Raw genomic sequence first — 576,716 nt, 5'->3', positions numbered from 1 at the left:
ATTCTCAGTTCAGGAAATATCCATTATTCATTTCCAAAGTACCTTCTGGCTGATCTACTGAATCTACCTTCTGTTTGAGAGTTTATGAGTAGATTGAATTAATCCTGAATACCTACATGTTTGATTTTAGTTTTATCCTTTGCTGTGTTCCATGGATGTGTAACTGCAGCTGACGTCAAGGTAAGGCTTGGGAATTTCCCACAGGAAATGCTTGGCCCCGCATGAGTAGGCACCCTCTTGTTGTCTGCTGTTGGTGTTTAATTTTGAACACCAAGCATTCCTCCCTTCATATATCTAAAAGTATTTCTGTTCTGTGATTAAGGCGGGTATTAGATGACCTTTACTCTTCTTTCCCTTACTTTCCTCTTAAGAGTTAAATGAAAGCCTTCCGTTCCTCTACAGGGTACTTAGAACTAAGGCACTATGGCGCTGGCAGCAGGTTGGTTTCATTATACTGATAGGATACATGTGCTGTTTTTTATCTCTAGCATTTTCTCAGTAATTCAGCACTTTAAAGTCTCAGCTGTCTACCGATCTGCAGACAATTGTTTGGTGTAATACTATCCGGAAAAAGCTGATAAAATGCAGATGTGACTAGGTCTCTGAAATTTGTGGTTTGCTAAGTGGGGTTTTTTTCTTCTTCTTCTTCTTCTTCTTCTTTTTGCCATTCTTGCCCATGGCAAGTCAGCTTCCCTGCCAGGCATGAAGGCAGAACTTTTATTGCAATGTTGCAAAGAGGAGGTAATTGATAAAATTTTCTATAATTAAGGAAGTTAGTTGAAATGCAAAGCAGCAGAGTTACAATTTTCTCCCCCCGTTTTTGGGGTTTTTTTTATCATATCCATTGGCAACCTCTCTCTGTGTTTTGGCCAATCCATGTCTAATAGTTTTCCTTTTCCAAGAATGTATGTGTAAGTGTAGCTCTCTGACAACTTTGTCCAAATACTGTTTTAGGAGGCTATTTTCAACTCTTTTGCTAATGAAAAACCAATGGCCTGATTTTCAAAGGTGCTGATCTCTTATAGCTCCTGTGGGGCTCATCTACATTACAAGAGTTGATTGTTTGAAAAAGATTGGGAACAGTACAGTTAGATGGCAGGATTCTACCATGACTTGCATCTGAAGAAGCGTTTTTTTTACCCAGGAAAGCTTATGCCCAAATAAATCTGTTAGTCTTTAAGGTGCCACCGGACTCCTCATTGTTTTTGTGGATACAGACTAACAGGGCTACCCCTCTGATACTTAGTGGTTAATATAGACCAAATTATATTTAGCATTATAGTATCAACTCACCATGATTAAATCCTGAATATCACTTTTCCTGGGCTACACTGACTTCTGAGTCATGGTCAGCTTCCTGTGTCATCCAACTCAATTGTTCACAATTTGAAAATCACAAAATCTCAAATATTGCTGCAGATTGTATAACTTGGACTATGTATGGTGTAAATTTGCTTGTTAGCACTATTTACTTTGATTTAGTAGAGTTGCCGTGTAACATTTTCCAAAGGCCTGATCGATACACAATATTTGGACCAGTAGGTCAATAAGGGGTGTGATTTTTTAACTGATAATTATACTGTGAAACTTCTAGTGTGCATGCAGTTATAACAGTATAAAGGTACCATTTATACGTGGGGGGAGGGGTTGTACCACTTTAAATATTAAATATATAGTTGTATATTTAAGTACAGTAGTATATTGAAAGTGGTACACCTTTTGTGTGTAGACAAGACCTTAGAGATAAAGTCCCATTTTGAAAAGTGATTTAGGTACTGCAGAGTCCAAGGCCTGTTTCATGTTTTCTGTGTATGTAAATCTCCCCACTGTATTTTCCAATGAATGCATCCGATGAAGTGAGCTGTAGCTTACGAAAGCTTATGCTCAAATAAATTTGTTAGTCTCTAAGGTGCCACAAGTCCTCCTGTTCTTTTTACATAAAACTTACATCAGCCTAGTTACATGACTCAGGGTTGTGGAAAATTTTGTGCCCTGAGCTCCACCCTGGTGTAGACACAGCTAGGTTATTGGAAGAATTCTTCCATCCATCTAGGTACCCCCTCTCAGAGAAGTAAATTACCTACACAGATGGAAAAACCCCTTTTGTCTATGTAGGAAATATCTACACTACAGCACTACAGCTGCAGCACCTAGCCATGCCATTGTAGCAGATGAAGTGTACACATACCCCTGGTCCCACAGACTTTCAATTAGACTTTTGGCTCCTGAGCACCTTAGTCACTTTCAAAAATGGGACTTACGCTTCTAAGTCACTTAAGAACTTTAGAGAGTTTTAGCCCCTGTCAATGAAAGTTCCAAACAGATGAACATTTCCATAAGAAAAGTATCAAGTAATATTCTCTTCTGGGGTGGAGGGAGGAGGAGTAAGAATTTGCAGAAAGGTGCTGATTGGCATCTGTGATTCACACACAGCTTTAGTGATTTATGCACTAGACAGGGTATCCCTTCCAATTCAAATGAAAAGCCATTTTGCAATTAAAGGCTCAGTTTGCAGTTCCTGATTTCTGAAGGAAGAGGGCGTTTCTATTTATTTCAGAAACATTTAGTGGTTACATGCATGGCTGGCAGCAATTTCCCACAATGTGTAAATTAGTCAATCCCAAAGTCAGTAAACTTTTGCTTTGAAGTGGACATTAATGAAGTGCACCATTAGAGCCTAATGATTGTTCACGTTTGTATTTTAGGGGCCTCACTTGCTTTTGATGTCTTAGTGCCTTGGTTTCTTGACTTTAGTTATCTAAATGCCAGGGCTGCACAACTCCTAAGAGAACTCAAAAAAAAAAATTTAATGAAAAAAGTTAGTACTGGCCTGACTGATGTTGGCACTTCAAAGCTGGAACAGACTAAATTGCTGTAGACTGCTTAATTCAAAAGTGCTCCCTTGTGGATGACAGTGCATGGTGACAAAGTTCAATTGGCAACAGGAGACAGGCAAGATCAAAGGCTCTCTATTGTAATAGTTTTGTTCCATGAAGAATTGCTTATTGTCAGTAGTTTTTCAAGCTTTTACAGGCTCCAGCTTCATATCAGAATTCTCTGGTTCAGAACCAGCTTAAATAAATAATTGTAATTACATCCTTCTGATAATACATTTCAGTTCTAACTGTTGCATGTTGTGTCTATCTACAGGTCCACAAAACCATTGTGTGTAATGATTAGGGGAACGGTTCTCTTTTTGGGTTGTTCAGAGGAGTTAAAAATACAAAGGCTATATAAAGTTAACGCCATGCTACCACTTAGGGTTGATTCCAGACAAAGCCACACGGCCTTTAATATTAGGATGAAAATGGTGCCTTTTCTAGTTTGCATCCTTTCCCCGTCTACCTAACCAAATTGAATCTCATCCTGTAAATAGGGCTTGCTCTCTTTCTGTGGCAGTCTCTGATTTAAGTGAATTCAACAGAAAGGCAGAACTTAATACTAACGAACAATTTTATGATTCTATAAATCTAAAAAAAAAGTTCATCATCATTCACACTGTAGCAGTGTGTGTGCACTCGTGTGTTCTCCTCCTCAAACATACCCTTTAGGAAAATAAGACACACTTTAGTTTAGAAGAAGCCCCTTTTTTAAAGCTATCTAATTACCAAAGAACACACAATTTTTAGTATTATTATTTGTAGTCCAATAACATTCACAATGTGCAAGCCACTGTCCAAACACAGAAAGGACTGTTGTCTTTCAACATTAGTTTTTAAGGACATTGTCTCATAAAATGTACACCACGTTGTCTAAATCGCTTGTCTTGAACTAATTATGGAAACATGTTTGGTGACAATTAAGAAATTGCCCGTGTATGATCATTGTGATGCATCATGTTGACAGAAGTTATTTTTATATTTGTGTAACCACAGATGCCTTAGTATTTTCCAAATAAAATAACACCACTTTGATTTTAGCATCAAATTAGTAAATACATCTAAATAGAGAGGAGGAGACAACAAAAGGAAATGCATTACAATGGAATCATACACTCTACAGACATAGATGAGTTTATCTAGTGTCTTTTTTATTTAAACAAACTAAAAGAGATTCCAGGTTGTTCCAATCATTCTTTAATCTTCATTTATGTAGAGCAAGTGTGGTTTGTTTTTTGTTTATTTGTTGTTTTTTTTTAACTAGGTCTGAAATACCATTCTAAAACAAGATTAGAAGTGTACTATGCCTATACAATTTAACTCTATCAACTTCACGGTTGTAAATTATGATGGAACACATCATTAGCTGCAGACTTGTATGTTCCCCTTTAATCACACTAAAGTACTCATAAGCCCCAACTGAGCAATTATGAATAATTAAATCAATTAGAGACAGTCAAACACCAGGTCTTGTGGCTAAACTGGTGTCAGCATCCATAATATTTTAACAGTGAATGCAAATGTCTGCATTTGGATGTGGGGAAGGAGGAGGACAAAAGCTTATACAAATGCCAAAGCATGTTGCTTAGTGATGGCTTTACAATAATATCATGAAGATTATAGGCTGCCTTCCCAAGGAAAACAATAGTAATGAAATTCCAATAAAATATTTTTGTACAAGTTTGAAAGCTTTGAAATGAGTTAATTAAAAAAGGATAAAATGTGGATCCTACAGAAATATGCTGAATAAATTAGTACATTCATCTGAGTTAAATACTTTCTTGCATGAATTGGACCTAACCCCTCTTCTTTTCTTTTGGTACAACAGTTTTCTTCAGTATGGCGCTTAAAACAAAACAACACTCCCTTAGAATTCTGTCCTATACAATTAAATTTTGGAAGCACTTTTGGAGTACAGAAAAGGGATTGATACCTTTAAGGTTTCAAAAAAATATGCAGATTTTGCACCTCATCCAGATGAGTATTTGATTATTTGATATCATGTTGTGCAAATTGCTACAGCCATGGTGTTTACCAACAAAATCATGGCCCATCCTGCACACTAGCTCCAGTGAGCAGAGGGGGTGAAAGGAGCCCCCTTGCACTGGTGCACTGCACCACTGTTTCCTGCATGGTGGGGTTGAGGGAGTAATCTCTGCAGAACTGCTGTGTCTCACCCTTGTGCAGCTGGGCAGAAAGGGGTGGGGAGGGACAGCCTTAGATCCACCCCTAAACTGCTCAGTGGTGTAGTTACACCAGCGCATCAAGGACTGTATAAAGTAATGTGATAGGTGTATATTTGTCACCACTTACCTCCTCACTGGAGCCAGGAGGAGACTGGGAGGGAAATTCCCAAGTCAAAGTCTCCCTGGGGACCTGCTCCAGAGCCAGCCCAGCAATGAGCTAGATTGCAGACTAGTGATCCAACCCAGAATTAGTATATTAATATTAGCATATTAGAGGCCTGTTCCCTAAAAAAAAAACCTCACTGGGCCAGATATTTAATTAATTTTCCTTAGGTCCCCAATTCAGCAAAGCACTTAAGTGTGTACATAACTGTAAATACATATTTCAACTATATTGAGTTCAACAAGGGACATAAGCACGTGCCTAAAGATGAGAATATGCTTAAGTACCCTCTGAACTAGGGTGTAGGTTTGTACAAAGTAACAAGGGGACTTGTTCAAGGCGCTAGGCACCTCAGCCATGTTACAAAAGCCAGTGACACACGAAAAGAATAGTAACTAGTAATTTTTTTCTACTAGTCTATTTAATTTACAAATGAGATAGTTCATAATGATTATTTGCTTTAATAGATTGCACAAATACTGAATCTTCTTGTTGTTATTATTCATCAGTTATCTTATGGTACTGTCCAGAAGCCTCATCATAATTGGGGTGCCATCCCACCAACCAGTGTACAAACTTGGATGAAGAGACCGTTCCTGTTTTGGGGAGTTTCAGAATAGTTTCCTGTACATATCAAATGTTATTATAGGAAATACATCCATAGCAAGGTAGTGCCTAAATGATTATAAGCTCATTTAGTAATAATCAGAATTAAGATTTAACTTGCGCAATATTTCTTATGCCTTTCTGACCATATAGATCATATATATGCAGTTGTTCTTGCTTTTTCCAAACAATAAGATCTAGCTCTTACATAGCACTTTTTATCCACAGATCTGAAAGTGCTTTACAAAGGAGGTCAGTATCATTATCCCCATTTTATAGCTAGAGAAACTGGGGTACAGCAACTACCCACAATCAGCCAGTAGAAGAGCTGGGAACAGAACCCAAATCTCCTGTCCTAGTCCAGTGACTATCCACTACACCACACTTCCTCCACACCAGGGCCCTTTCTACACTCTCATTCACGTGGGTCAAGTCCCAATTAAACAAATGGAGCAGCAAACAGGTGCAGAAATCCAGCCTCCCACAACAAATTGCAGGCTCCGAACCAAAGAGAATGGCTTTTCTTCTCCTTAGTGATAGGTAACAATCAGCACGCAAGGCCCCATTGACATTAGTGAGAGTTTTGCCATTGATTTCAGTGAGGCCAGGATTTCACTCCAAGTATTTGGTAGATGAACATACACACTTAGGACCTGATCTTGTAATAAGATTGGCCATTGCAAAACTTATTGCAGGATCCAGACCATAAACTCTATAATAAGAAAACATATCAACTCTGTGGAGATGTAGCAGCAGGCCCAGTTTTTGCAATTTACCATCTTACATTATACACTAAAAGTAACAGTTTCCACTCATCTGGTACATATTTTCAGTCAAGTCTCATTGTTATGATAGACTTGATAAAGAGTAAAAACAAATATTAACATGATAAAAAATAATTTCTGGCAAACAGAAAACTTGTTTAAAATACACTATTTATTCCATCTGTAAATAATTCGTTAGATGTGTTCATTAAATTCAGAATTGCTTTATCATACTCTACTGATAAAATACAGCTAGTAAATTCCATGGGTGAAATCTTGGCCCTATTGCAGATAATGGCAAAACTTCCATTGTCTTCAATAGGGCTGAGATATCACCCCATAATTTTACTAGGTATAATTGCATACTTTGTTGATGTAGACTTAAAACAAATTTTAAAAATGATCACTTGATTCAGAGACTAGAATATGGTCAATTTTGACTGCAAATTTGCATTACAGTAAAGACAAAAAAATCTTAAAACAATATATATAGAGAGAGAGAGAGAGACTCCCCAGCTACAGGAAAATGAGAACTGTCTTCTTTCGCTTTTCAAGATTGCCTTTCGGGAAAAAATAATCCTGGAAAGAGAACTCTTATATTAGCCTGCCATTGCTATTACTTTGCTTATTCTTGTTGGTGATTTAATAGTCAAGTTGTATTGATATATATATATATATATATATATATATATATATATATATATATATATATATATATATATATATATATATATTTGGATATCGCTATGTTTGGATTTTTTGTTTTTAGTGTGGGGTTTTTGTTCCAGAACATTTTTGTTGGCATGTTTGTTTCATACTCTATCAGCCTACATCAGGGTATATGTTTGCAATGTTATACCAGCTATTGGTCCAGTCCTGTACCCGTACTCCTGCAATCCCTTAACCATTCAGAGTCGGCTCCTGCAAGATGCTGATTGCCCTCACTGCTCACAGAATCTGGCTCTAAATTCATAGAAACCAGTAAAACTAGACTGAGCCTGTCTGCCCATCCTTTAGTGAGGGGTAGCATGTAGCTGCACCCCTAGCCATAGACCCAGGAATAAACTGTGTCTTGAAGAGTCAAAATTCATCCTTTTCTCCCTGACTGCTCTTAAGAGGAAGTTGACTTCACACCTCTTTACTGGATTCATTTCAAGAAAGATGTGGACAAATTGGAAAAAATCCAGAGAAGAGCAACAAAAATGATTAAAGATCTAGAAAACATGACCTATGAGGGAAGATTGAAAAAACTGAGTTTGTTTAGTCTGGAAAAGAGAAGACTGGGAGGGGACATGATAACAGTTTTGAAGTACATCAAAGCTTGTTACAAGGAGGAGGGAGAAAAATTGTTCTTCTTAATTTCTGAGGATAGGGGCAAGAAGGAATGGACTTAAATTGCAGCAAAGGAGGTTTACGTTGGACATTAGAAAAAACTTTCTGTCAAGGTGGTTAAGCACAGGAATAAATTGCCTAGGGAGGTTGTGGAATCCCTGACATTGGAGGTTTTTAAGAGCAGGTTAAACAAATACCTGTCAGGGATGGTCTAGATAATACTTTGTCCTGCCATGAGTGCAGGGGACTGGACCAGATGACCTGTCGAGGTCCCCTCCAGTCCTACCATTCTATGATTCAGTATACTTTCCATCCACCCTACTATCCAGCTCCACAGGCTAGTGCACTAGACTGGAAGCAGTTCTGGCCACTCCCCCTTCCTGTCTTCTCCTCGACTACATGTTTCTGGAATTGGGTGGGATTATCCAGAGGGCAGGGGCTGAGATTTGCCCCACAGCTGGACTCAGACTTAAGATGCAGGTACTTCAGTCTTACCAAGATGGCGCACGTTTTGGTGGGTTTAGCTTTACTTCTCTGCAAAGCTGAGTATGGGGGTATGTTTACACTGCAAAAAAAAAGTTTTTAACTCAGATTAGCTAACCTGAATTAGTTAACTTGGGTTAAGATGGCAGCGAAGACACAGCAACTCTGCTTCTAACTTGGGTTATCAGCTTGAGTTCATCCACCATCTTGCCTATAGGTTTTCATTCCAGCTGTTAACATGAGTTAAAAGCCAAGTTGTTGTGTCTTCATTGCTATTTTACCCACAGCTAGCTAACCGAAATTAAGAAAACACCTCTTTTGTTGTGTTGGTGTTGTGTAGACAAATCCTAAAACAAGGACATAATCTGGGCTGCTGAAGTTAATGGGACTATTCCCATGTGTAAAGCTTACAGACGTGGGCCCTATCTTGGGCAGATTTGTTCCATTAATTTCAATGGAACTATTCACCTAAAATTAAGCTTTATAGAATCAACTCTCACCTGGATTGCCTTGCCTAATATAATGATCATTAATATAAGCATTGCTGGGAATGCCCATGGGCATTCAGTGGAGAGCAAAGTATTAAGAACAAAAGATATTTATATTTATGAATTTCTCATTAGTAACATTTTAAGTTTCTAAAGCCTCTTTCATCCTAGTGCACTTTGCAAACTATATACAGTACATACTAATGTGCAGCCTACTCTCGGGTGGAGGATGATAGCCAAGTCCCACACACGTAACAGTGCAAGGCAATAGGAATAAAGAGTAACTTCTTGGCCGAGGACACAGGACAAACCCCTACTCTTAAGAAAAGTGCCTAGGACCTTTAATAACCATGCAGATCAGACCGGACCTTGATTTAAAAATATATATATATATTTTTAGGGTCTCATTTCAACCTAAAATTGTCCCTTTTAAACACATACCAGCCAACTGCATTCACAGGATACTTGTAAGATATAGAAATATAACAAATGTTGCACCGTCATCTGTCACTCAGTGTGATCTGAATTAATCTTATTGGGTATGGTTTTTTTTTCTTGTAAGTTACAGAAGTCAGGGTCATATCTCTCTTGAAGTGTAAGAGATTTATTTGAACAACAACTATTAACTCTTATGGAGCTAAAAGAACAAATCACTCACATTGGGCCTGATTTTGCAGCTAATTCTATATGAAACTGAATAACTCTAATAGGCATTTAGCATGTGGAATTGCTGCAGAGTTGGGCTCATTGTGGGTGGGGTATGCTGCACAATCACATTTAAACAGACCATGAATATCACATGAATAAACCAAACTTCATCCTCATTATTGCTGGCAGGCTGCATCTAAGTCACCAGACTTTCTGACTGAACATCATAATAGCCTGGCAGTTTTGTTGGTGCACGTCATGTGTGTGTAGCTGAAAATGGAAACCTTGTGTGGGAGGATATGGGCTTGGGAAGCAGAGAAGAATGTTTGTTTAGTCACTTTCTACATTCAAATTTAGGATCTCAGCCAGCAGCAGCCCTTCTGCATTCAAAACTGTACAAGGAGTGTAGAAATCTGTTTTTTAAGAAAAACCCTGCTCCACTATGCAGGAATCAGGACAGTGAGAAGGGGCAGGGGGATACATCCTGAGTGTCTCTGTGGACCATAGCTCTGCAGGGGCTCCTGCACTGAGGATCAAGGCAAGGTGGGGTTGTACAGTACCCAGCCTGGTTGAGGGCTCTAGGCCCCTGTTCGAACATGAATAGTGAATGAGCTGACGATGGGTCAGGCCTATCCTCATCTGCCAGCCTCTCCTCCACCACTGTTGGAAAGGGAGAAAAGAGCAACCTACTGCAGTCATGAGGCTTCAATAGGCAGCCTCTGCCTCTCTGCTGCCATTCCAAGGCCTGGCAGGAGGATTACTCCTCCCCCCACTCCAACCCCTTGCAGAGTTTCCCTGTGCCAAGCCTCTGAAATCTGCTTTGGTGCAGGGACAGGGTTTGCTTCTTAATGCTCTTAAGATGCGTAACCAGGAATCACAGTGTTTTAAAGGTACTGCCAGCCTTAAAAAAGAGGACATATTCCATAGTTTCAGTATACTTGCAACCTAAATCTGTGTCCCTGTTCCTTGAATTTATATCACTCAGTGAGAGAAACTATTAAGCTGACCTAACTTAGGAACTAAATAAAGTGAGAAAAGAGAAAAACAGTATTTCATGGGAGAAGGCACTTCAAAAAACAAAAGAGATACAAACATATGAATTAAACATTTCTAGGATGCTTTGCTATACATGTAAATTCATTTGCTTAACATTTTAATTGTATGTAGGGTAACGAGAATGATCAGATGGTATCTTTATTTTAAAATGACATTTCAGTTTTTTACGGACGTTATTAATGTAGCATGATTAGCTGGCTTGGTGGGGAAAAAAACTGAGGATAAATTATATGGTTATCAACTGCAGGTTTATTGGTCTGAGACTTCCACCGCAGGGAGTGGCTGCTGTATGGAATTGATAAACGTAGAGATTTATAAGGTCAGGTTTTATGAGTCTACAGATTCCTTGTGGTGTATTACCACATCCTTATTACAAGCCCCCGCTGCTGTCCAGCTAAGCCAACAGAGGTAATATATTACGCTTGCTTGTCTATGCTTCAGGGTTTTTTTCCTAAAGAAAAGAGGAACCGATCAAAATAGAATACAGCTTTCCAGAATTATACTTGCACAAGGAGAGGTTTTTTGGGTAAGGGAAGGATCATTTTCAGAAAGGTTTAAAGACGTGATGGTTGCATTGAGAGAAAGATATAGAGCAAACCAGAAAACAATATTGATTTTGTTTTAAGAAAGATTAAATTATTCAGTGACAGCTCTGGAGTATGAGTGAATCTGGAATCTGTGTAAAATAATAAATGTAAGATGCCAATTTTAATGTTGATGTCTTGGTAAATGGCTGTTACTAGTAACTGTAAAGTAAATTTATTTAAAAAAAAAACAGTCAAAATACTTTATCATTACAAAGTATTACAGCATTTGGTAAAGTTTTATGTGGTTTCAATATGCAACTGTAGGGCTGTTATTTGTGGGATTAAGTTAAACGGCTGTGATACAGCACCACACATCAAAAGGAAATGTTACTCTGTGGTTTTGTTTGCATCTGTTTTCCAAAATTGTTTCTTTTACATATTATCATATTATGCCTCATGCTGTAAATGAGACTGATTCTCAGGGACTAATCTATCAGTAAGTACATGGTATGCCAATTAATGGCAATGTGATTGCTCACTTATTACAGTACATTTTCTAGGCTGTGTGACAAAAGGACATCTGCAAGATGACTCTTTGGAAGGGATCTGGTGTGTATTTTGGTAATTACTCATCCTGGGCTAAAACTTATACACTTTACACAGGCAAAATGCCAGTTGAAGTCAACATGATTTTTCCCCCTAAGTAATGCAGGATTTGGTCCTTTTTTATTGAAAAATAGAGTTACAAGCCCTGCAGAACCCATGTAACATGTTTGTATCTTTAGAGTGATGCTGAATATATTGTGCATAGACAACAGATACAGTGGTGACTGTTATAAATAAAGGGATTGATAGATATAATAGCATTGCAGGTCTCACAAATGACACTGAAAACCCTTGTTGATTCATACAGTATGTAGGTGATCACATAATCCTTTCGAAGAAGGCCCAATCTGGTGTGCTTTGAGGCTATTAATCAGGTCTAGCTTCGCTCATCCTGAGTTATTAATGTCCACGCCCCAAAGTGTGTTGATCTGTCACTAGAATCTGAGACAGATGTTGAGTACTACACTGAGATCCTGGTGGAAGAGAAGCACATTTCTGTTCTTTTTTGCACTATAGTTTATTGTGTAATTGTGACTATCCCCCATTGCTTTCTAGTATGCTCACAATTAACAGCCTTAGAGATGGAATAAACATCTCATCTTTGCTTTAGCCATCAATCAAAGTAATTTATTGTTTGAGTACTACAAAGCAACAGAGATTATCCCTTAACTATAATAGGCCAAATTCTGATCACCACAATAAAACTGAGGCATAGACCACAGAAGTCCCTGGTAGACAAAGGAAGTAGAAGAAAATTCTTCCCCCCAAGACATTAGAGCGGTAGCATAGCCTTATCACAGCTGCAATTTCAGCAATAGAGCTGTGTGCTTTGGCAGGCAGATTCTGGGTGGAAATAGTCCCAATTTTTAGGGGGCACGTAGCTATCTTATTTAGTTATTAAAATGGAAAGTGTATTGTTCATACACAGTAGAGTTTATAGGGGTGTGATCATGATGGACAAGAGTTAGTTTGGGAAAGAGGCTTGGAAGGCTGAGATAGGAGTCAGTTTTTGGGGACGAAGAGGTTATGGTGGCAACTTGTTTCACAGGCCTACCAAAAAAGTGGAATCCTGCCCTGTTTTCAATACACACTTCTGCAGCACAGTGAAAATTTAAAAATCGAGAGGCTATATAAAACAAGTAGAACATCAGATTAAAACCAGATCTCTTTTGATTGTATTATAATAGTTCATATTTATTTCACTAACAAATTCAGTTTTAGAACTGGTTAAAAACTGGAATGAAGATTATTGTGAATAATTTGTCCTGTGTTTTTCAGTCAACATTTGAAATTTCAGCAAAAGATGTCACCGGACTTTTAACGGCCTGGTCAGAAGTGCTGACCAGAGCCTCCAGGGTTCCTTTTTGACTGGGCATTCTGGTCAAAAACTGGACTCCTAGCAACCCTAGTGAGAGAGAGAGAGAGAGAGCTGACTTCCTTCAGAAGCAGCAATCACTTAACAGCACACAGCAAAACTTCATAATTGCTCAGGGTAGAAAACTGAGAATACTTTATGAAGAGTATCTAACCTACTGGACACATTAGGTAGACTGGAACTTGACCAGGACACCAGAGCTAACTTTTTTAGGTGCTGAGGAATTTAGATAAGGAGGGATAGGAAAGCAAAGCTGGGGAGATGAGATTTCTTAGTAAAAGAATGATGAAACATAAGACTTTGAAGAATATAAAATTAATTAGTTAAAAACTTGATGGAGAAGATGGAAGTAACAGAAGAGAAGGCGGATGGAAATTGAATACAAAGTCTTGAACACAAAGATAATAAAATGATTGGGAATAAGGGACAAGCAGAGAAAAGTGGGGAGGCTTCAGAATATTTAACATGTAGCTGTTCTAGGTGGTGAACATTGTGGTGAACCCCACGGGGTCTCTATTTGTTTGCAGTGAAGTATTTCTCATTGTGAGGGGTATTCACTCTATCTGTGGGTGAGACAACTTGGATTTCTATCAGCCTGTCTTTTGTGATGGCCAGATCATGACAGGAAAAATATGGAGTTTTCTTTGTTTAAGTTTTGGATGGTGTCATACTGAGGTTTTGGAAATGTTTTGGGACCTTTGGATTATGACCTGTGAATTGGACCTATGTTCTTCTAGGCTGATGAAGTCCACTGGTGAGACTTGTTTCCTTTCAGGAAGCCATGACTTCCTGTAGTGATGGCTTTGGAACTAAGGAACAAATATTTAGAGCTTTGAATATGCTCATTTTAATACATCTACATAAAAATAATGGAAGGCTGAAGAAAAATTGTTGAAAATATGGGAAAAAGAAAAGAAAAGGGGATAGTAAAAGAAGGTGAAAAGGGGGGTGAAGGAAAAAGAAGAGGAATTAATACGGAAAGCAGGAAATAGAGGAAAAGAAGGTTTGTCCTTCTTGTCTCTCCGTTCCTTTTATTTCTCTTCCCCCTTTCACTTATCTCCTCCATATTCCGTCTCCTTTTTTTTTTTTTTTTTTTTTTTGGGTAGGGAACTGGGCATGATTTATATTTAAGATGAAAAGTCCCTACACCCTAACACTCAAAAATGAGATTGAAAGAGATCCCTGTATGGCATGCAAGAGAATGGAAGCTCTCCTTTTACGTCATACGATATCAGTTCAACACTGAAGGGGAAAAACTGCTGTAAGGCTGTTTAATGTGTGTTTCCTGACCCATGGGACTTGTCAAATCCTCGAACAGTTACTACTTTATTAAGAAGTTGTTAGATGAACTAGAAAGCACTTTGACCTGTTGGCATATCTTGAACAGCCTCAGAGATTCTTTTATACTTAAACTAAGCACTGAAGCAACATTAAACTGTTGAAATTTCAAGCTCCTTTCCTTTGCTCTTCCCCTCCTCCCAAACTCAGGGGAAAAAAAACAAAACCGTGTATTTGCTCCTAAAAGTGTTGCCAGCTGTACAAATTACTGCATATTTTAGCCTGTTCACTGGGATCAAACTAGATCAGCAATGGTTTAAAATTGGCAACATTTAATCTGATTAGAGTTAACCATACGGCAAGCTTTATAATAAAGATATAAAGAGGGTAGTGATGATTTGGAGTGGGGGTGGGGAAATCTATCCTAAATATGAAAGCAAATGCCAGGGTTCTCACTCATAAAATAATGTATTTCTTTTTAGTTTTTAAAGTGGCTATCAATAGTTCCAGAGATGCACAGATACCCAGATCTTCTAACCATAAGGAAGGTATAAATCATCACTATCCTATTTGGTAAGGTAGCATGATTATTATTATTAATTATTGTTATCAACGTTTGTGTACATGGTGTAATAGACGTACATGATGCTTTGCACAGATAAAATGCAAAAGCATGCTCACTCCAGCTTTGTTGCACAGTGGAGTAAGTTATTTACATGGTAAACAGAGAGAGAACACACACAAGTACTTGGTTTTGTTTTGTACAACTATGTTAATGGAAGTATGGCCCCAAGGCTCTCCTACATTCAGTGAAGCAGAACATGGCTGACTACTGTAGAAATGCTGGCAACTCTACTGCTGTAGTAATTCAAGGAACGGGTAGCTTGGTCCAAAGTTCAGTAAAGACAATGAAGAAACTCCCATTGATGTCGGTGAGCTTTGGATTAGACCCCATTCCTGATTCTGCCCTGACTTAAACCAGTTTTAAACCTATGGCTCTCCATTGTCTTCAGTGGAATTTCTCCCAATTTCCACTAGTGAAACTGAGAGGAGAATAAGGCACCATATCTCTTAAGTTCTTAACCTTCCTCCACCTCTGTTTTGGATCACAGAGTTTGGGTTTCAAACCAAGAGGCATAGCTATGTTGACATCAACAGAGCCATGTCCATTTATACCCACTGAGGATCTGTCCCTCAGTTCTCTGAGTCACAGACATATTCCTGTTTATCTGTGGCTGCGGGTGAAAGATTATTCCAAACACTGTCACCTCATCCACTTTAAGATCAGTTGTCATCTGTGTTCAGTAAGCATTTCTCATGTGTTCATTGGAACACTGCCCTGCGAGTGACATGCCTGATGGGAGGGGACTCCTTATTTGTGCTGTTTTGACTGAGAATCTCAAATGAAGTGGACTTTCTAGGATGGGTCTGCATGAAATTCCCAATCCACAGAAGAGGTCCAGAGGTCTAATGAAAGGCTAGAGAGAGAAGATCAGAGTAAAACAAAGGAGAGCATGCTGAACATAGTGAGTCTTAAAGTTTGCAAAACTTATCCAGACAAGTCTTCCATAGGTTTATTTCATGAGGTTTTTTTTAAATAGCTTGCATGTAGAAGGTAACATTTTTCCTTCTCCTAGCCTGACCTTTTCAGCCTCCCAGCCATTCATAGCTACATCCCTCTCTTCACGTTGGATATACCATCTGACTTGAAATGTCTCAAAATACCTCTTCCCAGTCGTCCCGTCTGCACCCCTGTTCTTTATGGTCTCAGGGTCTGAGACCATTTTTGAACATGAAACCCATTAAAAATGTGAATCCATTCTCAGATGAGGCATGCTGATTGATGTTACATCAGCACTTAACGTAAGAACGGCCTGTCACCTTGCCTCAGTGGGTCACAGCTGAAGATGCCAGATTCAGGACAGACTGCTGAGAAACAGGACAGACTCACCCCAAACTCGTGGGTATTCTATCCTTAGATTATACCAAGTTAGTAACAAAGGTGAAGTTACTGACTCACCGCACTGGTTAACGAGAAGTCAAAAATGCAGTCTCCGTAGGTATCACAGCCCTTGGCTCACCAGACACTGGAGTTTATGATGTGTGGTTACTGAAAACCAATTTCATCAAATATAGGGTCCTTCTAATCCCAAGGGATCAGCCACTTAGCCAGGTCAATATATAACTAAAATCTTACCCACTAATTATGTGATGCCAATCTTTTAATAACTAAAAACTAAAGCATTAATAATAAAGGTAAAGAAGAAGAGAGAGAAAAAATTAGTGGGTACTTAGCACCCACCAGCAGCCTGCTGCCCCCCTCTTTCTGCAGAGCCTCCCATCCACTAGTCGCCCTGCTGATCAACTCCTCCCACACCCTTCTAGCACCTCCCTCCCGCTGTGATCAGCTGTTCCCCGGCATGCAGGAGGCACTGCGAGGAGGTGGAGGACAGGGCACACTTGGGTGAGGGGGCAGAACTGGGTGGGAAAAGGCGGGGCAGTAGTGGGGGTTTGGGAGAAGGGGTGGGGTGGGCCCTGGGGCTGAGCAGGGGGTTGAGCAACCCCAGGGCCTGGAGGAAGCTGACGCCTTTGAGCTGTTCAAAACCCCTAATAATTTTTGTTGCCTTCTCTGTAAAAAGATCTTTTTTGAGATGGGGTGACCACAACTGCAGACAGTATTCAATGTGTCGGCATACCACTGCTTTATCCAGTTGCATTATAATATTTTCTGTCTGATTATCTATCCCTTTCCTAATGGTTCCTAACATTCTGCTTGCTTTTTTGACTGCTGCTGCACGTTGAACAGATGTTTTCAGAGAACTATCCACAATGACTACATGATCTCTTTCTTGAATGGTAACAGCTAATTTAGACCCCTTAATTTTGTATGTATAGCTGGGATTATCCAATGTGCATTATTTTGCATTTATCAACATTGAATTTCATCATTTTGTTGGCCAGTAACCCAGTTTTGTGAGATCCCTTTGAAACTCTTCTCAGTCAGTTTTGAATGTAACTATTTTAAGTAATTTTATATTGTCTGCAAGCTTGGTCATCTCGCTATTTGCTCCTTTTTCCAGATTATTACAAATTTGTTGAACAACACTGGTCCCAATACAGATCCTTTAGGGACCCGGGTATCTAGCTCTCTCCACTGTGATAAATAAACCACTTATTCCCTACACTTTGTTTCCTGTCTTTTGTTATAGATCCATGAAAGGACCTTCCCTCTTATCCCATGACTGCCTACTTTGCTTAAGAGACTTTGGTGAGGGATGTTGTCAAAGGCTTTCTGAAAGTCCAAGTACACTATATCCACTGGATCCCCCATGACCATTTGTTTGCTGAGCCCCTCAAATAATTCTAATATGGTTATGAGGCATGATTTCCTGTTACAAACACCGTGTTGTCTCTTCCCCAACAAATCATGTTCATTTATGTGTCTGATAATTCTAGAGACATTGGTAGGTGAGGTAATATCTTTTATTGGACCAACTTCTGTTGGCGAAAGAGACAGGCTTATGAGTTTACACAGCGCTCTTCTGCTGCTGCCACTGCTCTGTGTAAGATTGAAAGTTTGTCTCTGAAATTAGGCTCACTGGCCTGTAATTGCAAGGATCACCTATGGAGTCTTTTTTTTTTTTTTAACTCAGCATTATATTAGCTATCCGCCAGTCACCTGGCACAGAGCCTGATTTAAATGTTATATACCACAGTTAGTAGTTCTGCAATTTCATATTTGAGTTCCTTCAGAACTCTTGGGTGAATACCATCCAGTTCTGGTGACTTATTACTATTTAATTTATCAATTTGTTCCAAAACTTCCTCTATTGTCACCCTAATCTGTGACAATTCCTCAGATTTGTCACCTGCAAAAAATGGCTCAAGCGAATCTCCCTAACATCTTCTGCAGTGAAGACTGATGCAAAGAATTCATTTAGCTTCTCCACAACAGCCTTGTCTTCCTTAAGTGCTCCTTTAGAACCTTGATTGTCCGGTGGCCCTAGCAATTATTTGGCAGGCTTCCTGATTTTGATGCACTTACAAAAAAATGTGCTGATAGTTTTTGTATCTTTTGCTGGTTGCTCTTCAAATTCTTTTTTGGCCTGCCTAATTATATTTTTACACTTGATTTGCCAGAGTTTATGTTCCTTTCTATTTTCCACCATAGTAGGGTTTGACTTCCAATTTTTAAAATATGTATTTTTGTCTCTCACGGCCTCTTTTACTCTGTTTATCCATGGTGGCAATTTTTTGGTCCTTTTTTATAAATTGGGGTATATATTTAATTTGAGCTTCTGTTATGGTGACTGTTCCTTTCAATTTCCATTTAATTAGTGTCATTTTTTTGTAGTTCCCCTTTTGAAGTTAAATACTACTGTGTTGGGTTTCTCTAATGTAGTACACACACACACACACACACACACACACACACAAAAGGATGTTAAATGTAATTACATTTTATGGTCACTATTACTGAATGGTTCAGCTATATTTACCTCTTGGACGAGATCCTGTTCTCCACTTAGAACTAAATCAGGAATTGCCTCTCCCTTTGTGGGTTCCAGAACTTGCTGCTACAAGAAGCAGTCATTAATCTCTGTATCCCATCCAGAGGTGATATGTACCCAGTCCATATGGGGATAGTTGAAATCCCCCATTACTATTGGGTTTTCTGTTTTTGTAACCTTTCTAATTACCCTGAGCATTTCACAGTCACCCTCACCATCTTGGTCATGTGGTCAGTAGTGTATTCCTATTGCTATACTTTTATTATTCAAGCATGGAATTTCTATCCATAGGAATTTTATGATACTGTGTGATTCATTTAAGATTTCTATTATATTTGACTCTATCCTTTCTTTCACATATAGTGCCACTCCCACCAGCATGACTACTCAGTCTTTCCTATATATTTTGTCACCTGGTATTATTGTGTCTCATTGATTGTCATTGTTCCACCAAGTTTCTGTGATGCCTATTATATCAATATCCTCATTTAATACCAGGCATTCCGATTCACCCATTTTTGTATTTAAACTTCTTGCATTTGTATTCAAGCACTTACAAAATTTGTCAATATTTAGTTGTCTGCCTTCATGTGATGGAACATGTGGGGGAACTTTTAAAGGTGCAATGGCATTATGCATCCAACTTCTATTGACTTTAAATGGAAGACTGCTAGGTATTAATGAACAATGATTTGTGCATTTGAAACTCTCTGCAATAACATTTGACCTGATATGCCGTCTTTGGGGAGGTACAATAGTCTCTGCTTCCTGTGCACCTCCTTCACCTTCTAGCATCAGCCCCTCTTTGTCTCGGGCTACGTCTTCACTAGCACTTTTGTTGGTAAATGTTTTGTCACTTAGGAGTGTGAAAACACACTCCTGACCAACAAAAGTTTCACTGACAAAAGCACCAGTGTGGACAGTGCTATGTCAGCAGGAGATGCTCTCCCACCAATATAGCTACCACCACTCACTGGGGGTGGTTTAATTATGTCACAAGGAGAGTTCTCTCCTGCCGGCATAGAGTGGCTACACAGGAGACCTTACAGTGGCACAAGCTGCAGCTGTTCATCTGTACCGCTGTAAGGTCCATGGTGTAGACATAGCCTAGGTCTGGAAGCATTTTCCAATTTCTTTTTAGAAAGCCTAGCATTTCACATGCCCCTTTTGATCTTGCCCACCCCTGAGGACCAAAGTGACTGGCTTCTGGTTTCCATGTCAGTGGTTCCTGCCTGGAGGTGTAAGTCTGAGTCAAGCTCAGTTTGTCTTTAAATCGTCAGGATTTACAGTGCATTTTCTGGATCATTTCATCTTATCAGTCTTTCTATTTTATATTAAATATGAATGATTGAAAGATTCAAAACCTTCCATCACACAAACCAATTGCCTTTGCAATTGTATTAGGACAAAGAAAGGAGAACAAACGGAGCTGCCTTAGCGAGGAGTTGGGATGAAGATGAGGCAGGGACTTTAACAATTTTGCTTGAAAAATTAAGGGTGTGATTTTGCTTCCAATGAAGTCAATAGTTTTGTCACTGAATTCCTTTGGAGCAAGACCAGTTTTTGATGTGGATATTTCTCAGTTTTTGGAGCGCCTAGGCAGCTCCAGAACTCTGACCTAGAAGGCTCAGAAAGGATTTCTCAGAAGGTTACTTACATTACAGCCCTACAACTGAGCCAGCTAGTTATTACCAAGTTTGATGCGAATGGGTGATTTTCAGGTGGAAGATTGTCTAAACGATCTTGTTGCTCTTTAGTGGCTGGTCCATATAGAAAGTTAATTATCCCTGGTCTACACTATGAGTTTAGGTTGGATTTAGGAGCATTAGATCAGTTTAGCCCTGCCCCCATCCACACTACAAAGCCATTTTTTCCGACTTTAAGGGCTCTTAAAACCAGTTTCTGTACTCCTCCCCGACAAGTGGATTAGCACTGAAATCGACCTTGCTGGGTCCAATTTGGGGTAGTGTGGACACAATTCGACGGTATTGGCCTCCGGGAGCTATCCCAGAGTGCTCCATTGTGACCGCTCTGGAAAGCACTCTCAACTCAGATGCACTGGCCAGGTAGACAGGAAAAGCCCCGCAAACTTTTGAATTTCATTTCCTGTTTGGCCAGCGTGGCAAGCTGATCAGCACAGATGACCATGCAGAGCTCTTCTGCACAGGTGAGCATGCAGTCCCAGAATCGCAAAAGAGCTCCAGCATGGACCGAACGGGAGGTACTGGATCTGATTGCAGTACGTCCCTTGGCCCGTGCCACTTCCAGCAGCTCCCATTGGCCTGGAGCAGCGAACCGCGGCCACTGGGAGCTGCGATCGGCCGAATCTGCAGATGTGGCAGGTAAACAAACCGGCCCGGCCTGCCAGGGGTTTTCACTGCACAAGCAGCAGAACAAGTTTGGGAACGTCTGTTATAAAGGAATGTATTTTACTAAAAGTGAGCTAATATGTTTCAGAATAATGATTGTTGCAGACTTTAGCTGGAAAGTTCTGCAGTATGCAGTGGGAGCATTTTTAAAATAATGTCTAAAATTTAAATGAATGCATTTGATTTTCCTACTTTTCTGGCTTATTTCTGGATCTGTTTTAATTTTATACATGAAGTTGGTTGCTAAGTCTATATATAAATATCAAAAGGAGGTTAAAAGAACATTAAAGTTTCAAAGGAGGTTGTGAAGGCTAGGACTATAACAGGGTTTAAAAGAGAACTGGATAAACTCATGGAGGTTAAGTCCATTAATGGCTATTAGCCAGGATGGGTAAGGAATGGTGTTCCTAGCCTCTGTTTGTCAGAGGGTGGAGATGGATGGCAGGAGAGAGATCACTTGGTCATTACCTGTTAGGTTCACTCCCTCTGGGGAACCTGGCATTGGCCACTGTCGGTAGACAGAATACTGGGCTGGATGGACCTTTGGTCTGACCCAGTATGGCCATTCTTATGTTCTTAGCCCCAATCTCTTTACCCAGTAAGTGCACATCTCCCTCCTTCCCCCCACCCCTCTGGCTTTCATGTCCCCATCACTTTTCCCAGCTTTCCCAGTATCCTCCCCTGAATAGCCCAGCTCTCAGCTTCTACCCTAGAGGCTTTGTCCCAATCTACTCCCTCTGCCCCATTCCCAATTTCACCTCTTACCCCTCTTCATATCATTCAGGTGGCTTCCTCTTCTATGCTGCAGGAGGGACCTTGAGAGCACAGGAGAGTCAGTCTCCCAACTCTCAGTTACTGTGCCAGGCACCACAATGGCCCCCAGCTGCAGCAAGTTCAGGGAAAGTCCTGTTCAGCTTCTAAACCCCTGTGATCAACCGTACTCAGTGTAAACAGGATCTTTGGAAACTTTAGCTGCCAAACTTTACCAGTCTCTACTGAGCATGTGCACAGTATGATTTTTCTAAAGCTTATAACATGGCCAAATCAGACTTTTTTTTTCATTCCTGACAGCGGGGTGACACCTGACTGCCAGCCAAATTTCAAGTCCCTGCCACAGACCACGGAGATGCTCAACAAATCAACTCAACTAAAAGGTTCCAAAAATTCAGCTTGAGGCAGGCCCCCAGCATGGAGAATTTCAGCCTGAATGGTTAAAATTTGGCAAAGTTATAGGCAAATTCAAACAGAGTCCTATAATGGGACATGTAAGGCAACCTTACCTGTAGGTGGTGCTGCCAGTTCCACCAACATTATCAATTATTATTCTTATTTATTTGTATTGCAGTAGCACCAAGAAGTCTAAATCATGGACCAGGACCCCATTGCGCTAGGCACTGTACAAACACAGAACAAAAACTAACTCCTGCTCCCAAAAAGCTGTATAATAAAACCTTTTTTAAAAAAAGATTCTGAAAATATGGCAGAAATAAAGCACTATTTCCATTTTGTAAACACCTGTAATTACAGCCTTGCCTACACTGGGGGTTTCAGCTATTAGGGACTAGCCACCAGTATAGCCATGCTAATCAAACCCTTACGCCTGGTCTACAGCTAACATTTATGTCAACTTAGCTCCATCACTCAGGGCTGTGACAAATGTTATGCCCTGTGTGACACTGTAAGATCCACCTAAATTCCTCTCTAGATACAGCTAGGGCAACAGAAGAATTCTTCCGACAACCTAGCTACCGCCTCTCAAGGGGGTGGATTGACTACAGTGATGGGAAACCCCCTTCCCTCTCTGTAGTAAGTATCTACACTAGGCAGCATAGCTGCAGTGCCTGTAGCACTTGTAATGTAGACTTACCCTTAATCTATGTGGGAGCAGCTGTGATTGATGTGCCAGGGTGCAGGTGTTGTTGCAGAGAGCAAAGGTATCCTCCATTTTGGAAAGTGAGGCATTGGACTGTAGGGAGCTGCAGTCAAAACCAGCCTCTGGTGGCTGTTTTTGAAGTTACATAAAACACCAAAGTGGAGATAGGCAAAACTGCTATAAACAAGATTTGCATCAGTGTCCCTGCTTGAAACTGCTGCCTGGTACAAACTGTGATTTATACAGCTTTGCCTGTCTACATTCAGGGTTTGCACTAGTACAGCTATACTGGTGGCCAGCCCTCAATGGATGTAACTGGGGCAAGTCCCCAGTGCAGACAAGCCCCATGTTTCTTTCTTTGCATGTTCTCCTGGTGATGATAATGCTGCTGACAAAACAGTTTGGTAAAAGATTTGCTGCTCTCTCCCTCAGTACATATAACTTTAAGTCATAACGCAGTTTGCCGAGAATAAAGGTGAGGAGGAGCAAATGTTATGTCATTTCTCAGCTGAATGTCACCTGCCCCTGGTTGGTTGTTTCATTTCATCATTGGACAGCATTTCTAGTCAGTGTCATTTTGCCCAGCAATTACAATTTTAACAAACTCTGAATTAGCCAGCAATTGTGTTCTATGAGACTTGAGCTTTTCTGAATAACAACACATGCACTACAGTTGCCGTGAAATCTGTTTCATATTTAGTGTAACAAATTATGCAAAGAACACAAAATAAGAACCATTTAAAATTCCAGTGGGCCTTTCTGGAGTAATGTTTGTTTGGCTGTTTCCCTTCTGCTCTTATTAAAAAGGTGATTCACTAAAAGTAATTGTGTAACAAACCAGAAAGACAATCAGTTCAGGAAAGCGGCCTAAGAGCCTATAGAAAACCAAAATGAAAGTCTTTGTTTCTTTTATGCCAGGGAGAGTTTTACTACATAATCTTGAATGGACACTTGGCTTAGACACCACACATCTCTCGCCAACAAGGAAAATTCCAAATATTTCTCACTATCAGATCTTTCAAACGCTCCTTCTACCACAGTCCTTCTGTACAGAAAATGTCCTTTCCTAAATGAAGAATAATACTAAGGAGATGGAATGGCACTGAGGACTGGTAACAAAAAACAAAGAATTTTAACTTTAACTTAATTTTAACTTTTAATTTTATATACCAAGATGCTTTAGAAATAGCTGAAGGAGGGAGAGAGAAAGGACAGACAGTTTATATAGATATCCTTGGTTCAAGTCAGGCCTGGGCAGGTGATTACCAAAAGTTATTGCCATTTAATGGCTGCTTTTATCCAGCTCTTTGGGGAAATGGGGACATAAAAAAATGGCACTGTGATGGGGTGGACTAGTCCCAAAAGCCCCCTTGCTGGAGGCCTCAGGGTTCTGCCACACCCATCCCAGGAAAGGAGCAGGCTGGACTGGCTGCAGGGGAAGCAGCCAATCAGGGCCCAGGAGGGCCATATAAAAGGAGCTGTAGAGCACAGCAGTAGTCAGTTGCTACTTGGAGCAGAAGAAGAAGGACTGTAGGAGCAGCAGGGCCAAGGATGGTTTGCTAGCAGAGACTAGGGGAGCATTGAGGAAGCTCCTGGCTGGTTGCAAAGACTGAGTGGGGACTGAGCCTGGGGAGGGCTGCAGGAAGATAGTGTCTCCAGGGAGGAAGGCCTGGGGATACAGCCCCATATCAGGGGTGGACTACTACCACCAAAGGGATGCTGAGATAGGCCCTGGTGGACTGTATACCCTGGAAGGGGTTTGTGCTGGTTAACAGGAAGACAGTGTAACTTGGCCGGAGCACTGTGTCACTGACAAACCCAACTGAGAACCCCCGAAAGGGGTCACCAGAACTAAAGAATGCAGACATGCCCAACCAGAAGGGGGCACTCATGAGAGGTGGGTGCCAACCCCATTACAGGCACTAATTCAGTATTAACAACCTCAAGTGTTGAAAAATCAAGCTTCAGAACATCCATAGCTAGCTGTTCTGTTGTCACAGTACAAGCCCCTATGAGGTCATTGGCTCAACATCCTTGGCTATCTGTTCCTGCATCCAGGTTCAGGCCTCTGTGAAATCCACTAGCTCACCACTGCTAACTTGATGGACTGATGTCATAGCACAGGTCTCTGAGAGTATTTGCTCGACAACTCTAACTGGCTGGACCTACATCAAGGTTTCTGCTCCACTTGCTGGTGAGAAAGTCTTAGAGATCAGTACACTCTTGAGTCAGGCACAGTTTCTCTTGCTGCTCCTACATCAGATTCTCTGCCTGATTTCACCAGGCAATGCAGAAACAGCAATAGGAGTAGCTCTGGAGAAAATGAGCTCCCACAAGCTCAAGAGAGGGAGATGAAAGGGAATTCCCTCTCCAATTTCAACAGCAGAGGAACTATGTTCATCCTTAATTTAAACGCCGCTATTTCGTCCTTGCTTTTTTAACAGAGAATCCAGAATGGTAGCTTTCAGAAACCCTTCCTTCATTACTGCTTCTTCACTGGAAACAGGTGAGTGCTTTTACATAAAATGACTATCTCAAGTTAGCTCTCTGTGTCTTTAAAAAAACCACAACAAACTTTTTTTTTTCAGTGAAGACCAAGCCCCTGAGGCTAAGCATTATTTCATCCCTTCAGGATGACCTGAAAGAGATTTCCCAAGGACAGTGGGTTGTAGTAAAACAAGATTAAATACCAGGACAGAAAATCAGCTTGAAAGAAAAGAAATAGTGTGTCTAACACATTTAGTCTTATACTTTGCAAAAGCTAGTCTGGATAACTATTTGGGTTATCATCCTTGTCTCTCTTCTCTGTGCTTTGCTCAATTTATATATCTTTCTGGCAATGTGGTAGGGTATCCAGTGTGGTACTAAGGTGGGCAGGTGGGCCAATTAACTCCACAGGCTGCACCTGGAGGAGAAGCCAGGCAGATGGGAATTGACTGGAAGCAGGCTCAACTGGACAGTAACAGGAGGAACATCATACCCCTACTCCTGAATGCATGTTTGGTTGTATTTGTTACTGAGCAGCTGTATGGGTGTATACAGGATTCCAAGAAGAGGGAAGCCAACGCCAAACTAACAACAACAAATGCCCCCTTTAGGAAGGCCGCCAAGCCAAGCCCTGCTAGCAGAGTTCTTAGTTCCCCTATCGTTCTAGGAGGTAAACTGGCTTTCTCCCTTTCCTTTAGCCATCGGGGTTAGGGGAGAAGCCATTTAACCCAGTTCATAAGGCCTTTACCTCAAAGCCTTCAATCAGAGCAACCCAACTTATACACAGAAAAATAAAGCATCTTGTGCTCAGGTCAGGCTAGTGGTCTGGGGCCTGTAACAGCCAGCGTTGTTCCTAGCCCCAGCATTGTTCTCTCTTGCTCAGCTTCCTTTTCTTGTTCATATAGCCCAGTCCCAAGGACAGGGCAAGGTGTTCTTTGACTTTTTCCCCTTTTTTGTCTTGGTTGTAAGTATCAGACTATCCCTTAAAGAGGTAATACGCCCCAACACAGGATATTTAAAAATCCCTTGGGTTTGGTGTCATGTGGTTTAGAGTGCTTTAGCACCCAGACACAATGGTCACTGGTACACTAGAAATACATCTAGAGATGTGTAGCGAGATTAGCAGGCTGACTTTCCAAAACGCTGAGCTTCTGCAGCTATTATTGACTTTAATGGAGGGGAGAATATCAGACGTTCAGCAGCTCTGAGAACTGGGCTTTAAATGTTAGTCCAGATATGTTTGTTAGCACCACCACCCACTGCACTGTCAAACTGTAATTGCTAACACTGTAAATATTTTTGACACTGAGTGCACCTCTTCTTCCCTTTGGATCTTTTCCATATAGCTGTGCTGACGCTCCATTTGAGAATTAACCCACCAAGGCTCAGTAATGCTCACTAAGTAAGCCATAATTCCCATCATCTAATATATCTAGGTTGTCTTGCTTGTTTTGCATCCGTACAGACCATGCTAGAGGTTAAACTCATCTACTCTTCTTATTCTCCTTCATCTTTTATTTCAGAACAACCCTATTTTCCACCTTATTTTGTATGTTGCAAGTACTTATACGATCATTTGAGTTAACAAAACTTTCCCCTCTCTTCTGCTCCTACTGATTTAAAGTATAATTAAAGAGGTCTGAAAGGTTTGCACCTAGGAGGTTGATGCCCCTTCTGCTAAAGTGAAGATTATTTAACCCAAATAGGCTCTCATCATGGCAAATCCCAATGGGACGTAACCTCCTGGCAGATTGAGCAACACCCACATCGATCTCTAGCTAGGTCCTTAAAGCTATCATCACAGAAACCATTCTAATGATCCATGAATCCAAAACCCTCCTCTCTTACCCTAATCAAGATTTCAAATGTGGGGCATGATTCTTCCTTGCAGCCCACATCTCCTCTTCTACCTTCTCCCAACATCTGTCCATGCAATATTCCAAACTTCTTTATGAAGCCAGAAAGTTAGCCAAAATTGTTTTTATCTAAAATGTGGGAGTATGAGTGGCATATCATGGCATTTCTGAGGAGCAAAATTTGATGCTAGTTGAACTATACAATATCTGGATTAAAATATGCCAGGTTCATGAAGACTAAATTGTATTATATAGAAAACTTATTGAAATAAATGAAATGCTTAAATAAATGAAAGATAAGGCCAAACACACTAGCTTATCAGCCTTACTTATGAAATGCCCATGAACTTAACTGAGGGTAGGCATATTACCAACAATGTTGTTCAGGAAAGTGGTTTTTGAATAGTGGGCCATCTGGTGATTTGATAAAAGTATTTAGTTTCTCAAGGCAATCTGAGTGTATACTCCCTAGGCGCCACCGTTTATAGACTAAATTTGACTTGCATGTGGATTCAGCATTACAAATAAGAAACAGCAGCCGTTGGACATGTACACTAATGTAGTCCTTTCATCACCCAGTTACCCTTAAGCATCTCCTTTCCTATTGTAATTTAGGTTAAATGCAAAGCATTAGTCCCATCAATAAAAACTAATGGTTATACTTAAAAAAAGAGGCTTATTTAAAATAAATAAATAGCTTGCTTTTCCCCTCCCTATCTGACTGTGTCATGTTGTATTTGGAAGCCGCAGGAAGTTTGCTGGAGGGTGGATTGCAATCTTCGACTGCTAAATACAAGTCGATCAAAGCAGTGCCTGTTGGCACCGCTGTTAAGGGTCAGTCTGCATTTCTGGTCTTAATCCTATTTTCTGGGCAGTTCTAACTCACCAGCTAATGCTAATGTTGATATTAAACTAGGGTGACCAGATGTCCCAGTAAAACAGGCATTGTCCTGATATTAGGGGCTTTGTCCCCATCCCAATCAAAGTCCTGTCAGGACGTCATTTTGCCCAGATTTTTCACAGTGCTGAAGGAATCCGAGCCATGCCACGTGGAGGAGCTCAGGCTTAGGCTCCTTCAAGGAGGCCTACTTTGTACTGTAGGGCTCCTTCGAGGAGCCCTGTGTGCACATTCTACTTTCAACTTTTTAAATCTTATATACACAACTCCCCCCCGCACCCTCCTGGAAATGTTTTTTCCCCTTTTTCCACACTTGCTATCTGGTCACCCTATCTTAGACAGGCAAAGACAGAACCAGGGGATGCATTTTTTCTTTACCAATTTAACATAATCATATGTTATGGCACTGGTGTGTATGAAGAACCTATTGAGAGAAAGCAGAGTTGACAATATGAGTAAAACATGTGCACTGCAATATCTTGTCACAGTGGGAACAGTGTAACATTAACTCCTATGTATTCTTGCCTCAGAGCAGTTAAGTTAGTAACTGAATGTTCTTTAACTCTGATATTTCAGTTGACATGGCTCAGGTTAGAACCAGGGAATTTTTATAAGGAATCAAACATAAATGATATGCCATATTTTAGCAAATCAAGAGAGAAACAGACATTGTGGGCAAGATCTTCAGCTAGTATAAATCAGAGTAGGTCCACTGACGCTAACAGAGCTACCCTGATGTACAGTCAGTGAAGATTTTTATGGTACCACCGAGTCTGAAATCACACAGAACTGTATCAAATAACTTTCTGTTTCACAGTAGCTGAGATCTGCCTAAAAAAGGAATTCATACAATATTCTATTTTTAGTGTACGTGCACACTTCAGCTATAAATATTAAATATGCCACTTATGCCTATTGTTGGGGTTGACCTACTGTACACTAATACTGACTCCTGACTCACTACTCATGAGCAGGGTAGAGTTTCCTCATGAAGCCAATAATGAGATCAAGTGCTGAAGGCAGGAGGCCCACGCAACATTTTTTTGCAGTTAGTCGTAGTCACAGAGTTTAAGGCCAGAAGGGACCACAAGAAAACCATTCCCAGAGAGTAGTTATCCGTGGTTCACAATCATGCTAGAAGGACATAACGAGTGGGGTCCACCAGGGATCAGTTCTGGTTCTCTTCAATATCTTTATCAATAATTTAGATACTGGCGTAGAGAGTACACTTATAAAGTCTGCAGATGATTCCAAGCTGGGAGGAGTTGCAAGTGCTTTTGGGGACAGGGTTAAAATTCAAAATGACCTGGACAAACTGGAGAAATGGTCTGAAACAAATAGGATGAAATTCAATAAGGACAAATGCAAAGTACTCCACTTAGGAAGGAATAATCAGTCGCACACATACAGAATGGGAAATGACTGCCTAGGAAGCAGTACTGCAGAAAGAGGTCTGGAGGTCATAGTGGATCGTAAGCTAAATATGAGTCAAGAGTGTAACACTGTTGCAGGGGTGGGGGCGGGGGAAGCAAACATCATTCTGGGATATATTAGCAGGAGCATTGTAAGCAAGACACAAGAAGAAAAGGAGTACTTGTGGCACCTTAGAGACTAACCAACTTATTTGAGCATAAGCTTTCGTGAGCTACAGCTCACTTCATCGGATGCATACTGTGGAAAGTGTAGAAGATCTTTTTATACACACAAAGCATGAAAAAATACCTCCCCCCACCCCACTCTCCTGCTGGTAATAGCTTATCTAAAGTGACCACTCTCCTTACAATGTGTATGATAATCAAGGTGGGCCATTTCCAGCACAAATCCAGGGTTTAACAAGAACGTCTGGGGGGGGGGGAGGAAAAAACAAGGGGAAATAGGTTACCTTGCATAATGACTTAGCCACTCCCAGTCTCTATTCAAGCCTAAGTTAATTGTATCCAATTTGCAAATGAATTCCAATTCAGCAGTCTCTCGCTGGAGTCTGGATTTGAAGTTTTTTTGTTATAATATCGCAACTTTCATGTCTGTAATCATGTGACCAGAGAGAGTGAAGTGTTCTCCGACTGGTTTATGAATGTTATAATTCTTGACATCTGATTTGCTCAAGAAACTCCCTGAAAAAGCACAAGATCAAATCCGCACAGACACACCCCTGGAACCCCGACCTGGGATATTCTATCTACTACCCAAGATCCATAAACCTGGAAATCCTGGGCGCCCTATCATCTCAGGCATTGGCACCCTGACAGCAGGATTGTCTGGCTATGTAGACTCCCTCCTCAGGCCCTACGCTACCAGCACTCCCAGCTACCTTCGAAACACCACTGACTTCCTGAGGAAACTACAATCCATCGGTGATCTTCCTGATAACACCATCCTGGCCACTATGGATGTAGAAGCCCTCAACACCAACATTCCACACAAAGATGGACTACAAGCCGTCAAGAACACTATCCCCGATAATGTCACGGCAAACCTGGTGGCTGAACTTTGTGACTTTGTCCTTACCCATAACTACTTCACATTTGGGGACAATGCATACCTTCAAATCAGCGGCACTGCTATGGATACCCGCATGGCCCCACAGTATGCGAACATTTTTATGGCTGACTTAGAACAACGCTTCCTCAGCTCTCGTCCCCTAACGCCCCTACTCTACTTGCTATATTGATGACATCTTCATCATCTGGACCCATGGAAAAGAAGCCCTTGAGAAATTCCACCATGATTTCAACAATTTCCATCCCACCATCAACCTCAGCCTGGTCCAGTCCACACAAGAGATCCACTTCCTGGACACTACAGTGCTAATAAACGATGGTCACATAAACACCACCCTATACCAGAAACCTACTGACCGCTATTCCTACCTACATGCTTCCAGCTTTCACCCTGACCACACCACACGATCCATCGTCTACAGCCAAGCTCTGCGATACAACCGCATTTGCTCCAACCCCTCAGACAGAGACAAACACCTACAAGATCTCTCTCAAGCATTCTTACAACTACAATACCCACCTGCGGAAGTGAAGAAACAGATTGATAGAGCCAGAAGAATTCCCAGAAGTCACCTACTACAGGACAAAGAAAATAACAGAACGCCACTAGCCGTCACCTTCAGCCCCCAACTAAAACCCCTCCAACACATTATTAAGGATCTACAACCTATCCTTAAGGATGACCCAACACTCTCACAAATCTTGGGAGACAGGCCAGGCCTTGCCTACAGATAGCTCCCCAACCTGAAGCAAATACTCACCAGCAACCACATACCACACAACAGAACCACTAACCCAGGAACCTATCCTTGCAACAAAGCCCGTTGACTACTGTGCCCACATATCTATTCAGGGGACACCATCACAGGGCCTAATAACATCAGCCACACTATCAGAGGCTCATTCACCTGCACATCCACCAATGTGATATATGCCATCATGTGCCAGCAATGCCCCTCTGCCATGTACATTGGTCAAACTGGACAGTCTCTACGTAAAAGAATAAATGGACACAAATCAGATGTCAAGAATTATAACATTCATAAACCAGTCGGAGAACACTTCAATCTCTCTGGTCACGCAATTACAGACATGAAAGTTGTGATATTACAACAAAAAAACTTCAAATCCAGACTCCAGCGAGAGACTGCTGAATTGGAATTCATTTGCAAATTGGATACAATTAACTTAGGCTTGAATAGGGACTGGGAGTGGCTAAGTCATTATGCAAGGTAACCTATTTCCCCTTGTTTTTTCCTCCCCCCACCCCCAGACGTTCTTGTTAAACCCTGGATTTGTGCTGGAAATGGCCCAACTTGATTATCATACACATTGTAAGGAGAGTGATCACTTTAGATAAGTTATTACCAGCAGGAGAGTGGGGTGGGGGGAGGTATTTTTTCATGCTTTGTGTGTATAAAAAGATCTTCTACACTTTCCACAGTATGCATCCGATGAAGTGAGCTGTAGCTCACAAAAGCTTATGCTCAAATTGGTTAGTCTCTAAGGTGCCACAAGTACTCCTTTTCTTTTTGCGAATACAAACTAACACGGCTGTTACTCTAAAGACACAAGAAGTAATTCTTCCACTCTACTCTGTGCTGATTAGGCCTCAGCTGGAGCGCTGTGTCCAGTTCTGGGTGCCTCATTTGAGGAAAGATGTGGACAGATTGGAAAAAGTCCAGAGAAGAGCAACAAAAATGATTAAAGGTCTAGAAAACATGGCTTATAAGGGAAGATTGAAAAAATTGGGTTTGTTTTGTCTGGAAAAGAGAAGACTGAGAGGGGACATAACAGTTTCCAAGTACATAAAAGGTTGTTACGAGGAGTGGGGAGAAAAATTGTTCTCCTTAACCTCTGAAGATAGGACAAGAAGCAATGGGCTTAAAATGCAGCAAAGGCAGTTTAGGTTGGACATTAGGAAAAACTAACTAAATGGGTAGTTAGGCACTGGAATAAATTGCCTGAGGAGGTTGTGGAATCTCCATTACTGGAGATTTTTAAGAGCAGGTTAGACAAACACCTCTCATGGTGGTCAATTATTTTTTGTCAAGGTCCAAATTTCTTGGCCAAGGTATACTGAAGATCCAGACTCCAGAAAAAATAAAAAAAAAATAACAATGATAAGTAAATAAAAAGATTATGGGGTCCATTCAAAAGCATCTGGTGATCCAGCTTTGACATGCAGTCTGCCTATTGACTGCCCTAGTCTAGATAATACTTAGACCTGCCATGAATGCAGCAGACTGGACTAGATGAGCTCTCGAGGTCCCTTCCAGTCCTATAATTCTAAGATCATCTAGTTCCTGACCTCTTGTATATCACAGGCCACTAAATACCCCTCACACCAAGCATAACCACCAGAACTAGACCAAATCAGTACAGCACTCAATAGATTAAACTATACAAACTTTCAAAAAAAGGCTTTTGTAATATAAGGGCTTCCTCCTTCCAGATATGAGTCTGACATAAAATTTCCAAGAGTCACCAAAACCGAAAAGGACAAATACCCATGATTATTGGTTATACAATCTTCTGCCCAATGTCACAGTGCAAGTCAATACAGCAGAATCCCTGTCCCCACTTATAGGGCAAGATGGAACTGTAAGTCAGACATAATAAATGGGTTGACTCTAGTCATGTACATTAATTTCAGCATACTTGCCTCTGTTCTATTAGGCAAAATAGATTGAAGGCAAAAACACATATCAGATCTGATCAGTGTGGAGGAGGTATAGACTGTTTGCATGTTTCCGCTTACTGTTCCTTTTCACGCTGAGAGACATTCAGCGTAAACCACCTCTGACTTGAGAGATTGACAATGTTCCTGGTGTTGGATATCTTCAGTTGTAAAAGCTGTGGAGGATAAATTGAAAAGACTGGAAAATAAAACTACCAGTCTTGGTGTCTTTATACACCTTTGGGGTAAGGACCGTGTCTTCTATGTAACGAACATCTCCAGGCACATCAAGAGAGCTCAACAAATAGCTTCTCATCCTCACCTCCAAGACTCTGCACAGCTCTCCCAAGTTGCACCATCTCTCTTCCAGCTGCCCTATGATCTGTTGATCCACCTCTCCTGATGCTCCCTGGGCCTCTTTGCCCCTCAAGAGCTACCATCTTTTCTTATGCCATCTCCATGCTTGGAAGATTCCCTCCACCCCCATCTCTAGACCATGCAACCTCACTCTCCTCCTTCAAATCTCACCTCAAAACCCACAACTGCCAGTTAACCATCCAGTGCTGAATGAACTCTCCCCAGCTTTCATCCCACTCTCCTCCAATTTCAGCCAGCTGTAAAAGGGGGAACTGACACACTACATCTGTAGCAATAAGTATATCTGACCTTTCACTGTTGCAATAATCTTTGTCTCCCCACCCCTCTTCTAAACACTCTCATCCCTTTTGTTGTTGCTGTGTTCGACCTAATTTAGATTGCCAGGGACAGGGCCCTGTCACTTTTTTTAACTGGAAGAAGAGCTCTGTCTGACGCAAAAGCTTCTCTCTCACTGACAGAAGCTGATCGAATAAAAAATATTACCTCATCTACCGTGTCCCACTTTTTTAAGCATCATACATACCTATGTTGCTGGATACATTAAAGAAAAAATTAATAATAAACAATGAAGTTAAAGTTCCTGTTAAATGGTTTCACTGTAGCATTCACAGTACACTAATATCAGGCAACAAGAAAATCAGGTACGGAGTATTAAAGCAGGTTTTGACATAATTGATAAAAGAAACTATAGTTAAGAAACTCAGAAATACTGGAAAATATTGGGAATCTGGGATAATCGAGTATGTGGAATGTGTCTGAAGCTGGGAAGCAGCTTGTTGGAACACTTTGCATTATTGGAAAATATAGGCCCACAGCTGACAGGTGCTCAGCTCCTTGCAGCAATTGGCTGGAATCTTGGTATTTTTTGAAACAATGGGTCTAGTTCAAATCCTTACAGGACAGAGCATAATATTAGCAAGAAAATCTGACCCATTGTTACTTTGCGGGGAGGAGGGTAAAGAAATGTTCTGGTTTCCTGAACATTCAGGGGTGGGGATAGAACTGGGTGGGAAGAGGCAAGGAGAGGGTGGGGACCTGGGGCAGAGTGGATGCGGGACAGGGCCAGAGGCTTGGAGGAGGGAGGCGGGACCTGGGGCAGAGCAAGTGGTTGAGCACCGCCTGAATGTTCTGGCGTCCTGCCATGGGGGTGGAACAAGGCACAGCCTGTTCACTTGTGTGGTGGTGTCAGGGTTATAGCCAGTGGTGAGCTGGAGCCGGTTCGTACCGGTTCGCTGGAACCGGTTGTTAAATTTAGAAGCCCTTTTAAAAGGGCTTCTAAATTTAACAACCAGCCAAAAGTGGCTCCTTAGGCACCGACTCCATGGGTGCTCCAGGGCTGGAGCACCCACCGGCAGCTCCCCGCCAGGCGCCCACCCCCAGCTCACCTCCGTTCTGCCTGCACCTCCTCCCCTGAATGTGCCACCCCGCTCTGCTTCTCCGCCCCCCGGTTTCCCGCGAATCAGTTGTTCACGCGGGAAGCCAGGGGGGCTGAGAAGCAAGCGGCGACTTCACACTCAGGCCCAGGGAGGCAGAGGGGAGGTGAGCTGGGGCGGGGGGGCACGAGGAGGGCCCTCCGCGCAGCAGCAGGTAACCCGGGGGGGCGCAGGGGAACCCCTTCCCGTCCCAGCTTGCCTCCGCCTCCCTGGACCTGAGCGCGAAGCTGCCGCCTGCTTATCAGCCCTCTCCGGCTTCCTGTGTGAACAGCTGATTCGCGGGAAGCCGGGAGGGGGCACAGAAGCAGAGCAGGGCGGTGCGTTCAGGGGAGGAGGCGCAGGCCACGCAGAGGTGAGCTGGGTCTGGGCGTGGGGTGGGGAGCTGCCGGTGGGTGCTCTGCACCCACCAAATTTTCCCCCTGGGTGCTCCAGCCCTGGAGTCAGTGCCTAAGGCGCCACTTTTGATGTGATCAGTGGGGGGAGAGGCCGCTCCCCCCCCCAGCTATGCTACCCCGCCCCTAGGAGCCAGAGGGACCTGCTGGATGCTTCCTGGGAGCCGCCCCAGGTAAGCACCACCGGGACTCCCCACCTCACCCCCCGGCAGGTCCCTCTGGCTCTTAGGGGCAGGGTGGGCACCCACTACAGTAGCCCACGAGACCCTCCTGCCCGGTTCTAGGGGCAGTCAGGGGACAGGGGAGGGGGATGGATGGGGCAGGGGTCCCGGGGGAGGGCGTCAAGGAACGTGGGGCGTTGGATGGGGCAGGAGTCCCGGGGGGCGGGGGTGGGCCTCAACCTCCTCATGGGGTGAGGAGGGAACCGGTTGTTAAGATTTTGGCAGCTCATCACTTGTTATGGCCCCACTTCTCCTCCCTATCTCCGTTGAGGCAATATTCATGTTGGAGAGCACACAAAGGCAGTAGCACAGCTCTGCCCTGAGTACAGGGACTGTGATTGTGCTTGGCCCTTGGGTGGGGCAACTGAGGAGGAAAAGAACATTGTTTGCCATGCCTCTCACCATACACCAGCATCACATCTGGCCCTTCATATTTCCTTGACTGAGTCATATGGCTGCAAAGAGTTATTGTTCCTGTGAAGCCAAGAAGTTCTTATAATCAAAAATACCTAGCTTGGAGCAAGAAGTAAAACTAGCTCAATGATCAACTTATGAAAGGAGGACGCTATAAACAATTATCTTCCCATATGTTATGGTCATTGGTGGCTTTTACTGGGCAGTATCTGGTTCTAGACCTGACTGTATCTCTCTTTCCTTACATCTATCTAAGATATTGACGTGGCGCCCATTACTATAATACCTGAATGCCTTTCAGTCTTTAATTGTTGTATGCAGTATTGTAGCCATGTCGGTCCTAGGATTTTAGAGAGATAAGGTGGGTGAGGCAATGTCTTTTATTGGACCAACTTCTGGTGCTGAGAGACGAGCTTTCAAGCTTATACAGAGCTGCAGAATAGCTCTCTGAAAGCTTGTCTCTCTCACCAATAGAAATTGGTCTAATAACAGATATTGCCTCACCCACTATGGCTCTCTCAATCTTCAATGTATTTATTATCCTCCCTAGCACTACTGAGAGGGCAGAGAGACAAAATCTCTTTCCCTAAGTCAGATTGCAAGTCAGTGGCAGCACAGGAAAATGAACCCGAGGCCTTGTCTACACTCCAGAGTTTTGTTGACAAAAGTCATGCCGCTTTAATTAAAGCACTGGTGCATGTCCACATTATACTCCTTGTGTCAGCAGAGCGCATCCACACTAACAGCTTTTGCATTGACACAGAGAGCAGTGCACTGTGGGTAGCTATCCCACTGTGCAACTGGCCACAGAGTGCTTTGGAAAGGGTTTGCAATGCCTCATGGGGCAGATACAGAGTCACATGATGCACGCAGGTTTCTCAATCCCTTTGTTCCATGGGCATCCTACTAGATTGCCAGATGCTTTTCGACTGAAGTGGAGGAGGGGGAGCAGAATGTGTGACGGGGAGCATGTGGGAGCAGGAGAAGAAACAGACAGAGTATATGTTGGGGGCATAGCACTGACTTCCTCCGGGCCGGGGGGGGGGCGGTGCTCAACCACTTGCTCCGCCCCAGGTCCCGCCTCCTTTCCCCAAGCCTCCAGCCCTGTCCCGCATCTGCTCTGCCCCACCCTCTCCCTGCCTCTTCCCACCCAGTTCTACCCCCACCCCTGAGTGCGCCCCATCCCCACTCCTCCCCCTTCCTCCCAGAGCCTCCTGCATACCAGGAAACAGCTGATTGTGGCAGGCGGGAGGCACTGGGGGTGAGGGCAGCTGGCTGCCGGTGGGTGCCAAGCACCCGCTAATTTTTTTCTCGGCGCCTATGGTCAGGGGAGTGTGTGTTGGGGGAGAGTGAGTGTGTCGGCATGTTGTCTCTAAATTCAGACAGCTGCTGGAAGCAACCAATCCTGAGGGAGGGGGACACCCCAGACATCAGCCCCTGCCTCTCCCTGGCTTTGTACAGCAGTCTCTCTCTCTCACACACACACACACACACCCCTGCCCCCGGCCTGCCTGCCTCTGTGTTCCTTGTGGAGGACAGAGCAACTTTCCACATTAATGATTTGCTCTTTGTTGCCTGCAGCACAGCAGCAGGCTCAGCTGTCAGAACTTCCTAAAGCTTTGAAAGGGGAGGGACACATGCCTGCAGGGCAGCTGAGTTCAAAACAGTGAGCAGAGCGGTCACGGTGGGCATTGTGGAATACTGGAGGAGACCAGTTAAGTCGACATAATGAATGGCAGCGTCTGCACTGACACTTGGTCGTTTTAACTTTGCCGCAAAGAGCTTTATGCCTCTTGTCACGCTGGTTTTATTTTGTTGGGAAAACAGCAAGTTTTGCCACCAACAGTAGATTTGTAAAAAGAAAAGGAGGACTTGTGGCACCTTAGAGACTAACCACTTTATTGGAGCATAAGCTTTCGTGAGCTACAGCTCACTTCATCGGATGCTGTAGCTCACGAAAGCTTATGCTCAAATAAATTTGTTAGTCTCTAAGGTGCCACAAGTCCTCCTTTTCTTTTTGCGAATACAGACTAACACGGCTGCTACTCTGAAGCCTGGCAGTAGATTTGTAGTGTGTACTTCTCCACTGTTGCCTTTTGCCGACAAACCTGTGTAGTGTAAACAAGTGCTCCATCTCTCAAATCCCAGGGAAGTATTCCAACCCCTAAACCACCCTTCCTCTCCTTATGTGTTGAAATTATTTACAGTGGATACACTTAGGCCGGAATGTACTTTGGCCTGTAAATATTATAAAAATAATTTTTATAGTGCACTCCATTTAAGTTAATATTATCAATGCATGATCCTTTCATGAAGAGTCACACAGTCCCAATCAAGCCCCATTATCCCATGTGATCCTCTGATTAATTGCAAATGGTACATCCTACAGGATCATTTGCTTTATCTGCATGCCAAATTCAGATCCAGCTATTGCTCTGATTATTAGATTAATCCTGAGATTTTTTTCCCATTAATCTGTCTATCTGTAGGAAAAAATCTCACTGATATATACAAACATTTTTGTGACATGAAAACCATCCCCATAATGGTGAGAAGACTGTGCAAAACTTTAGGTTGAACCAAGTGAGGGTTCAATTGTCTAATGCTATAAGGGAGTGTTCATTAGAGACTCTCATAGACACCAGTGGCAGTTTGGTGGGGCCCTTAGGTGGCTAAGTTTTGGAAACTACTATATGCTCCATTTTCAGGGTATAGTCCTGTGATTATGTCACTACATAGTGTGAGTGTATATATATGCATATAAACTGTGAGTGTTTTATATACACAAAACACATAGACCATTCCAAGTACAAGGCTGTACAATAGTCACACACAGATAATTTTATATACATAAAATTTATGTGGAGTAAACTGTGGCTATAAAGATAACATGTAAACATCTTTCTTTCATTTAGTACAGTATATAACAAATACTGTTAGGGGTTTTTTAAAAGACATTTGCATGCATAAAACTTCTTAATTTTATTAAGACTTCAGAAAAAGATGAGACCCAGCAGCCTGTAGACAGGGGTAAGTCCTACAAAAATGTGGTTACCAACATTCTAAAAGCCAGCTAACAGCTGTCTGACCATTGGATATGGCTATTTGCATGGTTAACAATTGGATGTCTATCTACTATTTGAATGGCCTGCAACAAGCTGTTTGTTTGGAGACTATTCATAATGGCACAGTCAAAAGTCCCCTGAAAGGCATACTCGTTTCCATTTCTGTTCTTTACCCCTCCAAAATTGGCAATTTATTACATCAAAAAATAGCAGTCACCCCAGAAAAGAACAAAATTGACACAGTTCCCTTTTGATCTTTTAGTTTTGAATAGGCACTCACCAATGAACTTCCCAATGAATATTCAGTGGATGCAAAAGAAGTCGTCCAGCATTTTTATAAATAGAGAATTTACTCTAAATATTTAATAAAAGGATGCCAGTTGGTTCTTTAAATGCTATGGAACCCAATTACAAATATCTTTATAAGAGTAGAGAGAGAATCTCTCTTTGCGCATTTATTACATTTTCTCTATTTCCATTTTTTTTTTACATTTCTATTCTTGTGAGCAGGTTATTCCATAACTGCTTTCTGCAGAATTTCTTGCACTTTCCTCTGAAGCTCCTGGTACTGGCCACTGTCAGAAATGGGACTGGACTCTAGATGGACCACAGGTTTGATCCCCTATGGCAATTCCTAAATTCCACTGAGTATCTATATTATGATTCAGAAGCTTACAGTACAAGGGAGATATTTGAAGTTTCCTATTCCTGCAAAAAGACAATGGTCCCTACAGAAATATGTTCACTTCAAACTACATGCAGTACCATCGAAATAGTTGTAATATGGCATAGTAGTCTTTGTTTCCATATCAAAGTCATTTGAAAGAAGTGTTCAAAAATGTTTGAATGCTGTGGAATACTTAGCATGATATGACACAAAGCTTTCGCTTGAAACAGACCAATAGAAGAACTATCTGAGTTTTCAAATGTGCACAATTCAGTTTCACTAGATTGTAAGTCTCCTATGATGTGGTTCCCACTGAAATCAAAGTGAGAAGTAAGCACTCAGATACTCTGGTGATTAGCACAGTATAAAATCCTAGGTAGGACAGAATAGTTGTGTCACTGGCATAGCAACATGTGGTGTGAAAGATGCCACATTAATTGTAAATTGGAGCAAGTGCTTTTGTCCATGGTTCTGTCAACTCTTTTTTGTGCAGTAGAATAAGTCGTATATACTGTTACGCTTTGCCATTGTTATGTTATCTTTTTTGGCAATGGCAAAATACAAGGAATTTTGAACCCTCATTTGCCCCTGTATTTTCCAGGTAACAACAGTGGTTTGTGAAGTCTTTTTTTTAACTGATCTTGGGATGATGTGTTCATCCTTTTCTCCCACATGTTGACCACAGTTGTTCTGTATTTTTGCTCCACTGACTGGATTACTGTGCTGCCTTCTGAACACATTATGCTCTTGAAAGTCTTGGAAGCTCCAGCTAGTGAAGAATGCAGTGGTCTAGTTGCTTAGTAGGATTGGAAAAAGGGAGAACGTAATATCGGTGCTCCAAAGATAACTATTAATTTGCACTCAGAAGTGACGTAGAAACTAAAATATTGACTTTTTTCTTCTCTAGAGACTTACATGATTTAGGGCCTAACCACCTTAGAAACCAGCTCTCTCTCTGTGCACTGCTGCAACAGTAGAGATCAAATGAGATGCTGGCTAACAGTCTTTAGAGTCATGTCTGGGGCTGAGGGCAGAATATTCTCAGAGTCCTCAGCTATGGAATTTCCAACCCCATTTAGTCCAGTGGAGCCCAAGGGTTTGTGTACTGCACAAAAGTTGTACTTCTGTATCTATACCTGTATAGTTAAAGTGCCACAACAGTGCTAGTGTGGATTCAGTTGTATTGATATTGCTTTTTTGCCCCACACACTGGGAATTGAACCAGGAACTTCCAGAGTCAAAAGCATGAGAAGGCTAGAGCTAAAAAGCCAAGCTTTTGTACCGGGAGTTGTAACAACACACTGACTATGGACTGGCACAGAAGTGGACTTGTAACACCCACTCACCAGTGGGTAACACACATACTGGAATAGCTTATTCCCATCTGGCAAGGGGAATACATTATTTAATGTACCAATATAACAGTGTCCACACTAGGGATTGTACCAGTATAACAATAGTGGCACAAAATCATACCTCTATATATGAAAAATGTCTTGTGTAGACCAGACCCCAGTCTGCACACCTTCAGGGCACAGCCCATTTCTTCATGCTTTCATCATGCTTTGTTTTAGGACTGCTCAAGGTAATGGATTAAGAACTTTATGCTTGTCTTTATTTTTATTCTGTCAGAAGTAGCTGTAAATTCAAGGAGTTCATCTTGTTGCTGCCACTTGGTGGAATATCAAATTTTATTTCATGGTGTTTCAAAGTCTAGCTACATTTAAAGGCTTAGGTGATTCATAAATTGAATCAAAATTGAAATAAGCATGTAGGTTTTTTCTGCCCATAGTCTATTAATTTAGAACCTTAAACAGTTTAACCAAACTTTGTAATTCACCTATAAATGTTCAGACTGGCTTTTGCTGTTTGGGTGCTCAGTGGTGGTCCTACAAGACCCTAAAGGAAGAAAACATGGTACTGTTATGTTCACAGTTACAGTAAGTCATGGATCAGTCTAGTAGCAATTTCAGAATCCCCCTTTAATTCCGCTGCTGAATTACATTTCATTTGGTCAAGTTAAATAAGATATATTAAGAAATATTAATGCTCCAAATATTATCCACAAAAACGGTCCACTCTTGTAGACTTTCCTCAAGGAAAACTCCCAGATGATAACAAGGTCTTTTGCTTGTGTAAGAACTACAGAATGAGGTCCAGAACAAAGGTGTTTTTGATATAAAGAGGTGTGTAATAACAACAATGCTTGACTCCTTCCCCACCCCCACCCCCCCACCAAAAAAAAAAACAAACTCAGCTCTCATTCTGGCACCCAAATTAAGTGGCCAAGTTTTCAGAAGTGTTCACAATGAGGTTAATACTTTTGAAAATTGGGCCACTTCATGTAGGTGCTTGAATCACAGCTGAGCTCTATTAAAAAAATCAAGTCCCTCCTATAAGTTCTAAGCACTTTTGAAAATCTGTCCTGTTATACTTAACATTTTTCAATAGCACTTTTCTCCTTTAGTGCAATGTTCCACCATTAAATAATGTATCAGCCAAAGACAGGTTAATTTCAGCTCATTCAAAACACAGTATTTTCCATGTTCGTATGAAGTAACAGGACAAAATTAAGAGAGGCTCAATAGACTTTCAAGCTTCTTTAAAAGAAATTACAAACAATTCAATATACAATTGTAAAGAGATTAGCTGAAAATTAAAAGGACATTTTAATATACAGTTTTTCAGTTGTTTCTAGACTGAATCTAGCTCACAGTTTTTCAAGGATTTTTCTTACAATCCACAAAAAATATGTTTCATACTAAATTAGGACGAACGAGGAATAAAACATGTCTAAAGCCTGTTTGCACATTAGTCAAATATTTCTAAATCAGTTCATCTTTAAAAAGAGATCTCTAACCTGCTTATCTATTTGCCATATAAATGAAAATTATGTACTTTAAATCTGAGAGGCTACTTAATTTGCACTCTAATTCCCACAAACTGAGTTCTAGGTTTTCTGTTTATAAATTAATAGGCCTGTTTCAGGATTCATTCTCGGGGTTTTGTTTGTTTGTTTGTTTTGGTGGTTTCCCTGCAAATTACCTCCTCCTTGCTCATGGCACTCAAGCGCTGAACCTGCTCCCATTGAAACAGATAGTAAAACTCCCAATGACTTAACAGGGAGTGGGGTCAGAACCCAATGGCTGAGAACCTGTAGCTCCCATTGACATCAGTTAGAGTTTTGGTTAGAGAACAAGATACAAGATTGCTCATGGTTATCATGATTATGATGCCAATGCTTGGAGCAGAAAGGACAAGGGCCCAAAAGATTTGGAAAGACTGGGCATGTCTTAGGGTAAGTGAAATAGATTGCTGCTTGAGTGTTGTGCAGATTGAACCTTTAGGTGTTTATCAGAAATTGAGCAGGAATTTGGATCAGGAAATAACACACCTTTGCTGCCAGCGCAATGGGAGGATTTGTAGCTATCAGGAAGCAGTAGATTTTGTGAGAAGGCTATCTGGGGAAAAGTAACTAGTACCACTGGGGAACAGATGCAGTCTCTCAAACCCAAACCATTCCGAGCTTTATAAATCAAAACCATCTTTAAATTTCATCCAAAAGTCAATCTAGAGTTGTTGCCTTAAGTGGGTTATGCCAGACTGGGGTTTTGACATAGCTTGTTGTAGAGAAAATAAGTGACCCACATTGCTCTTTTAGATGTCTTGTACCTTGAAAAGCTTTGATCTCAAGAAGTAAAGACACTGTTGCATTTTGGAGTAGAATGACTATAAAAAGGGTTTGTTCCAAATGGAAACAGACGTTCTGGCACATAGACCAGCTTTTCTTTATAAATCTGCAGTAAGCCCTAGTCTCTTCCCTGCTATGCAAAAAAGCCTGTGATGGATTTGTCACAGAATTAATGCATACAGAAAGGCATTTCTTTGAGAAACTATGTGTAAAATACCTGTAATTTACTACAAAAAAACACATCCACTTTTGGTGCACAGCTGGGTAATTTTACCCACTATTTCCAAATGTCAAAATTCAATCCATGGCCAGTCTTTCACCTAGATCAAACAGTGCAAGTAGACCTCTTTTTTACTGATGTGGATAACAATTTAGCCACAGTATTAAAAGACTATTCCATGGAGAGTGTAATATGATATATTAAGATCACAAGAAAACAGTATACAACTTGTGTTAAACTGTCTAGACTTACTAATACTATGATGGATAGTCATGAAACCATTGAAGAAGTCCCAAAAGAATAAAATCCTACATCACCTATTTTTTCCCAAGAATCAAAATTATACAGAGGTGGAAAATAATAATGCTTTAAAAGATACAAAATAACCCAACCCATTGTGTGAGTAAAACCTTGTCTTGAAGTTTCCAGATTTGTATGGTACATCCTTTATCTATTATAGTGCTTTATGCAATATATAAAAAAGATTAACTTGGACAGATTTTCTAATCCTACTGCAACACCCTCCCACCCTCAAAGTGCTTTGTGCCAGCTAAAAATTACTGGAGCAGACACACTTCAATCATCCCCTCTTCAGTACTCAACATGCACCCTACACCAGAGGCTAGGAAGAGGGTGATGAAGAGCCAGCTATGGCATCTTTGTTGCCAGGATCCACAAAGGGACTTAGGCATTGCAAACCTCACTGTTGCAAATGCCTATGTTTTAGGGTATATCTACACGTGAGCTGGGAGCATGCTCCCCAGCCCAGGTAGACAGACACACAGTAGCTCTGCTCTAGCTAGCGCAGTAAAAATAGCAATGTGTATATTCTGGCACAGGTCGTTGCCTCAGGCTACCCACCTGAGTACAAGCCCACCTAATCCCTTTGGTCCAAGCTCGGGTGGCTAGTCCATACCACCACATTTGCCATAATGTCCATACTGCTATTTTTAGTGGGCTAGCTACAGTAGAGCCAGCAAGCATATGTATATCCAGGCTGGGAGGCTTACTCCCCACTGCAGCAGAGAGAGACCTTTATATGCCTAGGTAATCACTGCAACAAGAATGGGATCCACAAAGCCTGAGTCAGGCACATAGAGTCCCTATACAATGCCTGCAAAGATATAGGTGCCTAAGAATGGGATCCACAAAAGCCAACAAACTAAGCAGGGAGCTGCCTAAACTAGCCAATGGGAGATGGTGAGAAAAGGGGCATATTATCCTAAGTCCCTCCTCCCCCAGGAATTTCAATGCCTAAATCCATGCTACAGGGAGACAGCCATCTCTGCTGGTGACCCACTGTCAGAAACCCATTTCCTTGAGCCTGATGGCTTAGGTGCCTAAGTCATTTCTTGCAAGAATTAAACAGGTGCCTAACTACAAAAAACAGGGGCCAAGTTGATATGCCACTAAGGCTTCCCTTATACCTTTTATCCCAGAGGTTAGAACACTCTCCCAGAACACTAACCCAGGAACTTATCCTTGCAACAAAGCCCGTTGCCAACTGTGCCCACATATCTATTCAGGGGACACCATCACAGGGCCTAATAACATCAGCCACACTATCAGAGGCTCGTTCACCTGCACATCCACCAATGTGATATATGCCATCATGTGCCAGCAATGCCCCTCTGCCATGTACATTGGTCAAACTGGACAGTCTCTACGTAAAAGAATAAATGGACACAAATCAGATGTCAAGAATTATAACATTCATAAACCAGTCGGAGAACACTTCAATCTCTCTGGTCACGCGATCACAGACATGAAGGTCGCTATCTTAAAACAAAAAAACTTCAAATCCAGACTCCAGCGAGAAACTGCTGAATTGGAATTCATTTGCAAATTGGATACTATTAATTTAGGCTTAAATAGAGACTTGGAGTGGCTAAGTCATTATGCAAGGTAGCCTGTTTCCTCTTGTTTTTTCCTACCCCCCCCCCCCAGATGTTCTGGTTTAACTTGGATTTTAACTTGAAGAGTGGTCAGTTTGGATGAGCTATTACCAGCAGGAGAGTGAGTTTGTGTGTGTATGGGGGTGGGGGGGATGTGAGAACCTGGATTTATGCAGGAAATAGCCCAGCTTAATTGTCATGCACATTGTGTAAAGAGTTATCACTTTGGATGGGCTATCACCAGCAGGAGAGTGAATTTGTGTGGGGGGGTGGAGGGTGAGAAAACCTGGATTTGTGCTGGAAATCACTTTAGATAAGCTATTACCAGCAGGACAGTGGGGTGGGAATAGGTATTGTTTCATATTCTCTGTGTATATATAAAGCCTGCTGCAGTTTCCACGATATGCATCTGAAGAAGTGAGCTGTAGCTCACGAAAGCTTATGCTCTAATAAATTGGTTAGTCTCTAAGGTGCCACAAGTCCTCCTTTTCTTTCTCCCAGAATGTGAGACACCTTGGGTTCAATCCCCCCACTCTGCCTGAATGGGAGAAAGGATTTCAAGAGGGGCTTTGCCACCTCCCAGGGGAGTTCCCTCACCACAGGACTATGGGACAGTCTAATGTTGCTGTCCTTCAGTTTCTCCTGTTGAAGCCACTTCACGGTATATAAATAGTCATTGGAGAAGGGGTTCTGGATTCCATATCTCTTACCTCCCAAGTGGGTGGTCCAACCATCAGGCTATAGAGTCAGTCATTCTCATGTTCCCTCTTTGGCTCAAGGACTATTTGAGTATTTATCCAAAGTGGAATGGCTTCAACAGGAAAAAGTGAGGAAAATCCACATTAGCATATCCTATTGCTCCTGAGATTGTAGGAGACCCCTGGCCAAATCCTCACTCCCCCTTGTCGAGAGAGGAGAACTGAACCCAGGTCTCCCACATCCCAGGTAAGTGTTCAAGTTACTTGGCTAAAATATATAAGGAAGGCAGCAGCCTTTGCTGGCCAGGTTTTGAACAGGGCCCAATGTGATAAGGGCATATTCAGAGCATGCCTACCACATTGGGTCCTGCAGGCAAGATAGGTGGAGGAGTGTCTCTCTTCCCCCTAGTTCATGGATTGCACTGGGGCTTAGTTGTGAGATAGGCATCCAGGCTCATAGAGCAAGGTAGCAAAGCGCATACTCAGAGGCAGGAATTTAGGCACCCTAGGGAACTTTTACACCAAAAAATGTAGGCACTGAGTGAGTTTAGGAACCTACCAGGTTAGGCAGCAGCTGACTGGGAGATTTGTGGGTTGCAGTGGCACCTATTGGGACTTAAGCACCTAAATTGGGGATTTAGGAGCCTATATATCTGTGTGTATCTGGTTTATGCTACCAGAAGATTCCCCATACACAGAAGGAATCTTCAGTTGATGCTTAAGCTGGCAGTATGGACTTTTGACTTTGGAAGCTATGTGGAACTCTTGGAGTATCTGCTATTAGGTATTGAACCCTATGGCCTAGTCCAATATAATAAAAAGATGTCCCAGTGAAGCTCAGGATTTAGCCTGAAATATCTGAGAGACTTCACTTACATTAATGAAAATCTTGTTGTTGTACTGCAAAGAATCAGGGCACATACCCAGACATCCATTCAAAAGTATTTTTTGTCAAACCCAGTTCATATGTCACATACAAATTACACTTTATAATGGAGTGACTATAATAACACTGTAGTTACATTGCAATTCCTATGTAATTACTTTATGGTTGTGCTTTTGGATGCATGTAATTTAATTACCAATAATTCCTATAACCAAAAGTCTAATCGCAGTGTATGTACCAGGGGTTCTCAAACTGGGAGTCGTGAGGTTATTACACGGGGTTCATGAGCTGTCAGCCTCCAACCCAAACCACGCTTTGCCTCCAGCATTTATAATGGTGTTAAATATATAAAAAAGTGATTTTAATTTATAAGGGGGGGTCACACTGAGAGGCTTGCTATGTGAAAGGGGTCACCAGTATAAAAGTTAGAGAACCGCGGGTATGTACACTACATGTACTTGGTTTTAAAAACATGAAAAAGGGGTAATTAGTAATATTTACTTTGTAGGTGGATTAAAGTTATATGAATTAGTTCCCAGCAGTCAAAGCATAACTGCACTGTAAATGCAAGGCAACTACAAGGCCATTAGTCACTCTGTTAAAAAGTATAACCAGTGTTTCATTATTCATTTATATTAATTATGTTATGAAAAATATCCTCATTTCTAATTACTCTGTTCTTCTTGCCCTGTTCAGCAATATTGCTATCCAATGTTTAACTGTGACTTTCCAATTCACTACCGTGAAAGGAGAGCTGTGATGTAACACATATGGAATAGTGGGATCACCAAATGAACCAAACTGGACTTATTCACATAATTCATGCTACATAAGGAGGGTTCAAAATGAATATACATACATATATGCGACTCCCATTGGCCTCTACTGGTTGTGTGTGCATAAAGACATAAATAGTTATTGGGTCAGAAAGAGAGTGAGTGATTCTCTAAGCCTAGTGATTAGAGCAATCTCCTAGGAAACTCAGGTTCCAGTCCTGGCTCTAATGAATATTAGATTATTAAATAAATGTCATACAAAGTAGAGTAGGAGAGAATGAGCAAAGATACCCTATAGCCTAGTGGTTAGGACACTTACATGGGAGAACTGGCTTCAAGTCAAATCAGGTAGAGTGGTATTTGAAGCTGGGTTGCCAACAGCCTTGGTGAGAGCTCTAACCACTGGGTGAAAGGGAACCGGGACAACATCACCATCACTTTTTAAAGAAAGGGCTGATGTGGCTTAGGCATCACAGTTGTGAATCCAAACAGAGAGGCACTTAACCCTCTTTAAGGGGTGTGACCTAAGCCCTGCCCCTCTCCTTGGCATTTCTTATTGGCTAGTTTAGGTGGCCCCCATTCTGCTTTCTGACTTCTACAAATCCGATTTTAATTCTCCCTGTGCATTGTATAGGAAGCCTGGATGCCTAACTTAGGGCTGTGATTCTGCTATACAGCAGGGCACATAAAAGTTAGGTATTGGAACGCTGAGCCTTAGTCCCCTTTGTGCATGTATCCCTAAGTGAATTAATCAAAGTCACACAGGAAGTCTGTGGCAGAGCAAAGAATTGTATCTTGGTCTCCCAAGTTCCAGGCTAGTACCCTAACCACTGGATAATCCTGCCTCTCAATTTCTTGTTCCAACCACAGATGGAATAATGGGGGTGACATTTCTAAAGAAATGCTGCACAGTGAGATTGGATATCTCAAGACCTGAGTATAAACAAATGTCCTTGCTGAAAGAGGGAAATAAAACCACATGATTGTATCCTTTTGGCTTTATAACATTACAACCAAAATTAAAAACAACTTACATTTGCTTTCTCCCAGCATGTAAAGCATCCTTACTCTCTGCCTTCAAATCCCTCCTGAAAACCCACAGCTCTTGGCACTGACACACTATCTCTCTTTTTCCATTTCTTTTGTCTTTCATTTTGCATGCCTGGTGATGGTGAATTCTGACTGGATGCTGCTGCAGTGTCATTCATTCTAGATGTAATTCCAGGAAAATATAATGACATGGCAGTTTGGCAGATCCAGCTGTGTAAATATTCTGTATTCCTCTGGGGAGAAGTGGGTTGTTCCCATATTCATTAAAAAAAATAGTCTTTGTTCCTGTCTGGTCTCCAACCATCCTTGCCTGCGGCATGGCTGTTCTCCTTAGTGTGATGTCACAATTCCACCACTCTAATTATTTTACTGAACAGGTGACTTCTATGATGTCACAATTCCTCTGCTCAGCATGACCTGTTCCTAAAACAAAGCAGAGGGAAAGGAGCGCCAACTCCAGTGGCACAGGTCCACCATCCAAGGATTCCCCCCAGGTACCAGTGAGCTTTAAATATCACAGAAATGCTCACATTTTGATTGTCGTGTCAGAATCACACACTTTTCATCAGGTTTCAGAGTAACAGCCATGTTAGTCTGTATTCGCAAAAAGAAAAGGAGTACTTGTGGCACCTTAGAGACTAACCAATTTATTTGAGCATAAGCTTTCGTGAGCTACAGCTCACTTCATCGGATGCATACTGTGGAAACTGCAGAAGACATTATATACACAGAGACCATGAAACAATACCTCCTCCCACCCCACTCTCCTCCTGGTAATAGCTTATCTAAAGTGATCACTCTCCTTACAATCTTAATTTGTGCTGGAAATGGCCCACCTTGATTTTCATACACATTGTAAGGAGAGTGGTCACTTTGGATAAGTTATTACCAGCAGGAGAGTGAGTTTGTGAGTTTGTGTGTGTGGTTTTTGGAAGGGGGGGGGGTGAGAAAACCTAGATTTGTGCTGGAAATGGCCCACCTTGATTATCATACATATTGTGAAGAGAGTGGTCACTTTGGATGGGCTATTACCAGCAGGAGAGTGAGTTTGTGGTGGGGGGGGGTTGAGAAAACCTGGATTTGTGCTAGAAATGGCCCAACTTGATTATCATACACATTGTAAGGAGAGTGATCACTTTAGATAAGCTATTACCAGCAGGAGAGTGGGGTGGGAGGAGGTATTGTTTCATGGTCTCTGTGTATATAATGTCTTCTGCAGTTTCCACAGTATGCATCCGATGAAGTGAGCTGTAGCTCACGAAAGCTTATGCTCAAATAAATTGGTTAGTCTCTAAGGTGCCACTAGTACTCCTTTTCTTTTTGCACTTTTCATCATCATTTGAAGAAGATTGGCAAGATGTAATGTTCAAAGAGATTGGTTTTGCACACTGTATAAAATAATACTCTCTGTATCTTATTTGAGTAGACAAGGCTTGGCAATTCATGGCCATCAGATTGATGAAGGGAATTTTATTGAATTACTGAAGCTTCACAGCAATGACAATGAGACCCTGGGAAGCTAGCTGAAGAGAAAACAAGATTACACAAGTCCAACAATTCCGAATGAAATCATCAGTCTAATGAGCCATGAAGTTATCCACACTATTGTAAAGGAAATTAATTGTGGTTCACAATGCCATTCTGTCATAGCTGATGGAGCTCAGGATTACATAGATATGGCATGCAGTAAGAAAGTGTTAGTCCCCACCATGTAGACCCTGGCACACAGCATTGTGGCAGGCAGTTCTGGGGATTTCACTGCAAAAACGACTACATCTGTATTGAATAAGCCAAGTCAATACTTTAAAGGTGTCCTTTAGGTGCACATGGTTTCATAGATGGGACCATTAGATCACTAGATGGGACCATTAGATCATCTAGTCTGGCCCCTTTCATAAAGGGACAGCATCGTTAAAAGCTGTTATCCAGCCATGTGACACTACAAAAGAAATTAAATTGGGAGATGTAAAAACAAAGGCCAGCTGTCTCTGAATAGGATAATTCAATTGTAAATGTGTTTGCTTTAATGTCCCTCACTTGTAGAATCCTAGACACCTCTGGAATAAAAGTTCACAGGAGAGCCAATGCACTATACCAAGCTGGGTATGTCAGGTAAACTTTGTCAAAGAAAAATTAATGAGGCAAAAGAAGTGATTCAACTGTGTCTATTATTAAATAAGCAGAAGAAATTGTCTAAACACTGGACTTGGATCCAATAGCACCTCCACAGCCCAAAGCTCCCTACGGCGATGTGCTGCTAGCAGAGGAGCAACTTGATAGAATAATGTCTGAAGAATTTTTCAGCATGTAGTACTTCAAAGAAATTGTGCCCTTTGTACAGCTGGAGAACTGGTTCCCGGATCCTGAACTGAATGAGTATCTGAAATTGGAAGGAATGCTTCATGCTGTCGTGAATGAGGAATTTGTTGGCTGTGAACTTGAGGGGAAAAGATTCATGACTGAAGAAATATCCCCCACTCAGAGTCTGAATGCTTGAAATGCAGCTAGAACTACTGTTATGAACACACAGCCCGGGAACTGTCATAGTAGATCCTCTGTTGCATCAGTGTGAGTGACAACTGCACGGGCTTCTGCCATAGAAAGGCTGTCTGCAGAGTTCCACAACTGATCCATCTCCAGATTAGTCTGCGGCAGAGAGACTGCATCTCTTCTTTGTTGTTTTACTCACCAGCAGAAAGATTCATAGCACATGTTGTTCCCCCTAAGGTCTGCGCTGTTATGAACTGATTGGCTTTTGAGGCTGTATTAATATCAGATCACCAGTACAGGCCACTTTAGGGTAAAAGATCCTTTAGCAATACCCTTGTCCATCATATGACGTTGTACACCTATCCAGAAAAACAATACATTTTTAGATAGCATGCTTAATACACAGGGCTAGATTCACAGGGTGGACTTAAGCATTGCAACACACAGGGCTGCAACACCTAACTTTTAGATACCTGCTGCATAGTGGAATTCCTAATCTTGAGTTCGGCACTCAGGCTCTCTATACAATGCATTGAGAGAATTAGGTGCCTAAGCAAGGGATTCACAGAAGCCAGCAAGCTGAGGGGGAGCTGCTTAAGCTACCTAGTAGGAAATGCCCAGGAGGTGGTGGGGCCTGAGTCCCACATCTCTCAGGGAGTTATTAGCCTTTTAAATCCTAGCTGAAAGGAGGCACCTCCCTTCACTCAGGATTCGCAGCCATAAACCTCTCCTCAGCCATGAGCCCTCTCCTGGGGATAGGGCTTATCTGGCTTTGGTGCCTTTCTCCCAAAAAGCAGAGGGGGAACCTATACATCCCTAATATTGACAGCATTCACCTGGGATGTGGAGATCCAGGTTCAAATCCCCACTCTGGCTGAGGTGGAGTAGAGATGTGAACCCAGCTCTCCTACTTCTCAGGAAAGCATCCTAACCACTGGTTTAGGGGGTACTCTGGGGTTAGGGAGCTCTCCCAATCTCTCTTGTTGGAGCTGTTCCACTCTGTATGAAAAAAATGCATAAATATTCATTAGCCTAGGGACTTGAACCTGGATGTCCCACATCGCAAGTGAATGCCCTAACCACTGAGCTATTGGGTATAAAGGGTGATGAGGACACAATACCTCATCCTCAGCCATCTTTTGTGTGGGGTAGATATGCTCTGAGAATGCCTACTGAATAGGGCCCCACAGGCAAGATAGGTAGGGAAATGCCTAGCTAATGAATCTCACCAGGGCTTAGGCATGAGTTAGGGGCTGAGGTACTAGGCAGTGTCAGGACTTAGGTGGGTTCCCACATGCCCACAGGAACAAACTCAGACACCTAGGGCACTTTACCAATGGAATTTAGGAGCTTAGGGACTTTAGGCACCTCCAGAGGTACCAAAGGCAGCTGAACAGTGGCTTTGTGAATGCCAGTGGCACCTGAAGGGGAAGTTAGGCAGTTAGGTCCCCTTTGTGAAACTAGCCCAATTCTCTATTAGTGGGTCATTAATAGGAGCTCCAAATTCCCTATTGCCACTTATGTGCTTAAGTGCCATATGAATATTCAAAAGCAAGGTCTGAGCAGACAAAAGATGGCCTAAGGTTGCCATATCTGAAAAATGGGTCCCCTGTATCACACACGTTTTTAGAGACAATTGTAAAGCAAGATATAAAGACGGAGTTCCAGGCAGATAGAACTAGTGACCCTCTGACAACTGCCTCCCCCGCATGGTGATGTGTTAGAGGAGGCTCTGAGGAGACCCTTGGTAAAATATCAGCACCATGCTGAAGGGAGCGTTGAGATAATTTCCCTGCTTCTGACACCACTCACTCCCACTCTGGATGTGGGTATATCATCCTTGCCAGATATGATATTCCTTTAAATAATGCCAGACTTCCATTCCAACTGACCTCTCCTCTTTTTCACTCCCTCTTCCCATTGTTCCCACCCCCATCCCTCGATCCCCTCCTTCCCTTTCTCACCTATTTGTTCATGTTGTCTTCTTTTTTATATTATTCCCCCATTCTATGGCTGTGTAATATTGTCTGATTTTGCATTCTCTGATCTTACAGCATTGACAATGTAAGCGGGGAAATGGTCCCGCTATTGTGGGGAACTTTCCTGGCTCTGCACTACCCCAGTGAAATGGGCTAGCAGAAGAATCTGAGTCCTCGCTCCCACTTTCTTTACCCAGAAGCCTCCCTGCCCTCAAGCACTCCCCTTCCACTCTCCTGTCTGGCAGAGTCCTTGTAACCCCAACAAGGCTGGGCCCAGGATTCCTGGGGGGCTCAACCCCCCAACCTTACTGTAGTCACCTAAGACAGGGGAGAGGGTATCCCCACTCCGGGGTACTCTCTCTGCACTGGACACTTCCCTAACCATTACATATGACTTAAAGCAAATACAATTTATTTAATCAACAATTAGTTTAAAAAGGAATAAGAAAAAATGGCAAAGGTTAAAGGAAAACATATCACCCCGCTCTGTGGCAGGGAACATCACAAACAGTGTCTCTGGAATGTCAGGGCAGTTCAGAGTCTGTTCCTTGTAAGTCCCAGGCCTTCTTCTCAGGCCCTGGCTGTGCTGCAGGAATGCTGTGGGTTGAACACTTGCTCTGGTGGTGGCCACACGCTCTCAGGCTCTGAGTGGCAGGACCCTTCTTCCCAGTGTTGCCCCCGCTCTGTCGGGGTTACATGATCCCTCTCCAAGCCTGGCCTGCAGAGCCTCTTGGCTGAGGCATCTCCCTGTGCTGGGCCCGTTGCCCAGGGTCCCCCTCGCTCTCCTCAGCTGCTCATGACACCCGGCTCTGGGCTGCTCCAGCCCCAGCCCCACCACTCTGTCTCAGCGCTGCTGCTGCTCTGCCTCCAGCTCCCTGGGCTGCTTTTCTAGCCCCTCTGCTCTGGTTGCTGTAGCTCTTCTCCCAGAGCAAGTCTGCTCTCTCCGGGCTGTGCCTCTGGCTTTGGGGCTGCAGCTCTGCTCCCAGGACAGGGTCTGCTCTCTCTGGGCTGCTTTTCTGGTCCCTCTGCATCTGGAATGGCTCTGCTCCCCAGCTCAGTTTGGACCCCTGCTTTCTCCTTAACTTGGCCCCACTCAGTCTGACGCAGGCAATTCCAGCTTACACGGAGGACGGGACCCCCCTGGCCTCCTGACTCACTGATTAGCCTGCCCACCCTGTCATTCAGGCTGACCTGGAGCATTGGCTTCTCCCTATTGTTCCTGGGGACTGCCAGTCTCAGGGTCCTGATTTCCCAGTGACCCTTCCCCTTTTAGTACTGGGAGCTAGCCAACCAAAACACCCCCACTCAATGTTAGTAAGGGGGCAACAGTCCCCTTACATTCCCCCTTGCTAAAATTCTGCTACAGCCACAATATTCACACCAGCACATCTGGGCCCCATAGTAACAACATATATCCACATCATGTTATATCAAAAGAACATTTAACATATTTAACATTCCACATCTACTTCTTCATACTATACATGACAATATTCATTAAAATACTACATAGAACCAATAACATAATCATCTCTAAATTTAACAGGCAGTACACCCTTATTAGCCGTTTGGGACCTTCTTAAGACTGGTGGTTCGTTACCGGTCCCTATGTACTACTCTCTCAGGACCTCCTTGTTCAGGCTGGATAGTGTACACTGGCAGTTCGGGACTGTTGTGAGTGACCACAGTGTGGGGATTTGGCTCCCATTTGTCCTGTATTTTATTACGTCTCTGGCATCTGTGGCTACGAACTGGTACACAGTCACCAGGTCTGATGAGAGCCCCACTGGACTTGCAATCATAAGTCCTTTTTCTACTTTGGGCTGTGTCTTTAGTTGTACTGGGAGCAACTTCGCTTGCTGTCTTTGGCCTGTCAAGGACACCTTTGACCCAGTCATCGAAATTGGTCATCCCATCCTTTGAAAAGGCTTCTTGATGCTTCTCTGGCAACACCCTTAAGTTAGCCACCTATGCAGGAATCAGCCCTTGGCATGCTGCTTGAACTGGAACTGGCAGTCTCCCACCACATCTTTCCTGAAGAAAGGTAACTTGTTCTCCCTTCTCCCCAAATGTTACCTTCACCTGAGGGATCACCTCCTCAGGCTGCAACTCCATAGCCTTCACGCTTGAGTTTAGAAGACTCACTGGTACTCTTCCTTTGATGGCACTAGTCAGTACATTGGCTGACTGAAGTCCATTAGGTAGGTTTACCCCAGATGTAGGATCTACAAGAGCTCGATATCTATTGGTATTTTCTGATACACAGCAGTGTTCGTCAAGGACCTTCCCTTTCCAAGGACGAATAACAGTTTTCTGCTTTCTGCCCACTTTAACATTTCCAATCTGCCCCGCAGGGCCCAATGAATGGTTTTGTCTCTGTGCTCAAGCCAGTACTCTACTCAGCACAGCATTCTTCTTAGAGTGCCCATGACGATTCATCCTCCTACTTCCTTCTAATGGCAGTGGTAGCTCCTTCAGCTCAGGATGTTCATCCCTAGAATCCCTGGGACTCCTTCTCCCATATGGCTCCCTTCATAGTCTTTGTCTTTCAGGATGAAGATGCATTTCCCTAGCAGTGTCTGGCCCATGTAGTCTATGTCTGCTTCAAGATATCCCACCACTGGGATTGCCAGTCCATTAACTGCTGTTAGATATACAAACTGTGTGCTATGCATGGTCAGCTCCTTGTCTTTCAAATATTTTTGAAAATGCGACTCAGTAATGGTGGTGACTTCTGAGCCAATATCTAACAAACATCTGGTCTTCACCCCTGCTATACATACTTCACCAGTTAGTCTCCAAATGTTCACTTACAGAAGTCACTAGATATGCTGGCATTGCCCACATTCCTTTCAACACTGTATGCAGAGTGATTTTCTACCAAGGAAAGGCCTAGGAATCCTTCTGCCACTGCTTGGCCTTCTACTGTAGATGGACCACTTGCTCCTGGTGCCCCACTGGTTTCCAGTGCCTGGGACTCTGTTCTCCTTCTCAGTGGACATTCTCGGCTAGTATGCCCTGGCCTTTCACAAGTGTAACAGAGGTACCTTCCCAGCTCATCCTTCAGTGGGGCTCTTCGGGATCCCAGTGCCCTTGGATACTTTGACATACTAATGGGATTTTTTTCTTTCATCAACTCAGTTATCACTTTCATCATCTCCTCCTGTTGGACTGCCAGTTTTTGGAAAGCCTCACTTAAACTTTCCAGTGTTAACTGTGTTTGAGGCAGGGTCTTTTCCTCAGTAGTTGCATTCACTAGGCCCCCACTTGGTGTATGGGGGTTAGAGTTGGCCCTCTCTTCCACAGGGACTTCCTCTTCTTTGGACCACATAATGGCAGCCTGTATGAGTTCATGGAACTTCTTACTGGGCTCTTCTTTAAACCTCCTTTTCATTTCATGTCAGAGGGAGTCATCCCAGAGCCCCAGCACCAACTGCTCTTTTAGAACCATATCTGGGTCTGGAACTCATTGAGGGTCCCGCCGCTCCACTTTGCTCATTCTCTCCTGGAGGTCATATGCGTATGCCCGGACAGTTTCACCAGGCTCCTGCTTCCTCTCAAAAGACTCCTTTAGTCGGGTTCCAATAGGTACCTTGTCTCCATACACTTCTAGGAGGAGTTCAAATACCTTTTCCACATCTTTCTTGTTCGCCATTGCCATGAACTTTATTGTGGCCTTGGCCTGGCCCTTGAGGTGTTCCTCTGTGAAGTCTACACAATCTTCTTCAGGTACTCTTAGCACATGCAGAGCTGCCTTCACAGACTTGACCCACTCCTCTACCGTAATGTCTCCTGGTCTTGTCGGGAAGCCACCAAACTCCATGCCCTTCCGCTCCCATGAGACATAAATAGTAGGGGGTTTCTTAGCTTCTGCTGCCTGTTGGTCTATTACTGCCTTAGCCGGTGATAAGGCTTCTCTCTGTTCTGTTCTAGCTTGTTGTAATGCCTCAGCTACAACAGTCCCCTTACAACAAGTTGTAAAGTTGCATAACTGCATCATTTTATTGGCTATCCTGTGATATGTGTGGTATTTGGTAACACATACAAGCTGCAAGTTATTTTACCTTTTTGTATTTTTTATGGTTTCTTTTTTTATGAAAATTAACAAAAAAAATGAGGGAGAAAAAACAAGTGATACTCTTGAGGCTCATAAAAATAGATCTAAAGAGCAAATTTTGTGGATTTGGAAGGGTCCAAATTGTCCCAAAGTATTCAAAGTACGTGGGAGACTGGTATAGTCATTTTTTTGTTTGTTTTTTGTGTGCTCAGAGTCCAACGAGGATAGAGGAGAAAGTGGTGTCATCATAGTTTACTGTGAGATCAAGAAGGATGAGGTAAGAAAGAGATCAATTATTAGAGGTAAGAAATAGGTTGTTAATTACAAACAAGTAATAGGCAAGATTCAGAAACGATACAAAGTGGGTGTAACTCTACTCATGGGACTTCAGTGAAGTACCGCAGGTCTTAATTTGACACATAATGTGTGTGTATATATATATATATATAGGGCTTTGAAAAAAAGACTTGAATGTTTAAGAGGTATCTAAAATAATTTTTTAACCTGAAAATTAACAGAGCTTGGCCTGACACATGACTTCAACTTTTACATGTAAAAAATATCTTTATTTTCCTTTGGATCTGTGAGACTGTTCTGAAATTCATGGGCCAATGATAGTATTTGGGGAGGAGGTTGGAGAGACAGATTCTTACTTCAGATGTTTTAGTCCATGTTGAAAATATACAAATATAAAGGGTTTCAGAGCATTTTCTAGATGATTACTTTTTCATGCTTTCTGTGGAAAGAAACTTTTTAAACGTAATTCTCCTTATCTACAGTAGAAGTTCTAGCAAGTTTTAAACTCCACTAAATTTTGTACTGAGATGTCCAATGTACTTCATTAGAGTTAACTCAAGATAGGAGAAGAAATACTATTTTGAACTTTAACGTTACTTTAAGTACATAAAAATTGCCATTGCTAAATTAAACCAATGGTTCATTGAATTCAGCATCTTGTCTCTGATCGTGACAGGTGCCAAATGTTTCAAAGGAATAAACTTTCCATGATACTGTACCATTGGGCACAGCAATTTCTTCCTGGCCCTATCTGTCAAGAATCTTATACCGTGTAGCATGAGAGACATACACAAGTGTCATAGCTGCATAGACACTTGGTGCATACAATAGTTAATTTTGAGATAAGGTTATTAAACTCATCTCCTACCAACTCAAACCATAAAATGTATTGAAATGAGCAGTTAAGTCATTCAGTGGTCCATTTATATTCCAAACATCAGTTCCCCTTCTCATCCTCAGTTACCTTTCCTTCCACCACCCACATCAAGAACAAGCAGTCTCTCTGAAGAACCGTAGGTGCTTTGTCAGAGTGGGGATCTATACTCTCCAATTCTTCCTGTAAGCCCTGTAGCCTTAGAGAGTAGAGAGCTGACTAGTGACACCTGTTGGTAAACAAGGAGAAGAGTGATCCAGAGCTGCTTGAGAACTCCACATGGAGAGAAGTTCCATATGGGAGGGAGCTCTCTGCTGGCATCTGCTGGTGAGCAAGGCAAAATGACTGAACGACACAGGTCTTACTTGCATCTTTGTTATGTAACATTTTGGGGCCTTTTGGTCAAAATTCATTTATGTTTAAAATATGAGAGTAATAAAACAGAATTATCCCTGTTAGGTAATGATAGTACAGGAGAACTGCACCAAATGATTCTGGGGTAAACACTCACCCTAACCAAAACAGCATGGTTGGGTAGTGGAGCCTGGACAAAGCTAAATAGAGAAAGATGGGGAAAGGGGTATCTGTCTTCTGGTGGAGTGCATCCCAGGACTCTGCTCAGGGTCCTATAAGCCATTGATCCCTCTCTGAAGACCAACTGAAGAGGCAATTTTGAGGTGGGTGGTGGTACTGAGGTGGCATTTATGGAAGCCATAAAGAGCAACAATATAGCTGTGCATCTCCAGTGAGGACCCCCCTATGCAGTAATCACTAAAGCTGTAATCATTACAGCTGGGTTAGGTGGTAGAGGCCCCTGGAGCAGAACTTAGGGGCTGGAGGTGGGCCTATCTGAACTCTGGACTCTGCTAACCCTGAACAACAAACAGTGAGTGGGGGATGAAGGGAAGGAGGGAAGTGACTATTTTAGGATCACATTACTTTACTGGATGCTCACAATGCAGGTGGATGAATTTATTTAAGACCATTGCCAAGACACCTAGGGTTGGGGAGTCTCACTTACATACACGCAGATATTGTTGATATAGTATTACTGGCTTTCCCTGATTTATTTGGTGCCCTTTTTTCCTCCAGTAAAGTTTTATTGGTTTTGTACAATGGACTGTGTGCTTGTGTAGGGGCAACTATTGCTTATCAAGGTCATCCAGAGGAGGCAATATAGTTTCCCCAGGTTTCTGAGCAAGGTCTCGAGCAATGTTATTTAAGTTTTCAGAAGGAAACATTAGATAATTGAACCTGGCCCTTGTTGCCGCAGACGACACCTAGGAGAAGGGTTACGCCCCCTCCTAGCTCAAGTCCTATATTCCCGTCCCACCCCAGGTCTTCCCTCTATGCCCCTCACCCACCATTATACACCTGTCTTGCATCTCCTCCCCACCAGCAAAACCCTCAAACCCCAATATTACTCTTTCCCCGACTCCACCCCACATGCTCATTCCCCACCATGCCCTGTACTTCCCTACCACATTCAGTTCTCAAACATCAATATATGTCCCTGGGACTATTTACAAATATCGATACCCATCAACATTTTAAAAAACGATTGTGATGAGGAATGGGGATAAGAGGGGAGCATGTTGTGGAGCAGGGCATGATCGGGGGGGAATGAAGGAAGCAGGTGGCTTCAGGGAGAGAGCAGGGAAACTATGAAGGCATGGGGGTAATGGAATACAGCTCTATATTGGGGAAGAGGAACAATGGGGTTCTGCATGGAGGCATACAGGTGATAATACGTAACCGGTGATAGCTATTTATAACTGTTAACACTGATACAAAATTTTTAAGTATCTGGTAAATTCCCCCAAAAAACTTTGTTACCTTTTAGAGATAGTGGATGGACCCCATATTCCACCAATGCAAACTGTAAGAAGCAAGAAAACAAGCAGTTAGGACATTCAACACCTCATCTATACTCCAACAATCAGTTCCCTTCTCAGACTCTGCCTCTACCACCCCCCTCTTGGCCCATATACCATGCTGACATCCTGAACAATCACTGTGCAACCTTCACTCCATCCATAAACATAATACACCAAAGCACATGCAGATTTCAATACTGTAATTTCCTCATAAAAATTAATACCAAATGTAGAACAATCGCCAACATAGATCATCAGACATTCAGACATTTCCCTGAACATTCAAGAAATATAGTTTATAGCTACTATTTGCAGTCTGACACTGTGTGTCTTACTTACACACCCCAATAGAAAACCACATACAGAATCACTTAGAGTGTAATTCATGAAAGCCACACTAGCCATAGAGTAATCATTAAAACATAGGAACTTATAACCAGTAAACCTGGCCAAAGTTCAAGAGTGCATGTTGGTTGTTTTGGTTGGAGGTGGCAATATGTGGGCTGCAAGTGGTGGAAGGGAAGTAGTTGGGGTTGAGAAGAGTAATGGATGAGTAGACTGTAAATGGGGTGGGAAATGATTTAACTGCCTTGTGTTTTCTTTTGTGGGCTATGCCCAACATTCACAAAGACTTTTGTGTGGTGTCTAATATATAAATAGATACACACTTCAACACATTGAATTTTCCCAGACAGAAAATAAATTAACCTCGCAGAGTCTGGTTCTTACTCTCACTGGTACAAAAGTGAGGTAATTTCATTTTGAAGTTATGGCGTTGGTGTGAGAGGAGAACCAGAGCCAGTCTATACATGCTTTGTGGGCCTACTGTTTGCTAAAAGGTTGTATAGCAGCAAGCTAAAGGAAAGATACAATAGGATCTAGAAGCCCCCTCTTGTGTTTGTCCTGAAAACTGCAAGTCTGCGATATTTTGATATTGTTATGGCTCTTTTCAGAGTAACAGCCGTGTTAGTCTGTATTCACAAAAAGAAAAGGAGTACTTGTGGCACCTTAGAGACTAACCAATTTATGCTCAAATAAATTGGTTAGTCTCTAAGGTGCCACAAGTACTCCTTTTCTTTTTGTTATGGCTCTAATTCATTTCAAAACACTTGAACGCTATTTGCTATTGTTAACTCTGTTTCTTTTAAAACAATGTGCTTTCGTGGTAACTTTTCTTAAGCAACAATTTAAAAAAAATTAAATATAGTCTAACTTTATTTGCAAACCCAAACAGTGTATAAAGATTACTGTAAAAATGAATTTCAATGCATTGGTTTCTTTAAATGTTACATGCATTGCAAACAGATACCTAAAATCTCTTGGTCTCATATTAAATCACCACAGGGGGAAAAGCCCTCAAGTCTTTACCCAGTTCTTACTCGGGCAAAACTCTCAACACTGCTTTGAAGAGACAAAGTGCCATGCAAGTGTTAAGTATCATTATTAAAGTGCAACCATGCTCAAATGGCAAAAAAAAAAATTATAAGGTAAAGGGATATTTTGTTGAAAGAAGCCAAAATTGTTATACTGCAAAGCCTTGAGGTTCATGACAAAAGCAAAGTCAAAAGTGTCTGAGAACTTCATTTCAAAAAAAGATCAGCAAGGTATTTTCCCTTGCTCAAAACAAACTCAAATCACACAAGGTCGAGACTCCACTTCAGATTTTGCCTGGATATTTGACAGCTCTGAAATTGCAGTATATTTTGTTAAAAGTTTACTGCTTGTGGCTTGAAAGTGCTAATATTAAGTATAAGAACTTTTAACTCAAAGAAATAGCTGCTTGGTCACATTTTTACAGCACGCATGCTTGGTGGTCATTTAAACAATGATCCACAGATTACTTTGATACAGACTTGCTCGCTTGTGTGCCAGTGATGCTATTGCTTGTACATCAATCTAGTCAGTCAAATCAAGTAAACATGCTCGAAGGACCAAGCATTTCTACCATTAAATATGGCTCTAATGACATTTTCAGGCACAAAACCTAAAACAAATTCCGTACAATGAAGGCAAAGTGAAGTGGTTGGGAGGGAGGGAGGGAAATGGCTCTGGGACATGAAAACAGTGTGGGAGATTCATCACAAGGTAGGGAATCCCAGAGTTATCTGTATACCCAGAAAAATGAAACACAGCAGACCAGATTAAATTATTAAATTAAATATATGACCAGATTAAATTTAGTGCCAGTTCCTGCAGTCTTTACTAGGTCCTTATGCAATTTCAATTAATTTTAGCATGTGTTTTGATTGAAGACTTAGATATCCTGCTGTCCTCTGTCTAGGTTTTATAAAGGCCACAGCCCTGCAAATTCTTATTCATGTAAATACCTTTACAAACATAAGTTGTGCCATTGAGCTCAGCAATACTACTTGCATAGACAAAGGTACCTGTGCATATATTTTTGCAGGATTGGGACCATGGTGCCCATCACCATGGTATCTAAGTACGCATTGGATAGTAACTTGGTACATGAAAGGGTAAAAGGATAGTTATAAATGTACTTTGAATGGAGAGCCATTATATGTTGTCAGCTATTTTTGGAAACACTACACAGCTCTTCAGATTTGTTTTTATACAGAGAACAAATTTAAAAGGACTAGCTAGAAATACTGCTGTTAAATCAACCCTCTACTCTCTGTCATTCACCACCACATATGGAACAGTTAAGACCCAAATAGGCAAATGCTAGACTGACTCATTTATTTCCTTTCTCAAAAATGTGTCTTTAAGAAGTGTTAAAGGTTAACCAAAATAAAGGCAATCATTTTTCTGTGAGTTTATTTCAAACCTAAAGATTAGGTCATTCCCAATGTGTTCGTAGACTCTGATGCTGGGTAACCAGTTTAGAAACATCATGCTTAATTATTTTGATTGAGATTTACAAACTCTGTCAGATTTTGGTGGCATCCAGTTTTCATCTATCACACAGTTCTCTCTGTTTTCCAGTGCCAAAGAAACCGGGCACCTTCTAAATCTCACCTTCTACATTATTTCAAGAGTCTAGCATAGATACCAATAGCACACGCTACTTTTTCTTGCAGCCTCCATTCAGACGCAATTGTGCTTATCTTTTCAGAGATTCCATACTGTTGTTTTCATGTTGCTGACCACCAAGATACATGACTCAAATATTTGTATATTGTTTCCAGATTAATATGAAAATTTGCAATACAAACAATAGTTTTATTACATTCTACTAATATTTACATTTTTTTAAAAATCAAATCCTCCAGTATTTGATTCCATGGCAGAGGAGGAATATAATATGCTATAAAATTAGCTTTAAATCATGTAAATATCCCCTAATTCCTTTAGCTGCAGGCAAAAGATTGTATCTCTAAGAGAGAAGATTTTTAAAGCTTAAGGACATTTTGCATCCAAGCAGTAAAAGCCACTAAAGTATTGCTGTTACCTTTGTATTACTATTTGTGAAGAACAAAGGCCTTTCTAAGCACTGAAAAGCATATTGGTGCAATTAAGGTCTGCTAATAACAATTGAAAGTATTTTCATAAGCCAGTGTAAACTGGGGTTTTGGTCTTTGATGAAAAGATTTAATCAGGAATTTCTCACACACTGTAATTGCTGTAAAAACTGTTAATTTGGTAAAGAGTTAGAAAGAGAACTTACATTCTGTTGATGTGTCTATACTTTTCCCATCTAACTACTCCATGAGCTCATTCTTTATCCCCAACTTTAATTACATTCTAATCCTAGTTTTATTGTCCCATAGAGTCAATATGGCCACAACTTGTTTCAAATCTTAAAATTAATTGCATCCTAGTGAAATCCTATTTGGAAGCATATTGTGTTGTAGATGCATATCAATTAAATGCAAAATATAAACATGCACCAGGAGAGCTACAAAGCAAGATGCATACATAATACAAAGGGAACGTGGGAAAGGTGGACAGCTTTTTAAGAGAGTTATGTAGAAAGGATTCTCTGAATATTGCTAATGGACCACTCTACAATTTAAAGTTTGGTAAGTGTATAGCAATATTTGTTGCGTCAAAGTAACTCCTAAAAATAAATATTACCAGTATAAACAAGCTGTTCTTACTTCAAGGTCTATTTACCAGTATCAAACCAGGCACATTCTAACTTGCTGAAAAGGTTTGTTTAAATTTCTCATTACCTGGAAAAGCCAGTGGCTTTCCAGAAGCTAGGTCTTCCACTGTGGAAGGAGCTTATCAAGTCACTTCACCAAAGCCTGACCTTGCTGACCTCTACTTCATGCTGCAAAGTCTGTTTGTTCTCCCAAACTTTTCCAAGCAGTAGGGATGAGCAGAGGGGATGGGAGAGCTTTGGTTTTGGAGGCTATGCCCCATGTAAAACAACAATAATAGTCTTGCCTTTACCTTGACCTTTGTCTCTTTTGCCTATTTAGATTATAAGATCTTGGGGGCAAAGACTGACTCTCAGTATGGGAGACTCTCTCACTTACTTCAATAGGCTTTGGATCAGGCTCTGTGTGTGTGTACACCCATCTCACTTGGGGCCTCTGGGCATTATTGTAATTATGGAGGTGCCAGTCATGAAATCATAGTTGAGGCTGAGTTCTGTTTTTCACTTAAAGCAAGGATTCGAGCTCTGTGTTTTGTATGACATATACAGAATATCCTCCCCAAATCTGTAATATGTACACTTAAGGCACCCAAACCACCTTAGCTCTGTCCTGTTGTGATGCCATGAAGGGAGAAAAATATGAACAAAAATTAATGTTTTTAAAAATTAGTTTAATCTAATCTGGGACCCCAAATATTAAATACCGTAATCATAACTACATGGTTATTGCATGGCATCACTACAGGACATATTTAAGGCTGTTTGGGTACCTTAACTGTGCATTCCTTTCCTTAACATGCATGGATTTCTTTTTAGATTAATCTTAACTCTGAATTTCCTGGATTCATAATGGTTGGTTCTGACTTCATTAAAACATTCCTGGAAAGTATTTTACCCTTAAGTTACTGATGTGTATTCTCAACCTTAACTCCATTTTAACATAGGTTACTGGGTTCTCTTGTCTCAACATATAAATAATATTTTATTTCTAAAATAAGTGAACATAAGTCTAGATCAATGGAAATATGAATTTTGAAAGAGAGAAATATATAAATATATAGAAAGATATTTAGCTAGGATTGGAATTAAAAGCCATAGTAGTAGAGTGTACAGAGAAGTGAAATTGGTTTATAGCAATAAATGTAGCTTTATATGTAAGCTAAATATAATCTTTTAAATAAAAATCGATTCAACATACGAAGATTTTTTTTCATTCCATTATTACTCACAGTGTGAAACACTTGCCCCACTGAAGTCAATAGCAAAACTCCCATTGAGTACAATGGGGCCAGTGTACAGTTCATTAAATAGTTATAATTTTGTGACCAGAACTTGAAAAGCTAGTGCTCAAGTATGCATGATTGTGGCTTATGTATTTTTATCTTAGAAGTATATGACCTACTCTCTAAATAGGTTTGTTTATGTGTATTCCATCCAGTGCTACAAATTGCTCTGTCAATAAATGTCCATGATTGAAATCGAGGGAGGAACACCATTCTTGGATTACTAAACCTGGGTTTTAAAACCATCCAAGGGAAGGAGTTGATAAGACCAGAGAGACAAGGTTGCCACCAGTCTGAGATCTGGAATGTAAATGATACCCAGAAGCCATTTGGGTGCTTTATTTTTAAAAAAAAAAAAAAAAGCACTGAAGTCAGAAACACTACTTGTGTGTGGGTTTTTGCATGCATGGTCACTAGGATTATCCTTATGTAATATCTGTGATGACTAAAGATGAAAACGGTACTGTTTTGTAAAAAGGTAGTAAATTTAAAGGAGGAATTTTTAGGACAATGGTTTGAAAGATTCACCCATAAAACTGCTCTAATTATACTGCTTTTTTCTGAGTCATAAGGAGGTCTAGACCTGGCATACAGGAATAATACCTATAGTTGTAAACCCACAGTCGAAAACAAAAGTGAGTATGAGAAATCTTAAGGCCTGGCCCTGCAAGATGCTGAGAACTGCCGAGTCCCACTGAAGTCAAGAGGTGGTGCTCAGACCCATGCAGATCAGCCTGTTGGAGGGAAGAAAGATAAAGCCATTGCTAAAAAATAGTCTCTAGTATATTATATTAGTAACTTTGCAGTAACTCTCTTTGGTGAATGAGACCATGCTTGACGGTGAATGGGTGCCCCTTAGCAAAAGCCTGATGAACTAGTAGAATATTATTTTTAAGGCAACTTGCTTATTGGGTAGATTTTTTTATCTTTAATGAAGATGATCATTTTCACACCAGAAACAATCTCCAGGGCCAGATTCTGCCATGATGAGCTAATTATTTCTTTGTCCTATAAGTAGTCCCACTACTTGAGCAGAAAGCACAGAGGCCTAGATCCAGCAAGGGGCTGAAGTCAATCGTACTGCTCACATGCTTAAAGTTAATCTTGTGTCGAAATGCTTTGCTGATTCAGGCCTAAAGTCACAAACAGGAGAAAGAGACTTAAATGAAGCATTAAGGAGTGAGCAGAGTATAGGAAAACCCCAAACCAAACCCTATTCCATAATGCTGCCAGGAGCCGAGCTCTAAACACAAACCAACATTTGGCACAATCACTGTATAAAGTAATTGGTGGGAGGGTGGAGAGGTAGTTATGGTTTTAATGACAGTCTGCTCTGCTCAGTTTTTTCATAGCCCAGCTTCACTTTCTGCTGGTTGGTTCAACTTCAGATTTTTTTTTTTGAGTCCCTCCTTGTTCTGTGGTGAAAGGAACCACCACATTTAGCTTAGGTCTCTGGTCACTGCTCATCCTCCTGTTAGGCACTACAGGATACAAGAGGTTTTCCTTGGTGCTCTTTAATGGGACATACCCCCATCCCACTGATAGAAAGGACAGAGAGCATTCCTGCACTCAGGCAGTGCCAGTTAGGTGCACCTGCAAAACACGAGCCTCGAAGAGAAGTGGAGCTTAAAAAGTTGAAGCTTGCCACTGTGGGGAGTTGAGTTTGCCTAGGAGGAGAGGCTGCAGGGGATTGCTAGTGAGCTCTGGTAGGAAGTGCAGCCCAGCATTTCTGCCTGCCCCTTGCTTGGGGTAGACAGACACTGCAAGCCTGATATGGGAAAGGAGCCCTGGAAGGCTGCTTCCAGCAACTGGTGGTGAGACCTGGGTGGGGAACACCACCAGAGACTCAGAAGTGAACTGAACTCCTGCTGGGAATAGTGAGATTGCCCAGATCTGGTGGGAGGGCTTCTACAGGGATCTAGGAGCAAGAGACTGAATTTGACTATGCCCCAGTCCAGAAGGCTGAGGCTGGCTCATCATGCTTTTGTTAACTGAATGCTTGGAGTCCCTTTTCTGTACTGCCTGCCTTGGCTGCGCAGAAGACACACAGGAAAGTTGAGTGAAAAGTTGAAAGTGAAAGAACCTACCTAATGTTAGGCTGAGTTCAGCTCCTTGCCAAAGCCATAAACAAAGGCCTCTACCAACATAAAAGGAGAGGTTGTTCCTGCCTCCAGTTTCTGGTTCATATGAAACAATTATTCAGGGACTCATGAAATGGCACTGGAACTTAGAGCTTGTCTACGCCTGGAGTTGTTCCTGATTAAATTCAGTGGTGGACATTCATACTGAATGCAAGTGCCTTGTTACTGTTGAACTTAACCAGTTTGAAAGTGGAAACAATGCACTCTTATTCTAGAGTAAGTGTCCACATGTGGAGTTAACTCCCAGTGAAGCCAAGCCCCTGACTTCATTTACAAATGAATGCTTTTCATACAGTTTGTTAAAAAGCTCACACTTACTACTGGTCATTTGAAAACAGCAAACCACTTATCAAAGATTTCAAAGTGAAAGTAACTTAGAAAATCTATTCTGACTGGTCAAGAACATGAAAATAAGAGGTAACCTAAGAAAGAAAAAACAGTAATTTTACAACTATCCTAAAAGCTGAGCTTCAGTATAGTTATTATGCACTGAAAACTACAGTAATACCTGGATCTCATATGTGAATAGTTGTTTGGTTTATTCAATTAAAGTTGTACACAGTCAGTAGCTTGTTATCTCCAAAGTGAGTGACTTGAATGGGTAAGTATCAGGGTCAAATCAATGACAAACCTCCTATTGACTTCACTGGGCCTAGGATGTCACCTTAGTTTTATAACACCTGAACTATAGAGCCACTGGTCTGAATCTTGATGGGTTGGGCTCAGCCCTTCTTACTCAGCAAGATAATTCAAGCTCCTTGGGGGAGACTGTCATCCCAAGTTCTGCATGCAAAGTCTCTCCTCCCTGTATGAATTCCCCTTTCCCCTGGGAGAAGGTCAATGGCCTCTATGGCACTATTTCTCTTCCCAGACCTGTGGGACCTCTGTTAGGACCAGGGTCACTGTTAAGAGGATGGAGTCTGGGAGACAGGTACACTCAAGTGTTGTCTCAGCCAATGATGAATCTTCAGAAAAGAGTTGCTAAGCTTTAAGGTGCATGAACTTTTCTGTAAGCTACCACCATGACTTGGAATTGCCCTCTAATGGAATTCTAGAGACAGCAGTGAGCAGAGCAGTGCTGCTAGAGAGCCAGCGTAGGGAGCAGGGGATAGGAAATCCCTCACCTTCATTCTGACACTGCTATAATCATTTTCAGATCAAAGGTTTCTTTCAGATCAAGATTTAGGGAAGCGTGAGCCCAATTCAAAGCTCACTCAAGTCCAGTGAAAATTTTTGCTTGCTCTATCCACTTTTCATGAGAATATTCATAACAAATTAAAAGATCAATCACTCAACGTTGCTGTAGTTAATGTTGCCTATTTGTGCCAGGGGTATGAACTGTCCCTTCTGACTAACAGTACCTAAGTGGAATGCTTCAAGCTTTCACACTATAACCTTGCCAGTCACTTTCTACACTACCATATTTGTGAGTGGAGCTCCTTTAAGCCTTTTTTCTGTGCTACTACTCCATACTTTTTTTGTATTTTAAAGCAGATATGAGCACAGTCAACTGGCTGATATCTTGTTCTAGAGCCATTTCCACCACCTGACACATTCTAATGGCCTTTTCTAATGCTGAATCTATCCACCCTAGCAAATGCTCTTCCATTTTCTTCACACTGACCCCCACTTCCTCTCATCTTGCATGAGATCTCGCATCTCACTTCCCCCGCTTCCTCTCATCTCGCATGAAAGTTGCACAGTCCATCAAAATTACCAGGTTGATTCTTTACCTTTTATTTATCACAAGTCAATTAATAGTGGTGCATTCTTTTACCTTCTTCAATAAAGGCAAACAATGTTTCCAATGTTGCAGCATTCTGGGTGAAAGTACTATACCTGTAATAGTGTAATTTTAAGGGACTGTGTAAACTGCTAATTCATTCAGGCTCATCTACATGGTAAACTCCCTGGGGTTAGGAACTGTCTTCTTACTACTTGTCTATACAGCATCTAGTACAGTGGGGCCCTGATCCTTGATTGGGGCCCCTGGCTGTTATTGCAATATAAATAATAACCTAGGGGTAACCAATGTTACCAACTCTCTTGCTTTTGTAGCAAGTCTCATGATATTTGATTTTTTTCTTAAAACTCCAGTTCCCAGTGACTACTTGAGAATCTTAGATTTCATTTAAAAAAAAAAATGTTCTTAGCCCTAATGGTTGTGGAGACAAGCCTGAAAACATGAACCGAGTGCAACATAAAATAAACCCACAAGCAAATTTAAAGAACCCAACATTCATTATATATATCATGATTTTTAAACCAGTCTTGTGATTTTTTTGGAGCCTGACTCATGATTTTTGTTTACTTAGGGTTGGCAATACTGAATACTAATTTTCTTCTGGCCTAGCTAGCACAGACCGAACAACCATGTATTGTTTGATATATTGATAATGAGGGCAATTGAATATTAACATATAACCAAAAACTGCCCCCTGTTGTAAGTAATTTTCAACGAAAATATCATCACTTAATCTGAGATTAAAGCAAAAGAGATGCCATAGGGAGGATATACACTGTAACCTTGAAGAGCCAGACTACTGCAATACACAGAGCTAGGAAAGCATAGTAGAGTCATCGTAGATTTATTTGTATATGCTCAGGTGTTTTGACATGACCAATAGGAATTGATCTAACCTAGCTGTCCATCTTACTTTCCAGGAAATGGGTGTACAGGGAAAAATCTTAAATGTCAAATGGCTATTTACTGAGAGTCAGAGGGGAAAAGAAGAATGATGACTCTGTGCACAGTAAGTATCAGGGCCGAGGTCTAAAATAGAGAGAGAAATGGTAAGATTTAATTTTTGTTTGTAATTTTCTTATACTTTGTTTCATGAATCTATCTTGTTTTTATACCTTTTTGGATTCTTAGACTGACAGATCTAAATGCAATAGAAATTCTGTTATCTTATTTTCAACAAGTATTTTCTCTGCACTAGTTCTTTATGAATATCTATAAATAATAAATACCATTCTAAAGAGATCTAATGGTTATCTGTTGTTTCAAATAAAAGTCTGCATGTAATTAGCCTCTGAAGGGAGATATTGTACATGAAAAGCCATATAGTGCCAGATCTTAGACTTAGAGCCTAGAGAGATTCTATTTTCTCTAGAAGAAGAGGCAATGCATAAATCCAGAGCATAAACCAATAGTCAGGGAAGATAACTACACACACAAAGTGTGGATTGGAAACAGGGAACTTCATGATGCATCTCTTTCAGGGTATATTGTGTCTCTAATTCTTACATTAATGGATTCCTATATTTTCTTCCTCTGTATGGTAAATATGAGAGAGCTATAAACGTGACTCAAATGTATCTGACCCAACTAGCATGAGTGACAAAGAGCAAGACAAGGCAATCTTCATTTCTCCTCTTCACCAGTTACTCTCAACCTCCTGCCCCCCAGTTTTCTTCAATATTTCCTATAACAATAACCTCCATGGGGCACAGCAAGGCTCCATTCTCTGCACTGCTGCACGCAGTTCGCTCCTGGCACTTTGCCGTTTATAGCTGCGCCAGGTATTTCCCGTTCAATGTTTTGCCATGTCTGAAAATTAAGTCCATCCACTGAATAAAAACATCATCTCCCAACATTATAATGGGGTGAGCATTGTGTGTGGTCTTTTAGTGCCTCCTGTCTTTGTTACCTCTGAATATGCATACTGCTTATGGAAAACAGACGTTCCCCAGTCTTGAAGGAACCAAATACAAATGGTGTTTTTTGCCAGGGCCATGTAAAATAAATAAAGTAGCTTTCCAATTTCAAAGTCATTCAGAAGGCAGTGTCTGAAATAAGTGTTAGTTATGGGTAAATAACTAAAGGGTCAGTTTAGATATGCTTCCAAAATATCGAGGGTGAATTCTTGGCCCTCTTGAAGTCAATGGAAAAATTCCCATTAACTTCAGTGGGGCCAGGATTTCATCCCCAATGTTTATCCTAATTATCCAACCTTTACACTGACTTATCACCAGGCCCAAGCCTGGCTCTATTATTTGTTGTGTTCCCTCTTTATGGAGACCAGCGGCCTACAACATTCATGGGCCCTCATATTGAGCAGCTTTAGGGCTGGACTTTCAAAAGAACTCAGCGTCCAGTTAGGCAACTGGAAGTGGCCAGAGTTTCAAATGTGTTCAGCACCTAGCCGCTCCCTCTGTTCTCGATGGCAGCTTCTGGGTTCCAAGCACTTTTGAAAATCTGACCCTTAAAGTTTAGCATGACTGAAAAGTCTCTGCAGTTTATGCCCCAGCATGCACAGTAGGATACTGAAAGCACAGAGCATTTAAGCTCCCTCCCTCCTTTCATATAGGAAGCACTAATACCACAAGTAATGTTTTCACTCACTCTAAGCTTTTTCTGCACTCTGGGAAGACATTCTAAGAAAACCCAACATTTTAAAGTAGCCACTTCAGCATAGGGTTGCCAGTTTTGGTTGGACGTATTCCTGGGGGTTTCAATCTTTAATTAAAGATTAATCTTTAATTCCTGGAGTCAACCCTAGTTCAGCAGGCCCATTGGCATGGGTCTTCATGGAGCAGAGCAGATAGTGACCTACAAGATCAGTAGTGACCTACTTGATCAATGTCTAAAAAGTGCCCCACAGGAGACGGGAAGGGAGTATACTATCTAGCTATTGTAGCCTTCAAGAAGACATGCCACAACAGGTCAGTAGTGTGATGCATAGGTCCTTAGGGATGGGATCCAGAAGACAGGAGAGCATGTCAGGTCAAGGAAGCTTTCTCTATGCTGGTTAGAGACTAACCAATTTATTTGAGCATAAGCTTTCGTGAGCTACAGCTCACTTCATCGGATGCTCACGAAAGCTTATGCTCAAATAAAATTGGTTAATCTCTAAGGTGCCACAAGTACTCCTTTTCTTTTTGCGAATACAGACTAACATGGCTGTTACTCTGAAATCTATGCTGGTTGGTTGACAGTGGGGAAGTGGTCACTGGTAATGGAGGGATTAGGAGCAGAGGACAAGTATACCTATCTCTATATCCTCAGTGTTGTATGCTGTTCAAAGGGTTAACACATTGCTTTCTGACTATTTAAATGGTCAGATAAGCAGACCTTGGGTCCATCATATCACAGCTAAACTGACAGAGTATTTCCCAATGAAGAGATGGCTAATGTGGAAGTCATCCTGTCTTACCGCTGTGAGAACTTAACAAGAGACTCGTAAAAGAGAAAAAAATAACTTGTGATGGTGGTACTGTGAGCTGCCTAAAGGAGGATGGACACTATGGTTTTTAAGATGTAGCAGTTACAATGACATTTGTGCCTCGAAATAGTGACACTTCAAAGTTATTGCATGTCATTTAGTTTTTTGCAGTTTTATTGGCTCTATTTTTGAGGGGTTAGGAGGGGGGTGTTAAATGAAATTCCATGGGATTTTGCTCAAAAATAGGATCAATGTGGAGTGAAAATGGGCTCTGGTTTTGATCAAAACAATTTTAAAAATAAATTGCAGAATCAAAATAATATTTTTGCCAAAAAAAAATTCTACTTTTTTTTTAAATCGCACTTATGAAAATTTTGCATGAGTTGATGCACAGCTGCCATTTTTAGAGATATTTTGTGACAAGAAACATTAGGTAGGAAGCCTGCAAAAAAGAGTGACACATTTTTGACTCCATTTTCATTTACTCCCAGTTCCAAATGATAACACCAGCAGAACTGAGCCAATGAGGGGAGAAATCCTATCCATGGGGAATACTGGTATCTTACCTTGACTGAGAAAAAGCAGTTGTCTTAGAGAGGCAGAAAATGAACATACGGTCAAGTGTTTTTGAAAGACTATCACCTCATGCATCACTAGGAATGAAGAAATTCCAAGCTAATTCAACATCAAGAAAAAAAAGTACAACAACAAAAACAGTAAATCAGCCAAGCTTGAATAGTACTAAGGAGAGTTCATAGCAGTTACTAGGTAACGTGTTTTACATGATTATATAAGTGTTAAAACTGATTTAACTTGCTCTTGTAAATAAAGAATACCCATCCAAGTATGCATGTTTATCTCCCTGGAAAAGATAAAAGTGTTCCATCTGCCAGTAGCCTCTGGTTGGGTTTTATCTGTATTTCATGGGTTCCAGATCTGGTATTCAGCAGTGAGCTCTCCCATGTGGAACAGTTTTGGCACTCTGACTTTATTTTAATCTTGTTTTTAGTTATTTAGAATTGTACTTCGGCGTATTACTGATTCATACATGTAAAATTAGGCTGCCAGGGAGCTGGGTCCCGATGGTCAGTTTTGTGGCACTTTGTTTTCCTGTACTAGCGGTTAGAATAAATCACTGATGCCACAATGGATGTAGTGCTAATTATCACCTGCATACCTCCCTTACCTTTATCCTCTTGAACACAAGACAGGAGTATCAAAGCTATCCTCTCCAGTGAAAACTAGGTGAGAAAAACCTGAACGTATTGAAAACCCCAGAAAATTTTATGTGTTACGTTGTTTAAGCTAGAAACACTGATGTCTGATACTCATTTATGATAGCATTTCTATGAAGAAATATGATCAGACACTTCCTTATGCAAGTTGTGTTTTCACTTAACCTCTTTATTCCATTATACATATTTGGGGGGTTTTTTTACTACAAGCTTAATAAATTCTAACATCCCTGGACTTCCTGACCACCACTGTCCTACACTAACATGTAGATCTTTGGAAACTTCAGTAACTAGATATAACTTACTGTTCTTGCTACCTTTGCTACTTATGCTTTAATCCAGTATAAAACAAATAAACTTTCATCTTCTAGGCACTTAAGCTAATTACATTTAGTCAAAATTTTAAAGTACTGGAATCAGTTCTATATACAGCCATTACAAAGCCAAACATCATAAAATCCAGATGCAAAACTCACAGCAACTTAGTCTAACAACTTTTCTTTCTCATGAAGTACAAAGCCCTACAAACCATTGCACTACTTCAAATGTCCAACTGTTAATCAGGCCTTTAAAACCCCTTTTTATTTTATCGTTATTAACATACATTAACTTTCTATAGAAATATTAACAAGTCTGAGTTAAAAGACCCATTTGGATTTGGTCAGTCTCTTATCTGTGTATTTATTTTGTCCCTATTCCAAAGATGTTAATCATATGTTATAAAATCTACTTGATCCTGATGTAAGATTGTCTGTCATTTTTGCCATTGAAAGGATTTCCCATACCTTTTTTTTCCAGGCCACTAACGTAAGGGGATCTGTCCTTTTCCAAAAGTGAATGAGCTATCATATTTGGCAGCAAGTAGTAAATGTGTTATCAACTGGTCCCTCCCTGGTCAATCAGTCTTTTAAGGTCCAAACATAACATTTGAAATCATCCGCTGGAGGGAAGGGATAGGATACAGAGGGACCTAGACAAATTGGAGGATTGGGCCAAAAGAAATCTGATGAGGTTCAATAAGGTAAGTGCAGGGTCCAGCACTTAGGACGGAAGAACCCAATGCACAGCTACAGACTAGGGACCGAATGGCTAGGCAGCAGTTCTGCGGAAAAGGACCTACGGGTGACAGTGGACGAGAAGCTGGATATGAGTCAGCAGTGTGCCCTTGTTGCCAAGAAGGCCAATGGCATTTTGGGATGTATAAGTAGGGGCATAGCGAGCAGATCGAGGGACGTGATCGTCCCCCTCTATTCGACATTGGTGAGGCCTCATCTGGAGTACTGTGTCCAGTTTTGGGCCCCACACTACAAGAAGGATGTGGATAAATTGGAAAGAGTCCAGCGAAGGGCAACAAAAATTATTAGGGGTCTGGAACACATGACTTATGAGGAGAGGCTGAGGGAACTGGGATTGTTTAGCCTGCAGAAGAGAAGAATGAGGGGGGATTTGATAGCTGCTTTCAACTACCTGAGAGGTGGTTCCAGAGAGGATGGTTCTAGACTATTCTCAGTGGTAGAAGAGGACAGGACAAGGAGTAATGGTCTCAAGTTGCAGCGGGGGAGGTTTAGGTTGGATATTAGGAAAAACTTTTTCGCTAGGAGGGTGGTGAAACACTGGAATCTGTTGCCTAGGGAGGTGGTGGAATCTCCTTCCTTAGAAGTTTTTAAGGTCAGGCTTGACAAAGCCCTGGCTGGGATGATTTAATTGGGGATTGGTCCTGCTTTTGAGCAGGGGGTTGGACTAGATGACCTCCTGAGGTCCCTTCCAACCCTGATATTCTATGATTCTATGATCCCATAACTTGTTTCCCAAGCCATACTAAATAGTTTTAAAAAGTAGAACCAAAAAAATCATAATCTTAACTCAAATCAGATCATCATAACTGATCAAGAGGAGTATGAGGATAATTCCCCACTGCCTTGTCCTTCATGGAATCATTTTATTCTGTGCAAAGTGGGTCAGATATACCTCCCACCCACTGTGCACAGGTGGAAGTGCATTTTGATTTGGTGCATTTTACACCTACTCTGCACAGGTGCGTATGACTTCAAAAGGTTCAAAAAGGTGTTATATAATCTCCAAGTTACAAAAAGATCAGTTCAGCCATATAAAGGTATACGGAGCCTGATTCTTCATTTGCACCAGTGTAGAACTGCTGTAACTTCAATGGAGTTACTCCCAATATATCTACCTCTAGAGGATGGTGTCCCTAGCCTCTGTTTGCCAGAGGCAGGGAGTGGACAGCAGGGTTTGGATCAATTGGTGGTTGCCTGTTCTGTTCATTCCCTCTGGGGCACCTGGCATTGGCCACTGTTGAAAGACAGGATACTGGGCTAGATGGACCTTTGTTCTGACTCAATATGGCTGTTCTTATGCACCCATCTGTCCTAGGGTTTTATACAGCTGTGGTATCTGAGCACCTTTGACATAAAATCAATTAACAGCAACGTTTCTACTGGATTTTGTGGCGTCTCTGGCACATCTCCCTTTTTGGGGTAGAAACTTTACTTGAGGAAGTTTTTGTTTTCCTTAATTTATTTTTTAAGGTTGATTTTTTTCCGGGTTATTTTTTGTTTTGTTTGAGGGGTTGAGGGTTGTTGGGGGTTTTTTCAGAGGAATGGGGTGTCAATGTTGTGGTAATCATATGATAGAAAGGCCTTTTCAAAGAGGAAGGTTTTGCAGTGATAGCAAGATAGCAAGACTGTTTCTGTCTGGTTTCAAAGTAGGGACCACATGAGACAAATGTGATAACCAATAAACTACAAGAAATTGGAAACCTGTATGTTAAGTGAGAGGCAAAACCAGCCTAATGTATCTTTTAAAAGGAGCTATGCTAGAAAGGGTTAGCCATCTAAGGATCCATTCCTGCTGCCCTTACTCAGGCAAAATGTCCACTGGTATTAATGGAAGTTTTCTGTAAGAACAAACTGAGCAAAAATTTGCTATCTGGTTTCTCATCTAGACCCCATCAGAGCAGTAACTGATCACCATATTAAATAAACTGGATTAACTTGACTACCCTACTAGGGTTAATAAGCTTATATACAGGATCACCAAGTTAGCCCTAATTGTCTTATTTCACTTGACCCTTTAAATAGCTCAGGGGTAAATTAAGGGCAGAGAAAAATCTTTACCTCTGAATGTCCTGGATTTTGTTCCTTTAAGCCAGACTCTTAACTTCTTTAATATATTTTTTGTATGTAATAAAATGATATTTTGTCTAGCTTAAGATATTTCCTCCTTTATATGTTTTTAAACGCAACTTATCAGCAAGAGTTTCATATGGTTTTCCTTTTTGTGAGTGAATATTATTGCTGGCATGGTCTGACACACAATTAATTCCTGAAAGGCAAATATCCCATGAAGACACAAAAATACACCAGAAAGAGTAATAATATTGGCATTTTTGAAAAGAGCAAATACCACACAGGTTATACTTCAACGTATTTGCAAGTTTCAGAGTAGCAGCCATGTTAGTCTGTATCCGCAAAAAGAAAAGGAGGATTTGTGACACCTTAGAGACTAATCAATTTATTTGAGCATAAGCTTTCGTGAACTACAGCTCACTTCATCAGATGCATTGAGCCTATGCTCAAATAAATTTGTTAGTCTCTAAGGTGCCACAAGTCCTCCTTTTCTTTTATTTACAAGGGATCATCAAGTCTTGCTGGAGTTTAAAGGGTATCTTTCCTTCATCTAAGCAAGCAAGAAACCAGTGATGCCAATTTTATAATGTAATAATAGAATCATAGGACTGGAAGGGACCTCGACAGGTCATCTAGTCCAGTCCCCTGCATTCAAAGAAGGACTAAGTATTATCTCAGTGGTTCTGTACTTCTGTACTGGTGACCCCTTTCACATAGCACTTCTGAGTGTGACACCCCCCTTATAATTTAAAAACATTTTTTAATATATTTAACACCATTATAAATGCTGGAGGAAAAGCGGGGTTTGGGGTGGAGGCTGACAGCTTGCAATCCCCTATGTAATAACCTCACGGCCCCCTGAGGGGTCCCAACCCCTAGTTTGAGAACCCCTGTATTATCTAGACCATCACTGACAGGTGTTTGTCTAACCTGCCATCATGGAGTCACTGGGTCAATGCTCTCTGGAACTACTCTATACAAAGCCAGTCAGGAGACTGGGGTGCCTCCTCTCTGGGAGCATACTGCCTCCAGGGCAAGAAGCTTACACAGCTTCGACCTTCCTGGGTCTGACCTCGGAGCATTCAGCATCCCCTTCCACACCATGCGCTTCCCGCAGCGAGTCCGCCCAGGCTGGGCTCCTGGGGAAGCCAAAAGGCCCTGCACCCCAACTCTGCAGTCAGATGTGACTCTCAGCCAGCCATTAAAACAGAAGGTTTATTAGTCAACAGGAACACAGCGAGGACAAAACTTGTTAGCACAGAAATCAGTGATTTTCAGCCAGTCCATCTGGGGGGTGAGGGGGAGGGAGCCCAGAGCCAGGGCTCTGGCCCTCCCCCTGAGCCCCAAGCCAGCCGAGACTGACTTTCTTCCAGCTGCCTGACCCCTGCCCTGCCTATTGCTCCTCCTCTGGCCTTTCTCTCGCTTCCCAGGCCAAGAGTCACCTGGTCACATCCCCCTCCTGGATCTCAGGTTACAAAGCAGCAGCCATAGCCTTGGTGCAGGCAGCTGGAGCAGCCTCCACAGAAGTCACACCCCCTTATTCCCACCACCTAGACATTGGTGCAATACACAGGGAAACTGAGGCACACACAGCATTTATGCAAAACAGTAAGACTCACATAGGCTAACATACAACATAACAAGGGAAAATCCCCACTTCATCACACCTGCTCTTAAAAATCTTCAATGACAGAGATTCCACAACCTCCCTAGGCAATTTATTTCAGTGCTAAAGTACCCTGACAGCTAGGAAGCTTTTCCTAATGTCCAACCTAAACTGTCCTGTTCCATTTGTGTGACATGCTTACATGGTCATTGGGCTAGAGAGAGAGAATGACTCTCTAGACCACCAGTTAAGGCGCCTATGTGGGAGAAATGGATTCAAGTCCCTGCTCTGAATCAGGCAGACCAAGGATTGAACCTGGATTTCCTGCCTTGTGGCTGAGTGCCCTAACCGCTGGGTTATTAGGTATAAGCCTCCTTCAGTTTTCCTGAGAAAGAATTGATGTGAGAAGGTTCACAGTGTAAATCCCAAGTGGAGGTAGTCCCTGCCTCCCTCCAGCCAGATATTAGGCACTTAATGTCTTTTGAGAGGCTGGGTTTAAGCCACATCCCTTTCCTTAGCTTTTCTTACTGGCTAGTTTAGGCACTTGCCCACTCATCATATTGGCTTATGTGAATCCCTTTTTAGGCACCCAATTTTCCACATGGATTGTATCGGGAGCCTGAGCACCTAACTCAGTGCTGTGAATTCGATGAGATAGTAAGGCATCTAAGGTGTTGCAATGCTGAACTTTGCAATGCTTAAATTCCTTTGTGAAGCGGCTAGCCCCTAGACTCACACCTGCTTACCACTGTATAATTTATAATCCACCACTTGCACATCACCTATCAATTTGGCCCAATAAATTGAATGTAAGAGAGTCTAAGACCATGTCTATACTAGAAATGTGCACAGATTTACCTAAACGTAGTTAAAACTTGATCTAGTTAAATTGGTATAAATCCCTCGTGTAGATGCATTTAACCAAGTTTCACCCTTGCTTTAATGGGATTAGCTTGCATCTCTAAATTGTGAGGCAGAGACTGTCATTTATTATGTCTCTACAGCATCTAGCACAATGGGGCTCTGATCTGGTTGAGGCCTTTAGGCGCTGTTTCATTATGTTTATATGAAAAAGATATTCAAATGTACCAGTGGCAGTTAATCATCTAAATCCAATTAAAAGTCAATGGCAGCCTCGTGCCTAATTGCCATTAATGCCTTTGACAATGCTGTTTAATGGCATTTATTTTTCATAGCCAGTAAGTTCCTAAACTACAAATAGACTTTAAGGCAAAGTATAAGGAATGCACTTTCACACACCTGCCAGGTAACAGCTCAGAGCTGTTTTCCCAATGTAACCTTTGCTGCTTGCTATCAGAGACCAGGACCTGTGCCTAGTGTGTAATTACTATAGCACTTATTTATGTCATGCTCTTAAACTAAGCTCTTGATTGATGAAGCAACCCCTTAAATGGCTCATTTTCCAATGGGATACAAGAGAACCTACAATACTCGTTATTACACCTGGTCAGGAATGATCCATTGAAATGTTTATTCAATGGGAAATGCAATTTTCCTCTAGAAAACTTCACTTTTGCTGATTTTTTTTTTAATTTTCTACTGAAATAATTTAAACAAAATATTTTGTTTCAGATCAGGTAAACCTGAATCTAAACATTTCAATTTGTCAAACTGAATTCAAATGTCTAATTTTGGATCAGGTTGACATTAATTTTTGTCTGCCTGAGTTGCTGTACTGCTTCATGAGCATTGTAGTCTAGCCAGAGTGAGAGCCTGGCCTGTAGAGGAGGGACTTGGGGCACCTGAAATACTTCTTCCATGATGCACTATGGTGTCCCATCTGGCTGAACTGATTGTGGTACATCATAGGAGATATGTGAGCTTGGTGCCTCATGGGAGAGTTAGTCCGATTGGGGAGCCCAGCCCATACGAGTGAATTAGGATCTGAGGCTTTCGAACTACAGCTCCCATGAGGCACCATGGTAGCTCAGGGGGCACAGATTAATGTCAAACTGAGCCAAAACTAAATGTTTTGACATTTCCAAAACAAATTGTTTTTGGAATTACCTTAGAACAGAAATTTCCATTTTTCAACCCAGCTCTACTTGTTATGCAGCAAGTACAATAGCTGTTTCATCATTCCATCCCATGAAACTCAATAACCAGACAAACAAATAGCTAAATGCAACCATCTGCTGAATCCGGACGATGCTTTAATTGGAATCACAAAGAAGATTTTTAAAGCAAGATTTTAAAAAAAGGGGGGGGGGGGCAGGGAGGCAGGAGAGCAAGGATTACAACAGAATGTGAATAACTTATGTAAAGGACCATGTTGTATCATATTCCTTGTCTTCCCCAAAATGGGCTTCAGCATGTGTTCTCTTTCCAAACCGTTTATGAAAATGGCTTCTTATTTTGGGTGCCCTTGATTTCTGATTGCCTAAGGATTTCTGATTGCCTAAGTTCTGATTCTTTGAGTCAGAGGTGCTTTGCAGCCTCAGCTGCCATTGATTTCAGCTGGAGTTTTGGGTGCTCAACACTTCTGAAAATCGAGCCCAAGTTATTCAAAATTAGAGGCTATTTTTGAAGCATTTGGCCTTGGTAATCTTGTGATATTTAGGCCTAGACCCTTTTTATCTACTGCATTGTTAGAGGGCACACAGGTTCATGTGGTTACATACTATGATGATTGGTGCTATGTAAATACAGACACATATGCTAGATTACACAGTTAACAGTAAATTGTCCACTTATAACTCACGAATTATCTGTGTTCCTCTACAGGTACAGTAATAGTTAAACTTCAGGGAATTGTGCAACTGTGACTAAACAGTCCCATGGAATAAAAAGGGTTAATGAGTTCAAATATGGTAGATGCCTCCAAAGTGATGCCAATGGCAAACTAACCACCATCCTTTCTGAGCAAGAATACATGAGGCAGCATTCAAACCTTTACTGTGTTCTTTTGTAAAATTTATTGGAGAAACCTTCCATCACCTTGACATTTTCCCTAACAAATGAGTTAATTAAACAAATTCCAAGTGCAATGGGGGAATCTCCAGGTGGCTATTTAAGGAAGCTATGCGGCCAATTTGTACTGCCAGAGCAGTGGGAAAAATTGATTTAAGTAGAGCTGTTAAGCTTTACACCAGCTGAGCATCTTTGTTGGTCCCTTACACTTCTAATTCTTCATATTAATTAGTAATATTAACAACATTTCTAAGGTACTCTTCATCACAGTATCTCTGCTCCATTAAAAGCACTGATGCCTTCTAAAAAACTAACCAAACTTTCCTCCAGATTTTACTTTTCTTCTTTTCTGTAAACATGCATATCTAGGGTGGGGATGTTTCACTAAGGATTGTCATTATTTCAGCTTGCCTCGGGACTGAGCCTTTTGTGAGGGATGTTATGTGACTTCACTTTAGAAGAAAAGTGGGGTTTCTGAGTAGTTAAAGAAAGAAATTGAATTTGTTAATGGTGCGTTCCTTACATGTCTTTGTAACTGGCATATAACATAGCACCAGATCAACCCACATAACTAAATTGCAACATACCATTGCTTTTAGTTACTAATAAAACACAGGCATGTGTCAAATGTTTTTAATTATGTGTTTATTATTAAAGTATGTTTTCTCTGCTGTGTTCCTATAAAGTTTTCATGTAAGTAAAAATTTATGCTCTGAAATTGAAGCTTAATTGTATAACTCAGAACACTTCTGGATTGGGCATACAGCAGCTAATGGCCATTATCAATGTGTAGATAATGTGGTGTCACCACCTCTTGAGGTGGTCTCTCAAGGGGCCTCAGCTTCTCCTGACTGGCCCTCCTTAGTTTTTTCTCAGTCCAGTCAGTTCCTGGATCCTTGCCGTCAATTAAGCCTGTCAGCTCTTCACTTTTTGGGCTTGTCATCTCTTTCCTTCTCTGTACTCTTCCCTTTATAGCAGGCCTTGTTTCCTCTGGTTGCAGTCTGGGTGCCTGCCTCCATCATTGGCATATATGCTGCCAATCTAGTATACTATGTATACTGGCTTACTTCTCTCATCAGCCAGGATGTGAAATTTGTCCCTGATCTGTCAGGACCTCTCTAGGAAACCCATGCAAAGACTTTCGGCAACGCATTAGGAATAATCTTAGCAGTTGTAGACCAGAGTGGTATGGCTTCCAGGTAGCTGGTGGCATAGTCCACAATGAGAAGTATATGGTGATGTCCAAAAGCCTTCCACCCGCGGGCATCACCCCTGCAGCTCCCATTGGCTGCGATTCCCCAGCACCTGCCCCAAGCACCCATGGCACCCCCCCACCAGCACTTGCGGCACCTCCCCTCCCCCCAGCACCCACGGCTCTCTGTTCTACAAACAGACACATCTGAGGTAGGACTGGGGGGGGGGTCTTTCCCAAGAGGCAGATGGAGAAGACCATCCGATAGTATATGTCAGCCAGAAACTCTTTCCCTGCGAGAAAGTATACTGTGTAGAAGAGATGGCAAAAGACCACCCTGGCTTAATCAGGAGATCTTTAATGATCTTAAACGTCAAAAAAGAGTCCTACAAAAAGTGAAAACTAGGTCAAATTACAAAGGATGAATATAAACAAATAACACAAATATGTAGGGACAAAATTAGAAAGGCCAAGGCAGAAAACGAGATCAGACTAGCTAGAAACATAAAGGGTAACAAGAAAACATTCTACAAATACATTAGAAGCTAGAGGAAAACCGAGGACAGGTTAGGCTCATTACTCAATGGGAGGTGGGGGGGAATAACAACACAAAATGTGGAAATGGCAGAGGTGCTTAATGACTTCTTTGTTTTGGTTTTCACCAAGAAGGTTGGTGGTGATTGGATGTCTAACATAGTGAATGCCAGTGAAAATGAGATAGGATCAGAAGAGTCTAAAATAGGGAAAGAACAAGTTAAAAATTAATTGGACAAATTAGATGTCTTCAAGTCACCAGGGCCTGATGAAATGCATCCTAGAATACTCAAGGAGCTGACTGAGGAGATATCTGAGCCATTAGCGATTATCTTTGAAAAGTCGTGGAAGACGGGAGAGATTCCAGAAAACTGGAAAAGGACAAATATAGTGCCAACCTATAAAAAGGGAAATAAGGACAACCCGGGAAATTACAGACCAGGCAGCTTAACTTCTGTACCCGGAAAGATAATGGAGCAAATAATTAAGCAATCAATTTGCAAACATATTCTAGAAGATAGTAAGGTGATAAGTAACAGTCAGCATGGATTTGTCAAAAACAAATCATGTCAAGCCAACCTCATAGCTTTGACAGGGTAAAAAGCCTTGTGGATATGGTGGAAGCGGTAGACGTGGTATATCTTGACTTTAGTAAAGCTTTTGATACTATCTCTCATGACCTTCTCATAAACAAACTAGGGAAATGCAACCTAGAAAGAGCTACTGTAAGGTGGGTGCAAAACTGTTTGGGAAACCATTCCCAGAGAGTAGTTATCAGTGGTTCACTGTCATGCTGGAAGGGCATAATGAGTGGGGTCCCACAGGGATCAGCTCTGGGTACGGTTCTGTTCAATATCTTCATCAATGATTTAGATACTGGCGTAGAGAGTACACTTATAAAGTTTGCAGGTGATTCCAAGCTGGGAGAGGTTGCAAGTGCTTTTGAGGATAGGACTAAAATTCAAAATGACCTGGACAAACTGGAGAAATGGTCTGAAACAAATAGGATGAAATTCAATAAGGACAAATGCAAAGTACTCCATTTAGGAAGGAACAATCAGTTGCACACATACAAAATGGGAAATGACTGCCTAGGAAGGAGTACTGCGGAAAGGGATCTGGGAGTCATAGTGGATCATAAGCTAAATATGAGGCAACACTGTAACGCTGTTGCAAAAAAACCAAACATCCTTCTGGGATGTATTAGCAGGAGTGTTGTAAGCAAGACACAAGAAGTAATTTTTCCACTCTACTCCTCGCTGATTAGGCCTCAACTGGAGTATTGTGTCCAGTTCTGGGCACCACATTTCAGGAAGGATGTGGACAAATTAGAGAGAGTCCAGAGAAGAGTGACAAAAATTATTAAAGGTCTAGAAAACATGACCTATGAGGGAAGATTGAAAAAACTGGGTTTGTTTAGTCTGGAGAAGAGAAGACTGAGAGGGGACATGATAACAGTTTTCAAATACATAAAAAGTTGTTACAAGGAGGAGAAAGAAAAATTATGCATACAGAGGGGTTTGCCTCTCTCACCAACCTTTGCTTTTTCCTTTCTCTCCTTTTTTCTTTCTGGGATTGTCTGTTGTTAGGCTCAGAGGTAAAAAGGTCAGGGTCCTCAAAAGGGAATAAGAACCCTAACATCTCTTCTAGGATGTTTTTCTCAGGCTCCTGTGTTAATGGAAGTCTCTGCAAGAGCTCAGGGAAATACGGCCAGTCTTGGCCTAATGTCCACTGGGTCCTTGTTCCTATGTAGGGGTGGGGCAAGGAGCTGGCAGGGCACTTAAAGGCACAGGCCTACTGTCGCAAGGAAATATTACTCATGAAATTTGAAGCATTTGCCTGCCCCCATCCTGTCCATCAACCAGTCAGCTGTCAGAGTTTTCTTGAAGTTTACATGAGGGGGCCACCACACTTGGATCCCTGGCCCATTTCCTTCCTCAGTGTAGCTGCAGCAGTTATTTCTTCTGGAGAAAATCCCCAAATGGCTTGTGTAGTCCATGAGGCAGGTGGCCTCAGCTAGAATTACCAGTAGGTGTCTACAAACCCAGTCTCAGCCAGCGGGTAGAAGAATCTGTATGAACTGTTCCATTACTGAGATCAGCTATCTGGGGTCCCATCCGGGACTCTGGCTTTAATCTTAATGCTTTGGGCAATTGCCTGTGGTCATTCCTTGAGAGGTAGCACTCATGGCAGAAACACTGGTGGTAGATCTCTTCATCTAGTCCAAGCATGTCCAATATGGTTGCCTTCACTTGCTCATAGTCCTGGGCCACTGCATCACCGAGCCCCAGGTATGTGGCTCAAGATCACCCACTGGGCTGGAGGCCAGTGGAAAGCCATGGCTATCCTCTCAAAAGTTGTCAGGAATGATTCCGGGTCATCATCTATTGTCACCTTGGGGAGCATCATAGAATATCAGGGTTGGAAGGGACCTCAGGAGGTCATCTAGTCCAACCCCCTGCTCAAAGCAGGACCAATCCCCAACTAAATCATCCCAGCCAGGGCTTTGTCAAGCCTGACCTTAAAAACGTCTAAGGAAGGAGATTCCACCACTTCCCTAGGTAACGCATTCCAGTGTTTCGCCACCCTCCTAGTGAAAAAGTTTTTCCTAATATCCAACCTAAACCTCCCCCACTGCAACTTGAGACTATTACTCCTTGTTCTGTCATCTACTACCACTGAGAACAGTCTAGATTCATCCTCTTTGGAACCCCCTTTTAGGTAGTTGAAAGCAGCTGTCAAATCCCCCCTCATTCTTCTCTTCTGCAGACTAAACAATCCCAGTTCCCTCAGCCTCTCCCCATAAGTCATGTGTTCCAGTCCCTAATCATTTTTGTTGCCCTCTGCTGGACGTTTTCCAATTTTTCCACATCCTTCTTGTAGTGTGGGGCCCACAACTGGACACAGTACTCCAGATGAGGCCTCACCTATGTCGAATAGAGGGGAAGGAACATGTCCCTCGATCTGCTGGCAATGTCTCTACTAATACATCCCAAAATGCCATTGGCCTTCTTGGCAACAAGGGCACACTGGACTCATATCCAGCTTCTCGTCCACTGTAATCCCTAGGTCCTTTTCTGCAGAACTGCTGCCTAGCCATTCGGTCCCTAGTGTGTAGCGGTGCATGGGATTCTTCCGTCCTAAGTGCAGGACTCTGCACTTGTCCTTGTTGAACCTCATCAGATTTCTTTTGGCCCACTCCTCTAATTTGTCTAGGTCCCTCTGTATCCTATCCCTACCCTCCAGCATATCTACCTCTCCTCTCAGTTTAGTGTCATCTGCAAACTTGCTGAGGGTTCAATCCACGCCATCCTCCAGATCATTTATGAAGATATTGAACAAAACCAGCCCGAGGACCGACCCTTGGGGCACTCCACTTGATACCAGCTGCCAACTAGACATGGAGCCATTGATCACTACCCGTTGAGCCCGACAATCTAGCCAACTTTCTATCCACCTTATTGTCAAGGTTCCTCCCCCACTCTGAACTCTAGGGTACAGATGTGGGGACCTGCATGAAAAACCTCCTAAGCTTATCTTTACCAGCTTAGGTCAAAACTTCCCCAAGGTACAAAATATTCCCCCCCGTTGTCCTTGGACTGGCCGCTACCACCACCAAACTAATACTGGTTACTGGGGAAGAGCTGTTTGGACGCGTCTTTCCCCCCAAAAATACTTCCCAAAACCCTGCACCCCACTTCCTGGACAAGGTTTGGTAAAAAGCCTCACCAATTTGCCTAGGTGACTACAGACCCAGACCCTTGGATCTTAAGAACAATGAACAATCCTCCCAACACTTGCACCCCCCCTTTCCTGGGAAATGTTGGATAAAAAGCCTCACCAATTTGCATAGGTGACCACAGACCCAAACCCTTGGATCTGAGAATAATGAAAAAGCATTCAGTTTTTTACAAGAAGACTTTTAATAAAAAAATAGAAGTAAATAGAAATAAAGAAATCCCCCCTGTAAAATCAGGATGGTAGATATCTTACAGGGTAATTAGATTCAAAAACATAGAGAACCCCTCTAGGCAAAACCTTAAGTTACAAAAAAGATACACAGACAGAAATAGTTATTCTATTCAGCACAATTCTTTTCTCAGCCATTTAAAGAAATCATAATCTAACACATACCTAGCTAGATTACTTACTAAAAGTTCTAAGACTCCATTCCTGTTCTGTCCCTGGCAAAGACGACTACAGACAGACACAGACCCTTTGTTTCTCTCCCTCCTCCCAGCTTTTGAAAGTATCTTGTCTCCTCATTGGTCATTTTGGTCAGGTGCCAGCGAGGTTACCTTTAGCTTCTTAACCCTTTACAGGTGAGAGGAGCTTTCCCCTGGCCAGGAGGGATTTCAAAGGGGTTTACCCTTCCCTTTATATTTATGACACTCTGCACTTGTCCTTGTTGAACCTCATCAGATTTCTTTTGGCCCACTCCTCTAATTTGTCTAGGTCCCTCTGTATCCTATCCCTACCCTCCAGCATATCTACCTCTCCTCTCAGTTTAGTGTCATCTGCAAACTTGCTGAGGGTTCAATCCACGCCATCCTCCAGATCATTTATGAAGATATTGAACAAAACCGGCCCGAGAACCGACCCTTGGGGCACTCCACTTGATACCAGCTGCCAACTAGACATGGAGCCATTGATCACTACCCGTTGAGCCCGACAATCTAGCCAACTTTCTATCCACCTTATAGTCTATTCATCCAGCCCATACTTCTTTAACTTGCTGGCAAGAATACTGTGGGAGACCGTGTCAAAAGCTTTGCTAAAGTCAAGGAACAACATGTCCACCGCTTTCCCCTCATCCACAGAGCCAGTAATCTCATCATAGAAGGCGATTAGATTAGTCAGGCATGACTTGCCCTTGGTGAATCCATGCTGACTGTTCCTGATCACTTTCCTCTCCTCTAAGTGCTTCACAATTGATTCCTTGAGGACCTGCTGCATGATTTTTCCAGGGACTGAGATGAGGCTGACTGGCCTGTAGTTCCCAGGATCCTCCTCCTTCCCTTTTTTAAAGATGGGCTTTTTCAGGATTGCAGTGATCCCCTGAATTATGGGGGAGGCATTCCCCGCAGGGGCAGGACTCTGGGGATTAGCGGCCAGTACTAGTGCTGCCAACAATTGCAAAAACAGTTGCTGATGGGCTGCCATCTGTTCAAATACCTGTTGTTCTCCCTATTGTTGTTGTGCTTGTGAGTCAGTCAGCCATTGCAGGCGCTGATTCACCTCCATACTTCCCTTGTGTATAAAGAAAAAAAGGAGGGAAGGGCTTTTTGGTTTTATTTTTCAATCCCTTTTTACAGGGATGGTTAACTGCAATTGCACCTTTAGTAACACACTGTCACTGCCTCTTGGGGTGGTCTCTGAGGGGCCTTAGCTTCTCTTGATTGACCCTCCTTAGTTTGCTCTCAGTCAGGTCAATTCTTGGACCATCATCTTCAATTAAGCCTGTCAGCCCTTCACCTTCTGGGCTTTTGGTCTCTTTCCATCTCTTGGCTGTTTTCTTGGAGGCAGCCTGTTGCAGGACTGTCACCACCTTGCTGTCCCAGTTCTTTCTACCTCCCTTTCCTTCTCTGCACTCTCCCTCTTTTGTACCAGGCCTTGTTTCCTCTATTGGTTGCCGCTGTGGGTGCCTGCCTCCATGATTGGCAGCTCTGGCAGCTGCGTGTGATTGTGATCAAGCTGCTTGCTTGTAAACAGAAGAGACTCACCTCCCCCCACTGTCTATGCTCAGGATGGGGTTTGTAGACCCCATTTCATGTAGATATACTTGTAGATAAAAGAAAAGCCACTTTTGAGAGTGTGATCGGTATATAAACCTCACACTGGGACAGAAGGGGATAAAAGACTATACTGGGCTCAGATAGCTCTGCCCCTCCAACCCTGCAAAGCATGCTCCAACTGGAAACAGGGTTGAAAAGGGAGCAACCCAGCTCAGAAGGGGAGAACTTGGGGAAGAGTGCAGACCTATCCTGCAGGCTCCTGTGAAAGGAGTCAGAGATGCCTCCCTGAGACACTAAGACTGGATACTGAGCCCAGTTGGGACTGACAGTTTGGTTTCCCTTTTATATTTTCTTTCTCCTTAGCTGGGACTGGAAGCAGAGAGAGCAGTGATAGGAAGCGACTCATGAAGGATAGCATAGGGGGTCCACAATCCTCTCCAGGCACCAACATTGATGACCCTCATATGGCCCAGAGTCAGAGCCTGTTGGAGTAGGTGGGCCCAGGCTCCCCTACCACTAACCCCAACCTCCATCTGGGGAGGGTGCTAACCGCTAGGCCACCTACCCTACCGCGGACCCCACTACACAGAGATGGAATGTTTTGTTCAACCCAAAATTAAATTTTTCCAACTTTTTTAATTTTCTGAAAATTTAAAACAAAAAAAAAACAGTTGCCTTTCAACCCAAAGCTATTTTTTGAACTGCCAATGAACCAAAAAAATCAGTTATTTACCCATCTGTAATTTCTATGCCTTTCCTTGTGAAACAGTGTAAAATGACCACTAGTGATGCCTCCCGCTGAGATTAAAAACCCAATTATCCATACTTTTGCAGATGTGGGTTTCTGTTAAAGTTTCACCCTACTCTTAATTTCCTGGATTTCGAATAGTTGTTTTGACAATAATAGCATCCTCTATGTGCCAGAGTGACTTCACCTGAAAGGGTCAGCTAGTGCCCAATTGCTGCACAGGTACAGGAGGGTGCAAGACACCATTGCTCACACCAAGTTGGCATGGACAAGACTGTGATCCCACTATCACCAGTCAATCCCTACACACTGGCCAACAGAGCTAGCTGGACTCAGAGAGGGGAGTACATGGGACCAGTCTAAAGGATCGTGCAGTGTGCCTGTTTCCTTCTGTATGCCGGGGAACTGTAGGAAGGACTGTGGAACCCTGAAACACAATCCCACCTAGAACACCCTCTGGGGAGATGTGGCTACTCACCCTCCTAATGCACATCTGGTAGGTACAAGTGAGCCCTAAAAGGAGGTGGAGGGAATATGAATCCCCTACTTCAGAGGGGTGTTTGAAGTCTACATCCGTTGATGTTGGTAACAGAGGTTTAAAATCCTTGGATGAAAGGCAATATAAAAATGCAAAATATTGTTAATTTCCTGATCCTGCAGCCTTTGCTCACAGGAATAGCTCTCACAATCTTTAATCCTTGAAATCCTTATCCTTAGTCACATGTGTATGGGTGATAAAACTGACCCCTAAAAGAAGAACAGAATCTCAACTATATTTAAGTATATGAGACTGTCAAGAGGTCATATTCCTGTTTTATTATTTGTTAATTACCTTTAAAACCTTTTTTCAGTAACTTATTCTTCTTTGTAATTAAAGGTGGTGAGAAGCATATCATTTATATTAAACTGAGATTTCCTTTAAGAACAATGTGATGATGTACTGTACATTCTGTGATATGGTTTGGAAGAGCCTATAGTAGAATGACTCCTTTTGTATCAAAACTTTGTAAGCCTCCAGAGAAAGGGGAATGGTTTATTTGAAAATATAATGGATTTGTCATGGACCATTAAAATGCAGAGTTTTGAACTGATAAGAATACACAGAATACAGACCGGTTATTTAGAACCTAACTGTCCCTGTGTCCCTTCTTCATATTGTTGTTTTTGGTGTAAAAAGCAAAAGACATAACACATACCTTATTGTAAACTAATATAGTACAAACCCTGTTAAACCATATATAAAAGTGATGATAGTTTTGTCTACACACTCTGCAGCTAGCATTTTGCTATCAGTTCTTGCTACACATTACAATTACTAGCTATTTTATAAGTTTAATATACGCCTTTTACCTTAAAAAAAGCATTCCTGTCAACAGAAAATATGTTACACGTGGCTTAATTTTTTTTTTTTACAGGTCCAGTTATAAATGTTTGTGTGTTCTGTTAAGCAGATTGTATGTAGTAATCAAAAGAAACAGATATGCCTTTGAGAAAAAGCTAGTTTGGGAGATATTGTGATCTGGGACCTCTTTCTGGAGCCTTAACTCAGGTTGGTAAGCACTTGGCCATCCAAGTAATCCCCTTGGAGGTATTTACAATGAGGCTTTTTTTGCTCCAAAAGGTCCACCATTGTTTCCAGTGGTTTAATTTCTCCAGTACTAGCAATGTTGTGAGCTTTTGAGTAGAAGGGGCTTGAGGCAGCAGTTGGTATCTTAAGCATTGTGTTGCCTAATTCTGCCAACAGCACATCTACATGACATGGCATTTACAACACTGGCACCCTGTCTTCATTAGTGCTTCCAACGTCTAACCCTAGGTAGAGACATCTTAGAGAACTAAGTTTAGTGCAGACAAAGCTAGTGAACTACTTGTGTAAACGCTCACCAGGGTGATTAAAGGTTGCACAAATGAGCCTTAAGTGATAAATGCAAGTTAGTACATTCTCATCAAAATGAAACAGTTCAGTGTCATGAATACAGCACCAAAGTAGATTAGTTTATAGATTACAAATTCCAGCCTTTCAACAGTGATATCAATGCATATGATTTAACTAAGGCAATTATTTGAGAAAAGTAATTGTAATGATCTTAAATTAGTTTTTGTTTCATTTCCTTATGCTGTGTTGCCTTGATTTGCAAAATACTTACACAGCTCTTTATGTTCCTCTTTGAGATCTAATGTGAAATGGAAGTTATATTCACTCTAGCATGATAGGGTGCTTTCTGCCTTTCACATCGTCCAACCCCTACGCACACAGACCCCTCTATTTTTTCTGACTGAGTGGTTTTGCAGAGCAGAGATCAAAAGGAAATTTATCAGTATCTGTCTCCCTTCAGACCATTGAAGCCAGACTTCTGACAACGTGTAGCAGCCTGAAAGCTGAAAAAGGCACCAATACCAGCAAAAAAAGAGAGAGAAAGAAAAGCCCCATGACTACATTGTAATTGTCAGATTACGAAGGAGGAAATTGCTGTGTGAGCACCCACAGATGCTTTGAAGGTAGGGTGGCAGAGCCTGGGTACTGTGGCCTTTGTTGATTGTTGGTTTGTCCTGCTCAAAAGGCTCCAAGGTCACAGGCCCCTGAAGACCCTTGAGCTTATAGCTCTGAAGTTGAAACAGCATCCTCTTGTGTTATAGAAACTTGTGGTTAAAGGTGAACTGAAATGCTTTAAATATACACACGCACAGCTCTTGGAGATCTCATTTCCCTAACAGAACACATATGTAGAGTTAGAAGTTAAAAATATTACACTGTAAATGTAACTTAAAAGCAGTTGTTAAAAATTAGTTCTTTCTTCATGTAGCTTCAAAAACATGAGTTAAGGACAACGGAGTTCTGAGTTTCTTATGCCTGCTGTGCTCTCACACTCAAATGCTCTGGTGATGGGTGAAGTAAGAGAACCTAGATAGAGAAATCACTGACACCTAAAGCGCTTACAGATTGCTTTGAGCTGCAAAATTTGGATCTTGATTTGAACTTTTCCAGACTTCAAGGGAGTTTGTCTTGGGATTGTCTGCAGTCCCTTCCCTGACTGCTTAGCCAAGGCCTGGCATCATGATATTAGCCAGCAGACTCTTTTTAGCTAGATTGGAGCTAGAGTGTCAGAGAGCACTACAAGGCCCTGTCTATCAAATGTGCATGGTATTCACTCAGTCGTATCCTGTCTCCACCACACTGCAGGGGCCTCCTCTAAAAGCACTATGAAAAACGCAGCTCCTGCATTACTTTAGATGATCACGTTAGTGACATGATTGTTACAAGAGGAACAGACAAATCCCTGAGCTCAGGACTTGAAATGTAAAAACAAGTGGTAGGTGAACCTTCCATTTTGGCAACTCAGTTGGGGTCAGGTAATGAATTAAATGGGTAGATGCTTGTCCAAACCTCATCCCAACTGAACAATCCAAAACAATGACATCTGCTACCCCTGGACCCAATCCAATTCTCTTTGAAATCAGTAAATGGCCTCTCACTGACTACAGCAGGAAGAGGATCAGGCCCTTGGGCTGGAATTCTTAAGCAAGTATGGTTTCTTGAGGGATTTATGGCTCTTTCCAAATTCGGCACAAAATGGACAGAAGGCTAGTATTTTGACTCTTGTGCTTCTAGCCTCAGGTACAGCCAGGAAGGATAGAGGCAAGTGTAAATGCAAAATAATGTCATAACCCTCCCCCCGAAAAAATTAATGGAACTTTTTATTAACTGAAGAAAAAATTGGTTCTGTTTGACTCTTTCAGTTTGAGTCAGTTTCAATTTTATCTCAACCGGTTCACCCAGCACGAGTAAAAAGAATTCATTATGAATAAGTAATTGTTTATTTTCTGTCTAAATATTTATTTTTATTAATGAGTTAAGATCTCAATGGACATTTTAAAAAAAAGTTTTATCTCTAAAGTAAAATAACACCACAACAACAGAGCAAATTCTCCATTGATCGTAAATGAACATTTTAGAGGTTCCATATGGCAACTGGCACCAGACAAAAGGAAGTTGACCAAAGAGGTTAATTATTTGGGACACATCTCCGCAAAGTTTCACACCATGTTATTACTATCCAGATATTCAGCAGGATGTGGTTATACTTCTCATTCAAGGCATTTCAGAAATGGTTAAGACAGCATTGCTGAGCTTTTTCCAGATTTAAAAACTGTCATTCCCAATATTTGTGTTTGACAGTGTAAATGACAAAACGGATATTTGCTTATAGGGTTCTCTACATACATGTATTTAAAGAAAAATCTTTACTTCTATTGCTAGTGACTGTAGTTGGTCAAAAACATTTTTACCATGAGAAATTTTGAGCAAAATTTTTTTTATTTTTCATGAGAAATTTCTAAAAGCAAATTTTCATTTCTATTTGAATAGACTTTTTTTTAAATGAAACAAAATACAATTTGAAATTAAACAAATTGTCCTTTCACTTTGACATTTCCAGGGGAGGGGGGAATAAAATCAAAGGCTGATTGAAAATTATTTTCCCACCAAAATGTTTGTATTTCATGAAAAAAAATTACCACATTTTTTTCTGAAACACAATTTCAATCAGCTGTACTAGCAAACAGCTTTGATTTTCAAAGACATCTGGGCACATTCTAGAGCTCTTTGGGTTTCCCTTTCAAAAAGGCATCATTGTTGGTGCTCAGGGAAGGCAAGAGCAAAGAAGTTTTGCAATTGTAGTCTCTCTTAATGTGCCTTGGGATGCTAGCCACCCCAAAGGGGGTGGGGAAGAGCAGTGAGGAGGTGAGATCATGGCCTTCCAGAGATCCCCTGTAGTAGTGTAGTTCTTCACCACCCCCAACAGCAGTCTGTGCTCATCAGATACAACTGAGCCCTTTAGAGCACCGACTGTGGTATTAGTTTTGTGCCTCCTATGGCCCTATGCACATTATCTCTGTTTAGATGATTTTTTCCAGGTGCATGTGTCATCTGCAGGACTATGGCCAGGCAAGAGCATATACGAGTTTAAATGAACATTCCTGGTCCCTGGACCTCACAATGAATGTTGCTCCATGATTCTTTTCTGAACCTCTTGCAGAGGCCTGTGATATGGTCTTTCTGTAGGTTTTGGGGGAACCAGATTTGGGGTGCTTCCTTATGCAGCTAGGTACAAATGCCAACCAGAACTTGGCTCAAAGGATTTCTCAAAATCTACTTTTCTTTTTATTATTGATACCATTTATTTACTTTCTCTCAGCTGCATGAAATGCAAATTGAAAACAGTCATCAGTGTCACTTTTTTTTTTATACTCATTTTCTGGTAATGTTCATATTCTGGTTTTCAGGCACTCACATTCCAGAGTGAGCTGGACTCACAACGTGGCAAGTGATGTTCAAATGCAAAATGCTTTTCATTATAATGAGAACAAGCCATAACGACTTTTCCATTCATATTATTCTTAAAAAAAAAAAAAAAAAAACCTTATAAAAAACTAGCTTGGGGCCTTATGCCAAACAGCAGTGTCCTTGTAAAGGTAACATTTTCATCTATTTATGTTGAAAGTTAGAGATTTCCTGAAAAGTGCAGAGAACTCTCAATTCCCACTGAATTCACTGGGCATCTAAGACCAAATCCTGACATCTGTGCTCATCCCTCCTTCATGAGAAACTCTCACTGACATCAGTAAGGACTTTGGGTTGACCCTTAATTTCTTAGGACAAGATTGAGACTTTACATCTCAGCTAGATAAGGGATGGTGCATAGCTGCACCAACTTTGGAGCAGTCCAGGGAAGAAATTGTGACTTGAAAAAGTACATTTCCTTCCCTGGTTACTCCCCAGTTGGACGTAATCTACTCATGGCCCTTACCAGTAGCAGATTACTTCTTCACAAGCTGCCTCAGTTGCCTGTGTACAATGTAGATAGCTTGTGAGGAGATAAAGCGTGTCATGCCGTGCTGGAATCACAGGTGTGTGTTATGCCCTTTGCGATATTCACTGTAGTTCTATGAATGAATCAGGTGGAAATCCCAACCAGTTTGAGTGAGCTGAGCCTAACACAGTCACTGTGAGGTCAGGTTTAGCAGACACCGTGTTGCTCGCATTGTGGCACAGATTCCAACACGTGCCAGATCCTTATATTCTGGGTGACCCTCCCCAGGCTGAGGGCATGAAACTAGGGTTAGATACTTCCTCAGAAAGCTGAAAAGTGAGAACATCACCACCGCAGCACAAGGGTTAGGGTAGGGCCAATAATTTCTGAATGTGACTGATTAAGAGCCCTGCACTCTGGAAACCTATCCTTGGAGCATAGGGTGCAGAAGAAGTTCAGTTTCAGAAACGTTTATGATGAATAGGAGAAGCCAAACCCAGACTTTCCTCAGCTTGCCCATTCCCCCCTGTTCAGTGCCAAAATGTGCTACAACTTTTTTTCAGACTGTGTATAAACAGTTTCAATGGTTTGTCCTTCCGCGGAGATGAATTCTGATTCATTTACACCAGTATAAACCCTGAAAACCTTCACTGAATTCAAAAGTCTTACTGTGGGTTTGCACTCATGTAACAGAAATCAGCCCTGGCCCAGGGGGTTTGTTCACACAGTTATGAAGTCAGTGCTGACCATGCGAGTTTCAACCCTGGTGCTACAATTTATCAGGCATCTGTTCTTTTTTGTTTTAAACAAAATATGAAGTGAAGCTGATGCGATTGTGCTGACAGAAGATATTTCTTTTAAACTGTCCACACACATTTCAGAACCAGTCAAAAGTCTGACAGGGAAAAATGTGCTTGCAACTTTAATTAATTAATCTACAGTCTGAAACAAGATCATGCTTCTGAAGGCTGCAGCTACAGACCACTGGGAAGATGTTCTCTTAATTAAGTGTCTCAGGCAATATCATGCTCTTATCTTTGGGTCAAAGTGCGTTATGTGAATAAGAATCTGTGCTGCTCCCTGGGAAAACATCCTACTGTGAAAAAAAGGACTAAGAAACAATAACAATCACAGTGAAACGCTACTGACATGTCTCGTGAAGGGAATAATTCTGTAATGGTAACAATGACCTTTGAGGTCTTTTCCAGCTCCAATCTCAATGGCCCAAATCCTGAAGTTCTTATTCAGTTTTTACTCATTCTCTCTTCAGGCGCAATCAGATGCCAATCTGGCTTTTGTCAGTGTAAGAACTGAGTAAGGACTTTGGAATTTGGCCCAATGTCTTTTATGATAACTTACTATGTGCCTAAAATTTTCAAGCTTGGATGCCTAGACACAGACACCTAAATCCATGTGTAGGTTCCTAAATGAGCGGCCTGCCTTTCAGAGGTGCTGAGCGCTCACAGCACCCGTTGCTTCCCATTGAAGAACAGCATCCCTTTTTTCATTGTTCTCTATTAACTCTCCTTCCCTTCCCTGCATCCTTTTGTGATTGTTTACCACTTTTTAATAGTAATCAAGATCGCAAGGTCTTCTGGGAACAGAAGATGTTGTCTTGCATGTCTACAAAGCACCATGAACATCTATGGAACTCGATACATTACGCATAATAGTAAAAATCTATTTTAAAAGCCTTCTTTTAAATTGTAGCTTGGAAATAGTATTAAACACCCTTCACATTAAATCACTTAAGTCTGGAGTTGGGCTTTTGTGTTCTGTTACTGTTACACCTATTTCCAAGAAGTCCAAATGTACTTGTTTGAAAAATGTTTAAGGCTGATCATTGAAAATTTTAGAAAGCTTGTATCATAATGAGCTACTAACCTTCTGTGCCCTATATTCTACCCACGGTGCCAACCACAGCTCTCAGTGCGGTGAGTACATGTGTTAAGTATATACATGAGCATGCATGTTTGCAATGTGTTCAATACATGTTTACCTTGTGTTTTTCAGGTGACATGTCAGGAGGAGGAGTTAGGGGTGAGAGTTAAAGTAAAATTAGTTTCTTCATTAAAATTGAAAAAACTAGTTTTGAGATGGGAAGAATTGTTACTGTTTGTAAATGGGATTTTGACTTTGGTTTTTAATTTTAAGGAACCTGTTTGCATCCTGCATGACTACTCCCTTGGAGAAGCAGGGGGGTGATTGGCAGGAGGACGACCAGCTGAGCACTCCCTTGGCTGCTCCTGAACCTGCGTGCAACAGAGGACTGGGGGTAATAGGCAGAGCCAAGAGCTTCCTCATGCGTGCAGCCAGTGGTTGGGTTTGACAGGTGATAGAGCCAGTGCTCTGAGGTTTGTCACTGAAAACTGATCAAGAACATTGTGTCGCTGTGCTTGAAGAACCGTTGACCAAGTGCAGCTTCGTTGCCTGCACGTCCGTCTGTGCTAGACTGAAATGGCAGCTTTGCTTGGTTCTGATGCAGTTGCAGTGGTACCTGGAATGCTTGGGAAGCATTTGAAGCACTTGTATGTGTTGACATGAAGTCTTTCACGAGTGCTTCAGCTGGTGCTGTTTGCACTAAAATTCACTAGTGTTGACAGACCTAGAGGGTCTAGTGTAGACAGACCCTCTAGTAAGGGTTGAATATGTTACAACCCTAATAAAGGAAAGGAGTTAAGCCTCCTGTAACTGCAGTCAATTGCACTGTTAAAATTTCTATTACTTACTACACTATCTACTTTCCCATGTTATTAGGGTTACTGGTTAACACCTCCTCCCATATTCTCTTCAAGCAAAAGGCTTAACTGCCCAATTTAACAGCCCAAAAAGCCCCACGGAACAATATAACATTCACATAGTTCACATAAATCACTGGAGTTTGCAAGGAAAGCTGGCATGCGCAAGTCGAAGGCACTGAAAGCAGTGACGAGTGTCAAAGGTCTGTATGTGAAAAGTCTGCTTATGCCCTTTACTTATTTTTCAATTCTCCATGGAGAAAACATGTCATTTAGAGCTCAGTCCCCTAACTACCCCTGCAAGGTATTAACTTAACTCCCATGGAAGCCAAAACATTTGAAGGTGGAGGCGCTTAGCACCTCAAAGAATTGGATCCTGTACATGTATTTCCTTAGAATCACCCTCATCATTATCCACTTCTGTCCTGTTTGGGATTTTTTTAAGTTGCTTTGTTTGTTTCACAGGTCCAGATCCTGACTGGGGCCTTTGGGCGCTCCCATAATACTACCAATTAATAAATAACTAGTAGTTTGGGTGTATTGGAAGGCTGACCCCACATAATTCATGCAATGTGACATTGTATACTTTACAGTGCCAGCAGCAAGGGTGCCATTCTCCAACAACCAGAACTAATTGTAAGCAGTGTGTTAGTTCTCACACTGGCTTATTTCATTGTTGTTTGTTTCATAACAACCAATTTAAAAGTCATTTATAATATTGTCATTAACAAAGGGCTACCTGGAATGAAGTGCTCCCCCTATGGCATGGGTAGTAAGTAACTGGAGAACATACCAGCTTTCCATGTGCACTTTGATTAATCCAAACTGGGCAGGACACAAGGCAAATAGAAAATATCTAACAGGCAAGAGAGAGAATTACAGAGCTGGTATGACTCTGGCATAAGAAGTAAAGGGATGGATTACAGAGTACTGTAATAGTCCACAGCACTTTGCAAATACATGGATAACAAAGCCCCTTCCTGAAGATTTTATGGTCAAACACCAAACCTATTATAAAAGATTCACGAGCAAACACTAAATTCACACCAGAGTCAGGGGCATCAGACTGGTGTAAAACTCGGGTAACAGAGCAAAGAATAAGCCCTGAGTTCTTTAAACCAGAAAGAAGCGCATGTTAACCCACCCTACATTATGAAATCTCAGCATCCTGACTACGCGGTGTAGTTACGAACTCAGATAGCATTATTATAGAGAAGGAAGAAATGTTGAGAAGAAATTATAAAGTGAAAAAGTTAGTTCCTTAGGGACTGCTCCTGCGATGTACTGAGCACTCCATTCCCGACAACTTCAAAGCTAAATATTTGGTTCACATAAAAGCCTCTTTAATTCCCCATTACTGTAAGGTATACTTGTATACAACAGTGGGAGCAATTGTCATTATAAATCAGACAATTTATCAGGAGAGCTATTCTCTAGGGCAAGGCAGATTCTAACGCACCACGACAGACTTTATTTGTAAGCCTCAATTCCACAGGAATTTTATTCAGGCAGACACCTCAAGGCATGCATCTTTTCAAAGTGTTTAGGCAGGAAACGAAATTCAAATTAGATACAGTCACGATGCAAATGCATTATTATTTAGTTCAAAACGACTGCGGCTCAAGGGTCGTAAATCCTCCCATAAAGAGATCCTTCAATTACCTTCTGTTCAGTGAATCAGAGAAGAGGAACCCTTTCCCTAGCTTTTTTCAGGCAGAACAAATTTGACTCCCCAGCAAATATCAATCAGCATAAAACTCCTGTTCTGAACATTTTGTTCTCTATATAAACCTAACTCCATATAAGATTTTTCTAGAGATAATATCACACCAACTCCTTGGATCATTGAAATCTTGAACCAATATCTGAATTTGGATAATAGACCCTATCTTTCTGAGCTGAACCACAACTCTGGAGTGGAGGATGCTTGAAATCTGATTGATCCATCTCTGGATCTGAATGTGACCAGGCCATTCTCTAATATTTTTCTTTCTTTTTAAATTGCATCTTCATCTGCAACTTTTTGGTCTCCCTGACCCAATACATACAGGCCATGGTCAAAATTTTGCCACTCTTCCTCCACAATATTCTAAGATCTGAACTTTTCTTGCTGCTCACGTCACTAGAACTCTCATTCAAGCCATCATCACCTCCTTGTGTGATACTGAAAACTCCTCTTCTCTGGCCTCCCCAATACCCACATCCTATGCCCCTGCCCCAGTCTATTCAAAACCTTGTTACTATGGTTGTCATCCACCATACTGACCATGTTATCCCCCCACTCCCCACACACACACAGTTTGAATCCTTTAATTGGCTCCCCCTTTTTCACTGCATCAAATTCAAGTTTCTTGTCTACAGTTTCAAGACCCTTCACAACTTTGCCCATCCATACTTATCTGCTGTTGTCTGAACACCCCCTCATCCCTGCAGCCCTTCCAACTTTACCAGTGATATTAGTCTTATCTCCCAGCATTGAATGACTGGATGAGGAAACATGGGCAAATTGCTAAGAATGAGAACAAAAGAATAGCACAAACATGTATGGACAAAATTAGAAATGCCAAGGCACAAAATGAGTTATACCTAGCAAGGAAAATAAAAGGCAATAAGAAGAAGATCTATAAATACATTAGGAGCAAGAGAAAGATGAAGGAAACTGTAGGTCCTCTACTTAGTGAGGAAGGTGAGCTAATAACAGATAACATCAAGAAAGTTAAGGTGTTTCAATGCCTATTTTACTTCCGTCTTCACTAAGGTTAATGGTGACCAGATACTAGCACAATTAATATTAACAGAAAGATGGAGACAAATCAGAGAGTTCAGAGAAGAGCAACAAAAATGATAAAAGGCTTGGAAAATCTGACCTATGAGGAAAGGTTTAAAAAACTGGGCATGTTTAGTCTTGAGAAAAGAAGGAGGGAGAACCTGCTATCAGTCGTCAGTATGTTAAGGGCTGTTATAAAAAAGATGATGATCAATTGTATTCCACTGAAGGTAGGACAAAAAGTTATTTCCTTAATTTACAGCAAGGGAGATTTAGGTTAGATATTAGGAAAAGCTTTCCAAATATATGGATAGTTACACTCTGGAATAGTTTCCAAGAGAGATTGTTGAATCCCTATCACTGGAGACTTAAAAGAACTGGTTAGAAAAAAAACTGCCAGGAATGGCCTCACCGCAGGGAGCTGAACTAGATGAACTGTCAAGATGATGGTCCCTTCCAGCCCTACATTTCCATTATTCTTTTTTCCACTTCTCCCATAACCATCTTTGAGCTTTATTGCATGAAACCTGGGGAAATGGAATGTGCTCCTAGATGTGATCTGTAAGACCACTATCCTTTCCTTCAAATTCCTCCTACAGGTCTACTTCTGCTTGGGGCTGAAGCTGAAGCCTGAGCAACTTAGCTTCATGGGGCCCCCTGTGCCGTGGGTCCCCGGGCAATTGCTTTGCCTGCATCCCCTATCGCCAGACCTGGCTTTTAATCTACTGAGAAACAGTTGTTGTGTCACAGATGGGCCATGGAATTTTTATAGCATGTTGGGAGGCCTCAGGAAGAAAAAGGTTGAGAACCCCTGCTTAGGTTATCCATGGTAGACTGCAGTCTTCTCATAGTCCCCTGATAACGGTACTGAATGGTGTTGAAAGCTTTTGTGTGATGTAGACCAAGGACAAGTTACATTCCCTGTTACACATGTACAAACCCACTAAACTTCACAATGGGCCCATGTCTCTAAAATGGGCTAAACTAGGAGTTCTCAAACTAGGGGTTGGGACCCCTCAGGGGGTCCCAAGGTTATTACATGGGGGGTCGTGAGCTGTCAGCCTCCACCCCAAACCTATTTTGCCTCCAACATTTATAATGGTGTTAAATATATAAAAAGTGTTTTTAATGTATGCAGGGTGGGGGGCGCACTCAGAGGCTTACTATGTGAAAGGGGTCACCAGTACAAACATTTGAGAACCACTGGACTAAACCAAAGCCTCAGATCTAAAAACTCCTGGCCTTTGAAAAAAATTCAGGTATCTTTCCAAATCTGAATCTGAAATTTGAAGTTTGGGTCCATCTCTAATTTAAAATAATTCACTCATTCCACCAACATTTCCTGCACATCGTGTGTGTGTGTGTGTGTGTGTACATACACTTTCATATTACACATGTAAAACATGATGGAACGTGAATCAGACTTTCTAACACAGACTAGTGTTAATTGGAGTTTTAATTAATAGGATTTGTTTACAAAATGCTTCACTCAGTGGAACAATATTTATGCATGACTTCTTAGAAAAGCTTGTTGTCAATGTCCAGATATATTCAATGCAAACATTTGGTTGTGTTCCGATTGTACATACGTGTTTTCTGAAATATAGAACTCATGACCCGGAACTGATATCTTTGAACTACGCTCCTTTTTTCCCAGTACATTTAAAATTATCGTGCTCTTTTTAAAAATGTAATTATGTGACATTAGTGCTGGTCAGAGGTGACAGTTAAATATCTGTAAAGTTTGAAGTTCTTTGTGGGCCTGATCCAAAACCCCTTAACATCAATGGATTTTGGGGGAGGTCCTATTAGAGGAATTATGGTCTTTTGGTTAAGACACATGATTATGAGTCAGGAGATGTGGGTTCAATTACCCACTCTGCCAGACTTCCTGTTTAACCTTAGGCAAGTCACTTGATCACTCTGACTCAGTTTCCCCATATGTGACAGAGATAATATAGTCCCTACCTACTTCATAGGAAAGTGATGAGACTGATTTCATTCATGTTTGTAATGTGTTTTGAATGGAAGATATTACAGAAGTGAAAAGTATTATTCATTTATCCACAGAAAAGATACAGCATTCACAATGACAGTGCAAGATCTCCCACACTGCTCCACCAATGAAACTCAGGCTTTGTCTACATTGGCACTTCATCAGCAAAATTTTTCCCAGTCAGGGGTGTTAAAAAAACACACACACCAAACGACAAAAGTGTTACCGACGAAAAGTGCCGGTGTGAACAGCGCTTTGTCGACCGGCGCGCACTCCTGCGGACAAAGGTGTGTGGAAGTTTTTTGTCAGCAGAACAGCAGTTACACTGTGCGCCTTTTAGCAGCACAGCTGTAGCAGCACAGCTGTGTCACTAAAAGGTGGGTAGTGTAGACCGGGGGTTCCCAAACTTGGTTCATGGCCACTGGGAGCTGCGAGCGGCCGTACCTGTGGACGCTCAGGTAAACAAAAAGAAAAGGAGTACTACTGGCACCTTAGAGACTAATTGGTTAGTCTCTGAGGTGCCACAAGTCCTCCTTTTCCTTTTGCGAATACAGACTAACACGGCTGCTACTCTGAAACCAGGTAAACAAAGCGTCTCGCAGCCCACCAGGGGCCTACCCTGAACAAGCTGCGAACCAAGTTTGGGAATCCCTGGTGTAGACAAAGCCGCAGTTCAACCTAGAAGGATTGTTGTCATTTTGTAACTTCACCAAAGCATTTATTCCTTTTTTCCATGTGCTCCTCTCCTTCTTCCAATTCAAGTGAGTCTGCTTTTCTTGAGACAAAACATAGAGATTAAAAGGCAAATAATCTATATTTCAGACATCTTCTCTTAGCTTCAGCCAAAAAAATTACCCTCACTCTAAAAATATGCCTTATTTCTATTCTGTACCTATTTAAAATGAACTGACAAATCAGTCTTCATGTAAATTAGGCTTCATGAGTAGTACTAGCAGATAAATACAATGTATGGGATCACAATGCTGCACTTTAAAAGATAATATCATTCAGTGTTGAGCCTGTGCAGGCTATTTCTAGTTAGGCCATTATCTGTGATTCTACTATCTAAACAAAAGCTAATCTTTGTTTGCTTTTCTTATCTTGTTCGTCAATTGATCGTATGTTAAGTGTCTCAATGAACAAGGCTCAAATAAAAACAACCATTTACATATAATTTGTTTGGATCAGATTACATTGGAATCAAGGTAAAAGTGGGAGACAGAGAAAGTAGTGTGGACCCTACAAACAGCTAGCGGAGGTCAAAATGAATTAGCAAAATCATTGTTTGCAGTTTTCTTCTCTTCCCCCCCCCACACCTCCAATCTGGTTACTCTAAGTACTTTATGGGGGTGTACTAGTTACAGTTACATATCCAGGAGGAACTATGTGGATTTGAAAACCTTCCCATAACTTTGTAATGTAAGTGAGTCTGGAATTATTAAATTTACCAAGGATTTTCCCCCTTGGATAGAATTAAAAAAAAACCAACACATAATTACAGCGAATGTAGTTTCCTTGGACTCTGCTGCCTGCTGACAATTCTTCCAGCTGCTACTTTTAGTTTCTGCTGTATTGTGAAGTTCTCACATTGCTTCGTTTTACTGAAGTACGAGTATAGGTCTTGATCCTACACTTCCTGCCCCCCAGAAACTCCAGGGATGCTTTTTGTGGAGGAGGAACTAGCAATGACAGAGAAGTGCTTTGATGTTGTTTTTGTAACACAGTAGCATCTGGAGGCCCCACCTGAGAGTGGGTTGCTAGGTGTAGTACAAGCACATGGTGAGAGACAGTTCCTGCCTTGACGTTTACATTCCAAACAGATAAGACAATCAAAGCGTGCAAACGGGACAACAGACACAGAGGTGTGTAGTGACATGCCCAAGGTCACACAGCCAGTCAGTGGCAGAGCCAGGAGTTTTGAGTCCTAGTCCAAAGCTCTATCCATCCTGCCAGTACAGCTGCCCTCCCAACTCCTAATGTCCCCCAAGCTGCGTCTTAACTCTCCCTACTCAGAGTCATAGATTTTAAGGCCAGAAGGGACAATTATGATCATCCTAGTCTGACCTCCTGCAAAATGCAGGCCAGAGAATATCAACAAGTGGTTCCTGCATCAAGCTCATAGATTCTAGCTGAGCTAGAGCATATTTTTAGATATACATCCAATCTTGATGTGCTGATTTAAAAACTTTGCAATGGAGGAGAATCCCCCGAAGTAAATTGTTGCAGTGGCTAATTACCCTAACTAAAAAATGTGTCCCTTATTTCAAGTCTGAATTTATCTAGCTTTATCTTCAAGCCCCTGGATCTTGTTATGCCTTTGTCTAACAGATTAAAGAGCTCTATACTATCAGAAATCTTCTCCTTGTGTAGATATTTATAGATTGTGAGCAAGTCACCTCTTAACCTTCTCTTATATAAACTGCACAGATTGAACTTCTTTAATCTATGACTGTAAAACAGGTTTCCAGACCCCAAATAATTCTTGTAGCTCTTTTCTTCAGTTCTTTCCAATTTGTCAACATTCTTTTTGAAGTGTGGACACAAGAACTGGACACAGTATCTCAATAACTGTCTAACTAACTGTATACAGTGGTAATAGCACCTCCCTACTTCTGTTTTTATATTTCCTTGATTGCACATTCAAGCACCACATTTGCTTTCTTAGCCACAGCATCTATGTTCATATTCATTTGTTATCCTCCATGACCCATAAGTCCCTTTCAAAGGGAGCTGCTCCTTTCTGAAATAGTCCCCCATCCTATAGAATTCAGAGTAACAGCCATGTTAGTCTGTATTCGCAAAAAGAAAAGGAGTACTTGTGGCACCTTAGAGACTAACCAATTTATTTGAGCATAAGTGAGCTGTAGCTCACGAAAACTTATGCTCAAATAAATTGGTTAGTCTCTAAGGTGCCACAAGTACTCCTTTTCTTCATCCTATAGGAGTGACTTTCATTCTTTGCTCCTAGGTGTGCGACTGTATGCTTAGCTGTATTGCAACACATGTTATTCAAGTGAGTCTCATACCTTCACCCACACACCATTGTCCTCCCACTGCCAAAAGTACTATCCCTCCCTGGTAACCGCACTTCCTAATTTACTGAGGCCCTTCCCCTGAAACATAGGAGGGAGATACCAACCAACCAGTTCAACCTCCCTCTCAACCACCCCGGACAGGGGTGAAAAGACTTCCGCCCCGCCCCCCAAAAGAAAGAAAAACACCCTCACAATCCCTCTCTATCAACTTTCCAGAACATCCTAGTCCCTTCTAGTTATGGTGGCCTCCAACCAAACCCCTCAAACTAGTTACTCCTCAGGTAGTTTTCCTCCCAATTATAACTTTTTCACCCATGGACAGGAGGTCACATCCAGCTCAAATCAACCTCTTGCTGCACAGGTGGGACAGTAGGGACTAACCCAAGTAAGAAGGACCTGGCCTTTATTTTCCCCTTTTCCCAGTTTCCATAGAGAAAAAGGCAATGGAAACAGAGAGGATGGGCACAGAGGGAAGGGGAGCATAAAACTCCTTTCCCACACACTCATAACAGCCCCATGAAACCCCACCCTCTGCAGCAGCCTACACAAGCAGATGTGCCTTGTGCATGCCCTGAGAGGCTATTTTGGCCTGAAGTGTGGGGAGGTAAAGGTTGTTACAGAACTCTCTGCTTCCAGTCCCTGCTCTTTTATAGCGAGGTGAATTGGTCTTGACCACCTGCTCCAACTACAGCTGTGTCAGGACAGCATGAGGCTAATATATCTCCATTTCCTAACAGTTATTATTAAAATGAAAATCAGGTCAGCTTTGTCTTTCTCATTGACTGGGACCTCTGCACAGTGGAATTCAAAAGTGCTATCAGACAGCCCATTCCTGAAGGGAAGGTTGCACTGTGGGATTGCAGCTGGAGGACTGCTTATATTGGTACAGGTGTATGTGCATCCACGCTGCCACTGTGCCAAGTAAAACTATACCAGCTTATGTTACTCCATAAAGGAGAAAAACTATGCTGGAGAAAGTGGAGAGTTTTATTGGTGGGAGACAAAAGGAAGGGCAGGCGCAAGCCAGGCTGTGCTAAGGTTTGTTGGTACAATTTTCTACTGTAGACCAGGCAAGTCTGACCTTCCAAACATTGGTCTGGTTGGAATCTAGGCCTGGTCTATATGAGAAAATTAGTTCAGTTTAACTAGGTCAGGGGTGAAAAATCCACATCCCTGAGCGGTGCAGTTAAGCCAACATAAATCCCCATGTAGACAGAGCTAGGTTGACGGAATAATTCTTCTGTTGTCCTGGCTACCGCCTCTCAGGGAAGTGGATTATCTACACCAACGGGAGAACCACTCCCTTTGATGTAGGTAGTATCTACACAGAAGCGCTACACATTTGTGCCACTGTAGCATAAATGTAGTCAAGCCCTAATTCATAAGTCTAAAATGGAAGCTGTTTAGAATATAGGCCTATAATACAGCTCGACTTATTTCTCACATACAAACTGATACAAGTTATATCTCTAGCGCTCCATCTCTAAAGTTGTATTGTTTCCTCTGTCCATGAAACCAATCATCATTCATTTGAAAGTCAAACTTATACAAATATTTTGTGCAGCTGTTATGATTATTGTCCGTAACTGTCTCTGTTGTTCACACACAGGAATTCCTTTGGTCTCATAAATGCTAAACAGAGTTCTTCCCCTCCCCAGCCCCCTCCCCCCTTTAACTGTCAGATAATTACACAGTTGGCTTTAGAGTTTAACTTGTCAAAGGAGTTGCATTACTTTGTTCCTTTTGGGCAGCTTCTCCTATTGTGCTCTCTGAACACTAAACAGAACCTATATTAACTGTCAGTTAATTACACACCGTTTTCTTCAGTATTTACCAGTCAAAGGGGCAGGTAGGCTGCAATCCTATCATCTCAATCACTGTCTCTGCTCACAAAAGAATCAATAAAGATGAGTCACTTAGTGTCACCCAGTGTCTGATACTCAAAGCCACCCATTCCTAATTGCCTTTAGAGATGGATGATAATACAAACTTTGAAGTGATAATCAGCCTAATGAGTGGCCTTGCTGAGAGGGTAGATCATGTGTCAGAACAGTTTGCAGATGCTTACAGGCAAACAAAGCCAGCTTTCCTTTTAGAGCGGGGAGGACCATGGCAAGTCTGGTACCCAGAGCCCAGTACAATGGTAGAGACTGGCGCACAGCAGGAAACTGAGCCAGCTGATCACAACTGACTCCATCCATCTTGCTCTTTGCCTTTAATCACCACCGTCAGAACAAGTCCTCCAGATTTTCTGCATGTTTACACTGGATATTTAGGCAATAATTGTATAACAGATAAATTATCCAATTCTGAATCATTGGATTTAAATAATAGTTATTGGACTTGATGGGTAATGATCAGTGAGCCTTGATAAAACTATTGAGTAAGTGTAATTAAATGCAGTTGGGTGCAGCCATCCAGGCAAAGGCAGACACCACAAAAGGGTCATTCAGACAGCAATGAAAACAAATAGCAGCAAAAACAAAGTCAGTGTTTGCTTTACTAATAAGAGCATGCTCTGAGGCCTGGTCTACATTCAGTTTTTCACTGATTTGACTAAATAATAGAAAAAACTATTAAATTGGTGCAACCCCTAAGTGTGGCTGGAGTTATAATGACAGAAAGGTGTTTATTTTGGTTTAGCTAAGTTACATCAGATAGTCAGTTGTGATCATCTAGCTATATGTGTGTGTATATATATGTAACTGCATCCACATTAAAGAGTTGTACTGATTTAAAATCATGTTCTATGCCAATTTAGTTTAAATTGGCACAGGAATTGAATGTAAACAAGCCCTCAAAAAAATTTCCACAAATTGGATATGATTTAGTTTTAAATTAAAATTTGATATGCCCATGTGTGACTGGGTTGGCTAATATAGGGCCTTGCACATCAATTTGAAAAAATCTGTGGGCCATAATCTGAAATCTTTACTTACTTCTTTAGGACTAATTCTAATGCTAGTATTATCCATGAGTAGGGTGACCGGATGTCCCAATTTTATAGGGACAGTCCCGATTTTTGGGGTCTTTTTCTTATATAAGTTCCTATTACCCCCCACCCCCATCCCAATTTTTCACACTTGTTATCTGGTCACCCTATCCACGATGTACTAAAGTGTTCACATTTAGGTAGTGATAACACATGTCTAGTACATCTTTTTGTTTGTGAAATGTACACATATCATAATCAAATCAGGTGCTAGTAATGTATTAATAATTGACCCAATCCCATATTGGTTACTGAGACAAAACTCCCAATGAGAAGTGTCATAAATATAAAGGGAAGGGTAAACCCCTTTAAAATTGCTCCTGGCCAGAGGAAAAATCCTCTCACCTGTAAAGGGTTAAAAAGCTAAAGGTAACCTCGCTGGCACCTGACCAAAATGACCAATGAGGAGACAAGATACTTTCAAAAGCTGGGAGGAGGGAGAAAAACAAAGGGTCTGTGTCTGTCTGTGTGATGCTTTGGCCGGGGACAGAACAGGAATGGAGTCTTAGAATTTAGTAAGTAATCTAGCTAGATATGCGTTAGATTATGATTTCTTTAAATGGCTGAGAAAATAGCTGTGCTGAATAGAATGAATATTCCTATCTGTGTGTCTTTTTTGTAACTTAAGGTTTTGCCTAGAGGGATTCTCTATGTTTTGAACCTAATTACCCTGTAAGGTATTTACCATCCTGGTTTTACAGAGGTGATTCTTTTTTTACTTCTATTAAAAGTCTTCTAGTAAGGAAACTGAATGGTTTTTCATTGTTCTAAGATCCAAGGGTTTGGGTCTGTGGTCACCTATGCAAATTGGTGAGGATTTTTACCAAACCTTCCCCAGGAAGTGGGGTGCAAGGGTTGGGAGGATTTCGGGGGGAAAGACGTTTCCAAACAATGTTTTCTCAGGAACCCAGATAAAGTTTGGTGGTGGCAGTGGAAGTCCAAGGGCAAAGGGTAAAATAGTTTGTACCTTGGGGAAGTTTTAACCTAAGCTGGTAAAAGTAAGCTTAGGAGGTTTTCATGCAGGTCCCCACATCTGTAGCCTAGAGTTCACAGTGGGGAAGGAACCTTGACAAGGAGCTAGATTGATCCTTCTCAAGAACATTGTAGGAGAGGGTCAGACAGGCAGAAAAATACTGTGAGGTTTGACTTCATGGCATTTTCTATAAACTATCCCTTCAGTAGGAAGGGGCTTCTAGGGCCACAAAGATAAGTCCTGTCAGTACCGTGGATCTCCAGGGTCCACAGGGAAAGGACATCCCAAATCTTGGGTGCATAGAGCCATTTATATAGGGGAATGCCCCTCAGTACTACTTCATTCCATAGTGTTCTCTCCTGGACTCTCTTTTGGCTTCTCAGTAACAGCTCTGAATGGGACCCCCCCTTTGTTCTTTGCAGTATTTTGGGGGGGGGGAGGGATAGCTGAGTGGTTTGAGCATAGCCTGCTAAACCCAGGGTTGTGAGTTCAATCCTTGAGGGGGCCATTTAGGGATCTGGGGCAAAAATTGGGGATTGGCCCTGCTTTGAGCAGGGGGTTGGATTAAATGACCTACTGAGGTCCCTTCCAACCCTAATATTCTATGAGCAACTATGATCTATGACCCACAGGCAGTTAATAAAGCCCCAGCTGGTTTTCTACAAGTCTGTATAGATTGGTATCTCAGAGAGCATGTGTTACAGTTCTCCATCCCTTCCTGCCCCCAAAGCACCATGGAACATTAGATTCCAATGGAAACACATCTGCAGGACCTGGCGCAAGAGGTTTGGTGTTATACAGTCAGTATTCCACATTCCACCCAAACAGTGAAGGTCCACCCATGAAAGGTCACCTTGACAGTGTTGAGGTAACACTTAACCCAAAGAATTTCTAATTAACATAATTTTCTCGTAGCCAAAAATTATATTCTTATTTAATCCCACACAAGCCCCCACTTTAAATGGATAGTTAACATTGCTCAAGTGTGTTTTCTAGCAACACAATCACTAAACTTCAAGGAAATCACCAATTAAATGAGCATCCATAAGCACACCAATCTCAACTCACATGCCACACTACCCTAACATGTTAACACATAAAGACATTTACAGCTCTCTCCACTCCAAAACAAATTTCCCTGTCAATTCCAACTACATACCCAGCTATTATGCTCACATTTAGTTCTTCATAATCACACTCAAACTTAGCTAAATTAAGGTAAAAATTACCTATTGACATATCTGTATCATTGAAGTCTACAATGTGTTGTTTGAAAAACAAAAAGTATGGAGGTCCGAGTTAAAATTGTGCATTTGAGCGTGTGTGGTTGTAGTTTAGACCTGAAAGAAAGTTGTGAAGCTGGGAAAGTTGTATGTATTTTGGGGTATTAATATTGACAAGTCTGAGATCGGTGTAAGTAAGCAAGCTGAAAGAGAACTTAAATGAACCTGATTTTTAGAGGATGTGTGAATTTAGCCCTTTCTGACAATTTAAAGTGTCTCAAATTGGATACCCAAAAATTGAGGCTGCCAAAATCACTCATGACATTTGAAATTCTTGGCCTATATGTGTATTTGCAGCTTGTACTGTGCCAAACACTAAGCTGCTTGATAAATATTTCTCTTAAATAAAACAAATGTTCTGACTTTGCTGTTGGGGTGGAAGAAAGAAATAGGAGGGAGGAGTCTGGGGAGACAATAAAGGAGTTTGAGTTAAATATTTATTTCTTCTAAATATTTTTTAAATGTATAATTGCAGTTTAGATTTATAATAATAATGTATTTAAAATAGAATCTAATTTGCATTTCCATCTCAAGGTATTTTACAAACACTAATTGAGTCCCACAAAACCCCTGTGTGGTAGAGAAGGTGTATATATACCTACCCCTGAAATGCCAGCTCATCTGGGAGGAAGCATAGCCCATGTGAAAATGAATAGCACTAGTACACAAATATTGGACAAAGTAAAGAAAAATACTATAAATAACTGAAACTGCAGGAGGAATTTAAAGTAGGTAAATATGAGTACTGGAGTTGAGTCTTGGTCAGGACAGTAGGGCTAACATTCTTATTCATATAAAAAATGCTATGGAATTGTTAATGACCAATAGTAATTACAAGCTCCTTTTTATGCACCTGTGAACACCACGTAAACGCATAAATTCCGTACTGATTTAGGCCCATCCTTGCTCCCATTGAAGTCAATGTTAATTTTATCATTTGACTTCAATGGGAGCAGGATCAGACCCTCAGAGAGAAGAGTGTCACTGAGTAAATCACCAAGCCACTTCCTGCAGGACCTACATGGTCTCCAACTGAAGCCCTGGCCCAGTCCAGCCCTGCTTCATTTGAGCTTCCCCCTTTCTGGTCTTACAGCTCTGACAGCCAACAAATGTAACTGAAATGTATTTTGAACAGTTTTTTTTTTTTAAATGTGTGCAATGTGCTAATATAATTTTTTTGAGCAGATAATCACAAAAAAAACAAAGGTGCCTGCTTTTGCTATGGTTTTCTTTCCTTTGCTGCTTTTTTTTATTTAAAGAAAATATGTTAGCATTGGAATGTCAAAACAGGGCTTTATTTAGGAAGTCGCTGTATACTCTTTATTTCCATTGACTTCAAAGTAAATAGGATCAGCCATGGAGTTTTTGAATTATCGCTACTCAGGCATCGCTACATATTTCGGCTTGGCAGAACTCAATTTTTTTTTTCTAATTTTGACAGATAATATTGATGTTTATTTTTGAAACTTTTTTTAGTTTTAGCAAGTTAAATTTTTGCAGTTGTGAGAAATTATGGAGGGGGTAGACAATAATTATTTAATGACAGTAGACGCTGAGATTCAAAAACTTAAAGCTTTATTACTGTCTAAACACAAATTGTCAACATCACATGTCAAAATATACAGAGTAAATATCCTTACATCAAACTCTAATAAGTTCTCATCTCTAATCATGATTAAAAAAATTAATCATGATTAATCACACTATTAAACAACATTAGAATATCATTTATTGTAAATATTTTGGATGTTTACCACATTTTCTAATATATTCATTTCAGTTACAACACAGAATACAAAGTGAACAGTGCTCATTTTATATTTATTTGTTATTACAAATATTTGCACTGTAAAAAACAAAAAAAAATTATTTTTCCATTCACTTCATACAACTACTGTAGTGAAATCTCTTTATCATGAAAGTTGAACTTACAAATGTAGAATTATGTACCAGAAAAACTTCATTCAAAAATAAAACAATGTACCTTCAAGCCTTCAAATCCACTCAGCCCTACTTCCTGGTCAGCCAATCACTCAGACAAACAAGGCTGATTACAATTTACAGGAGATAATGCTGCCTGCTTCTTGTCACCTGAAAGTGAGAACAAGCATTCACATGGCAATGTTATAGCTAGCATTGCAAGATATTTATGTGCCAGATGTGCTAAAGATTCATATGTCCCTTCATGCTTCAACTACCATTCCAGAGGACATGCTTCCATGCTGATGATGAGTTCTGCTTGATAACGATTCAAAGCAGTGCGGTCTGACACATGTTCATTTTCATCATCTGAGTCAGATGCCACCAGCAGAAGGTTGATTTTCTTTTGTGGTGGTTTTGGTTCTGTAAGAGTGTTGCTCTTTTAAGACTTCTAAAAACATGCTCCACACCTCGTTCCTCTCAGAGTTTGGACAGCACTTCAGATTCTTAAAACTTCAGTTGAGTGCTGTAGCTATTTTTATAAATCTCACATTGGTACCTTCTTTGCCTTTTGTCAAATCTGCTGTGAAAGTGTTCTTAAAACGAACATGTGCTGGGTCATCATCTGAGACTGCTATAACATGAAATATATGCAGAATGCGGGTAAAACAGAGCAGGAGACAAACAATTCTCTCCCCAAGGAGTACAGTCACAAATTTAACTGATGCATTGTTTTTTTAACGAGCATCATCAGCATGGAAGCATCTCCTCTGGAATGGTGGCCAAAGCATGAAAGGGGCAAACGAATGTTTAGCATATCTGGCATGTAAATATCTTGCAACACCATCTATAAAAGTGCCATGCGAACGCCTGTTCTCACTTTCAGGTGACATTGTAAATAAGAAGCAAGCAGCATTATCTCTCATAAATGTAAACAAACTTGTTTGTCTTAGCGATTGGCAGAATAAGAAGTAGGACTGAGTAGACTTGTAGGCTCTAAAGTTTTACACTGTTTTGTTCTTGAGTGCAGTTATCTAACCAAAAAATCTGCATTTGTAAGTTACACTTTCACAATAAAGAGATTGCACTTCAGTACTTGTATGAGGTGAATTGAAAAATACTATTTCTTTTGTTTATCATTTTTACAGTGCAAATATTTGTAATCAAAAATAATAATATAAAGTGAGCACTGTGCACTTGGTATTCTGCATTGTAATTGAAATCAACATTGACAATGTAGAAAAACATCCAAAAATATTTAATAAATTTCAATTGGTATTCTATTGTTATAAGTGCAATTAATTGCAATTAATTTTTTTAATCGTGATTAATTTTTTTAGTTAATTGCATGAGTTAACTGCGATTAATTGACAGCCCTAATTTAAATATTTTTTCATTCCTTTGTGTGTATATGGTTAAATTGACGTTTACCAACATTTACCAATAAAAAACTAATCCTTCCAAGTTTATATATAATTTGACAAATCAGAATAAGCATTTTTCACACACCTCAACTCAGTCTATATTCTAAAATTAAAAGAAAGCCTTCTTTAAAAGGACTTTACTTTCTATTTTGTTGTATTGGTGGTTTAGAAAAGGTGTTTATTTTCTTCTTTGAATAAATATCAAAAAGTCTAACGGCTGACTAATTGATAAGATAAATGCAGTTGTGTATCTTCCAGTTTCGGTTGTAAAGCCAGTGATTTCATAATCATGAGTTTATCGGGAAAAGAGCACAAGAGCCAGGATATCAACATTAGTTAGACTGATGGGATTAATCAACTCATGTTAACATACTGATTATCATACAGTAAAGAGGAATGTTTCAAAAGAATACTCCAGTCTGAGACATAAAGTGAAATAATTTGGACTTCTAGAGAGGTCATGGTTGAATTATCACAAAACTCTCTTTACTCAAAGCAGATGCTTATTAAGATTAATTTAGTGTGAAAAGTGAACCAGAATGCATACAAAAGACATTGTCTCTTCAATTATGTAATAAGACACCTCCTCATTGTATTGTGTTCACTGAAAATGATTGTATTTTCCTAGGGGATGTATAACTACAGTTTGCCAAAGTATTCTTACAATCCTTCTTCCCCGTTTTAGATGAAATATCAGACTGCAGAGGACGAAGCCAAGAGAGTAGAAACACGAGAACACAAATAAACATCAATTTAAATGAAAAAGAAAAGACATTTCTTATGTTTCTATTATGTTTGTATTCTCAATATACATATTCCAACTAGCAAATCCTAATGATGCCATAATATGAATGCAGAAAGAAATGGAAACAAACTAATACTTAACCTAAGAGTAGGTCTTCATGGGGGATTTAGTGCAAAACTTTTTGATGGGCATCTGATAACTTGCAGTATGCATGACACACCAATAGCATGCACACGGGATTCCTCTTCCATTTTCAGTTTTCATCATCTGAACACATGGGGCGGTTTGCTGCTAACTGAGGGAGTAGCGTTCTTGCAGGGTATCCATGGTCCTTTGCTTTGTGGCGGAGCAGCATGCATCATGGGATTGTTAGAGCTGTGAATTGTGGCATGTGGAAGCCAGGCGGGTTCAAATATTTTTTTAAAAAGTTCTTTCCATTGTCTCCACCCATGCTTCCTTTCTGGGCAAGTGTGATGGAATACACCTCTGTGTCCACACCCTATACACTATTGTAGTAATTTTTGTACAAGGTATGCGTTGTAGGGTATCATTTGAAAACACATAAATTGCTGGTTAGTACTGCCCTGATAAAATACGTGTGGTAACACTGAATGTGAAGTTCTAAGATTCCCCTATATGATGTTATTAACACATGTTCCAAACCCCACAGCCTGCCCAGGCAGAAGTCAGCAAACAGGTCTTACCTAAACACAGAAGTGTGTACTTCTCTTAATTTGCATTTAACCAGCAAACAGAGTCATCAAGCAGAAAGGTAAAACAAAGAAATCCCAAACAGGTGAAAATAACCAGCAGGGAACATCCTTCCACATAGACAATTTGTCTCCTCATTCTCAGCTGGAAAGGTTTTTCAAGGGGGATACTAGAACTATAAAAAGGAGGGACAAACACCCCAAGGGATCCCTCGCTCTCTCTTTATAGCCACTGCACCTGAGAAGACAAAAGGAAACAGCTGCTGGACTCAGGGTAGTGGGGAGATGTCATGAAGAGTTTGATCAGTAATCTGGCTGGAAGCACTTGATGAGAACTGTTGCTTGACTCTAATATAGTTTGTTAAGTTAGATACTAGTAAGCTTTATATCTTTATTTTTCTTGAAACCATTTCTGACTTTTATGCCTCATTACTTGTAATCACTTAAATCTATTTCTTTGTAGTTAATAATCTTGTTTTACTGTTTTATCTAATCCAGTGTATTTAAGTTGAAGTGTCTGGGTAACTTTATTTAAGATAATAAGCTGGTATATTATTCCCTTAAAGTAAAATAAAACTTAAAATATTTGTACTGTCCAGTAGAGGGCAGTATAGGACATACATTTCTGGGGAAAAATCCAGGACTGTGGGTGTGCTGGGGTCACCCTACAGTATAACCAAAGCTGGTGAAAGCCAGGGTTTAGCTGACTGGCTGCAGATCCACACAGACACTCAGGGTGTGGCTTGTGTGCAGGAAAGCTGTTTGTGAGCAGCCCAAGTGGGAACTAATTCAGCAAGGCATTGTAAGGCACTCAAGGTTGCATGACAGGGGTGACATAGCCCCCTCAATGGTCTGGATTGACTCCGGTAGGTCACAGCAAGCTAGCACTATTTTGAATGGCTGTCTGCCAGCACTGGTCTAAAAATGCACCGTGCTGCTATGGTGGCATGCATGAATATGGAGAGACTGCCTGGGCTGTGTCACAACATTCAAACCTGGACACATTCAGCATTGGACTTTGCCCACCATCAAGCAGATGGGGCGGGGGTGCAGGAGAATATTCAATGACAGCATCAGAGGCTCCTCTGGCAGCAGGAGAACACTGTGAACCTCTTGCGGCAGGTTCAGGATCCTGAGCTGTTAGAACTAGAGGATTCGTTCCAGGATCAACTACACACCATGCAGCACCGTTTCTGTCCCAGTCATGAGAGCAAACCAGCATGGAATGGTAGGAGAGGATGGGTCTGCAGACCTGGGACAATCAGCAGTGATGAGAGATTTTCAGGATGGGGACTGCATCCTTTTTTGAGCGGAACTGAGCCCAGAGCTACAGCAGCAGCTATACCAACATATAGTGCCCCATGCCCGTGGAGAAGGGGGACACCATTGCCCTTTGGAAGCTGGTCACCTCAGAATGTAAATGGTCTATAGTCAACCTGTTTAGCTTAGGAAGATCAATTGTTGGGGCCTTTGTCATGCAGGCCTGCTGTGCTATTTTAAGATACTGTCTAGCTGGGTAATGCTCAGACATTGCTGGCTTTATATGCAGGGGGTTCTCAGACTGTATTGGGCCAATTGATAGAACCTATGTGTCTATCATGCCCTTCCCCACCTCTCAAAGCACAGAATTTATAAATAGAAGGAGCTATTTCTCCATGGTGCACCAAGGAGTGGTTAGCCACTGCAGCAGGTTTACAAACATAAATGCTGGGTGGTCTGGAAGGGTTTACGATGCTGGGATCTTTCAGAACTCCGTTCTATTTAAATTAATGGAGAAAGGAAGGTTTGCCCCAGGACCACGCTGGACATTGCTGGTTTTGAAGCTGGTCCAGTTATTCTGGGATGCTCTGGTTAATGAAGTCATACACAGGCCACTTGGACAGAGGGAAGGAACATTTTAACTATCCCTTGAGTAGTTGAAAAATGGTAGTTGTGTGGGTATTTGGCTGTCTGAACGGGGAGATGGCACTGCTTATGGAATTATTTGCAAGAAGCAGAAAACAAGCCCCAACCATTATAGCTATGTGTTGTGTTCTGTGCAGTAATTGTGAGACCAAGGGGAATGTCTTAATGACGGGTGGGAGGCTGAGGTGCAGAGACTTGCTCAGTGATTTGAGCAACCAGTAAGGCACCCCACAGAGACCACTAGCACCTGAGGGAATATTGTCAGGGTTGTCTATTGTTCATATTTTGAGTCTCATAATAGAACATGTGTAGCTATACATCCAGTTGCTAATCCATGGAGGTGGGGTTGGGATAGACTGTGAGCCAGTGCAGTATAGTTTGTTTGTAAAACTCTATGAATTATTTTAGCTGTATTTAAAGGATTGTATGTGTTACATGCAGTGATGAGTTGGGCCAAAATGGATTTGAAATGGTTTTTATTATGAAACAACAGTAATAAAGCCAAAAATAAAGTTTTCGTTGAACCCATGTTTTATTTGAAAATTCATTTAGCAAAGCAATCTACTTACTGACCAACAAACAGCAAACCTTTAAATAAAAACACAGTGTAAACCATATTGAAAGTTCAACAATGCAGACAGTGCAAAAATAACAGAGGAGTGGGAAGGCTTAAATTAGAGTCCCATATAGGTCTTTCCTGTGCCTCTTTTTATACACAGGGGTCCTGGAGTTGAGTGCCCCAGCATAACATTTTCTGGTGCATTGAAGAGCTCAAAAGTTCTGGGCTTCCAGGAGCCAGTGTTTTCAGTGGGCAGATGTTGGACCTCAGAGGGGAATGGCCTCTGGGACAAGTCCTGTTCGGGTTTGGTGAGGGGAAGTTGGTGTTGGTGCCAGTGCCAGTAGCCAGTTTTGTCCAGGGGCTGAAGGTTATAGTTGGGTCCTGGCCTAACAGGAGCATGTTTTATAGAAGAGTCTTCTGGCTCAGCACAATGCCATGAGTGGCCTTTGCATCTCCCTGTCTTTTCCCATGCTCTCCTTGGCCATAGAAATGCTTTGTATTTATGTATTTGAGGCACTTCTATGATGTCAGAGGGGATATGGGGGAACATCAGGGGCTAAGCCCCCCTGCATCTCCTTTAGGCTGAACCTAGACTGTGGCGGGTGACTAGGAGGCAGAGAATGATCTTATTCAAAAAGGCAAAGAGCAGACCAGTGACAAACCCTGTGAAGTTGTTCACCAGGATGGCCCCTCCAGAAATGTTGCAGGAGTGGGAGGGGCTTGCGAGCTATGCCATGGGGCATGGGTGTGTGTGGCTATTCCTTACAGTGTGTGAACCCAAAATTGAGCAATTCCTTGGGCTTAAGTTCTGCTTTATTTCTGCAGACAAGAAGAAAAAGTGCAGAGAAAAATAATCAGAGTCCTCCAATGCTTGTCAGCTGGAATGCACGGCATTTAAACTTCAGCAGGGAATAGTCCTGTTTGTACCTTTGTACCCCAGGCATGCAATGTCCATGTATACCGCAGGTAAACTACAAACACACTAACCAAGCTTCTTTCCCTGTAACCATTGTCTCAATAAACTGTCATGTTTTGCACAAATGATTTTTTTCATTATTCAAATATGCCGTGAGAGAGGCGTGGGTTGGGGCAGCAACTGTGCTGTCAGACTCCATATTGGGCTGGCAAATAGGATTTAAGGGGGAAAGGTGTTTGCTAGGCAGAAAGAGTTGAGGGAAAGGGAAAGAGGGGAATGGACAAGTGCCCTCCATCCCTCGGTCCTGAAAATTGTCAATAGTTGTGGCTTTAGCAGAAGACCGAAGCCGATCGCCCGAGCGGAGCAGCCAGCATTTTGGAAACATGTATGGGAAGGAGGGAGGCAGGGGTTGGATTCTCAAAGGTCACCCAGAGAGAAGGTAGAATGGCAGAATAGCACAATAATAATAAATAATACATTGCAAGCATAGCTACTTCCAGGCCCAAGTTCCCTACAGAGGATCTGCCTCTTCAGTCCCAGCTAGTATTTCTGGCTGGGATTCGGGCTTGCCCGATGCAAATGGGGATGAAGGTATATTGCCCTTGGCTTTCCAAAAAGATCCTGGCTCTGAGGGGACAGCTCATCCCCAGTTGGCCTTGCCAATTGTCCTCATTGAGGGGTAGAGTGCAGCCTGCAGGCTCAGCTTGGTGTCTTGGACGGGTTGTGCTATAATTGCATAAGATCCTGCCCAGTTCATCATAAAAATGGACAGGTCACATGTCCCTTGCTGGATTATCCCCTTTTGTCCCTCATTTCAATGTACTTACTCCTGAGTTGCTTGGTCTTTATCCAGCACTGTTGGTACCCTGGTCATGGCCCCTCTCGGACATCTGCTTGGCAAAGTCTACAAAAAGGTCTCTATTCTGGTGGCTGGCCATGAGAGCTTCCTATGTTGATGAGGCGATGAGATCCAGCGTCTCAGCATGACCTCAAACAGCTTGAGGCATGTTGTAGGGCTTCTGGAGTGCTGTCCTAGTCATATCACAAGAATGCTAATACCCTTGATTCCAGGAGCAAATGGGCAAGTTCTGTCCCTGTGTCAGCTTTTAAAGGGGGGAGGGGATATCCTGAGAACTTGACACCACACCAGAGGAGGGCACACAGGTGAACAGACAGATCAGTGTTCACCTGCAAAGCACTGTGGGATAGCCATTGGAAGTGAGGAAAAAAGTGGTGCAGAGAAATTGCATCCACCCTAATAATAGACCACATTAATTCAATTTGCATCAAACCTAGTCCACTTTATTCTTTACTGCCATAAAATCAAAGGAGTTTCTAATAGCTCCACTCTCTTGTCACAGTCTCCCTTCCTCCTGACTCTTTAGCTCCCTCTAGTGTTCACAGTGGGTCAACTGGCAGAGCCAGGATTCAGCCCTGGATGTTGTAGAAAGCCAAACTTTATAAAGCTCCATAATTTTGTTTATACTATATACAAAAAAATCTTTAGCACTTTGATCATGTAATTTAGATGGTATCTACCATATCAGCGGACACACTTACAATACAGTTGTCCTCCAATACAATTTAAAAATGGTTTAATGTTATAGGGTACCCATGTCCCTGAATAATGATAAAGACAGGTTGTTGTTTTTCCCTAAACCCTTACTCAGACTTTAATGTTTCCCTGGACATCCCATATCACAGAAGATTTTAGGAAATGATACATTGGGTTTTAAGGATTTTTTTGGTGCAGATTGGATAGTAGTGGTCTAGAGTCAAAAGAAATAATATAACTTTGATGTTATTGCAAATTGTATTAGTATCTAGCAGCCACAGAAAAAGCAATTTGTTGCCATAGACAATGCAACTTACTTTGTCCAACTTGGAAAGTAGTGTGCTCTTCAGATCCATCTTTCTATACATGAACAGAAGCATCTGTTCATTGGCTGAGCCTTAGTCAGGGCTACCAAGAAGGCCAGGGCTTTATAAAGCAGTGAGCAAGCGACCAGAGAGCTTTGCGACCAGGGGCCACTAACAGGGAGTTTCGAGAGGGAGTTTGGAAAGGGGGTGAGGTACACTTGCCATTCTTTAAAACCTTTAAACTAAACAAAAATCAAAACTTCTTGATTTAAACAAAAACCCTATCATTAACCTAGGTAGCTGTAGGAGAAAATGCAGGCAGAAGCCCAGCAGCAGAGTGGTGGCTATCCTGTTTATTGCATTCAATGTAGCATGTATGATTACCTGCTCTGTGGGCAGGTGGCGTATGTGTGCATTCGGTGCAAGGAGCTCCTGGCCCTCAGAGACCATGTACGGGCTTTGGAGGCCAGGGTGGAGGAACTGGAGGAGCTGTAGGGGGGCAGAGAGGTATGTTGATGAGGCTTTCTGGGACACTGTAGATATGTCCCACCTCCGGTCAGACAGCTCCTGTGCTGTTAAGGAGTCTGAAAGGTCCAGAGAAGGAGAGCAGTCAACGGGAACAGAGGGAAACCTTCCCATAGTTGGGACCCTCCTTCCAGATGATGTGGGGTATCCTCTCACACTGAGATTACCTCTCTGCGGGAGGGAACTCCAGTCATTAGGAAAAGGCAGGTGTTAGTAATGGAAGAGTCGATCATCAGAAACATAGATAGCTGGGCTTGTGATGACTAGGAGAACCATATGGTGACTTGCCTGCCTGGTGCGAAGGTTGCGGATCTCTCAAGGCATCTAGATAGACTTATGTGTAGTGCTGGGGAGGAGCCAGTGGTCGTGGTACATGTAAGTACCAATGACGTAGGGAAGGGTAGGAGAGACATCCTGGAGGCCAAATTTAGGCTGCTAGGAAAGACACTGAAATCCAGGACCTCTATGATGGCATTCTCAGAAATACTTCCAGTTTCACGTGGAGGGCCAGATAGGGAGGCAGAGCTTCAGAGTCTCAATGCGTGGATGAGACGATGGTATAGAGAGGAGGGGTTTATATTTATTAGGATCTGGGGAAACTTTTGGGATGGGGGAGCCCATACAGGAAGTGGATCCAGACTGCTGGCACTTAACATTAAAAAGGTTGCAGAGCAGTTTTTAAACTAAGAGATGGGGGAAAGCCGATGGCTGCAGAGGCGCACGTGGATCGGACAGAGACTTCTCTTAGAGGAGAGTCTATTGATAGAGATTCTCTAGGTTTTAGTCAGGAGGAGAGGATGGAAGAGGATAAAGTATGGGCCAGATCAGAAGAGCAATATTCACATAAAGAATCTGACACATCAGAAAAGGGCAGACAAATAAACAGTGACAAGTTTTTAAAGTGCTTGTACACAAATGCTAGAAGTCTAAATAATAAGATGGATGAACTAGACTGCCTCGTGTTAAAGGAGGATATTGATATAATAGGCATCACAGAAACCTGGTGGAGTGAGGACAATCAATGGGACACAATCATTCTGGGGTACAAAATATATCGGAAGGACAGAATGGGTCGTGCGGGGTGGAGAGTGGCACTATATGTGAAAGAAAATGTAGAATCAAATGAAATAAAAATCTTAAATGAATCCACATGTTCTATAGAATCTCTATGGATAGTAATTCCATGCTCTAATAAGAATATAACAGTAGGGATCTATTATCGACCACCTGACCAGGACAGTGATAGTGACAATGAAATGCTAAGGGAGATTAGAGAGGCTATCAAAATAAAGAACTCAATAATAGTGGGGGATTTCAATTATCTCCATATTGACTAGGTACATGTCACCTCAGGACGAAATGCAGAGACAAAATTTCTCGATACTTTAAATGACTGTTTCTTGGAGCAGCTGGTACAAGAATCCACAAGGGGAGAGGCAACTCTCGATTTAGTCCTGAGTGGAGCGCAGGATCTGGTCCAAGAAATAACTATAACAGGACCACTTGGAAATAATGACCATAATATAATTACATTTAACATTCCTGTGGTGGGAAGAACACCTCAACAGCCCAACACTGTGACATTTAATTTCAGAAAGGGGAACTATGCAAAAAGGAAGAGGTTAGTTAAACAGAAATTAAAAGGTACAGTGACGAGAGTGAAATCCCTGCAAGCTGCATGGACACTTTTCAAAGACACCATAAGAGAGGCTCTTCAATATATACCCCAAACTAAAAAACACAGTAAAAGAACGAAAAAAGAGCCACTGTGGTTTAACAACCATGTAAAAAAAGCAGTGAGAGATAAAGACATCTTTTAAAAAGTGGAAGTCAAATCCTGAGGTAAATAGAAAGGAGCATAAACACTGCCAAATTAAATGTAAAAATGTAATAAGAAAAGCCAAAAAGGAGTTTGAAGAACAGCTAGCCAAAAATTCAAAAGGTAATAACAAAATGTTTTTTAAGTACATCAGAAGCAGGAAGCCTGCTAAACAACCAGTGGGGCCCCTGGACGCTCGAGATACAAAAGGAGCACTTAAAGACGATAAAGTCATCGCAGAGAAACTAAATGAATTCTTTGCTTCAGTCTTCACAGCTGAGGATGTTAGGGAGATTCCTAAAACTGAGCCGTCTTTTGTAGGGTACAAATCTGAGGAATTGTCACAGATTGAAGTGTCCCTAGAGGAGGTTTTGGAATTATTTGAGAAACTTAACAGTAACAAGCCACTGGGACCAGATGGCATTCACCCAAGAGTTCTGAAAAAACTCAAATGTGAAATTGTGGAACTATTAACTATGGTTTGTAACCTGTCCTTTAAATCAGCTTCCGTACCCAATGACTGGAAGATAGCTAATGTAATTCCAATATTTAAAAAGGGCTCTAGAGATGATCCTGGCAATTACAGACTGGTAAGTCTAACGTCAGTACCAGGCAAATTAGTTGAAACAATAGTAAAGAATAAAATTGTCAGACACATAGAAGAACATAAATTGTTGGTCAAAAGTCAACATGGTTTCTGTAAAGGGAGATCATGTCTTACTAATCTATTTGAGTTCTTTGAGGGGGTCAACAAACATGTGGACAAGGGGGATCCAGTGGACATAGTGTACTTAGATTTCCAGAAAGCCTTTGACAAAGTCCCTCACCAAAGGCTCTTATGTAAATTAAGTTGTCATGGGATAAGAGGGAAGATCCTTTCATGGATTGAGAACTGGTTAAAAGACAGGGAACAAAGGGTAGGAATAAATGGTAAATTTTCAGAATGGAGAGGGGTAACTAGTAGTGTTCCCCAAGGGTCAGTCCTAGAACCAATCCTATTGAACTTATTCATAAATGATCTGGAGAAAGGGGTAAATAGTGAGGTGGCAAAGTTTGCAGACGCTACTAAACTGCTCAGGATAATTAAGACCAAAGCAGACTGTGAAGAACTTCAAAAACTAAGTGATTTGGCAACAAAATGGCAAATGAAATTTAATGTGGATAAATGTAAAGTAATGCACATTGGAAAAAATAACCCCAACTATACATACAGTATGATGGGGCTAATTAGGTACAACTAATCAGGAGAAAGATCTTGGAGTCATTGTGGATAGTTCTCTGAAGACGTCCACGCAGTGTGCAGCAGCAATCAAAAAAAGCAAACGGGATGTTAGGAATCATTAAAAAAGGGATAGAGAATAAGATGGAGAATATCTTATTGCCCTTATATAAATCCTTGTTACCCCCACATCTTGAATATTGCGTACAGATGTGGTCCCCTCATCTCAAAAAAGATATACTGGCATTAGAAAAGGTTCAGAAAAGGGCAACTAAAATGATTAGTGGTTTGGAACGGGTCCCATATGAGGAGAGATTAAAGAGGCTAGAACTTTTCAGCTTGGAAAAGAGGATACTAAGGGAGGATATGATAGAGGTATATAAAATCATGAGTGGTGTGAAGAAAGTGAATAAGGAAAAGTTATTTACTTGTTCCCGTAATATAAGAACTAGAGTCCACCAGATTAAATTAATGGGCAGAAGGTTTAAAACAAATAAAAGGAAGTTCTTTTTCACTCAGCGCACAGTCAACCTGTGGAACTCCTTGCCTGAGGAGGTTGTGAAGGCTAGGACTATAACAGAGTTTAAAAGAGAACTAGATAAATTCATGGAGGTTAAGTCCATTAATGGCTATTAGCCAGGATGGGTAAGGAATGGTGTCCATAGCCTATGTTTCTCAGAGGATGGAGATGGATGGCAGGAGAGAGATCACTAGATCATTACCTGTGAGGTTCACTCCCTCTGGGGCACCTGGCATTGGCCACTGTTGATAGACAGGATACTGGGCTGGATGGACCTTTAGTCTGACCCAGTATGGCCTTTCTTATGTTCTTAACATTAAGTATATACTGAACATTCTTTCGGTGAGGCTCTTCATACAGACACTGTACTTTTTTCTAAGTTTAGTTTTAAACTCTGAAAAAGAGTTCTTTACACATCCATGAAGTTGCTGAGTTTACTTTGAATTTGGGCCAGTGAGAATGCATGCAATTTGCTCAGTGATTTAAACAATCTTCAAATACAGCTTTTCTCCCCTTTTGATTTGCCATGATTACAAATGTGATTTGTAAGCAAATTGCCTTACCTTTTGATATGTTGATTAAGTTTTCAACATTAACATCACATAGAAGGAGTTGCTGTTTCTATGCCAAAAAAATATGGAACACATAAAATACATTTGAGGTAGTTTTATATAGTTATGGCCAAATTATTGCTGCTCCAGCATGAGTGTACTGGAGAGGAGAAAGTTCAGGAGCTTCTTTCCCTCTACTGAGCTACTCATGTACAGGAGACTGCATGTGACAGGGAATCTTGTGTTGCAGAGGATTAACCTGTCCCAGATCCCATTTATCCCAGAAGGGCTGCACTGGGGACAGCACTGGATACACCTGTTGCTGTTGCACAGATATATCAAGTTCTGATGCCCACCAAGTTCTCCTCACAATGGCTGGAAAATTATACTTTGCAAAGGCCTAATGCCTCCAGGCATTGCTTGGGTCTCTTTCTGCAGAGGTATAACTGAGGCCTCAGTGTATACATTTTTACATATTTACCTGCTGTGCTTATGGAAAGAATGTAGTTCTTTGTGTGTGTTTAGGAAATTTACTCCAACCTGAAAATCTTAAATTTCAAGGTTAGTCTTTTTAGCAATTACAGGAAGCTACAGCATGTACTACTGAAACCTATCTGGCCCCAAACTAAGCTTTAAACTTTCAAAACAAGGTGCGTGCCTGTGGAACTGCAAATAACCACTGAGTAGATGCAGTTACTGTATACAGGAAGCTAGGATCAAGTTCAAATAAAAGGTCTGGCAACCAGTTCTTAGCAACTGATTTTAAAGTAGTTGAATCTACAAAGCTATCTGTTTATCTCTGCGGAAGAGGACAAGGGTATTATATACCTAATGAGAAAGACCATTTAAGCAGCCTTCTCTCCAGGTAAAAAAAATATTTTAACTTTTTCCTCTTTCAGATTAGCTACTCAGTCTATTGCTGACAGATGAGATCAGCTATGCAAAATTTTAACACCATGTTGCCACTGAAAAATATATCGTCTTCTGTCCTCATACTCTGAGTAGAAGTTTTAAGGACTGTAAAAGTTCAAGAATGGTTCTGTAATTTTATTATGAATTAACCAATATTATAATTTTGCTATTTTCAGTAAATAGATGAAAAATATCTCATTCTCCACCCACACATTATGTCTTAGCACCTAAAAGCATGCAGGGATCTAACAATACAAGTAAAGACACAATCCTGGTTTGAAGAGTTTATAATCTTAAATCCTGATCCTGCAAAGAGTTATGTATGTTTTTAATTTATGCATTGTGAGTAATCCAATTGACCTCAGTAAGAGAATTCACAGTGCACAAAGTATGTGCGTAAGTCTTTTCAGAATCAGGACCTAAATTATACTTTGTGGTTTAAAATCTATTTTGCTTTAATATGCTGAAGCTCCCACTTCCCTCTTTTTCTGTTATCCCAGTCACTGCTCAGATTTTTATTTACTTTAGCAAATAGGATTAATATGACCCTTTCAGCCAATAGTGAATCACCCACGGTAATAGTTCAAATTTTCATTCCAAAATCATGTTTAATATACCGTTTAATTATAAGTACCTACATGCATATAATAAAGCAAAAATGGAATAGGCCATGATATGAAATAAGCACCAATGAAATGCTGTTTCTGAACACAGGAAGATAAGATGAATGTCAAGGTTTCAAACACGTCTTTTATATTCCTAAGAGCTACAGTACAGTCAAATAGCATAAGAGCTATATTAGCTACAGTCCAATAATATAAAAACTCTAAATCTTATCCAAAGCCAATTGGAGTCAATGAAAAACTTTCCACTGACTTTTTATTTTTTGGATCAGGTTCCATAAGCATAAGAATACATAGGAACTAGATCCTGATTCTGCCACCTTCTCCCACTTTTAGTAATACCTGACTATGAGCCAAGCTGTGAACCTATTATTTCTAGGGGGGAGGAGTTCTGCTCTTTGGGGACTCCCATGGGAGTTTATGGGCCAATAGCAGGCTGGGGAACTGTGGGAGCAGAGTTGGAGGTTACATTCTATGCAGATCCACCAGCTATATCCACACCCTCCTATCCCTTCGCCATGTACAGAAATTACTGGGGGGGGGGGGGGAGCATCATAGCCTGCTGAGTGAGACTGCATTCCCCTCTATGCCTGCAGTCTCTTCTTGCACAAAGGCTGGCTACTTCTGCTTCCCTGGGGAGAATGAATTTGCCCCAATAATATTAATTAATCATAACAAATGTTATTTCTTAAAGTCTTCTCCAGCCCTTCCATGGAGTTGCTAGTGTCACTGCATGACAATTCAAAGTGCAATATACTATTGCCCCTTCTTTCATCACCAGTGTTATGTTGCGAGACTACCTTTGCCCATCTGCTGAGTGGTAGCAGATGTCCAGGGCCCTGCAGCTCAGCTTCCCAGTGGAGAAATCATTGACACATTAACTTGTTTTATTTACACTTATACATCAGTCATGGAACAGAGGTGGTCAACAGATTGCATGCAACCCTTTTTTCGGGAATCTCAGCCTAACAAAAATGCCCAGTTCCAGAGAACAAATCTGATTCAATCAACTAACCAATTCTAATCAACATGTCTTCCCATGGTTGAAGAAACTAGGGTGGATCTATACTGGGAATTTACATCAGCATAGCTACTTCTCTCAGGGTATGGATTTTTCACACCCCCAAGAGAAGTGGCTATGCTGACCTAACCCCCAGTATAGACAGTGCTAGATCGATGAAAGAATTCTTCTGTCCACTCTAGTTACTACCTCTTGGGGAGGTGGATTATCTTGCCAACAGTGTAGGTAGTAAAAAGAAAAGGAGTACTTGTGGCACCTTAGAGACTAACAAATTTATTTGAGCATAAGCTTTTGTGAGCTACAGCTCACTTCATAGGATGCATAAAGTGGAAAATACAGTGGGGAGATTTATATACATAGAGAACATGAAACAATGGGTGTTACCATACACACTGTAACCAGAGTGATCACTTAAGGTGAGTTTTTACTAGCAGGAGAGCGGGGAGGGTGGGGAACCTTTTGTAGTGATACTCAAGGTGGACCATTTCCAGCAGTTGACAAGAATGTCTGAGGAACAGTGTGTGGGGGAGGGGGAGATAAACATGGGGAAATAGTTTTACTTTGTGTAATGACCCATCCACTCCCAATCTCTATTCAAGCCTAAGTTAATTGTATCCAGTTTGCAAATTAATTCCAATTCAGCAGTCTCTCATTGGAGTCTGTTTTTGAAGTTTTTTTGTTGAAGTATTGCCACTTTTAGGTCTGTAATCAAGTGACCAGAGAGATTGAAGTGTTCTCCAACTGGTTTTTGAATGTTATAATTCTTGACATCTGATTTGTGTCCATTTATTCTTTTACGTACAGACTGTCCAGTTTGACCAATGTACATGGCAGAGGGGCATTGCTGGCACATGAAGGCATATATCACATTGGTAGATGTGCAGGTGAATGAGCCTCTGATATTGTGGCTGATGTGATTAGGTCCTATGATGGTGTCCCCTGAATAGATATGTGGACACAGTTGGTAACGGGCTTTGTTGCAAGGATAGGTTTCTGGGTTATGGTTCCGTTGTGTGGTTGCTGGTGAGTATTTGCTTCAGGTTGGGGGGCTGTCTGTAAGCAAGGACTGGCCTGTCTCCCAAGATCTGTGAGAGTGATGAGATGTCCTTCAGGATAGGTTGTAGATCCTTGATGATGTGTTGGAGAGGTTTTAGTTGGGGGCTGAAGGTGATGGCTAGGGGCGTTCTGTTATTTTCTTTGTTGGGCCTGTCCTGTAGTAGGTGACTTCTGGGTACTCTTCTGGTTCTGTCATTCTGTTTCTTCACTTCCGCAGGTGGGTATTGTAGTTGTAAGAATGCTTGATAGAGATCTTGTAGGTGTTTGTCTCTCTCTGAGGGGTTGGAGCAAATGCGGTTGTATCGTAGAGCTTGGCTGTAGACAATAGATCGTGTGGTATGGTCTGGATGAAAGCTGGAAGCATGTAGGTAGGAATAGCAGTCAGTAGGTTTCCGGTATAGGGTGGTGTTTATGTGACCATAGCTTATTAGCACCGTAGTGTCCAGGAAGTGGATCTCTTGTGTGGACTTGTCCAGGCTGAGGTTGATGGTGGAATGGAATGGTAGTAGGTAGTGTCTACAGTGGCACACATTTTCAGTGCAGACATATCCCGAGAAAAAGAACTGGACAACTATAACACACTGTAATAGCACCACCTGGTGACACCTGCCATAACAATATTGTATATAAGAAAACATTGCATGAAAGGTCTACACTTACAAGTTTTGCAGACATACCTATGTAGTTAGAGTTATGATTTTTTTTACGACACTTATACTGGCAAAAGCCCTAGTGTAGATGCAGTTATACCAACAAAAAAGCGCTTTTGCCAAATACAGCTTGTTTCATTCACTGAACCAGAAAAAGAGATACTGGCAAAAGCACTTTTGTGACCATATAACTGCATCTGTATTAGGAGGGTTTGGCCAGTATTGCTATACTGGAAAATTCGTGTGTGTGACCAAGGCTTTAAATTAGTGTTGGCTTGTAATGGCTAAGTGTTTCCTTTACTGTATACAAAATGTTTATTCTAAGAAACAAAAAGTGAATGCTAAACATAAGACCAAACTATGCTCTTGGATACATACAGAGCTGTCATGGAAGTAAATGGGATTAGAGTGCAAAGATCCAAAGACAGATATTGATCTTTTTAGTAAATGCACGAACACTTCCAATTTTTATTTTACATGATTCAATTGAAGAAAAATTATTCCCCAAACCCCAGTCTTGATGGACCTCTACCACTCCTGGAGGGAGTCCTGTTGATATTAGATGGGCTCACCCCTTCCCATCTGACAAACTGGGGCTGTGCAGGGCCTCACTGGAGACTGAAGAGGGGGCTCACCCCCGCCCCCAATGGGACAGTACACGGTTCTCTGAGTGGAGGGGGATAACCCCACACACACACAGAGTAAGGCAGTGGAGAGGTTCACCCCACACACATACACACTGGGGCAGTCCAGAATCTCACTGGGGGTGGAAAGGAAACTCATGCCCCCCCACACACTGAGGCAGTGCAGGGTCTCCCTGGGGGTTCACCCCCCCACATACACACACACTGGGGCAGTGAAAGGTCTCATTGGGGGGTTCATAGAATCATATAATATTAGGGTTGGAAGAGACCTCGGGAGGTCATCTAGTCCAATCCCCTGCTCAAAGCAGGACCAGCACCAACGAAATCATCCCAGCCAAGGCTTTGTCAAGCCAGCCCTTAAAAACCTCTAAGGATGGAGATTCCACCACCTCCCTAGGTAACCCATTCCAGTGCTTTACCACCCTCTTAGTGAAATAGTGTTTCCTAATATCCAACCTAAACCTCCCCCACTGCAACTTGAGAGCATTGCTTCTTGTTCTTTCATCTGCCACCCCTAAGAGCAGTCTAGAGCCATCCTCTTTGGAACTCCCCTTCAGGTAGTTGAAGGCTGCTATCAAATCCCCCCTCACTCTTCTTTTCTGCAAACTAAATAACCCCAGTTCCCTCAGCCTCTCCTCATAAGTGCCCCAGCCCCATATGCCCCAGCCCTCTGATCATTTTTGTTGACCTCTGCTGGACTGTCTCCTATTTGTCCATATCCCTTCTGTAGTGGGGGCCCCAAAACTGGATGCAATACTCCAGGTGCGGCCTCACAAATGTCAAATACAGGGGAATAATCACTTCCCTCGATCTGCTGGCAATGCTCCTACTAATACAGCCCAATATTGGCCTTCTTGGCAACGAGGGCACACTGCTGACTCGTATCCAGTTTCTTGTCCACTGTAATCCCCAGCTCCTTTTCTGCAGAACTGCTGCTTAGCCTGTCGGTCCCCAGCCTGTAGCGGTGCCTGGGATTCTTCCGTCCTAGGTGCAGGACTCTGTATGTGTCTTTGTTGAATCTCATCAGATTTCTTTTGGCCCAATCCTCTCATTTGTCTAGGTCACTCTGGACCCTATGCCTACCCTCCAGCATATCTACCTCTCCTCCCAGTTTAGTGTCATCTGCAAACCTGCTGAGGGTGCAATTAATCCCATCATCCAGATCATTGATAAAGATGTTGAACAAAACCAGCCCCAGGACTGACCCCTAGGGCACTCCGCTTGATACTGGCTGCCAATGAGACATCAAGCCATTGATCACTACCCGTTGAGCCCGACGATCTAGCCAGCTTTCTATCCACCTTATAGTCAATTCATCCAATCCATACTTCTTTAACTTGCTGGCAAGAATACTGTGGGAGACCATATCAAAAGCTTTGCTAAAGTAAAGATATATCACTATGTTGCCTCCCTTATTCAATAAGGGTCCCACACTTATCCCTGACCTTCTTCTTGTTGCTAACATACCTGTAGAAACCCTTCTTGATACCCTTCAAATCCCTTGATAGCTGCAACTCCAATTGTGCCTTGACCTTCCTGATTACACCCCTGCATGCTCTAGCAATATTTTTATACTCCTCCATAACTGTGGCAGTGCAGGGTCTCCTTGGGAGTCGTCCCCCCCACACACACACACTGGGGCAGTGCAGGGTCTCCTTGGGGGCTCACCCACACACACACACACACTGGGGCAGTGCAGGGTCTCCCTGGGGGCTCACCCCCCCACACACACACACATTGGGGCAGTGCAGGGTCTCCCTGGGGACTCACCCCCCCCACACACACACTGGGGCAGTGCAGGGTCTCCCTGGGGACTCACCCCCCATACACACATACTGGGGCAGTGCAGGGTCTCCCTGGGGGCTCACCCCCCCCACACACACACACTGGGGCAGTGCAGGGTCTCCCTGGGGGCTCACCCCCCACACACACACACACTGGGGCAGTGCAGGGTCTCCCTGGGGGCTCACCCCCCCCACACACACACACATTGGGGCAGTGCAGGGTCTCCCTGGGGACTCACCCCCCCCCACACACACACATTGGGGCAGTGCAGGGTCTCCCTGGGGGCTCACCCCCCCCCACACACACATACTGGGGCAGTGCAGGGTCTCCCTGGGGGCTCACCCCCACACACACACACTGGGGCAGTGCAGGGTCTCCCTGGGGGCCGGGGGGGGTCTCATGCTGGGACTAGGGCTGCCTCTGGCGTCTCCCCCCTGGCGCGGCGCCGGGGCCGGCCGGATAAGGCGGCGGAACCCCGCGCGGCGGGCCGAGTTGCGCGGGGAGGACTGTGCGCAGGGACCGGGGCCGGTCTGGCTGGTTGGCAGCCGGTGGCCGCGGGCCGGGCCGGCGGGAGCGGAGCGCCATGGCCGTGGACATCACGCTGCTGTTCAAAGCCAGCGTGAAGACGGTGAAGACCCGGAACAAGGCGCTGGGGGTCCCGGCCGGCGAGAGCCCCAGGGACGAGCTGCTCAAGCGGGGCAGCCAGCGGCCCAAGAGCGACTTCTCCTGCCGGGCCCGCGAGGTGGTGAGTGCGGGGGCCGGCGTCGGGACTGCCCCGGGGAGGGGACCCAGGCGTCCGGGGGGGGGGGTGTAATAGTAGTCACAGCCAACCGCCCCGTCTGCACAGGCGCCTCTCCGCGAGCCCCCAGCCCCCCTCCGCAGCTCCAGGTGACCCGCAGATGAGTGCCGTGCAGCGATGGGCTGGGGGGGGGGGGGGCTCCCTTCTCCTTCTCCTTCTCCTCCTTTTACTTCGTGCACTTGGCAACCCCCGCGCCCGCCCGGGCGCTGTCTCTCTTTCCCCGCTGTAACCCCCTCGTCCTGCCAGCTGCGGTGCCCGCCGAGTCCCTGGCTGGCGGCAGGGCTCTGCCCTCGCGGGTCAGAGGGCAGGCTGCGGCCTTTAGGAGGAGGCTTTTAAAAGGCTCCGTTCCCACGAAGACCCAGCTGCTGGCCGGGCGCTTCTGAAGAAGTCTGCCCGGTGGCCGTTGACTTTCTGTGGTTTGTGTGGGACTTTCACGCAAGAAGACGAGAGAAAGAAAACCTTAGAATAAATAAAATAATAGCAAACAGTATCCTTGTAAAACGCTCAGCAATTGGTGTGGGGACTCAGGAGAACCTAAAACTGCTCTCAACGCTTAAAAAAAAAAAAAAAAAGACTAGTTTCCAGGTTGACATTATCGCTTTAAAACTAACCCCTCCCCCAAGTGAGTTGGCAGATCCTTAGTAAGGCATGCATATTGCTTATAATAATGACACGTAGTACAGTCTCTGGTGATGTTATATAGCCTCTAGTCTGTACTCATTTGCGCTGATTCTGTTGCCTGCAAGGACCAAAATTTCCAAAAACACCAAGTCATCTCCCTTTCTATAGCCCCTGCTCCTGCAAACATTTATGCATGAGTGTAAATGTACTCATATGAATAGTGGCATAGGAGTTACTAGAACTACTCACATGAATAAACTTAAGTATGTGCATAATTAATTTTCCAGAATTGGGGCCATAGACACTGTCAGTGGTTTTCTTGACCGCTACTCATGCAGAGCTGAGTTGCAGATTTATGTATATGTTCTGTGTGCAGGTAAATGTTACACACCATACAGGTATAGCGTCATAACCATGTGATAAATTGTATTCACCATGAACCTCTTGACAACCTTACCTGCCTTCTGTTCATTAATCTCCCTCTTTGGGTTTTAGTCTATAATTCCAACCATCTTTAAAAGCTTGAACAGCTTTAATGAATTGCCACTTTTTAAAATCAACAACCAGAGAAATGTTTGTTTCTGGAGTTGCAGTTTTTAAAAAAGATATTTAATAGGCTCAATTCAATCCTGGTTTAAATATTGAAGTCAGTGGAGTTGTACCTGCATACACTAGAGGTGAAGTGACCTGATATATATAAATGAAATATATAACCTGCAGTTACTGGAAACAAAAATATATATATTAGAGAGAAAATGTATTATTAAGAAATAAAAATGTTGTGGCACTTTTGCTGGAAGGTATCTGCAGAGTTTTTGCACTTTTTGGCATAATGTCACAGGAATATTTTACTTTTGACAGTATCAGTGATTTGCAGAAGAATGGATTTAGAGGTGGGAGTGAGAAAGTCTCTGAAATAAATATTTTTGTTAAAAATAGTAATGATCTTTCTATCTAGTTTTTTTTTATAAACTGAGCTTTTACAGTCTAGCATAGGTAGAAATATTCTTAAATTAAAATCCCATTTAAAGACTATTTTGTTAGTTTAAGATAATTGATAAAATTGTGGTGGTAATTTGACTTTATCAAAACTGGAAGCTTGTCTCCAGGAAATCTCTCATCTTAAATCACTTAAAACTGTGAAAATTCCTTCCTGACCCCAAATATGGCGATCAGCTAAATCCTGAGCATGTGGGCAAGACTCACCAGCCAGACATCCAGGCAAGAATTCTCTGTAGTAACTTAGATCCCACCCCATCTAACATCCTTTTCTCTCTCGCAATTACCTCTGTTCAGCCTCTTTGACTCTGTGGTGCAGTGCAGTCCTCTAGTGTGGCTTGTTGCTACTGCATCTTCCCAGCTTGGGGTGTCAATGATGAAAGTTTTCAAGTCCCTCTTGCAAATGTCTTTGAACCTGAGGCTAGGTCTGTGCAGTGACCTTGGGGCATCTGCAAGTTCTCCATACAGGAGATCCTTTTGCAGTATGTCAGTCATCAATCCGGCACAGATGAACAAGCTCATGGAGTTGTCATGTGTTTGCAAATTAGACTTGGTAATTTTTGCTTTCGCAAGTTCTTTGGAGTCATGAGTTTTGATATTTAAAGTATGTGAAAGGTGTTTAGCCTTCTTTTGTGCCTGCTGTAGGTGGTCCAGATCTTGCCATCATACAGAAACATGCTCAGAATGCATGTCTGGTAGACCCATATCTTGATGATCAATGTTGGTTTCCTTTTATTCCACATATACTTGATCAGTTGGTCGAATGTAGTAGCTGCCTTTCTGATATGAGCAGTAAGCTCATTGTCAAAAGAGAAGTTATCCGATGCAGTTGGTCCTAGATAACAGAACTTGTGCAGAACTTCTAGAGTGGTGCTAGTTAGTAAAACTTCTGGTGCAGTCAACACATCTTGTACCACAATCATTGTCTTCTTTAGACTGATAGTTAGTTCAGATTAATCTCAGACTTCAGCAGAGCTATTGCAAAGTTGCTGGAGCTTGTTGGGGAATGATGATTAAGGCTCTAAAATTAAGACATCTCTCAAAATACAACACAGAGAAAATTACCAATTGTGTGTGTGTGTTGTAATGATTTGTAAACATAAGGGTAGACTTTGAGTGAAAAAGGCCTTTGAAAACCCATATTTAAAGAAGATTTTAAATAGCTTTGACATTTTGGGGTCCGAGTGCTCTTTAATTGCTCCCCACTCCACCCCACCAGGCATGATAATACACACGTACTGAACTATGATATTGAAAAATAAATATGAAGAATGGCTAAATGGCAAGATTGAGAGCATTGTTAGTTATATTTTTAATCATTTATAATTATGGATAGTAAATGAGTTTAGATGAGGTAACATTTCAGTCAAGGCCTTGATGGCATGAGTGTGGTTTTGCTGGTTCTCTTTTTGTATAGAATTGCTAATTTGCTTAAAACGATGTTATTGCTGACAGGACAAAGGTAACATTGTGTGGAAGGGTTCAGTTTACACAGCAAAGGCTGTGTAAATTGAAGCTTGAGCATGTGTATTGTACAGGTTACTTAAAACAAATGCTTAATGTTGGTTGGGGAAAGGTTTATAAAAATGTAATGAGAAAATGTACAAAAAGATCCAGGTGAACAAGGCCTAAATTGGAGAAACACTGGATCAGAAACTGAAGGAAAGGGGCTGAAATACCAGACCAGAGATCGGAGGTGGCGATGACCGTCATGAAATAGAGGAGAACTTTCTGCAGTGTGGAAACTGGGACTCCCTACCAGTTCTGTTTTATCTGTTTATCATCTGGCATAAATATATGTTCAGTCACCATGAATGATGATAATTCTGTCTGAAATTCTATAAGTAAAGGTGAAAATTGAGTAAGCCTAAATTGGGTGGACTTGTGACTCTGTTTACCACCTTACACTTCCTGGATGGGGATGAGTCCAGGATTTCTTATTGCCACTTCTGGGTCTTTGGGATTGTGACCTAAAGACTTTTGGAGTATTAACAAGGCCTACGAGGTTGTAGGGAGCCCCTAGCTGTGGGATTGGGAAAAAAAAAACAAAACAGGTAAGAAAATAAGTTCTCATTATCATAATGAAGGAATATGTCAAACAGTTTATAATCTCTCACAGAGGGAGATTTGATACAAAAGTCTTAGCCAAGGAAGAACGGTAGGACATAGTTGAAAAGACTTTTAAGAGTAATATTCTGAAAAACAGAAATACAAGAACTTCCATAAAAAGGGATTATGTATTGAAGAATTATATTTAACGGTCTTGTGTGTGGGACAAGTTAAAAGGTGTTAGTCCCGCAAACAGTTAAAAGTACAGATTAAAAAAGGCTGTGGCCAGTGCTCTTCGTGAAAATCAATCACAGTGTTGGGACAGCGAGAAACCAAAAACAACACAGAATATGTGTCGTGAGAAGACAAAATGCGTAGTGATGTGCCCAAATGGAGAGAGTGCTATCAAACTATAGAGAATTTAAGGAAATGTAAGGGCACTGTCACTGTTGCTGCATTTTCCGCATCTGCCTCTTTGGGAAGAGGATAATGATGAGCTTGATTTGTGTTCTTCCCCCTCCTTCACTCTGGTGAACTCTTCTGTTAAAATGTCGGCCACTGGTAATTTTAATTATTATAGATCTCTCAAATAGTTTGTTAAAAAGTTTGTGTTAAGTCATGGAAGAGCAAATATGATGTTGGATTCCTCATACCACCCAGATCCATGAAAACATGTATGTTAAGTTTTTGCTAGAAACAGAGAAAATGGTCAAGTAAAATTGCAGTTTGGACATGTGAGCAGCTTAAACGTGTCAACAGTTTACAATCTGCAATATACAAAGGAAAAACTTCAGGAACGTCACACCCCATTTAAAGAGGAAGGCATGTGTAAAATTAATAGGCTTTTAAAAGAATTCCACTAAATCTATTTGCCTTAACAGTCAAAGAATTAAATTTATTCATGATTTTAAATATGTAAAGTAAGTTAATCTTATCATCTTTGGTTCTAAGTTAAAAAGCTGACAGGCAATGGTGAAAGTCCTATGGCAAGCAGACAACATATGGTTGCACACATATGAGAAAGTAGGGGGGAAAGGCAAACATAAAACTTATAAAGTCCTTTGGGTAAAGTAAAGAATTAAGTATATTAAAAAAATTAATCATTTGTTTAATAGTGTTTCTTTTGTTACAGTCATTCAAGACAAACAGAGTCCTGGATGAACTTCATCTGAAGTGCAGTTACTAACTCAAACATTTTTTTTCTTTTCTTTTAAGAATCAACAGTTGGTCTCAGTCAGCGTATGTCTTTTTTCCCACTGACTAACCCCAATAGCATTTTCTATATTCCTCACTCAGCTTACTATGTTAAATTGTTCATTGTATTTGCTTTGGAAAACTCTGGTTCCACCTGCCTAGCCTTATAGTTTTATATGTTGTATGTTCTGTGTCACGTGACGTTCTTTTTACATTTCTTCTTTTTCCACTTTTTTCCTTTATGCCACTTTTCCCAGTGAGGGTCGTGGCAGTATCATGGAGAGTAGGGAAGACCAGACCTCCCTTTCCTCCACAACAGTTTCCATCTCCTGAGGGATTCTAAAAGTGTTCCCAAGTGTTCCCAGGCCAGATGAGAGAGATAATCTGTCCAGTGTGTCCTGGGTTGGCCTTGGGGCCTCCTCGCAGTGGGACCTGCTCGGTAGAGTTCCAAAGGAAGCCTCTTCGGGGGCATCCTTATCAGGTGCCCGAACTGCCTCGGCTGGCTCCTCTCGATCCGGAGGAGTAGTGGCTCTACTCTGAGGCTCTCCCATATAACCGAGCCCATCACCTTGTCTAGGAGAGTAAGCTCAGCCACCCTGCAGAGAAACTTCATTTCCGCCACTTATACCTGTTATCTTGTCCTTTTCGGTCATTACCCGAAGTTCATGACCATAGGTGAGGATGGGAATGTAGATTGACCTGTAACCTGAGAACTTCATCCAAGAACTCAGCTCCCACTTCACCACCACAGACCAGTACAGTGCCTGCATTAGTGTCGCTGCTGCTCCAATCTACCAGTCAGGCTCCCGCTCGTAATTACCACCACTTGTGAACAAGACCCCTAGATACTCTTCCACTAAGGCAGCTGCTTAAAGCAGCTGCTTCCCCTTCACCTGGCGAGAAGAGTCCACTTTCTTCCGGGAGAGGACCATGATCTCCGATTTGGAGGTGCTGATTCTCATCCCAGCCGCTTCACACTTGACAGCAAAATGTTTGAGTGTGCATCTAAGATCACAGTCTGAAGAAGCAGGGACAACATTATCTGTAAAGAGCAGAGATGCCATCTCCGAGTCCCTGTACCAGATGTACTCCACAGCTTGGCTGCGTCTTGATATCCTGTCCATGAAAATCACGAATGGGAGTTGAGGACGAGTTGCACCCTTGGCGGAGTCCAATGCTCATCTTGAATGAACTTGACTTAATGCCAAGAATACAGACACAACTCGCACTCCAAGAATAGAGGGACCAGATAGTATGCAAACGTGGCATTGGCATCTCAAACTCCTGCAATGCTTCCCACAAGACCTCTCAGGGAATGTGGTCATATGCCTTCTGCAGGCCTACAAAACAAAGGTAGACCGGATTAGCAAACTCCATGACCCCTCAAATATCTTCACGAGAGCAAAGAGCTGGTCTGTTGTTCAACGGCCAGGACGGACTCTGTATTGTTCCTCGTGAAACCGAGGTTCAACTAATGGGCATAGCTTCCTCACCAACATCATGGCATAGGCTTTGCAGGGGAGGCTGAGGAGTGTGATTTCCCCCTATAGTTGGAACACATACTCTGGTCTCCTTTCTTAAAGATTGGGACCCCCTAGTTTGCCAGTCCAGAGGTACTACACCCGCCTTTACTCCGAAGGGAATTGTGTGCCAAAAAATTTAAAAGTATATGCACAATATTTTAAAAATCTGCAAAATTCTGCACATTTTATTTGTCAATAAATAAATGTGGCTCCAGCATGGCAGTGGGGAGCACAGGACACTGGCTGCATTGGGGTGGGAGATCACCCTGAAGCCCCCACCTCGCCCAGTACAGGGACTTGGCAGTGAGGCTGCACCTAACCCTGACACAGTGCAAGGGCTGGGCCTTCCCCAGAAACACCCCAGGGCCCCGTCCCTCTGTGTCATGTGCACCAGGTGTGGGTGGGCAGGCTCAGCTTAGCAGGATCCAAGTGTGGAGGGGATCTAGGTTTGGGGTGGGAGGTTTCTGTGTGGGGCAGTCTGGGTGTGGGCATCTCAGTGGGAGATCTGGATGCACAGGGGCTCATGGGGGGTTCTGGGTGCAGGAGCTATGGGACTCTGCAGGGGATCCAGGTGATGGTGGTTTGGCTCAGCGGCGGGGTCTGGGTGTGGGGAGATGGGGCTTGGCAGGGCGGGCTGGGGGTTCATGGGGGGGTCTGGATGCTGGAGGAGTGGGGCTCAGTGGGGTTCTGGGCTGGGGGGCTTGTCGGAGGGGTCCATGTGTAGGGGTTAGGGTTTGTCAGGGTGAGGGTTCAATGGGCCTGCTTAATGGGAGAGCCCCAGCTGCTGCCGAGGGGACTCTGCATGCCAGGATTCCCCTTCCCCCCCGTGATTCCCCTATCCCCTTTTCTTCTCCATCCCCCTTCCCTCACAATACTCCAGCTGAGGCCTAATTAGTGCAGAGTAGAGTAGAAGAATTACTTCTCATGTCTTGCTTACAACATTCGTGCAAATACATCCCAGAATGAGGTTCGCCTTTTTTGCAACATTGTTATACTGTTGACTCATATTTAGCTTGTGGTCCACTATGACCCCCAGTTCCCTTTCAGTAGTACTCCTTCCTAGGCAGTCATTTCCCATTTTGTATGTGTGCCACTGATTGTTCCTTCGTAAATGGAGTACTTTACATTTGTCCTTATTGAATTTCATCCTATTTACTTCAGACCATGTCTGCAGTTTGTCCAGATCATTTTGAATTTTAATCCTAGCACTTGCAACCCCTCCCAGCTTGGTATCGTCCACAGACTTTATAAGTGTACTCTCTATGCCATTGTCTAAATCATTGATGAAGATATTGAACAGAGCCAGACCCAGAACTGATCCCTGAGGGACCCCACTCATTATGCCCTTCCAGCACGACTGTGAACCACTGATTATCAATACCCCGCATACCCTAGTACAATTCTTATTTCCCAAGTATTAAGGGAAACCCAAAAAAAGGATTAATCGGTTAATTAATCACAATAATGATTAAAACTGGAAATTATAGTAGAGCTAAGGATATAATGTGCAGTGCAATGGGTACATAAACATTCAAGAAGCTTTAAGAGATATCCAAATGGGGAAGATGCCTAGCCTCATCACCAGTGAATATTTGCTGGATTGGTATAGGAATGAAACACAACTAGTCACAGAGATTGTTACCACAGCTAGGTTTCCCAGGATATCAGTGTTACCACTTTACAGAAGATTTTCAAGTTTGTTTTTCATTTTCCCTTCCAATAATTGAAAAGAAGGATGTTTATGAGACAATAGTATATATTCACTTTGTAGGGGTCCTTGAAGACTCCATTTTTAAGGGATGTGTCAGGGTCTCCCAGTTACTAGTAAGACACGTGGACGAAGGAAAACACCAGTATTCCCTCTAATTTTTTACGTCCCTGTGTGGAATGAATTTTGCTAATGGCACCAATATGGAATGATGTGTGACACATCACCTTCATATTGGTGCACATAAAATTCATGTGGTTGGGGGTGTTTTCAGTTTACATGATGATATAATCATTTTTTTAAAAAAGAATTGCCATAATGGGCCAGTGTACGCATCAAGAATATGCTAGACTTCTTTATACAGGTACTGAGTAAGGAGGAAAAGAAAAATTCCCCATCTCAGCGGTTTAGTGTCTGAAATTACACTTTACTACAAATCCATAACAAATGACAGTGTATATGCGTGTCTAACATAGCTTTTAACCACCAACCCACCTGCCGTTCCTGATATATTGCCATTGGTAAAAGACAGTTCTCATTGTCCTGTAGCATTGCAGTGGTGACAGTTTTTCCACTTATTTAAAAAACAAAAATAAAATCATGCATACACTTACAGCAAAGCAGTCTCTTGGACTTGTTATATGGTAAAACCAAATGGCCAAAATGTAGATGCTTTAATCCCATCAGGCTATTCTTTACTGACTTGAAGGGGGTCTGAGAACAACATTTGTGGACATAGTCCCAATATGTAATCAGCAGCAACAACAGGCAGAAATAGAACGCTGCTAGTCTAGCTAATTGGATCTAGATTTCAAACAAGATAGCTGTTACCCATAATATTGCAATAGTTTCATAATGTTTGCAGTGTTGTTGTATCCATGTTAGTCCCAGGATATAGGAGAGAGAAGGTGGGTGAGATAATCTCCTTTATTGGACCAGCTTCTGTGGTGGATGAGACAGAGGACTGGTCTATGCTAGAAAATTAGATCGGTGATTAAGGGAAGCTACTGATATCATAGTGGCATGAGTTCCTTATCACTTTATGTATGTTAATATAGTACTGTATTTGCTAAAAATTCAGGCTTGCTGTAGGATATAATAATTGATGAGGCCTAATCCTGAAAACCTCTGCTCATGAGACTAATTTCATTTAAATCTATGAGAAAATTGAGACAACATCAGAACGGAATCTGTTTCATCATAGTTAATTAGTTTTTCTGTGATGAGATACACCATAAGAACTAGTGCTACAAAATCTCACTCAGAGAGATACTATGGGACAACAAATACTGCCAAAAATGTCAGAATTGAAGTTGTTAGAATCCTTATATATATAATCCTAAACAGATTTACTGTTTAGTTTATAGACTCTAATGGTTACCTAATAATTCCCAAAAGAGAACATATGCCTGAAAATGTAATATATCATATTCTTGGTATTGCAAATTATACTCTTTAGTAGAAATTAATTAATATGACCAATTTTGGACTACAAGTTATTTTCAGTTCACTTTTTTTTTACTGTGGCAATGAGTTAGAGTCTAATAAATTGAGCTCATAGCTGAGGTCATTAGGAAAAAAAGAGATTTATTTCTCCCTCTTCTAACTGTTAAAAAGTTCATTATTTCATAACATATTCCTTGATAATGCTGTGTTTTGTACAGTACTTGTACACAAACTTTTATCTTTTGACTGATTCCAAATTGTAAATTTTTTTCAGCACAATTTAAATGCATCTCTTTCCAGTATGAATGTCAGATTCTGCTTCATAACTGAGGTTGAAAGTGGTGTCCGATTTATTCTCGCCCTGATTTTTTATTTCCATCCCCCCTTGCCCCTTCCCTCCCCCGTTGCATTCCCTCCATTCTTCTTAGAGAAGAATTTTGTCCTAAAATGTTGAGGGAAGCTATGAAGGTCATATTAAAAGTGCTGGAGAAGAAAGAGTGAAAAGCAATAAGAGAAAATGATATAGGAAAGATATTAATGATTTCAGAGTAGAATAAAAAGCTTTAATTCAATCAACTAATGGTCCCCATGTGACTGTTTCTGCCAAATTAATTTAAGAAATAGTGGCAAGTATACATGGTTAGCCTTTGGAGGATGTAGTTATGAGTGTCCTTATTTTTGGGATCTCTTAAATTTCAGTTCAAATTCAGCTACCTTTTTTAAAAAAAAAGAAAGAAAAGTAAACTCCTAACCCCATTGTATAAGTTGTTTTCTCAATATAAAATGACAGGGCTGAAAATTACGGTGATTTCTGGCCCCCCCCCCCCCCCCCCCCGAGTTGCTAGTCATTTTTGCCACTGTGGCTAATCCACCATCCAGTGGCAGTGAAGCATCCAAAAGTATTCCAAGTCTGCCACTCAATATTCTGAGGGCATATGCCCTCTGTGATGGAGGATATTCATTCCTCCCCATCCTCCCATTTCAGTCTTCCAGGGCTAACTTTGATGTCCCTGGGTCACTGATTTTTTTGGATGAGAGGGGGAAGGGGATTTTTTTACTGGGTTTTAACTATGGGAGGAACTCCCTAGGCTCCTGTTGATGGAGTTAGAGCCACTGTAAACTCTTTTCAGCTGCTGGCTAGCAGTTGAATTGGCTTCTCCTCTGAGTTGCAGACTTGACATCTTGCCACAAGTACAGGATAGGTTCAACAGAGGCTCAGTTACAAGCTTCTAGCACATGGTGGATTGGTGAAGAAGGGAGGATTTTGCCTCCTGCTTTCCTCAGCAGCAGGCCACACTTGGGGCAAGGGATGAACCCCAGGAAAAGGGGAAACAGAAAGGAGAGTGGGGGGAGAGCCTCAGAGAGAGTAGAAGGGGAGTGAACTTAAGTGGAGGAACAAAGTGATAGGGAAAGACAGGCACAGAGAGAGAGAGAGAGATGGGGGGAGGACTGGAGATAAAGTGGAATACTGAGTGAGATCCAGAGAGCTAGAGAGAACAGAAGAGGAGGAGAGATAGTTGAACACACAGAGTAGGGAGAGGGACAGAACAAATAGGACAAATGAGAGAGAGAGAAAACGAGGGAGAAAACAGAAAATGGCATGGAGAATGATAGAATGGGTCTGAAATGGGAGGAGAAAAAAGGGAATGAAGAAGGGAAAGCAAGGAAAAACCTAGAGAACTTTTAGGTTAGTGAATTTTGTTTGTTATGCTTTATTTATTTATTATTCTGGCAGATGTTCTGTATCTCTAAATTTTGGGAGTAGGATGGGCCGATCATTTTGACCACTTCTGTTATGTTAATATTGTTGGCAATTTTGGATTCTGCAATTAAAGAACTCATGAAAAAGACAAAAATGAAATTTGAAATTTAGCTGAGCAAATAGAAAACCAGCTTCATTCTTTGGAGAGTTGTCCACTGGGGAGTTTTTTTTCCCCAGATGTTGCTTGCTTTGAGAATACCTCAGCTCTCTTTCTTCTTCAGGAGAGACCTGAATATTCTCATTTCTCCCTTTTCTTATTTTAGAGGGGAGGGGAGGTAGGCCTGAACTTTTATGTGTGTGTATGGCATATGTCCCACATTTTAATTTTATACTATGGTGATGTAAAAAAAGAAAATCATGATGAGGCAGGGAGGGATACCCTATTTGTCTTGGGCATTTCTAGAATGCTGTTCACCATAGTATCTGCTGAATACAGAAGCAGGCCGAAGTGGTTTCCTTTCTCTGACTAACAGAATTTCAGAGAGATCATAGATCTTAGCAACTTTGTGCCGTGAAACTTTTACCATATTATCAGAAATACAATTGTGGTACTGTAGTTTAGGACTCTAGCGTGATTATACATTAAATTTTGTCAGCAACAAAATGGGAGGTTTTTGGTTGCCGTATTTTCTCTCTCAGCACAGGTACAAAGGTAGGTGAGTAGGAAGTACTTAAGATGTGGGCATTCAGAGCTGAAAAACCAAAGAAACTGTATTATGTAAACAAATAGTAATATATATTTGCTGTCAATATGTGCTCAGATTTATGCTGCAGTATCTTTGGAATTGTTTTTATCACCATAATTAGATGCTAGGGTAAAATCTCAATGTCAAGCTGTTTCCTTGTATTTTTTGGCACCTAATGGATTAAAATTCTTTTTGTTTCAGCATTGTTGAAGAGATATTGTATGTCAGTAAAATATTGTGTAATGTTCTTGGTCTTGGGATCTCCATGACTATACCTGTAAAATGTTTTTCAACGTGGAGAATAAGTAGGTTAAGGATTGGAATTACATCTTTAGCAGTTAGAGCAATTAAAGGGTAAAGTTGTGGGGTCGCGGGGGAGTTGTTGCCAACAATTTTTGAAAAATGTTTCTAATAACTAAAATATTACAGTTTAAAATAATTGCTTAGAATGATAAATAGCGGCTACTTTACTGAAGACATAAGTTTCCTGATTTCAGGGCAGTGGTGGCAAACCTTTGTCTGCCAAAAATAACACTTCATAGTTGTCAGGTGCCAACCTTTCCGGTGTTTGTTTGCCCCTTCTCACCCTTTCATTCTGCCTCAGCTTCCATCTTTCCCTTTGTTTGGGGGTAGAACAGCAGTATAGTACAAACACATGTACATCATATACTCAAGTTTAAGTTTCTGCCTTTTGTTCTGTTTACACAAATATTTTGTCTCACATCTTTGAAAAAACAAATACATTTAAAGGTAATCCATCCTCCTCCTAAGTATTATTTTCCTGGTAAATAAAGTCCTCATGATGAAGCCCACAATGGATGAAATTTTTTAAAATGTTTTCACCCAGTTATCTATTTTTAATTTATACTAAGGTGTCATGGAGGCCATATAAGTGCTTAGATGTAGATGAATATGAAAAAATTAACTTGTGCAGAATCAGCACTTGAATCACCATCTGTCAGGTATTTCCTTTTTTGGTTGACTGTTTTTCTCCTGGGGTATTGTGGATTTAATCTGTTTCTGGTATGCAGCTTGACCTATGTCCACACTGCAAAATGGATGGAAGGGAGGCTTGGGCTCAAACTTGGGACAGGGCCTGGGCTTAGTGTGCAGTGTAGCCGTATCCCCCAGAAGCTCTGAGAAAAAGCATATCCGTTAATTAGACAGATTCACTAAAATTAAGAGCAAGGTCTTAATGTTTTGTGGTCACTAAAGAGTTGAAACTCTGATGTAGAAGGCTTTGAGCTGGCTGCCAACTGAATTTCACTACTGTAAAAAAATTTCAAGGTTTTGGAAATTTTGTTATCCTGAATCAGGATGAAAAGCCAAACACTGGACATTTTTTGCAGAAGTGAAATTCTGCAATATTTCATTTTGGAAACACTGAAATATTCCCACTGTGGGAATGTTTTGGTGTTTTCAAAGCAGAATATCCTCCCCAGGGGACTGGAATGCCTGGCTCCATGGCAGCCTGTGAGCTCTGCCTCTGCAGTAGCCCATCAGGTGAACTGACGGAGAGCTCCAACCTCATAGCATCCCACCAGGTGGGCTGCTGAGGAGACAGGGAGGTGGGTGAGTGAGCAAGAAACCAGACAAGTTTCTGTTGGAATTTTTGTAGAAACTGACATGTACCCTGGAAAATCTCAAATTTGAAGAATCAGCATTTTCTGATGGAAAAACGTTCTCTTGGAGAATTTCCAACCACCTCTCATGACACAGTCTCAGAATTTCTGGTTGTTCTCAGACTGGCACTATGTATGCAGAGCTAAGGTTGCTTGAGTAATTGGATTGTGTGTGTATTTGCATACCTTCAAATAGTTTGGAAGATATTGTAAAGTGGAAACTTAACGTGGAATTTCCAAGCTTTCTAGTGTTTCTGTCACTTGAGGAAACTTCAGCATTCTTTTAAGAGGTTTTTTTGGCTGAGCTAAGTGATACATTCCTTCAAACTTAACTCCAGGTTTACAAAGTTTTTGCCTGGGAATTTCTTTCTTTTGTTTTTATTTGATTAGGGGAAGAGTATGAGCAATGGAGGTGAGAGTTGAATAGGTATCTAACAAAACTCTTTGAACTGGAGGTAATATATTATGCAAAGATAGATAAACCTAGCTTACTTTAATTGTAAAAACAAATAACTGAGATAGCAAACTGACATGTGAAATAAAAACGTGATTGTGATGATAACCATTTAAAGATTTGTGGAGAAACAAATATTTATTGAAAATAAAAACCAGGTCTAAAGGCCCTAATGCTGACTTTTGGAAATATAACCATGTTGTGGTATTTGGAATACCCTATGTCCTGTACAGTAGATACTGTTTAAAATTGCTTGGGAACTGGAGCTTGCAATTGTGAGTTTGGAATGTCCTGCGGATAATTAAGTTGTGGTCAGGCTTTAGAAAAATAAAAAGTTCTCGAACTATGATTTTATAAACATGCTACAATAACATTTCTTTATATTTAACAGTTTCTTGTAGAAAGCTGATACTCTCACGAGGCATTGATTAAAGGTAAAACATCAAGAAAGAAAAAATATTAAATTAAAACTTCACTTAGGATGTTGACAGTTGGCTTGTAATATTAAACAGATGTGCGTGTTCTTGGGATATTCTTTCAGAACTTGGTTACAGAGGTTTTATTTTTAAATGATAGCTACAAATTTTTGATTATTTTTAATTTCTTTTTTCTTCAGCTTTTATTCTATATTGTACTCTAGATAGATCCACCTGGATAATATATGTAGTATAATTTTTGTTGTATTATTCAGGGCGGGCAAAGAGTTTCACCGTGTAGATTTAAATTGGAGTACAGCAGATTTCATTATCTAAAGGATTTATTGAAAGTTTTCAAAGATTCATAGGCCAAATTGTACTGGGAGATGTGCAAATACTGCTTTTATTGACTTCATCGGGAAATAATGTGAGAGCATAACCTGGCCAATTGAAGATGTACACAGAAATAATGATATTACGTTTTTAAACACTAAGATTTAATTTTAAAATCTAGTTTAATAAAATAAGCAGGGAAATATTGAGTAGAAGTAGGGAGAGGGTGTTGTCACTGAATATGGCATTAATGAAGCAGTGGAATACTGTGTCCAGTTCTTGTGTCCACACTTTTAAAAGGATGTTGAAGAATTGGAAGGCGTTCAGAAAAGAGCTACAAGAATCATCTGAGATCTGGAAAATCTGCCTTGCAGTGAGATACTAAATAAATCAACCTATTAGCTTATCCAATAAGAGGTTCGGAGATGACTTGATCATGATGTAGAAGCACTTATGTGGATGATTTCTGATACTGTAGTAGAAGGCTCTTTCATCTCTCAAAGGCATAACAAGATCCAGTGGCTGGACACTGACATCGTACAAATTCCAACTAGAAATAAAGTGCATATGTTTAACAATGAAGGTAATTAACCTTAGGATCCTAGAGATGTGGTAGACGCTCCATCTCTTGAAGTTTTTAAATCAAGATTAGTTATCTTTCTAAAAGGTCTGCTCTAGTTCAACCAGAAGGTGTGAGCCTGATGCAGGAGTTACTGTGTGAGATTCTGTGGCCTGTGTTATTTAGCAGGTCAAACTACATCTATATGCGTACAGTACTATCATCCCCATTATTATTCAGAATGCCCCACAATCTTTAATGTAGTTATCTTCATAACACCCATGTAAGAAGGGAAGTACTATTATCCCCACTTTACTGATGTGGAACTGAGGCACAGAAAGATTAAATTACTTGCTCCAGGTCTCACAGGAAGTCTATGGCAGAGCAAAGAATTGAACCCAGGTCTCTCGAGACCCAGGCAAATGCAGTAATCCATGGACCATCCTTCCTCTGATCACAAGCATAATGTTCTATTCTGGCCTTAGAAGTTATGAATCTATGAATGTTCTGTCTTCATTTTAATAATAAGAGAACTAGGCAATGATGCATTAATTTAAAGCATTTCTAATGTAGCTGAACCAGTCTTGAATTTAGTCTTGTGCCTAGTTTAACAACTGGTTGTAGAAATTACCTTTGTGAATTAAGAAAGCTCTATTTTCTGTAATAGTTTGGTATTGTGGTTTCTTCCTACATAAATACCAGTGGAGATACTCAAATCCAAAGAATATTTAATCATTCTATTTGAATTGAGAAGTGAGGGGAGGGATGGGAGGATTAAATAATTATATCCTTTGAACTGCTTTGCTCTTTATACCATCTCAGTTTCATACATATATCAGGTATCCCTTTCTCATGTATTCTACTTCTCATTTCTCTAAAAAAAATCATGATACTCAATTTCTGCAATAAAATACGTGCAACTGGCTCATTAAAATATGAATTTTGTTTTTTTCAATGATATTCTTTGTTTCCTAACCTTAAATTCTTGCCTTGCTTATAAACCCATTATATAATATTACAGATGGGAAACACTTATGAAAACACAGATGCTGCATCTGTATTTTGATTACAGAATCAAAGATGTAAAGAATCAAGAGAACACTGTAAAAACTTACCTAAGAATTAAACAGTTTGAATAAAATCTGACCTTGCATTATCATTTTATTTCATATTTACCGTCCTTATGCTTTGTGGCATATAAAGTGCATTATACTGTGGTCTATGATGGTAGCATTGTTTGAAAATTTATTGTCCCTGTCCTGGAAAATTAAAGTAGTTTTAGATGTAGTTTGTGAGTTCACACAGTCCATTTGGAATATCACATAGCATAATTTTCTTTTGTAGGAAAAATAAAACATTGTACATTTTTAAAAAAGAAAGTCCAGTCCCCACCCACCCCCAAGAATGATGGGCTGAAAAGAAGCCTTTTCCTTTGTTTCCTAAAATGGGGTGTGTGTGTATTTTTATATGTTTATTTTTAACAATGTTACCCCATATAGATAGCCATATGAACATTATTCTTGTTGTAATGAAATGTAGTCAAAAGCACGCAGGAGAGATCTAGGAAATAATATGGTTACAAATATTCATTGTCTAAATCTGCTCTGGAGTGCATGTGAATAGTTGCCATTACACCAATAGGAGTCATTCATGCACATCTGAGGGCAGAATTTGGCTTTGAGTAGGGGTGGCTGTGTTGTCAGCGTTATTAAATAACTATGACTACATAAAAGAAAGCAAAAGAAATATTTTAAGATTCTTCATATTATTTGAAATTTTTTTGCTTTGTGTTTAATTTTGTTACTTGTATGAGGGCATTTCCATGAACAGAACACTTTTTAACTCCTAAAATATAAGAACAACTATTTTATCATATTGTGCAGCAATTATATTAACCATGGAAATATACTTGTAGACTCTTACTGATTTCAGTGGGACTTTGTCACTATATATTACACAATCCATGTATTAGGACATTGGTACGTTTTTGTCATAGAGGTTGTATGATGAACATTATTCTTATATATTCTGAAGCATCTTTCCACTTAAGCTTTTGCAGTAGCTACCTCTTAGTTCAATAAAACCAGGGTTTGGCCCTTAGTGAGAAGAGAAGAATCATTTGAAAGTAATGTGATTAAAATATTAAACATTTGAAGTTCCCTGGAGTAAATGCCATACTTTCCAGCCTCTCTCAGCATCCCGTATGGAGACAAGAGGGTTTACATTAACATATTTGATATTATCCTTATTACGAGTGCTTAGATCCTAAATCTTTGATGAAATACTCTCTTAGGGCTTGTCGACAAAAACTAATGTGAAATGAGGCAAAATGTACACTTTCAGTGGATTAACTATGCCCAATTAAGTCTACTTTATTCCAGAATAAAGAGTGCTTTATTTCAAAGGATTAAGGCACTCTTATTCCAGACTAAGAGCATCTACATATGGAAATTAGGAATAACAATTCCAGAATAACTCCCTATGTAGACAATCTTGTCTGATCCTGCAAAAGCAACTGCTTGAGTGTAAGGGTCTGCACAGCCAGATCTCTTCACAGGATAAGGACCTACGTGTATTTTTGCTCATATACAACTCATTCATATTCTAGTTGGAAGATTATTATGCAGAACAAAAAGGCTGAAGTGCAACTTCTGAGATATTAATAGTAAAATATAAAAATCTGTCTTATTTTATTTAAATAATCTTTCCCTTTATGTGTTGAGGCTACAGTCTTCGCTGCTACATAGCATTCTGATTGGTTATTGTTAAATTATTATTTATTGTTTGTACTATGGTAATGGCCAGGGTTCCCAACCAAAATCAGGGCTCCACTGTGCTGGGCACTAGCAGACATAGAATAACAGGAAGCTAGATAGTCCCTTTCATGAACTGCTTACAATCTAGATAGAAAAGGGTTACGGGGGAAGGATATACAAAATCCTGGCCCTATTGAAGTCAGTGGCAAAAGTATCATTAACTTCAGTGAGGACAGGATTTCACTCGTGAAATACAAGCAAAGTAAACAGTGATGGTCAGCAGATGGCATGTCATGTTCCACAATTTTGCTTGTTGCTTTGGGGGATGGGGTGGTTCACTGGAAGGGAAACCTCACTGTTAAAATGTATTTAAGTCCCATTTCTGTAATATGCTTAAGCACATGTCTAACTTTAAGCATGAGAATATGTTTAAAATTAGGAACGTGTTTACATACCTTACTGAATTGGAGCCTAGAAGAGAAGTTTTATCAGTTACTGAAAAGGCTATCTTTTATCAATTACTGTAGGGAGTTGATCTGACTGCTGTTATGAGTAAGAGCATTCATGGTTTAATTGGATAATTTATTGATTCCTGTGTAGATATTTTTCACCCTAAAATATAGTATTTCTAAGAGTTTCTATATACCCCTTGCTGAGTAAAATTTTCAGTTATCCAAAAAAGTGCAATTTTGAAAATATGTAAGAGATGTAGCTATTAACCTACATGCACGTTTATAATACTAGAAAATGGGCAGCTTATTACATTCAAAGACAGGATCTGATAGGCCCAAATTGCTTAAAACATCAGTTATTGAAGATATACCCCTGAGAATTTGAGAAACCATTTAACAGATGAAAGTACATTTTGAAAAGTTCAACCTTACAGGCAATCATAAAATGAATCAAAACAGTGCTTTCCCCCCCTGAAATGTACAGAGCCCATCTGTGTCTAATCCAGTAATTACAGACAGAGTTCAATTACCTTTTCAAACTTGGAGCAGACTGGAGACTAGGCAGTGAACAAATGTAGGGTTTTGTCTAGACCTCAATTGACCGCAGTCTAAAACTTGAATTTATATCTAATTTTATTTTTTTTGTTTGGTTTGATAGCTCTTAAAGGATTCATTTTGCTACGTAGTTGCCAGATCATGAAAGCTCTTGTTGCTGGGCACAGTGCTAGCTACTGGTCTTAGTCCTTTTGAAGTTAATAAATCTGCACCTAGTAGTAAGAATTTTGCAGGATGGGGACCTAGTATTTACTTTCTCAACATTGAGTTAACACATTTGAAGTGCAACAAAAGCTTTTGTTAATCAGCTGTTACAATTCTGTGTCTTTTTTAACAGTGCTGCTTTTAATTGAGACTTTGTTGTACTAGATTAAGTTTTGAAGAGTTCTAACAATGCTAACTCCACCTTTTGATGATCTCTGTATGTATGTGTATATATATATATTACTGTATGTTCCATTCTATGCATCTGATGAAGTGGGCTTTAGCCCACGAAAGCTTATGCTCAAATAAATTTATTAGTCTCTAAGGTGCCATAAGTACTCCTGTTCTTTTTGCGGATAGAGACTAACACGGCTGCTACTCTGAAACCAATGTTTTTAAATTCTGTTGTGCAGTCACATAAATAGACATTACATCCTGAGAAAATAATTTTTGGTTTATTCTGAAAAATGTAATCAAGATAGGCTTTTCAGTTGCCTAACTTGCCTGTTGGCAGTGATCAGAAACCAGGGTAAAAGTTTGTCATTTCACCTATTTGTTTGTTTGTTTCGGTGGGATTGTTTCAGGTGGGATTCTGGATAAAAGCGGATTATAGCCAGAGTTAATGGGCTATATGTTCAGTCACATAAGCATACTCAAAGAACAGGCTCCACTGCTCCAAATTGCAGTAGCTGGTACAGAGTCCTTGGCTGCCAAGTCCTAAGTCAGACAACTTCTGTGTTATCAGCTCACAAAGTATATAAACCACCAGTTCATTATCTTATCTTTGGGAAATACATGGTGTGTGCTGCATCGGATAGTAATAATATTTCCATTTTACCAGTCTGAGTGATTAATAAGGTGGCTTATATATGCAACCATTAATTAGAAAGTGGTCTGTACAATAAGGATGATATATAGTATGCAAACAGAGCCTGTCTTACTATACAGAACATAACCCTAACAAGTAATGACTCTTGGTGGTAAGGTAATTTCATTCATTTCATACGTTGATGGCAACAGTGTGAAGAATAAATATTGTGTTTTTAACACATGTTCATACATAAGACTTTTGCTGAAACATGAAGAAATAACCTTTGTAAACATACATTATTATGAATCATAGGGGTTTTTTGGTGTGCAAATAGTGAGAGAAAGGGATATGACTATAGTAATAGACATATCTAGTTTAACTTTCTGATTTGTAATAGTGTAGAAATCAGTATTGTGTAGTAGTTGGTGTAATTACTTAAGAATGAATGAACCTGGTGATGACTTCTCACGTTCTCAGCTACCATTTTATAACAAAGAAGACCGACTCTTCCAGTGAATAATCAGCTTTTCTAATTTATTGCAACGCTAGGGCTTTTTTTTTTTTTCATGTTTAAATAGCTTTCCTTGTTGGTCATAAACACCTATTAGCCAGGAAAAACTGATAAGATTGAGATGTTAAATGACTATGAAAGTGAGGTGTCTAATAAAAGTTGAAGCTTATTTTTTGGGGTCTGTGTTGTTCAAAATGTATTCTCTCTCTATGCTTGATAAGCTTGGAAAAAGTCACTTGATGCCAGTTTTCTCAATTAATTAATTGTAGTTCACATTCATTAGCTGGGTGTTCATGTTGCTAATTTTTTAAGCAAAACATAATACCTAAGACATTCAAGATATTATTCCAGAAATGCCATTGTAATATACCCATATTACACACCAAAAATTATGTTAAAAGAACATTAAGGTTGCAAAGTTGAGTTCTGAAAAGTTAGGAAATGCCAGAATTATATATGCTACTCATTTCTAAAGGTTTTTCTCTGAACGTGCTGAGAACCTGTCTCCCCTCCTTTGGCTTCAGTAGGAGTTGCGGGTACTTAACAAGGTTGAAAATCTGACAAAACATTATTTCAGGAGCCTAGCGTTAGGCATCCATTTCAAAATTGTGATTCTAGTTATTAAAGTTGAGCGTATAGGTTCACAGCAGTTAGAAATACAAAAGACCTCCTTCCTCTGTGGTGCTGACCCTGTGGCGTGCACCAAAATTTCTTTTTCCTCTCATAGTTCTGCAGAACTTCAGCTTTAATTAACAAATAATTTTTTTAGCCTTTCATGGTTGCAAAGAGATTATTCTGAAAGTAAACTAAAGCAGTGTCTTCCTGAGTCTGTAGACAACCTATATCAATATTTGTGATGTCTCGCAGCCTCCATGCAACTTAAGGTGGTTTAGTTCTGAAGCTGAGTAAAATGTTAAGACTGTTAACAAAAAATGGTTGTACATTGTGAAGGATATTATGGTAGTTAGAAACAAATAAAAAAGACATCTTGGGGCTATAGAATACAACTTATTGTATGTATACATAGTATACAACTTACTAGGTTACTTATGGCCCCATCTATACTACCAGTCTATTGGTACCAGTGCATAATTGTTTGCTGTGATTCAGGTTGTCTGTGGATTAACACAATTTTTGTTTGTAGTGTAGATGATACAACATGGTTATGGAATCCATATTAGGAAACCAGGTTACGTTTCATTCTGATACTGCCTGGTGTATGTTTCGTCATTTCCTTGATTACATACTCTTGATATTTGTAAAGCAGGTGTTCAAAAATGAACAACTGTATTTTTAAAAAGAGAAATTCTAGTGTTGATGGTTTTTTAGTTTGTTTTTAAAAGTGATGGTAAATGTCCTCTGCGTCCCAATGGAAATCTTTCCCTTGTAATATTTTGGACCAGAGTTTCATAAATCTGTCCCTGCAGTTGCATCCACATTTTCCAGACCTAATTTGTGATGGAAATATCATACATGGATTCAGAATCACTCAGAGTGCTCACATTTTTGGTTTAGCTGCATCCTTTCAACTAAATGTTGAAAATATGACCCTGCTTTCTTGGTGCTGTCATTTCTAATCTAAAAGTAAAATGTTGTAACAAACTACAATGGCTGGATTCCTCCTTACTGCTTATTATGCTGTTAAAAAGTCATTCCATTCTCCTCTATTTCATGCTTTCTTAGGGGATCTCTTTTTTTTCCCCCTGTCTCATATTTTTCTTGGTTTATTTCTAATTCTTGATTTTTGTTTTTTCTCTATTTGTATGTGCGTTTATTTCTGGCTCTATTTGCTCTATCACAGTGTATCACTCTTTTCATGTCTGGTTCTGTTGCAGTCTGTATTTCATGTAGGCTTTGTTTCAGTATATTCCTGTCTTGAGTCTCCTTTTGTCTATGGTCCAGGCAGTCCCTTTCTGATACTGTTTTTTTTTTCTCTGTACTTCCTTTTCTATTAGCATGCACCATGAAATTAAAAACCACTCATTTAATTGAGCAATAAGATAATTAAAAATTGGCATGGGGATGACTTAGTGGCCTGCAGATCTCTAGCCATTGTTCTTATCCTCCCTATGCACCAAACGGCAGTCTTTCATTTTTCCAGTTTGTGTGAATGACGATCTAGGATGATGATATGAAAAAGAGGATGGTGTGTGTGAATGAAAACCCTGATAAACAGTAGAAATTCCTTTCCCTTCCTTGTTGATTGCTCTCCTCTCTTCTTCTGTTTCTCAGCCCTTGCTTTTCTGTTTTATTTTCCCAAGAATCAGAGTTGCACACATTTGATTAAAGGTGTGATGTTTAAATTGATGTAGTTATACTTGTGCAAAACCATGTGTGGATACTCTTAGTTCTATTTTAATCTGATTTATGTTGATTTAGTTTAACATGATAAGGACTCTTCTGCCCCTTCCCTTGCCAGCTTCACAGCCTACTAGCGCTCACTGTCACACATTTGTTCCTGATATCCAGCCTATATTTTGCTTTTTATGAATATCTGTCTGTATAAGTCAAATAATTCTTCCCGCACCTTTGGTGTATACATTCAAATAACTGCAGACTTTTCATATCTCCTTCTCCTGCAACACTGACTTAATACATATCTTGGCTAAGTGATGATTTAGATTTATTTCTTTTTGGTGGTTTTTGCCAACGCTCAGCCCTCGCTCACAGTCCCTCTGCTGCAACTTCTCTCTTACTGCTTTCCTCCCTCCCTCCCTCTTTAGTATTGCGCTTTTTTCCCACTCCCATGTTCCCTAGCTCATCCACTCCCTCTTCTCACTCTTCAGATCATCACCCACTCTGCAGAATTTTAAAAAAGGGACACAAACCCCAACAAAAGATGGAAGTAAAGTGACATTTACTCTCCATCATCCTTTCCTTCTTGGAGGCCCCTTTTTGTAGAATGTTGAATGAGAGTCTCTTTCCTCACCCCCGCCATATGCACTTGTACTATGCCCCAGATCAGCTGCTGCTTGTTTACTTGTTTCTGTCCACTCCCACTCCTTTCTTCTCTTGTGCCTCCCCTCCACCCTTCTTTTCCTTTTTGTTGTTTTGCTTTCTGTTCTTCTTTGTTTGCATCTCATCCCCAATTATTTTGTTCATTTGCTTCCTCCCCTACCAAAAGGCTACATGCTGCTATGAGTTGGGGGGATGCTCACTGGAGGCTTGGGGCTGGGCATGTGCTCTCACAACCAAATTGTGGGAGGCAGCATGATCTAGTGGATAAGACACTTGGCTAGGAATCAGAGAAGGGGGGTGTATTCCCAGCACTGCCATCAGAGTCATAACTAAGCATTTTAGTGCCTTGGGCGAGCAAGCATATTTATGCCCCCAGAGGTGACGTGTGGGGGGAAGGGGGGCGGTCATGCAGGATCCCCTCCCCCCGCCCCGGTTTCTGCCTTCCATTTAGCACAGACATTTTCAAACTGTGGGGTGCACCTCCCTAGGGTGATGCGCCCCACAGTTTGAAAACTGTCACCTGCCAGGAGCCAGCAGATCAGAAGCTGGTGGGAGTCACCCGGCCCACTCGAGTCCCTGGCCCTCCGTGTTGAGGGAGCCGGGGCACTGTATGGCTGCCTGGCAGCCCTCCCTGCCACCTCTGCGTGGCCAGGTGCTCCCCAGGCAGGACGGGTGGCACAGCTCCAAGGTGTACCCCTGATATGCTCTTGCCTTTGCCCCGAAGGAACCCGGCAATGGCCAGTGACGCCTCTGGTGCCACCCCCTGCCCACAGAGCCTGGCTGCCATGAGATGCTATGCAAGGTGCTCCCTGGAGTACTCATCTCACTTGGGCACCTGCCTCTCAGCAGCCTGGTCACACCTTCCTCAGAACCCAGGGACCTGCCCTTGCAGTGACGTCACTGTCCCCACACTCCCTGTGTGCAGAGCGGAACTGCCCCTTGCCCCCCTGGGCTGCCCTGCCCAAGCCCTGTGGCTGCTGGGCTTGTGGTCGCACAGCCTGAGCCCAGTACCCAGCTCAGGCTCTGGGGGAAGGTGGCTGCTGCTGGCAGGGCAGACTTGCTCCCTCCAGCTCCAGCAACTGAGGCTGTGAGAACGGAGCGACCCCTAGCCTTACTATATTTCAAGTTCCACACTAGAGGACACTGCTGGGGGGGGGGGGGGGGGGAGTACAGATAAGGGTCACTGGAAGAAGTAGTTGGGAGGTGTTGGAGAGGTGTCTGTGTACTGGGAGGGATATTGGGGGGTGCTGGAGTGGGTACCTGTGGTGGGAGTACCCACTGGAGGTGGGGAGCAGTATTGCTCTCTCACAGTGGCAGGGTGGCTGGTGCAGGCCATGGATGCTGCGCCAGCTGTCAATCAGTGCCTCCTGGGGGCCTCTCCCCCTCCCCAGGGCTGGGCAGGAGCGCCATTTCAGATTTGGGGGGGAACTTTAACTATGATTCCAGGGACTACGTAGGCACCTGAAAACAGTCTTTTGGTAGATAATTACTTAGAAATTAGTTGACCAGAGCACTGTATAAAGAGCAGAGCACTGTATAATAAAGAAAAAATATATACAAACTAGGGCTGTCAATTAATCACAGTTAACTCACGCGATTAACTCAAAAATTAATCGCTATTAATTGCAGTTTTAATAACATTGTTAAACAATAGAATACCAATTGAAATTTATTAAATATTTTTAGTTTTTTTCTACGTTTTCAAATATTGATTTCAATTACAACACAGAATACAAAGTGTATGCTGCTCACTTTACTATTTTTTATTACATATATTTTCACTGTAAAAACGATAAACAAAAGAAACAGTATTTTTCAATTCACCTGTACAAGTACTGCAGTGCAGTCTTTTTATCGTGAAAGTACAACTTACATATGTAGATTTTTGTTGTTGTTGCATAACTGCACTCAAAAACAAAACAATGCAGAACTTTAGATCCTACAAGTCCACTCAGTCCTACTTCTTGTTCAGTCAATCGCTAAGACAAACAAGTTGTTTTCATTTACAGGAGATAATGCTGCCCACTTCATATTTACAATGTCACTAGAAAGTGAGAACAGGAGAGTGAATTTGTGGGGGGTGGTGGAGGGGGAGAAAACCTGGATTTGTGCTGGAAATGGCCCACCTGATGATCACTTTAGATAAGCTGTTACCAGCAGGACAGTGGGGTGGGAGGAGGTATTGGTTCATATTCTCTGTGTATATATAAAGTCTGCTACAGTTTCCACGATATGCATCTGATGAAGTGAGCTGTAGCTCACGAAAGCTTATGCTCTAATAAATTGGTTAGTCTCTAAGGTGCCACAAGTACTCTTTTTCTTTTTGCGAATACAGACTAACACGGCTGTTACTCTGAAAGGTGTTCTTGTGACACTCTTGTAGCCGGTGTTGCAAGATATTTGTGTGTCAGATATGCTAAACATTTGTATGCCCCTTCATGCTTCAGCCACCATTCCAGAGGACATGCTTGCATGCTGATGACGCTCATTTAAAAAAATAATGCGCTCATTAAATTTGTGACTAAACTCCCTAGGGGAGAATTGTATGTCTCCAGCTCTATTTTACTTGCATTCTGCCATATGTTTCATGTTATAGTAGCCTCAGATGATGACTCAGCACATGTTCATTTTAAGAACACTTTCGCTGCAGATTTGTCAAAAAGCAAAGAGGGTACCAATGTGAGATTTCTAAAGATAGCTATCGCATTTGACCCAAGGTTTAAGAATTGGAAGTGCCTTCCAAAATCTGAGAGGGATGAGGTGTGGCGCATGCTTTCAGAAGTCTTAAAAGAACAGCACTCCGATGCGGAAACTCCAGACCCCCGAACCACTAAAAAGAAAATCAACCTTCTGCTGGTGACATCTGACTCAGATGATGAAAGGAACATGCGTTGGTCCGCACTGCTTTGGATTGTTATCGAGCAGAACCCGTCATCAGCATGGACTCATGTCTTCTGGAATGGTGGTTGAAGCATGAAGGGACATATGAATCTTTAGCGCATCTGTCATGTAAATATCTTGCAACGCCAGCTACAATAGTGCCACGAGAACACCTGTTTTCACTTTCAGGTGACTTTGTGAACAAGAAGCTGGAAGCATTATCTCCTGCAAATGTAAACAAACTTGTTTGAGCGATTGGCTGAACAAGAAATAGGACTGAGTGGACTTTGTTTTATTTTTGAAAGCAGGTTTTTTTGGTACATAATTCTACATTTGTACAATTTTCATGATAAAGAAATTGCACTACAGTACTTGTATTAGGTGAACTGAAAAATACTATTTATTTTGTTTTTTACAGTGCAAATATTTGTTATAAATATAAAGTGAGCACTGTACACTTCGTATTCTGTTATAATTGAAATCAGTATATTTGAAAATGTAGAAAACATCCAAAATATTTACATAAATGGTATTCTGTTATTGTTTAACAGTGCAATTAATCCCGATTAATTTTTTTAATCGCTTGACAGTCCTATTACAAACACCAATTAAAGCCATATTTTAAGCTTATATGTAAGTTTAGAACAATCCAGAGATAATACAGCAAAATATTCCTAATACCAAACCTTGAGGTGGAGTCAGAACTGTTTGGCTGTGTCCTGCCATTAACCGTTGAGACCCTCGTTCAGCTCAGTTGGTTGTGGGGAGGGGCCTGTGCTTTGGGAATGGGAGGAGTCCATTTCAATCCCCATGGCCAGGATAAAGTCCCATATGAGGAGGAGGTGATGTAGTCACCGAAGGGCCTGTTGCTCTCAGGGGAGAATTCTGGATTTGGGAATGAAAGGTCCCAAGATCCCATCTCAGACAAGCCTGAGCAAAGACTGGAAGTTACGGGGTAGAAGCACTTGGTACACAGAGATTTCTTATGTTGATGTCAGAAGTAAGATCTGAACAGCTAGTTCTGAGGGCAAATGTGTAATGAATGGGCTGGTGTGCATGTGCACCATGTGCCTTTCGTGGTTGTCCTAGCTGCCACGGTATCTACACTGCTAAGAGAGCAGAGATCCTCCGCTAGCTCAGACGTCAGGGCTCTGTGCTTTGGTGCAGGCAATGGCGGTTCTGCCTCAGCTGTGAAGGTCTCCAAGGCTGTTGTGTGCAGCACAGTGGCCCATGGCAGTTCCAGCTGGCTTTGTCTACACTGTTTTACGTAAATCTCTCAGGGTGTGGATTTTTCACAAGCCTGAGCAATGTTGCTGTACTGATGTAACTTTTCAGTGGAGACCAACCCTAGGATATGTCTACACGAGAAGCACTGCAGCGGCACAGCTGCACTGCTACAGCAGCATTTCTGTAGCACTGTGGTGTAGATGTTTAGTACAGCAGTGGAAGGGTTCTTCCATCGCTGTAGTAAACCTGCCTCTTGGAGAAGAATTCTTCTACTGACACTGAGTTTTGGTGAGCTTAATTACATCGCACAGGGTATGAAATTTTTTACAGCCCTGAGCAATGCAGTTAAGCCAACCTAACTTTATAGTGTAGACCAGCCCTAAGGGTATGTCTATACTGTGATTAAAAAAAACCCATTGCACCATGTCTCTGAGCCCAGATCAGCTGACTTGGGCTTTGGGGCTAGGTTGTGGAGCTAAAAACCACAGTGTAGGCGCTTGGGCTGAAGCCCAGGCTCTGCGACATTGCCTCCTCCCAGGGTCTCAGATCCCAGGCTCTAGCCCAAGCCCAATTGTCTACACTGCAGTTTTATAGCCCTGCAGCCCAAGCTTGGGCTGCCGCAGCCATGCGGTGGGTTTTTCTTCACTGTATAGATCAAGGGTGGGCAAACTGTGAGCCGCATCCGGCCCGTCAGACCTTTTAATCCGGCCCTTGAGCTTCCGCTGGGGAGCGGGGTTGGGAGCTTTCCCCGCTCTGGTGCTCCAGCCGGAGAGCGGGGTCAGACGCTTGCCTTGCTCCGCTCCACTCCGCTCCGCGTGTGCAGCAGCTCCTTGTGGCACCTGGGAGTGGGAACAGCTAGGGGGCTCTGCATGCTGCCCCCTCCCCAAGCGCCGGCTCTGCAACTCCCACTGGCCAGGAACCGCGGGAGCTGTGGGGGCGGTGCCTGCGGATGGGGCAGCGTGCAGAGCAGCATGGACCCGCCTCTAAACGGGGGATGGGCCGCTGTTTCCAGGAGCTGCTTCAGGTAAGCGCTGCCCAGATCCTGCACCCCTGCCTCCTCCCCTTCCCCAGCCCTGATCGCCCTCCAAACCCTTTGATCCCAGCCTGGAACACCCTCCTGCACCCCAAACCCCTCATCCCCAGCCCCCCCCACCAGAGCCGACCCCCCCCTCCTGCCCTCCCAACCCCTTCATCCCTGTCCAGAGTGCCCTTCTAAACCCCAAACCCCTCAGCCCCACCCCAGATTCTGCACACCCAGCTGGAGCCCTCATCCACCCCTGTGCACCACAGTCCTCTGCCCCAGCTGACTCTTCATACAATTTCCATACCGAGATGTGGCCCTCAGGCCAAAAAGTTTGCCCACCCCTGATGTAGATGTACCTGAAGAGTGAGGTTCCAGTCTCTGCTCCAATGAGGTGCTATAAAGAGATCTGTCGGTAAACAGATTACTTTAGCCTGATTAGTCTGAAAACAGGCTCTCGCCATCAAATCTCTCACGCGTTTGGCATGAGGGTGGGATTTTTTTCTCTCTATTCACATTGCTAATTAAAGACTATTTTTTAAAACAAAAACAACTTTTTAAAAACTATTAATATAATGAAATACCGTTCTGGGGACCCTTTCCTTTATCCATCTTTGTAGTTGCTACTTCCTCACAGGGTTTTCTTTGGTTAGTGTCTGAAGCTGAACTAAAAATTAATCTATGGAGAAAGTTTGTACTTTTGAGGAGGAAACATCTTAAACAGAAGCTTACAAATTTTCAAACTGAGGAAATGCATCAAGCCTGGTAGAAAATTTATCAGTGTAGAAAGCGGTCCAGATAATGACAGAAAAGGTAGTTTGGCCATGTCTCTAGAATGGTTCCTATATATTTCTAAACTTCTGTAGTTTTCTCTGAAGATTTTCACCATCTTTTCTTCAGTTATACACCAGACCTGCTTACTCCATTCATCATGTAGTAGGAGGTAGGGTAATTATGGGTTCTAATTATGGTAGGCCTCCCAGCCAAGAGAAAGACCTGGAATTATTTGCCTAATGTGTTCTGATATTTTCTCATAATACAGCTGAAGATAGTCCACGGACAGACTCAATGCATTGCAAATGTCATTCCATGTCTTTCTGCAACACATGTCCTTAAGTATGTGGTATGATTATTGGCAAGCTAATAATACATTGTGTCTGATAAAAACTCGACCTATTGAAGGGCTAAAAGGATTTTCGTATCTACTTGGGTAGGCTCACGTGGAAGGAGTGTGTGCAGGTAGCAAACAGTGTCTCATAATTGGGCTTGGCAGAATTTTATTCTTACATTTTTTTTAATTTTGACAGATATCTATGTTTGTTTATTTTTAAGCTTTTAACATTTTTATTAGTTTAATTTTCACAGTTGCACAAAATTGTGTCAAGCATTTTTTTCTATTGATTTAAATTTTCAAAGTTTAAATTGGAAGTTGTGGGAGATTACAGGGGAAGGGTCAGATAAATATTAAATCTAAACAGATGTTGATATTAAAAAAATTAAAGCTTTATAACTTAAAACACAAATTGTCAACATCACATCTAAATTGTAAGAAAATCAAACTCTAAGGTCATTATTATTAATGGAAATATTATTTCATTTGTGGATGTTGTGAAATTGACATTGACCAGCAAAAATCTAATCCTTGTAAATCTACATATAATGGACTCGATCATAAAATCCATATAAATCAGAAATGGAAAAGACTACTGGGGACAGCTGCCTGTGAGTTTAAAATTATTCCCAGCTGTATGTTTTTCAGGGCCTTTCCAGTCAAATTTAAGTGGCTTTCACCACTTCCCTTGGGAAACTATTCCAATCTAATATACCTCAGTGTGAATATTTTTCTGGTATTTGGGCTACATTTTCCTTTCAATGGTTTTATAACATCAAACCTATCTATGCTCCCTTGTGTGAACCTAAACAATTACTTTTTCTCCCTTGCCGAAAAAATAATAGATAGTTATGTCCCCCTTAGTTCTCTTTTAACCAAGCTATAAAAAAGTAATTCCTTTAATCTTATAGTTCCTTGTATGACATTGTGCTACTTGTTGTTGTGGCTTTGTAGTTTACTAAGATGTAAAGCATGTAGAGCTAAGATTGCCAACTTTCTCATTATAGACAGCTGGACCCCCAAGGCCCTGCCCCCAAGGCCCCATCCCTGCTCCGCCTCTTCCTCAGGCCCCACTGTGCACTTGTTTCTCTGCTTCCCTACCCCATCGCTCACTGCTATTTCTGCCCCCCCATAGCTAGATCCACTCCACCTCCTTCCAGCTATGCTGCCTCTGCTCTGGAGCTGCAGCCTGACACGGAGCCTGCCTGCCTGCCTGCCTGCCCACAAGAAGCAGGTAGGAGGCGACCCCAGCTGAGCAGGGGCTGGCATGAATTAATGACCCAGCGCCTCTCCCACCTGCGGTAACCAGACTTTTGGTGTCCGGTCAGTACATCTGACTGTACACTGCTGGGTTCCCGTGGCAACCCAATACAGAACTGCTGCATGAAACTTTGTAAATACTTTTATTCCATGATGAAAACTGTTTTTCATAATGTCCTGTCATTTTATAGTCATGCTGACATAAATATATTGCTCAGTCTGTGGTTGTATCTTGTCTATCATACTTAAGTTTTTTTGTGCTGTTTTCTTACTAACCTCACAATGTAATTGTGATTTTTCTTGGCTGCTTGACATCATTAAAAGAACTCTCCTATTGAACACGGCTTTTTTTAATGACTTTTTTCTTCCTGATTGATGCCCTTTTGGAGTAAAATTAAAATGCATGGAAATCTAAATGCTTTGTTGAAATTGGTTAATTGGGTACAATTAAGCTGTAAGAAGCAGCCCATCAAGTAAAGTCCTATGACTACATACAGAACTTTCTGTTCAATTAAAGAAAAAATACCAACCCTAATTTGCAATAGCAGTGTTCTGATTTTCATTAAATAGATGGTATTTTATGCTATTTTGTCTAAGCTCAAGATTAATTCCTATGGTTACAGGGAGAAATAAATCTCTAGATTGCTTTAAAGAAAGATTGTGTTTGTTCAGAACAGGGTTGACAGCCTCTCCTTAAGAGAAACTATTACTTACATTCTTTCCTAGGTTTAAATGCATAAAAAAAATTTGTAATGGTACCCCAGTGGCATCATAAAAATGTAAAATAATTGTACACTAAAGTAACCAAAATTACAGGAAATAGGCTTTTTAAAAAATTTTACTAGAATTGTTAGCTTGGAGAGGGTGGGAGGAATGGAATGTCATGCTACACAAACAAACTCTATTGTCAGGTATTCAGTGATTGACTGACAATTACAAGTCTTTTCTTACAAATGTTAAAATAATCTGCTGGATGTTAAGAAAAATGTCTATTTCCCATTTTCAGTATCCCTAAAACTGTCCTTATTGATGCATAATGTACAGAATTCTCAAATCCTTCCTTGGGATGAATTTCAGTCTGCACATCTAAGCTATAATTTTTAGTCCTTAAGAGAAAATTATTTACCTGTAGCTTTGCTTCCCTGAAGATCTTCTCATGATAGGCCATAATAGCAGTTTAAGGGTGTATAAGCCTCCCAGCCCAGGTGAACAGGCTTACGCTAGCTTGGCTTGAGCTAGCACTCTAAAAATAGTAGTGTGGACGTTGGCTCCAGTGGCTATCCCAACTCCAAAATGCTTGGACTCATTATTGTAGACCAGTAGGTCTTAAGCACGGTGGAATTCAGATACTCTTCAGTTTGTTCCTATCCCTCCTTCTCACCCCCCTTCCTTCCTCCCTGATCCCTTTTCAGGAACCACTCTCAAGAGGAGATCCTCCTTTGGAAGTTCCAGTCTCTCCTGTTGGAGCCATAGAGGACATTCCTCCATTGCACAGGGGGAGAGGGCTTTTATTCACACAATTTGTCACCCACTGGACATGTGGGTTTGAGTGCCCACAGGAATCTTAGCCCAGTGGTGGGCTAAGGAATCTTAGCCCGTCAGGGTAATCCGCTGGTAGGCCACGAGACAGTTTGTTTACATTGGCCCTCCACAGGCATGGCTGCCCGCAGCCCTCAATGGCTGCAGTTCACCATTCCTGGCCAATGGGAGCTGCGGGAAGCAGTGGCCAGCACATCCCTGCAGCCCGCGCTGCTTCCCGCAGCTTCCATTGGCCAGAAACGGTGAACCGCAGCCACTGGGAGCTGCGGGCTTGTCAAGGTTTCTTCCCACTCTGAACTCTAGGGTACAGATGTGGGGACCTGCATGAAAGACCCCCTAAGCTTATTCTTACCAGCTTAGGTTAAAAACTTCCGCAAGGTACAAACTTTGCCTTGTCCTTGAATCGTATGCTGCCACCACTAAGCGTTTTAATCAAAGAACCCACTTGGAGACATCTTCCCCCAAAATATCCCCCCAAGCCCTACACCCCCTTTCCTGGGGAAGGCTTGATAAGAATCCTCACCAATTTGTACAGGTGAACACAGACCCAAACTCTTTGATTTTTTCATTGTTCTTAAGATCCATCAGGTTTTTAAAAGAAGGATTTTAATTAAAGAAAAGGTAAAAGAATCACCTCTGTAAAATCAGGATGGTAAATACCTTACAGGGTAATCAGATTCAAAACACAGAGAATCCCTCTAGGCAAAACCTTAAGTTACAAAAAGACACAAAAACAGGAATATACATTCCATCCAGCACAGCTTATTTTACCAGCCATTAAACAAAAGGAAATCTAACGCATTTCTAGCTAGATTACTTACTAATTTAACAGGAGTTGTAAGGCTGCATTCCTGATCTGTTCCCAGCAAAAGCATCACACAGACAGACAGATCCTTTGTTCCCCCTCCTCCATATTTGAAAGTATCTTGTCCCCTCATTGGTCATTTTGGGTCAGGTGCCAGCGAGGTTATCTTAGTTTCTTAACCCTTTGCAGGTGAAAGGGTTTTGCCTCTGGCCAGGAGGGATTCTATAGCACTCTATACAGAAAAGTGGTTACCCTTCCCTTTATATTTATGACAGGGTGGCTGTGCCTGCGGACAGTCAATGTAAACAAACTGTCTTGCAGCCAGCCAGCATATTACCCTGACAGGCCACAGGTTGCCCACCACTGTCTTAGACTCTTTGGACAGGTAGATGCACCCAACTGATGTATATATGGAAGTTCCTTTTATTCCCTCCCAACCTACTTTGACTCTGGTTACAGATGCTTCTGCCCTAGGTTGGGGAACTTACCTGGGGACTCTACAGACTCAAGATCTCTGTCTTGCCAGATGAGAGAGTTGAGACCATTTGTCTAATTTGTCATGCTTTCCTTCCTCATATCGAGGGAAGGAATTTATTAGTTCTCACAAACAACATGGCAGCAGTGTTCGATGTGAACAGACAGGGAGGAACCAGATCTATTTTTCTATGCCAAGAAGCGGTACTGATTTCGGAGTTTTGCATCACCAATTCAATTCACGTCAAAGCCTCCCTCCTTCCGAGTGCCCAGAACATTCTGGCAGATCGATTTAGCAGATATTTCCCCAGTCACCAATAGCAGTGTTTCCAGCCAGATATAGTCAGACTTATTATTCAGACTTGGGGGCAGTCCCCACATAATCCTATTCCCCCTTGGGACTTAAGCTTGGTTGTGACATTCTGTATCCCTATGTTCACCCTTTTAACAAAACTACAATGGATTTTGTACAAAGTATGCCTTGTGAGGTACCATTTGAAAACTCAGAAGTTGCTGATCAGTATTTTCCTGGTAAAATATGTGTGGCAATGTTGTATGTAAAGTTATAAGATGCTACCATATAACATGACTAAGACATATTCCAAGTTTAGGAAATCAGGCACAAACCAGTTCCTCAAAGGGAAAGGGCAAACTAATGCCTCAGCCAGGTGTCAACAAAATCAAATAGACAATCACCTGGTTAAGAGGCCATTCTTCAGCAGGAAAAAGGGTGTGAGCAAGAAGTCAACATTTTGGAAAAGAAACAGCTGGAGGTTCTTATTCCCCAGACCATCCGTCTCTTGACCCTCGGCTGGAGGTAATTTTTCAAAGAAAAAGAATCATAGAATATCAGGGTTGGAAGGGACCTCGAGAACAATAAGAAAGGAGAACAGATGCCCCCAAATACTCCTACCTTTTTCTCTACTCATTGCATCAACAACACCTGAAGGACAAGAAAGTAACAGTGAACTGTGGGGGGGGGAAGTCCCTGGCTGAAAGGAGTCCATCCAGTCAGACTGCTAAAGCATCTGGTGAGAGATTCCTTTGCTTTGAGTTCATTTAGCATGTTAAGTTAGATATTAATTGTTTTACCTTTTATTTTCCTGTAACCAGTTCTGACTTTTATGCCTCATTACTTGTAACCACTTAAAATCTTGTTTTATTGATTTATCTAAACCAGTGTGCTTGGACCGAAGTGTTTGGGAAACTTCATTTGAGATAACAGGATCTGTGCATATCATTTTCTGTTAATGAAATGATGAACTTTATATGCACTTGTATTGTCCAGGAGGGTGCTGGGCGGTACAAAACACACATTTCTGGGGGAAACTCTGGGTCTGGGAGTTTGCGGATATTGCCCTACGGTGTAATTCATGAGTGGCTGGCTATAGCACTCATACAAAATAGCTGGGAGTGATTTACATGCCGGAGGCTGTGTGTGAGCAGACCAGGAGTGGTGGCTCTCATAGCGAAGCAGTGTAGAGGCACACTAGGTTAGAGAATTGAGGGGACACAGCTCTCCATCATAGAATCAAAGAATATCAGGGTTGGAAGGGACCTCAGGAGGTCATCTAGTCCAACCCCCTGCTCAAAGCAGGACCAATCCCTAACTAAATAATCCCAGCCAGGGCTTTGTCAAGCCTGACCTTAAAAACGTCTAAGGAAGGAGATTCTACCACCTCCCTAGGTAACACATTCCAGTGCTTCACTGCCCTCCTAGTGAAAGTTTTTTTCCTAATATCCAACCTAAACCTCCCCCACTGCAACTTGAGACCATTACTCCTCATTCTGTCATCTGCTACCACTGAGAACAGTCTAGATCCATCCTCTTTGGAACCCCCTTTCAGGTAGTTGAAAGCAGCTATCAAATCCCCACTCATTCTTCTCTTCTGCAGACTAAACAATCCCAGTTCCCTCAGCCTCTCCTCATAAGTCATGTGTTCCAGTCCCCTAATCATTTTTGTTGCTCTCCGCTGGACGTTTTCAAATTTTTTCACATCCTTCTTGTAGTGTGGAGCCTAAAACTGGACAGAGTACTCCAGATGAGGCCTCACCAATGTCGAATAGAGAGGAATGATCATGTCCCTCAATCTGCTGGCAATGCCCCTACTTATACATCCCAAAATGCTATTGGCCTTCTTGGCAACAGTGGCACACTGTTGACTCATATCCAGCTTCTCGTCCACTGTAACCCCTAGGTTCTTTTCTGCAGAACTGCTGCCTAGCCATTCGGTCCCTAATCTGTAGCGGTGCATTGGATTCTTCCGTCCTAAGTGCAGGACTCTGCACTTGTCCTTGTTGAACCTCATCAGATTTTTTTTGGCCCAATCCTCTAATTTGTCTAGGTCCCTCTGTATCCTATCCCTACCCTCCAGCGTAGCTACCTGTCCTTGCAGTTTACTGTCATCTGCAAACTTGCTGAGAGTGCAATCCACACCATCCTCCAGATCATTAATGAAGATATTGAACAAAACCAACCCCAGGACCGACCCTTGGGGCACTCAGCTTGATACTGACTGCCAACTAGACATGGAGCCATTGATCACTACCCGTTGAGCCCGACAGTCCAGCTAGCTTTCTATCCACCTTATAGTGCATTCATCCAGCCCATACTTCTTTAACTTGCTGGCAAGAATACTGTGGGAGACTGTGTCAAAAGCTTTACTAAAGTCAAGAAATAACATGTCCACTGCTTTCCCCTCATCCACAGAGCCAGTTATCTCGTCATAGAAGGCAATTAGATTAGTCAGGCATGACTTGCCCTTGGTGAATCCATGCTGACTGTTCCTGATCACTTTCCTCTCATGTAATTGCTTCAGAATTGATTCCTTGAGGACCTGCTCCATGATTTTTCCAGGGACTGAGATGAGGCTGACTGGCCTGTAGTTCCCTGGATCATCCTCCTTCCCTTTTTTAAAGATGGGCATGACATTAGTCTTTTTCCAGTCGTCCGGGACCTCCCCTGATCGCCATGAGTTTTCAAAGATAATGGCCAATGGCTCTGCAATCACATCCGCCAACTCCTTTAGCACTCTCAGATGCAGCATATCCGGCCCCATGGACTTGTGCTTGTCCAGGTTTTCTAAATAGTCCCGAACCACTTCTTTCTCCACAGAGGGCTGGTCACCTTCTCCCCAGGCTGTGCTGCCCAATGCAGTAGTCTGGGAGCTGACCTTGTTCGTGAAGACAGAGGCAAAAAAAGCATTGAGTACATTAACTTTCTCCACATCCTCTGTCACTAGGTTGCCTCCCACATTCAATAAGGGGCCCACACTTTCCTTGACTTTCTTCTTGTTGCTAACATACGTGAAGAAATCCTTCTTGTTACTCTTAAGATCTCTTGCTAGCTGCAACACCAACTGTGATTTGGCCTTCCTGATTTCACTCCTGCATGCCTGAGCAATATTTGTATACTCCTCCCTGGTCATTTGTCCAATCTTCCACTTCTTGTAAGCTTCTTTTTTGTATTTAAGATCAGCAAGGATTTCACTGTTAAGCCAAGCTGGTCGCCTGCCATATTTACTATTCTTTCTACGCATCGGGATGGTTTGTTCCTGCATCCTCAATAAGGATTCTTTAAAATACAGCCAGCTCTCCTGGACTCCTTTCCCCCTCATGTTATTCTCCCAGGGGATCCTACCCATCAGTTCCCTGAGGGAGTCAAAGTCTGCTTTTCTGAAGTCCAGGGTCCGTATTCTGCTGCTCTCATTTCTTCCTTGTGTCAGGATCCTGAACTCGACCATCTCATGGTCACTGCCTTCCAGGTTCCCATCCACTTTTGCTTCCCCTACTAATTCTTTCCTGTTTGTGAGCATCAGGTCGAGAGCAGTTCTTCCCCTAGTTGGTTCCTCCAGCACTTGCACCAGGAAATTGTCCCCTACGCTTTCCAAAAACTTCCTGGATTGTCTATGCACTGCTGTATTGCTCTCCCAGCAGATATCAGGGTGATTGAAGTCTCCCATGAGAACCAGGGCCTGCAATCTAGTAACTTCCGTTAGTTGCCAGAAGAAAGCCTCGTCCACCTCATCTCCCTGGTCCGGTGGTCTATCGCAGTCTCCCAGCACGACATCACCCTTGTTGCTCACACTTCTAAACTTAATCCAGAGACTCTCAGGTTTTTCTGCAGTTTCATACCTGAGCTCTGAGCAGTCATACTGCTCTCTTACATACGGTGCAACTCCCCCACCTTTTCTGCCCTGCCTGTGGTTCCTGAACAGTTTATATCCATCCATGACAGTACTCCGGTCATGTGAGTTATCCCACCAAGTCTCTGTTATTCCAATCACATCATAATTCCTTGACTATGCCAAGACTTCCAGTTCTCCCTGCTTGTTTCCCAGGCTTCTTGCATTTGTGTATAGGCACTTGAGATAACTCGCTGATCATCCCTCTTTCTCAGTATGAGGCAGGAGCCCTCCCCTCTTGCGCTCTCCTGCTTGTCTCCCTCCCAATATCCCACGTCCCCACTTACCTCAGGGCTTTGGTCTCCTTCCCCTGGTAAACCTAGTTTTAAACTCCAGGTTTTACCCTGGATAATGTCACATTGGTGTTACCAAAGCTAATAGCCAGCTATTCAAAGAGTGGACACATCTGTTTGTTGCTTCATCTTTCCGTGAAGGTTGCCTTTTTGGTGGCAGGAGAATAGGAGAATCGAGAGCCAGGTATCTGACCCACTGTATACAGTTGTTTACAAGGACTTAAGCCCTCATTCCATATTTCTCACCAAAGTCATTTCTCACATGTCTATCAGGCAATATTTCTTTCCTAAGCTTCATGCTTGGGAGGATGAGGAGAAATTACATACATTGGATGTTTGGAGAGCATCAGTGTTTTACTTGGATGGCACTAAACCATTTGGGACATCCTCACAACTGTTCATGGCAGTCATAGACAGGATGAAGGGCCTTCCAGTCTCATCTCAAAGAATCTCATCATGGATTTCCTCCTGTATATGTTTGTGGCATGACATGGCCAGTGTACCTGCCAAACAGGGTGCTAGTGTATTCAATTAGATCGCATACGGCCTCTGCAGGTTTTCTGGCTCAAGTGCCTCTACTGCACATTTGTAGAGCTGCAACTTGGTCATTGGAACAGACTTTTGCTTCTCACTATGCCATTTGTCAACAGTCAGATGTCCGATTTGGATGCATAGTTCTTCATTCTTTATTCAGGTAGACTCTGATCCCACCTCCAGATTGAACGGCTTGTGAGTTATCTGAAGTGGGATCGAGATGTGTAATCACTCAAAAAAGAAGAAATAGTTACTAACCCGTTCTGTAACTGTTGTTCTTCAAGATTTGTTGCTCATGTGCATTCCACAACCCACCCTTCTTTTCCTCTATATCAGAGTCTGTCTGATAAGAAGGAACTGAAGGGGGTTTGGGTGTAGCAGCAGAGGGTACGTGCACCACCCTAATGGGGAAAAATCTCTGCTAGTGCACTGGGCATGCACACACCGGAAGTGGTATGGACATATGCAACACATCTTGAAGAACAGTTACAGAACAGGTTAGTAACCATTTTTTCCTTATACCTAGGAAGCCATCTACTAAAATGCAGACCCAAGCCATCTTCTCAAAGGCACAGTGCCTAATGGAATTTTACCGTCAGCTCGAGGACTCCTGAGTTAGTTCTGAGTGATGATTTGTGCCCATACTCTCTCTTGATAGGATCAACTTTGGCCATTTGCTAAAGCATTGTGAACCATAGTTCTCAAGTAGTTGCACTTAAAATGCTTCTTTTACGTCAAAAGATTCTGCTAGTTTTAAAAAAATGTTTCTTGTACTTAAAAAAAATAATTATCAATTCTATTAGTATTCCTGAATCTCTTTTAAACTAATGTGCACACAGTATGTCTGTCAATAAAAGGCTTTTTAATAGGATAACTGAGTATTTGTCTTACCCCAAAGTGCTTAAGGCAAAGGCTTCAAAAATGTAGAACTCTGAACTGGACCTGAATGGAAGGAAAGATTGGCCCAAAGAAATATACCAGATGAGCATCACTGGTAGCTGAAGGATATCTGGAGCAGTAGCTGATGTCACAGAGATCCTGTGTACAGCTTCTTTATTAAGCAAACTGGCCAAAGAACTGATGGGAATGTTCAGAAGATATCACTTTTTACTTAGAAGTTGGTGGTGAATGGTATCCAGTAAGAAGCCTGGCTGACACTTTGCATCTTTGTTTTTGCTCTTAAGGGTCAAAACCTTAACTTCCATCAGTTTGGAGAAAGGGAGATAAGGGCGAGGATCCTGCAAGATTGCAAGAGGATCCTGCAATCCTTAGAGATTGATTATATTAAATGTACCCTTTGAAATATTTGTGACAAAGCTTTACAGTGTAGTTTTTCAAAGAAGGCCCTGAGCACAGTAGCATAAATAATGACAGTTTTGCTTGTCTAAATTATACTAATAGCTATCTATAAAATTCTAAATTCAAAAGCCAGTGTACAATTACTTATATCTGTTTTGATGCAGAATTTAATGAACTAAAAGATGCTTGGTTATGATATCTTAAAAGTAAAATCAGTTTCTCTTCTGCTGATTTTCTGTCATATTACACCATTTTTATTTGTGAGCCCTATATCATGCACCACCCTGTTACCAGGTTGTGTTACAGTTTTAGGTCACAGTCTCTTCCACTGAAGTCAGTCTAGTCCTGGGGCTAGATTCATAAAGGGGGGACTAAGGCATACCTACACTCCCCTGTTTCCCCCCCCACACACACACACCCCGATGTGAATATCAGTGTGCACTAAAATGCTGCAGTGTAATTCCCTGTGTGGACGCTGTGGGTGCAGACTTAAAAGTCCATAGTTCACACTAATGTAGTCCTCTTCAAAAGGGGTTATATGTGAACTAGGGAAATTTAAATTCATGCCCACACAGGGACAGGGCAGTACTTAGTCCGCACTGCTATTTACACCCATGTAATCTAAATTGTGGGGCAGTGTAGACGTACCCTTAGGCTCTGCACCACTTAGCCTAACTTTCAGACGCCCTGCCACCAAATGGAATTTACAACCCCAAGCTAGGCTCCCAGGCTTCCTCTGCAATGCATAGGGAGAGTTAGATGCCTGAAAAAGAGATTCACAGAAGTCAACAAGCTGAGTGAGAAGCTGCCTAAGCTAGCCAGTAGTAAATGTAGAGGGCGGAGGGTGACCTAAACCCCACCCTCCTCAGGGAATCAGATGCCTATGTCCAGGCCACATCGTGGGTCAGTACTCCAGCTACTGGGGTATTAAGTAAAAGGGAGGCACCAACACCACCAGGTGGAGCCCTGTAAGTGCAATAGGCATGGGGAGACCCTCCTTTGTGAATCCCATCGGGGTTAGGCGTAAGTTAGGCACTGAGCTGCTTGACAGTGTCAGAACTGAGGCAGCATGCCGACTAGTGCACATGCCTACTAGCAAAAATTTACGTACCTAGGGGACTTTACAATGGAAACTGAGATGCCTACAGAGTTAGGTGGCAGCAGAGCAGGGGATTTTGTGAATGCAAGTGACCCCTAACTGTTGGACTTAGGTGCGTAAGGGGGCAGTTAGGTTCCTGAGTCCCCCTTGTGATTCCTGCCCCTGCTGATTTCAGTGGGAACAAATAGTCACCTCATTGTTTTCACATGCTAAGTTCTGATTTAACTAAGATTTAAGCACATGCTTAACTTTATACACTGTGGGTAGTCCTATTGACTTTACCTGCTTTTTCCCATGCATTATGACTAGTTCCACTGAAGTCAAGTTAAGCATATGTATGTGCAAGTCTTTTCAGATTGGGGCTGGAGTGTGTAAACTTGGATTCAAAAGTTCATAATGAACTTCAGAAAAAAATCAAAACATTTCATTACTGAATGTGTTATGTGACTGGAAATGTTATCATTTTTAAAAATCTATTTGAGTCAAGAATATTTTATATTAAATGAGTTTCAATTGTGAGAACAGAGGGAAAAGAAAAAATATGTCTTACAAAAAGACACAAATGAAGTTTAATGCAGTTACTGAAAAGTTGCAAAAATGGAGTCTTTTCAACAACAACAGTAAAGGCCAATTATTGCAAATACATATTTTGACCAGTTTGCTTTTATCTCTCAAGCAAAACATCCCCCACAATTGCTGTGGGGTTTGTATTTTAGTCAGTGAGGTTTGGATGGTTGTGTGAAAATATAAATGTTAAGGAAAGTTATGATTGGAGTTGGACAACAAACATGAAAAAACAAATTGGGAAGGTCTATTAAAATCAGATGTTGCCTCTATTTTTTTCTTATTGAATGTGCTTGTTGCCAGAAACAGAGAGAGAGAGAGAGTGAGTGAATATAAGCAGACGAGTAGAGCTGAAAATTTAGACTGTTTTGACTATGTGAGATCTTCCATTTATTTGGTCTAGAGTTCAGGATGTGTTCTTTGAGCCCTTTAATTGTCATTGCTTACAGTGCATTCTCATAAAATGTCTGTATAGTTTGTGTACACATAGGTAGCAAACTAATCTATTCTGTTAAGACATTTAAAAATCCCACAAAAGCTAATTGTATGCATTATTACCATTAATTCAAAATGTACTCTACTTTTTTTAAAGTTCCTAAGTTTCTGTTTCAAGTAATCTATTAAATAAAGCAGTTTCTGTCTTCAAATTTTATATTTTTAGCAATTCATAGAATGATTCTACCTATACACTTAAGTAATCATTACACAGATTTTTGTCTGATAAAGATTGTATCTTTTGGCTTTAGAAAACATAAAATATATTCTGAAGCTGTGAAAGTGTTGGGGTTTTTTTGTTTGTTTTTTGCACAGTTCTAGAGTTTGGTTTAAGTACAATGCTAAGTTTCTAATGTATAGCAAAACAACCAGTGACCCACATCCTATAAGATACTGAGTGTTCTCAGTGCTCACTGAAGTCAGTGGAAGCACTGATAGTGTTTAAGTAATTTACCAGGATTAGGACCTAATTTTACCATCCTCTGTCTAGTAAAACTAAATTTAAAATCAAAACGCTAGTAACAATTGCACTCTTCTTAAAAATGGCCTATCCAGCATGTGTTTTTCCAAAATCTTCTAGATCCTATTTTGAACTGCTCATTTTTAAGAACAGTATTGCAAAATGTTCTTCACTGACGTAAGTTGAAACTGACTTAAATTCCCCCAAACCTCAGCCCACCTTTATATTGTAAAATAGAAAAAAATGAAAATGATCAGATGCAGCTGCAGAATATATTTTAAAAGTTGTAGTATTTAAAATATGAACTGAGAGTAATAAAAATCGACATCAGTGAGATAATTTTTGAACCTTGTACAATGTATAAAAATAGATGCTTAATAAAGTAAAATTATAAAATGAATAATGTTTCATTCCAAAATAAACTTTCTTTCTTATTATATTAGAGAGTGTTTTTAAAATGTCTTTTGGTTTTTTTGGTCATTTTGATACTGTGTAAAATGAAATGTTTTTTTCTATAAAACTGGTAATAGTTTATTAGCTATTGCATCTTAATACAAATGATAAATAATCAGATGATTTCTTTTATCACTACTGGATACTGTCTTTGCAATGGTTAATATAAATTTTGCAGGCATGTGTTTAGATTTTATTTTTTTGGCTTTCCCCAAACAGAAAATATTTGAATGTTCACTAGGTGTATGGAGAAATACATAATAAACACTTTACGAGTACTTTTTTTTTTTTTTTTACTGTTTAAAGTTTCATGCCTTATTTACTTTGAAGGAGACCACAATGGAAGAAAGGAATGTGATTTAAGATAATAGAATTCTGAAGTATGGTTTTGGATTTAACTTGGAATTTGAATAATTTTGTTGGCAGAGGTCCTTGTGCTCCATATTGTGTCCTCGTATGTATGTAGAACCAAGAACTGACTTCTGGAACATCCACATATCTCTTTTTTACAGGGATTACTTTTTTCACAGTCAAACTGCATTGGGCTTGGTTTTTGTGTTTTGTTTTTTAAAATAAAACTTGTTTTGTAACATTTCTGTCATAGGAGAAATATTGTTATAGAACAAACATCTGTGATACAATATGTAAATTACATTATTAATAAGGTAGTTCTGAATTATGCTCTACCTTTTAGACTTTCCCTATGGATTGTTGTTGTTGTTGAAGGTGTAATCCTTTTGCTGATGTAAAGCAAAAACCAAACAAGGTAACAATTTTCATGAGATTAGAGGTAGCCAGGCTGACTGTCTCCTGGCTTTCTGTTACCCCATTTAAGCGCAGGGCCACCCATGTCCTATTGTTTAGATATTACTTGCTCTTTTGGGTTTCAGATTACAAGACCAATTGATCTGTATGACCTATTTTAGGAACTTCAACATTGCAGTGGAAACCTAAACCAAATGTATATCTTCAAGAAACAAATCATCTGAAAACTGGGCAGTTGTCATTTTGATGTAATGTACCTTTTTCAGGAAATTCATATAGGACAGTACCACGTGATGGACTAGAAATAATCAGCCACCAAAAACTATTAGAATGGTGTGAAGCCAGTATTATTTGAACCAGGAAATTCAGAATTGAAGTTGAACATTTGGGTTTAATCTTCATCATATGTCCTGTACTTAGGAATTGCAGCATATATAGTATGGCATATTGTATACTGACCTCAGGCTCCTGAAATGTATAGCTAGAAGTCCTGGAAACGAGTTTGAGAGTCAGCCCTGAATCTCAGCTTCTAAATTGTAAATTTGTGTATTATATGTGCATTTCCTGAAGTGCCTCATAGTAGAGCTTTTGCCTGCTCATCTTAAACTCCCTTCTTAACTTTCATTCCTTGCAAGATGCCAGTATCTGAACCAAGGGATTCTGTAGAACCCATGTGCACCTTTTTGTATTCTTTTCACCACACAGCCAAAAAGACATTGTGCTCAGATACACTTCAGCATTTCTGAGCCACTCACTTCATCAGCTTAAAAAAAAATCCCCATGCAAAATGTGCAGTTTGTGTTTAGTCCTCAATCCTGCAGAGTGTTACACGTGCGGACCGGGGTGTGCTCAGGGATTTAAATGTGACTACTGTGGGGGGGAGGGCACTTTAAACACCACCCCCACAGTGTCTCCGGGCCCTGCTGCCTCTCTCACCCCACTGGTTCTCGCTGCCTCCCCCTACCCCCATTGTCCCGGGCTCCAAACACTTACTGGAGACTGCGGGCGAGGAATGGCGCTTAGTAGGGTTGCCAATTTTGTTTGGACATATTCCTGGAGATTTCATTTCATGATATAATCTTTAATTAAAAAATCATCTTTAATTCCTGGAGACTCCATGACAATCCTGGAGGCTTGGCAACCCTAGGGTTCAGCTGGCTTCCCGGGCCCCCTCTCACTGAACTTTGCTGTCAGCCCAGCTTCCCTGCTCTGGGCGCCATCTAGTGGGGTTCAGGGGCAGCACTAGCTGCCGTGCCTTTCCCAGGCATGTCTCCTGCTGTGCTCAGCCCGACTTCCACCCTGGCAGAAAGGGGGGAGGAGGAGCTCAGGGAAGGGAACCCTGGGGCGGGGCCCAGGGCAGAAGCTGCGGATGATGGTGGAGATGATTACTGGGAGGGCCTGTGCCCCTGCTTGCCCCCCTTTGTGCACCCCTCTGTGTGCAGACTCAGTGGGGCTACCATGCTTAATCACATGTGTAACTTTTTGGCAGGATCTGGGCTTTACTATGAACCTTTGAAAGTGGCACTCTATGAAATCAGTATCAGTTCTCACTGACAGACTTTTCAGTGAGAGCTATTTAGCTATATCCTTGCCAAATGTCCTCTAGTTCTAACTTTTCCTGCTATTTAGTAAAAAGAAAAGTAAAAAAAATAGTAAAATAGTAAATAAAAAAATAGAAAAAAATTTAGTAAAAATTCAATTGGTTAGTCTCTAAGGTGCCACAAGTACTCCTTTTATTTTTGCGAATACAGACGAACACGGCTGCTACTCTGAAACCTGCTATTTAGTAGTTTTTAAAACGAAATAAAACAAAACAAGAATTTTTTTTTAATTATGGAAAAAGTTCATTGGTTTTAACTCCCCTTGTACTCTTAAATTTTGAATACGTTTCGCTCCAAATTCCCAGAAAAGTTCACCTTTGAGTAGAGGCCAGATTTGGAAAATTTCAGCCAACAAGGTGAAAGTTTTGGAAGTTTAGGTTACAGGGTTTTATAATGGAAACATGTATGCAAGCTTAATTATAGCTGTTGGTACATCTCCCACTTCTACGGAGGCTGTAGCTTTTCATGTTTGAGCCAGGCAGTGTCTGTATATCTTTTGGCTGCTGTTTGAAAGTCACAAATCCTTCTAAAATGTGTTCTGTTGACAGTCAACGGATGTGTTTGAACTAACAAAAATTCCACTGTAGAAAACAAAATAATAATAACAAAGTTTTATAAATATAGCAGTTTTTTTAAAACCTTACATCGTTTGCTTACTCAGCAAGAGGGGTTAGTGGTAAATGCAAAGAAGCTTCTGTGAATCTTTACGTGGGATCTATTGGGTGCTCAAAACTATTGAAAATCAGGACTGTTGTTTAGGTGTCTAAATATGGAGTTAGAGCTTAACTTTTAGGATTCCTTTAAAAAAAAAAGACAGCACCTTGGCTTTAGATTTTAACTTCTGTTAAAACTTAAGTTAAAAAGCATACATGTTACATATATGTTACAGAAAACTTATGTAAAAGCTGTTCTATAGTGCATCACTGTAAGGTATTTTAAAGTTTTTTGGGTTTTGTTTTGTTTTTTTTACAAACTGCATCTCAAAAAGTTTTAAAGTTAACGTATAGTTAGCAACTTCATACAGCAGGAAATAGTGTTTTATTGTTCAGATGGAAGTGTAAACTTGACAAAATGCCACATTTGTTCAGTGAAAATAATTATTCAGTACTGCAGAATTTCCCTACAATATGTCATAGAAATACTCCAATCACTTTAATCATAAACCATGCTGCTGCTTCTTGCAGTGGTAAATTTATGCAAATTGGAGCATACAGTTTCATGAGTGCTTGTTGCAAGTAGAACAGAAATTTTATATCTATTGCTGAGATACGAAAATGATACAAGTCAAGTTGTTCAGCCTGATTTGTATGTGTCTTTTGAAGGTGTTTCTTAGCAAATGTTCTCCTGTTTATCTCTTTTCATTTATTAAAAGTATCCCACTTTGAAAAATACAAAAATAAAAATGTATGTACCACTGCTATTCAAATATAAATAAAGTTGTGCATGCCACCTGTGATAGCAGATGGCAACCGTTCACAGCTTCCTTTCTGTTGGACTTGCACTAAAAGCAACATTTGTTCTCATGTTTTTAATAATAACTAGATTCATTATTTTTTAAAAACTAAATACGTGTGCATTCAAGATGCTGTCTAAATGAAGATACAACTTTTAAAGTATATAAAGCTTGGGACCTAAAGTTAAAAAAATGCCATATTAAAACTACAAATGTGAATGTACTCTACAGAGAATCTTTGATACTGGCATGACACTGAAACTTTCTGTTGCCATCTAGTGGATGCTTTATGTATCACAATTCTGAATTTTCATTTAACTCTTGTCTAGAGGATCAAGAGTCAAGCATTTTCTCTCTAATAGGATTACATGAGAGAATTTTTAAATATTACTGTGATTTGGGTGCTTAGTTTTGTGGTGTTTTAAGATTAGACTGGGTTGCAATTTGTGATATAAGTTATTATTGGAAGTTTATTTTTCTTTATAGATATTAGAAATGCTTAATCCTACTCTATTTCTATATTCGATTAAAAAAAAATCTTACCCCAACCATAGCAGGATAAAAAAACTAAATTTAAATTTAAAAATGTAATTTGCAAGGTGCGAGCCTGCAGCAGAATTTTATTACTCTAGTACCCTACTTTAAATTGTTGATTTGATAATGTTGTATATGTTTGGTAATGACTGATTTAGAGACTTCGTCTCTCAAGTAATAGTGCAGCAGATACACAGCTGAAAGAGGAGGTAGCATCATGGCATCTTCAGTGAGGGGCCCTCAACTCTGTAACTCTGTTGCCACCTTTTTGGTCCAACAGGGCCTACATTTGTTGAATGCCATGATGGTCTATAAGGCCTGACTAACTTCCCAGATATCTCCTGGAGGGCAGGACAAGATTAAGTCATTGGCACTACAGTTTCATGTCTAGGGCTGCAGTTTCTGGAGTCTTGTGATGTTGGAATCTGAGCTTTCATTTAAAAAAAGTAGTTTCTTAGCCCTCAGAATGGCAGAGAAAAGCTTGAAAATGTGACATTAGTGTAACTGGTGTAGTAATATCTATCTGGCCGCGTCTACACTATAGGGACTAGAGCAGTATAGCTATGGCATCATGGTAATGCCGGCATAACCCTGTAGCATAGGTACAGCCTACACCTACGTAAAGGGTTTTTACATTGCTGTAGGAACACTTCCCGAGGGATGGCAGCTGAGTGGATGGAAGCATGCTTTCGTAAACCTCGCTGTGTCTACCCCAGCGGTGGAATTCATCATAGTTATTCTCATAAGTATGGATTTTTCAACCCCTGGAGCTCCATAGCTATGTTGTCCTAATCTTTAAGTGTAGACCAGGTCTGAATCTGCTGTCAGCGAGAAACAATAACTCTCAGAGGTGTAAATTCTTTTGTGCAACTCAGTGAGGTGTTAGCTACACCTGTAATTTGTGGGGGTCCCACCACTAATGCTACAATAGGGGACTCTTTTTGTGTAGCAGGAGGAAAAGAGTGCAATGGGCCCAGCTCACCTACCTAAGCTGATGCATCCCAGCTGCTGGGATATGTACAATGGGAACCCCCCCTCCCCCCCCCGGCTGCCACTCCCTACCTCTCCAATGTGTGAAGAAGGCTACTACTGCTATTCCTGGGGGAATAGCACTGTGTTTTGTGGGGAGGGAATCTTATTTATGGTGGATGAACAAATTATAGCGGATATTCAGTAGGCTGAAGGGGAATGGACTTATGGAGTTTCATGGGTATTTTTCTATGATAGTTTCTTTGTGATATAAAATAAACATAGTACATAAAGCATTGGCTAGGTGTTTGAAAAAGTAAGTAAAATGTCTAGTCCCTTCTAGTGAAACTTTTTCTTTTCACAGTGACCTGTCTGGGTCAATGTATGCCTATGGCAATGACCAGCTGAGCACATGTCAATAGAACACTGCGGAGGCAAGTGAGAAAAGGCAAAAAGAAACAGCATCAGTACATGGCCACAGAGGGGATGCCGTTAGGATTTAAGGAAAGGGGGAAAAACTCTTTTCTGGTGCAAGTCCTGGGAAATAAAAGCCTGATGTGAGTGGAGGCATAACGATGTCAGTCTGAGTCCAAATTCATGGAAATAATGTTACAAATGGAGGAGAGGCAAAGTAGTGTCAATGCAATTTAAAATGTGAGAAGAGAATTTCAGCACAGATAGAATACTTTGCATGCAAACGGCTGAAATACTTCTCTTACCACAGCTTTCTTGCTTGTAATCTAGACTTCTGTTTATGTGAACCATTCCTAACTAAAGTTTGGAAGGACACTTTCATCATGCAGTAATGTTGGCCACTGAGAGAGATTTATATATTTGTGCTAATCTGCCCCTTTTTGACTTTACTGTTTATTTTTACATGTTAATTTAAATGTGAAATATGTCACTATTTTACATTTCTACTCTTTGTTTTCTGAAACAATTTCTTGCTGCCTGTTCAATAATGGTTTTTCTGTGCAGACACTGTATAGAAATACTAATTTGGGAATATATTTTGTTTTTATATTTTGTTCTAATGAATATACTGTATATATAAAATACATGTCACACCATATGGAGTGGGAGGCAAGGAAAAGAGGGCATACAGAAAACAAATTCAAATAAAGATGAGAAGAAAACCACCTGGAAATCCCACACATTTGTAGAAGAGTTTGCCTGGTTCCCCTTCGGGCCCTATTATCCAAGTTACTACTCCAGGTTACTTCTCCTTTGACAACTCATTTTAATAATAAACAGGGTGAAACCCAGCCCCATTGAAGCCAGTAGCAAAAATTCCCTTTGACTTCAGTGTGGCCAGTATTTTGCCCTCTATTTACTACATGGAAAGCCTTAGAAATTAAACCAGGGGAAAATCTTATCTAAAATTATGAATTGTAAGAAGGGGCAATTGGAGAAGGAAGGGGGTAGAGAGCGTAAGGTTTTTTAAAAAAAATACATGCATGTTTTTATGTGTAGTGAGGTACAACTAAATTACTTACATAGTTACACAAATAAGCAAGCTTTCTTCCTAAACTCATGGCAGCCTGGTCTCTCTAAAGTATGCTCATATCTGATCCATGTCTTTGGCCTCTCCCTTTATCATCTTCCATCCACAATCATTGCAAAGGCCATCCTACCAATGTAACTCTTAGGTCTCTACTGCACATGTCCATAGCAGCGTAGCCTAGCCTCTCTCAACTTGTTTTCAATTGCAGCAACCCTCATTAAACCCTTCACAACCATTTCATTTCCTACGGTTTGACCATTTCAACATCTTCATTTCCTGGTGGAACATACTGGTTTGATTTCTTGTGACTGGCCAGATCTCTGTTCTGTATGTTAGATTGTGGTCAATAGCAGTTTTATACACTCAACCTTTATACTGGCATCTTTTTATCACAGTAAATTGGGGTCCATTGCCACCATTTGATCCAAAAGATTTAGTACAATACCAGGCATCAGTCAAGAGGGCCACATTATCAGCAACCATTGATCCTAGGTATTTACATTATTTCACTCTTCTAAGCTCTCTGCCTGTAATATTATTTTGATGGTCTGCCTCTGTCAGTTACCATAGCCTCAGTCTTACCAATGTTCAGTCTAAGTCAGGCCTGCTCAAAACTGTGTTGCCACTGTTCAGAGTTGGTTTACACAGTCTCACGATCTTCCTTACATATCAGTAGGTCATCATCAAACAACAAATTTCAAGGTAGCTCTTCATATAGTTTCACTTATCACCTCCAAGACACCCACAAATAAAAAAGGGCTCAATACTAACCCCATGTGCAGTACAACATTTACTAGAAATTCTCTGCTGTACCCTATTTGGTTTTGATTACAGTAGTCACACCATCACACACATCCTGGATAAGATGGACATATCCTTCTGGCACACACCTCTGTTGCAAACTCCACCAAAGTAATTCTTTTGGTACATGATTATATGCCTTCTCCAAGTCTACCAAGACCATGTCCAAGTGCTGTCTGTTTTCTCTGAACTTCTCTAAGAGGATTCAAATAGCAAACATGGCATCAATTATATTCCTTCCCAGCATAAGTCCTTACTAACACTTCCAAATTTCAACTGTTTCACTCAGGCACTTTTCAATAATCTCCCATATTTTTGTAGCATGGGATGTCAGCTTAATTATCACTCAGTTAACACACAGAATATTATTGCTTGTATTTTTAAAAATGGGCACCATAAAGCTTTTACCCCATTCATCCAGCATTTTCTCTCTTTTAAAAATATAATTGAATGGATTTGTAAAATACTTGATGCCTTCTGTTCCCAGTGACTTCAGCGCATCCACCGGTACTTCATCTGATGCAGATGCCTTTCCCCTTTTTCATTTTTCTTAGTGCCTCTGCAACCTTTTCTTCCTCTATGTAATCTATCACACCCCAGTTCTCAGTTCCTTCCTTAGGTTTACCTTATTGATCGCTCCAAATAATCGCCCCAAACTTTGATTCACCATTGTTTGCAATATACCATGTTCATTTCTAATATAAGTAAACTCATTCACATCCTTTTTCGTTTTCTCTCTTGCCTTAGAAAGTTTGTAGATGGCTTTTTCTCCCTCATATCCACCTAGTCAGTTATTTAGCTCTTCACAGGCCAAATTTTTAACTTTCACAACTTTTTTTTTTTTTTTTGCCTCCATACATTCCATCTTATCACTCACTGCTTACGCCCACTGGCCTGACATTTTTTAAAAGTTACCTTTTTCTTCTCAACAGATTATTTAACTTAGAGTCCACCTCCATGTCTCCCTTTGTTTTCTTTGAACATTGGTTTCATCACTCCTAGGACTTCATGTGCCATTTCCAGCAATATTGTTTTTAGTTTGTACCAGTTATCATTTTCAGATCCCTGTGTGTAATCAGGAAATCTACACATTACTTCCTGTTTTAAAGATTTTTTTCATTCCCATCTTTGTTTCCCCCACTTAGACCTTTCCGATGCCCAGAGATTCAGATGTTTCAGAATGCAGAATCCTCAGAAGTCCATAAGAAGAAGTCTGTGCTGATTCACAGTACTCTCATCGCGTATTACAGTTCTTCTGGTTAAAAAGAGATCAATGTGAGACACTGGCATAAGTCAGAGGAGAGAAAACCAGAGTGTGTTTGTAATCACCATGTTCAGTGCCAGACAAGTCTGTAGGACCCCTTGGGGTTTCTGGTTCTTGTGCTATGCCCTCACGGCCTGTTTCATATCCAGCCTGTTCTAGTGCATACATTTACCTCTGCTCTCAGGATTATCTTCTTGTTGAGTGATATGTTTCCAATAAGACACACCTCCTCATCAAAAAACTCCTCTTTTACCTTTTGATCCTCTTCTAACTGTGGTGCGCACCCACTGACTATATGGAGAGTTACCTCTTCCCAACTCCGTTTAATGCTTATCAGTTGGTCTGACTGTCTGATAACTTCTATCACATGTTTCTGGATGGTTCCATCCAGAAAAACTCCAGCACCATTTCAGGAAGTTGAACTCCCTGAATAGTAGATTTTGTCTGAAGTTTGACCTTCCCATTAAGTCTCTTGTACACATGCCACATTTACTCTCTTCCTCTTTAAGACCACACAAAGCTCCAAGCTTCTTCCAGTCAGCATTTCTACATTCCAGCTTGCATATTTCAGCTTACTCACTCCCTTTAACTTTAGCATCCCTTAACCAATTACAACAGCCAGGCAAGGCTGTTGCACTTTGCTTGCAGGGAATGCCCTAACTCTGAGGTACACTTGTCATGGACATCAGTGCTCATGAGCGTATCTAATGCACAAGCTTTACAGGTTGGCTGTCCAATGCTGACAACTTTGGAACTTTGAAATCAGAGTTTTCCTTGTAAATGAGCTGCCTACTGAGACTACTGGAGCCCACCTGCTCCAACAAGATTTATTTTAAGGTGGTCTTTATTCACCTTGACATCCTCGTCATAGGGCATTTTTCAGAGGTAGCCATGCCACCAGCTACCCCATCATGGCCTGATATTTATTTTCAACCAAATGTCATAATTCTGCATTTGTAACAACATAATTTGCTGTACTCTGTAAAATTCCTAGCAAATTTTTGTACACTGAATAATTAATACCATTTTTTTTAACATACCTCAGAGAGATTTTTGGTTTCTCCTTTGAAAACTTTCTTTGTTCTACATAGTCATTGTATACATGTAAAAAATGTTTTTAAAGATACTGAGCCATATTTTAGGCTCAGTAAGGGAATCACATTGGGGATTTCACTCCTTGGGCTAACAAAGGCTGTATTTCTGAGACTTCTTCCTTTCTCTGTGCCAAATTGCATCTTGTGTGGTACCAGCCTCTTTAAACCCAGACTTAAAAGTTGTTAAAAGGCATTGAAGTCTCATAAAAGGTTGTTCATCGTTCCCTTTAAGTGATCTTTGGGCGAGTGTAAAGATAATATAGAGGAAAATGTATGGACTAATGACAGGAGGAGTGTAAAATGGAGAGGTGGGTGGAAAAACAGTTTCCCCTCTGCATGCACATGCACTCAGATATGTTCAAATTCTGCAATTGATCATGAAATGGTTGTGAGGAGTTACTTGATAGGCTTAAGTTTTTTGGTTGAGGTGGAGCAGGGATTAGTCAGTCTGGATAATAAAGCAGTCACTGCAAAAATAGGTGAAAATATTCAGATAAATAATATTGATCAGTTTGCTTCCCTTTTTTGGTGGACATGGGTAATATAGCTGCTATGAGGTTCCTTCTTACAATTGAACTCAAATTTTTGGGTCAAGTTTTCTGTTTTATAAAGCATTTATGTATAATTTGGTATTTTATTTTTGTAAAAATCCTTTTTTTTTAAGGAACCTGTTTTCTAAAATGTGTGCTTGATCATTGCCTGCCAACATTCAGTTTACATTTAGTGATTAAGTATATACTTCACGTAATCGCCTTTTGAATACAGTGCTTTTTTCTGTTCAAGCTGGACCCTCACTTAAACTTTTCTCCCTTATACGATTTTTATGCATTGGCTACATATATAATAAAAATGAGAATCTTATTGCAACGGGGAATCTGTATAAATAACTTAGAGCTCTGTGTAGCCTTTATAATTATAGTCTCGAATTACAAAATAGGTCGTAGTTTAGTATATAGTTCAAGTGCACAAGACATACTGATATTTGTACATTTAAAATGGAACAGAAAAGAGAAATATATTAAAAATCCATTTTAGCTGATTGTGGAGTTAACATTTTTACTTTACTTTCCTATTTAGATTACTAATATTGGGAAACTGAAAGATTTTCTTCTGCAACACAGAAAGAATTACATTAATGCTTACAGGTAAGTCTGTATTGTGTTTAAATAGTCTCTATGTTTTAAAACTTGATTTTTCAAATGTATAAAACGATTCCACTAAAATTTCATGAGCACACTGACATGATTTAAAACAAAATATACAGTTTGCTGATCAATTTCATACCAGATCATATGCCATTCAGGATAAGCTAGATTTGTTGCCTACTACTAAGGCTATGTCTGCATAGCAGCTGGGAGATATACAGGCACTAGCTGCTCAAGCTAGTGCACTAAAAATAGCCGTGTGACCAGGACAGTGCAGGTAGCAACTCAGGCTAGCCACCTGAGTATAACATTGCCTGCGATCCTAGGTTTCTTCTCCGTCGGCTAGCTTGAGCCACTGCCTGTGCCATCCCTGCCGCACTGCTCTTTTAGTGCACCAGCTCCACAGAGCAAGTATGTGCACCTCTACTCGAGCTGGGAATTACGCCTCCCAGTTGTGCTGTAGACATGCCCGAAGTGATCGGTGGAAAGCCTGAGCAGATCGATGATGAATGGCATGGGATAAGGATTTTCAAACTCTGGGAAGTGAATTCCAGAACTTAGGGACCTCATTGAGAACACCATATTGGAATACCACTATCTCTGAATTTCTTTCCTTTCCTACATGGAAATTTTGAGGAGTCAATTCTGCATGCTTGAACTTACGGGGAGAATATATTTGGTTTTGTGACAGTAAAACCATCCTTACTTAAGTCAATGTAGGAAACATTTGACATTCTTGAATTTATTTGCTGCCTGAGGAGCAGGTGTCTTGTCTGTTTCAATCCTTTGTCTGTTTACAAGATTGGCGCTGGTATGAAAAGCTAAGGGGTGCTGTAGCATGCACACTTAGGCTATGTCTACACTGTGAGATAGGGGTGTGATTCCCAGCTGGCGTACACATAGTCACACTAGAGCTAGCGCAGGTTCAGGTGGTTTTGTACTTGGCATTGCTAAGTTGTGCCACTGTTGTCTGTGCTACCACAGCTACGCTACTATTTGTACTTGCTCGAGCTCTCATCGAGCTATGTCAGCCTGAACTGGGAATCAGACCTCTTGCTTGTAAGTTGACTGTAGCCTTACATCTACCATCCCAGCAAACTTAGCATTTTCTGTTTCTTGGTAGGTCACAGTCTAAGGCCTGAGGTTTTAATATTGACGCAACCTGAAATTTGGAGTTCTCAGTCCAAATAATCTGTAGGAAACATTTAAAAACAGGAAAATGTAATCTTTAGGGACGCTTTTTGATACCTGTCAACCTTAATAAGTGTATCGATATGTATTTACACACTGTGAACAACATTCCACTCCATGGAAAACTAGTGTGGAGAGTGTAGAGGAAAGGTCTCCTGTTTATCAACTCCATGACTATAAGCAAATGTTTGAAAGTTCAATTTAAAATACTTGATAATTAGTCATATTACTTTCTTTCTTCCTAAAATATGCCAATCCAGTGCCCTAGGGTCATAGCACACTCATTGTGAAGACTATAAACAGTTTGAACCAGTTACCTAAATTCTCCCAGAAGCCTCAAACTAGGACTTACTCCATCTCACTCCAACTCTATCTAATCATTCTTCTCTTCCTCCTTCCTGCCTCCAGTCCACCAAAAAGTCTGAGAGAGAAAATGAACCTTGCACTGTAACCTGAAAATCAATACATTCAGTCTTTGGCTAATTGACAAGGGAAGTATATTCAAGTGTGGAATACCCCAGATAGAAATTACCATGCCTCCAACCTACTCGCATTTTAAGATGATCTTCTGTGCTATGGTATCATATGGAGAAAAAGATAGCCTCTGAGGTTACCAGGGCCCTGCCAACAGCTTACATTTCACCTAAAAGTGAATTGGAAGCCCATGCAGATCATAGAACACAGATGTATCATGTGCTTCCTGCAAGAAACACCCTTTAACAAATGGGCCATCAAATTTTGCACGAGGTGACATTTCCAAATTGTCTTGGAGTGTAGCCCTGTGTAAAGGATCATGCTAGAATTCATTCCTGAGATGACAAAAGCAAATGTGGCAATGCCCATATCTGAAAAAGAAGCATACTGGTCAAGCATAAATAATAAAAACTACTTGTGGCTTCTGCTGCTATATAAACTTCCAGCATCAGCTGGAGAGCCATCAGGATTCCCCAACTGGAAACTTGAGTAAAAGAATGTGGGCAGTCTTCTCCAGCTGAGGGCATTGATACCACTCTGTAGTTTCTTTGGTGTTTTTTCCCAGCCTATCAGCATAACTGGGGTTTTGAGTTGCAGCCAGCCCTATCCGCTTCCTGATTCTGGCAGGACACTGGGTAAGCTAATCAGTTGCACTAGCCAAGCCAGATGAAATACAGATGTAGAACTTGTTTCAGAGTAGCAGCCGTGTTAGTCTGTATCTGCAAAAAGAAAAGGAGTGCTTGTGGCACCTTAGAGACTAACCAATTTATTTGAGCATAAGCTTTCGTGAGCTACAGCTCACTTCATCGGATGCAGTGATGAAGTGAGCTGTAGCTCACGAAAGCTTATGCTCAAATAAATTGGTTAGTCTCTAAGGTGCCACAAGCACTCCTTTTCTTTTTGCAGATGTAGAACTGAATGTCAACTGAATATTGAAGACCTTGAGTCCCAAATCATCTCTCTACCTTTCCTCCAAAGGCCTCACAGATGCATGGAAGTGACGACAAGATAGAACCCCTCCCATTAGAGAATGCTGGAAGTAGATGAGCAATCATCCGTGCTACCCTTTGGCTCCTCTCGGTAACAGATGAACAGAGCCACTCAATAACGACTCCTTCCAACCCTGTGAGGCTCTGTGGCTGTGTCAGCAATGCCATATGATCAGTGGTATCAAAAGGTGTTCCATGGTGAATTGACAAATTACTGAGTGCCCTTTTTTCCCCCCGATATTGGTAACAAATGTTGTGTGTGCCAAAAAAGGACACTAAGGGCTTGATTTTTCAGAAATGCTGAGCACGCTCAACTGTATTCAAGCCAACAGGAGCTGTGTGTGCTCTGGTCTTCTGAAAATCAAGCCCATCTGTACATATTGACATACGCCAAAGCCAGGCAAAGAGTAACTGTATCTCCAAAACAACAAACGAAACCAGCATAAAGAGGAGGGATAGCTCAGTGGTTTGAGCATTAGCCTGCTAAACCCACGGTTGTGAGTTCAATCCTTAAGGGGGCCATTTAGGGATCTGGAGCAAAAATTGGGGATTGGTCCTGCTTTGAGCAGGGGGTTGGACTAGATGACCTCCTGAGGTCCCTTCCAACCCTGATATTCTATTCTATGATCTATACTTGGTATAATAAACTCTTGTTTTTGTAATATTGGTTGGAATAGTTAATGAACAACACTAGGTGGTGCTGTAAATTTAATACAAAAAAGGCTGTCTTATTTTGTGAAAGCCACAATATGAATGGGTACAGTAGTGGAATTTCAGTAACTGCAATGAGGAAAAAAGATGTCAATAATAATTGGGTGTATATTAACTCTTAAATTATTTGAATATTCTGGATGCACTAACTTTTCATACTGTATTTGGCTTACCTGTCTTGAAAGGGAGATTAAAAGTGAATTGATGGATGGAGTGAAAAGTAGTCTAGTTTCACGTTGGATTTTAAAAATATTGCCGTGTGCTTTTTGGAAATGCTCTTTTGTAATCTCTTACAGCAGTAATTCTCAATGTTTCTCCACAGATGCTAGCACCAATAGCAATAGAGCCTGTATTTAAAGTGGAAACCTAAAATATGCAGTATTGTCAAATGTTTATAGTAGGTTGCTGAATTGTCATGAGCTCATTATTTTCATGAAAAATAATTTCCAATAGATCTCAGTTTCCCATGAATAGATGCCAAGGAGTAGAATAATCTGCTCTCATGACGTAAATGATAATATATCGCAGTGAAAGCATATAAAATTGTAAAAGATCTCGTGTTCTGTAACCCAAAAAATCCATCTGCTTTCCTTCCTAATTTATTGGTTTTGCTTCTCCTAACAGTCATATTCTTTTAGTAGTGTCTCTGTGGGTGCTTCACTTCAGGTGTATATGCGCTTCTTGAGCTCTTGATTGGAGAGTTTTCCGCCAGCAGTGCCCGTTGGCATGCTCTGCTGCCAGACTCTGAGTCTATATATAGATGTGGAAGCAAACTGCCTTCAGTTCCTTCTCAAGCACCTCAGGATGAGATGGAGCTCTAGCATGCCCACCTTGAGTGTGCCTCAGCTGTTTTGTATACTTATAGTTGTTGCTTGTTAAGTTTTGATAGCATACCTAGTTTTTAGCATACTTATAGTCAGTTAATAAGTGTTAGTAGCGAGAGGATAATTTTTTTTTTCCTTGGGGAGTCATGTCATTCTGGCATGGCATGTTTGGCTTGCCGGGGTTTAACCACTGTCTCGCCTGTTGAGAGGCTATACCTGTAAGCGATGGCCACTCTGAGTATATCTGTTGTCTGGGGGAGTCCCATGTCTCCCAGAAATGCAATGTCTGCCTAACTTTCAAGCTGAGGGCAAGGAAGAACAGGGAAACTAAGCTCAAATTGTTAATGATGGAATGCTCACTTTGACCAGCATCTGAGTCAGGTCAGACAGACAAACACACACACATGCACACACACCCCTTCTCCCCTCACCCCCACGTACATCTGTCTGTGGACAGATCCAGTGCCCCTTCCACTTTGATGCAGGCTTCCCTTAAGGAAGGTGGAGGCTTCTGAGCGGGCTCCCAAAAAATGGAGTACAGACTTTCATCTGGTCCGGTGCTGTCAGGCTCAGTCCTGTCATCGGCACCTACCCATTCAGCACTCGGTACCGAGCAAGCAATGGCGCCGGACTCCATGGGCACCTACATCAATATGCCTGTCAAAGTTATCATCAGCTTCAGCTACTGCTTCCTCAGCTACCACATTGGTACCGATTCCCTGCTTGGTACTGCAACAGTTTGGATACGTGAGGGACCTGTTCATAACAAGTGAGTTGGAATCCCCACTCCTCATGGGTACTGAGCATCTTTTGGTATTGAGACCTCGGTCTCCAGGCTGCTACCATCCCTGGGTACCACAGGACTCTCCACCCTTTTCTATGGGGATTCCTCCACTGGACAATGTTGAGGAAGGTGAATGGGATTCCCAGTCAGTCTCTTCTCTTTCAGTCCAGGATTCCCCAACTTATCCTGTCAGGAACATATCCTGTCATTGACAGTCACGGAGAAGATCATGACTCATTAAGAGCGATGGGACCAACCCTGCATATCACCCCTACTTCCAGGATGGATTCCCACAGTGCCCATACATTAAGGGGGCTGCTGCAATGGCCATACTAGGATCTCTAGGCTGCTTACCGACAGCAATTCTCCGGACCAGTGGCTCTCAACCTTTCCAGACTACTCTACCACTTTCAGGAGTCTGATTTGTTTTGTGTATCCCCAGATTTCACCTCACTAAAAACTACATGCTTACTAAATGAGACACAAAAATACAAAAGTGTCACAGCACACTACTACTGAAAAATTGCTACTTTCTAATTTTACCATATATTTATAATATAAATCAATTAGAATATAAATATTATATTTACATTTCAGTGTATAGTATGTAGAGCAATATAAACAAGTCATTGTATGAAATTTTAGTTTTTACTGACTTCACTAGTGCTTTTTATGTAGCCTTTTGTAAAACTAGGCAAATATCTAAATGAGTTGATGTACCCCTAGGAAGTCCTCTGCATATCCCTGGTTGAGAACCACTGCTCCACACCATTGGTACCATGTCAAACAGAGACTAGTGTTGTTCAATCCTGTCCTCTCCAACCAATCTCCCCACAGGAGGAGACATTTGAAGAGCAGGAGGCCAGGGCACATAAAGAGGCCACCCTCAAACACCCATCTCATTCTCTCCTCACCCAACTAGACAAAATGCTTATGCTTCCACCACCTTCCATGGCTGATGATTTTCAGCAATTTGAAGACCTCATAAAGAGGGTAGCTGATATGCTTCAAATTCCAGTTGAAGAAGTCAGGGATTCACAATACAGGCTGTTGGATATCCTACAGTCAGCAACAACATCCAGGGCGATGTTACCCATCAACGAGGTGCTCCTGGACCAGCTAAGACTGTGGCAAACATCTGCTATTATTCCACCAATGTGTAAAAGGGTGGATAAAAAGTATTACATTCCTTCTGAGGACTCCAAATTTCCATCCTCCACCATACTCCCTAGTAGGCCATTCAGGAAATGAGTGGGGCAGGCAACACTTCTCCAGGTCTACTCCACTTGACAAGAAACAAAAGAGACTGGATCTATTTGGATGGAAGTTCTATTCACCAGCAACCCTGCAGTTCAGTATTGCAAACTATTAGGCACTCATGGTCAGATACAGTTTCACAAACTATAAATAGATGGCCTTTATTGAACAACTGCCACAGAAAAGTAGGAAGCAAGTCCAGTCCATTATTTCAGAGGGCCAGTTATTAGCCAAGACCACTCTTCAAGCATCCTTAGGTGTTGTGGACGCTGCCACCAGGTCCATCTGCATGGGCTTCAGTACCTACGTTTTCAGAGCTCTGTGCTTTAATCCATGTTCTCAGATCTAATGATGCTCTGGGTACTGCAGTATTGTCTTCAGTTCTGAAGCTCCCTCCGCCTTCTGTGGAAACTGCTTGGAAGTCACCTGAAGTGGAGCACCCAAAGGGGCACTGCTCAAAGAAGACTAGGTTACTTACCTACTACCATCCAGTGCACCTTTTTGTAGTAACTGCAGATCTTCAAGATGTGTCTCCATGTGGGTGCTCCACTACCTCCCCTTCATTACCCTCTGCTTTGGACTGTTCTCTGTGGATATGTTCGGGTGGAGAAGTAGCCGAGGGCAGTTCCACATATATATTTCCCTATGTAGATTTGTATCTGGCACGAGGAGGCATAGGGCACATGTGCGACCTGAACAGGCACTGCTAGCGGAAAAATCTGCAATCAAGGGCTCGAGAGGTCCATGTGCACCTAAAGTGGAGCACCCATAGGGGGACAAACCTCAAAGAATTGCAGCTTCTGCACAAGATGTGTAACCTCATCTTCATAGGAGTATCTGTTTGCATCCTTTGCCTCCTGCTCTTTAGTATTTCATAGCTTCAGGTTCTCCACAGATATTTTTAAAATATGGTTTTGTGCAATTGTTCATTGTTTCTTTAGTACTGAGGTATGCTGCTGGGAGAGTGTGGTGAAGTTTCTGTTGTCCATGATGTACTTATCTGTGGATAAAGAGAGGATCATAGTCTCTAGGGCTATCTGTCTACCACTCTTAATGAATATTTCATTCAGTACCTTAAGAGGTTTTCTTTAATGACTTGAACAATTCAAATTATATCAATTTTAAAAATCAAATTTATTTTTCACTAATTATGCTGGGATTTTTGTTTGGCTAGTGAAATTTGACTGGTCTGTGGATCTCAGTATTTTTTCCTCATGTTCTAGCACAAAAGATCAGTGTAACGCAGTGCAGTTGACTTTAAAAATAATAAAAGGAGTACTTGTGGCACCTTAGAGACTAACCAATTTATTTGAGCATGAGCTTTCGTGAGCTACAGCTCACTTCATCGGATGCATGCTCAAATAATTGGTTAGTCTCTAAGGTGCCACAAGTACTCCTTTTCTTTTTGCGAATACAGACTAACACGGCTGTTACTCTGAAACCTTTAAAAATAATGTTTTCATTAGCACTAAAGTAATTAAATTTATTAGATTTTGTAAAACTTATTTAAAAAAATACCTTAGACCTTAACTACTTGACTATCCCCTTTTAAATTAGAAGAAAAAAAATCTAATCTTCATTAAGAAGTACAGGCTCCATTTATACATTAAAGTCAAAAACAAGGAGAAGGTGGGTGAGGTAGTATCTTTTATTGGACCAACTTCTGTTGGTGAAAGAGACAAGCTTTTGAACCATACTGAGCTCTTCTTCAGGTCTGAAAAAGGTACTATGAGCGACACAGCAACATGCAAGGTGGAACAGATTGTTTTGCATAACTTGTGCAGACTTATCTCCACTTCAGCAATGATCAACACTCCCTACAACGCACCATAGGTTCTGTACATTCCTATCACAACATATGGTGTACCTCATCCAGTGCACTAAGTGCCCCAGTAATAATTATCTGGGTGAAACCAAACAATTACTACTTTCTCTAATGAACTCACACAGGAAAATGATAAAAGACAAAAACACCTCATCACCTATGGGTAAGGCTACATTTATGTCACGGAGGTCATGGAGTCCGAGACTTCCAGAGACCTCCGTGACATTCTGTGCTTCAGCCCCAGGGCCTGTGGGATTCTGGAGCTGGCAGCCAGCGGGGCCTTGGCAGGGCTTCAGGGACAGACAACAGACTCCTGAGGGGGCCCTCTTCAGGGTTCCAGTGACAGGTGATAGCTTCTCCCTGCTGCCGTGGGTGGAGGGCCCCCCCCCACCGCTTCCAGCTTCCGCGGGCAGTGAGGGAATGCCACAGCTCCCAGCCCCCATGGTGGCAGTGGAAACCATGGAACCGCAGCAGCAAAAGTCACAGACAGGTCACGGCTTCCATTAATTTTTGTTTATTGCCCGTGACCTGTCCATGACTTTTACTAAAAATAACCATGACAAAATCTTAGCCTTACTTATGGGTGAACACTTTTCACAAAGTGGTAACCTCATCCTCAAAGGAAACCTGCACAACACGTTCAGAAGACAAGCCTGGGAGCTTAAATCCATTACTCTGCTAGACACTAAAAATGATGGACTGACCAGAGACCCTGAATTTATGGCTTATTACACAATCTGTAACCACTAATCCCTTCTTTTTGTCCTATGACTGCAGAGGAGTTAACATGCCCCTCTACCTTGAATGGTCCCTTGCAATATGTGCTGACTACTTATGCTGAACAATCTGTTTCACTTTGCGTTTTGCTGTGATGCTGGAAGTACCTTTCCCAGACCTGAAGAAGAGCTCTGTGTGGCTCGAAAGCTTCTCTCTCTCACCATCAGAAGTTGGTCCAATAAAAGAGATTACTTCATCTACCTTGTGTCTCTAATATCCTGGGACTGACATGGCTACAAATACACTGCAAACAGCAATCATTAGGCAAATAGATATACCTGTTGGCCCAGTATTTTCACTGCAAAGATGAGAGAAGAAACAGTTTATCAGTAATGTCCAGAGAGTTTCGTTTGATCGCCGCCTCTTGTAAGTCTTACGCTTTGTCTAGACTGGCAAGCGAAAGACAAAACTTCGGGCGTTTAGAGGTGTTAAAAAAACACCCCACCGAAAGACAAAAGTTTTGTCCCCGACAAGCACTGGTGTGAACAGCGTTTTATCAGCAGGAGTGTTGCTGACAGAACTAACACCACTCATTGGGGGTGGAAGTTTTTTGTCGGCAGGAGAGCTCTCTCCTGTTGACAAACAGCGGCTATACTGCACACCTTTTAGCAGCACGGCTGTAGCGGCACAGCCATGTTGCTAAAGGTGCATAGTGTAGAGATAGCCTTAGTTGTCACTCCGCTTTCCTTTTGATCTTTTTTTTTTTTTTTTTTAAACTACAGCCACTCTCTGGCTTTACCCTTGTGACACTGCATCCCATATTCTTCGTAGAGATATTGTTATGATATGAATATGGCACAATTAAGAGGTGTTCTATGCTAGATGGGTCATGTGAGGTATCCTTGGGAAGGTTATGGTTTACTGAATATGATTATCCTATTTGTGTGCATGTATCATTTCTGTATCTGAAGTTAGGAATATTGACTATGTAACAATTACAAGTGGGTTTACACCAGGGGAACGCCCACCAGACAGAATGCAATGGATGGGACATTAGGGAGAACAATTGGACTTTGAAGATGTTAATCTCCCACCTTCCTGAGAAGCTTCCTGGGATGCTGCTTTGACATAGCAGGGTCATGTGGTTATGTCACCTGGTACTGAACTCCATCTTGAACTACTAATACGGGGTGGGTATCAAACTGGGAAACAAAGGATTCCTGCCATATGTAAATTCTATAAGGCAGGGAAGTGAGTTAATCAAGATTCATTCTTCGCTGAAACCCCACCCAGGATGACTCCTGGAAAAATCTAAGAAACAAAGACAAAAGGGGTAGGGGGAGACTGAGCCTAGGCTGGAAAAGGTGTTTGGCCTGTGAAAGAAATATCTGGAGTTATAAGTTGCAAGAAAGAGCAAAACAACATTTAGGGTGAGAAATTACTACTAGTAACCAGTTTCCTTAGTGTATTAAGCTTAGTTTGCGTGTTTGTTTTTATTTGCTGGGTAATCTGCTTTGATCTGTTTGCTATCCCTTATAATCATTTAAAGTCTGTCTTTTGTAGTTAATAAACTTCTTTTTGTTTTCTCTAAACCAGTTTGTAAAATTCATAACGGGGGGGCAAAAAGCTGTGCATATCTTCCTCCACATTGAGGGAGGAGGTTAATGTTAATTAGCTCACGCTATACAGTTCTCTGTGCAGTGCAAGACAATACAATTTGGGGTTTATGTCTGTGTTCCCTGTAAGCTGTGCAGTTGGGTGGCCACCCAGGAGAGATTCAAGTGCCGCGCAGTTGATTAGCAGAGCCACGCACATCCAGCTGGCAGCATGTATTCAGGTGCTCCTCTCCCCTGCTGCTTTGCAGCCATGTTGCTCCTGCAGCTGCTCCTGGGACCCTCCTGCTGGCTGTGCAGAGCAGGGGGAGGAGGGTGCTGATGTCAGGGTGTCCCCCCTCCCCCAGCTGCTGTACCCCATCTCCACAGAGCAGGGTAGAGGGGACAGGGCCCAGGACTTGCAGCAGCTCTGAAGTCTGAACAGGCCTTCGGGTGAGTGAGTGCCTTAAAAAGAAAGTGCATGGTCTCTCAGAGCCTTCCCCAGCAGCCAGCATGCACAATTTCTCTGTGTGTGTGTGTGTGTGTCTCGTGCACACACGCGCACTCTGTCTCTTCCCCTCCCCCTGCCCATGTACCCCATCTCCACAGAGTTGGGGAGGGGGACATGGTTCAGGAGGAGAGCTTTCAGTTAGTTTTTTGACTGATCTGTGCATTTCATAATTTTTATTTCTGTCTTACACTTAATTTAATTCTTCGAGTAGTGAGTTCTAAAATGCCTAACTTGTCCTGGCTGCAGTAATTATCCCTATTGGTAACTTTTTAAAAATATATATATTATGTCTAGGTTTTTTGTTTCTACTGGTGGTGCACATCTGCACATTACCTTGGTGCACATAACAAAATTTATTCCGCACGTGGGTGGAAAAAATTAGAGGGAATCTTGGTTTACACTCCAGAGGGGTGTGCACTTGAGTGCTGGGCAGTTCCTTAGCTGAAAGACTTCCCATGAAGTCCTGATTTAAGTGTCTTTGTCTTTCTGCAGCTGAGTGTGTCCCTACCTGTGTGTGTGCTAGAGGCGGCTTGAGGGCCTGGCTCTGCAGGGCAGGGTGAGGGAGCCCCGTCGGGTGGAACAGTGGTACCCCAGTATATCAGGTGGCACCCCAGAGTGGGGGTTAACCCGTCACAATCCTCCTTTTGGGGAGGGTAAAATTTGGCAGTTAGTTATGGCCTTAAATAAATTAGCTAATATTTGAGAGGTGCTATCAAGCTGTTTTGAAGTATTGTTTAATAATAGTATTTTAAGTGCTTGTTAATATCTGGTTTGTCATTGTCTCAACAATTTGCTCATTAATAATTTGTTTCCTGGTTGGATATTAAATTTCTGACTGATGTTCAGAGAACATGTTCTGTTAGATGTAGTTACTTGCGGCATTGCATATATTTTAATGAAAGTAAAAAAATGAACAGAGTCAAAGACTTTCCTAAAGCAGAGTTTATTCGAATTGTAAACACATTTATTTTTAAAGCTTATTGATAGTTACAAAGAGTGTTTACACCCATGATCAATACAGAAAATATCAGAAGGTTAAATATTGATTCCTGTCACATGTCAGAAAACCACCATGGTTAAACTGACATTTATAGATTCTTTCCTGTACACTGGAATTCAATTAATTAGCTGTTATAATATATGTCACTGGTGAGCAACACTAAATAATCTTTCCCTGACTTCATACAGACTTTAGGCCTGAATCTCCTCTCACACCAGTCTTAAGCTGTTTGATTTGCAGAGCTTCTGGGAGTTAGGGTGACCAGATGTTCTGATTTTATAGGGACAGTCCCGATATTCAGGGCTTTGTATTATATAGGCGCCTATTACACTCCAGTGCATCATGGGTTTTTCACACTTGCTATCTGGTCACCCTAATTGGGGGATTCTTGGGCTCTGAATATGCTCTATATTCTGTAGGGCTGTGCTATATCTTTTGTTGCTTCTGCAGATATCTAGATAGGGGAGACCCAACAGGGCTTTTTTTTCATCTTTGCTTGTCAGGGATGCAGCTCAGTCATAGTTTCCATGTCTTTGTCACCTCCAGTGGATTACCACTATGCACTCTGGCCATCTGTCCTTCCCTCCCTTCATCTCACAGTTTGTCCTGCATCCGTCACTTTACCTTTCTACCTATATGGCTCTTATCATCATGGTATCAGGTTCTTGTAAATCACTCAGATTAGTGCAGAATGAGGTTGCTTGCTTGCTTGCTTGCTTGCTTAATTAGTGTTTTGTGCAGAGAGCATACACACCTGTGCTCTAGATACCGTACTGGCTTCCAATTGTTCTTCAAGGTGTTTTGTTTTCAGTTATGCAGCCCTTTGTGGTTTAGATCCTGGATATTTTAGAGACCAGCTCTCTCTCTCTCTCTCTCTCAATGGTGGAAAGAGACATTTGAGATTAAATGAGTGCTTGATCTTATAGTTTCTAGGTTTGGGCCATGGAGCAGGTCAAACTCAATGAAACATCTACAACTGTGGAATTTGTTTCCTTCCTTGGATTGATAGAGCACCAGTCCTTTGCAGCAGGGAGGCAAGTTTATGTAGTTATTCAGGCTTTCTCAGGGTGTGTTGAGTGAGGAGGATATTGTTTTAGAGTTGGTGTGGGCTTGGCAGTGCTTAATGTTACCTCATTATGAATTATACTGATTCTTAGATATTTGTACATCTAATATAGCCTGGGTATACAGACAAGCAATATAAATTGGAAAAAAAGAAAATAAGCTTTGTTCCGTTTGTTTTTCATTTTTTTATTTACCAGAGACTTATATTTCATTTATGAACCTAACAGTATTTGAAAACAAACACCAAATCAGTTAACTATTTGTGAACTCAATAAAGCATGCTCCCTTTATACAGCTGAGAGCGCTCAGGTGATGTTAACCAGTAATAGAAAATAAAATAGTTAATTTAGAGACTGAAAATAAATCTTTCTCTGGCTCCTGCACATTGCCATACATTTTTTTGGTGCTGATTAAATCACATTATCACAGCACAGAAAGAAGTATAAGTTTGCTGAATTCATGTACTTAAATTTGCAGGTCATCTGGGTCTATTTCAAAAATATATACCTTTCCCTTTAGGAACAGAATATACCCTATTTACTTTCACTAGAAAGATTTATTTTCACATTTGTTTTCCACTAAGGTTATGGACACTATTTTATATTACTTATATTTTAAAAATCTATCTTATATTTTGGAATGATGCCATTAATTTCTACAATATTTTGAGATACTGACAGAGAAGTCTAAATGGTTGACTGAAGGTTTTTAAGCAGCATTTTTCCTCCAAATCTTTAAGAAAATCCCTACTCAAATGATATAGCAGATCATAGAAATAACATGTCTTAAAAGCTAGCAACTGGCTCTTTATCAAGACCATGATGATACATCGGTTTACTAGAGCCTTGCCATTGGATAGATGGGTTGACATGGTGGTTTACAATTGCTTGGCCAGTACAAGTACAGTCATTTAGTAGCATCGTCTGACCTGAACCTTTTGCTAAACCTGGAGGGGTATCTACCTCACCGAGGCCAGGTTGCAATGCTTATGTGTTGTTTACTGTTCATGCCCAAGTCCTGAGTTGTGTGGAGTATTAGGTGCTTCTCACGAGCTAAGAGTTTTTTGGTGGTGATAATGTGTGTTCTCTGGGGAATCGGAATGTCTCCTCACTATCAAGGCTGTGGCTAGGCGCATTGCTGGTTAGTTCCTCTGCCTATTTGATGGGAAATTGCTGTCCGTTATTCCTCTAATTCTCTCTACAAATATACATACTAGATCTTGACACACTACTTCCCTGCCCTGTACCTGGCGTTGCAGAACAGATTGAGACATGTGACAGGAAGAGACAATCACATGTGGATCACATGTTGGAGAAGCCCAGGGGCTGTTGTAAGGTGCTCCAGCTTAGAATCTTGCAGCCCAACCCAAACCTGACGACACGTGTCTGGTTTAGGTTGAGTAGAGTCTGAAAACAACCTGACGTTCTTGGGCGCAGGTTGGGTTGGGTAGTCTCTGATCATCTTCTCCGGCCTGTGGGGTTGGTCAGCGGCAGCTGTGTGCCCCGCTCCTGCCAGCCACTGCTACTTCACTATGCTGTGTGTGCTGTGGAGAGAGTGTGCCAGTGAGTCACAACGTGGCTTGCTCTGCAGCACACACAGCATAGCAAGGCAGTGTCAGAAGGCAGGAGTGGGGCACACGGCCACTACCACACTGACCCCATGGGCAGGAGGTGGCTGAAGATGGATCGCAGGCCTGGGCGTAGGGAGTATGGAGTCCCCACCAGACCAAGTCCCAAGGATGAGGTGGCAGTGTTGAGACAGGTTCGGAGGGAAGTATCAGGTTCACATTGGGTCTGAAAATGACTCATGTCGGATTTGGGCTAATCGGGTTGAGGTCAGGCAGACCTCTACTCCATCTGACAATATTCCCCTAGTGACCATTCACCAGCTGTGGATAGCTGGAGTGCATTGTGGTATGCCCCATCCCCAATTACCTTGATATGCGGCATAGCGCAATATTTGGTCTATGTGGAGGCTGGTGTAAAAGCTGGCTTTACTGGCTCTATACCTGTGGGGACGCTAGTGAACCCTAGTCAGAGGAACACTGCCTGAGCTATGGAGAGGGAGTGGAGCAAAGCAGAGGATCTGTCCCAATATGTTTAATGGCATTCATTTTATTATACTGTGGGTGAGGAATTTATATGTACACTGTAAATCTCTCATAAGAAAATAATAATAATAACCAATACTTTGCAGCACAGTTGCATTGTCTTTTTCAGGTATTGACAAAACACTTCGATGTAACACTTTGAAATAATGGAAATATAATTTCAAATAATTGCTGCTATTTTCTTTTATATAATCACTCATGATCTGTCTTTAAATAATTTGTTATGTTTGAAATATATAACTTTAATCTGGCTGTGGGATGGCATTTCTACTGTTTTTCTAAAATGAGACAATCTCTGAGCATTAATCCTCCAAATCCTATTTAAAAAGTGCAAATTAGGAAGACTAGAATTCCTACTGGGATTTTTTCACAGATTTATGAAACCTCTCAATTCTTAAAAAAAACAAAACCCCACAAATAAAATGGCTAACTATGTAAATGGAAGAAGCATACGTGGCTGCACCTGTGAGTTAAAATTTTCCCCATTTCTTCCCCTAATTGGATTAGCTGGTTTATCTTCTATTTAAAGAAACTAAAATAATTTTGTAGTACTTCGCATTTAGAATTGCTCTCATTGGCAACTCTGACCTCCTCAGTGATGCATTTGGTATACCACATAGCTGGGAATAATAAGAAACCGAACAGAATAAAATACAGATTACCAACTATCTCACTTTTTACTTTTATATGCTATACATAAATAGAATTATATGTGCATGTTTATAATATACATGCTGTAAACAAATGGGAGAGTTGGGTCACATATAAAGGTTTGCACTAATTAAAATTGGGGGGAAGGTTTCCATTTATGGTTTTAAAGTGGGTTGTAATGTGCTGTGGTGGATATATAGCCAGGAGGGCTGAGATAAATATCAAATAAATCACCACAATAAAAGCTTGATCACCCTCTCATGTACAGAGCAACTATGGAATCCCTAAAAAGTGGATACAGACCGTAGATATTCTCTCCTTGTATATTATCTTACTGGGTATCTAGTGTGTTATATATGTTATTGATATAATACGCTGAATTAAAAAACTAAAGCTATAATGTGGGCACTTAAATGCATTGGACCTGTTTTGCCTTTGAATGGAGAGTTCTGCTTAAAACTCCCTGGTAGTATTTGACCCTTTGTTTGCTTCCAAATGTTTGCTTCCATTTTAGTTTATCTCTGAACTACAAGACTAATTGTAAAATGTTGTTAGAAACTATTAATTGCATAATATATCATCTATAAATAAAGAGGCAAGCAGTAGTAGATGTTTTCAGTTATCTGATAAACCTATATCATGTTAAATATATTCTGTTCCATACACCTTCTTCCAAGTGCTGTCCTTTGAAGTCAGAGATTTTGTAGAAGTGAAGCCGTGTGCATTATAAAGGGCAAGTTCAGAGTATGAAATGATTAACACATGAATTTCAGGGAACTCATAATCTCCACATTTTTATAGTTCTTTCACTATTTGAGTTGTTCCTACATCCTACTGAGTAAGCTAGTGTGCTTCTGAAACATGGATCTTTTACTTTCAGAACCAAAAACTGTCTAAAAAGAACAGGTACTGAGAATAATAGATGGTGGGTTCTTCATAGAATCATAGAATATCAGGGTTGGAAGGGACCTCAGGAGATCATCTAATCCAACCCCCTGCTCAAAGCAGGACCAATCCCCAATTTTTGCCCCAGATCCCTAAATGGCCCCCTCAAGGATTGAACTCACAACCCGGGATTTAGCAGCCCAATGCTCAAACCACTGAGCTATCACTCTCCTCCTCTCCCCCCCCTTCAGTTGCATGTTTCTTTTTTTTCTTTTTTCTTCAGTTTGGTAAAAGAGAATCTGTGGTGGACTTTCATCTAGGGGTTTGATGGGATGAAATAATTTTTTCCACAAATGTTATTTTTCTTGCAAATCCCAAAAAGCATGTTCTCAAATATTGATTATTTCATTGAATGTGTCCATTCCACTGTAGGCGTGTGAATGCCTCCTTCACAGTTGTCAGATAACTTTTCTCTCAGTGATACCTGTCAGGGTGGCTCAAGCGCTCTCTGCTGTTGTGTACCACTACATAGCTTAGCAGAGTCCAGGGTAACTCTGAAGTCACTTGGAATCTATACACTATGGAAGAAGAGGAAGCAGTTCCCGCCACAGCAGGCTTACAGATATCGGAGCTTGAGCCCCAAGACCTGCAGAGAATAAGGGACAGGAATTACAGGAGGTGACCACCTCCCTTCTCCTCTGCGACAGTAGGTTTCTCTTGATCAGCAGCTCAGTCTAGACACACATTTTGACAGGTTTGTTTAGGGCAATATACCAGTGCCTACAGGCCCATCTTTTCCTACCAATTATGTTTTGCAATAGTCTCTCCCACTTCCTCTGTGCTTGGACTTGTATCACAACTCTTCAGTGGGTCTTAACCTTTGTGGAGCTGGGATATTCCCTTCAATTTGGTTCTATCCCCCTTCCCACCTGCCTTCCCTGTCCCTCTTCAGGAACCACTCTCATGAGATTGTTCTTCAGCAGGAGGTCCAATCTCTCCTTTTAGTGGGCACCTGTGATGTTCCCCTGGTGTTATCTGGACCAGTGATCTGCTAGGTCACTCCAATCCTTGACTCTGGGAGCCAGCTTTACCCTGCTCTGCTGTGAGAACCCCCACTCCCGGCCTGTTCACGCACAGCCTCTGGCATGTAAGCTGCTCCCAGCTACGTGAGTGAGCACTTTTGGCTAACCGCTGCTTGGATTGTGCAACTGAAAGACACTAGCCAATATCTCCGGTCCCAGTTACAACCCTAGGAACCTCGGTCTTGCAGTGTCCAGTTACGCCCTCTGGATGCTGCAGGTTTATATGAGTTTGTCAATTTAACAAAGAAATTGATATGTACCAGGCTTGTTATCCCACAGGGAGTCTCTGACACACTTCAGACCAAAGGCACTGCTTCAGGTAGAATAAACAAACAAATTTGTTAACTACAAAAGATAGATTTTAAGTGATTATAAGTCAATGCACAAGTCAGATTTGGTCAAAGAAATAAAAGCAAAACATATTCTAAGCTGATCTTAACACTTTCAGTGCCCTTACAAACTTAGATGCTTCTCACCATATGCTGGCTGGTTGCCCTTCAGCTAGGCTTTCCCCTTTGATCAGTGTTTTAGTCGCTTGTTGGCGGTGTCTGTAGATGGAGTTGGAAGAGAGAGAGCATGGCAAAAGTCTCTCCTTTTTATCATGTTCTTTCTTCCCTAGGTTTTGCTCCCCTGTCCCGACCCCATCAGAATCAGGTGAGCATTACCTTATCATAGTCCCAAACTGACCAAGGAAAGAGGGGTGACTCACTCAAGAGTCCAACAGATCCTTTGTTGCTGCCTAGGCTAGTGTCCTTTGTTCCTGTAGGGCTGGGCTGGGTTTGTCCCATACGTACCCTGATGAGGTGTGAACTGCCCCTCTGCTCCTGGAGAGTTTTGTTTGGGCTTGTTTTAAGCCATGAGGACACATTTTCAGCCTCATAACTATATACATTACTATAACAACAGTGTGCAGTGCACCATGAGCCTTTCAAAGATACCTGACATGACAAACTTTGTATTGGTTACCACACAATCATGTTATAAGGATGAACATGGGCGTGCAGGGTGTTCCCCTGAGGTACAGAGTGTCACAGCGCCATAGCAGAAGTTCCTCTGTTTCTCAGGGAGAAAGGTTTTTATTCCTGCTGTTTCCTTATTCACAAAGTAAAAGGCAATCTCAGGCCTATTTTAGATCTGAGTGAAACAAATACCTGAGGAAAATAAAGTTCTGCATGGTTACCCTAGTTTCTATTACTCCTTCCCTGCTGGCCTCAACTTAAAGATCTGTTCAGACTACTGGAAATTTCTCAGGTTCATAGTGAATGGAAGCCACTACCAATTTGCAGTACTTCTGTTTGGCCTATAAGGAGCCCCCCACAGAGTGCATGATGATGGTGGTAGATGCATATCTTTGGAGGTTGGGGATCCATGTGTTCTTCTACCTGGATGACTGGCTAGTGAGAGGCCAATCTGAGATTCAAATACTGTCTGCTGTGACCATCATCTAGTCCACCTTCAGCGCCATCAGTTCTGCTCCATGGAGGAGGGTTGGGGGCATCACAGTCCGAGTTCATTAATGGATGCTTTCTTGCTACCATGAAAGAACTCTGTGCTCTATGCCTGTCCTCTGATACCATTACTTCCCAGAGTCTTGTTCAAGACCAAACAGGACGATGCTTACCTCATACTGAGAGCACCAGCGTTTCCTTGACAACACTGGTTCTCAACCCTACTAGCATTGTCAATGAGATCTCATCTGCCTTTTCTGTTGCACCCAGATGTGATTTTTCAGGACCATGGCCATCTGCTCCACCGCAATCTGCAAGCTTGACAGCCTGGATGCTTTCTGGCTAACACCATTAGAAAGGGCTTGCTCAGAAGACGTTCAGGAATTACTTCTGAATAGTAGAAAGGCTTCAACTAGGTGTACTTACCTGGCTAAATGGAAATGTTTTTCTATCTGGCTCAACAGAAACATGTCTCTTCAGTGCAAGCCTCCATCAACCACATTTAGAGCTATCTGTTGCACCTAAAACATCAAGGTCTGACAGTTCTGCTACAGTACATTTAGCAGCAATTTCAGCTTTTCATCCTTCAGTGAGTCATAGATTGCTTTTTTGCAGTCCCAATATCAGATTTCTAGAAGGGCTAGACAGTTATACCCACAGGTACAAGAACCTGTTCCTCCAGGGGATCTCCACCTGGTGCTAGCAAAATTAATGGGATCACACTTTGAACCTTTTGTGTCTTGCTCCCTACTCCACCTTTCTGACAGTGGCATTTATGGTTGTGGTAACCTCAGCAGGCTGAGAGCCTTAGTCTCAGAATTTCCTTGTACAGTTTTCTAGAAGGATAAAGTTTACCTCCACCTCCACCCAAAATTCCTGACAAAGGTGGTTTCCAATTTCCACATTAACCAAGCAAATTATTTGCCAGTTTTCTTCCCAAAGCCTCACATGCATAGAGATGAGGATAAACTTCATTCATTGGATGTTAAAAGAGTGTTAGCCTTCTACTTGGACCACGCTGATATTGGCATCCTTTCATCAGCGAGAGACGGTGGGAATTGCAGCCTATGATGTAAATGGTTTTCAATGTCCCATATGACTGAATAGTCGAATCCGAGATTTGCATGATCTTTGGCAGTTGCAAATACGTGTGTCTTGGTTGGGAGTTGCTTGCTTCCTGTGGGCACTTTTCTCTTCAAGCTGTAGGAGCCAGCTCCTGTCATGGACTTTGATACCCTGATGGAGATAATGGCGCCACTTGTTATGATCACTTGCCAAGATTTCCCTTTGTTTGGGAGCAATTCAAAATTCCTCCATATCTCGCTTGCATGTGTCTTTATAGCGAAGCCTGGGATCATAGAATCATAGACTATCAGGGTTGGAAGGAACCTCAGGAGGTCATCTAGTCCAACCCCCTGCTCAAAGCAGGACCAATCCCCAATTTTTGCCCCAGATCCCTAAATGGCCACCTCAAGGATTGAACTCACAACCCTGGGTTTAGCAGGCCAATGCTCAAACCACTGAGCTATCCCTCCCCCCAAAATGTCTGGGATGTCTGGTTGTTCTTGTTCCCTCTGATAGCTCCCCATATAGCATGTCCTTGGGTATGCATCTGTCTTCCAGCTACTCGTCTGGGCTGGGTGGACTATACTGGGTCCTTTGGATCCTCAGTGTAAGTTATTTGTCATGACTGCAGACAAGATGAAAGGCCAACTGGCTTCCCCTTAGTGAATTTCATCCTGCATTCATTTGTGCTACCAGTTAACGAATATCCTGTCACTTCCTAGAGCTTCTGCCCACTCAAGCAGCTTCAGCAGCTTTCCTTGTGCAAGTACCTATTTAAGACATTTGCAAAGCAACAACTTGGTCATCGGTTCACATTTTTGCTGCTCATTATGCCATTTCCAGTCAGTGTAGGAATGGAGCCAATTTCTGACGGGTTGTTCTACAATCACTGTTCAGGTAGACTCCGAGCCCTTCTCCATGTTAAACTGCTTGTGATTCCCCTACAGTGAAATGGGCACGTGCAATCATTCAAAGAAGAAAAAATATTTACCTACTATGACATTCCGGGGTACAATCCAGCCAGTGAGGGGTTGTGTCACCGCCTGCCCTGCAGCCTGGGGTACCTCACAATGCTTTGCAGATGTAGCTCCCAATTTGAGCCCCTCACAAACAGCCAAACAGAATGTAGGTGACTCCCTGAGTGTCTGTGTATAGCTGCAGCCTGCAGCATACTCCAGTCACACTCTGGCTTCCACCAGCCTGAGTTACTACTTGGAGGGTGACCCCAACACACTCCCAGTCCTGAATTTTCCTTCAAAATGTGGGTTTTGCAATGTCCAGCCCTTTCCTGGAAAGTTAAAATATTTTAGGTATGTTGCCCCTGTAAGGGAAAAATGTCCAACAGTTTGCTACTTTAAATGGGGTTACCGAAACAATTCAGTTTGAATGTAACACTGGATTTGTTTGATTCAAGAAGAAAACAAGTTTATTTAACCACAAAGAGAGAGATTTTAAGTGAGTACAACCATACGGCATTAAAGTCAGAAATGGTTACAAGAGAAATAAAGAGAAAATGTCTTCTTGTGCTAAAACTTAACAAATTAGACTTGGTTCAAGATCAGATCCTTACCACATGATCCCAACAACACGGCTGTCCAAATTTCAGGTCAGGTTCTCTCCAAAAGTCAAATGGCTGCTTCCTTTTGTTGTCTTAGGTCAGAGAGAGAGAGAGAGAGATGGATAGGAAGAGATACCATGAGGTGTTTTTACCCCTCACTTTGTAGTCCAGTCCCCCTTTGAAATGCATTTCCTTGAAGGGTTACCCTGAGATAAAGTTAATTCCTGCTGTGAGGACGGAGACAAGGAGTCTTGTGGTGTAAGAGGTTCCATACTGTTGTTTGCTAAAATGCAGATCTGTTTGTTCCTGCCCCCATTCCTTGCCAAAGCATGGCCACATGACAGGTGGTTGCCCATCAGCTTTGATGACACCTGGCTAGAGGTGTCAACTTTGAGAAACTGTTTTACCCACTCTCCAAACTTGTCTGGTAAACACCTTGAGTCATAATTTCCCCTTATGTTTATAACTTTACCTATAGTGTTGCTACACACATTTCACCATGATCTTACTGACTAGTGAGTAGTTAATTTTCAAATGCTACCTCGCAAGGCTTATTTTGTACAAAGATTATTACTATAGTGGTGAATACAGGGGTACGTTCGGTCACGCCTACCTTTCTGTAAGTGGTGTTCTTCGAAATGTGTTGCACATGTCCATTCCATGACCCACTCTCCTCCTCCTCTCTATCGGAGTCTATCCAGTAAGAAGGGAGTCGGGGTGGCTCTGTCCTCTTATACATGCATGCAGTGGCATGCGACGGCCCAGGGCGCTCAAGCTGCCCTGATAGGTACTGAAGAGGGGAAAAAGTTCTCTGACAACTGCGCACGAGGCATGCACGCACCCACAGTGGAATGGACATGTGTAACACATCTTGGAGAACAACAGTCACAGAAAGGTAGGTGACTGTTTTTTAGTGATATTCCACCAGTATGCTGGGTATTGTACTTTGAGAGTGGCCCATTGCACCTTCTTGGTCTTTATGAAAATCAGGCTGAATAACCTGACACAAAAATAAATAAATAAATACATCTCGATGAAGAGAAGTAGGGAAAGGAAGGTCAAAACATACATTTATAAATTATACAGGATTTTAAAAAAATGATAGTATTTCATTTTTTTCCTCAGCCATCTTATGTCTGAATACATTAGGATGACAGACCCAGAACGTGATCAGATTGATCAAGATGCTCAAATATTTATGAGGACATGTGCTGATGCCATTCAACAGCTGAGAACAGAAGGTAAAATTAATAAAATCGTAAATGGATTATGTTAATTATTGAAGAGTTAATGATAAATGCTGATATGACTGTGAAGGTTGAACAATATTCTGAGCAACCTTTAAAAAGAAAGATACATAGGGTTTAATTTTCCATTCACTTAAACCCTTGTAACTCCATTGACTTCAGTGGAATTATTTTTGATGTACATCTGTTTGAGTGGTTTCAGAGTAACAGCCGTGTTAGTCTGTATTCGCAAAAAGAAAAGGAGTACTTGTGGCACCTTAGAGACTAACCAATTTATTTGAGCATGAGCTTTCGTGAGCTACAGCTCACTTCATCGGATGCATACCGTGGAAACTGCAGCAGACTTTATATACACACAGAGAATATGAAACAATACCTCCTCCCACCCCACTGTCCTGCTGGTAATAGCTTATCTAAAGTGATCATCAAGTTGGGCCATTTCCAGCACAAATCCAGGTTTTCTCACCCTCTACCCCCCCCCACAAATTCACTCTCCTGCTGGACAACTTGTTACTTTGGATGGGCTGTCACCAGCAGGAGAGTGAATTTGTGTGGGGGGGTGGAGGGTGAGAAAACCTGGATTTGTGCTGGAAATGGCCCAACTTGATGATCACTTTAGATAAGCTATTACCAGCAGGACAGTGGGGTGGGAGGAGGTATTGTTTCATATTCTCTGTGTGTATATAAAGTCTGCTGCAGTTTCCACGGTATGCATCCGATGAAGTGAGCTGTAGCTCACGAAAGCTCATGCTTAAATAAATTGGTTAGTCTCTAAGGTGCCAAAAGTACTCCTTTTCTATCTGTTTGAGTAAACATTGGCTGGGAATGACGAACCGTGGCCACTGGGAGCTGCGGGGGGCCATGCCTGCTGATGGTCAACATCAGCAAAATGTCTTGCGTCCCGCAATCAGGTTACCCTGATGAGCCGCAGGTTGCCCACCACTGTCTTAAATCTACTCCTGGTTCAAAGCGGGATAGACCAAAGTGCACTAGGGAACTGTTAGTAGATTCACACCCCCGCTTGCCACAAACTAAACATTCATATAGACAAGCCAAGAAGAATTAGTTGTATACAACTAAGTGACAATGGTTTCATTATGCAAAGTTTTCTTGATAGCACGCTTGGAATATTGTGGCCACTGCTGGATACTGAGTTTGTAAAGGAATATGGCCAATCTTGATAGTTTGAGGAAGAAGCTTCTGATATCCAGATGAAAGCCTTGCAGGATATATTTTATGAGGGTTCATGACCTGAGTGTTCTTTTGCCTTTTTAAAATTGATTTGATTGCATGCACCAAGTCATGTCAGTACGTGGCATGTCCAAGGTCATGGTCAATCATGACAGGTCAAGCTACAAGAAGAGGACAAAATTGATTGAACTGATAAAAGATAATTTCTAACTAGGGTTTTGATTTTGGGGGTTTATTAATTTTATTTGGGGGGGATTCTTTTTAGCAATTTTTGAGTTTTATGTAGATGTCCAAAAATTGAGGGAGGGGAGGTTGGGGCTCTCTTTGGATACATTCTTTGTATATTTTACTCAAATATACTGTAATGAGTAATCTGTTTGTAATATTTCATATGCTCTTTAACATAATACTGTTTCAAACAGCACTACATTAAAGCACACTGAGGTACCCTTAGTGCTCACCAGCAGGATCTGCATGGACCAGTTAATTTGCAACACTTCAGTGCACATTAGAAATCACACTTCTGTAGTCTGTATTACTGCTCTGTGTAGACAAGCCCTTAGAAACAAGTATCTATTTCTTGTCTTTATTGTATAAACACCAATTTCATTTTTTGTATCTGAGAGGTTTTATCTGTGTTTATTGGTTAAAATCTTAAAATTAGAAGCCCGATTTATAACTAATGCCAATGGGAGCATTCCAAAGAGGACCATCAGCACAGGGAGTAGACTATTAAGAGAGGAGACTGGAACACATGGTAAAGATAAATTCAAGGAATGGGTGGGCATACTGTGTCAGGGTTGGATAACCCTAGGTTGACTTGCTAAAAAGCCGGTCTTTCCTAATATGTGATAAGTGTACCAAAGGTTTGCATCAAATTTAAGCTTCCATAGATAGATAGATACGCATCTGCAGCACTAATAAGAAATGTATTTCTGTAATGTAGCCATGGGAGCTATATGTTGTTAAAATAAAAAACATAAATATTTAAGGGCCAAATTGGTGCTTGGCACTGGGCAAGACATAAATATCAAGACAATCTCTATCCTGGAGAGTCTATAGTCTAGTACGTTACAGGCAAGTTGAGTCTTTAGATTTGTCTCTTTAAGCTTAGCTTCAGCAAAAGTCTATTTTTAATACAAATGTAATTGACACATAACTAGGGAACCTGAAGAAACTATCTACGAGCAATGATAAAAGGTAAACTACGTGATACTATTTTTTATTTTCTTTAACTGCTATTGTGAAGATATAAATTTAATTTCTTAAAATATACTAATAGATTTTTGGAAATATAAAGATGTATATAAAGAGTATATTCTGTGGAAAACTGAAAAGGTAGGCTTTCATATTTTTCAACACAAAGTGTAAAATATTATCTTGAAATTTTTCATTTCAGCACACAAGAACGTCCAATCCCCACAAGTGAGGGAGCACAGAGCAGCTGTCTTGGATTTCATTGAAGATTATTTAAAAAGTACCCTATGCATGTTTTTCTACAAATGTATAACAGTTCAAAGTGAATAATTATTTGATTGTACAATATTGTCAACCTCTTTATTTTCATATTTTTAAGATCATACTGATAATTTCTGAGAGAAAATCATGGTCGTCTAACTACGTTTTTTTCTGTTCTTCTTGACATTTTTGAACAGGAGTGTGTAAGCTGTACTCTGAACAAAGAGCCATCCGAGTCAAACGAATGGTAGATAAGAAAAGATTGTGAGTACTGTTACTTTAAATTGCCCGGTTCCCTATGTAACTCTTTAGCTGAATAAATATGAACCTAGTGCATGGGACTAGCAAATTTCAGCTGATGCACATATTCATTAGAAGCAACAATATGTGCAGCTTTCATTGTGAACGGCAGCATATTCGTACTTTTTATGCCTGTATCACACCGTGAAGGCTATAAAATTGCTGAATGCTAAAATATATAACCATTTGTTCCAGATTTCAGATAAGTATATGAATAAACCACAGAATTGTTAAAAGAAGGATTAACAATCTGACTTGAAACCCACAAATACAAGGAAACTCTTGTGTAGATCTGAAATTGCCTCTGTAATCCATCCTTTTTAAAATTAGATCTATGCTACTGTGTGTAAGATCATCCAGTTTGGGGACAGTGCAACCTGACAATATTCCTCAAACCTGATAGGGAGGATACCCTCTCCGTGTGTAATTGTTCACTCTTCATGCCCATTCAGCTCTGATCTTTCTGCGGACACTGCTAAGAGGGATAAAAGAATGCTTGAGTTAGCATTTTTTGTGATGTGGACTAACTAGAAACTGGATTGAAACCACAAACTCATAGCTCATCAAACAGCTATTGGAAAATAACAGCTTTCTCCTGCCACTAGCATGAGTTAGATTCGAACTAGTCACCTAGAGGTGAAAAGTCTTAGTACTGTTTTACTACTCCCCTGAAACATCTGGTCATCCAAGGAAGGCTACTATGAAAGAATATGAAGGTTGTTGCTTTTTTCCAACCAAGGGTTACAAACACAGCTGCCTGCAAGTTTTTTCTTTTTGGTTTGTTCATTTTCATGTGGGGAGACTGAGTGAGAAAGTTAACAATTTAAAGTTGGTCACTTCTAAAAACCAAAGTCTCTAAAGTTGTAATACTGCCAACTTTTTCTGAGTCTTCACAATGCACATTTTAACCCTGTTTTCCCTGAGGCAGGTTTTCATGTGGAAATAACAAATTGCACAATGTATGTGCCAGTAGTTAAAGTCTCAAACATTTTTCAAAGAACTCATACTCCTTTATCTGGTTAGAGTGCAAACATGTCAGATATTATTTTAATTAAAACTAGTGGGGTGGTCTTTAAATATCCTCTGGTATGTTGTATCTCCAGAATCATACAACATCTGTAATTAGAGGTGATGGGATTCACTTGAGGCTTTTCCCCTTAGAAATAAATAGCTGTAAGATATATTTTATTTTTCTTTTGTGGAGAGGTTCAAACCAACTATATTAGAAAGTCAGGATAACGCCTTACAATTTTTTGTAACCCATTGAGAGGCAGCTTCTCATACAACACAATGGAAAAAAACCAACCCAGCAATAAAGTCTTGCACATTAGGCATAAAATCTTGTCAGATTCAGTATTCTTCATATTGAATTTTGAAGAAAAAAACAGTTTGATTCCAGCAGTCATCTAATTAAGCTAATAAATGTTCCCTGCTATTCTGCTCACCATGTTGTTGTGCTATCACCTCCATGTGAAGCCCATTTTCAAGATGCCTCATTGAACTAAATGGGGAAAACAAATCAATTTTATGTGCGCTAACAATGGAGCAAAAGAGATACACTAGAAGTTAGAACTTCTCTCAAGGCTAAGCAACAGTATAACACTTAAATAAAATCTTGAGTAAAAGACCAAAATATGTTGTTTTGCCAGTCTTACCCAGTGTAAGAACCAGAAAACAGATGTTAACCAGGTGGAGGCTGTATGCACTGCAGATGTGATGTAATAGCTAAATTGCTATTTAAATTAAAATTCAATTTAAATAAATCACAGGGCATAAACCAATCTTTCTGATGACTTAAAGAAAAATTGTTTTTTTTCATATGCCTTCAACAAGTTGATTTGTAATTTCCCTAAGGATTTCAGTAGACACTTCATGTGATAATAAGAATTTGTTTTATTATTTAAACTAGGTTTTGTTAAAGTCTGCTGCATTGCAGACTTTTTATTAATTGTTAATTGAAAATGGGTATTTTAGCATACTCTGGAAGGTAAGGATTACAAAAAATAAAGGGATATATTTATTTAAAAGTCAATTAATCCTTCATCAGATCTTCTTTACTGCAGTTTAGCAGGCATTAAATATATGCTTGTTAATAGGAGCCTTTTTTAGTATTATATAAGTAAATCTTGTTTCTCTTTATTTAGATGAGCATTCTAAATCTTAAACAAACTATCTGGGTGTTGTAATTTCCTGACATAATATAATTTGGCTTTGTGTATTCAAAACTTCTGCCAATTAGATTCGACTAATTTCCCAAAATGAATGTTAAGAGAAGTGGGCTGTTTCCCTTCCATTTTATGTTGCTAGGTTACTGACCTAGTGGATGGTGAGGAAGCAGTAGATGTAATATATCTTGATTTTTAATAAGGTGTTTGGCACAGTCCCCTCTGATATTCTCATAAACAAATTAGGAAAATGCAGTCTAGGTTAAATTACTATAAAGTGGGTACATAACTGGTTAAAAGACCGTACTCGAACAGTAGTTATCAATGGTTTGCTGTCAAACAGAGAGTGTATCTAGTGGGATCCTGCAGGGATTCGTCTTGGGACCAGTACTAGTCAGCGTTTGATTAATAACTGGAAAATGAAACGGAGAGTATGCTTATAAAGTTTGCAGATGACACCAAACTGAGAGGGGTTGCAAGCACTTTGGAGGACAGGATTAGAATTCAAAATAACCTTTAGTTTGAGAAAAGAAGGCTGTGGGGGACTTGGTAATAGTCTTCAAATATGTTAAAAGCTGTTAAATGAAGAATGTGATTAATTGTTATTCATGTCCACTGAAGACAGGACAAGAAGTAATGGGCTTAATCTTCAGCAAAGGGAATGTAGGTTAGATATGAGGGTAGTTAAGATCTGAAACAAGCTTCTAAGGGAGGTTGTGGAATCCCCATCATTAGAGGTTTTTAAGAACAGGTTGGGCAAGCAGCTGTCAGGGATGGTCTAGGTTTACTTGGTCCTGCCTCAGCAGAAAGGGCTGGACATGATGACCTCTCAAGGTCCCTTCCAGCCCTACATTGCTACGATTTTATGAAATGTGCCTAATCAGTTAAAAATAGTTATATTAATTGATATTTAAAATTATATTTTATCTCCGATTATAAACTGTTCATAGGTACAGACTGCAAACTCTGGCAGTGGATACAGCTTTTAAAGAGAGAACAGATTTTTTATTCAACTCAAGTTAGTTTTCATTTACATGGGGAATTAGTATTGTATTGTTTTTCAGAGCAATTATGCAAATTGTTATTGTCATCTTCAGCAAGTCATAGATTTCTATCTATAGTACAGATGCAGGAGGCTTTTTTTTACTGTACATGCTTCCCCCAAGACCCAGTTCTTGTAGTTAATTTATAGGACCAGAGTTCATGTTACCTCTCTTTTTGTCTTGTTTTAAATATAGTGAGAATGAGCAGATTAGACTTTTTATCCCACTTTCTCCATTTTTTATTAATATCCTAACTGGGTACATACCAAAGGAATTATACACAAGTATTTAGACAGAGTAAAAGGTCATATGTGAGATTTTTTGTGTGTTAGAGAAAGCTACTGCAATACCTAGTGCACTGGGTTGGCAGGTGTTATTGCCTGATAGTTTTTATCAGTCATTTGCATTCTTGGGTAGCAAATTTTCATCAATACTTGAAAAAATATAAAGAGGTCAGATCTGCTATTTAGTTTCTCCATATAACAGCATACCAGTTTAGCTTCAGTCCTCCAGTCCCTTGCTATTAGAGTTCATAGCTGACAAATACAAACCACTGAAGTTTACTGCTCATTTTAAATTCCACTATTACTCTATTTCTGTATTTTTTTAGGAGAAATATGTGTGACGGATATTTAGCAAGAGATCGCTGAATAAATAACTGATATTTTAATTGGTCTTTTAATAATAATAATTAATACGTTAATTAATCCCTAGATCTTATGTAGCTCTTTTCATCAATAGATCTCAAAACATTTTACAAATGAGGTCAGCATCATTATCCCCATTTTACAGATGAAGAAACCAAGGCACAGAGAGATGATGTGACTTGCCCAAAATCACTAAACAGGCCAGTGGCTGAGCTGAGGATGGCATTCATGTTTCCTAAGTCCCAGCCAGAGGTGAAAGTAAGCCGGTCCAGTCCGGTATGGCGTACCGGCAAGAGCCAGTATGCCGTGCCGGACCAGACCGGCTTCCCCAGGCTGGTGCTTTAAAGGGCCCCAGGTTCCACGCAGTGGCCAGAGCCCGAGGCCCTTTAAAGTGCTGCCCGAGCCCCACTGCTGGAGCCCCTGGAGTAGCGGTGGCAGGGCTCCGGCCGCACTTTAAAGGGCCAGGAGCTCCGGCTCCTGTGGGGAGCCCTGAGCCCTTTAAAGTGCCCCCCGAGCCCCGCTGCCGGAGCCGTGGGGTAGTGGTGGCAGGGCTTCAGCGCTGATTTAAAGGGCCAGGGGCTCTGGCCGCTGCGGGGAGCCCCGCACCCTTTAAATCAGCCCCCCTGAATCCCCGGGGCTGCCCACAGCAGCCAGAGCTCCTGGGCCCTTTAAAGCGCCACCCAAGCCTCACTGCCAGAGCCCCGAGGTAGTGGCGGCAGGGCTCTGGCGGTGATTTAAAGGGTCCAGAGCTCTGCTGTGGTAGCGGCGGCCAGAGCCTGGGGCCCTTTAAATCGCCCCTGAGCCCCGGGGCTCCCAGCTGCCTCTGCAGCTGGTAGCTCTGGGGGTGATTTAAAGGCCCCAGGGCTCCCAGCTGAAGCCGGAGCCCTGGGGCCTTTAAATCTTGATTTAAAGGGCCCGGGTATTTAAAGGCCCCGCCTCTTCTGGTTGAGACCACGCCTCTTCCTGTCGAAGCTATGCCCCCCTGCTCAGGACTCCGGAATACAGGTAAATCCTTTAAGTTACTTTCACCCCTGGTCCCAGCCCAATGCTCTTTTCATAGCACACTTATTAATATTACAGACAGTTGCAGGGAGTTACTTTACAATAAATCTGTACATCACATACAAACTTTCTTGATTTGTTTCTAAGTATCTGCTATGCTCTTTGGCAAACAGTATATGTGACATTAATTTTCCTTTACTGGCTGCACTACTGGAGTACGTTGGCTTGCTGAATAAAGATAATTATGTTTGAAACCAGATGCTCAGAGTTTATATTTTGTTACCTTTGCTTGATGATATTTTGACAATATATACAGTAAGAACTCAAAAATTACTTGAAAAGTAATGTTGAATTGGCCATTGGCCAAACAGAAAGCATGTTTGGTATTAGAGGACTGTTTAAACAAATTAGTTTAGAATTGACATTTTAATATGCTAGGTTTATCAAAGGAAGTTCATTGTAATCCTTAGTAAGGCTGCAATAAATGGATACAATATTTTGCTTACCCTGAGCAAGTAATTATTTTTTTCTGGAGTGAGTAAAATGTCCTTCATTTTCTTTATTATTCTCAAACATCATGGTAAAGGGTGGTAAATAGATTTTGTGTCTTGGCTGGTAAATTTTCGTAAGAGTTTTGTAAGGCTGACTTTACTGTATGGTATATTTCTAAGTAATCTTTCATCAACTCCTTATTCTCATTTTAGGGAGAATCAGCTGTATAAACTTAGTTAAATTATGGGCTCTTGTGTTGTAGGTCCAGGCTTGAACCTGAACAGAGCAATAAAGCTCAAGCATCCTCTTTCCCTGAAAAAATTGTAAAGAATTCTTCAGAAGAATCTGAAGAAAAACCTGCTTATGAGGAAAACAAAGGTAAGAATCCAATCCTATTAGTTTTTACTTTTGTGGCAGGCACTCTTCACCCAACTGGATACCTTCCTCAGATCACAGATTACACAGTAGCAGCCGTGTTAGTCTGTATCCATAAAAAGAAAAGGAGTACTTGTGGCACCCTAGAGACTAACCAATTTATTTGAGCATAAGCTTTCGTGAGCTACAGCTCACTCTGAAGTGAGCTATAGCTCACGAAAGCTTATGCTGTAATAAATGTGTTAGTCTCTAAGGTGCCACAAGTACTCCTTTTCTTTTTTCAGATCACAGAGCTATTGTAAGGCTTCCTCTTGTCATTTTTACTTCCTCTTCTTTCTCTCTCCCTTCCTATGGTAACCAGGCTGTCGCAAAGCAGATTCTGAGAGTGAGGCAGCAAAGTCTTAAACTTTGTGGCATATTTCAGAAGCATTCTTCAGCCAATGGCAAAAACTTTTTTTTGAAGCACATTTTTCCACGCAGAGCTGCCAGCAGAGATCACTATAAACTTTCCCAAAAGCCTTTGTTCCCTGGTTGTTTATAATTTCCTGATTTTTTTTCCCCCAATATTTAGGATATGACAGTTCAACCCGTATTAAACCAACTCTGTGAATATCTTGGTTCTCACTTTTTTAGTACTCCTCTAAATGCATCTGCCCCTGAGGTCCTGTAAGATTCTGTAGAATTTCCTTAACTGATAAAAGGGCAGGCTGTCTGAAAATTAGCCTACTATATTATTAAAAGAACATCTGCTCTTTTAAAGCCCAAGGGAGGCACTCAATCTAGCACCTACAACAAAGATTTGGAATGTTAAGAAAAAGAGTGTGTGAATTGAGGGAGAGGAGGCAGATGGGATGGCAAATATCTGGTTCCTGTGAACCACAATCCTGATTTTTGCTCTGAAAGGATTGTGTCCTGTCCATCAGTAGGTGAGCATTGCCTGATAGCGAGGTTGTTAAAAATGGTACTTAGGATAAGTATTCAATTCAGCCAGTTCCCTTTAGGCTGGAGCCTGAGGATAGTGTTAGAAATTCTCTAAAGGTGTCTGCCTGAGCCTGTGAGATGTGTCTCGCTTTTCTCCTCTATCTGTCAAGATAGCCTTCTCAGATTATGTCTAAACTGCAAACCACCCCTCTCTCCCAAAAAAGTGTTTTTAACTCAGGTTACCTAACCTGCATTAGCCAGCTCTGGTTAAAATAGCAATGAAGACACAGCAACTTGGCTTTTAATTCAGGTTAGGGAGCCTGAGGTTGAATTTAAGTTGCTAACTTGAATTAAAAGCTGAGTTGCTGTGTCTTTGCTGCTATTTTAAGCTGAGTTGGCTAAGGTGGGTTAGCTAATGCAAGTTAAAAGCACACCTTTTTTTTGCAGTGTAAGCATATTCTAAGTCTGCATCAGGGCAGGTAAACTGGCAGAACTTTTTTGCAGGAAGCCTTTCTGTGCAGTACCAGCAACCTCAAGGATAGTTTCAGGGTTCATCCCCAAAGGGACCTCTATTTTCTAAATGATGTTATGGAAACAAGTGCTTTCTCCAGCATTAGTTCTGCCGTTTGATCTGATAGAAGAGCCTGGGTACTGTATGAATATGATATATAGCACTGAAATTCTGTTTAGAGGGAAACAAAAAGTGGGATGACTGTTACTTGAAGTTTGGGTCAGACTGCATCTGATAGAGGGGAATATGTACATGGAGACAGTCTATTAATCAGAAGGGTATTTCTGGTCATCAGCTATTGAGTGCTTTTCTTAAACAATTTTGGTGAAAGAGGCAAGCCCCTCTGAGCAGTGATTTTACATGTCATACGGAAGGATGATTGGGGAGAAGTGGAAACTCCATTTCTGAATGAAGGCTTTAATTTTGAATGGTCCCTCAGCACATACAAACATTTTAATCCTCAGATGCTGTAGTTTTATCTACTTAACCAGCTACATTTCTGAAACTTTACAGTAAGCTTTTTCTTCTCAAATTGACCCTGCTATAAGACATAAAGCTGCAGACTGTGAGTGTCTGTTTATGGTACATGCTACATTGGTCAAACTGGACAGTCTCTACGTAAAAGAATAAATGGACACAAATCAGATGTCAAGAATTATAACATTCATAAACCAGTCAGAGAACACTTCAATCTCTCTGGTCACGCGATCACAGACATGAAGGTCGCTATCTTAAAACAAAAAAACTTCAAATCCAGACTCCAGCGAGAAACTGCTGAATTGGAATTCATTTGCAAATTGGATACTATTAATTTAGGCTTAAATAGAGACTTGGAGTGGCTAAGTCATTATGCAAGGTAGCCTGTTTCCTCTTGTTTTTTCCTACCCCCCCCCCCCCCCCCAGATGTTCTGGTTTAACTTGGATTTTAACTTGAAGAGTGGTCAGTTTGGATGAGCTATTACCAGCAGGAGAGTGAGTTTGTGTGTGTATGGGGGTGGGGGGGGATGTGAGAACCTGGATTTATGCAGGAAATAGCCCAGCTTGATTGTCATGCACATTGTGTAAAGAGTTGTCACTTTGGATGGGCTATCACCAGCAGGAGAGTGAATTTGTGTGGGGGGGTGGAGGGTGAGAAAACCTGGATTTGTGCTGGAAATCACTTTAGATAAGCTATTACCAGCAGGACAGTGGGGTGGGAATAGGTATTGTTTCATATTCTCTGTGTATATATAAAGCCTGCTGCAGTTTCCACGATATGCATCTGAGGAAGTGAGCTGTAGCTCACGAAAGCTTATGCTCTAATAAATTGGTTAGTCTCTAAGGTGCCACAAGTCCTCCTTTTCTTTTTGCGAATACAGACTAACACGGCTGCTACTCTGAAACCATACATTTCCATAGTAAGTCTGAGCAATGCAGCATGTAGGTTATAGTCATGTTTTTCCTTAGCTCATATTATCAGCACCTTACAGCTGTGAGGCGCTCCTGCAGAGAACCGGCAATGTAGTAGTAGCGTCAGTGGTTCTGTGTGGTTCCAGACGCCTAGGACACCACTGCAATTTTGGACAACTCTGTGCAGCTCAATCGTCCAGAGCACGGTTATAATATTCAGCTCAGAAATCTGTGTCATGCCACAAGAGACTCTAGTCTTTGATTGCCTGGGGCCATCAGATCTGATAACAAGATTACACTGCAAAGAGGTGTCACTTATTGCACCTTTCACCGCATTTCAGACTTGATTGTGCTAGTTATTTTCATTATTAGCCTACCTTTAATTGTTTAGAAGCAAGTAGCTAAAAGTGTGTTTTATTATATAAGTAAAGCTGATGCAGAGCTCTTAGAGATGCTAATTACTCTTTGAGAACACTGTGAGGTCTCTCTGAAAATAGTTCTACCTGGAATATTTTGTACACGCCTACATTACCCCCACTCACCCTACACCCCGTATTCTTTGGTGACTGTATGAGGTTGACTTAAGAGTTTGCTGCTATTGTTTATAAAACCATAATTTTCATTATGGCGTCACAGTAGTGAAAATGATGGTGATGCTATCAATAGGGGATTTCAGAGTAACAGCCATGTTAGTCTGTATTCGCAAAAAGAAAAGGAGTACTTGTGGCACCTTAGAGACTAGGATTGTGAGTTTAAATCTTTTGACCTTTCATTTCGTAGAAGTGTTTTCTGTAATAAAAAACAAACAAAAGAAAATTGAAAAAATAGAATCGAGGTTATTTCTAAATAGAATATTTTCCATGGGGTATCAGTAGCTTGGGGAATGGTGATCGTTTGCATTTCTGAAGTGTCTATCACCATAGCCTCTGGGCACTCTTACACAAACATCTGTGCTACAAAGATTGTTCCCTGCTGGGAGCATAGCTCTCGCCCAAATCCGCACGTACTCTGCCCTTTGTTAGAACATTTGGAATCTTGGATGAATCTTTTTCCTCAGTTCATCATCGTTTAGTCTGTTCTCTGGCAGATTAGATTACTTTGTTTTGATACTGAACACCTTTTTTACATCAGAATTATAAAAAACATGGATCATTGTAGGAAACGCCCATTTGGTGTTTGATAAGTCTTGAAAGATTATATATTGCCCAATTTTGATTTGCTTATTACAAACAGGACAGTTTGTTTATGGCATGAAATATAAATTATAGCTTCTGAATTAATCCTTCATTTTAGCACTTCTTTCATTTCAGTGTGAAGTAAACCAGTTTGGAAATGGGTTAAAAGGAATTTGATAGTTATTTAAAACAGTTAATGCATCTTTCAGAAACAACAGAGATATGAAGTATTTTATTTCAGCAATCCTAGGAAATAGATATTTTTCTTTCTCTAGGTTTTGCTAGATGAATCATAATCATTGAGCAGCATTAAGGTATACCCCAGGAAAGCCCAAAATCTGCTTTCCCAGTAGCAGGAAACATGCTGTAGTGACAAGAGCAAGCTGTAGCTCACGAAAGCTTATACTCAAATAAATTGGTTAGTCTCCAAGGTGCCACAAGTACTCCTTTTCTTTTTGCGGATACAGACTAACACGGCTGCTACTCTGAAATCTGGGAAGATGAGAGAATGTCTCTCACCTGCTGCTTACCTTACCTATACCAAATAAGTATTTGCTTATTAATGAACTTGTTGGATACACGTACTGTTTCTTGCCAAGTATTGGCAGTGCCTGTAAATAATTGGTTCCTTGGGGATAAAAAAGGGAATATTTATTATTATTTTATAGTCAGTTCCGTAAACTAATTATCCTCTTTTCTTTGAATCAAGTGAATAAGCTCAGAATGACAGATGAAATCTTGAACAACTACTTCACTGAAAACTGAACAGGATATTTTCCTGAAGTGACATGTATTCATTATAATTTTGGTGTAACATCTAAATAAAATGATTTATGTCTCTGTGAAATACATGTAAAGAGCTGATGATGCCCCAGGGAAAATATAACCAGAATTATTTGTAAACAATCTTATATGTTTTCTTATCTTAACTTGCTTTTATTAGTTAGGGCACTTGTAAGAAACAAAAAGTCTGGTTTTCATAAGAGCTAAGCTGATCCTGCTGCTCATTCACAATCCCTTGTTTGTAACATTGCAAACATTTCTACAGAAACCAGTTGTGATGTCAGAAACCAGTCCTATAATTTTTGGAGAAGGAATGAGCAGTAACAGAAGCGTTTTTTTTTAAAAAAAGATGGGTTTCATGCAGATGTTCTGGTAACAAAGAGCAAGAGGAAAATATCCCCTTAAAATATCTCTCATGAAATTGTTTTTAAACAGACTGCTGTCAGAGGTTTCCCAAGAGAAGCTGGTTTCTTAGAAAAAAGAAAAGGAAGACTTGTGGCACCTTAGAGACCAACAAATTTATTTGAGCATAAGCTTTCGTGAGCTACAGCTCACTTCATCGGATCCGATGAAGTGAGCTGTAGCTCACGAAAGCTTATGCTCAAATAAATTTGTTGGTCTCTAAGGTGTCACAAGTCCTCCTTTTCTTTTTGCGGATACAGACTAACACGGCTGCTACTCTGAAACCTGGTTTCTTAGAGTGATGCATCAACATTGCTTATTTAACTGAAAACATTCAGATACAAGATTATAAACAATTACAATAAATCAAATAAAAAAGTATCTAAGCATCTAAATAAGGAAAAATATTATGATTAACAGCAATTCCAAAACCTACTAAAAAGTGAAACAAAAACCTTTCTGCATCTTAGTTTTATTACTTGAATCTGGTAACTCTAAGCAACCAAGGCATAGAGTCCCTTGTGGGATGGCACAGATCTCTGTGCTGAGGCTTGTAACAACGTCCCAGTTGTGTGGTAGTAAAGAACCTCCCAGGGATATGGTAAAAACTCTGACACTTTGGGTACTGATGCTGCTTCTTGCCAAAACAGACAAAATGTCAGAATCAGTTGATTCCTATGAGATAAAAGGAATGAAAAGAAAGTGGTATTTTTCTCCTTGTACAGAAGTACCTTGTAGTAGTTAATCTTAAACTTCAATTTCTGTTGTATACTCCATTTTCAGAACTTATATATTTAAGATGTTTTAGGTCCCAGTGTTGCAAATCAATAGGCAACTTCACTTATGAGAGAGTAGCCCTATTGAGATGAATGGGGCTGCTCCAGTATGTAAAAAAATAAAAATTGGTGTTAAGTGATTGCAGGATGGAGCCTGATCTGACTTGTTGCATGTAGGCAGACCCTTTGTGAGGAATCAGTTGCATGATTGGGGCCATAATCTTCAGAGTCAACAACATAAGGAAACGAAATCAGTCTTGGGAGGTTTATGCTAATATTTTGAAATGAGGTTCTGGGTTTAATTTTGCAAAATAATGTGAGTAGCAAGGAGGTGGTTTTCTGAAATCTCAGGAAAGGTAATGGCTTCATACAGTTGGTGTCTATTTCAAAAGTAAAGGAGTACTTGTGGCACCTTAGAGACTAACCAATTTATTTGAGCATGAGCTTTCGTGAGCTACAGTGGGCTACAGTGGGCTGTAGCTCACGAAAGCTCATGTTCAAATAAATTGGTTAGTCTCTAAGGTGCCACAAGTCCTCCTTTTCTTTTTGCGAATACAGACTAACACGGCTCTTACTCTGAAACCTGAAATATTTCAAAAGTGTACATATATTTCTGTTAAAGTGCAAATTATGGGAGAAATTACTTTGTTTCGACTTTTACAGATGTCTCGTTTCCTGAGAAAGGAAACGATGCTGCGAAGACTTCTGCACGGGCTTAACTTTATGCGCTATGAGTAGTTCTACTTGCTGCAACGTCCATACTTCAATGCAGCTACTCCCAGTGACAAAATTAAGCGGGTGTATAAATCTTTGGCCCCAGTCCTGCACTTGTACCTTAGCGGTGTGAACTGCTGATAGATGTAGAGCATGAATCTCAATTAACTAGAAATGAAATCTAATCATCTGATAGTTGATACTAAATGAGTAAGCGGTGGTTGTAGCTTCACATTTCAGTATGCTGATGTGTTTGGGATTTTTGGTTATCTTTACAGATCAGAATCTGACAGATGCCAACTCCAACTTTGGGCTGTGGGGGGATGGCAAAGGTGAAGATGAACTGTCACCTGAAGAAATTCAGATGGTAAATTCTGTTTTATTTCTTCCCTCCCGCCCACCTTTCCAGCTAATGCTATCTGTGCATATGGTGCATTAAGGAACACAGTACACACTCTCACTTGGCTCTCGACTTGCTTTTTGTGCAGAGGAACTTAATAACAAATGTGCCTTTTCAACTTGGTTTCCTAATTCTTAGTATCAGTTAATATTTAAAATTGCTACAAAAAAAGAGAGATTGCTGTGCAGCCATGGTATTAGTGAGAGAGTATTTTTCAGCAATTAAAACTGCCCATTGAAATTTAAATTTAAATTGTCCTTTTAAATTACTGCTAGGGTTTGCTGTTTAAATCAGCAAACCAAGGAAGTCATGGCAACATTAAGAGAAGCATAAAAAAACTTTTGGAAGATAAAGATAGTTGCTGCTGCTATTGCCGTCCCTGTTCGAGTTGTTCTGTTGCCAGTTACTCTTATGTAATTTTATTCTTTTTATCTGTGAATTTTTAGAGCTTACAAAAGAGATTGAGCAGTTTTTTTAGTGTGAATAGGCAGCCTGCAAGCTTTCCTTCACAGCTGTCTGTGCAGCTTGCTTCTTTGCCACTTTATGAGGCTTGTTCTCAGAGCAATGTGTTGGAAAGCTAGAAAACTCAAACCCTGGGACTAACAAATGCTCTGATCCCAGTTGTCAGAAGGGGGTAGGTAAGGAGAGAGGCAGTCTTTGAGGCTCTTCCTACACTAGGGAAATTTTCTGAATCTTTCCTGCCATTGCTAACACCAGGTTAGCACTATCCATGTCAGCCATATTGGGAGTCCTGGTGTAAATAGGCCACTGGCTATCACCATAATTTCATGCTCTGTGTCAGTTAACCCTGCTCTTGGTAGAGCTGATTGACATAGTGCTTTAAAACGCACGTAGCAGCTGTAGCCCATCTACATGAGGTCTCCATGTCACTGAACTTTCTCTAGTGTGGACAGGACCCAAAGTATTCGGAAACCAGGTCTCGTGGGGCTTTAAAGTAAACACCTTGTATTGCACTTTGAAGCAAACCAGAAGCATAACAACAAACAGGCCATAGGTTTTAATGTCCTCAACATGACTAGTGTTGCTAAGCAGAAGGCTGCTGAATGCAGCAGTATCTGAAGTTCCATGATGGTATTCAAGAGTAGCCCTAGGCAACGTTCCCTCTAATTTTTTCCATCCACGTGCGGATTGAATTTTGTTATGTGTATCAATATTGAGGTAATGTGCGGATATGTGCCACCAGTAGAAACAAAAAACTAGATATAATATATATTTTTAAAAAGTTACCTATAGGGATAATTACACCAGCCAGGACAGATTAGGCATTTTAGAACTCACTACTCAAAGAATTAAATGTAAGCGTAAGAGAGAAATAAAAATTATGAAAGGCATAGACCAATAAAAAAACTAAAATAACAGCACTTTGAAAGAATAAAATTACAGAGAATATGTGTGCATTGCAGGAAGTATCAAGAAGTAACAACCACAATAATACAAGTATGTGTTGGGAGGTGAGTGTGAAAGACTGTGTGTGTGTGTGTGAGAGAGAGAGACACACACTGAGTGTGTGTGTGTGTGTGAGAGAGAGAGACGCATGCTGGCCCTTTAAGTATGCTGCCCGTTTAAGTAGATTGGCACTCACCAGTCTGAAACCTGTTTGTTCAGACAGAGAAGCAGCTGCCAGCAAGCTCCGTCCCACTCCTGAACCCTGTCATGTCCCCTCCTTTGCTCTATGGAGATGGGGTACAGGGGTGGGGGAGGGGGAAGAGGACACCCTGACTTCAGTGCCCCCTTCTCTCTCCCACCCTCCCCCGCCTCCGCTCTGCACAGCAAGCAGGAGGCTCTCAGGAGCAGCTGGCCAAGGGCTCCAAGGCAGAGGGAAGGAGTAGCGCAGCAGTGGGGGGAGGGGTACCTGAAGTGCAAGACACTGGATAGACTGCTGGGTGGCCATATAGCTTAGAGGGAACTTAGGTCCTAGGTAGAGCACTATAATACTCATCCTAGACATGACAAAGGTATAAATAACTGTAGGAAGGGCTATATCTAAGGAAAAAGGTCAGACTAACTTAGCTAGTTGCAGATTGAAAAAACAAATACTCTTGACCACAGTTGCTGAGTGTTTAGGAGGAAGGTGAGGGACCAAAATAGCCCCCTGAATTGCAGACCATATTGAGAATGAGTGAATGTGGCCCCTCTCAAGATAAGGGAGCAGACATGATCCTACTTAAAGCCCTTCACAGGCTTCCCTGGATGATGACAACATCCTCCTCCTCACACGTTACCATCTTTTTTTTTCTCAATCTGACATAAAAAGGCCACTTTTCACAGAGGCCTGTTTTCTTCTGTTTTCTTCCAGCAGTCTGCATGCTAATGTTGGAGCTCTCCATGTAAATGGAGGTTAACACCAGCTATTTGAGTTGCTATATATAAAAAATGGTTTTCTAATAGTTGATTAATAACCATCTTGTTATTGTCTTTTCTTTTGGCTCTGTGCTATATACTAGGTTTTGGACCAGTTGCCATACTCTTTATTCTAGCAGTTTAGGATAAAGTTTCATGGCATCTCTATATAGTATTTAAAGATTTTTTTAAGTGATTGAGAAATAAATATTCACAATGAGATGATGAAAGGAATTCTAGAATTCACAATCCTGAACTAGCTGTAGTCTGACATTCTGTCAGCTATTCCTAAGGGATAGCTGCTGGATGTTTTTAGAAAGTGCATTATTACTCCATGCAATCTTTCAAACTCCTCCTGCTCTTCATTTTTATTTTTTATATATTTGCACTTGGCATTGTCCCTCTTACTAAACCGACTCACTTTTTACACTTCATCTGTTGTGAGTCACGAGTGACACTTCAAATTTGACATATCCAAAAAACCTGCCTAAAAACAACATTGAAGTTCTGAGCTAAATAAACAAATACAAGGCCATCCTGTCACTTTTATTTTTAACATGCCTTGTTCTGCCGACATTTTGCAGGATGATACCCCAAACATGACAACGACCTGACACCCCTGCTATGCCTAGGCTAGTGGAATAACTTGTGTTGGAAGTTTTAACCTTAGCTCCAAATGTAATAGCCTGGTCAGTGGAGCATCAGATGCAGAATGCTACTGAGATTTTTTTCTTAAATCTCTGCTTGCAGAGTAATATATTAACATGGTAAGTAAATTGCTCCTGGGATTGTGCATTAGTTTACTTTTAAATATTAACTACAAATTTTCACTTCAAATGTGTTTTTGTTAGCATAAAAGGAAAAGTAGCTTCCCTTAGTACTGGAGCAAATAGCACTGGAAAATATAGCAGGAAACAAGAGGTGAAAGAAGCATACAAAAGTGAGCTATTGCTATAGCTAGAGTTACCCTCTCTCCTGCTCTAACTTACTTAAAATGTTGCCAAAAGTCAATCCTGAACTGGTTGGCTCATTTTCTTTTGATGGAGGTGTAGGCTACACCATACCTGCAGTTCAAGCGCTGGAGTCCTACCTGAAAAATCACTGATATCTTACCCAGAGTTGATCTCTTTTGCTACACCAGCATTATAAGAGGTGAATATGGCCAACATTAATCAAAGCTGTAAGTAAGGTACTTTAGCTTCTCACCCTCTCAAATGGGATTAGTGTTATCTGCCCTTATGGGTCCCCCTTTTTGATCTGTTAGCCTCCTGCTTGTGGTCTTTAGTGAACGTCACCTCCATGAGGAGAGTAGGTGAGCTGCATGTCCATGATCCTCCATATACTGTTTTGTTAAGGACGAGATATAGCTTAGGCCACAGTTTCTCTCCAAAGGAGTATATGTCTTCCATCTCAATCAGTCAGTATGTTTACTGGTTTTCTTTCCAAAGCCACAAGCTTGTAAGGACGAACCAAAGCTCTACATTCTGGATGTTCTGGCTTTTTCTCTAGATAGAATGAAGCCCTTTCAGATCTCTTCTCAACTATTAGTCTCCTATGCAGAACAATGATTGTCCAAGTGGATCATCAGCTCTGTTGTCATGTGCTACAACACTAAGGTTTCCACCGCTCAAGAAACACCATCTGTGCTTTCAGCCAGAGCACGCAACATCCACAACATTTGTAGGAAACATCCCTATTGTGGACACTTGTAGAGCAGCAATGTGATCGAGACATTGTGATTGCCACCAAGTCAAGGGAAGATACTAATGTAGGGAAAGCAGTTCTGCAGTCCCTCTTCCAGTGAGATTCCTAGCCCCACCTCCAGTGGAAACTGCACAGGAGTCACCTAGTTTAATGGACATATGTAACCACTCAAAGAAGCTCACCGTTACTCACCTCTTATAACTGTTGTTCTTCAAGATGCATTGCATGTCCATCATAGAGCTCACCCTCCTTCCCCAAACTTCCAGATGTTTAATCTAAGGGTCGGGTATGAAGGAAGTGAAGGGTGGGCAGCATGGCTCTGCCCTTTAGACCCTTGGCTTGGAGCATGAGGGCACCAGGCAGAGGCATGGCCCCTATGGATACCGCTAAGGAAAACTTGTCAGCACCGGTGCACAGGATGCCCACACATGTAGTGTAATGAACATCTACACCACATCTCAAAGAACAATAGTTATAAGAGGTGAGTAATCATTCTTTCCTGGTATTGCCCTCTTTCCTTCTCTCTCTCTCTTTTTTCATATGAGCAGTAAGAATGTTACTGATATAATCTTTTCCCTCTAATTGATTGATGCTTAAAGTGCTGCTAGCATTTTCTAGACCCAATATGAATAGTTTTATTATTAAATATAACTAGATGACGGTATTTACAAAATGCAGGGATGTGTGCAGTAGTTTGCTGAAATGAAACTGCACTGTCTCCAACACCTGAAAGCATTTTTGAGCAATAGTTCTCCAGGTATGCCTGAGGTTTGGAGACCTGCTGGCACCTAGCCAAAGGATTTTGTCCATATGTTGTTGAATTTTAGGTTATTTTAATATTATTGTGTTAATTAACAAGAACTCAAAGCTGATAAATTTACAAGCTGTTCTGAAAGATTTTCTCCCCTGGCAGAAATAAAATGTTTGACAAAACGCTGGACCCAGTTTTTCCATTCATGTGCGAAAACTAAATTCAGTGGAGTTACATTAGTACGAGCAGAAATCAGGCAGCTATATGCTCTTCCCTTGAGCATTGTATTAGGACATTGTACCAGATAACATGCTTCATCACAACACTGCAACAACCTAGTGTCTTCAATGCAAGAATCTCAATGTGCTTTACAAACGTCAAAGAATCCTCACAGCATCCAATAGCTGATTTGATAAGGGGTGTTTAGACATTTCTCTATTTTTATGTATGCTATTACAGGAATAGTTAATTTTTACTCTTTTAATTCTTTTTCTGTGAATAATGGTCCAATTGCATGGAAGTTACATTTATTTTAAGTAAATTGACTCCCAAAGGGTGAGAAATACTGTAGAAACTGGAGTATTGGTTTTAAAGTGTTGTGGCAAATTATACCCATAATTCACAATCAGTGTTTCATGATCTTTCTTAAGGGTAAAATAATGAGTTAAACCTCTCTCATATGGCTACAACAGCAATTTAATTCATTATTTCACCCACAGGAGAGATCATTACATGGTCCAAAATGGTTGCAGACTATTGTACGATTTGCACAATAAATCCTAATTTATAACCCATAGTGCAGGTATATTAATGCTTTTATAGTTATTGTAAGCAGATGTCTTGTGGTCAGATTGAGTGGAATAAAATCCGTTTCTGCTGTGTCTGTTCTGAAAAGGTCTAATTTTCCTCAACTACTTTCATCTTATTATTTTTTGTCTACGGTGAAATCACATACAGACATTTAATGATGTGTCTCTTGGGATAACAAAAAAGAACTCTGATTATTACTTCTATTCATTAAATCTTGGACAAAGTCTAAGCAATTTGTCACTTTGTGCCATCCTTTTGTAGCAGCATATTTTACTGTCATAAAAAGCGCTTTCTTTATTAAGCCATAGATAGTTGAGCTATATTTAGATTGTTGTAGTTTCAGTTTTATGTTCCTATCATGTAAATTCTTTTGTGACATATTGATGTATTATGTGGTGTGTTCTAACCTTTTGTTCAATTGACTGTTCTATCATAGTTTATTACAGTGCAGACCAAATAATTCATCAGCCATCATTTCAAATTACAAAGTTTATCTAGGGATATTTTTTTTAAATATGAGTAGCGGGTTTGGGATTTCTTGTAAAATACATTCTCAAAGTGGATTTATACTATTTGTAACAGATCACAAGCATTTACTGTGTATTGAAAATCTGACTTTTAAACTGGTTATATAATTCTTACTAGGGTGCTAAAAAACGGTAACATTTTTGGTGCTGAATTTTTAATACAGGACTGTTCCAACTTATTCCCACAGAAGCATGAACAAGTTTGAATAGTCCTGCGTGAAAAATTCAGCACCAGAAATTTTACCAACAGCTATAAATTGGCTGCCTTCTCCAGTCAATGACTATCTTGACTATTTGGTGCTGGACCTTCTGTACTCGGTACACCACTTTACTTCAGGTTTACACTGGTGTGACTCCATTTAATACTTACACCTGTGTAAACCTGACATAGTGCAATGGTGAATCAGGTCCCACGGGTTTAACTCTTCTAGCCATTCATTACTATAATTGTAACTATGTCTATACCAGTCATTAGATTTTGTTAATGCATGCTCCCTTGGAGGAAAAGTCTCCAAAGACAGGGTCCTTGTGATGGGAGGTAATTTAATCATTTAGGTTGGGATGTTAGAATTCTGCCATGATCTAATCATGAATCTGTGGGCAGGGGAATAGGCTGAACTATGGATGGATTACTGCTGATAGGACTGAACCTCTGGAAGAGACTTTCTAGAGTGCTTCAATGCTTGTGGGGAAAGGGAACTTGTATCACTAGATATCACTCCCCTAGAATCACTCTGTAGTTGAGGATGGGTAGGCCAGGCTGCGAATATTTGATACAGTTGAATATTCCTGATACATGGAATGTAGCTGTTACGAAGCCATCCCTAAAGATATATCTGTAGACAGGATAGGACATTTGGGAAGAAACAGATGAATGGATTTGCTAAAAATTATCATAGTCAGCACCCACTCTTCTGTTGTGAATGTTGAAGCAATATTAATTGGACACTAGCTCCTTTTAATGGATTAATGCTCATTTTAAATATCAGAATGAAGTAAATAACACACAATTACTAAAACAGTATTTCAAAATGTAAGACCATCTGTTGTGGGGTGGTGACTCCTCTGTAACGCCCCTTGCTGGCCAAACCTGGGCACTGAAGGCACCCCCTGCCTCGGTTTTCCTCCCCAAGGTGTAGTGCCTCAGCTTTCCAGACACTAGGTTGTTCTAGAGATGTGACCAAGTCACAAACAAACACTTCTTCCACTATAGCACAAGTCAGCTAAAATTCCCAACAAACACAAGGTTCTTCTGCCTTTCAGGAGCTTCTCTTCAGCCACAGGCTCCATTCCCAGCCCCTTTTTGGGCTACCTTTGAGAGTCTGTCTGGCTCTGGGATCGAGCGCTCAGCCCCCAGGCCATTTCCCCTGGAATACTGTCCACGTTCCCTGCTGGGCTCTGTTCCTTGCGTCCTTCCCTATTCTGGTATAGAGCACCAGGCCACAAGGCTAATAGCTTTGGAGTACCCAGCCTCCTGTGGACCATCACTCACGGCCTTTCACAGGAGCCTGCCTGCTGTCTGTGATTCCACTCTAGACTGATCTCTCTCAGCCCTTCTTCTGTGACCCAGGTGTACATTAAAGCATCAGCTGACACTCCTTAATCCTGCCCTCTCAGGCTGGGAAGCAGCTAATTAATTATGGCATATACGGGGCTGGTCCCAATTCTCCTTAAAGGGACCAGTCACATTGTGACAGCATCTCTCCGTAATGAGTAAATAAATCCCAGAACAGTATATCCTAAAAAGAAATATTCTAAAATTCAGGCTTCCTTTCTTGAAGGGCAAACTTCCTCCTCATAGATCTGCTTGGTATGTTCTATTCCTGGAATGGTCTAATGGTCACTCTATGAACTAAGATCATTTGGAAGGGAAGAAGTGCCTGACTATACCCAAAAGCAAAAAGAAAAGAATTTGTACTGTTGCTGTGTTGGAAAGTTGGAATAGTGTTACCAGCAGGAAAGAAAAATACTGGACTATTATACACAGTATTCAACGGCATATCCTAGGAATATGGATCAACTAGTAGACATTATGGAGACAGTGTTGATTTAGCCTCTTGAATCTCTAAAAGTAAGATTCAATTTCTGGGTTAGTACAAAGATTCCAGTGTATCTTCCTGAAATTTACAGCATGTAATCTGTAAATAAAGATTGAATTTTCTGAGGATTTTCAAATTAATGTCAATTAGTTTGAGATAAAAGTAGATCTTTTGAAAAATTTGTGCTGTGAGCATAATCCTTTTTTATGCTAAGAGGACTGGGGGGAAAGTGACTAGGGTGAGAAACGAACATTGTGATTAATTTTGAAAGATGGCAGCATAATGGCATTAAAGTTGCCTACTTATGCAGATTGGAGCTGCACAAAAGCTGAGTCTGATTAGCTCTGTGCCATATTGTGCACATTGATTTACATGCAGTATCTTGAAAAAATTAATGATGAATTAAATGTTTAAATTACTCTGAAGTATTGAAATGTTTACATTGTCCATCATTTAAAAAAATACAGCTTAGTGAGGGCATTTTCAGTAACGTCTGTGTAGAAAGCGAAATGTCTAGCTACCTACATGAGACTAATTTCACATGAATGTAACTACCTGTCTTTCTTGTTAAAGATAGTGGTTCTCAGGCAGTTACTAAATTCCTCTGCTTTTTGCATTGACATATAGTGTTCTGAGTAATTTTTGCTTAATCCCTACAGAACTTCTGTTTCTTAGAAATACTTGGCATTTGCTCAGATTGCTACCAACTCCTATTGGACAGAGCTGCGGAGCCAGTGCTCCCGGTGGGGACAGCACGTGGAGTCTCTGTGACTGTCCCTCCGCCTAGGAGCCGGAGGGACATGCTGGCTGCTTCTGAGAGCCGTGTGGTGCCAGGCAGGGAGCCTGCCAGCCCTGCCGGCAGCACCACCAACCGGACTTTTAATGGTCCGGTCAGCACTGCTGACTGGGTATTCCAGTCAAAAACCGGACGCCTGGCAACCCTATAATGCAGAAGCATTGGATTTTTATTGCTAATGAAATTGAAACTCGATTGGCTTATGCAAAACACAAAGGAAGTGTTTTAATAGATGAGTTCAGTGTAAACACCAAGTGTTCTTGAAAGAAATGGAATAATACTCATTCTCTTTGCACAGTTAAGGTGCTGGACTATTTCACTCCACTCTCGTGTCAAATTATTTGGACTGCAAGGACCACATTTTCCACTATTCATACTGCTACGTATGGGGCTCTATATTTAGAAATACAATATATCACAGGCACATCCTACCTAGGATGTGTATTATAAGTATTAAGGTTTCATATCCAGTAAAATTTTCACACAAAATAAATCAACCCAGCATTTTCCACCTATAGCTGTTCAGGGACTCTGAAACTTTATAGTGGGCGATTTCAGAAGCATACCTGCTCTTTGAGAAGTAATCAACATAATTCTGAATTCCCCTGGGTGTGGTTTTCAAATGGAATTTGTGACTTTCAATGGGATTTGTTCTCCTAAATCACTTAGGCACTTTGGAAAATCCCATCCCCATCTATGTAGAGTTTCATCTGGTGATTAGGGCATAGAAACTGGTTCTTCTTGGAACAGTTTCTTTAAGGTGAGGATTGCAGTTAGCCTGTTATTTATATGTTACAGTTTGACTGTGCAGACTTGTTAAATCATTTTCAGATCTGTTAGTCTTTTTGGATGAGCATGATGCAAAATCTACTATGGTGAACTGCAAATGAATTGGCAATTAATGTAGTCCATCTCTGAAAGAAGAGCTTATTTCCCTAATAAAATTTGTTTATGGTTATTTGCTTGGAAAATGTAATGATAATAGTACATTTAAAAGCTATTTCATTAAGTAACCCCAATTTAAAATGGAAAGTGACAAGTTAGAGAGACTGCAACTGTACTGGCCTTTGCTTTATTTTCTAAAGTATCAGTACTAGACGTCAGAAGGTTTCATATTTTGTCAAACTCATGCTCTTAATTTCATACTACACTAGGTTAGAATAATATCATATACTATGGCTGCTTCTAAAGTCAAAACATATGTTAAATCAGGAGGATTGTTGCTTTTATTGTGTCTTTTGTGTACTTGTGTATTGAGCAAATCTGTAGAATCATTTTGGCTCATCTTTGGGGGAAAAGAGGAAAATAGTGGCTTTTCAGGTGGCTGGTTAAAGCAAACATGTTCATGCTGGTTTTTTCTACTTCTCAAACTGGGGTGAGTAATACAGAAAGATCTCTGCAGCTCTTAATTAATTCACTAACAGTCAATGTTTATAATTAATATTGAGATCTTGCTTTCTTGTTTAGAATGTCTTTTACAACAATCTGTGACTTCATGTGGTTTTTGTTGTTGTTTTGTTTTCCTCCTTTAGTTTGAACAGGAAAACCAGCGACTTGTTGGTGAGATGAATAGCCTATTTGATGAAGTGAGGTACAACTTTCTCTTATTTGCTGCGTTTGCATGTTTTATAACCAGCGTCCCCTGTGTTCCAGGGCTACAGAATCCACCCCTTGCTAATATCTTGCTCCAGAATATGAACTTTCATTTAAAAAGCTAAATCCATAAAGTTGGGTATAAACCTTGAAAATGTGAACTGAATGTAAACTCATGCCATGTTGTTTCCCGAGTCTGCAGGCAGCCTGAAAAAAATCTGATGTTTGGTGTCTGATATTTCCATTTGATGGGTTATAAAACTCAAATATAGCCATTTAAATATTAATTGTTTCATTGCTGATCTTTTTAATAGATAGATAAATCCAGATTGTGTTTATCCTATAATGCCCAATTATCTCCCATGCTTCTCCAGGTGCAAAAGACCCAACTGCCCACCTACCAAACCTCTCCATCTTTTCTCTGACAACTTCTACCATACATGTGTTGTCAATACAAGTCTTCAGCAATCAAAAATTTTAAACATGGGGTCATCATAAAATAGATATGTCAAAATAATTAATTAATCTAAGGGCTACTGTATTTGTATTATTAATTTCCATCTCATTTGGATAACCCTCATTGTTAAGATAAGTGAAGCTGCTACAGAACTTCCAGTATACTCCAGCACCTGTGCAGGCTCCACTCCCTCTCACCATAAATCATGGAATATTTGTACATTACTGCTATCTAAAATTGCTGACAATATGACTACCATATTAATAGTATGATTTGCTGGGTTTGAGGATGTGAGTCTAGAGTAATCTACAGTGGAAAATCTTTGCACTAACACAATGACATATCTGGGGGGGTGTTTTGTTTTGTTTTGTTTTGTCAAGACAAATTGAAGGGAAAGTGGTTGAAATCTCCAGACTTCAAGAGATATTCACAGAAAAAGTCTTGCAACAGGTAAAAAATGTTTGCTGCTGTAATGTCAAAATGTCAAGAGAAACAACTGAACTGTATGCTTAAGAGAAATGAGCTTTTCCTGCAGACATTTCTCTGCTGTGAAACTGCTCTGTGTCTTATTTACATTACGTTATCAGAGATGTGAATAAAAGAAAACCCAGACACTGAGGAAAAATGGAACTTAAAAGTTGTGTTTCAAAGCCAAATACCGAATGGCTTTTCCTGCATAATATTCTTAGTAGATACATCTTCCTAGTAAGGTCTCTTTGCTCCAGAACAATGTATTGTTAATGTTGCTTGTTACTTATGCTCAGTTAGTGGCATTTTGGAAACTAAACATCTTTCCTAAGACAACTGGTGAAAAACTATAGGCTACACGTAGGTCTGATACAAGGCTACTGAAGTCAATGGAAGTTTTTCTATTGATTTCAGGGTCCTAGTGACATAGACAGAAAATTTAAGATTTAATTAACCCTCGGTTCCTTGAAGATTGGTAAAGATGCACATAAAATATTAAGACACATACTTCTTTACTTCATAGTTGTGATCTATTCTGGCCCAGATCTTTACAGTTAACATTTTTCTACAGAATTTGTCATTGTCTTTATGGAACTCTTGCTCAACAGGACACTGAAATTGACAATATTCATCAGTTAGTCGTGGGTGCAACAGAGAATATCAAAGAAGGCAATGAAGACATAAGAGAGGTAATGTTACTAAGTAGTGTTTTGATGCATTTATTGTTCCTAGCTATCAAAGCATTTTTGCCTAAGCAATACCCTATACTATGGCAATATTTACAACTTGCAGGCTGCCTTATGGGCATATCTGATTAGCAATAGCAGTGTGGGCGGAAGCTACCCGGATCCCTTACACTGAAGTGTAGCCTGTGAAACTTCATGTTTCACTAATGTTGATCTGAACAACCACTGGGACCTGTAAACTTTGCTGGTCTTTACCTCCTTGTTAAAGATGAGGATAACCCTGGGCTGCATGTAGTCACCTATGCAAAGGAGTTTGGTGGAAGAAGACACCACTGAAATAGATGGGAATGCAGTCTTGATATGCTATCTTGATTCGAAGAGGCCCTTCCCCATACTGCATAAGGTCTTGTTTACAGGTTGTCTTATCTAAATGCCTAAACATGAATTTAGGACCCTATCATTAGGCACTTATTTTTGAAAATCTGTTTGGGACTTTTTTTTCAGAGACTTGATTTAGGATTGTTATTTCTCATATTCAACTATCCAAAAGGTAACATGGCTTAGCAGGCAGAGCATATGATGGCAGGGATGAATTTTTTTAGACTCATTGCCAATAGACTAAATAGATTATTAATAATATTCAGCACTTAAGTACAGTGCATCTCATTCATGGCTCTCAAAGCATCATTATCTTCATTCTACAGCTGGTAGAACTGAGGCACAGAGAGTGTAACTAACTTTCCTAAGGTCACATAGTGTGTCAGTGGCAGAGCTGGGACTAAAACACAGATCTTCTGATGCATGTTAACTTGGGGAAGTCACTTAACCTCTGTGCTTCAGTTTCCCTCCCCTTAAAACTCTGAGATCCACAAATGAAAACTTCTGTATTTAATTGAGACTGATACTATTAATGATAGTCTATTGATATGAAGTCTAAAATAACCCCCCATCCTTCCCATTTCAGTTGAAAAACAAATCTTGGAATCAGTGTTTGGTATTTTAAACTTGGACTTGGTCATTTACAATATTTAAATATTGCCTTGAGCTATGTTAAATCAGCCCTCAGTAACAGCTATTATTTAAATCACTAAAGAGCTTTAATAAACTATTTAGAGAAGCCGTTTCTCTTGTTCTTAAAGTTAACTTTTGGCATTGAAATAGATAATGTATGCATTTTTAATCAGTTCTTGTATCACTTTCTTAGAACATATGCCATGCACAAGAATGAACAGTTCTAATCATTAACTAACCCAACTCTATTGGTGGGATGGGGGATTCCTTTTTTCCCTTCTGCTGACTCTGCTTTTGGAATTTTGAGGCCTGAGTCATGGGGTGAGAATCTAGAGAAATATGGGCCTAACTCTTCTCTAAGTGAAGTCAATGGTGAGTTTTTCCACTGGCTTAAAGAGGTGCCAGACTGGGCCCAGATAGACTGTTGGTTGAGTCATATTATGGAAATCAGTATTTTTAGGGAAAAATAGTCATTGAGCTCATATCTTCCTACAGGCAATCAAAAAAAATGCTGGATTTCGAGTATGGATCCTTTTCTTCCTTGTAATGTGTTCATTCTCCTTGCTTTTCCTGGACTGGTATGACAGTTAGGCTTTGTTTTATTATGTGCTATGTTTGAATAAGATTTAGACATTCCTCCTCTCAAAGCAAGATACACTATCTGCAAATGACATATTGTTGTGACTGGAAAATATTTTCCTGCAAAAAAGTGTGTATGTACCACTCTTGCAGTGAACAGATCAACACCATTTGAGTCCATTCAGCAACTTCATAAAACAGGTAGTCTTTCAAAGCTAAAAACTTTGAGGCAGCTAGCAAGTGAAAAGCAGACTCCAGTTTAGTACGTTGCAAGAAATTTTCAATAAAATGTAAGTTATACGTTTAGGAAATTTTAGCCCACCAAACCAATTAGTGGAAAGTTCACAATGTAGACAGGATGTACAAAGAAGAAAATTGTTGCAATGCAGACAGGGTTGAGCTTTTCTGTTTGTCTTCTCAGGTTTCTTTTTTAGTCACATCACTCACTACAAAGTGTAGAGACCTTGTTCATGTATGACAGCCACTCCTACTCCCGTAGAGTTAGTTTGCGCAGGGGTCACTTGTATTTGTTGGGAAATAACTGTCTTTTAAACACTGTTATAAAGCTTTACTTACACTAGGTTCTAAGAAGTTTGGAAAGTGTCATGTTTGTTAAATTATAGTAAACCCATTGTGATGCAACTGATGTATTGAGATGTTGGAGCAAAGCCGAAGAATAGATAATATAGAAGCCAAACTTTTTGAAGTATTAAAATTAACTACCTGTTCAAAACAAAAACCCACACTTCAGAAACTGTTGGAGCCAGGAGCTTATGAACCACCTCCTGCTGAAGTCAGTGAGAAAACTCTTTGACTTCAAGGGGTGCAGTATCAGTCACCAAATGAGTTGTTTTCAGCTGCTTGAAATTTTTGAATGTTTTCTTTTGAGGACAGTAACTAGCCTTATTGTTCAGCAGCTGGCTCTACAATGAAGTTGTTTAGTGGTCTAAGGTTAAGGGAAAATATAGTTTTAAATTACATCGCTAGAGGATAATAATGAGAAGCAAATCTTACAAAATTTGAATTCATGTTTTTGGTAAAAATTTTGATTTCGAAGTTCATTTTACTGTGTGTCTTGGGAAATGTATATAAACATACTGTATGCAACAGGCAATATCATCCTTATTCTTTATTTTGTATGAAGTGAAAATGTCAAAAGTTACATGTGAATTAATTTACATTCAATAAAGTACATGTCTACTAGCAGACAAAACATGGTATGTTGTGATGTGTTTGCATTTTTAAAGTTCAAACTCCTGTAAAGAAAATTTTGGCACATAATTTATTGCTTTTTATGCATTCCACACAGCATAATAACAAAGCTTTTTATAGTTCATAACTATATAATGCACACTCATTGTTATGTTTGGTATCAAACCTATAGAATTGAGAAGCAGTGGCCATTTTGTACTTTATTGGTATGTAAAATTCTTGATACTAAATACATTAATAATGGATTAGAAGAAAACCCAAAAGTGGAGCTGACCAAATTTGTTCTACTACAGAACTAGACAAATAACCAATGATTTCCCTTCATTTTTGTATAGTGCCTATAACAATGAAACTTTTGACATGTCCACTAGAAATATCACATTCAAGTAATATGAAAGGAAAAGTGAATCTCATACCTAAAAGCTTCACACAACTTATTTTGTCTAACCAGCATATTAATAAAATTATTTTTGTAATGCATATTTAGGATTAAATGAAAAAACCATGGTTTCATACAAAATAAGAAATTTGTCAATACAATGAAACATCAAACTTGAACGTGCACTCACAATACTAGGCTTGTCTACATCTTTTTTCCTCCAAAATCATACATAAACAGTTATGCTTCTTCACTCAATTTCGACATGTCACTTTAAAACAGCAAGTAGCGTAAACTAATACACTAGTTTCACTTGTGATGTCGTGTAGTTTAAAAGTTAGCAAATTGCAAACAGCATAGTTAACTCAAAGCTATTCAGAATATATAAAAAGGGGAAAAAAGTGTTAATGTTATATAAAAGGGATTTTTTTTTAAATGTTGCTCCCTCTGTCATATCAGACAAATTACAGACTATATCTAGAGTGAAAGGCTTTCTGCCTCTTTCTTCAGTGTGATCAAAGGATGTCTTTTCTCATCAAAACACCCTCCAGTTCTTAAGTTGCTTTTACACCACCTGAACAAATCCACAGCTAAAAATGTGTCTCTCTCCCCACTATGTCCTATCTCGTTTGTGTTTCAGTGCACACCCTAACATACTAAAGCCATAGTGGCAATGTAGTGAAATTTTGTTGACAGTAATAATAAAACATTGAGCATGCCTTGTTGCAGAGAACTTCATTATCACTTACAAATCAACAGTGAAGAAAAATATGCTACCTGACAGTTTCTCCATTCTAATCATTACAGCATGTCCTTGATATCAGCCTTACTTGAGCTGAAAACAAAAGTTTTAAATATAGCTCTTTGCTAAACAAGAGATCACTCTAGTTATGGCTATGGTGGTTCAGTTTGCAAAAATGGCTACATAATAAAAACAAAATCAGTTCAGACAATAAAGCACATTATGTGAAGTCCAAACCACTGAAAAATCCAGTGAAAAATTGTCAGCATCCAGTAAATTGCAAGAAAATATCTAAAGTTAATTTTTTAACATTGAAAATGGTGTCAGAGCTCTAAAGCGACGCTGATATGCACCTTATTTTATGCCCATGAATGTTTTGTAGCAAGTTTTATTTTTTGCAAAGCAGTATCAGCAAACAGAAGCAATTGCACCATAAACATGAGTAACCTCTAAATTATCCATAATTATATTTAATGAAAAGTTCCTTAAAGTCCCTTGGTTACCTTCAAATGACATAATAATTAGCTTATCGCACTAAGCTGATTTCTCAGCAGCTTCAGTCTCCTGTTCAGACAATTTCTCTTCTGACAGTACTGTCATCCACGGAGACACTGAGCGTGTGATGGTTTGTTTGGCCAGATTGTAGTGGTTTATGACAGTGTAAAATTTCCCTCGAGCACTGGAGTCTTGTTCAGAGTAGTAGTTCTCTAATCCAGCTGGAATGCATTGATTATTCTGGAAGAAAACCCACCATTTACATTAGAGACTGTTCCAAAGACAAGTAACTTCTCTTTATAGTCTACATGATTTTCTTGTGTGTGAGTCTAGAAGCAACACACCAATATTGTTGAATCATTGTGATGATAATAGTATACAGTGGTCTCAATGATCCAAATTTATTTTGGAATACATTCCTTACTGTGATAAACCTCCTAGATCACATCTTATTTTCATGAGTCCCCAGGGGACAATAGTCATGCAATTGTACTCCACTATACTTCAGTAGTTATTATTACAGACACTCTAAAATAGCAGACAACATCAAGCAGTCAAATTTAGTTTGTTACCCTAACAAGGTTTTTTAAAAGGCTTTAAATGTCTAGAACCAGACATTTTTGGTGCCTCTCAATACAACAGTCAGCCAATTCAAGCAGTTAAAGCTACAGTTCCATAGTTAGATATGGCTGTAGGCACTTTAATAGCTTTTATTCAACACAGACTGAAACCAGGCTAACGAATATGCTGTTGCCAAACTATGAACACACTATGTCAGTGTAGTAAACCTAATGCCACAGCAAAAAAAATATATGCCTGTATGTGTTTACACAAAAAGAAACCAAGATTTTCAAAAATACATGGCTAAAGTTAAGCTCTTAAATCCATGCTTAGGCTTCTAAATATGGATTTCAGAGTCTAAATGTAGCCACCTATTTTTGAAAACTTTGTCAGATGGGGACATGTGCATGCTTTCATTATCGGTTGGCTAGCTATAAGCTATTATTCCAGTGATGATGTAGTAAGCAACACCAGTACTAGCTAAGGCAATTTCAACTCCGCTTAGGAGGCTAGTTCAAGTGAAGATGAAGGAAAATATGACTAAAAATAATTTTTTTCCCAAGGTATTGGTACTTGCACTACTCAGATCAGTTTGAAGAATGAAGAAGTCTAATTACGTCTACCTCAGCTAGAAGCACATTTAAAAGAAATGGTATGCTAAGTCTCCTTACAGAAATGGAATATTTATATAAATCATGTTCAAATACACAATACATTTTAATAGCATTCTCACAGAACTCCACAACAGCAATAAAGTTGAGTGGCAGCACTCCTCAGGCACAATAGAGGGCATGTTAAAATTACAACCTTAATGACTAGATACCACTTTAACAGTGTTTACTTTTCTGTTTGTCGAATCCTCACCTTAGTAGAAAAGAAAGTGGCTTTTAATTGAGTACCAATAACTTGGATGTTTAAAGAGACAGACAAAAATAAAACAAGATATTCTGGGAGATACAATGAAAAGTATTAATTTAGAATAATTTGTGTCCTAAAATGTTGGGGTAGAGCATGCATTAGATAAACACTAGCCCCATTCTGTAGGCCACACACACACAAAACTTAAGGAAAAAAGTAAAGGCAAACCAAAACTGTGAGGTTGTGTGTGTTATATCTATCAGAAAGGGTCTGAAGAATAAAATATTGTGGTAGGCCTGACCAGTGCAGGAAGCATTGCTGCCAAAGAGCATTTCAGTAAACATCCTTTTGAAATTCCTAATTTGTAAGAGCACATTGGATTTGATGACTTTGCAGTTTTAACCCATTCATCCATTCAGTGTTTACAAAAGCTGGATGCATGTCAGATTAACGATAACATAGGACAAGGGACAGTGAATCTTGTTGGATAGAGTCAATCTACCTGGATTTTCCGCTTTGTCTTGTCTTATCACTAGCCTGGATCCTACAACTGGCTCCATGAATTAAGTCCTAGCCCCACTGAAATCAATAGAAGCATTGCCACAGACTCCCATGCGGCCAGAATTTCACCCCATATCAGCAGAGTCCTAGGCTCATGCAGAGCCCCAGTGAAGTCAATGGGGCTCTGTATGAGCACAGTGGTCAAAGCACCCAGAGACAGTTGGAGGATGGGAGCCTTGGTGAAGAATGGCAAGGGTAACTCCAGGATAGTAATCATTTAGCTGTTTTTGCTCAGCTACAGCAACCACATTGTCATCTGAAAATATAAATTCTTAATGTGAAAAACTAGAATAGTTTACATTAGCACTAAAACAGAAAAATGATTAAAATGCTTCTGTAATTGGCATTTATGGCAACTGTGTTTCATTATAGCACAAACTGGAAGCAATGCCTGATTCTTCTCATTATAGGCCCCTATCTTCAGTTGCTTATAACTTTGACAAACTGAGTTAAAATACTCCATGTCAGGTGTCCAACTCATCTGCGTTGCATATTGAAATTACTACATGGATATAGCACATTCTGTATGTGATTTTAACAGAACCTTAATGGTACCATTCCCTGACTTTCCTGCTCTTACATTTAAAACTGATACATCACAGTGAATGTGTAATGTTTGTAGAGCGCTTGGCATGCCTTAAAGATGAAAGGGGCTGTATACTTTAAGCTGTTATTAGTGATTAGGGGGGCACAATCTAGTTACCTAATTAAAATTGCAGGGGGCAAACAGAAGAATTACCAGTATTGGAACCAAGCCAAACCTACTTGCAGTACAAAAGGTACCACAGGATCTTTAATTGATCATAAATGCACTTTATTTCATCACACCCAAAGAACAGCTTCCCAAATGGCACAGTATCCCCTATTAAGTTTTTTTTTTCTTCTTTTTTTTACAGTCACAGATGTACACAGCACATGGCAGAACAGCTTAAGACACACATACTAGAGATCCCATTTTGACTGGATTCCTACTCGCAATGAAAGGCTTTTGTCCCTTTGAGGAACTCCTAGATGTACCTATTGTATGGCCCAGCCCAGAGTTCTTGAACATTCCCCACCAGTAAGGCACTGGTCAGAGCCACCAAATGAGCTCCCTGTTGTAAATGTTTTGTGGGGCTGGTTCCAGACCTCTACCTGTCCTGCAGCCTTTGTCTTAGTTCAGGACATCATCCTGAATCCTTTATCAGTTTTCCTAATGCCCACATTAGAAAAGAAACTAACACAGAGGGGTGACAGAGATGAGGTGTACACCTCAAGTCTGGGGCACCAGTCTTTTTCACAGCCTGCTACAGTAGCTAGTCACAGGCAGAGCCCTTCATGCCTGTGGCAACTGTGGTTTCCAGCTTGACCTGAATTTGACTGCATCAGGATGGCTCTTGAGTTCTCTTGAGGTGGGCTGTGTTAATGGCCTCAATGCTTCCTTTAGGAGGAGAGTGACTCTATTCAGCTCCACTAATTTTGTTGTGGAGCTTCAGATGTAATGTGCAAGGCTGTGCTGGCCTCTAGTTGATCTATTGAAATTGTTTTGACCTATTGTCTCCGGGTTCATCAGAACGCAAGCACTCTGGCATCTGTGGCTAAAAACTCCTTTATGGGTATGTTAAGGTAACTCCATATCCTGGAGAAACTGACCCAGGCTGTTTAGATGAGAGTGGAATGACCCATGTCTCCAGCTGAGACTCCTGTAAGTCAGACCAGTATGTAGCCAGTTCAGAGTGCTTCAGAGGTGCAGTCTACCTCATAGCAGATATCTGGGTTAGGCTCACAATGTCAAAATTCACCCAGCATCTAAATAAGCCATGGCTTTATGTCTGCTGCCTGGTGGAAGGAGACTTCATTGTGGAAAGGCTTAGAGGCTATAAAGCTATCCCACAAGGCCAAATTAGGAGCCAACACAAATTTATGCTATTGAGCCACTGGCACAGAGCTGCACCATGATTATTTTAGAAGCAACAAGGTTGGTCGTCAGACTCTCTGGGACAGGATCACTGACTCCCTAAAGTGTCAAGATGAGAAGCAGTTATTTCCTGTGTCTCAGTTCTTGGTTGTTGAGTTACAGAGCTGTCTCACAATCCAGGACCCTCTGGGCCTGCAAGCAGGAGTCAAGACACACGCATTTTATGGCTGTGTGGTTGTGACACAGTTGCAAAGCTTTTCCATAGAGCATAGCTACTAAAGTCTTGATGGAAGTATTTCCAGTGCATAACATGCCATGTGATCCACCTCTCAAGGCAGCTAGAGAGTCATGTGGAACTGACAAAGCCATCCATGACATTTTATGGTCAAAGCAGGGTCTTACTTCCATGAGATTTCCACACAGCTGTGCTCCAAGCATGACCAACAACATTGAAAGCCTCAGATTAGGTAATGTTAATACAGCTGGCCTTCATGGTCTAAGCAGCTGTACCATTGCCATGGGAGATGACAATATAGCATTTTTAAGTCAACACAGACACTTTGAAGCCTTGGATGTACAGAACAACGTAAAGGTTTGAGACCATGGAGCCTGAGGCATCCATGACATGGTAGGACTGCCCATCACAGCCAGGCATCGATTCAACAAGGGCCTAAAAACAAGTTGTTTCAGTCTGAAGATGGCCCACAACGTGTGGACATCAGCGTAGAGTAAACTAAGTTTGACTCAAGGACGTGGCAGCATGGCCTTTATGCAAAGATACCGCATGGCACTAGAACTACTGATGCGGGACACTCTTTACCCTCTGCAAGCAAAGCACATCAGCATCCTAGTCTTGGGGACGTCGATGCAAGAGAACTTCAGTGCAGGCAAAGTTAGCATAGACAGTCTGCCCAAAGGGCTGCATGATCAATGTAAGACAGTTAAAGTAATCTTTTCTGGTGCAGACTTTTCCTTGGTCTCAGAATGTGACATCTGTGCAGAGCTTTGCCTGATCTTCCAGAAAAGAGGCACAGACATGGGCACCAAAGACAGACTCAAGTCAGCATTGAGTCAGTTTTAGGCCTCATGACATGCAGATCCGTTATTGCAGCACAGCTTTGATATTCTATGGATTTATCTGACAAAATGTAAGTTTACGATCCCTTGTATCATGAGATGGTCATAGATCTACACTTCCTTTTGGAAACAGTCTCCACAAAACCCTCACCACTGGGACCGTAACAAGTAGCAATAAGGGTCTTTGCATGAGCTGTATGTACCAGTGCATTAAACAGCCAGAAAGCTTTGAGAGCCATGGGAGATCCCACCTGTCCTTTGTTAGAAGGACAAGACCAAGAGTAGGAATCCAGTCAAATAATATCCTCAGAAATGCTGAATTAGAGGTAAGAAGTTTTCCCTTCACTGACCAGTCAAGCTAGAAAAGGCAAGCAAAGACAACAGAGCACATGGGACAGCAATTCAAGTATGGGGGGATGTAGAGAGTTTACTGCTGAGGAGAATATGATACAAGTCTTCCTGGAAGAAACAGCCTTTATTGCAGTAGCACTTAACAGGCCCAACTGAGATAATCATTCTAGGCACTGTACAAACACATAGTCCCTGCTCAGAGAGCTTTCAATCTCAATAGACAAAACGGACACAGGTTAGGAGAAAGTATTATTGTCCCCATTTTAAAAATGAGACAGGCACAGACAGCAAGTGACTTGCCTAAGGTCACACAGGAAATCTCCAAGGCATAAACAGAAACTGAAGTCTGATCTCCTGAACTCAGGCAGAGTTGCTGAGTGAAAGCCTTACTATCTGTGCCACCAGGAAACTAGCTAACACTCCCACAAACAGAGGCTGAACTTGTTGGCTCAGCAGGATCAGCTCACTAGCAGCAGACTGCTGACTGGACATATCACAGCATAAAGCGTCCTGTTCCTGACGCAGCCAGTTGCTAACCAGACCCATGAGATCAAGTTCTGCCTCCTCGCCTGGTTCCCACTCCTTGTGCCTGTTCCTGCTTCCTCACTGCAATTCTGGCTGTGACCTTTGGTGTGACTCCTGACCTCAACTCTGACACAGCACAAGGACTGGGCCTACCCCAGAAACACCCCAAGGCTCTTCCCCTTTGTACCAGGTGTGGGCAGGCAGGCTCAGCAAGGCAGAATCCAAGTGTGGAGGGGGTTAGTGTGGGGGGGAATCCAGGTGTGGGTTGAGTGTTGTCTGGGGCAATCTGGGTGCAGGCGGCTCACTGGGGGGATCGGGTGCAGAAGCTTATTGGGCGGTTCTGGATGCAATGGTAATTGGACTTTGCAGGGGGGTCCAGGTGAAGATGGTTGGGGCTCAGAAGGGTGGGGATCCAGGTGGCTCGTCGTGGTGGTCCAAGTGCAGGGCGAATGGGGCAGGGGCTCAGTGGGAGGTTTGGGTATGAGGGGGTCTGGATACACAGGGGTTGGGCAGATGGGGAAGCAGCTCCCTGTGTAGGGATCCTGTTGCATCTGAGGAGCGATGCATTCAGGAAGTGGGTGGGAGGATTTGCAGAGCTTCCTGCAGCTGGGGGAGAAATCTGGGATCTGACCTGGCCCCAGATACAGTGCAGGGGAAGAGGAAGTCCCATCCCCCCGAGCCCAGCTGGGACTAGCAGCTGAGCCCACCACAGGATAGGAGCCACCAGCTGGGTCTTCCCCAGTCCCAACCCCTGCCCCCCAGTGATTACTTCTCTGCCAGCTGCCTGGGCACCCGAAACATACTGCTGGAGAGGGTCGCATGACTGCTTGTGTCTTTCCTTTGCTTCCCCCTCAAAAAGACATTTTTCTGCAGGGAAGCAAAGAAATCTGCAGGGGACATAAATTCTGCACATGTGCAGTGATGCAGAATTCCCCCCGGAGCATATAAGAACTTTTTACACACACTCTCACTCACACTATGACAACTTTCATACATCTGTCATAAATCCAAAGTAGGAGCTGAGTCCAGATGCTTCACTCCATGATTTAGATTTATATCTTTGTTCTTTCCTATGGCCTATAAATTTGGGGGCACACGTGATATCCATCTTGCCTAATAACTAAGAACATCTTTCAAACAGCTGCAGGTGAAGATTACCTAATTTTAAGTGCACAGGCATTAAGAATGATGTTCGCCTGATCTCTGGAGCAGCAGCAAAAAGAACCAAGAACATTATGAAAATTATGAGATAGTTGATAAGTGAGGTGGTGAGTATGCAGAAAGAAATAGAGCCTTATTCTATAAAAAAATTAAATTATGCAAATAAACATAACTTTCCCCAAGGATAAGGAAAAAGTAGCAGAGACACTTTTGCATGTTCTTCTGTTTTTCTAGAATGTGTGTGCTTTACCTTGAAAACGAATCCTTCCGGACAGGTATGATCATACTTGTAAACCTTGTAGACTACTAGAAATACAACACATGTTAGGAATGCAAGGGCAAAAAGGACCAGAACAGTTACCTGCAAGGAGAGAAAATACAACATTCTTATTACTAATGCATTGCTTATTACATTATCACTCATTAATGTACTTAATACCTGTCTAGTATCAGTGTGCTTTGCAATAAAAGAAAAAAAATCAAACAGGTAATTAACCACTAAGTGGTGAACAGAGTAGCAAGAGTGCCCCTGTTCCTCCCAATTAGAGAAGACAGAAGATAGTTCCAGTCATTTGTTCATTGCCTAGAGGGCTGTTGTGACAATTGGGCCTATAACTGTGTCTGCTTGGGAATTAAACCATGAAAAGTTGGTCAACTAATTACCAGACACAAAAACTGAATTAGTCCTAACAAAAAGGACAATTAGTATAACTCCAGGACTATGTTGAGATCATGCTTGGTAAACAAGAAAGTGTCCGGAAATTAATGGACCGCAATTGGTGTGTTGGAAACTTGGCCTTGTTTTGTCCCTCAGTTATCAGGGGATGGGCTGTTCCACCCATCACTCCCTTTTGGGGTCCTTAAAGAAAGTCTTTGAGAGGAAGAGGAAGAAGAGAAGGTGGCTACTGGAGTAAGCTTCACCATCATGGTTGCCATCCCCACCATCTTCTGGGACCCCAGGCCGTCGTCGTCCTGATCCTGAGAGATGTCCATATCAGGCCAGAAAGAGGGACCCAGATGACATCACCACCTTTACCAGGCCAGCTGAATCCCAACCACCACCTGGGATTCAACGGTATCGGATTTTAACAGCAACAGTCACAACAATTTCTCCTGCCCATCTCAACTAGCTTCTCTTTACCCCAAAAGGACAGTTATTACCATCTAAGAGATTGTCAAACAAGGGGGGTTTCCTTCTAAAAATCTCTCTCAAGCGGAAGGGAAAGGAAACAAGGGATGTTGTTAATATGAAAACCTCACTACTGTACATTTCAAGTGTTCTAACTGTTTTTCCTGCTTTTCTTTAATAAAAAGTTAAAAGAATGTTTAATGTGGATTTTCCATGGTTCTAAGCAAGCTGAGGTCTCTGTATAACAAGCCCCAGACTTTAACACTGTTTAATGCTGGACAGTGACTGGGTTAACACCTCTGCACCATTTATTCCATCTAAATTAATACAAAAGGCCCTTGTATTGAAAGGTTCTGTTGTCACCTTTCCTGTTCAATATGTGCTTAAGCCTGCTGGGACAGAATGAGGTGGTTTGGGGCAGCAGTATCAGGATAACATAAGCTCTAAGTCTAGCTTGCATTGGTTAAGTGTATTTCCTTTCCCAATGCCTTCCCAAAACAGGGGTTTGGATGTCAGCAACTTAAGATCAATCTAGATATGACAGAACTGCCACTGGTGGGTGCAAGAAAACCATCCAGAGGGTATGGAGAAAGTGTTATCTGCTTCCTCTAGTTAGGGGATGTGAGACTTTTTTGTTAATGACCTTTGCAGTCTGGGGATCCTTTTTGGATTCTCAGTGCTCTAGAATTCATAGGTTGCACCAGCAACTTATCACATGCAGGCTGCACTGCAGAAGTGTCTTGCCACCTCCAAATGGAAATACAGCAATGTGTTCAAAATAAGGCTACCTTTGAAGACTAGAAACTCCAAATACAACTGCCCAGCTACCTAGCAGTGCATGTGGTAGAGCATGTGACAATCTGTGCTCAACAGACTGCACTGGTTACCAGTCTGTTACTGAGTAAAATTCATGGTGTTGACTTTGACCTAAAAAAGCCCCATGATTGAGGGTCTTTATGCTCACTGAAGTCAATGGAAAGACTCCCATTGACTTGAAAGGGTGCTGGAGCAGGGCGTTAGACAATCTCTTTCCCTAAGCATCATCCTGATGGTTGTGATGTGAGCTTCCGTGTTCAAACTACCCATTCCCAGAATGGAACTGCGGGTGGAGCTCTCCCCTTGTCCTTAGAAACCCAAGATGGTTGAGCTAAAGGGCATGTTGCAGAGCTTATCTCATCAGGCCTTTGCCTGAGAGAGGTGTAGCCTGAGTGTTTTATATTTGTTGTTTGGGGAGTTGTCTTTGAAATGACCTTGTTATTTTTAGCTGAAATTCTAAATGGATGCACATGTGCCTAGATGCTGCAAAAGGCTTTAAAAAAAAAAATCAAAAAAAAAATCAGAAAAAATAGCACACGTTTCAGCCAGAGAAACAACAGTAAACAGAGCCAAACAAAATTACGTGACTTGGAAGACAGGGGACTGGGCTAGATGGACCACTGGTCTGACCCAGTATGGCCATTCTTATGTCCAATCCTGCAATTTTACTGGGAGTTGTAGGTGCTTGGCACCTTGCTAATAAGGCTTTGGGGGGCTGATTTTCAGGGGTGTTGACTATAAATATCTCTCACTGACCTCATTTGGAGCTGTGGGTGCTCAGTGCTTCTGCAGCTCAGGTCCTAAATGACTGGCCCATTGTCACACAGTCCACAACTGGAAATAGATCCCAGATCTCCCAATTCTCTGTTCCCAGGTCTTACCATTATCCCACACTATTATAAAATATATTACCTAATTAATTAATAATGGCATTCAAATGTGAATTCTTATTCCTGTGATGCTTGCAATTTACAACCATGCTACATTTCCAAACCCCTAATCAGAAATCTCTTGGCTCCTTCCAACCAGGTGTCTTATCCTCCTCCCATCCTTCCCCCCTCCAAGATACAAGTTACTCCTTGTATATATCCATAGAGGCATATGCAAGGAGAGGGAAAGAATAAAGTCCGTAGATTACAATCTGAACTCCCCTCAGTTCCACCCAATTCACTCATCCTCTCCTATAGCCTGACCAAAGCCTCATCTACCTGCCAACAGCCAAATTTCCCCTGATCACACAATAACCCTCGTTTTGATATCCCAGAGCAACCCTCCAGACTCTGATCCAATCACCTGGCAAGAAATCCACTTCTCCCACACAACTGATCCTCCCCATTCAAATCCCCATCTTTATAGCAAGTCTCACCCACCACCCCCCCCGAACCCTCATTCGATCCCCATGGCCACCCCCCCCCCAAGAACAACCAATTGCCCACGGCAATTTGAGGGGTGGGAGGATGGAGGCAAAGGACATGAGCAAGGTGCTCCACATCCATGACTCCCAACTGAAACAGTCACTCTACTGCTTCCCTCCAGTAGCTTTTCATCCTCTCCCTCACCTAGGGGAAGGTTCTTTTCTTCCTCCTACAGTGGTCCTGGCAGTTCACCCTCATCCTTTGTTCAGATGGGGGGAAAAGGTAGAAATCCTGGTACAGACACAGCTGTTCTTGTCCCCAAGGGGACTTCGCATCTCTTCTGCTCATGGCCGGAGTGCCGACACAGTGGGAGCAGAGAGCGTGTCTGCTAGTGAGCGTGCATGCCTGAGTACTCTCCTGGGAAGCGTTTGGGTCTCCACCATTGCACAGGAGTGATTACCCCTTTAAATGATTTTTATAAGTACAAAAACAGTTCATGTAAATATTTCTATAATATTGTTCTTTAAAAGAGTCCTTTTCACCTGGTTTTAGACAGCACTGTGGTGTGATTCCTCAGACGGAAGAGGTGACAATATATTAAGCATATGACAGATTTCTGAATAGATTTTAAGTGAAAGTCTAGCCAGAAGCTATGGTGGGGTGCATGAACCCTGCACCAGTGACAAAGGGCTTAAAGAGCTGCTGTGAACAAGGCTGCCCACCTCTCCAGCTGGGTCAGTTGTATCGGGGTGGAATCAGGGTTTAGAAAGCAGGAAGTTCCAGTCAACTGCAGGACATCTCTGGGAGAGAGCAGACAGCAGCTCTACAGCTCCCAAGAGAGGACTCCTGGAAGGCTTCAGGGAAACTGCCCTCTAGAAGGTCAAACTGATCCTACAAGGAGACAGCAGTCTCTGGCTTACCATCTGGGCAGGACAGGTTCAGCAAGCCCCAAGGCGAGCCACCAAACGGTTGGTATTGCTATGCTCAACCCCTCCCGAAGTTAGGGAATACGGAACTATACTGAAAGGACATGGGGAGTGGGAGCCAGGAGCCCCATCCCCTTCAAAACGCAGACAGACTATTCAGTTCTGAGACTCCTGTTTATGCAGATGGGGGTCCCCTACAAGTTTTGCAGCACCCAAACAGCAGGAGGCACCTGTCAGTAATCCCAGAATTGTGGCAGAAGCCCATTACGATAATCTAGGCAAGAGATGACTAACAAATGAACCAAGGTTCCTACTGTGGGTACAGTTAAATGATTATGGATTTTGGAGATACTAAAGAAACAAAACTCCCGGGTTCTGACAATTAAACTAACATAGGAAGAGGCAAATGATACACACAAAAATCAAAAAGTCTGAAAAGCAACAGATGTAATGCTACAAGATCTTCTAATCAATCCATTCCCCTACACGACAGCTGCAAAAAATATTGTCGAAGCGGTGTTCACCTCTCTCCTTGACTACTGCAACCTCCTCCTCTCTCACTTTGCTGACATTTACCTTGCTCCCTTTCAACCAACCCAAAATGCTAATGCAAAAAGTTATCCACTGCTCAAACACCGTCTGCCCCTCTTCAAATCCCTTACTGGTTTCCCCTCCCCTTCTGAATTAAATTTAACCACCTTAGCTAAAAGTCAATTTGTTTCAATGCCATGTGCAATTTAGCTCCCATCTCTGTTCTCTTCTCCTTTTACTTTCTCTTGTTCACTTACTTGGCTTACTGCTCCTTGTGTCCTCACCTCCACACTGTCTTTCAACTAGCCCCTTTCTGCCTGAAGCCTTTGGAAGCCTGATAGACTGGGTTAACCACTCTCCCCTCCATCAAATTTTTTCCTCAAAGCACACATCCGTCAGGAAGCATATAAATCTTACTCCTCCCCTCCTAAAAACATTCATGTTAGTAAACATGGAACTAACATGGCATGCTCTAGGTTTCCCTGCTCAGCCACTTACTTTTCGTCGCATTCCATCCCCCAGTCTCTGTCTCCATATTAAGCAATTTAGGTTGTAGACGCTTTGGAACAGGAACCTCGTTTCTGATTTGTCTGTAAGGTACCTAGCACACTTGATGCCACACTAAAGAGTGAAAACTTGTATTTACCTTTCATCCAAGTGACTCACAACCTATACATCTGTTCCACTTACCACTGAAATGCAGGCACGTCTGGGAGGAAATACAGCAACAATGCAAAACAGTTTAGGCCACACAGAGAAGTCTATTGTTATCCAGGAGAATTTTAGGCAGGCAGAATGTAATTATTCAAGACTAAGTCTGGCTATATCACTGCAGGTTAATGCTGTTGTAAAACATACCATGGGAATAAAGGTCAATGGACTGTTCTGACATATATGAGGTTGCAAAGAGAGACATAATAGGATATCCTTTACCAAAGCAACAAGCTGGCAGCATGCTGTCTCAGGAAACGGGCTGGACACTCCAGGGAGATACTTGGAGAACTCAGGGGTTGGTACGTTTATCACTAACCTGCAGAGGGACAATACAACCTGCATAGGCTGGGAGGGGAATGCTAGGTGTTGCCCATTGCCAGTGGAGTTGGGGAGCTGACCCATGGCAGGCACAGACAAGGCTTCATCATATTAAGGGCAGGTGGTAGCGAGGTGCCTCACTGCCCTGGGTACCCCATGGCTCTATGAAGCTTGAAACCTTGTCTCTTCCACCAATAGAAATTGGTCCAAGAAAAGATATCACCTCACCCACCTTGAGTCTCTTCAGAAAGAAAGGTCATTCTTAAAATTGATTCTATCCCTTTAAGTAGATCAATAATGAAACCTTTAAGTATGTTGTATACACTTACATTTCTTCCATCTATTAAAATGGCTTATTGAAATAATAGGGAAAAGATACCAAACTGTAGGATGTGAATAATGAAAACTGGGGTTTTTTTGTTTTTGTTTTTTTTTAGGAGGATGCCTCTTTTGCTTTCCCATAACCGCTTGTAAATATTTAAACAACTGTTTGTTACTTCATAGCACATGACTTGTGTTGCAAATAGGCTTCGGACTTTGGCTGTGTAGTTTGATGTGTGCATAGATGTCAAGGATAATGTCTGAAGAATTCATTTGCCTTTGTAAGTACAACATGGATTATAAAATGTACTACAATTTTTTAAAAAAGGCTTGAAATGTATTGGGGAAACTGAAACATTTACTTTCCAAATCATTTAAATTGTAAGTGTTTCTGTACCAAGGTTTATTTCACAAAAGGTAAAAGCATCATCTTTCAATAGTGCACCACTTTATTTCTGAAACTGTTGTGTGCAGCCGACAGCGTGTGCATCACTATGCCAGTGTTCAATGGGAGGAATATCGAACATCTAGTGTGAAATCCTGGCTCCACTGAAGTCAATGGGAGTCATAACTGATTTCAGTTGAATCAGTATTTCACTCCTAGGTGTCAATGCACCTCAATTCTGACCTGCAATAGCTTCTTCCTCTTCCCACAATTCCCACCATAGGTCTCTTCTGAGCAGAGACTGCCAGCCATGCTGAACTATGTGTAGCGATTCTGTGTTGTGGACAACTTGTTGGAGACAAGATAAAAACCTCTACATGTAATTCAATTGAAGCTGGCTTTCCAAAGGTGACAGAATAATTCCCCATATTTCTCCACAGTAATTCCACAGACATCTATTCATACTCTAAACTAGCCATTTAAATTCATGTCCATACCAGAGTGGTTACTTGCGGAAAACCAGAATTGGATTCTCATATATACACAATGTCCATATTCTGTCCATTTTGGACAAATCCTGATTTCAGTTGCATTGAAGTAACAAACAGAATCTGACTGTATATATCTAATTAAGCTATAGGGAAAAATTACACTTTAATTCTACTCTAAAACAATTTCAGCTGTATTATAACTATGATAGTGTAGTCGGAATGAATATATTTTACAACTTCCTATTCACCCAACTGCTGAAACAAATGAGGTATATGACATATGCACCTGTTGTTTGCTTAGTTTGTCATAATGTAGAACTTCTTAAGAAGCACAGCTTTAGATGATCTGCACTAATGAATCCCCAAAATACAATCTGCTTTGTCCTTATTTAAGGACTACATCTTGGAATACACATGTGAATTATTAGTAAATATGTTTGTTTATATTTTTAGTGCAACTTTATGTTTTTAGTCTGCAGAAAGCATATCCATAGCTGATGTACAATACTAAAGTCATTAAAACAGCTTCTGAAGCTTTTTCCATGCACACCAGCCAAAGTCAATATCCTACCAGTTAAATAATGCATTTTATAATTATAGCAAATATTTGACTTTCAAACAAACATCCTTTTGCTCTCTCAGAAATCAGCAGCAGCAGTTAACATGATGGTTCACAATTAATAAGGACCCAGGAGAAAATCCCACAATCATCTCTTCTTTTCATCTGCATATTTATGAAATTTTATCAATTATTCATGAACTGTTTACTACTGGGAGTGGTGAATATAACAATCGTCTCTGCTGGAGAAGCAGTCAGTCTTTTCTAAAATGTTACAAAGCAGCATAACTTAATCCTAACACTGCTATAAGGAAATTGAGGGACATTTTTAGGGCTTGATTGTTCTGTATGAAACTACTGTTTTCTATTAAACAAACTACAATTTTCCTAATTGGTCAACCCCTCACGCCCTCCCTTCAGAAACCTAGACATACAGCCATAGTGTGATTCATCATGCAATTCCCCAGAGATACAAAAATCTTACAGAAATCTCTCTGATGCAGCAGTTACCTAGCAGCACTACCTAGCAACCCTGTAGTTTGAGATTAATCCCAGAGAGGTAATTGTAAAGTCATATCTAAAAGACATTTTGTTTCAAGTATGCTTCTAACTGCTCAGCCGTACAAATTAGAAATGACTACACAACAATATTACAAGCAATGCACTTGCTGCTCAGAGAGGTCTTCTTTGCTCAGCTCTCTCTCAACACAGGCACAAAGACTCCAATTCCACTGTTGGCTATATGCATATAGCCGTCACTGAAATCAAAGCAAGCTATCTGTACACTTCTGAGGGCAGCTTTTGGCCTAAAGAACTTTCAGAATCATTGTTCATGCATGGTTGCTGTGTTCTATTCTGCATGCTAAAGAGTATGTTCTTCTCTTGACGTGCCCACAAAACTCCCATTAACACCAATGGGAGTTACACATGTGCACTGGGAAAAGAATATGGTTCTTTATTTCAGCCCAGCATTCTATCTCCAAACTAAACCTTAAACCTTCTAGCCATGTTTTAGTCTGTGCACTTTAAACTGCCATCACACACTAAATATTTTAAAGATGTTTTCTGAGTGAACTTAATGCCTGTGCAAGGTGCCAGACAGACAGGAAATTGAAGTTTGACAGAACAGGTACAGAAGCTTGCCTTGTTGCTGACATTTCAACACTTTGCCTTGCTAATATGGCTCGAGGAACCCTATCCTGGGGCTGGGGTGGAGGAATGATTCAAGTCTTTTCATCCGGTAAGTCCTTTGTCTCTGTCAGACTACCTACAAAGGGAGTTATTGTGATGTGGACACATTTTCACCAAGGAATGGACTTAGACCACTCACTTTCACTGAACAGGCATCAGATGGTAAGAGTTTTCATACATCACCATACTAGGGGATAAATTTGAACTAGTAACAGAGCTGTTTGCCACCATCTTACTAATTCCCTGAGCCACCAAATCAGTGTATTCAAATTCACTAACCATCACAAGGAATAACATTGGGGAAAAGACTGCTCCTTTAACAGAATGTGTTTGAAACGGTAAAAAAAAAAATAAGCAAAAAAGAAAGTGGATGCCTGTACAGTACTTCTCCCCTAAAGCTAATGGGAGTATTAGTCACATAATGGGAGTTACATGCCCGTAAGATACTTGCCACTTAATCATGCTGAACTTCCACGGACAAATTTCAATGGGATTTTTGTCGAAGTAAGGAGTGAAGTACCTGGATGTAAGGACTGCAAGAGTTGGTCCTAATTACTAATGCTGAGATACTGTAGTTGCACTCAATTTTTAAAAAATTTTCTGCCATATCTTTGTTCTTTAAATCAAGTTTTCTTTGACTATAGTTGGTAATTGATTGAGTGTAGTTCTGTAACAGCAATTGAGTTATTAACAGCATAGATAGCCTTGCTTACCTTAAATCTTTCCGAAACTCCTTCAGTTATGCTGATTGTGAATTCAGCTATTTTGGGGGTACGAAATTTTCCTTTCTTGCGATCAGGTTCATATTCTGTTTTCGTTTTGACCACAACCTTATCAAAAACATCAACAAAAAAGCGATTGATTACTAATTAGATCTGCACACCCTAAGGCTTATTTCCCCAAAACACCTAGCTTTGCACTAGACATGGGACTATTCTTGGTCATAGCTTTACATATGAAATAATGTAAATTTCCCAATGCAATTAAAAGGATACCATTGTCACATTCTGGGGTGGAATCTGGACTGGTGAGGAGTTGTCACCACCTGCCCTGTAAGCTTGGGTGCCTCACAATGCTTTCCTGTTGTAACTTCCAACCTGGGCTGCTCATAACTAGCTTACCAACATGCAGATCACACCCTGATTGTCTGTGTGCTAGACAGCCCTGACCCCAGCAGCCTGTCAACAGCCTAACTCTGGCTTTCATCAGTCTGGGTTACTACTTGCAGTGTGACTCCAGCACACTCCCAGTCCCAAGTTTTCCCAAAACTGTGTGCTCTGCAATGCCCAGCTCTGTCCTCGAAAGTTCAGAGAAATAATATTGTTTGTTTATTCCTCTAAAGACACAAAACATCACAGCTTATTAAGCTAACCAGGGTAAATACACACTTCCCTGTAAAACACAGCACTGAGTAAAAATGAAAAAAATTAACAAAATAAACATAGGTTAAGTGAGTTCAAGTATAAGTAAAACAAAACTAGAGCTTAAAACTTAATCTAACAAGATACAGGCTTTATTCAAGATAGTTCCTCTCACCAGCAGGGGTGCTGGAACAATTTTTATAGTGGGAATGCTGAGAGACATTGAACCAAACTGTAAACTCAGTATATAATGGAAGCCATGGATTGCTGCAGCACCCCCCCACACACCTATTCCCAGCACCTATGCTAACCAGGTCATTCTTCAAGTCATGGCTGACTTTCCCTCAGTCAGGACCTTCCACAAAAATACAAGGCACTGGCTTCCCTTGTCTTATTAGATGAAAGATCTTTGCCCAAGCAGGTTTCTCACCTATATTCAGTTCCAAACCCCTCCCCTGCATCTTGGTTTTAAGGCCCATCTTTCTCAGCTTGCAAGAACTCTGGCCTCTTGTGTCAGTCTAGTGGTGGATGCCAAAGATGGCTTCCATCTTTACTTCTATTTTCCAAAGTCCAATGAACTTGTTTCAAGAGGAAGGATGACCTCATACTGTTCTTCTCTTCCTGTGGGCTTCCCATCCCCTAGGTGATTTCTATGTAAATGGGACTTCTATTGTTTGATTCCACCATGCCTAATTTACATAGGGACAAGTTGACAGCTGTGACAGTCCCTCCTATCTGGGCATGCATTCATAAAAGATCTTACATGATGCATTAATATTGCATTCAATTTGTTGATTCGATTGCTTATCACTTGAGGTACAGCTCCCTTGTCTTTATAGGCCAGTTTGAAATGGATTCTTCTGAAAAGTAATACCCAGACCAAGCTTCTCTCTCTTGCTGGGTGTAGTAGACACCATCCTGTCTTCTCTCCCACTTGTTAGTGTGTTTTCCTCCACCTCTTGTTAGCTTGATGGGCCTGTTTACATGTAAATTGATGGAAACACAAACTCCTTTGTTCAGGATACACCTGTTTAACAACTCCCCAACACACCTGGTTTACACACAGTTATAATTGCAGCATAGATTCATAATTCTTAATGCCCATTGCATACATACATCATGCAAGAATATTAATGAGTGAGTTATTAGTTTTCAAATGATACCTCATACGGCATATTTTGTGCAAAGATTTTTACAATACTGTAGTGTGTAAATGCAGGGGTGCTTTGGGTCACAACCACCAAGTAATTTTTTGAATTCATTTTATCTGCTTTCACTGGCATCAGACACACTAGTGATGCTAACTAAGTAATTCTTCCTATTACATATCATTCCCTCATGGAGGACATGAAAATATCCTTCCTATCAATTTTACCCTTTGTCAACTAGCAAATACTGATGAATTTCCCTTCCATGTGTTTTTGAGGAAGCTGAAGGGAGCATATAATTAGAAGACTATTCCACAAATGATTGGTTTTGTTTAAACGCTGCATTGATGTTGCTACATTTTATTTGTGCAGAGGGGTGTAGGTGCATGTGAGCACATAAGAAATGCAATTGGTTAGTTCAATCCACTATTGGTCAAGATCAAATATGATGTGGTGCTGATTTGTTTCCCCATTCCTTTAGTATATTTTAAGAGCAGATATAACTGCACCTGTATTTCCCCTCACTGGTCCAGCAAGGGCATCTACTCTCAGGCTTTCAGCTTCCCAGCTGTTGTCCTTCTGGGTGACGATCCACATCTCTCTCCCTTCTGACTGGGGTATTTCCAGGCAGCACAGTTCTCTGCCTTCACTGTTTCAGAGTAACAGCTGTGTTAGTCTGTATTCGCAAAAAGAAAGGGAGTACTTGTGGCACCTTAGAGACTAACCAATTTATTTGAGCTACACAAAATCTTATGCTCAAATAAATTGGTTAGTCTCTAAGGTGCCACAAGTACTCCCTTTCTTTTTGCCTTCACTGTGTTACTCCCAGCACAGACAGGTTGCCCAAGGACACCTACTTGCTTTCTTTTCAGAGACTGTTACCAGGCGTAATTGCTACCATTATAAGATACCACACAACAATTCCTATGCAAGCTTATGTTATTAAGGTAAAAAAGCACTACAAAGAAAATATACTAAAAAACAATAAAAGTACCTATACACATTTTAATAAGCTTACTAGAAATCACCCTAACATGCAGTCTGTCAGGAGCAGTCCTTCAACCCCTCACCCAAGGGGATTCCTTCTGGTTACAAGCTCATCACAGCTTCAGCTCAGAACAAGCACCCAGTCTTATGGGGCCTCATTAGGCCCAGTCCTTCCAATCCTTCCCAAAGGATTGGGGCCCGCTCTGGACCAGGGCCCTGTCTGTTTACTGGATCAGGAAGAAGGTCAAGAGCCAGTTTAAAACCATGCTGTTTATCCCAAAATTCTTCCTTTGTTTGTTGGTCCCTGGAAAATCCAGTTTGAGCTAGTATCTGTGCACCTTTCTGGGGAGGAGGCTGGGGAAGTGGGTTTCAAAGGTCTGAAAACAGAGGCAGTACATTAGCCTCCCCCTCCTTACTAGAGAAGATACACAACAACACAACACATACACAATTGCATTTTTAGTACAATGTACTCCAAAGATATTAACCCAAATTCAATACGATTTAGCTTAATTCAATAAAGTTGATCTTAATTCCATCAGGTTTGTTCAGGATATTGTCAGTCTGTCACAGTGGTCATCTCTATCAGCTTCAGGGGAATTCAACTAGTGAGGTTTGAAACCAGAGATAGACTGGATCAGATAGTCAATTAAGAGGTCAGTTTAAAAAAATAAAAATAAAATCGAGCGGATGACAACATAGTAACAATAGCAGTAGTCTTCCACAGTAGCATTCTGGGACTGAAAGAAGTGTAGGTCCATCCACCCACCTATCTACATACTGTGTTTTGCATCTATGCTGTGATATTGTTCAAGTGTCAGGCTAACTTTTAAAAAAAAATATTTACCTATGGTAGTAACTGCACACAGGCCTTCTCTGTAAAGAGACTCCTGAAAGCCCTAAAAGCCCCATCAAACAATTCCATCTCATCATCATATCCTTAAAATATTCCATACCTCAGTTATGTCCCTATTAATCTCTTGTATTCTAGTGAATACAAATCTAGATTCCTTTATTCCTTCACAAAGTTATAGTTCATCATCTTCTACAACTTTTTCCAATACCGTCTCTATAGCATCGCATTCAAAACTGGGCACAATCCTCCCTTTGCCTCCCAAAGCCTTAATGATCTGTTCCATATTTTGTCATCTTCCAAAGATTATAACTCTGTATCCTTTTTGGTTTTAGGGCCCAATACTGTCATTAGATGAAACCCACTGATGTCAGTGGGAACTATACACCTCTGAAAGCAGAACTGTGACACTTAAGCCAGACACTGAACCGAAAGCTTTGGGTTTGCCTACTTTCTCAGCCAGCTCCTTCTCTGAAACATGTGATGGTTTGGGCCCAATTCCACAAAACATACACAGTATCTTTAGAATATTACATAGATGTGTTAGTTTTGGAAACTAGTTTCCAAACATCCTATCTTCATTTTGATTATAATTATGTTCAGTGGCATCATGGGAGTTAATTGGTTTTGGGATTTCCCCCCCCGCCACCTACCCCCCTTTCATCATATTGCATAATTGCAGGCATTCAAAAAAAAATCACATCCAACTGACAGTGATCATAGTTGTAGCTGCCTGGTTATATAATGTTTTCTTTTGTTTAATATAACCAAAAGTATACTTAAATCAATTCAGCCTTTAATTTAGAAACTGTCAAAAACATCAAATTCTTAGCATTAGTCACTACTCTCCATGACGGTTTTATGCTTCACTGCAACACCAGAGCTTTGTAACTGCATAAGCTTGGATATGTGAAATATGTACTTACATTTATTACACAAGACTACACTGCTACTTCAGAATTTGATTTCTGTCAATCCTTTCTACTACTGGCATCTTTAATATGAGCTCTATTAAAAAATAAAACATTTAAGTCTGTATCAGTGGTCTACGAACTAAGAAGCATCTTACCTGGCTGGGCACAAAAGGGACCCATTGAGGCCTGTAAAATACTCTTCTACTCGTTGTAAATGATTGCACAAAGGAAAGGAAACACCACACACACACACACAGATGAGCAGTGGGGAAAGAAGAAATGCTAACCAAATGTTTGAGTCCTCTGTTCGGGTCCATAACTTGCCCTTGGTTCTGCTCACACAACTCCTGTTATCTGCAGTGGGAGTTCTGCCCAGTGCTACTTGACCACGTACTAATCAAAGAACAACTTCCAGTAATGACAAACTTAGTACAGCTCTTACTGGATTAACCACAGTGGCTCCATTTTCATTAATCTGCTGCCTGTGGACCACAGGGGTTCCTGGTTCAAGGCTCTGCTTAGCAGCTGAGTAATATAACATGCACACTCAGCAAGTTTGGCCTCTGGATGCAGGACCCTGCTAACTGGTTGTCTGCTCACCAACTGGCAGACACAGTCAGCCACAACAACAGTTTTAAAGCGTTTGGGTCCAATTCTGCCCTCAGCACAGGAATTACATACATGTAACTGAGGGCAGAAACAGGCTCTAGGGCTTTGAAGCCAATGTTATGGGCTAATCCCATCTAAAGTGCCTGCCAAGTGGTGACCACGTACTATACAGAAATGTCAATGGAAGTTACACCCATGTAATGGAGGGTATAAATAGACCCTTATTGTCTACCATACATGAACGTTTAGACAATTTTACAGATATTCTTTATCTCTAGGGTAAGAGCACATGAGATTTTCAAGATATGCAACCTATACCTACCATTTATCTAAGAAAAGAAATAAGCCTTCAAAGATTATGAAGCAAAAACTCACCATGAAATTTGTTACCATATGTATTTAGTGACCATTTCCAGTTCAAGTTTATGGCTGCTTATATTATTTTTCAGAAGGTATCAACACCAGAGACCAGTAAGCTTTTAACTTATACAAACGGAAGAATGTTTGAAAAAAAAAAAAAAAAACCAAACAAACACAAAACACAAAACTGTTTTCTTGTATCTGTTCCATTATGTCCCATAACTGATAATTATTATCAGATTATTTGTGTGGGGAATGAAAAAAATGTCTTGAGGTTTCTGCACTTGCCCTTCTGCATCAAAGTTTGAATAATCAGGCTTTGCATAAGGGACCACTAAGCAGCGGTCAGGGAGGTGAAATACAAGCCTCTCCCCCAAGTGGGCAGGATAGGGGGTGGCAGTACAACCTTTCTTTGATCCACACTCTAGCCTATGGGCTGGAACAGCAGATACTAATCCACACACCCTATTCAGGAGTTTTGGACCACAGAATCTGTTAATTATGCATCTAGTAACCCAGCCACTATCCCATCCACAGCTTCCCCTTTCCAGTTGGCTTATCAGCATGGAGCCCCTTCTGAGACACACAAATGGTGTGGAAGTTCCCTGTGTGGCTGTCCTGCCTGAGCCCACCCTGTGGAGTTCTAAAGCAATGCTTCCACACTTTGGGAGGTTTTACAGCCAGCAGGATACATTTCACCCCCAATGAATTTTCACAGCTGCCTTACAGATTCTGAAGATAAGGGCATACAATGAAAAGAATGACAACATATCACAGACAAGCTTGCAAAATACTACACCGTATCCTCAAAGCAACAAAGAAATCTAAAAGTACTTATCACTGATTTTTTCAGTACCATCTAACCCTATAATATGTATGTGTTTTAATGATAACTAATGGCATTTAAATGAAAAAATCACTTTTACTGAAATGTTTATGATGATCATTGGCTTAATTATTTATTTTTTTCTCAAGAAGAAATAGCCACTCCTTAAAATGCCCTCTAATAAATGGAGTTTTCTAAATGGCTTATTACACAAATGATTCTCCTGTTGTTTGAGAGAGATTGGGTGTGATTCTCTGTGGTGGAAACTGTAGCCTACTGTACCTTATCAGGAGGCGGGAACTGTAGCTGATTGACATCCAGGGGTGTGATCAAGGGGATAGTGTCAAATCCATCCTCCAAAAGGGGCTGCTTTGTGCTCTTCTCACTGAAATTATTCCCTAGTTTCACCATCCTTCCTGGATTAAAAAATTTAAAAAAAAAAAAAAGTCCTACAAGTACACACACATAAAAATGAAAACCTTAACACAGTGATAGGCCTTAAACTCATATTGCACCAAAAATATGCCCCAAACACACAAATCCTAAAACACGTTTTTGTTTTGTTTTTTTCCCCTCAGGGAAAATTTCTTCTGTTGATCTCAAGTGATCTAATTCCACTTTTTTACATCGCTATTACTTTCTGAATTGTCATTAGGAAGGCATAAGCTATAATTGTGTCACAGTTTGGGAGGAGGTGGAGGTTGGGTTTTTGTTTTTTTTTTTTGGTTTTTTGTTTTTTAAACAGAAGACTAATAAAAACTCTGTGTTCCTTCCCAGTCCAAGGGCGAATGGCATCCTCTCCAGAGCGCTTTCTGGAAGCCCTGAATAACATCAAGTGGAAATGCAACATCCTTCTATGTAGTTTATCCATCCATCCCCGCAGTCCCCTCCATCCACACAGCCCCTTTCACCGCATCTCTCCATCGACACAGCTTTCCCCCCCTCCCACGTCCATCAATCCATTTCCACAGTCCCCGTCTCTGCATCTCTCTCTGCCCAGCGACATCGCCCCCCTCTCCGCATCCATCCCTTCTCGGCTGTCTCTGAACGTGCCCATCTCCAGGAGAGGGGGGCGAGAGAGCAGAGCGCAACGAGAAGCCCTCCAGCGTCCTTCCCCACCACGAGATGCTGGGCATGAAGCTCTCCTCCCCTCTCCCAAATAGCCGCAGCCGAAAGAGTCGCTACCTACGGGAAAGAACAGGCTTGGACTTACCCCACCTACTCCTCTGCCTTTTCCCTTTGTGCGGGGCCGGTGGGTGGGTGGGTGCAAGGCAGGGGATGCTCCAAGCCCTTCTGTTTCAGCTCTCGGAAATGGCGGAGCTGCTGGGACGGCTCTCCGGAGCGGCTTGGGGCGGGCGGGGGGGCGGGAAAGGATCGATCGGGGATGGGTTGCCTTGAGGTGAATGGGCTTGTGCGCGTTGCTAGCAGCAGCAGCGCCTCCGCCGTGACGCATCCGCCGCGTGTCTTAGGGCAGATCCGAGCAGCAGCACAAAGGGGCCCCGGGGGAGGCGCGCTACTCGCTCCCCCTGCGCCGGCCGCTGGTGCAGCTGGAGGGGGGCTGCAAGGCTCCCTCTGCAGCAGCGCTACAAAGGGGCGTGGGGGGCGCAGTCCCCCGGCAAGGTCCTGGGGCGGCGGCGCGAAGCGGCTGGGGGGGGGGTGGGTGCATTGCTCCCGCCAGGGTAGCCGTGGCATGGAGCAGCGGAGGCGCGTCGCTCTTCCCTCCTCGTCGAGGTCAGCGCCAGGCGGTACAAGCGGGCTGGGAGGGGACAGTGACCTCGTGAGGCAGCCGTACCAGCGGGGGGGGTTGCGCGGCACAAGTATGGGGGCGGGCTGGGGGCGTCGCTCCCCCCAGGCTCCCGGTGGAGCTGCAGGTCCCTCCCCGCGCCTCTGGCAGGAGGCGCGGTGCAAAGGGGCTGGGTGGGGCTGGGGGCTTTGTTCCTGCCGCGCGAGCGCTCGTCGCTCTCTCCCGGGGGCAGCGGCGCTCGGCGGGGGCCGAGAAGGGGGCGTGCGGCGCTCCCCGAGCCTGCCCCCTTCTAGACGGCGATGTTGCGGAGCCGCGTTATGGCCGGGGAGCACAGGGAGGGTCGCGCCGGCGCCCCCTCTCTTTCCATTCTGCTGACTCAGCCCCTTAGCACGGAGAAGCCCGCCCGCCTCCCTCCCCCGGGGCTCGCACCTGTGAGCCGCTGCCTCCGAACACACCCCTGGAGCCAGGCGCCCGCGCTGCTCGCTCCTCGCCTTAGACGGGGGTTGGTGAAAGGGGGGTCCAAAACGCTGCAATCCACAACGAAGAAGGAAAATTTGCGCTAAATAAGCCGCCCGGTGCGCCCTGCTCGCTGGTGCAGCCAATCTATCATTTTAATTGCATTGTTTTCCTGGGCCCTGGTAATTGGGAGGACGCGATCCGTTATTCGGCTTTCCTGGCGCTGCTTGCTTTGCTGCTGATGGACTAGGCATAAGTATTTCAGGCGCTGCACAGCCTCCTCAATGTCAGAGCCAAGTCAAAAAGCGAGAGGAGGCCCCAGGGAGGGGAGGCAGCCCAAGGCAATGGGCCAGCTTATAACGCTCAAGCTACCTGATGAGTATGGGTAGGAGATTTTAGGATTTTTGTGCTTCATCATTTGGACAGTTAACTTTGCCCTTAAGTATTTTCCCCCATCCCCAACTGGGAGACAGATCTGCCGTTCACAGTAGTAAAACACAGGAAGGTCAAAACAAATAGAAAACTAACTCTTGTACTGAAGTCCTTGGCGCTCCAAGACAGACACAGATCACAAAGCCCAAGCAAGAGGCCATTTTGGGTGGGGAAATGTGTTTCAGGTGCACTCTCCTTCTGTCTTCTGTAACCCCAGGCAACCAGTGTGCACTGCTTGTAATCTTGCAGGTGCAGCACCTTGTAGAAAGCAAATGTAGGCATCCTGAGGAATACTGATTTATATATTATGAAGTCACTGAGGGGATGGAGAGGATAGAACAAGGTTGCTTAGCCAAGATCCACTGACAAAAATCAAAGTCCACCCTCCAAAACAAGACACTGCTCACAATTGATCTTTATAATATGATCATCCCTCTCCTTTCTTGTGTGCTTGCTTTATGCTGTAGGTTTACACTCATTTCATATGGTGAAGATTTCCTTTGTCACCATAACGGCTAGAGACTAGTTACATGCCTAACTCCCATTGATTTCAGTATCTCTGAGGATCTGGACCTAAGGGTTTATCTATATTTGGGAGTCGGCCATCAGTCCCCAGAAATGGGGATAATAATATGTTGTGAGGATAAATACAAGACGCTTTGAGATCTACTGATGAAAAGTGCTATATGAGAGCTGGGTATCATTACCATTCAAGTGCCAACAAGGAAAGCTGCTATTTGCGCTGGGTGAGTTTACCAAGGGTAAGTTCAAGTGGTAAAACCAGTTATTCACTATTGGTAGCTGATTTGAAGCTACTCCCAAATATGAACAAGACCTTAATTTTAAACGAAAGCTGCTATTTTTATTCAAGGTGGTGGCTGCATATTCACACTGGTGGGATACATGCTATTGCTTCTACTGTGCTGTTGAAATTCAAGAACCTCCTGGAAAGCACTACCTGTTAGGGGCATACACGCCTGCTTTTGTGGCATCAGTAGTTTGTCCCAGTACGTCCCTTGGCCCGTGCCGTTTCCAGCAGCTCCCATTGGCCTGCAGCAGTGAACCACGGCCAATGGGAGCCGCGATCGGCCAAACCTGCGGATGCAGCAAGTAAACAAACCGGCCTGGCCTGCCAAGAGCTTTCCCTGCACAAGCGGCGAAACAAGTTTGGGGACCACCACTTTAGAGCTAATGTTAATAAAGAACTATGTGGTCTCCACTACCCAAAATTTCTTCTTTTTCACAGCTAGCTGCCTTTGCCCAGAACAAGTTCACATTTTTAAATTCTATAAATCCCCTAATTTTTATTGTTTAGTGGCATTAGAGTTAGTAATGTTAGGTGTGTAATGGTGCAAAAGACTTGGGGTGGGATTTTTATAAATGCTCAGCATTGGCCTACCTCCCCTCTTGACTTCAAAGGGAAGCATTGCTAGGCTAGTGTTGAACGCTTATGAAAATCCAACTCTTCGTTTTCATTTGGGCCAGGGCTCTTGGACCACTTCCGTCATGGCCAAACAATCAATTTGTAAGTACCTGGAGGATGATAGGATTATAAGGAACAGCTGGCATGGATTTGTCAAGAACAAATCATGCGCAGACTGACCTAATTTTCTTCTTTGGTAGGGTTGCTGGCCTAGTGGACAGGGGGAAGCGGTAGATCTGATATTGATTTTAATAAGGTTTTAGACACAGTCCCACATAAGATTCTCATAAGCAAGCTAGGGAAATGTGATCTAAAACCGTTCTTCTCAACCAGGGGTCTTCCAGGGGGTACATCAACCGATAAAAAGCATTAAGTCAGTACAAACGAAAATTTCATACAGAGAATGACTTGTTTATACTGCTCTATATTCTATACACTGAAATGTAAGCACAATATTTATATGCTAAAAATGAGAACATAAAAGTAATTTTTCAGTAATAGTGTGCTGTGACACTTTTGTATTCTTATGTCTGATTTTGTAAGCAAGTAGTATTTAAGTGAGGTGAAACTTGAGGGTACGCAAGACAAATCGGACTTCTGAAAGGGGTATCGTAGTCTGGAAAGGTTGAGAGCCACTGGTCTAAAAAAAATTACTATAAGGTGAGGGCAAAACGGGTTGAAAAACTGTTCTCAAATAGCAGTTACCAGTGATTCGCTGTCAAACTGAGAGGCGTATCTATTGGGGTCCTGCAGGGGTCAGTCCAGGGTCCAGTACTATTCAATATTTTCATTAATGACTTGGATAATGGAGTGGAGAGTATGCTTATAAAATTTGTGGATGACATCAAGCTGGGGGGAGTTGCAAGCACTTTGTAGGAAAGGATTAAAATTCAAAACATCCTTGACTAACTGGAGAATTGGTCTGAATTCAGCTAGATGAAATTCAACAAAGTGCAAAATCAGGGCCGTCCCTAGGAGAGTGCGGGGCCCAGGACATAGGTGCTGAGTTTCTATCTGCCGGGGGGTGCTCCGCCCAGGCCCCACCCCCACTCCACCCCTTCCCCAAGGCCCCAGCCCTGCCTCTTCCCTGCCTCGCCCAGTTCCGCCCCCGAGCGCGCTGCACCCTCGCTCCTGCCCCCCAGCGGCTCCAGACGCTGTAGGACGTGGGAGGCGCTGATTGGCTGGGCCAAGCAGCGGGCAGGAGGTGTGGGAAGGAGGGGAAGTTTGGTAGGGGGGCTCCTCCTTGCTCCCCCTCGGCCACCCATCTCACCTTCTTGCCCGCCTTCTCACGAAGCGCGGGACCCCCCAAAGTGCCGGGCTTGGGGCGGTCGCCCAGATTCACCGTACCCTAGGGATGGCTCTGTGCAAAATACTTCACTTAGGAAGGAAAAATCAAATGCACAACTACAAAATGGGGAATAACTGGTGAGGTGGCAGTACTGCTGAAAAGGATCTGGAGTTTATAGTGGATCACAAATTGAATAAGTGTCAACGATGTGATGCAGCTGCAAAAAAAGGCTAATATTCTGGGGTATATTAACAGGATTGTCATATGTAAGACATGGGAAGTAATTGTCCTGCTGTAGTCGGCACTGGTGAGGCCTCAGCTGGTAAACTGTGTTCAGTTCTGGGCACCACACTTTGGGAAAAATGTCAATAAACTGGAGAGAGTCCAGAGATGAGCAACAAAAATTATAAAAGGTTTAGAAAAGCTGACCTATGAGGAAAGGTTAAAAACAAACAACCCATACACATGTTTAGTCTTCCGAAAAGAAGACTGAGAGGGGACCTGATCACAGTCTTCAAATATGTTAAGGGCTGCTGTAAAGAGGACTGTGATCAATTGTTCTCCATGTCCTCTGAAAGTTGGACAAGAAGTAAAGGACTTAATCTTCAGCAAGGGAGATTTAGGTTAGGTATTAAGAAAAATGTTCTAACGATAAGGAAGTTAAGCTCTGGAATAGTCTTCCAAGGGAGGTTGTGAAATCCCCATCATTGGAGGTTTTTAAAAACAGCTTGGACAAACACCTGTCAGCGGTGATATAGATTTACTTGATCCTGCCACAGTGCAATGGGGTGGACTTGATGACTTCTCAAGGTCCCTTCTAGCCCTACTTTTCTATGATTGTGTGTTATGCCCCTCCACGTTCCCAGAGGTAGACACATACATCTCAGGATTCCCATTTCACAGATGGCTACTCCCAGTGTGGGGCCTACCCTCCTTGAGCCCACACTAATAGACAACAGAGGCTCTATGCCTTCCTCTTCTAGGAGGCCATCCTAGTCTATGGATCCAGCATCAGAGTTAGCTGTCTGTTCCCATGAAGGGACAGTAGGCTGCCTTTGGCTGCAAAGCCAAGCAAGTCACGGACAATCCCGGCGCTGAAAATAGCACTGGAGAGATCAGGACCCATGGCTGTATTGCTAAGTCTTCAATGGGCACTGAATCTATAGGTGAAATCCTGGTTCCAAAACTCCCATTGAAGTCAAAGGAGCCAGGATTTCACCCTTAATCTTTCGACTGAAAAACTAAGCAAATTTGACTTGGAAGTAATGAGAGAATATACTTGTAAGCCCACAATATCCTACTCCAAGAATCACCTTTAGAGCAATTTAAAGTGATAATACAAAGTATATTTTAATTCTTATTTTTGCTGTCTAAGGGCCAGCATGTAATTTTTTTTCCTATCATGGTTTCCTTTTTTCTCTTTGGCAAATAATTGATTTACTTTTCCTTCTGTTTCTCAGAGAACACAAACCAAATGGATTTTCCTTCATTGACTGTGTTGTTGTCATAAGCATAACTGATAACGTCAATGTCGTCAGCACAATTCTAGGAAATACAGTTCATTAGTTAACCTGCTGGGTATGTTGCCATCTTTTCAACAGCAAAACAAAGCTCGTGGGAGACCAGCATTTACAATGGATATCAATTGCTTATTAAAAGTTTCTTGGTGGAGTAGCAGATACATTGGTGAGGCCTCATCTGGAGTACTGTGTCCAGTTTTGGGCCCCACACTTCAAGAAGGATGTGGATAAATTGGAGAGAGTCCAGCAAAGGGCAACAAAAATGATTAGGGGACTGGAACACATGAGTTATGAGGAGAGGCTGAGGGAGCTGGGATTGTTTAGCCTGCAGAAGAGAAGAATGAGGGGGGATTTGATAGCTGCTTTCAACTACCTGAAAGGGGGTTCCAAAGAGGATGGCTCTAGACTGTTCTCAATGGTAGCAGATGACAGAACGAGGAGTAATGGTCTCAAGTTGCAGTGGGGGAGGTTTAGATTGGATATTAGGAAAAACTTTTTCACTAAGAGGGTGGTGAAACACTGGAATGCGTTACCTAGGGAGGTGGTAGAATCTCCTTCCTTAGAGGTTTTTAAGGTCAGGCTTGACAAAGCCCTGGCTGGGATGATTTAACTGGGAATTGGTCCTGCTTCGAGCAGGGGGTTGGACTAGATGACCTTCTGGGGTCCCTTCCAACCCTGATATTCTATGATTCCAAAAATAGGTTTTTAGGATCCACAGGATACTCCTAAACCAGCATAGAGTATTTTTATGGTAAGTGAAATTTTGTGCCTAACCTGCTTGTCTATATCTCTTTCAATCACTGGGAGATCACGTCTGATCTTTGTTTTGGGGGGAAAAACCCTAAAAAAGTAGGTGTATCTCAGAGCACTACAACAGTAGCAGCATTTACCTTATACATTGTGCTATTTTCTTTGGCAATCTTGCATGTACATATCCAGATCCGTGCTCCATGTTCTGACAAATATGGCCACTGTTCACGTCTTACCTCTGGCTAAGTATAGGTTTCCTGTGAGGTTTGTTCTGGTTCTCTAATCCAAGATGGGATTCTAGACTGGTCTAAGACTCAGGAGACACTCTCTATGCCTCCTTTTGCACCCTTTATCTGTCTGGTCTATATAGACTGTACGCTCTTTGAAGTGGAAACTGTCTCTCATTCTTCGTAGAGTGGAAAGTGCAGTGGGATCTGATCTGGGTTAGGGCTGCTGTGTGCTACCATAATACAAATATTAAATAAAAATAACTCAGAACAGTGACTAAGATTAAGTATCAAATTAATTTTAATTTACTAAAACTGACCGTTCTAAATAACCTAGCCAACATATGCATTAGCAAGAGATACAATTAATGTAATATATACTTGTATTCCTAATAATCTATTTGTGATTGATGGAATCCAAAATTATATATAGACCCACAATATTATATGCCTGCAATACGTACAGTATTACAAGATGGGGCAGTTAGGGTTACAGCTTTGTTTGAACTGAAAAGCATATTACCATACTATTCCTCAGTCAAAAATTGTATGGCTGTTATATTACTAAGATGTATGCTACATGTTTAACAAAATGCTATATACATAATATATGAGAGGGAATTGCAATTCCCACTGAGCTGCGTTCTCCCACACAGTGTTGCGATGGATAAATAAGATGAATAATATTTCTACCTTATAAGCAAGATTTTACAATTTTTTCTTGGCTTTGTTAATAATCAAAAAATATTACCTATACTGTAGTGAAATCTGCCCTGACAAATGAAAATGATAGAGGAAGGACTTCTCTGAAGCAATGGCTATCAGAGTTGATCAATTAACTTTGGCAATGCTTGTATCCCTAGTCAGAGTTTATTGAATTGAACCAATGAATAAACCACAGGTGGGTGAGTGTAATCCAGTCATTGGTTTGTGGAGCCAAAGTCACACAGTGTGTCACAAATCCATATGATGCCCTCAAGTGCACTTGAGAATATACTATAGGGAACAAACTTGCAATGGCAAAGGGATTAACAAGATGACTGAGCAGGTCTTTTCCACCTCTAATGTCTATGATTTTACATTTGGATCCCTGAGTTAGCTAAAAGATGTGAAAAATTAGCATGTACTGAGACAGCTCACTATTGATTATGCATATGAGGAAACTCATGTACGTTTTTTAATTCCAGGAAGTACATTTCATACACTGTACCTCTAAGATATGCCCTTTATTTATTACTATTTATTATTTGTATTACTATAGTTTCTAGGAACCCTCATCGTGAACCAGGACCCCATTGTGCTAGACACAGTACAAACAGAACCAAAATACTGTCCCTTCCCCAAAGAACTTACAACCTAATAATAAAATGAGATGTCAAGGTTCCTTCCCCACTCTGAACTCTAGGGTACAGATGTGGGGACCTGCATGAAAACCCCCCTAAGCTTATTCTTACCAGCTTAGGTTAAACACTGCCACCACCAAAGTGTTACACAAAGAATAGGGGAAGTGGCCACTTGGAAATGTCTCCCCCCCCAAAATATCCCCCCAAGCACTATACCCCCTTTCCTGGGGAAGGCTTGAGAAAAATCCTCACCAATTTGCATAGGTGAACACAGACCCAAACCCTTGGATCTTAAGAACAATGAAAAAGCGATCACGTTCTTAAAAGAGAATTTTAATTCAAGAAAAAGTAAAAGAATCACCTCTGTAAAATTAGGATGGTAAATACCTTACAGGGTAATCAGATTCAAAACACAGAGAATCCCTCTAGGCAAAACCTTAAGTTACAAAAAGATACAAAAACAGTAATATACATTCCATTCTGCACAACATATTTTATCAGCCATTTAAACAAAACAGAATCTAATGCATATCTAGCTAGATTGCTTACTAACTCTTTACAGGAGTTCTGACCTGCATTCCTGCTCTGGTCCCGGCAAAAGCATCACATAGACAGAGAGAACCTTTATTTCTCCCCCCGCCCCAGCTTTGAAAGTATCTTGTCTCCTCATTGGTCATTTTGATCAGGTGCCAGAGAGGTTATCTTAGCTTCTTAACAGGTAAAAGGGTTTTTCCTCTGTCCAGGAGGGATTTAAAGGTGTTTACCCTTCCCTTTATATTTATGACATGCCCCCCAAATCACAGATAGGGTGAAACGCTGGCTGTGATTTCTTCCGGGAGGTCTAGGAGAAAACAGAGTTAATAAGACACATGCACCTCTAAATATACTTCCAAGTATATAAAGACTAACAATATTTTCCACATCTCAAAGACTATTTTAACCAGTTGATTCTGGGAAACTTTCATGGGAGAGTGCATCAGCCACTTTTGTTAGAAGCTCCTGAGATGTCTTGGATGTCGAAATCAAAATCTTGGATAGCTAAACTCCGCCAAATAAGTTTTTTGTTATTTCCCATGAAATACAGTGGTATGAAGCCACTGTAGCGCAGCATGGTCGGTTTGCAGGTGGAAACGCCATCCCCAAACGTATGGGTGTAGCTTTTCCAGAGCATAGACAATGGCATAACATTCTTTTTCACTGACTGACCAGTTGCTTTCCCTCTCAGACAGCTTCTTGCTGAGAAACACTACAGGATGGAATTCTTGATCCGATTCTTTCTGCATTAAAACTGCTCCCACACCACGCTCGGACGCATCTGTGGTTACTAGGAACAGTTTGTCAAAGGCTGGGGCCCTTAGTACAGGGTCAGACATGAGTGTTGCTTTAAGCTGGTTAAAGGCCTTCTAACACTCTTCGGGCCACTGAACGGCATTTGGCTGTTTCTTTTTGGTTAGGTCTGTCAGTGGGGCGGCGATTTGGCTGTATTGCGGTACAAATCGCCTGTAATATCCGGCCAAGCCTAAGAAGGATTGGACCTGTTTCTTTGACTTTGGGACAGGCCACTTTTGGATAGCATCCATTTTGGCCTGTAGGAGGTTGATAGTTTCTTGACCTACATGGTATCCAAGGTAAGTCACTCTGTTTAGGCCTATATGACACTTCTTAGCCTTAACAGTTAGTCCTGCCTCCCTTATGTGCTCAAAGACTTTTTGTAGATGTTCCAGGTGGTCTGCCCAGAAATCCGAAAATTTGGCCACATCGTCAAGGTAGGCGACTGCATATTCTCCTAATCCCGCTAGGAGACCATCTACAAGTCTTCGGAAGGTGGCGGGTGCATTCCGCACCCCAAAAGGGAGTACATTAAATTCATACAGCCTGACATGGGTGGTGAAGGCTGACCTTTCGTTGGCGGATTCATCTAGTGGTACCTGCCAGTACCCCTTGGTTAAGTTCAAGGTAGAGATGAACTAGGCCTGTCCCAGTCTGTCTAATAGTTCATCTGTGCGTGGCATTGGATAGTTGTCTGGGCGAGTTACAGCATTTAGCTTACAGTAGTCCACGCAAAAACGTATCTCCCCATCTGATTTGGGAACTAGAACCACTGGAGATGTCCATGCACTGCCAGAGGGGCGGATTACCCCCATCTGTAGCATATCCTGGATCTCCTGTTCTATAGCAGTTTTAGCTTGAGGAGACACCTGGTAAGGTTGGACTTTAATTGGGTGAGCATTACCTGTTTCAATGGAGTGGTATGCCCATTCAGTCAGTCCTGGGGTGGCTGAGAATGTCAGCGCATAACTAATGCACAGCTCCTTGATCTGCTGTTGCTGCATACGCCCAAGGGTCATGGAGAGGTTCACCTCTCCCACGCCACCAACACTTTTCCCTTTGTAGTAGACACCTTCAGGCCACTCAGCGTCATCTCCTCCCTGGGCTGTAAACTGACAAACCTTTAATTCTCTGGATAGATTAGAAGAGCTGAGAGGCAGTGGGTTGCTCCGTGCCACCATCCAAGCTCTCTGGAGGCTTTCATCTGCTTCCTGTTCGGTCTGGAACTGTTCCCTTGATGCTGGAGACATCAGTTCCTCATTGGATTGTGGACCTAGGGGTAGGGGATGGGGCTGTTTCCATTGACTGTGAACCACTCTCCACTGGTGCACTATGTTGGGGTTCAGGCTCCAGCTGAGCCTCTTGTGTAGAGTTATTGGCTGCTGCTGGTTCAGGTTCCGTGGGGCCCTCTGGTGTTGGGGTTGCAAGTACTGGATTCAGTGCTGGCAATGGGTCTGGTGCTGGTTTTTCTGCCGGTTCTGGGGCTGGCTCTGTCTGGGTCTCTGGGACTTGATTCACTGCTGCTGTTGCTGACATTGGCATGGAGTCCAGTTTCATCACCTCTGACCAGGTCCTGATAGAAGTTTCCGGAACAGAGCTAGGCGTGACAGCTTGTTTAGCCTGGCTGCAGGTGACCATTCCCACCCTCTTGGTTAGCTTCACATGATTGGCCAAGTCTTCCCCCAGCAGCATGGGGATGGGATAATCATCATAAACTGCAAAAGTCCACGTTCCTGACCAGCCCTGGTACTGGACAGGCAACTTGGCTGTAGGCAATTGAAAGAGTTGGACTTGAAGGGTTGAATTGTCACTTGGATCGCTGGGTCGATTAAATTTGGGTCCACTAAGGAAGCATGGATAGCCGACACTTGTACTTCGGTGTCCCTCCACGCGGTGACCTTCTTCCTGCCCACACTCACAGTTTTCCTCCGCTCTGAGGATATCTGGGAGGTATCTGGGCCTGAGGACCTCTGGTGTGATCCCGGTGCAATGAACTGTAATCTGTTGGGGTTCTTGGGGCAGTTGGCCTTTACATGCCCCAGCTCATTACATTTAAAACATTGTCCAGCTGACGGGTCACTGGGGCGAGGTGAGTTGCTGGAGAACGGTGTGGCAGAACGATACGGTGTCTGGAGTATTCCTTGGTGTGTAGCTGGGGCCTTGGGCTGCCCCCAGTAGTAGGGTGTGGTCTGAGGGTGTCCCTTCTGGTATGCGCTCCAACTGTGACCAGGGTTGTTCCTCTCTCCTCCCTCCACCCATTTTGTTCCGGCTTGCCCCGCCTCTCTGGCGGTCTGGGACTGCTCGTATCGATCAGCATAAGAAGCAAGACTTTTTGCTGAGTCCATTTCCTTATCCCATAAACACTGTTTTATTTCCTCCTTGGACATATTCAGGAATTGCTCGTGAGCTATCAAATCACACATTCCATCAAAGCTAGTGACATCCCTTCCTTGGACCCATTTATCTAACAGATCCTTCGTCTGGTTTAGATAAGTCACATTACTTAGTCCAGGCCCTCTCTTAAGGGTTCAAAATTTTACTCTGTAAGTTTCAGATGTAATTTGAAATTGCTTTAAAACCAAATCACGGGTCACTTGCTGGAGGATTCTCTGCTCCTTGAAGTCTTTAAACCACGATTTGTGGACTTCAATAGCTCAGACATAGGTGAGAGGTTTTTCATAGGAGTGCATGGGTCAGATTCTGTGGCCTGCGTTGTGCAGATGGTCGGACTAGATGATCATAATGGTCCCTTCTGACCTTAATATCTTCGACTCTATGACTCTAAATCCTTGAACTTATTCTAGTCAGAAGCCTCATCAATAGGCATCTTATTGAATATGTCCAGAGCTCTTCCAGTCAATTTTGCAACCAATGTGGTCATCTTGTGAGCTTTAGGAATTTTATGGAGAGTGCAGTGTCTCTCAAAGATGAGAAAATATTGAGCAATATCACTGGATTCATCATACTGTGGACACAGTCACTCCCATTTGTGATTGTTGGGGAAGGATTGTTGGTTAGGGTTATCCAGTAGATTCCGCTCAGCCCTTACCTTCTCCAACTCCAGTTCGTGCTTCCTCTTTTTCCTTCTCCTCCATTTCTTTTTCCCTTGCTTCCATATCTCTCCTGTGGGCAGCCTCTTGGTTTTTTTCTGCCTCTTTCGCTGCCTCCAGTTCTTTCCTGTGGGCAGCCTCTTTGGCTGTTTCTGCCTTGGGCTCTGTCATGTTAGCCTCTCTGTTTTTAACTAACTTTACACCCGATAGTTAGAAATCAAACAAACAAAACTTGGCTTGTCAAAACAAAAATAGGTTGTGCTGTAACCGGATACCGATGTTCTTGGATAGTGATTGTCAGCCTACAGAAAAATCCTTTAAAAAACCTAACACCTTTGTCTCCAGGCAAATAGACAGAAAAACCCTCTAGTTGCTCTTAGCTTAAAAAAAACCCACCTCTTCAGGTCTGTGAAGAACCTGTGAATTTCCCTGCAGGAGGTTAACTACCCTGCCTTTAGGCAGAGAAAACTCCAGCTCACAAAAGACAAATCCCTTTCGTCTCTACTCTGGTTGCCAAGCAGAGACAAAAAACTCTAACTGTTTTTCAGCTTAAAACCTGCTTTCAAGCAGCCCAAAGGGGGAAAATTATGTCCTTTTGTTATGCTTGTTGCTTTGTCCCCTTTTACAAAACCCTTTAAAATCTTTTAAAATCCTTCTGTGCTTCTGGTTCAAAAAAAAAAAATCTCAAATTGATTTCAGATAAATCCCACCGCTCTGCCACCATGTCAAGATTCCTTCCCCACTCTGAACTCTAGGGTACAGATGTGTGGACCTGCATGAAAAACCCCCTAAGCTTATTCTTACCAGCTTAGGTTAAACGCTGCCACCACCAAAGTGTTACACAAAGAACAGGGGAAGTGCCCACTTGGAAGACGTCACCTCTCCAAAATATCCCCCCAAGCACTATACCCCCTTTCCTGGGGAAGGCTTGAGAAAAATCCTCACCAATTTGCATAGGTGAACACAGACCCAAACCCTTGGATCTTAAGAACAATGAAAAAGCAATCACATTCTTAAAAGAGAATTTTAATTCAAGAAAAAGAATCACCTCTGTAAAATTAGGATGGTAAATACCTTACAGGGTAATCAGATTCAAAACATAGAGAATCCCTCTAGGCAAAACCTTAAGTTACAAAAAGACACAAAAACAAGAATATACATTCCATTCAGCACAACTTATTTTATCAGCCATTTAAACAAAATAGAATCTAATGCATATCTAACTAGATTGCTTACTAACTCTTTACAGGAGTTCTGACCTGCATTCCTGCTCTAGTCCCAGCAAAAGCATCACACAGACAGAGAGAACACTTTGTTTCCCCCCCACCCCAGCTTTGAAAGTATCTTGTCTCCTCATTGGTCATTTTGGTCAGGTGCCAGCGAGGTTATCTTAGCTTCTTAACCCTTAACAGGTAAAAGGGTTTTTCCTCTGTCCAGGAGGGATTTAAAGGTATTTTCCCTTCCCTTTATATTTATGACATGAGACAACACATGGAGAAACAGATAGATGGGGAGACAGTATTGGTCAGCATGTTAGGCAGTAGCCTCTGCACACCAGCAGCCAAATCATTGTCAATTCTTTTTATAGACATCACAGCAAAGAAGAGTTTTGAGGATGGATTTGAAGGTGGATAATGAGGTAGCTTTGCAGACCTCTATGGGAAGTATTTCCTAAGCATATGGAGGAGCATGGGAGAACGCATAAATGTGATTGTTTGAAAATTTAAGAAGTGGGCGATGGAGGCTGGCATCATGGGCCAATCAGAGGCAAGCACTGAAAGCAAATGAGAGATGAGAGGATGGGGATTGCCCAAGAAGGGCCTCGGAAGTGAATACAGGCAACTTATGTGTGATTTGATAGAGAAGGAGGAGCTAGTGAACAGATTCGAAGAGAGGGGTGATATGGTCAAAGTGACATGCTAGGGAAATGATCAGTGCCGCAACACTCTGAAGAGTGGGGCAAGATTGCATGTGCCAAGGCCAGAGAGAAGGCTGCTGTAGTAATTGAGATGCAGGATAACACCTTGAGCAAGAGGATTAGCTTTGTGGGTGGATAAGAATGGCTGTATCTTAGAAATGGTATGCAGAAAGAATCAGCCAGATTTAGACATAGACTGCATATGAGGATTTAGGGAGAGGTCCAGATCAAAGATGACACCCATGTTACTGGCCTGAGTGGCAGGCCTGATGGTGGTGTTGTACGGAGTGATTGAGAAAGGATGTAGTGGGTAGGACATGGAGCGGGGCAAGAGTAGGCACTCTATATTAGTCACATATAGCTTGAGTTGAAGGCTAGACATCCATGAGGAGATATCGGCGAGGCAGGGATGTCAGGGAGATAGGCCAAGATTTTAGATTAGAAGATTTAGAAGGAGACAGGTCCGGAGTTGAGAGGTAGTTCTGTGAGTTGTCAGCAGACAGATGATAGTTTAATTTGTGTGTGGATGAGATTACCCAAAGATGAGGGGTGAAGAGAGAACCCTGGGGAAACTCCACAGAAAGTTGGAGGAGGGAATGAAGAGGATCCTCTGAAGGTTGTGCTGGAGGTGCGATTAGAGAGGCAAGAGGAGAAGCTCGAGAGGACTGAGTCATAAAGCCAAGGGAAAACAAGATTTCAAGAGCATGGCTGACTGTCACAGGTGGCTGATATGTGTACTTGGGATGTTCTAGGTCAGTGGTTCTCAACCTTTTCAGGATACTGTACCCCTTTCAGGAGTCCGATTTCTCTTGCGTACCCCCAAGTTTCACCTCACTTAACAACTAATTGCTTACAAAATCAGACAAAAATACAAAAGTGTCACAGCACACTATTACTGAAAAATTGCTTAATTTCTCATTTTACAATATCATAAAATAAATCAATTGGAATATAAATATTGTACTTACATTTCAGTGTACAGTACATAGAGCAGTATAAACAAGTCATTCTCGGTATGAAATTTTTGTTTGTACTGACTTCACTAGTGCTTTTTATATAGCCTGTTGTAAAACTCGGCAAATATCTAGATGAGTTGATGTACCCCCTGGAAGACCTCTAAGTACCCCTGGGGGTACACATACCCCTGGTTGAGAACCACTGGTCTAGGTAAAGTTGGTCTTGCCTCAGCATGGGGGGATGGATTAGAAGACCTCTCAAGATCCCTTCCAGCCCTTCATTTCTATGATTTGGTGGTAGGTCAAGGAGGATGAGGAGGGTGTATTGGTTCTGATCTTTAGCCAGAAAAAAGTCATTAGAGACTCTGGGATCTGCATTTCCAGAACAGTGACCATACTCTAAAAAAAAGTCCCTATATAGGACCCAGTCCTACCCAGAGATATTCATGTCATATAGCAATCTGCTTCTGTGCGCAAATAACTTGTGACCGCTGTACTGAATAGCTTGGAGCCATTCGTCCTGCTCAGCCCCAGCTCACCCTATAATGCTACAACCTGCATAGCAGGAAAAGGGGTATATATTAGAGGTTGAGAAAAGGAGTGTCAAAGGCTGACAAAGCCTTGCATTTTGCACACTAGATACACAAAATGAGCACTAGCCATCAGAGAGTTTGTGAGCGGTTTCATCTCCAGCTTATGCATAACTGTTGTTGTAGACAGATTGCTACCAGTGGTTATATTAGAAGAGTATAAGTAATGAGGTCATTATGAAGTACCTTGCCATGTTCACAAATCAGAAATTGCCACTGCAGGACCTCCTAGTTGTATGTTGCTAGATTTCACTTGTCTTCTAGACTTTGTTTTTAACAAAACAAAATTAATCTTCCACTACAGCCCAAATCACTGATGTGTTGTAAGAACCTTCCACAAACACCAGTTTTTAAGTTTAGTTTTGGTCCCCAGGTCTCTTTTCACATTTTCCTGGGCAAGCCATAGAAACAGAGCTGTTAGCTAAAGAACCCAGCGTATTTAGGCTACAGCTAAGTCCACTGTGCAGTGGAATACCCATATCTAATTCTCAAGATCCTGACTGCTTTATGACAATCTGACTTGGTACTACCAAACTCTCCACTCCTGGAGTAATATACATCACCCAAATCTTCTTTCTATTGTCTCATAAGAAGGGGAGATTTCCAAATAAGCTACAGAGAAACATTTTAGCAAAATAGTTTTGTGGGTAGAATCTATCTGCCACAACTGTGTGCATGGAAATCTTTTTGTTTATGCTCCACAGATAACCTAAGTCATCAGTTTCATGTTCAGTCCATGTTTCATCAAACTGGTCTGGTCATGACATAAATGAGAGGAGAAATATTCCACATTTCTGCTGCTTTTCAAGGTCATGAGAAGCTGTAGAGCTCCTTCAGTCAGTGTCAATGAAGAAAAGGAATTATGAGTAGAAGTTGTGCTTAGCCCTCAGATCTTTTCAGTCATAGATGTTGAAATTTGGTTTTACTATTCTCTACAAATACTAGACTTGACTAAGACACACTAGAATTTCCTGCAATTTTTATTTCCTTCTCCTATTCCCATGTTTATGTTTTTTTCTACGCTGCTTCATGAATGGAGCGATATATTCCCATGTATTCCCAATACACTGGCTCCCCCCTTGTTTCTCATTCACATCTCTCCTAACAAAACTCACTTCTCCCAGAAGGATGGAAAAGGCAGAATATTAAATTAACTATATATTTAAAAAAATGAATACTGTTCTTTTCTCCAGGTTTCCTGTTGTGTGTCATTTTGCTATGTCTGCTCAATCGATTGTAAAATCCTCCTCCTGATAGTGTGTCTTGTACAGAATCAAGCAAGTGACCAGGGCACAATATATAGTACACATCCCTGGTGTGGAGGTATACAGTCATGGGACAGCAATCTTTAGCTAAAGTTAGTGTTCTCTGAGAATGCTATACTTGTTTGTGCTTTTTTTTTTTTTTTAAACTGGTGGGCAGGCAACAGAACAAACAACCTAGTAGTGGAATTGCTCACCATTGGCTTGACTCATTAAGTCAAATTCTGCTCTGATTTACTTGCTCTGGAATCTCATTGAGTTCACTGAGGTTACAAAGATGTAAATCAGCAGAATTTGGTCCATGGAGTGTGCACCCTGAACACTACCACAAGCAAAATGTAAAAATGATACTCATGTAGTTTGTAGTAAGTAGTTGTAGTGTTACATAGTGAACTGACTGGAAGCCCTGGCTGAGCAAATAGGAAGTATGCTAAGCTTGTCTCTGCTGGAAGTTATTCTTAGAAATTATACTAGAATAAAATCTTGCCTGCTATAATAAAATTGAGGCAAATTCTGTTCTGAGTCATACCAATACATCTCACCTTTGTAACAGAGCAGACAATGGCCAAATTTGGACCAAATACATCGCTGTTGCAATGGAATAGAGTTGTACCAGGGATGAATGTGGCCTAATCTATTTAAATAATATTAAGGTTGTGACAAACAAAGGTGGTGTGGCAGAAGGAACAACTAGACAGGGCAACCTATGTTCCATTGTGACCAGAGTATGTATCAGTCATGTCACGTTCTCAGTCTAGGAGGGGGCCTGTAGTGGCTTCTCTCCATATGGAAATGGAAAAAGTGATACCATTCTAGCAAGGTGCACACTGCAACACGACTGGACAGCAGATTGCTAGGATTTTCATTTTCACCACTGCTTAAGTATACATTTTTGTTTCTTTAAAAAGAGGAGTAAGTCCCTTTCTTCTGAAAAATAATTTAAAAGAGAAAATTACTTATGCATATTGACATTTTCAGCCTTAAAGATGCTGCATATATGTCTGCCATGTATAGTCTTCTTTGCAGTTTGTGGTTCATTGCCACAGTCAACTGAATTGACTCTTTTAGAGCCATTACAATTTATCATGTCAATGCAGCTGAAAACACTTTAACATACCATGTGTCACACCCTGTCAAGTTATCAGCTGATGCTCCCAAATCAGGATTAGGAACAGTGCTGATGCAGAACAATGCAGCAATTGCTTGTGCAACAAAAGCTTTCATAAAAAGACCCACACTCTGCTGAAATAAAGAAGGAAGTGTTAGCTGTTGTTGTTTGCCAGCTGTCCCACCAATTTATTTATTCAAAGGCACTCAGTCCTCTACATATCTGTGTTTAATCTAAAAGAGGCTGGACCTGAATGTAGTGAAGAGAGAATAGCTCCTTTAAATCAAACAGATCTCAGACAACTAATCCTTTTTTTTTTTTTTAAAACAAACCAATAATCATTTCAAATACACACTGGCTACTGCTAGTATTGAGCTTATTACATCTGAAGAGCTGAAAACACATGGCAAACAGTGAATTAAGCTTAACAGCAGCCTTGTAAGGTAGTTAAGTATGAATTATTGTTATGCAGATGGAGAAACTGAAGCTCAGAGAGGTTAAATGATGTATTCAAGGATACTTAACATGCATGGCAGAGGTGGAAATAGAATTAAATTCCTTGAATCATAAACTTATCCTTCTTCCCTAAGGTACTAACCAAGAAAAGAAAAGTGACAGTGAGTATGTGACAGACTTTTAAGGGTGGGTTTTAATGAAATTGTCAGACATTCATGCTGAAATGGATGAAGAAATATTTGGGTTAATAAACACATCTTGTAGCTAATCTTCAGTGAATGATCAAAAACTATCAGGTCAGAGACAAAGATGAAGACCTGACAATGTTAAAAGCAGTAATATAAAATATTCAAAAAACACTGATTCTCTGGTTATTCTATATTAATACTATACTAAGGCTGTGTCTGCACTATGGAGACTATACCAGCATAGCTATGTCAGTGTAGCTATGCTGGCATATCTCCATTGTGTAGATGCAGCCTACACTAATGCAAGGGGTTTTTCCACTGGAGTAGAAAAACCACTAACCTAGACAAAGTTAGCTACATTGATGGACATAGCTGCATCTACACTAGGTGTTAGGTCCGTTCAGCTACGTTGGCCAGGGGTGAGGTTTTTTCATACCCCTGACTGACTGACATAGCTATATCAACCTAACTTGTAAGTTTAGACCAACCCTTAGAGATGACCTGGGTGGGAATGAAAGAATGGTAATAAAGAGGTAAAATCTACTAATTCCAGAATCGTTGAGAAAGGGGATATTAATCTCAGACATATCAGAATTGAGAAATGTAATCAGTGATTAAGAAATGTGGTGTGGAATTAAGAAATGTTCTAGACTGGAATATTTGACCAAGTGGAAGATCTTTGCCAATTTATTTTTCAAATCTGGATGCCTAAAGTTAAGCTCCTAAACTCACATTTAGACTCTAAATAAAATTTAAATAGCACCCACAAATCGGACTGGAGTCGATGGGAGCTGCAGGTGCTCAGATTCTCTAGAACAGCGGTTCTTAAACTGTGAGTCGGGACCCCAAAGTGGGTCGCGACCCGCTTTGAATGGGGTTGCCAGGCCTGGCTTAGACTTGCTGGGGCTTGGGGCTGAAGCCCGAGCCCCACTGCCCAGGCCAAAGCCAAAGCCCGAGGCAGGGCTCAGGTTGCAGGTCCCCTGCCTGGGCTGAAGCCCTTGAGTTTCAGCGTTGGCCCTCCTGTCCAGAGCAGTGAGGCTCGGACTTTGGCCCCCCACCGGGGCAGTGGGGCTCAGGAAGGCTCAGGCTTCGGTTCCCCTTCCTGGGGTTGTGAAGTAATTTTTGTTGTCAGAAGGGGGTCGTGGTGCAATGAAGTTTGAGAACACTTGGTCTAGAAGTAAATCGAGATAGAGCTTTTAGTGATCTCTGCACAGGTTATTTTTGCTTGTGATTTAAATTCATTTAAATCACAAAAGTCACTCTCATCTGCTTTGTCAAACACAGTAATGTTTTGGCTAGTATACAAATTGCCACTGCACGTGGCTTTCAGATAGCATCCAAAACACACAAGGTCACATATATATTCAAGTGACTTCTTATTAATTGAGAATATTAGGTGAAATTTTAAGGATAAGACCAGTTTCAACTAAATACCAACTTACCTGCGGAACCACTTATTTAAAAAAAAAGAAAAAGAAAAAGTCTTTACCGAGCATTCTGGGATATGATTATAGACTTCTCTTTGGCCTTGAACCACTTGAAATTAGTTGGTCTGGAGCCAAAGGAGGTGGATAATATAATGCCATAGTTTTATATTTAGGCAAAAGTCATTAGAAATGAGAAAGTTATGTAATTCCTCAGAGAAAGCAAAGGAAAAAAATAGGACAAATAATACTCAAAACCTGCAGTTAGCCTGCAGCTAAATCAAATCAATTTATCTTTAAAAAAATATTAGGACAAAGTCTTATATAATGTAGGAAGAAAAAGCTCTTCTGAAACGAAATGTAATTAGACACACATTAATATATTAAACACACTGCCTTTACATTTGTGTACACAATTTTGAGCTCACTCTCATTTGAGTGTGTAAATAGAATTTGTGTATGCAAATAGATTGATCGGGCCCTCATATCTAACGACCATTTTTCTGCATGCTAATATAGAGGCCAGGGTGAACCTCTTCAGATCTTTATTTCGTGTGTGTCCTTTTTAGATCATTTTACAGATACAGCCTGGCAGATATACAATTTGCAAGTAACTTCTGCTTTAATTTCAATAGCCATAGGCTGAAATTTTCAAAAGGGATTCATGATTTTGGGTACCTCAATTGCTAAGTACCCAACCTGAAGCACCTGAGAAGAAGCCTGATTTTCAGAAAGCATTGAGCAGGGACCCTCTTTGAAGATCAGATCCCTTTACAGGTGTCTTAATTTGAGACACCTAAAATCATTGGTCACTTCTGAGAATTTAAACCACAATTCCTAAATGTGCTCAGGTTTCAGAGTAGCAGCCATGTTAGTCTGTATCCGCAGTACTTGATGGGGATAGAAATGTGGTTGCAATTATTTGGAGGCAATACTGAAACTTCACAAGCTCCTCAGGACAGGGACCTTGGATAACATTTTCAAAAGCACCTAAATAGCATAGGCCATATTTACATTTGGAGTGCTTTATCGATATAGGAATACCCGTCTACTATGCTGGCAAAGTGTGTCTAGTGTGGACACAGCTATACTGGCCAAGCTGTGCTTTGTACTGGTACAGCAAAATCACCCCACATAAGTAAACCAAACTATATAACTAAATGCACAATTTTGTGGGTATAATTGTATCTGTACTAGGGGCTTCTGCCAGTACAGCTATGTCAGTCAGGGATCACACCTCTTCGCACCCCTGAGCAACACAATTATGTCAGAAGAAGTCTCTAGTGCAGACAGAGCCTTAGAAGCCTAAATTTCATTTTCAAGACTGACTTAGGTTCAGATTTTAAGGTATTTATGCACCTAAAGATGTAGGTGCCTAGTGGGATTTTCAAAAGTGGCTATGCACGTGACTCCCAATGAAACCAGTGGAAAATCACTGGGAGTTAGGTGCCTAGGACCAGAGCTGTTCCTTGGGTACGGCGAATCTGGGCAACCACCCTAGGCCCTGCGTTTTGGGATCCCCGCGGGTAGGGAGGTGAGGCGGGTGGTTGAGCCCAGTGAGGAGGCAAGCAGTGGGTCGGGGGGCAAGGAGGAGCCCCCCTACAAGAACCTCCCCCTCCCCACAGTGCCTCCTGCCCACCAGCAGGCCCCGCCGATCAGCGCCTCACCCTCCCTCCCAGCGCCTGCCATGAATCAAATGTTTCGTGGCATCAGGAGGTGCTGGTTGGGAGGAGCAAGGGCACGGCGCGCTCAGGGGAGGGGGCAGGGCGGGGCAGGAAGAAGCAGGGCAGGCGTGGAGGGGGGCGTGGCCTGGGTGGAGCCAGGGGAAGCACCTCATGGCAGATAGGCACTGAGTTTCTAATGTCCTTGGCCCCGCAACCCCCTAGGGACAGCCCTGCTTAGGACCTTTTGAAAATCCCACTAGGCACCTGTCTCTGTTTACTTTGTGAACTGGACTTTAGGTTGCATAGAGCCTACAGATGCAGGTAAGGGTCTAGTAAGATTTACAAAAGCACCTAAGTGAGTTCGGCTCAACTAGATTCTTTTGATTGAATTACTTGATAGAATGGAATAATGGAATGCAGCAGTGTGTACCACAATTAAGCCTTTTTGCAAAATTTTAAATACAGTGGACTGAAAACTTGAAAAAGGATTGCAAATAAAGATAACTAGTAAACAGCAATTAATTGAGTCAGGAGACATCTGTCAGGATGCCACAGGAAATGATGTGAGGCTGTTTTAATTATAATACTCATGAATAACCTGGTAAGAGGAGGGACATTTTACCTAATATGTACTGCTATTCCTACAGGATACTATTGTGTTTCTACACTCTGGATGCACATGGGTTTATGTTGGTGTCATTTGCTTTAATGGGAAATATATATGAAAAATCTTTATCCAGAGTGATGAGTGTACCCTATGGACACATCTTTATAAGATTAGAGCCCTACTGTCACTTAAAGTGCTGAGTTTCTCCTCTCCTTTAATCCATTTTGGTTCCTTTACACTGACAATCCCTGCAAGTGGAGATCCTTTGAAAAGGCATATCTGAAAAAAATGTAGCAGGTAGTTGTCAAGGTTCCTCCCCCACTCTGAACTCTAAGGTACAGATGTGGGGACCTGAATGAAAACCTCCTAAGCTTACTTTCACCAGTTTAGGTTAAAACTTCCCCAAGGTACAAATTAATTTTATCCTTTGCCCCTGGATTTCCACTGCCACCACCAAACTCTAACTGGGTTTACTGGGAAATGTAGTTTGGACACATCTTTCCCCCCAAAATCCTCCCAACCCTTGCACCCCACTTCCTGGAGAAGATTTGGTAAAAAATCCTCACCAATTTGCATAGGTGACCACAGACCCAAACCCTTGGATCTTAGAACAATGAAAAACCATTCAGTTTTCTTACAAGAAGACTTTTAATAGAAGTAAAGGAATCACCTCTGTAAAATCAGGATGGTAGATACCTTACAGGGTAATTAGATTCAAAACATAGAGAATCCCTCTAGGCAAAACCTTAAGTTACAAAAAAGACACACAGACAGGAATAGTCATTCTATTCAGCACAGTTCTTTTCTCAGCCATTTAAAGAAATCATAATCTAACACATACCTACCTAGATTACTTACTAAAAGTTCTAAGACTCCATTCCTGTTCTATCCCTGGCAAAAGCAGCATACAGACAGACCCAGACCCTTTGTTTCTCTCCCTCCTCCCAGCTTTTGAAAGTATCTTGTCTCCTCATTGGTCATTTTGGTCAGGTGCCAGCGAGGTTACCTTTAGCTTCTTAACCCTTTACAGGTGAGAGGAGTTTTCCTCTGGCCAGGAGGGATTTTAAAGGGGTTTACCCTTCCCTTTATATTTATGACAGTAGTATAAGTAGCAACTCTGGGGGGGGGGGGGGAGTAAGTGTTAGACCCACAGGACGCTAAATGAATTATGTTGCTTAAGGGATAACTCCTGTTCTGTTAGTTGAAAAAATGAAAAGCATGGCCAGTTGCATCCAGACAGCAACAGATGTCAACTAGCACACAACTACTGATATTCAGATTTCTTCCTCATGTAATGCAGCCAGAGAGCAAAATACTTGGAAAGAATAATATTTGAAAATCTTTTCTCCTTGTCTTCAATAAAATATTCATCATTGATGGTACTGTATTTAATTGCTAATTTTTATATTATATATTGCTATTTTATATTATTTTATAAAGCTCCCATCAAAGACATCAGATACTAGAAATTTTAGAAAAAACAAAACTAAAAATAAAATGGCTCAAAATGGCTAAAAATGAAAAGGCCCAGGATCTGGCCAGTTTAAAAATACATCAAAGTGGATTGTGATGATTTGGAGTTTTGAAGGAGAATTATCCAAAAAAGAAAAGATTGTGAAAAATAAGAGTCATGACCGAGAATGTACTGACCCAGATAGAAAGGCTTCATAAAAGAATTAAGGACTGCCTAAGAAGAACTCTGCCAAATATATTCAAGAAGTCCCTTGAATCAATATCCTGAATCAGAACTGACAACAAGGACATCCAACTGCCTAAGAGGAACATAATGGGAGCAAGATGTCTCAAGTGCTAGACTGAGGACAGAATGAGGGTAGCAGATGTTACTAATGCCTTTGCCTCCTTCACGAGGAGAAAACCGTATTCTGCAGCTTCCGAGAACACTTGCAGAGCACTTTCCATATTCAAATCACTAGACAAACATGAATTAAGTAATCCTCACAACATCCTATGCAACAGGCAAAATCGAATTCCAGGGAAGTCCAAGTAGAAGCAAATTAGTCAAATGCTGAATGCTTGTCTGGAGGACAAAGAGAGAGAAAAGGACAGCTTCTGGAGTATGTGGAAATGATAAAAGTTAATCAGAGGTACTGATGCAATATGGACTTCCATGCTGAAGCTCCTTATTCTGGACCTTGCACCTCAAAAAGAAGGGTGCACAAATCTCCCAATTTCCTATACGCATTTTGCTCAATTCACTGAATTGCCTCCATTTAATTCTGATTGAACTTGAGCCAGTTGCCCCTTACCCAAGCAAAAAAGTCTACAGGTTAATGAGATAGTTGAGACAGCTCAACAGGTAAAGAGACAAGCAGCTGTGTATCACTGGTGATATCTCAGCCCTCTACATTCCTTTAGAATATCTCCTAGTATTGTCATATATAAAATCATGTAATCATAAAAAAAATAGGGCTGGAAGGGACTTCAAGACATCATTAGTTCACCCCCCTGCGCTGAGACAGGATTAAGTATACTTAGACCGTCCCTGACAGGTGTCTGCCTAATCTGTTCTTTGAAACCTTCTCTTTATAACAGCCCTTAACATGTTTGAAGACTGTTATCAGGTCCTTCCTCAGCCTTCTCTTCTCCAGATTGAACATGCCCAGTTCTTTGAACCAGTCCTCATAGGTCATGTTTTCTAAACCTCTGATATTTTTCTTTCTCTCATCTGAACACTTTCTAATGTGTTCACATCTTTCTTACAGAATGTGCCCAGATGTTGAATATTGGGGGTGAGGGAAATTGTGGCACCCCATAAAGGGAACACAAGTGTCCATCACCAGCTTTGAGGCCTTTTGTAATAAGAATGAGCTCAACCACTGAAGAGCTGTTTTGACCTACCCATCAATACCCAGTTTTCAATGGTATAAAAGCTTGCCAGTAGATCAGTAGCAGCAAGAACGGGATACTTTCTGCCATTGTACACAGATGATTGTTCTCAGTGTGGCCATTGTTATGTCATTAAATGGTCTTGATCCAAATGGAAAGATGTTAAAAAGAACAACAATCTGGAATTAAAAGTCTTGACTTTCTCGGAGATCTTCTCTCCAGTCTCTAATCTTTGCCTTTGGCATAAGATTATCAAGACGTCAATCTAAATAGGTTCTATATGACCCCCAAACGTTTTTAAAGCAGTGGGCTCACCGTGATGCTTTCAGGCTGGGATTTTCAAAGGAGGCTTCAGCCTATTCTATACACAATTTTTGTACTAGTTATAACTGTCATTGATTTTTTTAAAATTGAATAGTTGTACCAGTACAGCCCCTAGGGTGGACATAGTTATACCAGTATAAAGGCACCTTATCCTGGTCTAGCTTATTACTCTTCCCAGATGGGACCAGCTATGCTAATTTAAAGCACCTTTATACCATTATAAATTCATCAGTAGTAGGGGTTGTACTGGTATACCTATGATGGCTTTAGTTAAACCAGTATAACTTTTGTGGGTAGACAAACCCTAAGAGAATTAGACATCCCAATTTCAGTGGAAATTGGGGACCAGATTTGTAATGGTATTTAGGTGCCTAAAAATGCTGATAGATAGCTAGATTGATTTTAAAAAACAACTGGGCACCTAAGGAGTTAGGTACCTTTGAAAATCCCCTAGGTTCCTATTTGCATCTTTAGGTGCCTAAATACCTTGTGAATCTTGCCCTAGGGTCTAGGTTTACAAAAGGACTTAAGCACCTAACTTCCACTTTAGGTACTTATATCCCAGAATCAGTCCGCACTGGGATTCACAAAACTCCTACTCAACTGGCTCAGAATCTTATAGGAACCTAAACTCATTTGATGCCTAAATTTTTGCATTAAAAGTTCCCTAGATGCCTACATTTCTGCCTCTGAACATGTGCACCGCCTCACCACACCAAATGTCCAGACACTTGAGCTTCCAGAGTGAGTCATGAATGGGAGAAGACAGGCATTCCTTCACCTAACTTGTTGGCAAGGCGCAGACAAGTAAGCATACTCAGATCTCACCTACCAGCGTGGGCTCCTATAGGTGGGGAACAGAAACAGCAGAGTGGGGGTGGGGAAAGAAGAGGGCTCACCTGAGATGGTGCTCTGGTACATTTCTTGGTACTTATCTGAGATATGGGAGCCATCCAGTTCTAGACCCCCTTTACCTGAAAGAATTTGAATAGGCATCTGCCACCACTCATGTGAATACCCTAACCACGGAAATATAGGATATTCTGATGTGGGGCTCCTTCAGTCTCTTCTATTGAAGCTGTTTCATGGAGGATAAATAATTTTAAAAAATCATTGGAGCATGAGGACTGGATCTTGGGTCTCTCACAAGTGCTCTAACATGGCTACAGTGTCATTCCCATGGTTTTTCTCTCTCTCTCTGGCCCAATAATGAAGCTATTGAAGTGTGGCTAAATAATGGAAGAATCATTGGGCCAGGGACAGCACAAGCACAAGACTGACTCTGTGCTCTTTAAAGCATTGACCTGAGAAACCCAGAATTTAGTCCTCCTGTTCCTATGGATGTTTTAATTATTTCTCCACAGTGAAACAGGTTCAACAGAGGAGACCAAGGAAACCACAACAGAATATTCCGTAGCCCTATGCACTTAGGACATGTAGAAAACAAGATGCTCTTAAAAAGTTAATAACTATTTTAACTTGTGTAATACAGTAGTTAAAATATACCTTTAGCTGCCTTCTAAACTTTCAGAGGTGCTTGTGCTTTAGCAATTCAGTTCCTACTGACTTTAGAGGGAGTTATAGATGGTAGTTAAATCCTGTTCAACTTGGGTAATTTTTCCTAACAGTGACACAGCTAGTAACAAGATAACACCAATTACAATGATAAACATTCTTACTGTAAATGACAGGTTTCAGAGTAACAGCCGTGTTTGTCTGTATTCGCAAAAAGAAAAGGAGTACTTGTGGCACCTTAGAGACTAAACAATTTATTTGAGCATGAGCTTTTGTGAGCTGCTCACGAAAGCTCATGCTCAAATAAATTGGTTAATCTCTAAGGTGCCACAAGTACTCCTTTTCTTTTTGCCGTAAATGGTAAATCAATAAAATGTAATTGGCTTCTATAGCCAAAGTCACTACAAAAGCTGTATTATTTGACACATGGCACTTTATAGTTTCCTTTACAGCGTTTAGTGTTGTAAAGAGATTTAAATCCAACTGAGGTGGTATGAGCCTTATTTTACTAGCTTCAAAACTACATTGTATAAAACCAAATTATAAAGGCATCTGCAGCAATTGCATAATTAAGGTTGTGTTGAGATTTGCACTTAAAAAACCTGTTTCTTAGGTGCCCAGCTGTTTTTAAAAACCCAACTAGGTATCCATCAGCATCTTAGGCACCTAAATACCATTAAAAGTTGAACAGGACTTAACTACCATATAGAACAGGCCAGCAGCAGGACCCACCACTACTGATGGAGAGGGAGAAGAGACAGAAAACACAGGACAATTTGCCCGTTTTTAAGAAAAAGTTGGGACACCTGTAGGAGGGCTTAAATAAGGGACTGTCCCTTTAAAAATGGGACATCTGGTCACCCTACCTGTGGCCAACCAATCAGAGTCAGAGAGTCTGGAATTTGTAGGATTGTGGTTGTTTAGCTAGAGTAACCCAAAGAAATGTGGGCCAAAAGGGAGCATTTGAAAGTGTTTTCTCTACAATAGTAAATATTTTCCTGAAAAAAGTATGTAGAAAAATCTATAAAACGTTATTGTGCCAAATGTGCAGACTAAAATCAAACCTTAAAGTGTAAAACAAGGATTTTAATCCTGCTCTAAGTGCAAATCAGGCTGTGCACATGAGCTGCGGCAGCTGGTGAGTGCAGACAGGCTCCAGGCAGTGTCCGGTTACGTGTCACCTCTGCTGCCCACCCATCGGCCTTGCTGTCCTCTCTCTGCTTTGCCCCTTCACCTGCCCCCCTAGCCTCGCTGCTCCTCCATATCCCCCCTGGCGGGGCGCCTCCCACTCCCAGTGCTGTGGGGAGAACCAGCCCCTGGTCGGAGCGCTCAGCTCACCAACAGCTTGACCGGCAGGCTCCTTCCTTCCCCCACTGCTTCTCGCTGGGCTGGCGTCCCGAGAAAGCCCAAGACCATGGGTGGTGGGTGGAGCCCCACTCTGGAGAAGTTAACCCCCAGCTCCGCCCCTTTCACCCACGCCTGGAGCCTCAAGACCTCCTGCACCCTCCCCAGCCCAGAGAGCCCCCCCTGCCCAAAGGAGCCCCAGCTGGTCAAAGCCTTGAACCTCCCTGCCCCTACACCTGCCCGGAGGAGCCCTGGGCCAGCCGCAGCTCGGAGTGCTCCCCTCACCCTGCCCAGAGGAGCCCCACCTGGGGTAGCCGAAGCCCCAAACCTCCCCTCTGGCTCAGAGGAGCCCCGGTTGGGCTGGCTAAAGTCTTGAGCCTCCCCACACCTGGAGGAGCCCAGGGCTGGCCGCAGCCATGCCATGCCTCCCCTCCCAGGACCCAACCCGCCCACTGCCCAGGGGAAAAGCATCTGTAGAAGATGCTTTTTGATATGCCCATGCAGTTCCGGGGCGGCTAACGAGGTATGTGCCTCCCCTGGATATTATACCCACTTCCCAGGCCCAAGATCCTCCAGCCCAGGGCACTGGCCAGGAGGAGCCGAGCCCTGCGTGTGCCAAAGCCCTGCACAGTGCTGGCACAGGGAAGCCTCTCCACCCCTCAGCTAAGCTCTGGAGTGCCTTTCGACACTGTGCAGGCAAGACGGGATGGGAGCTGCTTCCAGCCCGGGGGTGGGGGGAAGGGGAGAAAGAGATGAGTTCTGCAAAGTCACAGGCCAGGTCATCGCTTCCCCCCACCTCCTCCTCCCCTGCAGCTGGAAGCAGCTCCCATCCCTTCTCTCCTGCACAGTGCCACAAGGCTGCTGCTGGCCACATTCTGGTGTGAACCCTGACAGAAATATGGGGAAGGGGGCATGTGACCCTGTGTGGCCGCCCTCCCCCACGTGTTGCCTTGGGAAGATGTGGCGCCTGGTATCAGGAGAGGCGAGTCCATCCCGGGGGCCCAGCCAGGCATGGAGGGCGGAGAGCGCCAAGCAGGGAGGGTTGGGTCGGTCAGTCACACACCCCCACCCCCGCGTGTGAGAGAGGTGTACGGGAGTGTGTCACCCCTCTCTGTGTGAACCCTAAAGCCTTAAAGATAAGGTAAATGAAAAGAATCCAACTACACAGTATTTCTTTTTAACAGGAACTCAGTCAACTTGATGTTAATTTGAACTGCATAGTTCTGATTGATTGCCATTGAACTCGCTTGAAAATGAGTAATTTTACCAGGTGTCCCATATTCAGCATAGGGAAATATGGTCACCCTAGACATAGGCTACTTCTGAACTTTTTTAAAAAGTCATTCCTTTGATTCAGGATAGCTGGTTTGAGCTGCACTGAGAGTAGCTGATGGAAATGTCAAGTTCGGCACTTCTTCTGTTTTTCTGATGATGCCAGCCTGCTCACTAGTCCATTCATCCCAAAGACTATAGGGAGATAGGCTGGGCAGTAGCAGGCAAAGCTGGCGCATTGCCTGGGGCTTTAGGGACTTAAGGGGTTGCACAGGGCTTTGGGAAGACGGGATAAAATTCTGTGCTGTACCATTTAGAAACCCAGCACAGAAATCACAGGCCAGCAGTAGGATGGACTGAGGAGGTGCTTCCCTTGGGGTGTTCTGGTTAGCCTCATGTTAGAGGCCCCATGGTGCAAATCATATAATTGGCACATTTAAAGAAACCCTATTGTAAACTATGTCCACATTAAAAAAAAAAAATCCTTCTAATCACAATCTTCCTACACATCACGCTTCAACATAACCATCAACTGAATATCTACAGTTTACACAAACCTTCTATTTCAGTTCAACTTCCATTTTTAACCTCTCTACGCAGCAAGAGATAAGAGATGGCCATCTTGTGTGGTGAAGGTGGAGGCATGCTATTTTGGGAGAGATAATGAGTAGGAAACAAAATGCTGGGTCTAGTTTGCAAGGGTGATGACTAAATTAGGGATTTTCTGGCTTTTTACGGTTGTAACAGGGCATGCTGACCTATTACACACAGGCCTTTCACTAATTTCATCCCAGAAAGAGGCATCTGGGGAGTTGTACATCTCAGGGATCCTGGGAACTTATGGGAACAGAGGCAGGTCTATAAATCATTTCCCTCTTCTGAGCGAGACCTGTGCTGAAGGAGCTGAGAAAGAGACCAGAGAACTCTTGGAGGAGGTAGAAGAGTAAAATTGTTCATTTGGTAAAGGATGGCTTGTGAGTCCCCCTCCGAGGGGTGAAGATTTGGGATTTGTAAGAAAGGGTGTTCACTTGCTAGCTTTGAGAGTTGTGTTATCTGGAAGGGATGGAGTATTCAGTTTGCTGAGGGGAGCAAGGGAGAAAAAGAAGTGGCAGCAGCACCTGCTTTTAAACTTTTTTTCATTTCTTTTCATTTCATTTCATTTTTTATACATTTCTATATTGTTGTGCTGGAAGAACTTAATGGCTGCCATCTTTGATCTGCAGACAATTGCAGACCTGGTTAAAGCCAACTGGTGTTTCAGTCTAAATGGAAGAAGTAATTAAATACTCCTTTATGTAGTGATAACTGGGAACAGTAAGAGGCTATTGGCCCAGTGTCTTGAGCAGATGGCAAAGCTTGAGCAGGGCGAAGGCATGTGGTCCGAGGGGTTTCCCTTGGATTGGTTACAAGCAGGAGGGCTGGGAAAATGTTTGTCAAGCTGTGTGTTAGATGCAGAAAGCCAGGATGCAGCCATTGAAAAAATCAAGCATGGCCTTGAGTGAGGGCAGAGACCCAGAGCTCCTGGTGCACAGAACTGACTGGAGGGGCATATTTGGAAATAGTGAACAAGGAAGGCATGCTGTCTGTTCAAATTATGATCAGGGAAACAGGATTTTGAACATTCTTTGTAACAGGGTGGATTGATCTAAATCAAAGTGATTTAAAGTGCTGATTTTATTATTTATATAACAAGCAGGAAACCTTGATTTAAATCATAAATTTTAATCTTGGTTTATATTTGTACTTTTTCTAAAGAGATGTTGATTCTCATTAAAACATGTTGATTTGCAATTAAATATAACTTTACACTAAATATGGTACTTTTTTTGCTAACCAGGATATACTATCTATGCACACTTTTTATACAAGTAATTATTTACTTTAAATTACATTTATTCAGATTCTTAAATTTTACATTTTAATTATGTTAGAAAATGGTTAATTATGCATTTCTTATTGAATAGATTATTTTTTTAATTGCAACTTACATCAAGCTGTATTTGGATGGAAGCTGGAATTCAATTAAAATTTCACAAAACTAGTATTTTAAAATAGTTTTATGTAAACTAATAAACAAACTTAAATATGTGGGATACATAAGGAAAGTATCAAAACATGTTTTGCATTTATAACTGGTTTATTTTTAAACAAAGGAAGTTTTGTAGTTGAAGTATTGAACTGATTGCTTCTGGTCACCATGTCCTTCAAGGTTTTAAAACTAAGGCCTGGTCTACACTACGAGTTTATGTCAGATTTAGCAGCGTTAAATCGAATTAACCCTGCACCCGTCCACACAACGAAGCCATTTTTTTCAACATAAAGGGCTCTTAAAACCGATTTTTGTACTCCTCCCCAACAAGGGGATTAGCACTGAAATCGACATCATCGTTTCGAATTAGAGTTAGTGTGGACGCAATTTGCAATGGGCCTCCGGGAGCTATCCCACAGTGCACTATTCTGAACGCTCTGGACAGCACTCTCAACTCAGATGCACTGGCCAGGTGTACAGGAAAAGCCCCGGGAACTTTTGAATCTCATTTCCTGTTTGGCCAGGCGAACTCATCAGCACAGGTGACCATGCAGAGCTCATCAGCACAGGTGACCATGCAGTCCCAGAACTGAAAAAGAGATCCAGCACGGACTGAACAGGAGGTACTGGATCTGATCGCTGTATGGGGAGAGGAATCCGTGCTATCAGAACTACGTTCCAAAAGATGAAATGCCAAAACATTAAAAAAAATCTCCGAGGCAATGAGGGACAGAGGCTACAGCAGTGACACAACACAGTGCCGCGTGAAACTTAAGAAGCTCAGACAAGCGTATCAGAAAGCCAAAGAATCAAACGGACGCTCCGGGACAGAGCCCCAGACATGCTGCTTCTACGCTGAGCTGCATGCAATTCTAAGGGGGGCAGCCACCATTATCCCACCCCTGTCCGTGGACTCCGATGATGGGGTACTCTCCGCCATGCCTGAGGATTTTGCGGACGGGGAAGATGAAGAGGAGGAGGACAAGCTTGAGGACAGCATACAGCACACCATTCTTCCCGACAGCCAGGGTCTTTTTATCACCCTGAATGAAATACCCTCCCAACCCAATGAAGCCGGAGAAGGGACCTCTGGTGACTGTACCTTTTTAAATATAATACATGTTATAAAAGCAAGCGTTTTTTAATGATTAAGTAGCCCTGAGGACTTGGGATACATTCGTGGCCAGTACAGCTACTGGAAGAGTCTGTTCATGTGTCTGGGGATGGAGCGGAAATCCTCCAGAGACATCTCCAGAAGATTTCTGGGAAGAGCAGCCTTATTCCGTCCTCCATGGTAGGACACTTTACCATGCCATGCTAGTAGCAAGTAATCTGGTATTACTGCATGACAAAGCCTGGCAGCGTATGGTCCCGGTGTTTGCTGGCATTCAAGCAACATCCGTTTTTTATCTCTCTGTGTTATCCTCTGATGAAGTGAGCTTTAGCTCACGAAAGCATATGCTCAAATAAATTGGTTAGTCTCTAAGGTGCCACAAGTACTCCTTTTCTTTTTGCGAATACAGACTAACACAGCTGCTACTCTGAAACCTCAGGAGAGTGATATCGTTCATGGTAACCTGGTTGAAATAGGGGAATTTAATTAAGGGGACATTCAGAGGTGGCCATTCCTACTGGCCTGTTTGCCTGTGGCTGAAAAGAAATCCTCCCCACAGTTAGCCACGTGGGAGTGGGGGTGGGGAGGCTTTTCCTTCCCTCCTCCCACACCCCACCCGGGCCACCTTGTGAGTTCTCTCCCTATTTTTATAATCAATTAATAAAGAATACATGTTTTTAAAATGATAGTGACTTTATTTCCTTTGCAAGGAAGCTGTGATCGAAGGGGGGAGGGCGGGCGGCTTTCAGGGAATTTAGAGGCACCCAAGGGGGTGGGTTTTCCTCAAGGAGAACCAAACAGAAGTGTCACACAGTACCCTGGCCAGTCATGAAACTGGTTTTCAAAGCTTCTCTGATGCGCAGCGCTTCCTGCTAACCGCCCTGGTGTCTGGCTGCACGTATTCAGCAGCCAGGCGATTTGCCTCAACCTCCCACCCTGCCATAAACGTCTCCCTCTTACTCTCACAGAGATTGTGGAGCACACAGCAAGCAGCAATAACAAGGGGAATATTGGTTTCGCTGAGGTCTGAGCAAGTCAGTAAACTGCGCCAGCGACCCTTTAAATGTCCAAAAGCACACTTTACCACCATGCTGCACTTGCTCAGCCTATGGTTGAACAGCTCCTTACTACTGCCCAGGATGCCTGTGTATGGCTTCATGAGCCCGGGCATTAAGGGGTAGGCTGAATCCCCAAGGATAACTATAGGCATTTCAACATCACCAACAGTTATTTTCTGGTCTGGGAAGTAAATCCCTTCCTGCAGCCATTTAAACAGACCAGAGTTCCTGAAGGCACGAGCTTCATGAACCTTTCCCAGCCATCCCACGTTGATGTTGGTGAAACGTCCCTTGTGATCCACCAGTGCTTGCAGCTCTATTGAAAAGTACCCCTTGCGGTTTATGTACTGACTGCCCTGGTGGTCTGGTCCCAAGATAGGGATATGCATTCTGTCTATAGCCCCACCACAGTTAGGGAATCCCATTGCAGAAAAGCCATCTAGTATGACCTGCGCATTTCCCAGAGTCACTACCTTCGATAGCAGCAGCTCAATGATTGCGTTGGCTACTTGCATCACAGCAACCCCCACAGTAGATTTGCCCACTCCAAATTGATTCTCGAGTGACCGGTAGCTATCTGGCATTGCAAGCTTCCACAGGGCTATTGTCTCTTGCTTGTGAACTGTGAGGGCTGCTCTCATATTGGTATTCTTGTGCTTCAGGGCAGGGGAAAGCAAGTCACAAAGTTCCATGAAAGTGCCCTTACACATGCAAAAGTTTTGGAGCCACTGGGAATCATCCCAAACCTGCAACACTATGCAGTCCCACCAGTCTGTGCTTGTTTCCTGGGCCCAGAATCAGTGTTCCACAGCATGAGCCTGCCCCAAATTGCCGGGGACCTGCGGTTTTAGAGAAATCTGTGTTCATGTCCTCATCACCGCGCTGCTGTCGCCTCCTCGGCTGCTTTTTCAGGTGCTGGTTCTACATAAACTGCACAATAATGAACGAGGTGTTTATAATGGTCATAATTGCTGCAGTGAGCTGAAAGGGCTCCATGCTTGCCATGCTATGGTGTCTGCTAGGGCAATCCAGGGAAAAGGGCGCAAAATGATTTTCTGCTGTTGCTTTCACAGAGGGAGGGAGGATTGACTGACGACATTTACCCATAACCACCCACAACAAATTTTTGGCCCCATCAGGCATTGGAAGCTCATCCCAGAATTCCAATGGGCAGTGGGGACTGCGGGAACTGTGGGATAGCTACCCACAGTGCACCGCTCAGAATGTTGACGCTTGCCACGGTACTGTGGATGCACACCGCTGAACTAATGTGCGTAGTGTGGCCGCATGCACTTGACTTTATACAATCTGTTCCCAAAAATCGACTTCTGTAAAATCGGAGTACTTTCATAGTGTAGACATGGCCTAATAGATCCCATCCTCACATCTCATTTTTATTCATAGAGTGGTAGAGGAAACAAACTTTCATGCTTTTTCAACCACTTGGTTTCTTAACTTTGAATGAACTAGTCATTGAACTGAACTAGTCGAGTAAACTGAAATGAAGACAATACAGTATTCTCTCTGTACCTGCTGTCAAAAGCTGGTTTAGCATTTCAACAAATTCTGGTTCCATGTGCTTAGCCAGTGATTTCCACCAATTCAGTGGTTTGACTTTCTTTAAAGCTTTGGCAGCAAATATTGGCTTGAATATTTTTTATTTAAACTTTAAATTATTTTAATAGATTATACTAAATTGAGGCCTTAATATAGGTTTCATAATTTCAAATTTATATATATTTTTAAAAGAAATGTATTTTAAAAATCTAAATAAATAAACCAAATTTTAAAAATATTTTAACCCATACTGCTTTGTAAATAAACAGGATTGTACCAAAGAATATATCTGACTCATATAATCAATTTTTCCTCCTCACAGAAACAAGCCTGCAAGGCCCAGAATATTGGCTGATCACCCAGGCTAACTAGACAACAATATCTATGGGGTAGATGAGAACCCTATATTGTTTTTTAATGAAATATTTGGTGAAATATAGCTAATGCAACTAAATAAAACTGAGCATTGATATTCTTTTGCACAGTCTTACATCACTGCTTCTGGTGAACTTAGTTATCCCTGGATAATTGCAAGATATAAAAACCGGAAGAATATATTGAATGTATTTAGATAAATCAGTGGCTCATAAAATATAGCTCTGATTTTTCAGACTAAACAAGAACATAAATTGCCAAGACACATAGTGATAAAAGCTCATGCTCAAATAAATTGGTTAGTCTCTAAGGTGCCACAAGTACTCCTTTTCTTTTTGCGAATACAGACTAACATGGCTGTTACTCTGAAACCATGAAACTTGATACACTATCCATTCATAATAGTCACAGATTGAAGCCTGCGCACATCCTTGCTATTGGTGGAAATGTTGACTTCTCCAGCTTTTACTCTAATAGCAAGCATTGTTAAGAAATCACTGTTACAGTTTACTACAGTGTTACAGTTTAGAGTTCCAGATTTCAATCCAGTTTATTAACCGCATAACCACACACTAATAGAAATGAACGGGTTTTATAATTGCTGATAGTGTACAGAGCAAGAGTTTTCTGACTGCATACAGAGTATGTATAAATAAATAAACCAGTCTTAATTACTGAATTGGAGCCATGGTATTTGTCATGCAGTCATCTGAAGCAAGACAGAAAAATATAATCACCTCTGTTAAATTAGGCTTTTATTGCCACCTGGTGGACAATTGCTAGTAACTGATTTGAAAAAACACATGAAAACGAGTAAAGAGAGATGGACTTGTAAACACAGGGCCAAGTTCATTCCATTCTGTGAGGATTCTTAGGCTTAAGGGGTGCGTGTGACGTTGCACTCGATATGATTTTATAAAAATATGCTAACGAGAGTGAATATAATGTAACTGGACCTTCAGGCAAATGGTCTCTTGTAAGGTATCGTTACAAAGTTTATAATCTACTGAGTGTGGTCATCCAATTTGTATAAACTTATCACTCCTGTATCTGAAACTAGAAATATGAAATATAACTCTGAGGTCCTATTGTAGTTATGCAAAGTGTAGGCCATTAATAGTGGTTTGGAATCTTGATGGCTCCTATTAACCAGGAGAATTGTCTGTAGATGGCTCTGTTTTACTTGTAAGTCTTCTTGTATACGTGTGTGCTGGCAAGTGGGTAATGAAGTCTTAGTGACATGTGATCATGTCACCTGAACTGGAATCCATCTTTAACCTGGTGCTTTTCCATTTAGAAGGAGGGGTGGGAACCCAGAGAGGGACAAAGGATTCCTGTCTTATGCAAAAGATATATAAATGGGTGGAACAGAACGAAGAGGTGGTCATCATGAGAAATCCCCTAGCTACCACCTGAGCTGGAACAAGGGCTATACCAGGGGAAAGGATTGTGCCCAGACTAGGAAGGTGTTCAGTCTATGAAAGAAACTTATTGAAACATCTCTAAGGGTGTTATGTTGGATCATATTAAAGAAGTTCTGTATTAAAATCACAAATGAGTTTAATTCCCCATAGTTTGAATTCCAGGGTATTGCTAATTAAGAGGTCTCTCGGGTTTTGGTCTCTTGTTTTTACTGTTTCTCTCCCTCTCTGTGTGAAATTTGCAAGCTGCTAATTGTGTAAGTACATGCTAAGACAGAGTCTGTTCTCAAAGCAATACTTCGTAACAACTACTCACAGAGAGACAGACTCAAAGCGATACTTTGTAACAACAGAAACACCACACAGAGATTCCCCACCCTTTTGTTGTATTCATCTCACTTTGTTAACAATTGTGATTAAAATAGAGATAGAGGATGGGTGATTGGTGTGGATAATAAATGAATGATCAGGGAGGTGCCAGCCTAAGAATCCAGTGTCCATCGGCCAAAGAAGGCATCAAGTGGAAACAACCAGAGGACCGCTGGAGGGCAGACTGGGATCCACCCAACAGCCTCAAGGATGGGAGAACCGAAGAACAAGATAACATCTGGCAGCACGGAGCCGTCAGGAATGTGCCATCTGCTAATTGATTCAGCAACAGCATGATGAAACAATTCCTATAGATTGGCATAGGAATAAATTCCTATAAAAATGGACTCTAGAAACTGAGAACTTTGGGGTCTGATGCTCCAAACCAACTTCCAGGAGCATCAGATGAGCATCTGACAAGACCTTGCTCCCTCCTCATGTCCAGGCCACCTTGGCACGAGCAACTCTAACGCTGAACCTGTGTGTGTGTGTGTGAATAAATATGAAAATGAATGGAATGTTATAGCTATAACTAACTGCTTACTATGATTCTTTCTGGATTCACAATAAATGTGGCATTTTGCTTATCCCTTTAATAAGATCCTGCTGGTTTTTATTTTATTGGTATAATAAGGGTGAGATTTTATCTGTATTCAGTTTTATTATTGTATTAGACATAGACTTGCGTGTTCTATTTTATTTTGCTTGGTAATTCACTTTGTTCTGTCTGTTACTACTTGGAACCACTTAAATCCTACCTTCTGTATTTAATAAAATCACTTTTTATTATTTTATCATCACTTATTATTTAACCCAGAGTATGCATTAATACCGGGGGGTAGGGGGACAAACAGCTGTGCATATCTCTTTATCAGTGGTACAGAGGGCGAACAATTTATGAGTTTATCCTGTATAAGCTTTATACAGGGCAAAACAGATTTATTTGGGGTTTGGACCCCATGGGGAGTTGGGCATCTGAGTGTTAAAAACAAGAACACTTCTCAAGCTGCTTTCAGTTTAAGCCTACAGCTGTTAGGGGACCTGGTTCAGACCTGGGTCTGGATTTGCAGCAGGCTAGCGGGTCTGGCTCAAACCAGGAGGGCACTGACGTCCCAAGCTGGGAGGGCAGGAAAGCAGGGGCAGAAGCAGTCTCGGCACATCAGTTGGCAGCCCTAAGGGTTTCTGTGATCCAACCGTCAAAGTGCAGGGGGGGTGAGAAAGAGTGAGTGCATGCACAAGAAATTTGACTTCTCAGATCATGTTTAAGATCAGGCACAGTTGCAGACAGGAAGAGGAGTTAAATTTACAAATTAGGGGCCTAATTCTGCTAAATTTATGCTGGTATTTATTCACTCAGTCATATTAATAGATTATAAAGCCAGAAGGGACCATTATGATCATCTAGTCTGACCTCCTGCATAACACAGGCCAAAGAACTTCCCCTCACCTAATTTCTGAATCAAGCCCATCGCTTCTGTTTGAGCTAGGCCATAACTTTCAGAAAGATATCAAGTCTTGATTTAAAGACTTTGAGTGATAGGGAATTCACCACATCCCTAGATCACTTGTTCTGATGGGTTAATTACCATTGCTGTTTCAAAATGTGAACCTTATTTCTAGTCTGAATTTGTCTAGCTTCAGCTTCCAGACATAGTATCTTCTCATAACAGAGGGAGGAAGATGAGGAGTTCAGAGGGGTCATTAGATTTCCTGGCTGTGCAGTAGCCTGTCTTCAGCTTCTTAATCCATACTTTGCATTGTTCTGTTGTCCAGTCAATCCTCAGTGCCTCCAGCCACTTGGATATAGCTTTGTAGACATGATAATTTCTTATATTCTTACTGAAGACAAACATCTTGCTTGCCTTATATTAGAGGTTAACAAGAATCCAGCTGTGTTCCTCTGGTCACCTAGCAGTGTGCTTGATGCAGGACTTCTTCTTAGTGATGGCCACGCTAGTACACAAGAGGTTTAGCTGTTTCCAGTTGAGCAGTCCACATGGTAATGAAGGGTTAAATGCCAAGTAGCTGCATTTGAACCAAGAAGTTGCTTCCAGTTCCTGGAAAGTGAGTGGGAAGTTTGGGGATGAAAGAGCTGGCAAACTCAGCCCCAGAAGATTGGAGGTTAGCATTGGCAGACTCTCCAGACCCAAGTCTGGTGACTCAGGTTTCAGCTGCATCCATACTGCAAAATACCCACATCACAGAACTCAGGCTCTGACCCTCCCTCTAGCAGGGTCCACCGGCCTGAGTCCAGAAGGGTTCCTGTGTGGATAGAAATGGGGCTTGGGCTTAAAATGGAGTCAGAGATCGGGTCTAGTGTGTTATGTAGCCATACCCTATATCTCTAACAGCATGAGAAATTTTGCCATCTACTTAAAAAAACAAAAACAAAACAAAAAATCCTGAACATTACAGAAATAGAAAACTGTTAATCACCATGATCACTTCACCATTTCCAAGCTATAGAACAACTTTGGAAGAAACCTGGACAAACTCATGGGTTTGTGTCAATCCATATCGTTTTCAGATAACAGTAAGAATGAGCTTTGCTTTGTGGATTTTTGATTTCATTCAAATTATAAATGCAAAGTGAATTATTAGGATGTGGAGGGTGCTGTCTTACAGTGACAGGTTTCAGAGTAACAGCCGTGTTAGTCTGTATTCGCAAAAAGAAAAGGAGTACTTGTGGCACCTTAGAGACTAACCAATTTATTTGAGCATGAGCTTTCGTGAGCTACAGCTCACTTCATCGGATGCATACCGTGGAAACTGCAGCAGACTTTATATACACACAGAGATCAAAGGAAGATGATGTCTGTCTGTATCTGTACAAGTTTTTTCATAAAGGAATATAAAGTCTGCTGCAGTTTCCACGGTATGCATCCGATGAAGTGAGCTGTAGCTCATGAAAGCTCATGCTCAAATAAATTGGTTAGTCTCTAAGGTGCCACAAGTACTCCTTTTCATCTTACAGTGAATTACTTTTAAGTTAAATTTACAAGTTTCATATAAATGGAGACTACTTACTGTAACAGGAAGTTCTTCAAGATATGTTGTCTCTATCTGTATTCCAAACTTGGTATGCATGCACTCCATGGTCCTGAGACTGGAGATTTGTAGCAAGTAGTGTCTGTTGGACTGCACCTGGGCAGGTGCCCTTCTTGTGCTTTGGACTGACAGCATAAAGGTTGGCAAGGACCTACGCCTCTCCAGTTCCTTCTCTTACCTGGAATCAGAGAAGATCCAAAGCAGAGGGGAAGGAGGGCAGAGTAGTCAAATACAGATATGGACCACACATCTTGAAGAACCCCAGGAAACCTCCATTTCTTCGAGTGCTGGTCCCTATGTGGTGGGTGATTTGTAAACAGTATTTAAACAAGAGAAGGGTGCAAGGATGCAGCTAGTATAGATGTCTGTAGTACTGCTGTCCCCATAGCTGCATCTGCAGAAGAGGCCTAAACTCAGGTGCAACTCTTCATAATGGTATGGCTGGAACTCCAGGTAGCTGCCTTACAAATGACCTGCATAGGTACCTCTCAAAAAGATGCTGTTGAGGTTGCTTGTGCTCTCAAAGAGTGGGCCCCCACCTTGTCTGGTGGACAAATACATGCCAACTGATTACAAAGAAAGATACATCCAGAGATCCACTTAGAGAGTCTCTGGAAAGATGTTTGTCATTGCAATTGCTCTGCTATAGCAACAAATAGCCTCAATGTTTTCCTAATCAGTTTCGGTCTTCACAGATAAAAAGCTTAGGCCTGTCTGATGTTGAGGGAACGCAGTCTCTTTTCTTCGCTGGAAGCATGAGGTTTTGGGAAGAATACCAGTATGTGAATAGGTTGGTTCATGTGAAACTCAGAAATTATCTTGGGATGAATGTTTGGGTGCAAATGAAGGGAGACTTTTTCCCTATGAAATATGGTGTACAGCAGGTCAGCCATGAGTGCTCCCAGCTTGCTCACCCATCTGTCTGATGTGATGGCAACAAAGAAGGCAACCTTCATGGAAAGGTGTGACAAGGAACAACGTGGTCATCACTCCGAAGAGTGGTGTGGTAAGAACTGAGAGTACCAGGTTGAGGTATCATTGCAAAGTGGACTATGAGTGGAAAGGCACTAATTAAACCTCTCAGGAACTGAATCATGGTCAGGTGAGTAAAGATAGAATAGGCTTCCATCAGGGGATTAAGGCACTGATTGCTGCCAGGTGGACTCGCAACAAACTAATAGAAAGTCCTGAAATCTTGAGGGACAGGAGATAGCCTACAATAGCAGGACTACCTGCTGATTCTGGTGATAACTGATTATGTTGTGTACAGGTAGAGAAATGCCTCCATTTAGATAGCAGAAGAGTTTCCACCAGAAAGCATTAGCATTGAGGACAGCTTGGATGGCCTCTGAACATGAATATTCTAGGTCTGATGCCCATCCAAATACCGGCTGAGATGAAAAGGATCTGGGTTGGGATGTTTGATCCTGCTGTTCTGCTGAGTTAACAGATCTGGAAAGGGACAGATATTGACAGGAGAATGGGATAACATTTGTAAGAGATCCAGAAACCAAAACTGTCTGGGCCAATTTGGTGTAATGAGATTGACCCTGACATAGTGAATTTTCCACAGAACCTGAGGTAGAAGGGAGGTAAAGTGTACCTCAGATGGTCTGTCCAGGATAAAAGAAGGGCATAACACCTAGAGTCTCTGTCTAATGCTCCTCTGGAGCAGGAGAGATTGAATTTGTTTGTTTGTTTCGGAAGTGAACAGGTCCCAACATGGTGTTTCCCACCGGATGAAAATTTTGTTGAAGACAGAATTGTGTATTTCCCATTTGTGATCTGTGGATAAGTGCCTGCTGAGATTGTCTACCAGAGTTCTGAACACTGGTAGGCATGTTGACAAGAGTGTGATGTGGTTTCTGGTGTACTAGTTTCATAAACTCACTGCCTCTATGGACAGAGGAAGAGATTTTGCTCCGCTCTATATTATCTGGATGTGATGGAACAAATAAGGAGCAGAAATGTGTTGCAGACTAGATGACCTGTCCTTACCTCCTAGAGACTGGTATGCATTTTGGCTTCCCGGGGGACCATGTGATTGTTCATGTGGGCTCCCCATCCTATGGGGGATGCATAATTAGAGTTGCTTCAGAGGTGGGTGGAAGGAAAGGGACTCCTGATCGCACCTGTTTCAGTTTTGCCCACTAGAGAGGTTCTGACCTTTTGGGGAATGGTTACCTTGGTATCTATGTTGTCTCTGTCTGATGAGTAAACAGACCGAAACCAGGTTTGCAGACAATGGAGGTGAATGACATTATGTATGTATGTGAAGCTATGTGGACTAGTAGGAAAAGAGATGCAAATTGTGATTGTGATACAAAGTCTGAGGGTGAACTGAGTTATCAGGCTATTCATGGCCTGAAACTTTCTATAGGAAAGTAAGAGAATGAGTCTAGGGTTGCTCCTATAAAATCTATAGTTTTTGTGGGAGTCGGAATGGATTTTACTTTGTTTACACAGATCTCCAATGCTATCAGAAGGTGGAGTAAGAATAGAGTCGCCAACTGGGTCTACTGGCTCAATCTGCCTGTTAGTAGTCAGTCATCCAGATATGGGAAAATGGTATAGCCACTGCATCTCATCTGGACCACTACCTCTAAGAAAACCTTTGTGAAGAACCTAGGTGCTGTTGCCAGCCCAAATGGGAGACTCTGAACTGGTAGTGCTCCAGTACTACCACAAATCTGAGAAACTTTATGTGGGACTGGTGACAATCCACATGAAAGTAAACCTCTTTCATGTTGAGAGCCACAAACTATGTGTTCTCTTCTACGGAGGGAATTATTGATGCTGGTATCACCCTGCAAAATTTTGCTTTGTGAATAAAGACATTTAGTTGACGTAGATCCAGAATAGGTCTCCAACCTCCATTTTTCTTGGAAACTATGAAAAATGGGGGGTATAATTCATTTCCTGGATGTTGGGATGTCACTTGTTCTATGGGCCCTCATTGAAGGAGAGCCTCTACCTCCTGATGAAGGATTTCCTCATAAGACTGCAACTGGAGGCTGGTTGATGAAAATACTTTCCTCCCAGAAGATCAAGGCATTTAAAGCCCTGGTCAGTTGGAGTCGACTTGGGATGCTGTCCTAGACCTCTCTATAGCCTCCTGCACCACTAAGGAGTTGGGGGCTGGGTGTGTAAATAAAAACTTTACCCCTTTGGTTGGAATGAAAAAGCATTTTTTCAGGGTAGGAGCACAGGAGGAAGGGGTATGCCCCACCATCCTGGTGGGTTCCAAAATGTCCTAGTTAACTGGGAGGGCCACCCTATTAAGGCCAGAGGGTTGCAGGATGTTCAAGAGGCTGTGTTGAGTATCATGGGACTCCTCATGAGGGATCTGGAGCTCAGCTGCCACCCTCTGCAAAAGCTCCTGGTACTGCCTGTGGTCATCAGGTGGAAAAGGGGATGATGGAGCAATTGCCTCAACTGGTGAGGAGGATGACACACCCATTGAGACTGGCAGATCGGGCTTGACTTCCTCCTCTGCAGACTCTGACAGCGGCAGTGTGATTCCTCCATGCATCCGAGAGTATCTAGTATATGGATTCCATGGAGCCCACTAGGGCCAATAGGAAGGATCGGACAAGGGTGAGGATGTGCAGCCAAGGCTTTGGGTACCAACGGTCCCCTGGGTAGTTGTAACCAGGAGGAGGAGAGCTCCAAGACCTCCAGTTTGTTCTGTCTGGACTTGTTTCCCTTAGGGGGAAAGGTTTGTCTGGAACAACAGATTCAGCCAAAGAGAAGGTAGATTCCTGTTCTACCAGCGGTACTGTCAGCCCCAATGAAAGAATGCTCCAGCTTGTGGTCATGGTGGGAAAGTATCCTCTCCTCCTCATGGTGGTTTATTCTGGTGTTGAAACATCTTTGAGGAGGACTGTCCCAACAGGCGAGGAGACTGATAAGGTAAGGCAAAAATGTCCTCTGTCAGGATCAGCTGATTAGGTGTGTCCAGTGACATGGTACTCTGAGAATCTTATCCGGAATGTACCAGAACCATTGAATGGGTCCATCATAGAACTCCCAGTCAGAACCAGCTGGTGCTGATCTTTCAGCCTGTGAGATCAAGATGAAGCCAGTACCAGCAGATCCTCTTTCCTTTGCGCCTTCCCTTCCTGGAGGGGAAGATTTATGTGGACTTAATTCCTTAGGATCATGCACAAGGACTCACCTGACTTGGACCAACATGGGGAGGGATCATTTTTCTTAGAGGCACATCTGGACAGGGATCCTTTCTTATGCCTGTGATCACATCCCCTACTCTCATGAGAGGGGTTTCTTACACATAACTAATCTGGCCTCTGTTCTGGAGCTTGTGCTCAGCAGGGCACTGCTCACAGTCTGAGGCTAATGTACAGGAGAATCTCCTCAGCTTGGATCCAACTGTGGTCTCATGGCCTTCTCTGTGAGATGTTTTCACAGACACAGCTCTCATTCCTCACAGGTTCAGGGAGGGAAGGAGCAGCAGATGCTGCACTTAGCAGCCATGAGCCTCCCCAAGGCAGTAAAGTTTGTTGCTGATTGAGAAGGAACGGAGCAAGAGATACTGTTCTGAAACCCCGGGACTCTGCATATTCCTTCTTCACAAGGAGAAGTTCCACCAGGGTGGGAGGAACTAAAGAAACTATAAAAAGAAAAGGAGTACTTGTGGCACCTTATAGACTAACACATTTATTTGAGCATAAGCTTTTGTGAGCTACAGCTCACTACATCGGATGCATTCAGTTGAAAATACAGTGGGCAGATTTATATACACAGAGAACATGAAACAATGGGTGTTACCATACACACTGTAACGAGAGTGATCAGGTAAGGTGAGCTATTACCAGCAGAGGAGTGGGACGGAAAAAAACTTTTGTAGTGATAATCAAGGTGGGCCATTTCCAGCAGTTGACAAGAATGTCTGAGGAACTGTGTGTGTGTGTCGGGGGTGGGGGGGATTAAAAATGGGGAAATAGTTCTACTTTGTGTAATGACACATCCACTCCCAGTCTTTATTCAAGCCTAAATTAATTGTATCCAGTTTGTAAATTAATTCCAATTCAGCAGTCTCTCGTTGGAGTCTGTTTTTGTAGTTTTTTTGTGAAGAATTGCCACTTTTAGGTCTGTAATTGAGTGACCAAAGAGATTGAAGTGTTCTCCAACTGGTTTTTGAATGTTATAATTCTTGACATCTGATTTGTCCATTGATTCTTTTACGTAGAGACTGTCCGGTTTGGCCAATGTACATGGCAGAGGGGCATTGCTGGCACGTGATGGCATATATCACATTGGTAGATGTGCAGGTGAACGAGCCTCTGATAGCGTGGCTGATGTGATTAGGCCCTATGATGGTGTCCCCTGAATAGATATGTGGGCACAGTTGGCAACGGGCTTTGTTGCAAGGATAGGTTCCTAGGTTAGTGGTTCTGTTGTGTGGTTGCTGGTGAGAATTTGCTTCAGGTTGGGGGGGCTGTCTGTGAGCAAGGCCTGGCCTGTCTCCCAAGATCTGTGAGAGTGATAGGTCGTCCTTCAGGATAGGTTGTAGATCCTTGATGATGCGTTGGAGAGGTTTTAGGTGGGGGCTGAAGGTGATGGCTAGTGGCTTGAATAAAGACTGGGAGTGGATGTGTCATTACACAAAGTAAAACTATTTCCCCATGTTTATTTCCCCCACACACACACAGTTCCTCAGACGTTCTTGTCAACTGCTGGAAATGGCCCACCTTGATTATCACTACAAAAAGTTTTTTTTTTCTCTTTCCTGCTGGTAATAGCTCACCTTACCTGATCACTCTCGTTACAGTGTGTATGGTAACATCCATTGTTTCATGTTCTCTGTGTATATAAATCTCCCCACTTTATTTTCCACTGAATGCATCCGATGAAGTGAGCTGTAGCTCACGAAAGCTCATGCTCAAATAAATTGGTTAGTCTCTAAGGTGCCACAAGTCCTCCTGTTCTTTTTGCGGATACAGACTAACACGGCTGCTACTCTGAAACCTGTCATTAAAGAAACTATACTAGCCATTAAAACACTAAGTCTAAGATGACTAAAACTATTTACAATATATATTTACAGCTTCTGAAAAGAGAGAAAAATTCTAGCACGCACAGAGGATTCCGATTTGGGCTATGTGACAATAAGCAGGAACTGGAGAGATGTCAGTGCATGCCACCCATTATTCCCTTGGTCCACAGCATGAAGGGAGCAACTGTGCAGATGCAGACCAAGTGACACCACTTGCTCCACGTGTCTAGTCTCAGGCACGTGGAGCACATACGCACTCACGTGCAGAACATATCAAGGGAACCAGCACTTGAAGAGCTACTAACTCTTCTGCCACTCGAACAGTTGTTCTGTGTTTTACATGTGAACCTGATGTAACGTTATGATACAACTTTTTGTATCTCGGCATATTTTCCTGTATGTGATTCCCCTGTGCCCTAGCTTCTAAAATCAAAATTTAAAAAGGTTCTGGGTCTGAGGGGGAGGGGATGGAGGAAGGGAAAGAGTGGTGTTGCAAACAGTGTAGACTGTTTGCTTTACAGCATTGTCTTTTAAAGCACATTAGAAGTGTTAAAATATGCTTAAGATGACAGGAGTGATTCATGACTAGAAGCTGCTCAGGCACATCAGTGACGGGAGAGAAATCTGAAATGTAAATTACTCAGAGAAAAAAACCTAAATGCCTTTCTTCCTGGAGCTCAGAATTTAGGAATTATTTTAATGACTCATGAAATGAAATTCAGTTATGTCCCATGAAGCTGTCAGAATTTCAACCCCCAGACTTGTTTCACAGGCTCTCTCCTTAACAACTTGCCTGATGCGACCACTGTCTCTACTCCTACTCCCTGGGTAGGAAGAGGTGATTCTAACTGAGAGCTAGTGTTCATCTGTCCATTTGCTGTTTTGTTATCTTAGGAAGTTGTGAGCTGAACTCCATATCAGGATTTAAGTGTTTCATTATGTATGAGCACAAGCGAGTACTGTCCTTCATATCAGACATTTAACTGAGGTCCTTCCTGTCTGAGTGGAAGTTAAGATCTGTTTAACAAGAGAAGGGGATAAACTAGTACCCTAGATTATTAAAATCAGTTCTAATGGTGACTGGCATCCAAACCTTAAAACAATTATCAGAATCTTTTAATGTCAGTTTGAACTTTCTACGGTCCCGGATGTGTATCTCTGCCACTGGTATTCCCTGTTGATAGAATACGGTGGTAAGAAGACTGGCACCTAGTCTATACCAGTATTCCCACTATTGCTTCATGATATATTCATGTAAACAAGGCCCAAATGACTGAGTTACTAGCCTTCAGACTACGGTCCCTCATCTACAATAGAGCTAGTACAGTGTTATCTGAACCAGTTTTAAACATAGTTTAAAAACTCTATTTAGCCTGCCAGGGTTGACATGGCCTAAAAATTTTATTAAGATGATGTTAAAATAAAAACAAAACGGTACAGCGTTTAAGAGTAGACATTTCTGCTCATCAGGGAATAAGGTACAGAGTATCAAGGGATGCAAAGTTTGGTTTAGGATCGGATGGCGTAAGGAATACATAATCTGCAATATCCCCAATTGGGGGTAAAAGGTTAACGGATCAAAGTACAGACATTGAAATATGAAGGTATGTTGTTCATATAATGACTATGTTCAGGTGTGGAGTATGAGTGGATACGAGGATGAGGCTGGATTTACCCTCATTTGGTGAGATTTAATGTTCAGTGAGTTTATGGTTCCAGTTCATATGGTCCAATGGAAAAAGTCTCTCATACTACTAAGCAACTAAGCTCCCTTTAGAAAAAAGGTTACCTCAGGTACTGGTAACATAGTTTAGATTGCATAAACAGAGGTTTACTGTAGCAGCCCAATACTAGGAGAAGAATCCTTGTAGCTTCCCCAATTTGGTGCTGCAAACTTTACATGCAATGGTATGGAAACATCTTCTAAAAGGCTCTAGATAGCTGTGCTCTGATAGCTCAAAAGCTAGAGTATTCACCCTGCATTTTTTACTATAATTCACTCTTTTTAACTTGACCTTTCCCTGACTCTGTTTACAGTATTTCCTTGCTAATTAACACTTAGGGCAGCTCCACACACAGAAATAACAAGAAGGGGGAGTTAAAATAATCACCAAAGAAAGTGGTTTTAACTCCCCCCTCTTGTTATTCCAGTGCAAATCTTGATGTGGAGAACACTTATTTTGAAATTGAAGTAACTAAGTTTATTTGTTACTACATTTTAGTTATAGCAAAATTGACTTTAGCCACTTCTATTCCAAAGTAAGTATCTCCCACCCCAACATACCAAAATCACTAAATTGATTTAGATAATCAATTTGGTTACATGGGTGCAAATTTGTGTGTAGTCTATCCCTTAGTTACAATGAGGGTGAGTTTTCCACTGCTTTGTTTCAGTGGAATACTTATTGTCTACTTAAAATACATGAACTGAATAGATGTCCACTGAGGTTGATTTATTCTAGTTTTGTGATTGAAAGGTTATGAAAGGATGTCTGAGCACAAGCTGGCCTCCCTTTGATCCTCTCTATAATTGCAGGATACATTTTCACATTTAAGATCATTCCCTTCTATCTCAAAGGCATAGAGCTACTTACAAATATTAACTGCAATCATGCTGACCTATCTCTCTGGTTCCAGTCATCTGTTTAATATAGAGTAGAAGGTCAGCTCTACATTAAAAGAGCCTGAAATAATTTATATCACTATACTGACCCCTGCAGAGCTTAACAAAAAGCAGGCAGATGTGTAACTCATGAATGCAGCTCCTCAGAACAGCATTGTGTGGTTGCATTAACAGGGGCTTTGTAACCTTCAAGGAAAAATTCCCTCATCCCAAGAGAACAAAACTATTGGCAAATCACAAAACCGCTGTGAATATCAAATACAACACCCTTCCCCCTGTATTTAAACAACATTATGGGTGTCTTTTTAAAAAATTAAATACTGAGATGTCATACCATTTAAAGATAGTATTTTTATGCAACAGGTAAAATAATTTTTATCTCCATTCACTAGGATAGAGATTTAATAAGGAGAGATGGAGATTGACTATTTAGAGACACCAAATTCAATATTAGGTGGCAGTAAGGATTAAGGAGTCAGGCTATGGGTCAGAAAACACAAGTCAACGTGTATTAACACAAAAAAAAAATCTATTTGCAGTAGAGTGGAACACAGGTCATTCTAAAATCATTATTTAATTACATTAAAAGACATCTATGCTTAAGGCTCTTGTATTCTGTTGGCAATTTATTTTCCAAGTGACTCCATTCTCATATTTCAAATCATCCTGTAAAACTCACTTGGTTTGGCTGGCTTTCCACCACTAACTTTCTCTTCAGCTAACATCATCTACACGTATTCTTGTACTTGACCTTTTGAACTCTAAGCACAACTCCCCAAACAAATCCGGAAGCAAGAAGATACAAAAAATACAAATTATCATTACTCTTCCCTGTTGAATTCCTCACCCCACCCCCATCTGTTTTCACTCTGTTTTGACTGGGGCTGGCCAGAAAACCAGAATTCCATTTAGCAAGAAATCAAGGTTTTGACATTTCCTTTCATTCTGCATCAGAAGGACACCAAGACTTTTTTAACTTTTTCTCTCTCACGCACCAACCCCCACCTCCAAACAATATCTCTCTGTCTCACCCACACCCACCCACTGTGGTTAAGACACTTGCCTAGGATGTGGAAGACCTAGCTTTAAGTCCCTGCCCAACCTGATTTGAGGTGGAAACCACAAAATGAATAGGCAGGTTAGTGCCCTAACCATCAGTCTCTCTCTGGCCCATTCTGGGAGCGGTCTCTTACTTTGACCAGAAACTCTACCTTGGACCTGAGAAATCTTCCCAGTGAAATTTGTGTCAAAACAAAAATGTTTCCATGAAAAGTTCTGGTTTTGACAAAAATGCCCAACCAACTTTAGTTTTCAGGAAATTATATTGTAAACTTCTCAGGACAGGGAGCTGTGCTTTCAAGGGCCATGCAGACCTATTAGTAATAACAGTGCATACAGTTCCCCTGTATGCACATGCGAAGGGTTGTAATCACAGAACTTTACCCTTGGTTCTTAGTAATTAAATCCAGATATTAGTCTCTAAGGTGCCACAAGTACTCCTTTTCTTTTTGCGAATACAGACTAACACGGCTGTTCCTCTGAAACTAATATCATTAGAAGTCTAAGCGCTAACACGGTCTAAAGTTCTCTTAATTATGGTGCAGAAATTAAAGAAAAAAGGGTAACTAAACAATGGGCAATTAGTAACATGTATCAGAAGCAACAAGTGATTCAAGTACACAACATAAACTGAATGGCAATGCTAAACTGCAGGATACCTTTTATAATAAATAACTAATTAGTAGGTACTTTATTTACACCACATTAGGTCATATCATTCCAAGAAATATTGATTTAAAAAACCTACCCAAGGTCCTTACACTGATCATAATGGCATAGCAGCAGTGCCTGATGCTTATGCGCATGGCTAGGCATGTGAGCAGCAGCTATATGAATTTTCTGCTTGTAGAAACACTGTCCCCACAAAGCTAGCTGAATAATCATGTTGTGGTTTTCACCTCAAAGTGAAGATGCAGCTGCTGGTCTCTGATTTGGCCTTTTTCTCCCCAGAGGCAGGATCGTTTTAGTTGCGCCACCGTTCCCATTCACACTCAGAAATGCTGCTTTCAGGTTGATTGAATAATTTGTCATAGGATTCTTTCCATATTTCAAGGAAACACTATCCCTTTCAAAGCATTCTTCCAGCGAGAGACCCCGCTGTAAAAGACACTGAATTGCACTTGTTATGGCACATTTAGGGTGACTAGATTTTCTAAATGCAAAACCAGAATGTATTTTGGTGGGGGGGGGGAAGAAGCATACACACAGCAATGAGGAAAAGGAAGGTGCCTATTTCACCCCTTAGCTTCCGAGATTCCCTCACCAAGCATGCAAGATCATCCCCTTCCTCCACCAGTTTGTCCCTCTCCATTGCTCAACCCCTTCCTCAAAGGTCCTTGAAACAAGCAAGTATAGCTATTGGACCTCAGTGCTGCTACAGTAATTCCTGCTGCCACCATGACTCTTCCTCCATCATCTGTTACTGCGGGACCCAACTGCGTCTGTGTTGAGTGCATGCTGTTTTTCTCTACTTCCTTACTGAAAATGCATTGGATTATGAGAAGCCTCAAACAGCACTCCGTAATTCATAGCCTGGCAGCAAGTCAGAATTGAATCTTTGTGCATTTGGGCAGGAACAGGGTCGCAGAGGGGACTGCAGAAAAGGGGGAAGAGAGTGTCTTCAACTTGCCCTTTGTACAATGTGGCTGCACTCATTTGGTATGTCCCCTCTCCAGCTGCCAAGTGGACGTGCATGCAGCGGGGCTGAAGGCTGTTGTTTCATCTAAGACAGTGGTTCTCAACCAGGAGTCCGGGGCCCCTTATGGGGCCGCAAACAGGTTTCAGGGGGTCTGCCAAAATAAACCAGAGAGCAGGGTCAGTACTGGACTTGCTGGGGCGCAGGGCAGAAAGCCCAAGCCCTGCCATGTGGGGCTGAAGCCACAGGCTGAACAAAGCAGCTTCGGGGGGGACGCCTGTGCCCTGCTTGATATCCCCTAATGCCAGTCCTGGCTTTTAAGCTACTGGATATGCAGAAAAACAGTTGTGGCACAGGTGGGCCAAGGAATTTTTATTGCATGTTGGGGGTCTCAAGAAGAAAAAGGTTGAGAACCCCTTTTCAAAGAGAAATCCTGCAACAAGAGCCCCCTACAATGTGAACAGATCTACCCAGCATGAAAGAGATGGAGGAAGGAGTTTGCAACACCTGCAATGTCCCCCAAATGTTCCTCTATCTGGGGGGAGAGGGACAGACTGTCCCAGGGCATCTCCAGAAGCAGAAGGGAGGGTGAGAGATCCACAGGGTCACTGGTTTCTCCCTTTCTCAGTGACAAAGGCTGCTAGATTTACCTTTCATCTTGGATGGGACAAACCTGCTTGTGGGACCTGACAAGTAAGGGCCAAAAGGCACAGATGGGTTTTCCTTGCTCTTGACTGATGCCTACTCACACTTTGCCTCTGGTACTGGGCCCAAGGATGGTGGTGGAAGTGTGAGAGTGAAAGAGAAACAAACAGGGGACAAAATAAGGTCTGTTGAATAGATGAGCTGTTTTCACAAAGGCCTTTGGTGTTGACCAAAAAGCAATCGTAGGGGGGAAAGAAAACAGGGAGAGAGAGAGAGAGAGAGAGAGGAAAAAGCTACAAAAAAAGGTTCAAAACAGACAGCAGAAATTCTTTCCCATCTTCTCCAAACAGAAACCACTGTGGCCTACCAGTTAGAAGCTTTTGTTTTTTCTTCCAGTCTGCACCTGCTGGCAAGAGGTCACAGTGTTTCCCTAAGCATGTGTGGACTTCCGTCTAAGGGATTATATCAAATCTCTAAACTGTTTTCAAGTGTCTTAGCTTTTGTGTAAAACAAATGATGTTATAGTTGTGAAAAAAAGTTGTCATAACATGGAGTGAAACAGATGCAGAGATTCTGCCTGAGTTTCCAGAGAGTCTGAAACAATAGCTAATGGACACATCCTATTCTTGTATGGTGATAGCATTTTTCTACTTCCAACAGGCCCACATTATCAAAGATGAAGCTGAAAATAAAACAGGGAAGCTGAAACCTTTTAATTATGTTTTTTCTGGTATAAAATAAAGACATTGTATAAACTGGTACCTAGACCACAGGTGGGTTTCCTAGCTGCATATAAAGCCATGCTTTTTTCAAATAGGAATGGCAATGTCATCATTTCCTGATGAGAACATACAGATCTCCTTCACTGCCATAGAACACTGTCAGCAACTCCTCGGACTACTAACTAGGTCTTTTGGTCTTAACTTTCATGCAATCAGTTGTTGTTTCAGGAGTTTTTTTCTGGTTTGACACATGACACTGTGTCAAAATGATGCAGTCTTAAATGGAAATATCTAAATATTTTCAACACAAGTGAGGTACCAAAGCCTAACAAGAAGCAAGGTTATCACATTGGCTAGGGGACATCAGTGCAGAGAGTTATCTTCCCGTGCACAAATCCAGAAGCTCCTTATAAAGAAGCCAACAGTATGCCCTCTAGGTTATAAGAGTCTCCAGACACCAAAAAAACTTCAAAAGAAACAAGATTAGTGGGAGTCATTTAAATTTCAAAGACTTTAATATCTGTAAAGACGTTTTGGCACAAAGCCTGAAAACGCACTTAAATGGTTTGTAAACTTGCTTGGCCTGTAACACTTGTTTGATGGCAGCAACCCAGTCTGTGAGGCAGGACCAAAGAGATACTGAAAATGAAAACCATCAGCCGAACACTAAGGCCTCTGGACAACCTCCTTTGAGTCCATTAATCCCAATAATTTGCCAACATTTTCCATTAATTTACCAACAAACATGACAGTTTGTTGGTGCACTGACCATGAACTGTAGTGCAGCTCTGCTTGTCTTAATAGCAACAGTGTGAGAGCCACCAGGAATAAATGGAATTATACTGTTGAAATAGCTACCAACAATTTTCATTGCGTCTTTACTAATTCAGAAAAGTGCAACACACTGAACAATTAAGATGTTACGTAAAATAACTTCCCTTTATTCAAATTAAATTATCATTTCTTTACTGTGTTCTACATTCTACAGATAAAACTTCTGTGCAAAATAGTTTATAAAATACGACAAAAGGCTTTTATTGTAAAAATAAAGTTTCTAGATATACAATTACTTTGCACTATTGACAAATATTGTACAGTATTTGACAATCAGTTTTAATATGTCACATTACTTAAATATATGAAGTCATGTAAACCAATGAACTTACTGATAAGCATTCCATTATTGGTACTTCAGCTTTTTGTGACTGGAACACTATTCTTTTCCCACACCTTACCCTAAGTACTGATTTCGCTTACACACTCTCTATTCACCTTTGTGCACTTTAATAATGAAACTGGGCCTTGGAACAACTCAAGTTCCATTGAAGGATAGAGCATGCACAATCAAATGGGAGGAAGTGAACACTAGCTGGAATATGTGGTCTTAGTCTGGTAAATTAAAACAATTCCCCTAAAAGGTTGTGAATCGGTAACATGAACCCTCATTGATCCAACTCGCTTTCATTCTGCAAGGTCTTCATAGCTAAGCCCCACAAGGTCATACTGGAAAAGAATGGTCCCTCATTACTCCTATATGCAGCAGAAGATGCACGATTGCCCAGTGGGTCACCACAATGACCATCCAGGGTTGTCATTGATGAACGAATCATAGAAATATTATCGGACTGTAGGGGTTCTTCTGCAGATGATACATCTACCTCTGTGTAAGTGAAAGGTGGCTGAGGAGTTTGTTGTGTCTGAGGTTTTGGGAGTTCAGCAGGATCCAGACTCAATTTCTGCTGGATTGTAGACTCCTGGTGTTGAATCATTGACCGCAACTTGCAATAAGATCCTGCAGAACTATCAAATTCATTAGCTGAATTTCCAGCTGGACGAACAGGAAATTTAACAGATACTGGTAACAAAGTAACAGACATTTCTTGGGCAAATGAGTCGGAACCCTGAGATTTCTCAAGATCAGAAGTTTCAATTGCCTGAGTAAATTCCTCTAGAGTATTTGATCCCTCATCACTGGACTTGCAGTGCATTTTCTTGTGCCGCCGCAGAACAGCAGAACGAGTGAAGCATTTGTTACAGGTCTCGCAGGTATAGGGCTTTTCTCCTGTATGAGTCCGCACATGTCTGCGTAGGTCACCAGACCCTGCAAAACACTTTCCTGAGAGACAGAAGTAATACTTTTAGATTTTGTTCCTCTCAATGTGAGTGCCATGAACATGTTTGATTAGAGGGAATATCAAGAGTTTGAGTTAAAACTACATATCAATTCCTATTGTGTCATGTTCTCTGTCTACAACAGTCTCAGACTTGTTCCTTCTATTTTTAAAACTCAATTATTTGTACTTTTCTTCTTCTTGACCCGACTTGCTCTCCTGTATTTCCATATCCTTCCGTTTACAGTCTATAGTCTCAGAAATCCCCTCTAGCACTGGAATGCTGTGACAAGCATTAGTAGCAACCGCTTTTCTCAGTTTGTCTCTGTCTTTGCTGAACTGAATCCCTTTGATCCCTATAGTAGCAGTCTGAGGAACATGGCATGTTGATGACATTTCAAAATACATTTTTCATAAAAGAACTGCACTACCTCAAATACACCTTACAATAATTCCCTCAGTACAGAGGTACTATTGGTCAGATACTACAGGGATGGGTACTGTTATAAAAACTTAGCTGCATTGATAATGTAAACATAAAACCCATTTTGGCTATAGAATAATTTTCAGTGTTGCAATTTTATTATTGCTAGGAGCATTCAGGTACCATGAAAAACTATCAACTTCTTAACATGCAGTATTTACATATTTTCAAAATAAACAGAAGCCAGAGGTAAAATAACTCTTATAAAATTATAGACAGCAATATAGTAAGTGACTGAAATTGGACAAAGATACCAATGTCATAGTGCACCAGGAGAAAAGGATGTTTCTAATTTCTAAAATTGCTACCTTAATTATACACAGTGATTCTGAGATTTTACATTCTTCAAAATAGTATAATTTGACTTTATATAGTTTTGTCCATATTAATGATTGTTTTAATGCTGTACTTTATGTGGACAGGTACCATGAAAATAAAATGTGTTATTTGAAAGCTTAGGAAATTGCAGTTGATCTACTAGCCATTCATTTAAATATATTCTTATTTTTTTGCCATTAAACTTTTGCATACACCTGTTTATATTAATCTCTAATTTTACAAAGCCCAGGCTTTTCTGCATAGCCAATTATGCTGCACTATCACTGGGTCAGTAGGTGTTGAATTTTTGCATATGGTGGACTATTTCTTAAGAGGTGGATCCTCTTGTGGGTCATTTTTGCGCTCAGTCTAGATTTCACACCTTCTCTGTGGAAACCAGATGAACTCGCTATAAGAAAAACTAATCAGAACAATATTAAAGTTTAAAGTAAGCCTATTTTAATGTGATGGGAGAAAATGCTTGCTTACGCTTACTCTAATTTGTATCTGCTGTTTGTTTCCTCTGACTGGGTGAAAGGCTTTACATTAGTTAAGACTCACCTTGTTGCCTCAAGACCCCCATGCCAAGACATACTCTAGTTAGGTGTTTTTATCCTGTGTATTTGCTATCCCTCTCCAATGTTGGTGTTCTTTGAACATGACTGAACTTACACCAAAAGCAACAATAGTCACAGGCAGATAATTAAATACCATTGCAGGATGCTGAAAGGTGCTTGGGGTGTGAGATATTAGATGATCAATAAAACCTCTGTAAACTCACAAGCAAAGATGAATCGCTATCAAAGACAGCAGCTTTGCAGACCACCAGGAAGTGGGATCCATCTGATACAATTTGAGAACTAATATTCTCAGCTATGACCCAGTTATGCTTTATAATTCAAAAGAGCCTTCCCTTTACAAATTAAAGTGAAGGACTAAAGGTTGCTTCCAGCTTTCACTAGGATTCAGTGAGATCTCATTTGAATGTTGCAACCAAATGTTTAGGACAAAAGCACTAAGGCTGCTATTTCAACATACTTCTTTTGGAGGGAGGCTAAGCATGTCCTGGTGATAAACAGAAAGTAAATCAAAGCTCTGAAACAGCTATGATCAGTATTGCTGTTGAAAACCAGACTATAGGGTCCAGAAAGAAGATTCACCACTTTAAACAACATTCACTCTTCCAGTTTCCTTTCTGTATTCTCCATTCAAAATTCACTTGTGATCTCATTTGTGCTCAGCCTAGCACTGTTTTAGGCTTAAAGAAAAAATAACTACCGCATAGGTGATAACAACAGGGCACTTTGTTGAAAAAGTAACATTTGTACCATCAATAATGTTAAAGTCCTATGTATGAGATGGTGTAAACAAGTAATAAAACCAAGCTGAAAACGATTTTAACCATCTGCTATGCCCAATAGAAGAGATCCAGGAAAGGGTATTTCAATCCAGTTTTACTTTGTCTATTTCCAAGTCATCAGTGAATAAGGTGAATTTCCACTAGCTTTTAAAAATAAATATGTATGTATTGTAAACCTTACTTACCACATGCTGAACAGCTGTATGGTCTTTCTCCTGTGTGTCTAATTCTGTGCTTTACTAACTTCCGTTGCATGTTAAATGACTTTCCACACTCATCGCAGGTGAATACTTTATCTGCTGTATGGGTCTTTTTGTGTTCCTTTAAGTTACTAAAGTTACTAAACCCTGGAAGAATGTAACAGACACTAAGATTAAGACGACTACTCACATTTCAATCATAAACCCTAAAGACAGAAAAAATTAATTCTAGCATACCTCTGCCACAGATATCACACAGATGAGGTTTTTCTCCAGAATGAATAATAATGTGACGCTGTACATCACCAGAAGCAGCAAACCTGGAACAGAATTTGGAAACTCAGTTAAAGTGTTTCTACATACCTACTACCTTCCATAGCTGTGTATCATATGGGGAGCAGCTGTTATGCATGCTTCATCAGCCTAGCAAATTCTAGAATGCTTAGAGGACTGTAGTCTGAAATATTAAAAACTCCTAACACTAGATGCTATTAAGGGGACATTGTCAGGTTCAAAATATTTTTTTAACAAACATAATGCCTTAAATTTCAAACATCTATTTTAACAATCAAATTTATTTTTTGCCATTAATACTATTTCTTTAATTTTTGTATTTTGCCCAGTTTGAACAAAAATAGACAAGCCAGTTACAAGTTTGTGTATTTTCTGTCATGTGCTGAATGCAGCAATATTTGTGTTATAAAGACTTCAAGGAAATATTTTAAAAACTCAAATAAAAATAATGAAGACCTATCTATTGACCATAGCTTTTGTAAAATTTAACAAAACCCTAATCATTCTGAGTCTAAATCACGACAATGTATAGCTTTAAAGGAAAAGCACAGAACTGTGCGTACTTTGACTCAACATTTCCAAAAGTTCTGTTAAGTTAAATAGTTTAATTAGACATTGGATATTTTTAGTTAATTAAAAAGTTGCCAATGAACAGAAATCCAAATAAGACCATATAGACTCACCAGATGTGCTGATTTATGGGATACGGCACTAAAAATATATTTGCGTAAAGTAATTTAACCCATCATTCTGTACTTGCTTTTAAGAAGCAATTCCTAATGTTAATCTCTTGTCATTTACCAGTATCCAATAAAGGCAGAAGTGCACAAAGAGTGATGGGCAAATAGACAATAGAAGCCTATGGTGGTATAAATCAACACAGTCTACTCCTGTTACCTAAACCTTGGCCTCTGAGTTGTTATAAGGGTTAAGAAAATGTTTTATTAATACAATCTTAAAACACTGACATACTAACTGTATAGGAGATTAACAACTGTACTAACCTTTTCCCACAGATTTCACAAATATATGGTTTTTCACCAGAGTGCCGACGTAAATGAGTCTGAAGGTTACCTGCCTGAAAAGATGGGAATAAACGGTTTAAAGAGGCCAGAACTAGCTAGTTGGTGTCTGTAGATGAAGAGGTGTAAAGAACAGAATCCAGAAGCTGGCTTTCAGTTCCTAATTTTAAAACGGTCAAGCTTATGCACCATTTGGAGAATGAAGAATTATGCTGTTTGATCAAGAAATACTGTTGTCTACACTAATAGCCAGCTATCTATCTATGCAGCTATAAATTGACAACAGCAAATTGGGAAACAGAAAAAAGAGCAAATTAAAAAAAAGAAAACCGAAGCCCAGATTCAAACAATTTGGAAACAAGCTACATCTGAAAGACTGATCCTGTTAAGTGTGAAAACCTAGAACAACCACCAGGATTACAGTCATGGGGAGATGATTACTTACCAGTAATTAGATTTGTCTTAGTCTCCTTCTCTTCCCTATCCTACAAATAAAACACCACTACATCATGATGTATGACTTCACCTACCAGGAGGCAAAGAAAAATGGTCAGTTATTATCTATATATAATGTACTCAAGTCTGGGGGGAGAGATAGCTCAGTGGTTTGAGCACTGGCCTGCTAAATCCGGGGTTGTGAGTTCAATCCTTGAGGGGGCCATTTGAGATCAGGGCAAAAATTGGGGATTGGTCCTGCTCTGAGCAGGGGGTTGGACTAGATGACCTCCTGAGGTCCCTTCCAATCCTGGTATTCTATGAAAAGCCACACATATTTACCCCCAACAAAAGAAGAAAGTAGGATAAGGAAGAAGAGAAGACTATGAACAAAACAAATTACTGGTAAGTAATTTTTCCTTGTACATCTTCCATCTTCCCTGTCCTGCAAAAGTCATGTTGGCATATCAAGCAAGGCAGATAAGAAACCCAGAAGCATGAAGCACACTTCTTCCTAATAACTCTTTGGCCTAGGCTAAACCTAAAACTTAGGTCAACCTAACTACATCGCCCAGGGTGGGAAAAATTCACAGCATAGTTAAGCTGACCTAAGTCCTGGTGTAGAACCATTAGGTCGAGGGAAGACTTTTTGGAGGGATGGATTAACTACAGCAACAGAAAAACCCCTTATGTGCTGGAGCAAGTATCTATACTGCAATGCTACAGCACCAAACCTGCAGGGCCATAGCTGTGTCACTGTAGCTATAGTGTAGACACAGCCTTAGTAGTGAAGATCAGTGATGGCTCTGAATAGGTAATCAACTGAGACTCCAACTGTATATGCAAGACATAGACATGTTGGAGGGAGGAACCCCAAACATTGTCCAGGAATGTTTTACTTGAGCCCAAGCTCCCTTGTTAACACTTGGCAGCCTTTTTGCAATTCTAGAACTGTTAAGGAAAGCAACTGATTTGGCTTTATTTAAATACAGCTCGAGTAGGAAATGTAAGATACATCTCTCTTATTAAGTGTACAGAGATTCTGGATAATGACCTTTATTCAGTAACCTCCCTAGATAAGGAAAGATCAGAGAAACTGACCTCAAGGCACACACTCCTGACTCTCTCTCTCCTTGAAATCCTCGTAGGCAATGATATTAACTCTTGACAACCAAAGTTTATGGATATAACGTAAGGTGGTGAAAGGAACTATCAGGGGATTAAACAACAAAGAAAAGATTAAACTGATTGCAAAGAACCCATACAAATGAAAAATGACCATGGACTGCACCCTGAAACAGCTTGCTTTTAACCATTTCAAAGTCTTTCAGAAAGAAATCAGATTGACCCTTATGCTCTCAGTCAAAGAGTCAGAAGGCTGAAATCTATAACAGGAAAGGGAACTAGGACAGATGTTCTGGAGACTCACAGAGTCTATGAGCAGATCTCTGGAGCTCTGAGAACAATGGGCATCTCGACTAAGATAACCTCTCCTTTGTATAACCTGACCATGTAGAACTGGGGTTTGGGAGAAGAGAGATTCTCCATGCAGAGGCACAACTTGGGAAGCTTGAAGTACACACATCACAGAATCGGCAGAACCTCTGTTTCCGTTGTACCACAGAACAAACAGGAACATAGGGATTGTCTGCACTTGAAAGTCATTTCAGATTAAGGTAGAGTGTGAATTTAAAGCGCAATAGCTATTCTGGAATAGTTTCCCATTTGGACATTCTTATTTTAGAATAAAAGTATCCACGGGGAGCTATTGCGGAATAGCTATTCTGGTTAATTTCCCTATGCAAATAAATCCATAATCCTTGACCCATCCCCTAAGGATGCCAGGTCAATGAACTTATTATTACAAATTCTGATACCTTTGTTACAGGGGTAACGTGAAGACTGGAGGAGGAGGACAGAAGTACAGTAGAACACCAGAGTTATGAACAGAGCGGTCAACTACACACTTCATTTGGAACCAGAAGTACACAATCAGGCAGCAGCAGAGACCAAAACAAAAAAGAAAAAAAGAAGAGCAAATACAGTACAGTACTGTGTTAAATGTAAACTACTAAAAAAATAATGGGAAAGTTTTAAAAAAAAAGAAGATTTGACAAGGTAAGGAAACTGCTTCTGTGCTTGATTCATTTAAATTAAGATGGTTAAAAGCAGCATTTTTCTTCTGCATAGCAAAGTTTCAAAGCTGTATTAAGTGAATGTTCAGTTGTAAACTTTTGAAAGAACCATAACGTTTTGTTCAGAGTTATGAACACTTCAGAGTTACGAACAACCTCCATTTCTGAGGTGTTCATAACTCTGAGGTTCTACTGTATATCATTGTCCTATCACCTTTGGCCTGATCCCTGGGCTTTAACTCTGCAAAGGAATAAGACTGACTGGCTAGGAAGATGAGGGATAGGCGGAGACTGGGCATTTCAGTGAAAGAAAGAGATATTAAAGATAATGGGATGGGATTTCTGAGCCTGACTGATCCTGGTTGCATTCCACACATTAACTCAGAAGAAGAAAAGGACAGTTGATATGATCCTTTTACAAATCTTTCAGAATGAAGTGAGCTGTAGCTCACGAAAGCTCATGCTCAAATAAATTGGTTAGTCTCTAAAGGTGCCACAAGTACTCCTTTTCTTTTTACAAATCTTTGTGACCAAAACAATCTCAGGCTCAGGTGGCATGTCTTAGGGAGCAGACACTCACACAAAATGTCCTGAAAGAGACTCTGCCGAGAAAGGTACAGAAGAGACCTGCAATGTTATCCTTGATTGCAGAGAAGAGGTTTGGCAAAAAATCATGCAGAAAAGCAGCTGGTATACTGATAGTGAGGGGAAGACATATGCTGGGAGGCAAAGGGCCCTTTCTCAAAGTCAAGGTTAGTGTAAAGTAGGTTCCTTTTGCTCATCTTCTTCCTATATCCAGTCTCAATTTTTACTATTTTAATCTTCCATTTATTTCTAAGTACAAAAAACAATACTGATCCAGCATCTGCTATGCACTTGGAACTGCCATAGACGTCAATAGGAGTCCATGAACTGGACCGACGTAAGACTGGGCCCAAAAGCACAGCAGATGAAGGCTAGAGAAAACAGTGCTGTTCTCATACTTCATACGTATAGGCTGTGACAACAAAGAAAACAGAGGAAAGTGGGAGGAACTAGTCATTATAAAGGCAGAAGTAAATTTTCTTTGCACCTTACTTCTTGGTAGGTGGAGTCTTACAACATGTGGTTATGGTATTGTATTTGCAGAATGGAGAGAGGAGAGAGATATGATAAAAAGACTGATACCTGGAATTTCACTATTTCACCCTTCATTTGCTAATATTCATCAGTACATTAAGCCAAGAACAACAGAATTTTAACCACTGCTTTTGTAAGTCACAACACGTTTTTGAGATGTTAACATAAGGAAAGAATAGGGAGGGAGGTAAATTCCACTTTATGAACAGGAAACTAGTTGTAGCACTTGGATTGCATTGTGGACATTATATTTTGCAAACATGCATACCCTGTATTATAATTAGTCTATCAGCACCTTCAGGAGATTAAGATAGGAGAGAAAAACTGTTTAAGAGTAGTTAAAATGAGAAATCACAGTTTGCAGTACCTTTTGTCAACAGATGGAAAATTAAAAGAATTCATTAAAAACAAAGTCTGTTCCATGAAAAATGTTTTAAGTTGGTCATAGCTGTGATACATACTTTATTTACTGTTTCCTCTCCCCTCCCACAAATCCCCCTTCAATAACTTAAACTAGCCTTGCAAAATGCTACTCCACTTGCCTGAAGCAAGAAATGTTTTATGGTCAAATAAACCAACCATTTTTTCTTATCCTCATCAACATGAAGGGCAGCAATACGTTCTTGCAGCTAGGCTGGTATATCTTCACAACAATTTTGAAAAGCTGCTTTTAATGGTTAGACCCCTTCTGATACTTAGAATTTCAGTCTTCAACCAAAAAAAAAAAATGTTTTTTCTATGGCTAATATGCACTCAAAGCTGTCCAAAATGACTGGACAAGCACAACTGAACACTGAATGTAGGGCCGGACCTCACACTTCAGTTATTAAATCTATCCCAGTATAAAACATGCACTTGACTGTTTCTCTCTCCCACCTCCTGCTCATCCCCCTCTTGTAAAGTGTAAGTATTCTGATATAAATACAGGGTATCTTATGACCAAATAAAATATGGAATAGAGTAAGACAGTGAGTACAGATAATAAATTACAATGAAAAGGTGGAGTCCTAAATTTTCAGAAGTGGTCTCCAGTATTGCTGATGCAGTTTTAGGGACAAAACAAACTGTATCCTTTTTAACAGCCTCCCTGATTGTACCTGTAAGTCAAGTAGTTAGGTGCCTGATATGTGCAAATACAAGTGAATTTAACAGTACCTGCAACTTTGCAATTTAAATATTGGAAGTCAAGTTGAGGCGCAGATAAAATTCAAGGCCAGAATACCAGGAGGGAAAAAATCTGACTTTTATTTCTTAAGTAAACTTAAACTGGATTATTGTGTCAGGCTTTGGAACCATTTGAATTTCAGATAAAAAGAAATTAGTCTGATTGTATTTATGCAATTATCATCTACTCAATGTTTCGTATTTGGACCTCTGGAGAAGTCTGTATTGCTACATTTGGTGTATAGGAAGACTATAGGGTTTGCAACAAATTATATATCTGACTAAGAGGTATTTGCTTTATAGCAGTGGTTCTCAACGTGTGGCCCAGTCAGCACAGAGCTGCAGCCCATTTGACAATCTCAGGCCCAAACAGGTGGTATTGGATGCGGCCCACATAACAGATTATGGGCCACATATGCGACCCATGATGGTAAACAGGTTGAGAACCATTGCTTTAGAGTATGTTAAAATAATAGTATGCAAGACTGACTCCACAGTTCCTATAAACACCACTCAAATTGTATTTCTAGATGAGGTACATATATATTTTAGGCCCCACATTGTTATAATTTGGCAGTGAATGTACTCTAGATTTTAAATATGCAGAGGACTTTTTTTAAAAAATCTACATAGCTAAGCACCCAACCGCTGAGAAAAAAGCATGAAAATTAAAGACAGATTGAGGGAGAGGTGATAGAACTGCTACATAAAAGTCAAAAGGCAGAAAACATCTTAAAGAAACCTAGAAAACTGTAATTTGTATTTTCAAAAGCCACCAAAGGTGGCTAAATCCTAAATTTAGGATTGTAACATTGGACAAAGCCATGTCATTTATATCACTGCAAACAGAACTAAGTTTACTTTTAGAATCAAAACATGGATGCATTTAGTTTAACTGTAAGTATCATAAAATAAAATATTCCCACCTGTGAGAAGTGTTTCCCACAAATGTTACATTCAAAAGGTTTCTCACCTAAAAGGAGAAAAGACAGAACATAGCATATCTAATAGTTTCAACAGAATACAAATGCTTTAAATTGGTATACTTCCCTCTAAAAGATATAATTTAGATACAACTTAAAGCCAAAAGGACACTTACCGAAGTAATTTAAAGAGAAAATTAAATAGGTATTGTGTTTCTGTCATTTACCTCTTAAAGGAGAATCTCTTTGAAATATAATTTATATTTCACAAACAAATAACTAGTAAAAAATGGACACGATTAGAAACGTTCTTAACATTTATACTTTCTTCCTTGCAGCATAAGGGTGAGAATGAGAATTATAAACGCTTGAAGGAAATGTGGTAACTGTCAAATTAAGACAAAATTAAAAGGATCACATCAGTTTTACACACACACACACACACACACACACACCCCTGACCTACAGACTAAAGCTAATCATTCACAGAGAAATCAAGTGTGTGTGAGGTCTTGTACTCTCCCTTTGCAAGATTCTGTACACTTGACAAATCAGCTCCAATTGGTCAGAGACCCTGGAAGCAATCTACAGCCAGTGACTTCTCACTAAAAATAAACTGTATTTAACTGCCTTTACTTTTGCCCTCTAACCCTTCACACTTAGTTGTCCTTTATAATAGGATCCGACAACTCACTTGAGCATTTTGGTCAATAAAGAGCTTTGATGTTTCTCAACCAGGTATAAACTGATATTTCAGTCTCTCTCAAAATTATTTTGTGTAAGAAGCTTGACAAATAGGGAAATCAGTCCAATACACTGTACTTTTTGAAATGTAATTCCACCTAGTTATCAGTTTGAATCAATGTATTCTCTTTTCCACCTATTCCATAGAATCACAGAATAGACTCATAGAATATCAGGGTTGGAAGGGACCTCAGGAGGTCATCTAATCCAGTCCCCTGCTCAAAGCAGGACCAATCCCCAACTAAATCATCCCAGCCAGGGCTTTGAAAAGCCTGACCTTAAAAAATTCTATAAGGACATTTAGTCACTAAATAGTTCTGCCACAGTTCTCCGTTTTAAAGGGTTTCCTAATTTTAGATAATGGGTAGTTTTCACGACTGCATCTGTGATTTAGGAGTCTAAATCCCATTTTCAAAGTGACTAGGGCCAGATTATTAAAGATATTTAGCTGCCTAGAGATGCACTTAGGCATTTAGGGCTAGGCTTTTTAGGTGCCTAGAAAATCACTGTGATCCACAAAGCGTGGGTTAGGTGACTAGGCTCCCTATACAATGAATGGGGATAGATGCCTCAGAATGGGATTCACAATAAGCAGCATGCTAGGCAGCGTGGGGCAGCTCCTCCCCCAAGCAAGCCAGTGGGAGAAGGCAAGAGGAGTGTTTGCTAAACCCTTCCAATCTCACAGAAACAGGCACTTAAGACTGGGCTGCTGGGAAGCTCTTCCCTTTGCTTGGGATTCTCAGCTGCAAACCCTCTCTTGAGATTAGGTACCTATGCTATTTTAGGAAGAAGCCCAGAGAGGGGAGGACTACATCCCTCATTATTTTTAGCCCAGTGGATAGAGTACTCATCTGGGATATAGGAGAGCCTGCTTCAAGTCCCCTCCTCCACCTGAGGAGGAGAAGGGATTTGAACAGAGTTCTGTCTCCTTTCAGGTCAGTGCCCTAACCACTGGGCTATAGGATATTCTGATGTACGGCCCCTTCAGTCTCAACTGCTGAAGCTGTTCCATTGTGGATAAATAATGAAAGCATCACTGATGGAAAAGGGGGAAAATAGGAGGGAGAGAGAATATGACTGTGTATCCTAGTGGTTATAGCATTCATCTCTGAGACCCAGGATCCAATCCCTCTGCACCAATGACTTTTTAAAATTTATTTTTACGCAATGGAACAGTTTCAGCAGGAGAGATTGAGGGAGCCACACATCTTTCATAGCCCTGAGAAGTAACAGATCCCCATTCAAATTCATTCTCCCCTCAGGTCGAGGGGGGGACTTGAACCAGGGGTCTCTGACACCCCAGTGAATACCCTAAAATTTATGAGGGAGGTCCTCCCTCCACCCACGGCTGTTTTGTGTAAGCTCACCTATTGTGTCCCGATCTCTAGTAGGTGAGTTCTGAGCACTTTTACCAGATTGGGCTCTGCAGACAAATCCAGGAGAAGAATGCCTATTTTCCTCTGGTTTGAGACTAGCCCGTGGCTCAGGCATCCAAATGCCTGGAGTGAGGCAGTAGCGCACATGCTCAGAAGCAGAAACACAGGTGCCTATGAAACTTTTAATAAAAAAAATTAGGCACTGAGCGAGTTTAGGTACCTCAGGTTTAGATGGCAACTGGGCAGGAGTTTGTGAGTCCCAGTGAGGCCTGATTCTGGGATTCACGCAACTAAAGTGGCCGTTAGTCACCCAGGTCCCTTTGTGAATCTCGCCCTTTCTGGAATTTTCAGAAGTGCCCAGGAACCTGACTTCCAGGGATTTCAATGGGCGTTAGTCATCTTGGCACTTCTGAAAAATCCCACTAAGTACCTACATACCTTTAAAGGTCTAGCCCTTTGGTACCAGGGAACCGAAGACTCATTGAAAGTCAAAGGACTAAGGGACTTTTGAAACTTTCACCCTATACCTGGTTTCTGAACCATCACTGACGTGGAAAAATAGTCTGTTATCCTTGTCTATCACTTCCCTAATTTTGCAGAACATCAGTCATACCATCTGTGACCCTGAGAACCCGTCAATGGCAACTGGCAAAGGGTTCATTCACTGTTCTGTAACAATAACCCAGGACAGGCCTAACAAACTCACTACACCCAACAAATTGATTTCATAGTATTTATCCAAAGAGCGTCAAGGGAGGTATCTAATAAAAGCTTATGTCATACTGATCTTCATAATGATTGAGAGATGTATGTATGGATGACATTTAAGGAGCTGTGTGTATATACACAAGAAAATATATTTTAAAGTCTGAGTCAAAGCATGGTTGACAAGCAGATTTTGACCAGACAAAGGATGTACATTCAATCATTTGTCTTGGTTCACATGTAAAATAAGTATTGTATGTCAACACAATGGAAGCCCATCTGCATACAACATCATGGATGTGAATGCAACATGGAGCCAGTGCATCAGGGAATAAACCACAAAGGTCATCCTGACTCCGGGGATAAAACAATGAATATTGGGGATATAGAAGGCAAAAGGACCTTTTTCATCCTTCACAGAGGAAGTTAAAAGGAGAGCACATTTTGCATTTATTAAAGGGAAATCCCAACCATGTTGGTTGGAGATGCTGTGAGCTTGCTTAGGGTGAGATTAAATATGTTAGACAAGAGTTTTAACCTGTTAAAAGTTTAGACTCTGCGAAGCATGAAGTTATACTTTTTGTTTTATATGTAACCATTCTGTTTCCATTTGTTATCCTTACTCACTAACTCTTAAATCTTACCCTTTGATAATAAACGTATTTTCACTATATCTCAGCATTGTGATATTATATTTGAGCTGATCTGCAGTTGAATCAAACAAGCTGATATGTGCACTGTTCCTTAGGAGGTAGCTTACCTTGTAATTTCTGAGAGTGTCAAATGGTTAAGGGCTGGATATTGCAGGGGAATGCTTCAAGGGGATTTGGGGATTGGGATGCACCTATTGTAAACCTACAAGGCAAAGTAAGGGCTGGGAGAACCCTGAAGAGATTGTTTCCAGTTGACAGACTGGTCGTGTCAAGGGAATTGATGTCCAGTTAAGTACAAGAAAATCTTCCGATCATTTTGAATACCCTGCTTCTAACACCCAAAAAGCTACACTGATTGTTAGCAGAGCTGTTGTATCTGACCTAGGTTGTCAAGAGGGCACTAAGAAACTACCTCTCTCCCTAGATACCCAGACTATAGAGGGATTTGTAGATTAATGTACCAACACCTAATGCCCTGAGCTGTACACACAAACAAATAGGAAGCAACCCATTACATGGCGCACAGGTGTAGTATGTTCAACAGAATTCACACCATTAAATAGATTGAGTCATAGAATACACATGACATAGGAAGATACTTAATAGGGTAAGCAAACAGAAATTATCAAATTCTCTTCCCTTTACACCCTGGTGTGTGTCCTCTTCCTTTGCCTTTCTGTTTAGTATACCTCCTACTGCTTTAGCCACCCACATGTCCTTGCTTTGTCTGTCTCAATTTCCTATTCCTGTGCGGCTATATCCCATTCCCAGCACCCCATTGACAGTTAAATGGGGCAGAGCACTGAAGAATTACATGATGTACTTCCCACCTCCCCTCCCTCTTTTTAAAACTACATAACAGGAGAATGCTGCAGAAGTCAGACGATGCCATCCCACCCAGTAGCCTGCAGTAGCTATTTGAATTGACTACGAAAATACAACAATCTCTAGAGGAATGTCACATGGAAGCATAAGCAGAATTCTGCTATCTGGTGTTCTATTCATTTCTCGGGTTATTTTGAAAAACAAGAGTTGGAGGAGCAAGGTTTCTGAAAACAACATGGAATTCCTGTACACAACTTCAACTCCCGCACGTGAATTAGCAGCGTACAGGACAGAACAGAAAACCAAATGGGATCAGTCTTGTTACATTTTATATAGTTAAGCTGAATGTGTGTGCAGCTGAAACTGCAGTTAAAAACAGTATAGACTAGCTTGACTGCAGTTGGATTGTGTGTGAATACATGGATTTCAAACAGGAGTGGTACAGTAACACCATAAAGATTACACGCAATGAATGTAAATAACCATGTAAATTTATTATTGCAACCCTGTCCTCCTTGGACCTCCCCCTGTTCAGTGTTCCTCACTGCACTGTGTCTAAAATGAAATTGTAAGATGTCAACCAGAGATCATGTTTTGTTTGCTCTATAAAGAACATAGGTCTCGCTGAATAAATAACAGTATATTTCATGAAATCCTGAATTTACAATATACACTTTTCCACAAACAATTTAAAGTGGTTTAGTAGATTGGTATGCCATATATTTTTTCTGCCCAGAGAAACCTATAAAGAATTAAAATCTAGTGTTTGGGCAACATCATTTTAAAAAAATACTCATGTGAGTGAGAGTTGTAACATGAACAACCGGAAAACCTCACAAAAACTGAATGAGACCTTTTGGAGTAGACCCTATGATGGAGAAAGTTCAAATTCTGTGCAATCTAACAATTTATGGAAATCTAAATTCCCATTACTAAAGACTATGATTTATAAAAGAAATGAATGCATGCTAAAACAAGGGCCACATTTTCTTTGACTTTTGCGCAGAAAATGCACATTCACTTGTCAGATAATATTTATTTGGCGAGATGAACCCTTATGCATTTGTAAATTATGTCATTGGCTATTGGAATATAAAGGAAAAGGAGGGGCAGAAAACATCCATTAGCTGAGTCCCCACGAAAGACACCGTGGTAAATGATTGAAATTAATGGTATTGCTTGAATAGCTAAGCCAGTGGTCACCAACTGATCAATAGCGATTGACTGGTCAATCCATGCCCCTGCAGCGGGGGTGGGGGAGGCTCCACACTGCTCCTGCCTGCAAACACCGCCCCCGCAGCTCCTATTGGCTAAGAACGGGGAGCTGTGGCCAATGGGAGCTTCAGGGGCAGCGCCTGCAGAGAGGGGCAGCACACGGAGCCACGTGCTCTCCCAGGGGCCGCAGAGGCACGTTGGCCCCTTCTGGGAGCGACATGGCTACGTGGTGCACTACTGGCGGGGGGAGGGGGTGCGTGTGGGTGTGGCTTGGCTCATGATGGGGAGGAGGTGCCGATGTGCCTGAGTGGGACTGGGGCAGGTAGGGAGCCTGCCTTAGCCCCACTGTGCCACCAACTGGGAGCCGCCCGAGATAAGTGCCCCCCCTTCCGGGGCCAGCACCCTATACCCCATCCCTGAGCCCCCTCCCAGAACCAGCATCCCATACCGCCTCCTGCACCCCAACACTCTGCCCCAGCCCAGAGCCCCCTCCTGTACCCAAACTCCCTCCCAGAGCTTGCATCCCCTGCCCCAGGCTCAGTCCAGAGCCCCCTCCCACACTGCGAGCCCCTCGGCCCCAGCCCAGAGGCCAAACCCCTGCCCAGTGAAAGTGAGTGAGGGTGGAGGAGAGCGAGCAACAGGAGAGAGGGGAATGGAGTGAGTGGAGCGGGGCTTCAGGGAAGTGGGGGGCAGATCCTGGATTGCCCTTAAATTCAAAAAGTGATCTTTGGAGTAAAAAGATTGGAGACCACTGAGCTAAGCTAAAGTTTTATAAAAGGTTTTTTGAATAAATTTACTGTAGTTCTACAAATTTATTTGTTGGGGACATTAAACATTCAGAGTGATGAGCTAAAAAGTTAGAGTGGGTTTATTTTTCACTGTGACAAAAAATACTAAGCTGTGTTTTCTGTTTTTAGAAATCACTCTGTGCTTGATTTTAAAATGAAGTTATCTGAATGGATATTAGAAGTGTACAGTCAAATTGTTCAAACTCCCTCATTTTCTTTACAAAGTACATATGTCCACTAGGACCATAGTATCCACTAAAAATCTCGATAAACACTGTAACTATCTACCACAGTGTGTTTGGCACTGTGCAAAAGAGAGGAAAAGTTCCTACCCCATATGATTTACAATGGTCTCAATTCAGTGTGAAATACTACAAATAAAGGTACGTCTGCTGGAATTTACAGATTCTTTAACTACAAGGTTTCCCTCACCCACATCCATTTGTACTGACTTTTCTCCATACATCTATGCTTTGGGGAAGTTATACACTCTGGGTATAGAGCACAAAAGGTGTCTCCTTTAAATGTGAGGAAAAAATATGACGTTTACATTTAAATATTACAAAGTGTGCTTTTGAAGAAAACCTTAGAAAATTTAGTTGAGAGAATGGAGAATAAATTGAATCTAGAATGCTTTTCTCTATTAACTTAATATATTCCTGTAACTGTCTTTTTCCCTACATCGCTTCCCATAGAAAGTACATTTTTGAAAGTGAATCCCTATGAAACAACTGTCTTTGAACCAGGAGGAAGTCTGGATGTCATTTTCCTTTTTATCTCGTTATTAAATATTTGGTCTGCAAGCAGTAAAATAACTGTACCTGTATGAGACCTTTTATGGAGCTCCAAATTGCTTGGATGTTTAAAAGCCTTTCCACATAATTCACAAGTATATTGCCTCTGTGACTGAAGAATCTGTGATTGCTCATCTTGTTCTGAAGGACCTTGAGGTCTTTCCATTTCAACAGTTTGTTCAAAACTCTCTGAACTCACAAGATCTTCAGTTTCTTTTTCTTCAACAGCATTAATATTTGTCATATCCATGGTACTTTCATTTACACATTCAATTACCCTTGTTATACTGTTGTCATCTCTCTTAGGTTCAGACAATTGTTCTGCAGACTTCTGTGACCTTAGAAAATTCAGTTTTTTAAGGTGTATTGCCTTTTTTAACCGCATCTGTTTGGTAGGCTGCAAAGACGTGCTTTCCAAATCTTGGTCTGGTGCAGATTCATTCAAGGACTGAACCAGAAAGTTGGAGGGTAAGTGGTCAGAGGATTCTAAAATACATTCAGATTGATTGACAGTACAAGAATTGCTCTCTACTGTACTTAGTTCAGTAGATGTATTGAAAGCAAAGGATTGTTCTGTTATTCTCTCATGGTTGGAACATGCATTCTGCTTGTAGAACTGCTTGCTATAAAAGTTGCGCAGTTTATAATAGTAATTTGGCTGTTTAAATGGAAGCTCTGTGCAATTACCATCTAGGGAGTCCTGTGTCTGTTTCTGTACATCACCTGAGGAAGTATGAAGATTAATAGATTGTGATCCATGGGAATGGTGGTCATCCAACATTTTACTCGCTTGTGCATCTGATGAGCATTCATGCAGTAAGTTAGTACCATAACTTTCATTCACACAGTTAGTCTCTGTAGCCAAAGTACTTTGCAAGGAGAACACACTATTGCAAGGCATGCTGGCAGGAGGCTCTACAGCTGTGGAGGATTTTAAAAAAGTGTGGCAAATGTTCAGCACATTTTGCACTTGCAGACATTGTGCAATATCCAACATAGCTTGTACATTGTCCTGGCTAAGATCAAGGTGCGAAGTGTACATGAAGTCCAAGATCTGGCCTATGCCACCTACGTTTTTAATGTCCAAGTGAAAGACATCATTCTTCTGGCCTGGAGAATTCTGAAATATGGTCCTGATGAAATAAAGCATAACCCTTTATAATATACAAGCACATACACTGCTAGTTTGAAGAGCTTTTTTATAAAATATCTATCAAACACAATATCCTAACCAATGTTCCCTCTAATTTTTGACAGGCCGTGTGCGCAAAAAATTTCTTCTGTGCAAATTTTTCACAGGATGTGCGCGCAAAAAATTTCTTCTGTGCAAATTGTGCTTCTGTGCAAATTTTTGTGTGCACAGTGTTTTGCCGTGTGCGCGTTTAGGATCTGTGTGCATGTGCACACGCGCACAGCTTAGAGGGAACAGCGATCCTAACACAATGTGAATCAATAACTCGATATGCAACATGCGGCTGAGAGACAGTTGCTCTGGTACTTACTGATAAGACTTTTGAAACTGCTTGTAATTAGCCTAACTCTGCTCCCTTTGAAGCAAATGGTAGTTTTACTGTTGACTTCAACAGGAGCAGCTATGCCACTGTTGAGTGCTTTTGAAAATCTCACCCTACACTTGTAATATCTTATGTGCTTTAAATATCAACCTTAATGTTGATGTTAGTGGACTGTTTGTGCAGATGTTAGTGGACTGTTTGTGCAGAAGTGGATAGATTGAGAAGTGGCCTTCCCCTTCCCTCCTGGCAAATAGAATGGGGAGCAAGAAAGGAAGCTCTACATTTAGCTAATCAAAATGAAAATAAAGATGGAAACCCACAGTTCGGAAAATCAATGTGCTCCCCCTTCCAGCAACTAAGCCTTTCCTTCAGGATCTGCTAGTGAACCTCACTGGGGCTCATCCTTCTTAGAGCTCTGCCTAACAAGTAGGTTTAAGTGGCTGGTAAAATGTTCAAGCTGTGGCCATATCCATAGAATAAAATCACTTTATATGCATACTACTGAAGCCTACTGTAATTCTGTTTTTATTTTATTTGTGCTACGATGTTGAAAGGACCCTAAATTAATTGGGCACCCAATGCCCATTGAAGTTCAATGGGAGTTGGGCACCTAACTCCCTTAAATTCAAACTTGACGGCCAAAACTCTTTGGGCATGAGTCAAAGTTTATTTTTACAAAGTTACAGTTTATTATTGACAGTGCTCATGACACTATAACAGATGGAGAAGCATCTGAACGTCAACTTTCCTTCCCCTCATAAAGTCACTATAAACTACCTTCTCCCAGTTATTGTTTTTATATATGTATTATTGGTATCACAAGCTTTAGAGATGGTGAGAGAAGAAACAGGGTAAAAAAAACCCCAAAACCATACCAGACGATTCACTGACAGGCAAGGAAAATTTTGTTGCCCAGCATCCCAAGACAAGTGAATATTAGATGCTGCTTGCTGCAAGGGCTACTGACACACTTTAAAAAGTTTCAGATGCATTGACTAGCACATCAAGAAATTTCAGTGTGTGACTCTGTTCCAGATACAGATTCGGAAAGGCTAAAAAAAGAAAATTGTCCTCCAGCTCAGTCTCCTTTTAAGCACCAAGCAGCAAAAGGGGATGATCTGGTTGTCTGACACACTAAATCTCTCACCTGGCTCTGCTCACCATACTGCAATCCTATACTGCACTTTTGAAGGTCTAAATTAGCTGTTACCATTCAAGAAAGAGATCTTGGGAGTCACTGTGGATAGTTCTCTGAAAACATCCACTCAATGTGCAGTGGCAGTCAAAAAGCGAACAGAATGTTGGGAATCATTAAGAAAGGGATAGAGAATAAGACAGAAAATATATTGCCTCTATATAAATCCATGGTATGCCCACATCTTGAATACTGCCTGCAGATGTGGTCACCCCATCTCAAAAAAGATACAATGGAATGGAAAAGAGCAACACAAATGATTAGGAGTATGGAATAGCTTCCATATGGGGAGAGATTAATAAGACTGGGACTTTTCAGCTTGGAAAAGAGATGATGAAGGGGGGATATGATAGAGGTCTATAAAATCATGACCGGTGGGGAGAAAGTAAATAAGAAAGCATTATTCACTCCTTCTCATAACACAAGAACTAGGGGTCACCAAATGAAATTAATAGGCAGCAGGTTTAAAACAAACAAAAGGAAATATTTCTCCACACAACGCACGATCAACCTGTGGAAATCTTTGCCAGAGGATGCTGTGAAGGCCAAGACTATAACAGTGTTCAAAAAAGAAATAGATAAACTCATGGAGGATAGGTCCATCAATAGCTATTAGCCAGGATTGGCAGGGATGTGTCCCTAGCCTCTGTTTGCCAGAAGCTGGGAATGAGCAACAAGGAATGGACCACTTGATGATTACCTGTTCATTCCCTCGGGGGCACCTGGCATTGGCCACTGTTGGAAGACAGGATACTGGGCTAGATGGACCTTTGGTCTGACCCAGTATGGCCGTTCTTATGAAGGAGCATGCATTACTATTACAGTAACTCCTCATTTAACGTTGTAGTTATGTTCCTGAAAAATGAGACTTTATGCGAAACAATGTTAAGCGAATCCAATTTCCCCATAAGAATTAATGTAAATGGCGGGGTTAGGTTTCAGGGACATTTTTTCCCCAGACAAAAGATATTATATGCATATACAGTATAAGTTTTAAACAATTTTAAACAAACAGTTTAATATTGTACATAGCAATGAATGATTGTAAAACTTGGCTGAGGTGGTACAGTAAGAAGTTGGAATATTTCCCAGGGAATGCCTTTCTGCTAAATGATGAACTAGCACTTGGCTGAGCCCTCAAGGGTCAATATGCTGTTATTAACGTAGCCTCACACTCTACAAGGCAGCATGGACTGAGGCAGGAGGGAGGAAACACAATAGATGCAGGGCAGTAGCTGCAAACACTTCCCTGCAAAAACTGAACATGATGATGAACCCACGCTATCCAGGTGGAGCGCACCACTCCCTCCTCCTGACAGCACATGCACGGCTGCATGGGCGCTGACTTTCCAAAGTGCTTGGGGGTGCGTGCATGAGTGAGAGAGAGAGAGACATGCATTGCCCCTTTAAATACGCTGAGTATGTTGCCCTTTTAAGTAGATCAGCCAGTTCAGACCGGAAGCAACAGCTTCCTGAAAGCTCCCCCAGTTCTGTTCCCAAGCCCTGTGACTGTCCCCTCCTCCACTTTGTGGAGAGGGGGTACGGAGCGGGGACGGGGCAGAACAGGGGAACATCCTGACATCAGCACCCCTCTCCCACCCTCCCTCAACAAGCTCCCAGGAGCAGCTCCAAGGCAGAGGGCAGGTCAGGAGCAGCATGGCAGTGGGGGGACGACCACCTGAACGGCTGCTGGGCAGCTGCTGAGCCACATACCTTACAGGGAATTTAGGGGAGCTGCTGGGGGGGGGGGGGCTGTGAGCCCCCCCCGTTCTAATCCCCACGAGGAGGGGTTGCTCTTCTAGAGAATCCTGCAAGCAGTGGACAAAGCAGGCAGCTGCCAAACAAGGTTACAAGGAAGCATTGCACAACTTTAAACAAGCATGTTCCCTAATTGATCAGCAACGTAACAACGGGACAATGTTAAGTGAGGAGTTACTGTACTATTTATTTGTACTGCAGTATTGGCAAGAGCCTCTAACCAGAGACTGGGGCCCCACTATGCTTGGCACTGTAAGTATATAATGAAGAGAGATCTCAAAGAGCTTACTGGCCAAATATGTACAATTACAAAATAAATTAGGCAGACCATATTTTCTAATTAGACCAAATGTGAGATACAGATTATCTCTGGACAAGTAATCCAAGGTCACCATAATTTTTAATTCCAGCCTGTGATTAGGCATTACTACTTTGTAACTAGCATAAAAGTTCTCTCCTCAGAGATTAAGACATCAGTTATATAGTATCCTGTTAATTCAATAAAAATATATTCCCAACTACATACCTGAAATACTGACTGAAAGCAGCTAATACATTTTTATGTGCTTTGAAGCAGACGCCTTTTACTACCAACATGCAGTCACAGAGAAGGCCTTGAATGCGCTGTTCATGTAGCTGCTGGAGAAGATGACAACTATGACTAGCAACAGTGTCCATGCTAGAATACCAGTTGATTACCTACAATACAATAAGATAAAAATACTCTTGGGATTAAGTTTTAAATTAAATATTGTATTTGCAGAACAAATTTAAAATGACATTAAAAATTAATGTACTATTTTCCCTACCTCGCAAGGGAAACAGAGCTAATGCAGATGTCTAATAATATTTGCAAAAAGAAAAGGACTCCTTGTGGCACCTTAGAGACTAACCAATTTATTTGAGTATAAGCTTTCGTGAGCTACACGAAAGCTTATGCTCAAATAAATTGGTTAGTCTCTAAAGTGCCACAAGGAGTCCTTTTCTTTTTGCGAATACAGACTAACACGGCTCTTACTCTGAAACCTAATAATATTTGGGCCATTTAAAGACAAATGAAAAAACTGTAGGTGATTAATGGCTGTAGCAGTACAGACACAGAAAGTTTTATTAAAGTCAATATTTCCTATTACAATGACATTTTGCACAAATATCTACTAATGGAGATGCTGCAAATAAACTGAACTTTGTAATCATACACTTTCTTTATTCACTTAAATATGTATTAGACTTTAGCAAGCAGAACACAGAATATCCACAAACTTAAAAGCAAATAGGCATTTTGTATTGGAAAAACTCAGTTTCTTAATTCTCTAAACACAGAATAGAAAATCCTGAAAAGACCAAATATATTTATATTTATATCATTTCACTTATAGTTCTCAGATAGGTAAATTATAATAGTATTAGACAAATTCAGGACTCTCATTTGTACTGGGAAAAAAGTTTACATCATATTTAAAGTCTCTTCAAGCTGTTCACAAGAGTGACCTGGAACAGAAAATATCTAACATTTGTTCCCAAATGAACAACTGTATATAATCTATGCTTTAACTTAATTTTTGCCCACGGGAAAGGAGAGGGAATCTCCCCCTTTCGTATGTTTTAGAAGTAGGAGAGGACAAAGAATCCAATCTTTTAGGGGCTTCTCTTCACTACTGGATCTCGCAGTGAAAATTAATTGGGTCACCCACCAAAATAAATTTGCATATACGCCGCATCCTACAATTAAATTAGTTATCCATCACGTTCTCAGGACTACTAGGGGGCACCATCCTGGGACTTTTTTGACATGTCTCCTTTTAATGCATCCTAATTATATGCAGCTTCTCATCTGCTATTACAGGGATGGCCAAACTTACTGACCCTCCAAACCACATATGATAATCTTCAAGAGTTTGAGAGACGGGCATGCTTGCAAGGGCTCAGGGCTACAGCCCTGCAGCAGAGTGGGGGGGCTAGGGTCTTCTGCCTTGTGGGGATGGGGGGTGTTGGAGGCACCTCCCAGGGCTCGGGGTTTCAGTCCCATTCCTTCTGTAGCCTCCAGCCCCAGCAGGTGTGCCCCGGGGGGCTGAAGCCTTCAGCGCCAGCAGGCGCCTCCCATGGGGCTGAAGCCCCTAGACTCCCCTCCCTGTTGGGCAAAAGCCCCTAGCCCCACCAAAGGACAGAAGCCCTGAGCTCCCCCTCTTCCCCAGTCTGGTAGGCAGAGAAGGGGGACAGCATGAGGAGCTACCCGAGCAGGACATTAAGTATAAAAGAGTTGCGGTTTGGCCACCCCTGTGCACCTTTTGTTAAAATTCCTATAAGAGATTCACCAAGTCACTAAAACTTACAAATGGTTCACTGAAAACCCCTTAAGCCTATAATAGTTCCTAAAACCTCTCCCTGCTCCAAAGGATCTTATAGTTTATTAAAGCAATCTGTGACCTTGGTGTGTGTGTGCTTAAGGACAGTGAGTGCAAGTGCCTCGCTCCCCCAGGGGAAGGGAACCCAAAGGCTCTGCAAGCCACTGCCTTATCGGGAGTAATTTCAGCAGCACACTAGGCTTTGTTTTTCTTTTAAATGTTCATTAAAAGTCTCCATGAAGTCTGAACATGGAAGGAAACAGCCTCAGGTATAACACAGGGGAAGGCAGACAGGGAAAGGGTTTGCTCCAATGTTAGCAGATAAGGAATATAAGAGGGACACTATCATCATGTGAATTCCCACTTTAGCACTAGCTACAGGGTTAACATCAGTGTGTAGAAGTGAGGGAGGATCTGGTCTAATGTTAGTGGGTGTGGGGAGGAGGATATACAAGGTTTATGCTAACCCCAATATTACCCCTAGCTACAAGTATACTATGAGGGGGAAGGACGTCACTCGTCTAATGTTAGTGAGTGGGGTAGAGAGATATGCAGTGGTTGTGCTAACCCCCAGATTAGCCCTACTTGCAGGGCTAACGTGAATGTGGGTGGGTGAGAAGAGCTGGTCTAATGTTGGAGGAGGGGGGGACACGCAGGGGTTAGCTCCACATTAGCCCTCACTACACGTATAACGTGTAGGGAGTTGGTCTAATGTTGGTGGGCAGAGAACAATATATATACATGCCATATACCCCCAAGTCAGCCCTAGTTACAGATATAATGTAGGGGACTAGTGTAATGTTGGGGACGGAGGAGGGAACATACAGGAGTTATATACGAATCCCCAGGTCAGCCCTAGTTACAGATATAACATGGGGGGCTGGTGCAATCTTGGAGGGGGTTATACTGAGCCCAATATTACCCCCAGCTACAGGTATAACACAACGAGGAGTCCTTGTGGCACCTTAGAGACTAACAAATTTATTTGGGCATCAGCTCTCGTGGGCAGGACGGATGCTGCTCCAGCGCTGCCGGGTACGGGCAGCAGACTCCAGGGGTCAACTGCGGAAACACTGACCCTGACGAGCGTGGCCGGGCGGCCCCTGGCCCGGCCCCGGCCCCAGGCTCCCAGCACGTGAGGTCGGGGATCTGCTCCTTTCCCTAGGGGGCCGCTCTAAGGTCTCCTCCCACCCAACCTTCCTACCGGCTCCGGCGGCTTCTCTCCTCCATCACCGCGGCCGCCCCATGCCACCTTGATCCCGATCGGGCCACTACCCTCCCGCCCCGGCACTTCCGGCGAAAGCACTTCCGCTTCCCCGCGGAGGAACGGGGGAGAAGACTGGAGGTGGCATGCGAGCCGGGAGGGAAGACGGCAGCGGGGACACCGAGGCGCACGTGCGGCGGGGGAAGGGAAACACGGTGACACCATCCGGAGCGCAGGCGCAGTTGGGGCGCGGCCGTACCTCTTGCTCAGTGGCGGCCGAGTTGGGGGGAGGCGAGGTGGTAGCCGCAGCACGTGCCGGGTGCGGGATTGGCCGTTGGAGGCGGTGGCGCAGCATTTAAAGTGAGTGGAGGGGGACTCGCCTCGGCCTGCGCGGTTCGGAGCGCCTCAGGCGCCTCGGCCGCGGTCTGAGGGGCGCTTGCCGGGCATGGGAAGCAGCTGCGAGCTCCGCGTCAGGCTGGGGCCTCCCCCGCATGGAAGCCGGCTGGAGCAGGCCGAGCCCCGGCTGTGAGGGGGTGTGGCGGGGTCTGTGGCGAGCCGCGCGCTGGCGGCACGAGCCCCTCGGGGAGGGGGAAATAATGGCAGGGTCTGGGAGGCGCGCGCTCTGCCGGGGGCCCCGCGGGGATCGGCCCGGCGTTCACGCCGGTGGGCCACGTGGGCCGTGACCCATCCACTCCTCGCCTTCCTGCGCTGTACGATGGAGGCGGGACCGGTCGTGGTCGCGCTGTCGCTGCGAGGTGAGCGCAGCCTAGCTTGCGGCCGGGGGTGGATCGCCGGCGGTAATGCTCAAGCCTGGGGTAGGCTTGAAACAGGGTGGCCTAGCTCCCTCGCAAGTCTGCCCTACAGAGCTATGTCTGCGCAGCAGCCCATCTGGTGAAGACGCGATATATCGATAGGAGAGAGTTCTTCCCGCAGCGTAACTACTCCACCTCCGCAAGAAGCGGAAGGTACATGGATGGGAGAGTGTCTCCTGCCAGCCTAGCGGGGGTGTGGACAGTGTGACTCTTGCACCGCTGGGGGGGGCTCCTCACACTGCAGAGGACGTCTAAACTTGCAATTTACAGTGCTGCAACGTTCTTGCTCGGAGGTGTGGAAAAAACACCCCCATGAGCGCAGCAAGTTTCAGCGCTGCAAAGCGCTAGTGTAGACAGCGCTGGTAGCTATGCTCCCTCGTGGAGGCGTTTTTTGTTTTTTTTAAAGCGTGGTAGTGCTTTAGCATTGCCAATGTAGACCAGCCCTGAATCGGTCTAAATTATATTGATTTAGACTAGTGCACGCCACCTGCCCTCAAGGTGTGATCATTTTTGTGCCCTGAAAGCTGTAGTAGGTCAACCTAACCTCCAGTGTAGAAGAATTTAGGTCAACAGAATTCTTCTTAACTACACTGAAAAACCCTTTGTGCCAATGTAGGAAGCATCAACACCACAGCACTGTAGCTGTGCTGCTGTGGCGTAGACATGCCCTAAATGAAAGAAATGGGTTCTACAAAAGGGATCTGAAGAAGACCAAGGATGCCTGGCATGAGATACCCCTTTGAGAGAGCCAAATATGGGAGCGAATTTTAAAAAAGGCATGAAGGCAAGACTGGGAGGAGAACTAAAATGAGAAAAGTGAGGTGGAGAGCAAGGGATGGTCAAGGCAGAGGGATAAAGCCTTAAATTTTGAGTGAAAAGACTTTGATCTTTATGCAAAATGTGACCGGGAAATGGTGATAACAGCAGAAAGTCATGATGTAGTCAAAATGCTAGGAGAAGATGGTTTTTATCAGTACAAAGTTGCATAGATTAGAGTCCATGACTTTCCACAGTTCGGAATAAGGGAGGTTAAATTAATTCAGATGTGAGACAATACCATGGTGTCTGAACCAGGATTTTAGCAGCAGAGACAAAGAGGAAGGGCATATTTCAGAAATCTTACAAAGAGAGAACAGCAAGATTTGGCAAGCACTTTAATGTGAGGAGAGAAGGAAAGGCAGGAATCTGAGGTAGTCTGAGTTTGTGACGTGCAGTTTTCAACTGAAAAACATCAGAATAATTATTTGAGTTGTATATACAAAGAAATATTTTTGCAATTAAAAATGAATGTTACATAAAAGCGCAATTAACGTGTGAATCTTATTCACATTTAAGTCTGATAGATTTGCTGTTGGTAGATTGAGCCACATGCACTTAATTTGTGTGGGTTGCTTATGTTTTTCTTAAATATAATTCTCATGCTTTTTCAGAGTTATGATATGAATTGCATTTTTTTTGTAGATTTCAATTTGAAAAAGAAGCAGTTGTAAGCACCTTTGAGAAGAAACTATTTTGATCACTTCATCAAAATGGTGGTTTTTACCTGCAGTGCATGTGGCGAGTCTGTGAAGAAAGGACAAGTTGAAAAACATGTAAACATTTGCAGAAACTGCCAGTGCCTTTCTTGCATGGATTGTGGCAAAGATTTTTGGTATGTTAATGATCTTGCACAATCAGCAGTGACCATAGAAAAGGTTCCTAGGATATGTTGGAGTTAAATTATTTTGTGAGGTATTCAGGGTTTCATTTAAAACCAAAAAAAAAACCCAAACCAACAACTCTAGCTGTAACGTTGCGCAAATACCCTTTAAGTGTGAACCAAAACATGTGCTGTCCTGAGTTGGCAGTTGGTAGACTAGTGGTTTTCAAACTGCGAGTTGCTACCTAGTACTGGGTTGCAGCGGCTCTGGTCAGCATTGCTAACCAGGCGGTTAAAAGTCCCATCGGCGGTGCTGTCCAGCTAAGGCAGGCTAGTTCATACCTGTTCGGACACTGCACTGTGCCCCGTAAGTGGCCAGCAGCAGGTCCAGCTCCTAGGTGGGGGGTATGGGGATCCATGCGCTGTCCCCCGCCGCACTGGCTCTGCACTCCCATTGACCAAGGGCGGTGCCTGAGGTGAGAGCTGTGCGGAGCCGCTTGCACACCTCTACCTAGGAGCAGGACCTGCTGCTGGCTGCTTCCGGGGTGCAGTGCAGTCCACGGTGCCAGGACAGGCAGGAACCCTACTGTGCCGCTGACTGGTAGCTGCCTAAGGTAAGCCTGTGCCCCAATCCCCTGGCTCAGCTCTGAGCCCCCCAAACCAGAAGCCCCCTCCTGCACTCCAAACCCCTCATCCCTGGCCACACCCCAGAACCAGCACCCAGAGCCCTGACCCCCTCCTGCACTCCAACCCACTGCCCCAGCCCTGAGCCCCTGCAACCTGGAGCCCTCTCCTGCACACCAAACCCCTGGTCCCACTGTGCACCCCAACCCTCTGCCCCAGCCCTGAGCCCCCTCCACACTTCAAACCCCTCATCTCCAGCTCCGCTGGGTCACGGGCATCAACAATTTTCTTCCACTGGATTGCCAGAAACAAAGTTTGAAAACCACTGTGGTAAACCATTCCAGTGGTTCTACTGCATAGATTCTCCAAAGTAGTAGCAGAGTGAGAAGATTAATTTCACAGTTTCTATTCAGAGCCTTAAATACAGCCATGAAACTGACAAGAAATTATGCTAAAAACATATAAACAACAGGGGCAGTCATTGGTTCTAATTGTGGGGTAAGAGGGCCCAAAAATTAAGGCTTGGAAGGGAGAGAATAGCATTCTGCACTTCTCTGCAGGTTGAAGTGGGTTAGTTGTTATGTTGCTCCCTCATCTTTGGTATTCTTTTGTTAGTAATTTAAGTGTTACGGCATGTAGGTGCGCATTAAAACTTTTCAATCCCTATTATATGCTACAAACATCAAAGTTACCATGGTTACTCTTTGCAGCTATGAATTATGGTACTTTGAGCTTTTGATTATGGCAAAAACGTTGCTGATTGCTGCAGAATCAGTGTGACTGGAATACTTTTTACCAAAATTGCAGCAGCTCTCCCTGTAAGTACCCAGATTCTTCAAAAATCCCCACTACAGTCTAACTTTCCAAATGCAAAAGTAGAAATTTTATCTAAATTAACAGGAAATAAAATTGTAGGTACAGACCAGTAGGCTCACTAGTGGTAGGATTAGCATTTCCATTATCAGCCCTATTTTTCAGTTATCAATAACTTGATCAGAAAAATGTCCTTAGACAGAACTTGGTAAACAATTCCGAAGTCCAGGAACCAGTTTCTTTAGAAGTGTGTTTAATCTGTTTTCCCATTTTAGCACTAGTAGCTGCTACAGAATTCAGGCCCCATTCCACTTTGCTGAAGGGGGAAGAATGGTCCAATGGTTAGGGCATTAACCTAGAATGTGAACTGAAGCCAAGTCTCCCTTGCTCCTCCACAGACTTCCTGTGTAAACTTGGCCAAGTCACTTAGCCTGTCTCAGTTCCCAATCTGTAAAACAAGGATTAAATAATATATCACAACCTCACAAGAGTGTTAAAGATTGTGAGGCACTCAGATGCTATGGTAATGGGAGCCATATAGGCTCCTTAGATTTGAGCAGTGAGTGGTGCTCTCTAAATGGTTTTTAAACTCTGCCGAAGAGCAGAAAAATATAGCTTTTCCACAATATGAGCATAGGGAAATGTTAAATATAACAATTCTATATGTAATTAGAGATGTATACTACTTTATACGTTTATATTTATTAAAGACCTAATTCTTCATTCTTTGCAAATCTTAACATCCATTGAAGTCAAGTGATATTTATCAAGCTCTAGACTGGCAGGAATTCAAGCAATCCTCAAATATACATGTACTTTACTTCACTCATGTGAATAGTTCCACTGACTTCAATGGGGCCACTAACACAGGCAGACGTGTACACATTTGTAAGCATTAATAGTATTGGAAGCTAAATTTGTATTGTACAATTACAACTCAAGTTTCGCTGCTTATGAAGGTTGCCTTGTTTGAGAGACTGACTGTGACGTGTTAAGTTTTGTTAATTGAAAAGGAACACTGTTTACTGATTTTAAGTGTGGCTTATTAATATTTAAGGGGTGATGATTATAAGAGCCATGTGAAATGTATAAGTGAAGATCAGAAATATGGTGGCAAGGGTTATGAAGCCAAAACTAACAAAGGAGATGTTAAACAACAGGAGTGGATCCAGGTAATAATTTAAAAAAATATTGTATTAATGTTTTCTTTCTGATAACTCAACTTCATTGCAGAAAACTTTGTATACTAAAAAATATGAATTCATATTGGGAAAATAAATGTACAGATGCTTTATTTTAAATAGCAATGCATGTTCTGGAAAAAATGGCCTTAAATGAGGAGAAGAGCAGACAAGCCTGACACTCTAACGTTAATGCATCTCACCAGCTGAGCATCAGAACTTCAGGTGCTGTCCTTGCTCCTGTGCTGGACACTGTAAATGTTAACATGCTCTTCCCCTGCAGGGAGTATGTCTATCTATTGTGACCCTGCTTGCTTTTTAGGGAGCTGAATTTGATTATTTCTCTAGTGGGGTGGTTGCTGTACATTGAGGAAAAGGAGAAAGTGACAACCAAAAATTGGTGAGAGGATTCTTGAGGTTTCTAAGAGGGTTTTAGAGATCTCTTTATCTCAGCCTTGAATGAATGTATGAAGTAGAGAATTGTAAGTATTTATGTAAATAATCCCATTGTCTGTCTCATAATTGAGACTGTATTGTAATCAGTAATACAGGTCTTGAACTGGATTTGTAACCTTGTTTCTTCCACCTCTATAGCAACATCATTGACAGTAGTCACTTGAATTACTTCAAAAATTATCAACTGTAAACTAAGGGCTTGTCTATGAGAACATTTAATTCTCAGCAATGCGAAGTGTGAATCAACTCAACAGTACCCTTAGCGCACAGCAGGTTATGTCTACGTTGCACCTGGGAGTATACTTCCCAGCAGGGGCAGATGAATGTGTGCACTAACTCTACTTGAGCTAGCATGCTAAAAACAGCAGCATGGCTGCAGCAGTTCAGGCTAGCTACCCAAGTACAATTACACCTGACCTGTTAGGTATATACTCAGGCAGCTAGCCTGAGCTGCTGCCCTTCCCAGAGTGGCCACACCGCTCTTTTTCCACTCTGAGGAAGCACACAGCCTTCTACAATGTAGACGTCACATAGGCTAAGTACTTGTGTGGACCGTGCTGACATGTACTAACAGTTCCTTAGTATGTTCTGGTCTCCCCTGCTTTGCAACAGAAGTAGATCAAAGCACACTAAGAAACTGTGAGCAGGTACTTAGTATGTGGCAGGGTACATTCACACCCTAGCTTGTTGCAAGTTAAGTGTTTGTGTAGACAAGCCTTAAAACCACTATCCTGCAGAGCACTGAAACCAGTACCTAACTTAAGTATTTATGTAATCCCATTCAAGTAAATGGGATTACAGATATCATTGAAGTTATTTTAGTATTTGAGTGAATAGCTAGAACAGGGCCTGAATTCAGTAGTGGATGGTAGTGTGAAGATAGGCACTAGATTGTACAATGTACTTACTGTTTAAGTTACAAAAAAGTAGCATAGCTTTACAGTGCCTCCCTGTTTATCTGGTGGTCCCGAGAGATGCACAAAACCTTTGGGGAAGAACCCATGAGCAGTCTAGTGTCTCTTGGTTATGCTTTGACAAACCTGCACACTGGGTTTCCAAATTAAAAAACGATTACTCCCCTTCTTTTAAGAGGCCGTGAAATTCTGGAGTGCTTTATGAAGAGACAACCAGCTAGCATTCTCTTCTAGTACAACTCGCAGGGTATAACCAAACTTTAGTGTAACAAAGTTCTTTGGTGTTATGCTACTTGTCCTACTTTTAGATATTTTAAATTTGAGATGATAGCTGAGCTGACTTTTCTCTCTCACCAGTGCATGATCTGAAAGCGAAGATGAGCTATATAGTGTGTCCATTTAGTATATAAGTAGTGGAATACCTTAATTTCAATTTTCAAACTTAGTGCATCAGTTGTGTTTCAGCTTAGCTGTAAAGTATGTAAATGATTCATATCACTTTCTGTGATTTTTTTTTCCCCTCTCTTCCCTCCCCCACCCCCACCATGTTTTTTAGAACAAAAAACTCAATTGGTATTCCTCGTGCACTTTTTGTAGTACTATAGCACTTTCAGAATTGACTGTATAATTTGTCTAATATAAAGATGGCAAATAGTAGACTATACGCTAAATGTTTTGCAGATGTTATTTATTCAAGGTACTCTGTATTTCTGATCTTACCTTGCATCTGACTTTGCTAGTTAACTCCGTGCTCCTTTGACAAGTTATTCGGCTTCTTTCTTGCAGAAGATTCATGAAGTATTGAAGAAGCCAAACATTAGCCCCAAAGTGAGAAACGTCTTAGAGCAAATGCACACCTATGATAATATTCCAAGAAAAAAGGTCAAATTTCAGGTATGATTTTAATGGGACAGTAGTAGATTTGAAATGAAGACAAATGGATTATATGGTCATATGTGCCACTAACTTGTGTTACCTGAGACAAGTTGCTTAACCTGTCTGTACATCTGTATAATTGGCAGGTGGGGAAGAATAACTGTCTGTCTGAGACTTAATTAATAGAGCATTGATCTTTGGATGAAAGGCCTTCTGTTTAATAATAATTTAGATAAAAATTACATGTTGGAGAAATTGTTGGGTTTGGAGGCCTGCAAGTGCAAATTCCCCCTCTGTAAGTCTGTGTCCCCTCAAACCACACACTTTAATATTTCTCCATTTGCTGTTTCTGCCAACTTCCACATCCGCAAACACACCTCAAAAAATTGTAGTGAACTTTCTGCTAGACATTGTTCCTGCCAGAAACTCACTGCTGTTCAGGGCTCTAACTTATATTCCTCCAGATGACCCTTATGGAGCTGCCACTAGATAACTATGCCAGGTTTCACACATTTTATATAGCGTCCACAAAGAATAGCAGACATGTCTGGGATAAGTGAGCATGTTTCTCCTACTCCATGTCTCAGTTTGTGTGGCTGATAATGGACAATACATATGTTCAGGAAACAGAAGCTGTGGTGAAACTTCTTGAACGATTGCAGAAGAGGTGAACATTTGAGTAGCTTTCTGAGGAATTAATGATTTCAGGTGAATTGAATAGTATTGCCTGGAAACACTGCAATGTAATATACCAAAGCTATAGCGATCAAAAACTTAAACAATGCAGTGTCACTTCATTTGTTCCAAGAAAGGACTACTGAAATAGTACATTGCAATGAGGCCACTTTTTGGCCACACCATTAAAGCCATCTTTTTTTTTTAACCAAAAAACCCTGCTTCTGCTGATTTCTCATATCAAAATAAATTTGCTGCTGCACTTTCCTCTGCAGCAGGAACTCCTGAAACAGCTCCAACAATTTTCTAAACAGATACATGTGAAGCTTATTTGCATTTTAATAATCTGTGCAAACTAAGGAAATGACCTTGAAGTGTGCTCATTTGTCCCATATTTCAAATGGCTTCAGTGAGCCTGAATGTTATCTCTTACTTAATAAACAATTACAGGGTTTAAGGGGATGTTAGCACAATTGGCAGTTCCTACTCAGAAGACTGGAACTAATTCATGACTTGGAAAAGAATTTTGGGCAGCTATTGATGTGCTCAGTTAGAGGCATGGCTGGCATGTGGCATATTATAATAGATGCAAATAATATGCAAAATTAAAGCAGTAGCACAAAGGTGAGAATGAACCTTTTAGCCTGCTGACCACTGTAACAGCTGACTCCTAGAATTCATCAGTTTGTGGTCATATGGTGTTGAAATTATTAAATTTGAAATTATTAATACAGTAACTCCTCACTTAACGTTGTGGTTATGTTCCTAAAAAATGCAACTTTAAGTGTAATGATGTTAAACGAATCCAGTTTTCCCATAAGATTTAATGTAAATGCAGGGGGTTAGGTTCCAAGGACATTTTGGGGGGGGGGCAGACACAAGGCATGATATACTGTACAGTGGTTGGGAAGTGCTCCTGGCTTACCCCACACAGGCACAGCCCACTGCAGGCAAGGACGCTAGGAAGCACCTTTGCAGCAGCAGTGGCAGCTTACCCAGAGAAGAACAGGCTCCAACTTTGCTGGGGGATGCTCCAGGCCCGCCTCTTCCCGTCCCCACTCCACTCCAGGCCCAAGTCTTCCGACCTCTGCTCCAGAGCACACTGCATCCCCACTCCTTCCTACCCCTCCCTCCCAGAAAGTCCTAAGCACCGCCAAACAGCTGTTTGGCGGTGGGGGAAGCGCTGGGAGGGAGGCGGAGAAGAGTAACTTGTGCAATGCTCCCTTGTAAAGTTGCTGCTCTTCCACAAAATCTTACAAGCAGTGGACAGAGCAGGCAGCCAAAGAACGTTAAAAGGGAGCATTGCACAACTTTAAACGAACCTGTTCCCTAATTGAGCAGCGACGTAACTTTGAAACAAGGTTAAGCGGGAGGACGTTAAGTGAGGAGTTACTGTATGGGAAATCACCAGACACCAATTTAACCATAAATTCTTTTATTAAATCCAAAGGCAAAATAGTACTTTATGCAGTTGCTCCAAACATGCCTAAAAAGCCTAAATAACAGACCATTTGCTACATCCAAATAGTAACAAAACATTTATAAGCATTTGATCAAGATACTTACAAATGGGCTAAACCCCAAGGTGCTCAAACCCATATTGGTCAACTCCAGCATGGTCAGGCAGGTATTAGCAATGAACCCTTAAAGAGTTGACTTTCTTTATACCCTTTACAAATGTCATTGCCATTTACTGACTTCAGCTAAAAACCAATTGGAGACAATTCACACATTTCTAGTCTTAATCCAGACAAGGTTTACAACTTCCTTTCTTCCCAAGGCCTTTCTTCCGCTCCTAGCTGTCCAACAGTTTTTCTCATTGCACCTGGATTCACACTGGTGTGTGGGTTGGGGAAGGGCCATGTTGGATCACTTTAAGATTTTTTTTTTAAAAAAATCTGCAGTCACCTATATCAATCAGGGGCCTTCTTTTCACTTATCCCATTAGTTATTCTTTGAACCATACATTCTCCCTACTTTATTCCTTTTGGCCTTATAACTCATTATTTTGAAAGCCTTTCTTCTAACTTGCTAGTCATGGCCTTTCTTTACAACACCCACACATTTCCTAACCAAACTTAAGTTAATTTTAATTCTTTAATTTTATACTTATCCTACATATGGTTAAAAAGTTAAAATTGAATGCTTGTCACTTCTCATTTCTTTTTCTGCACAGAATTGGATGCTGAACAGCTTGAATGTTGACAATAGTGCTCTCCTGGACCAGGTGTGGGAGATCTTTTCTGAAGCAACCAGCAACGTAAGTCTAATCAAAGCCACAATCTTTCAGTACAAATACAACAATAGGGCAACAGGGTGGAGACTTTCAAGACTCCTATTGCGGTCACTGAGTACTATATATTAGGGAAGGGTCATTGCTGGTGTCCAAAGACAAATGGAGAGTACATGAGACCAAATTCTTGCTAATCTATGGCAGAATGTATTGCTGATGCAGCATAGCTGGGGTATTCACAACAACCTATGAAGGTAAGCTATAGGCAGTGACAGCATCGTGGTGGTAGGAAGGTTATGTGTAAACTTCTTATCCCAGACTGCTTTTTCTAGTAAGGAACAGAAAATCCACTTTCTGATCATTGCTGCCCCAATCCGACATCTGTGTCCAATTATATTTTTGAATATTTTTTCCATTGTAACCAAAAAGTATGTATATTGTCTCATTATCCACCCATTGGAGTGTTTTATTAACTCATTTTATAAGTGCAACTTTAAAATTGGATTTTTCTATTGAAAAATAGCTTTATTAAATATAAATGTTATCTAATGCATTTTAAGATTAATAATTCTGTTCCCAGACACACAGCTTCATTAAGATGAATTTAAGGTTAAGTATATCAATACTGTAAGGGTAAAACATCAAAGGTGTGTCTCAACTGTCCCCCTGTCAAGTGTTCTAAACCTAGGAAATTCAGAGTTAAGGTTACACTTAACTTAGCATTTCTTAATATGTTTGGATAAGTTAAGACAACCAAGCAACTCTAACTCTGCCCTGTAGTGATGTCCTACAATAATTGTCAAGTATGATTAAGGTATTTTTACTGTTTGTGGTCCCAGCTATTCCGTTTGTTTGTTTTTTTTCCCCCTTTGTGGCCTCACTGCAGGGCAGTAGTAAGTTTGTTACTCGAAGTGTAAATGTTTTAAGTTTGGAGAGTATGTGCTTGTGTTTTCATGCAAAACGCAATGGTGAATCCATGCTTTAAGTACAAAATGGAACTCTGTCTTGCTTATGGAATTGTAACCAGCAACTTTCAACAATTTTTTTTAAAAAACTTTTATCTATGTGAGCTGGATGCTCCCAGTTTGTTTTAATATTCTGATTTTGCTTAGCTGTTGCCAACACCTTCTGTCTCTCATAGAGAAGTACGTTAACCTGTTCACTATTATATTTTAATTTAGGAACTACCCTCTGCCTAGACTTGCCTAGTTCCCTGTTACTGCTTGCCTCCGCTTCAGAGCACTCCCATCTGCCTAGAAATGTTGCTATTGCACTGAAATTAAGTTTATCATGTTGGAACTTCTAAAATAATGAATAAACTAATATATATTGCAAATGCCCACTTCATTCTTCTAAAAACAAAATTAAGTGGAATAACAAATGACAAGCATGTATGTGTTGTAAATTTTAACATCTCAGATGGGACAGTTAGAGTAAGGCATGTCCTTTCATCTTCAACTGAGATGCATTATCTCCAGCAAGTAATGCTATTCCTCAATAATTGATCATGGTGTGTATGGTTTTTTGTTTTGTTTTTTTTATTCAGAGCATAACATCTCCCCCTTCTCTTCTTCCCCCCCACCCTGCCCCTTCCCCAATAATGCAGTAGATCTGGGTGGCATTACCAAAAGTAGTATGTGGAAGACATTTTTATTACAGTATTTTCTTTTAACAAAAGGGGCCAAGCAAAAAAGAACTAGAGAAACCATTGCAGAAAGTAGGAAGCCAGCCTGTAAAAAGTGAAGTAAACCCATTGTCTACAGAAAAAAATGAAATGACAGCTGATAAACTTGAGAAGAAAAAGAATAAAAGAGAACTAAAAGAAAGACAAAAGAACAAAAAGACAAAGAAAAAAGAAGTGAAAGTAGAAAGCCAACAAGATAACCCGGAAAATAAAAAAGGCAAAAAGCCTAAGAAAGAAAAGGAAGGTACTGAGAACGAAAATGAGGAAACTTCCAAAAGTAGTAATGCAGAAAGGAAGAAGAAAAAGCATGAGAGAAATAATACAGCTCAGCTGGAAATAAATGGAAATGGCAATCATAATGAAGAAAAACAAACAAATATAAAGAAACACAAACGTAAACATCCAGAAGGTATATATCTAGCTCACATTCCATGCAGTTTTTAGGAAAGGCTGTTTTCTTCTTGGCATCTTGAAAATTCAGTAACCTGCTTTGGTAGAATCTTTACGACACCTATCATTTATACATTTTTTTTTTTTTTAAAAATGCAACTTAAAAAAAACATTGTAATGTGATGCAAGGTTTATTTTTTATTTCAAAATCGGGAAAAATATTACAGCAAACTCCAATGCCAAGAATAGAAACTTTTTAATTGCATTTTTTAGTAATTTAAATTTTTTAATATTTCCTCATTTATCTCTTATCTCCCCGTTCTCTAGAAGAACCTTACACCACAACAAAAAGAATGAAATATATAAAAACATCTGCAACCATGGAAACTGAAGAAATTGGGGATGCAGATAAAGGTATCTTCAAACTTAAAGTGGAAGTTTAGACATCTATATTTTAGTAAGAGTGATTTCATAGTCAAATAACTAAGTGCTGCTATTCATTTGGGGCAAAACGTTGATTTGCCAAAACTCTGAGCAAAGGGCTGCCCCAGGAGAAAGCCGTGAACCAGATTGTGACTAAAGGCTTGTTTTCACTACCGGGGTGGGTCGACCTAAGTTATGCTATTCCAACTACATGAATAACATAGCTGGAGTTGGTGCAGCTTATGTCGATTTACCCCAGTGTCTTCACTGTGTTGAATTGACGGGAGATGCTCTCTGGTCGACCTATCTTACTCTTCTGGGGGAACACCAGAGTCCACCGTATAGCACTCTGCTGTCCATTTAATGGGTCTTCACTAGACCTGCTAAATTGACGCTGCTGCAATCTCCCCGGTATTGAGGATAAGCCCTCAGTCTGTTTCATACCTTGCTCCAGGGGAAGTAATCTCTGTGAAGGTGATGATATCTGGTGCAGACTATTTCCCCTGATTTGTTGGTTCAGCTGTACTGGCCGCTCTCTACAGCACCCACTTCCACCCACCTTCTAGGAATGAGTAACAGCTGCCCCGCGCTGCGCCCCCCACCCACCCCCCCCACACACATAGGCTGTTCTCACTCTTGTGTTCCTACATACAATATGGATAGCAGCGCAGAGGAGTAAGAGGGTGGCATGTCTTGCACCTGCTTAGTCCTTCACATGACATGATAGCTGGGTCACAAATTGGCCTTTGCTATTTTTAACTAGTTGTATTTGACACCCAGGATCTGTATAATGAATCTTTTATTGAGCCCATGTAATTTGGGGTTACAGTTTTTTCAAATTTAGTAATTGTGTTAAATTTGCCATCTGTGTTTTTGGAAAAAGAAGGGAAAAAACCAACAAAGGAGCTGAGATAAATTAGATCTGATGAAAAGCACGATATAATAATAATTTTTAAGGGCTCAGTTTCTCCCTTTCCCAGGGTGGTGTCTTGTCATTTGTTCTTCCTTCCTCAGCTGGTGTGCTAATGCAACAGCACCCACTTTGGTCAGACCAAGCATTGCACAGAATCCACTTAGTCTGGCGGGGCAGTCAGTCAGCATCTCTTGCTTAAGGCCTGGTTGGCTCTAGAAAATTAAGTGGATTTAACTACATTGCCCAGGGTGTGAAAAATCCACAACCCAGAGACACAGTTAAGCCAACCTAACCCCCAGTGTCGACAGAACTAGATCAATGCAAAAATTCTTCTGTCAACCTAGCTGTTGCCTCTTGGGGAGGTGGAATACCTATGCTGATGGGAGAACCCCCTCCCATTGGCGTAGGTAATGGCTATGCTGAAGTGCTGCATCTGTGCTGCTGTAGCATTTAAAGTGTAGACAAGGCCTGAGTCTGTATGGTAGGCCCATTCTGGGCTGTGAAGGGTGTTAGTTTCAGTCCTGCTGGGGTTTATGGGTTTCCTCCTTTATCCTTGGCAGAGTTCACTGGTCCCTGTCCTCAGCAGATCTGGAAACTACTTTTGGCTGTTAAGTTTCTGAGGGACTGGTAAGGGAACCCAGGCCCACCCACTCCACTGCATTCCAGCTCAGGACCTTTAAACCAGGCGGTGGAATCGGGCCTTGGCAACTCCTCCTGCTGTGCTGAGCTTCCTACCTCCCTAGGTTCTGTAGGCTTCTACAGCCTGTGTATCCATCATCCCTTCTCTGTGTGGCTTCACACCAGCTTTCAGGCAGGACTTTCCTTCTCCAGCTTGCTTGCCTCTCTGCTTCTCAGCTCTTTTATTCCCCCAGCTGCTATGAGGCTGCCAATCAGCACTGGCTGGTGATTGCTACATTAACTTCTTGGTTGCCAGGCCAGCATGGGGTCTGTACACCCCATTACAGTAGCTAACCTGAGGAACAACTTGCTTGATCCTTGTGCCAGGGTGGTGGTGGTGCTGCAGGTGCAATAATAAGGCAAGGATAACGGAACTGGACAATCGTTCTGTGATTAGTTTTAGCTAGAACATGTGATGAAAAGATGACTTAGAAATATAGAAGATATGTAATACCATTATGTTTTTAACAATATTATAGGTAAATTCAACTGGAAGGGAACTATCAAAGCTGTTCTGAAGCAAGCCCCAAACAATGAAATTTCAATAAAAAAACTAAGAAAAAAGGTATAGTAGAGTCTTCATTTTTAAAACCCCTTTTAGTTTGTGAAATAAGTAGTTTTCTTTTAAAACTATGTGGAAAATATACAACTATCCTACATAAACAAAGTTTGAGCATATAGTCCTATGCCATTGAATGAACTGGTTAATTAGTAAATCATATAAAGATTCAAAAATGTGTGATTTAAGGAGTTTATTCTTTTTTTATTTTTTTTTTAAATTGGAGACCCCCAATCCAGTAAAACACGATCTAAGGACATAAGTTTGCAATTTCAGCTTTGAGTTGTAGGTATTAATAGATTTCTTGCTGGATTTTAATTATTCAATGTTATTGAATTGAGACGTGTGTGCATTTTAGTGTGGAATGTTTCCATAAAAAAGTGGTGGAAATCATTCCTATTAACTTGAACTATTTTATTTCCTTTTTGTGTAGGTTTTAGCCCAATATCATGCAGTAGTTGGTGAACATCATAAATCACAAGAGGATCTTCTAGTTATATTTAATAAGAAAGTGAACAATAATCCCAAATTCAAGGTTTTAAAGGAAAAAGTTAAACTCATGAAATAGAAAACGAGTGTTTTCATAATGCTCAAGTTTTACAATTGCAGACTGTCCAAATTCTCCTATCATGTACGCAAATGCAGCTTTCACTGACTTCAGTAGATGCTGAGTATGTATCACAGCATAATTTAGCTGTAATTCTATTCCTGGATTCCCCACTCCTTTTCTTCCCTACACTATGTACAACTGAAAATTTGGGAATGGTTGCATATGTTTTCAGAAATTTTGTTTTTACAGAAAATATATTTTTGGTAGAACTTTTAACAGACAATGGAAAATTGCTGCCCATTCTATTAAAATCTTTCATGTTACTGAATTTATGCAGGTGTGCTTTTCTTTATTAAGACACAGGTTGTATTGCACCTTTGCAGGAAGCAGTACAACTGCAAACTTGATGATGGATTAATAGAACACATAATGAAAATATTTTGTGTTATAAGAAGCAAAATGTTTTGGTCCAAAACTAATGGTGTATACTGCAGATCATACGTGCTAATATTTTAGCATCCTGTTTTGGCATAAAAGGAATAATTGAGATTTGTCTGTCAAGTCATTATCCATTTTGTTTAATTTCCTAATGAACACTAAATGAAAATACATACCTTTTTATATAAACAAAGTTAAAGCTGTTCATATTTCATTACTATAAATATTTGGTTAGAAGCCAAGTAAAGCGTGTGGTTTTTGTTAAGTGTGGGCTATTGCCTCAATTGGGAATTTGACAATAAATACTGATAATACCAATTTATCAAATTGAGGAAATTTTCCCCAATTTTATCTATCCTTGTTTGTGCTTTTAGAATAATTAATACTACCTGCAATTTTAATTAGTGCATTATTCAACTGGAAGGTGTTAAATATCTCAGGTTTCAGAGTAACAGCCGTGTTAGTCTGTATTCGCAAAAAGAAAAGGAGTACTTGTGGCACCTTAGAGACTAGCCAATTTATTAGAGCATAAGCTTTCGTGAGCTACAGCTCACTTCATCAGATGCATATCGTGGAAACTGCAGCAGACTTTATATATACACAGAGAATATGAAACAATACCTCCTCCCACCCCACTGTCCTGCTGGTAATAGCTTATCTAAAGTGATCATCAGGTGGGCCATTTCCAGCACAAATCCAGGTTCTCACCCTCCACCCCCCCACACAAATTCACTCTCCTGCTGGTGATAGCCCATCCAAAGTGACAACTCTTTACACAATGTGCATGCTATGTCTACACTGCCAGATTAAGATGTGAATAACATCCCTTAGGTCAAGTTACCATGGGGTCTGCACCACAGGGGGTCAACAGAAGAAAATCTCCTGTTGACTTACTCTACCCCTGACAAGAAGAGTAAGGTATAGGGGTCGACTGGAGAGCGATCAGCAGTTGATTTGGCAGGTCTTTACTAGATTCCCCCTAAGTCAACCACTGGGGGATTGATCTCAGAGCACCAATCCCCACTGTAGTGTAGATCTGCCCTTAGTTAAAAGAATCTTGGAAATAGCCCTACTCATGGGGGGGAGAGAAATCATGCTCCTCCTTTCACTGTTGTAATGTTGAAAATATCCCCTTGCTTCATTAAATTAAACTAAATCTCTCACAACAGTCTCTTTCTACCTCCAATTTTAAAGAAAGTAGTAATATAGCTCTACCATGCACCACTTCCCTCTCCTTCCTCCCTTTGGTGGCTGCCTTTACCACTTCAGGTGGGATTGGGAGTTGCTCACCCCAGACAAATGGGTTTGAGATCATCTTCATAGGGAATGCTATCTTTACTACTCTTCCACCAACCAACCCCAGGCATCCTCTCTCATGAGAGCTTGCTTCATCAAGGAATGGACTCTCCTATGGTTTGATTCTACAGAACCAGTTCCCATGCACTACAGAGGCAGGTACTTTTATTTAAGGTACTTCCTGGTACTAAAGAATGGTAGTTGGAAACCCATCCTAGATTTGAGGCTACTCAACACTATATGAAGGCACAGAAATTCAAAATGTTGACACTAGTGGTGATTATTCCATCGCTAGCTCAAGGGGATTGGTTTTCAACCCTTGACCTTCAGAGCTCATATTTCCATGTGATCTACCTATCTCTCAAACAATTCCTACATTTTACTGTTGGCCAGGACCACTTTCAGTACAGGGTGTTCCCTTTTGGCTTGTCATCTTCCCAAAGGGCCTTTTTAAAGATCATGTTAGCAGCACTAACACTAAAGGTATTTTAGTCTTCCTTACCTAGATGATTGACTGCTGAAGAATTGCTCCCTAGAACTAACTTCACAGGCAACTTTGAAGCCTACATCTGTTCCTCAAATTAGGCCTACAGTTAAACATTCAAAAATTTACTTTTACCCCTGTGCAAAACAAAATTCAGGGGAGTGCATCTCAGTTTAGTAATGAAAAAAGTACCTTCCACTGCATAGGTTTGTGGCTCTTTTCATCATAGCCAATACCATCTAACTCAGCCCCCAAACCCCAGTCAAGAACTGTCTTCAATTGTTGTGGCACTTGGCAGCTGGTACCTCTTCTTGCATGAGAGGAAAGTGATCAGGAACAGCCAGCATGGATTCACCAAGGGAAGGTCATGCCTGACTAATCTAATCGCCTTTTATGATGAGATTACTGGTTCTGTGGATGAAGGGAAAGCAGTGGATGTATTGTTTCTTGACTTTAGCAAAGCTTTTGACACGGTCTCCCACAGTATTCTTGTCAGCAAGTTAAGGAAGTATGGGCTGGATGAATGCACTACAAGGTGGGTAGAAAGCTGGCTAGATTGTCGGGCTCAACGGGTAGTGATCAATGGCTCCATGTCTAGTTGGCAGCCGGTATCAAGTGGAGTACCCCAAGGGTCAGTCCTGGGGCCGGTTTTGTTCAATATCTTCATAAATGATCTGGAGGATGGTGTGGATTGCACTCTCAGCAAATTTGCAGATGATACTAAACTGGGAGGAGTGGTAGATACGCTGGAGGGGAGGGATAGGATACAGAAGGACCTAGACAAATTGGAGGATTGGGCCAAAAGAAATCTGATGAGGTTCAATAAGGATAAGTGCAGGGTCCTGCACTTAGGACGGAAGAACCCAATGCACAGCTACAGACTAGGGACCGAATGGCTAGGCAGCAGTTCTGCGGAAAAGGACCTAGGGGTGACAGTGGATGAGAAGCTGGATATGAGTCAGCAGTGTGCCCTTGTTGCCAAGAAGGCCAATGGCATTTTGGGATGTATAAGTAGGGGCATAGCGAGCAGATCGAGGGATGTGATTGTTCCCCTCTATTCAACATTGGTGAGGCCTCATCTGGAGTACTGTGTCCAGTTTTGGGCCCCACACTTCAAGAAGCATGTGGATAAATTGGAGAGAGTCCAGCGAAGGGCAACAAAAATGATTAGGGAACTGGAACACATGAGTTATGAGGAGAGGCTGAGGGAGCTGGGCTTGTTTAGCCTGCAGAAGAGAAGAATGAGGGGGGATTTGATAGCTACTTTCAACTACCTGAAAGGGGGTTCCAAAGAGGATGGCTCTAGACTGTTCTCAATGGTAGCAGATGACAGAACGAGGAGTAATGGTCTCAAGTTGCAGTGGGGGAGGTTTAGATTGGATATTAGGAAAAACTTTTTCACTAAGAGGGTGGTGAAACACTGGAATGCGTTACCTAGGGAGGTGGTAGAATCTCCTTCCTTAGAGGTTTTTAAGGTCAGGCTTGACAAAGCCCTGGCTGGGATGATTTAACTGGGAATTGGTCCTGCTTTGAGCAGGGGGTTGGACTAGATGACCTTCTGGGGTCCCTTCCAACCCTGATATTCTATGATACCTTTGTCACAGACCACTCAGGAGTCTGAATGTGGTGCCTTCAGCGGTGGCTTAGGACCATTTATTCATCAAATAGTTTAAATATACTACTTTCCATACTCACCTGCCTAAAGGAATCCTTCAGTTGATGGAAAGACCATCAGAATTTTTGCACAGGAGTCTCATGTGCACATCCTTTCCCCATGGTCGTCATAATGATAGATGCCTTCCTACTAGGGTGGGGAGCACATCAGAATGCTCCTACAGCTCTGGGCAAATGGATGTCGCAAGAGACCATGCTATACATCAATCTCTTTGAACTCATAGCAATCAGATACATCTGTCTCCAGTTTCTACCACTAATCAGGGGCAAGTACATAAAGATCAGGATGAATAACATGTTCTGCATGTATTATATCACTGAGCTAGGAGGAGCAACCTCTGCACTGAGGTTGTCAAGCTTTGGAATTGGTGCATTGCAATCAGGTCATCATCACAGCAGCCTATCTTTGAGGGGTTCAAAATGTGAACATAGCTAAACTACATATTCCAGCAATGGGGCACCCCCTCAACTACTCTTGGGGGGGTTCTGCATGACTGCAGAAAACTGTCTCCCTGCAGAATGCCTATGCTTCCCTGCAGAAAATGGCAAGGAAGCTGCACAGGGAGAGGGGGGAACCATGGGCACAGTTTTTTTGGAGGGCTTTGTCCTCCTCCAAATAGAGGTGAGACATGAGGGGGCACATGGGTTACGTGCCACTCATCCCCTCCCCCTCATTTCTTTAAGCACAGAGCTGCCCAGCTGAAGGAGACTGCTGCTGGGCTCTGCTGACTCTGCAGCTGAACATCACCTCCTGGGTCCTAGTGCCAGTCAAGCTCCGCTTGTGTGCGCGCTGGGAGCTTCCCTGTTTTCTGTACAATTGAGTGCCCTCGGTGGGGCTGAGTGAGGTGCAGCAGGGGCGGGGGTGTTACCGGAAGATTTGGAATCAACTCTACTAACTTATCGAATTCGGTAATCAAGGTTGTTGCCTGCCCTAGAGGAGTTTCCAGGGAAAGCTGCAGCTAGCTAACGTTCCCTTGAAAGGACGTGGCTACAGCCCTCTGATCAAAAATAGGGAAGCAAGCAGTAAATACTTTGAAAACAGAAATAATATTTAATTGCAAGTAAGTGGTTACAGTAAAAGAGTAGAGATAGATAGAATCGGGTTACAGTTAAAAGGGGAGTGAAGGAGGGTGGCAAATAAAGACAGCACTACAATAGCAATTTCAGTTTAACTCTGTGGCATATGACACTGTAACAGTCGAATCATTCGCTTAATACTCTATATACCTTATAACAGTCAAGCATGTAACAATATATTAATTAAACATTCAATATTAAATATTTAAAACTAAGCATCTAGTAAGCGCTGGCCTGGCAGTTGCTACATGGGTGGGAAGAGATTTCACTCAGACCACGAGCACCCAGCTTTATTGACACTTGGAACCCACACGTGTCAGGGACACAAACAGGTAAACAGAAAGGTGAGGCTCACAGGAAACTTCTCTCTAACCCCTCCGAGGTGGCCTTTGGTCCTTCTGCTCTGTCTGGATGCTCGGGAGCGGTGCTGGCGGGGAGCAGCAATGCCGCGGTGTGGCTCCAGCGGCTGCCTGCTTCCACTGAGGCGAGGTTCCTCCTCAGAGAGCGGATAGGGAAGCCTGCTTGGCTGCTGCTGAGGTGGCCTCCTGCTGCCTGGGGGGCGGAAATAGCCGTTGTCAGGGGCAACCTCGGACCCCTGGGTGGACTGCTGTTACTGCTGCACGAGCGGCTCGAGAAGGGTGCTGGTGAGCGGGGCTTGCAGGGCTGCGGTGCCATGTGGCTGGGAGGGAAAGGCCGTTAGCTACTTACAGAAGCCGTTGCTATGGCTTGTGGTGCTGCTGCTGCTGCTGCAGCTGCTGCTGCTGCTTTGTGAGCGATGGCTGCCAGTGAGCGTTGTCTGAGGCTGTCTGTGAGGGCGAGTGGCTGCTACTCTGCCGCGGTCAGGAAATAGCTGTCTTACCCAGCAGGGCTCCAGGGCCGCAGCTCTGTGAGCGTTTTCTTTCTTCCAGCTGTCCGGCAGCTTCCCACTCGCCTTCAGGTCCCTGCCCTCTCTAAGGTTTTAGCCTGCTGGCTGTCTCCTTTATCTACAATTTTCAGCTCATTGGCTGAATTATGCTAATAAACGATAGCTAATCAGCTTTCAAGTATTTGCATATGCTCATTTATGTCACAGGCACTGATGCGACACACAAGCTCAGCCAATCAGCCTCGATATATTAGCATATGCTAATTGTATACTAATTAGTCATATGTACTAGAAGCTTGGCCTCCTCCCATAGACTTCTATGGGATTAATGTATTCCTATGGAGCTTGTCAGCTGACTTTTGGATGACCCCTAGCTCCTGTCTGTCTGAAAGTCCCATGGATTCCTACGGGCGACAATGTATGGCTATGGGATTTTGCTGAGTCATTCCCCACAGGAAGTGGAATAGACCATTGCATCATAGGAAGTGAAGTTATTACATCATATACAATAGCTCCCTAAGTACCCTAGAAATGGGATCTCCCACTATATTACATCACCCTATAGCTGCCATTACTAGATTTTCTAATTTAAACTATTCTTAATTTTTACTTAATTACACGTTTATTCCTAAAACTAATTCCTGTTCTGAGCATTCTAAAGGGTCTTAATACTATCACCACTCATTTTATGTCTGATTAAGCCAATTATATTTTTTTCTAATTTTAAACCCTTTCTCAAGGTTTTTTTGCAAATTTCCAGTTTAAAGTATTGTAAGGCATTTCAGGCAACTGAGGCAAAATATCTGCTCTCAGTGGGGGAAATGAGGGAAGGAGGGTGAGGGGGTGGGAGGAAGAGGCAGTGGGGAATGAAGTGGGAGTGGAATAGGGCAGGGGAATACGGGAGTGAGGGTAGGGGGATGGAGAAGAAAAGAGGAAGCAGGACCTCAGCCTGCAGCATCCCCTCCACAGCAGCTGGGACTCACCCATTAAGCAGGCCCATCGAACCTTCACCCTGACAAACCCTACACCTGGACCCCTCTGACGAGCCTCCCACACCCAAACTCCCAGCCGCTCCCCCAGCACCTCCCCCCCCCACTGAATCCCCACTTCCCCACACCAAGCCCCATCTCCCCACACCCAGACCCCTCCCCAGACTGAGCCCCAACCACCTTCACCTGGAGCCCCTGCAGAGACCCGTTTCCCCTGCACCCAGAACCCCCCATGTGCCCCTGTGCATCCAGATCTCCCACTGAGCCACCCGCACCCAGATTGCCCCACACAGAAACCTCTCACCCCACACCTGAATCCCCCCACACTAAGTCCTTCCACACTTGGATCCTGCTGGGCTGAGCCTACCCACTGACACCTGGTGCACCTGGCGCAGAGGGGCAGGGAACTGGGTGTTTCTGGGACAGGCCCCACTCTTGTACTGTGTCTGGGTCAGGTGCAGCCTCACTGCCAAGTCCCTGTACCAGGGGAGGTGGGGGCTTCAGGGTGATCTCCCACATCAATGCAGCCAGTGGCCTGTGCTCCCCACTGTCATGCAGGAGCCGCATTTATTTATTGACAAATAAAATTAGCAAAATTTTAAAATATTGTGCTCATAATTTTTAATTCTTTGGTGCAGAATTTTATATTTTTTGGCGCAGAATTCCCTCAGGAGTACCAGATAGACTTGTTCGCCATAGCAATAAACAAAAAACGTGCCCACTTTTGCTCCAGAAGCAGGGTGAGTCACTAATCTCTGGGGGATGCCTTTCACCTTCATTGGTCATCAGATCTACTGTACGTGTTCTCACTGACTCCTGTAATAGTCACAGTTTACTCAAAATAAAAAAGGACAAAGCCAGAATCATTCTAATAGTTCCAACCTGGCCCCGACAAATATGGTTTCTTTACCTGATAAAGCTGGCTGTTTGCTCACCAATCAATTTCCAGGACACTCCTCATCTCCTCACCCAGGAAAGTGGGAAGATCCTTCATCCCAGTCTTGAGGTAGAACCCCTTTACATTGGGACCAAGAAGAAAGGCACCTCCATTTAGCCGAGTGCCATTGTCTAGTGGAGTCTTTCCTGCTCTTAGAGAGAATGTCTTGTACAATTGAGGAGCATGCCCATTCTAGATGGATGCCCATCCAACTATCACCTGAGATGGAGCAGATATGGAGTGGGGTGTTTGATTCTGCCACCGTGCTGGTTTAGGAGATAAGGGAAGTTCAGGATGGGAATCAGAGGATGGAACGACATGTGGAGGAGGCTGGAGAACCAGAACTGTCTGATCCAGAAAGGGGTGATGAGGATGACCATCACCCTGTCATGTCAGATTTTGTGGAGTGCTTGAGATAGGAGCAGCAGTGGAGGAAAGCATAGTTGAGTTGGTCTGACCATGAAAACGGGAGAGCATTGCCCCGGGAATGATAATCGAGGGCTCCTCTGGAGAAGTACAATTTGCTGTTGGTCTGAGAAGTGAATAGGTCTCTGATTGGGGTCTCCCATTGTTCAAAAATGTTGCATATCATTGTATCATGAAGCTCCCACTTGTGGTCAGTCACAAAATGTCTGCTGAGCGAGTCTGCAAGAACATTCTGCATCCCTGGAATATAGGTTGTGGGTAAGGCGATTTGATGTTTGATGCACCAGTTCCAGAGATTGACCACTTCTATGCAGATCTAGCATCCTCCTTGTTTGTTGATATAGAAAACTGTGGTGGTGTTGTCTGACATGATCAGGACATGATGAGATCAAATGAGTGGGAGAAAGGATTCACACATCTTTTAATCTGCTCAAAGTTCCAGGATATTGATATGCATCTTGAATTCTCAAAGTGTCCAGCTGCTTTGTGCCATATAGTCATCCATATGGTTTCCCAACCTACCAGGGACACATCAGTGATGATAAATTTGCTTGGAGAGGAGGGAAGAAAGGGAATTCCTATGCATGTGTGATGTGGGTCTGTCCACCTTAGAAAAGACAACAGTACCTTGGTCAGGACTGTCCACCTGAGGATCATAGAGTGACAGTTCAGAGCCATGTCTGAAGGCAGTGAAGGTTAAGTATTGCAAAAGTGGTCACAGAGGTGCACAAAGCCATGTGGCCCAGAAGAGACAGGGAAGTCATGACTGGTACATGTGGATGGTTCATTATGTGAGCTATGATAGCGTTCATTGCCTGAAGTCTGTCTGTCTGATGTGATAGAGTTTATGATAGCCCCAATGAAGTCTAGCAACTGTGTGGGGTTGAGGATTGATTTCTTGATGTTGATGCTGTCTCTCTCAGTGGAGCGAGGACTTGAGTAACATGGAGGTCAATGTGAGGGCCTCTTGGCAGGCTTGGCTGTCAGGAGTCAGTTGTCAAGGTACAGAAAAACAAGTAGACCATAATGCTTGATGTGAGCTGCTACTACAGAAAATACTTCGAAGTCTCTGGGAGTGGTAGCTATTCTGAAGGAAGTACTGTTACGAATTACACCTGGTAGGACACACATACAACTGCTGCGAATTATACCTTGTAGGACACGCACACAAATGCTACGAATTACACCTGGTAGGACACGCACACAAATGCTGCGAATTATACCTGATAGGACACGCACACCAGTGCTACGAATTACACCTGATAGGACACGCACACCAGTGCTACGAATTACACCTGATAGGACACGCACACCAGTGCTACGAATTACACCTGATAGGACACGCACACCAATGCTGCGAATTATACCTGATAGGTCACGCACAGTTCAAATCTAGGCTGAGGCACAGAAACAAAGTCCACAACTGCAGAGTTCCCAAAAGACACTAAGTTTATTACGCTTGAGCATGGTGCCCCCCTGCTAGCCAGGGGGGGACCCTGAATACAGATTATACAAAGGTTATATACTTTTTAGCAAAGCATGTTGCCCTCGTGCATCGGAAACTTTAGCCAATAAACAAACCCTTGTCTTATCTACCACCTATCCCTGCTTGGTGCATTCCTCGTGCTATGCCAGTATGTTAATTACACAGCGTGGTCCTAAAGCCATGCATCAGTAACTTTTATTATCAGAATGGGAGGCCTCACATCAAGACCAAGAGACAGGGAGTTAGAGACTGACAAAAACCAGATACTGGGAGTCAAGGCAGGCTGGAGACAAGGAGGAGGATTTTCACAGGGATTCAGTATCTAAGGATCACTCCTCCTGGTGTATGATGTGTTGGCATTTAAACAATGGTGGGCCCCAAACCAAAATGGAGTCACATGTGCTAACTTTTCCTTAACAGTTCCTGGTATTGGAAATGGTCAGCATTCACCGTAAATCTGAGAAAAAGTCTGTGGACAGGATGAATGTTGACTTGGAAGTAAACATCCTTCATATCGAGAGCCATTAACAACATGTCTTTTTCTAGGGATGGAATTATCGCTGCCAACATGACCATGCAAAACTTTAGTTTATGTATGAAGTGATTGATGTGGTGGAGGTCAAGAATTGGTCTCCAACTGCCTTTTTTCTTGGAGATCAGGACGTAAATTGAGTAGAACCCTGTTCCTTGATATTCTAGAAGAATGTGTTCTATTGCTCCCCGATGCAATAAGGAGTTCACTTGGTAGGTGAGGATAGTTGTTGTGAGAGTGGTCCCTGAAGGCAGATGGTGGGGGGGAGGAGGTAGCATGACAAACTTGATCGTATAGCTGTGGTGGATGATATTCAGCACCCATTTGTCTGTTATTGCATTTGGTGCTAAGCAACCCCTAAAGGGAGTGTGTTGTACCAATAAAATAAAAACCAGCAGGATCTTATTAAAGGGAAAAAGGCAAAATACCACATTTATTGTGAATACAGAAAGAATCATAGTAAGCAGTTAGTTATAGCTATAACATTCCATTCAATCTCATATTTAATCACACATTCATTCATACAAACATACACACACAGGTTCTGCAAGGTTGTTATCATAGTTACCAGCCTTAGAGTTGCTCATGCCAAGCCACTGGCCAGGTGGCCTGGACATGAGGAGGGAGCAGGGCCTTGTCAGATGCTCATCTGATGCTCCTGGAAGTTGGTTTGCAGAATCAGACCCCAAAGTTCTCACTTTTTAGAGTCTATTTTTATAGGAATTTCTTCCTATGCCAGTCTATGGGAATTGCTTCATCATGCTGTTGCTGAATCAATCAGCAGATAGCACATTCCTGACGGCTCCAAGATGTTATCTTGTTCTTTGGTTCTCCCATCCTTGAGGCTGTTGGGTGGATTCCAGTCTGCCCTCCGGGGGGGGGGGGTCCTCTGGTTATTTCCACTTGACGCCTTCTTCAGCCGATGGACACTGGATTCTTAGGCTGGCACCTCCCTGATCATTCAGTTATTATCCACACCAAGCATCCATCCACATACATCCTCTATCTCTATTTTAATCACAATTGTTAATACAACAAAAGGGCGGGGAGTCTCTGGGTGCTGTTTCTGTTGTTAGAGTATTGCTTTGAGTCTCTCTCTCTGTGAATTGCTTTGAGAATAGACTCTGTCTTAGAATGTACTAACACAATTAGCAGCTTGCAAGTTTCACACATAGAGGGAGAGAAACAGTACCAAAACCCAAGAGACCTCTTAATTAGTAATACCCTGGAATTTGAACTATGGGGAATCAAACTCATTTGTGATTTTAATACAGAACTTCTTTAATATGATCCAACAAGTGGAGGGGTCGCAAGGTCTTAGGCTCTGTGGTTGTTGGCTCTCAAGCTCTTGCCAAAAATACCTTTTGGTCCGAGGCAGGGCTTGACATGAGGAAGACAGTGAGGGGAGACCAGGGAAGTGAGATCTCTGAGTCTGGTAAGGCAAAGACCTCTTGAGATTCAGCTACTGATTTGGATCTTCCTGCTATGAGGGGCATTCTTTCCTCCATCGGCACTGCACTGAGAACTTCCCTGGTATGAGCAGTTGTGGGGTGCCAGTGAAGGCAGTACCAGTGGTTCAGTGCCCAGGACAGTTGGATCCCATAGTTTCTGGGTCTTCTTCTCTTGTCTGTTGTACTTGGAATGTGCTCTGTCCCCTTAGGCTGAGCTAATGGAGGAAGGGCCCATTTTCTTGGATTTAGAGGAATAATTAGCCACATGCTTTTGGGAGTGCTTCCAAACTTCCCAACTAGGCCCCACCATGAGGTCAGTGGAGTGGTTGCACCAGAGTCAGACATAGTAGTGGGAGGCATGTTCCTCGCTGAATCAGACCAATGTACAGGAGGGGTTCCCTGACCTGGATCTGAGTGTGGTCTCATGGCCATCTCCATGAGATTCTTGCGGAGATGAAGAACTCAGCCTTCTTGGATTTGGCTGGGAAATACAGCACCTAGTTGCAGTGTGAGCTTCTCCCAAGCAGTAGAGGCAGCATTGATGGTCATCACTGACTGAGAAGGATCGCAGGCAGGATGCACAGAGTTTGAAACCTGGGGTTCTTGGCATAGTCCTGGCCATTTTTACAAAGTGATATTACATCTTAGATTACTAAATATTGATTTTTAAATGTATTTTTCACCATATATGCTATGTTTATTATTTATACATGGCTTGAAACAGTTAAAATATACTAAAACAACAAGGAGTCCGGTGGCACCTTAAAGACTAACCAATTTATTTCAGCATAAGCTTTTGTGGGTAAAAACCTCTCTTCTTCACATGCATGGAGTGAAAGTTACAGATGCAGACATAAATATACTGACACATGAGAGAAGGGAGTTACCTCACAAGTGGAGAACGAGTGTTGACAGGACCAATTCGATTAGGGTGGATATAGTCCACTCCCAACAACAGATGAGAAGGTGTCAATTCCAGGAGAGGCAAAGCTGCTTCTGTAATGAGCCAGCCACTCCCAGTCCCTATTCAAGTCCAAACTAATGGGGTTAAATTTGCAAACGAATTTTAGTTCTGCTGTTTCTCTTTGAAGTCTGTTTCTGAAGTTTTTTTGTTCAAGTATAACTACTTTCAAATCTGTTATAGAATGTCCAGGAAGATTGAAGTGTTCTCCCACTGGCTTTTGTATGTTACCATTCCTGATGTCCAATTTGTGTCCATTTATTCTTTTACGTAGGGACTGTCCGGTTTGGCCAATGTACATGGCAGAGGGGCATTGCTGGCACATGATGGCACATATAACGTTAGTAGACATGCAGGTGAATGAGCTTCTGATGGTGTGGCTGATGTGGTTGGGTCCTCTGATGCCTACATTCACTGTGCACCTAATTTTAGGGTAAAAGTTTCCATGGCACCTATTTTTCTTCCTCTGTGCATACATCACTCTAGGTGTTTAGATTCCTATTTTCAACCTAAGCCCCAAAGCAATTCATGAACTAGGATTGTTTCTGTGACTTTCTAGGAGCCTAAAAGTTAGCCATTGCAATGCTCAGCTTCACACCACCTAAATCCCTTTGTGAATTTAGCTCGTCTCTCTGTGCCTCAGTTCCCCATCTGTAAAAAATGGGGGGAATAGAACTTCCTACCACACAGGGATGCTGTGAGGATAAATTCATTAAAAGATACTATAATGAGGGTCATATAAGAATGTGAGATGGATGGAAACACTGTTTAGGGAGGAAGTTGCTTTAACTTAGTCTTTTGTGAAACTGGGAACATAAAATATCATATATCACTTGATACAGAAGAGTTGCTATTCTATACAGCTGTGCTAACATAATCCATCATATGTATTGCAAATGTAAGGTGGCAGGTCCCTAGCCCTTTATTTACTATCACCTTTATCCTCACTGGTGATTTAATGCTGTATCCATGAGTGCAGACAATCTATTTAGGATGTTGGGGAAAAAAAAGTCTAGGCTGTGATTATATACTATGTCAGAGATGAACTGTGCACTAAGCAGACAAATTTATTGATGGCTTAAAAAATGCCTGCCCTACTTCTGCTAAGAACACAATCACATTTGGGCCATGTCTACACTACCAATTTGTGTTGACAAAAGTGATGTCGACACCCAAAAGTTGACATAATAAAAATCACTATTTCATGTTCACACTTGCTCCCTCTGTCGGCAGATCGAATCCACAGTGTGGACACCATCATCAACAGTGTGAGCAGTGCACTGTGGGTACCTATCCCACAGTCCTTCTGTCGCTAGGTGCTGTGGGACGACGGAGTGGATTGCGGCACATCTTGGGACGGTACTAAATGTCCCGTGATGCATTACTTTGTGTCCCACACTCCATGGGTTTCCAGCTTTCTTTCATGGTATTTTTTCAACAGCCCTTCTTTGCTGTGCACCCCAGCATCTTTGTGAAAAGGGATGGATCCCACACTGCTTTCCTATGCTCTGTTAACTGTCATGAAGACATCGCGAATGGCAGTGCAGTTAATTGTGAAGTTCCTAACTGAAGACTTGCGGGCGCCCGACATTCTGTGTGATATGGATAGGAGCAACTTTAGATTGCTTTTGGCATTCACAAAGCAGATGCATACGGTAGACCCGTTGCTTTTGGGCTCATGAAACAAGCACTGAATGGTGGGATTGTATCGTTATGTAGGTGTGGGATGATGAGCAATGGCTACAGAACTTTTGGATGCGGAAAGCCACCTTCCTGGAACTGTGTGCAGAGCTCGCCCCAGACTCGTCGCACAAGGACACCAGAATGAGAGCTGCCCTCTTGGTAGAGAAGCATGTCGCAATTGCTGTGTGGAAGCTGGCAACTCCAGACTGCTACTGGTTGGTAGTGAATCAATTTGGAGTGAGGAAGTAGACCGTTGGGGCTGCATTAATGCAAGTGTGCAGGGCAATAAATTGCATCCTGCTACAAAGGACCGTGACTCTGGGAAATGTGTGTGAAATAGTGGACAGCTTTGCAGAAATGGGTTTCCTTAACTGGAAGGGCGATAGGTGGCACAAATATTCCAATTTTGGCACCAGACCACCTTGCGATGGAGTACTCAATAGGAAGGGATACTTATCCATGGTGTTGCAGGTGCTTGTGGATCACTGTGAGCGTTTCACTTACATCAACACGGGGTGGTCTGGGAAGGTGCATGATGCATGCATCTTCAGGAACACTGGCCTATACAGAAAGCTGAAAGCAGGGACTTTCTTTTCTAACCAGAGGATTAGAGTGGGGGGTGTTGAAATGCCCATAGTGATCCCGGGGGGCCCTGCATACCCCTTACAGCCATGGCTCATGAAACCTTACACAGGACACCTGAACAGCGGTAGCGAGCGGTTCAACAACAGGATGCCGGATGACAGTTGAATGTGCCTTTGGCAGTTTAAAGGCACGCTGGCAATGCCTTTAGGCAGATTAGACCTCACTGAGGATAACATTCCTATGGTCGGTTTCAGAGTAACAGCCGTGTTAGTCTGTAGGTATTGTTTCATATTCTCTGTGTATATATAAAGCCTGCTGCAGTTTCCACGATATGCATCTGAAGAAGTGAGCTGTAGCTCACGAAAGCTTATGCTCTAATAAATTGGTTAGTCTCTAAGGTGCCACAAGTCCTCCTTTTCTTATTCCTATGGTCATAGCTGCGTGCTGTATGTTGCATAATCTCTGTGAAGCTAAGGGTGAAAGGTTTGCTCAGGGATGGAATGCTGAGGGAGATCGGTTGGCCGCTGATTTTGAGCAGCCAGATACCAGGGCTGTCAGAGGAGCCCAGAGGGGGCTATTCAAATCAGGGAGGCTTTGAGGCAGCACTTTGACAATGACCACCAGTAACATATCTCTGTCTGGGTTGCTTCAATGTTACATTACATGTAGTTTTCCTAGGGGGCAATGATGACATCTGGGGCCTTATATTCCTGTAATAAAGTGATTAAAATGCCTGTGCATGTCTTGGCAGTGCCTGCAATCTCACCTTGTAGGAAAAAAAAAAAACATAAACATACTCACCATTAAAAAAGTTTGCTTTTATTGCACAAGAAACAGCACACACAGACACACAAATGCCTGGCGGGAAAGGAGGAACCAGGGAAGGGCAGACTTTCACAGCTGAGTGTAGGTCCAGCTATCATTGCGAAAGTTGTCCGAGGGGATGGAGTGAAGGGGAAACTGAGAAGTCCCGGACGAAAGTGCTGGCGGAGTTTTGGGGAGGGCATGGAAAAGAGTTCTGAATGTGCTGCAGTGGAGGTTGGGCACTGATCTGCTCAGTCTGCAGCATTATTAAGGACTTCAGCATCTGCGTTTGCTCCTCCCTTACGTCAGTCATCCGCTACATAGCATCCGTAACAAGCGGATGATTCTCTTTTCTGTCCTGCCATTCGGCTTCCCAGCAGTCCTTTCATTCCCTTTTTTCTGCATTGGAGCACTGCAGGATCTCCCGGAACATGTCTTCTTTGCTGTGTCTTGGGCGCTTTCTTATCTGGCAGAGACCCTTGGCCGGGGTACATGGGGTGTTCCTTAAGGCCACATCTGGTGAAGCACAGGGGACAATGCACAGCGGCGGGATTGTTAAATTCACATACAGCATTGAAACATTTCTGTTAAACACACCTTTTGCAACATTGCCATCACTTTCTCACTCACCCTCGCCAGGCTCACATCTCTGCGAACACCCAAAACATGGTGAGTGTTGGGGGTGCACCACAAGGGGAAAAGAGAGCACATACTCTTAGTAAGGGTTGTGGTGCAGCGTTCTAAGGAACAAATTCTAAAATTCTCCCACACTTTCCCATATATGGGGATAATTCTAGCAGACATCTCACTGCTAAGGGTAAGCAGGGAAACGAGGGTACATCTACTCCATTCTTGTGACTTCCGTCATGCTCCCTATGCTGCTCACCTGTGTGCCGCTTTGGTCCCTGCACAAGTGATTGCCAAATGGCACGGGAAAGTGTCCTACAATGGGGGAAGGAACAAAGCTGCTCTGCCACGGATCCTTTGGTAGAGGATTACCCAGTATCTCCAGGAAAGTTTCCTGGAGGTACGTCTCTGGAGTATTCCCATGAGATCTTGGCATGCATCAACACCCTGCTCCACTGTACTGATTTGCTACAGAGGGAAATCTCCAGCTCACAGAAACACAGCCAGCCTCCCACATTTCTATGCCCTGAACCCACCACTGCATTACACAAGCCACAGCCACTTACCAGGAGTCTCATCTCCTGCTTCTTGCTTGCCGGAGAGCAACTGCTGAGACTGGCTAGGCACCTCTGGAGTGGAGAACAGTTCCTGGCTGCATGCCCCACCGGGTGACCCTGCGAGGAGCTGCACATCCTCATCCAACTCCACCTCTTCATCAAAAACTTTGTCCTCCGAGTTAGGTCCTCTTTCTGCCACCTCCGTGCCCTCCGAAGTATCCACGGGGGTCTTGGCAATGGAGGTGGGGTCGTCACCAAGAAAAACATCCAGCTCCTTTTAGAACCAGCAGGTCTTAGGCGAAGCAGCTGAGCAATGGTTTGCCTCCCTTGCCTTACGGTACGCCTGCCTCAACTCCTTTATCTTCACTCTGCAGTGCAGCTTGTCCCAATCATAGCCTTTTTCGCACAAGCCTTGAGAAATCTGCCCATAGGTATCCCAATTCCTGTGGCTCAAGCACAGCTGGGACTGCACAGCCTCCTCTCCCCATATACTGAGCAGATCCAACAGCTCTGCAGCGGTCCAAGTGGGAGAGCATTTGCTGCGATAACCCGCTATGGTCACCTGGGAAGATGAGGTGAGACCTCTCCACGCCAAGCAACCAGGAAATGGAATTTCAAATATTCCTGGGGCTTATAAGGGGGAGGGGAGGATGGTTTTTTATCTGGTTGCAGGGCAGTGGAGTTCAAATTGCTGTCCAGAGCGGTCAGGATGGGCATTGTGGGACACCTCCTGGAGGCCAATTAAAGCAATGAAATTAAATGTGGTGTCTACATTCGCGCTTTGTTATAAAAATGTAGACGAAAAAGATGTAAATCTCTTGTGAGATGTATTTTGTTGCCAAAACCAGGCATTCTCCTGACAAAATTCACCTTGTAGTGTGTACGCACTCACTGTTTGAGTCGACAAACGGCAGCTTTGGCGACAAAACTTGGAGTGTAGACGAGGCCTTGGTTTCATATAGCACATTTTATACTCAGGATCTTAGTAAATACTTACTGAGAGTAGAGTGACTTCGTGGGCAGTGGAGCAACCAATAGGCACTTGCCCCAGCTCTCACATGTAGCCTGTTTTATTGAGAAAAGGGAAGCTTGGGCAGGATACTACTGTTTTCTCTTGAACCCTACTGTTTTTGAAAAGTACCTTAGGATCTTCAACTTCCTCCTGGATAGTGAAGAGATAGGCAGAAATACACTTGGGATTGTTCTTTTCCCACCTGCTTAGGATGTAAAGAATAGCACTACTGGCAAGAAGAAAAGAGAAACTGATATCTCTATTCCTTGCACTTTGTGCATAAAGTGGTGAGATTTGTGAAGGTCCTTAGTTTCCATGGGAGTTTATTCCACAGTCTTGGACTGCCCCCAGAGAAAGTTTTTTGTCCCGCACAGATGAGCTTTACTCTTATTGTTGAGAGTTCCACTGTGCCAGAGAAGCAGTTTGTTGACTCCAGTCTTTGTCCTTAAGTTTTAGGCAATCTGTTACATATCCTGAGCCCCAGGCAATGGAGCATTTTGAAGATAAGTACAGAGACCTTGAACTTTATTTGAGATTCTATGGTAAGCCAGTGTAAAGAGGAAAGGACGGGTCTTGGTATGTTCGTGGTAGACTGTGTTGCTAAGGAGACATGCTTCAACATACTGTACTAGTTGGAGTTCTCTGAGTACAGAGGGCTTCATGTCCAGCTATACTGCATCACTGTCATCCAGCCAAGAAGTGATGAATGCACGAATAACTGAGGCCAGGTCATCTGAACAAGCCAGGATGGGACAGAGTTTCCTAGCCAAGCTGAGATGGTAGAAAGCTTATTCCTCTCTACATATTTTTTAAAAGGTAATGGAAAGATATCATAATTGAGAGTGAGAAGGGAACAGAGGTTCATAAACTGTCCTGTTGGAAGAACGATTAATTGGACAATCTTTCACTATCAGCTCTTCCTCTTTTGGCCTTCAATATTTTTGGAAAAGAAAATATCCAAAGAACAAGCCAAATCTATACTCCAGTACAAAGGTGGGCAAACTATGGCCCATGGGCCACATCCGGCCCGCAGGACCCTCCTGCCTGCCTGAGTTCCTGGCCTGGGAGGCTCGTCCCCGGCCCCTCCCCTGCTGTTCCCCCTCCCCTGCAGCCTCAGCGCACCGCGTCGCTGGCGCAACGCTCTGGCCGGCCGGGCAGCGTAGTTACAGAGCCGTGGCATGAGCTGGTGCTCTGGGCGGCACGGCTGTAGCGCCACCAGCCACCGGTGCTCCAGGCAGTGCGGGAAGGGGGCAGGAAGGGTTGAATAGAGGGCAGGGGAGTTTGGGGGCGGTGGTCAGGGGTCGGGGCAGTCAGAGGGCGGGGAACAGGGTGCTTGATGGGGCAGGGGGGCAGTCAGGAATGAGACGGGGGGGTTGGATGGGGTAACAGGGGGCAGTCAGGGGTGGGGGGTCTGGGGGTAGCCAGGGGACAGGGAGCAGGGGGTGGTGGATGGGGCAGGAGTCCTGTGGGGGGCTATCAGGGGACAGGGAGTGTTGGATGGGGCAGGAGTCCTGGGGGAGCTGTCAGGGGGTGAGAAGCAGATAGGAGGCGGCGGCCAGGCCACGCCTGGCTGTTTGGGGAGACATAGCCTCCCCGAACCGGCCCTCAATACAATTTTGGAAACCTGATGTGGCCCTCAGGCCAAAAAGTTTGCCCGCCCCTGCTCCAGTATCTACCCCTACCTGCAGTTTCACATTTCTAACTTTCCCTTTCTCTTTGACATCAGGATATCCCCTCATTTTATTAAGCTAAGGCCTGGTTTACATTTAAAATTTAGGTCAAACATAAGTACGTTACTCAGAGGTGTGAAAAATCCGTATCTCTGAGTGACATATCTATACTGACCTAACTCCTGATGTAGGTGCAACTAGGCTGCCGGAAGAATGCATCTCTTGATGTAGTCTGTCTGCACTGTGGGGCTATGCTGGCATAGCTATGGTTTTGTAGCTAAGCCAGTACAGTATAGGTTTTGCAGCGTACACATGGCCTATGCGTGTCAATAAATTAAATTGTCACCTTTCCTCTAAAGCCCTCTCTCTGACCCTGACAGCATGCAGGATAAATCTGTTTTAAAGCATTTAAATCACTGTGACACAAGTCACAAAATGAGTGAAAAATAGTGCTGCAATTTCAGTTTACTGCAAGTGGTATTCAGAGCTTCACAACAGATTTTCCTTCTGTTCTTCCCAGTGACATGTTCTCATGCTAGCTCTTAGCATATGGATATTAATGTTATGCTGAGGGCTGCATTAAAATGCCCTTCATTCGGGATCAATGTAAGAAACAATCAAGCTGCATTATGGAATAGACAGCTGAAACCATAGGAGCCCCCAAAACACGAAAGCCATGCAGAGCTGGTCAGACACTGAGCTATGTGGGGGGAAGGGTTTCACTGGTTATTGTTTGTTGGAGTTGGGTATGGGAGAGAGTGTAGACACATGCATAAACACCACTACAGGAGAAAGAAGGCAACAAGGTAGCACCAGACAACCACAGAAGCATTGGTAGCAGGACACTGAGAAAAAGTTGAGAGAATTTTTGGGCTAAGTGCTGGCTGGAATGGGGCTCGGAACTATGAGCAAACAAACTGTCCCCTGTTGTTTGAGTCCAGCTGTGTTCTGGGAGGCAGGACTTTGTATATTCTTTGTAAATAAACAGGATTGCATCAAAGAAATATCTGACTCCACATCAATTTCTCCTCATAACAGAAACCATCCTCAAGACTCCAAAACCTGGCTAACCCCTGAGGTAAAAAAGAACAACATTAATATATTATTGACAAAGAATGAAGGGCACTTATAGGTTTGATTTCTGCCCCTATGTTACCCTTTGATTCTTGGTGATGAATAAATGACACAGTCTTTCAGGGAGGGAGCATAAGGCTCATGGGTGTGCACCATACACACACATTTAAAGAGCAGGTTAGACAAACACCTGTCAGGGATGATCTAGATAATACTTAGTCCTGCCATGAGTGCAAGAGTCTGGACTAGATGACCTCCCTTCCAGTCCTATGATTCTATGTAAGGGGATTAATGGTTTGGTTTTTGGTTGGAGAAAAGTCTCCTCCTGACTCCTCTTTCTTAGCAGACAAAGTAAGAGTTCTGCAGCCAATCAATACTCTACTTCAAAATTATCCTGCCTTAGACCCCTAAATCATTTGCTAATGCAAAAGCTTTTATAAATTTTCATAGGCACTCCATTGAACTTCAGGCTTTTATTGATTTTCAGAAACACTTTAATTCATTAGAAAAACTGTTTGTTCTTTCAGTTTCCTTCTCTTACACCATAAAGTACACACCTGCTTTTTTCTCACTGTTGCAGTTCCCAGCTCATAGTTTCTAGCTTTGCTTTGTTTACATTGTTGACCATTTGAGAGGCAACAGATCTGGGGAGTTTGCGGTTGGGGAAATTTCCTCTGGGAAAAGAAATGGGTGACAGAGTCTGGGTATTTTCTAGTGTTCATTGTTTATTTACAAAATAAACCCAAGTCCTATTTACTATGAACAGAAAGTAACAACTGCAGAAACTGCACACAGACAAAAAATGCCTTGACAATATAATTTTCATTCACATTGTAATCATGATGTCTAATCAGCCCACACCTAACCCTGTGTGTCTTTCTTTTGTACATTTTTTTTGGTACATTTGGTACATTTGGTTGTTTCCTGAAATGGGCACACACAAACAGGGGCAATTACCCCTGAGCATTCAAAAATCAGAAAACAGACCAAGATGAAATATTTGAAATCAAATCTCATGATTAAGCTATAGTTGAGATATTTGAATCGGTGCGATTTTTGAATGTATAGGGTTGGCAATACTACTGTGCAAATAAGAAAACAATACAATGGACAGAAAATAACCCAAAAGAGAGTGTCTCAATAACTGTGTGTAGATATAAATTTATGAACAGAATTATATGATGGGATCGCCTGCAACAGCATGGGACTGGACTTGTTGACCCAGGAAGTCCCTGCCAGCCTGCATCCTTTGTTCCTAATTCACTTGTAGGAACACCAGCTAAAATACCAGTGAATTCAGCTCAGTTGCCAAGGAACAGCTCCCTCTTCTCCCTTGATCTCTGTCTTTATGTTTAGCACAAAAAACATTCAGTTCCTTTCTCCTTCCTGAGCCCTTGACTGCTTTTGTCCATCGTGTCAGTAGCCTATAAAAGCATGACCAAACAGGATGTCAAAGCAGTGACTGATGAACTGTGGGATGATAGGAAAAGAGTTATTTGCCATGTTGAGGTTTATCGCACCCAAGCTTGCTTTCTTGTTATCCTGGTACACAAAAAAATGTCTCCAACCAAACAGAAGCAGCGAAAGTATGAATTTTAGTCTCTCCTCAACCTCATTCACGTCAGTGAGAAGAAAATTTCAATTTCTGTTCTGTCTACATTGTATTGTTTAACCAAATTTGTAACCAGTTAGCAAGATGGCTTACATCCACACAACAGGATTAACTCTCAATTAGAAATTACATGCAGTGTCGTAGCTGTGTTGGTCCCAGGATATTAGAGAGACAATATGGGTAAGGTAGTATCATTTATTGGCCACTCCGAGTATATTTCTGAGACCTGAAGAAGAGCTCTGTATAAGCTCAAAAGCTTGTCTCCCTCACCAACAGAAGTTGGTCCCATCTTGTCTCTCCAATTAGTAACTGTGAAAATGAAGTGTTAATCAGTCTTGCCAGTTGCCAGGGGCGGCAGGTTTGTATAATTTTTGGTGGTGCCCAGAATGGGTCCAAGTCCCACCGCCCCCCAATACCTGCCTAAGGCTCTGGGAGGGAGTTTGGGTGCAGGAGGCGGTTTGGGGTGCAGGCTCTGGGAGGTAGTTTTGGTGCAGGAGGGCTGTGGGCTCTGGGATGGAGTTTGGGTGCTGGGTGTAGGCTCTGGGCCGGGATGCAGGCTCTGGGAGAGAGTTTGGGTGCGGGAGGGGTGCGGGCTCTGGGCTGGGACAGAGGTTTGGGGTGTGGGAGGAGGTGCAGGGCATGGGGCTGGGCCAGGAATTAGGAGTTTGGGGTGCAGAGGGCAGGCTGCCCCAGGGCTGGGGCAGGAGGCCAGAGGGGACTCCCCCCAGCCCTCTCCCCGCTGGCAGCAGTGAGTTGCGGACGAGAGGGGCCCCTCCCCAGCTCAACACTCACCCAAGCCCTCCCAGGCTGCTACTCAGGAGGTCCAGCCAGGATACCCCCCCGCAGTCAACTCAGAATCGCCTACTGGGGCAGCGGGGGCTTCCATGTGCCTCCTCCCTCTGCAGATGCAGCAGCCCCCTCGGTCTGCCCCTGGCACCACTCCCTTGTAGCCGGCAGTGAGGTAGCGCAGCATGGAGCAGCTGCCCGCTGCCCAGGGCAGGCGGGGACGCTTGGGGGAGGGGCATGTGGGAGCAGCAGGCGGGGCCGGGGGAGAGACCCGGCCCTGACCATTGGTAGAGTCGGGCTCCCCAGGCCCTGAATTTGCTGGAGCCCAGGCACCACGGTCCCATACAACTTGCCGCTCCTGCCAGTTGCCTATATTGCCACACAGTTCTTTTCCTCTAGTCGTATCATAACACAGTTGTTCTGCAATGCAGACAACGCCCTGAACCATGTTTGTGTAACAAAGTTGGCTGATCATTCTGCTTCCCAACTCTTTTAGCTGTAGGATATCTCCAAGTGCATTGCCTTGCCAAGGCTGCCTCTAGGTTTTTTGCCGCCCCAAGCTCCGAGAGCGCAACTGCCCAAGCAAAAAAAAAAAAAAAAGGGGGGGGGGGGATGGGGGTCAGCCAAAATGCCACCCCTGGAATTGTGCTGCCCCAAACGCTTGCTTTGCTAGTGCCCAGAGCCGGTCCTGTGCCTTGCTGTTTTTAGTATGGCTCTGTGTGTATTGTCCTCTGAAACAGTATGCCCAGATTTTCACAGTATACACTAATGCACAAAATGGTAGATGTGGAATATAAACACTTGACACAAGACTGTATTGTGGGAAAAGCTGCTCAGTAGACACAACTTAGCTGTGTTTGTTGTAACCAGAGCAGATGTGCGTGTTGCAACCTAATTACAAAAACATCTTAGCCCAAAAGATGTAGTCAATTGTTTTGCAAAGTACAGTCTTATCAAATTTAGGAGTGGAAGTCCTGAGTCTTTTACTTTGCTGCCTGACGTAGTAGAGACTCTTAAATGTTGCTTTGCTGAACCAATTTGGCCATTTTTATAAAACAAAACAATGTAAACAACCAAAATCCCCTACAATACTCTAGAGTAACTGCTGCAAACACTGCAGTTTCTCTATGATAGTGGTTTGGACTATTACTGTAAAATACTGTAGTATTTTTCTGTAAAGGTACTACGGTACTTACTTCTCCCACTCTAGAGCAATGATTTAAATGAGTTATTTTGAACAAATACGTGAGTGATTATTTCCAGGGGGAAAAAGCCTTCCTCTATTCAGCAATATTTTTCACAGATTTCACAATTTCCCCCTGGGCTCCACTACTCAGCAAAGCTTCTCTTTAAAAAAAACCCCACATGCAAAACCAATTACAGCATACAAAAAGTCTATTTAAGTAGTTTTGCCTTTCAGACATTAAGGAAATGAATGTTATAAGGAATAACGAGGAAGAGGATGTGCAGTGACCTGCAGAGGAGAGAAGATCTCATATAGGGATGACACACTGGACCTAAAAAATGCCCTCTACATTCTACTGCCATCCTTCATTCACACTCTTGAGGACCATTTGGAGCAACAGAAAACCCGGCAATCCAGGTCAGATGCAACACAAAAGTATCCATAGCCCACTTATTCCTGCCCTATTGAGTGGGCAGATCTTTCCCCACACATCCCACCAGCCCTTGGAGACTTGGGGTGTCTTCACTGCAGAGTTAACTTGAGTTGACTATACTTGAGTTACTTCTCTCCAGTTAGCCTAGCTCAAGTAAGGGTGGCCACACTGTGAAATAACACTTGACTTCTATATCCACACTAGTGCTGCATTCACTAAAGTTTCCAGGGACATATTCCATGGTTTATTATGCTGAAGTAAGCTGAACCACTCAATTTCTTTCCCAGTGAATTGTGGAAAAACTTGTTTGTCCTTTCTGGGCATACAGGGGAAATTGTAGGAAGGCACCGGAGGACTAGCAACACTTGAATGGAGCCAGCCTACGTCCGCACTGCAGAATGGAGCTGATAAGTTGTGGTAACTCAAACTTTAGCCTACACTTCCTGACAGGCCAGACAACTCAAGTTTAAAGCACTACCACACAGAAGTTCAGAGTTTTTGTTTGTGGACAGGATTCAAGGAAGGAGCAACACTCGGGTTATTATTCAAATTAACTTTGCAGTGAAGACAAACCCATAGAGCAGCAGCAGTCTGGATGGATTGCTGGGTCCAACCCTGATTACAGAGCAAGATCAAAGAAGTAGACTGGAACCAATGGAGCCATAAAAGTTCAAAAGCGTTTATGTGCAAATATTTGTGGGCTCATGGCTGTTTCTTCACAGGGGCAGAGTTATATGAAAACAAGGGGGAGGAGCCAGCCAGCTGCCTCCATAAGCAAAGGAGAAGGACAAGAAACATCATTAAACCCTGTGACAGGTTTCAATCAGGCCACCAAACCCCTAGGGGGTGATGGAGAGCTATAGTCCCACGGGCAGGCCTTAGTCACACCTTTCGGGTGCTGGGGAATTAGCGGAAAACGTATGCCGGCATGAGTCTGCAGCGCGCCCCCTCGAGCCCTGGGGCGCGCCGGCACGAGTCTGCTACCCAAGGCAGGTTGGCCGAGGTAGGGGAACGCAGGCCCACCCAACTCCACTGCGTTCCAGCCCAGGGCCCTGACAGTGGCGGGAGGAGACGGTCCTGCCGCTGGGTCAGCGGGGGGCCATCCGCGCCCCGCTGACCAAATACACCCACCACATGGTGCAGTTCTGCCCCTGGGCTACTTCCTGGTCTCTCAAGTGGGCCTCTCTGGTCCCTCCAGCTTGTCCGGGCGTTCAGCTGCTGGCAGCTCCAGCTCCCCCCTCTGTGTCAGGCTCACGCTGGCCCGGGTTACAGCCTGGCCCCTCCAGGTCCTCCGGGTACTCAGCAGCTGGCAGTCCTGATCGCCACAGGCCTTCCTCCCGGTCAGGTTCCTCCTGGGTCGGCAGTAGGGTCTGGAGGAAGCAGCCTGTGTCTGTCTCTCTCCCTGGTGCTCCTCTCACTGGGCAAAGGGCCCCCCCCTTTGTACTTCCTGTCCCACCCCACCCCTTCCGGGGATCAGCGTAAGCTTGGTCTGGCCCCACCCACTCAGGCTGAGAGGGTGGCTCTTTACCCTCTGGTTCGGAGGGAAGCCACCCTGGCTCCCTACAAACCCCAATCCTTTGAAGATTAATGCACCTGCTTAATTTTACACACTCTGCACATTGACTTCAGTAGGACTATTCACAGTCCATAAAGTTAAGCAAGTGTGTAAGTATTTTTTGGAGTGGGACTTTAGATACTCCAGCCCCTAGAGGGACTACCAGTAACTACCCAGGTGCTATCTGCGGGAAAAGAATATGCAGAAGATTGGAGGGATGAGGACCAGCCAACAGGGAAGCATGTGCATGGAAATCTGGGGAAAAAACAGAATAGGTGGGAGTAAGATTTAAATGAAGAGCATAAACAATTTGTTTCAAATGAACAAAACATTTATCCTATTAGTCATCTTAAAATTCTTGACTAATTTCCTATTCTGATTTTTCCTTGGAGGCAATTGCTGCAGTTGTCATAGGCATGCTGATCGTGAATGGGACTGTGTTTGGATAGTAGAATGGGAATTGGTCAGTGAGACAATCTCTGTTCAGATGTGGCTCACACTATTAAAAAAAATGGAGAATTCCTGAACTGAAGTGAATTCTCAATGGATATTAAACTGCCCACTCTCTGTGGAAATTATGGATACCTTGCCCTCTACTGAAGTAAGTGCCCATGAGTCTCAAGAGGTTTAGCTACTTCAGAGAAGTACAATTCAGCTTTTTAAAAATATGTTCCCTTCAGCCATTGTATTGTATTGCTGTGCAGTGTTAAGGAGTTTTTGTATTCTACTGTAGAGGACAGTGCATTTCATTAAGGGATAAAGTGATCCCTGTGTATTTCAATGGTGGATGTAGTGATAATATAGTTTATGTGAAAGTTTTTAAAGTGCCTCAGGATATAGGGCATATATAAATTTAATAGATTACTAATTTTCTAAAAACTACCCACATGCTTGTTTTCAAGAGTAGATGCAAAACCACAGAAACCACCATATCCCTCCCTCTCTTTCATACATACAATAAACAAACACACCGTCAAAAAAAGTCTTAACACCCTGAAAGCTGCCCCCAGATGTACTTAAATGTATATGGAGGTGCGGGGAGGGGGGAGGGGAATTCTAGCAGAATAGTCCCACAGAGGAAAACATTCACAGTGTTATAATCCCTGTGAAAGTAAGAATAGTTTGTTGAAACTGTAAAGAGAAATATTGCAGAAAGTATTTAGGAGAGAAATAGTGTGTGGATTTGGTGAGAGATCATAATGTCTCCTCACATTATATTCTTATTGTTGGTGACGGCAAAAGTGAGGGCAAAAATCATCCCTTTAAAGTAGCCAGGGATTCTTTTGCAGAGCAATGTAAAGTGTTGAAACTATCTTTCATCAAGGAGAGAGTCAGGAATTTCAGACTAAAGCAATGTTGCTGGATAAACTACATGCTCCATAATTTGCACTGACAACTTTTGGAGCAGAGGATGGAGTAGCTGGGTAGATCAGATGACATTTTTATACAATGCCTCTCTTTTAAATTTTCTGCCTTAGACTTCCAAAGGTGCCCTGTTCACCTTTTAACTGCCTTTACATTACCTCTCTTCCCACCTCTCCCCTCATGCACTTCAAATGCATGCGTGCTTATAGCACATTCTTTGTATCAAATACACTATTATATGTATTGTCTTCCTCTTAAAGGGTCAGCTCAGGGTTGCACTGTAATTTAATACACACATGAGAATTCTCACTTGAACTCAACAGTTTGTATATGTATAATGTTCAAGTTAGATCAGGTTTTAACCTCTGGTTATACTTCAGCAGATTTGCATTAAGCTGCTGACTCCAAGTGCTTTCAACTCTTTGGTGATGTTTTATATTTAATAATGAATATAAAAGAATTTTAAAAAAAGACAGGCTAGACAAAGCCCATTAAGATTTAGTACTATTAAACGGCTTCTTCCTAATCTCAGAGTTAGATTGTGTTTTTAATTTGCCCTCTGTAAGGCATGGCACCTAGATGTACCACCCCAGGAGCAGCCCAGGGAAGCAATTTTGCATCTCTTTTTTGCATGCCACCCTCTTGCTTCTGTGGTGTTATAATCTACTACAGAACCCTACCCTATAGCATAATCAGTTGGTGCGCAGATCCATTGACCACCCTCCCTGTGTAGGAGGGCATAGCACGTGTGGAGCAGTCACCCCCCAGAATAGCATCAGCATGAAAGGGAAAGCCCAGCCTCCATGCCCTCTGATTAATTAGGGGCTGGGCAGAGAGGGGAGCCAGCCCAAATCCCCAGTTCAGTAAGGGACTGGGAGAAAATCCCACCCCTGAGTTCCTGCTGCTGGTCCTCCTTCCTTTCACTGGAAGGGAGGAATGTAACACCATAGCAGAAATCTGTAGCCCTGATTGGCAAGAGCTCTGGTTGGATAGAGAGGTGGCAGGAAATCCTGCCCCTAACTTCCTGTTAAAAGCTCTCTGGGACTTGGGTGAAGAATTCACAGGCAACCAGAGAGGATGTGTGGGTGTGGCAACAATGGCTGCTGAGACACTGCAGAGCGTCTGAGCCCAGGTCCAGGGCACAAACTCAGGGAGCAGCCTGAGTGGGTGTCCTTGGTGAGCCAGCACTATGCTGCATGTGAAGATTGGCCAAGAGCCCAGAGGGAAGGATTAGTGACGGAGAAGCTGATGCTGGGGGGACACTGAGGCTGTTTGTTTGCTGATCAAGGTGCCTTGCTGATAAAGCTGAGTGAGACTAATAATGGTGTTGGCATCACTTGAGGATGAATTCTTGGCTCCTCACAGGCTGTAGGAGGGGGTCTCCACACCAAAGCAAAGGGTGGAGTTCTGGAACCCACTACTGGCAAGGGAAGTCTCTGCCCCACAGGCTATGCCCATGGGGTGTGATTGTAGTTGGAGAGTGGTGGTATGAGTCCCCCATGCCCTGACTGTGAAATGCATCCAGTCCCCTCAACCCTCCTCCCATGTGTTATTTCTGACCTTCCACTTTGATGGTATACATCTCTATACCTCTCCCCTATTGTCCCTTTCACTCCCCAATGTTTCATCTCTTTTCCCTTACCTTCTCTCCTACCTCTGGTGTCCCACCCTCTATGTCGTTGCAGGAGAACAAGAGTATATTGAATACCACTTTCTGACATTAAGGGAAGGACAGTGGGGATATCACCGTGCCAGTGTTAGGTCTTAAGGATGGGTGACTGCCTCATATTATTATTTAAACTAAACGTCTGACGACCACCAATAATACAAACATAAAACTGACCACAAACATTTCTGTAGCTTTGGATATGTGCCTTCTCTCTCTGGCCAAAAGTTTCTTTGTTTCTGAACAGACCTTTCCACCTTTGGTAACCTACAATTGCTACTGTGGAGCCTCAGCAGGTTTGTCTGTGTGATAAGGTGGCTACCCCAGACAGCTGAACAAAAGGTTAACAGGAGTTTGAGACCCCAATTAGCCCACCTTGCTGTACCTGGAGAAGGCATCAGGCTTGATTTATTATGACACCCCTGTAGGGAAGAGCTTCTTCATAAACAAGGAAGTAAAAGCTGAAGAGGAGATCCAGGAGAGGGGGCCAGGACAGAGAAACCCAGGGGAGAGGCAATAGGGAGTTCTTGCTCTCTGGGAAGAGCCTGAGGAAGGCAAGCTAAAGAAGGCCACAGGGACAGAGTTAATCCCGGTGGTGAGTTTTGGGGGGCAAGGCACAGAGAGGCAGTCAGGAAGGGTTGGCATTCCAGCAGAGAAAGAATGAGCTAGGAGGACTGAGGGAGAAGCCACAGGCCTGGGGCCAAGTAGTAAGTGGCCCAAGGAAACAGCAGTGCATCTGAAGGAGCAGACCTGCCTGCTTAATACAGGATCCCTGGATTAGAACCCAGACAAGAGGGTGGGATTGGGTTCTTCTATCAGCCCCAAGGAAGGGGCATACAAGCTCAATATAAGGACTACTGAGCCCAGGATGGACCTGAAGCTCAGCCTCCAAGAGGGGCCAAGGAATAGCCCAAGGGGGGGCAGAAGGAACTTTTGTGTTGGGACCTTTTTTTTACTTTTGTTACCCCAAATGGGGAGAGACTTTAAATTGACCTGATCAGAGGGATACGTCACAAGAAGAGAAATCACCACAGAGCTAGAGCAGCTGTCAGAAGGGGGCTGTATATGAGGAAAGAGCTGCTATGTATGCCCAGCCAGAAGGGTGCATGTCTTCCACAGGCTGCTTGCCATTTTCAGATTTTACCTGCTGTGCAATAAATTTGGAAGTACTTTTTGATGCAGGGAAATCCCACTTCACACTCTGAAATAGATCATTCTCCCAACTCAATGTACAGAACTGTATAATTGGCTAGATGCATTATGAGGTGGAGAATGTATTTTTTAAATTATTTTTTCCCTAAGTCTTGCTCTGAAGAACTGAGTTTTGACCACTGATGCAGACAGAATGTCAGACTGTATAGTTAGATGTTCCAGAATCTGCAATATATACTGAAAACCTCAAAAGGGTTGGATATTCTTCTGATACAAGTCCACACATTGAGCTCTTATCTCAAATGGTCCTCAAATCAAGAGCTGGATGAATATGGCAAGATTTTTTCCATGAATAGAAGTTCAAATTTTTAAACAAACTTGCTGAGACTGTTTACATTCCTTGTGTTTTCTTTATGCAGATATTCTAGTGAACAAGTATACTGGCAGGAATATTTGCCATAACAATAAATTTCATGGAACCTTGGAGAATACTTGTGGAAAATGAAATCTGAATTTGATACAAAAACCTGATTCTAAGAATTATACCTCTTCAATCAGGGAACCGAAACATACCATGCAGCCTGTGTGTCCAATCAAGAATTTGTGTTAAATTTGCCCAATAAGCAAACAATCTAGACACTAGAACTGGTCAGAAAATGGCAAAATGTAAACAAATTTTTCATTTTTCTAAACTCGATAAAAAACAAACAAACCAACCACCTTTTGGTGGAATTTTTCCAGTTCTTCAATGAAACAAAACAAAAAAACCCTTGGTTTTTAATAAAACATTTTTTTTGTTTGTTTTTTGAAAAAACTCGGATTTTGAAAACTGAAAAATGTTCAGCTTTTGGTATTTAAATTGAAAAAATAGACATTTTTGAACAAAACAACTTTCCATAAAAGTTTTCATTGAAAAAAGGGCCTTTTTTGTGGGGGAAAGTCTAGAGGAAAATTTTCAACCAGCTGGAATATGCAAGAGGGGCTCCTGGAGAATCCCTCCACTGAATTTTACCCAGAGTAGGAAAAGATATGGGAGTTAGTAACACAGAGGACATGCAAAGAACAGTCCAAGATAAACAGCAATGGTGGAGCCTTGTTTGTGCCCTAAGCAATTTCTGATAGTGTGGGAAACATTCAGATTCTACTAGACCAGGAATTATTCATAGAAATATATACAGCAAATAACTGAAAAAAAAAATCACAATCTGCAGATAGAAAGAGGTGCAATTAGTCAGATAAAGAACTTTGTTTGAATTTTTTTGCTAATCCCTACACCAATCTGCAACTTTAATGCCCAGGAATAATCATTACTTATGCAAAGAGTCCCACTGTTTTGATTCCTCACCTAACATTTTAGTCATTTTGGGGCAGTCTGCCTCCTAGCCTGATAACTGATAGTTCTTTACCAAGCTTTCAATTTCTCTGTTGGAGAAGCTCCATGAAAAGTGAACATCACCACCACTCTTCAAAAGCTGAACATTAGTGGTCTAGGGTTAAGGTCAATAGGGAGGTAGTGATGAGAAGCTCTTATTTCAGTACTTTGCACAATGCCTGCTTTATAGATAATCAGAGAGACAAGGAAAAAATATTATTTGATCATGTAATTTAAGACTTTATCACAGTGGATACACACAAGTGGTACGAATTAAGGTTGTACAGGCCACCTTAAATTTGGCGTTTACTAACTTTTGAGTGCTTGACTTTGCAGTCTTAATGCGAATAATACTGACGCCCACATAGGTCACCAGCAGGGTTGGAACCTGTAGATCCATGGCATAGCCATCTACCACCTGAGCTAACAGAGTAAATGATGGCAGTTGTAGGTTACCATCCTCTGTCAATGGTATTACAGAGGGATGGGGGACACCGTTTGTTACAGGGTTTCACATATATTTGCAAAAAGAGGAATGCTGACACTAGGGAATCTTGGGTTCCATTCCAGGTTCTGGATGGGAGTGTTCTCTAGTGGTACCACACCCTTCTTCCCCTGTCCCCTCCAGCCTAAGTCTGGTCTCCCACTTCCAATGGAAATCTCTTTGCCTGGTCATATCCAGTTTCTCTCTCCAGATTCACTATTTGAGCCTCAATCTTCTCCTCACCCTGGCTCCCAGGCCCAGTCTCCATCCCTGGGTTCCTCATCCCAGCCCCTACCCTACCACAGGGCTCCTCGCTGGAATGTAGTCATCTCCCGCTTCCAAACTCCTTGTCCCAGTCTTCTTGCCCAACCAGTCCTAGTCTTTCCTCCCCCCGAACTCCTCATCTGACCTCAGTCTTCCTGCCCCTCCACTTGCTCTCAATCCCCACTGTCCTCTTAGAATCATAGAGCCATAGAATATTAGGGTTGGAAGGGACCTCAGGAGGTCATCTAGTCCAACCCCCTGCTCAAAGCAGGACCAATCCCTAACTAAATCATCCCAGCCAGGGCTTTGTCAAGCCTCACCTAAAAAACCTCAAAGGAATGAGATTCCACCACCTCCCTAGGTAATGCATTCCAGTGCTTCACCACCCTCCGAATGAAGAAGTTTTTCCTAATATCCAACCTAAACCCCCCCCACTGCAACTTGAGACCATTACTCCTTGTCCTGTCCTCTTCTACCACTGAGAATAGTCTAGAACCATTCTCTCTGGAACCCCCTCTCAGGTAGTTGAAAGCAGCTATCAAATCCCCTCTCATTCTTCTCTTCTGCAGACTAAACAATCCCAGTTCCCTCACCCTCTCCTCATAAGTCATCTGTTCCAGACCCCTAATCATTTTTGTTGCCCTTCGCTGGACTCTCTCCAATTTATCCACATCCTTCTTGTAGTGTGGGGCCCAAAACTGGACACAGTACTCCAGATGAGGCCTCACCAATGTCGAATAGAGGGGGACAATCACATCCCTTGATCTGCTGGCAATGCCCCTACTTATACAGCCCAAAATGCCTTTAGCCTACTTGGCAACAAGGGCACACTGTTGACTCATATCCAGCTTCTTGTCCACTGTAACCCCTAGGTCCTTTTCTGCAGAACTGCTGCCTAGTCATTCGGTCCCTAGTCTGTAGCAGTGCATGGGATTCTTTTTGTCCTAAGTGCAGGACTCTGTACTTGTCCTTGTTGAACCTCATCAGATTTCTTTTGGCCCACTCCTCTAATTTGTCTAGGTCCCTCTGTATCCTATCCCTTCCCTCCAGCGTATCTACCTCTCCTCCCAGTTCAGTGTCATCTGCAAACTTGCTGAGGGTGCAATCCACACCATCCTCCAGATCATTTATGAAGATATTGAATCAAAACCAGCCCCAGGACTGACCCTTGGGGCACTCAGCTTGATACCGACTGCCACCTAGACATTGAGCCATTGATTGCTACCTGTTGAGCCCAATGATCTAGCCAGCTTTCTATCCACCTTACAGTCGTTTCATCCAGCTCATACTACTTTAACTTGCTGGCAAGAATACTGTGGGAGACCGTATCAAAAGCTTTGCTAAAGTCAAAGAATAACATGTCCAAGAATAACATGTCCACTGCTTTCCCCTCATCCACAGAGCCAGTTATCTTGTCATAGAAGGCAATTAGATTAGTCACGCATGACTTGCCCTTGGTGAATCCATGCTGACTGTTCCTGATCACTTTCCTCTCCTCAAAGTGCTTCAGAATTGATTCCTTGAGGACCTGCTCCATGATTTTTCCAGGGACTGAGGTGAGGCTGACTGGCCTGCAGTTCCGCGGATCCTCCTCCTTCCCTTTTTTAAAGATGGGCACTACATTAGCCTTTTTCCATCCGGGACTTCCCCCGATCGCCATGAGTTTTCAAAGATAATGGCAATCACATCCGCCAACTCCTTTAGCACCCTCGGAGGCAGCGCATCTGGCCCCATGGACTTGTGCTCGTCCAGGTTTTCTAAATAGTCCCGAACCACTTCTTTCTCCACAGAAGGCTGGTCACCTCCTCTTCATGCTGTCCTGCCCAATGCAGTAGTCTGGGAGCTGACCTTGTTCATGAAGACAGAGGCAAAAAAAGCATTGAGTACATTAGCTTTCTCCACATCCTCTGTCACTAAGTTGCCTCCCTCATTCAGTAAGGGACTCACAATTTCCTAGACCACCTTCTTGTTGCTAACATACCTGAAGAAACCCTTCTTCTTACTCTTAAGATCTCTTGTTAGCTGCAACTCCAAGTGTGATTTGGCATTCCTGATTTCACTCCTGCACGTCTGAGCAATATTTTTATACTCCTCCTTGGTCATTTGTCCAATCTTCCTCTTCTTCTAAGCTTCTTTTTTGTGTTTAACATCAACAAGGATTTCACTGTTAAGCCAAGCTGGTCACCTGGCATATTTACTATCTTTCTACACATCGGGATGGTTTGTTCCTGCATCCTCAATAAGGATTCTTTAAAATACAGCCAGCTCTCCTGGACTCCTTTCCCCTCGTGTTATTCTCCCAGGGAATCCTGCCCATCAGTTCCCTGAAGGAGCCAAAATCTGCTTTTCTGAAGTCCAGGGTCCGTATTCTGCTGCTCTCCTTTCTTCCTTGTGACAGGATCCTCAACTCCACCATCTCATGGTCACTGCCTCCCAGGTTCCCATCCACTTTTGCTTCCCCTACTAATTCTTCCCTGTTTGTGAGCAGTAGTTCAAGAGCAGCTCTGCTCCTAGTTGGTTCCTCCAGCACTTGCACCAGGAAATTGTCCCCTACACTTTCCAAAAACTTCCTGGATTGTCTGTGCACCACTGTATTGCTCTCCCAGCAGTTATCAGGGTGATTGAAGTCTCCCATGAGAACCAGGGCCTGCGATCTAGTAACTTCTGTTAGTTGCCGGAAGAAAGCCTCGTCCCCCTGGTCTGGTAGTCAAAAGCAGATTCCCACTCTGACATCACCCTTGTTGCTCACACTTCTACACTTAATCTAGAGACTCTCAGGTTTTTCTGCAGTTTCATACCGTAGCTCTGAGCAGTCATACTGCTCTCTTACATACAATGCAACTCCCCCACCTTTTCTGCCCTGCCTGTCCTTCCTGAACAGTTTATATCCATCCATGACAGTGATGTGAGTTCCAGTCATGTGACAGGTTTCAGAGTAACAGCCGTGTTAGTCAGTATTCGCAAAAAGAAAAGGAGTACTTGTGGCACCTTAGAGACTAACCAATTTATTTGAGCATGAGCTTTCGTGAGCTACAGCTCATCAGTGAGCTATAGCTCACGAAAGCTTATGCTCAAATAAATTGGTTAGTCTCTAAGGTGCCACAAGTACTCCTTTTCTTTTTGCCAGTCATGTGAGTTATCCCACCAAGTCACTGTTATTCCAATCACATCATAATTCCCTGACTGTGCCAGGACTTGCAGTTCTCCCTGCTTGTTTCCCAGGCTTCTTGCATTTGTGTAAAGGCACTTAAGATAACTCGCTGATCATCCCACTTTCTCAGTATGAGGCAGGAGCCCTCCCTTATTGCGCTCTCCTGCTCGTGCTTCCTCCCGGTATCCCACTTCTCCACTTACCTCAGGGCTTTGGTCTCCTTCCCCTAGTGCTCCTAGTTTAAAGTCCTCCTCACTGAGTTAGCCAGCCTGCTTGCGAAGATGCTCTTCCCTCTCTTCGTTAGGTGGAGCCCGTCTCTGCCTAGCACTCCTCCTTTTTGGAACACCATCCCATGGTCAAAGAATCCAAAGCCTTCTCTCCGACACCACCTGCATAGCCATTCACTGACTTCCACGATTCAATGGTCTCTATCCGGGCCTTTTCCTTCCACGGGGAGGATGGACAAGAACATCACTTGCACCTCAAACTCCTTTATCCTTCTTCCCAGAGCCATGTAATCTGCAGTGATCCGCTCAAGGTCATTCTTGGTAGTATCATTGGTGCCCATGTGAAAAGCAGAAAGGGGTAGCGATCTGAGGGCTTGATGAGTCTCAGCAGTCTCTCCGTCACATCATGAATCCTAGCTCCTGGCAAGCAGCAGACTTCTCAGTTTTCCCAGTCAGGGCGGCAGATAGATGACTCAGTCCCCTTGAGGAGGGACTCCCCGATCACCACCACCCGCTGCCTCCTTCTCCTGGGAGCAGTGGTCATGGAACTCCCTTCCCTAAGACAGTGCATCTCATGCCTTCCAATCAGCGGAGTCTCCTTCTGCTCCCTTCCCTCAGATGTATCATCTAGTCCACTCTCCGCATTACTACCTGTGGAGAGAACATGAAAACGGTTGCTTACCTGTATCTGCATTGCTGGTACATGGATGCTCCCCTTTCTTCTTCTGGAGGTCACATGCTGCCAAATTTCTTCACCATCCTTCTGTTTCCGCTGCAGAGCCTGTTCTGAATCTTCAGAATGTTATGCCCTTAGAAGCATATCCTGACGTCTGTCCAGGAAATCTTCAGTTTCTCTTATGCAACGCAGGGTCGATACTTGTTTCTCCAGACCTTGAACCTTCTCTTCCAATATGGAGACCAGCTTGCCCTTGTACAGACAAAGTCACTTCTGTCCTGTGGAAGAAAGACAAACATGGCACATCCTGTGCAGGTAACAGCAGCTGAACACTCACCATCCATATTACCTTCCTTCTAAGAGCTTCCTCAGGTGTTGTAGTAACTACTCAGAGAAGCCTGCAAGATGAAAGCCTCAGTGGGCTCTCCCCAGGCGAACTCCCAGGCAAACTCCCTCTGTTTGCAGCTCCCCTGGTTCGCCGCTGACTGCCTTTTTATAACAGTCAGGCCCACTTAAGGCTCACGTAGAACAAAGCACTCCCAATTCACACTTTTCAAACAATAAAGCACACGGTCAAATTGACAAACTGTCTCCACAACACACATTCAGATACTCACCAAGACAGCCTCCCTAATGCAGCACTTAGCGTAACTCCTCTCGGACAGATCCCAGGCAAACTCCCTCTTCCTTCCACATTCTTGCTAGTAATCCCAGCTTTCTTGCCCACCCAATCCCAATCTCCCACATCTCTCCCTTGAACCTTGTCCAACTGGTGTTTCCCCCATTTCACCCTTGGCTCCCAGTCCCAGATCTTCCCTCCTCCCCTTACCACCAGGATCCTTGTCTCAATCTACTCACTCTGTCTTCCACACCCCCAGCCCCTTGTCCAATCCAGCTCTTGTCCTCTCTGCATTTGAGTCAGGCTTGTCTAGGAAGTGTGGCAGAGGAGCCAAATAGCAGCAGAGGGACCACTGGGCACACAGGAGATCCAGTCGCCCTGCTCTGGTGCCTGATGTCACAGCAGCTGGGAAAAACAATTACAAGGCAGGTCTTGCTCAGCCTTTGAAGTTCTGGGCAAAGATCATATTCAACACATCTAGAATCTTCTGAGAATTTAGCTACCACATGTGCAAACTGAAACTTTTCAGAGGCTTATAACGTAATCAAATTTAGCTGTTTTTACGGGAAAAGCAAAAGGCACATTCCTGACACAAAAGAAATACCTTCTTCTACCAGGCAAAACTTCAAGTCCCTGCTGCAAAGCTTGTAGGTGCGCACTTCTCAACAAAACAATAAGTTTTTATAACATTAAAGGAATTTTTTTTTCCAATCTCATTCCCAGAAACTGCTAAACTAGTTTTTGCTGAAAGTTTTTTTGTTTTTGTTTTTTTTAAATAAGCAGCCTAAGGTAGATTCCCTGTCTGGAAAATTTCAGACCAATGGTTAGTTTGGCAAAATTATAAGCAATTGAAAGCGTCTTGTAATATAAACTCTTGGACAACCCCTAGTTGTTACCTACCACCCCACACTGGAAACCATATGGGATATCATCAAACAACTACAACCTATACTCAATGGGGACCCCATTCTGAAAGAAATCTTTCCTGAACCCCTACTTCTGACCTTCAAACAATCCCCCAACCTCTCCAAGCTCATCAGAAGAAGAAAACTCCCCACAGACCAGGGCACACCAACTCAAAGTGGCACCAGATCCCACAAGAACAACAAACAGCAGCAAAACTGGCAGACATATCTACACTTCAACAATGATCAACTCTCCCCACAACACACTTTTCAAGATCCATTGATCCTACACATGCTTATCACAATATGTGGTATACTTCATCCAGGGCACCAAATGATCCTATAACAACTATGTGAGTGAACCCAGACAATCACTGTGCTCTCAAATAGGAAAAAGAAAAAAAAAACACCTTATCACCTGTAGGTGAACACTTTTCACAAAGCGATCACTCTATATCTGACCTTTCAGTCTTCATCCTCAAAGGAACACTTTCAAAAGATAAACCTGAACGTTTAAATTCATTACTCAGATAGACACCAAAAATTACGGACTGGACAGAGACACTGGATTTATGGCTTATTACAACAATTTGTAACCCACAACCCCTCTTTTTTTGTCCTGTGACTGCAGAGGTGTTTGTGACGGGTTGGATCACAGAAACCCCGTTGGGGCTGCCACCTGATATGCTAAGACTACTTCTGCTCCTGCTTTCCCTGCCAGCGTGGGACTCCAGCACCCTGTCTTGTTGAGCCAGACACGCCAGTCTGTTCCAACATAGACCCAGGGTCTGAACCACATGCCCCAAAGTTGCAGACTTAATTGAAAGCAACTTAAGAAGTGTTCCTATCTTTGACACTCAGATGCCCAACTCCCAATGGGGTCCAAATCCCAAATAAATCCGTTTTACCCTGTATAAAGTTTATACAGGTTAAACTCATAAATTGTTCGCCCTCTATAACACTGATAGAGAGATATGCACAGCTGTTTGCCGCCGCCCCCAGTATTAATACATACTCTGGGTTAATTCATAAGTAAAAAGTGATTTTTTTAAATACAGAAAGTAGGATTTAAGTGGTTCCAAGTAATAGCAGACAGAACAAAGTGAATTACCAAGCAAAATAAAATAAAAAAACACGCAAGTCTAAGTCTAGTACAGTAATAAAATTGAATACAGATAAAATCTCACCTTCAGAGATGTTTCAATAAGTTTCTTTCACAGACTGAACACGTTCCTAGTCTGGGCACAATCCTTTCCCCTCGTACAGCCCTTATTCCAGCTCAGGTGGTAGCTAGGGGATTTCTCATGATGGCTACCTCTTTGTTCGGTTCCACCCATTTATATATCTTTTGCATAAGGCGGGAATCCTTTGTCCCTCTCTGGGTTCCCACCCTTCCTTCTAAATAGAAAAGCACCACGTTAAAGATGGATTCCAGCTCAGGTGACATGATCACGTCACTGTAAGACTTCATTACCCACTTGCCAGCACACATTATACAGGAAGACTTACAAGTAAAACGGAGCCATCTACAGACAATTGTCCTGGTTAATGGGAGCCATCAAGATTCCAAACCACCATTAATGGCCCACACTTTGCATAACTACAACAGGACCTCAGAGTTATATTTCATATTTCTAGTTTCAGATACAAGAGTGATACACTTATACAAATTGGATGACCACACTCAGTAGATTATAAACTTGTAATGATACCTTACAAGAGACCTTTCGCATGAAGCACATTCCAGTTACATTATATTCACACTCGTTAGCATATTTTTATAAAATCATATAGAGTGCAACATCGCAATGTTAACGGCCACTCTACATTGAATAGTCCCTAACAATATGTGCTAAGTACTTATGCTAAACAATCTGTTCCATCTTGCATTTTACAGTTACTGTGGGAATACCTTTTCCAGACCTGAAGAAGAGATCTATGTGGCTTGAATGCTTGTGTCTCTCACCAACAGAAGGTTCTCCAATAAAAGATATTACCTCACTCACCTTGTCTCTCTAACCTTTTCTATAGACATGGCTACCTGTCCTGACTATAATAATAATAAACCTGAGTTACACACATTAATAATGACAGGTTTCAGAGTAGCAGCCGTGTTAGTCTGTATCCGCAAAAAGAAAAGGAGTACTTGTGGCACCTTAGAGACTAACCAATTTATCTGAGCATAAGCATCCGATGAAGTGAGCTGTAGCTCACGAAATCTTATGCTCAAATAAATTGGTTAGTCTCTAAGGTGCCACAAGTACTCCTTTTCTTTTTACACATTAATAATGAACATTTGTGATTCTATTAACCCATTTCTTCTGAAAATTTACCACACAGTAACTGGAGCTTTCCTTTTACAGGGTCCATGCTACATTTCTTGTGCACTCAAAATTCCCATTAAAGTCAATGGGAGCTTTAGGTGTACAGAGAATATAGGCTTGAGCTCATCATGGAAATTATTTTTGTCCCTTAAGTTGAAAATATCCTATCCAATTGACTATGTTCAAAGCCACATCGTTGGAGGTTTCACATGTTCTGCTTTTTCAACACATCAAGCAACAGTTATATCCTATTTGTACAATATGTATTTTAGGCCTGATCCCACATTTTTTCAGCACCTAGATTTCCCATTACCAGACTAATTGGCTGTGTTGCAAAACTACAGTGTTATAAGAGGTTTAGGCCTGTTTCAAGTTCCTCAACATCATGAAAAACTTGGGAACAAGAAGTAATATTTGAAGACAGTGGTATTTTTGCATCATTTTACAAAAATCTGTCCACAGTCAATAATAAATAGAATTTATGATGAAATTCAATACTTGCAAAACTAAAAAGTTGCATAACATGACAGAAGTGTGCCAATATCTAAAATTAATAAAGTTGTAATTATGAAAAGCAACACATATTACAGTAATGCCATTCAGAATTTAGAAATATTTCTGGATATGAAATTTCATTTATTAAATAATATTTGGTGAATCAGCTACCTTGATGAAAGAATGTATATACTTATTTAATTAAAACAGGCCTTTTAATTTATCATAGAATGTCTTAAGGATGTCGAAGAAAATCAGCAGTTATGACATTCTGAAGAATGACTAGGAGTTTAGTGTTAGAATAATTGCACAGTGCTGTAAGCAGTTCAGAAAACAGGGGATTATTTAACGATTTAATTAAAAACAAACAACGATTTTATTGAGCTGACAGACTAGTATGATCTGCTTCCATAACAGTGTGTTGAATCTTCAAAGCAGCATTAAGTAAACTATTTAATTTTCATTCCTTATATAGTTCAGCTCTTAAATTTGGGAGCTGTTGACAAATGTTTTATTTTATAGCCTATATTTTTGCTATTATGACTTGTTAATTAGATATAGACCAGGAGTTCTAGAACTGGGGGTTGTGAACCCTCAGGGGGTCATGAGGTTATTACATGGGAGTTCGTGAGCTGTCAGCCTCCACCCCCAAACACCACTTCGTGAGCTGTCAGTCTCCACCCCCAAACCCCACTAGCATTTATAATAGTATTAAATATTTAAAAAGTGTTTTTAATATATAAGGGAACTCATAGGCTTGCTGTCTGAAAGGGGTCACTAATACAAAAGTTTGATAACGACTGGCATAGACAGTGCTGTAAGTTTAAGAGCATAGTTCCCTAACAAAATATTCTCCTCAATTTGAGTGGGGGTGGGGAAGTGTCCTTGCCTACACATACCACGTGTGTATTTTCTTTGTAAAAGACAGTTACTTGCCAGGCACTGCCCTCCTGCTGCCTCTAGGGGAAGGGAAGGGGAGTAGCCCCAAAGATTTCAGATCACGAGGTATCTGGGAGGAAGTGAAGATCCCTGCCAGAGCTGGGACCCTTGATCCTCCGAGAGAGTAGGAAAAGAGAAGTTAGTCAAGCTGAGATGGGTGACCCCCTGGCCTAACTTCAGTTCTTCCTTACCTTTAGCTGTCTTTTAGTTAAGAAGGCTGGGCTCTCTTATCTCAACTTCAGCCATAGCTGATTGGCTTTCTTTACCTGAGTCATCAGGTGACAACTAGCTGGCAGAATGTCCCATTCCACATCTGAGGGGCGCTGGGACAGCAAGGTAGACCTGTTCTCATAACCTTCATGGAGAAGTCAATGGGAGTTTTACATACATAAAGTCTGCAGGACTGGTTCTTCATTGTCCACATATGCAATATACTAGATACACTGTTTATACCACCCATGCAATACTTTCTTTCTTGCTCAATACCTTAAACATACATTTCATTATTGTCAGACTACCTTACTGATAGTTGGGGTTGGAAGTGGAGCCTGACTGGGAATTCCACAGCTGAGTTATCTGAATATTATAATATTTTAGTAGCATGGTTATTGGGTAGCTACGATGAAGCATTCGGTCTATTTTTGGTGCAGATGTGAAATTGTTGACAGCAAATATGTATATCCATTTTTATATTACAGCATTGGAATTTATGTGATTGGGGTCGGGTGAGGGTGTTATTTGTTTTTGTATCTCAGTTTCATTAAACTACAGTGGGTTCTACTATCATGCAGCAATCAGACTGACTCAATGACAAGTTCTCTTCTATCTGTTCACTGCAGTCCTGGTCAGACTCCATTCTAGTATGCTCCAGATTTGAAAGATTAGACCATCTTACAAGCAGATCCTTTCTTCAGAGGTACCAGTGTTCCAAACTATTTGGTAGATGTTTCACACAATTGTTATATGCCAAAACTGTCAACTCCAAAACTAATCTCATTTTATCTAATTACACACTGACTGCCTAACTGCTTGCTTCTCTTTGGGTTTGAGAGAGATCCAAAGTGAGCTTTTAAAAAAAATACTGCTTCCTTAAAAAGTTACAACAGATGGTAAAGGAAATATTATAGAAACCAGGGAATTGATTTTTCCTCCTTTTAGCTGGTGAAACTACTGAAGTAAATGAGTTAAACGGTCATAAAACTGGAGTAACACAGTAATGAATTATGCTGTAAAAGACTTATTAGTTCACTGAGGATCTTTCCACTGACTTCAATGGGCTTTGGATCAGGCCCTTCGTTACCCCACCAGTTCAGGGTTTTTTCAAACAGTACAATATACTTTCCAGTACTCTGTCAAGTTCAGTTTCAAATAACTCTAGCAATTGGTTTCCACTCCAATTTTAAAATTACCATACTATGAGAAGTAGTGCAGTAATTAAGTATACTGTTGTTATGTAACTATAGCAAACAATTCCATCTTTTCTACTTTCTAATTTTCCACTGAATGATAAATGAATGTCTACAAAATCGAAGGAACAAAAAAAAAGGTTATATACATTTCTCACAGCAAATGTTCATGGTGAGTAAAAGCTGACCCACCCCACCCCTCAATATTTCTTCATATTTATAGTGTTTGTTTTTTTAATCAATGGTTCTATGTAAAATATTCAGGCATGGTACTGTTTAAAGGTAAAACATACTGTAATCTATATAAAGAAAAGGAGGACTTGTGGCACCTTAGAGACTAACAAATTTATTTGAACATAAGCTTTCGTGAGCTACCGCTCACTTCATCGGATGCATGCAATGGAAAATACAGTGGGGAGATTTTATATACACAGAGAACATGAAACAATGGGTGTTACCATATACAGTCTAATGAGAGTGATCAGGTAAGGTGAGCTATTACCAGCAAGAGAGGGGAAAAAAAAAAAAAGCATTTTGTAGTGATAATCAAGATGGGCCATTTCCAGCAGTTGACAAAAACGTGTGAGGAACAGGGGAAGGAGGGGGGAAATGTGATATATGCCATCAACTGCCAGCAATGCCCCTCTGCCATGTACATTGGCCAAACTGGACAGTCTCTACCTAAAAGAATAAATGGACACAAATCAGACATCAAGAATTATAACATTCAAAAACCAGTTGAAGAACACTTCAATCTCTCTGGTCACTCGATTACAGACCTAAAAATTGCAATTCTTCAACAAAAAAACTTCAAAAACAGACTCCAATGAGAGACTGCTGAATTGGAATTAATTTGCAAACTAGACACCATTACATTAGGCTTGAATAAAGACTTGGAATGGATGTGTCATTACACAAAGTAAAACTATTTCCCCATGTTTATCCCTCCCACCTCCGTTCCTCACACATTCTTGTCAACTGCTAGAAACGGCCCACCTTGATCATCACTACAAAAGGGTTTTTTTTTTTCTCTCCTGCTGGTAATAGCTCACCTTACCTGATCGCTCGTTACAGTGTATATGGTAACACCCATGGTTTCATGTTCTCTGTGTATATAAAATCTTCCCACCATATTTTCCACTGCATGCATCCGATGAAGTGAGCGGTAGCTCACAAAAGCTTATGCTCAGATAAATTTGTTAGTCTCTAAGGTGCCATAAGTACTCCTTTTCTTTTTGCGGATACAGACTAACAAGGCTCTACTCTGAAACCTGTAATCTAAATAGTACTTCCGTTATATACATCATAAAACTTGATCTCTTTGATGAAGAATTTTCTCTCATCACATTTGTTTCATTGCCCATGTAAACAGAGAACTCTCTACCCTCTATGCAATAATTTAAAATGTAATACATTTAAAACAAACATTTATTATCCATCTTATTGTGCCTGGATTTCAGGTTACAGTCCATAGGTATGGTAAAGCAACACAATACAGAAATTACTTATTTTCTTCAATCCAGCAACAGTTTCTTACCAAGATCCTAACTCATACAGTTTCACTAAAGTATTTCTGCACAAATTCAATCACCACTAATGTTTATTTATTTAGGAAGTTTTAACAAGTTTACCAATCTTTGTCATGTAACTATCAGAAACATAACACTTATTACAAGTTAGCTTTTGTTTAAGGAGACAGGAATATAGTAATCAGATCTTTCTATTTTGTAGGGTGTTATCATATTACAGAGCGAGCGTCATTACACCACCTATAGTATATCATTACTAGAGTGAGTGAAATCTCTCTATTACACATATTTAACAGACCAGGCATGTCTATCAAATATTAATACTCAAAACAACTGGATAGGCGTACGGATTTTTTTTTTTTGAAGGTGAATCTACTTTTTCTGAGTACTGAATAAAAGGTAACCAAATATCTAGTATCTATTTGTCCTCTGTCTATTTTGCTGGATACATCATTGGTATCTTAATTTTTTTCCATAACCACAACTTCCCATATGTTTTTTAACCATTCCTCTATGGTGGAGCTATTTTTCTTTTTCCAGTGAGAGGCTACCAATAGCTGACCAGCTACTAAAGATTAATTCTTCATTTCCTCCTGTGTGATCATTCACCACTAAAGTGTTACAAACATTTAACCTTAATAGATGCCACACTTGACAGTTACAGATATTGGGCTTTCCTGCAGCCTTTACTTAAGCAAAACTTCCACTGACTTTACTGATTCAAATGTCAGTATCACATCAGTAATCAAAGATATCATGAAGCAGAATTACCCTTTCTAATTAATTAATAATTACTATTAGTAAGATGTATGTTTGTTGCCATATAAAAAGCTACAAAAATATGATTACTTCATTAATTGTATTCAATTAACATATCATTAAAGATGATTAGATGAAAATGTAACAGAGACATCTTATAAATACCAAAGATAAATGGACTAGATAAATAAATTTTGAGCCCTAATTTTTACCTTGTCCACATGCTCGAGTAACAAAGAAAGCAACTATACAGTAAGCTTATTAGGAATTCTGTGGGCTGTGTTTATTGAAACATGCTTACGTGAATTTATCAAAAGTAGTTATATGACAGATAATTCATCTACTGAGAGTTGAAACAAAGGCAATCTATTGTACTGTTTTATTAGTTTTTTTAAAACTTTTCTTTTTATCTTCTGTTTTAGTACTAAGAACCTGGTTATTAAATTCAATTACAGGCTTCTCCCACAATATTACAGGATACCCAGAGTTCTCATAACTCCCAAACCCTTATATTTGACTCCTGTCTTGTCTAGACTTTTGTTCTATCTTTGTTCTAAGTGGATGCAACTGCACAACAAGGTTTGCAAAAGGCTTTGTATGTGTGAAGAACAGGGATGAATTGTTTTACAGAAATAATTTTATCATAAATACATATATTACACTTCTATACTTTTGAAGTTGGGACTACAGTACATTTGGAAAAAGATATGTAGCTAGGGCTTTAGATCCTAAAGCATCAGACATGATCAAAAGCATCAAAAGATCTATAGGATCGAGCCCACAGTGAATCACCACATTCTGTGATAATGGTTTATTTTCTCCTTTTTGTATCTCTATTAATGTAGCATTTGTCTAGTCATCCTTCTGAGGGGCAATATCTGCTTTGTAAAATGATCCTGGGAAAGTACAATTTGCAAAGTATTCCTCTGAAGTCTTGCCAAAGAACCATAATGTATAAAAATAGCACAATTCTTCTTATTTATTTGCATTACAAATAAATATGGGCCCTACTTCATTGTGCAAAGTGCACAGCCCCTGCCTTGAAGACATAACAATCTAAGTACGCAATTGGTGAAATCCTGAGCCCACAGATATCAATGGCAAAACTCCCACTGACTTCAATAGAGTTGGGTTTCACAACACACACTCTCTCTCTAAATCTCATGCTGGGATTTTCAAAAGGAGTCTATGGGAATTAGGGGCTCAAATCCCATTGAAAAAAATCAATGGAATTCCATCGCCTAAATCCTTTAGGCTACTTTGAAAATACAATAAACCTTAAGAATTAGAGTCCAATAACATGGCTTAAATTCACCTATTATCATAACTCATCAAAATAAATATACATTTGTAGGGCCAATTCCTAAATCGCCATTTTGTTTTACCAGGGTTGTTGTTTGGCCTCCATGTTGGTACCCCTTCGTGTTTGTTAAGATGGTGCCCTTTTTCAAACAAAGGCGGGAACTGATCATGTAACAAGTGTAATCTGCCCAGAGACAGGAAGTTATATAAGGACTAAGCGCACAGCACTCCAGATTGTCCGCCCTCAGAGCAGCCCAGTACCTAATAAGTGAAACCAGCTGAGATGTCAAGTCAAGTCAAGACCAGAAGCAGCATTCCCTCTAAGCTGCATGCCTGCATGGCCACATAACAGTCCATCAAGTGCCACGCACTTGATTATTACAGCTGCGCACATCCTGAGCGATGGCAACTTGTGTTTATCTTGGTAAATTCAGTCAAATAAACTTGTCAGAATGTCAGGGCTTCATTATGTTTTTGATAGGAATAAAGAAAAAAATAACTTGAATTTTGCTCCGTATTCGCTGGACTGGTGCTGACATCTCTCTTTGTGCTGGGAAACTGGGACAGAGAAGGACACGTAGCCAAGGGGCAGTTGCAATGTGGTGTGCAGTTGCTACTCTCTTGATTTTCACCCAGTTTTCGGTAAGATTGATAGAATTTATACTTGTAATATATGTGTGTTTTGCTGATAAAAGTACATATTTGCAATAACCTTATAGGGTTTTCGGTTCAATTTAACAATGTTGCTGTTCAATATAACGATTAACTGTTCCAAGTTGCTTCTCTCACATCAAACATATAAAACAAATACTATTGGTAAAGTCTTGCCTACAGTAATTGAGTAAAATGTCAGAGTTTAATGTAGAATTTTAAAAATTATTATTGATTTTAATTATTTTTGTGGAAATTCTATTTATTAACAAAAGCATATCCTTTTAACAGCCATGTTTAAATGAAGGCAAACAGTATCAACCAACAAAGGAGCAAATCCTAAGAAGAAATGCTGCCTCACGTTCAAAGGAGAGTGGCTGGATGAAATAGTAGAAACAGAATCTCAACAATCTAGAGGCAAGATTCGTGTACAACTGAGGGAAATATTCCAATACAGTGCTGATGTGGGCTTGATCTGCAAAATTTGTGCTGGAGCTAGAATATCCAGTGATTTCTCTACAGGCAAGAAATGGGAAGATAGATGGAAATTGGACTACATGAAGAGGCATTTATCAAGCAAAGGTCCTGAATCTGCTGCACATATTCTTAGAAGCATAAATTCTCGCCCACTGGGATTTGACTTGCAAAGTATTCTATCCGAAACCACTAACGACAGACAGAAGAGACTGGAACTGATGGAAAGACAATGTTCAAAGCCAGAAGAAATCAAATTTCTCATAACGTTCTGCTTGCAGTACAAATGAACAGCTCCATAAACTCTGTGCAAAATATAAATGATCACATGGCAAAGTATCTGCATGTACCAATGAGATGGCGTAGCAAAAACTATGCTTTTGAGTTTTTGGAATCAAACAACAGTGTTGTCCATGGAGAAATCATGTCAGAGATTCGCCTGTCTTCCTATTATACACTTATTATTGAAGAAAGCACAGATATTTCTGTTAAGTTCAGAGATGCAGCAGCTGCAGTGTTTAATACACTGTTTGGTGGATTTCTACACTCTCAATAAGCTAGACTTGATGAAAATGGTGACGTTCACTTCTGATGGTGCTTTTGTCATACTAGGAAAAACAATGGTGCTGCCATGCAACTCAGGGAGTGCATTCCACATTTAACAGAAAAACACTGTGTGGTCCATTGAGAAAATCTGGAGTTAGTCGATGCGTGGAACAAAGTACCAATGTTGAAGAAAATAGAAACACTTTTGAAGACCATCTATACAGTCTTCTGCAGATCCTCAGTCCAAAGAGGACAATTTGAGGAAATGGCAAACATCTCAGAAAATGAGACTGTAGCATTTAAACCTCTAAATAAAGTCAGCTGGCTATCTAGACATTTCACAGTAAGTGCTTTGATGTGCAATTAAGAGACCCTTCCTAGATACTTTGAACGTGAAATCTCAATTCACCCGATAGCAAAGTACTGCCTGAAGAAGCTTTTTGACACTAATTACGGTATCACTCTGACTGCATTAAATGATGTCTTATATGAATTAGCAGAACTGACCAAATGCTTTCAGAAGAGCTCTTTAACAACAGTTGAAGCTGTACAGTTAGCAAGGGTCCAGATCCGCAAGATGAGAGGACACTATCTAGGAGAAACAGTCTCTTGGACCAACAGTGTGAAAAATCTAATTGCATCAAGCACAAGAGATGAACAATTCAGCGGTGAATCCATTCTAAGTTTCATATCTCCGGGGTGATCATCTGAATAAAAGGTTTCCAGAAAAGGAACTAAATGAATAGGTAGCTTTTGATTTTGCCTACTTTCATCACAGCAAATCAGTTATGATTTAGCATTGAAAACATTAGCAAGCTAGTTGACAAATACAGAAAAATTTTGGACCTTAGCCGAGTGAAGTCATCTACCCAAAACACCATGGGAAAAAAGGAGTCCATTGTGAACAAATACAACAATTAGAAATACATAATTGCAGAGAAACATTAAGCAAAGTTGATGATAAATTTCCAGGAAATGGTGACTTTTATTCTACAAAAATGCAGAACAATAGAGTGTACTTTCACAACTGGTGGATATATGTGCAACTTTCCAAGTCTCCAATGCTGACTGTGAGCATGGCTTTAGCCATATGAATAATATCAAAACTAAATCATGAAACAGATTGAAATAAAATCACCTGGATATGCCAACGAGGATCAAATTTCATACTTCAAGTGGTGAAGAAGTAAACCGTGACACTCTATATATACACTGGAAGAGTGGTAAAGACAGAAAAGAAAAGGTTCATAGCCAGTGGCAAGTGTCTGCCCCATCATCTAATCTGCTAACTACTGGCCTGGGGTCTCATTCCAATGACAGTGATTAGTGGTCTCCTAAATCAAGAAAATAAAGTAATTTCATACAGGTGTCACAAAAAAAAGGGAATATATATATCAATCATACATAAAGACACTAGATGAAAACTTTTAATATCAAGCCAAGAGATATCTTTAATTTCAAGCATAAAGTGTAAACATTTTATTTCATGCATCAATACTAATGATAAAATATTTTGTTTCTTATATCAAGAAAATTGATAATTTTCTTTTATGTCTCAAAAGGAATAGATACATGTAATCCTAATAGGCTACTGAAATTTTTGCAGTGTTAATTTTATTATTATTTGATTTCATATTAAATAAACATCTGAAGCAGTGTACCTTGTTTTAATATTCTTCCTTTCTTCTTCTTCGATACCTATGGTAACTTAAAAAAATATGTTATATCTAGGTTTTTTGTTTCTACTGGTGGTGCCCATCCTCATATTACCTCGATATTGGTGCACATAACAAAATTCATTCTGCACATAGATGGAAAAAATTAGAGGGAACATTGACCAGAAGAGAAGACCAGAACTTACCTGTTGTTCCTGATTGCTCCTGATTTCCTGCGCTGTTCCTGTGGATTCCAGAGTTCCTGGTTCCTGTTCCCGAGTCCTCGTGTGATCCTGTCTCGTTCCTTGTTCGTCAGTGACATGGTGATGTATTAATTTTCTTGATTTATTGTATACCTACCAACCACCTGTATTGTTTGGGGACCTTGGCTTCAAGCCTATTTGTCTGTTAACATAGGAGTGCTTTATTGCTTGGTTTCAGAGTAACAGCCATGTTAGTCTGTATTCGCAAAAAGAAAAGGAGTACTTGTGGCACCTTAGAGACTGACCAATTTATTTGAGCATGAGCTTTCGTGAGCTACAGCTCACTTCATCGGATGCATACTGTGGAAACTGCAGAAGACATTATATACACAGAGACCATGAAACAATACCTCCTCCCACCCCATTCTCCTGCTGGTAATAGCTTATCTAAAGTGATCATCAAGTTGGGCCATTTCCAGCACAAATCCAGGTTTTCTCACCCTCCGCCCCCGCACACACAAACTCACTCTCCTGCTGGTAATAGCCCATCCAAAGTGACCACTCTCTTTAAAATGTGTATGATAATCAAGGTGGGTCATTACCAGCACAAATCCAGGTTTTCTCACCCCGCCCACCCCCCTCCAAAAACCACACACAAAAACTCACTCTCCTGCTGGTAATAGCTTATCCAAAGCGACCACTCTCCCTACAATGTGCATGATAATCAAGGTGGGCCATTTCCAGCACAAATCCAGGTTCTCTCACCCTCCCACCCCCTTTTTTTCAAAAAAACACACACACAAAAACTCACTCTCCTGCTGCTAATAGCTCATCCAAAGTGACCACTCTCCCTACAATGTGCATGATAATCAAGGTGGGCCATTTCCAGCACAAATCCAGGTTCTCTCACCCCTCCCCCCACACAAACTCACTCTCCTGCTGGCAATAGCTCATCCAAAGTGACCACTCTCCTTACAATGTGCATGATAATCAAGGTGGGCCATTTCCAGCATAAATCCAAGTTTAACCAGAACGTTGGGGGGGGTAGAAAAAAACAAGGGGAAATAGGCTACCTTGCATAATGACTTAGCCACTCCCAGTCTCTATTTAAGCCTAAATTAATAGTATCCAATTTGCAAATGAATTCCAATTCAGCAGTTTCTCACTGGAGTCTGGATTTGAAGTTTTTTTGTTGTAAGATAGCGACCTTCATGTCTGTGATTGCGTGACCAGAGAGATTGAAGTGTTCTCCGACTGGTTTATGAATGTTATAATTCTTGACATCTGATTTGTGTCCATTTATTCTTTTACATAGAGACTGTCCAGTTTGACCAATGTACATGGCAGAGGGGCATTGCTGGCACATGATGGCATATATCACATTGGTGGATGTGCAGGTGAACGAGCCTCTGATAGTGTGGCTGATGTTATTAGGCCCTTTGATGGTGTCCCCTGAATAGATATTGCTTGTTCACTCTTATTGGTTGTGGGGTTCTTTGTTTAATAAACTTTGTTCTGTTTGTACCTCTATATTTACCTCCTAGTACTTTAAGAGTCATTATTACTTCCGGTGATAGATATGGGAATGGGGGGGAAGGAGGGGGAGAATCTGTACTGGAAGGGAGTTTAAGGGCAAATACTAGCTCCCTATGCTATTGACGTGCTAGAGGGTTTGTGTTGTAATAGTGACCTGCCTAGCCGGTTAACACATTCACCTTATCTTTTCATGTAATTAAACATATTTACAGCTCAACTGATAAATGATTAACAAAGAAGTGCCATTTCTATGTAAAATAGATTAAATAAATATTCAAAACAAGTTTTTAAAACTGTCCACATATAAAGCAAAGAACAAAAAATTAAAAATGCTACATTGGATTATTTCTTCTGCAATTTAATTTTTAAGATGGTAAATGTCCAAGAACCAGTTCCTATGATTCATTCTGCTAAAATCTGACCAAGCCACTGTACTTTGTTCCAGAAATTAAAAGTAAAGAAAAAACTAAATGGAAACCATTAGACTGATTAAATGCTACAGCATGAGACAGCCAAAAGAACCTACAGAGAGTCCCTGATTTTAAATTATTTTTATATTATGGGCCTCAATTCTGAAGCCGGATCCAGTTACCTAGCATTGACTTCACTGGTGCTCTGTGTGGTACTAAGATCTGTTTGTATGGGTTCAATTGATGGATTGGGGCCATAGCCATAATTGGTTATGGGTGAATGCATAAGATTGTCTCTCCCTAGAAAATATATACAAATTGTATCTCTCTTCCTGAAGCAATTCATGTAGAAAGCAGCTTTTATTTGTAAGAAGTGAGAAATAACCTAGGGAACAAAAAGTAAAGAACCTGAATGAAATGGAAAGGCATTTTTACTGGACCAGGGTGAATGATTTGTAATTAATAATTTATCCAACTAACTCAAATTTGTTTTCTAATCACAGAATACTGAAAAAAGATGTTAACATGGTACATGTATACAGGAATAGACCTCAACCTTACTGTTCTCCGTTACATAGTTTCCTCCAAAATTGTTCTAGTTCACACGCTCAGACACAAACACTGTAACAACCTGTTGAACACAAGTAAGGTTCCCTTTTAGGCATCAAGATGACCAACAACTGGCTTGTTCTGGTTATGATCTACCAGGAGACATGGGACATTTAATACAATTTAAAACATTTTCACCTGAAGGTTATTCTCTTTCCACTCCTTGGGAAAAATATACTTAATAAAATGGATCCTTCCCAGAAAATAAACACTCCACATATAAATATCAGATAAACACTTCTATTCTTATTACTCAATTACTGAAAATGTTTCTGGTTTATACATCCTATGATGTCTTCAGTCATCCCATGAAATTATAAAGTGTTTTGCCTTTATCTTCTTTGCCAAAGTTCAGGTAAATGCACTTGTTTTGTTTTGTCAAGTTTCAACCAACATTTCTATTTTTGGCACTCCATAACTCTTTATCAATTGTCTTTTAGAATAGTTCTCAAAGTGATTACAGAGTAAACCTCTTCTGTTACAAATTGACTCATGACTATACGGTAGCACAGTATTATTCTTATTAAAAATCTTTTGTGCCCTTTTTACCTATAAAAGGTTAAAGCAAACAAGTATATATCAAAACTTTTACTGGCAGGTTCATATAATGCTCCAGCCATAAATTATAACTTTACTTTTCTAACAGATTCTTCCAGGTTAGGAAAAACAGCAACCCTCTCCCACTGCTAATCATTATCCCAGTGAGGCTGCCCTTCTGAATGCGTTTTGTATATGTCCAAGGCTTTAGTATGGTTACAGAACACACTATATATAAAATGAAAATATGTAGTAAGTGAGTTTGGGGACCACCAGATGAGTCCCCTCTCCTGGTTGTATTTGTCAGGTAGGTGGGGTCTTGTAGGTAAAGACATGCTTGTACAATATTAGAACAAAAATATATATAAAACTATAAAAAGCCATCATATACAAATTTGATTTGTATTTTGTGATATATATAGAGAGAGCAATCCTATTTTCTGAAAAGAAACAACAAACTGCAGTAAACTGGATAAAGACTGAACACTTACTGACATACTGTGCTATATTTAAACCTTCTTTGGAAAGAAACTGAAAAATTGCAAATAGGCCTGAAGCCTTTCTATGGCTCCTGTCTTACCATGTACAGATTCTCCTGCGTAGGTATAAGAAGCGACTGACTTATCCCGGACACACACGCTTTGAGCAAGTCTGACACAGTGATGGGTTGAAGAAAGCTCTCAATTCCACCACCAAACTGAAGAGAGATGACTAACATACCTCAGAAGCATATTACCCACTCTCTGGGCACTGGTATATCATCCCTTGCCAGAGATGACTCCTTGGTGGCACTCAAAAATACTTCAAGAGATTTGCATTTTATTTGAATGTACCCGTGGATACCATCTATCCTTCCCATGGGCTCAAGGTGAGTCAAGATACAATGCTATCAAATTACTGGTCTCCCTGTGTCCTGCACCCATGCTACAGGTCAACGCCACTCACCCACCAAAGGGACACTTAAGAGGTTGAAATAGGTGTAGCAGTTGTGGCACTGGGGCAGGATGCAGGCACCTACCTGCCCCAGTGACTGGGGCAAAAACACTGTGGATGGACACCACAGCTATAGGCTTGGTCATCCCCAAGCCTAAGGTTGCCAACTTTCTAACTGCACAAAACCAAACACCCTTGCCCCGTGCCTTCCCCGCCACTTCTCTAAGCCCCCCGCCCCCACTCACTCCAGCCCCTGCCTCAGTCACTCGCTCTTCTCCACCCTCATTTATTTTCACTAGGCTGAGGCAGGGGGTGGGAGTGCAGGAGGGGGTGGGGGCAGAAATTAGGGATTCAGAGTGCAGGAGGGGGCTCCAGGCTGGGGTGGGGGAGCAGGCTAATAAGATTGGGGGGGGGTGAGGGGGTGCAGGCTCTGGCTGGGGCTGTGGGCTCTGGGGTTGAGCTGGAGTTTAGGGGTTTGGAGTGTGGGAGGGGGCTCCGGGCTGGGAGAGGAGGTTCAGGGTGCAGGCAGGGGCCCAGAGCTGGGGAAGGAGGTTGGGATGCAGGCTCAGGGAGCGAGTTTGGGTGCAGAATGGGGCTCAGAGCTGGGGTGCAGGAGGGGGTGTGGCCTCCAGGAGGAAGTTTGGGTGCGGGGTGGGTTCTGACCTGGGGCAGGGGTGTGGGCTCAGGGCTGGGGCAGGTGGTTGGGGTGCAGGCTCTGGGAGGGGGCTCAGGGTTGGGGCAGGGGTTTGGGGTTCCGAGCTGGGGCAGGGGGCAGACTCCAGCTGGGCTGGGCTTACCTCAGGCAGCGGCACAGCAGGGCTAAGGCAGGCTCCCTGCCTGCCCTGGCTCCATTGCTCTTGGAAGCGACTGGCATAACCGGCCCCTGGTGGAGGGGCCAGGCAGCTCTGCACGGTTCCTAGCCAATGAGAGCTGTGGAGCTGGCACTGGGGCAGCACGCGGAGCTTCCCTGATCATCCCAGTCCCTGCGCCTAGAGGGAAATGCCATCCGCTTGCAGGAGCCGCATGGAGCCTGCCTAACTGGACTTCTAGCGGCCCAGTCAGTGGTGCTGACTGGAGCTGCCAGGGTCCCTTTTCGACCGGGTGGTCTGGTTAAAAACCGCAGGGCTGGCAACCCTACCCACGCCAGCACCACGTTTCGTCCCCGTGAGTGAGGGACGCCACCTGTGGGGCTCTTGCTTTTAGAACAAATTACTACAAAAGCGCACAGTGGTTTTTAATAAAAAAAAGAACTACCAAGACAATAAGTCACAAAAATGGACATCAAGGCAGCACACCCCCCGGCGAGCGCGCCGCTGAGCCCAAGGGCTACAAGTGCTTAGAACGCCTCTATTTATAGCTCCCGCTCAAAAGCCCGCCCCCCACCTGCACTTCCTCCTGGCGTCACTTCCGGAGCAGCCCAACATGGCGGCGGGGGTGGGTGACAGGGACCCGCTGCTACGGCTGAGACGCCACCTGAGGGAGGAGGTAGAGCCCCAGACGCTGCTGCTACAGCCTCCCCCCGGGGGAGTGGCTGGTAGGTGATTCCTGGAGCCTGTGGGGGGGACTCCCCCCTTTAACACGGGGGGGAGGGGTGGTGCGTGACCGCTGCCTGGGTGGCGCACGGCGCCTCCCCTTCTCCCCACGGCCTTGGGAGAGGAGGGCAAGGCGGGGCCCGCGCGCCCCGGTCCCTAGAGCCCTCGCGCGGGCGCAGCGGTGTCGGCTGCGGGGAGCGGGGGGGGCTCCCCTGTGGAATGCGGTGCGTGCGGGGGGGGGGGGGCGCCAGCGCCGACAGTCCCGCGGCTTTTCTTACAGCGTGCTGTGCCCGCCGCCGGGCTTTCCTGCAGCAGCTGGGGTGCCGGGCAGACGGAGCCAAAGGAGACCGGCAGGGAGAAGGAGCCTCCGGGCTGATGTGGGGAGGGGAGACGATCGCCCCGGGGCTGCCGGTGGCTGTACTAGATGTCTGGTCTAGGGGAGTAATTGCACCAGTTCTAGGAGTATTACACTGGAGGCAGCACTTTCAGCTCTAAGCCTGCCTTACACTTCCATTTTAGGGGGTTAAGTGTGTCGTTTAGAGGTTTTTAATTGAAGTAGTGAACACCAGTAAAACCCTGGTGTGGCCCCTATTATACCAGTATAAATGTGGCTCATGCCAGTGCAGTTATTAGTCTTCCCATAGGGGAATAAGTGGCTGTAGCATGCCCTGCTATAACTATATCCATGGTGGGGGGGGGGGTGCTGTGCTAAGGGGTGGTACCTCAAACTACACTTTCTCATGTGGACAAGCCCCTTGTGTGTGAGTTCCAATAGCTGGCCCTGTCTGTCAGGGTACATATTCTCTGCCCCTTATGCTAGCCCCCCCCCCCATACACAGCTGCTGAGGAGAGTTTAACAGTACTTCCTTCTTGTGAATTTATAGGTGTGTCAGACATCAGGTTGTGGTAATTTATTGTTATGAAGCTATTAAAATGTTCATGAGAGGAGGGAGAGTAGTGGGGAGGAAGACCTGTACCAAAAGTGAAGGACAAAAAAAATCAGAGGTCTCACACCCTTGTTGCAGAGGATCTCAGGAATACAAGAATCGGATCTCAAAGCAATGTTTATAGGCAGCATAAAGGCCTCTGGAACTGTGGACCAAAGGGGGTTGAGACAAAGGGAGGTTCCAAAGTGGTAAGTTAGGCAAATTGTGTCATAATAGATTTAGCAAATGATTATGCAAATCACAGAAAAATATAAAGTGAAATAAAATATATTACCATGGCAAGGGTGTTACTGAATGTTTAGTACTCGGGAAAAGAGAGAGGCAAATCCAGGGCAGTTATAAATTAATATGCTTGTCATAATAAAGGAGGCTTAAAATATATGAAATGTTCAAATATGCAAATATTTCTGCAGATATTCCCTTTAGTTTAGTTAAATGTATGTGTTTTGTTTAATTAGTTGGTCTTTCAACATCGCAGGTAAAAGAACATATATCCTTGCTTTCAGAACCACATGCTCCTTTGCCCTCACACTGATTCAGTCTGCTCTAAAATTTGTAAGGCACTCAGATCTTACAGTGAGAATTCTAGAAAAATCTAGATTTCCATGTAATCACTTTTTTACAGTAACTTAAGTTAATATTCTCTACGTATCAAACTAGCTCCTGACACTGAAAACTTGGCATGTGACATTGGTAGGAAGACGATCTATGGGGAAATTCAGCTTGCAAACATCAGAATTAATGAAAATGGATGCAAAGAAATTAGTGTGTGGAACACTGGTCTTACCTTTGCATGTGTGTCTTTCATATTAAACAAATATATTCTTTCTTTATAATGAGTCTTAAGTGGTTAAATAACCTTTTCAGCAATGTAAACAGCTCTTAATGTTTCTGGCAAGATACACAAACAGTGTATGCTGATTATTTTTCATCAAAAGGCACCTTGCTTAGTTTTTGTTTTTATTTCAGGAAATTTGCAGAACCTTTTTAGAATGCTTCCATTTTAATTCAAAATATTTTTATAGTGAATACATTAATCTCTAAAGAAGAATGAATTAGAAGGATTAAGTGTCCTATTTTATTTTAATAAAATGATACTCCATTTACTGGTGGTTTATAACAGAGCAATCATGATTTTGTTTACAGAAGAATCTACAAATGTGGAGAAAAAAGAGAAGCCTCTTCCCAGACTTAATATTCACTCTGCATTCTGGATTTTGGCATCAATTGCTGTGACATACTATGTTGACTTTTTTAAAACTATCAAAGAGACCATTCAAGCAGATAGGTAAGGGACCCTCTTCTTAAAAAGAAAAGTTCTATGTATATCGTCAGTGTCATACACAAAACATGGTATTTCTAAACTTTGCATTATTGCTGTAGATTTCATCTTTGTGGTCAATTAAAAAGTTAATTTTTCCATATAAGCTTAAAAAATTCTTCTTACACAATAACACAGGATCCAGTAATCGAATTATAGTACATTATTTTGCTATAGTATATGGGAACAGAATTTAGAACTTGCTCTGTCTTTTGGTCCTATATTGGGTTACATTTTGGAAAGGACATACAGTGTCTTACTTTGGCTCTGCAGAAACTGTCTGTTTTTGGAAAATTCATTTGAGTTTGAAAGAAGTTAACACCATTAACCAAGGATGGCTTACTGCACTCCTTGAGAGTGAGGGAAAGGGAATTAAAATGTAAAAATGAGGGGATAATACCTGGATTTAAGATAGAAGTCAAAAGATTAAAAAGGTAATATTTATTTTCATTGCTATTTGTCCTATGGCATTAGTTTACACAGCTAATGTATTTGTGGGGGGTGGGTTAAGTTGAAACCATTAACCCAAAACCTTCATTGGTTTTGAAGGAGCGAATTGAGGATCGAGTCTTTTAAGTATTTTATAAGGCCTCAGTTGTGCAAACACTTACATATGCTTAAACTTTACAACTATGGATAATCTATTGAATATGAATGGGACTACCCATAGTAGTAAAGTGCATATTTTCAGGATTGGTGTCTGAGACTGCACACTCGTCAATAGAAGTACTAGTGTTATAGTTGAATTGGAGTAAAGATTTGTAGACCCTGTGCGGATACAAAATTTGTATCTGCGTCCAATCCGTAAACACGGTGCATGGATATCCGCATCCACCAATGTGGCTATCCACAGATATAAAATGGATATCTGCAGATTTGCAGGGCTCTAAATATTGAGCTGGTTTGAAATAGGGGTAACACAAGTTATGAACTAATCTTTGTTGAGAAGTTTTGGGATATTGGAGAAATTCTAAAATTCTTGCCTAATATTATGTGAGCTAATACATAAATTCCATATATTGCACGTATAGCAGACACAGTCATAATAATTAATTTGTAGCACATAGTTTTCATTCATCGTGTGTGTGTCTTACTAGGTTATCAGTTTTGAATATTGCTGATATTTTCTGGGCTCTTTATGAAAATGGCTCTCATGGTGAGGAGAGGTGGCAAGCTTTTTTTTTTTTTTTAAATGAAGTAGCTGCTTCCAGTGGCTTAATCTTGTGCCAAAGATTATTCTACAAACATTGTGAATTTTACATAGACAGTTTTATGTTTCAGGAAACCAGATAATTGTTACTGATAAGCACTTCCTTATCCAGTCATTGGATTTGGTTTGCCTTGATTATCACTCATGTAACTTGTCTCATCCATGCATACACATAAGAACAGATTTAAAATCCATAAAACATAGAAGTTTTCAGAGCTGTAAAGTACTATTATGGTACTATAAAAAGGTAATGAAATTTAATATCAACTTGTCTTCTGATGTGTGTATTTTTTTCTTTAAATTTAAAAATTATGTTTAGGATCAGATCAATAACTTCCTTCCTGAATAGAGTAGAAAGACTTGGAATGCACTAACACTTTTGCATTGTTTTCAGTTGGGCTGGTGCTTGATGAGTATTTTTGAAAATCTGTCCCCAAATGTGGTTGAGGGTCCGATTTTGTGCTGAGCTGTTCAGTCCCCTGTGATTTGAGAGTGCTTAGCTCCATGCAGAATAAGGTCCCCAGTGTCCCCTTGTCTCTACCAGTGCACATCTAAGAGCTTTGCTGCAATATTTCAGAGCAGGTGATCTCTTGAACAAAGACAATTGCTGTGCTGTCCTTTGTGGTTTAGTAAATTCAACTCAGGTGATATAAATTTGCTTAATTTGTAAAGTTGAGCATATTTGAACTCTATTTGGACATATCTCACCAGAAAATAATTTTAAAAAATAATTTTCTTCTAGGAGGTAAGAAGCCATCACCTATAGTCCATAATTTGTTAGCTTTCTAAGCTCCATACATGTTGAGTTCCATACACTGTTATGCCTGGATTTGAAATAATTTTTCCTTATGGTTTTGTTTAGCCAGTGTATTAAACTGTTTGACTCTATTAGAATCCTGTAATGAGTTTGCAGATGTGAAAGTTTATTAAGACATTTAACTAACTTTCCGTGTGAGAATGATCTGAGAAAATACTGTAGTTTAGGAGTTGAAAACAAGGTAATACTGTGTATTTAAAAAAAGAACTTTTTTCCAAGGGTTGCAGTACCGCAGAACTAAGTGGAGTTAAACTTTAGTTAATCCAGGAAGGCTTCTGTTTGATGATGTTCAAAGAAAAGCTCAGAACTTCACTTTATATAAAGAACTACATAATAAACTGTCATATGAAATACAAATGTAGTGGTTATCCTCTGGCTTGGGAATGTGGCCAAGTCTAAACAAAATAGTTTTGCCAATATAGCAATATCAGTAAGGGGGTGTGTTTAGAGAGGTTGTGTGTGTGGTTTTTTGTTTTTTTTGGTTTGTTTCTGATACAGTTCTGTATCAGCAAAAGTCTAGAACAGATCCAGTTATACTGGCATAAAAATGCTTTTGGTAGTATAGTTTATTTCACTTTGATGATTTGGTGTAAGCTATACCAGCAAAAGCACTTTTGATGGTATAAAATGGATTGGTCCATATAGCGATATGGCTAAATCTTTTCTAGTGTAGACCTGGCATGAGCCTAACTATATAGGACTCTGTTAATCTGTTGACAAAGCTTGACTAACAAAAAGAATTGTTCCAGTATATTTATACACTGCAGAGCAGAACTTCACTAATTCCCCCTAATTACTGAGACTTGTTGCAAGTAACTGAATTTTGTGAATTATTGTGATACGTTATTCTTGCTGTTATTATGTATCCTAAGATATGCTTCAGTACTTTCTTTGTTTTATGCAGATGTGTTGTATTTTGTGAAAGTAATGTACTCCTAGTAACATCAGCGTTTACTACCACACAATAAAAATCTATGAAGTAAGGAGCTACTTGTGAATTAGAGTGATGGATAATAACATGCAAACTGAAATTTGTCTGTATTTAATTTCTTTATTTCTTTGCAGTTGGTGCTTTGTCCTCGGCAGCTGTTTGTTGGTTGCAAGCTTAGCTATTGCTTTTTACTGCATAATATATCTAGAGTGGTATTGTGGAATTGAGGATTATGATGCCCAGTATCCAGTATTGATACCTGTCACAACTGCCACTTTTATTGCAGCAGCAGTTTGGTAAGTTAAAGTGCTGCAGAAATACATAAAACTTCTGCAAAACCTGAAGAGGGATTACCAATGGTAACACCAACAGGCTGTCTAATTTAGAAGTGCTATAGAATGGTCACTTCTGTAGATTTTGGTCAAGTCCAATAATGTTACTCACTTCCATCATTTTTTGGTTGCATTTTCCTTGTATTGAAAAAGTGAATTCCTAATTGTTGGAAAGCTATGATTGCAGACTGGAACTGAGGCCAGTAATGGTCAAAATTGTATATTAAGTCCACTTCTAGGTGTGCTGGGTCTTCTATTTTTTCCAAGTGTTACGAAGATAGAAAAGTCCTTCACTACTTTTTGTTAAATTAAAGGTGATTGTTAAAAATAAAGCTGAGAAGATAGTGTATAACTGACAAGTTAGTTGTACACCGACAGTATTTAGTTTTGTCCTGTTTTTCAAGGTGGCATCTACCTCAAATTGCCTTATAGCCAGACTGCTGGTCAGTACAGATAGCTTTTATCAAACTTGCAGAATACTGCTTAAATAGAAAAATTTCAAGATATTTTTGAAGGATTTATAACTTGGCTCTTACCTAAATGCTCCAGCCTGATGTCTTGCTTTGTAAAATGCTAAACTCTTATTCCCAGTCTATAACAATTTTGCATGGATACAGAAAAAGAAATCTGCAAAACAAGAAGTTTGTGTATTCCAAGTTTCACTATTGCATGAGTTTTCAGACAGTGCCAGTAGGTGACCTTATGACACATCTGCTACAAAACTTGAGAACAAAAGGGAGGGTGAAAGAAGAAAAACTGTCACACTTGGCTTAAAATTTCTGTTTTTGTTGCTTAAGTCAAATCTTATTCTCAGGTTATACAAGGATATCTTGGAGTTCTCATGGTCAAGGCTGCTTAGCTGGATGATTTTAAAGCTTTTCATAATTGCCAGCCCTGCACACTGAACACTCTCTAAAAATCAAATTGCTCATCTTATTTCCTACATAAACACAGACAGTAAGAAGCCTTAAATTAAAAGTTCTTTATGCTGATGCCCTCTCTTCATGGCTGTAATATTTGTTGTATAGGACAATAATTAATAACTGTTTTGTTGGGAGGGTTTCTAGTAAACCAAGAATTGTGGCACAGGTGTGTAATAACATGGTGCCACTTCTATAGAGTTGTCTTCCACACCATAACAAAATTATTTGATTGTGTAGAAGAAGGAGAGAATTTATTACAATACTGACAGGTTTCAGAGTAACAGCTGTGTTAGTCTGTATTCGCAAAAAGAAAAGGAGTACTTGTGGCACCTTAGAGACTAACCAATTTATTTGAGCATGAGCTTTTGTGAGCTACAGCTCACTCCATCGGATGCATACTGTGGAAACTGCAGAAGACATTATATGCACAGAGACCATGAAACAATACCTCCTCCCACCCCACTCTCCTGCTGGTAATAGCTTATCTAAAGTGTTCATCAAGTTGGGCCATTTCCAGCACAAATCCAGGTTTTCTCACCCTCTGCGGCCCCCCCCCCCCACGCAAACTCACTCTCCTGCTGGTAATAGCCCATCCCACCATCAACCTCAGCCTGGTCCAGTCCACACAAGAGATCCACTTCCTGGACACTACAGTGCTAATAAACAATGGTCACATAAACACCACCCTATACCGGAAACCTACTGACCGCTATTCCTACCTACATGCTTCCAGCTTTCACCCTGACCACACCACACGATCCATCATCTACAGCCAAGCTCTGCGATACAATCGCATTTGCTCCAACCCCTCAGACAGAGACAAACACCTACAAGATCTCTATCAAGCATTCTTACAACTACAATACCCACCTGCGGAAGTGAAGAAACAGACTGATAGAGCCAGAAGAGTTCCCAGAAGTCACCTACTACAGGACAGGCCTAACAAAGAAAATAACAGAACGCCACTAGCCGTCACCTTCAGCCCCCAACTAAAACCCCTCCAACGCATTATTAAGGATCTACAACCTATCCTGAAGGATGACCCAACACTCTCACAAATCTTGGGAGACAGGCCAGTCCTTGCCTACAGACAGCCCCCCAACCTGAAGCAAATACTCACCAACAACCACATACCACACAACAGAACCACTAACCCAGGAACCTATCCTTGCAACAAAGCCCGTTGCCAACTGTGCCCACATATCTATTTGGGGGACACCATCAAAGGGCCTAATAACATCAGCCACACTATTCACCTGCACATCCACCAATGTGATATATGCCATCATGTGCCAGCAATGCCCATCTGCCATGTACGTTGGTCAAACTGGACAGTCTCTACGTAAAAGAATAAATGGACACAAATCAGATGTCAAGAATTATAACATTCATAAACCAGTCGGAGAACACTTCAATCTCTCTGGTCACGCAATCACAGACATGAAGGTCGCTATCTTACAACAAAAAAACTTCAAATCCAGACTCCAGCGAGAAACTGCTGAATTGGAATTCATTTGCAAATTGGATACTATTAATTTAGGCTTAAATAGATACTGGGAGTGGCTATTTCCCCTAGTTTTTTTCTACCACCCGCCCCTGACGTTCTGGTTAAACTTGGATTTATGCTGGAAATGGCCCACCTTGATTATCATGCACATTGTAAGGAGAGTGGTCAGTTTGGATGAGCTATTGCTAGCAGGAGAGTGAGTTTGTGTGTGTGGAAAAAGGGGGGGGGGGTGAGAACCTGGATTTGTGCTGGAAATGGCCCATCTTGATTATCATGCACATTGTAGGGAGAGTGGTCACTTTGGATGAGCTATTACCAGCAGGAGAGTGAGTTTGGGGGGGGGGGGGGGGGGGCGGAGGGTGAGAAAACCTGGATTTGTGCTGGAAATGGCCCAACTTGATGAACACTTTAGGTAAGCTATTACCAGCCGGAGAGTGGGGTGGGAGGAGGTATTGTTTCATGGTCTCTGTGCATATAATGTCTTCTGCAGTTTCCACAGTATGCATCCGATGAAGTGAGCTGTAGCTCACGAAAGCTCATGCTCAAATAAATTGGTTAGTCTCTAAGGTGCCACAAGTACTCCTTTTCTTATTACAATACTGTTTTCAAATAAATTTTTGTCTTTCAAGATTGGGGTATTGAGTCCTTAATCTTACTTCTGGTACAATATGCCAAATATGTGCAGGATATAGTAAGTGACATTAGAACTACTAAAAAAAATTTAAACTTTTTGTTTTTATTTCCAGTCTCAACATTGCCTTATGGCCTGTATGGTCATTTCTCACCCCTATGTTGCTGTTCACTCAGTTTATGGGTGTTGTGATGCTTGTGTCACTGCTGGGATGAGTCACATAAGGTAACACATTTTTAAATATTTATGTACATCCACACATTTGTTTTTTGAATTACAATAACTTTCATTTGACAAACCAATTGCACTCTAACAAGTTTAGTCAATTATCTTGTCTGTAAATTAGTCCTTATGCAAAATATGCAGTTTTTACATGCTGAAAACTAATCCCTCCCCCCCCTCTTCATTTCTGAATTATTTTTCAACCTTCAGGAAGGAGCCAGGGTTGGAATTTGTTACATCTGTGTTGGTGCTAGTGGGGTAGAGATGTTGGTAGGTGGTATATCAGTGTGTGTCTTCGTGGTGCTTTGGCCATAGTGCAGGAAAGAAATGTACTGCAGAATAGGATTAAGTGGCTTGTCAGGGAGATGGACCACTGATTGACTGAGGGTGGGGAGGTCTGTAGGTGAGTGTACGCTGTGCTGGCATTTATCTGGCTGAAAGGAGGAGTGGCAGCTACAGGAAGAGATGGGACTAAAAGCAGGAATTGCAAAGCATGCTTTGTATAGAGCATTGGAGTAAGGTGGGACTATTGCTAGCCTCTTAAGAATTGAGTTCCTAATATGCCATTAACATAGCATTAAAATTAATACGTATATTGGCAAATATGCAAAAAACAAAGTCCCTAACTAAAATGTTACCTCAGTATCTGAGGGGAAAACTTGGCCCAAACTCTACTAAAATTCCCAATAAATGTGGTATTAGAACACTAGTGACTTGAGAAGAACATTGCAATATTTTTTCTTTTGCCTCAAGCAATATGAACTCTTCACTTGAACCTTTTTTCATCCTGTGCATCTCACGTTCAAGGACAGGGCGAACTTTTAGGTTTCCTCCTCCATTTCTCCCACATACTTGTATATCTTATTTCCCATATTCCACATGCTCTGGTAACTGAGGGAGTTTTTCCATCCTTACTTAAAACATTGTCAGTCTGGATTGTAAGCAGTAGAGACCAATGAATTTAGACATCAGGAACTTTTGGCCAAGTGGCTGAAACTTTATTAATCACAAAAGGATTACTTCTGGGGGCAATCTGTCCTACTAGCAAAGGAAAAAGGAGAAAACTATTGACACCCATTTGTTACCATTTCTCCCCTTTCTTGATGCTCAAATCCAGAGCATTCCATTCCTAGGTCTCCTCCTTCCCACTTAAACAATAGCCTTTCTTTGTTTGCAATCCAGAATGGCTTGAGAAACCACTAAGTCTCATGAGGTGGCTCATGCTTCCTGCAAGTGAGCCACCTTTTCTAAGGGAAAAGAATTTCCCCTTGCAGATTTGAGACCACCATCCCAGTAACTACCCTCCTGAAAAGGGGATCTGACCGGCTGTACAACCCAAAATTGTGATCCTCTGAAAGTAAAGTAAAGCAAACAAAAAAATCCAAGCTGCACAACACAAAACCACGTATATCCATGTCAGTTCAGCAAACAGCTTATACCAGCTGCTGGAGCCAAGAAAGAGGCCCTCTTCTGTTTAGCCTGGCTCTTTATTAACTGCCCTGTGCAACAGACATCCGGATTATCCAATGGTAGCTCCCCTCCTAGAGAAACTGGTTCACTGGCTAGCTGACTGGTGTTACAGGGCATAGCCTAGTGGGTTAGCCTGTCCTCGGCTGCCCTCCGCTGCCTGCCCATCCTCGGCCCTGTAAACCCGTTCTAAGAGGGCCAGCATGCCTTTATGTGAACACAGCGATGAAGAATGTAATGTACTCCTTTCAGTTTCTGTCTCTAACTCTAAAGCTAACACATCTGAGATAACTAATAGTTCTGACAATATATAATGCTAGTTTTGCTTTTGTTTGCATAAAAGAGCTAAAATAATATAACTAATCCTTACTTTTCTTTGAGTTTCTAGGTGTCAAGAAATCTGCCTTTGCAAGGAGGTAACTAACTTGGTTCACTACACTGTGTGCAAACTTTAAATACTATGGATTCCTTGTGAACCTCTGCTGAAAAACATGGCAATATTGTATTTCAGAACTTTAATATCACATTAAGAGTCTGATTCACATTTACAAAAGCAAATCAATTCAACATTCATGACAGTTCCGTCTGTCACTAGCCATGTTATTGTTGGAATTTGTAGGGGGAAGAGGGGTGCATGTGCTGCAATGCCCAGAAGCTACAAGGCTGACTTAAAGAACTGATCAAATTAAGGTGTCACTAAAGAGTCCTAGAAGGGTCTGTTATTAGTAGCAGATGTCTGGAATGGGAAGCGAGTTGGATAACATATCAATGTCAGCTATTCAGAAGAGATGAGAACTTTCAACTTGAACAACTCAAGTGAATTCGGAACATAACCTCTGAATTGTGTACTGAATTTAATGATGCAAACTCATCAAAATATAGTGCAGTATAAGTATGTGTGCAGTCTAATTTGAAATTGAGTGGAAACTGTTGGCCCTACGAAATTTACACAAAATATTGGTTCCTTAAGCTTTGTATGTAAAGAGCTCGCTGTTTCAAATTATAAGGCAACAGTTTCCTTTTAAACTAAATTCCTGTGCTCTGTCATACCTTTTAAAAATGATAATTCGGAGAATCTCTGCTTAAACTCAAAAGTTGTGTAATATCTCAGCCAATAGCTTGTCAGTCAGTTGTTTGACTTTTTTATCAAAGTATAAATGCAGTAATGTAGAACCTATTTTAGTGACCCAAAACTTATGATCTTTCTATTTCTTGACCAAGTTTATGTATAGTATTACAAAGGTAGGTAACAAGCGAGGGATGTATTTTTAAATGCAATTTGTCTAAAAATAATAATCAGTTGACTTGGAAGTACTTGAGATTTTGATTTAAATGTTGTGCCACTTAACACAATTAAACCTTATTAATTCCATTTGAATTCTAAAAGTAATCCTACAATAGATGACCATTCTAACCCAGGCTTATACCCAAAGAGATGAGCTTCTGGCTGGCTGTCAGTTCAGTTTTTGTTTGTGTATCTTCTGCTAAATTATTGGTATTTGGAATTAGTGAATCAGGCTCAATCTAGATGGACAATGTTTATAAACTTCTGGTATGCCATATTTTATCTTTAAAGAAATATTCTGGTCTATTGCCTGTTACTGTACCTCCATTAAAATTTTGGGGCCAGATCATCTGCAATAGCAAAGAAGCCACAAGCAGGTATGGGAGTAGGCCTTCAACGATGGTGTAAACCTCACCTTTGCACACCCTTGATCCTGGTACCATTGTTAGCCACTTTAGTATCCCTGGCATAAATTAGAGCATCTCAAAAGAGTGGGTGCTACTAGAGGTTCCCCCTTTGCTGGTGTGACCCTCCTGTGGCTCTGTGACCAGATTCTGCCAGCACTGTGTAGCCATGCGGCAACAGAAAATATGCCCTATGCCTAGAAAAATTATTGATCCATAAAATTTTAGTACATATTTGTGTTTCTTTGCCAATTCAGACATGTACATTTTAAGATCTTTCCTAGACACAGTAAGTTATGAAAAGTACAAGTGCCACTTATTCTCTTGATTTTTGTTTGCTTCTCTGATACAAGATTTGGGGAATTAAATTGCACTTATTCACCATTCCTCCTCCCTATCTGCTGTTAAATTAATTTTGTGTATTACATGGAAGAGTGCCTATTAACCAGATTTCCCTTTCCTTTCTCATCAAGAAGGAAATCTACTATAAATTTAAAGGCAACTAGTCATGCAACATTGGGAATGTAAAACTGTTAGTTCATTTTGGTTGAGATTAACAAATATTTTTCTAGAAAACTACAGCATTTAATCACAGAGATGGTGTTGGGTAGAGTACTTAATGTAAGATACCACCAAAAAACAGGCATTTTAAAACTTAAGAATGCTTCAGCTCACATCTACTGTGTACTAAATTTATTCTTTGTGATTGTTACTTGAAATCTGAGATAGCAAGCCAGCATATAACGACTACAGGAGGCTAAATCATTTAACGTGTATAAATTTTCATAACTCAAGCTATAAAATCAATACTAGTGCTATTTCCACAGTATATGAAGTGTTTGTCAACATTTAGAAGCTCATGGGACTAGCCATCATTCTGATAGGCTCTAATCTGTCTTAAAACAAATTGCTTCATTTTGGAAAACATGTTACTCAAAGCATGCAACATAAGTGACCCATCAAATTAAAACTGGTGTTGTTTGAACTAGCTGGTACAATAAGTTGATCGCTTGAGTAAGTCTCTTTTAATTTTAACCTTGCTGATCTAATGAGAGCTGGAAATATTCTCAAATAATAAAAGGGAGACTTGCTGCAGGCTCAGGGTTTTCAACTTGTTTTAAAAATTCCTACAGTTTCTGCATGTGTGTATATATGTAAATTTGAGATGTATTTTGTTTATCATGATGCCTCAAATGTATTATTGCTCAGGTGTAGTAGTTCTGTCATTGTATACATCAACAACATGAATTGGTTCCTTTTAAATCTTGTATATTTGCATTAATAAAACACTATGCAGCACACTTAATTTTACAAAGCTTCTGACTGGAAGCTTTTAATAAAGTTTATATACAGATGAAGATGACTGATTCATTTTCAATGCCTCATTCCTTAAACAATCTGATTATGGTGTTCAAGAACACAGTAAACATGTTGATTTGTGAAGCAGGTATGTTGTAATAATTGGGCCTATGAATTTACCCAATTATGAGCTCAACTGTAAAATAAGTGAAAGTTCATAAAGTGTTATAATAATCTATAACAAATGTTGGGGGAGTGGATGAAATTAATCCAAACAAAGAGGCCTACTGATACAACTCAAGGACCATGTTAAGATCATACCTGGCAAACACAAATGTGGGACCAGAAATCAAGGGACTGAAATTGGTGTGTTAAAAATTAGGCCTATTTGGTTGGTATTTCACGCATCACTCCCTTTTGAGGGCCTCAAAAAGCAACTTTGGGGGAAATGCTGGCTGACTGAAAAATAAGAGATGAGGAAGGAGTGAGCTTCCCCATCATTGCTGCCACTGCCACCATTTCCTGGAACCACCCGATCTTTATCCTAATCCTGAGAGATGTTCTGACCAGCCTGGGCCAGAGAGAGGGGGACAAGAGCTCGCCACACCTACCTGCTCCAGCTAAATCCTGCCACCACTTGGGGAGGAGGGGTGATGTGTGTGTCTCATGCGTACATGCGCGTGTTGCTTTATTTCTTCTTTTGTATCCCTCTTCTCTTTTCTTCTGTCTAAAAGATCTGTCTTAACTAGTCAAGGCTACATATTTTGCAGCACTGCTGTAAGTCTGTGCCCAGAAAGGCAGCACCTAAACAGCCTACTGCTAGTATAAGTTTGCCAGGTCTCAAGTGGTTAATAAAACCCTGTTTTGTGCCTGCATTTTTCCAGCAGTGAGGTTGCCTGTGAAAGTCAGAGGCAGAGAACCTACATTTTCTATCTTTGCCCATTCTTCTCCTTTCCCATGTGTGTCTTGTTTTGCCTTTTAGGAAATAGGATTGGACGTTAGCAGCGGCAGCAGCAGCGACTCCGGCCTATCTCAGCTAACCTCTTTTCCCCAAAAAGGACAGTTATGGCCATCTGTAATGCCATGGGGGAGATGGTTTTAAAAAAAAAAAAAGGGGGGGGGGAATTGAGAGGGATCTTTCTAAAAGCTCTCTCCTGCTAACTGGAAAGGGAAAAAAGGTTGTTTAAAATAAACCCCTTATTAATACTCTACATTTTAAATGCTTTGACTATCTTTGCTGTACTTTCATTGAAGGGTAATAGATTTTTTTAATAGTGCCATGATTCTAAGCAGGCTAAGGGATACTGTTTTCAGAAATGACTCAAAGTTGATCGGAGTTAAATTTATGAAGTGTTCACTAACCAGCAGCCTCCAGGGCTGGACTGTCAAAACAGAACTTACACCTCAAGTTTGAGGTAACTCCCTCTGACTTTTTTTACACTCAAATCATGATGAAAACTAGATTACAGCGAGGCATATGCTCGACTGCCTCCTTGAACTGGGTCTGGAATTCTAAATGGTTAGAATACCTGATTTACCAAAACTTGATTGCTAGCTTGTGTTGACAGACACTGAGTTATTATAAATACTCTGTATAACCACTTGGGACAGATTCACTGAGGCCAGGGTCTTGCCCAACTGCAAAAGAGCTCTTCTGCACATGGACATGTGGAAGCCTATGAAATAGTTGTCCTAGCTGCGCACCCATCTTGCATCTGTGTAGGTGTTTTGATAGGTACTGGTTGTCTACACATCATCACAGTGAGAGGAAATATTGTTAAGACACTGGCTGTGAATGTCTTATTAAATTTTGGACTGTAAATGAAACATTTTAGAAGCTAAATTCTGCCACCAAGCATGGGTTTTTTCAGATCTACAGTTGTGAAAATGTTAGACTTTCATGACAAGCTAATAGATTCCAAGGCCAGAAGGGTATTCAGTCTGACCTCCTATATAATATAGTCCATAGAACTTCCTGAAGACAATTTCTTTAGAGTATATCTTTTTTAAAGTCAAAATCAGATTGTTTTGTTTTTTTAATTTGCCAGTGATGGAGAATCCACCATAGCCTTTGGTAAACTGTTCCAATAGCTAATTACCTTAACTGTGCCTTATTTCCATTCTGAATTTGTCTTTAACTTCCAGCCATTGGATCTTTTACCTTTTGGCTGCTAAATTAGAGCCACCTTCAAATATTTGTTCCCTATGTAGGTACTTACAGACTGTTTGAGTCACCCCTTAAACCCTCTGTTTCTTAAGCTAAATAGACTGAGCTTCCTGAGTTTCACTATAAGGTATATTTTCTAATCCTTCAATCATTCTGCTGGTTCTCAGAATTTATCACCATTCTTGAATTGTGGAATGTACTCAATCTGAGTTGTGAAGAGTGCTGTACCCACAAAGCATCTGTAGTGTAGACAAGCCCCTGACTCTAAAATAGACAATAGCTGGACAGAATCACTTGGTATAACATTGAAGGGTGTGGAGAAAAAGGTGGTGTTTTGTGCTTAACAGGCAGGGTGTATTTATCAAACATTTAAATATATTTTTCTTAAATAAACATTTTAAACCTGAAATTGACAACCTGTGTTAAGGCCTGCATTTACTATAATCTATTAAAATTACTTTAACAATAACTTCATCAGTAAGTCCTCTAACTTTAATGAGTTAAAGGGCGCTGATTTCTTTTAAAACTAGAAACAATCAGGGCTAAAACATCTTAACTTTTGATGTCAACAAAAGCTTTATAAAGGTCACAATGTAATTACTCTAATAAATTGGTTAGTCTCTAAGGTGCCACAAGTCCTCCTTTTCTTTTTACATTAAGTAGATATGTTTTCATCCTTTATGATGGAGCGAATGCTGGTATTTACATTTTTCTCAAGTATTTTCAGTTTCTGCTGTACAGAAAAGCTTTTGTCTTATTTAATTTGGTTTCAATTTAGCTAGTAGGGGCAGAGAGTATTTTCTTCATTTAGACTAGTTAATTCAAATTGAGAAACCAGTTGGGAGGTGAAGAAGCAGGAAAGCTTGTTCCCTCTTCCAGCATATGACTAAAGACCAGCTAGGAGCAGAGGTGGTCTAATTCTGAAAACTTGAAGGACGTGGGAACAGATTTTCAAAGGCATTTTTGTACCTGAAGATGTAGAGAGGTGCCTAATGTGACTTTCAAAAGTTCCTAAGCAGGTTAGGTGTCTGACTCGCGTTGAAATCAGTGGAAATTAGGCTCCTAAGCTGTTTAGGAACTGCAGCCTATGTCTTCCCAGGAATTTAGGTGTTGAGAGGCTCAGCTCCCTATATGATGCATGGGGATAGATAGGTACCTGGGAACAGGCTCTATAAAATCCAGCATGCTAGGTGGGGAACTGTCTAAGTCATTGGGACATGGAGACCAGGATGTGTGCTCTGCCCCACACCCAGGCTGGAGGTAAGCACCTCCCTCTGCTTGGGATCTACTGCTGTGAACCTACTTGAACTAGATGCCCAGGCTGCAGGAGGGTGGTTGCAAGTGGTGGGTCTTCTTTAAATTTTAGCCCAGTTTTAGAAAACTCAACTGGGATGTGGAAGACTTGGGCTCAGTTTCCCCACTCTGCCTGGTCTGGAGAAAGAGATGCCTGTTCAAGTCCTTCTCTCTTACAAATGTGCTTGAAGCACTGGGCTAGGGGGTGTTCTGATGTGGTTCTCTGTTAAAGCTGCTCTGTGTAAATGAACAAGTCTTTGGAATAGAGGGACTAGATCAGGGGTGGGCAAACGTTTTGGTCTGAGGGCCACATCTGGGAATAGAAATTGTAGGGTGGGCCATGAATGCTCACAAAATTGGGGTTGGGGTGTGGGAAGGGGTGAGGGCTATGGTTGGGGGTGGGGCCAGAAATGAGTTCAGGGTGTGGGAGGGGGCTCTAGGGTGGGGTGCAGGAATGGGTGCAGGCTCCAGCTGGGGGTGCAGGCTCTGGGGTGGGGCTTGGGATGAGAGGTTTGGGGTGCAGGAGGGTGCTGTGGGCTGGGATTGAGGGGTTTGGAGGGTGGAAGGGGGATCAGGGCTGGGGCAGGGAGTTGGGGCTTGGGGAGAGGCTCAGGGGTGCAGGCTCCCAGCGGCGCTTACCTCAAGGGGCTCTCAGAAGCAGCGGCATGTCCCTTCTCCGCTTCCTAAGCGGAGGCACGGCCAGGTGGCTCCGCACACTGCCCCATCCGCAGGCACCGCCCCTCCACTCCCATTGGAGTGCTGGAGGGGGCCATTGGAGCATGTCGGAGCCAGAACGGGGCCATGCTGCAGCTTTTGGGAGCCATGTGGTGCGGCCCCCCGAGCCTGCGACCCAGCTAGAGTGCCGGAGCAGGGCAAGCCCCAGATCTCGCTCCCCAGCAGGAACTCGCGGGCTGGATCAGGCCTGTGGATCATAGTTTGCCCCCCGCCCCCCCAGAATAGATCATGCATGTTCCAAGTGAGTGTCCTAACCAGCAGGCTTTGGAGTCAGTCACTCTCTCTTTGGCCCAATGACTCACTAGAGTATTTATCCAAAGTGGAATGGCTTCAACAGGAGAGACTCAGAAAGACCCATATCAGAATATCCCTTAGCCCAGTGATAGGATGCTCAGAGAGGCAGGATTTGAACAGGGGTCTCCTACATCCTAGTTGAGTGCTCTAACTGCTGGGCTAAATTATAAGGGAGGCATCACTACTATCTCTTCTTGGATTTTGAAAGGGGTCCTGCAGGTGAGAAAGGTATTCCCCCACCTATCTCCACCAGCTTTGGGGCTTGAGTTGGGACTTAGGCATGATCTAGGTGCCTGGATGTCTGGTGTAAGGCATTATATGCATACCCGGAGGCAGAAACTAAGGTGCCGAGGGAACTTTTATCACAAAATTTTAGGCACTGAGTGAATTTAGGGTTAGGTGGCAGCTAGGCAGAGGGATTTTGGATCACAGTAATGCCTAATCTTTGTGTGGATCTGGACCTGCATTTTTAGGTATGTAAATATCTTTGAAAATCTGGCCAATGAAACAATCCAGTAATTACTTACTACAGTTAATATTTCTGTTGTTTATTAAATCAGTTTTAAGTGAGAAAATATTGATAAACTTACTTTTTTTCTTGTATATCTGCACATTTAAGGTATTTTTATTTAACTAGTAAAAGTAATTTAAAATGCTTATATATTTATTGAATTCTAATTTCCATCCAAAGACAGCTTGCCATATCCCAAGTAAAAGGTTATCTAGTAAACAAGAAATGTCATTCACCATTTTCTGACATAATGAAAAATAAATTGGAATAAATGTATGCTAGATAGCCTAAAATAAGTGCATATAGTGTTTCCTACTGGGTAGCTAAACTATGAAATTTGGCATAAAGTCAATATTGGGTTGCAAATCAGCAGGTTTTAATGAGTATACCATTAAGTGAGAAAGAACCTTTTTAAGAAAATAACTAAAGTACAAATGCAAGATTAAAACCAATTGTTTAAAACAGTGGTTTTCAATCTTTTTTCATTTGAAGACCCCTAAAAATTTTCAAATGGAGATGCGGATCCCTTTAGAAATCTTAGACATAGTCTGTAGACCGCCAGGGCTCCGCAGACCACAGGTTGAAAACCACTGTTCTATGGTAACAACAGTCTTTCACGGACCCCTTAGACCAGTGGTCCTCAACCAAGGGTATGCAGAAGTCTTCTGGGGGTACTCAACATCTAGATCAGTGTTTCTCAACCTGGGGGTTGTGGGATGGGTTTAGGGGCATCGCAAGTGCAGGGCTGGTGTTAGGGGTTGACAAGCAGGGCAGTTGTCAGGGCCCCATGCCACAGCGAGCTCTGCAAAGCTAAGTTACATGCTTTGGCCCTGAGCAGTGGGGCTCAGTCTTCAGACAAAGCTGACAAGTGAAAAACAGGCTGAAGTATCACACTGAAATGTAAGTACAATATTTATATTCCAATAGATTTATTTTATAATTATATGGTAAAAATGAGAAAGTAAGCAATTTTTCAATAATAGTGTGCTGTGACCCTTTTGTATTTTTATGTCTGATTTTGTAAGCAAGTAGTTTTTAAGTGAGGCGAAACTTGGGATACACAAGACAAATCAGAGTCATGAAAGGGGTATAGTAGTCTGGAAAGGTTGAGAACCATTCCCTTAGACATAGTCTGGGGATCCCCAGAGGTCCGCAGACCTCAGGTTGAAAACTACTGGTTTAAAACAAGGTTTTCTGACTGCTGATTTAAATCATGATTAAAATCCCTGATTAAATGAGCAGTTCACACTGCTAAAATAATATAGAAAATATTATATGGAAGACTAGTGGACAGCGTCTATGGTATTTAGGTATGTCAATGCCCTAGAAATACTTAAATGGTAGGTAAGATAAGAATATTGTAACAGGCTTGCTATTTAATGGGAACCCCCTAATGGCCAGAGATGCCTCTTCAGTATCCACCCTGTGTGCCCTCCTCAGGCCCTTTAGAAACTCCCTGCAGTCTCTCAGGCCTATCACTTACCACCGCTTGGGGCTAGCTTAATGGCTAAACACTGCTCAAAATAGCATTCAGTGTCCCAAAAAACTAAAGTGCATCACAGCCACGCAAAAGTTCATACTCATCTCTGGCTTTTCTGCCACACACACAGCTCTTATTCTTCCCACACAGAGCTACAGCTCCCATCCTTCCTAGTAAGAGCTTAGCCTACAGGATCTGGCTTGCTTTTCCCTGTCAGCCACTGCCCTCTTCTTTCTGAGTGGGTAGGCAGCCTATATACTGCTCTCCTTCAGAGAGCTTCCCACCAATTGGTTGAGGGAGAGGGGAGCCCTGCCCCCACTCTAAGCTACAGGGCTCCTGGTCCCAGGCCCTTAAAGGCACAATGTTGGATGGGCAAAACCAGGACTACTAATTCTGCAGGACTTCTTCCTCTCTTACTTCAACAAGACCATTTCTGGGGCCTTTGTTTATTCCAGCGTTCCTGGAAAGAGGCCTTTTGGTCCCCTCTAGTCTTAAAGGGCCAGTATTCCCTGTTAGAAATATATAGAAAATAATTCTTCAACCAGGTAGAGTTATTTTTCTAAAGTATTTATCCTGCAGAAACGACTTATATAAAATCATCTCCATAGTTGTTTAAAAGTCAGGTTAAATTAAATAAAATTAGTGATGACTTAGCCCTTCCTGAAGTTCATAAACTGACAGATATAGCTTTGCACTGAGAATGAAAAATCAAGGAAGTTGTAACTGTCTCTTGTCTAACTTTACCATTTGTTGATTACACTGTTTTTGAAGGTTGCACAATCTCCTATGGCTCAACTCTTCAATTTTGTACATTTGCCAACTCTCATGATTTTGTCATGATGTTATACCAATAAAAACAAAAACCAGCAGGATCTTATTAAAGGGAAAAAGGCAAAATACCACATTTATTGTGAATACAGAAAGAATCATAGTAAGCAGTTAGTTATAGCTATAACATTCCATTCAATCTCATATTTATTCACACATTCATTCATACACACACACACACACACACATACACACCCACACACACAGGTTCTGCAAGGTTGTTATCATAGTTACCAGCCTCAGAGATGCTCATGCCAAGCCACTGGCCAGGTGGCCTGGACAAGAGGAGGGAGCAGGGCCTTGTCAGATGCTCATCTGATGCTCCTGGAAGTTGGTTTGCAGAATCAGACCCCAAAGTTCTCACTTTCCAGAGTCCATTTTTATAGGAATTTCTTCCTATGCCAGTCTATGGGAATTGCTTCATCATGCTGTTGCTGAATCAATCAGCAGATAGCACATTCCTGACGACTCCGTGCTGCCAGATGTTATCTTGTTCTTTAGTTCTCCCATTCTTGAAGCTGTTGGGTAGATTCCAGTCTGCCCTCCGGGGGTCCTCTGGTTATTTCCACTTGACGCCTTAGAATCATAGAATCATAGAATATCAGGGTTGGAAGGAACCCCAGAAGGTCATCTAGTCCAACCCCCTGCTCGAAGCAGGACCAATTCCCAGTTAAATCATCCCAGCCAGGGCTTTGTCAAGCCTGACCTTAAAAACCTCTAAGGAAGGAGATTCTACCACCTCCCTAGGTAACGCATTCCAGTGTTTCACCACCCTCTTAGTGAAAAAGTTTTTCCTAATATCCAATCTAAACCTCCCCCACTGCAACTTGAGACCATTACTCCTCGTTCTGTCATCTGCTACCATTGAGAACAGTCTAGAGCCATCCTCTTTGGAACCCCCTTTCAGGTAGCTGAAAGCAGCTATCAAATCCCCCCTCATTCTTCTCTTCTGCAAGCTAAACAATCCCAGCTCCCTCAGCCTCTCCTCATAAGTCATATGTTCCAGACCCCTAATCATTTTTGTTGCCCTTCGATGGACTCTCTCCAATTTATGCACATCCTTCTTGTAGTGTGGGGCCCAAAACTGGACACAGTACTCCAGATGAGGCCTCACCAATGTCGAATAGAGGGGAACGATCACGTCCCTCGATCTGCTCGCTATGCCCCTACTTATACATCCCAAAATGCCATTGGCCTTCTTGGCAACAAGGGCACACTGCTGACTCATATCCAGCTTCTCGTCCACTGTCACCCCTAGGTCCTTTTCGCAGAACTGCTGCCTAGCCATTCGGTCCCTAGTCTGTAGCTGTGCATTGGGTTCTTCCGTCCTAAGTGCAGGACCCTGCACTTATCCTTATTGAACCTCATCAGATTTCTTTTGGCCCAATCCTCCAATTTGTCTAGGTCTTTCTGTATCCTATCCCTCCCCTCCAGCATATCTACCACTCCTCCCAGTTTAGTATCATCCACAAATTTGCTGAGAGTGCAATCCACATCATCCTCCAGATCATTTATGAAGATATTGAACAAAACCGGCCTGAGGACCAACCCTTGGGGCACTCCACTTGATACCGGCTGCCAACTAGACATGGAGCCATTGATCACTACCCGTTGAGCCCGACAATCTAGCCAGCTTTCTACCCACCTTATAGTGCATTCATCCAGCCCATACTTCCTTAACTTGCTGACAAGAATACTGTCAAGAATACTTGCTGACAAGAATACTTCTTCAGCCGATGGACACTAGATTCTTAGGCTGGCACCTCCCTGATCATTCAGTTATTATCCACACCAAGCATCCATCCACATACATCCTCTATTTCTATTTTAATCACAATTGTTAATACAACAAAAGGGCGGGGAGTCTCTGGGTGCTGTTTCTGTTGTTACAGAGTATTGCTTTGAGTCTCTCTCTGTGTGAATTGTTTTGAGAACAGACTCTGTTTTAGAATGTACTAACACAATTAGCAGCTTGCAAGTTTCACACATAGAGGGAAAGAAACAGTACCAAAAAACAAGAGACCTCTTAATTAGTAATACCCTGGAATTTAAACTATGGGGAATCAAACTCATTTGTGATTTTAATACAGAACTTTTTTAATATGATCCAACAATGATTCTTATGATAATTATTGTTTCCTTAAAGCCTCAGCTCCTGGAGTCAAGTGGATATGTGATGATTTCAGCCTTCATTCTTAAAGAAAAAGTAAGTTTCTAGCCCTGGTGGCTGTGGAGAAAGCTTCACAATGTGACCCAGTGCACCATAAAGGCTCAAAAAGCAGAAGGTAAATAAAAAGAACACCAAATCTACTATTTGTACATAATCTCATGAATTAAAGCCAATCTCATGATTTTTGGTGAGCCTTACTCATGATTTCTGAACATTTGGGGTTGGCAATACTGCATTTGGATTACAGATAAAATAGTTGTTTTCCTGAAATCACAGAGATGGAAAATTGTTGTTTAATTATCAGATTCTTAACACTTTACAAGAGGCTGTCTAGCAATAGTCTATAGCGGACCAGAAAGTAAGGCATAATAACTTAAAATAAGAGAGGGGTGTGCGGTGTGGGAAGTCCTCCTTTGCTGTTATTCATAAGTCACTTAAGAGCCTGTCTACACCAACATTTAGTTCTCAGCAAGCTAGGGTGTGAATCTACCCTGCACTAGCTTGCTGCACACTAAATGTCCTCAGGGATCCTGCTGATGGGCACTAACAGTTCTTCAGTGTTCTTTGATCTACTCCACTTTGAAACAAATTGTCAGAGTATGTCAGTAGGATCTACATGGACATTTAGTGTGTGGCAGGCTACTACAGGGTAGATTTACACTAAGTGATCAAGGAGCCGAGCCCTTAGAGTAGATATTTTGTTACATGAGAACAATGACAGAGAGACCTAAACAATCATATCTTCCGTAAAACATTTGCATCATATTTGCCTGAATAGGTGATTGCACAAAATTCACTCAGTTACTTGCACTTAAATCATGTTTCCATTTTCCTTACCAGTAACACTAATATTAGAAGCCTATGTATATTTCAGAATAATCCCTATTATGTAACCAAAATAGTATTTCATACATTTATGGCACTGGAAAAGAAAAAAACTTTACAAAGTTCTAATCTACATAAGAACATAAGAATGGCCATACTGGGTCAGACCAAAGATCCATCTAGCTCAGTATCCTGTCTTCCGACAGTGGCCAATGCCAGGTGCTATTGGCCATTAATCAGAGTTGAATGTCCGTTATTATGAATATGTCGCTTTCTGTTGTGCTAGTCTTCCAAAATCCTCTCTTGATCAGCCACTTCATTATACTTAACACCATGTCTAATTGGTGTTTTCTCTTACTCACTCTTCATGTCTACCCTCTATTTATCCATTTATACTGTGTTTACATTTAATGCTATTGACCACAGCTGTTCTTCACACATTCCTTCTCTTTGTTTTTTTACATTCTGGTTCAGTTGTTATACTTGACCCATCACAGTGGTATCCAGGTTCTTTTCAAAGCGAAAATTAAAGGTATATATAATCTATGGGGATATTTTGAAGTTAGAAATAGTGCAACAGATTTGATGCTGAGAGAGGTAAAAATATGAAGAATTTTAATAATCAGCAGTCAGTATTTTAATTAGTCACTTGAGGACACTCATAGTGTCTGCTGTCTCTTTTAAGGAGCAATCATGCATCTGCATACCCCCAGGGTGTTTAGATCACAAGATAGTAGTGCTTGTGGTCATGAAAATGAAGCAGGTGCTTTTATTTTTTTTCCACTTGTTTCCAGCTTTAACTGCACCTAGATCTGTCATCTTAATTTGTTGAGACAACACGAGACATTATGGCCACTCAAAAAATAATTAAAGTTAAAAAAAAATTGAATGGCCTAGCTTGGACATTTGAGCTGAATGTTAAATAAAAGAAAAGTATTGTAATGTATTTAAAAGATGCTATGCACAAACCACATGCAGAAAAAACAAGAGGTAAGAATCGCCACACCAAATCAGACCACAGACCAATCTAGTTGGTATTTTGCCTCCAGCTGTGGCCACTATGTGATGTGACAGAAGAAAGAGAGATGCCCAACCCACAATTCACGTAAACCACTTGTGCAATATTTTACACTGGAGTAAATTCCTTCTCCAGTCCTGCAAGCAATTGGTTGATGCTCCAAATTTTGAGATATGAATTTATAATATTCTCTTTACCTTGCACAGCTGTAAATGGTAACAATGATCATAAAGTTATCCAAACACAAACAAAACCTATAAAACACAGGGGAAAGGAAAGAAAATAAGCAATGGATGTTTAAACTCTTTGAGGACTAGATTCTAAAGAAGGCATTGCTATTTTTTGCTCATTCTGGCTATCCCACCTAGTAATAGAACTACTCCCCCATCTAAGTCCGTACAGTGTGTGTCAAAAGGAAGGGAAGAAGCTGATCACAGAAAGCTGCAGTGTAAATGAAAAGGTAAAGAATGATTTCAGGAGAGGCTATTACAAAACAAGGCCCCAAGGATAATTGTTATTTTTTAAACATTCGTCAATGAATTAACATGGATGTCAACAAATATTTCAGATATATTAATCCCAGCAATGTTTCTCTTTTGCCAGAGCAATACAACACATACTGCCAACTGCTCAGTCTTTTCTTACCACTTCATTTTCAGCACCAAGAAGAAACATTTCTAAGTGTATTTCTTGAGTAATGGTTGCTTGTATTTTTCAAACACAGGTGTCATTTAATCAGGGATGTAGCAAATCTTTGATTTATATTCATTTTACATGTAAATATTGCTTTTGAATTCCTCAAATATTGACCCTTCATCAAGTAATGATGCAATGTTCCACCTGATAACCTCTGACGATGTGGGAAATTTCTGTAATATTTCTATGATGTCGGTGTGCCTCAGTTTCCCTCTGCACTTTGCAGTGCTACCCAGTGGGTGCAAAAGAGTTAAGCTGACTTGGAGCAGAGCAGGAGACATGAGGTATTGTGTCACATAACTATCTGAGGTGGAATTAATGGGTTGTTAAAGGACTGGCTGAAACTGACCCATACCAACGTGGAAGATCCACCAAGATAATGGAAACCCCCAAGGATTAAGCAATTGACACTTATCCATGGGAATCTCCAACAGGTGGAACATGTGAACTCAGCATGGGTCAATGGTGGGTTAAGCATACTGCCAGCTGCTCAGTCTTTTCTTACCATTTCATTGTCAGCATCAAGAAGAAACATTTCTAGGTGTATTTCTTGAGTAATGACTGCTTGTATTTTCCAAATACAGGTGTTATTTAATCAGGGATGTAGCAAATCTTTGATTTGTATTCATTTTACATGTAAATATTGCTTCTGAATTCCTCAGATATTGACCCTTCATCAAGTAATGATGCAATGTTCCATCTGGTAACCTCTGACAATGTGGGAAATTTCTGTAATATTTCTATGATGTCTGTGTGCCTCAGTTTCCCTCTGTACTTTGCAATGCTACCCAGTGGGTTCAAAAGAGTTAAGCTGACTTGGGGCAGAGCAGGAGACATGAGGTATTGTGTCACGTAACTATTTGAGGTGGAATTAATGGGTTGTTAAAGGATTGGCTGAAACTGACCCATATCAACATGGAAGATCCACCAAGATAATGGAAGCCCCCAAGAATTGAACAGTTGATACTTATCCATGGGAATCTCCAACAGGTGGAACATGTGAACTCAGCATGGGTCAATGGTGGGTTAAGAGTTGGCTGTTGGAAGATACTCAGCAGCTCTCACCTCAGACTAAGGACAAAGGGTCAGAGACGGAGAGCGAGCCAAGATGACTTTGAGAGCAGCATGGCTCAAGGGCACCCTTTGCCTCACTCTGCTGACCTAAGGACTTTCAGAATCTCTAGGCCATTAATAAATTGTTACCTTGTTTTGAAGAAGCTGCCTGGTGTCACTTCAATACTGAAAGCATTGTACCCTGAAGTACATGTCTCTCCCACATGAGTGTGACTTGGCTGGATTCACTGCAGGGAGCCATGGAGAGACACTGAGATTACTCATGCCTGAAGGCCCAGTATCGGAGTCTTGGAAGCCATGGAACTGCTCCTGTGGGTCCTTGGCCGGAGAACATTAAAGGGGTCTCTCCCAAGGGACAGGTTACAGGCTAGGACATAGACCAGAGCTTGTGGATCTGTGACTTAAGCCACCCATTTGCAAAACAGCATGGGCACATGAGCACAGCATGGCAGCCATGTGTGGTCTTAGTATAAGTGAATGCCAACACACACGAAGCAGTACAAGGATGGTAGGCTATGTACAATCCTTACCATACTGCCAATTCCAGTATTGTACTCCGACTGCCACAGTCATTGGCACACCCAGTGGCAGCTATTGTTGACTGAAAAAAATTGCATGGTACACACCCACAGTTTCCCCACTTTGACTTTGATGTGCATCTCCCTCAGGAACCTGCTCCAAGGAATATTTTGGTACTATTTTGCAAAATAAAAGCTCCTGGTTAAAGTGAAGCCAGCTACAGCACAAGTGTTGCAAAATGAAGAGAAGCGCAGATGCCTATAACAGCCAGGCAGAAGGAACCCATAACATTGTTATTTGTATTAATGTAGCACCTAGGAGCTCCTGGGACAGTGCAGCTGCAGAGCCGCGGCCTGACCCGGTGCTCTGTGCTGTGTGGTGTGGCTGCCTGTCTTGGTGCAGCCCTGCCGCCAGCCACTGGTGCTCCAGGCAGCGCGGTGTGGGGGTGGGGGGTGGGATGGATAGAGGGAAGGGGAGTTCGGGGGGGGTCAGGGGCTGGAGGTGTGGATAGGGGTCGGGGCGGTCAGAGGGCGGGAAACAGGAGGGTTGAATGGGAGTAGGGGTCCTGGGGGGCCATCAGGAAGGAGGGGGGTTGGATGGGGCAGCGGGGGGCAGTTAGGGGTGAGGTGTCTGGGGGCGGTCAGGGAGAAGGGGTGGTTGGATGGGGCAACTCCCCCCTATTAGTCAAATCTCCTATCAGGATGGTCCTACGGGGGTGAAACCCATCCTGATTGGTAGAGGGCAGTGGTAGGAGCTCTTAGAGGGGTCATATGACACACCTTGCTTCCAGTCATGTGTCCGGCTTCACCCTGGAAATAATACCCCCAGGACAGGACTTCCAGTGACAGATGGGCAGGGCTTAAGGGGTCAAGGGGCGGGACTGACATTTGATTGATGGTAGGGCCCTTATACTACTTGCCCAAATCAGTAACTAAGCATTTAAAAAGTCAGGCACCAAGCCTGAAGATTTGACTTGCTATTCCTTAGCTGCAAAAAAATTTCTCCAAAGATGAGTTAACAAGGAAGCAATGTATTTGATTCTGTGAAGGCTATATTTTGGCACCTAATATATATATATATATTTAAATTCTTGATAAAATGTAAGAGTGTTGCAGAATGCAGCAGTAATTTTGATGAAACTAAAAAAATCTGATATCCACTGTGACGTTCCCTTCTGGCGTTATCTGGACCGGTGATCTGCTAGGCCACTCCAATTCTTGGCTCTGGGAGCCAGCCTTACCCTGCTCTGCTGTGAGAACCCCCACTCCTTGACTGTGCACAGCCTCTGGCATGTCAGTTGCTCACAGCTACTTGCAAGCAAATGACACGAGCCAATATCTCCGTTCCCAGAAACAACCCTAGGAACCTCTGTCTTGCAGTGTCCAGTTATGCTCGCTGGGTGTGGCAAGCTTAGATAAATTCATTAATTTAACAAAGAGATTGATATGTACCAGGCTTGTTATTCCAAGGGGAGCCTCTGATACACTTCAAACCAAACTGCTTCAGGTAGAATAAACAAACAGATTTATTAACTATAAATGTAGATGTCATGGTGGGAGTCTTCTACAGACCAACAGACCAGGGGGATGAGGTGTACGAGGCTTTTTTCAGGCAACTAACAGAAGTTACTAGATCACAGGCCCTGGTTCTCATGGGGGACTTCAATCACCCCGATATCTTCAGGGAGAGCATGACAGCAGTGCACAGACAATCCAGGAAGTTTTTGGAAAGTATAGGGGACAATTTCCTGGTGCAAGTGCTGGAGGAACCCACTAGGGGGCAGAGCTGCTCTTGACCTGATGCTCACAAACAGGAAAGAATTAGTAAGGGAAGCAAAAGTGGATGGGAACCTGGGAGGCAGCAACCATGACCTGGTGGAGTTCAGGATCCTGACACAAGGAAGAGATGAGAGCAGCAGAATACGGACCCTGGACTTCAGAAAAGCAGACTTTGACTCCCTCAGGGAACTGATGGGCAGGAACTCCTGGGAGAATAATAACATGAAGGGGAAAGGAGTCCAGGAGAGCTGGCTGTATTTTAAAGAATCCTTATTGAGGATGCAGGAACAAACCATCCCGATGCGTAGAAAGAATAGTAAATATGGCAGGCGACCAGCTTGGCTTAACAGTGAAATCCTTGCTGATCTTAAACACAAAAAAGAAGCTTACAAGAAGTGGAAGATTGGACAAATGACCAGGGAGGAGTATAAAAATATTGCTCAGGCATGCAGGAGTGAAATCAGGAAGGCCAAATCACAGTTGGTGTTGCAGCTAGCAAGAGATGTTAAGAGTAACAAGAAGGGTTTCTTCAGGTATGTTAGCAACAAGAAGAAGGTCTAGGAAAGTGTGGGCCCCTTACTGCATGGAGGAGGCAACCTAGTGACAGAGGATGTGGAAAAAGCTAATGTATTCAATGCTTTTTTTGCTTCTGTCTTCATGAACAAGGTCAGCTCCCAGACTACTGCATTGGGCAGCACAGTATGGGGAAGAGGTGACCAGCCTTCTGTGGAGAAAGAAGTGGTTCAGGACTATTTAGAAAACCTGGATGAGCACAAGTCCATGGGGCTAGATGCGCTGCATCCGAGGGTTCTAAATGAATTGGCGGATGTGATTGCAGAGCCATTGGCCATTATCTTTGAAAACTCATGGCGATTGGGGAAGGTCCCAGATGACTGGAAAAAGGCTAATATAGTGCCCATCTTTAAAAAGGGGAAGAAGAAGGATCTGGGGAACTACAGGCCGGTCAGCCTCACCTCAGTCCTTGGAAAAATCGTGGAGCATGTCCTCCAGGAAACAATTCTGAAGCACTTAGAGGAGAGGAAAGTGATCAGGAACAGTCAGCATGGATTCACCAAGAGCAGGTCATGCCTGACGAACCTAATTGCCTTCTATGACGAGATATTTGGCTCTGTGGATGAGAGGAAAGCGGTGGACATCTTATTCCTTGACTTTAGCAAAGCTTTTGACACGGTCTCCCACAGTATTCTTGCCAGCAAGTTAAAGAAGTATGGGCTGGATGAATGGACTATAAGGTGGATAGAAAGCTTGCTAGATCATCGGGCTCAACAGGTAGTGATCAATGGCTCCATGTCTAGTTGGCAGCTGGTATCAAGCAGAATACCCAAGGGTCGGTCCTGGGGTCGGTTTTGTTCATTATCTTCATTAATAATCTGGAGGATGGCGTGGATTGCACCCTCAGCAAATTTGCAGATGACACCAAACTGGGAGGAGTGGTAGATATGCTGGAGGGTAGGGATAGCATACAGAGGAATCTAGACAAATTAGAGGACTGGTCCAAAAGAAATCTGATGAGGTTCAAGAAGGACAAGTGCAGAGTCCTGCACTTAGGGCGGAAGAATCCCATGCACTGCTACAGACTAGGGGCTGAGTGGCTAGGCAGCAGTTCTGCAGAAAAGGACCTAGGGGTTACAGTGGACAAGAAGCTGGATATGAGTCAACAATGTGCCCTTGTTGCCAAGATGGCTAATTGCATTTTGGGCTGTATAAGCAGGAGCATTACCAGCAGATCGAGGGATGTGATTGTTTCCCTCTATTCGGCATTGGTGAGGCCTCATCTGGAGTACTGTGTCCAGTTTTGGGCCCCACACTACAAGAAAGATGTGGAAAAACTGGAAAGAGTCCAGCGGAGGGCAACAAATTAGGGGGCTGAAGCACATGGTTTATGAGGAGAGGCTGAGGGAACTGGGATTATTTAGTCTGCAGAGGAGAAGAATGAGGGGGGATTTGATAGCTGCTTTCAATTACCTGAAAGGGGGTTCCAAAGAGGATGGATCTAGACTGTTCTCAGTGGTAGCAGATGACAGAACAAGGAGTGCTATAGTTGCAGTGGGGGAGATTTAGGTTGGATATTAGGAAAAACTTTTTCACTAGGAGGGTGGTGAAGCATTGGAATGCATTACCTGGGGAGATTGTAGAATCTCTTTTCTTAGAGGTTTTTAAGGTCAGGCTTGATAGAGCCCTGGCTGGGATGATTTAGTTGGGGATTGGACCTGCTTTGAGCAGGGGGTTGGACTAGATGACCTCCTGAGGTCCCGTCCAACCCTGATATTCTATGATTTTAAGTGATTATGAGTCAAAGTATAACAAGTCAGATTTGGTCAAATGAAATAAAAGCAAAATGCATTCTAAGCTGATCTTAACACTTTCAGTGTCTTTAAAAACTTAGATGCTTCTCACCACAGACTGGCTGATTGCTTTTCAGTCAGGCTCTCCCCTTTGATAAGAGCTTCAGTTGCTTGGTGGTGGTGGTGGTGTCTGTAGATGTAAGAGGAAGAGAAAGAGCATGGCAAAATGTCTCTCCCTTTTATCATGTCCTTTCTTTCCTCTTGGCTTTGCTCCCCTCCCCTTTTAGAGTCAGGTGAACATTACCTCATCACAGTCTCAAACTGACCAAAGGAAGGGGGTGACTTGCTCAAGGGTCTAACAGATTATTTTGTTGCTGCCTAAGCCAGTGTCCATAGTTCCTGTGAGGCTGGGCTGGGTTTGTCCCAACCATGCCCTGATGAGGTGTGAACTGCCTCTCTGTTCTTGGAGAGTTTTGTTCATGGGCTTGCTTTAAGCCATGAGGATACATTTTCAGCCTCATAATTATATACATGAAATTATGACTTATAACGTTACTGTAACAATTACTATAACATCACTATAATAGCCATGCTCAGTGCATTATGAGCCTTCCAAAGACACCCAACATGACAAACTTGGCATTGGATACCACACAGTCATTTTATAAAGATGAACATGGGGGTGTAGGGTGTTCCCCTGAGGTACAGAGCATCACATCCACTTTCTGGCTCTGGCTGTTAAGGTGGTGGATTTGGAGGATTTTACTGCATGTGATTCAATGAGACATTTATAGGCTCGCTCATGCAAATTGTGTCCCTATATCTTTCATGCTAAGCAAATAAAATGTGTGTTTGTATGTCACAAAGAGTGTGGGTGAGCTACAGTTTGCTTCTGGGGGGTGGTGGTGGGAGTAGGTATAGAGTGATGAAAGTGTGACATTATTTTTTTAGAATACCCCCCCCTGTCTTTTCCAGTCTACCCTAACTGGAAAAAACTGCATCTGTTTTTTTAAATGGAAATTATTTAGCAAGGGTGGGCAATTTCAGCCCAAATAAAGGGTGTTTTTAAATCTATCTTTTATTTATTTACTTATTTACTTATTTATTTATGTCTTGTATAAGCAAAAATAGGAGGTTATAACTAAACCTGTTTTGAAACCCTGAGTTTGGCATTCTCTACCAAGCAAACATTATAATACCACATATGTAACCATTTCACTGAAGGATCTCAGAGTACTTTACAAATGTTAATTAGTCAAGCACCACAACACTCCTGTTATTAAGGTACAGATGGTTCAGTGACCAGTTCTGCAGTGCCCTTGGTTGTCCTGTCTTTAACGGAAACTGAGGGAGTCTCAGCATTTCCCAGCTGCTCAGCACATTATAGGATCAGGCTATACAGTATGTGACTTGCCTATGTCACACAGCAATGCCTAGAAGTCGTGACTCTTAGCTCCTTACTAGATTGTACTCCCTTGGGTAACAGAGATGCTGCTTGAAAAGAAAAGTGTTTTATAGCCAGATGAAGTAATACCTGCCAAAATAAGATGAGAGGGAATGAAAGTCCCAGATCATGGCAATTACCACATTTCCACCTGAGTGAGATGGAATTGAATTACCTGTTATTAATTCCCCCCTCCGGATCCCAGACTCCATATGCCTTTCAGGAATCTGTCTAGGAAACACTGACATTCTATCTCTCTCTCTTGATACCACGTGGCTTAGCTCTTTGTCATTATTTGTGGATCCCTTCCACAAAGCTCCCCTGGGAAAGATAAATTAGCTAATGGATTTTTCTGCGCTGATTATTCTCTCTCTTCCTTTTCCCTTTCCTCAAAGCACATCACACCTCTCCACTTCATGTCAGGCGCCCCTACTCTAGGCACCCACAAACCGCCCACCTCAGTCCCACACCTCCGCTACAGACTCCCCACCCAAACACCGAGAAACAATCCACTCTCGCCCGCTTTCAGCACTGACAAACCACCCCTTCTTCAGGCCCCTGCACGGGGGAACCCCTTCACCTCTCTTACCCATCCCCTCCACAGTTAACACCTCCCACTCCTACCAGCACGCTCCACACACCCTGCTCCTACAGCTCCACCGCACAGCCCGGGCCCCGACACGCTGACAACCCGCCCGCACTCGAATCCCCGCACCTCTCCATTACACACCCCGACAAGGAAACCGCTCCAGCCACCGCTTGCGTCCTTCGCCCCTCCCGTCCCACCGCTACCGCTACACTACCCGGCTCCCCACCGCCAAACACCCTGCCCCTCTCTTCCAGCCCCGACACACAGCTCAGCCCTCCACCCTAACAGGCGCGCCCCACTCCCCGACGCCCCGCTTCAGCGGCCCGACGTGCAGCCTTCTCCAGCTGCCTTGCAGGCCCTCCGAAATCAGCCCCCTCCGTGTGCATCGCCCGACGTCCCTCACCCGTCTCACCCCTGCTGAGGCGCGGCACACAGACCCGCCATACCCACCTCCTCCCACACACTCCTCCGACAGGCGCACCCCACCCCACAGCCCGCTCCCCGCTCCCGCACCGGATACCTAGACCCCCCCGCCCCTGCTCGCGGCGCTCGCACCCGGGGCAGGGACAGAAGGAGGGAACGGGGCCCAGGGGCTGGCTGACGCTCGTGAGCTGCCCAGGGGTCACTACCACCCCCCCCAGGGCGGTGGGCGGCTGACATCCAATCCCCTCCCGCGCCAGCCCGGCGGCAGTGCCAGCGGGACCTGCCCCAGCCGCGCCGGCCGGCCGGCTCTATAAGAACCCGGCTCGGGTTCCCTGCGCTGCGAAGGCGAGGGAGCGAGAGCCGGGCGAGGGAGGCGCGTTGCTGCTTGAGCACGCAGCCCCTGCAAACCCGCGGGGAAGGAGGGAGGAACTTTGAGGCCACTGAGCCCAGCCCAGCCCGGCAGGGAGCAGGGAGGTGACCCGGGCAGGAGAAGGGACAGGCAGGGGGAGGAAGGGAAGGAGGCAGCAGGCTGGCAGTGGAGCTGAGCGGTCTCTGTGAGCGCTAACAGAGGCGGCGAAGTGACCCTGCTCGCTGCCCCCCCCCCCGCCTCCTCACTGTTACACAGCGAGTGGGGGGTCCCTGCTGCGGGGCCTTGTCTGTCACCCCCCGTTTCTTCCCCACCCGAGTCCCGCTGAGGAGCTCGGCCACCCCCAGCCGGTCTCAGGGCGCTTGGCGGGTGGCCGCGATGGTGGAAGATAATGCAGACACCACCTCCACCTCTGCGGGGAAGAAGAGCCGCGAGGGGTGCCCGGACCAGCCGCAGCCTTACCCAAGCAGCCGGCAGCCGGAGGAGTGGGAGATGGAGAAGTCGGCGCAGGGGCCCCCAGGGCAGCCTGGAGGCAGCCGCTTGGTGGGAAGCAGCTGCCCGCAGAAAAACGCTGAGATCCTGAGCAGCCAGTACGGCATCAACTTGTTCCTAGCCGGGCTGCTGCTCATGTTCGCCTGGGCTGTGCATGCCGTGGGCATCAGCAAGCAGGAGCTGCTCTCCTATCTCATCACCATCATGCTCATCCAGCTGCTCTGGATGCTGTGGTACATCTTCAGGAGCTACACGCAGAGGACGCTGATCCAAGAGAAAGACACCCACGCAGGAGCCCGCTGGTTAAAGTGTAAGTCGCGAGTCCCACTTCCATTTACTGGCAGAGCCAAGTCTGCGCTTTGGTTTCCCCTGCGAGGATGCCAAAAAAAACCCCACAACCTCCCAGGGGGCTCAGCGCGTTTTAGGGTCAAATCTATGGTCTGTGCACTTGCCCTACCCTTGGCCGTATAGTAGTGAAGGTTCCTATACTCAAGCAGAATGGAAATTTCTAGTGGATTCATTCCATGCAACCTGCAACTTCAGTCAGATTACTATGAAAAGAGAAATTTCACTCCCAGAGGGTTCCTCTGAAATCCCCTAATGTCTACCTTTCCTACCAGAGTCCGACATATGCTTGACACCAGTATATTTGAAGCTCCTTTTTATTTTGTTATTCTTCTGTTGTTCATAATGATAATTTTCTTATTTTCTGTACAAAAACAATAAAAACCAACCAAACAAAAATTAAAATCAACTACATAGTTATATCTAGATATATATAGTTATATCTAGATATACATAGTTATATCTAGATATAAAAATAGATGTAGATATAGATTATATGGATACCAATCACAGAGATGAACAAACTACAGATTGAACCCCGCCTCATGCACACTCCCTACTTACTTAAAACCTAGATAACCAGGATGGTGGGCACATTTAAAATAGGATAGTTAGGTTAGATCAGGCAATTGTGTAGGTGTGAGTCTATTTGTCTAGAGGAATTTGGGACTTGGGAAGTGAACTCTTTTCAAGCAATGCAATATTATTTATTTTATTGCAGAATGCATCACAGGTGTCAAAGCTTGTCTATACAAACAAACTGTTATTATTACCCGTGTTACCTGTAGGAAAGGGATAGATAAGAGAGTTCATATCATAATGCCACTCTATAAATCCATGGTACATCCACACCTTGAATACTGCATGCAGTTCTGGTTGCCCCATTTAAAAAAAGATGTATTAGAATTGAAAGAGGTACAGAGAAGGGCAACAAAAATGTTTAGGGGTATGGAAAACCTTCCTTATGAGGAGAGTTTAAAAAGACTGGTACTGTTCAGCTTGAAAAAAGAGAAAACTAAGAGGAGGTTATGTCAGAGGTCTATAAAATCATGAATGGTTTGGAGAAAGTGAATAAAGAAGTGTTGTTGATCCCTTCACATAACACAAGAAGGAGGGGTCATCTAATTAAAATTAATAGGCAGCAGGTTTAAAACAAACATGAGGAAGTACTTCTTCATGGGGCACACAGTCAACATGTGAAACTCATTGCCAGGGGATGTTATGAAGGCCAAAATTATATTGTGGTCCAAAAAATAATTAGATAAGTTCATGAAGGATAGGTCATCAGTGGCTATTAGCCAAGATGGTCAGGGATGCAACCCCATGCTCTGGGTGTACCTCAGCCTCTGACTGCCAGAAGCTGGGGATAGATCACTCAATAATTGCCATGCTTTGTCCATTCCAACTGAAGCATTCGGCACCAGCCATTGCTGGAAGATAGGATACTGGGTTAGATGGATCATTGGTCTGACCCAGCATTCTTATGTTCTTAAGGCACCATAAGTATTTATGGTACTTTTCAGAGAGACAAGAAGACAAGGACCCTCCCCCAAGGAGCTTGCAGTTTGGGATAGGAACTATGTGTATCATACTGGTAGCACCTGTAGGCGAAAAAGGGAATTTCTGGGAAGCTTTGCAAGGCTTTTGCAGAAGCCATTATTTGCGCAGTCATGTGCATATGGGATGTAGGCCCGCAATGGTTTTATTGAATGTTGTATTGAATAGTATGACAAAATCACATTAACTGAAAAGAATGTTGTGTTTCAGGATTGCAGGAAAAAAGCAAGGTCCTCTGCAGTAACCATTGAGCTGTAGTTTGGAATTCCAGCTGGCAAGGCTGTTTTTATTAACAGTCTTTTTTTCTGCCTGTAGTGCTGTAAATGGTAGACTGGAAACACCAACGAGTTAAATGCAATATAGAGGCTGAATAAACCACTGGGGCCAGAGAAATTTTCAAATCAATATCTCATGGCTTAGATGCAAATAGAGAAAATTCTCTGTGCAGCAGCTAGTGACTATCACTTAGATGAAAAACACTAGGAAGTTTAAAATGTGATAATTCTAAACAATAAGTAGTTGCTAATAAACTTCATTCTTTCTCAGCCCTACTGCTGTGCCTTCTTTAGTCTCTTACTGCCAGTATTAACAGTACTTGAAATTTGTATTTTATTAAAACCCAAAGTTATACATACTTTTTCTGCATAGACACTTTGCTAAAAATTTATACTATTAACATGGCATCACATGAATAGTCACTGATTATTATTTACTATTTCCCATAATAATATGCCATTCTTAGCCAAATCCTGGTAGTTAAACAGTTTTACTTTAGGAAGATAGATGGATCAAATTATTCTTGGGTGTCATTTGATTTATGCCAAGGTTGAATTTGGCTTTATTTTGGGCCAAGCTCTGCTACCTTTACTCACATTAAGTAGCGTTTTACTCCTTGAGTAGTTCCATTAATTGAGGAGTAAGATACTACTCAACTTGAGTAAGGGTGGCAAAATCTGGCCCTTTATCTTTGTGGCACATTTTTTCACTTGCCATGGAGGATATAATGAATCATAGAATCTTAGAAATGAGATATGCAAAAGAACTATTAGGTCATCTTATCCATATCCCCCGCCAATGCAGGATTGCTCTTTACAGTACATTCTTTAATGCTTTGTCAAGTGATGAGTCTTCCAAAATTTCCATTGGATGACTATTTCACAGTCTAATAAATTTCACAGTTAGAAAAATTTTCCTGATATTCAGACCACATTTTCCTATGCTAAATTATTGCTTGGACAATTCTAGACAATTCCTTTAACCAATGTTAGAAGAAAACATACCTGGATTTATTAAAAAAGGTCTAATCCTGCAGTACTTACTCTGGCAAGACTCACATTACCTTCCTTTTCCAGAGTTAGAACTACAGTACTAATCTCTTAAAAAGTATCAATAATGTTGCGATAAAAATGATTAGCTAGTAGAACTGTTTAAAAGTTTGAAAAAAAATAAACGTTTTGTCATTGATTCTTTGACTCCAAGACCAGAAGGGACCACTGTGACCATCTAGTCTGATCTGCTGTATAACACAGGCCATAGAACTTCCCTAAAATAATTCCTAGAGCATATCTTTTAGAAAAATATCCAACCTTGATCTTAAAACTGGCAGTGATGGAGAATCCATCAGAACCCTGGGTAAATTGTTCTACTGGTTAATCACTCTGACCGTTAATTAGTCTGACCATTTTCATGATTATTTTCACAAGTTTTCCTCATTTTTTTGGCCAGCTCTATTAGCTAGTTTTTTAGAATGTGCCTCTTTGTTCTCATTGCATAAAGAAAATGTGCATGAATTAACTGGTAAGACTAGAAAAAAGACTAGTTAGACTAGAAAATGTTAATATTTATCTAGATTACTTAGTTGGATTTAATTGTCCAGCATTTTGATATCCAATAAATAACCTATTTTATGAATTTTCTTTAGTCAGTGAATACCATGGTGAAAAACTGTAATTACTGTATCACTTATGGCTTGCATTTTACCAGCATAAATGTTGGATGAGAATTACTGAACAAAAACATCTTTTTATATAGTTATGTATCTTTTTATATCCATTTCTAACCAGATCCTTTTGTGACTAGATATTGGCAGTTTGAACCTTAGAGCATTGTTCTTTCCCAATTTGTATGGTATACAAAGCACATCTCCTGAAGTCTTAATGTAGGCAATGTTTCTATTGACTTCAGTTGCTGTTTTGCTTCCATTAGGATTATATGAGCATGCCCCAAGTAATCATTTCCTCAAAGCTTATCAAGAAAGATGCATAAATGAAGTCCTTTGCCTGACTTATTCCAGTATGGCATTTTCCTGTCTTGATCCCATGGTTAAAAAAGAGCCATAGGAACTACACAAGAAAACAATGAAGATCAGTCAAATGAGGTGGACATCTTATGAAAAAAAAGAGAGAAACAAACAAATTGTTCCCATGAGCAAGTTTATCCTATTTCTCCAACAGCACAAGTTATACATAAATTATGGCCAGCCTAGTTAACGTGGACTATGACCCTTAGCCTTAAATTTGAATGTTGGGCATTTTGTATATGTTGTTGGTGTATTGGCCTGAGACATTACCTGTACTACTTGTTGTTTGAACCAGACCAAACAAAATATTTTTATTTATATGAGTCACAGAAGACCTACCTGGCTTCCTTGAAGTCAATGGGCACAACTCTGGTTGACTTCAGTGGGAGTAAGTTTGAACCCATAGCATATTTAAAGAGAACCAAAGGAAGCATGTGTGCAGAAATACTCATTATGACATAAATCATGATTACGCTGTGTGGGGGGGAAGTAAGTGTTTCTCCACTGACCATTTAGAATAATTGTCTAAAACACTTGAAATCTAGAACCCTCATTAAAGGAAATCCATGACCATGTGTAATACCAAGTTACACAGAAGGGAGTTACAGTAAATATACAATAGCTGATTCATGCAAAAACAAATATGTGCGTAGTGGAGGGGTCTGATCAGGAATCTAAGATATGATTATTTTTGCTTTTGTGTGTTTAAACCTGATTTTCTTTCTTTCTTTTTCTTCACCTTAGTAATGCCTTAAAGTCAGTTGAACTCTTCTCATAAGTAATGAAAAAGAGCTTGCAGAATCAGACCCTAGGACTGTGCATCCTTTTCACCAACTACATTGCTTCACCATTTCACACCATTTTAAATTATAAATATATAATTATAAATGATAAAATATTATAAATCTACATTATAAATATATTTACTATATATAGTACTTAACTAAAGTGAGAGAAAATGGTGTATACATATATTTATAATATATAAATATTATATATTAGGATTTGAGCCTAAACCACTGAACTCAATGGGAGTTTTCCCACTGGAATCAGGATTAAGTTCTTAAATCATTTCCAGTCACACATCAAGTCAGTCTATGTATAAGAATTTATTAAACAAGAACCACATAAGTTTTTCTCCAATGTGATATAAACTGTTGCAGCAGAAGGATCTTGTTTCCTGTTGATGAGATAATTATATTCAAAAAGAAATAAATCCTCAAGGCATGTTGAAGCCATTAGAAAAAAAATCCAAATAGACTGATTTTTAAAATTGCATTTTTTTGGTAGTAGTTTCCTGGTATTTTTAGAAATTAATCCTGCAAGTTATTTTAATGGAATTAACAATGCTAATTCCCTTTAGAACAATATTAATTCCTTGTAGAAGGAAACCTAAACGACTAACTGCTAAAGCAGTCTAGAATCTACCACCTTACAGTACAATTTACTTGTGTACATAATGAAAAATTATACAATACGTGTAGTTAAACCTAGGGCCCAATCCTTCAAACACTTCCATATGTGAGTAACGTCACTCACATAATAACTAGTTCAATTGAACTCAGTGGGAATACTCGCTTGAGTAAAATTACGCACACACACAGGTGTTTGCAGAGTGGGCCCTTAGTTTTTGAACTATAAAAGTGAAAAGTTGAGGCCAAATTCTCTGCTGGTTTAAGGTATAACCCTAGGGATTTTGGTCTTTGGTTTCTTTATATAGCAAGTATTTGTAAAATATTAAAACTAAAAATACTAATGGAAATGAAATTCTTCACATTGCATTCTGTCCCCAAATCTGTATTTGTATATTGACAAAGAGCTAACAAATTGAATAAACTGTGTTATTTTAGAAATGGCTGTAGCAAAGTGACTGATGTATTTTTTTCTCCACTGCACCAGATTTGGAGCTTCTTGTATGCAGTGTTGTTGTAGCTGTGTCAGTCCCAGGGTATTAGAGAGACAAGGTGGTAAGGTTATACCTTTTATTGGACCAACTTCTGGTCCAATAGAAGGTACTACCTAACCCATGTTGGAGCTTCTTGTTCATTTGTAATGAACAGGTGAGTACACTGTAAATATGAATAATTCCCAAACAGCAACAATTACACTATATTTTAAACATTTTCATTCAAATAAATAGCTCACCTTTAGTAGGGTATTTAACATGTTATTATAAAAATGAAGGGTCTCCTTCGTTGACTTGTTAACTTTAATTTTAGGGAACAAAATATATATTGCCCCAAAACAATAATTCCAGTGGAACATCTCACGTTAATAAGGTGAGCAGGATTTGGACCTTTAAGTATAATATAAATACTTAATAAAGTCAACTCTTGTGATATCATTTACCATCTTCAGATCACAATTCTCTTTGAGCAATAAGAAATAGGGACAAAGACACAGTGATCTACGTTCTGAGGGTCCTTAGCCAGTTTTTACCTGGGCTTTATTCAGCTAAAGTTAAGTTAAAGTCAATGGGAGTTTGTCTGAGTAAGGACTTAGGAAAAAAACTGAATAAAGGTCTCAGAGTCTGGCTCAGTAATTTTATCTCCCGTTGTGTCTTGTTACTTAATTATGCTGGTACAATAAGGTTCAATAGCAACACAGCTGTATCTTATCATATAGCTTTCCACAATGAGTTCCCATTTAGATCTTTGAAGTGAAAGACATTGGAGTTATACTAAAAAAACCAGTAAAGGAAACATTTTAAAAAACCTTTTAAAAACATTATATAAAAATTTAGACAAACTATTTATTTATTTATGTATGTTAAAGTAATGGATCTCAGGATGAAGTCTGAAATCTGAGTGCATTTGTAAAAAGAAAGCATACAGTTTTTGGTCTCTGACTTATAGTGGTTCAGTATAACCTTCTGAACAATTGAGATGGCATACCAAGTGATTGTATTACTACCCAGTGTAGGACTCTTGGGTCAGGAGACTGTAACATTATTGTTCAGCTCTGTGAATGGTATAGTTTGCTGTGTAGCTATATAGTGCATTAATTCATTTGACTGTATAACTGGCTCTGTGCTACAGTTACTTGAGGCTCTGATCCAGCAAAGTTCTGAGCAGCTTCTACAAGATGCTGAATGCCCTCAACTCCCTGGGAATTGTAAGATTGGTCCCTACATACTGCATGAGCTATTCATGTATTGTGGTTATGTTTAAGTCATAGATTGTGAAGGAGCTTTCATGAATTACAGAGCTTTATTGCATGGAGTAAACTGATCTTATGACCATTTACTTATTTTACTGATTAGTAGGGATAGCCTTTTCAAAACATGAATTTTCATTTATTAGTACAGATTCTCTGAAGACAGGTTAACTGTATATTAACATTTTCTAATATTTGTTTTGTCTTAGGTGGGATTACATTATTTGCAGTGATTACTTTAATTCTGGACTCTTTTAAAATTGGATACTTTATTGGATTTTCAAACTGTTTATCAGCAACTGAAGGCATTTTTCCTGTCACACATGCAGTGCATACGCTTTTACAGGTAAAAGCAACCAGTTTTAGCTTGTTATTATGTCTGTTTTTCTGACCAAGCATAACTTTTGTCTGTTCTTCTTGCTCTGTTTTTGCTAAATTAGTTTATAAAAACATTAGGAGATAAGTAGTTAAGGGCTAAACTTTTTGTGTGTGCATACCCCTTTCTGCATGCAAACTGGGATTTGAGCATGCAGACCAGGCAGTTGAGCAAGAAGTTACCCAATTTGTATCCAAAAATGCCTGTTTGTATCTGAAAATGAACTAGCTCCTCACATATAGAGATGTATATATAAATGTTTCACATGGATAAGAAGGTCTCCTAAAAATTTGGTCCCACATTTGGAATGACATACCTTTTTGTAGTTCAAGTTAGGCACATAGTTGTCATAATTTTTTTTATATGAAATGAGACAAATGCATTTCACTGAAAGAAAAGGAGTACTTGTGGCACCTTAGAGACTAACCAGTTTATTTGAGCATAAGCTTTCGTGAGCTACAGCTCACTTCATCACTGCATCCGATGAAGTGAGCTGTAGCTCACGAAAGCTTATGCTCAAATAAACTGGTTAGTCTCTAAGGTGCCACAAGTACTTCTTTTCTTTTTGCGAATACAGAATAACACGGCTGCTACTCTGAAACATGCATTTCACTGTTGCTTCTGTACAGGAACTTGCCATACTGGTTCAGTCCATCGATCCATCTAGTCTGGTATCCTGCGGCTGACAGTAATGAATATCTGATTCTTCAAAGGAAGGCAAAACTCCTACATAATGTACTTATGTAGTTGTGCAATGCTTGTTCATCTGGGGAAATTCCTTCCTAAAACAAGTAAATGATGGTTTTCACCCTGAAGCATGTTATTTGATTACGCACATCACATTGTGGATAGCAGCAAACGTAGCCAATGAGGAGTGTACAGTTATCCAGTCGTATTCTAAGTCCAGCCATTTGTCTCCATGTCATCATGTGGCAATGAATTCCACATTTGATTACATGTTGCATAAAGAAGGGTTTCCTTTTCTAGTATTTTAAACTTGCAGACAACTCCCTTGTTATTATGTAATAGGTCAAAAGGGAGAGACTGTTGAGATTTCACAATAGCCTCCATAATGTTGAATACCTGAATCAAGATCCTCTTACAATTTCTCCATCCTGGATGGTGAGCCAGATTATGCGCATGCATGAGGGCTGAGCACAGTGTGTGGTTGGGGGAGGCCCAACTAGCTTCCATTCCCTTGCACAACCAGCTCTGAAGCAGAATTCCAATTCCGATTCCATGTGCAACGCAGCGCTGTACTGAGGAAGGGAAAAATAAAAAACACAGATAACTGATGCTAGTCAGGTCACTTAATGCACCTCCAGAAGGTGCATAGATAACATGGCGATGGGCCACAGTATAAGAACTGTGCCAGAAAATTTGGATTTCATTCAAAACTTTCATAAAGTTTGGAAGCCGTTTGATCCAGTGTTTTAGTTTAGTCCCTTTTTAAATTTGGCAAATGTTTCACTGAACAGATGGGCAAATGTGGCAGGAATGTGGGTCTTCTGGTTAGGTGGCTGGAGATCAGAATTCTCAGTTTTGCCAATGAAATGTTGTGTAGACTTAGGCCCACATGTTCAAAAGTGTCCACTAATTTTGAGTTCCTTAAATCAGAGGTGCTGATCATGCATAATTCTAGCTGAAGTTAATGGGGGCTGCAGAAAATCAGGCCCTGGATATCAAGTTTGGCACCAAAAATTGAGGTGCCCAGAATGAATGGACATTTGTGAAAATTTAAGCCTTAATTTACTGTTAATTATAAAACCACCTAACGTGTTTTCAACTTCTCAGAACTCCATTTCGCTGGGACCATTAGCAGACAGAGCAGACAGGCAATGTTGTTTTTAAAGGTTCTGTGGAGAAGAGTGAACCATTTTTAGGTAAGGGAAGGGCATTAGATCTAATATACTTGGACTTCAGTAAAGCATTTAACTTGATACCACATGGGAAATTATTAGTGAAATTAGAGAAGCTGAGGATCAGTACAAGGCGGTGAATGATAAGGTAAATAAAAGTGCAAAAACAATGGGTTGTGCTGAAAGGTGAATTATTGGACTAGAGGGAGGTTATAGTGGAGTTCCTCAAGGATAAGTCTCGGGACCAATCTAATTCAATAATTTTATTAGTGGTTTTGGCACAAAAAGTCAGCATCTGCTAGTGAAATTTGCTGATGATACAAAGTTGTGAGGCATCGTCAATACACAGGAGGATTGGAATATTATACAGGAAGATCTGGATGACTGACAACCAGAGTAATACAAATGGGATGAAATTCAAAGTACTGAGTGCAAAGTCATGCACTTAGGGTCTAATACATTTTTTTGCCATAAGCTAGGGGCTCATCAGTTGGAAGAAACAGAGGAGGATAAAGATCTGGTTGTGTTGGTCTATCACAAGATGACTATGAATCATCAACATGATGTGACTGCAAAAAAGACAGATGTAATCCTAGGATGTATCAGGTGATGCATTTCCAGTAGAGACAGAAGTATTAATGTGGTTGTACCAGGCACTGGTAAGATCTCCTTTGGAATACCGTGTACAGTTCCGTTCACCCATATTCAAGAAAGATGAATAAAACTGGAACAGGTGTAGAAAAGCACTACTATGAATTGCCCTGCTCTGTTCACTCTCTCTGAAGCATCTGGTTATGGCCTCTGTTGGAAGACAAAATACTGCTCTAGATGGACAATTGGTCTGACTCAGTATGGCCATTTTTCTGTTCGTATGATGATCAGGGGAATGGAGGACCTATCTTATGAAAGGAGACTGGAAAAGGTTGGAATTTTTAGCCTTGTAAAAAGAAGGCAGAGAGGGGATATGATTGCTTTCTATAAATACATCGGTGGGTAAACACCAGGGAGGGTGAAGAGCTATTTAAGCTAAAGGACAATATTGGTACAAAAACAAATGGGTATGTACTGTCTATGAACAAATTCAGGCTGGAAATTAGAAGAAGGTTTCTACCCAGCAGAGGAATGAGGTTCTGGAACAGCCTCCCAGTAGGAATTGTGGGGGAAAACAATTTAATTAGATTTAAGAGAGGGCTAGACAAATTTATGAGTGTGATTGTATGATGGGGTTACTTGTGATGGTAGGGGCAAGCCCTGAGGCTCACTTTCAGTCTGATGTCCCTAAAATCTCATGCTTCAGGGTTTCAGCAAGCCATGTGCAGGAATCAGGAACGGATTCTTCTCTTCCCACTGCAAGCCCCTCAATTATGCTGGATTGTTTTTGTTTTTATTTGCTTTTTATCTCCTTGCTTGCCACAGCTGGAGATGGGACGTTGGATGCAATGGGCCAGAGCTGTGAGGTGACACTGAGAGCTCTCTCACTCAGGTCCTTGTCTGGCTGGCACAGCTCAGGAAGCTCACATGGTCAGGGTTCCAAATATCACATGATCACCAGCCATTTGTGGGACCAGGAAGGAATTTTCTTCCAGGTCAGATTGGCAGTGGCCTGGAGGTATTTTGCCTTCCTCTGCAGCATGGATGCTGGTCACTTGCCAAGATTATCTGGGTATATCTCACTTAATCATTTCCTTGCCATTGCAGGGGCCTTGGGCACTGGTGCACCTCAGTCTCTCCTGTTCTCTGCCTGTGGCAAATAATAGTCCTCCTGGGCTTGTAATACTGTGGTCTAATTTGGTTATTGGGTTTAGGGTGTGAGTGTTGGTTGCCTGTGATATGCAGATGGTCAGACTAGATGATCTGGTGTTCCCTTCTGGTCTTAAACTCTGTGATTCTATGCCTGACCTCTTTTCAAGCACTTCCTCTATTGTCAAACTTCAGTATTCTGGGAACCTAACTGAGATTGATGTCTCCAGATTCCATGCCAGCATCCCTGTGGAATCTGGTGTATCCTTCTATTATCACCTTGCATTCCTCATTCATTCCACTAGACTGCATCAATAGGGAACTAAATCCTGAAGTCTCACTCCATTATCCTTCCACAACCTCAATATCATCTGATTCTTCTTTCTTCCCCCCCATTCCCACCTCTCAGACCCAGTCTCCATTGATGTGCTCTGCCTCTTTAATATCCCCCAAAACTGACCTTTCTGTGCTCTCTTGGCCGCTACAACTTTTGTACCTGCTGTAGTTGTCTCTCAGATTGATTACTACCAACCTTCTCTCCTGCTTTCTGTATGTCACTTCTCCTCCCTGCGGGCTATTCACAGCACCCCTCCACTTTGAATCCCTTCATTGACCTGTCTCTTACCTCATCATTCTCAACATTCTCAGCCTCACCAGGCCCTACATAAATCTCACTGCTGGCTACATCTCTGATCTCACTTCTTACTTTCACTTCCTACATTCCTCTCATTCTCCTCTTCTTCCCACTCCTTTCCATTTCCTTCTTTTGGCTTCGTGCCTTTGCTCATGCAGCCACTTCATTCATGGAGCAGTCTCCCATTTCTTGTCCACTGGGAGCCCTCACTGTGATCGCCTTCATAGCCCTCCTAAAATCTCTCATCTTCCCGGAATTCTTCCTACCTTGTTCCACTCACCAATGATCTCTCATCTGAAATGTTATCTCGTAACTTGTCTCATGTGTGTTATTGTTGTCTATTTTAGACTTCAGACTTGGGGCAGGGGATTCATCTCCCTTGATCAGGCTGTAAAGCCCAATGTAAATGTACTGGCCCATACCTTTTAAATTAATAATACTGGTTGCTAATTGACAGGTGCTGCAAGATAAAAGCCCTTTATTAATTGGCAGCCTCAGGCAAGAATCACACTTTTATATGGGTTGGGAACCAGTTCGAACCTCTTACCCATCAAAATGCTCCTCTCGGAGAAGGATAGATGCTCATGGCAGCACTGCTACTGTTGCAGTTGCAATACCTGTCTTGTGGACAGAGTAGGGGTTGGCAACCTTTCAGAAGTGGTGTGCCGAGTCTTCATTTATTCACGCTAATTTAAGCTTTCACGTGCCAGTAATACATTTTAGCGTTTTTAGAAGGTATCTTTCTATAAGTCTATAATATATAACTAAACTATTGTTGTATGTAAAGTAAATAAGGTTTTTAAAATGTTTAAGCTTCATTTAAAATTAAATTAAAATGCAGCTCTTATCAGTTTAGTGTAATCCTTGCCCTTGCTTTTCTTTGCTGAGTTTTCCAATGTCTGGCACGTATTTGGATACTTTAAGCTCCACACCGGCTTCTGAGTAATCAGTTGTTAACCAGCTCCGAGAGGGACAGAGGACAGATTTCATGTGTGAAAATACCATTCACACAGGTATGTGGATCCAAATGCTGAAAGCATTGCAAACGCAGTTTTCTTCAAACAGTTAAATTTCACTGGCAGGGACGTCCAGCAGGTCAGAATAGAGGCCCCATGATCTCTCTCGGTAGCTTCAAGTGCACTCTGCAGATCTCCAAACTTTGATGCCCACAATTCTGAGTTTTTAACTGAATGAGTTGCATTTTGAAATCTTCAACACCTGCCCACTGAAATACAGACAAATCCAAGTCGCTTTTGTTGAACTTTTCAGGTTTAATTAGAAAAGAAAGCATTGGGCCAAATCTCTGGAAGTCTTGAAATCTGTCAGAAAATTCTGATTCCAGTTCTTGCATGTACATTCTAATCTCAATGTCAAATGCAGTGCGCTGTTCCATGTGGCGTGATAGTGATGGAAGCAGCAAATCAGGACTTAAAAATATCCAAGTACAGTGGCGCTGGAACAATTTTTAAGGTGGGGGTGCTGAACTGTGCCCCCTCTTGCCCCTGTCTGCACCCCTCACTGCCCCAGGCCAGCAGCAGAGCCCTCTGAACCGGTGGCTAGGACCCGGGGCCGGGAGCGGGCCAAGCAGGGCCGGCGGACAGAACCCCAACTGGCAGGGGGCCAGCGGCTGGTACCCCAGGTCAACAGCAGAGCCCCAGGGACCAGTGGGCAGGACCCGGGCAGTGTGAGTGCCACTGAAAATCAGCTCGCATGCCGCCTTTGGCGGCTGCCTACCCCTAGGACAGCGGACTTTATATTTCTGTGCTGTCAGTCTGGTACTTTCCTTCACATTTTTCACCACTACTTGAAAAATAAAAGTCTTTCCAGATACAGAAACTCAAAGTATGGGATATATTTTGGATGAGACATATTTAATGAAGTTTCTACTGCAATCTATTCCACTGTCTTGTGTGCATGAGAGATGTTAGATTTCTGAGTGGCAGGCAGTTCTGGGTGAATGGAACAGGGGACCAAATGACATTTCAGATCAGTTGAGCCTGAAGGCAATGGATCTGCACCAATTTACACCAGCAGAGAATCTGGCCATCAGCGTTTTCCTGTATATCCACCTTCATTGTTAATACTCACAAATATAGTGACATTTACCCAAATGAACTGATTGTATTTTATCTGTATTTCCATTTAGGTGTATTTTCTTTGGTGTCATGCCAAGGATATTATCCAGTCTTTCAAAACACTTGAAAGGTAAAATGAATATGATTTAGCTCTAGAACATTACTTCTAGTCTGTATGTATATTGTTTTAACATGTACTGTATTATCATAAAAATGCAGATCGTGAAAACTTTTGGAGTCTGATTCTCCTTTTACTTATGTTTGTGTAAATCAGGTGCAATTCCATTTACTGGAGTAAGTGAGAGGGTGAATCATTATTTTTTAATTTATATTTTCAATTTAAACAGCGTTTATACTTCTTTAACAAAAATAGTCAAAGAATATGCTTATTTTCCCACTAATTGAATCATGTAACATGATTGCTACAGCAAAGTAACTTTTCATCTTGGGAGTTACACATACCCTTCTCAGAGTAAGGAAATATCACCTATATGTTTCATGTTTAATTTATTTAGCTGTCTGAAGGGTATTGGCATCAGCCACTGTATGCAGGAGCTTGCATTCAGTGACACACGTTTGACAACATCTTAAATTGTTATGGGGGAATGCCTTCTTTGGACCAGATATGAATGTGCAAATATACTGTGGGACAAATTCTGCTCTGAGGTATGCCCATATAGCTCCCATTGAAGTCAGAGGGATTTGTGTACACATCTGATGGCAGACCTTGGCATCTACAGTGTGATTTACATATCCCATTAATTGGAAACACTAAATAAACTCAGATGATCTTGAAATAGAGGACTATATTCACTAGCCCGGAATTTGGAAGACCTGGATTCAATTCTCTGTTCTACCATAGACTTCCTGAGTGACTTTGGGCTAGTCATATAGTCTCTCTCTAACTCAGTTCCTCATCTGTACAATGGAATTAATAGCACTTCCCTACCTCACAGGGCTGTTATGAGGATAAATGTATTAGAGATTGTGAGGTGCTCAGATACTACATTAATGGAGACCAGATAAGTGCCTAAGGTAGATAGTATAAAGTCATAGATTACAAAGACTATACCCGTATCTTTATTCACAAAATACATATAGAATAGACAGCAGCAATTAAACCTTTCCTACCCAGCTCCCTAAAAGTTGGGCCAATTTCCAGGAATAATGACTCCCTGTATTGACTTCGCTTGGAGTTATGAGAGCTCAGCACCCCTGTAAATTAGGCTCAGTGTGTCTGAATTCTGGCTTGGAAGGAACATCACCAATAGTGCTGGCAGCAGTCTCCTCTCTGCTTGCAGAAGTGTCAACTGTGCTACAGCCAGAGGATGGAGATCATCATCTGATTTCACATTGCAGGCAAACTGAACCAATGATCATGAGACAAATGTTTTTATACCCCATCCCCAAGTTCCTGAGCTGTCTAGTTACCTTACAATTACCTTAAAAAATCCATTCTTCTTTTAGGGTCCAATCCTAAAAATCTGCTATTAACTTTAGCGGGAGTTTTGCCTGCATAAGGTTTATGTGCACTCAGAAAATATTGCAGCTGCACAGTCAGGTAGGAAGGAAGGAAGGATCAAACCCTTAGTGTCAATTCCTGCTTTTCCCACCCCATCGTTTTTGGCTTTCTTCTTCTTTAAGGATCCAACGGGGCCTCTCATGTGGGAATACAGAGCAGCATCTTGTATATCTTAGTGATAGCTCTTTTTATTTTTAATTAAATAGATGGAAATGTCAAACTATGTAGTAACTATGAAAATACTTCTTAAAACTATGGTTGCACAGGTGGGCAGCATTTCAGCAGAGACAAAATTAAACCATGATTGAAAAAGTAATAAAAAATATAGGCAACAGCACTGAGAAAGGGGAAGAAATCAGCAAAAAGACTTACAGTGGCCAGGGATAAAATTTTCAAAAGTGCCTAAGTGACTTAGAAACCTAAGTCCTATGGACTTTCAGTAGGATTTAAGCTCCTAACTCACATAGGTACATTTGAAAGTTTTAGCCGAGATCTTCATGTGGCATCATTGACTTCAGTGGACCTCCACTCCTAAATGTCAAAAGATCTCTAGCAAGAATAAAAAAGAATGTCCATTCTACTGTCATCATGCGTGGTATTGTACAATGATGAAGCGCCACAGATGTAAGCCAACAAGTTTATCTGGTGATGCCTGACAAAGGTGGATGGAAAGCTGTCTAGATTGTCGGGCTCAGCGAGTAGTGATCAATGGCTCGATGTCTAATTGGCAGCCGGCATCAAGGGGTCAGTCCTGGGGCCGGTTTTGTTCAACATCTTTATTAATGATCTGGACGATGGGATAGATTGCACCCTCAGCAAGTTCGTGGATGACACTAAGCTGGGGGGAGAGGTAGATACTGAAGGATAGGGATAGGGTCCAGAGTGACCTAGACAAATGAGAGGATTGGGCCAAAAGAAATCTGATGAGATTCAACAAGGACAAGTGCAGAGTCCTGCACTTAGGATGGAAGAATCCCATGCACCGCTACAGGCTGGGGACTGACTGGTTAAGCAACGGTTCTGCAGAAAAGGACCTGGAGATTGCAGTGGTTGAGAAGCTGGATATGAGTCAGCAGTGTGCCCTTGCTGCCAAGACGGTTAATGGAATATTGAGCTGCATTAGTAGGAGCATTGTCAGCGGATTGAGGGAAGTGATTATCCCCCTCTCTTTGACACTGGTAAGGCCACATCTGGAGTATTGTGTCCAGTTTTGGGCCCCCCCCTACAGAAAGGATGTGGACAAATTGGAGAGTGCAGCGGAGGGCAACGAAAATGATCAAGGGGCTGGGGCACATGACTTACGTGGAGAGGCTGAGGGAACTGGGCTTGTTTAGTCTGCAGAAGAATGAGGGGGGATTTGATAGCAGTGTTCAACTACCTGAAGGGGGGTTCCAAAGAGGATGGAGCTCAGCTGTTCTCAGTGGTGGCAGATGACAGAACAAGGAGTAATGGTCTCAAGTTGCAGTTGGGGAGGTCTAGGTTGGATATTAAGAAACACTGTTTCACTAGAAGGATGGTGAAGCACTGGAAAGGGTTACCTGGGGAGGTGGTGGAATATCCATCCTTAGATGTTTTTAAGGCCCAGCTTGACAAAGCCATGGCTGGGATGATTAGTTGGGGCTGGTCCTGCTTTGAGCAGGGGGTTGGACTAGATGACCTCCTGAGGTCTCTTCCAACCCTAATCTTCTATGATTCTATGAAATGTCATAATGCTCATCTTGAAACATCACTGCTAAACAAACTACAGGAGCTGGCCAAATATTTATAGAAAACAAAATAAGAAAATGACTCAGAAACCTTGCCTATGGGTTCTGTTCTCTTTAGGTTCATGTATAAATCCCATGAACACCAATGAGAATTAGGTAAACATATAGAAAAGAAAATAAGTCAAGTCCTATGACTATAAGGCTTTCTGATGTATTGAGCAGAGACAGGTGTGGTCCAGTGACCCAAGTTCAGTAGTTGGAGCCAGGAATTCATAAATCCAAATCTTGCCAGCAGTAATGACCCCCTCTGTGGCTCTTAGCAAGTCTCTTTGTATCATGTTCCGCATATTACTCAGCTACCTTACACAGTCACTGTGAGGAGTGAAATAGAAAGAGTGAGGGACAGTATGAGGTGATCCAGTGTGCTGTCCTGAGCAAGGGAGGCAGCGTGGTCCAATAGATACAGCAATGGCCTGGGAGCCAGGAGAGCTGGTTTCTATTCCTGGCTCTGCCACTGACCTGCTGTGTGACCTTAGGCAGGTCACTTTCACTATGTTTGGTCTCCCACCTTTGTTTGTCTTGTCAATTTAAATTGTAAGTTCTTTGAGCCAGGGACTTTCTCTTATTGTGTCTTTATACAGAGCCAATGAGGTCTGACCTTGATTGGGGCTTCCAAGTGCTACTGTTATACAAATAATAAATATCTGACCAGACTTGGCTTTCATTTTTAGACAGGTTCCTGAGTCCTGAATTAAAAACTCATATTTTATGCATCACAACTGTGAAAATCCACACACAATACCACTAACTAACACTGTTAGTTGGATTTGGGGGCAGTTTATACAACTGTGGGAATGCTCTTGAAAACATTTGTGATGTATTAGTTCTTTACTTCCATTATTAGCTTCACTGCAGCAGCACAATAGAGCCTTTGTTATATGCTCTACAGTACCTCTATACAGGGTGACATTAAAACATATTGTTCTGTTTGTTTAAACATGTAAAATACTATTCTTTTAGTTTATTTTCAAAATAAGGCTTGCAGTGTGAGCTATTGAAATAGATCTATTTATAAGTGGATTGCTTATAGTGTGTTACCTCTGAATCTGGGACTTTGTGCAAAAGCAAGATAAAGAATTGATCAGAGAAGCTGACTAGAAGAAGGAATGCAAACACATTGGAAATTTGGTGCAAAAGAAAGAAGTCTGTGGTAAGCAGTGGGAAGTGGAGGGACCAAGACTGGCTCACTCTTGGAAAAACTACCACAGTATTCTATAATAATGGATCAAAACATCACAGTTTGTAATTACTGTTATGTTTTGACCCATTATCTCACTGCTTACCCCAGACATCTTTCTCTTGCCCCAGACTGGATCACATTCTGAGACTGAGATTTCAAAGCCTTCTAGGGTGCTTAACCACACAATTTCCATTTATTTTAATTGGAACTGTGTGGCTAAATCCCCTATGTGGCTTTGATAATTTTAACCAGGAAATCTTGTTCAGTAGATAGAAATGAATGGAGTGGAATCTGGAGAAGGCAGAGGAATCTCTGTAAGGAAAGGATGACTACAGTGGGTGTGAGGAAGGAGTGCAGAATGCTTTGAGGTACCTGTGCAGGAGTGGGAGCAGTAGAGCCTATTAACACTAATCAATTCCTGTTTAGATTAGTAAATCATTGTCATAAATGTGAACATTCATAAAAACCCATCCAGAAAGTTGCCATATAATATACGACTATTTCCAAAGAATGACGTATGCTATTCCATAATGCCATCATATAAACAATTCCATTGTACAAGGGATTGTAGCAAATAAGAGCAGCATCCTACTTACAATGCAATTTAATAGATTAAACCACTGCCTTTTTATAACATCCTGAAAGACTCACCTTTCTAACCTGTTTCACCATGAAGCATGCCGTAAGAAGACTATTTAGCATTTGTTTTATGGCTATTGAGGAGTAAACTAGTGTCAATTGTTGTACCCAGGAAAAAGTGATGTATTCCATTTAAGATAGATGGGGTGAAATCCTTTGTACAGATTGTATCGATAACTAATCTATTTTCTAGGTTTGGGGTGATCCATTCCGTGTTTACAAATTTACTCCTGTGGACAAATGGAGTGTTAACAGAATCAAAACACCTACTCAATGAACACAAGGAAAGACTAATCACACTTGGTTTTGGAAACATAACAATAGGTAAGCTAAAGGGTTGGTACATTTTTGGAAGTTCTGCTACAATGCATGAACATTCTAAATATGTGTAAGCGGGGGAATAGTCCCGCTCTTGTGGGGAACTTTCCTGGCTTCTGTACTACCCCGGTGAAGTGGACTAACGAAAGGATCTGAATCTTTGCTCCCATTTCCTTTACCCAGTGGCCTCCCTGCCCTTGAAGACTCCCCTTCCACTCTCCTGTCTGGCAGAGTCCTTGTAACCCCAACAAAGCTGGGCCCAGGATTCCTGGGGGGCTCGACCCCCAACCCTGCTGTGGTCACCTAGGACAGGGGCTAGGGTGTCCCCACTCCGAGGTACTTTCTCTGCAATGGGCACTTCTCTGACCCACTGACCATTACATACAAGTTAAAGCAAATGCAAGTTATTTAATCAACAATTAATTTTAAAAAGAATAAGGGAAAATGGGAAAGGCTAAAGGAAACACATCACCCCGCTCTGTGGCAGGGAACATCACAAACAGTGTCTCTGGAATGTCAGGGCAGTTCACAGTCTGTTCCTTGTAAGACCCAGGCCTTCTTCTCAGGCCTTGGCTGTGCTGCAGGGATGCTGTGGGTCGGACACTTGCTCTGGTGGTGGCCACACGCTCTCAGGCTCTAAGTGGTAGGACCCTTCTTCCCAGTGTCACTCCCGCCCTGTTGGGGTTATGATCCAAGCCTGGCCTGCAGAGCCTCTTGGCTGAGGCGTCTCCCTGTGCTGGGCCCGCTGCCCAGGGTCCCCCTCGCTCTCTTCAGCTGCTCACCGCACCCAGCTCCGGACTGCTCCAGCCCCAGCTCCACCACTCTATCTCTGCACTGCTGCTGCTGCTCTGCCTCCAGCTCCCTGGGCTGCTTCTTTGGCCCCTCTGGCTCTGGTTGCTCCAGCCCTGCACCCAGGACAGGTCTGCTCTGCAGGCTGCTTCCGTGACTCTGCTCCCAGCACTGACCTGCTTCCTGGGCTGCTTTTCTGGCCCCTCTGGCTCTGGTTGCTGCAGCTCTGCTCCCAGGGCAAGTCAGCTCTCTCTGGGGTGTGCCTCTGGCTTTGCGGCTGCAGCTCTGCTCCCAGGACAGGGTCTGCTCTCTCTGGATCTGGCACAGCTTTGCTCCGCAGCTCAGCTTGGGCCCTTGCTTTCTCCTTAGCTCAGCCCCACTCTGTCTGACCCAGGCAAATCCAGCTCACACGGAGGACGGGATCTCCCTGGCCTCCTGACTCCGTGATTAGCCTGCCTGCCCTGTCATTCAGGCTGACCTGGAGCATTGGCCTCTCCCTATTGTTCTTAGGGACTGTCAGTCTCAGGGTCCTGATTTCCCAGCGACCCTTCCCCTTTTAGTACTGGGAGCTAGCCAACCAAAACACTCCCACTGACTGTTAGTAAGGGGGCAACAGTCCCCTTACATATGGTATCCCACCAGGTCAACGGTAAGTATCATACCATACATAATAAGGTCCTGATCACCTGCAATGGTCCATACATAAGAATAATGGTCCTGATCACCTGCAACTCCCATTTACTTCAGTGGGAACTGACGGTTCTCAGCACCTTAGTGAATCAGGACCAGAGTAACAATAATGTCCACAGACTCTAAAAAAGGCATGTTGTTAACATTTATTTTGATGTATAAAATCCTCAAAGCACCTATCCAGTAAGAAAGCACAGAGGGTAATTGAACAAAGCATGTAGTTAAAAGAGATTTTAATTGTTGCCATATTACTAGTGGTAAGCATCTCTCATGACATGGGCCCAATCCTGCAAAGCCTGTCAGGTGAGGAGTCCCACTGAATTCAATGGAACTGCTCCGGTGGCACCAAGCAGATATTTCTTAAGGAGGGGAAGCAAATTCCAGACCCTGTTCCACCCCCACCCGGGACCCTGTTCTGGTCCTCTTCCTGCAGGGTCTTCCTTGACTGGGGAGTCTCTCCTCTCTCTTACTAACACAGTATATGAGCCAGTGGCACCAGGAGTTGAATTCTCGGCAGACTTCCCTGCACTCCACTGTACAGGAACAGACTTCCGGTGCACCAGGCTAGGGGTTGGCGGGGGGGGAGGTCAAATTTCAGTGGCATTGCGACTGCACAGCCAAAGCGATGTTCCAGACCACTCTGGCAGCAGCTGTACTTATTTAGTATTGAACCACTGCTTCAACGTGCTCAGGCTGTGCACCTGCTTCCCTGCTCTGCAGCCTATGGAACTTTAAGCAAGTGCAAAACCCTTCGGGATGGGGTGGAGCAGCATTTGCTCTCCTTCGCCCCTTCCCCAGCCCCCTCCAATTAGCGCTACCGAAGTCAAGATTCTGTATGTCAGTGCTGGTTTGCCTTCTGTATTATAAGAGTCTCTTCTCATACTGGACAATTTTCTCCACTGATAATATGTCACAGACTTTGACAAACTATGAACATGATCCTCTGAGGTGCTGAGCGCTTTCAACTCCCAATGAAATCAAGGGAAGTTGAGGGTAGTCAGCAGTTTAAATGGGAGATAAATGCACTCTGCAAGTGAGGGTACTTCTCTTCTGCTCCCAAAATTGTTCTGTAGGATTTTTGGAATCATACTAATCCTCGCTGCAGGTGACGGGGAGGAGAGCCAGATATATGCAAGGAGGGAATATGCTTGCAGCTTTGGTGTAAATATTTTTTCCTAGTGAATCCAGTAGCACCTGGATCTTGACAACCCCTGGTTTTGGTTTTTCAAAACCAAAACCCAAACCAACCACATTTTTGCCTCCCTCTGTTGAGGATTAGCTGAAAATAGTTAGTTTGCAATTTTCCATTGCTCCCAGTAGAGTTCAAGGTAAATTCCAAAACTGGTAAAAAATATACTTAATAATTAGGATTGCCAACTTTCTATTGGCACAAAACCAAACACCCTTGCCCCGCCCCTTCCCTGAAGCCATGCCCCCTTCCCCGTCCCTTCGCCTGAGGCCCCACCCCAACTCATTACATTCCCCCTCTCTTGGTGGCTTGCTCTCCCCCACCCTCACTCACTTTCACTGGGCTGGGGCAGGGGGTTGGGGTGCAGGAGGAGATGAGGAATCTAAATGGGGGTGCAGGCTCTGGGGTGGGGCCAGAAATGAGGGGTTCAAGGTGCGGGAGGGGACTCTGGGCTGGGGAAGGGAGTTGGGTTGCGGGAGGGGCTGAGGGCTCTGGCTGGGGGTAAAGGCTCTGGGGTAGGGCTGGAGATGAGGGGTTTGAAGTGCAGGAGGGGGCTCCAGGTTGCAGGGGGCTCAGGGCTGGGGGTTAGGGTGCAGGAGGGGTCAGGGCTCTGGGCTGGGGCCTGTGATGAGGGTTTGGAGTACAGGAGGGGGTTCCTGGTTGGGGGGGGTCAGGGCTGGGGCAGGGGATTGGGGCATGGGGCTGGGGCACAGGCTTACCTGCGGCAGCTTCCGGTCAGCAGCTCAGTGCGGGTACTCAGGCTGGCTTCCTGCCTGTCCTGGCACCACAGACCGCTCTACACCCCAGAAGCAGGTCCAACTCCTAGGGATAGGCAAGCAGGTGGCTCTGTGCGCTGCTCTCGCCCGCAGGCACCACCTCCCCCCAGCAGCTGGTGCTGGCTGGGCTGCCAGGGTCCCTTTTCGACTGGGTGTTCCGAAAACCGGACACCTTGTCACCCTATTAATAATATAGTCCACATTTTCAAAAACTACCTCTGAAATTGGATCCACAGTTTTATACCTGCAATTTACAAGTTCTATCTCATATAGGTACAAATAGAATCCAGATGCCACATTACCTGATTGCTGCTGCAGATCCAGTATTTAGATATGTAGTTCAGAGATTTTCTCCAGTTGTACTGCATAGAGCACTGGTGGTCTGTGGAATACATGCCAGTGGCCAGCAGAAAGCAGGTTATTGGCTTCCTTCCTAGTTTCCATCTGTTAAATTGCATTTAGAGACAGCTAAAATCCATTCAAAACATTCAGAACCTCAAAGATATGAGCACCAGAGTTCTGGACTTACCAGTCAACTGGACACCCTCTGGAACCGGAAGTAATCAGGCAGCAGTGGAGACACGCAGAGACACAAAAAAAGGAAATACTTTACTGCCTCGGGACTTTAGCCCTGGGGCTCAGGGCTTCAGCTGGGGAGTGGGGGTTAAGGCTGCAGCCACAGGTGGGGGGTGTCAGGGCTCTGGGCAGGGTGGGAGTCATGGCTTCTGACCCTTGGGAGGACCAGGGCTCAGGGCTTGAGATCTGGGGGGAGCACTGGGACTTGGGGCTTCAGCCCCATGGCTCCTCTCCTGGTTTCAGCCTGAGGCTTCAGAGTGGTGACTTCTTTCCTGGCTTCAGCCCCATGGGTGGTTCCGGGGCTCGGGGCTTTAGCTACAAGGGAAGCACTGATTTCAGCCCCAGCGCTCCCCCCATAGCTAAAGCCCCGAGCTCTGGTGTGTCCCCTCTACCCCACTGAAACTGGGAGTGGAGCCATGGGGAGCCCTGAGCCCCGCTCCCACTGGCAGAAGCCAGGAGCGGAGCCATGGGGCTGAAGCTCTGAGCCCTGGTGCCCCGCCGCCCGCGAGGCTGAAACTGGAAGCAGAGCCACAGGGCTGAAGCCCCGAGCCCCAGCGTACGCTCCAGAACTAAGGGCCTGAGCCCTAGTGCTCCCGAGGGTCAGAAGCTCTGACCGCCCCCTACCCAGAGCTCTGTCCCACCCCCGCGACTGCAGCCCCAACCCGCCTCCCCCAGCAGCTGAAGTCCATAAAGTCGTGTTTGGAGTTACGCACATTTCAGCGTTATGGACAACCTCCATTCTTCCCGAGGTGTCCATAACTCTGAGGTTTTACTGTATTACTCTTCTATGTAATAAATGGCTGTGGTTGCCACAGAGGAGATGCAATTGCAAATGGTAAAAGATAGTCCATGCAATTGTGGATGACTGGAGCAGGTGATCCATGAGTCAATCTCTGAATTAACATGTGTTCCACACCAAGTAATGATTTGAGAATTCTATTTGTTTGCACCTCTGTGTAGTTTGCACTAAAAACAAAAAACCCACAGGCACAAATATTTGTGGGTCAAATTTTAGAACCAAATTAACACACAAAAGCCATACTCTGTCAGACCAATGGTCCCTCTAGCCCAGTATCCTGCCTTCTGACAGTGGCCAATGCCAGTTGCTTCAGAGAAAGGGAATGAACAGAACAAGGCAATTTGAACGATTCCTCTCCTCCAGTACCAGCTTCTGGCAGGTTGAGGTTTAGGGAGCATGGGGGTTGCATCTCTGACCATTTTAGCTAATAGCCATTGATGGACCTATCCTCCATGAACTTATTTGATTCTTTTTTGAACCCAGTTATACTTTTGGCCTTCACAACATCTCCTGAAAATGAATTCCACAGGTTGACTGTGTGTTGCGTGAAGAATTACTTCTTTAGGTTTGTTTTAAACCTCCTGCCTATTAATTTCATTGGGTGACTCCTAGTTCTTGTGTTATGTGAAGGGGTAAATAACACCTCCCTATTTAATTTCTCCACATCATTCATGATTTTATAGATCTGTATCATACCCTCCCTTAGCCGTCTCTTTTCTAAGATGAACGGTCCCACTCTTTTTAATCTCTCCATGTATGGAAGCTGTTCCATACCGCTAATCATTTTTGTTGCCCTTCTCTACACCTTTCCAATTCTAATATATCTTTTTTGAAATGGTGCAACCAGAACTTCACGCAGTATTCCAGATGTGGGAATACCATGGATTTATATAGTGGCATTATGATATTTTCTTTTTAGATATTTTTATTATCTATCCCTATTTTTATTATCTATCCCTATTATCATCTATGTTCCTAACATTCTGCTAGTTTGACTGCTGCTGCACATTGAATGGATGTTTTCAGAGAACTATCCACAATAACTCCAAGATCTCTTTCTTGAGTGGTAACAGCTAATTTAGACCCCATCATTTTGTATGTATAATTGGGATTATTTTTTCCAATGTGCATTTTTTTCAATTATCAGCACTAAATTTCATCTGCCATTTTGTCACCGTTACCCAGTTTAGGAGATCCTTTTGTAACTCTTCACAGTCATCTATGGACTTAATTGTATTGAATAATTTTGTAACATCTGCAAATTTTGCCACCTCACTATTCACCCCCTTTTCCAGGTCATTTATGAATGTTAAATTTAACATCCCTGTAGGGGGGAAATACCAAAACCCCCCACTACAGTAGCATTTAACTTCAAAAAGGGGAACTACACAAAAATGAGGAGGCTAGTTAGATGAAATTAAAAAGAATAGTCACAAGAGTGAAATGCCTGCAAGCTGCATGGAAGTTTTAAAAAAACCCACAATAAAGGCTCAAACTAAATAGAGGCCCCCTCCCCAAAAACAAACAAAACAAGTAAGAGGACCAAAAAATGCCACCACGTCTAAACAACAGTATAAAAGATGTGGTTAGAAACAGAAAGACTTATTTTAAAAATTGGAAGTCAAATTGAACTGAGGAAAAGCGAAGCATAAATTCTGGGAAGCCCGATTTATTGAAAAGTATAATTAAGTAGGCTAAAAAAGACTTTGAAGAGCAACTAGCGAAAGACACAAAAACTAACAGCAAATGTTTTTTTAAGTACATCAGAAGCAGGAAGCCTGCCAAACAATTAGTAGGGCCACTGGATAATCGAGGTGCTAAAGGAGCACTCAGGGAAGACAAGGTCATTGCAGAAAAACAAAATGAATTATTTGCATTGGTCTTCACTGCAGAGTATATGAAGGAAATTACTATACCTGAGCCACTATTTTTAGGTGACAAATCTAAGGAACTGTCCCAGATTGGTGTGTCAGTAAAGGAGGTATTAGAACAAATAGATAAATTAAAGAGCAGTAAGTCACTGGGACCAGATGGTATTCACCCAAGAGTTCTGTAGGAACTCAAATATGAAATTGTAGAGCTACTAACTGGGATGTAACCTACCACTTATACCACCCACTGTACCAGATGACTGATGGGTAGCTAATGTGTAGCTGATTTTTTTAAAAGGCTACTGAGGTGATCCTGGCAATTACAGGCTGGTAAGCCTAATGTCAGTACTAGGCAAATTGATTGAAACTATAGTAAAGAACAGAATTATCAGATACATATATGAACACGATATGCTGGGAAAGAGTCAACACGGTTTTGTAAATGAAAATCATGTTTCACCAATCTGTTAGACTTCTTTGAGGGGGGTCAACAAACATGTGAACAAGGGTGATCCAATGGATATAGTGTATGTGGACTTGGTGTCCTGAAACACCTGACTTCTAGAAGCTGAGACTGGGTGACAGGAAGTGGATCACTGGATAAAGTGGCCTGTTTTGTTCACTCCCCTTTGAAGCACCTGGCACTGGCCACTGTCAGAAGAGGACATACTGGGCAAGATGGACCAACGGTCTGACCCAGTAGGACTATTCTTATGTTCTTTTGTTGAACAGCACAGGTGCCAGTATGGATCCTTGCAGGGATGCAGCTATTTACCTCTCCCCATTGTGAAAACTGTCCATTTATTCCTAACCTTTGTTTCCTATCTTTTAACCATTTACTGATCCATGAGGGGACTTTTCACTCTTATCCCGTGGCTGGTTTGTTTGTTTAACAGTCTTTGGTGAGGGACCTTGTTAAAGGCTTGCAGAAAGTCGAAGTACACTATAGTTGTGACCTGTTTGAAAATGTGTCCCATATATATAAATTTACATATTACAGATAAATTCAATGCAAAATAAAAGTGATAATTAGTTTCTCCTTTACTAGCCTGACAAGACTGAGCCTGTGTTTTCCCAACAACAGCTGGTAGAAGCCATAATTCACAGTTTGGTAGATAAATAGGAAGGGAATTGATATTTAAATATTTTATTTTAAATTAAAATATTGGTAATATTTAAGTGTAAGTATATAAGGACCAATTATCCTGTCACTTATACAGGTGTAAATCAGGAATAAAGTCAGTGGAGTTACAGTGGTGTATAACTGAAAGGGGAACTAGGCCCTACACAGTTAGGACTGAATTCTGCATCTGTTCCGGATATGAAACTCCTATTAGCTACTGTAGGAGTTTCATCTGTAGAATGGCAGCAGAATCAAGCCCCTACTGGTTTGGAATCTTAAATATTTTAAATACATTGTTCTCATCAAAACTGTGCTGAACTTTAAGAGATGTGTGTGAAATTTTAACATTCACTTTTGATGAGGATTTTGCCTAGAAATTGTAATAAGGCGGTCGTTCAAGTTTTGGAGGAGGTGCAAAAGTTACTCTTAGACTAGTGATTTTAGTGTCCAACACCCAGCTAATTTTTTTTTTCAGGTGACTAAATGTACGACATGAGCTGTCTGACTGAAATCATCATTCTCCTTGTTATGGTGTTGTCTCATTTAAAAGAAAAAACGTTTATTGCACAACAAAATCTAATCTCTTTCTCCTTTTTTAGATTTAGATGACCATGCACCCCAATGTAATTGTACAACAACTCTCTGTTCGATATTTTCTCAAGGAATGTATTACCTATATCCCTTCAACATAGAGTATCATATTTTAGCATCCACAATGCTCTATGTCCTGTGGAAGAATATTGGACGCAAAGTAGAACACCACCACCAATACAAAATACCGTTCAAGTTTCATGGCATAACAGTGGGCACGATTTTTGGACTGATTGTGCTGATTAGCACAATAGCGATCGTTGTCGTGTACTTAATTCAGATAGGACGTTCGAAAATCAAGAGTGAGTTAGCACTTACTATGTTTTACTTATATGCTATCTCCGTACTGACTCTTATGTGTGCAGCTGGAATTGTCGCCCTTCTAATTTACAGACTAGAAGAAAGATCAATGGATAATTCAAAAAATCCTGCCAGGAAACTTGATGCAGACCTATTAATTGGCACAGCTTCAGGTTCCTGGCTCCTCTCTTGGGGTTCTATCCTAGCGACTATCTGTGCCCAGGCCCATCCAAAATACACATGGTACAATCTGCCTTATTCCATCCTGGTTATTATTGAGAAATATATTCAGAACCTCTTTATCATTGAGTCCATACATCGTGAACAGGAAAAGGTGAATGATGACATTAAAACTCTTCGAATAGTAACTGTATCCAGTCAGAGCACTCTGTCATTTACCCCATCATACAAAGAAATTTACAATGGAGCAGCTGATATGGACAATGGAAAGTTTCCATACATGTTCAATGAGAATATCTACATGAGAGAAAGAAGTGGTGGTGATGGTTTTGATGAAGTCAGGAGTCAAGCTAGCAGTCCAGTCAGACACTCAACCTCAGATTTCTCACCGTACAGTCGAAACTCAGTTAACAATAAGAGGAGAATCCTGAAGAACATTGCAGCATTTTTATTCCTGTGTAATCTTTCGGTAAGGTATTTTGAATGTAATTCACAAAATTAATACCAAAAAGCTCTCTAAAACCACCAAGACGAAGAATATTAATGTTACTCAGTTTTACTCTTTATAATAAGTGAATTTTAGTGCTTGTGAAAGGAGGTGGATTGACTGCACCATTGTGGAATAATGTCTATTTAGAAGCGGAATAGGCATGGGAGAAGGTATTTAACCTTGGAGACTAAAGTCTGTTTATCCACAGTACAGGAATGACACAGGCAGTGATCCCTGAAACTCTGCCCTCTCAATGTGCCCCCAAAATGATCTGGAGGACTACTTACAGAGGAGAAAAGATAGGTTTCAGATAGGTTTACAGAGGAGAAAAGAGTAATTCAGTCTCCATCCTTGGTCTTTCTGTTGTGACTGCTAACAAGACAGGATGTAATTAGTGACTATTATAGTGGCGAGAGTGGTCCAGTAGACTCCCAATCCATTTCATATTGGCCACTCAAAAGTTGTCAGTCAATTTACTGGTTGTCAGTCAACCACTATGCTCAGTGGTTTGAGCATTGGCCTGCTAAACCCAGGGTTGTGACTTCCATCCTTGAGGGGGCCATGTAGGGATCTGGGGCAAAAATTGGGGATTGGTCCTGCTTTGAGCAGGGAGTTGGACTAGATGACCTCCTGAGGTCCCTTCCAACCCTGATATTCTAGGATTCTATGATAAGAACATAACATAAGAACGGCCATACTGGGTCAGACCAAAGGTCCATCCAGCCCAGTATCCTGTCTTCTGACAGTGGCCAATGTCAGGTACCACAGAGGGAATGAACAGAACAGGAAATCATCAAGTGATCCATCCACTGTCACCCATTGCCAGGTTCTGGCAAACAGAGGCTAGGGACACTATCCCTGCCCATCCTGGCTAATAGCCATTGGCGGACCTATCCTTCATAAATTTATCTAGTTCTTTTTTGAACTCTGTTATGGTCTTGGCCTTCACAACATCCTCTGGCAAAGAATTCCACAGGTTGACTATGTGTTGTGTGTTGAAATACTTCCTTTTGTTTTAAACCTCCTACCTATGAATTTCATTTGGTGACCCCTAGTTCTTGTGTTATGAGGAGGAGTAAATACACTTCCTTATTTACTTTCTCCATTCCAGTCATGATTTTATAGACCTCTATCATATCTTCCCTTACTCGTCTCTTTTCCAAGCTGAAAAGTCCCAATCTTATTAATCTCACCTCATATTGAAGTGGTTCCATGATTAGCTGTTCCTAATCATTTTTGTTGCCCTTTTCTGAACTTTTCCCAATTCCAATATATCCTTTTTGAGATGGGGAGACCACATCAGCACTTAGTATTCAAGATGTGGGCTGACCTTGGATTTATATAGGGGCAATATGATATTTTCTGTCTTATTATCTATCCCTTTCTTAATGATTTCCAACATTCTGTTAGCTGTACATTGAGTGGATGTTTTCAGAGAACTATCCACAGTGACTCCAAGATCTCTTTCTTGAGTGGTAACAGCTAATTTAGATCCCATAATTTTGTATGTATAGTTGGGATTATGTTTTCCAATGTGCATTACTTTGCATTTATACTTTGAATTTTGTTGCCCAGTTACTCAGTTTTGTGAGATTCTGTGATGGGGTGGGAATTGCCACTGCAGCACCCCCTGCTGGATGCCCCAGGGATCAGCTCTGCTAAGAGTGTGCCCTCTTCTGATAGCGTCTCACCGCCATCACTTCTGCTCCAAGACCCATTTCCCTCCAAGGACTGCAATGTCCCCTTCAGGACACAGCCCTCTGGCTGTGCCACACTCATCCTGCCTTCTGCGGGGACACTATCTCAGTCCAGCCATTTCCTCAGTGGTGAGGGGGGAGTGAGGGGAGGACCCAGGGACTCTGTAGATGACAGCCACATGCTGCGTCTCCTCCAGTCTCAGTCTACTTCCCTGGGCCACTTCCCCGCAGCCCCATCTCTGCCCTTATCTCAGGGCTTCAGCATGCCAGTCTTGGCAGTCAGCCAGGAGTTCACTCTCACTCCCCTGATCCTGCCCAGCACTGCTCTGTCTAAAATGCTAGCATTCTTCCTCCTTCAAGGCATCTAGTTCTTCCTCCTTGGTCTCCAGGGAGCAACTGAAGCTGCTCTAAGAAAAGGAGTACTTGTGGCACCTTAGAGACTCCTTTTCTTTTTGCGAATACAGACTAACACGGCTGCTATTCTGAAACCTGAAGCTGCTTTGCAGCCCTTCTTATATGGGGCAGCCCAGCCCTGATTGGCTGCTCCTCGCAGCCCCTCTCTAATTGTCTGTCTCCTGCACAGCCACCCTAGGGCTCTATTAACCCCTTATGAGCCAGTGTGGGGCAGATGCCCCATCACAGATCCCTTTGCAGCTCTTCGCAGTCTCTTTTGGACTTAACTATCTTGAGTAGTTTTGTATCATCTACAAATTTTGCCACCTCACTGTTTACCCCTTTTTCCAGATCATTTATGAATATGTTGAATAGGACTGGTCCCAGTACAGACCCCTGAGGGACACCACTATTTACCTCTCTCCATTCTGAAAGCTGACCATTTATTGCTACCCTTTGTTTCCTACCTTTTAACCAGTTACTGATCCATGAGAGGAGCTTAGCTCTTATCCCATGACAGCTTACTTTGCTTAAGAGCCTTTGGTGAGGGGCCTTGTCAAAGGCTTTCTGAAAATCTAAGTACACTATATCCACTGGATCCTCCTTGTCCACATGCTTGTTGACCCCCTCAAAGAATTCTATTGGATTGGTGAGGCATGATTTCCTTTTACAAAAACCATGTTGACTCTTCCCCAACAAATTATGTTAATCTATGTGTCTGACAATTCTGTTCTTTACTATAGTTTCAACCAGTTTGCCTGGTTCTGAAATCAAGTTTACTGGCCTGTAATTGCCAGGATAATTTCTGGGGCACTTTTTAAAAATTGGCGTCACATTCGCTATCTTTCAGTCATTTGGTACAGAAGCGGATTTAAATGACAGGTTACAAGCCACAGTTAGTAGTTCTGCAATTTCACATTTGAGTTCCTTTAGAACTCTTGGGTGAACACTATGTGGCCCTGGTGACATATTACTGTTTAATTTATCAATTTGTTCCAAAACCTCCTCTAATGACACCTCAATCTGGGACAGTTCCTCAGATTTGTCACTTAAAAGGAATGGCTCAGATTTGGGAATCTCCCTCACATCCTGAGCTGTGAAGCCCGATTAATTCATTTAGTGTCTCCTCAATGTCCTTATAGTCCTTGAGTGCTCCTTTAGCATCTTGATTGTCCAGTGGCCCCACTGGTTGTTTAGCAGGCTTCCTGCTTCTTATGTACTTAAAATTTTTTTTGCTATTACTTTTTGAATCTTTGGCTAGCTGTTCTTCAATATTTTTTTTGGCCTTCCTAATTATATCTTTACCTTCATTTGCCTGAGCTTATGCTCCTTTCTATTTTCCTCACTTGGATTTAACTTCCATTTTTTAAAAGGATGCCTTTTTGCCTCTCACTGCTTCTTCTACTTTGTTGTTTAGCCATGGTGGTACTTTTTTGGTTCTCTTACTATGTTTTTTAATTTGAGGTATGCATTTCAGTTGAGACTATTATACTGTCTTTAAAAGTTTCCATGCAGCTTGCAGGGATTTCACTTTTGGCACTGTGCCTTTTAAGTTCTGTTTAATTAACTTCCTCATTTTTGTGTAATACCCCATTCTGAAATTAAATGCTACCATGGTGGGCTGCTGTGGTGTTTTGCCAGCCCCAGGGATGCTAAATTTAATTATATTATGATCACTATTATCAAGTGGTCCAGCTATATTCACCTCTTGGACCAGATCCTGTGCTCCTCTTAGGACTAAATCAAGAATTGCCTCTCCTCTTATGGGTTCCAGCTGCTCCAAGAAGCAGTCACTTAAAGCGTCAAGAAACTTTATCTCTGTGTCCTGAGGTTACATGTACCCAATCAATAGGGGATAGTTGAAATACCTCATTATTACTGAGTTTTTTTATTTTTATAGCCTCTCTAATCTCCCTGAACATTTCACAATCACTATCACCATCCTGGTCAAGAGGTCGGTAGTATATCCCTACTGCTGTATTCTTATTATTCAGGTATGGAATTACTATCCATAGAGATTCTATGGTACAATTTGGTTCATTTAAGATTTTTACTTCATTCGATTCTATGCTTTCTTTTACATATAGTACCATTCCCCCACCAGCATGACCTATTCTGTCCTTCCAGTATATTTTGTACCCTGGTATTACTGTGTCCCATTGATTATCCTCATTTCACCAAGTTTCTGTGATGCCTATTATTTCCATATCCTCATTTAATATAAGGAACTCTAGTTTACCCATATTATTATTTAGACTTCTAGAATTTGTATATAAGCACTTAAAAATTGTCACTTTTTAGCTGTCTGCCATTACATGTCAGTCAGCCTGCCCCCTCTCCATTCTGAGAATGATGACATAGCCACATCATTATGACTTCACAGTTTCCTTTTTAGGGTACATCTACACTGTAGCTGGAGATGTAATTTCCAGCTTGGGTACATGCATTAACTTTTTGATTGAACTAGTGTGCTAAAAATAGCAGTGTAGTCTGAGTGGTGCTAGCAGCAGCCTGGGCTAGCTGTCCGAGTCTCAGGTGAGACTGTACGTGGGTGACTAGCCAGTGCTACTACCTGCTCTGCCAAACAGATTTGCTTTGAGGACATGGACAATACAAAACCCCTTAAAGTCCCTTTTTTTAGCTTGTGTATGAGCAGCTGCTTCCCCAATTACTACATTTTTAGGCTAAACTTTGTACGTAGTTATGTAAAAATGTACTGTACATTCAGTAGAACCTCAGGTATGAACACCTCAGAAATGGAGGTTGTTCGTAACTGAACAAAATGTGCCTGTTTTTTCAAAAGTTTACAACTTAATATTAACTTAATACAGCTTTGAAACTTTACTATGCAGAAGAAAAATGCTGCTTTTAACAGTCTTAATTTGCATGAAACAAATAGAGGAACAGTTTCCTTACCTTGTCAAATCTTTTAAACTCTTTTTTTCAATAATTTATGTTTAATACAGTACTGTACCGTATTTGCTTTAAGAAAAAAACTCTGTTGCTGCCTGACCAGTTGCTGTCTGTGGTTTCCTGGTCAGTTTGTAACTCTGGTGTTCATAACTTCCCACCCACGCAACTTCCCCAAACCAGAAACACTATGGGCCTGATTCTGCAACATACTGTACTTCCTCAACTGAAAGCACTCATCACCTTCCAAGATAGGACCATATTCTGTGAAATAACTAGCCCCAAATTATAGGTTTAATATGATGGTAAAAGTGGGCCCTTCCATGGGATCCTTGTCTATACTAGGGCTCACGCTAGTGCTAAGACCGGTTCAGTTGTCCCTGTGATACCACCTGGGGGAATTTTTTTTTTTTTTTTTTAAACTTCAGTGTAACGTGGCCTAAGGGGTTTATTTATCTGTCAACTCAGTGCACAAATGTAGCTCTCCTTAAAGTAACTATTAATTATGTACACACATTGAGACAAGAATTCCTTGATAAGGGTTCATTTACTTGCTGTAGAATTGTTTTATAAAAGTCACTAAGGCCCCAGTTTTAAAGGTATTTAGGCATTGCTCTGCTCAGCACTGCAAGGCCCAAGGGCAACATTTTAAAGTTATTTAGGTATCTGAAGATGAAGATAGGTGCCTGAGGCCAGATTTTTAAAGATATTTAGGTGTCTAAAGATGCAGACAGGTCTTTTTTAGTGAGGTTTTCAAAAGGCCCTACGCACCTAACTCTGCCTGGGTACTTTGGAAAATCCCACTAGGCATCTATCTGCATTTTAGACACCTAAACACATTTAAAATTCTGGCCCTCAGGAGCCCAAGTTGCATTGAAAGTCAGCAGGACTTAGTCTACTATATGCCTAAATAACTCCTGAAAATAGGACTTACTTGTCTCATTCACTTAGGCTGTGAATGTTGAATGGAACAACCCCTAAATACCTTTAAAATCTGGCCCTAAAAACTGACCGTTCTTTCCAGAAATCTTGCTATGGAACTAAGCAATATACATTATATTGTAAGTACACAGTTTTGCATTACAAGCCACCTCTTAATGTACTATGTGGAAAGGAACTCAGGCCACATCTGTTAGCTTTAAGCAAGACAGAGGGCCTGATTCTCCACTTGCTTACACTGGAATAAACTAGGAGTAACTGCTGAAATCCATGTGAATAGAGAATTGGGCTCAGTGATCTTTGACACCAAATGATATTGGTTCATTTGCAGTATCGAAGGAATGAGTATGTTATACCACAATCACTATAGGCAAGCATCACGTGATGAAGATGATGATGACTGATACCAGTGTTGTTTTCTTTCCATGCAGCTTTGGATTCCACCAGCATTTGGTTGCCGCCCAGAGTATGACAATGGACTGGAAGAAATAGTTTTTGGCTTTGAACCTTGGATAATTGTTGTTAACCTTGCAATGCCTTTTTCTATTTTCTATCGTATGCATTCAGCTGCCTCACTCTTTGAGGTCTATTGCAAAACATAATCTATAAACAGTCTCAGTGAACAATGAGTTGAATGCATGACTGAATAAATGAAAAGGGACAGAGTGAATACACCAGCAGCTCGTTGATATTAACAGGTTCTACAACTATTTTAATAAACAAGACTATAGTTAATAGAACTTAATATTCAATATCATTCATTCCCCCACATATTTTATTATACTTTTTTTAGACAGACACTTCGATATTATTGTAAAGTTAACCAAAATGTGTCTGAATCTTTTGCTGTCTAAATCATCTGAGGCTCAACATGTGGAAACAAGATATAGTCTCTGAGTTATTTGTACTGATGCAGTTCTCCTCTGCGTGTTGCCTCTGGATGGGATTTTTCAAAAATTAGGAGCAAAGATCCCATTGACTTTCCATCAGACCTACACTTCTAAATTACTTAGGCACCTTTGAAAATCTCACCCTCAATTTTTAGCAAAATTTTTTATAATATAAACTGGAAACATAATCTGTTATTTAGAGGGGGAAAATTCTATTTAATTTTCGGACTGAGAAAAATAATATGTTATCTTCCTGAGTACACTGTAAGAAAGTACAGACACTGTATAAATTTAGATATGGTACTGTATATAATTCCTTATGAGTTAAACATGATTTTATTCATGAACTCCCATTGTTTTTTACTTACTATATGAAATAACTAATGAATAAAGTTAATTTCTTTAATTGTTCAGGTTGGCTTCCAGATCTTTGAAACTGTTTGAGGGGAAAGCTAATCTTGTAGTTTATGTTCAGCTCCAGGTGACCTGTGTTTTAGTCCCAGCACTGCCACAAACTTCCCATGTGACTTTGGAGAAATTTCTTAGTTTCTCTGTACCTCTGTGCTCCAGTTTGTAAAATGAGGATAATAATACCTATTTATCTCACACTGGGGCCGTGAGTCTTAGCTAATAATGCCCATGAAGCTTGGCAGGATCCTTGGGTGGAAGATCACACAGAAGTACAATTGTTATTTTTCATGAGCTGCTGTAACCATGAATATGTGGTGTCAGGAACATGGGACCTGCTATACTGAACCAGGTTAGTGGTCCAGTGGTTTCTCAGTGACCAGTACCAGACGCTTCAGGGGAAGAAGCAAGGAACTTGCAATACACCATTAAAATAACCTATCCACAAGGAAAGGGGTAACAGGGATAAATATTGTTTACTCCCACCCTGCCTTTTACTGTTAAGCGTACTAGTTTTTCAAGTTCCTTTATACCACACCAACTGCTTTTAGGGCTGGACAAAGTTCCTTACAGCGAGAGGTTTAGGGAGATCAATCTGTTTATTTTATGAAAAGGAAGATCAAAAGGTAACTTGATTACAGTGTGTAAGTACTGTCACAGGGAAAAAATAGCAAGCATTAAAGCACCCTTTAATCTAGCAGAGAAAGGCATAATCAGAACCTATGGCTGGAATTTGAAGCCAGAGAGATTTCAGTTAGAAATTAGGCACAAACATTTAACGTTGATGGTGATGAACCATTGGAAAAAGCTACCTAGGGAAGGATTACAGTTGTCTGCTTAACTTCAACTGATAAAAACAATGTTGCCTGCACACCACTAGATGGTGATCTTACACCAATACAAATAATTGAAGTCCTGACAAAGCAGGAATAGTGCAGTAAATAATTTAAGTGATTAGATTTAAGGAGCACCTCATAGCCCAATTACTTTGGTTTTATTCTGTGAAATATTAGGTGAACAGGTGGAGTTCCATGTAGCTTATCTACTGCACTTTATGGGCTGGATTCCCAAAAGGTCTTACCTAACTGCTACTTTAGGTGCCTAAATCCCAGAATCAGCCCCCACTGTAATTCACAAAAACCTCCGCTTAGCTGCCCCAAATCCTGTAGATGCTTAAACTTGCTCAGCACCTAAAGTTGCCTAGGCGCTGATGTTTCTACCTCTGAGCATGTGCACTGAAGCCCTACACCATGTGTCCAGATGCCCAAAACAATTCCCTCAGGGGAAGATAGACATTCATCTGCCTCACTCCTCTGCGGGGCCTGCTCTGGTATGTAGGCTTAGAGCTCACCTACCAGACTGGCCCCTATAGACAAACTTACATGCCACTGCCACCAGCCAGTGGCAAAGCTACAATGGGGCAAGTGGTGCAGTCATGCCAGGCATGGGTGGCGGGTGAAGCCCCACTCCGGGGAGGCTAGCCCCCAGAGCTGTCCCTTCTGCCCACACCCTCTTGATGGCCACAAGACCCCCTTCATGCCCTGCCCCCGTGGCCAGAGCCACAAGCCCTCCCCCCCTCTGCCTGGAGAGCCCCCACCCCAGCCTGGAGGAGCCCTGGACTGGCCAAAGCCCTGAGCCCCCCCCTCACCTGCCCAGAAGAGCCCAGGCCGGGCTGGCTGAAGCCCTGAGCCAAGTCTCCCTGGCCTGGAGGAGCCCTGGCTGGACTGGCCAAAGCCCCGAGCCTCCCCCGCCTGGAGGAGCCCAGAACTGGCCACAGCCGTGCTGTGCCTCCCCTCCCCGGACCCAACCCGCCCACTGCGCAGGGGAAAAGCGTCTGTAGAAGATGCTTTTTGATATGCCCCATGCAGGTTTCGGGGTGGCTGAGGAGGTGGTATATGTCTCCTCAGCCGCCCTGGTACCTGCAGGGGGCATAATAAAACAAAAACTTCACTGCCAAACCCCACAACTGAGGGTCTGGCAGCCACGGCCGCACCGGGGGAGGCAGAGCCTCCCCCATGCCTATTAGATCTGCTGTCCATGGCGCCAGGGCCCACGAGGATCATATGGGGGCCCATTCAGAGGAAATGGTGCTCCGGCACTTCATCTGGAGCACAGGTCATGACAGCGGGGCAGACAGGCCAAACCAGAGTGGTGCTGCAAACCTGTGCGCTCAGTCACAACGTCACTCATCACTCAAATTTCAACTGCACCACATGAGTGCGGGGCGACCAACGGCAAAGAGCAGAGCCGCTGGGCAGCCAGGACTTGGGGGAGCTGCCCTAGCTTGGGAGAGGAGTAGAGTGCTAGGCTGGGGGTGTGCTGACATGTGGCCAGGAAGGTTCTGGAAGCAGTGGGTGAGGGGCTGGGGATGAGTTGTTGGTGGATTGTGGGGAGTGATTGGAAGGCTGCCGAGTGAGGGGGTGGAGGATACAGGGGGGGACTGTGGGAGGAATGGAGGATGTTATGAGAGGGGAGGGATAGCTCAGTGGTTTGAGTATTGGCCTGCTAAACCAAGGGTTGTGAGTTCAATCCTTGAGGGGGCCATTTACAGATCTGGGGCAAAAATTGGAGATGGGCCCTCCTTTGAGCAGGGGGTTGAACTAGATGACCTCCTGAATTCCCTTCCAACCCTGATATTCTATGAGGCGGTGGGGTAGGCTGAGGGATGTGATGTTGGGGGAAAGGAAAATTTCAGACTTGGGAAAGGTATCCTAGCCTATTCTTGCACCAGGATCCTCTGGGGCCTTGTGTCCCTGCCTCGTAACTTTTAGCTCAGTAGGTAGGGTACTCACCTGCAATTGTGGGAGACCCCAGTTCCAGTCCCTGAGGGGGAGAAAGGATTTGAACAGGGAATCTGCCACCTTTCAGGTGAGTGCCATGGGATATTCAGATATGGCGGGGCGGGTGTCTCTCCTGTTGAAACTATTCCACTGTGAATAAATAATAATTGGGCCAGAAAGCAAGAGTAAGCACAAGATTGACTCTGTAGCTAGCACATTCCAGAGGTGAGAAACTCAAGATCCAGTCCCTCTACTCCAATGACTTAGCACACACCCTTTGGTTTGGCATCTCCCACGGGCTAATGTAGGTAAGGAGCTGCCTTGCATGCTGGTTTTGTAAGTCCCATTCAGAAGTGCCTCTCACTTCCTGTTCATTGCATAGGGAGCTAGGCACCAAACACAGGCATTGTAAATCAAGTGATTTCTAGATGCCTAAAAGTTACATGTAGTGATGCTCAGCATCATCACAATTTTCTTTGTGAATCTAGCCCTATATGTTTTTTGCACCTTCCTCAGAAGCATCTGGTGCTGGCCACAGACAGGATACTGGTTTAGATGGACCACAGGTGTGACAGGGTCTGGCAAGTCCTTTGTTCCTGCAAAATTCTTTTACTTGAACCACCAAAATGTCCATGTTCTTAAAATGAGTCAGTGCATAAGCACATTACTGTAATCTCGGTCTTTCCTTACTACCCCAGCTCCTGGCTCTGCACCTGACCCCGTCCCCAGCCTCAGCATGGAGCCGTACCTGGCCAGGCTGCTGGCCCCACCATGGCCTAGCTGCAGCTCCACTCCTGGCCCCTCTCCCAGCCTTGGCCCCTGCTTGTGGCTTCGTTCCTGGCCCAGGGCTGAGGCTGGGAGTGGAGCCGCACCCAGCCGTGGGCCCGGCTGCCAGCCGCTACTATGGCCTGGCTTCTGCCCCCAGCCTCGACCCTGGCTCTGGCCCCAGACCCACCCTCAGCTGCAGCCCCAGCTTTGGCCCTACTCCTGTCTGTGCCCCCCCGGAGCCATGGCTTCGCTCCTGGCCCTGACAGGGGAAAGGGGGGTGCGGGACCACTGTCCTATTGGAAAGGGTCTGACATCTTCAGAGTCCTGCAGTGAATCACCATGACAATGCACTTTACTATTCTGTTGCAAATATAAGGAGCTAGACTGTGATCACCTTTCCTCACATCACATGGCACCTCACTCCATAAGTAGCCACATTGAGTTCTATTTGGAGTAATGTACTATTCAACATGACTAAAGGTATCAGAATCTGGCTTGAAGTAAAGGGTCCTGTATAGTTCAAGTTTCCTTTTAAAAGACTTCTGCCTTGGATTCATTCTTTTATTTTGTAATCTTCTGTCTTTATTTTTAATCAGGTGTGATAGCTGACATCTATCCTATTCAATCATATTGTTTAGATGCCACTGAAACCAAGACAATGTTATTAACTAAAACAACAAGGCCCGGATTATCTCTCACACTATATCGATAGCTTCCACTGAAGTCAATGGGCATTTCTTGTATCAGCAAATAAACTTTCTTCCCAGCATTCCTGGAGTCACACTATTATTAAACTCAGAGCATGCAGGGAGAGTATGCCAAAAGTTTATATAACTCATTGAAATGCTTCCAATTTAGATATACTACACATTATACTCACCAACATATTTCTCTCTTACTTTCATTCTTATGGGCAAACACACTCACTTATTTCTATATACTGTTGTAAATACAGTTAAAAGCCACAGAGAGATGGTAACCCACGGGTACATTCCCCTCTCAGAGCAAATAGAACTCCCATTAAATTAATGGGAGGTATGCAGCACATTTATAGAAGACTATACCCTCAGGCATCTATTTGAACAAATGCTGTACTGACAAGGTAAAGGAACAACTCCGTAAGCACTTATCTTCCCCAGGCTAATATTGCAGTCCTGAAGTAAAGAGCTTTGCAGCAACTCTCTGAACTCTTAACCAAGGAATCGTTATACATTTTTGAAAATGTTACCTAATATTTCAGGGATGAGTGAGCAAACATAGTTTACAAAATCCACAACCAAACAATATTGTCCAGCTTTGTCAGGATCACCTGGAGCAAGTTTATATACAGTTAATATTGGAATACTTATTAACAATTTACAAGTAGTCTTCCTGGGCCTCACTAAACTTTAATAAATCAGATTGAAATATTTGGTCCATCTCTCCCATTTCTTCACAGTCTCTTGGATAGTTTTTAGAAGACTCTAAAATTAGAAGGCAATTTTCAGCTTTTAATGGGTTTCATAAAAAAGTTCAGAAAAATATACCAATGCAATTTTTTGTTTGATTTTTGTTCTTCAGTATGAGGTTCCAAGATGGAAGAACCTGGAAGATGTTGTTTAGAAATATTTAGAGATTCCTGGCATTGTAGAATATCCAGCCTTGTAGATCTTTTCAAAGGTTTGTTCAAAAACATTTTTTTCAGTGGGAGGTCTTAAAGAGAGAGGGAGAAAGGGAGAAAATAATGCTTTTAAAGCTAAAAGATTCAGTTATTTACCCTACAAAGTAAAATATTAAAAAAAACTTAAACTTTACAGAGGCTCTGTCAAGGTTCCTCCCCCACTCTGAACGCTAGGGTACAGATGTGGGGACCTGCATGAAAACCTCCTAAGCTTATCTTTACCAGCTTAGGTCAAACTTCCCCAAGGTACAAAATATTCCACCCTTTGTCCTTGGATTGGCCGCTACCACCACCAAACAAATACTGGTTACTGGGGAAGAGCTGTTTGGAAACGTCTTCCCCCCCCCAAATACTTCCCAAAACCTTGCACCCCACTTCCTGGACAAGGTTTGGTAAAAAGCCTCACCAGTTTGCCTAGGTGACTACAGACCCAGACCCTTGGATCTTAAGAACAATGAACAATCCTCCCAAAACTTGCACCCCCACTTTCCTGGGAAATGTTGGATAAGAAGCCTCACCAATTTGCCTAGGTGACCACAGACCCAAACCCTTGGATCTGAGAACAATGAAAAAGCATTCAGTTTTCTTACAAGAAGACTTTTAATCAAAATAGGAGTAAATAGAAGTAAAGAAATCCCCTCTGTAAAATCAGGATGGTAGATACCTTACCGGGTAATTAGATTCAAAACATAGAGAATCCCTCTAGGCAAAACCTTAAGTTACAAAAAAGATACACAGACAGAAATAGTTATTCTATTCAGCACAATTCTTTTCTCAGCCATTTAAAGAAATCATAATCTAACACATACCTAGCTAGATTACTTACTAAAAGTTCTAAGACTCTATTCCTGGTCTATCCCCGGCAAAAACAGCAGACAGAGACCCTTTGTTTCTCTCCCTCCTCCCAGCTTTTGAAAGTATCTTGTCTCCTCATTGGTCATTTTGGTCAGGTGCCAGCAAGGTTACCTTTAGCTTCTTAACCCTTTACAGGTGACAGGAGTTTTCCTCTGGCCAGGAGGGATTTCAAAGGGGTTTACCCTTCCCTTTATATTTATGATAGGCTCCTATTCATAATAGTATTTAAGCATGTGTTTAAGAGCTCTGATGAATAGGCTGCTTTCCTGAATCATGGGTTTAGTCTTCTTGGACTTTGATTGTGAACTGTCAATAGGGTTCATGATCCTGAATCCTGCAAGTACTTTTAAAAATCCCCCTACTCCTGCCCTTATTTATTATTTTAGAGAAACTGTTGCTGGAGAAAAGATGGGGTTTGAGATGTGCTTTGAAAATGGTCATTCTGTTAGGCACAGAGACATGGAGGTCCTATTTTTGATGGTGGGGGTAACATGAGAGAACCATCTGCAAAAGTCCACTTTACACTATAACTTTGAACTGAGTTTGTAACTAATTAGGAGAATGGATTGCTCTGTGCATAGTCTGTGTCCACACAAAACATGGCTAATACTCTGTTAGTAACTGACAGCTCACCATGCTTTTCCCTTGCTAGTAGCCAAGGTTGGTCAACGGTTGTCTTACTCCAGCTTGTCCAGCATGCTGCTATTCTGCTTTATGGATGTGACGCCCTGTGATAAAGTGTACTCCCCACACCAGCTGAATGAGGCCAGGTGGGCCCAATCAGCCAATTAAGCAGCAAACAGGGGAGAGTTTAGGCTAGGAAGAGGCCACTAATTGGAAGTAAGCTCACCTGTGAGGGAACAAGCAAGGACTTACACAAAGCCAAGACTAGCAGTTATCCTCCATGAGGGAAGGAGAGATAGGAATTCCTGGGATCTAGAAAAAAGGGGTCTGACTAGGAAGAGTGGAATCAGTCTAGAGGTAAGAACAGTAAAGTTTGGGAAGCTGCAGACCTTGATTGCTTGGTAAAGGGTGCTAGACTGGACTGGACTGGACTGACCTGAACCCAGAGTAGAGGATGGGCCTAGATATCCCTTCCAACTACTGTAGGGTGGTACTGTTTTGTAGCAGTGCAAGAATGATAGTATCAGGGCAGTGGTCATGAGGACTGCCTGATGCCACTTGAACAGAAGAAACTTTGAAGGACTTTACCCTGGAAGGGGAAACCACTTAGTGACCTGGCTGGAGGGCTGAGTCACAAAGAGAGCACTACAGCTCCTGGAGTAAGAGAAGGACTGCAGCATGAGTGAGAGACTCAGAAAGTGACAAAGATTGCATCCTGCAGCTGCAATCAGCCTGGCAGAACTAATCCCCAGAACCACCAGGAGGAGGTGCTGTCAAGTGGTGAGTAGAAAACCCTCACTCTAGTCACACCCGCTAACCATGATTGTGTAGCTAGTTTAGTGAGTTCTCCACCCTCTGAGGCCTGTGTGTGGCAGGACATTTCAAAGTACATGGCCTTAGTGCTGCTGGTACTATGCTGTGTGCATGTCCTAAGGACATTATCCTCTACTGAGGCTATAGGGGACAGCTGAGTTGGACACACCTGTCCCCAATTCATGAGATTTGTTTAAACATAATGAGATTCTTGAAGTATGACTGATTTTTTTTTTATTGTATCTGCTACCTTTTTTCTGAGCCCTGAGTTCATAGTTTCAAGCCTTCTGCAACTTTAAGATCTAAATTTAAGTGGGAGCTGAGATTCTGGTGCATTCACATCATTCATTAGGAACTGGGGATTTTAAGACCAACACTGAATGGAGTGAGACTTATGATAAGTTAGCAACACTGGTGAGTGTCACAACCCAGCTGCAAAATCATGGTGTACTTGCAGGGTAGCTGGGCCCAGATGGGGGGGAAAGAAAAGGACCTCTGGTATTTGAGGACCATAAGGAACAGGCTGGGGAACAGAAAGAGATTAGGTTAATGGATCTCTTGTAAACATCATATCCCTTCTTTTATAAATCTCCCATTTTAAATTTACCTATGTGGCAAGAATAGTAAGATCAAGACTAACAAACATTCCCTCTATAAACCTTGAATATATTTTATGATAAAGCAGCTAAACAAAGGTGCAGACAAGTGGCAACAGGTTTTCTTATTTTGACTAATCAGGCTAGAGATAATAAAAATAAACATCTGACCTTGGATCACTTAAATGCTGGAATTACTTCTCTAAGGATTGTGGTCTCATTCTATAAATGCATGAATAAAATAAAATCTTGGTTTATATGTTAAAGCAGCTGTGATTGTCACAAATAAACTTTTTTTTTTAAAGTAGCCTAGTCTACTGAACCCAAAGCCTGAATAGGATTGAAAGTAATAGCAAAGCTCCCATTGACTGGATGGGTTCCTTATTTTTTTTTTTTCTTTTTAATCTGGCATGTCTTTTTTTTTTTTTTTTTTTTTGTAAAATGGTTCCCTTGTTTCCCCCAATAACACTAGTTTGGCTTAAGATTAAAACAAATCTTGCAGCTCCCTCTGGAATGCTTCATACCTTCCCCTGCCCTCTGTACTGCATCTTCCTAGCTTGTTAGGAAAACACTGAGTTTTCATCTTCATATCAAGTGCCCCTTAGTAGGTCTCAATCTATACATGGCTCTTGCCAGCAGAGAACAGCCCATAATTCAGAACTAAGGATAAAATTATTATATAAAGATGAGTGTGACAGGTAAGGGGGTACCAATGAATAGGGACATATTTCAGGAAAATAAATTGGCCTTCCTGTCTTTAACTCACAACAAATACAAATGACTGCCTTCATGCAATCCTTCATATCAAAAATAGCAGAAAGAAATTGGCACTGCTTGGTCTTCTTCCAATGAATCACCATTAGAGGGTCACTGCAGCAAAACTGGAACTAAACAGAAACTTATAAATGGATCAACTCACTCCAGTAAGAACTTTATCACCACTTTAAAGGAAAATGGAGTGAAGAATTGCTCATATCCTCACAGGTAAAGAAAGGGACTCGGAATCTGTCAGTACATCAAGGACAACTCTAGTTTCTTAGGACCCTATTTTGTTCCAGGATAAAATACTCCATACATATTACTGGAGTCCAGACTACTGGTATAAAATATATTTGTTACCTTCCAAGGGACTATTAAAACATTTTGTACATTTGCCATAAAATAGGTGCTCCAGTGATTACATATCTTCAAAGGCCCTTCAAAGCACCTATCGCCTATCTTCAAAGGCCCTTCAGTTCTGAACAGACAAACAACATCACCAAGTTTGGGTACTAGGATTGAGATCCTGGCCCCACTGAAAGCAATAGAAAAAATCTTATTGATTTTTAATGTGGCTAGGATTTCACCATAAGTCTATGGAACAAGCTATCCAATGGAAGTCAAAAATGGCTTGCAGCACTTCCGTTTCATGGGACTGACTCTTTTGGCTAACGGAATGGAAAACAGGATCTCCTCCTTCTGATGCACGTTGGCTGAGTAAATTATCCATAATGGTGTAGATGGAAATGTGGGGAGGGGGAATGACAATATCTGGGGAACTCCACTCTTATGTTCTTTCATAACCACTAGATGTTGTCCCCTCACTCAGAATCCTTAATTCTCAAATTTTAAAAAAAATTTCTTTGATCATTATTTCAAAAGCCTTTCCAGTTATAAGTGAGATCAGGGTCAGGTACCCAGGCCCCAATACAGCAAAATACTTAAGCACATGACTTTAATGGGACTACTTGTGCTTAAAATTAGGCACAGGCTTAAGTATCTTGCTAAACTGTGGCATGAGGTTCTTAGTGGGTAGAGATTAAAACTAATTAAAACCAGGTTTGTTTGAAAACCACTAGATGGGGATATTATACTTTCAAAAAAAAAATGAAGTTGGTGGGACAGAATAGATATAGCTAGTAGATTAAGTGATTCAAGGAGGATGTATGCCTTACTTCTGTATTATTCTCTCAAGTAATAAATGAGTAAACCTCTTACACTACAGTAACCGTTGTTTTGCTAAAAATCAGTGTTGAAACGGTGTCCTCTAGTCAGGGTGAAAGTAACTTAAAGGACTCACCAGTACGCCTGGAGTCCTGAGCAGGGGGTATGGCCTCAACCAGAAAAGGCAGAGCCTTTAAATCAAGATTTAAAGGCCCTGGGACTCTGGCTGTGGGTGCAGCACCAGGGGACTTTAAATCACCCCCCCAGAGCTACCTGCTGCAGAGGAAGCTGAGAGCCCCGGGGTGTTTTAAAGGGCTACCGCAGCGGAGGTCTGGGCCCTCTAAATCACTGCCAAAACCCTGCTGCTGCTCCCCTAGGGCTCCGGCAGCGGGGCTTGGGCGGCACTTTAAAGGGCCCGGGACTCTGGCTGCTGCAGGGAGCCCCGGGCCCTTTAAATTGCCAGCCTGGGGAAGCCAGTCTGGTGCGGCACGGCATACTAAATACGCTGTACTGGACTGTACTGGCTTACTTTCATTTTTGCCTCTAGTCATAAATATTTGTCCATAAAGCAAAGGTAAAATTCCTGAACTGACAAGCAGTTATTTTCAACTAATAAGTATGACCAAGTAGCTGTAATTTTTTCTGAATCAAAAGGACATTAAGAGTTGGGTAGCATTACTATATATAATTGCTGCAATCAGGAGAGACTGTGTAACAAAGGATGGCTTCACAAATGCCAGATGTTTTGATCTGCAATTGCTGCCTTAGCTGAATGCAGCTACACAATATTTGCATTGATAATGACTGGCTAAGTTTTTTTTTTTTTTTTTTTTTTTATGCGGCAAGTTTTATTTACCTGTTTTCATTTTCTCATATGTCAGCTTGAGAACTAGCCAATCACTAAGACAACTCGTTTTTTCAGATCAATATTGTTTAATGTTAGATGGAAAATTGGTTCATATACAGCTATTGCTATTGAGTGTCCCTGGTTAAAATAGTGTGGGTGGGTTTTGGTTTTTTAAAGCATGTCTTGGAAAAGTCAATAGTTTAGAGTCCACTAAGGGCCCAGTTCTGCCATCTGCTCTACTGGCTTGTGCAGTGGCCCCAGCTCTTCTCTGCTCTTTCCCCTGTGAGATGTAAGGGCATTCCCTACATTAAAGGGAGTGCAGGAACTGCAAGTATGACTGGAGAGTGTGTCTGTGTGTACACAAGGGGCTTGCACATCCAGTCACACTGTTCAGTGAAATGCCCCAAGCAGCATCTGTGCAATACTCAAGTGGATATTCATAACTCAGAATATATATGCTAATGCTATTTTGGGGATGTCCAAGCATATATGCATTAGTTCTCCTTTATCACTTTAGCCCAATCAAACCCTGCCTTGGGGGGGTGGGGGGGTCCAGAATGTTATAACATGTCCATCATTCTAAAAAACAATTTGGCTTGCTTCCTACTTGCAATACTAAGATGATAAATCAATGTGTGTGTTGTCAAAGTTAATGGATTTTCTAATCTGTTTTCACTCTGCTGTTTGAATGAAGACACACAAGCCCTGTTGATTCTAAAGGAGCATTTGATTTTAAGTCTCAGTCAAGATGTAAAGCAAAATGAAGAAGGAGCAGGAATTTGATGCTGCTTGGGTCAGAGGTGACACAGTTGCTGATTCTTGAAACTAGCTTTTTATCTGAAACAAGATTAGAGCCCAATAATAAATCCTAAACTGTAAAATAGTTCTGGGATAGTCAGGCCCATGAAAAGTATTGCAATACTAAGGCAGAAAATCTAACTATTTAGACAGTTATAATTTTTTTTCTCATTCTCTGATTCGGGGCTTAGAACAGCCTAACTGCTGCTGTCAATTATGACAGCTGTAATGATCTCATGGGGCAGTTAACAATCGGGCAGAGCATTATAAGCTCTGGCTCCCACTCTCCTGCACACCTTGCCCTTGGTCATGACTCTGGCCTGACTCTCTCTATCTGCAACTGATTGCACCCTGTATTTACACCCTATACCACCATTGTAATTGTTGTACAAAATATGCCTTGAGAGGTTCATTTGATTACAAATAACTTGCTGGTCAATATCATGGTGAAATGTATGTAGCAACATTATATGTAAAGTTATGAATGCCCCCTGAATGAGGATGGTAGCGCACATTCAAACCTATGTAGTCCTGATTAAGCAGGAGTGGGTTAAGCAGGTCTATCTTAAACAAAGGAATGTTTGCTTACCTCAGTTTACATATAACTAGTAGACAAGGTCCTTGAGAAAGCAAGAAGACAAGGCAAATCAGTATACACAGGGGAGGGGTGAGCATGGGGACACAGTCACCCCAAGACTCCTGTTGCCTAATTTACTGTTTGAATAAACTTTGCTTTATGGAGTAATCTTCAGAAGACTCCACTTCAAAGGGGGACTGGACTATAGAAGTGAGGGGCAAAACCACCCCAGATATTCTTGCTTTCTATCTCACTCACTCTTTCACTTAAGAAGACAAATGAAACCAGCCCTTTGGACTTCGGGAGCAGATGCTGACTTGCGAATTTGGTCAGCAATGTTGCTGGGAACCTGGGGTAAGGACTTCACGTTGAAGCAAGTCTAGTTCAAACTTTAGTACTAGAAGGCATTTTAGTGCCTTAGATTTTAAATGAGTGCAAGTATCTTTGCAGTCAAACTTGTTTTATTTCTTAATCAAAACTAATCCAGTGTTGGGAATTTTTGGTAATGCCAATTAAAGTAGCAAATTGTTGTTTATTCCATTATGGGGCAAAGGACCTAAAATATCAGATGGCTGAACAGTGCAGAACCCACGATTTGGGGGCAAAATTCAGGAGTAGGAGTGTGTTGGGATCACACTGCAAGTAGTAACTAAGACTGCTGAATGCCAGTGTGTGGCTGGTGTGCTGCTCACAGGCTGCTGGGGTCAGAATTGCTGGGCCAGGGTTCTGGCTATACACACACACTCAGGGTGTGACCTGCAAGCTGATTGTGAGCAACTCAAGTTGGAAGCTACAACAGCAAAGCATTGTGAGGCACCCAAGGTTGCAGGGCATGGGTGATAACATCTCACTGGTCTGGATTGCAGCTAGAATGCTATAGCCATCTTCATAGAAGGGGGCAGAAGGTGAGGTGTAGAGCTGTCTATAAATGGCTTTACACCAACAAGGATACCCCTTCACAGGGGTGATTCTTGGCTGCCCTTTTAGAGTAGCTTTGTCTGCTCTGTACTTCCAGAATAGTGCAGAGTGGATGAACAGGGAAAGCAGAGTGGATGAACAGGGAAAGCAGAGTGGATGAACAGGGAAAGCAGTGGATGTATTGTTTCTTGACTTTAGCAAAGCTTTTGACACAGTCTCCCACAGTATTCTTGTCAGCAAGTTAAGGAAGTATGGGCTGGATGAATGCACTACAAGGTGGGTAGAAAGCTGGCTAGATTGTTGGGCTCAACGGGTAGTGATCAATGGCTCCATGTCTAGTTGGCAGCCGGTATCAAGTGGAGTACCCCAAGGGTCGGTCCTGGGGCCGGTTTTGTTCAATATCTTCATAAATGATCTGGAGGATGGTGTGGATTGCACTCAGCAAATTTGCGGATGATACTAAACTGGGAGGAGTGGTAGATAGGCTGGAGGGGAGGGATAGGATACAGAAGGACCTAGACAAATTGGAGGATTGGGCCAAAAGAAATCTGATGAGGTTCAATAAGGATAAGTGCAGGGTCCTGCACTTAGGACGGAAGAACCCAATGCACAGCTACAGACTAGGGACCGAATGGCTAGGCAGCAGTTCTGCGGAAAAGGACCTAGGGGTGACAGTGGACGAGAAGCTGGATATGAGTCAGCAGTGTGCCCTTGTTGCCAAGAAGGCCAATGGCATTTTGGGATGTATAAGTAGGGGCATAGCGAGCAGATCGAGGGATGTGATCGTTCCCCTCTATTCGACATTGGTGAGGCCTCATCTGGAGTACTCTGTCCAGTTTTGGGCCCCACACTTCAAGAAGGATGTGGATAAATTGGAGAGAGTCCAGCGAAGGGCAACAAAAATGATTAGGGGTCTGGAACACATGAGTTATGAGGAGAGGCTGAGGGAGCTGGGCTTGTTTAGCCTGCAGAAGAGGAGAATGAGGGGGGATTTGATAGCTGCTTTCAACTACCTGAAAGGGGGTTCCAAAGAGGATGGCTCTAGACTGTTCTCAATGGTAGCAGATGACAGAACGAGGAGTAATGGTCTCAAGTTGCAGTGGGGGAGGTTTAGATTGGATATTAGGAAAAACTTTTTCACTAAGAGGGTGGTGAAACACTGGAATGCGTTACCTAGGGAGGTGGTAGAATCTCCTTCCTTAGAGGTTTTTAAGGTCAGGCTTGACAAAGCCCTGGCTGGGATGATTTAACTGGGAACTGGTCCTGCTTGGAGCAGGGGGTTGGACTAGATGACCTTCTGGGGTCCCTTCCAACCCTGATATTCTATGATTCGATGATTCTAACTGGGAACCAAAGACTGAGCTCATTGACTGCAAACTTAGTAAAATATGAAACAATGAGGAGAATTTCTCGGTCCCTGTTGTCCATGTTAAAACTGATCACTCCAACTGTGTTACAAATGTTTCCAATGTTATAGTGTTTTGGGCTCTATAAGCAGCTAATACCAATACGGAGTTAAAAATATAGAGGTAGATACTGTGTCTGGGGTTAAGTTGTAAAAGGATTGCATCAAAAAGTATTCTATCAAGCAAATTCAAAAGCAAGCAAGAAAAACTACATGAAAAGCAGTTGAGAGCCATAGTACATTAGTTTATGGCCTCTGTTCAGCAAAGCATTTCAGCATCTGCTTAACTTAAGCATAATATTTAAGTCCATCCCTATTCAGCATATCAGTTAAGCACGTGCTTAATTTTAAGATTACTTACATTCCATTGATTTCACTGACATGTTTTAGTGCTTTGAAACGGATGGAAAACACATGCTTGGATGTACAAGCAGGAGACTATTGAGTGGTTCATGTGGTATTGCCTCTCTATACAGCATGGGCGAAAAAAGTACTTTAATACTGCATCCAGTTCTGTTGTTAACACTTCAAAAATGGAAGTTAAAAACAGAAGAATGATCCAAGGAAACCTGCCTTACAGTAAGATTTAAGAAGCTCTGTATTTTTAATTCTTCAAAAGAGAAAGATAAAAGATTAAGACATGATCATAGTATTCTCCTCTCTGTCACAGTTAGGGATTTTGAGTGGCTATACCTCTTGTCTGATCTTTGTATTTTTATGTAAATATTTTACTGTAGTGCTCTGGGTGCCTGTTCTTAAACGGATGTAGGTTTTGCTATACTAAAGAATACAAAAAGCTAGACCAATTTCCTGAATAGAGATGCACAAACTCTTCTCTCTGAACCAGTCTAATTCCATTGCTTCCAATCTGCCAGCTGTATGAGAGAAGCACAATTTTTACAGGCCTAAAAGAGGACACACTGTTTCAAGGGAGAAGCACAAAAACCACTAGAACATTAAAAAAGTAACACATCTCTTTGCCAAGTGACAGTCTTAACCTTAATGGGCTACCCTTGAAATGGAATATATATGTAAACTGCGAGAGGGTGGGTAACCTATCAAGTGTTAAAGATTTTTATCTTATCACAAAGAGTATGTTGCATGAGCCTTCCAGAATCTGATAACCAACCACAACTGTGATCCTGCTATTGCTGCTCTGTGATCTGCTAGAAGTTTGTTCTTGACATCCATGCTGACTGTTAGTTATCACTCTATCTTCTATGTGTTTGCAAATTGCTTAATTATTTGTTCCATAGTATTTCAGTATCTTAGGTTAAAGCTGACACGTCTGTAATTTCCTGAATTGTCCTTATTTCCCTTGCTGTAGAATGGCTCTATATTTGCCCTTTTCCAGTCCTGTGGAATCTCTCCCATCTTCTATTACTTTTTTTTGAAGATTGAGCCATTAGCAATTATATCTCCTCAGTCAGCTCCTTGAGTATTCTAGGATGTGTTTCATCAGGCTGGTGACTTGAATACCTCTAACTTGTCTAAGTAATTTTTTAACTTGTTCTTCCCCTATTTTAGCCTCTGATCCTATCCCATTTTCACTGGCATTCACAAGCTGTCCAATTGCTACTAACCTTTTTGGTGAAAACAACTGAAACAAAAGTCATTTAGCACTTCTGGTATTTCTAAATTTTCTGTTCTTGCTTGCCCCCCTTATTGGGTAATGTGCCTGTGCTGTCCCTGGTCTTCCTCTTGCTTCTAATGTATTTGTAGAATGTTTTCTTGTTATCCTTTGTCTCTAACTAGTTTAATCTTATTTTGTGCCTTTGCCTCTCTAGTTTTTGTCCCCACTTACTTGTGTTCTTTGTTAAATTAGAAAGGATGAATATAGGCATAGCCAGCCTCAAGAGGCGACTATATTAGTATAGACAGTTTAAAAATGTTATTTGTCTGCAAAGTAACTGACTGAGTTTTGATTTAGTGATTTTTTTTTTTGGGTGGGGGGGGAGGAGGAAGGAAACTAATAACTTCCTGAAATTAATGGAACAATCATGATGGGATGAGTAAAACTCTTTAAACACACACCACAAACTTTAACACACCAGATTCTCAGCACACTAATGTCAAATAAGGATGCCCTTCTCTACCCCTGTGAGCGTGACCCCAGGCAGGGGACTGTTAACATTAACATAATTTGTGTGGCTTTTTTCTTTGCTAGCTTTCTGTCTTGGTTTGGCTGGACAGGTTTTTTTTTTTTTTTTTTTCTTTCTCTTCCCTCCTCCCCCGCCCCAATCTTTTGTGGTGTCTGGACTCCACTTCTTGTGGTCACTGGAGTTCCCAATATAGGAGATTATCTGTAAATAATATTTTTAAACCATAAGTCCAAGTCTTTAACTTCAGTTCACTAGGACATAGGGCTCCTAAGTTGAGTAATGGTCTCAAGCTGCAGTGGGGGAGGTTTAGGTTGGATATTAGGAAAAACTTTTTCTCTAGGAGCGTGGTGAAGCACTGGAATGTGTTACCTAGGGAGGTGGTGGAATCTCCTTCCTTTTGAGGTTTTTAAGGTCAGGCTTGACAAAGCCCTGGCTGGGATGATTTAGCTGGAGATTGGCCCTGCTTTAAGCAGGGATTTGGACTAGATGACCTCCTGAGGTCCCTTCCAACCCTGATATTCTATGATTCCAATAAAATGCCAACTGAAAACAGATATGAATCTTGAACAGATTTTTTTTCTTCCAATTGTTTAAAATGTTTTGGTGCACCTATTTATTTTTTATAACTGTCTGAATAAAAAACACTTACCTTTTGAGTCAAGCCTCTGATCCTCCAAAAACATATAGGCTTAACTTTACACAAGTGAATGGGGAATTCAATGAGACTAGAACATTAAACTCATGCTTACACTTTTTGCAGGATTAGAGCCTTAGACAGAATAATGATGGACTCTACAGAAAACCCAGAGACGGATGGAATCAAATTTTCATTTGCTATGTTGTTTGAATGTTATAAACAAGTCCTCCAGTTGACCATTGAGTCTTCAGGGGAGATCAGGTACAGAAGGCTGGAATTATTAAGATTAAAATAATTTTCAAGCTTTTTATTCCTCAGGGAGAAGCAAGAATGACTTCAAAAACTTCTTTATTGTGGGCTACCTTTAAATATGTAGGGTGCCTTGTGTCCCTGGTATAGGCTGAAAGTAAATTAGATTTTGCCAAATGTGTGTTACAAAACTCTACTTGAACCTCTAATGCTATTTCCTGTAATCCTAATAATATATTAGGAAGGATCAAGTGCGAGTATAATCCACACACCTTCTGGGTGTGGTGTTCTGTCCCATCTAGTGGCACGGAGACCACTTAGAGATTTAATGAGTTTGCCCTATAGTCTAAGGGCATGGTGTCAAGGTTCCTTCCCCACTCTGAACTCTAGGGTACAGATGTGGGGACCTGCATGAAAACCTCCTAAGCTTACTTTTACCAGCTTAGGTTAAAACTTCCCCAAGGTACAAACTATTTTACCTTTTGCCCTTGGACTTTCGCTGCCACCACCAAACATCTAACCAGTTTTATTTTATTAGGAAAGAGCCCATTTGGAAACATCTTTCCCCCCAAAATCCTCACACCCCCCTTCCTGGGGAAGGTTTGATAAAAATCTTCACCAATTTGCATAGGTGACCACAGACCCAAAACCTTGGATCTTGAGAACAATGAAAAAAACATTCAGTTTCTTAAAAGAAGAATTTTAATTGAAGAAAAAGTAAAAAGAATCACTTCTGTAAAATCAGGATGGTAAATACCTTACAGGGTAATTAGATTAAAAACATAGAGAATCCCTCTAGGCAAAACCTTAAGTTACAAAAAGACACACAGACAGGAATATCCATTCCATTCAGCACAGCTTATTTTCTCAGCCATTTTAAACAAACAATCTACCACATATCTAGCTAGGTTACTTACTAAGCTCTAAGACTCCATTCCTGTTCTGTCCCCGGCAAAAGCATCACACAGACAGACCCAGACCCTTTGTTTCTCCCCCCTCCAGCTTTGAAAGTATCTTGTCTCCTCATTGGTCATTGTGGTTAGGTGCCAGCGAGGTTCTCCTAGCTTCTTAACCCTTTACAGGTGAAAGGGTTTTTCCTCTGGCCAGGAGGGATTTTAAAGGTGTTTACTCTTCCCTTAATATTTGACACATGGTTACACTGGAAACTTCAAAGTGCTGTGACGGGTGTGTTCCCACAGCAGCGCTTTGAAGTGCGAGTGTGGTTACGGGCGAGCGCTGGGAGAGAGCTCTCCCAGAGCTCCTGGTAATCCACCTCCACGAGGGGATTAGCTCCGAGCGCTGGGAGCATGGCTTCTTGCCTGGGAGCCTGTTTACACTAGCGCTTTAAAGCGCTTTGACTTGCTGCACTTGGGGGGTGATTTTTCACACCCCCGAGCCAGCAAGTTAGAGCGCTATAAAATGTAAGTGTAGCCAAGCCCTTAATTAACAGCCTGTTGGCTTTTAGCTCATGCAGTACAGGCTCATGCACTAAGCTCCAGAGGTTCGATCCTACCCACCAGGCACTACACTAGGTTGTGAAATGTATTGTGGGGGCAGGTGCCATTTCATAGAATCATAGAATATCAGGGTTGGAAGGGACCCCAGAAGGTCATCTAGTCCAACCCCCTGCTCAAAGCAGGACCAATTCCCAGTTAAATCATCCCAGCCAGGGCTTTGTCAAGCCTGACCTTAAAAACCCCCAAGGAAGGAGATTCTACCACCTCCCTAGGTAACGCATTCCAGTGTTTCACCACCCTCTTAGTGAAAAAGTTTTTCCTAATATCCAATCTAAACCTCCCCCACTGCAACTTGAGACCATTACTCCTCGTTCTGTCATCTGCTACCATTGAGAACAGTCTAGAGCCATCCTCTTTGGAACCCCCTTTCAGGTAGTTGAAAGCAGCTATCAAATCCCCCCTCATTCTTCTCTTTTGCAGGCTAAACAAGCCCAGCTCCCTCAGCCTCTCCTCATAACTCATGTGTTCCAGTCCCCTAATCATTTTTGTTGCCCTTCGCTGGACTCTCTCCAATTTATCCACATCCTTCTTGAAGTGTGGGGCCCAAAACTGGACAGAGTACTCCAGATGAGGCCTCACCAATGTCGAATAGAGGGGGACGATCACGTCCCTCGATCTGCTCGCTATGCCCCTACTTATACATCCCAAAATGCCATTGGCCTTCTTGGCAACAAGGGCACACTGCTGACTCAAGCATTTGTAATGCTTTCCTCACCAGCACCACTCCCTTATGAAGTTATGTGATTGAGTTTGTTTTTTTTAATAAACATAATGCAAAAAAGCACTAATTTAGTAGTCCCCCTCTCCCAGGTGCTGATGGATGATGGCTCTAGCCTTATGCATCGAAAGAGTCACTCTAGATTAGCCAAACCATGTAGGAAATGATCCCCCGGACATCTCTCTGTTAATTCAGATGGAGCCCTAATCATTTTGGCCAATCTTGTCCAACTGCCTGTTCCTTGGATCTGGCCACATGGAGACACGAAATACAGACCCCTGCACAAGGGATATTGGTCATAGAGGGACTTCTACGCAGTGTGCCATCAGTCACCCCCTTCTGTCTCCTACCTCCGCTCTGCATCAACAGGACCTCTAGGGCAGGTATTCTCTTCACCTTTTATCCCCATGGGCTTCCTAGAAACTGACGACAAGGGCAGGACAGAGGGCGAACCCCCCCCGCCCCCCGAGATGAGTGTAACCTGCGCAGTGTGCAGGCGTTGGAAACAGTCTCTCGGTCTCCCGTGGCGAGCTGAGCAGCACCGGGCGAGCGTGTGCCCGGAATGCCCCCGCCCCCTGTGGGCAGCGGCAGCGAGCCGCGCTGGGCGAGGCGGCGCCCAAGCCCCGCTCCCGTGCGCCCACATCCCAAAGTTTTGTCCCCACCTCGCTCAGGGAGCGGAGGTTCAGGACAGCGGCTCCCCTTGCTATTGAGCATGCTCGGCCCGCCGGAGCGCACCCAGCGGCTCGGGGAGCGCAGGCGAGGGCGGCGGGAGCCGACACTGTGGCGGCAGCACTCGGAGCGCAGAGGGAGTCTCGCCGTCGCTCCGGGACGTACCCACAGCAGCGGGCGCAGCTAGAGCACGAGGGCTAGGCAAGCGGCGGCGCCCGGCGCGGAGAGCAGGAGCCCCCCCCCCCCGCACTCGTTCAGGGGCGCGCTGAGAGCGGGGCACTGGCAGCGGCGGGGGGCAGCGGCAGCACCCCGCGCTTCGCGGAGAGTCCAGGCAGCGCAGCAGTGCCACTCAGGCGCACCGGCTGCAGGAGGGGAGCCTAACAGCAGCCCCGATGCCCCCTGAGTGAGTGCCGGGGGCGAACCGGGGGGCCGCCGCCTCGGAGCAGGTGGCTAGCAGGAGCGAGCCCGGCAGCGGTCCGCGGCGGCTGTGGTGGCGGCGACCGGCTGGCGGAGCGAGCGCCCCCGGGGGATCCAATGGGGCCAAGCGATGGGCGCTCGGGAGAAGTATTAGTCGTGCAGCGCGCTTCCGCTGCCCTGGCCCCGGGGGGAGGGACCCAGCCATGCTGCAGTCTCCAGGGGAGAACCAGACCCTGCTCTCCCAGCCTCTCCCGCTTTCGCTGCTGTTGCATCAGCCCGGGCCGCCTGCAGTGGGCGCTGGGGAGGGGTCAGGGGAGCCGCCTGTGGCTGCGGGGCCCGCGCAGATAGTGGCTGGCAGCCTACTGTCCCTGCTGATTCTCTGGACGCTCTTCGGCAACGTGCTGGTGTGTGTGGCCATCATCCGCTTCCGGCACCTGAGGAGCAAGGTCACCAACATCTTCATCGTGTCCTTGGCCGTCTCTGACCTCTTGGTGGCCCTGTTGGTGATGCCCTGGAAGGCAGTGGCCGAGGTGGCCGGCTACTGGCCCTTTGGGGCCTTCTGCAGTGTCTGGGTGGCCTTTGACATCATGTGCTCCACCGCCTCCATTCTGAACCTCTGTGTGATCAGCATGGACCGGTACTGGGCCATCTCCAGCCCATTCAGGTATGAGAGGAAGATGACCCAGAGGGTGGCTTTGGTGATGATCAGCGTGGCTTGGGCTTTGTCTGTCCTTATCTCTTTCATCCCTGTCCAGCTCAACTGGCACAAAGGCGGGGATGTTGATGGAGGTGGGCCTGGCACTACCTCAGCAGCAGCAGGCACTGGCCCCAGCTGGGCGGAAGGGATTGGCACTAACTGGACAGTAGTATTGAGACCCTCAGAGGGGACTGCCAGCAGCAATGAGACTCTTGAGGGACAGGCTGAGAGCTGTGATTCCAGCCTCAACAGGACCTATGCTATCTCCTCCTCGCTGATCAGCTTTTATATCCCCGTGGCCATCATGCTAGTCACCTACACACGGATCTACCGCATTGCCCAAGTGCAGATCCGCAGGATTTCCTCCCTGGAGAGGGCAGCTGAGCATGCACAGAGTTGCCGGAGCAGCCGTGTTGACTGCCACCACCACACCAGCCTCAAGACTTCCATCAGAAAAGAGACCAAGGTCTTGAAGACCCTCTCAGTCATCATGGGAGTCTTTGTCTGCTGCTGGCTGCCCTTCTTCATTCTGAACTGCATAGTCCCCTTTTGTGAGAGCCCGCCTGACAACCCTTATGCTGGCCTTCCCTGTGTCAGCGAGACCACCTTTAATATTTTTGTATGGTTTGGCTGGGCCAACTCATCCCTCAATCCCATCATCTATGCTTTCAATGCTGACTTCAGAAAGGTTTTCTCCAACCTCCTAGGGTGCAGTGAGTTTTGCTCTAGCACTCCAGTGGAGACAGTCAATATAAGCAATGAACTCATCTCCTACAATCAAGACACCCTTTTCCATAAGGAAATAGTGACTGCTTATGTCAACATGATCCCTAATGTGGTTGATTGCGAGGATGATCCTTTCGACAGGATGTCCCAGATCTCCCCAGACCATGAGATTGCCACCGACTCTGTGTGTGAGCTGGACTGTGAGGGGGAGATCTCCCTAGACAAAATAACACCTTTCACCCCAAATGGTTTACATTAAATTGCATTGTGTCCTGTCTGCTTTTACTGGATTGTACAACAAATTGCAAACACAGAATGAAAAGACTACTGGACTATTGGTCAGTCAATTCACTCCAACTGTGTCTTGCACTTTCAGGGTTTAGAAATTGCCACACAGAGTTGATAAAAACAAGCTTAATTCAACATCCCCGAAACTGAGAGAGGACTAGGAAGTTAAATCAGCCCTGGGGTGTGATCCTGGGATATGACTAGTTAGTTAGTGTTTGTAAAAAGCTCTGAAGATGGAAAGTGCTCTCAAAGCATAAAGTATCATAACTTCTAAGAACAGGGACAGATGCTGTAATGACATGGTCACTAAAAATAAAAATTATTAGATTGTCCAATTCTTGTTTTTGTTTGAATTTTATGTGGAGCTAAGGGTTGGGCTGGTGGTGAACTGGGTGATTATTTAAATACTTGTTTCTGTTTCTTTCAAAACAGTTTCTCTGTAATTAATGTGTTTTCCTAGGCAGCATTATTGCCTTTGATATCTTTGCCTTGTCCTGAAGATGAAAATAAATGTTGTTGATCAAGGAGTTATTTTTTCCTTCATTAGCATGAAGATTTACATTGTGTAAACAAATGTTAGCATTTCTACTTGAATGATTAAAGTAACTTATTATTTCAAAAGCAATCTAAAGTCCGTGTGGAAATAGAATGTCTGAGTTAAAGCAGTGCTCACAGGAAAATCTGATTTTAAATTAGCTCTTTTTGATACTTCTACTCAGAGCTAGATTAATGCTTACAGTTTTTGTTCCCTTTGCATTAATTGTCACTGATGTCCTTTATTAGTCATGATTTTCTGTAGCTAAAATATCAAATGTGTATTTATAAAATATTAAAAATCATTTTAATTCTAAACCTGAATGGACTTTTAAGATGCTAATAGTGAGCAAAGAATAACCTCCTGATAGTGTTCACAAAACTGTTTTCTATAGTAACTATTTTAGAAAATGAGAGCAGTAATTAGTCATTCCCAGTGTTGCTAGTAGGTTTTATAGTTTCAGGGAGCTCTCACCAATGCCAAAATGCATGACAGTACTGCTGTTGGATTTTAAACTGAAATCTCGTCTTGCTGAATCTTTAATTCAAACTTTTAAAATGTTAAAGGTATTTAATGAGATTTAGGATTTAGAAGATTTTAATACAGGTTTAGAAAAACATTACATTGAGATGTTTTAAAGAAACTTTAATTCTACTAACTCATTCCAAGTACAATGGAGTGATTTTAGAATAGTTAGGTACATTATTTTAGAAACATTCTAAAGCATTTCAGCTCAGAAAATGGAAGTGAGAAATTGCCTGGGAAGAAGTAAATCAAAGGGAGCAAATTAAATATTAAAATGTGATTTTTTTTTTAAGAGTTGGCTTTGTTTTATGAATAATGTTTGAGTTTTGTCTTGTTTTAAAAGTGTCATTGCTCATTTGCTTAAAGTTAAAAGAGCTTAAATAAGACTGAAATCAAATTATAAATGGCTTGATCCCACAGTCCTTATTCAGGCAGCACTTCCACTGAACACAGTAGGAATTTTGCTTAGTTAGGATTTAGTGATCAGACCTTTTTATGTATGTAGTATTTTTGGTGTTCTATTTGACATTAACTGGTTATGTAGATGTTTGTTTTCATTTTTCTCCTTTGGTCGCTGAGGGTGGATCTTCCTATTACTTATAGGTCTCAATTCATATCTTCTGCCTGCCTGCCTTTTGGATTAGGGTATTGTGGATCTGGTTTAGGAAAGTTTTGGAAAGCAATAGTCTCTTGTACATAGTCAGGGTCATCCGACCACTAGGTCCACCTTAGGGATCAAAGAATACAAGCAAACAGGTTCTGTTTGCAAGATTAGTATTTACCCAGAGTAAAATTCACTTTCCCTGACTAATTCAGAGTAACTGGACTTTTTGTGGGTGGAATACCCAGAATATGGTGGTGGAGAGAAATATATTCTCAGCTAGGAGTCAGGTCTCCACAGCTTCTCAACTGCTACTCAAGTTTATGGGCTTGCACAGTGTTTGAGGGACATTAGGTCAGCACAGGTTAAGGGAAAAACAGAAATGTCTCCTGTGAGTTCCCTGGGTTGCAACCTGGAACTGGAGTACCACTGCGCCATCTGTCTCACCAACCTGGGCTCCCTCTCCCACTGTGATGCTGTGACAAGTTGCAAACCCCTCCAGGTCCTGAATTTACAGACATCCACAGGTAGGGACACACCCAGCTGAGTTACATGAATGCTTTTGCCAGCCGCTCAATAGGCTCCAGCCAATTCCCTATAAGATCTCCAACCTAGGACCCCAGAACTATACCATCTTGCCCTGGTCAGATGCCTGACAAGTGTAAGTTTTTTTTATTTACCCAGTCTGCCCCTCCCTCAATGTGGAGAGGACATGCACCAGTTTTTGTTCCTGAGCAGGTTCCCAAGCACTTGAAGCAAAACACAGTTTCAGGTAAAATATAAAGCAGATTTATTAACTACAGAAAGATCAATTTTAAGTGATTATAAGTACTAAGTGTACAGATCAAAGCTGATTACTTAAGAAATAAAAGTAAAACCACAATCTGAGTTCTATAAACTAGACAGGATTTGAATCAAGCAGTGTCTCATCCTGATGGTATTGTTCCTTAATACACAGGCTGGGATTATCTTTTCCAGCCTGGGACCACCTTCCTAGTTCAATCTTTGTTCTCGACACGTTTCCAGGTGTTGAGTTGTGGAGGAAGTAAGGATAAATGATGTCACTTCCGCTCCTTTATAGGCTCTTCCAGCAAAGATCTTTTGCTATGACATGGGTCAAGCAGTGTCCATTGTTTACATGCTTCCACTGAGAAGCCTTCATTGTACGCAGATCCTGCGATAGTCATTAGTAGTGTGGATTTCCCTTAATGGGCCATCAGCACCATCTGGATTCTCCGTTGTTGTTCCAGAAAGACTGGTTGTGGTTGTTTCCAACTTCACAACGTATTTCAGTAATACCCACATAGCAGAACTTCATAACTTCTCTCAAAATGATAGCACATACAATTCAACAGGATATTAATATTTAACAGAACAAGACCTTTTAAATGATACCTCACAAGGCATACTTTGTACAAAACATATAATTATATAACAATGGTGAATATAGGGGTGCCAAGTGGGTGTTTCTTTGGGGTACAGTGTCACATCTCCATACCCCCATATAATGATGATGGGGTCCCCACTCAGGTCTTGCATAAATCAGTCATGATGGGGCAAGTAAAGAGAGGGGCCACAACATCCTTGTTTATGTGGATCTAATGTAGAGTTTGAATTGCGTGGAGGACCTTGTGCTGGCCCTTAATCCAGGTGAATTTCACTCCAAGGAAATAGCTCCCTCAAGCTTATTTCCACCCATCTCAAGAAGGTATCAATCTCAAGATGAACTTCAAAACGTCAGCACACAAAATATGAACCCAAGGAACGTAATAGTCTAAAATACAGTGTAATGTGACTATCTAATTGTATATCCCACTGGTGTCTGCCAGACAGTGTTTGCCCACATCTCCAAATGCCCTGTCATGTGCCACCTGTGCTGGTTCCTCCATCCCTTCAATTTCTGCTTCACAAATAGCCCTGATTTTAGACACCTAAATACCCTAGAAGATCTGGGCCTTAGCCTTGCTGTGCCTCAGCACCTCATTTGTACACTGAGGATAAATATTTAGTTACGTCTCGAGGGGTATGAGGATAAATACAATAACAGAAAATTAGAAATATAAGAATTGTCACTCTCTGGATCAAACCAATGGTTCCTCTAGGCCACTATCCTATCTCCCATCATGACTATACTAGCTACTCCAGAGGAAGAAACCCTGGAGTAAGCAGTTATGGGATAACCCACCCCAGGGAACATGTCCTCTGAGCCCTTGGTAGTTAGAGATAGGTTTATATCCTTTCCAAAGCTCTTGTGTATTTTTTTTTTTAAATTCCTATTATACTTGGATATTCTTATCTGTATAAATCTCTAATCCTTTTAGAATCCTGCTAAACTTTTGGTCTCCGATAACTTGTAGCAGTGAGTTCCAAAGTCTGAATGTTATGGGAAAATATTTCCTTTTATCAGTTTTGAATCTGCATCCCTTTTATACCAATGAATGTGTTCTTGTGTTATGAGAGAGTGATTGGAAGTTCCCAGTCTCTGTGATATTTATTAATATCAGTTGGTTCACCTTTATCCACTATCTTATTGACCTATTCAAAGAATTCTAACAGATTAGTGAGGCTTGATATTCCATTGCAGAAACTATGCTGGTCATTCCCTTTCATATCATGATCTTCAAGGTATTTTATAATTTTATGTTTAATTATGGTTGCAACCGTTTACTGGACTTTTCAGTCTATAAGTCACTAATCACCCCAATGCCTTTTTTAAAACATTTTGTGTGGTGCTAAGATACTATGGTAACTTGGGCCACAAAAATAGTTAATAAAATGCTCTCTCCATTTGGCTTTTCAGCAAGGTGTCCATTTTTAAAGGGACAGTGCCTTTTAATTTTCATCTGGTCATCTTCATACTAAGGGGAGAATCTTTTTAAATTTGAAAACACCTGTCATAAATATAAAGAGAAGGATAAACAGCTTTAAAATCCCTCCTGGCCAGAGGGAAAAACCCTTTCACCTGTAAAGGATTAAGAAGCTAAAGATGACCTCGCTGGCACCTGACCAAAATGACTAATGAGGAGACAAGATACTTTCAAAGCTGGGGTGTGGGGGGAGGGGAACAAAAGGTTCTCTCTGTCTGTGTGTTGCCTTTGTTGGGACCAGAGCAGGAATGCAGGTCAGAACTCCTGTAAAGGGCCAATAAGCAATCTAGTTAGATATGCGTTGGATTCTGTTTTGTTTAAATGGCTGATAAAATAAGTTGTGCTGAATGGAATGTATATTCCTGTTTTTGTGTCTTTTTGTAACTTAAGATTTTGCCTAGAGGGATTCTCTGTTTTTGAATCTGATTACCCTGTAAAGTATTTACCATCCTGATTTTACAGAGGTGATTCTTTTACTTTTTCTTCTATTAAAATTCTTCTTTTAAGAACCTGATTCCTTTTTCATTGTTCTTAAGATCCAAGGGTTTGGGTCTGTGTTCACCTATGCAAATTGGTGAGGATTTTTATCAAGCCTTCCCCAGGAAAGGGGGTGTAGGGTTTGGGAGGATTTTGAGGGGAAAGACATTTCCAAGGAGGCTCTTTCCCTGTTACATATTTGATAGATGCTTTGTGGTGGCAGCAATAAAGTCCAAGGACAAAAGGTAAAATAGCTTGTACCTTGGAAGTTTTAACCTAAGCTGGTAAAAATAAGCTTAGGGGGTTTTTCATACAGGTCCCCACATCTGTACCCTAGAGTTCCAAGTGGGTAAGGAACCTTGACAACACAGATATGTGGAACTCTACTGTGATTCTATTTGAAACATATTGGACCAAGTGTTTGGAAGTTGCTCACATGGTTGTAGTGTTTGGAGTTGACAAGAGTTTTGTTTCTGAAATGACAGTCTTGCCTGTAACTATATAAATGACAGAGCATTTTGATCAGAAGATTCCAAAAAAGGATTTGCCTCATTTAGTTTCTCTCAGATGAACCTGCTACCCTGCCTTTTAAGTGGTCTCCCTTTTTAGTATTACCAACACAATTTTTCATCTTTTTTTCAGTTTTTACTGGAACAGCAAGTAAGAAGAGTGATCATTATACATCTACTCTCTTCTTAAGACTTTAGATATACCTTGTACCTCCCAGCATCCAAGTAGCATGATTATTCCATGAATGCCATCCTATTCCTATCATGGTTTTTGTTCCCTAATTAAATATCAGAACACTGCGTTATCCTGATTCTTTCTTTTAGTGCCTTAAGTGTAGCTTTTATGAAGTAATTTAAATGTATAATACATTTTGGCTTTTGAGTAGTTCTTGTTTAGTAATCCCAGTTCAGCCTAATAGGTGGACTTCAAGATCACAGGCTTATTTTCTGTTTCTAGCTTGTGTTATAGTTCTGTAGAGTGGTAGCAAATCTTACATTGCAATATTTATCACTGTTAAATTTGATTGAAGCTGATGCAGTGGTAATGATCAGGTCTTCAATATGGCCCAATCCAAAGCCTAGTATGAGATTTGCTTCAAAGCTGGGAAAGTCCATCAGCAGTAGAATGTTTTCAATTAAATCTTTTATGTGAATTAAAAAAGACTATGCACGGATCTCTTCGTTAATTTTTAACTTCTTTTTATGAGAAGCAATATAGATGTGGAACATTTTATGTAAAAAAGCAGCAAACAGTTATAAATACTGCTTTAATTTTCAAACCCCAAAAGAGCCATTGCTGGTGTCTGCTTTTGTGAGTGTCATTTTTTTCTGAGATAAAGAAACTTAGAAATTTTTCCTTGAGTTGGATACAGATAGAATGTTTGTCAAAAGGGAGGAAAAGTGCTGCAATAAGCTCAGTGCTTTGCCCTCACAGCTTTTGTTGTGTTCTTTATTGTTGCTATCGAGCCACTCACCCACATTTTGTGCATTCTTGTACTGAAAACTCTTGTTTAAATTTTTAAACAATGCTAAAAATTGCTTGACTCCAAAATGGAGAGGATCAGTGATATCTAAATGCCAAGTATTTTATTTTGAGGGGTCAATTGTATATAAGCGCTTCATGCAAAAGGGTGCAGAGCCTTAGTGCGCTGTCCAGAACTCAGTTATCAAGTTGCAGGTGCATAAGGGGAGTAAAATCCTTTCACTGTGTGCATGTACCTGCATTCTCCTATCCATCCTGGGTGAAATCCTGGCCCTATGCAAGTAAATGGGAGTTTAGCCACTGACTGCAATGGAGCCACAATATCAAACCCACCTCCCCAATTTTAAGCTGTGATATGAGTACGTAGCATATGGATATGAAAGAGAGTGATTGTGGGAGGTGTGTGTGAGTGGTCATTAGTGGGGTAGGGTGCAGGGAGATGTGTGTGCGCAGAGGGCCATTCTGTTACTCCACTAACTAAAGCAGGAGTTTGTGCCTGGGGCAGATTGTGCTGCGCAAGCAAGGTACAGCATGGGGCTGCTAGTTGCTCTGATACATTTCCTTGAGCTTCTCTCTCTCCCCTGCTTTTACTCAGGGCAGGACCTGGCCTCTTCATCTTCAGGGCACTGTAAAATTATAACTAATTAATCCTTCTGACAGCCCTGTGAAGTGGGTAAAGGAGAACAACTGGCCTTTTAAAGAAAGCTTTTTAAATGGGCTGTGGGTAGTTGGGAAGAAGGTGGTCTAGATGGGTAACTGGTTGTGGAAGGGAGGGCACATGGTATCTCATACCTAGTCATGCCCAAATCTGGAGATATACTACACAACTTCTGCCAATCCTTTGGGGATCTTTTAAGCAAAGTATCAAAATTGACAGTCTTTTTTTGTTTGTTTGTTTCTCTCATTATTTAGGATATTTCACCAGGGACACTAACTTCTTTAGAGGACAAGATTAAATAGCTAATCTCTTTGAGAGCACTTAGGAGTCTTGCCTGCATAAAGATAATGGTACTGGGAACTTAACTGGCACCCAGTTAAATTGTAAACCTACTTACTAAGGGCTTAGTCTTAAATTGGATGGGTAAGCACATCAAGGCAAGGGCTGTTTTGTACAGTGCAAAGGGGCCCTGATCCTGATTGGTGTCATTAGGCACAATATGAATACAATAAGTAAATAATAAAACTTAACTTCCTCAAGGAATTCTGAGGGGAGCAGGCTTATATACACAAATCTTACAATTTTTTGCTATTTTTTTAATCACACAAATCAAAGACAAGTACGGTTTCCCAAATACTTAAAACATCCTGTTTTTAGTTAAGTACTGTAAATCTTTGAAAATTCGAAAGTAGATTATTCCACCATGACAGTGAAATGGAATATACAAAATTGTTTTGCCCAATTATTTTCTTCACTGAAAGAATTTTTAGCAAGATTTGCCTATTGATCTTAAATGCTACAGATTATTTTGAGACTTGCAGCAAGGAAGCTTGATCATTTAAAAGCATCTGTGTATTTGAAAAATAAGTAGTAGACAATATCGGTGTCTTTCATTTTCAGTGAAAAGAAGCTGCAACCTGCTAGATAGAGTACAATGAGGTTCTGTTTCATCAACAGACAATGGGAATCTGCATAACCTATTATACAGAGTATCCAATTTAGGAAAAATAAATCAAGCTTCCTGAATTATAAATTTTACAGTCAGTTGCAAGGAAGAATATTTGCCAAATTAACTATTTTCTAACGATAAAACGCAAACTGCTTATTTCTGCAAGTAATTTATTAAGGGCAAGATTCAGTAGTAAACTCTTGATGTTTTTGTGTCACTCTGGTGACACAAACAGCTGTGAGTCCAGTTTAATAGGACAGTCAAAGTGCCAATTATCTGGCGTATACTGGTGAATCAGGCTGGAAGTGTAATGTTTGTCACATAATGATCAGTCCATACAAGCATGCACATGTATGTTGTGGTAAAAATGGGAGTGACCTGTAAGAAGTTCTTAATCCTCTGCATGCACCTGTCTCTAGTATGGTATAATATTGATTGATTTAAAGGGGATGGGGCAGGCAGAAAGGAGATGGCTAAAGGTGGTCCTTTGCTCAGCTTCCATTTAAAGGGACACAAAGCCAGAAGTATTACTGCTGATGACTCTGGCTTAGTCTTCCAAACGGCAGGCTGTTGCCCCTCCTGGATGCTAACACATAAAGAAGCCAGGTACAGGACAAAGAATAATACTATATTGGGGGCTTGGAGTAGGGGGAAATACAGGGACACACTCAAACACTGGAGCCTGTCAGGGGAGGGAAGGTGCCTGAAAAAGCTATGCCTGGCCTATGTCACCATTAAGGGATGGCAGTACTTGAGGTAAGACAGATATGCATGTAGGTTGGTGTATTTTTTTTTAATTTATTTTAGTCCTTTAAATTCTGTTTAATTCTCTAATGCCTTGTTCCAAGTGCTAAATAAAAGTAGTTTGAGGCAGCTGGTTACTATATCACAAGTTCCTAAAGGGAGGAAGTGCAAGTGCCCCAAACCCATTCCAATCTGGAGTATGGTCCATGTGGGCAGCCTGACCTAGGCCGCAGTCTGAGTGGAAGAATTGTGAGATTGGCTCCTGACACAGGCAAAAACCAGATGCACAAGTCCTGAGCAGGGGGCACTCAAAGACCAGAAAGGAAACAGAGGTGCACCTTGTCCTGTGACTGACACATTGACTGTCTAGATATATATCAATAATATCGCTTCTAGGCATAGACAGTTTCTTCCCCAATGTGGTCAAATATATGTCTGAAGCTGAAGGGCACAACGCTTTTTTTCGTTTCACTTTTTAGATGAGTATATTTAAATTATATTTGGATATTAAATATGCTCCGGTAAGCTTTTTTAATTTTTTTTATTTTGATTTAACAAAATTTATACACTGTTACAGTATCACTGGCTGATTTCATAAGGTGAAGGTAAATCATTAAATGACCATATTGACTCTGTGGTCAAGAGGTGAACTGTTGTGAATTTTTGAAGTGATAGGCCAAAAAAAAGTAGAGCTGCAAGATAGTTCAGCCCAAAGCAAGGAGTTACAAAAGGGATCTCACAAAAGGGGTGACTGGACAACAAAATGGCAGATGAAATTCAATGTTGATAAATGCAAAGTAATGCATGTTGGAAAACATAATCTCAACTATACATACAAAATGATGGGGTCTAAATTAGCTGCTAACACTCAAGAAAGAGATGTTGGAGTCCTTGTGGATAGTGAAAAGTGAGGCCTTACTAACACTGGCATAAATCAGAAAAGTGGGGGCCTCATATTAGTTTCCCACAAAACTGTGCCAGTGTCTTCACTAATACTAATACATGGGAGGTTTTCTCTGAAAACATCCACTCAATGTGCAGCGGCAGTCAACAAAGCAAACAATGTTGGGAATCATTAAGAAAGGGATAGATAATAAGACCGAAAATATCATATTGCCTCTATATAAATCCATGGTATGTGCACACCTTGAATACTGTGTGCAGATCTGGTCACCCCATCCCAAAAAAGATATATTAGAATTGGAAAAGGTACAGAGATGGGCAACTAAAATGATTAGGGGTATGAAACAGGAGGAGAGATTAAAATGACTGGAAATTTTCAGCTTAGAAAAGAAACTACTAAGGGGGGATATGATAGAGGTCTATAAAATCTTGACTGGTGTGAAGAAAGTGAATAAGGAAATGTTTACTCCTTCACATAACACAAGATCTAGCAGTCATCCAATGAAATTAATAGACAACCAGTTTAAAAAACAAAACAAAAGGAAGTACTTCTTCACACAGCATAAAGTCAACCTGTGGAACTCTTTGCCAGGGGATGCTGTGAAGACCAAAACTATAACAGGATTAAAAAAAGAACTAGATAAATTCCTGGAAAATAGGTCCATCAGTGGCTATTAGCCAGGATGGGGAGGGATGCAACACCATGCTCTGAGTGTCTCTAGCCTGTTTGCCAGAAGCTGGGGAATGGGGAACAGAGGATGGATCACTTGATGATTACCTGTTCTGTTCATTCCCTCTGAAGCACCTGGCCTTTACCACTGTCAGAAGACAGGCTACTGGGCTATATGGACCATTGGTCTGACCCGGTATGACCATTCTTATATAAAAATTAATTATAATAATAAAAATGTTTAGTACAGAAACTCCCCAACATAATGACCTCTCAAGATAGCAATGATGTGAGATAACAACCTTGGCAAATAATGCATTTTAAAAATCTTGGCCTACTAGGAAACATATGTATGTTTCCATTGCCAGTCACAAATCTAGCATTCTGGAGCAATGTCACTAAAATATAGTCCAACGAACAAATGTTTGTTTAATGTGCCCCTCACTTTTCCCTCCACAGCACCCCACTCACTAGTGTTGTCCTTGGTCAGTGGAGACTCAGAGTTCAGAGGTGCTTTTGCATGAGTTCACCTCCTAGGTGGGGGGCAAGAAGGCACCTTGCTCTTTTCTTCAGCTGCTCACAGTTCGCTCTGTCCACTGTTTGTTGTGCCACCGTTCACTCCACTGCTCTGTTGCCAATGGCCCTGCGCAGTCACCTTCTGCTGCCACTGTGACCTCTGCGAGTTGGTCTCTTGAGGTTCCACCGGCTCTCGGTGATTTCAGCTGAGATCTCAGTGGGGGGACCTCCCTGCTAGTGCAGGCTGCGCCATCTCTTCCACAGAAACGCTGTCCCCATAGGCAGCAGGACTAAGCACTTAGACCTGATTATCAGTGATTTCAGCTGTAGTGGTCACTTAACAAAACAAAAGATTATCTATGGAGCCTAATCAGCTCTGTCTTTAAACAGTGGAGAGGGGCAGGTCAAATCATACTTTTGACTCAGACCATCAAGCAAAACACCTGTCCCCACTGTCTCTCTTGATGCCCTCAATCAACACAGGCTAAGTACAGTTCTACTGCCCTTTACTTATACAATAAGAATAACATTTCATTCCCCCCCGCATTCAAGTGATTTTGTAACCCAACCCCAGCCAAAATCTATCACTTGAACAACACAGCTCTGTTACCTAGGTAGATTAGGTGTGAATGTAAATACAGTCTGGTCCTGAAGACTGTCCCCCCAGCTCCCTGTTGGCTGTTAGGGAGAGCTCATTTAGACTTTGCTTACAAATCATATTTTGAAATTATTAGGTTGGCCAACATCACCGAAATGAATGCACTGACATTGTCATTTTAAAAAAAAAAGCTGTATAAGGAAGCTAGTCTATGTTCATACTTTTAAAATCTATTATACTTTTTCAGATACATGTATTTTATCGTACAGTGTTTATGGTTTTAAAGTGTGTATTAATGTTTCAATTTCAATTCAAATTTCCAAATAGTCACTAAATTGGCATGTAATTAGCTCACAAAACTGAGGGGGGGTGTTGGAAATTCAGGGGGGAGTGTAGGGAAATCACTGCTTCCACGTACGGCGTACTGGACCGTACCACCATACTTGCATCACTGAATAAGACTACATGAAAGAGAACCGAATTTTATTTTAGCAAATAAAGGCTGATGCAGAGGACAATGCACTGTCAGAATCTTCAGGTGAACAGGAGATGGAGGGAAATTGCTGGTTTAATACAAGCTGTGTTTCCCTGACCATTTTATGACTCATATGAAATGCTTTAATTCTTTTAACTGTATGATGTTTCACGTAATACTTATAAGAGTAACTTAATGCTGTCATGACTGAACATTTCTTTTTAATTTGTGGTTTAGGGCAGGTTTGTTTTATTTTTTATTTTTTTTTTATTTTTAAATCTTGTATGTCAGACACATACAGATTAGAATTGGGGTGTCCATGGGTGGTTACTACTTAGCTACAGACAAAGCTCAGCCCTGTACAGATATGGAATAATAGGCTGTCTCTCCTCCAAGAATCTTGCAATCTAAATGTGATAGAATCTATTGGTGATGGTCATTCTCAGGACTGAATAATATCCATAGTACTAAAATTATATCAGGTGATTAAACCTTTATGTAATATATTTGTTTCTTTTATAGCAGTAGTAATTTTGGCTTGGTAGGGACTTATTTTTGTCAACGGCTAAAAGGATAGAATGTGTAAGTGTTCCTCCTACATGAACTGGATAACTGCATACCATAACTTCTGTCTAAACTATGTTCTGATGGAGATCACAATAAGAGGGGTTTTTTAAGTTTTAAAAGCATCTTTAGAGAATGTGACTCATTACAATGATTTCTGTTATCTATTTAATATAGTCCAGGTGTGTGTGTGTGTGGAGAGTATACAGTATAATTTATTTCATTCTGCAGTTTTTCTGAAAAAAAAAAAAAACCTGTTAAAATGGCACAAGGTGGTGCCATGTATACTGACTTAGTGATTCCAGATCAAATCTGCCCAACATACAAAAATAGGTATTTCCCCCCAAACTGACAGCCCTGAAAACCAGATCTGGAATTTCAAAATAATGGTGTGTTCTTTCTGTCTTATGCATTACCAGTAATAGAAATTCTGCAATCTGAATTTAATGATATTTTGGGATGATGCATAAACTGGAATAGAATCCAGATCACACATCCATAGCTGGTTTTAGCTCTGCAGAGCAAACAGGAGTAAAAAGTAATCACAATGTATATTAAACTCCAACCCTGCACTGGCAGATCCTTGCACCTGCACAGAGCTCTATTAATCAGTAGGACACCATGTGGGTGGCAGGGTCTGCCCATTCAGAGCCAATTACAGGATCAGGGCCTTTGTTGCTAAAGTGAGCGTTATTACATTACATTCTTCCCATGCCAGTGTAGGCGTACACGGTGGAAACTAGTCTCTTCCATTCCTCTTTGTCATTTGCTGCTGTTTCCATCCGGTCCATAAAAACAACGAGGAGTCCTTGTGGCATCTTAGAGACGAACAAATTTATTTGGGCATAAGCTTTCGTGGGCTAAAACCCCCTTCATCAAATGCATGGAGTGAAAAATACAGAAAGCAGTATATATATCACAGCACATGAAAAGATGGGAGTTGCCTTACCAAGTCGGGGAGGGTCAGTGCTAACAAGGCCAATTCAGTCAAGGTGGAAGTGGCCTATTCTCAACAGTTGATAAGAAGGCATGAATATCAGCAGAGGGAAAAATTACTTTTTGTAGTGACCCAGCCACTCCTACTCTTTATTCAGGCCTAATTTGATGGTGTCCAGTTCGCAAATTAATTCCAGTTCTGCAGTTTCTTGTTGGAGTCTGTTTTTTGAAGTTTTTTCGTTGAAGAATGGCCACTTTTAAGTCTGTTGTTGAGTGTCCAGGGAGATTGAAGTGCTCTCCTACTGTTTTTTGAATGTTACAATTCTTGATGTCTGATTTGTGTCCATTTATTCTTTTGCGTAGAGACTGTCTGGTTTGGTACATGGCAGAGGGGCATTTCTGGCACATGATGGCATATATCACATTGGTAGATGTGCAGGTGAACGAGCCCCTGATGGTGTGGCTCATGTGGTTAGGTCCTATGATGATGTCCCTTGAATTGATATGCGGACAGAATTGGCAACAGGGTTTGTTGAAGGGATTGGTTCCTGGGTTAGTGTTTTTGTTGTGTGGTGTCATAAATAAATATAAAGGGAAGGGTAAACCCCCTTTAAAATCCCTCCTGGCCAGAGGAAAAATCCTCTCATCTGTAAAGAGTTAAGAAGCTAAAGGTAACCTCGCTGGCACCTGACCAAAATGACCAATGAGGAGACAAGATACTTTCCAAAGCTGGGAGGAGGGAGAGAAACAAAGTCTCTGTCTATATGCTGCTTTTGCCGGGGATAGAACAGGAATGGAGTCTTAAAACTTTTGGTAAGTAATCTAGCTAGGTATGTGTTAGATTATGATTTCTTTAAATGGCTGAGAAAAGAACTGTGCTGGATAGAATGACTATTCCTGTCTGTGTGTCTTTTTTGTAACTTAAGGTTTTGCCTAGAGGGATTCTCTATGTTTTTAATCTAATTACCTTGTAAGGTATCTACCATCCTGATTTTACAGAGGTGATTCCTTTACTTCTATTTCTATTAAAAGTCTTCTTGTAAGAAAACTGAATGCTTTTTCATTGTTCTGAGATCCAAGGGTTTGGGTCTGTGGTCACCTATGCAAATTGGTGAGGATTTTTACCAAACCTTTCCCAGGAAGTGGGGTGCAAGGGTTGGGAGGATTTTGGGGCGAAAGACGTGTCCAAACTACGTTTCCCAGTAAACCCAGTTAGAGTTTGGTGGTGGCAGTGGATATTCCAAGGACAAAGGATAAAATTAATTTGTACCTTGGGGAAGTTTTAACCTAAGCTGGTAAAAGAGGTTTTCATGCAGGTCCCCACATCTGTACCCTAGAGTTCAGAGTGGGGGAGGAACCTTGACATGTGGTGTGTAGTTGCTGGTGAGTATTGGCTCCGGGCAATCCCTAGCTATTCTGGGGCCCATTGGGGGGCTGGCTTGGGGAACAGGTGGGAACCGCCCCCAGCACTCATCAGCGGTGGAGCTGGGGCCGGGTCGCTGCACTTCCTCGCGGCTGGGGTGGAGCAGGGCGGGGGGCTTTGGGGAAGGGGTGGAGTGTGGGCAGGCTGGAGCAGAGCAGGGGCCATGGGGAAGGGGCAGGGGGCTGGAGCAGCATGCAGCTGCGCAGGGCAGGAAATTTGGTGCCCAAAATTTCCTGGTGCCCTATGCAGCTGTGTACTTTGTGTATGGGTAGGGACATCCCTGTATTTGCTTCAGGTTGGGGAGCTGTCTGTAAGCAAGGACTGGCCTATCTCCCAAGGTGTGTGAGAGTGAGGGATCATCCTTCAGGATAGGTTGTAGATCCTTGATGCGCTGGAGAGGTTTTAGTTGTGGGCCGTCGGTGACGGCTAGTGGCATTGTTACTTTATTTGTTGGGCCTGTCCTGTAGTAGGTGACTTCTGGGTACCCTTCTGGCTCTGTCAGTCTGTTTCTTCACTTCACCCGGTGAGTATCGTAGTTTTAAGAGCACTTGATAGAGATCCTGTAGGTGTTTGTCTCTGTCTGAGGGATTGGTGCAAATGTGCCTGTATTTTAGAGCTTGGCTGTAGACAATGGATCGTGTGATGTGGTCTGGATGAAAGCTGGAGGCATGTAGGTAAGTATAGCTGTCAGTAGGTTTCTGGGATAGGGTGGTGGTTATGTGACCATCGCTTATTTGCACTATAGTGTCCAGGAAGTGGATCTTTTGTGTGGATTGGTCCAGACTGAGGTTGATGGTGGGGTGGAAATTGTTGAAATCCTGGTGGAATTCCTCAAGCGCCTCCTTCCCATGGGATGATGAAGATCATCATCTGGACCCATGAGAAGGAAGCCAAAATAAGGAAAACAGCATAAAAATAATAAGTTAAATGTATTCAAGTCAGTATGGCCTGATGAAATTCACATTAGGGTGCTTAAGGAACTAGCTGTGGCAATCTTGGAACTGTTAGTTATTACCCCCAAAGAACTTATGAAGGATGACTGGAGTCTCAGAAGACCTGGAGAAAGGTACTATGTTTGCCAACCTTTAGAAAGGGAAATGTAGAAGTCCTGGAGAATTAGACATATTCAGTCAGATTCTCATCAATACCTGGAAAGATACTGCAAAAATATTAAACAATAAATTTGTAAGTACCTGCAGGATAATAAGGGTATAAGGAATAGCTCACTTGGATTTTCAAGAACAAATCATGCCAACCCAACCCAATTTCCTTCTTTGACAGGGTTACTGTCCTAGCGGATAGAAGGGAAGTTGTGGATGTGATAGTCTTGATTGTCATGTGGGACAGAAGCCTTACTAACCTTCTCATAAACAAACTAAGGAAACTGGTCTAGATGAAATCACTATAAGATTTGTGCAAAACTGGTTGAAAGACCATACTCAAAGAGTAGTTAACAATGGTTCACTGTCAAACTTGAGAGTGGGGAGGGATGTATCCAATGGTGTTGTACAGGGGTCTGTCCTGGGTCTGGTACTAATCCATATTTTCATTAATGACTTGGATAATGGAGTTGAGAGGATGTTTATAAAATCTGCAGATGACACTTAACCTTGGAGGGGTTTCTAGCCTTCTGGAGGACCACATTAAAATTCAGGATGACCTTGACAAATTGGAAAATTGGTCTGAATTCATAAAGATAAAATTCAACAAACATAAGTGCAAAGTACTTTGCACTTAGGAAGGAAAAGTCAAATGCACGAGTACCAAATGGGGAATAACTGGCTAGGTGCTAGTACTGCTGAAGAGGATCTGGGAGCTATGGAGGATCACAAACTGAATAAGAGTCAACAAGGTGATGCAGCTGCAAAAAAGGCTGCTGCTATTTTGGGGTGTATTAACAGGAGTGTTGTATGTAAGATTTCCAGAGTCAGACAGGTACAATAGGTGTTATAGCTACTTTTGCCCCCATTTACCCTTAGATGAAACTCTCTGCTTAGGGTAAATGGGGGCAAAAGTATTTTGTATACTTTGAACTGGAGATGTGATTCCCGGCTCAAAGATATATACCCGCACTAGCTCTGATTTAGCTAGTGTGCTAAAAATAGAGTGTAGCTGTGGTGACATGAGGGGAGGGAGGGACTAGCTGCCCCAAATACATGCCTAATGCCTGGGATAGGTGGGTACTTGGGGTGGCTAGCTCCTCTATCCACTCATGCCACTGTGGCTATATTATTTTTAGTGCATTAGTTCGATCGGAGCTAGCATAGGTATGTCTCCTCCAGCTGGGAACCATCCCCCACCCCACCCCAAAGTGTACACGTACCTGAAGAGGCACAGCACAAAAATCAAATCCTATGAAATACTGCTTTAAAATAATTTTTTTTTTTTACACAATGTATCTTTTGCACTGGATGTTTCAATAGTTCTAACACTTCAGTGCATTTGCGTATAAAAACAAAACTGATTAATCTGGTGATGACATCAGTATAAACTCACTAACTTTATTGTACCAATACAATTAATTTAATAGAGAAGATAATTTAAAAAGAGAAGGGTTTGTCACTGTAAAGTTGATTTTGATGTTGTTGTTGTTGGGTATTCTTTCCTGGTTCCTTTTCACTCATGCTTTATCCAAAATGAATAGAAATTGTTCTCTACAGAAAGATATTTTCTATTTGATTAAACATAATGAACTATTCTCTGAGAGTCTCCTGCGGGATCTTGTCTTACTCTCTTGCAGAAGGAAGCCCTAGAGAGAAGCCACAATGGAATAGCCTTTAATAAAATAGTTCAGAGATTGTGAATTTGCAACACTCACAAATGCTACTACCCAAATTGACATTGCTTATTCCCTGTTTGATCTCAATCTCACTGTTCTGCATCCAAACAAGCACCTAGAGGACCAAGATAGTTGCTTGCTCTTTTCCTCTATCTTTAATCTGCTTGGCAGGGTGGGGGGAAGGGGATGAGAGCCACTCTATAACACAATCAATCTTTACCTTGTTTCTTTCTCCAGGTCTGTCTGCTATTAAAATCTTAATATCTCCTCAACTATTACATAACAAAATGAAAAACAGTTGGTCATATGCATGTGCATGAACACACACTTGTGAGTTATTCAACATGTGCTGCTTGTACCCTGGTTATCGTGTCAGTTTCTGCTTCACAATTGCACGTCTTTGGCAATTTTTTCCCCTGCAGAAGAATTAGATTTTTGGCAGAAATTAAAAACCTGAAATTTCCAATATCCAGCCAAGAAGCCCAGACCATAGAGGAGAACAGGGACTTAAGGCAGCTGAACTACACCTCTCATGAGGCACCATGGCAGCTTTTCCAAATCAAAATATTTTCAACCAAAATATTTCATTTTATTTCTATGAAAATAAACTAAAAAAATCAATTTTCTGTGGGAAGTAGATAGTTGTTAGGAAAGATTTCACTTAATTGAAAATCACATTTTCCGTCAAACAGTTTCAATGAAAATTTTTCAGCCTATTTTAGTGGATGCCTCATAGCCCTACTATTCATGTTAAAGCACTTGGATGGCTGAAACCCAATGAAAATAACTGATCATAGCTTGGTGACTTCTGATGGAAAGCTCAGATCTGGGTTTTTTTTCCTTTTATTCAGTGGTCTACAATTAATGATTGTAGCGAGCTGCAAGATTCTAGCTCTGCTGGAACACAGAAATGAACTGGTCTTGATTATGGGGTCAGATTGTCCTAAATGCAGTGCAGGACTGAAGAAGGGATGTGGTGGGAGGGTCATCAAATATGCATTCTATCAACTTGGGGTATCAATATACATGCATATGACTTGGCTAAGGGCTGATTCCGTGTTAAAATAGTCTCAGTGTTCTATTTCAGAGTATCCAGGAAGATTACTCAAACTCCGGAGAGAGCTGTAGGAGACCGCCCATCTACTCGACAGTGTCCTTTTCATTATACTACACCAAATTGGTGACAAAGCTGAGGAACTGTCTGAGACTGAGGTGTCAGTAGAGGTGGTTTTGGAACAAACCGATAAATTAACAAGTCACCAGGACCTGATATTCACCCAAGAGTTCTGAAGGAACTCAAAAATGAAACCGCAGAATTACTAGTTATGGTACATAACCTATTGCTTAAATCAGCCTCTGTACTGGATGACTGGAGGGTAGCAAATGAGATATAGATTCTTTAAAAAGGCTTCGGGGCAATCCTGGCAATTACAGGCTGCTAAGCCGAACTTCTGTGCCAGGCAAATTGGTTGAAACTATACTAAAGAATAGAATTATCAGACACACCGATGAATATAATATGTTGGGAAAGAGTGAACACCGCTTTTGTAAAGGGAAATCATGCCTCACCAACCTATTAAAATTCTTTGACAGCCTCCAGAAGTATGTGGACAAGGGTGATTCAGTCAATATAGCATATTTAGGCTTTCTGAAAGCCTTTGACAAGGTTCTTCACTAAAGGCTCTTAAAGTAAGCAGTCATGAGATAAGAGGAAGGTCTTGAAATATACCGAACAAAGGGTAGGAATAAATGGTCAAATTTTTACACTGGAGAGAGGTGAATAGTGGGATCCCCCCAATGATCTATACTGGGACTTGTAAAAAGAAAAGGAGTACTTGTGGCACCTTAGAGACTAACCAATTTATTTGAGCATGAGCTTTCGTGAGCTACAGCTCACTTCATCAGATGTTTACCGTGGAAACTGCAGCAGACTTTATATACACACAGAAATCATGAAACAATACCTCCTCCCACCCCACTGTCCTGCTGGTAATAGCTTATCTAAAGTGATCAACAGGTGGGCCATTTCCAGCACAAATCCAGGTTTTCTCACCCTCCACCCCCCCACACAAATTCACTCTCCTGCTGGTGCTAGCCCATCCAAAGTGACAACTCTTTACATAATCAAGTCGGGCTATTTCCTGCATAGATCAAGGTTTTCTCACATCCCCCCCACCCCCATACACACACAAACTCACTCTCCTGCTGGTAATAGCTCATCTAAACTGACCATTCTCCAGGTTTAAATCCAAGTTAAACCAGAACATCTGGGGGGGGGGGTAGGAAAAAACAAGAGGAAACAGGCTACCTTGCATAATGACTTAGCCACTCCCAGTCTCTATTTAAGCCTAAATTAATAGTATCCAATTTGCAAATGAATTCCAATTCAGCAGTTTCTCGCTGGAGTCTGGATTCGAAGTTTTTTTGTTTTAAGATAGCGACCTTCATGTCTGTGATTGCGTGACCAGAGAGATTGAAGTGTTCTCCGACTGGTTTATGAATGTTATAAATCTTGACATCTGATTTGTGTCCATTTATTCTTTTACGTAGAGACTGTCCAGTTTGACCAATGTACATGGCAGAGGGGCATTGCTGGCACATGATGGCATAAATCACATTGGTGGATGTGCAGGTGAACGAGCCTCTGATAGTGTGGCTGATGTTATTAGGCCCTGTGATGGTGTCCCCTGAATAGATATGTGGGCACAATTGGCAACAGGCTTGTGCTGATCAACTCTCATAAATGATCTGGAAAAGGAGATGAATAGTCTGGTGCCAAAATTTGCAAATGATATAAAATTATTCAAGATAAAGCTAAAGCTGACTGTGATGAGTTACAAGAAGATCTTACTAGATTGGGTGACAAAATAGCAGATGAAATTCTAAGTGCAAAGTAACACACATTGGGGAAAAAAAATCCCAAATATACATACAAAATGATTGGGGCCTAAATGATTTGTTACCACTCAAGAAAGAAATTTTGGAATCCTCATAGATCTCTAAAAACATCTGCTCAATTTGCAGGGGCAGTCAAAAAAAAAAACAAAAACAAAAAAAAACCTAATAACGTTAGGAACCATACAAAAAAAGAAATGCCATACTCTAAATTCATGGTATGCTTACACCTGGAATATTGTATGCAATTCTGGTCACCCCATCTCCAGATATATTAGAAAAGGGTAATAAAAATGATTAGAGGTATGGAATAGTTTCCATATGAAGAGAAATTAAAAGGACTGGGATTTCATCTTAGAAAATATGACTAAGAGGTGGGGGGGGGAAGATAAAATAGAGGTCTATAATATCATAAATTGTATGTATGGAGAAAAAATGAATAGGAATTGTTTTTTTATCCCTTCACATACTACAAGAACTAGGGGTCATCTGATTAAATTAATGGGCAGCAAGTGTAAAACAAAAGGAAGTACATCTTCACACAATCAACAGTCAATCTGTGGAACTCATTGCCATGGGATGTTGTGAAGTCCAAAAGTATAACTGGGTTCAAAAAAAGAATTAGAAAAACTCATGGAGGATAAGTTCATCAATGGCTATTAGCAAAGGGATGTCCCTAAACCTGCCAGAAACTGGGACTGAACAACAGGGGACAGATCACTCTAAATGTCTCTGGTCTGTTTATTCCCTCTGAAGCATCTGGCACTGGCCACTGTCAGAAGACAGGAATCCTGGGTTAGATGGACCATTGATCTGACCCAGTATGGCCATTCTTACGTTCTTTCCAGTCCTTTCACAACTGTGCAGGCTTCTTGGGATAACTGGATACAGTTTGCTTGGGAACAATTCAAATCACTGAATTTGATCTACAAAGCCTTCTATTATGCCTCTCTTCCCAAGCATTGTGACAGCTGTTTAGTAGCAGCTGATTGGCTCAGGGTAACAGTCCCCAGTGAGGACAATGGCAGAATGTTCTCAGGGCAGAGTTGTCTCTGGACTTCACTTCCCTTGAGGTTTCAACAGACACAAGGCCTGATATTTAGGGCAGGGTAAAAAGCCATGTCTTTTTATCAGGCTTTTCTGAGTGTGGGATAGTTGGATTGTCTTTGACTTGGGAGAATTCTTATTTATTTGGTTTTTGCACCCTTAATAAAAAAAAGATGTTCTGTACTTCTGAGCAACTGAAACTGTTCCTTGTTTTGGAAGCTGGTTGTATAAATGCTAGAAAGGATTATATTGCTCAGGGACCTTTGAAGTAAATTAGAAATACTCATTTCACAATTACTCTTTTTATCTGTCCAAGCAGTCAGCCTATAAACCCACCTGGGATTCACTTCTATAAGAGAGGGAATACCAAGAAGTTGCTTTCAAAGATTCTAAATGTGACTCTCCTGCTGTAAGGCTTCCTTGTATTGAATGGGCTATGGAATCGGGACCAGAGCTGTGCTGCAACTCTGCTTCAAAATTATGGCCCAGAACTTGAGCTTTGGCTGAGGAATGCTACTTGTAGTTCATAAGGGGGGGAATGCAGAGGTGACTTTAAGCCATCTTTGGTCCAGGATTTTTTAAAAGCTTGACTATAGCAACTCTGAATGTTCTTGATAACAATATAGATATCCAATCCCTCTTTGGATCTTACTAAATTGTGTGTCTCAGAACCATCCTGTGGCCTGGTCTAATCATATGTGGCATGAGAAAGTATTTTCTTTTATCAGTTTTGAATTTGGCACTTACCAATTTTAATTGAACATTCTCTTGTTCTTGTATTATGGGGCCAGGAGAATAAAAGTACCACTCTACCATCTCTTGACTGTTCATTATTCCGTACCCTTACAGTGTCCCCTCTTATATCTCTCTTTCAAAGGTAAACAGTCCCAAGCTTTTCAATCTCTTTTCATATGAGAATTTTCCCGTGCCCCTACACGTTCTCATCTGGATACCCTCTACTTTTGAAATCTCTTTGTGATGTGGTTACCAGTGCTGCACCCACTATTCCAGATGAAACTGTGCCACTGATTTATATTATGACACTTTTGGCTCCATTTACCACTGCATTACTTCAGTTTAACTCCGCTGATTTCAATAGAATCGTACTGATGTAGAATTGGAGTAACACCGTCGTGAGTCATGTCTGAGTGGCAGAAACAAATGTAAAAGAAATCAAGGAACATTGCTCAGAAAGTGAGTTTCAATAAGCTATTGAAATAGCTCTAAAAGCTACACAGTAATCTCTTGGTCATAACATGTCTTCCAATTGCTTGCTGAAAATACCTGGAGGAAGTTCCTGATCCAGATTAGTTGCCAATTCACATGCAAATTTTGGAACTCGTTGAAACTCTTTTTCAGTTATACAATCTACAGTGTGGCAGGTTGGATAAAGAAAACTACTGAAGTTTCACCTAACGTTACTGTATATCATTAACTGACAAGTTACAGCACTGTCACAGATAACATGTCATTGGAAAGACTCCACGAGTCACCATTTTTTCACTACAACAGGTTCCTCTCCCCGCCCCTCTAACACCCCCCCCCCGCTGGCAGTAGCTCACCTTAAGTGAAAAGAAAAGGAGTACTTGTGGCACCTTAGAGACTAACCAATTTATTTGAGCATGAGCTTTCGTGAGCTACAGCTCACTTCATCAGATGTTTACCGTGGAAACTGCAGCAGACTTTATATACACACAGAAATCATGAAACAATACCTCCTCCCACCCCACGGTCCTGCTGGTAATAGCTTATCTAAAGTGATCAACAGGTGGGCCATTTCCAGCACAAATCCAGGTTTTCTCACCCTCCACCCCCCCACACAAATTCACTCTCCTGCTGGTGCTAGCCCATCCAAAGTGACAACTCTTTACATAATCAAGTCGGGCTGCTCAAATAAATTGGTTAGTCTCTAAGGTGCCACAAGTACTCCTTTTCTTTTTGCGAATACAGACTAACACGGCTGTTCCTCTGAAACCTGTCACCTTAAGTGATCACTCTCGTTACAGTGTGTATGGTAACACCAATTGTTTCATGTTCTCTATGTATATAAATCTCCCCATTGTATTTTCCACTGAATGCATCCGATGCAGTGAGCTGTAGCTCACGAAAGCTTATGCTCAAATAAATTGGTTAGTCTCTAAGGTGCGACAAGTCCTCCCATCCTTTCCTACTGTGAAGGACAGTAACAGTTATTACACATGGGATTTCACGAAAATATTAGGCTTGTTAGCAAATAAAATGCTTTGAAAAGAAAGAATGTTATATTACCCCCATTAATATTTCTTATTACTGAAGTGCTTAGGAGCCCTAGTCATGGACCAGGACCCCAAATGCACAACAAAGTCTCTGCCCCAAGGGGCTTACAGTTTAAGTATAAAACAAGAGACATCAGTCTAGAGACATCATGGAGTACAAGTAAACAATAAGATGATATTGCTCAGCATGGTAGGCAGGGGTTGCTACACACTGCCAGCCTGATTGCTGTCAGTTCTGCAATTTGTGATATGCAGGTAGACACTGTGTGCATGTATGTTTCAGAGGGGCTTTGCGGGGGATGCAGAGGTCAGACTGTGTTGAATTGCAGGACCAGGGGCTTAGTTTTCTACCCCACAATGAAAAGGTGAAAATACATTTAGTTTTAAAGTTCTTTGGGGGAAAAAAACAAATAAAATATAGCCACCTCCTACACCCACATGAAAAAAGAGGGGGATCTAAGTTTTATGAGCTGACTCTGTGGAAGGTGCAATGGTTCTGAAGTTTGTGAATGGGGAAATTTTTTGTATTTAACAGAAGTTTGATTTTTCATTTGTTCTCTAAATAATTCTTTAGACACTCACCTACATTTAACTTTGGAAGCACTTCTGCATCATTAGCCTAGTACAACTTTTGATTTAATCTGCATGTTTTTAATTCAGTCACCATTTTCTAATGAGACCTTATGTATCCTTGGTATTAGTAATAACTTTGAACAAGAATGTTTAGATTTTATTTAGTACTGGAGTAGGTGATTCACTGTGGGGCGGGACTCACCCCTGCAGCACCTCCTGCTGGTCATCCAGGGAATTAGCATTTCCAGCCTCCGGAGCGCCCTCTGGAGGCCAGTGTCCTGCTTGCTGCTGGGCCTGAGTCCCTCCTGGACCCCAGTGCCCCTTTCAGGCCAGGGTGCTGCCCCCGGCAGTACCCCCACAGATCTGGGTCTCCCCTCCCCGGGGACCCCCCCCAACCACCTATCCCACCTCGCCTCAGTATATGGCTACTACCCAGTCACCATCTAGCCCCCATTCACTGGTTCAGACTGCAGTGTATAAGCCACTCATCACAGGCAAGAGGGGTTTGGACCTGCTGCCTCTGGCAGTGGGCTGCCCCCTGTAACCCTAGTACCCTTTTTGGCCTTACACAAGGGTAAGGGTTTCCAGGCCAGAGCTCCCCAGCTCCTCTGGCCTTCCCCCAGGCCTGCTCCACCTTAGGTACCCAGTTACACTTCCGCAGCAGCCAGGCCCTTCTCCCTCTAAAGGCAGAGTGTGTGTCCTCCCTGGCTTCTGGCCCACTGCCCTCTTATAAGGGCCAGCTGGGCCTTAATTAAGCTGGCCACGCCTCTGGTCAGCTGCTCACTCAGCTTCACCAGCTGTTCTTAATCCCCTTATTTCCAGCCACAGCCCTCTCCAGGGCTGCTTTAACCCCTTCAGGGCCAGAGTGGGGTGACCACTGCACTACATTCACACGTTCCTGTTAACAGTCAAGAGGTCAACTGCTGGTACTGTTTTCATAGGCAAACTATTTGTCAGTGGATTTCTGGGTAACAGAGTAGTGTGTTTTTAAATACCTCTTTCATGTAAACCTTATGGCCAATAAGCAGCTTTTATTCCCCTATCCTCTTTTATTACAAAGGCTATGTGTCATTATCCTCCAGCAATAATCTGATCACAGCTATGGGTAATACTGTTAAGCACTAGGGGAAAACCTTCCTTTGTGGTGTTTGGGGTAGGCTAATCTTGGAGGCCAATCCAGTTTGAAAGCTGGACCACTGATCTACTCTTGTAGGAAATTCTTACGCCTCTTGTATACCTGACTAGGTGGCAGTATGACAATATACATGGCATTCCAGAGGCACCTACCTAGTGCCACCAAAGGGCAAAGGAAGAACAAGGATAATACTTATTCACAAAAAGAGAAGGAGTACTTTGTGGCACCTTAGAGACTAACAAATTTATTAGAGCGTAAGCTTTCATGGGCTATAGCCCACTTCATCGGATGCCTAGAATGGAACATAGAGTAAGAAGATCTCTATATATACACACGCGCGTGCACACACCATACAAAGTGGAAGTTGCCATACAAACTGTAAGAGGCTAATTAATTAAGATTAAGCCTCTTACAGTTTGTATGGCAACTTCCAACTTCTCTGTGAGTGAGAGAGGGGAAAAAAAGATATCTTCTTACTCTATGCCCTGGTCTACACTAGGACTTTAGGTCGAATTCAGCAGCATTAAATCGATGTAAACCTGCACCCGTCCACACAATGAAGCCCTTTATTTCGACTTAAAGGGCTCTTAAAATCGATTTCCTTACTCCACCCCTGACAAGTGGATTAGTGCTTAAATCGACGTTGCTGGCTCGAATTTGGGGTACTGTGGACACAATTCGATGGTATTGGCCTCCGGGAGCTATCCCAGAGTGCTCCATTGTGACCGCTCTGGACAGCACTCTCAACTCAGATGCACTGGCCAGGTAGACAGGAAAAGAACGGCGAACTTTTAAATCTCATTTCCTGTTTGGCCAGCGTGGCAAGCTGCAGGTGACCATGCAGAGCTCATCAGCATGGGTGACCACGATGGAGTCCCAGAATCGCAAAAGAGCTCCAGCATGGACCGAACGGGAGGTACGGGATCTGATCGCTGTTTGGGGAGAGGAATCCGTGCTATCAGAACTCCGTTCCAGTTTTCAAAATGCCAAAACCTTTGTCAAAATCTCCCAGGGCATGAAGGACAGAGGCCATAACAGGGACCCGAAGCAGTGCCGCGTGAAACTGAAGGAGCTGAGGCAAGCCTACCAGAAAACCAGAGAGGCGAACGGCCGCTCCGGGTCAGAGCCCCAAACATGCCGCTTCTATGATGAGCGGCATACCATTTCAGGGGGTTCAGCCACCACTACCCCAGCCGTGTTGTTTGACTCCTTCAATGGAGATAGAGGCAATACGGAAGCAGGTTTTGGGGACGATGATGATGATGATAGCTCACAGTAAGCAAGCGGAGAAACCGGTTTTCCCGACAGCCAGGAACTGTTTCTCACCCTGGACCTGGAGCCAGTACCCCCCGAACGCACCCAAGGCTGCCTCCTGGACCCAGCAGGCAGAGAAGGGACCTCTGGTGAGTGTACCTTTTAAAATACTATACATGGTTTAAAAGCAAGCATGTGAAAGGATTACTTTGCCCTGGCATTCGCGGTTCTCCTAGATGTACTCCTAAAGCCTTTGCAAAAGGTTTCTGGGGAGGGCAGCCTTATTGTGTCCTTAATGGTAGGACACTTTACCACTCCAGGCCAGTAACACGTACTCGGGAATCATTGTAGAACAAAGCATTGCAGTGTATGTCTGCTGGCATTCAAACAACATCCGTTCTTTATCTCTCTGTGTTATCCTCAGGAGAGTGAGATATAATTCATGGGCACCTGGTTGAAATAGAGTGCTTTTCTTCAGGGGACACTCAGAGGAGCCCATTCCTGCTGGGCTGTTTGCCTGTGGCTAAACAGAAATGTTCCCCGCTGTTAGCCACAGGGAGGGGGGAAGGTTGAGGGGGTAGCCACATGGTGGGGGGAGGCAAAATGCGACCTTGTAACGAAAGCACATGTGCTATGTATGTAATGTTAACAGCAAGGATTACCCTGAAAGAGTGTAGCCACTGTTTTATAAAATGTGTCTTTTTAAATACCGCTGTCCCTTTTTTTTTCTCCACCAGCTGCATGTGTTTCAATGATCACAGGATCTTCTCCTTCCCAGAGGCTAGTGAAGCTTAGAAAGAAAAAAAAAAAAACGCACTCGCGATGAAATGTTCTCCGAGCTCATGCTGTCCTCCCACACTGACAGAGCACAGACGAATGCGTGGAGGCAAATAATGTCAGAGTGCAGGAAAGCACAAAATGACTGGGAGGAGAGGTAGCGGGCTGAAGAGAGGGCTGAAGCTCAAATGTGGCAGCAGCGTGATGAGGAGGCAGGATTCAATGCTGAGGCTGCTGGCGGACCAAACCAGTATGCTCCAGTGTATGGTTGAGCTGCAGCAAAGACAGCTGGAGCACAGACTGCCACTGCAGCCCCTGAGTAACCAACCTCCCTTCTCCCCAAGTTCCATAGCCTCCACACCCAGACTCCCAAGAACGTGGTGGGGGGGCCTCCGGCCAACCAGCCACCCCACCACAGAGGATTGCCCAAAAAAAAAGAAGGCTGTCATTCAATAAATTTTAAAGTTGTAAACTTTTAAAGTGCTGTGTGGCATTTTCCTTCATAAAGAATGCATGAATGTGAAGCAACAATGACTTTATTGCCTCTGCAAGTGGTGATTGACGGGAGGAGGGGCGGGTGGTTAGCTTACAGGGAAGTAGAGTGAACCAAGGGGCGGGGGGGTTTCATCAAGGAGAAACAAACAGAACTTTCACACCGTAGCCTGGCTAGTCATGAAACTGGTTTTCAAAGCTTCTCTGATGCGTACCGCGCCCTCTTGTGCTCTTCTAACCGCCCTGGTGTCTGGCTGCGCGTAACCAGCAGCCAGGCGATTTTCCTCAACCTCCCACCCCGCCATAAACGTCTCCCCCTTACTATCTCAGATATTGTGGAGCACACAGCAAGCAGTAACAACAGTGGGAATATTGGTTTCGCTGAGGTCTAAGCAAGTCAGTAAACTGCGCCAGCGCGCCTTTAAACGTCCAAATGCACATTCTACCACCATTCTGCACTTGCTCAGCCTGTAGTTGAACAGCTCCTGACTACTGTCCAGGCTGCCTGTGTACGGCTTCATGAGCCATGGCATTAAGGGGTAGGCTGGGTTCCCATGGATAACTATAGGCATTTCAACATCCCCAACAGTTATTTTCTGGTCTGGGAATAAAGTCCCTTCCTGCAGCTTTTGAAACAGAGTAGAGTTCCTGAAGATGCAAGCGTCATGTACCTTTCCTGGCCATCCCACGTTGATGTTGGTGAAACATCCCTTGTGATCCACCAGAGCTTGCAGTACTATCGAAAAGTACCCCTTGCGGTTTATGTACTCAGCGGCTTGGTGCTGCGGTGCCAAGATAGGGATATGGGTTCCGTCTATGGCCCCACCACAGTTAGGGAATCCCATTGCAGCAAAGCCATCCACTATGACCTGCACATTTCCCAGGGTCACTACCCTTGATATCAGCAGATCTTTGATTGCGTGAGCTACTTGCATCACAGCAGCCCCCACAGTAGATTTGCCCACTCCAAATTGATTCCCAACTGACCGGTAGCTGTCTGGCGTTGCAAGCTTCCACAGGGCTATCGCCACTCGTTTCTCAACTGTGAGGGCTGCTCTCATCTTGGTATTCATGCGCTTCAGGGCAGGGGAAAGCAAGTCACAAAGTTCCATGAAAGTGCCCTTACGCATGCGAAAGTTTCGCAGCCATTGGGAATCGTCCCAGACCCGCAACACTATGCGGTCCCACCAGTCTGTGCTTGTTTCCCAAGCCCAGAATCGGTGTTCCACAGCATGAACCTGCCCCATTAGCACCATGATGCATGCATTGGCAGGGCCCATGCTTTCAGAGAAATCTGTGTCCATGTTGTGATCACTCACGTGACCGCGCTGACGTCGCCTCCTCACCTGGTATCGCTTTGCCAGGCTCTGGTGCCGCATATACTGCTGGATAATGCGTGTGGTGTTTAATGTGCTCCTAATTGCCAAAGTGAGCTGAGCAGCCTCCATGCTTGCCTTGGTATGGCGTCCGCACAGAAAAAAGGCGCGGAACGATTGTCTGCCGTTGCTCTGACGGAGGGAGGGGCGACTGACGACACAGCTTACAGGGTTGGTTTCAGGGAGCTAAAATCAACAAAGGGGGTGTCTTTACATCAAGGAGTATTTCAGGCAGGACTTCACGGAGGGTTCCAATAAGAAATGGTGCACCTAAGTTATAGTTCTTATTGGAACAAGGAGGTTAGCCTGGCCTCTGATTGATACATGGCTAGATTTACCTCACTGCACCTTCTCTGTGAGTGACTGCAGTGTGACCTAGAGGAATGAGTCCCCTAGACAGGGGAGGGGGGGGAAGCAAATGAGTACAAAACAAATCTGGTCTATTTCTTGTTTTGATCCACTCCATCTATCTTTTACATCTTTGGCTGGCAGCAGACAGTGCAGAAGGCCTGCATGCCATCCACATCTCATGGCTGCTCGGCAGAAGATGGTACAATACGACTGCTAGCAATCCTCATCTCTTGCCTGCCTGGCAGAAGATGGTATAGTACGACTGCTAGCAATCCGTATCGCCTGTCTGCTCACCATAAAACGGTTCAATAGGACTGACTGCAGGACTAAAGAGAATGACCTGGTCAAGTCACTCCAAATTTAGTCCCTGCACCCATGTCTGCCCAGGAGCTCCCAGCCGACGTGGCCAGGAGCACCTCGGACATGACGACGACAGCTACCAGTCGTACTGTACCGTCTGCTGCCACAAGGCAAGGGGTTGCTGCTACTGTGTAGCAATGCCGTACCGCGTCTGCCAGCACCCAGGAGTCCTAGGGTGACGGTTACCTGAGTGGGCTCCATGCTTGCCATGGTATGGCGTCTGCACAGGTAACTCAGGAAAAAAGGCGCGAAACGATTGTCTGCCCTTGCTTTCACGGAGGGAGGGAGGGAACGGGGGCCTGACGATATGTACCCAGAACCACCCGCGACAATGTTTTAGCCCCATCAGGCATTGGGATCTCAACCCAGAATTCCAATGGGCAGCGGAGACTGCGGGAACTGTGGGATAGCTACCCACAGTGCAACGCTCTGGAAGTCGACTCTGGCCTCGGTCCTGTGGAAGCGCTCCGCCGAGTTAATGCACTTAATGCACTTAGAGCATTTTCTGTGAGGACACACACATTTGAATATATAAAACCGATTTCTAAAAAAAACTACTTCTATAAATTCGACCTTATTCTGTAGTGTAGACATTCTAGGCATCTGATGAAGTGGGCTGTAGCCCATGAAAGCTTATGCTCTAATAAATTTGTTATTCTCTAAGGTGCCACAGGTAGTCCTGCTTTTTTTGCAGATACAGACTAACACGGCTGCTACTCTGGAACCAATACTTACTCATAGATTCAGAGTTCAAAGCTAGAAGGAACCATTAGATCACCTAGTCTGACCTACTGTCTAGCGCAGGCCATTATATTTCACCCAGTTACCCCTGTACTGAATCCAGTAACTTGTGCTTGGCTATAGCATAATATCCAGAAGGGGATCCAGTCTTGATCTGAAGACATTGAGACAGAATCCACCACTTCCCATGTCAGTTTGTTCCAATGGTTAATTACCCTCACTATTAAGTCTGTGCCTTATTTCCAGTTTGAATTTTTTTTTTTTCATAGATTCATAGATATTTAGGTCAGAAGGGACCATTATGATCATCTAGTCTGACCTCCTGCACAATGCAGGCCACAGAATTTCACCCACCACTCCTAAAAAAGACCTCACACCTATATCTGTGCTATTGAAGTCCTCAAATTGTAGTTCGAAGACCTCAAGGAGCAGAGAATCCTCCAGCAAGTGACCCGTGCCCCATGCTACAGAGGAAGGCGAAAAACCTCCAGGGCCTTCCAATCTGCCCTGGAGGAAAATTCCTTCCCGACCCCAAATATGGCGATCAGCTAAACCCTGAGCATATGGGCAAGATTCATCAGCCAGATACTACAGAAAATTCTTTCCCGGGTAACTTGGATCTTACCCCATCTAAAAACCCATCACAGGCCATTGGGCCTATTTACCATGAATATTTAATTACCAAAACCATGTTATCCCATCATACCATCTCCTCCATAAACTTATCGAGTTTAATCTTAAAGCAAGATAGATCTTTTGCCCCCACTACTTCCCTCGGAAGGCTATTCCAAAACTTCACTCCTCTGATGGTTAGAAACCTTCGTCTAATTTCTAATCTAAATTTCCTAGTGGCCAGTTTATATCCATTTGTTCTTGTGTCCACATTGGTATTGAGTTTAAATAATTCCTCTCCCTCTCTGGTATTTATCCCTCTGATATATTTATAGAGAGCAATCATATCTCCCCTCAACCTTCTTTTAGTTAGGCTAAACAAGCCAAGCTCCCTGAGTCTCCTTTCATAAGACAAGTTTTCCATTCCTCGGATCATCCTAGTAGCCCTTCTCTGTACCTGTTCCAGTTTGAATTCATCCTTCTTAAACATGGGAGACCAGAACTGCACACAGTATTCCAGGTGAGGTCTCACCAGTGCCTTATATAACGGTACTAAAACCTCCTTATCCCTACTGGAAATACCTCTCCTGATGCATCCCAAGACGACATTAGCTTTTTTCACAGCCATATCACATTGGCAGCTCATAGTCAACCTATGATCAACCAATACTCCAAGGTCCTTTTCCTCCTCCGTTACTTCTAGTTGATGCGTCCCTAGCTTATAACTAAAATTCTTGTTATTAATCCCTAAATGCATGACCTTACACTTCTCACTATTAAATTTCATCCTATTCCTATTACTCCAGTTTACAAGGTCATCCAGATCCTCCTGTAGGGTATCCCTGTCCTTCTCTAAATTAGCAATACCTCCCAGCTTTGTATCATCTGCAAACTTTATTAGCACACTCCCACTTTTTGTGCCCAGGTCAGTAATAAAAAGATTAATTTGTTTGCTTCAGTGTCCAGCCATTGGTGGTGGTTCTGTCTTTCTCTGCTGGATTAAAAAGCTTGTTTAGTACCCACTATACTTGCCCTGTGAAGATAATTAAATCACCTCTGTCTTCTTTCTCATAAGGTATAGAGATGGAGCTCTTTAAGTCTCTCACTCTAAGGCATTTTCTACAGTCCTCAAATCATTTCTGTGGTTCTTTTTTGCACCCTCTCCAGCTTTTCAATATTCTTTTAAAATTGTTTGCATCAGAACTGCATACTTGCTACTCCCTGGTTTATACATCCAAGGACCACACTAGCTCTTTTTGTCAGCATATCACCCTAGGAGCTTGTGTTCAGTTGCTTGTCCCCTATGACCCCTAGATCTTTTTCAGAGTCCCTGCTTTCCAGGATACACTCCTCCATTCTGTATGCACAGCCTGCATTCCTTGTTCCTAGATGTGTAACTATGCATTTGGCTGCCATAATAATAATACCACCTAGCTCTTATATAGCCCTTTTCCTCAATGGATCTCAAAGGAGATCAGTATCATTATCCACACTTTAGAGGTAGGGCAACTAAGGCACAAAGAAGGGACATGACCTGCCCAAGGTCACAGAGCAGGCAAATGGCTGAGCTGGGAATAGAACCTAACCACTCCCCAAGTCCCAGTCTCTATCCACTAGGCCTTGCTTGAATAGACCCAGATTCCTAAAAGGTACAGATCTGTCGGTCTTCTTCCATCATTATTTACCACCCTGCCAATCTTTGTGGCACCTGCAAATTTTACCAACAGTGATTTTATATTCAATATAATTGATGAAAATTTTGAATAGCATCAGGCCTAGCACCAATACCTGCAAAATCCCATGAGAAACACACTCATTGAATGACTTCACACTGATGACTGCTTTTTTTGACATCTGTCAGTTAGCCAGTTCATGAACCGTATAACGTCTGTTTTATTGATATTGTATAGTGCTAATTTTTAAAATCAGAATGTCATGAGCTACACTTTTTTCTAACATGTTTGACTTAGTAAGTATATTACATGTACACAGTTACCTTTACAAAGCAAAATTGTAATCTCCTCAAAGAACGAAATCAGCTCTGACAACTATGTTGACTGGTATTAATTATATTTCAATCTTTTGAATTCTTATTAATTGAATCCTCTGGAAGACTAAATCTTGATGATGGTAGCATGCCCTGAGCAGGTTTTTCTTAATTAGGGGTGTGTCAGGCACCGACACTTCTAGCAGAGGAAAAGAAGGCCAGATAGACCTATCCTAAGTCTCTCATTGGATTCCCTCAACTGCCCCTCCCCTGCCTGGGATTGACATCAGGATAACCAGCCTATAGTTACCGTGGTCATCCCACTTGCCCTTTTTTTGAATATTGGCCCAAAGTTAGCACTCTTTCAGTTTTCTGGAATTTTCATTATTTTCCAAAAAATTAAAAACAGGAACATCAGCTGACCAGAGATCTCCTTAACCAGTTCTTTTTGGACTCTTGGGTAGAAGTTAAATGGGCCTCTCAATTTTAAAAAATGTTTATTTCCAGTTGATGTTGCTTAACCTCCTTGGTTACTAATGGACTGTAAAATATTTTATTATCCTCATGTGATACAAGTATATCATTGTGATTTTCCTCTAGGGATCTCAAAACACTTAAAGGTAGAGAACCATTATTATCCTCATTTTACAGATGGTAAGACAGAGTGAAACCAAGTCTCTTACCCAGGATTACACATCAAATAAATGGCAGAGTTGGTAATAAAACACAGGTCTCCTGACTCCCTGTCGGAGGCCCTATCAGCTGGACATTACTACTTATACAAATTAGTGGAAGATGGGAAACTAACTGGAATAATATATTGCTGTCTCAAAATACTACTTCCAGTCTGATGCCCTACACGCTGAAAAATGCTGCCTCCCTATATGCTAATCCAATTTCACAGGAAAAAAAGGTGCGTTCACAGAATGCAGCAGTGAAGTATATGAGATTTCAGTGAAGCAAGTCTTTAGGAACAAATATTTTCAATAGGGTTGGGCGGGAGTGAAAACGGAGAAACAATACAAAGAGTTCCAGAAAGGTTAAAATTAGGGACTTAGAGGTAATAGACAACAAATTCTTTGATAGACTTACTGGCCTAGTGGATGGGGGAGCGGGGGAAAAGCAGAGATGATATCTTGATTTTTACTAATGCTTTTAGCACAGTCACACGTGACATTCTCGTAAGCAAACTAGGGGAATGTGGTCTATATGAAATTACTATAAAGGTAGGTACAAAATTGGTTGAAAGCCTGTATTCAGAGTACTTATCAATAATTCATTGTCAAACAGGGAGGGCATGTCTATTGGGGTCCTGCAGGGGTCAGTCCTGGGTCTGGTACTATTCAGTATTTTCATTACTGATTTGGATAACTGAGAGGAGAATATGCTTATAAAATCTGCGGATGACTCCAAGCTGGCAGGAGTTGTAAGCACTTTGGAGGAAAGGATTAAAATTCAAAACAAGCTTGACAAATTGGAGAATTTGGTCTGAATTCAGCTAGGTGAAATTCAATAAAGACAAGTGCAAAGTACTTCACTTTGGAAGGAAAAAAATCAAATACCCAAGTACTACATGGGGAATAACTGACTAGGTGGCAGTACTGTACTTCTGAAAAAGAACTGCGGATTATAGTGGATCGATCACAAATTGACTGAGTCAACACATGATGCAACTGAGAAAGGCTAATATCATTCTGGGGTGTATTAACAGAAGAGTTGTACGTAATAGATGGGAGGTAACTGACTTGCTCTACTCAGCACTGGTGAGACCTCTGGTGGAATATGTACATGAACATAAAAATCACAGTATATTAGAGAGACAAGGTGGGTGAAGTGTGTGGTGGTGTGTGGTGTTTTTTTTTTTAATTGGACCACCTTCTGTTGGTGAGAGAGACAAGCTTTCGAGCCACACAGAGTGCTTCTTCAAATCTGGGAAAGGTACTCAGTGTCACAGTTAAATACAAGATGGAACAGATTGTTTAGCATAAGTAGTTAACACTCATTGAAAGAACCCATTCAAGGTGAAGTGGCCAGTTAATTGTTGTAAGAAACCATAAATCCAGTTTCATTATGAAGACCATGACTTTTAGTGTCTAGCAAAGGTTTGTGTGTGTTTGTTTTTTGTTTGTTTTTTTTAAAGGTTTTTTGCATGTTTCCTTTGAGGATGAGTACTGAAAGGTCAGTTATGGAGCAATCGCTTTGTGAAAAGTGTTTGTCTATAGGTGATATGTTGTTTTTTGTCTTATCTTCCTGTGTGTGAGTTCATTTGAGTGCAGAGTGATTGTCTTGTTTCACCCACATAGTTGTTGTTAGGGCATTTAGTGCACCGGATGAGGTACACCACATGTGATGGGCATGGGTGGGACTCAGGGATCTTGAAGGTATGTCGTGGCGGGGGGCATTGATCAGTGTAGATAAGATTTAAGGTTTTGCATCTGTTGTTCTGGCAGGGTCTGGTGCCGCATTGAGTTGGTGTGTCCTGGTCTGTGGGAAGCTTGCTTCTGATGACGAGTGTGGTGAGGTTGGTGCTTTGTCTGAAAGCCAGCAAAGGGGATTCCGGAAAGATTTCTTTCAGGAAGTGTTCCCCACCAAGTATGGGTTGTAATTGTTTAATGATATCCCACACGAGTTCCAGGATGGGGTGGGAGGTGACAATTAAAGAAGTGTGGTCAGAGTATTTTTTCCTCCCTGTATTGAAGCAGGTTCTCTCTGCATATTTGGATGGCCTGTTCCATGACCTGATCTACCTCTCTGGTAGAGTGTCCTTGTTTGGTGAAGGCAGTTTTAAGTGTGTTAAGATGTGTATTCTGAACTTTCTCCTCTGAGTATATTTTGTGGTATCTGAGTACCTGACTGTGGATAACCAATTTTTTCGTTGTGTTTAGGGTGGTTGCTGGATCTGTGGATAAGTGTAGTGATTTGGTCTACTTGTATACAGTTGTTTGAAGGGTTCCATTGTTGAAGCTGATCAGTGTCCAGGAAGTTAATGCTGGTGTGGGAGTGTTCTAGAGAGATTTTGATGGATGGTGGTTGTTGAAGTTGTGGTGGTAAACTGAGGGAGTTTAGGTGATCTGTACCTGTACAGAGGATACAAATATTCATGTGTCTCAGGTATATCATTGGTTTCATGGTGCATTTGTCCAGAAATTCTTCCCCAAGGTGGCTCGTGAAGAGGCTGGTATATTGGGGAGGCATCTCAGTACCCATGGCTGTTCCCGTGGTTTGGACAAAGCGTTATTGAATGTCAGATGGTTTGGGGTGGATATCTGAGTGTCGATTGTCTTGTAGATATTTGAGGCAGGCAGCAATGCCATCATTGTGAGGGATGTTTGTGTATAAAGGGAGATTGTTTAAGTTGTGGAGTTTCTAGAGGAAGTCAGTTGTGTCCAGGAAGAAGCTGGACCTTTGTGTGGTGAGTGGTTGTGACATTCTCCACTGATGTTCATCTGGACCGGTGATCTGCTAGGTCACTCCAATCCTTGACTTTGGTAGTCAACCTTACCCTGCTCTGCTGTGAGAACCCCCATTTGTGGGCTGTTCACGCACCGCCTCTAGCATGTAAGCTGCTCCTTGGATTGTGCAACTGAATGACACTAGCCAATATCGCCAGTCCCAGACACAACCCTAGGAACCTCCATCTTGCAGTGTCCAGTTATGCCCGCTGGATGCTGCAAGCTTATATGAGTTTGTCAATTTAACAAAGAAATTGATACGTACCAGGCTTGTTATCCCAAGGAGAGTCTCTGACCACGCTTCAAACCAAACACACTGTTTCAGGTAGAATAAACAAACACATTATATTAACTATGAAAGATAGATTTTAAGTGATTATAAGTCAAAGCATAACAAGTTGGATTTGGTCAAATGAAATAAAAGCAAAACACTTTCTAAGCTGATCTTAACACTTTCAATGCCCTTACAAACTTAGATGCTTTTCACCAAAGGCTGGCTGGTTGCTCTTCAGCCAGGCTCTCCCCTTTGATCAGCGCTCCAGTTGCTTGGTGGTGATGTCAGTAGATGAAGGTGGAAGAGAGAGGAAGAGCATGGCAAACATCTCGTCTTTCTTCCCTCTTGGCTTTTCCCTGCCACCTTCAGAGTTAGGTGAGCATCACCTCATCGAAGTTCCAAACTGATCAAAGGAAGGTGGGTGACTCACTCGAGAGTTCAACAGATCCTTTTGTTGCTGCCTAGGCCTTTGTTCCTGTGAGGCTGGGCTGGGTTTGTCCCATACGTGCCCTGATGAGGGGTGAACTGCCTCTCTCTTGGAGAGTTTTTGCCTGGGCTTATTTTAAGCCATGAAGACACATTTTCAGCCTCATAACTATGTACATGAAATTACAATCTATAACATTACAATAACATCACTATAACAACAATGCTCAATGCATCATGAGCCTTCCGAACACACCCGACATGACAAACTTTGCGATTGGATAGCACACAATCCTTTTACCAGGATGAACATGGGGGTGCTGGGTGTTCCCCCAAGATACAGAGCATCACAGTGGTTTGAGGATGGTTTTAGTCCCAATATTCCTTTGGTAAGAGTGCCGTGGCCAGATGTGGTGGATCTGCGTGGGTTCCCTTGTTTGTGTATCTTGGAAAGCACGTAGAAGGTCCCTGGGGTGAGTTCATGAGGGATGAGGTTGTAGAGTTTCTTTTGGAGTTGTTTGGGGAAGGATTTGATGGTAGCCTTAAATTCTGGGGTGAACTGTGGCATGGGGTCATCCCTGAGTCCTTTATAGGAGGTGGTGTCAGAGAGTTGCCAGCTGGCCTTGTTAACGTAGTCATCATGATTGAGAACTATGATGGCATCCCTTTGGTCTGCTGATTTGAGTGCTGTCTTGTGGTTGGATTCAGGGACTGAATGGTTGTCCTTGCAACAGTCGATGTGATGTACGTTAAGGATTTCACAGTCAATTTTTTTCCTGAAGCAATACCTTAGCATTTTGGTACATGCTTTGTGTTTGTAAGAAGCTTTCATTTAAGCAAACTGAGTTGGGTGAATACCACTAAAATGCAATGATCATTAGGTTCCATTATACTTGCTCACTAAGTGAAGAGAACTGTAAATGCTTTTCTTTAAAAAGAGAGCTAATATTAATGTTTCAAATTCATCTTCCATTCATTGTTGGTTAGGATAAAACAGGAGTGTGACTGATTTAGAAAATGATACAAGTAAAAGTAGGCCACTAAAAAGATTTTTCTCTACAATGCAAACAGCAGAATGAGAATAAAGATTATTATTTAAGAAATGTGTGCATCAGAGATGAGTGCCTTTAGAGAGGTATATATTAGAGTGATGCTGATCTAATATATTTCAAAATCTGTATTGCATATTTTCAGCATTCAATTTGCTTAGAAAACTTCCTTAAATATGGAAATACTAAGAAAGGACAAAACTCCCATTGATTCACTGGTGCAGAATCAGACCATAGGATTCTAGGTAATGTATCACCAGGGATGTGCCCCATGTGCTGAATCAGCACACCTTGAGTAGCCTAACTCAGTTAAGCCGGCCCAACCCCCTCTCTGACTGGCCTTTTCTAATTTGTGGGGTGCACTGGCTCTGGAGGAGTAGATCTATGGGGCAGCTTGCACTACTGTAATGCCTCTGCCATACACGTTAGTCCCAATGACTAGCAGGGGCCTAAGGTCTGCTAATGTAGGCATGTGCCCCACTTTGGGTTTGTTCTGGTCTGCGTGGCTCTCAGGACAGAATATCTGTGGGTTTAGAGAGAAACCTTAATTCCCTGCCAGTTTCACCCTGTGCCCCTGGTGTCACAATGTGCAGGGAACTCGAGTTGAAACTCAGAGAGTTTGTCCCCTGTGTTGGAAAAATCTTGCAGGGAAGAATACGGAGCATTGATGATATTTCTGCATCATCACTGGGAAGGAAGAAATACTTCCCCAGTGTCCACTGCCCTACTTCATCTCTGGTTCTGTTTTACAAACTCAAGGAAGCATTCACTATTCAATACACTATTGTCTATCTTCTAATGCTCCAGAAGAGCTTCTAAATGAATTTCTGTATTGCTGGTGAAAATTAGTTATTTAACAAAAAATTCCTGTTGAATACTGTTATCTTTTAATTCCCATTTTTCTCAACGTGTGCAGTATAACCCAGGGTCTTGCATGATGTGATCAATAATTCAAAACATTCCCCAGTTTCAGAATGTCCTGAATAGTTTGAGATTTTCTAGGGAGTCTCCCATAGGCTGCAAAAACTGTTGGCAAATCCAAATTTGAACCTTTGCTTGTCTAGCTAAGGCTTCTCAGACTGAACATGATCTGAGTAAAGATTCACTTAAGCAATATTGATCCGGTCCAAGAGCTGCTTATGTTGAGACTAGTTGATTTGAACTGTTCATACAATATATTTCTTCAGTTGTTGTAGTTTCTAGGAAAGCTGCAATAAATCGATATGTACATGGGATCTGTAACAGTGTAGGATAGCTGATGCATAATGAACTCATTTTATATGAAATTCTATTTCATAACCACATTAGATTTCTTTTCTCTAGGTTCATCAGTTCCTATTACTTTTAACTTATGATAGATTATTGATCTATAATAAATCCATGGAATCATGACAGGATAACTGGTACGCATGTGGTAGAAAAGCTATGTGACCTTCAGATTAATCCTGATTTTGTGAGACAAGGAGAGAAAGTGGATAAAGCACATGGAAAATGCTGGAAATATGTCATGGCAATTTAATGCTTGCTTGAACAGTGCAGTGCCATACCTTTTGCTCCTATTTTGCTTGTGGTGAATATGCTCTCTATACATTCAAACTGCACAATGGAGTATAAGCCTATAAGTAGAAGCTTCAGAGCAGAAGGAGCTCTTTGCGCCTTCTATTCTTGGATTTATAGAAGAGCTGCTGTCAACAGCCTTGACATATCTTACATACCCAGAATTCCACCAGTTACTCTTGGAAGTCACCCTAACTGAACCAGACCTGGTAGAGAGGTGAAGTTTGAACTCTGAAAGGGAAAGAACTCTCTGCTTACGGTGAACAGCTCATCTCCAGGTAGCAAGGACGCTGACCCAGTGTCCTGGATGCTCTTGTTTTCCTCATGCTAAGGATCCTGTGGTGCATAGAGGACTCCTTGACAGACAATAGCACAGCGAGGCCTTCTCAACATAAACCAGAGGGGCTGTTACAGAGCAGAGATGACTTCAGTGTGATCCTCCACTACTCAGCACTTAAACTGAGCTGAGTCACAAAATCTGGGTGAGGTGGTGGCACCTCATTGCACAACTTGGAAAGAAGCTTTAACAGGCCAAAGCTAAACATGCAGAGACTGCTGCCCTTAGGTGTCTGGGCTACTGCTATTCGCTGACCTGAGCTGTCAGAGGGATTTGTGGTAGGTGGCCTGGGAACTCTGGCCTATTGGGCATTCAGAGAGACTGGTGGGGAGGGATTTGAATGGAGTGCTTTAATCTTAATTTGAATGTATTGCTGCTGATTTTTTTCATAGAATCATAGAATATCAGGGTTGGAAGGGACCTCAGGAGGTCCTCCAGTCCAACCCCTGCTCAAAGCAGGACCAATCCCCAACTAAATCATCCCAGTCAGAGCTCTGTCAAGCCTGACCTTAAAACCTCTAAGGAAGGAGATTCTACCACCTCCTTAGGTAACGCATTCCAGTGTTTCACCACCCTCCTAGTGAAAAAGTTTTTCCTAATATCCAACCTAAACCTCTCCCACTGCAACTTGAGACCATTACTCCTTGTCCTGTCCTCTTCTACCACTGAGAATAGTCTAGAACCATTCTCTTTGGAACCACCTCTCAGGTAGTTGAAAGCAGCTATCAAATCCCTCCTCATTCTTCTCTTCTGCAGACTAAACAATCCCAGTTCCCTCAGCCTCTCCTCATAACTCATGTGTTCCAGACCCCTAATCATTTTTGTTGCCCTTCGATGGACTCTCTCCAATTTATCCACATCCTTCTTGTAGTGCGGGGCCCAAAACTGGACGCAGTACTCCAGATGAGGCCTCACCAATGTCGAATAGAGGGGAACAATCACATCCCTCGATCTGCTGGCTATGCCCCTACTTATACATCCCAAAATGCCATTGGCCTTCTTGGCAACAAGGGCACGCTGTTGACTCATATCCAGCTTCTCATCCACTGTCACCCCTAGGTCCTTTTCCGCAGAACTGCTGCCTAGCCATTCGGTCCCTAGTCTGTAGCGGTGCATTGGGTTCTTCCGTCCTAAGTGCAGGACCCTGCACTTATCCTTGTTGAACCTCATCAGATTTCTTTTGGCCCAATCCTCCAATTTGTCTAGGTCCCTCTGTATCCTATCCCTGCCCTCCAGCGTATCTACCACTCCTCCTAGTTTAGTATCATCCACAAATTTGCTGAGAGTGCAATCTACACCATCCTCCAGATCATTTATGAAGATATTGAACAAAACTGGCCCCAGGACCGACCCTTGGGGCACTCCACTTGATACCGGCTGCCAACTAGACATGGAGCCATTGCTCACTACCCATTGAGTCCGACAATCTAGCCAACTTTCTACCCACCTTATGGTGCATTCATCCAGCCCAGACTTCTTTAACTTGCTGACAAAAATACTGTGGGAGACCATGTCAAAAGCTTTGCTAAAGTCAAGAAACAATTCATCCACTGCTTTCCCTTCATCCACAGAACCAGTAATCTCATCATAGAAGGCGATTAGATTAGTCAGGCATGACCTTCCCTTGGTGAACCCATGCTGACTGTTCCTGATCACTTTCCTCTCGTGTAAGTGCTTCAGGATTGATTCCTTGAGGACCTGCTCCATGATTTTTCTGGGGACTGACTGGCCTGTAGTTCCCAGGATCCTCCTTCTCTTTTTTAAAGATTGGCACTACATTAGCCTTTTTCCAGTCATCTGGGACTTCCCCCATTTGCCATGAGTTTTCAAAGATAATGGCCAATGGCTTTGCAATCACAGCCGCCAATTCCTTTAGCACTCTCGGATGCAACGCATCCGGCCCCATGGACTTGTGCACGTCCAGCTTTTCTAAATAGTCCCTAACCACTTCTTTCTCCACAGCGGGCTGGCCACCTACTCCCCATGCTGTGATGCCCAGCGCAGCAGTCTGGGAGCTGACCTTGTTCGTGAAGAGAGAGGCAAAGAAAGCATTGAGTACATTAGCTTTTTCCACATCCTCTGTCACTAGGTTGCCTCCCTCATTCAGTAAGGGGCCCACACTTTCCTTGGCTTTCTTCTTGTTGCCAACATACCTGAAGAAACCCTTCTTGTTACTCTTAACATCTCTTGCTAGCTGCAGCTCCAGGTGTGATTTGGCCCTCCTGATTTCATTCCTACGTGCCCGAGCAATATTTTTATACTCTTCCCTGGTCATTTGTCCAATCTTCCACTTCTTGTAAGCTTCTTTTTTATGTTTAAGATCCGCAAGGATTTCACCGTTAAGCCAACCTGGTTGCCTGCCATATTTTACTATTCTTTTGACACATTGGGATGGTTTGTCCCTGTAACCTCAATAGGGATTCCTTGAAATACAGCCAGCTCTCCTGGACTCCTTTCTCCTTCATGTTATTCCCCCAGGGGATCCTACCCATCAGTTCCCTGAGGGAGTCGAAGTCTGCTTTCCTGAAGTCCAGGGTCCGTATTCTGCTGTTTACCTTTCTTCCCTGTGTCAGGATCCTGAACTCAACCATCTCATGGTCACTGCCTCCCAGATTCCCATTCACTTTTGCTTCCCTCACTAATTCTTCCCAGTTTGTGAGCAGCAGGTCAAGAAAAGCTCCCCCCCCCCAGTTGGCTCCTCTAGCACTTGCACCAGGAAATTGTCCCCTACATTTTCCAAAAACTTCCTGGATTGTCTATGCACTGCTGTAGTGCTCTCCCAGCAGATATCAGGAAGATTAAAGTCGCCCATGAGAACCAGGGCGTGTGATCTAGTAGCTTCTGCGAGTTGCCGGAAGAAAGCCTCATCCCCCTGGTCCGGTGGTCTATAGCAGACTCCCACCACATCACCCTTGTTGCTCATGCTTCTAAACTTAATACAGAGACACTCAGGTTTTTCTGCAGTTTCATACCGGAGCTCTGAGCAGTCCTGCTACTCCCCCACCTTTTCTGCCCTGCATGTCCTTTCTGAACAGTTTATAACCATCCATGACAGTACTCCAGTCATGTGAGTTATCCCACCAAGTCTCTGTTATTCCAATCATGTCATAATTCCTTGACATCATCAGCTTCTGTGTCCTTTTCTCTTTTCTTAATAAAGTTTCCCTTGTTTGTCTAATGGACAGAGTGCCTGGGGGAGGGGAGGAGTCCTGCCTGCACAGGGAACTGGAGCAGGATTTGTTTTTCCCCAGAATTCTTGGTGGGGGCTTGATTTTTTTCAAGAGACTCCACCTAGACATACTGACCCAGCCTTCATTGTTAAGCACCTAGGAGAAAATTACAAGAGTATATTTCTGCATAGACCTTTTCAACTGTGTTATCCACCTGGTCAGTTACTGCTTATCGCCAGCAGAGCAGACAAGTTGCAGATTTTCCTTTCTTCTTCCTTCTGGAGCTAACCATAGAGGTAGAAATTACCTTGCCACTGAAAGACCACCGATTCTTGGTGTAGAAAGTAGCAACTAATTGGCAAAGATATCAAGGCAGTCTGCCTACACTTAGAAAGCACCATGGGATCTGTAGCTTCCATGGAGAAATGACAGGACCTAAATTCTAAAAGGTTCACCTTGTTGCCTATGGTTCCTGTGTTGGCCATCTCCTTTCCTTTAGGCCATGGTCCAGCAATCAGATCTGTGCAGCCAGACGTTGATGCCTTCACCCCCATTTATGGTTTTAACTGAAACCAGGAAAACCTTGTTGGTTTTAGCTGAGTTTTAGACTTACTAGTGTGTCTGAAACTAATTTATTTTTCCAGTCTGACTGCTATCTTACGCTCCTAGATTCACAGCTGACAGGAATTTAAACTTCCCACACGCTTGTATTATTACATTAAACCTCTGAGTGTTTTACCTAATCCAGAGTGTTACAATGGCAATGCTAGTCCTTTTAAACTATTAATTAGTGCCTTAGGGGAAGAATGAAGTTGAATGGAAGCCTTAACTTGAAATGTACTAGCTTTTATCAGCTTGTGTCACAACTTTTAAATTAATTTTAACATTAGTTTTTCATTTTCATTTTAGTTTTCTGGAAACAGAATTGTTGGACAGAAATGTTATCTGGGATTGCATTGGAAATAGTTGAAAAATAGCTTCAGAAATAAAGACAAAGTGTTTTAATAGTTATGTTAGTCAAGCTCTTAAGTGATGGAGTAAAAAGATTTTCTTTTTAAGACCATAACTGCTATTATAAGTGTCTCAGTGCAGAAGTGAAGATAATGCAGACAAAAGACTTAATGATAGACATCTGTAATGATCACAGATGGGAGAAAATATTGTTTTAGGTGTGATCTATTCTAAAAGTTCAATTTCAGCAGGCACTCCAATCTTGACAGCAAATTAAATTCTTTAGAATTTACTTTAAGTTGACTTATCTTTATTTGTGTTGACAGAGGAGACAGAGAGCAACCATAATCTGATTTTTTCCAAGGCAAGTTTACAGGTGTATTAGGCAGTTTCCCAGTGAGGGTGGGATAATTTTAGAAGTGTTTGTACTGTAAATGGTACACAGTATGCTGGAGCAGCGGTTGCCAATACATGGATAAGTTACTGGTTGCTCGTTGTTTTAGCATGAGGTTTGAGCCATTCTCAGAGGTATGAAAACAAACCTGAAGACTCAGACAAATGAGAGTTGTAACAGGTATAAACGTACCTAATATACTCATTTACAATTATGGGGACAGAAACCCAACCCAAACAAGTACTTTTAAATTCTGGCTGTAGTTCTTTGGGGCACAAGAAAAGCCTACAAGGCTGAGATACTGTCACTGGATCTTCATGGGTGGATTCCTGCAACTAATGATGTTTTCAGTCTGGGCCAGCTAGCCTGGCTGAGTATATAGGCTAGAGTTCAGGTTCTACTTTCGCTCAAGCTGGTGATTCACCCACTTTGCAGACTGCCCGGTCGAAACGGGACCCTCGTGGCTCTGATCAGCACAGCTGGACTAGGCCGCTAAAAGTCTAGTTGCGTGCAGCACCAGCAGGGCAGGCGGGCTCTGTGCCCAGCTACACGTGGCTTCTGAGAAGTGGCCGGAATGTCCCGCTAGCTCCTAGGTGGAGGGGCGGCCAGGGGGGCTCCATGCACTGCCACCACCCACGGGTGCCACCCCGAGCACCGGCTCTGCAGTTCCCATTGGCTGCAAACCACAACCAATGGGAGTGGTGGGGGTGGCACCTCTAGGTAGGGACAGCGTGCAGAGCCCCTTGGCCGCCTCTCCACCTAGGAGCTGGAAGGGGGACGTGCTGCTGCTTCTGGGGAGCTGCCTGAGGTCTGTGCCACCCAGAGCCTGCACTCTGAACTCCCTCCCATGCCCCAACCACCTGCCCCATCTTGGAACCCCCTCCAGCACCCTGAACCCCTCGTCTTCTGCCCCACCCCAGAGCCCATACCCCCTCCCACACTCCAAACCCCTCATCCCCAGCCCCACCACAAAGCCCCACCCCAGCCAGAGCCCTCACCCTCTCTGCACCCCAACTCCCAGCCTGGAGCTCCCTCCCACACTCCGACAGGGCCAGCCCACAACATTTTGGCACCTGAGGCGGGGAGCTCAAATGACGCCCCCATGCCCCTTCGCTTGGGCCAAAACTTTGAAAGGTCTCAATACTGCCTTCTTCCTGTTCTACTCCTCTCATGGTACTGCTCTGCTACCTACCCCAAGAAAGGAGAACTAACAACTTAAAATCTTTAAACAAGGCATTTTAAGTTAACACTTAACTGGATGAAATGAGCTATAGCTCACGAAAGCTTACGCTCAAATAAAGTTTAGTCTCTAAGGTGCCACAAGTCCTCCTTTTCTTTTTGTGGATACAGACTAACACTGCTGCTACTCTGAAACTTAACTTTCAAACACCTGAACAGCAAACGTAACTTTTCTTGTCTGCATAGTAAACGCTGGCATTTTTATCTGTTTGAATAATCAAAGTGGTGCTTTCCGTGTCTTCTTGGTTGCAAAGATTTGAACTGCTTCCTGCTGAAGGTCCACAGTCTGTGCCAACTCATGCTCTATTGAGATGGTTGCAAGGCCAAACAGTCTCTCCTATGTCATTGTGGAGCGTAGATGTGTTTTTTATTAACTTCAGCTTGGAGAAGCTGCGTTCTCCACTGGCAACTGTTACAGGAAGTGTTAGAAGTATGCACAGAGCAACAAAAGCATTTGGAAAGAGGGTGGTCATCTTATTCATGCACATATATTCCAGAACAGGCTTTGGAGTTGATCCTGCTGAAATGTATCTTGAAAGGGCTTTCAGTTCATCTCCTAAATCACTCGCATCAATATCGTGTATGTCATCATGTGTCAACATTGTCTCTAGTGCCCTGCATTGCTGGTGTAGGTCTTCTTCAGGTACAGTGAGGAGTTTTAGAATATCATACAACATCCCAAATATACTGTGGTGTTCCTTAAGCTGCATGAACGTTCTTCAACTGACTGTATTACATGATCTAGCACCTGGTTAAAGAATTCAACTTTGAATTGTTGTTTGGGGTCTCTTATGGGATTATCCCGTGCTTTATAATCAAAATATCGTCTTCTTGAGTGACTCTTGTATTCTTGAATGGGTGGGAAAATAGCTTCAGTGTGAACTTCCTCTGCCAACTTCTGTGCAGTCTTCAGAATGTTTTGAAATCCCTCATCTGACCGGTAAGACTGTAGGTATGACTTTGCTCTGTCCAGTTGTTCCATTGCTCCAGATATATCAAGGTCAACACCTTGGAATCTCTTGCTTACAACATTTATTTCAAACAGTATGTCATGCCACAACACTAAGCCACACAGAAATTTGAAGTTATGTACATTTCTGGTGATTCCATTTCCCTCTGCCACTGTTCTCCCATGAACAGTTCTTGTCATAGCATTATCCTCCATAATGGCAATTATGGCATCATTTATCTTCCCAATTTGGTGTTTGATAGGCTTTATCGCCTCCACTTGACTTTCCCATTATGTGGCACTCAGTGGTTTCAGTGTCAGAGAGGATGTTCTCAGATGTTGCTTCAAAATTTGCCATCCAATGGGTTGATGCAGAGAAAAATACATAGATGCTTTGAATTACATTAAAAAAATTCAGCAGGCTCACTAGAAGCTGATGCTGCGTCACTGACCACCATGATGGCAGGTTTTGTAGAAATTTTGGTGGTGCCCAGAACCATCCCCCCCCAAACTCTGCCCCCCATCTGCCTAGGCTCTGGGAGGGAGTTTGGGTGGGGGGAGGAGGTCTGGGGTGCAGGTTCTGGGATGGAGTTTGGGTACTGGGTGCAGGCTCTGGGCTAGGGCAGGGAGTGGGGGTGCAGGCTCTGGGATGGAGTTTGGGTGCAGGCTCTGGGCTGGGAGTGTAGGAGGAGGTGAAGGTTGCAGGCTCTGGGAGGGAGTTGGAGGTTGTAGGGGGTGCGGAGGGTGGGGGTGCAGGGATGGAGGTTTGGGGTTTGGCTGGGGATGAGGGGTTTGGGGGGTGGGAGGGGGCTTAGGGCTAGGACAGAGGGTTGGGGTGAGGGCTCGGGGGTTCATGATGCAGGAGGGGGCTCAGGGCTGGGGCAGAGGGTCAGGGTGCGGGGGGGATGAGAGGTTTGGGGTGTGGGAGGGGCAGAGGGCTGGGGCAGAGGGTTGGGGTGCAGGCTCTGGGGGGGCAGGGCTGGGGATGAGTTTGGGGTGCAAGCAAGCTGCCCCTGAGCTGGGGCCAGAGAGGAGGATTCCCCACAGCCTTCTCCCTGCCAGCAGCAGTGAGCTCTGGGGGAGGGGCCCCCCTCTTCCCTCTGGCAGCACACTCACCTTGCACCACTGTCACTGCACATGCTCCATGGGCCCCTCTCAGGTTCAGGAAGCCCCCTCGCTTCCCCTGTGGTGGATGCCAGGTTGAGGGGGAGAGAGGGCTGCCATCACATGTGCCCCCTCATTATAGCCTCAATGGGGTGAGGGATGGGGCTGCCCCTTGCCCAGCATATGGCAGGAGTGGTGACTGCAGGCAAGGGGGGGCCCCGTGCTGGTGGAGGATCCCACTGGAAAAGGGAAGGCTCCTAGGCGGAAGGGCAGGGTCAGGGGAGCCTGCCCTGCCAGTAGTGTATGGAGGGCACTAGGACCCTGTGGCAGCAGTTGATGCCGGGAGCCAGCAGGGCGGAGGCAGCGTGGAGCTGCAGGGGAAAGGTAGGGACACTCCAGGACCCAGGGGAGGTGTGCAGGGGCAGCAAGTGGGGGCCAGGGGACATTTGGGAGAGGTGCGGGGGATGGCAGGCGGGGCCAGGGGAGAGACCCGGCCCCAAACATTTTTGGCGCTGGGCCCCCGGGCCCTGAATATTGCTGGAGCCTGAGCACCACAGGCCCATACAACTTGCCGCCCTTGTTGACCACCAACTTCAATGAATGAGACCTGCATGGAACAAAAAAACCTCGAGAGTTTAACTCTCGGATCCGTGTCTGCACTGCTCTGTTCTTTCCTCTCATGTTGGCACAATTATCGTAGCCCTGATCTCTCAAGTCAGCTATCACAATTCCCATATCTTCTAGCTTTTTAAGAAGCACATTTGTCATACCAGCTCCTGTAATATCATCAATGTCAATAAATTCTAGAAAATGCTCTGACAGTCACCATTGCAGGGACATTTTCCCTAGGTTCTGTTGTTACAAAATGCACCATTAAAGCCATTGTTCCGTATGGCTGACGTCAGGTGTGCAGTCCAGAATAACAGAGTAATATCTTGCTGACTTCAGATCTGCCACAATCTTCTGTTTGACTTTTGTTGCCAGTAACTGTGTGATCTCATTTTGAATGTTTTTTTCCAAGGTAGTGGTGTGTACACATTTCTTGGGTGGTGACTCTTCTTAGATGCTGCTGGAGTACAGCATCAAACTCAGCCATCAGCTCCACAATTTTAAGGAAGTTTCCATTGTTTGGCACGTACAGCTGAGCTGAGGTGCCACGCAGTGCTAGGTTTTGGGTCGCAAGCATTCTCACAATGCCAATGAGCCTTTTCAGAACATTTTGCCAGTAAAGAGACTCTGATGCAATCATCTCTTGATGCTGATCATCTATGGTGGCCTTTAACGTTAGTCTCATCTCAAGCACTTTCCACCTATGGAATGCTCTCTGGTGATTTCCTGTCTTCTCATGGCATGCCAGATTTCTAGCCAGATTTTTCCAGCCCTTTGTTCATGTAGAACCCAATGTGGCTGGAACATTAGACTGGAAGAATTTGCAACAAAAACATTATGCAGCATTCCGGGTTTCTGAGTACATAAGCCATGGCCTCTCCACTTTGTCATCATTGGGGATTTCACACCACTAATGTGTTGGATGGAAACTTCTATTTTCATTGTCTTTGGGGAACATGAAGTTTTTCCACTTGCTGTGTCCCATGCAGTACAAGGTAGTTCCTCAGGCTACTGCTCAAGTGGGTCTACAGTCTTGGATCATCTAGACTTAAGGAACTAAACTTGGCAGCAGCTGTTCTCTGATCTACACTTTTCTTCAGGAATGTGCATGGTTACATCCATTTGAGATGGAGATATGGATGCTGCAGTGGCTGCCAGGTCACCTGCACTCTGACTAACTGAAAGATCAGGCATCTCCTCGCCACTCACATCCTCACTGGGGCTGGAAGGCTCACCATGAACATTTGTGTCTATGGATCTCAGGAGAGCTCCTTCTTGCTTAGATAGAAAAGCTTGCTTGCTTGCTTGCTTGCTTTTTCCAAATGCTGCCCCAGAGGGGCATTTTCTTCCTTTACTCATGACTGATGTTCTGTGCCAGCTATAGTGGCTCTCAACGTGTAATTGAAGGGGACAAATAAGCAGGCTGGTAGCAGGGCCTGAGTGAGGGAAGATATCAGCATCTTAAGGGCGTAACTGGCTCCTACTACTTCACTTGACTGCCTGTTCTCCGCAAGTGGGTTCAGGGAAGCAGCAGGAAACAGGAAGCTCCCTGAGAAGCAGGTGTTAATCAGCCCAGGCTCCTGGGGCTGCTAGAGAGGTACGTAAGAGGCTGATTCTCCTCTCTCTCTTCCTGCAGCTCCTGCTGCTTTCTGTTAGTTCCTCTTACCTTTTCTCCTGCCTGCCAGTTATGTCTCTTGTGCCATCCTTCCTCCAGCACAGCACTCCACCATCTCTGGGCATCTAGAGTAGAGAGAATACATATGCACCAGCAGCAGACATAATTTTCTACGTTCTGGGTCCTAGTGACACTCCCCCACAGTCTGGCACCTGAGGCGGCTGCCTCAGTTTGCCTCATGGTAAGGCCAGCCCTGCACTCTGAACCCCTGAGCTCCAGCCTGGAGCCCCCTCCTGTACCCCAAACCCCTGCCCCAGCCTGGTGAAAATGAGCACGTGAGTGAGCGTGGGGAAGAGGGAGTGAGGATTGAGTGAGCGGGGGGTGAGAGAAGGGGTGGGGCAAGGGTGTTCAGTTTTCTGCAGTTTCAAAGTTGGCAACCCTACAGTTAGGACTCAGGCTAAATCACTCAAGTGCTTGTAGTCCTCCAGTGCCTTCCCACATTTCCTTCTATGTGCCTAGAAGGACAGCTGAATTCTCCTACAACTCACTGGGAGAAAATCAGCATAAAGAACCACGTGCTATGCCCCCAGGACTGCTAGTGACACAGGGAAATGGGAGTGCAGCACCAGTGAGGACACAGTAAGTTGGGTATGGCTTTGCAGCATGTCTCCTCACACCTGGCCTATGCTAACCCATGCGCTGATCACCCAGGCTAACTTCTCAAGGAAGATATACTCCAAGAGAGACCATGCATGATGCTGTGTGCTGCCAGTGACTGATGCTATATTCAGGAGTGATAAAACCACAGCTGAGAGATGTGGCTCGTCTCAAATTGATGCAGGTAAAAATAAGTTTGTGACTGGTACCTATTTAGAGGTACATGGGAGGTAGAGGATTCAGTGAGCTTTCTGCCTTCATGCTCCCTGTGCTAGGGCTACTCACATTCCCAGGGGTCTCTTCTAGGAGCAGGGATTGATACTTGCTAGTACCCCTTGTAGTGCAAGCTACTCTAAAGGGGTTGGGAAGGAGGCAGGTCAATGGATCTACTCTCCCTCTTCACCAGCCAGCAAAGCTGACCAGCTCCATAGGAAAAAGTACACTAAGTATGTTTCCCATGTGCTTTGGGATACTCTGTGGGTGTGTTTACACCGCAATTAAAAACCTGCGGCAGGTCTGTGCCAGCTGACTCGGGCTCGAGTGGCTTGGGCTGTGGGGCTGTTTAATTGGCATGTAGATGTTCAGGCTTGGGCAGCAGCCCAAGTGCCGAGATCCTCACTCCTCGTGGAATCACAGCCCGAGCCTGAACATTTATGCTGCAATTAAACAGCCCCTTAGCCTGAACCCTTTGAGCTGAAGTCATTGGCATGAGCCAGCTGTGGGTTTTTAATTGCAGTGTAGACAAACTTTAAGAGATCACTATGCCTTCTTGAAGTGCCATGCCTCCCACCCCCAACTCAGAGCTAGGAACCACAAGAGAGTCCGACGCATTTATACCACCACACTCCTTCCCTGTGGGTCACTTCTGGGGCCAGATCCTGTTGTTCTGTACCACAGTGAGTTGAGTCACTCTGATTCTTTCCTAGTGAAGTGTGGGAGAAACCCATAATATATTCTGAATATCCCATGGATTTCATAGAAAAAAATTACAGCAGGCTTTAACCATTCTACTGATACTATTTTTAAATGTCCTTCCAACTATAAAATCAATTGTCTTCGTACCATCAATCCAATTGCCTTGGGACTGCTATAATTTACACCAGGCTGCGAAGAGCCACAATGTGGCTGGCCACAATCCCTTTCCCTCCAGCCATCTACTATTTTCCCTGTTACAATGGCAGCACAGAGGGGGAGTGGTGGAAAGCCCCTGTGTCAGCTCTATACCCTGGTGATCGCCCATTTCACTGAGGTGAGGGTAATCACCTCAGACTCCCTGGGCTGCTTAGACTGATTTAGAGCCAGAGTCTGTTGGTACAAAATGGCTGCACCACATCAAGGACTCTGGCTCACTGTGCCTTAAGGTTGCACTGAACCAGGACTGAATATTGCCTGGCCCATAATCAGATAGAAAAACAGGGAACACTTCTGTGGCTGGTGACTTTAAGAGACCAGGTGGCTCTTTGAAAGCAGATCAGATGTTGGGGACGTAAGACACGGTCTGGTTGGAAGATGGATTAATGGGCAGAGTGCAGGTGGTTCCACAATTTTTCCACATGGATTCCTTAGAGATCTTTTAACCTTATTTAGGATACTAGGGAACTCTCTCATTAATTCCCTCCATTTTTTTTCTTGAGCCTTTTTGTGGTGCCGATATGTCTTGCTCCTTTCCTTTCTCTCTTCTTTAAATGTGAGCATAGCTAATTTTTAGTGCTTTTTTACTTGTTTTGAGTTTCTATTTTTAGAAATACAGCTGCCTGTGCTCCAAATGTTCCAGATGGTAACAGCACTGCTGCTCTACTTTTTCTCTTTAACCCATCCTGTACTCATTCCATAACCCTCCAGAAGAGGAGTAGAATTTAAGGCCAGAAGTGACCAACAGATCATCAGTTCTGACCTCCTGTATATCACAAGCCACCAAACATCATCTGGCACCTGTACACTAAGCCCAGAAACTAAAAGTAAACCATATTACAGCCCTAGGAGACTAAACTATTGTGTCACAGGCAGAGAATAGGAGGGACTGAGGTGCACCATGTCAAAGGCCCCTGCAGTGACAGTGAATTGATTAAAATGAGAGATACTTGGACAATCTCGGCAAGTGACCTGCACCCACATTGCAGAGGAAGGCAAAAAAACCCCAAGATCACTGCCAATCTGACCCATGGGAAGATTCCTTACTGACCCTACGTATGGCGACCAGTTAGACCCTGAGCAAGCAATACCCCCACACAAATTTGTCCAGATCTCTCTTAAAACTAATTACAGTTTTTGCTCCCATAATTCCTATTGGGAGGCTGTTCCACACCTCTGATGTTTAGAAACCTTCTTGTAATTTCCAGCCTGAATTTGTTCATGGCAAGTTTATACCCATTTGTCCTTGTGCCAACGTTGTCCTTGAGCTGACCCATAGCTCTTCATCCTCCCTGGTGTTTAACCCCCTGACATATTGATGGAGTGCAGTCATATCCCCTCTGTCATCTCTTTACGAAAATAAACAAGCCAAGCTCTTCCAGTCTCCTCTCATAAGATAGGCCCTCCCTCCATTCCCCAGATCATCCTACAGCTCTCCTCTGCATCTGTCAAGGTTCCTTCCCTACTCTGAATTCTAGGGTACAGATGTGGGACCTGCATGAAAGACCCCTTAAGCTTATTCTGACCAGCTTAGGTTAAAAACTCCCTCAAGGTACAAACTTTGCCTTGTCCTTGAACTGTATGCTGCCACCACCAAGCGTGTTAAACAAAGAACAGGGAAAGAGCCCACTTGGAGACATCTTTCCCCCCATGCCCTACACCCTCTTTCCTGGGGAAGGCTTGATAAAAATCCTCACCAATTTGCATAGGTGAATGCAGACCCAAACCCTTGGATCTTAAGAACAATGAAAAAGCAACCAGCATCTTAAAAGAAGAATTTTAATTAAAGAAAAAGTAAAAGAATCGCCTCTGTAAAATCAGGGTGGTAAATACCTTACAGGGTAATCAGATTCAAAACACAAAATCCCTCTAGGCAAAACCTTAAGTTACAAAAAGACACAAAAACAGAAATATACATTCCATTCAGCACAGTTCTTTTACCAGCCATTTAACAAAAGGAAATCTAACGCATTTCTAGCTAGATTACTTACTAACTTAACAGAAGTTCTGAAGAGCATTTCTGACCTGGTCCCAGCAAAAGCATCACACAGACAAACAGACCCTTTGTTCCCCCCACCCCGCCCCAGCTTTGAAAGTATCTTGTCTCCTCATTGGTCATTTTGGTCAGGTGCCAGCGAGGTTATCTTAGCTTCTTAACCCTTTACAGGTGAAAGGGTTTTGCCTCTGGCCAGGAGGGATTTTATAGTTCTGTATACAGAAAGGTGGTTACCCTTCCCTTTATATTTATGACTGCATCTGTTCCAGTTTAAATCCATCTTTCTTGAACATGGGTGACCAGAACTGTGCACGGTATTTCTTTATCCAAGATAGAAATGCCTGACCTGATACACCTTAGGATTGCATTTGCCTTTTTCGCAGCTGTATCACATTGGTAGCTCATAGTCATCCTCTGACTGACTAATATACCAGGTCTCTCTTCTCTATCTCTTCCAACTGATGAGCCACCCCAGCTTATAGAAGAAATTCTTATTAGACCCTAAGTGCATGACCTTGAACTCTGTACTACTGAATGTCATCCCATTTCTGTGACTCCAGCCTTCAAGGTCATTCAGATCTTCCTTAACAATAACCTGATCATTATCCATACTGACACTGCCTTCCAACTTTGGATTATCGCCCAGTTTCATTAGCACCCTCCTCCTTCTCGTGCCAAGGTCATTAATAACAGTATTGAGTAAGGTTTCAGAGTAGCAGCTGTGTAGTCTGTATTCGCAAAAAGAAAAGGAGTACTTGTGGCACCTTAGAGACTAACCAATTTATTTGAGCATAAGCTTTCGTGAGCTACAGCTCACTTCATCGGATGCATTGAGTAAGATTGGTCCCGAGACAAATCCTGGAACTCCACTAGTAACCTCCCTCAAGTCCGATAGTTCTTCTTTCAGCACAATCAGCTGCCTTCTCCCTTTTCCCACTGTACAATTCTTGTATTAATCACCATTTTCTCTAAGGGTATGTCTACACTATGAAATTAGGTCAAATTCATAGAAGTTGGTTTTGTAGAAAGCGTTTTTAAACAGTCGATTGTGTGTGTCCCCACACAAATGCTCTAAGTGCATGTAGTCGGCGGAGTGTGTCCACAGTACCGAGGCAACCATTGACTTCCAGAGCGTTGCACTGTGGGTGGCTATCCCACAGTTCCCACAGTCTCCACTGCCCATTTGAATTCTGGGTAGAAATCTCAGTGCCTGATGGGGCTAAAACATTGTTGCGGGTGGTTTTGGGTACATATCGTCAGGCCCCCGTTCCCTCCCTCCCTCCGTGAAAGCAAGGGCAGACCATTGTTTTGCGCCTTTTTTCCTGAGTTACCTGTGCAGATGCCATACCACGGCAAGCATGGAGCCCGCTCAGCTCACTGTCACCATATGTCTCCTGGGTGCTGGCAGACATGGTATCGCATTGCTACACAGCAGCAGCAACCTATTGTCTTGTGGTAGCAGATGGTACAATAGGCCTGAAAACCATCCTCATCATGTCCGAGGTGCTCCTGGCTGCCTCAGTAAGGTCAATCAGGAGCGCCTGGGCAGATATGGGTGCAGGGACTAAATTAGGAGTGACTTGACCAGGTCATTCTCTTTAGTCCTGCAGGCAGTCCTATTGTACCATCTTATGGTGAGCAGGCAGGAGATGTGAACGGCTAGCAGTCCTATTGCACCGTCTGCTGCCAGCCAAAGATGTAAAAGATAGATGGAGTGGATCAAAACAAGAAATACACCAGATTTGTTTTGTATTCAGTTGCTCCCCCCTCCCTCCATGAAGTCCTGCCTGAAATACCAGAGGGAGGGATAGTTTACTGGGTTGAGCATTGGCCTGCTAAACCCAGGGGTTTGAGTTCAATCCTTGAGGGGGCCATTCTGTGTGACAGTTGTTTTTGTTTCTCCTTGACGTAAAGCCACCCCCTTTGTTGATTTTAATTCCCTGTAAGCCAACCGTGTAAGCCATGTCATTAGTCGCCCCTGCCTCAGTCAGAGCAATGGCAGACAATTGTTACGCGCCTCTTTTCTGTGCAGACACCATACCCTGGCAAGCATGGAGCCTGCTCAGATCACTTTGGCAATTAGGAGCACATTAAACTCCATGCGCATTATCCAGCAATATATGCAGCACCAGAACCTGGCAAAGCGAAACTGGGCAAGTAGGCGACGTCAGCATGGTGATGAGAGCGATGAGGACATGGACACAGACTTCTCTCAAAGCATGGGCCTTGGCAATGCAGGCATCATGGTGCTAATGGGGCAGATTCATGCCCTGGAACGCCGATTCTGGGCCCGGGAAACAAGCACAGACTGGTGGGACTGCGTAGTGTTGCAGGTCTGGGACGATTCCCAGTGGCTGCGAAACTTTCGCATGTGTAAGGGAACTTTCATGGAACTTTGTGACTTGCTTTCCCCTGCCCTGAAGCAAATGAATACCAAGATGAGAGCAGCCCTCACAGTTGAGAAGTGAGTGGCAATAGCGCTGTGGAAGCTTGCAATGCCAGACAGCTACCGGTCAGTTGGGAATCAATTTGGAGTGGGCAAATCTACTGTGGGGGCTGTTGTGATGCAAGTAGCCAACGCAATCAAACATCTGCTGATATCAAGGGTAGTGACACTGGGAAATGTGCAGGTCATAGTGGATGGCTTTGCTGCAATGGGATTCCCTAACTGTGGTGGGGCCATAGACTGAACCCATATCCCTATCTTGGCACTGGAGCACCAAGCCGGCGAGTACATAAACCGCAAGGAGTACTTTTCAATAGTGCTGCAAGCACTGGTGGATCACAAGGGACGTTTCACCAACATCAACGTGAGATGGCCAGGAAAGGTACATGATGCTCACATCTTCAGGAACTCTGGTCTGTTTCAAAAGCTGCAGGAAGGAACTTTATTCCCAGACCAGAAAATAACCGTTGGGGATGTTGAAATGCCTATAGTTATCCTTGGGGACCCAGCCTGCCCCTTAATGCCCTGGCTCATGAAGCTGTACACAGGCAGCCTTGACAGAAGTCAGGAGCTGTTCAACTACAGGCTGAGCAAGTGCAGAATGGTGGTAGAATGTGCATTTGGATGTTTAAAAGCGCGCTGGCGCAGTTTACTGACTTGGTTAGACCTCAGCGAAACCAATATTCCCACTGTTATTACTGCTTGCTGTGCGCTCCACAATATCTGAGATAGTAAGGGGGAGATGTTTATGGCGGGGTGGGAGGTTGAGGCAAATTGCCTGGCCACTGGTTATGTGCAGCCAAACACCAGGGCGGTTAGAAGAGCACAGGAGGACACAGTGCACATCAGAGAAGTTTTGAAAACCAGTTTCATGACTGGCCAGGCTACAGTGTGAAAGTTCTGTTTGTTTCTCCTTGATGAAACCCCCCACCCCTTGGTTCACTCTTCTTCCCTGTAAGCTAACCACCCTCTCCTCCTCCCTTCGATCACTGCTTGCAGAGGCAATAAAGTCATTGTTGTTTCACATTCATGCATTCTTTATTAATTCATCACACAATTAGGGGGATAACTGCCAAGGTAGCACCGGGAGGGGTGGTGGAGGAGAGAAGCACCAGGAGGGGTGGTGGAGGAGGGAAGGACAAGGCCACACAACACTTTAAAACTTATTGAATGCCAGCCTTCTGTTGCTTGGGCAATCCTCTGGGGTGGAGTGGCTGGGTGGCCGGAGGCCTTCTCACCGCGTTCTTGGGCATCTGGGTGAGGAGGCTATGGAACTTGGGGAGGAGGGTGGTTGGTTACACAGGGGCTGTAGCGGCGGTCTGTGCTCCTGCTGCCTTTCCTGCATCTCAACCATACGCCTGAGCATATTAGTTTGATCCTCCAGAAGCCTCAGCATTGAATCCTGCCTCCTCTCATCATGCTGCCACCACCTTTCAGCTTCAGCCCTCTCTTCAGCCCGCCACTTACTCTCTTCCCAGTCATTTTGTGCTTTTCTGCACTCTGATATTGTCTGCCTCCACACATTCGTCTGTGCTCTGTCAGTGTGGGAGGACAGCATGAGCTCAGAGAACATTTCATCGTGAGTGTGGTTTTTTTCGCCTTCTAATCTTCACTAGCCTCTGGGAAGGAGAAGATCCTGTGATCCTTGAAACACATGCAGCTGGTGGAGAAAAAAAGGGAGAGTGGTAGTTAAAAAGACACATTTTATAGAACAATGGGTACACTCTTTCATGATAAACCTTGTTGTTAACATTACATACATGGCATGTGTGCTTTCGTTCCAAGGTCACATTTTGCCTTTCCCCACCACGTGGCTAACAGTGAGGAACATTTCTGTTCAGCCACCGGCAAACAGCCCAGCAGGAATGGGTACCTCTGAATGTCCCCTTAAGAAAAGCACCCTATTTCAACCAGGTGACCATGAATGATATCACTCTCCTGAGGATAACACAGAGGTAAAGAACGGATGTTGTTTGAATGCCAGCAAACATACACTGCAATGCCTTGTTCTACAATGATTCCCGAGTACGTGCTACTGGCCTGGTGTGGTAAAGTGTCCTACCATGGTGGACGGAATAAGGCTGTCCCCAGAAACCTTTTGCAAAGGCTTTGGGAGTACATCCAGGAGAGCCGCAAATGCCAGGGCAAATTAATCATTAAACATGCTTGCTTTTAAACCATGTATAGTATTTTTAAAAGGTACACTCACCAGAGGTCCCTTCTCTGCCTGGCAGGTCCAGGAGGCAGCCTTGGGTGGGTTCCGGGGGTACTGGCTTCAGGTCCAGGGTGAGAAACAGTTCCGGACTGTCGGGAAAACCGGTTTCTCTGCGTGCTTGCTGTGAGCTATCTACAACTTCATCATCATCTTTGTCTCCAAAACCTGCTTCTGTGTTGCCTCCATCTCCATTGAAGGAGTCAGATAGCACAGCTGGGGTAGTGGTGGCTGGACCCCCTAAAATGGCATGCAGCTCATCATAGAAGTGGTATGTTTGGGGCTCTGACCCGGAGCGGCCGTTCGCCTCTCTGGTTTTCTGGTAGGCTTGCCTCAGCTCCTTCAGTTTCATGTGGCACTGCTTCAGATCCCTGTTATGGCCTCTGTCCTTCATGCCCTGGGAGATTTTGACAAATGTTTTGGCATTTCGAAAACTGGAATGGAGTTCTGATAGCACGGATTCCTCTCCCAATACAGTGATCAGATCCCATACCTCCCATTCAGTCCGTGCTGGAGCTCTTTTGCAATTCCGGGACTCCATCATGGTCACCTCTGCTGATGAGCTCTGCATGGTCACCTCTGCTGATGAGCTCTGCACTCACCTGCAACTTGCCACGCTGGCCAAACAGGAAATTGAAATTCAAAAGTTCGCGGGCCTTTTCCTGTCTACCTGGCCAGTCCATCTGAGTTGAGAGTGCTGTCCAGAGAGGTCACAATGGAGCACTCTGGGATAGCTCCAGGAGGCCAATACCATCTAATTGCGTCCACAATACCCCAAATTCGACCCAGCGAGGCCGATTTCAGTGCTAATCCCCTTGTCGGGGGTGGAGTAAGGAAATCAATTTTAAGAGCCCTTTAAGTTAAAAAAAAAAAAAAAAAAAAGGCTGCTTCGTATGGACGGGTGCAGGGTTAAATCGATTTAACGCTGCTAACTTCGACCTCAACTCCTAGTGTAGGCCAGGGCTAAATAAATTAATAATTTCCCATGTGGTACTGTGTCAAATGCTTTACTGAAGTCCAAGTATTAGATCTATTGCATTGCCTTGATCTTAACTGATTTTTTTTCTCAAAGTAGTATCTCAGGTTAATCTGGCACAATCTACAGTCTAGTAAATCCATGTTGCATTATGCCTCCTCTTATGTTTACCTCCATGAATTTAGTTATTCTCTTTCAAAATGTATGTTCTAAAACCTTTCATACTACTGAGACCAGACTAACAAGTCTATAATTGCCCAGATCACTTCCACCCTACCCCACTCCTTTCTTAAATGTAAGTACAATGTTAGCTATTCTCAATTCATATGGTACTATTCCCAAATAGATATATTTATTTAAAAAAAATCCTTGCAAATGGACTGGCAGTCTCATGTGACAGCTCTTTCAGTATTCTAGGGATGGAAATTATCCCGTGTCTCCAACTTGAGCACATTAAGCTACTTAAGTTTTAATTCTGCTTCAGTTGTGGTAATTTCCATTTTTATAAACTCACTTCCATCAGCCTTCCTGCCTTCATACCCATGTTCCATATTCTCATCTTTATTGAGAAGTGGGGCAAAGTATTCATATTGGTTTGGGTCAGACTTAAATTATCTTTAATCTCTTCCCTGTCCATACTGCATAGCAGCCTGACCATATCCTTCCTTATTCTCTTTTTATTTATATAGCTTTAAAAAAAACCCCTCTTATTATTTTAATTTCCTTGGCAAGATCTTATTCAGCTTGACTGTTATCAATTCTCACTTCATTCCTAAATTTTATGACCTCCAAGATGTAACTTTGCTTACTCTTAATAACATTTTGAGGTATTACTCGTCCTGTTGAGTCTGGAGCCTTTCCCTTCAATTTTCCCCCACTTGCTTGGCATGCAAATTGCAGATAGTTGTTTTTTTTTTATAGTTGGTTTAAAGAAAATTCCAAACCTCCTCCATAGTTACGTCTTTGAGCTCTTCCATCCAGTTGACTTTTCTAACTAATTTTCTTCGTGTCCCAAAGTCTGACATTTTGAAATAAAAAACCATAATTGATTACCAGGTTTTGATTATCCTTCCATTTTATTTAAGATGAAGAGTGTGAACCTGTTAGTTGGCTCTCCTTTGTAAATTTAAATCAACTTTATTAAAAAGGGGAAACTTTCCTTATGTTGAAATTAATGTCAGAATGCTGAAAAGTGTGGCAAGCTTATGTGAACCTCAGAAGTTAGTGAGATGGCTTCTATAAATGTAGTATTATAACCAGATGACCATCTTGATCCCCTGGTTAATCCTTTCATATATTACAAAGTCCCCTTCAACTCCAGCAAATCTCACTGTAGCAATCCAGTACTTACAGCTGATGGCAGGCTGTTTAGTGGGAGTCAGATTTCCTCCAGTAAATAAGTCAATATTTCCTCTGAATTTTCTCCATAACTGATTATTCTACATTCCTTTAAGTAAGGCACTTATCTGAGAGATTCACATTCAAGTCTCATGTACACTTTGTTTTGGCTTTCAGATTTTTACATCAGAAACTCTGACAATAACTGATTACAAGACTTTCATCCTCAGGGAGAATTGCTGTACCCAGTGCAGAGCCCAAATAACTGTGCACTGAGGAAATGCCCGCCCCCTCCCCCACACTCTCTCTCTCTTCTTCCTCAGTAAAGGCAAGTGATTTGTATGTATTGTCAGCTTCACTGCCCATTGCGTAAGTTACTAAGCTAACCTGTGCTTTGCTGCTCTGGGGTAAGCCTTGATACAGCTGGGAATCTGATGAAGCTCTCTTTCCACTCAGCCTTATCAAACTGAAAGTCTTTAGGAGGGATGAACACTAGCATTTTCTTTGCCTCTTGTTTTTGCTGGTTCAGAATGAGTCCCTGCCTGACATGCTATCATTTGACAGTAATAATGAAATGAAGAGCCCTATTTTCTTACAGTGAATAAGGAGTGTACATGCAGTGTTGCTGTAGCTGTATTGGTGTTAGAGAGACCAGATGGGTGAGGTAGTATCCCTTATTGAACCGATTTTCTGGCCAATAAGAAAAGGATATAATATATCCTTCCCCTTGTCTCAGTGAATAAGGAACTTTGTTAGGAAAGGAAAAACAGTGTTACCCCCAGAGAAGCTTTAAGGTTATGTCTATATTATACTGCACACTCCTTACGGCGATGTGTAGTGTGTCGCACTGTCTGGAGTGACTCACAACTGTGAGTGCCTATCTCAGGGCAGACTGTCAGAAAACAAGGGCAGATGCCCCAAACTGGTGGTATATTCTATTAGATTTCACCAAGTCAATAACAAATGTAAACTTCTGGATCACAGTACCAGTCTTACCATGGAGTCACAGACAGTCACCTTACACTCTCCAGTCTGTCTTGTCACCCCGGCAAACTGAACTTTGTGATTAAAAATTTACTTAAACCTAAAATCACACCACATCAGTTTTATCCCAGTCCCAAGAGACCAGTCATTCATCCTAGATCAACTGGTACTCTAGATCTTACACCAAAGATAATGCTTGCAGCCAATTCTATGATCAACAAACTACAGGTTTCAGAGTAACAGCCGTGTTAGTCTGTATTTGCAAAAAGAAAAGGAGGACTTGTGGCACCTTAGAGGCTAACCAATTTATTTGAGCATAAGCAACAGCTCACTTCATCAGATGAGCTGGAAATGGCCCACCTTGATTATCATATACATTGTAAGGAGAGTGATCACTTTAGATAAACTATTACCAGCAGGAGAGTAGGGTGGGGGGAGAGAAAACCTTTTGTAGTGATAAACACCCATTTTTTCATGGTTTGTGTGTATAAAAACATCCTCTGTATTTTCCACAGTATGCATCCGATAAAGTGAGCTGTAGCTCACGAAAGCTTATGCTCAAATAAATTGGTTAGTCCCAAGTACTCCTTTTCTTTTTTTTTTTTTTTTTTTTTTGAAACTACAGGTTTGTTAGCTAAGAAAAAAGAATGAGTTTTTGAGAGGTTAAAGCGGGTCAAATATAATAGATAAATCACAGTTTGTAACTTCAAATTCTGCCCTATTAGAATTCAAACAGTCCAGAGATGAAGGATCTTTCTTTGAATCCATATTTACATCTTCTCACAGAAGACAAGTTGACAGTCTCTCTACCCACATGGGCCTTTCCTTTGATGACAGTGAGTGAGGAAGGCACTTAGACTTTTGACCTCTGACCATATCTTGCAGTGTGAGTCACCGAGAGCCAGAGGCCCATGAGAGCCTTCAGGGATGTGTTGCAGAAGCTTTGGGCCTGCCCTCTGAATGCATGCCTTCTGCTTCAGTGAACTATATTGCATTCGACCAATCTCCTTTGCCCATGCTCAATGCGGCTGACTGGCAAGAAGCCCAGCTGCAAGATACTGACATTCGTGATACACTACTTGCCAAAAGGGAGGGGTGAAGCATTGATTTCCTGTCTTTAGAAGTAGACAAGAGGAATGTTGGGAACATTCTAGTAGTGACTGACCATTTTACGCGGTATGCACAGGTATATCCCACACGTGATCAGGGGGCCATCACTGTCACTCGAGTACTGTGGGAAAAATATTTCTCAGTTTATGGATTCCCAGCCCGGATGCACTCAGATCAGGGGCGGGACTTTGAGAGTCATCTTCTGAAGGAGGTGCTGAGGATAGCAGGAATTAAAAAGTCTAGGACAACACCTTATCACCCGCAAGGTGATCCTCAGCCAGAGAGGTTCAACCGAACCCTATTAGATATGTTGGGGACTTTGCGACCAGAGCAGAAGGCAACCTGGAGCCAACATTTCACATTTTTGGTGCATGCCTACAACGCCACAAAGAATGATGCTACGGGAGTCACCCCATATCTCTTGATGTTTGGGCGAG

General features: G+C 42.2%; 7 protein-coding genes, 1 long non-coding RNA gene and 1 pseudogene across 23 annotated transcripts; 6 read left to right on the top strand and 3 right to left on the bottom strand.

Annotated features, from left to right (window-relative positions):
• The first annotated feature begins 134,172 nt into the window (after positions 1-134,172).
• STX18 (syntaxin 18) lies at positions 134,173-252,569 on the top strand. 6 transcript variants are annotated; one of them, XM_073342516.1, is made up of 12 exons: positions 134,173-134,414; positions 188,848-188,915; positions 211,780-211,895; positions 214,492-214,569; positions 214,748-214,814; positions 220,462-220,577; positions 227,524-227,612; positions 238,166-238,224; positions 239,064-239,133; positions 239,760-239,840; positions 241,344-245,468; positions 252,061-252,569. In XM_073342516.1, the coding sequence occupies exons 1-11, from the start codon at positions 134,253-134,255 to the stop codon at positions 241,437-241,439; spliced, it is 1,002 nt and encodes a 333-aa protein (XP_073198617.1). In that variant the 5' UTR covers positions 134,173-134,252; the 3' UTR covers positions 241,440-245,468; positions 252,061-252,569. The 6 variants fall into 6 exon arrangements, with proteins under 6 accessions (XP_073198617.1, XP_073198616.1, XP_073198619.1 ...); XM_073342515.1 differs by having other exon boundaries at positions 247,132-252,569; XM_073342520.1 differs by lacking the exon at positions 134,173-134,414 and adding an exon at positions 207,203-207,237 and having other exon boundaries at positions 247,132-252,569.
• On the bottom strand, positions 242,477-269,484 carry NSG1 (neuronal vesicle trafficking associated 1). 4 transcript variants are annotated; one of them, XM_073342524.2, is made up of 5 exons: positions 269,214-269,484; positions 267,323-267,456; positions 260,696-260,812; positions 251,497-251,607; positions 242,477-244,495 (listed from the first exon to the last, which is right to left on the bottom strand). In XM_073342524.2, exons 2-5 carry the CDS (start codon positions 267,449-267,451, stop codon positions 244,295-244,297), a joined length of 558 nt encoding a protein of 185 aa, XP_073198625.1. In that variant the 5' UTR covers positions 267,452-267,456; positions 269,214-269,484; the 3' UTR covers positions 242,477-244,294. The 4 variants fall into 4 exon arrangements, with proteins under 4 accessions (XP_073198625.1, XP_073198626.1, XP_073198624.1 ...); XM_073342525.2 differs by lacking the exon at positions 269,214-269,484 and adding an exon at positions 268,230-268,777; XM_073342523.2 differs by lacking the exon at positions 269,214-269,484 and adding an exon at positions 268,254-268,777 and having other exon boundaries at positions 267,323-267,489.
• Positions 269,485-300,681: 31,197 nt separating this feature from the next.
• LOC144930532 (uncharacterized) lies at positions 300,682-557,538 on the top strand (annotated as a pseudogene).
• On the bottom strand, positions 322,691-348,543 carry ZBTB49 (zinc finger and BTB domain containing 49). 3 transcript variants are annotated; one of them, XM_073342509.2, is made up of 8 exons: positions 348,431-348,543; positions 345,408-345,580; positions 340,442-341,547; positions 333,318-333,364; positions 327,521-327,594; positions 326,460-326,542; positions 326,208-326,369; positions 322,691-323,865 (listed from the first exon to the last, which is right to left on the bottom strand). In XM_073342509.2, the coding sequence occupies exons 2-8, from the start codon at positions 345,557-345,559 to the stop codon at positions 323,192-323,194; spliced, it is 2,298 nt and encodes a 765-aa protein (XP_073198610.1). In that variant the 5' UTR covers positions 345,560-345,580; positions 348,431-348,543; the 3' UTR covers positions 322,691-323,191. The 3 variants fall into 3 exon arrangements, with proteins under 3 accessions (XP_073198610.1, XP_073198611.1, XP_078708709.1); XM_073342510.1 differs by lacking the exon at positions 326,208-326,369 and having other exon boundaries at positions 348,431-348,509; XM_078852583.1 differs by lacking the exon at positions 333,318-333,364 and having other exon boundaries at positions 327,521-327,590; positions 348,431-348,509.
• Positions 348,615-379,468, top strand: LYAR (Ly1 antibody reactive). Of its 6 annotated transcripts, none has more exons than XM_073342513.2 (10): positions 348,615-348,790; positions 349,314-349,395; positions 350,704-350,893; positions 353,376-353,490; positions 355,656-355,763; positions 358,597-358,680; positions 360,332-360,746; positions 361,055-361,141; positions 363,221-363,306; positions 378,186-379,468. In XM_073342513.2, exons 3-10 carry the CDS (start codon positions 350,772-350,774, stop codon positions 378,396-378,398), a joined length of 1,230 nt encoding a protein of 409 aa, XP_073198614.2. In that variant the 5' UTR covers positions 348,615-348,790; positions 349,314-349,395; positions 350,704-350,771; the 3' UTR covers positions 378,399-379,468. The 6 variants fall into 6 exon arrangements, with proteins under 6 accessions (XP_073198614.2, XP_073198613.2, XP_073198612.2 ...); XM_073342512.2 differs by having other exon boundaries at positions 349,311-349,395; XM_073342511.2 differs by lacking the exon at positions 349,314-349,395 and having other exon boundaries at positions 348,616-348,790.
• Positions 368,771-370,090, bottom strand: LOC140910024 (uncharacterized). Its single transcript, XR_012158402.1, has 2 exons — positions 369,528-370,090; positions 368,771-369,371 (listed from the first exon to the last, which is right to left on the bottom strand). It is a non-coding gene; the product is annotated as an uncharacterized LOC140910024 (long non-coding RNA).
• On the top strand, positions 419,643-433,126 carry TMEM128 (transmembrane protein 128). Its single transcript, XM_073342507.1, has 5 exons — positions 419,643-419,773; positions 421,865-422,006; positions 425,132-425,293; positions 428,506-428,615; positions 430,468-433,126. The coding sequence occupies exons 1-4, from the start codon at positions 419,662-419,664 to the stop codon at positions 428,603-428,605; spliced, it is 516 nt and encodes a 171-aa protein (XP_073198608.1). The 5' UTR covers positions 419,643-419,661; the 3' UTR covers positions 428,606-428,615; positions 430,468-433,126.
• OTOP1 (otopetrin 1) lies at positions 453,963-489,946 on the top strand. Its single transcript, XM_073340130.1, has 6 exons — positions 453,963-454,386; positions 461,643-461,779; positions 468,189-468,247; positions 473,418-473,548; positions 481,955-482,895; positions 489,287-489,946. The coding sequence occupies exons 1-6, from the start codon at positions 453,963-453,965 to the stop codon at positions 489,455-489,457; spliced, it is 1,863 nt and encodes a 620-aa protein (XP_073196231.1). The 3' UTR covers positions 489,458-489,946.
• On the top strand, positions 510,719-513,231 carry DRD5 (dopamine receptor D5). The gene has a single exon (XM_073340129.1). The coding sequence runs from the start codon at positions 511,230-511,232 to the stop codon at positions 512,706-512,708; it is 1,479 nt and encodes a 492-aa protein (XP_073196230.1). The 5' UTR covers positions 510,719-511,229; the 3' UTR covers positions 512,709-513,231.
• Positions 557,539-576,716: the final 19,178 nt, after the last annotated feature.

This window comes from Lepidochelys kempii, chromosome 4, assembly GCF_965140285.1.
Source record: "Lepidochelys kempii isolate rLepKem1 chromosome 4, rLepKem1.hap1, whole genome shotgun sequence".
Classification (NCBI taxonomy): Eukaryota; Metazoa; Chordata; order Testudines; family Cheloniidae; genus Lepidochelys; species Lepidochelys kempii.
The sequence above is the reverse complement of the archived record's forward strand: the minus strand, read 5'-3'. Positions and strand labels throughout refer to the sequence as shown.

Excerpts from the sequence above, each read along its gene's own strand:
- TMEM128 (XM_073342507.1), top strand. The coding sequence starts at position 419,662 with ATGGCGGCGGGGGTGGGTGACAGGGACCCGCTGCTACGGCTGAGACGC. Across the intron at positions 419,774-421,864 it reads TCCCCCCGGGGGAGTGGCTG|AAGAATCTACAAATGTGGAG; the intron begins GTAGGTGATTCC and ends TTTTGTTTACAG. Across the intron at positions 425,294-428,505 it reads TTTATTGCAGCAGCAGTTTG|TCTCAACATTGCCTTATGGC; the intron begins GTAAGTTAAAGT and ends TTTTATTTCCAG.
- DRD5 (XM_073340129.1), top strand. The coding sequence starts at position 511,230 with ATGCTGCAGTCTCCAGGGGAGAACCAGACCCTGCTCTCCCAGCCTCTC.
- OTOP1 (XM_073340130.1), top strand. The coding sequence starts at position 453,963 with ATGGTGGAAGATAATGCAGACACCACCTCCACCTCTGCGGGGAAGAAG. Across the intron at positions 461,780-468,188 it reads CAGTGCATACGCTTTTACAG|GTGTATTTTCTTTGGTGTCA; the intron begins GTAAAAGCAACC and ends ATTTCCATTTAG. Across the intron at positions 482,896-489,286 it reads TATTCCTGTGTAATCTTTCG|CTTTGGATTCCACCAGCATT; the intron begins GTAAGGTATTTT and ends CTTTCCATGCAG.
- ZBTB49 (XM_073342509.2), bottom strand. The coding sequence starts at position 345,559 with ATGGACACTGTTGCTAGTCATAGTTGTCATCTTCTCCAGCAGCTACAT. Across the intron at positions 327,595-333,317 it reads GTGGGAAACACTTCTCACAG|GCAGGTAACCTTCAGACTCA; the intron begins GTGGGAATATTT and ends CCATCTTTTCAG. Across the intron at positions 323,866-326,207 it reads ATACAGCTGTTCAGCATGTG|GAAAGTGTTTTGCAGGGTCT; the intron begins GTAAGTAAGGTT and ends TCTGTCTCTCAG.
- STX18 (XM_073342516.1), top strand. The coding sequence starts at position 134,253 with ATGGCCGTGGACATCACGCTGCTGTTCAAAGCCAGCGTGAAGACGGTG. Across the intron at positions 134,415-188,847 it reads CCTGCCGGGCCCGCGAGGTG|ATTACTAATATTGGGAAACT; the intron begins GTGAGTGCGGGG and ends TTTCCTATTTAG. Across the intron at positions 239,841-241,343 it reads GCAATGAAGACATAAGAGAG|GCAATCAAAAAAAATGCTGG; the intron begins GTAATGTTACTA and ends ATCTTCCTACAG.
- LYAR (XM_073342513.2), top strand. The coding sequence starts at position 350,772 with ATGGTGGTTTTTACCTGCAGTGCATGTGGCGAGTCTGTGAAGAAAGGA. Across the intron at positions 355,764-358,596 it reads GAAAAAAGGTCAAATTTCAG|AATTGGATGCTGAACAGCTT; the intron begins GTATGATTTTAA and ends TTTTCTGCACAG. Across the intron at positions 360,747-361,054 it reads CAAACGTAAACATCCAGAAG|AAGAACCTTACACCACAACA; the intron begins GTATATATCTAG and ends CCCGTTCTCTAG.
- NSG1 (XM_073342524.2), bottom strand. The coding sequence starts at position 267,451 with ATGGTGAAACTAGGGAATAATTTCAGTGAGAAGAGCACAAAGCAGCCC. Across the intron at positions 260,813-267,322 it reads AGTTCCCGCCTCCTGATAAG|GTTGTGGTCAAAACGAAAAC; the intron begins GTACAGTAGGCT and ends GTTTTTGATAAG. Across the intron at positions 244,496-251,496 it reads CGGAAGGATTCGTTTTCAAG|AATAATCAATGCATTCCAGC; the intron begins GTAAAGCACACA and ends GTTTTCTTCCAG.